This window comes from Panicum virgatum, chromosome 1K (assembly GCF_016808335.1).
Source record: "Panicum virgatum strain AP13 chromosome 1K, P.virgatum_v5, whole genome shotgun sequence".
In the NCBI taxonomy this organism is placed as follows: domain Eukaryota; kingdom Viridiplantae; phylum Streptophyta; class Magnoliopsida; order Poales; family Poaceae; genus Panicum; species Panicum virgatum.
In genome coordinates, this window is record NC_053136.1 from 4,872,878 (window position 1) to 5,416,573 (window position 543,696).

The window sequence follows — 543,696 nt, forward strand, 5'->3', positions numbered from 1 at the left end:
CAGCTCCGGAAATGTCTCCGTGTTCTAGAAAAGGTGATTGACATAGAGAAATTGCAACTGGAGCCCGATCTTGTTTATCCAGAGCATCCTATCAAAATTGTGGATCACAAGACTCGGGTAACTCGCAATCAAATCAGTCATTTCTATAAAGTCCAATGGAGCAATCACTCCGAACGAGAAGCTACCTGGGAAACGGAGGAGTTTGTTCAGTCAAAATGTCCGGAATTGCTCCAAACACACCACGGTACATGATTTTTCTACATTGTTTTTAAACTGGCACTTTCACCCTAAATCTCGGGACGAGATTTCTTCTAGGGGGAAGGATTGTAACACCCTGCCCGGATACTCCGGCCGTAGGCCCGGATATTCCGGACATGGAGTTCCTAGTTCATGTAATTTTTGTCCTCTGGGCCCCACAATCATTAAAACAGGGATCTCACCCTCTCTCTCCCTCACAGCTCACTCTCCCTCTCCCCCTCACGTGCACTCTCTCCCTCTCCTCATGAGCCCTCCCTCTCCCTCATGAGCTCCCTCTCTCTCTAGTGCCCTAGAGTGCAAATCGGCGTGGAGAACCCTTTCCCCCATGTGCTCCTCCTCGGGGAGGCTTTGGATTTCAAGTTCTTCATTCAAGAAAAGCTCATCCTAGGTATTCAACTTGTGCCGCCCCGATCTATGTTTCTAAGAGGTTCTAAGTGATTTCCTTTGGTCAATCATCTCTATATGCATCCTTGAACTAGGGGTTTCAAATTTGGTGTGTTGGTTTTGCCAAAATCAAGATTTTAGTTTTTGGGGGCGAAAATGCTGTCAGGTCCGGAGACTCCGTGTATAAGCCCGGATACTCCGGGTTTTTGAACACTCCGGGCGAAACTCCGGGTATAAGCCCGGATACTCCGGGTTTGGGACACTCCGGGGGAAACTCCGGGTATTCGTCCGGATACTCCGAATTTTTGGGGAATGTTTTGGGCCTGGGAGTGCAATTTTTGTGTAAATTACTAGTAGTTGCATCTAGTCATTGGCTATTTTAAGATTGCAACCCATACATGCATTCTCATATCATTTGCATACGTGTAGACGCCGCCGCCAAGGAAGCTGTGTACGAGGTGATCGCCGAGCCACAGGAGCAGCAGGGGCAAGTTCAGTAGGAAGAGCGGCGTGAGCACCCGACCCAAGGCACAGCTGAGCCCAGTGTCGAGCAGCAGCCCGAAGGCAAGCCCCGGTGCACATCATTTTAAATTTAAATTATGGCACCTATATATGTATTTATTACTTGTGCATTACGTTTAGTAGTTGATTGAAACCCTAGTTGCATGAACCCTAAGTTTCCTTGAGTTGTACTAGTATGTATAAGACGATAGAAATGCTATGCTAGATAGATTTCGGTAGAAGTCGAGTAATTCTTGGTTACTCGCGAGATATAGGATAGTTTTATGTTTTCATATATGAGTTACTAATGTTTGGATGAAAGTCTGGGAATGAAAGAAAGAATATAATTTGAGACCGGGCGGGAGAGGTGTAGTTCTGCCTGTGTCGGTTAAGGACCGAGCCGTTGTTGACCCTGTTGAATATGTTTGAACTGTACTAATTGCATGCCGGGAGTAGGAGGTAGTCGAAACCGGTAAGCCGAGTACTGCCTCATCTCGAAAGTACAGGATTCCATCTCACCTTCTGGGGTAGTCGAGTAGTCGCGGAGAAATGAGGATGCATATGTTTACTTTTGGTGGTCTCACGTTGAGCTCGGCTGACCATATGATGGTGGGGCGGTCCTGTAGTTCGAGGTGGTGAGGGGAAAGGTCGGTGCGTGGGGTCCGACGGGGCTTTTGCGTGTCGTGTTGGTTAGATCCACCTTGCAAGGTTAAATCGAATCGATTCGCCGTCAGTTGCTCTCGGATATGAGCACCTTGGTCTCTGCATTGCAACGTAGTGTTATAATGAGATGATGAGTATATTTATATACATATGATGATGAACACCTTGAATTATTGTTGATTGCACCACCATATCTGCTATAGTTGATCCATGCAAATATTAGAATAGAGTTAATTTGTATAGAATCTGGAGCTAAAATACAGAAAGTAAGGAATTTCTTTAGTCGCTTTTCTGCAAAATAAACCACCAGCCAAAAGCTTTGCATATCTAGATATGTGGGCTAACTTATACCCACTGGTCGGGTAAGTCTTGCTGAGTATTAGTTGCTCAGGGCTTTGTTGGAAAAATGATTTCAGGACCCGCACACGTAGACTTCTGTCCGTGTTGCGCCAAGTTTGTTCGACTGGACGCGGATGGGTGGAACATCGAGGACCCAGGCGCGTAGCTTTGAAGTGTATGAGATTGCACACTCGTGGCGGAGTGTGAAATTTCATTTCCGTTCTTATGTGTTGTAGTGGGCAAATTTCATATTTAAAAAACTTTGTATAAATGGCAGACACACTTGTGTATTATTATGTATTTCGAACTTGGTTTGTAAACTAAATGTTTCATAAACAATGGGTGTTTGTGTCGCGGGATTTGTAGGGTACCCACAGCCGGGTGGCGGAGCGCACCCGCCTATTCCCAGAGAGGGAGTACTCGGCGATGAACTAGGCAATTGGGCTAATCTAGCTCTGAGTCAAGCACACAAGAACACACGATTTAGAGTGGTTCGGGCCGCCGGAGCGTAATACCCTACGTCCACTGGGAGAAGTATTGTTCTTGGTTGTAAATGAACCTATCCTCTGCCGGGTCTTGGCTTTCACCCAGCCTGGTCTTCTTCTAGCGGGCGCCCCCCCTTTTATAGTCCAAAGGGGGGCGGATACATGGGGCGTTGAGGCCCCGACAAGTGGGCCCCACGCGACTGTGCAGTATACTGTGCAGAGTATTTAAATGGCTACAGTAGTCATGAATCTTTTCTCTGATATACTTCCACGCTCTGCTGCCCCTCTGACTTAGGGGGGTCTTCTCTTGTCCCGTCAGCTAGGTGCCCGTTGGAGTAACGTAGCTTGCGGCGTAGCCTGCTGATGCTATTATGCAGGCGTCATAATGGGTGAAGCCGAGCAGTCGTATCCACCTGTCACGGCAGACTGACAGGCGCGGTGTGGGCGGCGCCAGCGGCTCCACTACTCGTCTTGGTAATATGCGATCAATAGTGTCCCTTGGTCAATGAAACGCCTCGGCTTCTGTTATACCAATGCGGTCGTCCACCTACCGCAATGAATGTAGTGAGTGGTAGGCGAACTTTAAAACAGCCATATCTTGCAGACACATGGCGACTCCGGACCACCTCGAGGCGGGATGTCGGTTCTTCCTTTAGTGAGGGGTCCGGTTACTATACAGGGGGTCCGGGCTCCACGGGAGGTCCGGAGCCCCGGCTGTTTGGGCTGAGCGCCCGCCTCTCCCGGGACACGTGGCGTTCCCGGACCTTTCCCAGTTGTGAGACAGGTTCGGGGCCGTTGTCGAGAGAAACAGGATTCCGGACCACAGGGGTCCGGCTGTTTGGACGTAGCCAAGGATAACTACAAGGCCCTTGCCTAGACACAGCAAGAGAGGGTACCCCAGTCCTGGGGTACCGACAGTTTGTATTTTTAAGTACTGTGTGGTGCTCGTACCATCTGCGCTCACCTTCGTGTGAGACCACCGGTGTTGTGTCGATCGGGCCGTGGGTTGAGAAAGGATCGCCAAATTAAGCCGTTAAACTAATGCGCCTGATGTGTTTAAATGACGACCATTACGTTTAATTAGAGTTTTAATTTTGCGGTTCCGTCACATTGGAGCTGCCCCATTTCCGCAGTCCGGAGCTCCTTCGACGGCTGGCGTGGGGAAGCGACGGTCGGAGCAGCTCCTCCCGGTGCTCGAGACGCGCGCGCGCGAGAGTTAAGAGATTGCGCGTCGAGAGACTGATTTGGATCATGGTTAGATCATTCTACGAATCGGACGTCCAGTCCTATCCCTAGTATTACCGTTGGGACAGTTTGTGGAACGAAGAACAACAGCTTTGCTCCCACTGTCGTAGCTAGCTTGAGTTTCCCGTTCTCCGGCCCCCTCCCTCTCCTTCTCGGCTTCTCCGCCGGCGGCGAGAGGGAGGAGTATCCGGACTCCGTGTTTTTTTTTTCAGTTTTCTTTTCTTTTCTTTTATTTTCAGTTTGTACTTTGTAGTTGTCCGGATGGGTGCTGTGCGGCCACCTAAAAATAGAGGTTGGCTTGGCCGTGTGCCTGTCACGTCACGAAAGCGGGGATGCTAGCGTTCTCTTTCTCTCCTCGTGCGAGACAGTCTCGGCGTCACGAAAGCCTAAACCCCCCTTGAACTGATCAGGTGATCTCGTAGCTGCACTTGCACGCGCACGGTCGGATCGGATCAGACGCGACGTTATCCAGCCACGGGCACCGCCCCCTCCGCTGCCCTACCTGCCGGCTGCGCTGGGCCGCTGGCCACCGCACGCCACCGACGGCGCCGCGCGCGGGAGGCCCAGGAGGACCACACACACACACCGGAGACCGGACCGGACGCACGAAAGCGACGCCGCACCGTCGCGCGCGGCGGCGGTGGGACAGGGCGCGCGCGCGCGGGCGGGCGGGCGGGGCCTCCCCTTCCCGTCGCCTGCGACGCGCGGCGCAAGTGGGAGGAGGGAAGGAACCCCGCGCGTGCCCCATGGGGGCGGGCGGGGAAACGGACGAGCCGAAGCGAGTAGAAAACAAAGGCAGCTGGGGACTTGGGTTCAGCGTCCACAGCGTCCTGAAGCGCCTGGAACCCCGAGCCGTCCGTCTCCCACTCTCCCTGCTCTATCCGATCCGGTAGCAGCCTCCAGCCAGCGACGGCGAGCCAGTGGCCGCTTCGTCTCGTACTCTCAAGTTCACCCGCGCGGCGCGGCCATTGCCAATTGCTTCGCAGTTACTGCTTGCTGGCTGGCTGTAAGTAAAGGGTGGTAGTTAGGTTAAGAAAAAAATCTATTTTTGACCATCCAATTCCGGCATCAGTTTAGTTTTGGCCATCGAACTCCAAAACCAAATATCTTTGGCCATCCAACTATCAAAATCGTTCAAATTTGACTATCGAGCTGTTTTGGTGGCTGGTTTTAATTTTTTATTTATAATTAAGTCTTTAGATTTTAAAATAATTATTACTTTTTGTCCGTACCTCCGATTTAGGTCATTCTTGCGGTCACACATTCGTAATGGTGAGCTTTATCTTTTACAATGTTCTTCATACAATTTTATCACTATTTGTTATATTATTCTTATATTGTTGTATAAAAACAACAATATAAGAAAAGTAAAATAAACAGTTACAAAATAACATAAATAATATTTTAAAAGACAAAACTCATCGTTACGAAGACATGACCACAAGAATCACTTAAATCGGAGATACGAGAAAAAATAGTAATCATTTTAAGATTTAGTCCTTGGATCTTAAAATGATTACTATTTTTCCGCATATCTCCAATTTAAGTGATTCTTGTGGTCATGTGTTCGTAACAATGAGTTTTATCTTTTAAAATGTGGTTTATATTATTTTATAATTGTTTGTTTTATTTTTCTTATATTGTTGTTTTTACACAACAACATAAGAATAACATAACAAATAGTGATAAAATAGTATAAAGAGTATTTTAAAAGATAAAGCTCACTATTACAAACGCGTGACCGCAGAAATGACCTAAATTGGAGGTACGGACAAAAAATAATAATTATTTTAAGATCTAGGGACTTAATTGTAAATAAAAAAATTAAAACAACCCACCAAAACAGTTCGATGGTAAAATTTGAACGATTTTGATAGTTGGATGATTAAAGATACCCGATTTTGGAGTTCGATGACCAAAATCAAATCAAGGTCAAAGTTGGAGGGTCAAAAATGAATTTTTTTTCATAGTTTAATGCTGCGGGCGGGGGCCAAGTGGCGTGCGCCGGTGGACTCACTGACCAGACCGACCGACCCGTCGGTTGCTCGGCTCGGCCCTGCCTCGCGTCGCATCCACCGACCCCCACCCACATGGAAACAGGGGAAGGTGAGGTGGGCTGCAGCCGCGGGAGAGAGTGACAGGCCAACGAGTCGGCCAGTACCTCCACGTCCAGCTCCAGCTCCATGGGTTCGATTTCGATCCGGGAGGGGAGGAGCTGAGGCCGGGGAGGAGGAGGAGGAGGAGCTGCTGGGACTGACTGTGAGGGGCAGCAGGCCAGCAGCCGTAGCACGCGGCGGCAGCCATGAGCTGGAGACGAGGCGGAGGGGATGGAGGCCTCTCCAGGAGGTGGGCCTTCCTGCTCTGCGTCGGGAGCTTCTGCCTCGGTCTGCTCTTCACCAACAGGTAATTAACCATCCCCATCCCCGCCAGCGGCTGCTCCATCTCCAAGCCTCCAATTCAGGCATCGCTGGCTCTTCGATTCGAGATTCCTTCCTTCTTAGCTCGGAGCTGCTGGTTTTTTTTTAGCTCGGAGTTGCTGATTTGAGCCGGGCCCGGTTCGAGATCCGCGGCCTTTTATGCTCCTCTGCATCTGCATCTGGGTGATTGCCGCGTCGGGGGGGCTCGATTCTTGTCGCTGTGAATTCGTGTTCCCTGGATTTGGGCCGAGTGTTTTTCGATACGCGTTTCAGGATTCGACCGGTGCTTTGCTAGCTTCGTGACGATGCAGCTATGCGATTGCTGTTGAGCTGGGATTTTATTGTTCCATGAACTGCGAATTTAGTTGGTTGCCACATCTGGACATTTTTCTTTTGCCAATTTGGTCCGATTACGGATTATGGATCGTCCTACGCAGAACCCAGATGCATTTGTAGCTTTGTACTCTCTTCTATGGGCTTCCGTTTGTAACAGTGTAACCACTGTACGGACATCTGGTTCCGTTTCAGCAATTCAACCAAGTTAATTTGCTTTGAATGTAATGCTACTCGACTAGCGAACGGAATGATCTATCCTTCCTTACATTTGTCATGATCGTTTGTTCCAGAATGTGGACGCTGCCTGAGGCAAGCGAGATTGCTAGACCAAATGCAAATGTAGAGGAAAGCAACATGCCTGTTGCTGCAGAGTGCGGTTCTAAGAAGGTACGTCGTTTCTCTCCCTCCTGCTACTTCTCCAAGCATTCCAGAGTAGTAGACTTGTAGTCTGTTCATGCAATCATGCCTTGCTATTGTTGCACCAACCGGTCAACCGCCACTAGTAGCCAGTGTTACAAAATTCAGTACCTTATGGTTAATACAATGCCACGCGCAGAATCATCAGTGACACCTTATTTCATTATTATTTGCTAGATCCAAGAAAAACACGATTACAGGGATATTTTACAAGTTCAAGATGCTCATCACGATGTGCAGTATGTGTTGACCTTCTCTTTCTTGACCTTAATGTTTGTTCCATGTTTGAAATTACAGCAGTTTTAGCTTAAATTTCTGATCGGATGTTCACAAATGGTTGAATGTAGGTCACTAGACAAGACGATTGCAAGCTTAGAGACAGAGCTCTCAGCTGCAAGATCTCTGCAAGAGTCTTTGCTCAATGGTTCCCCTGTTGCAGAAGAGTTCAAAGCTTCTGAATCAATTGGGAGAAGAAAGTACCTTATGGTCATAGGGATCAACACCGCTTTTAGCAGCCGCAAGAGGAGAGATTCCATACGTTACACCTGGATGCCTCAAGGTTTCTAACACTGAAATATACTGATTATTTCATTGGTTTAGAATATTTATTATATTCTCTGAATAACTAATAATATAGTACTGAAAAATAGGTGAAAAGAGGAAAAATCTTGAAGAAGAGAAGGGGATCATAATTCGTTTCGTTATTGGCCACAGGTATGATGAAATAAACTTTTATGGTTATTTGTAATTGACGTCTACAACAAGTTCTAGATCTATCTATTTCTTCGGAAAGTAACTTGTCATAAGCTGTGCATGCTATGCAGTGCTATATCAGGTGGAATTGTTGATAGAGCAATTGAAGCAGAGGACAGAAAACATGGGGATTTCATGAGGATTGTAAGTTAATTGTTTTAATTGCCTATTAATTTCACACGGGACTGATAACATGAATGCTATTCTCAGTTTCGCTGGGATTGCTGAGTTGCCTCGCTATTCACTATGGTTACAATTTTATCCAGGATCATGTTGAAGGATACCTTGCATTATCTGGCAAAACCAAGGCCTACTTTGCTACAGCTGTTTCACTATGGGATGCAGATTTTTATGTTAAGGTTGATGATGACGTGCACGTGAATATAGGTAAATCTCCTTATGAGGAACTTTATATGTTTCTTTGATCTCAAGTTAGGAGCCAAGAGATCATATGTTCAAAACTCTTAATGTACTACTGAGCCATCATTAACCATGTCCTGTTTTTTATATACTCTTGTTTAAAACTACAAGCACTAGACATGGTGTGAATATGTTTCAGAAATAACTTATGGCAGGCTCTGGCAAAAATGTCTAATATTGAAGTTTTGCATTTGCAGCAACGCTTGGACAGATTTTATCCAGACTTGCATTAAAGCCAAGGGTATATATTGGATGCATGAAATCTGGACCTGTCCTATCTGAAAAGTAAGTACATTGTGGTGATAAATCTCTCTATTGAGGATTGTAAGTTAGTGATTTCAAATTTGACTCTGTGTTTGTGCTTTCCTTTAGGGGTGTGAGATATTATGAGCCTGAGCATTGGAAATTTGGGGAATCGGGAAACAAGTATTTCCGACATGCTACCGGTCAATTATATGCTATTTCGAAAGATCTAGCAACCTACATATCTATAAACAAGTGAGGAACATGTGTATCACTGTATTTTACTTTTCTCCAACTATAGCAACCTACACTGACTTAGTTGCCACTAATCAAACTGCACCAGGCATATCCTGCACAAGTATATAAATGAGGATGTTTCATTGGGTTCTTGGTTCATCGGGTTAGATGTTGAGCATATTGATGACAAAAGACTTTGCTGTGGTACTCCACCTGGTAAGCTTCCATTGCTTCATACCTGACCAACTTTATATTGCTTGGTCATCAATCCATCATCAATCAGGCTCGATCATTTAAGTTGCTTTCTGAAATTGTAATGTTGGAAGTACTTCAGGGTACAAAGTGTTTTTATGGAGTCACATACATTTACTTGTCTTCAATTACAGATTGCGAATGGAAAGCTCAGGCGGGGAACATTTGCGCCGCGTCATTCGACTGGAGGTGCAGCGGCATATGCAACTCCGAGGGGAGGATCTGGGAAGTCCACAATAAGTGCGCCGAAGGCGAGAAGGTGCTGTGGAACTCCACGTTCTAGCACAAACGAGGCAGTGGCAGAAGTCGCATAGTAGATCCAGCCATTTTGACTGTGTTGTTTGTAAATTGTCCCACCCTTTGTATCTAATTCGTTTGTAGGTAGTTGTGATTTTGTGACGGGCTAACACCGACGAAAGCGGACCACAATTTTAGGTAGTGTCTGTCTGCCGGTGGCGGTGAAGAAGCTGAAGAAGGGTATAAGAGGTGGTGCATTCTTTTGAGCGAAAATGTTTAGGGTGGTCATTTTGTACCGATCTCCTGTACTGTATGTATGGCTGCCAATATGTGAGACCAACAAATAAAAACTTTTGTACACCCACACCCCCGGTGCTACGTTTCGTAATTCTCAAATATTCATCGAAATCTGTTGAGATTCAAGTGTAGAAATTCAGCTTCAGTCTATAATTTCTGATCTCTAGTATCCGCTTTGAACTTTTTCAAGGAGTAAAGAGAAGTCATCCGACTTTAGCAGCGAATTCAGTCTGAAGCTGCCGCTGAATCTTTTGCAAATTGCGAGCAACGCTTGTCCAAGAAGCTTCTTCCCTGCAGGGACGCGCGCACAAGCCAGTAACCATTGAGAAATCGAAATGAGGCCCCACCAGTCAGTGAGGCTCCGACGATCCACGTGTCCCGCCATTTTGTCCTGGGCCCGTGCGCGCGCAGTGCCAGCAAGCACCGCGTCCTTTTCCCAGTTTCCGCGCGCTTCGTTTCCCTTCCCGCCAAGGTTTCCCTCCACCGTTCACCTCGCGCCTTCATTAATACCCTACTCGCCCCCCACCAATCCCCCAAGCAATCCCACAGCTACGTCGCGCGCGCGCCGCCCGTTCCCATCGCCTTCGCCTCCTCCGTCCGGCCATGGACCGCCGCCTCCGCGCCACCCCGCGCGCCGCCGAGCGCGGCAGCCACCACCAGTTCCTCCGCCCCGGCGCGCTCGCGCGGCTCCGGGACTCCAGGATCGTGGCCCGCTCGGTCCGGTCGTCGGCGTGCCTCCTGCTCCCGCGGTCCGCCCTTCCGTCCCCCGCGCCGCCGTCCGCCGTCTCCGCGGCGGAGCAGGCCGTTGCGCCGCGCTTCCTGGGGACCGGCGGCTCGGGGCGGTACCCGCTCCGGAGGAGGGTCGCCGCGGCCAGGGGCGTGGCGTTCTTGCCGCCGCCGTCGCCCTAGCCGGGCACGGAGGCGTCGTTGGGCGCGCTCGCGCCATCGCCGGATCCGCTGGGATTAGTTCGGACTTCGGAACGTGTCCCTGGAGCTCTAGATTTGTGTTTAGTTCAGTAGGATCTGTGCAGATGGTTCGCAGTTTCTATGTTTACTTGATAGTTTCGATTTGAGGAGCAATAATTACCTTGGATTTTTCTTGTTCCGATACAAGTTTTGACAGTAGAGCCGAGTAATCTTCACACCGCTTGCAAAGTTGCAAGCTGCAATGCAGATGCTAATTGCTGTCCTGCACGAACAACTAAGTCCAACTAAATTGTGACTTCCATCTTTGAGGATCTCACTGAAAAACTTGGAACTCCGATCGAGCTACAGGAAGATGGATTCGGACTGCGTGCGTTCTTTTCAGATGGTAACGCTGCTTTGAAGCAGAACAGGATGCGCAGCTTGTATAGCTTGACTTGTGAGTGTGCTTGATCTGATTGGAAACCAAACCTGACAGTGATGGCAAAAATTGCACGAATTGAGCATTTGCGATGGGTTCAGATTCTACTCGCAGTTAGGCGATGAAAAGTGGGGGCGTAAATTTTGTGAAAAGCACACCCGGAGTACGTAAATTTCGATTCCAACCAAAAAGTTCAATAATGTGGTCCGGGTCGGCAGAGGCAGTCACGCTCCGATTCGCCGGTGGCGGACTGGATGAGCGAGATGAGCATTCTGGCGAGGTGGGCCCAGCCCAAGGAGGCCTTGCTCACTGACGTGCGGGCCCAGAGGGATCATCCGCGGAGCAACCACTTCCGGGCTTCCGGCAAGCAGGTCGAGAATCTAGCGCGGACGAGCTCCATCCGGTGCGGGAGGAGTTGGATTTCTGTTGTGCGGGCTCGATTCGGTGGCCCGACACGGCGACACCGCGATCCTTCACACTCGCATGGCGCCGCCGGGGCCTTCGCCTGCCGTCCCGGCGTGGGCGACGGCCAACGCCCTCTTCCGCCGCCACCGCCGCCTGCTGCCGCTCGTCCACCCCGCCGCCTCCCTCCGCGACCTCCTGCCCGTCCTGTCCCACTGCCTCGTCTCCGGCCTCGCCCGCAGCCCCTTCGTCGCCTCGCGCCTGCTCCTCGCGTCCTCCGGCCTATCCCTCCCCTTCTCCCTCCTCCTCCTCTCCCATCTCCCGGCCTCCTCCCTCTCCCCGTTCTCCTTCAACTCGCTCATCCGCGCCTCCCCGCCCGGCCTCGCGCTCCGCCTGTTCGACCAGATGCGCCGACTAGGCTTTTCCCCGGACACCTACACCCTCCCATTCCTGATCCACGCCTGTTCCGGCAGCGATCCTCCGCTGTGCCAGTCTCTGCACGGGCAAGCCTTCCGTCTTGGCTACGGCGGCCACCTCTTCACGCAGACGGCGCTGATGAACATGTACTTTGTCTGCGGGTCAGTGCTCGCCGCTCGTAGGGTGTTCGAGGAAATGCCGGCGAGGGATGTGGTTGCATGGACGGGCATGGTCTCCCGTTATGTAGACTCTGAGATGTACCTGAAAGCAGTTGAGGTGTTTCAGGAGATGAGAGGCGCTGGTGATTCTGTGCGGCCTAATGAGGCAACGGTGGTGTCAGTTGCCTCTGCCTGTGCCGGTCTGGGCTCGCTGGAGTACGCCAAGGGGCTGCATTCGTATGTGGAGAAGGTTGGCTTGGAGGGCGAGTTGATTGTCAGGAATGCATTGATTGACATGTATGGGAAGTGTGGCTGCATTGAGTCAGCTCGGGGGTTGTTTTGTTTGATGCATGAGAAGGACCGGCATTCATGGACAGCAATGATTTCAGGACTAGCTTCACATGGGCATGGCAACGAAGCAGTTGCTTTGTTCTTCCGCATGTTGGAAGCGGGAGTACGTCCTGATTCGACTACCTTCATCGTCGTTCTGTCTGCTTGTAGCCATGCTGGATTGGTGGATGAGGGGATACATATCTTCTATTCCATGGATAGTGAGTATCACATCTCTCCAAGCATCAAACACTATGGCTGCATGGTGGACCTTTTCAGCAGAGCAGGGCTTATTCACCGTGCTTATGAATTCATTAGGACAATGCCTTTTGAACCAAACTTGGAGATTCTTGGGGCCCTGCTGAGTGCATGCAGTATAAATAATGAATTAGAGATTGGGGAGCTCGTGCTCAATAAGATTGAGTCAGTCTGCTCATACAAAGGAGGTGCTGGTGTGCTTCTGTCCAACATATATGCTAACCAAAACCTGTGGCAGGAAGTGGATACCATTAGAAGGAAGATAAGAACTGAAGCAATTGCCAGGAAGCCACCTGGTCAGAGTTTGATTGCAACAGAAGTTCCTTGCATGAGTTTGTGATTCGTAATTTAGCAGATTTACTTTAGAGGAGCTGCTGCTCCTGATTTTGGACAGGTTAGGAAACTTGTAAAGAAACGTATCCTTTCATTCAAAAATTAATTCTAGATTGAGTATTCAATGTCTATCCTCACACGTTACTTATTTTAAATGTCAAGGTGCATTTGGTTGTACTGTTAAAAAATGATCCTGAAATGCCCTGTGTTTGCTTTCAAAGATTCTGTAGGCCAGCTGAAATGGAAGGTGTTGTTGTGGGAGAGTGATCCCTTCGGACAACAGCTGTCTCTTCAATGCTGCGGGGTAAGTTTGTTGTCATACTGTGCTATTTGGTGATTTTAACAAATGGAATGGTTGCATATTATACTTTGTAACACCACTGTTTTGATACAGATATGTGATGGAGCACAACCGGAATAAGGCTTCTGAGCTCAGACAGAGGCAACTTCTTCAACCAGATATTTAACAGCTCAGTAGCTCAGCATTTCCTGTTATGATTTCGACTGTCTAATAAAACAAGTTGCATGGAATGATTTGCAATAATATAGAAATATCTCATCTAGATGAGCAACTTGATGTTAATTCAGTTCATATATTTAAATATTTTTTCAGGGCTGCTCTCATGTCATGTGTTGATTGTCGAACGTGATGACATTTGTTCGATCCAAGAGCATGTCAATATGTTGAGTTCCTTATTTAGTCAACTGAACGAATTTAATGGTCTTCACAAACTTTACGTGATATATGATGGTTCACCCACTGTGTTATTTACATCAAACCAGAACCGTGACAATTGATAGCCTTAGCCTTAGTAGACCTATGAAGTTCTATTTGTGCCCATGTGTTGTTGTTGTTTTTACTCTTTAGCTGCAAAATTTCATGTACGGAAAGCAATATGCATGTGTTATCGCCATCTTGAGGCCTCGGCCGGTATATATAAGAGTACAAGGCTTGGGGTGCAAGGCAACCCCACCGGATATGTATGGCAGTCCGGATACAATATCTAAACTACCAAATATACTCTAACATCCCCCCGCAGTCACAGCGGGAGCACTGCAGACGGTGAGACTGGAGAAGAAGCCGAAGGTAGGAACCGACGGACTGACACCCCCCCCTCCCGCCCGCAGTTGTAGCGTCGGCGCAATGCGGATGCTGCGACTGGAGAGAACCGGCGAGAAACTCATGCGGATGGTAGCCCTTTGTGCCGATGTCGAAGAAGCCGAACTGGAGCAAGTAGCCGTGGTCGAGGAAGTTGTGCGTAGGGTAGCCGTGGTCGATGGTGAGCTGTCGAGGTCGCCGATGGTAAGGAGCCGCACAGGAAGCCGCGGGCGCACGAGGAAGCGCCATGGTGGAGGCGTAACGGAGACGACGCCGGAGATGAAGACGGCGACGCGTCGAGGCAGTCGAAGAGAGAGTTGATGCCGCAGTCGATGCAGACACGCCATCGAGCGACACATCCCCGGGTTTGCCAGACCCGTGAATGCATCGGGGACGATGGCACGCACCGGTGTTGCCAAGACCGGACGTGCAAGGGAGAGTGCACCACCAAGACGCCGTTGTCTGAGGGACCAGCAGAGAAGGCCTCCACGACGGTCGCAGGCGCAGAAGAACGGCGAGGAAGAAGATGCCGATGCAGCCCGCAGTTGCTGGAGTAGACGATGGGGTAGAAGTGGACGGCGACGAGGTGGTGCTGGACGAAGCGACGAGGTAACCCCCGACGATCTGGCGCAAGGCCTGATGAACCGAAGGACGCGGTGGCGGAGCTCGAAGAAGGCGACGAAGAACTCGAACAGCTCGGTGAAGACCATGTGCGCGCAAGGCGTGCACTGACGTAGTCGTAGACGATGTCGAAGATGCGGTCGAAGTGGCCGGCGTGGACGAAGTCGAGGACGTAGTCGGCAGCGGTGAAGATGCAACAACGAGGAACACCACGGACGGTACCGCTGCTGCCCGAAGAGGCGAAGCAGCAACCACCCTCCATACTCGAGGAAGAGGCGCGCAATACGATGACGGACGTCACGGGAGCCAGGTGGATCGCGCACTTCGGCTGATCAGACCAAGTATGTGTGAGGCGAGACGACGATGGGCGAAGTCGGTGGAGGCGTCCCGATCGGTGGAGGCGACGACGAGCCAGCGAAGATCGACGTGCGGACGAGGCGACGAGGTGGGCGGCACAGATGGGCGTCCCCTAGGGCACCGTCCATGTCGCTATGCCGCACAGTCGAAGACGAAGAAGAGGCCGGTGAAGTCGATGCTGATGTCGAAGTAGAGGCGTGCGGTCGACGGGCGGTAGACGACTCAATCTCGAGCAGTGCTCGAGTAAAAAACAGAGGAATTACCAAAAAAACAAACCAACAGCAGCTCGTGTAGCACCTCTGGGTGCGCGTAGCGCAATCCTCTCAATCTCCTCTTTTTGTTTCTCTCCCGTCACGGTCAACGACCGCATCTGAAGCGGAAGAAACAGAGTGAGAGAGAGGGACGGCGGACGACGATGAGGGAGGCGGGCGGGCGGCTCCCTGCGGTGGCGCTGGAGGTCCTGCGCCGGGCGGCTCCCCGCCGAGACGGGCCGCGGAGGGGCTCCGTACAAGACTTGGGGTGCAAGGCAACCCCACCGGATATGTATGGCAATCCGGATATAATATCTAAACTACCAAATATACTCTAACACATCTTTTTTTACTATCTGGACTCACCGTAATGTTGACATTGCTAATATTTCTTCCCTGTTTGCTCGAAGGTAGCAGCAGCAGTTGTTAGTGATCCTGAACTTCAATGAAGCCTTTCTTCGCAAACCAAGTGAAGTATACTGTGCTTGGATTTTGGGGTCTCAGAAGAGGGGAGGTGAGTTTCAGTACTATTAATTTGCCATCGTAGCATTTAGTTGGAACTCAGTTGCCAGAATGCCACCCGATATGTGACACTGCCAAAATAGCATTGGCTGCGACACACAGCCAATTCCACTTTGTGTCACAACTTGGATAGTATTCTGGCAATTAGTCCTGCAACAGAATGGTATGAAAATTTTCCATGGACTGGACTTCTCCACAAATCCCGCATAATATCTGTCATATCATATGATATTGAATGAAACATTTTCCCGCAAGAAAGGACTTATGGTGATATCTTTGTTTTCCATTGCTTACACCTGACACTACAAAATAGCTGGGACTTGATAGTCCATGATTCCTCATTAGACATCTCCACCTGAAACGTATGAACCTCCATTAGAAGCCTATGACTTAGTTTCAGAGTCTTGGCAAGGATGCTGTTCTGTTCTACCGGAGCTCCTGATATTGGGCAGGTTAGGAAACTTGCTAAGAAAAAATATGGGAAATTGAACCGGAGTATTTGATTGCTATCCGGAGTGCCAAAGGGTGCTTAGTCTAGCGGTTAAGACACTCGAGCGGCACTTCACAGGTCCTGACTCCTGAGTTCGAATCCCTGTGGGAGCAAATTTCAGGCTGTGGTTAAAAAAATCCTCTTGCCGGTCCCGTGTGCCAAATCACTGGTTAAGATCCGGCCCAGGTCGGCCTGAGGACCGTGTATGGCCCAGGCAATTCCCAGGGGTTACGGGTCCCAGTGTCAGGGTGGGGCTGGGGTTCGGGGATTTTCTCGGTCGGGGAAGACGAGGCTTCTTCTTAGCTTAATACCGGTGGGGCGGTCTTTCCCCACCCGGCCGAGTTTTTTTTATTGCTATCCAGAGTCCAGACATGTTTCTTGTTTTAAGATGAGATGCTTATGGCTGAACTGTTAGAAATTAAACTGAGATTAATGACATTACTCTTCTGCAAGCTAGATGCTTAGTATATTGATTCATTAATCTAAATATTTGTCTACAAATTGCATGACCTTTTTAACAAGGCAGGTTTGGCTTATAGACTTGTGTGTACTCTCTGTAGATGTAATAATTCTCATGTTTGTTGCTCACGGTGGCGCTCCACAGCTGGATTAGGTGCTTATTATTCTTGCTTGATCTGCATCTAATAGGGCTCCGCCATTCTTGTTTCATTTGCCCTCCTGCTTTTGTTATCTAGGCTAAAATCTGACAGATTTGCTAGGTTTTGTGGTTCACATTGAATGTTAATTATTTTTACTTATTGTGCCCAATCACTGAAGAATCACCCACTGATTGTTGCAGTGAGCTAAACTGTTCCATATTGCAAATGCAGCTCTGCAAAATCTGGTTCCATGTCTAGGATTATCACTTTGAGTGAGGCCCAATTGTAAGCACAGTTGACCTCGATCCAAAGACATGGTGAGAAAATATCATCACTTCCTTTTTCTTTTTCTGATGACGCGGTATATGCGTTTTTCATTGAAATGCATATGGCACACCCTTTTGAGTTCCAACATCACTGAAAACTTGAAATTACTGTGGCTTTGTCTTTTGAGTGGAGAAAAAAGTGGGTATATGATGCTTGGACAAACGACAAGAATATCAACTAACCACTTTTCATTTGCTTTATCAGACAGGGGATTGGTTCTCTGAAACAATTTTCCAGATCAGCTCGCCTTGCGTTCATGGCTACATCATTACAAATTCAATCTAAAACGTGCACCATGGCTTCCCCTGCAACAAAAAAGCCCGGTCAGAACATTAACCTCTCCTTCCCTTTTCAAATTCAAGAGCACAACCATCAGCACTATTCATTTCCCGTGTTCAAAATGCCTGCAGATGAGGCCTATATATACTGCCATCTTTTGTCATGCTTCTTGTTCTAGGAGGCTGGAGCCTTGGGGCAAGGAACGGCCAAAGGTGAAACCGTGAAAGGTTGTCGTAGCCTTGTAGGACGCTGAGGCTCTGGTCTGGTGGTGGGCACCCGCACGCAATGTGAGAGGCGCTTGCTTGCGGGATCGGATTCGCGGTCGCGCGCCGTCCCACACCCAGCCAGATTGGGTGCTCCGACCTTGGACTCGCCCGCGGGGCAGATCGCCTCAGCCCTCAGGCCGTGGCTCTTCGCGTTGACAAAGAGGCCTTCTTTCGCTTTCGCGTTGTCCGATCCGGACACGTAGCGAGAGATAGATTTCTCCGGCAATCGTAGCTTCGAGCTACTCCGTAACACTTGTCGCTGTCTTTCTGGTTGTAGGGCCTCACGGTATCAATTTTTGAGGTTCCTGGTAGCTGTTTCAAGATTTTAGCTACTAGTACTAGTCTCTATCTTCAGACATGCAGTGTCTAGTTTGCATGGAGTCAACACATGTTTTTGGAAATGGCATGACTGGATTTGTTTTGAGGAGCATTCCCAGAATATCATGACTTCGCTATATCTAGTAAAAAGTGATCGAAACAGGCAACAACAGTGCCTTGGTGGTGGTGGTGGTAGTGTCACTTTTGCCTATCCTAGCTTCTGGTTGTGATTTAATCCTGTACTTGATCAAGGATTGTCGGTGTCCTGACCCGACGGTCCGGACCCAACTAGTGATGATGCTGCGTGTTCTTCGTCCTAGATGGTTGATGCAAGAGGCAACACAGTCACGCACGGGTTTATTCTGGTTCCGGCCGTGGGGCCGTACGTCCAGCAAAGGGGTGTGCGAGGGCACTGTACTGTCTTGCACCGGGGGTGCCTGTAGTAGGGGTACAAGCGAGGCGAGAGAGGGAAGCTCCCAGGTCTCTGCTAGAGGAGGAGTTGATTGAGGCGAGTGCTAATGTCGGGGCTCAGAATAGCGTATGTGCTCTGTGAGTAGAGTAGTGTTGAGTGTTGTGTTCTACCGGATGGATCGAACCCCCCCCCCCCAAGATAAAGCCCGCCTCCTACTTTTATAGACACAAGGAGAGGCGGTGTACATGCAAAGGAGGTCGTGGAAGTCGTCGTCTTCTCCCCGAATCGCGGGGGTGCAGTGGTCGAACACTGTAGAAAGTATACTGCGGGGTATGGCGTCTGGCGTGGCAGTCAGCCTGGACGTCGTCCTTGGCCTTGCGGAGATCGCGCCGGCGTCCTTGTAGCTCCAGCGGGCGGCGTGGTCGTTGCTGTAGGGGGTACCGTCCTCCAGGAGTGGCGTGGCGACGTTCCGAGGGTCCTACAGGCCAGAGTCTTGTCCTGGTCAAGGTCGGGGCCACTTCCGAGGGCCGTGCTCATGCCGTTCGAGGGTTCCGCGGAGGGGAAAGCACGAAGGAGGTACGGAGAGTTGGCAGCACAGTGGCTGGAGTAGTGCCGAGCATGTCTTGCAGTGCGTCGCAGGTTCCCACAGTGTCGCCACAGCGTCCGAAATGGCGGAGCAGTGACTGGAGTTGGCGAACGGGACTCCGATCACAGCCACTGTGGGGAATGGCGGCCTGACGCCGTCTGACCCGGGCGCTGTGGAGGAGTGGTTGGCATTTAATGCCTCCGTACGGCGGGCGAGCGGAAAGACCGTTTGTCCTTCCTGCCGAGGGGTGGCCTCGAGCGAGGCGGAGTCGATCTGCTCTCTCGAGGGTAGGCTCGCTACCCTCGAGCGAGGCGGAGACGCGGGGCGCGGTCGAGGGCCTCGGCGGGGAGCCCTCGAGCGAGGCGGAGATCGCCTTGCGGGTTTGAGGGGGCTTGGATGGGCCGCACTGTGTACGTGGGCCGCGTATTGGGTTTCTTTGAGTCATTTCCTTTCTTCCAGATTGGAAGGAGGCTGTAGCCCTTTGTGGGCCCGGTTGGCTAACATGTGTTTGCGTTTTTAAGACGATTTTAGTCCACTGGTTAGGGTGCACCTAATCATGGTGGCCGACAAGGATGTGTTTGCTTGTCAAAATATTTTTATTTTTTTGAAATAATCCTTGTCCAAATAAGCTCGATTTGAAGAAGTGACACATCCTAGAAAAACTCCAAATTGAGAAGGGACCCAAGAAGCACACCGTTAATTTCCTTTTCCATGTTCGGTGCTGCCTAGTATTCCGAAGCAGTCAGCAGTAGGGGCGGCGATTGTCAGATGGAGATCGCGCCCACTTTTGTTTTGCCTGTCTGGCACGTGGGCCCGTCCGTCCTAGCCTTTTCCCCTCCCAGATCCGGCCGGGCCCCCCTCTTTGCCTCTTTCCCATTTCTGATTCGTTGCCCTGGCTTCCTGCCTGCCTCCAGCCTCAGCCTCGCCGTTTATACACGCCTCTCCCCTCCCCAACACCTTCCTCTCCGCGCCCGCTTCCTCCATCCTCCGCTCGCTGCCCTCCCTCTCTCCGCCGATTCGGAGCTCGGCGAATTTGGACACTGCGCGGCGCGGCGACGTCGGCCCCTCCCCTCCACGAAGAATCCTGCGCGGGCTCCTGCCGCACCTCGGGCCCCGGTGCGTGCGTGCTCTGCTCTTGCTCTCACCCTCAGGCCTTAGGCGTGCTGCGTGATTCCGTTGCGGTTTGCTCGCTGGTCATTTGGGAACCCGCCGGCGCTCTTCCGCTGGATTTACTACTTGCTCGCTAGGGACGAACCGGCGGCGTGCTGCGTTGTTCGTGCGTTGCAGCCTGCGATTTCGCCTGCCGCTCTGGTTGGTGGAGTTGGTGGCTCCTTGTCCATTTCCGGGCGGGCGATCCCGACCCGGTAGCTGCCCGACTCCCGCGGCTGCTTTGCCCTTCCGTGTAATTTGCAGCGCGCGCGCCGTTCTGGAATATGCCTGTTCAAGCACGGCAAGGACGTCTGGCTCGGCCGGGTCTCGTGCCCGTATTCTAGTGAATGTGTTCCAGTAGCCCCGCAATTGCGTCGGTAGCTTGAGCGCGCCTGTTTCAAGTATCAGCAGCGTCGCAGCCGGTTCCTGCAGCTTGATTCCCTTCTCAATCAGCGTTTGGTTTCGATCATCCTTCAGGCTGGGCGAAATGGAAGGTGTGGTCGTGAGGAGGGTGATCCCTTCGGACAACAGCTGCCTCTTCAATGCCGTGGGGTAAACTCTGTCATGCTACTATATACCATTCATGATCAAGAAAATGAAGCAGCTTCTGAATAGTCTGCAACAACTCCGTTTTCATACAGTTACGTGATGGAACATAACCGGAATAAGGCTTCTGAGCTCAGACAGGTAGTTGCTTCTACCAAGTAGCTATTCACTGCTTTGGTGCCTGCACATTCCTTGTCCCCCTATGTTTTTGTGCTCCTTAGGCTGCGACATTGTTAAAAATGATGTTGCATGTGTTCTCAAGAAGGGGGAAAAAGTATTAATGCTCCATGGGTATTATGCTTGGATCAGAGCTTGCATAAATGCATTGTGCTGATTAGGAAACTTCTCATACCTGAAAAGGGGCAATGCAAATATATTGTCCGTAATCCATTCCTGCTATGATTTTGACTGTCTACTACAAGGAGGTGTACAGTCATGCAACCGTGGATTAATTGGGATATCTTGGTACACATTTCTTTTTTGAGAGTCTTGCTACATAATGGTATGAAGATATTAGATATAACTTAGCAGATCTGATGGGCATTAATTGAATCCATATAGATAAGTTTATAAGTTAGTCTCATGTCACATGCTGATTATCTAATGTGATAAGATTAGTTAGATCCAATATCATGTTAGTTGGTTGAAAAATAGTTCATTATTTGGCCAACTCTAGTGATTCTATGGTCTTAAAAAAGGTTTATGCGAGATGTAATGTTTCACCCACTGCCACTATGTTACTTCAATTCTTCAAACGAGAATAACTGCAGTAGGTAACCTTAGTAGAGCTATGATAAATTGGCTGTTGATTTGTACCCTCTGTGGAGTTCCTCTTACTTTTAGCTAGAAATTGCTTTACACATAGCGCAAATGTACACATGTTTTTGCCAATTTTGCTTACTCTGAACCTTCATATTGTTGATGCTCGTGTCTTTTCTTCCCTTTTTTGCTTGCAGGTTATAGCAGCAGCAGTTGCTAGTAATCCTGTAAAGTTCAATGAAGTGTTTCTTGGCAAACCGAATGAAGCATATTGTGCTTGGATTCTGGATCCCGAAAAGTGGGGAGGTGAGTTGCAGTCTTACAACATTCTAGGCTTATACAGCAATGTTAAACCTGAAAATACTCACAGCTTGAAGTGTTTCCACGGTATGCTATATGTGGAATCGATTTCCGATGTCTTCGTTATTAGCGAGGCTTTCTTTTGCAAAGAAAGGTCATGATAAAGGACAGACCCAGTGCTGGTAGCTCCCACGTGAGTGGGGTCTGGGGAAGGAATAACCAAGGCAAGCCTTTCCCCTGCATGCAGAGAGGCTGACTCGAACCCAGGACCTTTTTGGTTCAGTGGGGTGACTTTAACCACTGCACCAGGCCTGTCCTTCAAAGAAAGGTCATGATGACAAAAGAAAAAAAAATCGCACCTGATACCCTGAAAAAAGTTGTAACTCAAGTGCCCATGATTCCTGAATGTATAATCGTTCATTAGAAACCTGCTGCTAACTTAGCTGCCGAGGCGCTGTAATGGCACACAACAACCATTTTCATCATGATATATAACTCTGGGTTGTCTATAGAACTGTGTCTTTTCAGAAGCTGCAAGACAAGAAAAAATAATGTCAAACAGCCATTTATCTACTGTGTTTACCACTAATTGCTCCTCAATTTCTCTTTGCTTGTAAAGGAGCCATTGAGCTCTCTATTCTATCGGAATATTACGGGCGTGAAATTGCTGCATATGACATTCAGACCACCCGCTGTGATCTATATGGTCAGGTTAGTGATCTTTTCCCCCCATTTGCTTGCTCCAAATTGTTAAGAAAGTTCTTAGCTTTGTGCCCCTTGATACAGGAGAAGAATTATAATGAAAGGGTCATGCTCATTTATGATGGGTTGCATTATGATGCTCTGGCTGTAAGTCTTCTTGGTGGAATCCTGCTATTTGACAAGGCACAAGAGATATTTGCTAACTGTATCTACTTTTTATGAAAAAAAAATCCAGATGTCTCCAGCTGAAGGAGCACCAGAAGAATTTGACCAGACAATATTCCCAATCAACCATAATCGTTCAATTGGTCCAGCAGAAGGCCTTGCTCTCAACTTAGTGAGGGAGGCACAGAGGTACTCAACCATCGGCATTTGAGCTCTCTGTTAATTACCTATCAATGATCATAATATTGTCCATTTTCTAGAAAAACTGTGGATATAATTTTCGAATCGACTCGTTATTGACTTTTTTGTTTGGCACGGAACGCGTAGAAAGAGGAGCTATACTGACACTGCAAACTTCACTTTGCGCTGTGGGGTGTGCCAGATTGGCGTCATTGGTCAAAAGGTGAGACACTTAAAACACAAAGCTCGACCATGTGTGCGAAAATTATTACTAATTCCAATCTGTTTGTGTACAATGCAGGAGGCCGTCGAACATGCGCAAGCCACTGGCCATGTCAACTTCCAAGAATACAAATGACAGTAGAAGATAAGTCTGGTTCTGTTGTAAACTTATCATTTGTTCATCAATTTGATATTCTTCTTTTGTTGGATATGGTTGGCACTTTGTATCACAATGTATTTGTCACAGGGAAAACATAATAATACTGTGTTTGTTCCGGATAATGTAGATATTGCCAACCAATTATGATGGTTCAAATGCCCCTTCTCGTTCTGATGGCATGCATATTTGTCTGCCTATGCGTTCTTTCCTTTTTGCCTCACATGAGTGCCGACATTGTATCAATATGTCGGTGATTCAGGGGGTTCCTTTCAAATTGGTTCTCACCCTTTCTTCTGAAAAGTCACATGTCACTCTTTCTTTCTCTATAAAAAATCATTTTTCATTTGCAAATTGAAATAAAGGGTGTTTCGCGGTAATGAGGTTAGTCTTGTTGGCCCATGGGCTGAATCCATATTCAGGTACGTGACTCAATTGGTGAAATCATCTGTTCAGTTTCCCGTTGGGCTCGACCAGTACTGGCAGCTGCAATAGCATGTCCGTATGAGCAAGAAAACTACCTTAACAAAACTATTCTACTACTAGATTCTTTTTAGCACACTGTTTAGGCCTCGATCGGCATAGCTTCAGTTTCTCTTGAAACAGTTGGTGAAGCAGCTTCTCCAGTGAAGCAACTTCTCTGGCGAAGCTGAAACTGTTTTGAAAAACGTTTGGCAAAAAACTTCTTCCTGGTGAAGCTGGGTGAAACCACGTTTTTTAGCTTCACCTCGCCAGTGAAAGCACATGAGTAGCTTCATGGATGCCTTTAAGCTTGAAGCTAGTCCAAAAAAAAAGCCGTTTGGCATAGCTTCTTGTGAAGCTGCCCAAGAAGCTATGCCAAACGGAACCTTAGTTAAACCTTCACGCGTTAGGCGTTAGTCCCCGAGAATATTTCAACAAATCAGGCTGTGTTTAGATCCGTAAAATAGTAGTAAAAAGGGTCACATCGGACACTGTAGCACTTTTCGTTTGTTTGTGATAATTGTTGTCTTACCATGACCTAACTAGGCTCAAAAGATTCGTCTCGTCGTGTACATTAAAACTATACAATTAATTTTTTATTTATCTATATTTAATGCTCCATGCATGAGGCAAGAGATTTGATGTGATAGATGAATAGTGAAGTTTGGAGAGAGAAATTTTGGAACTAAACACAACCTCAGACAAGAATCTGCGAGTTTTGGGGAAAAAACAGAGAATCTGTGAGTTGGCCAGCAGTCAACCTTTCAATCTCTATACTTCTAATCCTGGACCAAGCTCTGTCCAGAGATCGCGCCACGTCGCCCGCAATTTCCGGCCGTCGGATCGGCCGGGCGGACGGCCTAGATCTTGCGTTTCCCGGTCATTTCGCAAAAAAGTCCTCGAACTTAGGTCATTTTGGAAAAAAAACCCTTGACATTTTGCAAAAAAGTCCTTGAACTTAGGACATTTTGCAAAAAAAGTCCGGTCATTTTGCAAAAAAGTCCTCGAACTTAGGCCATTTTGCAAAAAAAGCCCTCGGCATTTTGCAAAAAAGTCCTCGAACTAGGATATTTTGCAAAGAAGTCCCCGGTCTTTTTGCAAAAAAGTCCTCGAACTTAGGCCATTTTGCAAAAAAAGCCCTCGACATTTTGCAAAAAAGTCCTCGAACTTAGGCCATTTTACAAAAAAGTCCTCGAACTTCCTTTGAATACCATATCTTGCGTTTCCCAGTCATTTCGAAAAAAGTCCTCAAACTTAGGACATTTTGCAAAAAAAAAAATCCCCTAACTTCCTTGGAATACAACCCCCCGTCTTTTCCCTCTCTCAATAATTTTCTTCGAAATACCCTCGAATATTACTTAAATTATGTAACAATCCGTTTCATTCATTACTTCTACACTAGTGACACTATACATACAAATCGACTACCAAGACACATTCGAACCAAAACGTGTCCAACATAAAATTTGCTTAACATTTCAAAATATACAACTTTATTACAGAGCATATTTTTAAACTCAAAACACTTCCACAATTCATTCACAGCAATGCTTACATGAAATCCATTCTACCTATGATTCGGACCCCGAAATATTTTTATGTCAAAAAGTTTTGAATACAAAAAAACACTCAAATTTTGAAAATCTAAATCCCTGCTACACAACAAAATTTTAAATTAAAAATATTTTCAAAATTCGCTCACATAAATATATACCCCTAATTTCTTAAAAAAAATATCATCACGTGTCTACAGATTGCTAACTTTCATGATTCTAGCTTGAACTCTCCTATTTTCGCATTTATATTAAGCTTCCAGCTTAAGAAAAAATGTACAAATCTTTCTTTTTACAATTACAACATAAATTCCATTTACAAAATTCCCAAACCTACAACTAAGATCTCCGGGACTCCATCATCGCTTTCTTTGTCCACTTAATCTCCACCTCCATGTCAACTGTATAATCCTCTAGACATAGCATACGCTAATACTACTCACAGGTCATCTACTGTACCATCCCAAGCTGGCGCGCCAAAGGCGCGCCCCAGTTTCTAGTAATATTCTAGAATAATGCACGGGTGCAGCACACACGTGTCAACTAAACCTCTGTCCAGAATCACACACCTTCCTTTTCTTTTTCCTTTTTCTACAATCTACCTTTCTCTTGACAGAAAATTAAAGACGGCCGGTCAAAGAGCACAGATCTAATGCGAGACGAAATCATCGAGCAGGTCACATGATTATCATCAGATGCCACAAGAAAACCCAGTAACAGGTTGTAACGACCCGGCCCGAGATAACGGCTAAGATCTACTCTACACGTTGAGTAGACCACACCTGCTAATTAACTCTCTTGCGCTTTCGTCCTCGCTTCGCGCAAAAGATCGATCCGGAGTTAACAGCTTCTCGCGACCGGCTATTTAAATCAGTCTGTCTCGGTTTCCCGTATGGTACTAAACTAGGAATACTGCGATGGAGCTACAATATTTTTCGCGCCCGTCCCAACTGGCCACGGGCTGTCACACAGGTCAATAAAGAATAACAGCATTGCATTGCATGGGCGATCCGTGGTTTCCTCTGTGCTACCGTGCATTTTGACGAAAAGGTGCTTGCTGGAAGATGTTTTTATTTTAGCACAGTTGAAAACCGCGCACTAATTCATTCATCAGCATGCACAGTTTTCTTCAGCTTTGATCGTGCCCAACGGTATCACTGTTACTCGGAGAGAGAGAAAGAGAGTAATAAGGGCTTGTTTGTTTTCCAGGATATTTTTAAAGTCCCTGTCACATCAAAAAGAATTTTACTATTTTATAGTATGAAATAAAATCTGTTTATAAATGTTTTTTGACAACTGAGTGCTAATTCGCGAGACGAATATAATGAGCCTAATTAATCCATAATTTGCTATAGTTATACTACAGTAACCATCCGCTAATTATGAATTAATATACCTCATTAGATTCGTCTCGCAGTTTAGCCCTAGGATTCTGCAGTTAGTTTTATAATTAATATTTATTTAATACTTTTAAATATTAAAATTCTACATAGTCTAAAGTTTAGCTCATGGAACCAAACAACCCCTAAACGAACACGTCCCACCTGACAAACATCGAGTGTGGCCTTCTTTTCAAAATCGTTTTGACTCATGCACACACACACAAGCTAAGACCATGCCCATGGCCCTCCAATTGATCCACAGATCTCCTCCTTTATTTAGTCGCTGTACACTTTATTAATTCTCTCGACCCAGCCCTCGCAATTTCATCGTGAGTGACACCTGCACCAATTCGTTCGATCGATCGGGCGATCCATCTCGGCTTCCCCTTTCTTATCCCACGTTCTTCAAATACTAAATTGTCACGCTCCCTTTAACGTCGCATCACACGTTGCAATCCATCCAACAGTGAGTACGCCGTCGGCACGTACGCTTTCAAATAAAACTAGTGTGATGCTCGTGGCCGTGGCGTCGGGCTGCCTGAAAGTAACTGACGATACATTTATGCTTGAGAGCTCTACATTTCTTGGCCATTATTATATCAGAGCCCACCATGACTATACTGCAAAGTAATATACTAATGATTAAGCCACTCAGGATAATTAAATTCCGGATATGAATGACCGTGTGTAGTATAGATAGAAGATGATGCATGTGCATCAGCATTGCTGATGGCATATATATATGGTGAAAGTGGCAGGGTTAGTAGTTAACCGAGTGCGCACTTTTTTTTACGCGCTTTGAAAGGTAGTTCTGTAAAATTATAGAGCATTCCTGTTTTATAATCCGACGACTGTGGCTTTTTATTTTTCTTTTTGCTTCTACCGGGGGCTTATTAACTACTACTCCCTCCTTCCCCGTTTATAAGGCATGGTGGAACATGACACGGTCTTCTAAATAACACTTTGACCATTTATTTATCATATATTATATCACTTTTGATTATAAACTTATAATCATTGTAAACTATGTTTGATTATGAATCCAATCATATGAAATTTGCATTATAAAAATAAAAATTTAATAGTCAAATTATTGGTCAAAGATGAGAAGGTTTGAATCTTGATATACGTGTATGCCTTATAAACAAGGAAGGAGGGAGTATGATCATTAGCTGAAAAAGCAAATTGATCGCGTGTTTGGCCCCTGCTGCCCACAACCCGTTCTCTTCAACGACAAATGCACGCAATTAAAAGCAAACTAGCTAGCCCCAGGGAGACATTGATTCCCTCCTAGTAATCATCATCATCATTATTTCCCCTCTTGCCTCTCATTAACTGGGGCACGGTCTAGCTAGATGTCAACAACTCCTGCTACTCAAACAAAGAAAATTATCCAACTTGAACCTTGTGATTACCCAGTCTGAATTCTGCAGATCGAGATAACATGCAGGGGTCGTGGCCAGTGGCCACCCAAGCTGAGGCAGTACGCAGCTTTAGGATGTGTGCTGCCACTCTGTACTAGATGAGAGCATATGCAAGGTGCATGTATAGTTAAGGATGTGATAGTGATATGCACCCAATTAATTCCAAGAATTTTTCTGTAATCATGCATGCATGAATAATAGATCTACACAGTACTCGCTCCCTCCCACCTTGTAAAAATTTGGCGAGCTGTACGGCTGGTCTGTGACCCACACCCACCCTTGCTAGGACTAGCTAGCTACCTAGGCGTCCCTAGGGTTAATTGACATTATGTGAAGTACTGGGTTGGTTAGGTCCAAATAAGGATGGGGTAGCTACTAGCTAGCCAGATGGGCCCTCTCTGCTGTTAACTTGAGGAACAACCTAATCTAGTTCACAACTGTGTTAGCTCAAGGATATAATTTATATTGGCACACTATGTCGTGCTATCCTAGAATGATGTTAATTGCCCAAATATTTATGTGTACCACTCCGTTCGCTGGGCTGGAGCTGGAGCTGGTGACTAGAGTGGTGTGAGAAAAATACTGTTGGCTGGCTGGAGCTGGAGCTGGTGGCTAGAGTGGTGTGAGAGGAAAATACTGTTGGGCTGGAGCTGGAGCTGGCTGCTGAACGGAGTGATAGTAGCTTGCAAATTCTCTTGCAATAATCATCGTGCAATAGGGTGTGAAGCTTCAGTAGTCAGTACACTGTTGAGCAGGGATGAGTTGCAACACTTGTTAAGCTCGCATTGGCTCTACACACATCCTGCAGTCTATGTTATCCCTAACAGTGTTTATAATGTGCAAGGGCCTACATGCCATACTTGCAATAAGTAGAAATCTATTTTATATTTATATATAAACATATTCATGCAAGGATCAGATCAACTCAATCTCTCCTTTCGCATTTAATTCGGTGCTAAATTAGAATACATTAGAGTTTTATTACCAATTCTGGCATTTTAGCTATAATTATCTGCTGATGCACCAACAAAATGCGGCCGACACTAGAGATTTAGCTAGCTATTTCTGGCCGTTGCTTTATATCCTATCCTCCTGCTACCACCAAACAAACAATCTCTCTTCTCTTCAGTTTAGTTTAATTTGCTGGTTGACGGTGGCAAATAAAGCTATGATCATCATGGAGAGACGACCTAGCTTTGCCCTAACTGCAGGAAGGAATTGTATAAAAACTATAAGGCCATCTTAATTTGGAAGCACATTGGATGCCTTTCTTGACCGCTTTTGACGCCACATACGCTAGAGCTGCCGCTGCAAGCTGCATACTCCCATCCTATAACGGCATTGTTTAGTTCCGTGGAAAGTTCCCAAAATTTTTCACTGACACAAATCACATCGAATCTTACGATACATGTATAAAGTATTAAATATAGTTAAAAAATATAACTAATTGCACAGTTTAGTTGTAAATGACGAGACGAATTTTTTGAGACTAATTACTTCATGGTTGGACAATAGTTGCCAAATAAAACCGAAACACAATACATCAACTTTTTTGCGAATTTTTCACCAACTAAATACATCCAAGCTCTCAATGAACTTGTCTTGTCGTGCTCGTGCTTTTGCCGCCACATGCATCGCTCTGCCTTCACCTCATCAGCCATCAGTAGTCTCGCTCAGGCTCATCAGCAGAGCTCGCTCCTCCAAGATCAGCTAGCTAGCTAGCTAGGTTGGCCCCCGGCACAGCGCCGCGGGGGGCCCACCGGTCATGCTAGGTGGGCCCATCGATTTATTGCGTGGGCTAGGACGCGGTGTGGGTGCATGCAGGACGACGGTACGTACGATCGATGGGTCCATCTCCTCGTCGAGGCTATATTTAAATTTCAATTGTCGCCGTCTGTCAATCAGTTCGTATAAGGCTAATGTCAGTGTAAGTTTTATAGGTTCAACGCACATTAAACATTAAATATAGTGACACGTCGCATTTGTGATGACATGATAAGATAATTATAGAAAAAATAAAGGGAATATGAAACTCTGTATACACTTCTTTCAAGATTACGAAATTTATTGAAATTTACATTGGAGGCTATAGAGTTTCATTTCTTTCAATTACGTCCCGAAGGGGAGCAACAGTTTTCTGATCCCGCCTGGGTGCAGGGTTTTATTTCCCGACCGGTTAGCGGTAACCGCCGGCCTCCGGTTCCGGTTTACCGGACCGGTTTGATCGGTTACCGGTCGGAACCGGTCAAATTCAAATTTGAATTCAAATGGCGCAGTTCAACCAGTTCGTACCGGTATACCGGCCGGTTAGACCTGTTTACCAGCCGGTTTGACTAGTAACCGGTCGGTTTGATTGATAACCGATCAAATTTAAAAAAAATTTGGTTTAAATTCAAATGCCCGCAAAGTATACTAAATAAATGTTTATATAACATATTTTAGTCTAAATGAACCCTCCAACCCTCTTTTGTACTACTTTTACATTATATTTGTATACTTTTGTATGCACGTTTTTTTTAACTTCAAATCCCCGTAAACTATACTAAATGAACGATTTTTTGAGAAAATTTGACACCATTAGATTCGTCGCACCTTGAAGTATTTTTAGAAATTTTTTAAATTTTTTTTATTTTTTTGAATTCAAATTTAAATTTTGAATTTGGACCGATTTCATACGGGACCAAACCCGAACAGGGCCGGACGGTTACCGACGGTTTGATGAACCCTGCCTGGGTGTGCAGACCGGCAACAACATTTTGCAGATTCTGTCCATGCAAAAGCACCACAGGTATGGTCAGTGCTTTAATTTTTGCTGCAGGACTGGCGTGCTGATTCTGATACTACGTGGATGATGCACAGCACAGTGCAAATGCTACAGACAAGATGAGGATATAATAAGAATATTAATTTGCATCTAATCATTTTTGTGATTATTAGTAGCCGCTAGGATATTCAACAAAGGACATAGACAGAAAATATTCTTGTTACTTACTCCCTCCGATCTAAAATATGTTCTCACGCCGTGATAACACCTTATGTTCATTATTATTTTTTCTTACTTAACTTTTCCTAGTTAATAAGGGCGAGAGAGTGTACAAGACTTGAATTAATATACAGAACTAGCATATATAATAATTAAATGAGGATTCTTTCCAAAAAAAATTGGGAGAGGACAGCATGGTCATCTTTCTATTTTCAATTTTTTTGGCTCAACTCTGTTTCGGCTACGACCAGCCAGCAGTGTTTTTCTCTCACACTAAATAAATCAGCACCAGCCATCAGCCAACTAACAATATTTTTTCTTTCACAACAAATCAGTACCAGCCACAACCAATCGAATAAAGTGATTCGGATTGGGTGAATTATTACACGCTCCAATGTTCACATTATAAATCTTATCACCATGTCAGATATTTGGCACGCGCGATTAGCATTATATTGTTCAAGTACTGTACAAGTGCCACTGGACTGTTTGGTGGTCTCTGCGAACAGTGGCCCTTCTGGGCTATTAGCAGCTGCTGCTGCAATTACGGGCACCCAGTCACACCTAGCACAATTACACTGTTCATTGACCCAACAAAGGGAACGGAGGGGAGACCACACACAGTACATGTTCAGTAATGTGAGTTAACGCAGAGGGGCCGTACGATTGGATCGATCGGACGAGAGATCGACGGAGCCGGCCATCGCATGCATTTGCATCGACGTTGGTCGATCGTCCTTGCTGAAATTTCCAGTGGCTAGCGACCCATAGATGGTACGGGTAGGTGACGCCGGGCCTCCTCCATCGATCTCAAGGAAAAGCAAAAAGATGGCTTCTTCTTGGGTGTAGTGGTGGCGCGACGTGGTGGTTTTGTGTGGAATGGAGTTATAGTTCCGCAGCCGTGTTGTTGAGACGAGTTTGAGATGAGTTTTGCGGTTGTGTTGTGTTGGCTGGTGTTTGACAACCAAAATTGGCAGCAGTCTGGACTAACCAATCTGACCGGTCTCACCAAGCGGTCTGGCACGACCGACCGGTCTTGGCGTTGTAGCTAGTCTGGCACGACCGACCGGTCTGACCGGTCCAAGTAGAGTCCGAGTACAACTATGATTTTTCATATATTTAGATCTTGTAATATGATTTCTTCCGGGATAAGTCCACCCACCCTATAAATATAAAGGGCCACGACCGATTGAGGCATCCAATCGACCAAATCATACAACTTTTATCTTTTTTTTGCCCTAGCTTTTTCCATCTACTATCTGTTGTTCCTCCTTCGTCTCTACGTCGATTGAGGGCGTCTAGGTGGCCTGCCGACCCTAGAACAACCCTGCATGCGCCTGCCCCAACGGGTCCTTCCCGGGCGATGTTCGTTGGTTTCGCCGCCGGCCTGCCCGGCGACAACTGGTCTGACCGGTATACCCGACCGGTCTGAGCATCGGCGCCGCGTCGTGCCGTCTCTTGCTGCGCGTTCTAGTGCTTTGGTGTGTTGGCTCTAGTTCTGCGTCAACAGCTGGTGATGTGTTGTTGGTTGTTGTGGTGCTTAATTTGAGAATTGTTTTTTTAATATAATCGGCAGCTCTCCTGCCGGATTTGTTAAAAAAAAATCTCAAGCAAAAGATGGATCCAGCCAGAAACCCTAGGCTCAAAACCGAGCGTTCCTCTATGCGTTCAGTCCGATGATTTGAGGCTTTCGTCATCTTCTCTGTAGCAATATAATCTTCTTCTGAAGCATAGCTAGCTCTTTTCGTCATCTTCTCTGGGGCAATCTTCTTCTTCTGAAGCAAAGTTTGCCTGTAAAGTGTATCGTAAGGTGGAGCTTAAGCTTTGATAAAGCAGCAGACTTCCTACTAGTACAAGGAGTAAAAGAACACAATAACCACGAGATCTAACCCATTGCTATTCATGTACAACTACTTGAGTGGTTAAGAAAACTTTACTAATTGCAGTACAAGTCTAGCTAGAATGGATCGCAACTCAAGAAACCAAGGATAGATCTCGGTACATATGAAAGGGAAAATATAGATCTATCTATAACTTCAGTGTGTAACAAATTTTTTTTTTGAAAATAACAGTGTGTAACAAATTACATTGAATATAATCTGTGTTGCGTGAAAAAAAAAGGCGAATGTCCGAACGGACAAAGACTGTACACAAAGCTCTTGTGTTCCTTCAATGTCGGATGAAATTCTGTACATGCACAGATTCTTAGCAAGTTAACATTTTTTAGCATTGTAAAGTCAAGTCCACTCTCTGCTGGTTGGGTCCTTCAACTTCAAGTGTCATCTCCCTTCAAGTACACCTTACGAATTCGAAAATGCAGTTGAACATGTATTCCGTGCGCAGAGATCTCTGTTGCGAGCGAGAAGCCGGGAGCGGTGGCGTCGTCTATCCCCTCCCGGAACACGGCGGTGTCGGTGATCTTTCAGTTCATCCATGGCCACCTTCCTCTCTCTGAAAGGGGAGCAGTGTACAGCTTCTGAGCAGCAGAGATAACTGAATGCACGTCGCTTCTTGTGGCAACAGGCTGTTTAGTTGTGTGCATCGAAATGCCTACAAGGAATGACTATGTAGACGGTTTATTTTGCATGGAAATTAACATCCACTCTGGTTCTAGGAATCTAGGGTACGCACGTAGCTATAGAGAACCATATGCATCTTCAACAACAGCAAGTACTACTCTGCAGTACTTATGAAGGTTACCACACTGCAAGAGATAAGATGAACTACCTCTTTCTTCAAAAAAAAAAGATGAACTACCTCGTAACACCTAAGCATGGCACCTACCCTTTTTGAGATGTGAGTATGGCTCATGCCTACTTGATCGAGCGAGCATGTTGCATCTCAATCCTGTCTAGAGTAATAGAGCAACCCCACTACTCTAGCTACATCGTCCTGCAAATTTGCGACCGAATTGGCACTGTCTCCTCACCATTGCCAATGCAAGAGGGAAACAAAAGAGAAGATAACTACTGCACACTTGCTGATGGCTCTTGGATTTGGGTAGAAGTTTCACACAAAGAATCTAGCCCTTTCTGCAAAGTGGCCCTGAGAGAGATAAGACTTGGGAGGGAGGGACCATTTTCTCATTAGGTACCACAACACATGAGCAATTTATATGCATGCATTTGCATGGTCCTAGCTCTACAACCGCAGCACCAGTAGCTGTAGACTGCATCATGGATATTTGTGAGCGGATAGGCACAATTCATGAGAAAAGTTTTTTACTGTGTTGCATTGAGGTCCCAAGGTGCAAAGCCATTTTAATCCCCCTCCCTTTCCTAATAAGATCAGTTTCAATGCACAATTTCATGGCACAATTACCTAAACTGAAAATTAGTTAATTATGTCCGTTGAGTTTCATGGGAACGAAACTCAACTCTCATCCCATGAAACTCCCTCCTCTCTTCTTGTCTTGTCAGCAAAATTGATGATGTGCCATAGAATTTAATGCCATGAAACTTTCATTGAAACTGGCATAAGTAGAAAATATATACTGATGCATCACCATTGTCAGATCTGCACTCCATCAGAAGTTGATTCCTCATCAGTTTTTTTTAGGCAGCAACGGGGGATGAGTATCCCCACCTGATTCTTTTACCACTGATCCCGGCCGTAGCCGGTAACGGACGGTGCAAGCACCAGAAACAGCCAGTGTGCCGAGGCACAGAGTTTAGACCAGTCTCAATGTTAGGGTCATAAGAGTGTCATGACATTAGATTTTACTAACATATACTAATAGTATGAGGAGAGAGAAAAGTGTAGTGTCATGAAATGTGAGACGAGTGTCATGGTGATAACCCTCCACTAGCACAGTTTTTAAGATTTTAGTCTAGATAACTGTGTCGATGACACTCCCACTGAGACTGCCATGTTAGCAAAAGTGATGGTAATTAATGTCATGAAACCGTACATGAAACTCCCATTGAGACTGGCCTGAAACCATACATGAAACTCTCATTGGGTTTCATTACATTAATTACCATCACTTTTACTGACATGACAAGGAGAGAGAATGATGGAGTTTCATGAAATGTGAGGAGAGTTTCATCACCATGAAACTCATCTGGCACAGTTACCTAGTTTTCAGTATAGATAACTGTGTCCATGAAACTCCCACTGAGACTGACCTAATAGTACCAGCCAGATGTTTTTTTTTCTTCTGTACATTCTATATAGGTGACCAACTAAGGGCGGTCTCAACCCAGACTCTATCATAGAGTCTATGCCTCTTATTTATTGTGTTTCGTTAATGTGGTAGTATATTTATGGAAGAGAGAGGGAGAGAAATCAAAACTCCAAATCTTATTTAGACTCCAAGTCTTTACGCAAATCAAGAATGAATGTGAGAGAGACAAGTGGGCCATATAAACTAAAGTAACACATTTTACATTGGAAAGTATAGTTTCTTGTGATGGAGTCTTTAAAACTTAGACTCTATGAGTGGAGTCTGCATTGGGACTGTCCTAATCCATGAAGACTGCATTGAAAATTGTGGAGACAAAATGTCCGTGCGATGATTGAGGCACGGCGACGAGGATGGCCCTGCTGTTTTCTCGCAGCAAAGGTTCGCGATTGCGTTGTGCCTGACTACAGACTACTGCTTGTGCAAAAGCACCCGATCCAGAGAGCCGTTTGATCTCAGCTCGATGCCTCTCGATGCAGTAGCCGTGTGGGCGTGGGGCCAGCGAAACAACCGCCATGTGAGCGTCCGGCACCGACGGCTAGGCTCCTGGATCGTCGGCCATTGCATCGTGTGGGTTGACTAGTGCCGTACTGGTGCTTGCCGGGGCCTGATAAGGAAACATTATTGCAAATATGAAAACATCAGAAATAGTCGGCAATTTTCTATATTTATATGAAATATAAACTATTATGGGGTGGTATTTTGGTTTTGAGATCTATTAAAAACGACAAGTATTTTGTGTTTACACTACTTGACAAGGGGTGATAGAAAGATAGAAAGAAGAGAGGGCAATTAAGATGGGAACATATCAGGTGAAAATCAATATTTCCGTGCAAACTATAAAAACTTCAATCTGGGCCATCAGATCAACATCCAAGGGGAGGAGTGCAGAGAGGTGGGAGGGGTGATTTGCAAAAGTGTGATTACCACGGAGAGGTTGGTTTGCACCTCATACGTTGCCAATTAAGATAGGAAGGAAAAAAAAGAAGATATGCAAAATATAGGAAAGGAGAAAGAAAAAATACTCATATAATTTATACGATGGCATGTATTCTGGGGCCAAAAAAAAAAGAAAGAGGAGTCCAAAACGGCATGCATTTTAATTAGTTGGATCAGAGGGAGTACCGGCAGGCATCTACTTGATGCATGCGAGTGCAAGTATGATGGCCTATTGAGGAATGGACCTAAAACGCCTTTCCATGTTAGTGGGTGGTGTTCTCTCTGTTGCGGCGCAGGGGTAGGCAGGCTGCTGCTGGCCGGTGGCCGGGGGAGGCGTCGGTCGGTCAGGTCGCTGTCGTCCCACCGGAATCGAATTATCCAAAGCTAAGCTCCTGCGCCGCTGCCACTTCTACGTCGTGATGGCGAGATGCTTCTTGGCATTGCAAATCGCCATGTGAGTTGTGATCCAGAGACAGAGAGAGAGATGGCCACAATGGTGTTCAGAGGGCAGCCGTTTTCCCGGCTTTTCTCGCTGGCCATTGGCTCATTTGAGATCTTTCTGAATTTCCGTGCGCTTCGACGCCGGGATTTCAGTGAATCCGTAGTACATTTAATTTGCGAATGGATTCCCCATATGAAACCTAAAGTTCTTAAAAAAAATACCCGTCACATCTAATGTTCGGATACATGCATGAAGCATTAAAAGCAGTTGAAAAAAATAACTAATTATATAGTCTAACTGATTAGCACGGGATGAATCTTTGAAACCTAATTCATCCATAATTGGATATTATTTGTCAAGTAACAACGAAATGTGCTACAGTACCAAAACTAACAACTTTTCATCAACTAAACAGAGCCTAAAGATTGCAACTTTAGATACGGCTCAACCAGCGGGACCTTAAATTCTGTCGGCAACGAGGTGATGAGCTCGGATTCGCCGGCCGTCTCATGGGCAGGGTTTTTTATCCCGACCGGAACCAGTCCGGAAACCGCTGTTACCGATGTAACCGGTCCAGACCGGTTCCGGTACCGGCCGGTTGGAAACCGGTCCAAATTCAAAATTTAAATTTGAATTCAAAAAAATGAAAAATTCCCAAAAAAATCTTAAAAATACTTCAAGTTGTGACGAATCTAATGGTGTCAAAAATTTTCAAATATTCGTTCATTTAGTATACTTTGCGGGCATTTGCGTGCATACAAGAGTATACAAATACAATGTAAAACATGTTATACATTGTATTAATGTAAAAGTAGTACAAAAGAGGGTTGGATGGTTCATTTAGGCTAAAACATGTTATACAAACATTCAAATTTTGAACTAAAGTGGGTTTTCCGTCGGTTGTTTTGTTCAACTCCCTGGTTCCCACTCAAACCGGACCGGTTTACCGGTCAAACCGATCGGCTAACCGGTGGAAACCAATTGAACTATCGTCTTTTGTTTGAAATTGGTTTACCGGTCAAACCGATCGGCTAACCGGTGGAAACCGATTGAACTGTCGTCTTTGGTTTGAAATTTAAATTTGATCAGTTTTTTACTGGTTTCCGGTCAAACCGGACCAGTTTACCGGAACCAGAGGACGGCGGTTTTATCAGACCGGTTGGGGAAAAAAAACCTGCTCATGGGACGGTCAGCTCAGCCCTTGCCCTGCTCTGCTCTGCTTTTGTGTGATCGTGCAGGCAGGTATAGTGACGCCGGATGGATGGATGGATTCGTGGTCCTTCCTGATGAACAGTGGGCAGTTCGAATAGTCCCAAGGGCCCTTGCATTGCCTCCTTCGCATGTACTCCACATAAACATGCCCAAAAGGCAGCGATTCGTCTGCATAAACAATCATCTGAATTTGTATGGTTCTTTGAAATCGCCGGATTTGTTTGGCTTTTGTTTAAAAAAGTTTCTGTCGAGGAACCGCCGGGCATGTACGCTCGGCGCTGTACGTGTACGGTGCCGCCTCCGCATACGTACGCAATTTGTGGGGAGCATGCGTACGTATTCGTGCGGGGCTGCCGTCTACACGTACTGTACGGACGGGGATGTAGAGTCCTTTTCCTTTTTCCCAATCTGACGAGACTGAGAGAGTAGAGCTTCACTTCAGCTAGAGGGAAGGAGGAGCTCGATCAGCTCGCTTGCGGCTTGGTCAAGTCAAACCGGTTTTCCACGAGCTTGATGGCGCATTAAACAACACACTAATTACCATCACACACAACACATGCCGGTTTGTTTGTTCTTGTTCCGTCCACATCACCAGACTGTCGATTCGTAGTACTAGCAGTAGTGCTACCAGAGTGGCCAATCAGGCTGTGAATCAGGGTGAGTAAACAAGGAGGCAGATCGGAGGTCAAAAAGGCAGGATCTTGGAGGATCCGTGAGACGAGACGCTGGTGGGTGGGATGACCATCGCTAGCCGGCCGCTGTGACTCTCATCAGATCGGCGGCGCCTTTTTCCATTCCACCCCCAACACGTTTCGGTTCCACGCCACGCCATTGGCCGTGGATGGTCGCCTCGTCTTCCTCTCTCTGGCCGCCACGGGAGGAACCCATGTCAAACCAGGGCACCAGGGCATGTACAATTGTACGTGTACGTACGTACCCACGGAATGTAAAAAAAGAGGTGCAAAAACTTACCAGAAGCATGTAGCAGCAGCTGCTCAGGGGGAGAGAGAAAGTTTGTTTAAAGCACGCGAGAGAGAGAGAGAGAGAGAGAGAGAGGCGAAAAGGAGGAGCACCACTCGTGGGGTTAAAACTTAAAAACCCCGAGGAGTCGAGCTCGAGCAGAGCGCATACGAGCAGCAGCACGAGGAGGAACAAGAAGAAGAAGCGGCAGGAGCAGCGAAGCGAGCAAGGTCCAGAAGCGAAAGAAAGCGAGCGGCAGGACGGTTGCAAGCGCAAGCAGGAGGCCGCGGCAATAAGCAAGAGGCAGTAGCAGCGAGGGTGCGGGGTGCTCCGCTCTTCGTTGTCCCCACCGGCGGCGGCGGCGGCGGTCGGATCTGCGGTTAAGCGGCGGCGGGTTCCCCGGAGCTCTGAACTGTCGTTCCGGAGCCCGCGGCGGCGAGATCTGAGCTCAGTCGCGCGGGAGGAGGTTTCGCTGTGCCGGCGTGCCTCCTGGTGCTGCCGGAGCCGCAAAGGCGGCGCCTTTGAGCATTGCCGTCCATTCCCCGCAAGCTCTCAAGCTTCCTCGTGATGTAAATTTGAGCTCCCCGGTCGAAAAGGTTGCGCCAGGCGGCTGCGCGGAGCGAGGAGGTTTGGCCGGTTCGGCGGAGGAGGAAGCGGCGCCGCCAGGCTGCTCAATCCGAAGCGGGGAGGCGCGTGGTTTGGCGTAGAGAGAAGGGACCTTGCTTCGGTTTTCTCGAACGCGTTTTGGATCGGTCGGCGAGCGGTGGGGGAAGGATGAAGCTCTCGCCGTCGGCCGGCGGCGGTCTTCAGGACCAGCCGGCGTCGCCTGAAGGTACAGCATCCAGTTCTTGGCATTCATTATTTCATTTCATGGGCTGTACCAAATTTTGTTCGGTGTGCTTAGGGCTTAGTTCATTATTAGTACTGTCCTCTTCCATGGATAGCTTACGTTTGCAGGATAAGTTAAATTACTTCTGCCCCTTGCTTTAAATTTCTTAGTAATCATGTGATCCAAACCAGTCCAATGTGGCAAGCTATCTGTTGAGTCCTCTCTCCATGCAATTGTTTTGCTTCTTCTTTGAATCCCATTTAATTCAGTGAAAGAAAATTAGTAGTATGATTTTTTCCCTCGATGCAGACTTATTAAGGGGAAAATGAAGATATTTTCTAGGAGCTTCTTTATGTTAATACTTGTGTCAAAAATTGTCCTCTCATTCATAATACCTTCTTAAAAAATCATTTCGTGAGTTTAGTTAATGCTTATGAGATGCTTACTACATCTGGAATTGTTTCTGAACTTAGGAGATAATTTATACTAGACTTTTGTACTATTATGCCTTCCACTTAAATGCTTTTGGGTTTTCAGAAGCAGAAGAGAACAAGTGCCTTAATTCTGAGTTGTGGCATGCGTGTGCCGGCCCTCTTGTTTCGTTGCCTGCGGTTGGTAGTCGGGTGGTGTATTTTCCTCAAGGCCACGGTGAGCAGGTTACTCTTCTTACTTGGACTTCAGATTGCTACAAAATTAGACATAAATATTGCAGACCTTATCTGGGTGCTAATACTGTTAAGAACGTGAGTCTTGTGTGGTCCTGACTTCCACATGGTTCTGCCAGAATTAAAGTTCTTCCTTTTTTTCGTTTTAAAAATTTCATTGAACTTATAAACGTTCACTTCAGGTAGCAGCATCAACAAATAAGGAAATGGAGTCTCAGATTCCCAACTATCCTAGCCTGCCTCCGCAGCTTATATGCCAACTCCATAATGTGACCATGCATGTAAGTTTGAGTTATATAGAACATCTGTACCAAAACAAGAAATTATTGTTGCCAGTGCCACCTTTGTGTTTCATCAGCTCTGCTGCATTTCTTCTTCAGGCTGATGCAGAGACAGATGTGGTCTATGCACAGATGACACTGCAGCCACTCAGCCCCGTAATACATGATTTCTTTTCTATTCCTATCCAATCTTCTGCTTTGTGTAATCTAAGAAGCTATTTTCTTATTTATTTATTTTCAATCTCTTTGCAGCAAGAGCTCAAGGACCCATTTCTACCTGCCGAGTTAGGCAGTGCCAGCAAGCAACCAACAAACTATTTTTGCAAGACATTAACTGCAAGTGACACAAGTACACATGGTGGATTCTCAGTTCCCCGCCGAGCAGCAGAGAAGGTGTTTCCTCCACTGGTACGTGTTTTTGCTTGCATGGATCTTTCCTTCAGATCAAGTGAAGCAAATCATTAGTGTTTCTAAATGTTCCTTTGATAATTCTGTAGGATTTCAATCAGCAGCCACCAGCACAGGAGTTGATTGCAAAAGATCTTCATGGCAACGAGTGGAAATTTCGTCATATCTTTCGGGGTTCGTTATTTTCCCATTATGTTTGTTGGTTCACAATGATTGAATTTTTTTTCCCTAGCTGCATACAGCCTTGTATCATACAAGCCATGTTGCAACTCACTTGTTTCAATGGAATTCTGTAGTCAAGTGTGAGAGTAATTTAGAATTAAATTCTTGTTGTAGGTCAACCAAAGCGACATCTTCTGACAACAGGTTGGAGTGTCTTTGTTAGTGCAAAGAGACTGGTTGCTGGAGACTCCGTCCTTTTTATCTGGTATGACATTCTTTTAGCTTTTCAGACCAAGCACTCAATATTCAGTTTTTAAGCCTGGTATCCTGGACTGAGTTTCTCTGCTGATTGCATTGGTGCATGCATATATGTATCTGGCTGATCAGGAATGATAACAACCAGCTGCTTCTGGGCATTCGTCGAGCAAACAGGCCACAGACTGTCATGCCATCATCGGTACTTTCTAGTGATAGTATGCACATTGGTCTGCTCGCTGCAGCAGCTCATGCTGCATCAACAAATAGCCGCTTTACTATTTTCTATAATCCAAGGTAAGAACAGTTTCTCACATATTTCTGATTTATTCACATCATAAATGCTTAACTCTTTCCCATGCATTCTGCAGAGCAAGCCCTTGTGAGTTTGTCATACCGTTGTCTAAGTACATGAAAGCTGTGTACCATACCCGTATATCTGTGGGTATGCGTTTTCGGATGTTATTTGAGACAGAGGAATCTAGTGTCAGGCGGTATGTCAAACCCTTGGTTATCTCACATTATTTGTTTTTTGGACATTATTTTGGTTTCTATCCCCCTTATCTTGATTTCACTTTCTTCTAGTGTAGATATGTCATTGGATGCCTTCTGTATCAGATTGTGTGCTTGTGCATTGTCCATATATGTCCATCTAAATTTCTCAAGTTTCTTACAGATACATGGGGACAATTACAGGAATAAGTGATCTTGATCCTGTTCGCTGGCCGAACTCGCACTGGCGTTCTGTAAAGGTAGGTCTTGAAGCAAATACTTGTCTGTTTTTTTCCATGGGCCCTTCTACTTGTGCTTCATACCACTCTTTACTTGCATCCTACTCAAGTTTTATATGCATCCTTTTTCATGGCCTGTTTTATTATTATTATACATCTAGTTGTAAGCATGTACACAATCTTTCCCTTGAATCATGTAGGTTGGATGGGACGAATCAACTGCTGGAGAGAAGCAGCCAAGGGTGTCTCTTTGGGAGATTGAACCATTGACAACTTTTCCGATGTATCCATCTCCTTTTGCTCTTGGATTAAAGCGTCCATGGCCTACAGGCCTGCCTTCCTTATATGGTACAAGTGACAGCTGCACAATTAGCAACTCTTCCAATATACAACATTGAAAAGTGGCTTCTGTTGATAATGTTCATGATTTAATATCACTAGTGATCTTATTTCTGATCGTTTTTTTATAGGTGGAAGGGATGATGGCTTGACCTCTTCTCTAATGTGGCTTCGAGACGGTGCAAACCCAAGTTTCCAGTCACTGAATTTTGGTGGGCTTGGTACGAGTCCTTGGATGCAGCCGAGGATGGATAATTCCCTACTTTGTCTGCAGTCTGACATGTACCAGACCATAGCAGCAGCAGCAGCTTTACAGGGCACCACAAAGCAAATCCCACCTTCAGTAATGCAGTTCCAACAACCTCAGAATATTGTAGGCAGATCTGCTCTCCTATCTAATCAGATTATGCAGCAAGTACAGCCTCAGTTTCAGCAAATTTACAGCCAAAATATCAATGACAACACAGTTCAAGGTCATACTCAGGCTGAGTACCTCCAGCAGCAGCTTCAACGCAGCCAATCATTTAATGAGCAGAAGCCTCAGCTGCATCCACAGCAGCAGCATCAAGAATCACAGCAGCAGCAGGAATGTGTGCAAACACCACAAAATCAACAACTGCATTGTTTGCCAAATGAGTTGTCAGCTTTTTCTCAGCTTTCTTCAGTCAATCAATCTCCATCTTCCACATTGCCGACAGTTCCAGCATTCTCAAATCAAAACTTTCCAGACACAAACGTCAGCTCTCTCACACCATCCGGTGGCTCTTCCATGCAAGGCATGTTGGGACAGTTACCATCAGAAGCAGCTTCGAACCTCCCATGTGTGGCAAGAACCACTCCTTTACCGATATCTGACCCATGGTCATCTAAGCGAGTTGCAGTGGAGTCTGTTAACCCTTCTCGACCTCATGCTGTTTCAACGCAGATAGAACAATTGGATATGACCCCATGTAACTTGCCACAAAATTCTGCATTGGCACCATTACCTGGACGAGGATGCTTAATGGATCAAGATGGGAGCTCTGATCCTCAAAACCACCTGTTATTTGGTGTTAACATAGACTCGCAGTCACTTTTGATGCAAGGCGGCATTCCAGGCCATCAGAATGATAATGTTTCAAGCACGATTCCATATTCAACCTCCAATTTCCTGAGCCCTTCTCAGGATGATTTCCCCTTGAATCAGCCACTACCTAGTGCAGGCTGCTTAGATGAGTCGGGCTATGTTCAATGTGCAGAGAATTCTGAGCAAGCAAATCAACAGTTTTCAACCTTTGTGAAGGTGAGTGATGGGTCTACATCATGGACCATTTGATTAACAAAATAGCTTCCTTTTGAATTCTTTCCCCTGAAGCACTTTGTTGACAATTGTGCCCTATAGGTTTACAAATCTGGAACCGTTGGAAGGTTGCTCGATATCACTAGATTCAGCAGCTATGATGAACTTCGTAGCGAGGTGGGGCGTCTATTTGGCCTTGAGGGCCAGTTGGAAGACCCTTTAAGATCAGGCTGGCAGCTTGTATTTGTCGATGGAGAGGGCGATGTCCTTTTAGTTGGTGATGACCCATGGCAGTAAGTTCTATAAAAAGTTCCTCATCACTTTCTGTCTTGTTTATTTTCTTTCTTAAATTTACTGCGACCTGTACTGTGCAGTGAATTCGTGAACAGTGTGTCCTGCATAAAGATACTTTCTCCGGAGGAGGTTCAGCAGATGGGCAAGCAGGGCATTCAGCTCTTGAGCTCGGCTCCTGCCAGAAGGCTTAGCAATGGCTGGGACAGCTATGTTAGCAAGCAGGAATCAAGAAGCCTGAGCACTGGAATGGCACCGGTGGGTTCGGTCGAGTTCTGAAGATAGAATCCCATAGCCATGGCGCAACCGCTCTAGGATGCCCTTTCTGTATGTTTCCACAGCTCTTCCTAGTTATGGCTTGGAACCAAGCACATAGATGTAATGTAGCCTACGTTCTGCGCCACCTGATGATTATATGATATAGATTTTAGCAGTACGTTTTTGTATACATGCCAGCACTTAGTTCCATGTAATACTAATACCGCTAATTTAGTCATCTGCTTGTTCTGCACGTGTTGGTGCGATATAGTGCATCTACTTTTGGTTATATCTTAAGTCCTATTGACGAGGGAGATACACTAATGCAGCGCAGTCCTTACTGTAATTGTAAAAATATCTTTTATTTCAAAAAAAATTGTAAAAATATCTCCAGTGGAATTTAGGGGCATTTCATAGAATTCAGACCACGGGCTATCCTCTTTTTCTATATATTCTGTTCTTACACGTGAAATTTATAGATGCACCTCCAACTTACCAATGAGAGAGATCATTTCTTCACCCAGGGTAATATTACCGTTGCTGTCATGATAATTACTAGAGCCATTTCCAGTAAAAAGCAGTTTGGTATGATCCTTGAAAGCTCATAGGCAGATAGATCCAAGAGGGAATTCACCTGAACCTTTATGCTCGCATAATTTGGCACCACTTCTTGCTGATAATGACTTGCAGAGACACGGACTGGCCCTTTCATGTGGCGTCTGGGTCCCTGTCTGACAGAAAGCTGAGTGCCTGCCCATTGAAGAACAAATGGCCAAAAAAAGGATGGCCTCCCTTTCCTGAGAGGTCAGTGGTGCATCTGGAGCTGAATGTGATGCCCTCTCTCGCCATCACAGATCCACAATTACCAATCCATCATCCCTGCTCTGATCCCCCTGGGCCGCCGCGTCTTCTGGCGTGCCGACGTGTCGCGGATCGGCCTGGTGTGGTTTGGTTGTGGATTTTGACGAGTTTGAGTGGAAGCATGTGGATTGTTGGGGCAAGTGTGACACACACAGGCACACAGCTCGCCCATTCTTTTTCAGAGATGTGGGCATCATCTTCTACCCCCGGCTGAACCCCATCGCCCATCGGCTTCTTTGGCGATTCCTCTATCGCTTTCAGATCTTTGGCGATTCCTCTATCGCTTTCAGATCTTTGGCTGGGTCCCGGATTCGGATGCCGGATATCGCCACTTCCCAATCTTGACTGGCTTTTCGCAATGGAAAAACTGGAAACCTGTAGACCGACTGGATTGCATTCGGTGGAGTATATTGCCTCACATTTTTGTCGTTGTGCCTTTTTTTGGATTTCTACCAACAACAGTGAACTGATGTAGAATGACAACTTCTCAACTTCCTCCCAGATCATCATGCTTAGTCTAGCAATGATACGATACCATCACTTGTCAAAGATTTGTCCTGCTGCTGTGACGGTCTGACGCAACAGATCTCGTGGTTGAAAGTTTCTGTTTTGTCTGTCTGAGATGCACAGGAGTACAGGACTGAGTTGTTTTGTTGCACACAGGTGCCCTATAGATTGTAGGTCACTCGCTGTTGATTTCTTGGTTCTCCGGTTTGGATTATTCTGTCTTGACTGGCCCTGCAATCCTGCATCAGCATCACCCTGAATGCTTCCGTCACACTGGTGACCATGGAACTCAGAAAACTCAAGGATATCCGGCTCTGAAACGCGTGGGTCGTGCGGCGGCGGCGGCCAGCAGTTCAGCAGCACGACGAGCACACGCCGGCCGCCGCCACGGCGGCGCCCGGCAAACGCGTCGGATCTGACCCGCTGGCGCCTGGCCGGGGCGGAAAAAGGCGGCGGCGCACGGAAGCGAGGAGGCTTCACCGAGCGGCGGCGCTGCGAGGAGCGCAGGCCTGGGCCTTGGGGTGAACAGTTGGCGTGATGGCCCGATGGGCCCTGGAGTCTGTGCCGCCCGTGGAAGCAGCCCAGTTACCCATTCCAGCTCGTGGCGGGCTACTGATCGTTTCATACTCGCCCTCAAAAAAGATCATTTCATTATATTCTTCGAATTACTCGGTTCCGCTTGCATTTTGTATTGTTTCTTTAAGCTTTCCAAGGATTTTTTTTCATTTTTTTTCGGCATATGAAGTACAATAAACAATTTAAGACCTAATTTCAAATGCGTTTAAGCAACCTTGTGCATCAGTGCATCTTTTTCTGGTCGCAAGGACCTTGACACAACATGGCCTTTCTACACGACTCGGAAGTCGGGATGTCTGAACAGGTCAATTTTGCAGACGATTTGTCCAACGCATGTTCATCCGCAGTACGAAAAAAAACGGAATAAACGAAAGTAAACGGAAATTGTCACGACGAACTCCCTTGAAGTTGAAAGAGTCACCATTCATCAGTTTACCGCCTGCTGAATTCAACACCGTCCATTTCAATTTTCAACCATCATACTCCGAGTAGATTACTAACATTTCAATTTTCCCTCCGTTTCAGAAAGAATGTAAATCTAGTTTTCCGAGGAGTCAAACTATTTTAATTTTGATCAAATTTATTCAAAAAATTACTAACATTTGTGTCTCCGAATAGATATAGTATAGAAATATATTATATGATTAATCTAAAGATATTTATATTGTAACACAAATATTAATACTATTTTGTATAAATTCGGTCAAATTTAAAATTGTTTGACTTCTCGGGAAGCGCGAGATTTATATTCTCTTTGGGATGAAGTACAAATCAAACCTTTTTATTCTTGTTAAATAATGTAAAATAAAGAAAAAGGACATTGTTTTTATACACAGAGGCTGCACGCAGTGCACGTGCTGTCGTCCTACGCACACGGACACGTCAGGGCATGACACACCAACACACCATTACAGCTACAAGCCAAGCCAACAGCCTCCCACGCTGGCCCGGTCAGTTCAGTTGACCCGGTTCAACCGCGACCCCAACCAACCACCACCCGACCCGACCCCCCGATGCCCCGCGTGACCGGTCTCTGTAGCCCAGCCGCGCCCGGCTGCCGTCGCGTCGCCGCCGGCTTGCCGGCCGCCGCGTCGGACCTCACCCACACCCACCCAACCAGGCGACCGACCACACGCGTCCGGTCCGTGTTGTCTTTTTTTTTTTGAGCACACGGTCTGTGTTGTCGAGTCCGACCCGCCAGCCATCTACCCGGCACGGCGGCCCACACGGCTGCGCCGCGGCCAGGCCCATCTCGGCCAGGGTTTTATTTCCCGACCGGTAACCGGTAACCGCCGGGCTCCGGTTCCGGTTTACGTTACCGGTCGGAACCGGTTGAATTCAAATTCAAATTCAAAAACTCCCGTGCAACTGGTTCCGACCGGTTTACCGGTCGGTTTGACCGGTTTGAATTCAAAAGCTCCCATGCAACTGGTTTACCGGCCGGTTTGACTGGTGGGCCTTAATGGTCCGGCCCATTTTTTTTCTTTTTCTTTTTTGATTTAACTTTAAATCCCCACAAATTATACTAAATGAACGAATTTTTAAGAAAATTTGATACCATTAGATTCATCGCAACTTGAAGTATTTTTATGAATTTTTCATTTTTTGAATTTAAATTTAAATTTTGAATTTTGACCGGTTGGGTACCGGCCGAAAACCGAAACCGGTCCGGACCGGTTTGACCGGTGGTAAGGTTAACCCTGATCTCGGCTCGGCTCGGCTCACACGCCCACGCGGTCAATGGTTTGACCACCCCGCCATTCCTCCTCCTCGTCGTCTCGCTTTCAAAGCCGAGGCGCCCCCGTCCCCGGCCGATGGGCGACCAGCGACGGCTTCATCTTCTGCGGCTCACTTCAAAGCCTTCGTGCGATGGAGTCCTCTTCGGTCCTTGGGCGTGCGGCGGCCAGATCCGGTGACTTCCGGTGGCGGGGTTCGTCGGAAGCTCCGGCGAGCATAGGGGGCAGGGATCTGCTTGTAATTTTTCTTTTTCTGAAGGCCCTTTGTGCGAGTTGGGTGGGACTGTGGTCTTCCGTATCCTTGTTTGACATACTTGTATTTGTACGGGTCCGTGTACGTTTCCCTTAACTTGGAATACAGGTATGTTTTATAAAAAAAAAGCCGAGGCGCCCCTGCTCAAAAAAAAAAAAAAACCGAGGCGCCCGGTCCTCTCTTCCTCCCCACCTCCACCTCTCCCCCCTGTTGGAGAAGTCAAATACGAGCCACCCCCACACCACGAGTCCACAGTCCGCCCGCGCCCCGTCTCCTCCCTCGCGAAAGCTCGCCGCTGCTGCGCCCCGGCGCCCCGTGGCGGCACGGCACTCGGGGGGGGGGGGGGGGGGGGGGGGGGACGCAGTAGGCAGGCGGAGAGCCTTCGGCGAACCTTCGGGAGGCGGCGGTTCTTGCCTTCTTGGTGCCGTCTCTGCAGCGGGCGGGGATAATTGATAAGGGCGCTGGCGTGCTCTTGAGTCTTGACTCGCCGGGGTGGGGCTGTCGCGGCGGCTGGATTTTGGATTGGACTCGGTTCATCCTCCCCGGTCACGGCGGCGGCGGTTCAGGTGAGCCTGCCTGGTTGCTTTTTCTGAATATACGCAGAGGAAGGTTCGAGATTGGGATTTTGTTCCCGCTATTGGTCCCTTGTCTCTTTTCGTGGTTCTTGCCTTCCATGTCCACCAGGAAAAGGGATTAGTCGGTTGGTGTTGTACTCTGCTTAGATTGTCTTCAGGAACGCTGGCTACTTTTCCTTTCTTGATTGATCAAGTTTTGTAGATTCCGTGTGAGGTGGAGGTCCGAATGGGAATGACTTCGTTCTTGATCATGTCCTGCCGCGATTTTCCGACGCTGGTTTACTAGTTTTGATAGCTTAAGAATTGTGAAAAATGTGGAAAGATGCGAACTTTGCTGACGATGGATGTTGGACTTCTAGGAGATTGGTTGTTGTCAATTGTGATTGGTTACGCGTGATTGTGCACTAAAATTATTGGTTGCGGAACTGATTGGGTCGTCTAATGATGGACTAATTTAGTGGCACCAGGGTTAGTTAGATGGTTAAACATCAGTTTGTGATGACAAGACCTCACAGACGTACATCAGAGTTTCTCAGAAATAAATTAGTTTGATGCGTTGGATAGATATACAATCATGATGTGCGGTCCATGCCTGCCCAATCATGGCTTTGCTCTGAATAAACTAAATGCATACAAGTTATAGTGGACTTAGTCTAATTTTTATGTTGGCACTGACTCCTGAGCCTAAGGTAGTTCGGTTTCACCTGCCCACTTATACGAAGCAACTGTGCAGTGATCGAAACTTCATGGATGTGCTAAGTCCTCACATATGCTATTTGTAAGCTTGAAGTGCATTAGCATTGCTTGTCTGGGTGAATTGTAAGCAAACATGATCTTTGGGAGTTGTGCAAGCAGGTTGTGTGTTCACTTTAATTTTACAATTTACTGCTACTGTAACTTATGTGAGCTTGACTACTGGAATAATCTCTTTCTCATGTGATAAACTCTGTAAACGATACCTTTCGTTCTACGCCTGCAGTCTTACAAACTGCCTGTAACCATGCTTTGTAATTGGCCAAAACTTTCTGTCACCGGCTACATGGCATCTATGGAAGTTGATAAAAAACTTATGTATTGCATTCACTAATATGAGTTGGACAATCATGACCAAAATTGTTAACCATAGATAGTATGTTTTAAACTTGAAATGATATGTCTCCGGTATAGCTTTGTTTACAGGTAGCAGTAATTGGTATCCTCTCTTTTCAGGGCATGATAGAAGTCAATGAGTATCAGTAAAATGCTTGTGTTGATATCATAAGTGCAAGCTGAAGTTATCGAGCTGACAGCACTACGGCAGATATAATACTTTGAGAATCTCAAATGAGTTGCTTTTCTATCTTCTGCAAGAAGAGAAGAACAAGGCGCCTACCAAGTTCCCACCATAATGAAGGTAGAGCTCTCATACGTAGGGCACACTCTGAAATATCCCTGTTTACATATTGTGATATACTTTCTCCTACCTTGTTCTGTTCCTTATTGTGATTTATCTCTGCCTGTGTAGACGTCCCTGGTGGCCCAAATATAAAACGATACACTTATAGGGAGCTAGTAAGGGCAACACAAAACTTTAGCCCATCAAACAAGATTGGTGAGGGTGGTTTTGGTTCGGTGTACAAGGTAATATGTGTAACCTTCAACAGAGAAGCCACTGAAGTTGTGACTAATGTAGACGTGTTTGACATTCAACAACTTAATGGTGCAGGGACAGCTTAAGAATGGAACAATTATTGCTGTCAAGGTTCTTTCGTCAGAGTCAAGACAAGGAGTAAGGGAGTTTCAGAATGAACTTGTGGCAATTTCTGACATCTCACATGATAATCTTGTGAAACTTTATGGGTATTGTACGGAAGGAGATCAAAGAATCCTTGTTTACAATCATATTGAAAATAATAGCCTTGCACAAACACTTCTAGGTATGTCATGGTAACTATTCTTTTATATTTAAACCAAATAATACATCAAAATTATAATAGATATTTTTTCAACTACATATCACACGGAAGTTAATGATGAAAACTTAAGATATATCATATATGTCCTTACACATTTTAAACTTTTGATTGTTCAGGTTCCAACCACAGCAATATCCAGTTCAATTGGCAAACTCGAGTGAATATTTGCCTTGGAATTGCACGGGGACTAGCATACCTCCATCATGGTGTAAATCCCCACATTGTTCATCGAGACATCAAAGCAAGCAATATACTTCTTGATAGGGATCTTACCGCAAAAATCTCTGATTTTGGTCTAGCAAAGCTTCTTCCACCAAATGCAACACATGTTAGCACAAGAGTTGCAGGAACACTGTAAGTAAACATTCTACTTTATTTTTTTTTTCAGTTCTTGTTTTTTTCTGACTGCCTTCAGAAGCTTGTTCTTCTACCATTCTTTATTCATATTCAGCGAAACAATGGCATTTGTTATATTTATAGCCTATGAATACCTTTTCAGATTTCTTTACTCCACTTTTGATTGACAGAGGCTATTTGGCTCCTGAATATGCTATTAGAGGACAAGTGACACGTAAATCAGATGTTTACAGTTTTGGGGTTCTGCTTCTGGAAATAGTTAGCGGGAGATCCAACAGCGATACAAGATTAGCATATGAAGATCAGATACTCCTTGAAAAGGTTAGAGGAAATGCTAGGTTACATTTGACATGTCTTTCCATTGTTGCTTGCATAGTTGAAGTTGCTTTTGCCATTATTAATTAAACACTGTTTTCTATTCTATGAAAATGTGCATGATACTGATGCATGAATATGGTGTGTGAAAGTCATTGTTTCATGTAGGAGAACTCATGTCGATATATGCAGCATTTGCATTTGGTAATCATAGAAATCGCATGCCAAATTTTCTGTTCTCAGATTTAGTACAGTATGACCAGTGTTGCACGCTTAGAACTGGTGCTATGAACTACCAAGAAATTTATTTGCTATTCCTGAAAACTCATCACATGACAGTTAGGGGAACAATTGTTCTAAATCAAGGCTTTTGTTCTTTACTGCTACAGTTCCCAGAGATCACCAATGGGGTTCTCCTCTTGCAGACATGGATTTATTATGAGCAGGGAGATTTGAAGAAAATCATAGACAGCTCTTTGGGTGATGACTTGGACGTCGCACAGGCTTGCAGGTTCCTGAAAATCGGGCTCTTGTGCACACAAGATGTCACAAGACACCGGCCTGATATGTCAAAGGTCATTGCCATGCTTACAGGTGAAACTGATGTTGAGTCAGAGAAGATCAGCAAGCCAGCTATAATTAGCGACTTCATGCATCTCAAGGTCAGGAGCATGAGGAAACCAATCGAAATTGCGACAGCGTCCACATTCCTGTCCTCCCTGAATGCACACTCTTCTCCTATGCTGTCTAACGAGACGACAGAGACCTCCATGATATCCACTGGTGTATCGGATCGGGAGTAATCCATTCGTCTGTGAAGAAACAGATTGTTAGTGAAGTGAGTTGGTTGCAGGTACGAAACACATGTAGACAGTAGCATAGGTGGACACCTTGTCCAGAAGTTTACCAGCTGGTTTCTTTTTTCATGTATAGATTTAATTGCTTCATTTGTAGCCTGAACATCATTGTTGAGCCAAAGGAGTACATATGAGGGAACAACTTTTGTATGTACAATACTGTGGATTGATTACACATTTTCATTGTACATGTACAACTTGTTTTTGGGTGGTAAACTAATTTGCAATTGATTCAAGTCTTTGTCAGTACAAACACATACATAATAGCCTGGATGTATATACTAATCCAGAGTTACAGATTTCAAGGCAAACTATTGCTGGGCTATATTGTCTTGTAAATTGCAATGATAATGTGATCCACATCTTCGTTGTCAGTCATCTTGCTCCTGCTTCCAGGACACTGTGACAGTTACTTTCAGCAACGGTTCAGTGGCATCACTTTGGATAACTGAGACACCATAGGCAGGTGTTCATGAGTTCATCCAAGCAGAGGCAACTGCCATGCTGTCTCCATCGCCACAATTGTGCAAAAGGGGACCCAGGTGCTCGCAGATCATGGCATGTCCCTGCATGCGTTCTTGCTCGTAGAACTGCAGCTTTAGTAGCTCTGCTACTGCAGCTGCCACTGAAGAACTGCTTCGCTCGGGCTGCTGCTGGCCAGGGAGGCAGGAGCGTACATGGTTGATGAGAGTGGGAGATGGTGTAGGTGGGCCCTGGCAATGCCATGGCGATCATCATCAACAGATCATTTGTGGTGCTGGCTGGTGGGCCCTAGCCGCGAGCTGTTGCTTGTACTGCAGCAGTACTGGTGCTGTTACTGGTTGGTTAGTTATGGCAGTGCAGCATGACATGCGTTTGCTCGCAGCTTCGATCTGATTGAGTCGGGCCGGCCTTGCAACGGGTGCTAAGCTTGGATACGGTGTCAAAATTGAGAGCATGGGCGCGTCTCCCTAGCCATGGATGCAAATAGAAAGTTTAGTTCAGTTACTGATCCGATGGTAATCCCTCCAGCTCCAGCCCTTGATCACCATTAGAGACGTACTCCTAATAGTACCTATGAACCAATATGACAGTAAAAAAAACATCTACTCCTAAATAGGGTTAGTTAGAGAAAAGGTACGTACAGAATGAACGCCGATGCACACTCAGGAGCTCATGTGAACAGCTCCATAGTTGAGACCATTGCACATCACAGGAATTAAACAGAAATAACGATGGACAAATACTTCATAACCCATTGTTTCTGGCTGTCAATTAACTTACACTTAATCACTTCAGCATTATATGTTATTCAGAATTAACCTTATCTTGCAAAAAAAAAGTGATCACCTAAGTTCTGAGGAATTCCTTCTCTTAATGTTTACTATATTAGCTAGAAGCAGTACTTTTTCACAGATACTCCCTTCAGGTAATTTTTTTTTAAAAAAAACTGCGGTCAAAATTAGATGACGTGGATTTGGACAGCTAATTTGATCTGCATTTAGTTACTTTTTGTTGTCTGATTGTCTGAAACATGAACTATATCTGACTGGATGTAGTAAAATTATGCTTGCAAGCATATATATGATACGCCTACTGGAGACAGAGACTAATTATTGAAATATAATGTAAATAAAGAATTATATGAGAAAACAATTGAGGAAAGAAATTAAACGAGTGAAACCACTCACCGAATTATTTCTTGCTTCATGTGAACTAGCAGGAACCGATCGAGTCTTAGCTTGCTTATGCGTTTGTCATTTGCAGCACAATGCCAAACGCATGAAAGTTTCATTTAAAAAAGGAAAAGGGGAAAAATCCTAGGAATGCTGTGCACAGGACGCACGTGCTTAAGAACACACAAGAATAAAATAGACTCTGAGTTGGTATTGAAATCAAGCATAATGAAAGAAACAGTAGGTAGGGCAAATAAATCAAATCAAAACATGATATTGACCAGATTAATTAATTCCTCATTGTATTCATTTGAGAAGAGTTGCGTGATCGATCAAAAGAAAAATGTATTCCTTCAATGTACTCTCAAACAAGCCGGGAATTCAAGACTCTTTTTCTAAATAAAGAATTCATTATGCCTGTTTTCATGAATTTAGGAACCAGGAAAAATTGTACTAAAACATGAAAAATAACCGGCTCATGTGCTCAAAACTGCAAGCCAAATTAAAATCATAAGTGAATAACCTCACCGAGTTTTCGGAGCAAGCTAGTTAGGTAATAACTTGACAGATCCAAGAACTGGATCGGAGAACCACTTGAAATTCGTTCATATCGACCCTTCTTCGATCGATCGGCACCTGCAAGCAAGAACAAACAAAATGAAACATGATGAACACATGAAAACATAGTAGAGATAAAAAGTGACAGAAGATCGAAACAAAAATGCATGCTTGGCCCCTTGCATGCCACCCACAGCAGGCAACCACGCCACGGGTTGGGCTACATGTGTGGCATACAGGGAGCCAGGCACACACAATCTCAATTTGATCAAACCTATATACCATCTCTCACATCCATTATTCACAAAACTGTGCAAGAAAGATCGACCAAGAGAACAAAAAATGAATGTATTCCATCTAAACCAGTATAATGCTAGAAACAAATAAAAGTTGAGCTTGATCTGATGGGCATGCACAAGCAGGAACAAAGACAAGGGGGCTACTAGAAGGAGCTAGAAAGCTAGGGTTAGTGAGAGAGAAGAGGAAGAACAGTGCAAAAGTTGTGATGGATGGAGGTAGAAGAAAGAGCAGAAGGTGAATTTATAGATGAGAGGTGCAAGACGTAGTATCTCTCTACTACACCACTCCAGAACATGTACACAACAACTCCATGGCCACTTGCCCCTCCTACTCACCAAAAAGTACTGTCACTGGTCTACAAAGGAGGAAGACCGAAAGAACGAAGGACATGGAGCACAAGACACCAGCTAGAATACTTCCCAATGCAAGGGGGGATTAAAGGATGAACCTTTTGATGCAAGCTAGTTTTATATTCCGCCTAAGTGCTGGCCTAATGGCTAGCTACCCTAAAGCCGTAGCCGCCCCTCTCCCCGGCCGGCCGGCAGCACCACCCAAAGCAGCCAATGGCGTGCTAAAGCATGTCCCAATCCGAGCTTCCCTAGCTACAAGCTACGGCGCACGCGCACACCTCTCCCTAGCTCTTCCGTGCTGGCCGGCCTGGTGAAAGGCGCCGTCGTCTCCACCCTGCAGGGGCTGCTGCTACCTCGATCGATGGCGAGTGTGCTACAGGGCACGCTGCTTTGATCTGATTCTGAGCTCTATCTGGCGAGTCTTTGGAGAGTCGGAGATGGAGACTACATGGAGGAAATGGCAAGGAGCATCGCCATCGTCTTCTCCCTCCCAGCGTCTGCAGTGACGACTCGGGCAGGGCTGGGGCTGCGCCACTTGCAGACGAGACGAGCGAGGGACGCAGCAGCTTCCTCCTCTCTCTCACACACGCGCGATCGGGATGGAACGAAAGGAAGAGAGAGCACGGATGGGAGGGTTGGTGTAGACGGTCTGTAAAGTTGATGGCTCTGACCGGTGAAGTGGATTTTGTCTGGAGCACTTGGCCAGGCTCCAGATTCTCTCATTGATCCCGGCAACCATTCCCCCGCTACACCAAAAGCCTATCCGCACTAGTGCTCATCTAAATTCATCCCCTAAAAATAATATTTTTGTCTGGTCATTGAGATTATCTCATTTTTATTTAATTTCGTTACACTCATTGATCCTCTATATCTCTACTCTATACCAAGTAATTCTTGTCTGGTCATCTATATCTCTACTCTATACCAAGTAATTCTTGTCTGGTCATCGAGATTATCTCCTTTTTATTCAGTTTCGCTGCAAACGTTGATCCTCTATCACTGTGTTCGGCAGATTGGAGCTGGAGGCTGAAGCTGGAATGGTGTGAGAGAAAAATATTGTTGGGCTGGCTGGAGTTGGAGTTGGTGACTGGAGTAGTGTGAGAGTAAAATACGTTGGGCTGGAGCTGGAGCTAGCTGACGAACGCAGTGTATATCTCTACTCTACCAAACCAAGTAACAGAAAGTGGCCTCAAGTGTCAAAATTATTTTCTTTTTTTCAACTACCCGGTGCCCTCACTCCCTCCACTCTATCTCTCTCCCTACCCGTCCTCCCCCTCCATCGCATCTCGCCCTGCTCCTCGAGCTCGCCCTACGCCTCCGCTCCCCCTCCTCCGCCGCAGCCCCAGCTCCCTCGCGGCGGAGCTCTGTGCCGCCCGTCAGGCGCGCGGGCCGGCACCGGCCCCTGGCCCCCCGGCGGCCAAGCCTTCCTGGTGGAGCTCGCGGCGGCCGCCTCTGCCTCCCGGCAGCTCGGCTCCTACCCGGCGCCGGGAAGCGCGTTCACGGCGCGTGCAGGGCGGCGGCTTGCGCGGGGGAGCCGTGGCGGCGCGTGGTGCGGCGCCGGCGGAGCATGCCTGCTCGGGCCGCGGACGGGCGGACGGCGGGGCGCGCGCGGCGCGGCGGCAGGCCCGCGGACGGCACGTTGGATCCCCCTCCATCGCCGGCGCCCTCCCTCCGCGGCTCCCTTCCTCCCCGGCGCTCCGGCGAGCAGCGCTGCCGCGGCGGCCCGCGGGCGGGCGAGCAGCGCCCCCCTTCCTCCTCGCCGGCGGTGGCCATGGCCGGATCCGGGAGCACCTCAAGCTCCGGCACCGGCTGGATCCGGGAGCACCTCCTCGCTCCTCGCTCCGCCGGCGCCCCTCCTCCTCACTCCTCCCTCGGCCGGCGCCCTCCTCCTTGCTCCTCCCTCCGAGATCTGCCCCTTCCTCCTCGAGCTCGGCGGGAGCAGCGGCGGCCGGCCATGGCGGACCTCGAGCTCCTTCCCTTCCTTGCTCCCTCTCTCTCTCCGGCGCGGCAGCGGGTTGTTGGGGATTGCGCGCGGAGGACCTGGGCGCTCGGACCCCACGCCACGTGGGCCCATAGCGTCTCCCTCCATGCCCCCCGAACCGAATCCGCGGCAGTTACCTTCCGTGCAGTTGGGTCACTGTCACGTGAGCCCCACTCTTACAGACCCCACACGCAGTGACTCAACTGCACGGCGGCCATGCAGCGGAGCCTCGTCCCCCATATTTGCCGGGTGGAAGTTCGAACGGGATCTTCCCGTAGCACATGGCGTACACCGCTGTAGCAAAAAAAATGGTAAAGAGAGACGGTATGTTTCTTACCGTGCCTTTTACAGGCACCGCTGCGGACAGCCCCAGGGCTCAGTAGGATATTGCATTCCTCTTCAGTCCAGGGTGTGTCTAGCAGTGCAGCTATGCTATACTTTACGGCAATTTTTTTATGAAAAATATTACAGCAAGTTTCTGTTGGTACCTGAGCACTCTTATTTTCGTTTCTGTTGTAATCCGCTTTAGAGATTTGAACTACGAGAAGCAAAAAAATCTTCGCTTCTCTCAGCCACACTTAGATTATAAGATAAGCGAGAACAGCCTTGATTTGGTACCAAGGCAAAAAAAAAAGTTTTTTTACTGGTGGGACCCTCTCACAGTGACATGCATGGTGGTCATGGGCGAGTGAAATTTTCACCATGTTCGGCAGGCTGGAGCTGGAACTGGAATGGTGTGAGAGAAAAACACTGTTACCTGGTTGGAGCTGGTTGGAGCTGGAGGCTGGAGCTGGAATGATGTGAGAAAGAACAACTGTAGGGCTGGAGCAGCAGCCCAACAGCCGAACACGGTGTTTGTCTGAAGTTCTGAACATATTTTGTGTACGTGATCAGCGTACGAGGTGCAATTCAAAGGCTCCTTGTGCTCCTTCAGGCCGGTCGGCACACGCAGAGCCCAAACACAGATTCTTCGTTCACCTGGCTGCTAGTGCAAGAAAGGCTGTGTTTAGATTCAAAATTTCTCTCTCCAAACTTCACTATTTACCTATCACATTAAATTTTTTGCCTCATGCATGGAGCATTAAATATAGATAAATAAAAAAATTAATTGCATAATTTTGATGTACACGACGAGACGAATCTTTTGATCCTAGTTAGGTTACGATAGAACAACAATTATCACAAATAAACGAAAAGTGCTATAGTGTGCTAAAGTGTCCGATGTGACCCTTTTTACCACCATTTTACGAATCTAAACACAGCCAAAAATTCTAACAGCGGATGAATTGCAAAACCCAAACTGGCCATGGAACCCTTCCTGTCTGCTTTGCAGGTCGGTGCCTGAAACAGCAGAATTTTTTTATTTTAACCCTTTTTTAAGAATATTTTTTTAAAAATAATCTTTAAAAAAGAAAAAATGAAACACAACATATTTGCTTGCCGTGACCGTTTGCCCAGAAAGTGTGGGAGCTCGTCCAAGCTTGGCTGCTAATCTGGTGCCCAAACCACCAACTGATGCAAGCTTTGAAGATTGGTGGATTGGGTCACTGCAAAATCTCCCAACGGATCATCAAAGAACAAATGCGGTTGTGATCATGTATACTGCCTGGAATTTGTGGAAGGAAAGGAGCAGAAGAACTTTCTAATGAAAGGAAGCTGAACCACCGGTGGTGTTGCAACTCATCAAGGGGGAGGTTAACTTACGCTTCAGGGTGTGTGGAGCCTTGGATGTATCTTAGTTCTTATGAATTTTTATTTTGCGGAGTTTGTTTTTTCGTAATCGCAAATTTGTAAGACCTGAACTTCTTCTCCTTATACAGTATGGCAGTGCTCCTACCCGTTTTTTTTTAAAAAAAGAAAAAGTTGTGTACATCTTGATAGGTCTGCCGGAACAGACCCAGAATAATGCTCATGGGACTGTATTGTTCACAGTTGCTGTAGTATGTTCCATTATGCGTCTCTTGAACTAAATTTGGTATTAACAACTTGGATGACCGGACATTTTTTTATACTGATGTACCATGTTTGGTGTGCACTGTCCAGTGTTGTCCATACGCTGTAATTTAAAAACCATTATATTACTGAGATTAGTTCAGTTCACCATCAGACGACAGCGATCAACAGATCTAGATACGCACATACAACCAAAACCCTTTGCTCACTAAAGCATCCACATCTCTGACCTGCAACAGTAGCTATAGGCCTTTTGTCTGCTCCAAAACGTTGCGCATGGCATTGTTAAATAACTCTTGCTGTCAAGCTAAACCACCGCGGTTACATTATTGTTTGATGCAGATGATGAGCTCGCATATTTTGACTTGGTTGGAGTGCTAGAGCTGCAGTGGCTATTGGTTAAAAACTAATTAAAGAGCGGCCATGGCTGTACGCGTGACAGGAAAAGGTATGTACATTCCTAGCTAGAGATGATCCCGCTAAAAACGTGCTCATGCACGGTCGCTAAAAATGATCCCGCTGCTGGGTTCGGTCGAAGGTGCAGCCGTGCAGGTGAGCTGAGCGACGGTGATGCACTGCCGCTGTAGTTGCAGGGCTGCTAAGGTTGCTAGCCCAAGCGGCGACAAGGTCGCGAGTTCGAACACCGGCTAAGACGAATTTCTGACTGTGGGTAAGAAAATCCCTTTTGCTAGGGTTCGGAGTTTTTCTGTAACACCTTTAGTGTTAATCACCTATAATTAAATTTAATCACGACCGTTAGTTTTAAACTTGCGTGATAAACTATAAGATTAAATTTTTCTGTCAGCTCGGGCCGGATCAGTCCGACCGGTATGAGTAACCGGTCAGACCGGTCGAACCTGTATGACCTATTTGACCCTACAATCAATAAAACAGAAATATCACTCTCTCTCTCTCCCTCACAGCTCACTCTTTCTCTCTCCCTCACGTGCACTCTCTCCCTCTCACTCACTCCCACACGAGCTCTCCCTCTCTCATGAGCTCCCCCTCTCCATGATGTTCTAGAGTGCAAATCCTCCTTCACAACTTGATTCCAAGGCCAAGGAAGCTTCCAATCGGGTGGGAGAACTTCCTCCTCACGAGCTCCTCCTCAGGTATCTTGGATTTCGAGCTCTTGGTGCAAGAAAAGCTCCTTCAAGGTACTCCAACTTGTGCCGGTTCGATCTATCTTTTTAGGAGGTTCTAAGTGATTTCCTTTGGTCAATCATCTCTATATGCTTCTCTTAACTAGGATCTAAAAGATTTTGGTGGGTTAGTTTTTCCCCAAGAAGGATTTTTGTTTTTTACGATTTCTGTTTTTGGCTGAAAACGTGCTTATAGGAACTTCCTACCCCATGTCGGAACTTCTAACAAATTAATTCCAATCGGTCGAGGACCCTTTGTCAGAACTTACCCAAAACTTCTGTTGGTGGTCGGAACTTTCGATCAGCACTGTGCAGCAGTAATTGTAAAATGCGTAGAAAATTGCAGAAAAATCAAAAAAAATGCAAAATTAATTTTGTTAGCTTCATATCTTCATGCTCTATATGATTGAAATATGAAATGGGTTGTTTCACAACTTTTTATATGCAGTTTTATTTATGTTTGATAAAATACTTTTCTAATTTGTTAAATGCATAATTGGAGTTAGGAGCATGCTAAAAACATAAAACCAGTTGAATTAGCTTTATTTTGACATGTAGTACTTAGAGAAGTTAAGGCAATTTGGTAGCAATTGTTTTTGGGATATCGGGTGTTCTAAAATTAAAAAATCATATTCGCATTCACTCATATCATATGCATACGTGCAGCAGCCGCAACAGAGGAGGTTGTGTATGAGGTGATTGCGGAGCCCTGGGAGCAGCAAGAGCAAGCCCAAAAGGAGGTTCACAAGGACTCGGCCCAAGGCCCAGTTGACCCTAGCTCTGAGCCCGAAGGCAAGCCCTGGTGCATGACCCACTAATTTAAATTATGCAACATTATATATCTATATCTATTAATTGTGCATTAAGTTTTAGGAGTTGTTTGGAACCCTAGTTGCACGATCCCTAGGTTCCCTTGAGTTATACTAGTATGTATAGGACGATAGAAATGTTACGCTTAATAGATCTCGGTAGAAGTCGAGTGATTTCTGTTCACTTGCGAGATATAGGATGCCTCTATATTTCGAATATATAGAATATTGGAATATGTAGGAAAGGAAAGGAAATTTGAGACCGGGCAGGGAATGTTTAGCCCTGTCCGTGTCGGTTAAGGACTGTCTGTTGTCTGGCCCTGTGATCGAGTTTGAATTGTACTAACCGCATGCCGGGAGTAGGAGGTAGTCGAAACCGGTAAGCCGAGTACTGCCTTGTTTCGAAAGTACAGAACTTCATCACCACCCCTTAGGGCGAGTCGAGTTGTCGCGGAGAAATGGGTTGCATGTATTTACTTTTGGTGGTCTCTCGTTGAGCTCGGCTGACTATAAGTAGGTGGGGCGGTTCTGTAGTTCGAGGCGGTGAGGGAAATGGTTAGTGCGTGTGGTCCGACGGGGCATATGCGTGCCGTGTTGGTTAGGTCCACCTTGCAAAGTTAAAACGGATCGATTCGCTGTCAGTCGCTCTCGAATATGAGCACCTTAATCGCAGCACCGCATCGTAGTAATGCTTTATGGAATTTAAGCGATGGTTGAAAATGATGATCTTGAATTAATATTCAATGTTTGCTATGGTTGCTTAGGGGATGCAAATACTAGTTGATGATTAAGCATATAGAATTTGAAGCTAAAAGTGGAAAAATAAGGATTTACTTTAGAAGCTTTTGCTGCAAATTAACCACCAACCAAATACCTTGCATGTCTAGGTATGTGGGCTAAGTATACCCACTGGTCGGGTAAGTCTTGCAGAGTATTAGTTGCTCAGGGTTTGTTGCCACCCAAAAATGTATTTCAGGACACCCAGACGCCGACTTCTGCCCCTGCTGTATCAAGTTCATCCGCCGGGATGCAGAGGGGTGGGAGGTGGTGGAGCGAGACCCTTAAGCTAGGGAGTTGGCGGGTTGCACCCTTGAGGGCGGAGTGTGCAGCCCTCAGTTTTGTTTAGACCGGTCTGACCGGTGGTCAGTTTAGGCCGAGGGGCACCGGTCTGACCGGTTAGGTGAATCGGTCTGACCGGTTGCGCAGAACCAGAACTAGTTGTAGCGTGGTGTTGTAAATCTCTTTTATGTTCCAACTTCGGTCCCTTTTTGTAAAATTGTAAAATATATATTTTATGTAACTTGGGTTTGTATTTGAACTCGGTTTGTAAAAACTCTTGTATATCGGTTTGTCACCTTGTTATATTTTCAAGTATTTTTGATGTTTATACCATCTGCGCCCGACTTCGCGTGGGGCTACCAGTGTTGTTTCGATCGGGCCGTGGGTTGAGAAAGGACCGTCAAATTAAACCATTAAGCTAATGCGCCCGATGTGTTTAAATGACAGTCATTACACTTAATGCGCTAATGCGGCCGAAGAAGCCGTTGTCATGGGGGCTGTTTCAACACACACACCGGCCGTTTTTTTTCTGTAGGTGCAGGGCCGGTGGATGGATTGGGTTGGGTTGGGTTGGGACTTGGGAGAGACTGCCGCTCGTCCGGCCTCCGCCCGTAGCTCACCTGGCCTCCGTCGTGGCTCGCCGGCCTGCGGCCTGCGCTGGCTCCGCACGCAGCCTGCCTCCGCCCACTGCCACTCCCCTGCCTCCGCCCGTGGCTTGCCGGCCTGCGGCCTGCGCCGCCTCTGCACGCAGCCGGCCAGCCGCTTGCCCAGCCACCAAACACAGCTTGCCGGGCTGTGCCGCCTCTGCTCCGGCCGGCTGCTGTTCTCCTGCATCCGCTTGTGAACCTGCGCCCTGTGGTCTGCGCCGCCTCAGCACGCGGCCGGCCGGCCGCTCGCCCGGCCACAAAACACGGCTTGGCAGGCCGCGTCGTCTCCGCTCCGGCCGGTGTTCCCCTGCCTCCTCGTCAGCCTCTCTCTCGCGAGCTCGCCCGTGCTCCACTTTCTCCCGCTGGGCACGAATGTCGCGCGACGGCGCATGCGCAGCTGTGCCTCCGCGGTGGCGGTGGCGGCGGCGGCGGCGGCAGGGTGGGTCGAACCGCTCGACCCTAGGGTGCGAGTAAGTCCGATCCACCAACCCATATCAGTTTGATGGTTTCTATAAGGGGCCCATTAGGTTTAGTTTGGTGGGCTGGTTCGGCGACCCGACGGATCGATCCGCCCCACCCCCATCGTTAGGGAACTCCGCTGCCGATCGCTGCCGAGCCGGAGCACCGTAGAACTCGCTCACCATGGCGAGGTCGCCGCCTTCACCACCCGTGCCTCTGCGCACCACCCGCGTCGCGCCCGCGGAGCCGGTGCGCGAGCGCGGGAGAGGCAGCGGCGCTCGCCCTCGCCGCGTGCCGGTCGACGGCAGCGACGCTGGCGTGGTGGACGGGGAGGAGGAGCCCAGCGACGACAGCGACATGGTGGTGGAGAAGAATGAGGAGGCCGACGACGACGGACCCTTGCTGGTGGAGGATGACGTCAACAGCGGAGGTGTAGTGGAGAAGGAGGAGGGGGCCGACGACAACGGACCCGTGGCCGAGGAGGACGAGGACGTCGGCCGTGTCGCGGAGCAGGACCAGGTGGCGGGCATCGGCCGCGCTGTGCAGCAGGACCCCGACGACAACCGCCGCTTGGCCGAGCTGGAGCAGGACGCCGACGGCGACCGCGTGGTGGAGGAGGTGGTCGTCGTGCCGGGCTCGTCTGCTGCGGAGGCGATCGCCGCGGGTCCACCACCAGCGGCGGCGGCGACCGTCAAGGACTCGTCAGAGGCGAGGTCCGCGTGACCTCGGGTCCGGCGCCGATGCCACACAGCGGGTGGAACAAGGACAGCGGCGCGCGCGGATGCACAGGCGGCATTCCCTAGTTTGTTTTTCCTTTTGCTCACTCCATGTTTTTTTCTCTCGAAATGGTTTTTGGTTGGGCTGCCATTATCTCGTCGGAGAGGGGGAGAGTCGGGCACGTACAGCGGGGGTTGTTGATTGCCGTAGACATGCAATGAAATTTTGCAAAATCCACCCCCACAAGCTGCAGTTAGAGCGGGGTCGTCGATTAGTTCATCTACGACCTGTTCTCGTGCTCCAAGGCATATCAACGAGGGCGCCGCCCGTTGTACGACCCGATGTGCGGAGACGGCGACGCCAAAGGATTTGCTGCGCGCGGTGGGGGGATTCCTTTCGTGCCCAAGGTGCCTTCCCCACGGGACGGCCCAGAGTCCGGACATCGGCGGCGCACATAACAAAGAAGGGCGACGATGGTAGGTGGCTATGGTGGAAAAGAGCTCGGAGTGGTTCAAATGGACTTGTGGCTTGCTAGTGGGGGTGTGGCTTCAAAGAATTGATGGGACTCGGCTTGAGGACGACGAATTTCGATGAGGGGTGGAGCTCAGGCAAAAGGGGAGGAATCACGCAAGGAGGAAGATGAACAGCGGTGGTGCGATCAGCTGTGGTTGGGATCGATCTAAACGCCCTGTCGACGTCCAATTTGGCCGGAGAAGAGGCTCGGGCGGCAGAAGAAGAAGACAGTACAAGCTAGCAAGCAATGGATGCTTAGTAATATTTGTGTGTTCATAATTTTGTGAAATCCATAGTAAAATAAATATAGGTCCAAATGATCTCAAACTTGTTTTGTTGGATCTGTCTTGTGATGTTTTACATTTAAAAAAATATGAATACCCATGCTACTGTTCTGTGTTTTTATCTATAGATTTATTAGTGCTAGGGTGTTTAAATGCATATTAAATTATATTGATCCAACAAAATATGAAAAAAAGTTTGTGTTGGTACACTCAGACAAGGGTACCCTCTCCTAAAAGACAAGGACGGAGGCGCTCAGGAACGGCGACCACAGACCACGGGTCCGGACCCCCGCGGACAGGTCCCGAACCTCCGCGGGCCGGACCTGGGCCTCTACAAGCGGAAGCCGGACCTCCAGCAAGCCTGAGCCTTCGGAGCCAGCCGAGGGGCCCGAACCCTGCACCCTATTCGGGCAGGGGTCCGGAGCCCTCACAAGCCCTTGTGGGCGCGGCCGCCGACCCCAGGGTCTGGCGCCGCCACGTGTCCCACAGGGCCGACCTCCGGACCCCCGCTCCCCGACTCGGGCAGGGGCCCGGAGCCGCCATGTCTCCCTGTGGGCACGGCTGTCGACCGCTGGGTCCGGTGCCGCCACGTGTCCCACAGGCGCGAGTCTTTTGCCTGAAGCCAGCCCTCCTGCCGCATTAGATGCTGGTGGTTGAGGCGTGCGCTGCCAGATCAGGGCATCGAATGCCCTCTGACGGGTTGGACAGGCGTGACATGACAACACGGTAAGCCCGCCTGTTTCCAAGGCGGCTCGTCTGTTACCGAGGCACGCAGCAGTGACTCAGCGCCGCGCGTGTGGGCGACGAGTTATGATGACCGGCTACTATCTAGGGCATTAGTACACGCGGCTATAGCGGACTGAGTCAGTAGTTCAACGCTTCATCATGACCTCGACGCGTGGCTGCAGAGGCTAGACTCTACTCCGACAGGACAGCTCAAGACCATCCCTGGTTAGAAGCTACGCACGAAAGCCGACGACAAGATATCCGGATCTGGGGCATTGAAGGCCAAAGTGTAGGTTATAATACATCGCCGGGTCCACATGTCGGGGCCCCGCTCTGTGTACGTGCTCCCCTTAGGCATATAAAAGGGAGGGCACGCACGATAGATAGACAAGGTGACGAGGTCACAATCCTTCGAAGCTCCACATCCTCCCTCTCGGGCTCAGAGAGCACACTCTAAGCTCTGGCAATACAACTCACAGTGGACGTAGGGTATTACACTCCGGCGGCCCGAACCACTCTAAATCCTTGTGTGCTTCTTGCATTCATTTGCCTCTAGATTGAGCACTCCTTGACTGCCCACAAGCTCATCCTACACTTAGGATTAGGCGGGTGCAATCCGCCACCCGGCTGGAGTCATCCTCCGATATTTGGCGCGCCAAGTAGGGGCCTAGCTTGGTTTCCGCTTGATCGCCCATTTGGCATCACCATGGCTCGGATTGTCGAGTTCCATGTCCACCTGATAGTTCGAATGGTTGAGTCACTATATATATCATTTTACCACAATTTGACACCAAGCCATTCTGGGGAACAAACACTTTAATCAGGAGACTAAATTTACCATGAAAATAGTTACGTACGATGGATTAGCATGATGATTAGGATGGGGAGTTACCATAATTCTATGAAAAGCCTTTGTTCCAAGGAACCGATAACTATAATGATGAAACAATTATCATGAAGCAATCACAACAAAATGATCTATGGCAATTGTATGATGACGAAGTTACTACAAATGATACCTAATTTATTAGAATCAGAGATGTACAATAATACGACACTTTCAGTTCTGTACAATATTTATACAATGAGTTACGACAATAGGGGAGAGAGAGAGAGAGAGAGTAGGCCATAGTAACTTGATCGTGCCACTTCGGTAATTGCGTATTGTCATGTATGTGAGTTCTCGTGAAGGTTAACCATAGACAAGGGCATGATGTCTAGTAAAAACATAATTTAAAATGGCAGCAGGCATAATTCTAGTAAAGGCATAATGGCGTTGATTCTAGTAAATCACTTACAATTATTTTTTTAAAAAAAGAGGATAACCAAATACAAGAAGTATAAAATCTAGTAACTTGACCTAGGCCATTGTGGTAAATGAATTGTTTATTGCTTTACAAATTGTTTAACTTTTGAAATAAAATTAGACAGTCAACCTAGTTTTTTATTCTCGTAATCGACATTTGCAAGTACGTACATGTAACCAAAAGTGCATCGCGGCATGTGGTAACCTGCATGTACTCTGCACATGCATGTATCTGGACGGTTCGTTATGCAATATTGCTCCCAGCAGCTCCTCCTTGTTTGGCGTTGTGCCACTGATTACGCCGTGAACTAATGACCGTTGTACCATTCGTCCGTTCAGTTCGCTCGGTGGCTTTGCCTATAGGCCAGATTAGCAGGTGACCAATTGGGATGCGCCAGGTGACCTGGCTATAGAATAAGCTATTCTATGGCCGGCTATAGAGTATACTCTTCCCCTCTCTCTCTCTATATATAACTCCTTTTCTATAGCCGGCTACAGAATAAGTTATTCTGTAGCCGGATCCAACGGTTCCACCGCACCGCACCCCAGTCGCATCAAACCACGCCCTATATATATAGTACCTGAATAGTACCTGATATTTTGAATAGTGCTACTAATTTGAATAGTAACTGCTGAATTTGAATAGTAACTCTACTCCACCTAATTAGTAGCCATCTCACTCCCATTGTAATATAGAAATAAGGGAGCTGCTGTAATCGCCCTTCGCCTGTAAGGTAATCCACGGTTGTGTAAGTGCTTGGGGTTTCCCGAAAGGGAAAGCCGCATGTAAGTTTGCTCTGTGGAAATGGATTAAGCTTTCCTGTGAATTTCCCTGCTTTCCTTTGAGTTCGTGCACACGGGGTGATGTCTCTACGCTAGGGACCCTAGAGGAGAAACCTCTGCGTTGAGTTGCTCTCGTTTAGCTCATGGAGAGGCGTCTGAGAGAGCCTGTGTCCGCAGAGAAGTATTCTCTTCGGGTGGAACTGCTTGGGGAGACGGTAGGGCCTGAGTCCTGTGCACGCGTGGCCGGGGTTAGTTCGGGAGAAGACCAGGTAGGCCTGGTTCTGAAGCAAGCTAGCGATGCATGCGGTGAGTACCGAGTAGGATTTACACAAGCATAAGACACTCCACCGGCTGAAATTTTGGTTTCGCCAACCTGCCAAGATCCTGAGAAGCACGCATACCATACTCTGCATATTCACTAATCACGCGCAAATAATCACGCACTCTTTCACCATCCACAAGAAGTCGCTATCGTTCAATAGTCAGTGCCTGAATATTAGCTGTGAAATATTACCCTGCTAATTACCCGCATAATAATCACGCACTCATATCCACCACCCACGCAAGTCGCTATCGTAGAATAGTGTAGAATTTGGGTGCCTGAGCCACTCTCTGGTGAGTGCTCGTGCACTGTTTATTTTCTTAATTAAGAGTCAAGCGCATACTTAGCCAATTTATATTGCCAGAATACTACTGCAAATAGTAGCGTGAAAGCGACGCTCTGCTCGCTGAGTTGCTAAATACTCCGTATTTATTTTTAAGAATAGTGCATAAAGTGAGACCCCCTGAAGTCATCCACCTTGTGAGTGGGATTCTCCTATTCATATTCAGAATTTGAATAGTACCTGATATTTTGAATAGTGCCACGAATTTGAATAGTAACTGCTGAATTTGAATAGTGTCGTGAATAGTAACTCGTGATCTTGAATTTGAATTTCGAATTCCCGGATCGTTTGTGATTTCCCCTTTCGCTTGCGATTGCTGGTATCAGAGCCGAGGTTATTAAAATTTGAATTTAAGGGAATTTCAATACTTTGTCAAAATTGAAAAGCTACATTATTTGAATTTAGAAGTCAATACCGGAAAGACTGTTAGTACTAAAGAAAATATAAATATTAGATGCAGAATAAATAGTTCTGAAGAGCATACTTGGCATACCTCTCACGGTCAGATAAATTTAATAGTTGATTTAATTCATAACTTTTACATAACTTGGGGTAAAAGACAAGACGATTTAGAATTAAAATTTGAAAAATTACGGAAAGAGCATAAGCATCTAGAAGAGCAATATTTGGTAGCAAATAAAAAATTAGAATTAGCTTTGCAAGCTTTGGAAGAAAGCAAAATATTTCTGGGAAGGATTAGTCAAAATAGTGATTATATTAAAAGGGATATATCTTATTTATTCAATAAACTAGAAAGTACTAATATTGTTGAGTATAGTAAAGAAATTGTGTTGTCATCATCTGGAATACTAGAGGTTACTAGATCATTAAATTCGGATAAATGGAAGTATCTGACAGCCTCACTAGAAGAGACCAGTGTCTCCAGATAGTGCAAAAAGATACTAGGCCTTTAAGCCTAATGGATAAATTAAAAGGAGGATGTGATGAAATTGAAACTTTAGAAGAAATGATAGATGTAGAAAGTGACCTTGAAAGATACCAGAAGGACAATTTAAGAAAAATAAGACCTCAACAATTATATCAAATGGGTTTGTTTGAGTATAAAAGTGGATTGTACAGAATATCTAGAGAAGTTGAATTAAGTGTTTTAACAGAACCTGTTCAGTTAAAAATTGTTAGTAAGCAAATTGAGAAGAGATTGAAATATACTGGATATAAATACATACATCAAGGAATGTATATTATAGGAATTAAAGGAATGACAAGGAAGAAATTAGGAACAAAAGTTTTAATCACCCTATTAGATAAAAGGTGGAAAACAGCACACAAAGCATCATTAGGATTCTTAGAAGGAGACATGAATGAAAATATGCTAATAACATATATAGCTCCAGATTTAATAATGCCAATAAAAGAATTTATAGACAAAATGGTATTTGCTTTTCAGACCAAAGGTTATGAAGACTTTAAAGGTACCAATTTATTAGTAAGCATAGAATTCATTGGAAGACTAACCAATAGAAGTGGAACTAGATATAAAGTAAATGTGAATAATGTAATAGAAAGTATGCAATCCAAAGAAATAAATTTTAGGAGTCCTCTTAAAATCAGCTCTGAAGAAAGAGCAGGAGAAGAATGGAATATTGCTGCTTTAATAGAATCAAAGACTTTAAAACAGCCCGAAGATTACATAAGCTATGAAAATAGAAAGGGGCAAACTTGTATTAGGTTTGTAGATTATAAAGAAAAAAGTTTGGATGATTTAGAAGCATCTAGTTCTGAATCAAATATAGAAGAAAATAGAAGACATAGTGTATGTGAATTTATGGAAAATTAGACATTGATAATGAAATAAAACATTATGAGCAAAAGCTAAGTAAGATTCCTGATGAATATAATACTTCAATGCTATGTGAATGGTCTGCTATAAGAGAAAAGGAAATTTACTTTAGACGAGAAATTTATAGGCTTAACAAAATTAAAAAAGAAAGAGAGCTAAATGATAAGAAATATAAAGCGTCAGTTGTTATAAAGAAGTGGAAAGATGAGTCAAACCCAAAAGATACGCAGAGTCATAAAGCTAAAAGGGATCCAGACACTCATAAAGGTAATGTTATGATAGATAATAAAGAATTAAAGTTGCGAAAGGAAAATGAAGTAAAGATAGAGAATACAGAAGAGGATATTATTAGTGAAGAGGAACAGTGGGAAATTAATAATAAGTATTTATTAGAAAGTTATGAGGAAAAGGATGAAGATATAACCGAGTCATATAGCAAAGATTTAGAAATACATATGTCCTTACAAGACAAAGATAATGCTATAGAAGCAATGGATCTTGACGCTAGTTCATCTAAAAGAAGACGAGGTCCAGAAATAAAAACTGAAGAAGAAAAAGAAAGACCTTCTAGAATGTCAGGAACCTGGCCACCAGAAAAGGAAGAACCTGCATATAGCTATATACCTGGACAATATAAATATATGGGTTCAAAAGGAAGACAATTTGAAAAGACAGTTCAATTTCAAAATTATAGAAGTGATGGTGCTATATTAAACTTAGCAGCACATGACCCTATAGATTGGCCGAATATAATTAGTATATGGAAAGGATTGATAGTGCAAAAATACATACAAAATCAGCATAATATTGGAAATAGAGTAGAAGATATGCTTACATATTTAGAAATATTTTTAGGAGAATTAGCTAAGGTTTTATGGGAACAATGGATAGAAGCCTTTCCTAATTATTATGAAGAGTTAAAAAGAGCTGGTAGTAATCCATATAATTTTACAAATATTATTTCAAGCATTATTATAGGAGAAGATCCTGAATTAGGATATACTACCTTGCAGAATGAAAGATTAAAAGAAATAGAAAAGCTAACTTTAACAAACTGGAAAGGAGTAAAAGAGTTCTCTCAGCATTATTTGTATAATGCTACAACTGCTAAGCAAGGATATAATAAAGGAATCATAGAGAGATACTTTAATAAGTTGCCAGACCCTTTAGGGTCCATGATATTCGAAGAATATAAAAAGGAATGCAAAGAATATAATATTTCTCAAGCTATAACATTTGTTTTTAAGCAGCTTAGAAAGATATGCACAAATATACAAGCCCAAAGGTCAATGAAACAATCAGATTATAATTTTTGTAACAAGATAGTTCAAATACCATTGACATATGGAGAAGAGAGATCTAGAAATAAAAGGTATCCAAAGAATTACAAGAAGGCAAATGTAAAAACAAAGAAAAAATATTTTCTGAGGAGATCAGATAATAGAGCTCCTTTCCTTCATAAAAGAAATGTACGAAGATATAATCCTAGAAAGAATTATGATAGCACATGTAGATGTTTTATATGTAACTCACCAGATCATTTAAGTAAAACTTGCCCTAATAAAGATAAGAAAAGGTATTCTAGTAAGCAAGAAGAACAAGAAAATGTGTTAATAATAGATAGTGTGAATGAGAATATCTTAGTTTGTGATGATGATATAATGGACGATGAGTCAATATATTCTATAATAGAGACAGATGAAGTAGAATATGATGAAGAAAATGAATCAAGTGAGGAAGAATTAGATTTAATTGATGAATTAGCTGGTCTAAAAATAGAAATGATGGATCAAGTGATTTGCAATCATGAATGTGATTATAAAGAAGGCAAGTCTAGCATAAAATGTGTATATTGCATATATTATCAAGACCCAGGAGAAAGAGCAACTTGTAGTCTTTGTTTAAGACAAGCCTGTATGGCATGTCTAGAGCAGAAAAATAATGAGAAAGTGGAAAATAAGTTAGAATTAGTAGAAGAAGTTAGTTTAGAGAAAGATAAGAAGGAGTATAAATATTTAGGCAATACTCCACAAGAGTTTTTAGTTCCTAGAATAAGTTTTAAGACTGAGCAAGTCCTGTCATGTTTCACGCAGGATATTATAGATCTAATATGGAGCAAATATACTGAAAGACAATACAAAACCTTTCTTGATATACAAAATTATTTTATAAAATTATATCAAGGAAAAGAAAGGCAACTAGGAATAATTGCCAAAGCAAATATCTTTCCTTTACTCCATATTGATGATAAATTAATTGTCAAGCCTCGTCATAAATTTATAATATTCAAGGCTGATATAAATTTAAAATATTTCAGAAGTATACAAAGAAATACTGGTAATGATATCTCTTTACAAATTATTATAGACCATGGCTTAGCTCATGATATATATGGAACACTTAGAGAAATATGTCAATCAGACCTTGGAATTGCTATTAAAGAAGCAGCTAAAAAATTAGCTTATGTCCAAGGAAGATATAGAATTAGATTCTGCTCTAATCCACCAAAATTTACACAACCTATAAGACCAGCAAGCCATGATATTTATATTACAAAAGGATCATATAAATTTCCTACTACTTGGTCTTCTGATATATGGTAGAATTATGAAGAGTTATTCGCCAATAATGCAAATCATGACAAGTGGAGGATATTTACTGAAGCAAGAGAAATAGAAAGAAATACAAAATTTGATCCTGAATATTATATGATGTATCAAAATAAGATAATAAAAGTATTCCTACGAGAATATTATGGCAAAAATAGTATCATACAAAGAGAAGTGGGAAGACTGATAAAGCCTAATTATGGTACAGAATGTGAACTAAGAAAAGAATATCAAGAATTGTTGGCATGGTATGAAATATGGCAGCCAGAAGATGCTGATACTGAAGTGGAAGAAATATTACAAGAAGAATATCAGCAAGATTAATATTAATGTTTCTAGAATGTTGATAAGGTGTTATCAACTATTTCGCCGTGGGATAAGCATGCCAGAGTGTTTTGCTTGATGTCTGCGACATCAATCATTCGGGCGTGGAAGACTATACACCGAATATATTCTCGAATATATCCAGAGAATATCACGTGAAGGAAGTGGACAAGGCAAAAGGAATAAACAGTAATTTCAACAGTGAGTTCTACTGTAGCCAGGACAATTATTGAAGCCAGCGTTATCGTCCAGCTGTCTAGGCAATAGTAAATGAAGATAATTGAGGACGCCGTGTGTCCAGCGCTTCCTTAAGCCTGAAGGCTCCTCCCGTCTATAAAAGGAGAAGCCAGACGCATGCATTGGGACACCAACGAACCAACAGACAACGACGGACAACGAGCCAGACGAAGAACTCAGAGCGCATCCACCACCACTCCACCTAATTAGTAGCCATCTCACTCCCATTGTAATATACAAATAAGGGAGCTGCTGTAACCGCCCTTCGCATGTAAGGTAATCCATGGTTGTGTAAGTGCTTGGGGTTTCCCGAAAGGGAAAGCCGTATGTAAGTTTGCTCTGTGGAAATGGATTAAGCTTTCCTGTGAATTTCCCAGCTTTCCTTTGAGCTCGTGCACACGGGGTGATGTCTCTACGCTAGGGACCCTAGAGGAGAAACCTCTACGTTGAGTTGCTCTCGTTTAGCCCATGGAGAGGCGTCTGAGTGAGCCTGTGTCCGCAGAGAAGTGTTCCCTTCGGGTGGAACTGCCTGGGGAGACGGTAGGGCCTGAGTCCAGTGTACGTGTGGCCGGGGTTAGTTCGGGAGAAGACCGGGTAGGCCTGGTTCTGAAGCAAGCTAGCGATGCATGCGGTGAGTACCGAGTAGGATTTACACAAGCATAAGACACTCCACCGGCTGAAAATTTGGTTTCGCCAACCTGCCAAGATCCTGAGAAGCACGCATACCATACTCTGCATATTCACTAATCACGCGCAAATAATCACGTACTCTTTCACCATCCACAAGAAGTCGCTACCGTTCAATAGTCAGTGCCTGAATATTAGCTGTGAAATATTACCCTGCTAATTACCCGTATAATAATCACGCACTCATATCCACCACCCACGCAAGTCGCTATCGTAGAATAGTGTAGAATTTGGGTGCCTGAGCCACTCTCTGGTGAGTGCTCGTGCACTGTTTATTTTCTTAATTAAGAGTCAAGCGCATACTTAGCCAATTTATATTGCCAGAATACTGCTGCAAATAGTAGCGTGAAAGCGACACTTGCTCACTGAGTTGCTAAATACTCTGTATTTATTTTTAAGAATAGTGCATAAAGTGAGACCCCCTGAAGTGGTTCATCCACCTTGTGAGTGGGATTCTCCTATTCATATTCAGAATTTGAATAGTACCTGATATTTTGAATAGTGCCACAAATTTGAATAGTGTCGTGAATAGTAACTCGTGATTTTGAATTTGAATTTCGAATTCCCAGATCGTTTGTGATTTCCCCGAATGATTGATGTCGCAGACCCCCTGAAGTAATTCTGTAGCCGGATCCAACGGTTCCACCGCACCGCACCCCAGTCGCATCAAACCACGCCATATATATATATATATATATATATATATATATATATATATATATATATATATATATATATATATATATATATATCGGATGAAGGAGGTGCGATCCGGAAGCTGGCCACAGAATAACCTATTCTATAGCCGGTCACAGAATATACTCTCCCTATATATATATATATATATATATATATATATATATATATATATATATATATATATATATATATATATAGTACTCCCTCGCTTCCAAATTATAAGTCATTTCAAAAAATTTGAAGAGTCAAAGTTTTTTATATTTGATCAAATTTATATGACAAGATAATAATATTTATGATATCAATTAAGTATTATTAGATTCTTTATTAGCTATATTTTCATAGTGTACCTATTTGATGTCATAAATATTTATATTTCTCTCTATAATTTAGTCAAACTTTGAGATAGTTTGACTCTCCAAAATTCTTGGAATGACTTATAATTTGGAACGGAGGGAGTATATATAAGAGAAGATACGATACGATTTTGCATATACGACACAGTGCTCTCGAAATGGGATCCCAGTTAAGTTATTGAAAAATGGTAGCCAATAAGCAAGCCCTTCTCCACCTTCTCTTAGCTTTCCAGTTTCCAGTAGCTGGGTTTAAAGTCAGCGACCAGCTAGCGAGGAAACAAGCAAGGAACTGGAATGAAGCATTGCAACGAACAGCCAACGGCGCTGCATGCATATTGACTGACTGGCTGACTGTCTGGCTGCGTAATGCATCGGAGAGAGTCGTTTTCGTATCAGGTGAGTCGTACCAGACCGATAAGCAACAATTTAGATGCAATCGTCACCATGTACTCGTCAGTAAGGATTAATAATTGGGGAATTCGGACTTGCAAAATCACATAGAGTAGGAGATCTTCAGCGTCAGGATGTAACGTCTGAGCAGCAGAAAACAAAACAGACAAGATGTATAATAGATATATACCAACTCGACCCTCCCTTTGATAAGTATATTCTTATCAATATACTAATCTGCAACTGCGACAAGCAGCGTCCGATCACGATAAATGGCCAAAGTATTGAGTTGCATACACCAACCAATTCAATCCAAAAATGTAATCTGATGGGAAGAGATAGTGGGCAATTCACTAATAATGCTCAACACGAAACAGAGGCCACGAAGACGACGACGGCACCTAGCTAGCAATTCACAATATCTACCATCGATCGATGAGCTAGTACTTTCCAACAACCGCGCGCGTGATGGATCGGATGGACGGAGCTATAATCAATTAGGCCACGAAGGTGTTTTCTGATGAGAAGAGAGCATGCATATCACTACTGCGGATCTGCTGCGCGCGAGCTCGGTAGTCGTTCGGACATGGCCGTCCATCACCTGCTCTCTCGATGGATCTTTTGACTTATATTATTCTCTAGTAGACTGTATGTAGTTTTGCAAGTTCGCCTAGCTACTAGCTTCATCGGTAGCGTACGGGTAGGTCAGGTGTTGTGTCGAGTACTGTCGACGACCGATCGCATTCGATTTCGATCGACGACCTGCGTCTGCTTTGCTCATCATGCATCAGGCACTAATCACTCTGTTCTGTTGGTTGACAGCAGTATTTTTCTCATACCAAATCAACACCAGCTACCAGTCACTAGCCAGCCAACGATATTTTTCTCTCACAATCAGCACTAGCCACAGCCAGCAAAATAGGGAGAATAATACTGGTCAGTAGCAATATAATATCACTAGTATTTTTGTAGGTACATGCTACGCGCGTCGATCGCTGCAAGCCAGGAATGCTCGGCCCGACGACAGAAACACAACCTGTCTGGCAGATAATTTTTAAAAAAATGCAACTCTCACTTTCCGAGAAATCAAATAATTTTAAATTTAATTAAATTTATATAAAAATAATAACATTTATATTTTTAAATAGATTTAGTACAAACATATGTAAAATAATTAATCCACTGATACTTATTGTGTAACGAAGATGTTATATTATTTTTACAGATTAAATTAAATTAAATTAAAATTTTGTTTGGCTTCTTAAAGAGCGAGGGTTGTATTCTTTTTAGGACGGAAAGAGCAGCTAGTATGCATATTGACAGTCGGTCACTCGCGGTCATATAATAATACTATTAGTTGTTGAATGCCCGCACGGTAACAGTATCTTATTCATACATAGATGCTGACAGACGTGACACATCCAGCTAATTAGTTAATCATATGCATCAATTGTCTTTAATTTTTCTTCTCACTTAAATTGGTGTCAAGAAACAAAAAACAAAACATTACATACATGCACGTGTACATTGTCGTACGAGTAGGCAGCCCACACACCGTCGATATGTGAAACAATAGAAGATCCGAATCGAAATTCTCTTCGCCCAAGCTCTCGCGGCCGATGTTTGGCCCCTCGGCTTTTGACAGGCCCAACAACGGCCGCGCCGCCTCCAACACGGCCCAAGGCGCTCGCCACGTTCAAGGCTTTCAGCCTGTTGGACCAGTCACTCGTTTCATTCTCATTTTTAGTAGCCCGTAATGTAATCTAGTGTGTTAAACAGAGCTCCCTCCATACTTGAATTAGTTGTCGTTTAGGACATAATTGTGCTTACCAACAAGTTATTAATTAGAGGTAAACACGATGCCCTGCACGTGCGGTCTAGATATCGCCTTGGACTCCGCCGGTCCACGAACCAAACTGCCCGCAACGACAGTCATACGTGTCGCCGTCCTCCTTAGCTCCGGTGGCACCACTAACGCTGCCTCCTCGACCATCATCCTCCTCACCCTCGCACCACTATCCTCCTCGGCTCCACCCGCCGGAGCCACCACCACCACCATGTCCCCATACTCCTCAAATCTGCCGTGTCCGCCGCCAGATTCATCGCCACTTGCTCCGGCATTAGCTCTGTCGAGAAGCTCCGCACTCCACTCCTCCGCCACCTCCATAGGCCACTGGTTGTCCACTACACAAACCCGTGGCAAGCGGTGTCCTGCCGCCTCACCGCCCTGCCCACTACCTTGCCGCTGGCGACCTCTCTTCATAGCCGGCCACACCGAAGACAACATCACCCCAGCAACCCAGAAACTCGAAGCCACGAACCCAAACCTCGAAGCTCCGGCAGTGATGCGGAGGAGAAGCGATCGATGGCAACTGCAAGGCGGAGGAAGAAGGTGTGTGGGCTGGGTCATAAAAGGTCGAAATGAACTTGCGGTACGCTTTAGGCGATAAATATGGGATATTAAGCGTATGCGTTTGTATAGCCGCTTCGATGCCTTGCACTTTGTTGAGTAAAAGTAATTTTTTAGGGGTAGAAAACAACTCAGTGCTGAACAGTAAGTTTTTGATTTTTTTTTGAGCAAGCAACAGTAATTATTTGCTGAGTGAAAGTAATGCAACGTGTTACCCAACGTAGAGACGGCCACGGCCTACCCATCCCATCCGCGGGCCTCAAATTTAAACGAACTTCTAGGTCAACGGGCCGCAATCATGGGCTCTCAAACTACTTCTAGGGAGAGAGGAGCGCGAGAGAGAGTGAGTAGCGAAGGGATTAGAGTCTGAGGTTAGGCCGAACGAATTAATTTGGGCTGGCAGCCTTCTGTTGCTCCGCATCTCAAAATCCCCGAACAAGCCTTCTTGGTGCCAGTAAACCCAACCCAACCCGTGCAGCCAGGCACCAGCAGATCATTATTTCTCTCTGTTCTAGTGGCTTGCGCGGAAGAAACAGCCCACCGCTCGCGTTTTGAATCCAAAACCAACCAGCAACTCGTCTCCCCCGGCGGAACGCCATGGTGGCCGGGAACGGTCTCTTCCCCCCGGGAATGGAGAACTCTATGCATGGGCGTGGATGCACCTAAGGGGCTCCGGCTCGATCCACAGCGATCCAACCGTGTTTTGCAGGTTAATGGATCGATCCATTCAGTTTGGCAAGGATAGGATCTGTGATCCAAAAGGTCACGTGGGTCAAACCATCCTCGACCTCATCCTCTGCATCTCTGCTTGGCCCGCTCCCCGTCCAAGAGCTAGCCGCTCCCCGCCATCCGCACGGCCGTCTCCCCGGATTTTGGCGACTCCATCCTCGGCTAGCGACGGGTGAGCAGTGTCGCCGCTCGTCCGGCCTCCGCCCGCAGCTCGCCTGCCGCTCGTCCGGCCTCCGCCCGCAGCTCGATGGTCGTTGGCAATGCGTGCATAGCTACCATGGCTCGTAGTGCTTGGGACCTTTCTCCCGTGGGGAGGACAACGGAATGTTCTCCAAATTTGCTGCAGGGAGTGATGGGACGGTATCACGTGGCTCTAGCTCCTTTATTTTCTTGTGCCATGCATGTGGACCGAGAAAATGTCGCTGAACTGGAATCTGCTGGGCTAGCCATGGCTTGATTTTTTTTTTTTTGCCGGGTAAAGCCATGGCTTGATTATTGGTGAATCATTTTCACATCATCACATACACTCTTTATTTGTTGTATTGCGAAAGCAATGGCACAATAACTATTATTGTTTATCCAACCACCAGTGCATAAGCTGACATAAATAATTGCAAGTATTCGTGCTGGCTGCGATATAAATTGAAAAAAATAGCGAAAAAATGTAGACATGGAGGCCATCCCGAATCAACGGCGGAGCCAGGGGGCCAGCAGGTACCCTAATTTTTCTTGAAATTTGGTGTATAATATTTTTGGGTTTATTGTGTGGGAGATCGAGATGTTTCTACTAGCATGTTAGAGAGCTATGTCGTGTCGTGTGCGAGCGCATGGCATGAAAGAAACGGAATGGAATGTGCGAGCAGAGTTTCTTTCACGTATGTCTGAGATCGACCGTAAGGAGCGCTTTTTACGGTCGACCGTAAACTAGGGTTCCCCTAAAGCTGCACCAAGCATGTGCGCCACAAGGGCACCAAGCATATCTTTTAAAAAAAAATAGGGCCCAAAAAATACCATGTCGACAAGAATTATATATGTCGCCTGATGATGCAAGATATTCAGGCACCTGAATTCCTCCGAAACATGATAAATGCTCTATCTGTCGGGGAAAGGAATCAAGATCGACTCCAGGCAATGAGGGAGCCGCATCTTTTTTTAGAAAAAATGAGGGAGCCGCCGTAAAAAGGCAGCGGAAAAGGAAACGGATCGGATCGGATCGGATCGGAGGAGGCCCCGGATCAGCATGGCAAGCTTTTTCCATTAGGAGCGGGAGCTCGTGGGAACTGGAAAGCCCGTGCGGTTCGGAGCCGCGCCCCCCAGAGCAGAGACGATGCCCGGCCCCGCCACGGCGCGTCGCGTCGCGGTCGCGGTCGCGGCCCCGGCCCACGGGCTTGTGGGCGCAGAGCCGCGACACGGCCGCCGGGCCCCGGCCGGATCCAGCGGAGGCGGCGGGGTTCGTCGGCCGTGCGAGCCCGGACGAAATGACGCGGCCCGGTATCTGACTGGCAGGCCGGGAAGGGGGCCTGGGCCGAGATTATTGCATTCTAGCATTGCAAACACACGGTCAGTGTTCGAGTGCTCGTGCTAGGCTAGTGTCCCCCCACTACTGTTAGCGGCGATCGCGGTGTGCACGCAGTGGCAGGGCATGTCGCACTGCGAGGAGGCACGCGCCTTTAAGGAACGCAACGACGTGACAGGACACGCAGACGTCGCAGGGAGGACGGAGTCGTACGCCCTAGTCCTAGACCGTCCGAGGATGCTTCGAGCTGCCCTGACCCGACAAGTGGCGGTGGTGCGTGGACGCGTCCCCTCGCTACGATTTGTTGCCTCGCGTGCTACACAACCAGCGCAGCGGAGAGCCCCACCGTGTGGTGAACTCCGGCGCAGGACGAAGATCGTGTCCTACCCCAGGCCCCATGCAGCCAGGGCGACTTTCAATGATCGTGTCCCATGGGCTAGCAAGCTGCGAGCCTGCGACACCCGACCCGATCGTGAAGCAACCTCTCGGTAGCCTAGCATATTGTTTATTGCGTAGCGAAAGCTGTTGTTGTACTCCATTGACGAAGCCTCTAGCTAGCCCGGATAAATTCGGATTTTAATTAGTTTCCGGACGGTCCATCGATGGGACGAAGGGTACTCGATCAGTACTCTAAATCCTACGTAATTAACTCCTATTGCCTATTGTCCGCCACTGCTGTTGTTCTACAGCCAGCAGTACTACAAAGTTAGTATCAATAAACGCACTATTCCCCTCCCCGTTACTCGTACGCATCTCACAACAAAGTCAGAAAAATGAACAAGTTACCGAGTGGTAACTGGAGTAAGTATTACTATTACACGTGCTCCTTGTGGAACCACCAGCTGAATCGATGCAGAGCCCCAGCACAGTGAGGCGGTGCACGCGCAGGCAGCTGTCGCGCGGGGGGCCGATGCACGGTACGCCGGCACAAAACGTACCCCGATCCTTCGGGAAAGAGGCGCGTGTACAGTACGCAGCAGCGCGTCGTGTCGCGTACTCGCGCGTACCTAGGAAAAGACCGGGCCTTGTTATTCGCGAGTCGCGACACGGCCGGCATGCGAACGGTAGCCGTACGGTTGGGCGCTTGCCACGGCGGCACTGTTCTTCGTGGAGCAGGACTGCAGGCTGAAGGCCAGCCACTGTGCGTGCATGTGCATGACCGCCGGGCAGGAGCTGGATCGGTGGCGTCATGGCGCCAACAGTCTGCTACGTAGTACACTGCAGCGGGGACTTTTTTTTTTGGCGGGTCACTGCTGCTGGGACTGCTCCCTCTGCTGCAGGGCTAGGCTGACGGCCTGACGCTGCTCTCGCGGACTGTGCAGGTGAGGGCCGGGCTTGTCATACACTGTGGGCCGAGATGCATCCCGTCGCCGCTACAAAACACATCACGATGGGCCGCCGCTAATTTCATTTGCAAATTTCCTCTTTCAACTCGATTAGCTTGCGTTTTCCTTTCATCCATTTATTCACAGGGAATATACGCAGTCAGAGGGGATGAAACGGTCCCACCATATTTCATTAGGAAGAAACAACAACGGCTTTTCCGACTGCGGAAAACAGCCCCACTTGCCGCCCGAACCCTGGTTCATGCTCACAGGAGCCATACCTTGCAGCGAGCATAACGAGAAGATTTTTTTTTCAAATATCGGGTGTGCTGCTAACGAGCAAGACAATTACCAAGGTTTTGCAGTATATATATATTATACCCGGGGGAACATGCCAGACGGGAGGCTATACTAGATCGCATGGCACATGGGCAGACAGGGCGACTGATCACTGTGCTCACACCTTGCTTAGGTTGCCGGTTTCGGCGCCAGCCCGATTAGCGCTAGCTTGCCGTATATCCGCCATCAACTAATTAATCTGCAACGGCGCAGACACGTGGCAGTGGCATTGCGGTGATGGATGAGCAAGAGTTGAGAAGAAGGCACCTCCAGGGTTTAAACTACTCGTAAGTTGTAACTAGTGCCACATGCATGGATAATTGGTGCGTGCAGTGTTAATTAAGCTCAGATACCTAGTCTAGGTGCCTAGAGCTTAGAGTACTGTAGACCACTGTTGAATCCAAAGTTGAAACAAAAACAAACGATCGATCCATCGTCACCGGGTTGATCCTGCTAGCACTCCCGCTGTATAGTAAATGAACGAATCCATGTTACTTTGAGTATTTAGTAAGATCCATCAACCTGGCTGGTTATTTGCACAGTTACAGCTTACCACATCATCAATCTATTCTTCTGCAGATGCAGACCTAGAATAAGCAAACTCACCTCTGTTTTTAAGTGCATTTTGTCCATATGAATTGTACACTTGAATGTCTTGAATTGAAGGTGGTAATCCTTCACTTTGTTCGCTGGGCTGGAGCTGGAGCTGGTGGCTAGAATGGTGTGAGAGAAAAAATATTATTGGCTGGTTGGTGGCTGCAAGCTGGTGCTGGAGCGGTGTGAGAAAAATAATGTTGGGCTGGAGACTGTTGGAGGTGCCGAACAGCTACATTGCGGAGGAGAGGAGGAGAGGGGGAGGGGGGAGGGAACTAGAACCAGATGGCCGGTAGGAGACCATGCACGGTCCGGCGCGGAGCCATTCACGCCGTAGCCCGCAGGCTACATTCCACGTGCATTTTCAGCGAGCCGCAGCGCATACCACAAAAACCATGGGCCGTGGTCCTGGTCCGTCCACGTCCCATGAACCGAGTCGGCGGCCCTGTGGCCCGTGGGCCCTCGCCCTGCGTCCGTCAAAAGCCTGGCCGCACCTTCTGAGAGCGGCGCAGGGCGCCGGGCCAGCGGGCGGGTCCACCGCCCAGAGCGGCAGAGGAAGAGGCGCCAGGCGCATCTCGTTTACCGGTCGGGCCGAGCCCCCTCCGCTCACTCTCACATGCGTGGATGTGAGCACAGAAATATTCGCCAGCCAGCCAGATGCGCCGTCCCGTCCAGTTTACATGGGGCCGGAACCGGACCGACCGGTGGTGCCACTGCCAGGCTTGAGGCCTAGGGTGGTAAGCTAGGGTGCTAGCAGCAGGAGTAGTAGCAGCGGCCTAGGCATTAACTACCCGGATCGATCCTGTCGACCGGAGGACCCGGCGGCGTCGCGGCGGCTGATTGGCGGTCGCCGTGGCCACCCCTGACGTGACGGCACTTGTGCGAGGCTGGGTGAGGCCGCCGGGGAAACGGGGAGCACGCTTGCGTGCTGGCGGGTGCGGACAAAGCGGGAGCCGCGACGGAGGTGGGTGGGGTACGGACCGGTTTCGGTTTCGGCCGGTACCCAACCGGCCAAAATTTAAATTTTAAATTTATATTCAAAAAATGAAAAATTCTCAAAAAATTTTAAAAAATACTTCAAGTTGCGATGAATCTAATTGTATCAAATTTTCTCAAAAATTTGTTCATTTAGTATAGTTTGCGGGGATTTAAAGTTAAATCAAAAAAGAAAAAAATGGGCCGGCTCATTAAGGCCCACCAGTCAAACCGGCCGGTAAACCGGTTGCACGGGAGCTTTTGAATTTGTATTTGAATTCAAACCGGTCAAACCGGATGGTAAACCGGTAAAACCGGCCGATAAACCGGCCGGAACCGGTTGCACGGGAGCTTTTGAATTTGGATTTGAATTCAACCGGTTTCCACCGGTTACCGGTCCAACCGGTCCGGTAAACCGGAACAGGTGGCCGGCGGTTTGGATTAACCAGTTGGAAAAAAAAACCCTTGTCGTACCTGCTGCTGCTACGGGCCTACGGCCGCGGCATCCGGGCGCACGCGTCGCGACGCCGGCGCGGGCGGTGAACCCACCCAGGCACCCACGGCCACGGCGACACCACCCCCTCCACGCGCTGCAACCGGGTCACGAGTCACGGAGCCGGCAGGCCGAGCCCTGGGACGGCCACGTCACCGTTGCGAACAGGAGGACGCTTGGGTTGGGCCTCCTGGACAACGGGTCGGCCTGCCAGCCAGCTCAATGGGCGCGCAGGTCAGGGGCGGCTGGGCGCCACGGCCCGGCGGCATGCACTCAGCTCCCCCGCAGTGGATTATTGATTGTTCACTCCGCCGATCCACCAGTATCATTCAGCCGCAGCCCCCATGGGTAGGGCAGCCGCACCAGGCAGCTGCCCCACGGTATGGCGTGACGCGTCGCGCGCCGACGGCGACGGCGACGCCGCGCCCCCGGCTGCGATCGGAGGCCGCGTGCCGCGACGACACCCCCCACCTGCGCGCCTGCCAGCGGCAGGTGATGGGGTGAGTGAATGAATGAACGAAACGGTCGGAGGAGAACGGGGGAGATGGCGTGCCAGCGGCGGCCATGCTCGCGGCCCTGCCAGACTTGCCCGGGTGCCCGGCTGAACCTACCCAGCATAGCACAAGCATCCACCCTGATCCCGCCCGGCCGGGGCCCGCGCCGCTGCGCTCCCGGCTCAGCCGCTCAGGAAATCGCTGCGTCGCCATGCATCTCCATGCCGTCCCACCCGCCCCATGCCATGCGTCAAAGTAACCGACGCGCGAGTCACGCTCATCATGGCGCTGCTGCCTGCAGGAACCCTGCAACGCAATGGCGCCGTTCCTACCGCACCGTCCGCGTCCGGTCCGCCGCGGGCCACGGCCTCGTCGGCTCGCCCGTCGTCACTCGCAAACGGAAAGCCGGCATCCCTGGCCGCCGGCTGCCTCGTCCATAACGGCTAGTACTGCGCGCCTCCTGCCCAAAAGGTAACTAGAAAATGTTATCTCATCTCGCAGCTGCTCTGTTTACCGAGTATAATAACCACCGTTAAAACTAACACTCACCAGGCCGAGCTTTACTTTAAATTTACTGCCTCGGTGGCTCCGGATCACAACGATGAGGACCGAGCGTCCAGTTGCGGAACGAGCCGCTAGCCGACAAAACACGGTATAAATACTCTCCGGATACTACCCGTACACCAAACAGCCATGGGAGGCCGACTGGCCGGGGCATGTCTCGTTACGTCCGGGACATGCCCGCACCCCGTCCTTTTTCGTACGTACGGCCCGGATCCGGCCGCGCGTCGCCAGCCAGCCGGATAACCCACCGGTCATCTCCCGGCGACGCAGCGCCCGCGACTGCCTTTTACCCAGAACGCCCCCGGGCAGGTAGAGGGGGGGCCCGGGCCGCGAGGCCTGGCGGCCCAGACCGCTACAGAAACCGCCGCGGCAAAACGACACGCGCCAAAGGGCGCCGAGGTCTTTTCCTTTCCACCGGGCGGGGCAAATGATTGCGCGCCCCTGCCGCGGCACGGGCGGGCGGATGGATGGGGAGGCTGTAGCGCACCGTTACGGCGTTACGGCCCCGGGAGCGCGGGAGAGTTTCCCTCCTCTCCGCGGTTTTTGGCAGGTTTCGCGGGTACGCATTTCCGGAAATGGAGAACGAGAACAATTAGCGGCGGTACCAGTACCACAGCCCACGGGGGACCACAGGGCGGGGGAGACTTTATAGCAGGTGTTAATTTGCATGGGCACCTTTTGCTCCAAGTTGGATGAGTCATCTAATCTGGACACCAGCACTAGAGCGAAACCCAGTTTGATGTAAGATTGCCGGACATTGGGGCACTGGCTACATACTCAATGCATTGTACCATCACACAGTTATAAGAGGGTCATGTCAGCTAGGCACTGGAATAAAATCATCATGCTCAATGCAAGTTTTATAGATAAGCTATTAATGATCAAATATGCCATGTAATCAATAGAAGTGGATGAATGTGTTCAGTTCAAACTCAAATCCTCGCAATAGGGTTTCATTCTAGTTTCATGGCTCTTGGTAACTGCGAATACTAAATTTCAACATCTTAAATTACATACCATGTCGTCGTTTTTACATATGTGACATGTCATTTAATGAGGATGAAACTCATTTACAATTACGTGAATGGCACTATGCAGAAAGTCTTACAATTACGAGAAGGTAGCCAATTGCTCAAACCATCTACAACAAGACCTACAGCTACCTTTATCTTCATGTCCCTTCAACTCTTGTTTAAACAAATAGTACCAATTACCAAGTAGTACTCCGATTGGGGGGGGGGGGGGTTGAGTGTAACTAAAAGGCTGCTCCTAGTAAAGTAAAAAAAAAATAAGTTTTAATAAAAAAGGTAAAAAAAAAGTGGGGACACAAGAGATGCTACTGTATTTACCCTGCGGTTCTCCACGTAGCACGTGAATGGCAAGCGCAAAGCGAGCTTTCTGTGACCAACTTTCGCAGAACGTACCCCATAATAAAAACCTCACTCCTGCGCTCGCCTCATCCCATCTTATCCCGCGGGGCGGGACTACGGCGGCCAGGCGGGAGGGTGCAAAAGGGCAGAACCGTAAAAGCGTCCCTCACTTCCACGAGGGGCGGCAGCGCCTCGCGGCCCGAGCAGGGTTAACAATTTCGGCGAAATTTCGCCGAAATTTCGGGAAATTTTCCGTTTCCGCTAGTTACCGGGAAAAGAAATTTCGGTACTTTTCGCCATTTTCCGTTTTCAAATTTAAAAATTCAAAAAAATGTAAAAAATTGGGGAAAAAATATGATAAAAAACTAGGTGTTTTTCTAAGCAAATAGGACTAGAACACACTCAAATCTAAGATCATTTGCTAGTCTAAAAATGCATTTTAGTTGAAAAACAAGGTTATTTGTAGTCTAATGAGGTAGAATTTATAGCTTTTTAGTCTAATGAGAGGTAACGAAGTAGGAAAGCACACCTCTCAGAATGCTTTAACAATTCTCTATACAAATTGAATCCAAAAAAAAATTTCAAACACTGTCACATGAATTGATAACCAATTCAAATCATGTTTGTCCTGGATTTAAAACAACTTTCAATTGGATCAACCAATGTACCTGAAATTTTATAGGCATATTTGCAATAACAAGAATAATAAAAGTCTAGTTGAGGCCTAAGAGAGAAAATGGAAGTTGTCACATGAAATGACAAGACTTTTAATTGGTAGTTTTAGAAATAATTAAATAACTTTCAAACCATTGCTCAAATGAAAAAGTTCCTGAAACAAAAGTTGTAGATCTCGAAAAAATGAACAAAGTTGGTATTCAAAAGTTTTTCATTTGACCTTGGGAACAGTAGGAAAATCACAACTGACATTATTTTCCGGTCGAAAATCACCGAATTTCGGCCGAAATCACCGAAATTTCGGTCAGAATTCACCGAAATTTTGGTCAGAATTCACCGAAATTTCGTTTTTTGAATTTGAATTCTCTTTCCGTTCGGAATTAGCGAATTTCGGCGAAATTTCGGCCGAAATTTTGTTTCCGGCAGTTGGCGGGATTCGGTAAAAAAACGAAAAGATGAACCCTGGGCCCGAGCCTGTCGGTGTTAACTCCGGCCGCAACGTGGCGCGCCTGCCCCCCCTCCGGCGGGGCCGGACCCAGACAGCTGGCCGTCACGTGCCACGCGGCGCCGGGCCGTGGACGGCCGTCGGATCCGTCGGACTGGCAGGATCCGGCCTCCCCGAAACGGCTAAGCCCAGAAATTTCTCTTTTCGGCTGCGTGCGGTGGCAGTGGCGCTGGGAGAGCGGTAGTGGGAAGTCACGTGAGTGGTGGGGCCAGGTGTGGTGGCCCCGCCTGCCTGGGCCACCCCCTTCTCCCCCCCTCGAGTCTCGATGTGGTCAACGTGGGGCGTCGCGGCACGGCGCCACGGCAGTTGCGGGGAGCGGATCAAGTAAATTCTTTAGCCCAGAGATAAGGTGGGAGAGCCGTTACAGCAGCAGAAAACCCCCTCGATCATACTACCAAAGTGACAGTGAATTAACAAACGTAATCGCAGCCTTCAAGAGCCTACTAGGATAGTCGAGCTTCCTGTTCACTTTCCTCCAAGCCCCCAACAACCAAAACAAAAAAAAAGTAGCCTGTTCACTGGGTTGAAGATACGCAGCTCGGGAGCTAGTAGTATTAGGGAAGAGGGCCATCATAGCTTAGCATAAAGCGGCTTTCCCCATCACGGGCGGTCACCGGTCGGTCGCGCACGGACGACGCGCCGCCCGTCACGTCGCCGCCGGCTGCCGCGGACGGCCCCGTGCGCCGGTCGCCGCCAGACGCGAGGCATTCACGCACCGCACGGTCGCACGGATCACGCCGTGTCGGCACTGTTTTGGGGCGGCACGCGTCGTGCCGGTCACGAAAGCTGGGCTCGCCGCGCCTGCCGGGGGACCAGCCAGCCGTCCCGTCCCCCACCTCCGTCTCCGAGAAGACCGACGAGACTTCCGGCCGGACACCTGTCTGCGGGGGCCGGCTCCGTCGCCATCGCCACGGACGGAAAGAAAAATCTCCGGTCATCCTCGCAAGTTACAGCGAAACGCTCTTTCCATCATGTGCAGCCGCAGCTGGCGAATTCAAACCGGTTTGTGGAAGATTCCTCCAAATCCGTTCACGTTTCGCCATCAGGTACCACAGTAACAACGACTCCTACTACCCTGTTCCTGTTTCATCACGAAATGAGGCACTGCTGATCTTGTTTGTCGCGGCACTCGTAAAGCTTTGCAACGTTGCAACTGCACAGCCCTGAATCATGAATTTAAGCACAGCACTTGCCTCGCCCTGAATCATCAATTTAAGCACAGCACTTGCCTCGCCTGACACTGCCAGGCAAGTGCTTAGAGAGAGAGGGGCACGCAACAGACACGAGCCGCGTCAAAAACCTCTGAAACGCTGAAGAGAGAGAGAGAAAGAGAGAGGGGGGGAGGGGAGTACCATTACCACCACCTACCCTCCTGTCAAAAATATTAACCACGGATTGAGCCCCGGCTGTTTAACCCCTCACCCCAAACGCTGGATTAGCCACGTGGCCGCGTGCCAGTGGCCGGACCGGCGACAGGACCCACGCGTCAGGAAATTTACCGTGCCCGGCTATATAACCGCGCGGCACTTTACCGGGGGTTACCCCCTGTCCCTGTCGCCTCCTCACGTTTTATCGCCCCGCGCCGCGCCCCCCGGTCAAGTACACTACCCGAGTGTACGCTGTCTGCCGTGCCGCCCGCCGTTGGATGCGCCTCGCCGCCGCCGGCAATGGCCTCCGCCGTCGCTAGCAACGTGCACGCGGGACCCGCCGCCGCGGGAGCCATGTCGTTCGGGTGGCTCGGCCCGCGCCTGTCGTTCGGCGGCGGCCGCGACGCCCTCGCGTCGGTCGTGGAGGTGGAGGAGCCCAAGGCCGAGCCGGCGATCTCCAAGGACTTCATCGACTTCGAGTTCAGCCTCGGGGGGTCGGCCACCATGCTGCCGGCCGACGAGCTGTTCGCCAACGGGAAGCTGCTCCCTCTCAGGCCGCAGGCTGCCGCGGGGAAGGCGGCGGCGGCGGCGGCGGAGGGGGACCGGGAGGTGGAGCGGGAGAGGGAGCGGCGGGACACGGCGCTGGTCGCGGAGATCCCGCCGTCCACGCCGGAGCGGGTCAAGGCGCTGCATCCCGCGGCGGCCGAGGCGGCGCTCGACCCGTACGTGTTCTCGCCCAAGGCGCCGACGTGCTCCAGCCGGTGGCGGGAGCTGCTGCGGCTCAGGAAGGTGCAGACGCCGCAGAAGCCGTCCCTGTCCGCGTCGCCCGCGCCTCCTGCTACCGCGGCGACCCCGTCGAGGGCGTCCAACTCCTCCGCGGCCAGGTCGCTGAAGCTCCTCCTCCTGCAGCGGAACGGCGGCGGCCGCGCGTCGGGCGCCGCCGCGTCGGACCTCTCTGCGGCGCCGCTCCTCCGCGACAGCTCCGACTCGGAGGCGTCGCTCTCCCTCGCCTCCTCCCGCTTCTCGCTCTCGTCGTCCTCCTCCTCCTCCGCCCACGACCACGACGACTTCCCGCGCCACTCGCTCGACTCCGTCGACCCCACCCCGCGCCCCCGCATCCGCCTCGTCCGCTCCCGCCCCCAGGCGGCGCCCCAGCCGCACGCACCCACCGCCGTCGCCGCGGCCTCCGCGCCCCCGCGCGCCGGCCACAGCCCCGCCCGCCGCTGCCTCTCCACGCCGCAGGCACCGCCTCCACCGAGCGTCGTCACCGTGGACTCCCCGCGCATGAACGCCTCCGGGAAGATCGTGTTCCAGGGCCTGGAACGCAGCTCCAGCTCCCCCGCCGGCAGCGTCCACTCCTCGATGCGGTCGCGCTCCCGCGTCATGGACCGGTCCTACTCCGCCGGCGTCCGCGCCACGCCGGTCGTGCTCAACGTCCCCGTCTGCTCGCGGCCGGTGTTCGGGTTCTTCAAGGACAAGAAGGACGCCGCGGCCAAGGACGCCGGCTCCGCGCGGCCGCGGTCCGCGCTCGGCCGGAGAACGCCGGTTGCCGGAGTGAGCTGCCGAGATCTCGGCAATGGTAACTGACATCGCCTTTGACTAAGCTAGTATCATTAGCCGTAGCAGTAGCTAGTAGTTTCTCAGTCCGAAAAAGAGAGAAGAAAACAGATCAAAAAAGAGTTTGAGAAATTTGGGTGGTAAGTGAGAGATTAGTTTGAGATCTGGAGTTTGAGAATGAAACGATTTGGGAGGATAGTTCGGTGAGCAGCTGATTTTGCTTTGTGAGGCTAGAGTTTTCCGAGCAAACGATTAACAACCCGCCCGTTTTGCTCCTGTAAATTCTGTCCGTCTCGTCTTGTGTGTGTGTGTGTGTTTTTTTTTGCTACCCTTCCATCTTTGATCCTTCAATCCGCTGTACCTTGTACTTGCTTGTGAGCACAATTGATCTCAACCCTCTCGAACTGAATTTCCCAAGTGAGAAGAACGGAAAAGCTTTTGCGTATGCATTCCTTGTCTTGCTGTGGCAGATGATGCTCTGCGATTTACCTTAACCTGCTCCTGGAGTGAAAAAGGCTGTGGATGCTAATCATAGCGGTCATGCGCCCCTGCTTAAAGCGCACCTCCAACCATGCTCATCGGCAGTAACTTTTTGTTCGGTTTGTGTTTTCACCTTCCGCCGCCTCATGCCCTCATCATCTGAATTCTGAATAGGTCCTCCTCCTGCTGATAATTGATGGGGGTGCCGGTTCGAGGAAGTGGGGAAATTTAAAGATTTGCCACTCTTGCCAGTGGTCGTCCTTCAGATGCCCTTCTTATTTTAGAGTTAATAGATTTGCCATCGCTGCAGTGCCGAATGATTCATTTTTGCCGTCGTGGCACTCCACGTCGACCGTCCAGCAAGGCCTTGGCACGGGAAAAGACTCCGGTGCCTCTGGAATTTTTTACTCACGGGTTGCCGCGCGCGGGCGGAGCTCGGCCGTTGCCGCGGACGCGCCGCATGGGGCGGACGCGTGTGCAGCGGAGCTCGGACGTGGGGCTCGCGGCCCCCGCGGACGCGCGTGGGGTGGAGCTCGGATGCTCGTGGGGAGGAGCTCCAACGCGCTCCGCCCACCACGTCGTCGGCGTGGCAGCGCCGCAGTGGTGGCGGCGACCGCGCGCGTTCCGTGGCGCCGCGGCGGCATCGCCACCCCGGTGCCAGCGGCGGGGCTCAGGTAGTTGTGCTTGAGGACAAGGCGCTCCAGTTCCCGCCGGATGCACTCCACCTCGTACGTCGAGGAGTCACGTTGCAGGCGGGGCGGGTTCTTATACTGTCCCGCAAACCCGCCCCGCAAAATCGTTGTTCGCGACGTCCGTGGCCCAGCTGCAAATTATTTGTGGGCCACTGTCATCCACATTGTGAAGTCCACTAGACAAGTGGAGGAACACGCAACAACCCACAAGCGCATTAGGATTCAGGAACCCATTGTCAGCGTCGGCCGCCGCCGCCGCCGCTCTCCGCAACTCCGCCCATCTTCCCGAGAGCCCTCGCGGAATCCTAGTGCGCACGACTCTCCCGTTTCTCTGGATCGGCCATGCTACCCCTGCATCACCGCTCCAGCAACACTAGCGCCGCTGTGCAGATCAGCTGAGCCCCTGCTTGCTGCTCCCACAACGTCGGCCGCGTCGCGCAGGTCGTGCTAGCTGAAGCATCCAGATCAGATGCGGCAGGGCTGGATCATCACGCGAATATGATTGTCCCCAAGTGGAACTCAGATGTACTTATTCATCTAGCTAGTTTACCACATGAAAGAAGCTAGCGGTTCTTATGTATCCATGATGAATTGACAATCTATTGTGTTTCAATATGATTGGCGAAAGAACGATACATGTGTTCTAAATGTTGATTCCTCTTTTTTTTTTCTGCAACTATCCTTATTATTACTTGTTTTGGTCAATTATATATACGAGTAGTAGTATTGGTAGGCAAGGAAGCTGCCGATCCTTGCGGGACATGCGGGACTGATGGTTCCGTCCGCAAAGTCCGCAAGCTATTCATCACCCGCATTATTAAATTGCGAGCATCCTCAAACCTGCAAATTTTGTTTGCGACCAGCTATGCGGGTTTGCGGCTGTCCACGACCCGCCCCGCCTGCACCTTGATCGAGGAGCGTCATCGGGTTCTTCTTCGTATTCGCCGCGGCTGAGGTGGAAACCGGCCGGAGAGTGGATGCGAGAAGATGCAGCTTGCCGGTGCGTACTGCTAGTCTGCTAGCTTGCATAAACAATGAAAGATGATGCGATGGATTTGCAAAGCTATTATGGTTTGGGAGCTGCTCTTCGTTACCTTCATGATGCGCAGGACGCGGGGGACGCTCTGCTGCAGCGCCGCGGGGACGGGCAGCACGCGGGTGCGCGGGCGCCCGGCGCATCGCCGGATGCGGCGCGGCAGCCATGGCCGCCGCAGGGGCGGCCGTTGGCGGGAGCGGGGTAAAGGACGCGCGGCGGCGGCGTCCTCCTCTTCCTCCTCCTCGCCGGCGGCCTTCTTCCTCGCGCGCTCCATCTCGAGGTCGACGCGCGCCCTGGCTGGGTCGGTGGCCACCACCTGCAGCGCGCGCTCGAGCTTGGCGATGCGGTCCGCCACGTCCATGGCCAACACCCGGATCGCTGTCCACGACGGGGCGAGCGGAACCCACGCGTCGCGTCGCCGGCTGGACGCGACCGAGCGCACCAAGCACATAGCCCCACGGCCGCGTGGTGGAGGTTGAAGATGGCACTGACGTGCAGGTCCCACGTGTAAGTCGCAGGAGACACGTGTAAGTGGCAGGAGACAGAAGAACGGAGCTAATGCAGGGAAAGGCAGGGGCACTGCGGTCTTTTCCCATGCCCCGGTCACGCTGGACGGCCGACATGGTGTGCCACGAATGCCAAAGTGGCAAAACCAATCGTTCAGCACTGTTTAGATGGCAAATTTGTTAGATCTAATACAAGAGGAATATCTGGACTATGGCCATCGGTAACTGTGGCAATTTTTTAAATTTCCCCGCCCGCATAGAAAATTCACGGGGGGAAAAGATGCCGTAAAAAAAAATTGGCCCGGTTCCGCCGCGGCCGTGGCTCCCGATCCGTACGCCATGGGCCGCCGCTGCCGAGCCCGATGCGGCGATGCCATCGCCCTGGCCATGCCTCCTGTCGTGGTTCGTGAACCGAGCTAGCTCCCCCCTTTCCCCGGGCCTCACTCTCCTTTTGGCTCTCTCTCTTTTTTGAACAGTATGAGCAAATACCCCTCGCTCACTGAATCGCTGCTCTGCTTCCCGTAACAGTGTTCATGGCTTTCGTTTTTTTTTTGCTGCTGCCGCTGCGTCTTTTGACTGGCGCCAGACTTTTCCCCGGATGCTGTTACGGCGCGCTACGCACGGGCATGGGGGCATCTGCGACGTTTGTTTGTTTGCTCTGCTCGATCCATGCTATTGGACTCCTGTTCAGTATTGCAGTGGTGGTGAATCGAGCAGCGCACAGTGTTGGGGTTGGCAGCGGTGGCAGCGGAGGAGCATGTGCATTGGTGCATCGAGCGTTGGCAGCAGGAGATGGCGAGCCGCGCCTCGTGCAGCGGGGTTTTGACCGCGGTCAATGGGGCTAGTTTTGACCGTGGTCCACTGCTGGCTCCTCCGCTCCGACGAGATAAACATGAGTCGGACCGGACCGGGCCGGGCCGGACGGGCTTGAACGGCTGGAAAGAAGGCTGTTGTCAGTGGAACTGGCGCCTGGAAAGCCGGGATAGGTCAGTACCGGGAGCAGCGAGGCGGGCAGCGGCAGTAATGGCGCTGGCGGCCGCGGACGCCGGAGAGGAATGAGGAACGGAACAGGACGGCCGAGGCCGACGAGCAGAATCCGTGCCGGTCGCCGGCGTACTGCCCTGCCGCGCGCGCAGGCAGGCACCTGGCGTACGCGGCCGTGCCTGCGGCTGGCGCAGCAGGCGCTGGCGGCCCGTCCGGGTCGCGCGTGATGAGTGCCTCGTTGATCGGTGCGCGCGCCGGGGCAGGGGTGGTGGCGCAGCCGCGCAGGCGAGGGCCATGATGTCATGCGATGGGGAGGGAGGAGGGCAGGGCTCTGGCGCTCTGGCTCTGCCGCCCGGCCCCGGCCACCGCGAATTCCTGTCCCACGCCGGGGAGGCAGCGCCCTGCGGCTCTGCAAATAAAAAAAAAATACTCTAGCGGCGCGGCACCCACCCTCCACCGCTGCGTCCCGCGTCCGTGCCACGCCGGACGCCGATCACTCCGTGGTATACTCCCCCCGTTTCAAAATAGAAATGATTTTAAAATCGAGTACACAAACTAATACTATGTATAAAGTTATTAAAATATTTTTTTATCTTTTGTGATAAGAAGATGAGGTATTAGTTGTCTTTTGCAAGAATATTTTAAAAATTGCCATGTCTTTAGTGTTAGGTTGGTTAAAATTAGCATTCTTTGTGTAACAAATTGTGAACACTATAGCTGCATTTATTTTGGAATGAAGGGAGCATTTTGTATTTTTAAAAAGTTGTGGTCTATTTTGTTTCATCGACCGTTCTCGTTGTACAATGTTTTGGCGCGTTTCGATATGGTATTGGTAGAGATTTAGCGGTTGCTTTTCTTTTTCTTCTCCTAGTTCATCTCCCCCGATCCCGTGAACTCGCTTGGGTTGGCACAGTACACTACAGTGTGATCAACATTCGGCGGTGGGCTGCGCCAAACTTGGGACGGCCCGCTCTGTCCGCCTGTGGTGGCCCGGCAGGATCAGCTCAGCCGGACGCGTCTTTTTTATTTTTATATTTTTCAAAAACATTTTTTACAGAAATATACTTTCGATTTCACAATTTACAGTTTTATACCCCTGCCGCCTGGCAGGGGGCGGCAGGGAGCCAGCCGCCCGGCAGTGGGGCGGCATGGACTTATATGTAAATAAAAATATTTTTTATTTGCGCGGAGGCCCTTGGCGGGAGCCTGCCGCCCCCTACCGGGCGGCAGGCCCCCTGCCGCCCGGCAAGGGGGCGCCAGGCTCCCCCGCACTGTATAAAAGGCTTCTCTCCCACCTTTCCCCTCATTTGCTTCCCACGACATCCAGAGAGAGGAGGGGTGAGGGAGGGAGTTGTAACGGCGAAGCCCTGCCGGATTTTGGATCCGAACCGCAGGTAATAAATATTTCTCAACTTTCTCAATCTAAATTTTTTGTATGTTTAATTCTATAATTAGTGTATGCGGCAGTAATGATATTTTAGCGATTTAGATAATGTTTTTAATATAATTTAGGTAGAATTAAGATTAGTTTTTAAAAAACCAATTAGGTTTACCAACCAATTTTGTGGTATTGATTAGTTGTTTAATATGAGAAAAAAATTCGAAAATTGTCGGAAATTGTAGAAAATGCTAGAAAAGTATATGAAACATTCAGATAAATTGTAGAAAATGCAGAAAAATTTAGAAAATATTAGACAAATATATTGTACAAAAATTGTAGGAAATGCTTGAAATGTTAGAAAAGTTTATGAAAATTTAAGATAAATTGTAGAAAATGCAGAAAAATTGTAGAAAATGTTAGAAAAATATATTTATAAAAATGTATTGTACAAAAATTGTAGGAAATGCTAGAAAATGCTAGAAAAGTTTATGGAAACTTCAGATAAATTGTAGAAAATGCAGAAAACTTATATTTTTTGTGTTAGGTATGGCCGAAGATATGCCAGCTCTACTTGACGGAGTCATAGACTCGGCGCACCGGTCCTTCCTTGCAGTGATTCAGCGCGTGAAACTTAACGTACTGCGTCCACGTCCACCAACGGAGTTTATTCCTGTTGACTCACAATGGGTGCCCAGGTGATATGTCGTCGGATTATGTTTCTAAGAATACTTTTGTTTCGTATACGTTTCGTATATAATGTACTTACCTTTGATCGTTCTATTTTTCAGGTTGAGTGAGGCTGGTCTTCTTACTATAGGTCGTCTTGCTGAGAGTGGTTCAGTAAAGCTGGACAGGTCCCTACTGACGGCTCTGGTTGATAGATGGAGGTCTGAGACACACACCTTCCACCTCCCTTGTGGGGAGATGACACCGACCCTACAGGACGTTGCGATGCTGCTGGGTCTTCCTATCAGTGGGGATGCCGTAGGGCCTCGCGTTGTCTCGCCTACGTGGTTGGACGATCTAGAAGAGCGTTTTACAAATATTGACATCGCGATTGATGTAGAGGAGCACCCAAAAGCAACAGGGCCTGCCAAGTCATGGATCCTGCGGTTCCAGGTACATACCTTGTTTTGTTACGATTAATGTTAGAGTTATGCTTTTGACTAGTGCAGTTATGGTTTTATTTTATAATTGATCTCGTACTCATAAATGTTTATCGTTTCTATGCAGCCCGACAATTTGGCACATGATGCTGAAGAGGATAGCGTCACTCGATCCCTTGAGGCATACCTGTTGTGGTTGTTTGGATACATAATGTTCAACAACTCACACGGGGCCTATGTGGATAGGGTGCTTGTGCCTTATAGAACAATAGATCGCAGAGGCATCTGTGGAGGAAATGCCTCAATACAGTTGGGGTTCAGCGGTGCTTGCAGCCACGTACCGTGGCCTCTGCAAGGCATCGGTGCAAAATAAGCACAATGCAATTCTTACAGGATGTCTGATTCTGCTACAGCTTTAGTCGTACGAGAGGATAGCAATTGATCGCTCGCTTGTCGACCACTCACCGTATGAGGTGGATATGTACGGTGACACCGAGGATGATAGGCCCACCATGGGGACTCTCTGGTACGCTCGTCAGGTACGAAAAGGACTGCTACTCGTACTATTCTGTTGGCAATTCTGTTGCTTTGTTTGACCCTCTTTGTATTTTTTATTGGTACATATTATTATTAATTTTGTGCAGAAGAGTTGGGCCCACGTACAGTCTCATCGGGCCTATCCTGAATTTGTGGCTGAGTTTGATCAGTTGAAACCTGAAGACGTCGTGTGGGAGCCCTACTCCGAGTTGGCTATAAACACTCGTGCACCGATCGGGATATCTTCGGTTTGCTTTCAGGACCAGGCCTTTTGGATGACAACTACAGCGTTGGTGTACGACGTTTATGTAACACCCCGGGTGTTTGCACAGTATTTAAATAGGTGTCTGCACAGTAATTGAGTTTGTTGCTATGCATCTTGTGCTTGAAATGCTTAAAAAGGATCTTTTTGTAATTATGAAAGGTTATATGTGTAATTATGATTTTATGCGAGGTCCTTTATAAAGTTATTTGTGTTTATAGCTTTTATGGAGGGTGTTTGTGCAAAATTTCAGTGCATTTATTGCATGGCATCCAATTTTGCTTGAAGGTCTACATTTGAAGTGAAATTGCTTTGAAAAAGACAAATTTTCTGGAATTCAAAATCCCTTCAATGATTTTAATTTTAGCTCTTGAATCTTTGGTCAAATAAATTTTTGCACAACATCAAAGTTGTAGATCTTGAAAAGTTGAACAACTTTCATGTTGGGCACTTTTCCATTTGAGCTTTGGTTTAAAAGTTATCGCTGTTTTACAGTGGGGTTCCTGGAATTTTTGGAAATTGCAAAACTACCCTTGTCTTCCACCTCTACCCCCTGCTCTGTTTTGCGCCGCCGCCCACCGACGGCACCGACGCCGGCGCCGTGGATGTAACGACCCGGCCCGGGATAACGGCTAAGATCTACTCTTCAAGTTGAGTAAACCACACCTACTAATTAATCCACTTGCGCTTTCGTCCTCGCTTCGCGCAAAAAGGATCGATCCGGAATTAATTAGCTTCCCGTGACTCAGTATTTAAATTGGTCTGGCTCTCAACCAACTTTCAGTATGGGACAATTCCCGCGGATGGACAGTGCCGCGACGCTACAGTACCCGACGTGCTACAGTGCTCGAGCTACAGTAACCGCCATCAGGCCCGGCCCAATTCGGCTACAGTACTCTAGCTACAGTAACCCGTCTTGCTACAGTACCCGACCCGATACTGTTCCCCTGGGCTGTTACAGTGGAGAGGCTTCCCGGCCTTCCCAGCCATTAATTCGTCGTGCTCTGTCGCCCACGCGTCGCGCGGACCTTCTCCACCGCTCTTTGGCTTCGCGCTGGCCCTCTCCAGCCCGTGCCACGCGCCCAGAACCTCCTCGCGGCCGCCACCGCGACGCCGCCGTGGCGAGCTCGCCGCAGAGCCCCAGGACCCTTTCCAGCGCGCGCACGAGCACCTCAAAGACCCCAGCGACCTATTCCTCTCCTTCTTTTGCTCTCTCCTCGCTCCCACGCTATAGAACGCCGCCGCCGCTCCACCCCGTACTCCGGCAAGCTTGACGCCGCCGCGGAGCCGCCTCACCGCCGCTCCTCCGCCCTCTCTGACCCCCTAGCTAGCACCGCCTCGCCCCCGCGCAGCTCGCCCACCCTTTCTTCCCGCCAATCCCTCACCGGAGCGCCGCCTCCGCTGTTCTCCTCCGCCGCCGACCGCCTGCTCGCGTCGCGCCGCCACCCCAGGCCACCCCGACCTCGATTTCGGGCATCTACCAGTGCGTCGTGGTCCCCTCTAGCTCCCTGACCTCTCCCTTCACGCCGCCGACGCCTCCCTTCGCCGGTAAAGGCCGGTCAAACCCCGCGCCCCTCTCTGACCTGGGCTGAGGACCCCGTGTTAGAATTTGGAAAAGCCCAGGGGGCTGTCTGCAAACCCAAGACACATATGAATAGTGCCTTCAGGGACTTGTTTGCTAGGATTTGCTGTAAACTTTGAAATTCAGTATAAATTCATAGAAAATTCGTAAAATAGCAAATCTGGATGTTTTGGAATCCTCTTGAAGAGCTCTATGCAGTAGAACCATAATATGTTAGGCTTTAGTTGCAAGTTTTTGTTGTAGATTTCGATTTGTGTTACTAGGTTTATAAATACTAGTTATATAATCTTTTTCTTATCTGATGCTTGAAAGCTGATATTGCTCTGAAATTTTGGTGGTAGTTTACTCTTGTTACACTAGCTTTGCTATAAAAATTTCATGATCAGTTCTTTGTTGTAGCTATTTATTTGATTTAATCCTTGTTTAGTATACTTTATTTATGATAAATAGTTCCTGTTCTTGTTAAATCCTGGAAATATTCCTGAGTGTTCTTCTGGAATATATTAGCTTGTCCAGGAAGTTTGAGTTTTAGTTCATGACTAGAACAGGAGCTAAAATTTAATCTTGCTAAACTGATGTCTGTTTTGTTTATTTTTCTCAGAATTAATACTTTGTAGATAAAATCATGAAAAATTCACAGTAGCTATATCATCCCTGTGTAGATCTGCTGTTAAATTTTGAGCTTCTGTTTTGCTCTAGTTTGATCTGTATAATTCAAGCTTGTGCTAGGTGTTGCCTGCATAAATGATTTGTTGTGATTAAATGGTTACATGTCTTGGCATGATTTTTTCAGGGTAGCTTAGTATGTTAATGTTCTGTTTAGGGTAATTTTGGTAGAATTTATTGCTATTTGTACTCTGATTTGTTGATTTATTTACAAACCATGACTTAGTGGTATAGTAAATCACCACCACTCATTTTATGAAGTTAGTTAACTTCTTTTGTGCTGTTGATCATGATGCCTTGTGTAGCTAAATTTAGTATTTAACTACTCTATAAACGATTGCCCATGTTTGTTTATAATGTTGTTCTTGCATTACATATAGACACGACTGCCTTATCGGACGGGACGTACGAGCTGATCCCGGAATCTGACGGAGGTGATCTAGAAGCTCAAGTAAACACTGCGGAACTAACTGAAGCCCCGAACCAAAGTTCGGAAGAGCCTAGCGCTGAAATAGTTAGCAATTACCGAGAAGGCAAGCCCCGGACATAACCTATATTTCAAATTATTATCATTTACTGTTATTACTTACTTGTGCATTTACAGTTCTTAGGTTTTGGATTGAAACCCTAGATGCATGATCCTAGGAACCTATGTACTGAACACTAGACTTGAGTTCGAGTAATTGCTAAGCTTATAGGAACGGTAAAAGTCGAGTGATTGCCTGTCACTCGCGAGCTTTATAGGAATTGCCTGTTTACTTTTTGTTATCAATATAAGGACGACGGACGGGGTTGTGTTCGAGATCATGTCCTATGTGAGACCCCGTCTGTGTTGATGAACTTGCTAAGGTCGCGGTGTGTGGTAGTGCTGGTTAAGTTTTTGAAAGTACTAGTCACATGCCGTAAATATGGTACGCGGCAAGCCTAGTAGCCGATTGGACCGGGGAGTGGATATACCTCCCACTCTCTCAGTAGGGATAGGTTTTATTATATGTTGCGCAACACTACGACTTCTAGGGACAAGGTTCGGCCTTGGAGCCCTGTAGTCGGGGAGAGTGGCACTATCCACAAGCCGGAAAGAAAGGTTAACGGTTGTTTGGAAATGACCCGACGGTATTCCAGACGTGTGTGCTAGGTTACCCTTGCAAGGTTGAATTTCGATTCAGAATCGTCCGCCTCTCACGATGAAATGAGACTGCTTGATCTCTTTGCCACACAGAGTAATAAGAGCAACAATATTCTTATTAATCTTGATGTTTGCTTAGAAGTTTCCACCATGATTGGATAGTAGATGCTTACATAGAATGGTTAATCAACTAGAATCTTGAAGCTAAAACTTGAAAGTAAGGACATACTCTTTATTGCTTTTCAGCAAAAAGGAAAACCAGAGCCTCACAAAGCCTTGCATAGTCTAGTTAAAGTGGGCTACTTATACCCGTTGTCGGTTAAGTCTTGCTGAGTATTAGAATACTCAGCCTTGCTGTTGAAACCCTTTTTCAGGTATGACTTTTGAGGATCAGATCGCTAGCTTGACCTATCCTTGCTCGTTGCCTCCTGGCTGGTCCGTAGAATGGGATACGTCTTCGGCCGGCAATGACTATGACGAGTGATACCAGGCTTGGGCTAGCTTGGTATACTTTTGGCGACGTGTTGTAGTCATCGTGTTTCATCTTCCGCTGTTTAGACTCTGAACTTATAATCATAGCTTGTATAACTGTTTTATTTAAGTTGGCCTTGTATTAATGTTTTCAACTGGTTTGTAATCATTACTATGCTTGTGTTGTAAAAATTGTGGTTGTAACATCTCTGGACTCGCCTTCATGCGGGGTATGCTTGTTCGATCCGAGAATCGGTGGTTGCATCGGGACGTTACCCGACAGACCAAAAATTGTTCCGTTTGAAGTGCGTTTAAGCAAATGTTGCCTTTATGGTGATAGCCTACGCACTTGAGCCGGGATAATTTAGGCGGTTCTGCCACAGTTTACATTGAGGCTCACTGCCCGGACAGAGTCAGGAGACAGTTCGGTCAAAGGCAGTTGTATCCTGTGCCGTCAGCATTGGATCCGGTCGAACGACATGACCACATGTAACAATTCATATGTCATTTCAGTGACTATGCATTGTATAGTTAACTAATCATATTTGACTAAATTATTTTCAATATTTAGTTTGTCGAGGACTGGTCAACCCTTCTCCAACATGTGGGTGACAAGGGTGCAACCTTGGGTCGATGGCTGGGACCAGGCAGAGGAGAACGTGGCGCTTGCGACCCCTGCACACACGGAGGCTTCGTACAGGGCGTACCTGAGCTGGTACCAGCCTCAGACTCGTTGCTGCTTGATATATGCTGACATGCAACCACAGCCGCATATTGTGACACCACAGGATGGCTACGCACGACATAGGGATGAGGCATTAGCTGGGGCGGTGAGTCAAAGTTATCATCGCTTTTCAAATACTTTGGATTACAGTGTTAATGTCTTTCTTTTTCTTGCTTGCAGTTTGAAATGTGCCGGTTGATGGACGTAGATGCCAGGGCGAATTTGATGAGGATTCGAGCGGGATCTATGATGGATAGGAATGAGCAAGAGTCGGCCTTTACCCGAGTTTCACAAAGAGCGCATTCCATGCTTGAAGCCTTTGGTAGCCGGACATCGTACGATGACTCGTACGGTTCGTCTCAAGCCTCGACCTCGTTTCCTTGTGGTCCCACACAGCAGCAGCCTTCCCAAGCACCTTATTGGTCTCAGCAACATTATCCAGGTACGTGAGGATACTTACTGACTTCCTACTTTGAAGCCAACAATTAATTCTCAGTCCATACAGGTGATACACACCCACCTTATCAACCTCACGGAGGGACTCAGTTTAGTACCACGGCACCAGCTGCGGGGGATGTCATTTCAACCAACACAGGCACCACCACGATCTTTCGGTAAACATATAGTCCATATCTTAATTTCAATTAATTGTGGTATGAAGTCTAATTCCTTTTGTATTTACATATAGGATCACAACAGTTATATGATGCGGGACCTTCTTCGTATTACCCTACGGCGATAGCAGAAGGAACGCAAGGTAAATGCCTAATTCGTAGCCCGAATTTATCATGTTCTTTTTATTTCTATGAATATTTTAAATAATTTGAACGATTTACAGGATCGCACCACCAGCTTTCTGATATGAGTCCTTCTTCGTATCCACCACCAATAGGTACATATGATGAATATGAACCCAAATATATGACTTATAAGACGATGATTAAGATATCTTAATTGCTACTGTATAGGGCCCACACAGGATACCTTTGAGGCGAACTTCGAAGATTGTAGTCGGTTATTTTCTACACCTAACCAGCACGCCGATCCTACCTTCCAGACACCTGTGGCCACCGGACGTCCATGTAGAGACGTAGGGCCTCCAGAGCGACACACCTACTCTACAGACCACGTCCACGCTCAGCGTAAAAGAGGTCGACATGGCCGGGGTGGCCTGGGTGGTTAGGAGGTGCTTCTAGCTGTTTCTGTATTTTTGTTATGGACATGTCGTCATGTTATACTTATTTCGTTCGCATTTGCGTATGTGTATTAATTGCTTTCATATTCATGTACTTTACTAATGGTTTTTATTTGTATCCAAAATATCTAAAACCACATCTAATGGCCCACTGCTGCAAATTTGCGGGGAGGGGGAGCCTGCCGCCCCCCCGGCCGGGCGGCAGGCCCCCTACCGCCCAGTGGAGTGGCGGTAGGGGGCCTACCGCCCGGCAGGGGGGCGGCAGGCTCCCGCCAAGGGCCTCCGCGCAAATAAAAATTATTTTTATTTATATATAAGTCCCTACCGCCCCTCTGCCGGGCGGTAGGGGTATAAAACTGTTAATTGTGAAATCGAAAATATATTTCTGTAAAAATTGTTTTTGAAAAATATAAAAATAAAAAAGACGCCAGCCGGACGGGGGACTAAGATGGGCCGTAAAACCTAATCTTGTTCTTATGGGCTGCAGGCCCAAAGGGAGGCGGCCCTTCTGGTTCAGATGCGTTTCCGTTATTTTATAAAAAAAAAACAGAGAGATGCGTTTCCGTTCAGGTTCGATGGCAGGGCAGGTATTGTTGTGTTGATAATAATAATTTTTCTAAAAAGGTATTGTTGCGTTGAACAGCTTGTGTCGTGTCATGTTAGCGGCGCAGTGATCGGGCTACAGTGATGCGGTTGTCCGCGAACCACGATCAGACTCATAAACCGACGCGACTCAATCGCCAGCTTCAATAATGTCACCAAAATAGAAAGAAATCGAGATAATAACAAAGGAAAAAAAAGAAGGTTTTGCCCCGAGATGTGGTGTCTTCGGTTTTAGTTTTTAGCGGTTATTGTGAGGAACTGCAGAGCGAAGGGAGAGACAGAGAGTACCTGCTGGTAGCTGCAGGCATAAACAGCTCGAGCAGACTCCCAACTCCCAAGCCGATTGCGTCTTCCTTCCGGTGTCTTCCCTTGCGATCGTTTACCAAAAGACCGTCGACCGTGGCGACGCCTCTAAACGATGGGTTTGGCATCATAAAAACTTAACACATACGTATTACAAAAGATAATAACAAAGGTCATGAGAAGAAAAAGGTCGCCGGAGAGGAGCAGAATCTTTACAATACGATTCACGCAACAAAAACTGGCCGGCCACGTCACCAGCTTTTTCCGGCCGTTCGATCGGGCACACGGACAGTCCAGATCATGCAAATCCTATAATTTTTACAAAAAAACCATTGTACTAATGGAAAATCAACTCGCAGTCCCTCTAGCTGTCCAGCACATCGACCCGCGGCTCTCACACCGCTGTCTAGCTCCTGCTCCGCCGCCGCACCTGGGGGTGCTGCCGCCGCCGCTCCACCGCGCCGCTTCCCGGGGATATGCTCCCCGCCATGGCCACCGGCCAGGAAGTGGGGAGGAGGGCGCGCCAAATTGGGCCACCACGGAGCTCGAGGAGGGCGCCGCCACCGCCGTAGCAGGACGTCGAGGCCACCAGATCCGGCCGCCGCCGCCGCCACGGGCCGAGCTAGAGGCCGCCGGATCTAGCCCGCATTGCTGTCTCCCCGCCGCGCAGGCGTCCGCCAGCGCCGCCGCCATGGAAGAGCACTGGAGGAGGGAGCAGGAGAGGGCGGAGTGACGGGCACCGCAACTCCGCCGCTACGCTCGAGCTCGAGCGTGCATGCGCGGCGGCGCTGCACTCCCCGAAGACCATGGCGAGGAGGCGGAGGAGGCGACGGAGTCGCTGTGGCCGTTGTGAGCTCGTGCTTCTGCGGGTCGGCGCGGTCCTCATTGCCGGCGTGTGTGCGGTGTCGGGCAGCTCCATCTCGGCCGCGCGACGCGCCAGCAACAGCTTTGAGCTTGGCTCCTTGCAGGCGTCGCCGTCGCAGTCCCCGTTTGGCTCCTTCCCGAGGTTGGCGTCATCGCTACGGCGCAGCTCCTAAGGTCGATCTAATTGTCCGTGGTGGCATGCTGCTTGGCTACTAGCTCTGCTATTTGATTGGAGGGGGGAGAAAAAAAATAGGCGGCACAGGTGCTAGCTTCCTGCGGTGGTAGGAAAAGCAAGAACACAAGGGAGAGAGAGCTCGTGCGTGCCGGATCTGCGACCGGTGCCGCTGGGGAGGAGGAGCACCGGTGCTCGCCGGATCTACGACGGGCCGCCGGGAACTACGGCCACGCAGCCTGGTCCTATGGCGGCGGAGCAGCCATGGCGCCGGCGCCGGCGCCGTGTTACCTCCTGGGACTCGGGAAGCTCGCCGGGGGCAGCAGGCGGCCGATGGGGCGAGGTGGTGGCGTGAGGGTGTGGCGGGCGTTCGGCCAGGTGGCGACGCGAGGAGGCGGCGTTGCGGCACAGGGAGGGGAAAGGGGGGGTGCATGGGCATTGCTGCGATGCGGCTGGTGCCCTTCACAGGTACGCAATGCTTAATCCTTGGTGGGCCCAATCTACAGCATTTTGGTTTCCTGGAATGGGTCCAAGAAGGAACTAAAAAGCCATGGGAGAGCGGAAATCCTATACATCTTTCACAAGATTTTTTCTTCTCCACCTTCCAGTGTTTGAGATTCGTGCAAACAGTCTTATCAATAAAATTCTCTCAACCCTAACCTTCTTTCTCCTCAAATCCCTTTCCTCATCATGCGCCGCCACCGCTGCCCCTAAGCCCGCTCGTCCGCTGGCCGCCGCGCGCTGCGTGCTGTTGTTCTCGTCGCCGTGTGCTGCTGCTCGTCGCCACGCGCTACGTGCTGCTGTGCTCGCCGCCGCGGCTTGTTGCTGCGTGCTGCTGCTGCTCGCCGCCGCCACAGCTGTTGCGTGTTGCTGCTGCTTGCTGCTGCTGCCACGCGCCGCCGCCGCGCGTCGGGCTGCTGCGGCGGCGGCCGCGCACCGCCTCCGCGCGTCGCGCCACGCACGCCCCCGCCGGAGGAGAAACGTCCAGCTCGCTAGAGAAATTTTTTTCAACATTTTCATTTAGTATTTTCAACATTTTATGTCTCCAATTTCAACATTTTATCTTTACAGTTTCAACATTTTGAAGCCAAATGTTGAACATGTTTAATAACATGTTGAGTTAATTCTACCAAAATATTGAACATATTTAAAGTAGATAACTGGGCCTAAATGAGTTTTAAAGATGAATGTCTTATCTATCTTCCACAAAATAATAGGAGCCCCCATGGGAGAGGGGCCGTGTGCGTGCATGTGTGTTTGTTGTGTCCACCGAGAGAGAGCTGATACTCTGCTTGTTGGCTTAGGAAATGGATTAGCGCAAGATTCGCAGTTCTTTTTGTTTAATAAAAGCTGATAGTTAGGGCCAAATTTAGGAAGTTTCCCTTTTGGTAAGTGTATTCATCGTTCTTCGTCTGAAATCTACAACTTTACTATGTAGCAAAATTTTAAATTTGCTAAAGATACACTACTTAAACAATAGTGTCGTGACAATAAAATGGCAATAATATATATCAGGTACATCAAAGTTTACATCAACTATAATACTAGCTATAATACTAAGATGCGGGATACGGGAGTCGCGTGGCAAAGCCGCGGGGCTTTCTAGTGGTCGCGAGATCAGACTCGTTTTCTGACTTGGGTCTGATCATGTGCTGGCTCCTGGAAAGCGGCCCAGACTCTACACAGAACTTTGCGGGCCTTGACAGGCCGTGTCATGGATTTTTGTTGAATGGGGCGGGGCCCGGCCCTGGGAGACCGCCCAAAGGTCGTGGTCGTCTTCTCTGGTTTCCTTTCGGATTCAAAACTCAAAATCAGAAAATCCTTATTCTGTGCCGAGGCGACAACCAACAAGTTGCCATTTGACAATGGCAGCCTCTTCGTGGCTAGTGGAGCTGAGCGGGGCCCTTTCTTCTTCCATTGGCCGTGACACGTCGTTCCGAACTACCCGTAGCCATCAGGAGTTATTCAAGACAGCAGAAAAGTTAGGCGGGGAAGCCCCTCCCTCTCGCCAGCGAATCCAGACTGGTACCGACTACCGAGTCGCCTGGCGTTCGTCTTCGGCCCTGCCCACAGCTCCGTCTTCCGTGCGCTTCTCATCTCCTCCTCTGGAGGTCAGCCTCGGCGTCCATGGCTGTGCCATGGTGGAGCCTCGAACGGTCAGTGCCACCACCTCCCGGCGCCGCAGCCCTCGTCTCGACTCTCGATCTGCTGAGCTCGGTGTCGCAAGCAAGCCACGGGGCCAGGCTACCGAGGGTACTGCTCTGTCTCTCTTCTGTTTGAGCCATGGTTGGCGCTTCAGAGTGGTCCTTTTTTGTCATGGTTTCGTAACAAAAAGAAAGGGGGAGGGAGGTGGAGCTATGTCGAGTTTTCAATCATTAGGGGACGAGGGGAAGAACTAATATTCTTCGTTTTTTTTCTTTTATTTTTTGGTTTCCCAGGCGGCGAGATCTAGCCCGGATTCGTTTGTTGGATTATTTGCTTGCAGCTTGCACTTTCCGACTCGTGTTTTTGAAAACTTTCCGAGTGTTTCCTTCGTTATACCATCTCCTCTCTTTTTCCCCCCCTTTACTTCAAACGATTTTTTCCCTAACCAAACCCAAAACGAGGCTTGTGTTCTCGATATTTTCCTAGATAACTAGAAATCCCATTTTACTCTCTCAATTTTGTAATAAAATATTTCGTATTTTCTTCATTCTTCATTCAATTTTTCTCTTGGAACTGAAAGTAAAATCAAACGGCGTCCACACGTGCAACTTCACAGGCCCATCTTGTGAAACCTTCCTTTGGGCTTCGGTCGATTTTCGAGCCCAATGTGGAAGGCCTGTCCATGAAACATATCAGGCCCCAACATCTTTAGCTCAGCGATTTTCTGAATTTTCCTTCCCCTTTCTCCCGCCCCTCACAATGACCACGAAGGTGAAGTGACCCTCACAATGACCTCACCTTCTCCCACACCTTTTCGTTCTTTGTCGCGCCGTTGCTCTTGATTCCCCATTCGGCGATCCCCCTTTCTGCTCCCCAAACACCCCAAGCTGCGGGAACCGATCGCCAAGATCGCAGCCATGGAGAACGACGCTGCCGCCGTCGCGGCCTACGACTACGATCTCGCCCTCGAAGCCGGCGAGCCGCGTCAGCTTGGGTTCCGTTTCCGCCTCCCTCGGCTGAGGCTCCGCGACCCCCGCCTCAGCGCCGCCGCCGCCGTGGCGTTGTGGGGAGTCGCCGGTCTCCTGTCCACTACCGTGCCTGACCTCGCCGCCAACAGCGAGCACGTCCTGCTCTACTTCATCTTCCTCGTGGCTGGAGTCCTGCTCCTCCTGCTCGCTCTCGCGGCGCCGGACCTGCACGTGGCGGACCTAGCGGCTGGTCGCCTGGAGGGCTGGATCAGGGCCATGATCTTCAGGGGCGCGTGGGAGATGGGCAATTAATTCCCCTGAAGCTTCTCGTACGTGAGGCCGATTCGACCCGTCTTATTTCTGGTGCTCTGTTTTATTTTCTTGCACAAAAAACTTGTTCATGAATTGCTGCAGCTTTATTTTGACCCTGTATGTGTACATGAATTATGAACTGCAGTTTGCATTCCTCCTCCTTGCTAAGACTTTGTGTATACATAATGCTAGTTTTCCTTGCATGAGATGAGCACGTCCATTTCTGTGGTTTATATATATGTAAAAGTTAACCTAGATGCAATACTTTTTCTTGAGTTCAGTTGCAGTATACTATCATATATAGAGTGCATGCGATAGTGTGGCTCACATACGAATGCTGGTCATATAGCTTGCAAGCTTTTAGCAGAGCAATTCTAGTTTTTGTTATGATGATCTCATGGATAGTAGTATTTAGTTCTTTTACATTCAGATTGGTAGTAGGTTTTCGGATATGCTCACATTTGAAGCTGTAGATATGCCACCTTTTCTCTGCTAGCAACTAGCAAAGCTTCTAGTTCAAACTAGAGGAATAATGGATATTATTTTACAATGCGAATAATGCAAAATGTTTATGTTGGCGCATGCACCAGTAGAACTTCAAAGGATTGAAGCATGCATGCGCTTGTTTATCATCATTCGCCGCTGCTTTCTGGTAGTCTCGGAAAATAAGGATTTGCTCACCGTTTGGCGCTGATCAATTTTGAAAACTACCTTTTATTTCGGCATTGAAACAAAAGATAATTATATCTGACCATCTGATCATCATGCATTTCTCGCATTATTACATCTGGTCAGCATATCTGACCATCTTTCTTTAAAATGATCTTACATGATAGTCATATTACTTGTGTAGTTGTGCACCTCATACTCCCTCCTTACTTGAAAAGAAGTCGTTTTGAACAGCAACACGTTCTTCAAAGCTTAACTTTAACTTCTTATTTTTATAAAAATATTTATTGCAAAGTGATATATTTATATTGTTATGAAAGTATTTTCAAGACAAATCTATTCATATACATTTTGTATTTTAAAACTCAACAACTTAAAAGTTATTCATAATTTATATTCTCAATATTTGATCGAAATTTTGTTCAAATTAAAATGACTTTCTTTTCGAGTATGGAGGGAGTATTAAAGTTTTGTGTCTAACTGTTTCAATAATGTCACATTTATTTCTCATCCCACATTTCTGTCTTCCGTGAGGTTGATTCCTACATGTTAGGCCATCACTCGCTATCGCCACTCTTAGGCTCCGTTTGACATAGCTTCACGGTCTTTTTTGGACTAGCTTCAAGTTTGAAGCCATCCATATGCTTCCACTAGTGAGGTGAAGCTATAAAAATGTAGCTTTCACAGAGAAGAAGCTCTTTTGACAAACGTTTTTCAAAATAGTTTCAGCTTCATCAGAGAAGTTGTTTCACCAATTGTTTCAAGAGAAGCTGAAGCTATGCCAAACAGGATCTTAGTGGAGAGTGTCATTGCATAGCTATCAAGACAGAAAACTTAGTAACTGTGCCGGAGTCTCATGCTATAAAATTTTCCATCATCCTTCCTCATAAATGACTCTTTCATCTCAGCAAAATTGCTGATGTGGTATAACATTTAATGCTCATAACACTCTTATAACACTTTCATTAAGATTTGTCATCCGTGGCTTGCATCTACTTTATTGATGTACGTGATGGTGCAAATCTGTATAATCTTACATTTTACGGCCATAGGAGGTGATATCCAGCCTGCCGTGCCTGGCATCACCGGGCTACGGCGGCGGGGACGGGAGGGCTATATGTCCCTCAGGCTACAGTTGACCGATCCATCACCTGGAGGAAATTAGTGGGCCGGCAGAACTAATTCGGCCTAATAACACTTTCGTTGGCAGCATGTAGCAAGCAAGTCTGCTGTGCATATGCATGCAGGTTGGTCCAATAATACTTTCTTTGGCAGCATGCAGCATGCAGCATGCAGCAAGCAGGTTTGTTGTGCATGCGCATGCGTATGCGCATGGCAGTTTTACACAGAGACGCATGCACATCGCAGCGGCAGCAGACCAGTTTGCTATAAAGGGGCCGTTTAGTTCCCTGGGTGAAAATTTTTGGATGTCAAATCGACTGTTTGACCAGATGTCGGGAGGGTTTTTCGAACACTAATTAAAAAACTAATTTCAGAACTCACTTGGAAACCGCGAGACGAATTTTTTAGGCCTTTGACCGCATCATTAGCACATGTGGGTTACTGTAGCACTTATGGCTAATCATGCACTAATTAGGTTTAAAAGATTCGTCTCGTCGTGTACATCCAAACTGTGTAATTAGTTTTGTTATTTAATTACATTTAGTGCTTCATACATGTGTTTAAAGGGGAGGTGAAAAATTTTGGGTGAAAATTTTTGGAAACTAAGTATTTATTTTTTTCTTTTTCCTGTCGCTTTCTTTCATATTACTCCATTGCTTGTAGTTTTTATTTTCCTTTCTCATTTTGGTGTGTATAAATGCTGGTCATTGTCAGAGTACTATTTTCTTTTCTTTTCTTTTTCTTCTGCTCTCTTTCTCTTCTTTTCCATTTCTTTCCTTACAGTTTATATTTTACTTACAATTTTTATTTTATTCTTTTATTTCTTATTTTATTTTTTCTATTCATCCTATTATTTTATTTTTATTCATTTTGCTCCGAAGTGACAATATTCAATCCTCGTATTATAATCAGATTTTTTTTCTTCCATTTTTTCTTCTGTTATTTATTTTCTCTGTTTTCTTCTATTTTATTTTTTACTTTTATTCTCAGTTTTTATTTCTTGCATTTTACATTGACTTTTCTAATTACATTTTTTATTTCTTTTATTTGGTTGTTTTTTATCCTAAATTGTTATGCGAGTTTGTACCACTAAATTTTAAATTTGTATCTTTTTCTTCTCTAACATTTTAATAGAAAATTATATATTCTAGCCCTACAACACCTAGTATATTTGTTACTGCTTAGTATTTCTTTCCACATGCATAGTTGGCACCTCAATTTGTTCCAAATTTGCAAGTACTTAGTATATTTCTTTTCACACGATGATTTATTTGTTTTATTATAGATTCATAATTTAGTGTGTGAAAGAATTTATTTTCTTTATATACTAACTTCTTTTAACACCTGTATATATACTTATAAAACTGTTTTTTAGGTGTGAAATGATTCATAAATTATATGTTTGATATATACTTATATATATATATAATTGTATTGTAGATGTATTCATCTTCATGAAAAAATATTTGTTTGCGTGTAACTAATTTGTTCGTAACATCAAATTCTTTGTTCGCTTTGTAGATTACATTGTTCGGTCACATTAATCTATTTATTTGCTATATATATATATATATTCATTACTTATCCTATACAATCAAATATTCGTGATGTTTAATAGTTTGTTCGTTGTATACTATTATTTATTTGTTTGTTTAATTATTTTGTTCGTAAAAATAATTATTTATTCGTGTTATTAAACTTTTTGTTCTTAGAATCCGAAATTAATTATTTAGTACTAAAAAATATTTTAAAAAATATCGTGCAAACATATGTAAGTGTGTTCTTATTTTGAAGATCTTGTCACGAGAAAGATAATGGTGTAACTCAAATTTAATTTAGATGTTTGATTTAATAGTTATAAATTTTTTAGTTTTAGATTTTGCATGCATGTGCGTGATGTCATGGTCATTGTCCTCTTTTTGCATGCATGATTTCAATCTCTCTCCTCTTTAGTTGTTAACCTGCGCAAACAGTTCGTGTCACTATGTTATTGGGCTGACGGCCCATATAATCCGTTCTAGTTAATTTGTTTAGGTGATGGATTGTGTGATTGTCGCTTGCGGTTTCGTATAGCCATGCACCGGCTGGGAGGAGGAGGTTTGCAGTCCAAGGATTTGGATAAGAAGCTGCAGGCGAGGGCTTTCTTTGCCTAGCACAGGGGGCTCCTGCGGTCCCACGTGCCTTCCCCCATGCGCCCTCCCCTGTAGCTCCCGGAGCTCGCGAAGAAGGGAGGGAGAGGGTCGCCGGCACGGTGAAGTGGATGACCCAAAGGCGAAAGGCGGCTGCGGGGGCTCGCGGCGATGGCGGCGGCGGCAAGGGCTCACGGCGACGGCGGCAGTGGCGAGGGCTCGCGGAGGTGGAGACGATCGGGGCACACGGTGGCAGAGAAGGGAGTCGGGTTGCGGGCGGCAGAGTTGGCGTGCAGTGGAGGGGGTAGCGTGAGTGTGCGGCGGCGGCGGAGAATGGAGGGAGGGCCGCCAGCGGAGGGCTGGGCCGGCGTCGTGGGAGCTCCGGCATCATGGCATTGGGACGCCATGCTGCTGCGCTGCTGAGTAGAAGGAGATGGTCTGTGGGGTGGAAAAAGATAAGGAAAGATGTATGACAAAGGGGGGCCACTACTCAATAGGAGAAGGGGAAGGAGCGAAGGAGGGGCATGGATGGAAAAGCTGTTGGATTTCTCACCTTTTGAATAGCTAAATAGCTAATTAAATGAGATTTGGCTAGTGTGATTTGAAGATGCTCTTAGTTTCTTTTCTCTTTCCTCTTGCTTTTAACATAAACGCTTCAGTTTGTTTTTTTTCTAACATATAACCAGCAGGGGAGCTCTCCCCTGACCCCTCCTGTTTTTCATTAAAAAAAGGAAAATAAAAACAATTCAGCTTTTTTTTGAGGGGTGAAAAACAATTCAGCTTTTTTTTTGAGATAGAAAAATAATTCAGCTGGGATGAATTGGATGCGAGGAAGAAAGAAATTGTTCGAGCGGGCCCGTTATCTACGCTCCCTTATCTGGGCCTCCCGGGCCGTTTTCAGGCCGCATCTTGCATGCTTTGCTACCGTTTCTTTATTTCCATGGGGGAAGAGGAAGACCAGTGATAATGAGGTCTTCAAACTCTTCAAATCCATCCATCGGAATTCTTTGCATATTACTACGAAGTAGTAACCGGCCTTGGTTTTTCCCTCTGCGGATGCGTGGAAGACGACGAACAGCAACTTGAATGTTGTCCAAGTCACTCCAGCTGGGCCGTCCTCCCCCATTGGCCGAGAGTCACATCTCTCTGAGCAAGTCAAGGACAGCAATGCGTACGACCAGAAGCCTCATTGATTTAATGCAGTAGGCAGGCAGCCTAATTACATCCCCCTCCCCAGTAGTAGCCGGTGGGTAGCATAGTCGCCATGTGAGGTGCTAGCACGCAGCTCCATCTCGGCGACTTCGCTCGCTTCTACCCCTCCGCTTCCTGCGGTGATGATATGCGCAAGCAGCTTCCGATGGCCGGCCGGCGGCGCAGCTCGCTGCTTGCCTTTCGCCGACGAGCAGCCCGGCTCTGGCTGGCATCATGCATGTGCTAGCTTGCGGCCTTGTGGACCGGCTGCTCCTGCCATGGAAGGGGCATGGGACTAGCTAGAGAGCTTGCTCTCTGTTCACGTACGGGTAAGCACCTCTGAGCTCTCTTTCTTTCTTTCTTTCTCCCTCCCTTCGCGCGGTGCCATGGATGGTGTTACGCTGTTACTTGAGTCGTTCTTAATTTTGCTGTATTTGTTGATGAGCTAGCTATTCTGAATCTTCTCTGGCCTTGATCTTTGGGCTGGATCCGAAGACAACTTTTCTGCCCGCAATTTTTTCCCCGAGGTTTACGGTTCACGAGCTACCTTGATTCGCAGAGACTTCGCGCTTTTGTATCTCTCGAGGTGATTTCGAAACTGGATTCAAATTTCCCTTGAATCCAAATTACTTTCCGCAAAAGAAAATACAAAGCTCAGATACCGCTTTCTCCAAAAACAAGGTTTGGTGGTATTAGAGTCTAGAGCCCATTTCCCTTTTGTTTTCTTAAAGACGGAGCAACGGGCCGTTTTCTATTGGATAGAGCAAAGGGCCTGTTCGGCCTCGCGCTGCTAATGGTGTAAAATCCAAACCAACACCGCACCAAACCAATTAGTAGTATGCTTATCAATTAAACCACACCACACCAATCCAATGACTGCAAAAACCAAACCAGAACCAAACTGGATTGCATTTTCAAACCAGTCGAACTGCTTATGACCATGGTTTGCTTCATGAGCGTGAGGGAGCGGCAGCCACGGTCTCTGCGGGTCACCTCGAGGTCATGAGTCCCGACCTGCGGCTGGCCGATGCATGCTAGGCGCGCGCAAGCCTTGCTAGCTTGTGACGACAAACCGAACTGAACCAATCCATTATACTAGCTAAACCAAACCAAACCAGACTAAATATCTTAGCCCATTTGCCACCAAACCAAATAAGACTAAGTAGCAAAACCAAACCATCAAAATTGGGCTCAGCCCAAACCATTAACAGCCTGAGTTCGGCCTGCACCAGCGAAAAAGTGTTCCTTTTTGTTCTGCAGCCCACGGCCCGTTCTACCTTCAGACCAATCTGAGCCCATTTAGCAAGGACCAACTTCAGGCCCACGGAAAAATAGTTGTAAAGATTTAAAGGGCGCTCACTCTCTCTCCTAACTGCTCTCCCTCTCCAACTGACTGACTCTCTCTCACACTCTCTCCAACTAAGAGGCTGTTCGGGTTGTGTTGTCTTGATTTATTTCGACTTATTTCGACTTATTTTCTCTCACAAAATATTATTCATTCTACCAGTCTTACACTATTCAACCAGTCTTACACTATTCATACGATCAGCGGAATAGGCTCTAACTTTGTCGATCTCAAAAGAAAGAAAAAGAACTACCATTTCGTCTCGTTTGAAGTCGATCGCTAAGCTAACTGAAGTCCATCATCTTGTTTTATCGGAACCCTGTCTATCCCCCGCATCATTCCCACGGCACAGCTGACCATTTTAATTTCCTGGCACTTTCCTCTTCGATTCCCAGCCCAGCACCTCCAACAATACCCCGCGCGCCACCCCTTTTTCCCCTCCTCCCTTAAAGCCCCCCGCCTGTCCAACGCCAAACCCTCGAGAGGTCGAGGTGCAAGAAGACCTGAATTGTCCGCCTCACAGGCCAGGCAATTCTCGGGACCAACTGATCGATCGGCGATCAGGACCAGTCGTCGGCGGGTGTTCGAGATCCATTCGGTTCGTTCCTCCGATCCCGCACCATGGCCGCCGGTACGAAATGCTCTCTTTCTCTTCGATCTCCCCCCTTTCACACTTCACGCCGGCATCTCCTCCTCCCAGTCCACTCCGATCCGCAGCTCAACCTCCCCGATTCGCCGCTTAATCATCTTAAATCGCAGCTGGGGACAACGATGCTGCCCTCGACGACGTCGCTGCCATCGCGGACCACCACGGCGGAGCGGGCTTTCGCCGCCGCCTCCGAGCGGCGGCCGTCTGCTTCGCGATCTGGGGGGCCGCCGGGATCTTGTCCACCACCGCCCCCGGCATCGCAGAGAACCCGCCACACCGAGCCATGGTATCCTTTATCATTTTCATAGTCGGCGTCCTCCTGCTTCTGCTCTCCATCGCCGCTCCGGACGATCTGCCCTAGCTGGAGAGAGGGCGCGCGGCGAGTGTTGCCTCCAGGGCCTTCCCAGCCTCCCAGCTGGGCCATGCTAGCTCTCTAGATCGAGGAGGCACGTGCGCGCAATCATCACAAGAGCCACAAGCTTCACAAAATTATATACTAGTATTTGCTTTGCTTGATCATCGGCCTGTGTGAGCTAGAACTGCTGCGTTGTCGATTATTTCCCAAGTATTGCTGCTGAATACTGTATATTTGCCCTATGATGTACTTTTGTACGAGTGTATGTTGTGTGTTTGATTGAACTGCGCTTTGGTCCTATAGCCAAGCTAAGACTACCCTTCCAAATTCACCTGAATTTGCTGTGTTTTTTAGGCAACAATCCAGCTGCCTACTATACGTATAGCAGTCCAGTTGTTTAATGTGCAGTTGAGTTCTAATGCTATTACATACTGTTTCATGCTGGATACAAACAGATGCAAGAAGGTAGTACAAATAGTGGCACTATATAAATAAATGAGCACATGAAAAGCAGCTCTTGGGTTGATCAGTGGTGCAGCTATAGCTATGTAGTATATGTGCAACCATGATCATATGACGATTAACCTTTGGTCTCATATCATGGTTAGTAGAAAGTATGCCCCTTTAGCTTCCTAGCTGCAACTGCAAGCATGGAGAATTGCATGGATGCAAAATGTCCGCTAATTTTTCCTTTTTCAAAACAAGATGAATGCTGTCGTACGTTAGGGGTTATGAGTACTGTGACGCACAGCTCTCTAGGATTGATCCTAGGCGCTGTACCAGCACGATCCCCATATCTAATTGGTCTATTTCAAGGAGGTTATATATAGTGCAAAGCTAAGGTCAGCTCCTTTTAGTTTTTTTTTTTGAAAGAGAGGCAGGAGCACTGCCATATCATGTTAGAAGGAGAAGAAAGTCAAGTCTTACAATGGTTTGATTACATAAATAACAAAGATAAACTCTTGACCTCGCATGAACTAACATCTAAAAACCTTGAACCACCGGCTGGCCACATGCTAAGGCACGCAGCTTCATCTCCTCCTTTATCAGCTTGAAGACCGTCACCGGGTCTGCCTCCCTAGCTTCAAAATTTCTTCGATTTCTTTCCTTCCAAAGGTTCCAAACTGTGTACATGTTGATTGCTGTCCAAGTTCGTCGCTCTTCCTTTGATTGTAGGTGCACTTCCTGATTCCACCAGTCTTCTATACGCATATTGACTCCTTTTAGTTTTGGTTGATTGATCGTTAAGCCATTTTATATTAGCATCCACCAGAGTTTGCATGCTTTTCCTTAGCTTTCCCCGGCCCATCTTCTTTTAGATACGGACGCTTTAGCTTCCTATATAGCTAGCATGCATAGAACATTGCATGATTGGCACTTGCACTTACAGTTAAAGTCGCCACAATGTTTTTCATAATTAATTTGTAGCTACTACATGCATAATTGTACAATATTTGTTCTTTTTTGTGTATGGAAACAAGATGAAATTAGGTGATGTTAATTCTGGCACCAGTGCTAACAGCTAGAGACGATGTAATTCAATCGTGCATTTGCTCAGAGATGAGAACCCTAATGACGTCCTGAGTCCTGTTGACCATGCATATATAAGCATGCACCATAACATGATACTACACATTAGTACATGTACAACTAGCAGATGGTACAATAATAGAAATTGTATTTATTTGCTCAATATGATCATATTTCAAATAACCTTTAATTACCTGCACCACATATTGAGCTATATATCTGAGTCTGGCTGCCTAGCTAGATAGCTACTACCTCTGAAATAAAATGAGGTGTGTCTAGGAGCTAGCTAGGAAGTAGTTATTATGTCGTTGGATCGGATGTAGAGACTGAGAATACTCGATTCCATTATCTTAAAATGTAATTAGAAATAGTATTAGGAATCCAAGTTCTCCTGCGTGCATGTTTGTCATACTAAACTAATAATGTTATAATTACCAAAGTCATATGCTAGTTACAGTTGCATTATTGAATCTAGACTGTTTGGTACAGTTAGCTCATGGTGAACATCTCTATTTCTGCCGGCATCATCAGTTCAGCACCAAATAAACTATCAATATATGTAGATTTCAGTATCTGTACATGGCTACATGCATGCACATGTATTTTTTGTATCTACTGCTATCTGACAAATTAAATCAGTAGCTTGCATATGCTCGTTTTTTTTTGTTGCACCACATATATACATTATTATAACTGCACTAGATCAGAAACAAGATGCGGATTGCAGTAGTTTGTTGTTTGCAGTATTTTAATTTATAAGTAGTATAATAAGAAAGTTACATTATATCTTCTTCCTGCGTATTCATACAAGAATGAACTCTAACATTACAGAATTATATTTAGACGATATAGGGCCGGGCAGCCCACGTTAAAACTTTGTAACATTTCTTGCACGCACCAAGGATGAACTAACTCTAAACCCTGAAGTGGAAGTGCGTGAACACCAACATTATATTCTCTACGCGTATAAAAAAGCAACATATATGCTTTCATAGAATCCGAGGTGTACTAGCTAGCGGCAAGATTGTATCCTTGAATCTGTATGCTCATACACACACACACACACACACACACACACACACACACACACACACACACACACACACACACACACACACACACACACACACACACACACACACACACACACACACACACACACGCTTACAATAAGCTTTTGGTTAATTACTCCTATAGCAATATGCTTACATTCATACACAGTGAATGCAGAATGCTTCTCTTTATTCACCAATTAATCATTATTATATATGAATGCAAGATCAATGTGATGCTCTGCCAGTCAATCTTGCAAAAGCAAAACCCAACGCATTCAAGGGGGAGAAAAGCACCAAGATCGTGTAATGCTGTGCCGGTATATGTTGAGCGTAGAGTACTACTGTTTCTCTGCTTAATTGAGCATGCATTTATTTGCTTGCTTGCTTTTGTTTCTATTAGGCTGGAAAGGCTTTCCTGTATATGTCGATTTGTATGGACTGCAAGCATACATAATTTGACATCTTCAGAGACGTACGTGCTGCCCATGTGTGCCAAGTTCAAGTTCTACTTCTGCCTGCATATGATTGATGAACTGACCCATGATAAAGCTTAATTAGCAGAACTGTGAATAATCACTTGGCGTAGCTAGTACCGGCGTTCTTAAATTTTCCCAGTTACTGCTGGCTATATATATAGCTCCTCGTAGTTATAGAACACGGATCATTTCCGGGAATTGCTTGATATACTAGCTACCGGCGTTATACACGTCCTCTACCGTTTCCAGCTATCTAGCATTCTAGCTGTCCTTGATTAAGCACAATGCTCAGCGTGAATTTATCTATATATAGACACTTGTCCTGATGATGATGAACTATTACCTGTAATCCGTCTTTATCAGCCGTCTCTCGTCTTAAATAAATGATGCATCACGATGACGCAGGATGTTGAAGGAATGCCGCACCCGGACGAGAAGCAGCGCGTTAGAAAGCGTCTCTGAAGCCACGGCAGTTCACAACGCTTGAGATGAAAGATCTGGAAACTGCTTTCGGACGGCCTGATCAAAATCCAACGGTTGAAGAAAAACGAACGACGTGGCCCAATGATATATATGCTGGAACTTGGTCCAGGATTCGTATACCCTATATATATACCGTATATATAATAATAATAATAGTAGTAGTAATAATAATAATAATAATAGAAGAAGAAGAAGATGATGATGATGGTTCCTTGTTTGTTTGGCAGGCCGGAGAGAATGATCTCGTGGCTCGCTGCCTGGGTGGCGAGGAAGTCCACAGCCTTCCGGAGCTCCTGGCCCATCTGCTGAAGCAGAAAATCGAGCCCATGCCAACCAAGGGCACGATGGCCCTCAACTAAATGAAGAGGACAAGATGGGCTTAACCAGGACCTGAATGGGTAGATGTACTCCTTTCGTATAGGAAGAAGATGTCGTTTTGGACATGGTTTGAGTCAAACATTGAGAAAATAAATTGTGAATAATTTTTAAGTTATTGAGTTTGAAAAAGTGAAAACCATATAAATATATTTGTCTCAAAAAGTACTTTCATAAAAATATACATATATCACTTTTCAACAAATATTTTTATAAAAATAAGCGGTCAAAGTTATACTTTGGAGACTATGTTGCTGTCCTAAACGACATCTATTTCCTATATGGAGGGAGTATATACTTAGGCGGCCCTTGTAAAGTGGGATGCACACCAGGCTATAATTATGTGTCATGCTTGTTTGACTTTTTTTTTCTTTTTTTGAAACGAAACAGGCAGGAGAGCTGCCGATTATATTAAAAAGAAGATGAAATCTCAGATTTAGCAATACAACAAAAAGAAAAATGCAAACAACCCAACACAAAACCTCTCAACAAACATATCACACACACCACCAAACACGAAGCTAAAAATCTAGACAATACGCACCACTTAGTCCTCGCAACTGTCTGAGAATATAAAGCTTGATCCTTTGGCAAGTGCTTCCATTATTTAGCTCCTGCTTTTGAGTCCAATCATGGAGATGGAAGAAATTTGATCAAGCAAGTTTGATCCACACGACGTGCTTATGCGAGTCGCGGCATGTCAACATCACAACATGGTGTCGGTTTGCAGGGATCGTAGCCCGGAGTGGGGAGCAGATCCTCTGACGTACGCCCCGAGTCACTGATCTTGTTCCGCGGGTGGGGCCGGGTGTGTGTGCTCTCTAACGTGGCGCCGTACATTCGGTTCGTTCACCGATCATGAGAAAGACGGTAGGATGCCACGGCGACGGCAGCACATGCTGTCACTCGTCGCTGTTGGCCGCAGTTATGTCAAGAAGCTGATGGTGTGATGGATAAGTATGCATCGATCGATCTCGATCGTGCATGCCCGGCTGCACCGGTGACCGGACTTCCCCACTTGGCAGTTGCCCTTGCCCCACCCTTCTTCTCCTGTTACCCTGTTGCATTGCCATGACAAGCACGTCGTGTCCAATTAGAACAAAATGGGCACCAACCAAATCTGGCACGGCTCATCTTTCACCGTTCCACGAAGTTGTTGTCATTATGGGGCAAGGTGTGCCACCATCACCATCAGGCCCGCCGCACGTCTCTTGAAAGACGACAGAACAGGTAGCTCTCTGATGCTGACTCTGCATCCTTTTTGCCCTGACCTCGTCCTTTCCTACATGGCTACGCAAGTTCTGTTGCCTTGCTAGACGGCAGAGGGTAGAGGCTTTCGGGGAAGCTGCTACCTTGACTAAATGCCACGCGGCATTCGAGTTTCTTTTGGGGACACAATGCAACATTGGAAGTTCGATACTCACGGGCCGGGTGCCGGCTATAAAGAGGGGGGAGGAGGCTCACGGGCCCTGCCGCAAAAAGCACGGCCCCGGCCGGGGCTCTCGACGACCTCGTTTCGTTGCGATGGCCCAGCAGCTTCTCCTCCTGGTCCTCCTCCTGACCGCCGCCGCCTCCACCTGCATCACGGCCCTGGCTGCGCCGGCAAGCCCGCCGCTGCCGGAGGCCTTCCTCGCCTTCGCCATGTGGGCTCTGGCGTCGACGGCGCTCGCGGTGCACCTGCCGCGCGCGCGCCGTCGCGGCGCCGAGTGAGCCCGGCCGATCGACGGCTGCCGGGCTCACGCCCATCCATTATAGATGTCAGCCCTTCTATTACCTCCTCCTTACCGACCCCCTTTGAGGTTCTTGATTGGGTTTCGCTCTGCCGTGTTGCAGGAGACGTGGCGGCCATGGCGTTCGTCGGCAGATCGACCCAAGCGTGCGTCGAGCTCGCCGGAGACCTGTCATCACTAGCATATCTAATCAAGGGTACGGTATGTCCCACGCGTCAGGAACTGAATGATCTAGCCAGTCGTTGGAGTCGGAGACTCGAAGGCAGCCATTTCTCATCGAAAGAGATGGACAGGGTCAACGAGCGGCGCAGTGCTCCAATCACCGAGATCAGTCAAGTCACGACGATAATCTAAATAATTCTCCGTCTATGAGAGTGTATTTTGTACGTACTCCGCTAATATAACCACCATGTACGCGTCCTTTGTATTGGTCCACGTATATTGATATATTACTTAGTATACAATATTATTATGAAGACAATTTGGTGGGTGCATGCTCTAATCTATAACCAAAAGGGGAACATGCATGTGAGTGCGATCGATGATCTTGCAAAGCTTAGCATGATCCCACTCCATGGAGTTCTTTGAAGTTTGATCATAAAAGGGTGACTAATCTAACATATTTTGTAATTGTCGCATAGGGAATTTTTTTTGTTGATGAAATATTGTTGGGATATTAAAGACGACCACATTTTGTTGAGCTCAAAAGGTAGGGAAGGCGAACGGAGGAGAGGCAGTACAGTACATCAAACTAACAGCAAAAACGAAAGGATCCATATCAAAAAGAAAAAAACAAGTGGGTAGAAAGGGGTCAGTTTTTCCACAGGTCTGAATCTGCTTGCCTGCTGGTCATAATATGAGATTAATTTGAGATTTGTTTTTTCTGTCACACCGGATCGTGCGCCCTGTTGACAAGTCGATCAAACAAAAAAAAAATCCAACGAGCTGCTACGGGAAGGTGATCATGTCCATCGGATGCTCTCGCTGCTTAATTATTTGCATTTGCAGCATCATATGCATAGTAACCGCGTCGTCGTCTTCTTCCTTGTTTTTTTTTACTACACAGCAGGAAGATACGATCCACGCATATGTGGATCAAGATAATGCTCTGAAAGAGTATAGAAAACCGAATACATGGAAAAAAGCTTCTTTAATTTACCAGCGGCCATTTCTTCCATCCTTCCATTCGCAGTGTCATATCCAATCCACGGCAGCAGATCGTCGGCGACGACCTCCTCCCATACACGGCATGGCGCCATGGTGTCGGGCGCCGTGGACCCAAGGCCTTGGCCCTGCCGACGTGGCGGAACCTGCACTACACGCGGTCGCGTCGTGCGCCAATCGCACGAACCGCCGGTGCCGCACGATGAGAAGTATAGTGGTCGGCCGGGAGCCGGTGCGGAGTCCTACGTGGAGAGAGAGAAAGCATGAACAAGCGACTCGTGGAACAGCGACTCCTAGAGGGTCGGATATACGTTTGCGGGCCTATTATTGATTGGCGCTTGCTGCTGGGCATTAAAAATCGATAGGGCCCGCCACCACCCCACCCTCCTTGTAGCCGGCAGTGGGCAGCCTTATTAGAGCAAGTATTATAGACGGCGGGGAACGGGCGGAATCCGACGTGGGAGAGAGAGAAATCAGGAGAGAGAAGCGAACGAACGACTCGCCAGACGCCGGCTGCGAGCGGACGCATGCGCGCGCGGAGCTCCCATTCGCTGCGCTGCTGCGCCGCGCGCTGCCGATTGGCTGCCGCTGCTGCGCCGCTCGCCAGCAGCATTTAAATGCATGCCGCGCTGGCTCTTCAACGCCCGCTAGCCGGCGTATACCATAAAACATGCTCTTAGGCCTCCTCGGTTGCAGGTAGCACCGTCTACTTCGCTGGGTGGAACAGTAGCAGCAGCATCTCGGGTTGCATGCATGTGAGGGGAGGGGGTTCTCGCCTAGCGAGAATTGCAGCGCTAGCGAGAGGCATTCTGTCCTTGTCATCGATTAAAAAACTGATTTAGCCCACGACTTCGCTAGCAGTTGGAGAAGGCCTTACGCGAGCTCCAAAGGAGCCCCCTAAAACACCCCCCACCCTACGCAGGGCTCGTTTGGAAGCATGAAACCCCGCCGGGTTCCCTGTCCTTTCCACGGGGAGGATGCCCACGTGGTATATTTCCATAGGCCAACTAATATGCGCATTTGGAAATCAATTTTGTCGGGGTTCTCCGACCCTATCCCCTTGATTTCCACGGGTAGATAAGCCCGACGTCCGGAGGCCGGGCAGCATTCCCCGTCTTGGTCGCTCCGTTACCCTCGTCGCTCGCGATGCGCAAGTGAGACCGCCGCCGCCTCTGGCATCTCCACCTCCTCGACCATCACCATCGCGGCCATCGCGGAGCCTTCACCCACGCCTCCGCTTACATCTCGCCGGCAACGACATCAATCCTCTCCCCGTCTCCCAAACAGCGCCAAGGATTTACCCGCCCTCGTGGGATTGGCGCCCAGGGAACTGAGCGGTCAGAAAAATCCCTGCCCGAGGTTGCCTTCCCTAGGTTATGTACCACCTCCTCCCAAACTAAGCCGTAGGGGGGCTTTGGGGGAGCGAGCGCTCCAACAGCTCCCCCTACGTAAGGGGAGAGATGAATATCCCCCCATGTATGGAGGGAGATCACATCTCCCCCTATACTCTAATCACATCATTTCTTTATGATATTAATCTCGTTCGAGTCCCGTAACATGATGATAATGCGTATTATGACAATACAAATACTATATTATTTTTTTAATTAAAAAGCGATAAATAAATAGTTAGTTAATGAGTGATAGTATATAGAGGGAATAGATATGGGGGGAATGGTTGGAGAGAATGAGTTATAGGGGGAGGAATCTTTTGGAGGGAGGTAGTAAAATATAGTAAATAGTACGTTTGGGGGAGTTGGATGGGGAGAATGGTTGGAGATAGCCTTAGTCTATCCGCACCGCTCCAATGCTAATTCAACCTGTAAAGGGGTATGACCCATATGTCAGGTGGATGTATAAAGAAGGAAACGCTGCCCCCGTTGGCCTGTATATGCATCCCTAAATCAACAGCGAGCGGGGCGGCAGCTCGCAGTGGTGGGGTGCGGCCCACATGGCAGCGGGGTGCAGCGGGGATAGCGTTCCATCTGGCCGCCGCTAGGATTGGAGGTGCACTGTAGCGAACGGAGCTTTTGAGGTGCGGATACAAGTGCGCGGTGCAGCAGTTCCACCGCGATATTTCCCGTTCAGGCGTAGATACAGGTAGTGGCGGACCTAAGATTGAAACTTAGGGTATACCATGTCGGTATTCGGTATAATCTAAAAAAAATCGGTACACAATAAAAAATTTCACGGGCAATTCGGTATACATGTAATTAGGTTCAATATTTGCATAGATTGCAATATAAATAGTAGAAGCACATTAAAGGTGTGTTTGGTTGGGCTGTGACTTTTGGAAAAAATGTTGTGAGCTGTGGGCCATGGAAAAATAGCTGTGAAAATCAGAAGGCCATTTGGTTGGGCAGCTATAATTTTTTATCAGAAAACTATTAAGGGAACCCACATATCATCCACAATCATCCCGATGCGGCCCTCTCGAGGGAGCGAGGGGAGCGGCGTGGGGAGGGCGCGGAGCCTCAACGATGATGAGGGCAGAGACGCGCGCTCATCAGAGCAGGGCCGCGCACCCGTCGGACAAGGCTTGTGGTGCGCTGGCGGGAGGGGAGGTGAGGGGCGCCGAGGAAGCGGTCGCGAGAGGGAGGAGAGAGCAACGTAAAAAAAAGAATACAAACCGGTATCTACATAATCAATGACAAGTGGGTAATTTGTATGTCCAAAAGCGAGTAAAAGTAGAAGAAAGTGCTTTTGGATCTATACTATTGAAAAGCTGGCTTTGAAAAAGAAATATTGCCACAAGTAGAAGCAAGACCAATTTTAAAAGATTGTAAACCATATCATAAACCTTATGCCTCCCAATTTGAACTAAAACTGAGAAGTCAACAAGATTGGTAAGACCTATAAAAATATCTTCATGTCTAGTGTCATCAATATAATTGTCAAGTTGTACTTCAAATTTTATTAATCACAATCAAAAAATTCATTAAAAAAAAGAAGTGCTGGCTTAGTGTATGCCGCGGCATACCCTCGTCACCCACTGGGTCCGCCAGTGGATACAGGGCTGCGGCGCGGATAGCCTCAGCTTTGCTCCGACGGCATCGCGCGAGCTGCCGTCGCTTGCCGATCATGTTTCCGATTGGGTGGTCAACTCTGATGTATGCATTGGAGACATTTAATATACTGTCCAAGTATCTATCGTGCGCCCCACTTTCGGAAACCGACGGCTGCCTGCCTTCTGTTTCGTCGTCGTCGCTGGCGTCCGGTCGTCTCCGTTCCATGACCGCGAGGCTTAACCGTCTACGTCGCGACAGTTGTATAGCACTCCTAGCTTGAAAGTTGTTTGTATGTGGCGTGGCCGCAATTACGTCACACAACCGAAACATGCGAGGTCCGGTTTTTTAAAGGTCTTTTTGTCTTGATTGGTGGCTCCACTCGAAACAAAAGATTTTTTTTGTCCCAGTTGTTGTTATCAATTTGGACAAAAGTCTCCTCCACGTGATAGTTCAAAAGAAAGTTATTCTATACTGAGTCACATGTACTATTTAGGTGAGTTAGCAAGGAAACCATACGCTAAGTAAGAAGTCTTGAGATCGAATCCCGCGGGGGTGAAAAAAAATTTTAACGTCAGAGACGTTTCCAGTTCTGCCACCCGGACAAAAGCTTGGAACCTGGACAAAAGTCCGAATCTGTCCCGCCTGTCTTGCCGCTTGATTAGACCCGCTGAAAAGGTCGTCGAGGACGCCGCCGGCCGACCTGCTGCCGTGCCGATTGGTCGTCGACGACGATATCAGCGTCGTCGCCCGCCGCAGGAGACTCCTCGGAGGCCGGCTCCGGCCTGCCGCCGTCGTCATGCACAGACCAAGTCCAAGCCAAGGGGGGCCTCGTCTGTCGTCTCCCCTCAACAAAATATTTCCCTTGGATTCTCTGCAGCTTCCTTGGCCATTTGATTACCCCCAGCCCCCTCTCGATTATTCCCTATTTCACTGTCGTGCTTACTTCGAGCCAGTCTCTTTGTAGGATTTATTACTTTTGAGCGATTTGCAAGTGGGCTGACCATTCTAGCTTCCTCGGTGCAGGAAAGCATGGCGCGTCCATGGCGACAGTCGCCGGCGGTTCGCCGGCAGCCTACGCGTTCACCACGAGATTAATCCATATCCATGAAAAAGCTCGCCGGAGGAGATTCACCCCGCCCACAATCCCGCTCCCCAGTTTCGCCGTCGGATCCACTCCGTCCCTCTAATCTAAGGTGCGTATTACATGGCAGATCGAATCGAGTTTGTGGAGGCACACAACTAGATCTGGTTATCCAGTTCTTCAGATCTTCCAAGAACAAGGGCAGGTCTCGACGAGTCCAGAGCTTCACTTCAGGGACCAAAAGCAGCAAGCAGGCACGGCAAAAGAGAACTAGTCGCTGACTCCACTCCACTGTCCATCTGCTATTAGTAGTAGTATAATAATTTGTAGGGATTGGTCTTGGCTATTGAGAATCGTATAATAACTAGTTAGGTTGGCGACCTATGCGCGCCTATAATAAAAATATTGATCTAAAGTAATAACGAAAAGATATTATTTGCTACTATATTCGAAGTAATATTGCATCGATGTATTAAATCAAATCTAAAAGTTACAGTGAAGCAGCATAGTAGTTCAGAGTCTGAGAGCGCGCAAATCCCAAGCATTTTAGTATAGAGGTACAGATAAATTTTCCTTAGAAATTGATTTTTTTGCATTAATAGGTATAGTTGATGGATTGAGTTAAATTAATTATTTATTTTTGTAGGGAAAGAAATAAGATTAGCAATGAATGAATAGTTCAATTATATTTTGTGAGTTTACGAAGTAAAAGCGAAACCCAAAAAATAGTAGGACTACCACATATAAATGTAGTATACAAAGTCTAGTTATTATTTTTATATGTAGGAATTAATTAAATATATTTTATATTGTCAAATAATGGAAGAAAGATATTTTTTTGAAAAATAGACCCACTTAATAGAACTGTAGGCTCCACCAAACAATGTGCGCAGATCCCACCTGAATAGTACGTGGGTCCCACGTGGGTCCCGCCTGAATAGTATGTGGGCCCCACTTAAATAGTATGTGAGACCCGCATGAACAGTGCATGGGTCGCACGTGGGGCCACAACTCGCGGGAGCTCCCCAAATCTTGGCACTTTAGTATAGGTATATAATTTTTTGAAAGATAGACTCACTTAATAGAACTCTAGGCTCCACCAAACAATGAGCGCAGATCCCACCTGAATAGTACATGGGTTCCACGTGGGTCCGGCTTGAATAGTACGTGGGTCCCATGTGGGTCCCGTCTAAATAGTATGTGTGCCCCACTTGAATAGTATGTGGGACCCGCATGAACAGTGCATGGGTCGCATGTGGGCCTCAACTCACGGGAGTTCCCCAAATCTTGGCACTTTAGTATAGGTATATAATTTGTACTGGTATTGCTGAAGAACAGAGGGTGAACGTGTGTATTTTGCTACTATGCAGTATTGCATTAATAAAGTTGCGACGATTGTAGCCTTCTTCTTGATGTGATAGGCTGATAGCTAGCGTACATGGCGAATTTTGTTTATATTTTCCTACCATGGCCTCCTTTAGTTCGGAGTGTAAAGTTTTTAAAATGAAATCTTTTCACATTCGAAGTATTAAATATAGATTAATTACAAAATTAGTTACAGAACTCATCTGAAAACTACGAGACGAATTTAATGAGCTTAAATAATCTGGCATTAGCGCATAGTTACTGTAGCAATTTAGTTTCTAAACATGACCTAATTAGGCTCATTAGATTCGTCTCGTAATTTACAAGCAAACTACAAGCAAACTATGTAATTAGTTGTTTATTTCGTCTAGATTTAATACTTCATGCATCTAAAATTCTTGTTTGATGTGATAAATTTAGAATTTAGAATTTTGCAACTAAACAAGGCCCATATATTTGGTACCACTCCTAAGCAGGTACTAGTTGGTAGCGCAGTCGATCACTTGCCTTTCGCAGAGACACCTTCTGGAGGATAAAGTTAGGCAGCATGGTGATCGGGATTAGACGGTTACTTGGCTCCACAAAGATCCGCCAATAAAGCTGCCCATCTGGCATGTTTTGAGATAGCGACGCCGCCCCGGCCTGCTCTTTCTCAATGCATTACACTTAATTAATTTTTTTAGAAAAGTAGACAGCAAACGGCATACGCGATTATGACACGTACTACTACTGTATGTATGGTTGCTCCAAGGAACATTTTTGCTTAACTAATAAGGTAATCTTTAAGAATCGAAATCTGGGTTCATTCCCCGAGCTACCATTAGGCCACGTCATCAATTTTTTTCCTACCGTTTGATTCCGATCGGATGGAACTAAACACTGCCCGATGTGAACACGTCGCCCGTCCCGCCTACTCTGGATGTCTCTTTCTGTTTCTACAGCCATCGATCGGGAACAGCCGCAGTCAATTAAAAAAACATTCCTGACACTTCCCCTTCCGCATCCCAGTTCCCATCCAGTGAAAATCACCGTCGCCCCTTCTACTTCCGAATTCCAACAAAAAAACTCCCTCAGCCGACGTCGACCCGGGCGGAGTAGAGCTCGCTGCTCCACCACCTCCTAGGTATGTAGTCTCCCCCAGCTCCCCTGCCTTCTGCACTCGCATATCATCCGGGCGGCGCGGCAGCCTGCACCCGCGACAGTCCCTTTTCCATTGCTGATTCCCGTCCCTCTAGATAGCGCCGCCCCTGTCTTCCTCTTCACCTTCACACGGATGCCCCATTCGTCGTTCTCTTCTCGCCGAGGATGCGCCACCCTCCCCCTCCCCTCACTCTCGGGAAACGCCACCCTGTGGGCGCGCGGGCTCGGCGCAGATCCAGGCGGCGGCGGCGCCCACTCACCCGAGTGCTCCGTGCGGCAGCGCATGGGCTACTGCGGAGGCTGCGCCGGTGGCGGCGGCAGCTTACGCGCGTGCTCCGCGGGCGTACTGACTCGGCACAGTCACAAATTGCAGCGGCCGAAGCTCACCCGGGTGCTCCGTGCGGCGGCTCCTGGGCTGATCCGGAGACTCGTGGCGGCGGGATTCAAAGAAGCCGACGAGGTCGAGGTCCCCATGAGCGCGAGCAAGACTTCCGCGAGCTGCTACTCCTGCTGGTGCCACGCTCCCATCTGTCCCCGGACGGCCTCAATCCTCCAAGAAAACTGCAAAAACGAACGCCCCTGACTCCCTCCTCTACTCAAATTGCCTGCCATGTGCTTGACAAATTGCCTGTCAAGAAGTGCATATGGATAAAGCATGTGAATGCTCACGATGTTTTCATATTCTAGCAATTCTATTCATTTTAGAAATGGTCTAGCAATTCTTTTTTAAAAAATTACATCAATGTTTTCATACATAAACTAGGCTCATCTCTTTCATTCTTTTGCAGAGTAGCTATATCATTGACAATGATACCAATACAGGTACTACAAATACTATATCCAATCATATATTTTTTACAATTACATATATATTTTATAAAATGCAAATTTCAATCACAGGGTGAGCTTAGTACAATATCTGATATGCGTCTATCAACAACGAATGTTGTTTTACATGTAAGAGTATCAAGGATGTGGGAATTCAGAGAATGACGAAATGAAAGAGGAAATATAAAGCATCTTGACTTGGTTTTCATTGACCTGAAGGTATTTTCGTGATCAATACAAGTACTAATATAAACCCAATATATGCATGTGTATATTCCAACATTCCTAATCTATGTCACAAAAATTTCCACATGCAGGGTGATGCAATCTATGCTGAAATACCACCAGATGTAATACCAATTTTAAAGCCTCAGCTGAGCGAAAAAGTAATCATTTTCATTGGCAAGTTTGTAGTTGAAAAAGCTAAACCTGGATATAAGGTGGTGCAGAACCCATATATGCTAAGGCTCAACATAAGGACTACCATTGTCAAATCAAATACTCATGATCTGGAATTTCCAAAGTACACATTCTCATTGACTCCAATCGAAATATTGCCACAGTTTGTCAAAAATAAAGAACGTTTCCTAGGTATATTCTCTTCTCAACATCAATGACCCTCTTACAATTATTTATTCTACAAATGTATGCATTTATAGTTCATTAACATGTAAACATTATTTCAGATGTACTTGGAAAAATCACTGCTGTTTCAAATCCTGCAGTAGTGCGTAACACTGCAGGAGACCTCATGATGAGAAGAATAATAAAACTGCAGGACCTAAGGTATATCTTCAGTCCATAATATTTGATATCTAATATTTCCATCCCAAATATGATCAGTAATACAAGTATCAAACAAAACTTTAAACAGGGGAAATACAATAGATTTATCTCTATCAGGCATGTGGGCTCTAGAGTTTGATGGTGATGCTGTCCTTCAAATTGGACAAAAGAATCATATAATTGCTATCTTCGTTGGCACCTTAATGAAACAATATAAAAATGGAACACATTTTCTAAGTGGAACAGCAGCTTGTCGCTGGTATATCAACGAGAATGATATACCTGCAATAAAAGCGTTTCAGAAAAGGTACACACTTTCCCTACAACTAATTTTACATGTCTCTGCAATTTTGTACATAAATTTAATTGCTTTCTTGAACCTGACCACACATCAGAGAAGCTATTGGTTTTTCTACTAAGCCAAATATAATCTATATAGATAAAAAATAGTAAAATAACTTCTGTTATACATCAAGTCAGTAAAAATGTGATCTCTCTCTATGCACAGTTAGTAAATATAATACCTAAGGATAATTCCTTCGATGTAAAATAATTTGTAGATTACTATGTATACTCACCTCAAATATTAAGAATATACTTTAATCCAATAATAGTAGACAAAGGATCATAAATATTGATTCTGCAGACATTGGGCATGTACGTGTGAGTGCAGACCACAAAGAATTCCTTTCTAACAACTTAATTCAAGTGTAATACTCACATCCAAAATTGCATATACTCTTAAGTCTTTCCTTTTTCCAAATTAAATCAGAAATACTTTTACCCTTAAAGTTCTAAAGTCACTCGTGCTTACTACTCTATGCATGCATGTTATTTGTAAAATATATAAATACACTATGCACACATAATATATTCTCATGAACATTTTTGTTTATCTTTCAGCTTACCAGTGGATGCAACAGCTGTTGAAAAAATTGATTTACCAAATGAGGATCAGACTCATGTAGCTTTTGAAGAAAAGAATCTATTACAGTTCAGCATAGATCCTTTTACTCAAAAGGTACATATTGACAACTTCATTGTCATGTACTGTTTCCATCTTTTATATCATATATCCAAGCCTACAATCTTATACTTCTTTATTTTAAAGGGTGAACGATATCAGTGCACTGTAACGATCATAGGAATACCGGATAAACAACATTGGTGCTATTGTGCTTGTCGTGTATGCTCATCAAAAATGATATCAACACCTGATGGGTTCCAGTGTACAAAGGATGGAGGCTGCCCTTCAAAAACAACATTGGTGCTATCATGCTTGTCGTGTATGCTCATCAAAAATGATATCAACACCTGATGGGTTCCAGTGTACAAAGGATGGAGGCTGCCCTTCAAAACAATTTGAATGGAAGTAAGAAATTCTAAACCTAAATAAAACTGTACTTATTTCACTTCTCTACTAAATTAAATTAATCAAACAAATACTTGCAATCTTTCATGTGCAGGTACAAAATTCCATTTATAGTTGCAGACGACACATATAGTCTTGAGTTCATGATGTTCGAAAGAAGAGCTGCTGAACTTATTGGTAAGAGTGCTGAAACATTAAGAAAATACAATGATCCAGATATAATTCCAAGCGACATTTCACAATGGATTGGCCACAAGTTCACATTGGTCGTAAGGATTCTATATAAAAAGAGTATGAGGACTGAACATCCGTCATTTGAGGTCCTGTCGATAAAAGAACGCCATGGAAAGCAGGATGTACTTCCATTATTAAGCACTCAGTCATCCGCACTAGGACCAGGAACATCATCAGCTATAGTTGCAACCAAGGATCTACCTGAACTAATGACTATATCTTCTAAAACACCAACAGATCAGGTAACATTGTATAAGCACCGATGATATCATACTGAAACAGAATACGCTTCCATTTTAGATTATGCATATATTGCTAATATATTATTCATACTGTAGGAACTTGCAATGCTAACTCAATCCATAGGAGAATTTGATGATATGGACATTGATAAGTCACCAGGGTAAACATTCACTCACATATTCTCATATATACCTCTACTTGATAATGCATAATCTATAATCTAATAAAATACTTTTCATCTCCACTACAAAAATTGGGATGACAAACCATCTGACACACCACTTGCAACTAAAAGAAGGCCTTATGATGATATTGAGGATGAGGACAAAAAGAAGGTCTTCAAGAAAGGCAAGAAGTAACAAGTTACAACAGGTACTTCAATACTTAATACTTTATACATACCTATTAACTCAATAAAATCAATACAACTAGCATAATATTGTACAGCTAATTAATATTGGAGTTGCATATTACTGCTTGAAAGATAGAACAGGAATACATATATATAGCTTTGCTGCCATGTTAAATTGCTGAATTTTCTGCATTCCATATTAAAATATAATTTTTCATCTTACATTTTGTGAATTTAGCTCCAATAATCCTACAATCTATTTTTTCCATCTTTTGTTTTAACTTTGCCTTCTCTTCTTTTTTTTCCGAGATATTGGCCACGCAACAGCTATTTTGGTGCTTACTATAGAACTAGCTTTTGTCGCTTCCATCCGGACACACACATATCCACACTACTTTTGCAGTGGCACTCATTTTGGTGTATATAATGCCACTTTTCTTATTGTGTTCCTTCAAACTTGGGTTACGTGATAGTTGCAACACTAAATGTGCCTCTTATGAAATATATTGATATATTATTATGTACGGAACCATAAACTACTATGAACGTCGATATATTATATATGTTCCAATTCTACTTCCTTGTCATGCCTATAATATATAAATGAGTTTCTGATGGTTTAAGGATGGCGTCTTGCTGAGGAAGTAGTTGCTGTCATGATCAGCCAAAGCTGTACACTTCTTTTCAAACAGCTTACATCAACATATTACAATCATTTTCGAAATACATGTATTCAAATATCTTCAACATATGTAATTACGCATACTACGTACTTGACCACTTTGGTAAACTTCAACGTCTCCAACTCCTAGGAGTTCAGAAACCGCGGGGAAAATAGATCAGCAAGTTTTTGATGTGCCAAAAACAAATGGACCACCAATGGCCCATCGCGGCAACGCCGCGAGTCCTTTCTAGTGAGGTGCGAAAAGGGAGCCATGCATTGCCGTTCGGCAGGAGGCAACACCTATTTGTACGATTGTGCAGTACATGTCGACATGCTGCTCCACCTGGTCTTCACGTGCTGTGATGACTGTGACCAGACAAATGCTCCATGCTTGCGTGGGTCATGTCTGGGGGTCGTAAAGCACCTTAAAAATTAGCGTAGATAATTTTAAAACCTGTATAAAAAAGAATTTATCTTAGAATAATTTTAAAGTAAAAATATATAATGGTTATATTGGATTGTGAAAAGCTTGGGTCATATGATCCGTTACCACCTCTAGTTGTCTCTATCCTGCTACTCATCCTAGTCGACGATATTGGCTTTGAAAGATGTTGATGACATTAGATTCGTGCCATATGATAAAAAAAAAATTCGTGTCAGTTGGTCAAACATGAGGGCCACGGGAACAGCCGTGGGCCGTGGCGACGTGTACAATGATCTAATACTTGTAGAAGCACATGCATCCTATAATAATAATAATAACAACAACAACAACAACAATAACAACAACAATGACAACAACAATAACAATAATAATAATAATAATAATAATAATAATAATAATAATAATAATAATAATAATAATAAATATATTTTTTAAGATTACACAGTATAACTTAGACAATCACAACGCACGCACACTCACATCTATGTGAACACACATATGTAAACCCAATCTTTATGGACATCTTCGAAGACTGAGCCGGTAAATTCTCGAAATTAACGAAATCAATATAGACGTCTCGCTGTCGACAAAAACGTCGCATATCACTAAATACACAATATCATTAAATTTTAAAATATTCACTTTCATAGAGAATCCAACCCAGAACCCCAACTACCTAGTCTCTCGCGTCGTTTATATACAAGAGGGCATGAGCGCGCATCAGCAGCCCGCCGGGCGGCCGCCGGCGCGTGCACAGACGACCTGTCACTTCTCGCCGGTAGGTAAGTCTCGAGTCCGCCGTCCAAGGTGTGGGCTGCGTCGGTACGGAAAGGCAAATGATTCGTCGACGCCAATCGAGCTAAGCCATCGACCGGCGACGGCGACGTGCCGACGTGCGCATGTAGCCACGTAGGATCCACCCGTATCGTATCGTCCCTGGCGGGGAGGCTGGACGACCAAGCTATTGGCAGGGGCCGTGGAGACAGCCGAGGCCCTGCATAGTGTCGAGTGGTGCCTTAAAAAATTTGAGTCCCACAGAGAACAACCGGACGTCGCGCTTGAAAGCTCGCAACGTGCAGGCATCGCTTGCTCGCCCGCATGCTGTCTCGCCCACATGATAACAGCATGCTTTGACTATTTACTGTCTCAGTAGGGTCTCCATCTTTGATTCTCTTCTGCACAATCTAAATATATTTTATTTTCTAATGAATAGGCATCAATGCAAGAACGTGTTCACTGCTCACAGATTTTCAAGCACTAGCGCATCACTATGTGCAGTGTGCTGAGTGGTGTTTATGTACTCTCTCCCAGGGGCGGATCCAACGCAGGGTAGGGGGGTTACCCCATGGATCCAATGGAGCCCCTCCAAGCCCCTCCAAGAATTTTCTACCATGAATGAAGAGGAGGAAGAAGAAAAGAAGGAGGAGAAAGAAGAAAAAGTGAGGAGGGAAGAAAAAAAAAGGGAAAATTAGTCTCCCTCGATTGAGATTCTAGATCTGCCACTGCTCTCTCCTTTTCTAGCTTCACTCTCAAACAATATTGTGGAGGGTCTAAGCCATAGCCGCAATATCACCTTGACGCAGGTCGTCGTCCTCGATTGATGAGTCATCCACTAACTGCCGTCCGCTGCTGATGAGCACCTGCGGTGGACGACCTGTTCCGGTCTGTTCGGCGGCGGCTATGCAGTAGTACTTTAGTCCCTGTTTAAGTCCCACCCCGTAAACACAAAAATGTAAAATTTTGCGAAGAAATCTTGCTAATTTGAAGTACTAAATGAAGTCTATTTACAAAACTTTTTGCATAGATGGGCTGTAAATCGCGAGACGAATCTAACGAGCCTACTGAATCCATAATTGCAACAGTGATGCTACAGTAACCATTGCTAATTATTGATTAATCATAGATTAATTAGCATCATTAGATTCGTCTCGCGATTTACAATACATCTGTGGAAAAAGTTTTGTAAATAAACTTCATTTAGTACTTCAAATTAGCAAGATTCCGTCGAAAAAAAATTTGCGTTTACAATGCATGGGAACTACGGTCTTATTTCCTTTTCTTCCGACGTATGGGAACTAAACACGGCCTTATTTCCTTTTCTTTCGGCTTGGTCGGTTAACTTGATCGGCAAGGTATATGTAAAACACACCAAAAAAAAACTCAACACACCAATTATGGAACCATCGATCAGTCTGTCACGGAGACGGTTGATGATCAGGTACGTCACTAAAATGTGGGAGCTGAGCTGAGGCCCTGTTTAGATTTTTACCCGTAAATCCCGTAAACGCAAAAAAACGTTATATTGAATGTTGAGATACATGCATGGAGTAATAAATGAAGTCTATTTACAAAATTTTTTGCATGGATGGGCTGTAAATCACGAGACGAATCTAATGAGCCTATTTAATTTATAATTTACAACAGTGATGCTACAGTAACCATCCGTTAATTATGGATTAATCATAGATTAATTAGTATTATTAGATTCGTCTCGCGATTTACAACTCATCTATGCAAACAGTTCTATAAATAGACTTTATTTAATACTTCAAATTAATAAAAATGCAACGCAAAATTTTTATATGTAAAAAACTAAACACGGCCTGAGGGCGAGCGAGCGTGTTGTCTGCTGTGTCAGCGTCCGTGACGACTCTCCAGTGTTGTTGACTGTTTCGGCGCCTGCCGCGGGCCCCGCAGCCTTGCAAGTGGCACCGGCCATGGCGTCGATTAATTTGCTGCTACTGGGTGCTCCGGTCCGGTGCCGTGCCGTGCTACACAGGGCGGGCGCGTCAATGGATTATGGATGCATGGGTCATGGATAGATGCATGTTGCTTGATGCGTACAGTAGCCAATAGATGAAGCGGCTGCGGTCTACTACAGCGAGCGCGCCTGCAGGAAGTAGGAATTGCAGGTGGCGACGCCGGCGGCGGATCAGGTGTGGCTGCAGTCGCACGCCCGACACACCAGATCCGATCCCCATGCAGATTCCGATCCCTGTTTGGACACGTCACACGTGGCAAGGACGGGCCCGGCCCATGATCATCGCCGTCGCGTCATCCCGCCCGGGAGAAAGAAACACACGGCCCAGCAACATTCGGTTTTCACAACAGGGACGAGTTCGTCGTCTTCGCTGATCTATGGGCCTCACAGGCTTGCTATTCCCAAGTTTAGGCCCATGAAAGTCGGCGGATGCTTCCCTCTCTCTCTCTTCACGCAGCGCGAGTAGGAGAAAACAAACATGGTACTGACATCCAACCTGTTTTTTTTTTCTTTACCCGAAACATCGCCTACAGTTCTGCGAAACAGCCGTGTTAGTGATGTATGTAGTACAGGGGCCCTAAAAAAAAAGATGTATGTAGTACAGGGCATCAAACCAGAGATTTAATCCTTACATGCGATATAAATTCTCCTTTTTCACGATAATAAAAATTATAAATACAATGTATGGTGCAATTATAAACAACAATTGGAGATGTAGCTCAATTGGTAGAGCGTTGATCAAAGCATGATAAAGGTATGGGGTTCGATTCCTCGCATGTCCAATTAATTAGTTTTTTTCATGATATAAATATAAAAGATATCCAAAAATATATAGTGTAAGTGTGAGTTAGCATATTAAAAAATTAAAAATAATAAAATAATGGGATGCTGCTCGATTGGTATAGGCGTGATCAAGATTGATAGAAGTATGGTGGGCTTGACTCCTTGCGTGCCCAAGAAACTTACCTTTTTATTCATTTTCCATGACTACAAGTAAGGGGCTGTTTGTTTCCATGATCTTAAGTTTAGTCCCTATCACATCAAAGAGAATTTTACTATTTAAGAGTATTAAATAAAATTTATTTATAAATTTATTTTGACAGATGAGTGCAAATTGAAGAGACGAATTCAATTAGCTTAATTAATCCATAAGTTGCAACAGTAATGCTACAATACCATATGTTAATTATGAATTAATATATCTTATTAGATTCGTCTCGCAGTTTAGGCATAGAGTTATGCAATTAGTTTTATAATAAAACTTTATTTAATATTTTTAAATACTAAGATTCTTTTTGATGTGACAAAGTTTAAAGTTTAGTCCCTGGAACTAAACAAGTCCTAAAATAATATGTAGTGCCCAAGTGCAGGTAGAAGTTGGGACGTCGCTCAACTGCTAGAGTGTTGATCGAAGCATGATATTGATAGTATGGGGTTCGACTCGTCGCATATTTTATCGTTATTTTTTTATCAACCATGGTAAATGTACCGTGTTTGATTTCTTGCATCGGTAGGTTCCTTTCTATGCTGAACTAGTTTAACGTTCATACTAAACAAAATGTGAAACGATATACGTACGCACACTCACCTCTATAAATACACATATATAAAACTATTTCTATGAGCATCTTTCAAAGATTGAACCGCTAAATTCTTCGTATTGACGAAACCACCATAACGTGCCTTGTTGTCGAAGAGCACAAACCCCCATGCCTGCCTCACTGCCTGCCTGCCTGGAGCATTGCCACCGCCCCTCTCTCCTCGTCCTCCTCTTCACTGCTGATATTCTGTTCCATGAAAGCGAAGCGCCTAGCCAGCAGGGGCGAGCGTAGGTATGGTCCGTGTCCTGGGCTCCTGGCTCAGGCGTTCTAGCATACCAGTAGCATGCTCAGCGGCGGATGCACAGGGGGGCTGGGCCCTAAAGCAAATAATTACGCTCTAAATACTGTAGCAAAAACATTAATTCATCATTAAAAATTCATCTCAATTCCTAACTTCATTGATTCAGCCCCCTAATCCCCAATCCTACCTCCGCCACGAGCATGCTAGTAGCTCGCTCGTAGTCGTAGCACAGGAAGAGGCGCACCCAGCGACGGAGCGGCTTTTTTGTTGCAGACTCGCAGGCGTAACCCCAGGGCCATGCATGGCAGCGTCTTGTTCTCTCGGCCTGGCCGTATGGGCTTTGTGGCATGCATGCAGTGGCAGTGCAGGCCCAGCTCTTAGCCCTCACGTGTGCCTCGTTTGCTGTTCTGCACCGTGCTTAACTTCCGGGGATCGGATCGGAGAAAACAAGGCTCCAATTTCTCAAGGTTAGAGCAACTCTACTCTACTTTCTTTCAAAAAGAGCAACTCTACTCTGATACTCTGATTTTCCTTTTAAAAAAAAACTCTACTCTGATTTTAAAAAAAGAGCAACCCTGCTCCATCAGATTCTCTAAATAAATTCCATCTCAAATTTAAGTGGTGAAATAAAAAAATCGTACTCTGACAGACCTTTAGAAACCCCATATTCACTAGGGAAATTTGTGTGTAGAACACCGCCAAACAGTGAATTTATACACAGCACACTATCAATATCGATTTTATTCCTCGCACACTTGGAAAGAGTGGCTTGGTGTACAGCACATCGCACTGAACAAAGTAAATATTTTTAGCTCGGATAAAGGGCAAAAAGACCATATTGCCCCCAGACCCACTCGTCATCTTCCTCTCTCCTCCCTCATCATCCACCGCCCCGGAGTTGTAGACGAGGGCGGCGCTGCCCTCCCCGCTTGCGCATCCGCCCCCCGTGCGCGTGTCTACCACCCCTCGTGCGCGTCCGGGCTCGCGAGCGCGCCGTTCCGTCGTGCGGAGCCCGCAACCGCGTCGCCCCATTGTGCGCGTGTTGCGGTCACCGACGACCGCGCTGCCCCCACGCGCGAGCGCGCCCGCTCCCCGCCCGCGCCACTGGTGGAGGCCGAGGCAGGCCCGCCGTCGTCGGCCTGCTCTTGCTTGCGGTGGTACGCGGTGACCGGCAGCGCGGACGCGTCGAGCCCATGGCAGGCCCTCTTGCCCAAGGAGCCAAAGGAGCGGCGGACGCCCACGCACAGGCCGCCCCTACCGTGCGCCACGAACTGGTAGAGGCGGAGACGGAGGAAGAAGAAGAAGAAGACGACGGTGAGGATGACGACGGCCGTGAGCAGGTTGGGGCGCGGTGGTGCAAGCTCCGCGCGACGGCAGCGCAGTTGCCACCTCGCGGACGCGCGCGCGGGAGCGGCGGCTGTGCTTCAATGGCGCCTCCAGTCCTGCTACCAGCACAGATCAAGGACCTCGAAGACGAGGTGGATGCCGTCGTGGGTGTCGACGGCGACGGGCATGCACCTCGCCGCCAGTCCGGGCCGCCTCCGCCTAGGTCGTGTGCCGCCTCCTCCTCGCATCCCGCCGCGGCCCTCGACGCCGTCCGCACCGCAACCAGCCCGCTCCTCGCCATGGCCCCTCGCCGCCGGTTCGAGCCGTATCCGCCCCACGCCGCCGCCGACCCGCGGCCCGCGCCCCGCCGTGACCCCTCGCCGCCCGTCCGCGTCGCGCCCTGTGGGGAGCCCCTGGAGCGGCCCGAGTTGGAGGCCGCTGCGTGTAACACCCCGGTGTTAATTTGAACACTAATCTCATGCTTAATCACTAATTAAGGCCAATCACCGTCATTAGCGCTAATCGTGTCTGCTTAGTAAACTTTGTTTTAATCGTTTTGGATCGTATTTTTCCCCATGATCCGAGCTTCAAATCAACTTTCGCCCAAAATGAAAGTTGTAGATCTTCTCTTCGTCTACAACTTCTATTTTGGCCAAATTTCAAGTTCTATATCAAATATGAGTTTTGGCCGATCAAACACGGGTCAAAATCAGTCAAAATGTGTCACTGTGAGCTCATGTTCTCCTGTGCGTGCCCATGCCGGCGAACTGGCAGCCGCCGGCGACGCCACGCGTCGCCGCGCACGCCGTTCTCATCCGTTCGCGGACCCTGGAAGCTTCCCGTCCCGTCTTGTCCCTTCCATTCCCTTCCTCGAGCTCGAGACGAACAGACCGAGCAGAGCCGCCGCCGAGCCTTGTGTCGGCCGTTTCTCGCCGGCCCGCCTCGATCTTCCGCACTCCGAGTTGCTCCACCTCGCCCCGAACCCACTCCACACCTCCCCGAGCTCGGTCGTGCCCTACGCCGGCCGAAATCGAGCCGCCACCGCCGCCCGCCATTCCCGTTCTTCTCCGAGCTCCGCCCCCCTCCGTCAAGCTCCCTCTCTCGAACCTCCTCGGCCCAAATCGAGCCCTCGGTGAGCTCCCCGCAACCCTCTCGTCCTTCCCGAACCCTTCCCCTTCCGATTCCGGCGCCACCGCCGCCGCAGCACCGCTGCGCCGCCGTGGCCGCGCCGCCACCGCGCGCGCACGCCGCGGGCCGCCCTGTGCGCGGCCCCGCAAGCTGCTGCCGCGCGCCCCGCAGCCGCCAGCCTCTGTGAGGAGGCTGACTGGGAGCTAGGCTCCCACTTATATGTGGGGCCCGGCTGTCAGCCCCCGTTTTATTTTGTTTTTATTTCCAAAAATTGTTATTTCAGCTGAAAGCTATGAAAAATTGTAGAAAAATATAGAAAATTTTGAAAAATGCAAAATAAATTTTGTTAGGTTTCTAAAATTGAGATCTTCAGAAAAAAAATACTTGTATATGGGAAATGTCACTTTTACCCCTGCTAAAATTTTGAGTTGTTTTTAAGTTAGTTTAATTAATATCGGTTGTTCCGTTGCTCTAAAAATTATGAAATTTATTCAGTAGATTACTCTTTATATGTGTAGTCCACTGAAATTTTTTCAGGTGCATGGCTTATGTGTGTGTGTGGTTCTATTGTTGTTTGTTTTTCTTTTCTAGGGTTAAAGTAAATACTTTTCTATATCAATAAATGCTTGTAATTTATTTATGCACTCTTTATCAGTAGTTTTTCCTGATAGAAAAGTTGTGCTACTAGATCCTTGCGGCTTTTTAAGTTTTTGTGTTAAGCTAGTTCCTAGATTTAGTCTTTCTTTATTTTTCGCCATGGCGAAGCAATGCCTTAGTGATTCTTTCTGTTTATGGTGCACCTAGCTTTCTTAAAGCAAGTTCAGTAGTGTTGTTGAAAGGAAACACTTCAGGCTAAACTAGGCTGGAAACTGAACCCTCCTAGAGGCGCCATGTCCTTCTTTTTGCTCGATTCTCTTTAACTGCTAGATAAATGATTGCAAGTCATGTCTCTCTTTTAACCGCATGGCATTGCATTATTTTGAAATGCATCACATCTTGAGCACTCATGCGTCGCACTGTGTCCTAACTGTTGCATGGCATTCTTTTTCATACGTGTAGACGCCGCGAACGAAGTCGCCTACGAGCTGATCGCCGAGCCGATCCAGGAGCCACAAGCGGGAGAGCAGCAGGAGGACGCAGTCGAACCCACTTCCGAAGAAGTCGCTAACCCCGCTGACCTGCAAGGCAAGCCCCGGAGCATAACCCATAAATTCAGTATATTAATGTTTAATTAAGTATTTGTGCATTATGTTCTAGGAGTTGGATGGAACTCTAGTATGCATGTTTTCCCTAGGCACCCGTGAGTCCATACTAGTATGCAGGTGTCGATAGAAATGCTCTGCTAAGTAGGATCTCGATAGAAGTCGAGTGATTCCTGTCACTCGCGAGATTTTAAGATCTTGGTACTTGTGGCAATGTGGTTTGAGAATGAGTCAATGAGGAAAAAGAAATGGAGACCGGGCGGAGATGAGTTGGTTCTGGATATGAAAGGGATGAAAAGAAAACCTCCGCCTGTGTCGATTGAGGACCGTATCGTTGTTGGCATTGTTGATCGAGGATTTAACAGTACTAACGACATGCCGGAAGTAGGAGGTAGTCAAAACCGGTAAGCTGTGTACCGCTTTACAACAATAGTTTGAATTCCGACCTGCTACGCTGGGCGTGGGAGTTGGCGGGTGTTGGATAGGATGCCGCCTTCGGGTTCTCTGGAGTTCACCGGGAGGGGACCATCACCTGGGTTTTAGTAGGCGTGGTTCAGATGTCGTGGTAATGATGGAAACAGTTGACGCGCGTGGCCCGACGGGGCTTACATGTGTCGTGTTGGTTAGGTCCACCTTGCAAGGTTAAATCGGATCGATTCGCCGTGACTCGCGGATATGAGAGCCTTGGTCACTGTGTCACATCGTAGTAAGAAAGTGGAATGAGAACGGAATGGAAAAGGTTGGGTGGTGAGTTACTAAAGGATAATCTGATCCACCATGTGTGCTCTAGATACTTAAGCGAATTTAGTTAATACTCGCCATACTAAATGGAGCTAAAATATTGAAAGTAAGGATTCACTTCTAGCAGCCTTTCAGCAAAAGAACTCCAGAGCCAAAAAGCTTTGCATGTCTAGTTAATGGGCTAAGGATACCCAAAGTCGGGTAAGCCTTGCTGAGTATTAATATACTCAGGGTTTTTGTTGTAACCCTCCTGAGCAGGTTGTGTTCCCGCTGACTTTGAGGAGATCTGTGCGTCCTGGATTGGACAACCACTTCCTCCTGGATGGACCGTCGAGTGGGCCCCTTCTTCCCCGTGAAGATCGGGCAGGTTGGCATCACATCGGTGGGCAGGATGTGGAGCTCACCTTGTATCGTCGTCATGGTTATCGTATTGTATTTCGAACTTGTAACGACCCGGCCCGGGATAACGGCTAAGATCTACTCTGCAAGTTGAGTAAACCACACCTACTAATTAATCCTCTTGCGCTATCGTCCTCGCTTCACGCAAAAAGAATCGATCCGGAATTAATTAGCTTCCCGCGACCGGCTATTTAAGCTAGTCTGCTCCTTCCTCCGATTCCTGTATGGGATCATCGGTCCGGCGCTACAGTGTCCCGCGATGAACAGTACCCCGATGCAACAGTACCAGACGTGCTACAGTACTCGAGCTGCAGTACCCATTATTGGGCCCAGCCCAGTTCTGCTACAGTGCTCGAGCTGCAGTACCGCGTCTGCTACAGTAACGCCGGCCCAACACTGTTCAACTCGGCCCACTGGCCCACTTAAGGCTGGGATGTCACAGAATTCAATTTTAAACTTCCGCTGTGTTTTGAATTCTGTCGTTTGTACTTAAAGCTTTTATGTAAAACCTGTGTTGTAAATTAATTTGAAGATTTCTGTGTGCTGGTATCACCTGTGCTCGTCTTCGTACGGGTCTGATAGTGCAATTGTGATCCTGGAGTATAGTAGTTAATAGAGATTTACACGACAGCCTGTCAGATTACACCGTTTTAAGTGCACAGTGACTTGATTAAGTATTAAGATGATGGTTAGTGCATTTAAGCCGGTCTAATTTAGGCGGTGCTGCTACACTGCGGCAGCGGCGCTGCGTGCGTGCCGCCCCAACGTCGCGCTCACCGTGTGGGAGGGGCCCGCCGTGGGCGACGGCGTGGACTGGCGAGCGCTCGCCCCCGGTGGCGGCGCCGGAGCAGACTCGGGCGAGCGCCCGCGCCTTGGCAGGCGGCGGCAACCATGAAGACACCACCAGCGGCCCCAAGGCGGTGCGACCGGGAACGCCGAGACCCAGCCAAAGGCGAGTCAGATTCGGTCGCGGGAGGGACGGATCCGGACCTGCAGGCTGCAGCAACCAATTTTGGTGACGGGCGAGACGACCGGCGATCGTGGAGCCAAAGGAAGGAGGGAAGGGTCGAGGAGGAGGGGAGAGGAAGAGGATGACAGGTGGGCCCAGGGGCAAAATAGTCTATTTACATCTTTATTTAGCTGAAAATGATTATTATAATTGCTATGATGTGTTGCCGACCAAATCAAACATTCGCGGTGTGTTAGGGACAATATTCAATTTTGTGATGTGTTGCACACAAAATCACACTTTCACAATGTCTTGCAGACAAATTTCCCTATTCACTAACTTAATCTCTGCGCCCCGTTTGGTCGTCCATCCGGCTTTTGCTAATGGCGATCGGCCTGATCTCTGCGCGCCGTTTGGTCGTCCATCCGGCTTTTGGTGTTTATGCGCAGTCATCTCCTCCGCGCGACATTGCCGGCGGCGCTTGCATCAACCGCTGCTGCCTTTTGGTTGTATCTTGTGTTATATTGTGATCCAAATTCTGGTGGGAGATTGTTGGAATTTGGGCTTGGCCCATTAAGTATTTCAGTTATTCCAAATAAATCCCAAAGGCCCATGTGGTGCAAACTTTTAATCCCACATTGCTAGTAGAAGTTGAGGAGACCATATGACTCTCCTATGTATCTAACCCATAGGCTTCACCGGAGAACATCAATTCGATTATTCCTCTTGTAAGCCGCCGTTAGGCGTTGTAAACACACACCCGGTATAGTGAAGTTCTTGCAAGCTGGCGCCCGTGGTTTTTACCCTTCGCATTGGAGGGGTTTTCCACGTTAAATCATTGTGTCTCTTGAAGTTTGATCTTTGCTGTTTTCATCATTTTGTTCGCCGTCGCTTCTAACAAGTGGTACCAGAGCCGTGGTTTCAAGTTAGGGTTTCGTGATGGCGTCGATGAAGTATGATATACCGACGTTGGACTACAAGATGAGGTTCTCGCTGTGGCAAGTCAAGATGAGAGCTATTCTGGTGCAAACCAATAATCTTGATGAGGCGCTGGAAAAATTCGGGAAGAAGAAGAAGGATGAGTGGACCGATGAGGAGAAGCGCAAGGATCGTAAGACTCTTTCTCTTATTCAGCTTCATCTATCTAATGATATTCTGCAAAAAGTGCTGCAGGAAAAGACTGCTGCAGAATTGTGGCTGAAACTGGAATCGATCTGCATGTCGAAGGATCTTACCAGTAAATTGCATATGAAGTTGAAGCTGTATACGCTTAAGATGCAGGAGGGTGATTCGGTGATGGGTCACCTATTTGTCTTCACGGAGATCGTTGCTGACCTAGGGTCGATGGAGATTAAGTATGAAGATAAGGACTTAGGTCTTCTCTTATTATGCTCTTTGCGAAGTTCTTATGCAAGTTTTCGTGACACCATACTATTAAGCCGTGATGAACTAACCCTTGCGGAAGTTTGTGAGGCACTCCAGTCTAAGGAGAATCTGAAAGGCATGGTGCAGACAGATGGATCGTTCTCAAGGGTCGACGCCTTGCATGTTAGAGGCAGATCAGAGCAAAGATCATCCAGCGACAACAACGATCGTAGCAAGAGCAATGACGGTAGAGGCCGCTCCCAGTCCAAAGGTCCCAAGAAGAAATTATTTTGTAAGTACTGCAAGAAGAAATCTCATATGATTGAGGATTGCTGGAAATTGCAGAATAAGGAGAAGAGGAAAAATAAATCTGATGGTAAGGCTAGCGTTGCTTCTGCTGGTGAAAACTCTGAGTCAGATTGTTTGGTTGTCTTTGCTGGTTGTGTTGCTGGTCATGATGTGTGGATTCTTGATTCTGTATGTTCCTTTCATATCTGCACTAACAGAGATTGGTTCAGTTCCTATGAGTCTTTGCAGAACGGTGATTTTGTGCGCATGGGAGATGATAACCCGTGTGAGATTGTTGGCATTGGCTCTATTCAAATCAAGACCCATGATGGCATGATTCGCACACTGAAAAAATGTGAGGCACATACCAAGGATGAAAAGAAATCTGATCTCGTTGAGCACACTTGATAAAGAAGGCCTCAAATACACCGGTTCAGGTGGAGTTGTGAAGGTATCTAAAGGTTCTCTTGTATGTTTGCTAGGTGATCTAAATCCTTCAAATTTATATGTTCTCAGAGGTTGTACTTTGTATGGTTATGTTTCTGCTGCTAATGTTGCTAATGCTGAACCTAGTAAGACTGACATTTGGCATATGCGTCTTGGACACATGAGTGAACTCGGTATGGCAGAATTGATGAAGAGAAACCTGCTGGATGGCTGCATTCTAAGTGGCAAGAAGTTATGTGAGTATTGTGTAATTGGTAAGCACAAGAGGGTCAAATTCAATACCTCTGTTCATACCACAAAAGGTACACTTGATTATATTCATGCTGATTTGTGGGGTCCTTCCCGTAAGCCTTCATATGGTGGTGCTCGTTATATGCTTACCATTATTGATGATTACTCTAGAAGAGTCTGGTCTTATTTTCTGAAAAACAAAGATGGTACTTTTGCTGCTTTTACAGAGTGGAAAGTTATGATAGAAAGGCAAACTGAGAAAAAGGTCAAGGTGCTTCGCACTGATAATGGTGGAGAATTTTGTTCGGGTGTTTTTTTTTATTATTGCAGAAAAGAAGGCATTGTTAGGCATCACACCATCACATACACTCCGCAGTAGAATGGTGTGGCCGAGCGCATGAACAGGACCATTATCTCGAAGGCTCGTTGCATGCTGTCCAACGCCCGCATGAACAAGTGTTTTTGGGCTGAGGCTGCTAATACTGCATGCTATTTGATCAACAAGTCGCCTTCTATTCCACTCAACAAGAAGACTCCTATTGAGGTATGGTCTGGTACACCTGCAGATTATTCACACTTGAGAGTTTTTGGCTGCACTGGTTATGCTCATGTTGATAATAGAAAATTAGAGCCTAGAGCTATTAAATGTCTGTTTCTTGGTTATGGTTCGGGAGTCAAAGGATATAAATTGTGGAATCCTAAAACTAAAAAGACTTTCATGAGCAGAAGTGTTGTTTTCAATGAGTCTGTGATATTTATTGACAGTCTGTCCATAGATGATACTTTAGTCGAAAAATTGCAGCCACAAGTTAGTGTGCAGGTGGAGCTTATGGATGACCAGGAAAATGAAGTTGTTGGTAATGATATTTCAGATAGTGTTCCTGATACTGTTCAGCACTCACCTCCAGTTCCACAGTCTGATTTGCAACATGAGAAGGATGTAGATTTACCTATTGCTCTTCGCAGATCAAAGAGGAGTTGTGGACCTCTAAACCGTTTAATTGTGGAGTGTAATCTGATTTATTATGCTTTGAGTTGTGCTGAACAGGTGGAGGATGCTTGTGAGCCAGCAACATATTTTGAAGTCATTGATTCTGTTGATAAGGAGAAGTGGATCTCAGCTATGCAAGAGGAGATGCAGTCTCTTGAGAAAAATGGCACATGGGAGATTGTGAGCTTACCTGAGAAAAAGAAGCCTGTTCGCTGTAAATGGGTGTTCAAGAGAAAGGAGGGTTTGTCTCCTAGTGAGCCTCTAAAATTTAAGGCAAGGTTAGTTGCAAAGGGCTTCAGTCAGATTCCTGGTGTTGATTGTAATGATGTGTTCTCTCCAGTTGTGAAGCGTAGTTCAATTCGGACTTTCTTTAGTATTGTTGCTATGCATGATCTTGAGCTTGAGCAGTTAGATGTCAAGACTACATTTTTGAATAGAGAGCTTGAGGAGGAAATTTACATGGATCAGCCAGAAGAATTCATAGTGCCAGGCAAGGAGAATTATGTTTGCAAATTGAAGAAGTCCTTATATGGTTTGAAACAGTCTCCTCGTCAGTGGTATAAGAGGTTTGATTCATTTATGTTGTTACATGGTTTTAAAATATCTGAATATGATAGCTGTGTTTACATTAAGATTGTTGATGGATCACCTATATACTTGCTGTTATATGTTGATGACATGCTTATTGCTGCAAAGAGCAGAAAAGAAATCACTACAATAAAGAAATTGTTGAGTAGTGAATTTGATATGAAGGATCTTGGTGTTGCTAAGAAAATTCTAGGTATGGAGATTACCAGAGACAGAAAATCTGGTTTATTATTTCTTAGTCAGCATAATTACATTAACAAGGTTCTTCAGCGTTTCAATATGCATGATTCAAAGCCAGTTAGTACTCCTATTGCACCTCACTTTAAATTGTCAGCTGCTCAGTGTCCTAGTTCTCATGAGGATGTTGAATACATGTCAAAAGTCCCATATTCTAGTGCTGTTGGTTTTTTTGATGTATGTCATGGTCTGCTCTCGCTCAGATTTATCATATGCTATGAGTTTGGTTAGCAGATACATGTCTAATCCTGGTAAAGAACACTTGAAGGCAGTTCAGTGGATTTTCAGGTACCTCGGAGGAACAGTAGATTCTTGTTTGAAGTTTAGGAGAGCTGATCAGGGAATCATTGGTTATGTGGATTCAGATTATGCTGCTGATTTGGATAGGCGCAGGTCACTCACATGTTATGTGTTCACTGTTGGCAGTTGTGCTGTGAGTTGGAAGGCTAATTTGCAGCCTGTTGTTGCTATGTTTACCACAGAAGCAGAATATATGGCTATTGCTGAAGCGTGCAAGGAGTCAGTTTGGCTGAAAGTTTTGTTTGCTGAGCTGTGTGGAGTTGATTCTTGCATTGATCTATTCTGTGACAGTCAAAGTGTTATTTGCCTCACCAAAGATTAGATGTTTCATGAAAGGACAAAGCATATTGATGTCAAGTACCATTATGTTGGTGATGTTATTTCACAAGGTAAATTGAAGGTATGCAAAATCACTACTCATGATAATCCAGCTGATGTGATGACTAAACCAGTTCTTGTAGCTAAGTTGGAGCTTTGCTCAAGCTTAGTTGGTTTGACAGCTTAGCCCAAGAGGTTATTTGGCGCCAGAACTTCTATTCTTTGTTGTGTTCAGGTGATGATTTTGATATGCTACAAGAAAGAAATTGTCTCAAGGTGGAGTATGTTATATTGTGATCCAAATTCTGGTGGGAGATTATTGGAATTTGGGCTTGGCCCGTTAAGTATTTCAGTTATTCCAAATAAATCCCAAAGGCCCATGTGGTGCAAACTTTTAATCCCACATTGCTAGTAAAAGTTGAGGAGACCATATGACTCTCCTATATATCTAACCCATAGGCTTCACCGGAGAACATCAATTCGATTATTCCTCTTGTAAGCCGCCGTTAGGCGTTGTAAACACACACCCGATATAGTGAAGTTCTTGCTGGCTGGCGCCCGTAGTTTTTACCCTTCGCATTGGAGAGGTTTTTCATGTTAATTTCCATGTTAAATTTTTGTGTCTCTTGAAGTTTGATCTTTGTTGTTTTCATCGTTTTGTTGGCCGTCGCTTCTGACATTTTGGGTGCGTGGTTTTGTGTACGCAGTGATAGAATGGCTGGATTAGACGGCTCTCTGTGTTTTTCTCCATGACTCGGATCTTGTGGGAATTTCATGTACTACAGCTGATCTCAATCGACTTGACATTGTTCCTGGTTGTGCTAGTTACTTAGATGTTGTTGATTGCCATGTACTCTATATAGCTAATTAGTCTGAAATCACCTGATTAATTTGTCGTAGACGTCAAATGTTTTAAAACCTGCGAACTAATTAGTTCCCCTCATTCATAGGTTGCTTGGCAAAAGTAACTGCATTTGTTGGGCCGTTGCCAAATAAACCGTGGTAATCTTGGGAGTTGCTTTGTTTAGGTACGAGACAGTCATTTATTGGTCTTTAGGAGAAGCATATAATATACTATATGTGGAAGTGTGATGCGTAGTGTCGAACCCTTGGATCCAATGGATAGCATATTCTCCTTTTTTCTAGAAAAAGAAAACATGCTTGCATTGGAGGACACGGTGGTGTGCGCCTTCATGCAATCACACTTTCTGAATATGCGTCTGAACATCGATCTTCTCTACTGATTTAACAGAGTCCAGCAAATGAGAAGGTGTGTTTACTTGTCAGTCAGTCATCTATCCTTATGACTGAATAAAAATGAATGATGCTCGCATCTTGCAATAAGATTGATCATGGATTATTTACATTGTCGTAACCTTCAAAAAGGATGGGCGTTTTTTTTTTTCTGGAAAAAGAACCGAGTACGGGTGTAGGATTGAGAGAACTGAGTGGGGGCTCAGTTGGTCAGGTGAGCCCTGCCCGCCGAGGTTCGAGCGCCGGCTTCATCTCCTTTTTAAACGATCTGTCAGTGCTCTGGCTTACTTAAAAAAAAAACAGGTGTAGGATTGATGGACGTATGGTGGAAGTGGAATGCAAGCACGGATCTTATTCTTATCCTGCTGAAATGATGGAAGAGTTGAGTCAATGGTCATGTTGAAAGGCTACGCTCTCCTCCGCTCCCACCCGGTGATCAACAAAGTAGTGTGCCCTCCTGTGTGCTCGCTCGGTGCCTGCTTTACAATAGTGGCTGCCCTTTTGGAACAACAATGCAAGCACATCCTCCTACATGTGGTGCCAGATGCAACCGTGCATCCCTCTCATGGAGCGCCTAGCTTGTTGGTCGGTTGACGGCCCTAGCTCATTGGACTTGACGGTCCGTTTTATTTGTCAACCATCTGCCCAAACGAGAGAGTGATAAGCCTGCTGTGTGTGGCTGCTGTTCACGCATCATCTCAGAAAAGCCAGCTTATTTTCTTCCAATTAAAAACCAACCTAATTGTTCAGAAACGGGTTTTAATCTTCTTATTAACCAAACCTACCATGCATTGAGAGCGGGCTTGCATGCTTTCCAGTAGCACGATTCTTGAATGCACTGCACGTACGGCGGCCATGGGTGCGCGCACTGTTCGTCAGGTTAATTTGGTGGCCGTCCCTGCTCCGCACCTGCTGCTGCGTCCCGACCAGTCAACCACACTGACAATACATTCCAGTTCACAGCAGATCGTCGCGCATCATCCATCCATGGAGGATTCGAGATGGGGACTAGTCCTTCCAAACCGAAGTGGTCCTCCGATCTGATCCGTCCTCAGAAGAACTGAAAGCAGAACGAACGAGTTCTGGTTTGTGGTTTGTGGTCCTAACTTGGTCTAATCTGAAACCGCCGGCGCTTCATCGGTCTTCCACGGCAGATGTCCCATGTTGTTCTTCATTCTCGCCTCTAGGAGATCACAATGGCAAGAAAAGTGCATCACACTCGCCAGTAAATAATTAAGTGGCATTTTCTCATTGATATGAACAATCGAAACTGAAGTTGTACTAGCTAGTACTGGTAGTACTAACCACCTTTTCATTTACTTGTCCGTGACAAGGTGCTTAAGAAATTGTGAACATACATCTTGCTACAAATGCTTTAAACTTGCTCATTTATGGATAAAACATGAAACAAATTTTGGTAGCAAATAAACAAGCTGATGATAAGGTTGCCTGTGGTTAATAGAATAAGATAAAGCGCCTCCAAAACAAGAATTCGTTTCTACTGTAAATAGTTGTCAATTAGTAACTTTATTTGTTCCAGAGTAATTGACACTTGACGTCCTGTTTACAATTTTGGTCCTGCAAAAGTATTCGTAAAAACTAAAATAAATATTTACAAGGACATTTTGGTTATTTTATCGTTATGAATCAAAGTAAACAAAAAGTGGAAATGTTTTCTTTTTCTGAAGAACGAAAAAGTGGAAATGCAGCACCGCAACATTTGAATTTTGAAATGGGCAGCTGCCCTGCTGGTGCATGGGTGTTGGAGTCAGTCCCCATGTCTGCAAATGGCATGCATTCAGGAATCCTGCTGCCGCTGCAGAGACGACGCCGACGAGGGCAGCAGTTGATATCGCATGTCTTGTCACCTGATTCACATCTCGCATCACGCACGTCTGCAAGCTTGGTTTTGGGTATGACAAATAGCACACGATTTCTGAGAAAAGAATTTTTTCTGAAGGATTAAACGAAATTTATTTGTAAAATTTTTTCACGGATGTGTGTAACTTTTCGAGACAAATCTAATAACAGTAATTAATCGATGATTGGTTACAATAATGCTAAACTAACCAACCTCTAATCGTGCGGATCAAATGCCTCATTAGGTTCGTCTCGCGAAGTAGCACAAGATTGTAGAGCTAGTTTTGCAAATTACATTCATTTAATACTCTTAATTATTGGTCAAAAATTTTGTGCTATTTGTACTACCCAAAACCAAACAGCACACTGCTCTGCATCTGCCCTGCTGCCCGGACGTGTCAAGCAAGCGAAGTGATCTAAAAAGATAGGGCTGGAGCCTGAACGAACCAGCCATGGGCAGGGATGCAGAGAAGAGATCGTCGCCTTCAATGCAGCAGCAGGCTGAAGGCTTCGTCGCTGTCTCGCTATCGAGGGCTTGTTTAGTTGCACCTTGTAAATTTTTTTAAAAAAATCTTTTTAGTTGCACCTTGTAATTTTTTAATTTTTTTATACTCCTTCCTTCCCAGTTTAAGTGCACTTTTATAATTTGAACACAAAATTAGTGTGGATGGGAAATGACACAATTACCCCTACATACAGAGAAAAGCTGACTTGAGAATAGCAGTGGGAAGGGTCCAGAAGTTTACAGATTAGGCGGGCATAACCTACTCCCTAGGAGCTTCAAACTTTTTTTTTTACAAATGGGCCCGTGCTCAGACCAGCCATGAATGGTGAGGGATGAGAGCATCTAGGAGTATGTGCTATTGTGCGTTTAATTTGGGACTTTTTTGAATACTACAATTGCACTTAAACTAGGACGGATGAAGTATAAAATATTAAATATAAATTAATTACAAAATTAATTACACAACTCGTCTGTAAATTACGAGACAAATTTATTAAGACTAAATAATCTGTCATTAACACATATTTACTGTAGCATTATTATAGCAATTTAGTGTCTAATTATGGTCTAATTAAACTCATTAGATTCATCTTTTAATTTACAAGCAACTATGTAATTAATTTTTTATTTCGTCTAGATTCCTGCTGGTCTCGCAGATCAGATGTATACATGGCAGCAGTAAAAAATGGCAATCCAGCAGCACGGCGGTAAAGCAACCCTGTCTTTTCACCCGGCGACGGTTTAGAATGTGCCTTCGCAGGTAGAAATAAATTTAGAATGTGCCGAGTCAAATTGGTTTTCAAATTACACTAGTAGTAATACACTGGCAGTCCGAACAGCTACGCGTGAGCGAGAGCAGCAGTAGTAACTTGCCACCGTACAGCGACCTTTTACAACAGAGGACAGATAAATTCAAAAAAAAACAGTTCATTTCCAAAATTTCTCAATCCAAACTTCACTATTTACCTATCACATAAAATCTTTTATCTCATACATGGAGTATTAAATGTAGATAAATAAAAAAAACTAATTGCATAGTTTTGATGTACACGACGAGACGAATTTTTTGAGACTAGTTAGGTCATGGTAGGATAACAATTACCACAAACAAACGAAAAGTGCTACCGTGTCCGATTTGACTCTTTTTACCACTATTTTACCGATCTAAACACAGGCAGAGAACAGACGCTGCAGAGCTGATGTGACCGGACGCGCAGGGGCGCGCCACGTGGCGGCTGGCCCGCGCCGCCGGCTCGTCGTCACCTGCGCTGCGCGCGCCGTGGACTTTGACCGGACCTCTAACCCCGGCGGAACACGCCGGCGTGGCGCCCATCGGACCTCGGCCCAAGGAGACCCCGCCGGGCATGCACGGCGATGGTCTCGCACAGTCGGACGACCGCGTTTCCCGGTTCTGGACCTGGGATGGCCCGGCCGGGCTCAAGTACTGACCCGTGAAATGCAATACTGTAGTGGTAGTAGTAGCAAAGTCCACACCCCAAACAATTTGCTCCCCAAAATTCTCAAACTGTTCCATCATTCACGTCGGGTTCTAGAAGCATGCATCAGGAAATAAAATTCATTCAGAACACGATTTGCGTTTTGTAAACTATACGATCGAATTGCTTTAAGAAAATGCTGAATTGCAGAACGAAATGTCGAACTTGGAGTATGAAAATTAAAGTAATACTGTAATAACAATCTTGAAATGGAGAAATACGGGCCTTGTTTAGTTTGCAAAATTTTTGGATTTTAGTAATATAATAATTTTATTGTTATTTGGCAATTAATGCTCAATTATAAACTAATTAGGTTGAAAAGATTCGTCTCGTCGTTTACCGTTTAATTGTATAATGATTTATTTTTTTAACTATATTTAATGCTCTATGTATATGTTCGAAGATTTGATATAATGAGTACTGTATAAAATTTTTTAGAGACTACACATGGCATAAACTCTTAACTAGGTTGGTGCTAATTTATAGTTTCATTATGCATTTAGAAAAGTTAAAATAACCTACTCTTGAGACGAAAAATGATTTAAATATTTTGCAAAATTATGTAAAAGTCCATTTACCTCAAGCCTCGAGACTGCAAGTGCAAATGCTTGTACACTCGCACGTCCATACGCCAGCAGTATTGTATTGGGATCCAGAGCTGGGCAATGTCTCGGCAAATCTCTCGCTAAAAGGCCAGCACTGTGTACATGCCCTGTTAGTACTGTGTGACGCTGAGCCCTAAGCACATCCGAGAGCAAGCAGCGAGAGGACAGCTCTCTGGGCGGGGCGCAGTGTTTGGTACTCTACGTGACATGAGGCTCAGTGAGAGCAGCGCCACATGATCTGCATCTCGATCGACTTTCCGCAGCGCCAGCACTGCCAGTGTCCAGCAGCCGGGGCACCTGCTAGCTGCACGCTCGGACGCACGCACGTGTGCGTCGCTCTTCAGAGACATGGCGCAGTGTGTGGAATAGTGTACATTTGTTTTTTTTCCTTCCATCTTCCGACATGCATGATGTTAAGCAATGCAAGGACGTAATAATAGACACTGGCCGGTGAACACAAATGTATACTGCTCGGCTCGATGGATCAGTGGTTAAAGTCTCTAGAAACGCTGAGGAATGTTGGCTGTCTTTGCAACCTCACCTCCTTTATCACTGAGTGAAGGCAGCTAATTAACGAGCGCGCGCCAGGATCGCTGCTGGCGAGCGATTTCGGACATAAATTACCTTCCCCTTTTTGTGCATACCGCTTGCACCAGGGCTCTGTTTGTTTCTCCCTAGTACTACTAGCACACGATTTCCGAAAAAAGAATCTTCAATGCATGGAGTACTAAACGAAGTTTATTTGCAAAACCTTTTCACGGATGGGTATAACTTTTCACGACAAATCTAATGATAGTAATTAATCGATGATTGGTTACAGTGATGCTACAGTAACCATCCTCGAATCGTGTGGTCAAAGACCTCATTAGGTTCGTCTCGCGAAGTAGAGCAATGTTGTGGAGTTAGTTTTGTAAATTAACTTCATTTAATACTCCTAATTATTGGTCAAAATTTTTGTGCTACTAGTACTAATACAAACGGGCCCAGGATAGCACCGATTGATCAGACAAACCCCATCGTTGCCACCGGCTCCCCCCGATGCAGTCTGCACAATCGCCACTGCACTGACATCTGCAGTGCCGTCCGAGTGTCAACTTCCGAAAGGCCATAGCACACTCTCCCACGTGCACATCGTGCTCCCCCCATTCCCTTTATCATTCCAAACAAAAAATTTATATGGAAAAAATATAAAACCAAAATATGTCCACATAAAATATATGCAAAATATATGTAAAGAAAAATCATTCAAAACAACTAAAAAATAAAAATCATATACATTATTTATTAAAAACTGTAGAAACATAAACTTATGTACAAACAATATATTCATAAGTTATGCATGAAAGCACAAAAGATATTTGTATAAATTGTATGTCCCGAAAATTATGTGCATAAATTGTATTACAAAAAATTGTACACATAGATTCCTGTTCATAAGTTATGCAAAAAAATACATAAATTGTATGAAAATAAAATTTCTGTTCATAAGTTGTGCAAAATATTTACGAAAAGTTATGAAGTAAAAATATTAAGGCACAAAATTCTAATAGAAAAAAAGAAAAGGCATGCCAGGACCTACACCCTGGTTGTTGAGGTCACCGTGGTAGTTTTCTGCCTCAGTGCTTCTGCACAGCACCACACTCACGCTGGCCGCTTCCGAACCGGGAGAGTGCAAAATGAAAAAATAAAGTAAGCATCCGGTGGGCCTGCACACGTGCATGCGCGCGTCCGCGCGGTCGGAAAATCGAGCGCCCGAATGTCAGCCAATGCTCGCGCGCAGAACTGGTTTTCCGATAAATTTTTCGGAAGGCCTAAAAAATGGTAGAATAAAAAGATAAAAGAAAAATTCTCAACACTGAGAAAGCACTTTCTCCCTAACATGCAGACATATATAGCTCTATAGTGTTTTTTTTTGTCAAATATGAGAATGATGCCGTTGCATATTTGAAAAACTCTTGAAAAGGATATTAGCAAAGATATTCAGAATCAAAGGGATGAAGGACAAATCGGTCCGGACTCTTTGCTTGACCAAAAGAAAGGGTGATGACAACTAAAATTGGCTCTATTCCATCAGGTTTGCCAGACAATCTGGGCAAACCGGTCATGTATACTTATCATAGTAACATTATCAAATTATAAGTTGAATTGCACCATTGTGTAGATCTTATCGAGGTGATGGAAATGCAAATATAGGATGTCCAATTTTGAGCCCGAACGAGAAAGTTATATAGATCCAGGAAGATCTACACCTGGATCAGACTAGTCGAGGGCGGTTTGACCGATTTTAACATCCCAATCCAAATTAGGAGTTGTATTTTGATAAAGAATTTGTATGAGTTTCGAGTTTCATTGAATTCAAATATTCCCACCCTATATATAAGGAGGCTACGACCGGTTGAGAGACATCCAATCGAACAAATTTACAATGCATCTATTTTTTATCTCATAAATCCTAATATGTCTTCCAACCTCTCTTTCGGCTCATCTACTAATCTTCACGACTATAGATGGGGTTTTAGGCTTGCTGGTCGACTTAGGGTACAACGTACATCGGCGATGTCCACGCTCTAACGCAATCCCTCCTGGATGAGAGCTTCGATGACCTTTGCTAATTTGAACTATTCATTTTTTCTCAGTAACGACCGACCGATTACGACGAAACCAAAAGAACTGGTCTGACCGTCATCGTAGAATCACATCTATCCGATCCTTTTACAATCCACGTGTTCTAGTGTATTCGGTGTGTTTACCAGATTTCGCGCTAGCAGAAGAATACTTCTTTTGTTGTGCAATGATGAGACCGAGACTCGCGAAATCACTTGAGAAAAACAGATTGCCACGCCACGACTAGGACTCAGAATCTCTCAGGATCTCGCCCACTATGCGTGGCACTGTAGTGCCGCGTGGTGGTAGACCACATGAAATATGGCGACGCGCGACGACCCCGTGCAGCCTCGCTCGAACGCAAGTCCGCCCCCGTGGGCCGTGGCGCTCCGGGCAAAAAGCCGCGGCCCGCGGCGCGCCTCCTCGTCGGCCCCGGCCCCGGCCCTGCCGCGCCTTGTTTGCTGGCGAACGTGAGGTGACATCTCCAGGGGTGGTGGGGAACGAAGAAGCCGCCCCCGCCACTCCGCTCGCATTAACGCGGCGGTCGGGCCGGACGGACAAGAGACCGGCCATGGCGAAAAGACGGGGGATGGGTGAGAGAGAAGGTTGACGTGACAGCTGAGGTGACAACCTTTCGTCTCCCTTCCCCTCTCTCTCTCCTCGGCTCTTGTCCCCCTCTAGCCTGACCCACGAGGTTGGCCCGCGCCCCTTTCTTCCTCCTCCCTCCCTCCATATATGTCCCCGCATATCTGGCCACATCTTCTTCCCCCACCTCTCCCCAAGCTCGCTCACCTCAGCTGCTGGCCTCCTCCTCTCCCGTCCCTTCCCACCGATCGAGCTTCTTCTAACTGCCTGGTACGCTCCCTTCGTGTTCAACTCGATCCGTCGCTTTGCAATTCTTTGCATACTTTCTTGCAAAAAAAATATATTTGTATGCATGATTGATGTTTCTGAAGCTGTACGATTGATCTTGCGGCTCTTATTCGGCTCATCATCCGCCCATCAGTCCATGCATGTCGTCAGCTTGTGTTGTGTAGCTTCTGTTTCCCTGGTGTCTGGTCGATCGATCGTGCGCGCACGGATTGTCTAGTGGTAGGCTCTTGGCCCTGCGCCTACAGTACGCCCACACATGGATCAAGGGCCCTGTAAACCCTGTTCTGCAGCGACCCACCGTGTCAATCATTAACCGGGCTGTGACACTCTGGCTGTTCTGGATCAATTCGCCTTCGCCTTCTTGGAGTAGGTAGGTAGACGCATGTTCGACAGTTCTCGCCCCTCTTTTCTGATGCACCTCGCACTCATCTCTTGCAATCAGGCCAGAGCCGACCAGCCAGCTCCTGAATAAACTGAATGTTTGCTGACCTCTAGTCCTGCCTCTGTTCGTCCTGCTTTGCTCACCGATCGCCGGCGTGGCGCAGGCGAAGCCGAAAATTTTCTGTTATTTGCTTTGCAGTTTTGTTTTACTCCTACTCCGTTCCGTTTTGTGCTTTTCGCCCTTTCCCCTGTGCTTTGCTTCAGACTTTCCGTGTAGGCGTCAGTTCTTGCATGTCTGCCAAGGATCAGCGGCCTCAGTCCTCAGGTGCTCTAGACTTGAAATCCCACTACCGGTTGATAGGTACTACTAGGTGGCCGCTAGCTCCGACCTGAAACCCTAGTTCATTCAGAATATCTGATCCGTCCTAGCTCTGCTGGCCGGCCAAGAACAGACGAAGCGACTGTTTCTTGTCCGATCGGCCCTTTTGCATACGATCAGTATTATTGTTTCTTGTCCGACCATTGGTCAAAGCGTTGGACTAACAGGCATGGCACATGGTGCCGGTGCAGGTGCAGATCTGGGTTGGCCTTCGTGGACAGGCGGCGGCGAAGGAGCTATGGAGATGGCCGGCGCGGCGAACAGCCCGGGCCCGGCAGCGGCGCGGCCGAGCCGGTACGAGTCGCAGAAGCGCCGGGACTGGCAGACGTTCGGGCAGTACCTGCGCAACCACCGGCCGCCGCTGGAGCTGGCCCGGTGCAGCGGCGCGCACGTGCTCGAGTTCCTCCGCTACCTGGACCAGTTCGGCAAGACCAAAGTGCACGCGCCGGGGTGCCCCTTCTTCGGCCACCCGTCGCCGCCGGCGCCGTGCCCGTGCCCGCTCAAGCAGGCGTGGGGCAGCCTCGACGCGCTCGTCGGCCGCCTCCGCGCCGCCTTCGAGGAGCACGGCGGCCGCCCCGAGGCCAACCCCTTCGGGGCGCGCGCCGTCCGGCTCTACCTCCGCGAGGTCCGCGACACCCAGGCCAAGGCGCGCGGCATCGCCTACGAGAAGAAGCGCCGCAAGCGCCACCCGCCGGCACACAGGCAGGCCAAGCAGCAGCAGGACGCCGGCCAGCAGCAGCAGCAGCACTACCACCCCCACCACCACCACCAGGCGTCGCCCGCCGCGGCCGCGGTGACCGAGAGTAGGCACGTGCTGGCTGACATGGCCGAGCCGCCGGCGCCGCACTTCCTGATCCCGCACGCGCAGTTCCTCCACGGCCACTTCCTGGTGCCGGTCACCGAGCCGACCGACCCCGCCGCGGGCATGGGCGGCGGCGGCACCGGCGAGGACTTGGTGCTGGCAATGGCGGCCGCCGCCGAGGCGCACGCCGCCGCGGCCGGGTTCTTGATGCCGCTGTCCGTGTTTCACTAGCTAGCTTGCTGGGTCCACTCTCCGCTGCCTCTATAGCTCCATGGGCAGGGATGCAAGGCTAGGTAATTAGGCGTAATCAAGCATGCAGGTTTTGCTAATGGCGATCGGCCTGATCTCTGCGCGCCGTTTGGTCGTCCATCCGGCTTTTGTTTTTATGCGCAGTCGTCTCCTCCGCGCGACATTACCGGCGGCGCTTGCATCAACCGCTGCTGCCTTTTGGTTGTATTTTGGGTGCGTGGTTTTGTGTACGCAGTGATAGAATGGCTGGATTAGACCGCTGTGTGTGTTTTTCTCCATGACTTGGATCTTGTGGGAATTTCATGTACTACAGCTGATCTCAATCGACTTAACATTGTTCCTGGTTGTGCTAGTTACTTAGATGTTGATTGCCATGTACTCTATAGCTAATTAGTCTGAAATCACCTGATTAATTTGTCGTAGACGTCAAATGTTTTAAAACCTGCGAACTAATTAGTTCCCCTCATTCATAGGTTGCTTGGCAAAAGTAACTGCATTTGTTGGGCCGTTGCCAAATAAACCGTGGTAATCTTGGAAGTTGCTTTGTTTAGGTACGAGACAGTCATTTATTGGTCTTTAGGAGAAGCATATAATATACTATATGTGGAAGTGTGATGCGTAGTGTCGAACCCTTGGATCCAATGGATAGCATATTCTCCTTTTTTCTAGAAAAAGAAAACAAGCTTGCATTGGAGGACACGGTGGTGTGCGCCTTCATGCAATCACACTTTCTGAATATGCGTCTGAACATCGATCTTCTCTACTGATTTAACAGAGTCCAGCAAATGAGAAGGTGTGTTTACTTGTCAGTCAGTCATCCTTATGACTGAATAAAAATGAATGATGCTCGCATCTTGCAATAAGATTGATCATGGATTATTTACATTGTCGTAACCTTCAAAAAGGATGGGCGTTTTTTTCTGGAAAAAGAACCGAGTACGGGTGTAGGATTGAGAGAACTTAGCGGGGGCTCAGTTGGTCAGGTGAGCGGGGGCTCACGCTGCCCGCCGCGGTTGGAGCCCCCGCCGCGGTTCGAGCGCCGGCTTGAAGGGCGCCTCATCTCCTTCTCCAGTGCTAAAAAAAAACGGGTGTACCTTCTTAAACGATCTGCCAGTGCTCAAAAAAAAAAACGGGTGTAGGATTGATGGACGTATGGTGGAAGTGGAATGCAAGCACGGATCTTATTCTTATCCCGCTGAAATGATGGAAGAGTTGAGTCAATGGTCATGTTGAAAGGCTACGCTCTCCTCCACTCCCACCCGGTGATCAACAAAGTAGTGTGCCCTCCTGTGTGCTCGCTCGGTGCCTGCTTTACAATAGTGGCTGCCCTTTTGGAACAACAATGCAAGCATATCCTCCTATATGTGGTGCCAGATGCAACCGTGCATCCCTCTCATGGAGCGCCTAGCTTGTTGGTCGGTTGACGGCCCTAGCTCAATGGACTTGACGGTCCGTTTTATATGTGAATAAATTACTTCTATGTCCCTGAGAAATATAACTTATCACTTATGTGCCATTAAAAAATAACTCATCCCCCTCTATGCCACTAGTTTTAATTTTTCATCTCTTGTGTGCCATTCCGTTACTAACGGCGCTAGTTTTGTCGTTTGCTGCCGTCTCCATCTCGCCGCCGTCTCCTCTTCATGGACTTCCCTCCTCGCGCCTCGCAGCACCAGCTGGCCAACAGCATCGGGTGCTCTTGGCCGCGGTCATCTTCGTTGCTGCGTCCCTGCTCCCGCAGCGCGTCCTGCCCGCAGCCGTCCTCCGCTCCCTCCCCATCACGGTCTACGGCGCCGCCGGCTCCCCCGCTCCCCCGGCGTTGGGAGCGCACGGCGGACGCAAGCCTGGCGGCGTTGCGGCTCCGAAGGGCGGCCCGGGCGCGGAGCCGCGGAGGGAGGAGCGGGCGGAGCATGGCCGCGGTGCCGGCGAGCGCGGTCGGGTCCTGCTCCCCTGCTCCTTGCTCCCACGGCGAGGCGGCGAGGTGCGTGGCCGCGGCGGGGGGCGGGGCGGCGGCCCCCTCCTGGGCGGGCGGGCTCCGCGCCGCCGCGGCCCGTGGTCGGATCGAGCCGCTCGGACGCCAAGCCGTCTCCTCCTCCCTCCCGGCGGCGGCCCGTGGCCCGTCTCCTCCTCATCCTCGGCGGGGCCGAGCCCGAGGAAGCGGCGGTAGGCATCCACCTCCTTGCGCAGCGCATGGGCCTCCCGGTCGCGCATGAGCACGATCTCCCGGAGCTCCTAGACCTCGTCCTCGTAGAAAGCGCAGCGCTTGTCGGCGGTGCGGCGCTGCTGGCGGGCCTCGATCTCGAGCGCGGACTTCTCCTTCTGCAGGCGCAGGATCATGGCCATGGCCTCCTCAGCCGCGGCGCTGCGCTCCTTCTCGAGCTCCCGCTGCAGCTCGGCGCGCACCTCCTCGCGGTGCCCCCGCGGATCCGCACCCTCCACGTCGGCGGTCGGCTGGGCGGGTGCCTCGTCGCCGTCGGCGGCGGGGCCAGCGAAGGGGAAGCGGGCGTGGAGGGCGGCGTGGACGGAGGCGAGGGTGCGGGGTGGATAGCGCGCGAGGAAGGCGAGGAAGCAGGGGAGGTGCAGGCGCTCGCAGGTGCAGGAGAGTGTGAGGCCCGGGAGGGCGAGGATGCTGGCGGCCGCGGCGAGCAGCGCGGCGAGGCAGAGGCAGGCCCAGGCGAGGGCGAGGTCGAGGAAGGGCCCCGCGAGGGAGCGCGCCGCCCAGCGGGCGTGCAGGCCACAACAGCAAACGACCCAACTAACGCCTAAAGTAACGGAATGGCATGCAAGGGAATGAAAATTAAAGTCCGTGGCATTCCAATGGCACATAAATGATGAGTTGTATTTCTCAGTGGCATAGAAAGAATTTACTCTTTATTTGTCAACCATCTGCCCAAACGAGAGAGTGATAAGCCTGCTGTTCACGCATCATCTCAGAAAAGCCAGCTTATTTTCTTCCAATTAAAAACCAACCGAATTGTTCAGAAACGGGTTTTAATCTTGTCTTATTAACCAAACCTACCATGCATTGAGAGCGGGCATGCATGCTTTCCAGTAGCACGATTCTTGAATGCACTGCACGTACGGCGGCCATGGGTGCGCGCACTGTTCGTCGGTTACTTTGGTGGCCGTCCCTGCTCCGCACCTGCTGCTGCGTCCCGACCAGTCAACCACGCTGACAAGACATTCCAGTTCGCAGCAGATCGTCGTGCATCATCCATCCATGGAGGATTGGAGATGGGGAGTAGTCCTTCCAAACCGAAGTGGTCCTCCGATCTGATCCGTCCTCAGAAGAACTGAAAGCAGAACGAACGAGTTCTGGTTTGTGGTTTGTGGTCCTAACTTGGTCTAATCTGAAACCGCCGGCGCTTCATCGGTCTTCCACGGCAGATGTCCCATGTTGTTCTTCATTCTCGCCTCTAGGAGATTTCAATGGCAAGAAAAGTGCATCATACTCGCCAGTAAATAATTAAGTGGCATTTTCTCATTGATATGAACAATCGAAACTGAAGTTGTAGCTAGTACTGGTAGTACTAACCACCTTTTCATTTACTTGTCCGTGACAAGGTGCTTAAGAAATTGTGAACATACATCTTGCTACAAATGCTTTAAACTTGCTCATTTATGGATAAAACATGAAACAAATTTTGGTAGTAAATAAACAAGCTGATGATAAGGTTGCCTGTGGTTAATAGAATAAGATAAAGTGCCTCCAAAACAAGAATTCGTTTCTAAATAGTTGTCAATTACTACTTTGGCTTTGTTTAGATGCAAAAACTTTTGGGTGTATAGCACTGTAGCACTTTCGTTTGTATTTGGTAATTATTGTCCCGTCATGGATTAACTAGGTTTAAAAAATTCGTCTCGCAAATTATAGATAAATTGTATAATTAATTATTTTGTTTAGCTACATTTAATACTTTATGTATGTGTTGAAAAATTCGATGTGATGAGAATCTTGTAAAGTTTTAGAATTTCGAAGAAACTAAACAGGGCCTTTATTTGTTCAGTAATTGACACTTCACGTCCTGTTTACTATTTTGGTCCTGCAAAAGTATTCGTAAAATCCAAAATAAATATTTACAAGAACATTTTGGTTATTTTATCTTTATGAATCAAAGTAAATAAAAAGTGGAAATGTTTTCTTTTTCTGAAGAACGAAAAAGTGGAAATGCAGCACCGCAACATTTGAATTTTGAAATGGGCAGCTGCCCTGCTGGTGCATGGGTGTTGGAGTCAGTCCCCATGTCTGTCTGCAAATGGCATGCATTCAGGAAGCCTGCTGCCGCTGCAGAGACGACGCCGACGAGGGCAGTTGATATCGCATGTCTTGTTACCGGATTCACCTCTCGCATGTCGCATCACGCACGTCTGCAGCTCTGCTCTGCATCTGCCCTGCTGCCCGGACGTGTCAAGCAAGCCATGGGCAGGGATGCAGAGCAGGCAGGTAGGGGTGGTGCGTACGTAGGTATGAGATGCAGAGAAGAGATCGTCGCCTTCAGGTTCTCAAAAAGTTTCACGTAATATTCGTCACATCGAATTTTAAAAAAATAATTAATTATACAGTCTTACTGATTATCACGAGTTGAATCTTTTAAATTTAATTAGTTCATAATTAAATATTATTTATTAAATAAAAACGAGATATGCTACAGTACCAAAATCTATTTTTTTTTCACCAACTAAACACACCTACACGTACTCCGTATTTCCGAAAGCATGCAGTGCAGCAGCAGGCTGACGGCTTCGTCGCAGTCTCGCAGATCGGCAGCAGTAAAAAATGGCAGTCCAGCAGCATGGCGGTAAGCAACCCTGTCTTTTCACCGGGCGACGGTTTCGAATAATCTCATCACCCTGCTGCCTTCGCTCAATCTCTTGACTCTCAGGTTAGAAATTAAAATTAGAATGTGCCGAGTCGAATTGGTTTTCAGATTTACTAATACCATTCTGCCTTTGAAATTTTCCTCTTGAAGTAGCAATACTAGTACTAGTACAAACAGCTACTCGCGAGCGAGCAGCATGTAACTTCACTGTACAGCGACCTTTACGGCTTTACAACAGAGGACAGACGCTGCAGAGCTGATGTGACCGGTCGCGCAGGGGCGCGCCACGTGGCGGCTGGCCCGCGCCGCCGGCTCGTCATCACCTGCGCGCGCCGTGGACTTTGACCGGACCTCTAACCCCGGCGGAACACGCCGGCGTGGCGCCCATCGGACCTCGGCGCAAGGTGACCTGACCCCGCCGGGCAGGCACGGCGATGGTATCGCACAGTCGCACGACCGCGTTTCCCGGATCTGGGACTGGGATGGCCCGGCCGGGACTTCAAGTACTCCCGTGAAATCCAATACTGTAGTGGTAGTAGTATCAAGGGTCAGTTGGATCCATGCCACTACAATTTCACGAAGTTGGATTTCATGTTGAAATCCATACCATTGAGTGGCATGATTTTCAATGTGAAACCCAATTTCACGGAGTTGTGGTGGCATGAATCGAATTTTCCCTAGTATCAAAGTCCACAGCCCCCAAACAATTTGCTCCCCAAAATTCTCAAACTGTTCCATCATTCATACTATCATATATCACTACTACAGCCACCCCTATCACCGCCGGTTCTAAAACAGCATCACCAACGGTTTTGGGTACCGTTGGATTTAAGTCGTTGGTGATAGCATTGTTGCCGGTTCCAGAACCGTTAGTGATGAAGACATCAACATCGCCGGTTCGTATCTGGAACCGTTGGTGATGGTGACATCAACACCGCCGGTTGAAGACACGAACCGGTGATGAAGACTTTTTTCCCATCAAAAAAAATATTTTCATATAATAATATTGCATCATTGTGGAACACTTCATTTGCTCAAGAACAAGCAGATTCTGTTATTAGCTTAACTGAATTATATTAGGTAATCTCATCTCATTACTTAAACATGCATTCAACCTATCAGCTACTAATAAGCTAGCTAGGTTCAATAGCACAATATATGTTTGCATCATTGTAGGTTGGCAGCACATTCTTCACTTAAGTTGGCGCAAGGCTGGAGAAAACAATAGAAAATTTGGTTATACGATCAACTTGGAAGGATGATGATGCATATGCAGCACATGATAGAAAGGTAATTAATTGAACATGCAGGCCCATGTTGTCACAGTTTATATCCAATTCCAACATATCTCTCCTTGAATGGGTGTTCGATAAAGGGAAGCAATGAGTACTAACATGATTACCTGATATCAGAAAGTTCAGCAACATCTTGGCCCAAAATGCATGTGATTGAACGGATAATATTTTCTAGAGGAAGAATCTCAGCAGTCATCACTGTGGCAACAATGCGTGCAAAATCAAAACAAACTTGTGACAACAGATCAAACACAGGCAAGTTAAAGATACACAGGGTTAACCAAAGGTTAAAATTATTCGTAAAGGTTGATGCCAACCTTGTGCAGAGAACCATCCCCATAGCAGAGGATAGAACAAGCAGCAGAAACAAATGGCATGTTAACAAGTCCATCAACATACAAGGTCCCATCTGCAAGACACTTGTTAACTAGTTTAATCAGTGAAGTGGCAAATGGACGCCATCTTGCATCGCCTGTCAGATCAACCAGCACGCCAGGTCCATTCTTAGGTTGGCAACTGGCTGGGAGCTCACTATAAGGCCCAGGTGAGTCTAATATATTTGAGAAGGATCCACAGAGGCATTTAACTAAACACCTTCCAGGTGGCACACCACTAGGACTCTCATCATGCATTGATGCCACATATAGTAGATCTGTTGGATTGGACAAGCTCATGTTTCAGCCTTTCTGCATGACCCATAATTTAAAGATTAAGAGCACAAAGCAAAACACATACCTTCTATTGTGACCATAGCATCCAGGAAGAACTGTCTGTAGGCTTCTCGGTCACCTATGCGAAGAATGGAGAGCAGATTCCAAACTGCACTGAATATAAGCTCATGGCTCGACCTGCAACAGTGAAGAAACAGCATACATGTAAATGACAGGTGGGGATGTCTAACAGGTGGAATCTGCTGGTGTTTTAAGGTACATAGCCCCTGTTTTAAGCAAGCTAAAGACCATCATTCAGCTTACAGCGCAGCTGATGGCACACATACCCATCAGGACAGTGACAGCACTCCCCTCTTATCACGTTACAAGTTCTGGAACACACAGCCACTAGTACAATCAAGAATAGGAAGCAAAACACCTACAATGTAACCGGCAGCTTCTCCACAGCTTAGATCATCCTGGACGAGTTCTAAAGTAATACGCATTTCCCTCAAAAACAAAATCAATACACATGTAGGTAGCCACACTAAAGACTAGTTAGTGTCCACGCCCACATTATCAGCTAAATTTATCACATGTCTGGATGGGAAACAAATGAGTATGGAATCAAATGGACAATGTATGGAAGTTGCAACACCACTGCACACACCCGAACCGGATAAATGTATCTAAATTTTAGCGAAAAAGATGTACAGCCCACGTGGTCCCAATCAAATTACACATTCATATCGCATTCTATTCCAGGATGAAAGGAAACACAAATATTAGGAGTGATTGGACTAGGGTTTTGTGGAGGGAAGATGGGGGAGAAGGCAGGTACCTGAAATCGGGCTCGGCGAGGAAGGGGAGGATGCGGCCGATGACGCTGATGACGTCGGCGGCGCGGCCGTTGTAGAAGACCCCGGGGAACTTGAACGCCGTGTAGGCGACCAGCTTGAGCAACGGGTCAGCTCAAATGAATGTTGAGTGAGGGAGGGGGGCGGCGCACGAACCTTTGGGGGAAGGGATGATGTAGTCGCGGAGGAGGTTGGGGAGGACCTCGCGGAGCTTGACCTCGAGGTGCGCGGAGCCCAGGGCGGAGCCGGCGGAGGCGGTGGTGGAGGAGGCGATGAGCTCGCGGAGCTCGTGGATGTAGGTGAAGTGGCTGGCCATGGCCGGCAATCGCCGCTGCCGCCGGAGCGGAAAAAAATACCGGAGAGAGAGAGGGGGATGGGAGAATGAAAAAAAATAGGTGGACAACACATCACCGTCGGGTCATATTACAACCCGGCGGTGATGCTTACGTATCACCGCCGGTTCGTAATACGACCCGGCGGTGATATTGTCGAGAGCATCACCGCCGGGTCGTATTACGAACCGGCGGTGATAGTCTATCACCGCCGGTTCGAAACAAACCGACGGTGATAGGGCGTTGGCAATGATATATTCTGTAGTATATCGTACTTTTTGGGTTTCTAGATGCAACAAAACTATACGATCGAATTGCTATAAGAAAAATAAATGCTGAATTGTAGAACGAAATGGAGAAATACGGGTCTAGATGTCATGTCCCTTATCCTTTTTGCCATTCCACTAAGGGTGTGTTTAGTTCCACCCCGTAAACGCAAAAAAGCCGTAAACGCATTAAAGTGAAAAAGAATCTTGCTAATTTGAAGTACTAAATGAAGTCTATTTATAAAACTTTTTGCATGGATGGGCTGTAAATCGCGAGACGAATCTAATGAGCCTACTTAATCCATGATTTGCAACAGTGATGCTACAGTAACCATCCGCTAATTATTGATTAATCATGGATTAATTAGCATCATTAGATTCGTCTCGCGATTTACAACCCATCTGTGCAAAAAATTTTGTGAATAGACTTTATTTAGTGCTTCAAATTGAGAAGATTCGAAACACAATTTTTTTTTGCGTTTACACCCTACCGAACAAAACACGGCCTAAACCCTTACCGCCTGTGAGGTTTTATTGTGATTCGGAGCTAGCTAGGTCTGCCTGCACGCGTGCATGGGCTTCACACGATGGCATGGCACGCCCGCTTGCATCTGGCGAACGACGACATGATCGACCACCCACTACGAGGGTAAGGACATGTGCAATAGTGCAGATAACTATTGTCTTTTTATCACAAATAGACAGCTGAATCAACAGTTTGTATAATAAACTGTCTGTTTAGTTGTCTACAGAGTAATTAATTCATCTTTTAACACACAAACTCATAGTGATCTAGTATATAATTAATCTTTGTAGCCGTTTTGTTACATACATAAAATACACACAGCATGGCACATATTTTATACATGCAAATAGCCACAACAATAGTCATACCACACGGCACTTCATTTCATACGGCAACAGATACGCACAGCAATTGTCATCAGTTCACATGGCACCTCAGTTCACACAGCAATAGTTAACCAAATCTGACAAGCAAACAAACACTTTTTCAGTTCACAAGGGCGTTTAACTGAATACGAGAAATGAACAGGTAACTAATATTTGCTCATCAGCAAAGATTGCAGAAACGCAAAAGGTCCAATGTCCCAAGCCAAAAGACTTCCCAATTTGTAGAGAATTTTGCAAAGTACCAAGAATGGATTAAAGGTCAATTGGTAAATCTAATACATGCTCTACAATATCATGTACCTATGGATCTCAATTCTGAAGCTTTGCATATTTAATTTAACATCCCAAAATCAATGGAATATTGGAGAATGACTGAAGAAACTGAATCGATGGACACTGCAACTTTCATATATCTAAGCCATGTTCAGATCCTTGCATCATCCAATATTTTAATATGAGTGCTTGAACCAAAGTTGTAGGCCTTGGTACCAGCAGTAATTTTTGTATTTGGAGTTTGAAAAGTTTGGATGCAAAAATTGGAGAGAGATTGCTCTGAATTGTAGTGCAAAATAGCAAGGGCCAAATGAAAAAGAAGCAACTCTCCTCGTGAATTCTCGTGACCTGCTATCCTATCTCATCTATGGTCTCTCTTTCTCAGCTCTCGATGTCTCCTCTCTTTTAGCTTCCGCGTGGGGTAGCTTCTTTGCTCTCCTTCGCCGTGCTTTGCTATCGTGTTCTTCTTTCTCTCCTCCCCCGCGCTCTTCTGCAGATTCGCTGTTCTGTTGCTGCGTCGCCGCCAGCAGGGTGGAGCAGGGAGACGACGGGCGCAGCATTCTCGACGGCCGGATCCGCCCGGTGTGCCGCCGACCGAGGCCACCGTGCGGCGCCTCCGCTCGGTCGCGCCCGGCGCGCCGCGTCGCCGTCAGCTGCCCGTCGGGGCCTCTGCCCAGCCATGACTGGCGCGATTCCTTCCCGCCGGCTGGCTCCGCCCGGTGCGCCGTCTCATCGCCTGGTTAGCCTCGGCACGGAGGAGCTCGTCCAGGGTGCGCGGAGGAGCTCGTCGCAGTCATCGGAGAAGGCGGCGAGGTGGATGGCGCCGAGCTAGTGCACGGCCGGAGCGGAAGACAGCTATTTCTCCCCTCGATTTGTTGGAATCTTCGATTCTTCACACCAAGAATCAGCCACCATACCGGATCCATAGGAGTCGTCGCTTGATGTAGACGAGATGTACAACGGGAGATGACACCGGCGTTTTCGTCTGGGAGCACGGGCCCTCGTCGTCGCCTCGCCTCGTGTGAGACGACGGCGCGGCCGTCTCCAAGCTGAGTGGAGGGTCTTTTTGCAAAAATATTGTTCTGCAGACGGCTTGAGGACGGGCGTTGTACGTGCCATGTTTTGGCCGAGCTCGCCTGCGCCATGCAGTGAATTACGTATCAATTATAACAGCAACTGCCAAGCGCATGGGCAGAAAGGCGGCGAGCACCACACCGATCGCCCGACGTGCTCGCAGTCCCCTCGTCGTCGACGCACCGGCCGCGGCCGGCAGACAGGCCAGCTTGGCTCGCACGGCCGCCCACCGACGCGACGGGCGTCGCCGCGCCGCTGTTAAATGACGCCGCGCGCGCCGCACGCATGCATGTGTCCACGTCTCGCCGAGCCCGTACCGCACCGCACGTGCCCTGATTTTACCGTGCGCGTGCAACGCCAAGGACCAGTGGATCACCACATCCCACACGTGTGCGCTCGCTATGATCGGCCCGTCAGCAGGCCCATGCGGGGACTCGGAGTCGGGCCCAGCAGGCCCGTGCGGAGAGTGGAAATTTGAAAAAGAGCCCACTGGGAAAAGAATAGGCCCAACTGGATCTAATTGTAAAAGGAAAGGCCCAAGTGACGGCGGAGGAAACGAAGCGAAGTAGCGAACCGACCCAAACCAAACCGACAGCGACGGCCGTCAGCAATGCCGCCGTTCCCCGTTCGCTTCCCGCTGCCGCCGTCGACAACCCGCGCCGCCGCGGCCGCCGTCGGGGCCGTGATCGCCGCCGTCGCGCTCCGGCGCTACCTCTCCACCTCCCGCCGCCGGCCGTACGCCTCGGCGGCCATGTCCGCGCTCAGGAGCAGCAGCGCCGCCGCCGGAGCCGCCACCACGCTAGTGGCGTACGGCAAGTCGCCGCAGGACCAGGAGCTCCTGGCCTCGGCAGCAGGGTCCCTCGCCCTAGGGGAGGGCGAGTCGGCCGGGGAGGTCGCCGTCGCGCTCGCCCACGAGGGCGCGGGGTTCGACGCGGGCACGTACATGGGCGCGCTCCGGGCGCGGCGGTTCGGGAGGTGGATGCTCTGGTCGCCGAGGGTCGGCTCCACGCAGGACCTCATCGCGCAGTGAGTGGCTGAGTGCGAATTTGGTTTCAGAGGGGCTTGGGGTTGGGGCTCCCTTTTGTTCTTATCGTGGTTTTGCCTCGGCGTCTGCTCGTGTTTGCAGGAACTTTGCGAAGCTGCCGGTGGGCGTTGTGTGCGTCGCCGACGTGCAGTTCAAAGGGAGAGGTGCGTGTGATAGTGGCATTAACGCGCTCTTGTTTTGTTGCAGTTTTAGTTGAGCTCTTGTTGTGATGAATTTGGAGCTTTGGTTAGCAAGCTCTCTCAAGTTTTAGGCGGATTGATGCTTCCTTCTGTGTCTGATATGATTGATTAAACTGGTGGAACTATCCGTAGCCTGCTGCACAGTTTCTAGGACCAATTGATGGAGAGAAAAAATGCATTGTGGTGATCAATTGTAGAACCAAATAAAAGATGTTTTAATTGATTCCCCCCCCCCCTTTTGCAATTATCAAGATTAGGTGGGTCACGTGTTCTTGACTAAACCAGAATGTGCAAAATATTTCACCGTCCCCTTTTTCTTTCTAGCTACCTAATTATATTGTGCACTGTGGGGGCATTGTGAGGTTAACATTTGCTCATTCCCAATGAACCATGCAGGCAGATCAAAGAATGTGTGGGAATCGCCACCAGGGTGTCTCATGTTCTCTTTCACATCACAGATGCAGGATGTGAGAAAGTTACCCCTCATGCAATATGTTGTTTGTCTTTCCATGACCGAAGCCATCAAAGAACTATGCCATGCTAAGGTTAGTTTATGATTCGGTGTACATTGTGCTTGCTTCTCATTGATTTGCATCATGAATATTTCGTTTAGGCTAATTACTCCCTCTGTTCCAAAATATAACTACTTCTAGCATTCAAATTTTGTCTCACAATATAGCTACTTCTAGCGATAATTATTCTCTTAATTAATGCATGGTAACTAAAGAAGGGTAATATAGACTTTTACTCTACATCCTTAATCTGTCTGAAAAACTTTAGAAGTAGCTGTATAATGGGACAGAGTCACAGAGGGAGTACTGCTGGCATCTGACGCTATCTTTGTGGTAAAACTCAGGAACTACCAGAACTTGATGTAAGAATAAAGTGGCCTAATGATCTCTATCTGAAAGGATTAAAAGTTGGCGGCATTCTATGTACCTCATCTTATGAAGCAAAAGTCTACAATATTTGCACCGGTAAACATACCTTTCCAACTTTGCTGATTCTATAAGCATGTAAGATATTTTCTCACAAGCGCGGGATTCCTTTGATCTTAATCAGGTATTGGTTTAAATGTTGACAATGAGAAGCCTTCAACATGCTTAAATGCTGCGCTTCAACAAGCAAATGCTATATCACCCAGATTGAAACGAGAAGATGTACTGGCATACTTCTTCAATAAATTCGAAAATCTTTTTGAGATCTTCTCAAATCAAGGTATTTTTTCACCATTTTGCAGTCTCTGACCATGTGCTCATTAGAACCATGGTTGTTGGTGTATATGCATAGGTGGTTCCTTTTCTGTTCACAATGAATTTGATGATAAGTTCGTTTTTCCATAGAGATTGATTATTTTCCTAAAACTCACTTAGATGCTGGCAAAAACATGTTTTAAACTTAACTATAATTTCTTTTTATTCCTCGGTGAAGTTTTATACTTAACAATCTCAAATTCCACTGCAGGATTTCAGGCCCTTGAGGAGCAGTACTATAACTCATGGCTTCACAGGTAGGGCCTATTATCTCAGTACCTGTTCATCGGACCTTATTATGAAATTTTTCCTTCAACTACATTTACTACCACTTCAATTTTGAGTGTTCATCGCAAATGTCTGAAGGCAGTGCTTGCAAGTTAATTTTATGCATCTTTATTTGCCACTTCATGTGAATGAGATTTGTGTTTTTCTTTGTAATGTAGTGGCCAGAGAGTTGTCGTACAAGATGCACATGAAGGACAGTCTGTAGGCAGTGTCGTCACTATCCAGGTTAGCACAAAGCAGAAGTATGATGGTGAATACCAATTTCCACTTCTCTAACAGTACTATCGTTTTCAGGGCTTAACACCAAGTGGGTACTTATACGCTATTGGCGAGGATGACAAATCCTATGAGTTGCACCCAGATGGCAACAGGTACTGTTCATTATTCACTTTTTTCCTCATCCATCAATAAGGTTTTGGTCCTATATTCTGTTACTCTGTCTGTACAATGTTCTGTGTGCATCTTATCCCATTTACGTCATCATGGCTATCAGACTGTAACACACCGTTCTTTTTGTCAAGAGTGGCATTTGACATGGTACCATGTGTTTGCAGCTTTGATTTCTTTACTGGATTGGTGAGGAGAAAGATTGAAGCTTAGGGCTTCAATACAATACAATACAATACATAGATATGTTCAACACACTGTACAAATATTAGAAGATGTTACGAATGGAATGTGAACATGTAGGCATCAGCGCCGCCACCTGCATCCCATTATGTACTTCAAAACTTGTTCTTGAAAGAAAGAACAAATATTTGTGTGGAAGTTATGTACAACTGCTTTCAGATACTCTCCAACCTTCCATCTCAGTCTCTGACGGCTCTCCAGGTGCGCAAATAAGGGAAGGAGCAACCAAGACTGAACTACAGGCATGAGTTCAAAGGTCAGGAGGTTAAAGCCGCAATGGCTGAAGACCCTTGAAAAAACCATGGCAAGAGGGCAGGAAAACCATGAAGCGCCTCTGCTCTGCTGCTCGCCGCAATAGCTTCATCTACAGGTTAGGGGCTTGGTGTGTATTTGTATCAGCCATCAGGTTCTACTATAGCTGTGACATTGCCTTAGTTTTTGTTCCTAGCGAGTTGAGTTTTAGAGCTGCAAGTATTATACTGGTTGCTCCAGTGAATTGAGTTGGAAACTGTATTTACATTGAAGCTCAACTTGTTTTGACTACTAACCATATGAAAGGAGATCCCGTCTTTGTATTCATGCTGTTATAACCACTATGCCTCTAGAAAATATGCTTGTAAAGTTGTGGACACTGGATGGTCGGTTTGCTTGTGAAGTTGTACTCATCAGAGCAAAACCTTGTTTGTGGGGTTGATCAAGCCAAATTAGCAAATGCTTAGTGCTAGATTAGGCATCGGGGATTGATATGAGTTGTTGTCTGAAGGGAACCAATGAGTAATCCAATAATATTGGTGTCACTGGCGCATTGGAGTCTTGGTAGCTTGCTAACAAGTTTATAGACTTTCCAATTCAGGCCGCCTCCAACGGGCTAGCTTAGAGCTGGTTTTGATTGACGTGACGGAGGGAGAAATCGCAAGATTCCCTTTGCTAGCGGCGGTTCTGTCGCCTAGCGAGAGCGCTCTCCCCCTCGCACGCACGCATTCTGAGACACTGCTGCTACTGTGCTGGCTGCCTGGCTCGCTCTCCCCCTCGCACACGCGCGCATTCTGAGACACTGCTGCTACTGTGTCGGCTTGCGAAATCGCCAGTGCTAGCGGCAACTGCTGGAGGCCTCAGCGTAGAGAAGCAAGTAGCATTGTACAGGGCCTTGGAGGTCCTTGCCTTTGTGGCTCAAGCTTTACCCTAGTGACAGAGGGAGGCATCATGTGTCGGTGGATGTCCTGATTGGAGAACCCTTAGTGGTGCTCCAATACGAAGTAGGGATAGTCTTGGCGACCATCAATACCACATGTACCTGTTCTGAGTTTGCTTTCTCTCTCATCTCTCTACTTCCACATTTCATTTTTTGTGATGTTTTGAGTGTTTACTTCTCTAGAGTTCCCATATATATAGTTGTCAGGACTGGAACAAAGTTGCAAGCTTCTTTTGTGGTAGAGATAGCTACACTAGCATAGAAACGTTGGGAAGGGTACGTTGCTATGACCCATCCATAGTGCATAAAAGGGAATGAACAGGGGCTGCGTTATTCATTTGCGCCCAATTCATTTCATCATGAACTGTGTCTAGTGTGAAAACAATGGTCGTTTGGACTTGGTAATAACATGCACTATATCCCCAACAAAAAATGGTATTTTGACTGTCAAGAATCACATGGAGAAAATGGCGCACGTGCTCTACAAATTTCATTTTGTCATCTTGTGGATGGCATACATTGACAATTGGTATTGCAACTTTAGTCAATTGACATATTTTGCAGCTGAAGTGGCTACAGTTGCAACTGACGGTATAGCTACAACTACGAGGTATCTGTATTAGCAACAATTTTGCAGGCTTGCATGTTTCTAGCTTGCCCATCTTCTTTCCTCAAACCTCTAGTTGCTCAAGTGGATGCAGTTACAAGTTCTGCACTTCCGTAGCTACAATTTGTCAATGCAGTATATCTTGGTGGCAACAGAGAATCAATATCAGCAAAATATCTTCCCTCTATGGATTGTTCCCTGGTTACTGGCTTGTCAAGAACAGAGTCTGGTATTGCATCAAGAGTCTCCTCCAAGAATGATTCGACTGTCTGCAGCAGAAGCATCTCAAAGTTAGTGGTTTTGCCATTTAAGAACTTCTATTTTAGAAAAGAAATTTGAGATCTACAAGACTATCATTTTCCTCATTTCCATTTACAACTTCAAGATTGATATTACAACTGGTATGTCAAAAGTCTTCGAAAATGCTCATAGGGGTAAGGTTTGTGTACGTGCGTTCATAGGAGTGAGTGTGCGTGCGTTGTGAGTGTCTGAGTTGTATGTGTAATCTAAAAAAAATGGTATGTCCAAAGTTTTGAAGTAATGCATCTTCATTATGTCATTCATTTTTGGGAGACATGATATTGCAGGAATAAGTGTTATAATTTTGTTGACTTACCTTGCAATAGCGCAATGCAGAGTCAGCTTTGCGTTTCCACAGGTTGTTGCCAGGTTCTGAGTGGAACAAGTGTAACAACGGCTGTGCCAAATCAAGTGAGTCTCTTAGCCATTGTCAAGGATAAAAGCAAGTGAGCTGAAATGTATGTAGAACTGCAAAAGGCTAATACAGGTAGCATTAGAATCAAGTTTTGTATTCTGATAAAATACAATACACGAACTTCCAACTGCTACTTCTTGATCAATTGGATGATAATACCATGCAAATTTATAAATTTGCTACATTACTGGAAATGTTTTCCGTGAGTTCATTTGTCAGTGTCCCACGTTTTGAATTCATATTCAGGCATACAGCATAGTCATTTATGATCCAGCAACAAAATTTTGCTGACAATTCTTATTACGAAATAAAAAGGTGCAATACACTATGGTGCGAAATGCACATGAAGTTCTAATACATGACAAAATAAGATAAATGTATCTGAATGGGAACACCGGAAATACAGCCAATTTCTGCAAATGGGATACTTGGATTGCAGTTCTCCACCGGTTAAAGTGACAATGCTCCATTTTATTATAAAATCCAATGGTAACTATCTTACTCATCAAAATGAAACTCATACCTTGACAGCTTGTCTCACGTTTGGCCTGCTGGGGCCATACCGTCCAATTATTGAATCACCATAAACCTGGTAGCTTTTGAGGATCTAAAAAAGAGAGTTCAGCCAAAGGAAGACATAGCTGACAGCTCAAAGCCAAAGAAAGACAAAAGCTTGTAGCTCAAACTAAGTATGTTTAATGCTAAACCTGGCGACGAGAAATGCATCTTGTTGGCTTGCCATAGATTTCCCCATCCACATGCCCTAGCATGTTCCATGGACTGGAAAGATCCACCAAAAGTTAAATCATCAAAGATGATAACGGGCATTGAAATTAGTACTCAAAGCAAATCCTTGCATAAAACGAAAAAAAAATGCAAGAATTTGTAATCTCAAAGCCTAAGAGCGGATCTACATACATTTTTCTTGGTTTAGTTTGCAAGTTGGAGAACAAAATGAAAATGTAGTAAAAGATTTTCAAAGAACATACTTATTATAAGCAGCCCGGCCAACCATTACACCATTTGCACCTTGTCTTATGGATAAACTAACCTGTGATGGAACAAAAGAGTTTTGATCAAACCATCACAGGGCTAAAATTTATTGAAGGTTGAAATGTCAGAATTGCATATTCTTGATTCCTAACAAGGGAGAAAAATGTGTTTAATAGGAGAAAGACTCAGATCTGATATCTTTATCTTCAGTACATGACAGGTTCTAGTTCTCTCCACAATTTTCAGGGTCTAAACCAAAATAATTGAATTCGAAATATTTGTTTTACAACATTGGACCATGAGTTTATTGAACTCGAAAAGTCAACTGCACTTTTTAGCCACAAGAAAAATGACTCACTTTAGAGGTAGCACAAAATGCAATATTCACATCACAAATAGACATACTGACATGAATACCACACCATTCAATGAGGTCTTGGACAGGGGTGGAGCTAACATGCGGGCAAATAGCCGGTTATCCCAGCCAATTGGCCCCATCTATCTGCGAGCTCAGCCCCATTACCCTTGAATCCTTGATGGTGGCGCAGCAGGACCTGCTGCCTGCACGTCCAGTCGGTCAAAACTCAAAACCAAAGGGACTAGTATATGGGGCTATTCCACTATTGTGTCTTGGTGGACATGTGAAGGCCAAGGTCCAACAGTGTGCTAGAACCCAAAGGTGACTGCACCAAAGGGACTAGTATATCAGTATGTGGGGCTATTCCACTATTGCGTTTCGGTGGACATGTGAAGGCCAAGGTCCAACAGTGTGCTAGAGCCCAAAGGTGACTGCACGATATTTCTTCACGGCTCAAACAAAACAAATGGTACTCATCAAGGTAGAGCAGGATTGGTCTTTGGCAACTAAACAAATGGATTAGTTGGCAAGTCATCTACTAGAAAATGTCCGGAGCAACGCTAGAACAAGAAAAATAAAGAAAACATCATCCAGAGCTTTCTTTGCACATCAATGAGCAGCACAATTTGCATCTCGACCAACATGACTAACAGAATCTGAAAAACACCTCATGCTAATCTCCAATATTTCATGCCAAATTTCCACAAAAAAGTTCACCGTTCCTCAACTTCACCAAGTAAATCAAAGTTGATTTGTCCGATTCCAAAAATCAATTTGTGGTCCATCCATAAACGGTACAATTTGTTAATGTTTGATTGGACATTTTAGCAATTTAAACCGATAATAGAGCATAAAAAGTATTTTTATTTAGTAATAATTTTGCATGCACTTTTCTCTATAACTTGTGTGATTGCACGATGTGAATGTGGTCTGTATATTTTTTTTCTTTTGATTTAACTTGTCGCTGGAGTTCACCCCACCTAAATACTTTTCCTGGCTCTGCCACTGGTCTTGGAAGTAGTAACTTGAAAGAATTGAAGCAACACCAGAGAGTGAATTTCACAGTGACCGACTCTTCTGCAGCTAAATGGAGCATTCAATGGTAAGACAAAAGCTTACTTCATCAATGGTAGTGATACCTCCATTTAGAGTAAACTTTACTTGTGGGAAGTCCCGCAGCAATGCAAAATAGTACTCATATCTGCGTTAATGTTGAGAAGAATACAAAATTAAAACCATTACAAGCAACCATGCTGAAAGCTGATATGACACAGAGCATTCAACGCGGGGGTGCTATAGTAAATTCTATCATAGCATTATCTTCTCTATCTAGGTGCCATGGCTAGGACTAACAATTCAGAATTAAGACTTTTCCCATTAGCTACCCAGGTTGGATATGGAAATCTCTTGGATATGTAGACTAAAAATCAGCATCGCAGAAAATAATAATTATGAATGTTTCAATAGTAGTGCTGAAGAAAATAGAAGAAAAAGACAGCAAAATAGCCTCAACATGACTCGATGTATTAATTATCAAGAGATATTAGCGGTGCCCTTGTACAAGTCATGAATATTTCCATGCATATAGATTTTTAAATAATCATATAGATTGGAAAACATACTTCAATGGAGGAACTTTCCGATTTTCTGCAGGACTGAGGCCGTTAAGCAATGCCTTCCGAGCATGAATGATGAAATGCCTAGTTGGTGATTTTGACACAACTTTATCTACAAACTCACCTGGTGAAAACACAACAATGAAGTTAAATGTTAGTCAACAGTATACCATATATTATAATATATCACTATGCCAGCAGAGTAGGGGAAAAGTAACTATCAATAAAGATGAATAGTTGAATCCTCATTAAAAGAATGTAAAACTATTAAAGTAATAGTAATTCTGGCTTCAAGGTTTCTTCTTAATATACTGATACACAGCTCTTCTCGTGTTCGAGAAAAAATTCTGGCTTCAAGGAAGAAAACATTGTTTCCAAAAAGTGAAATCAAAATACATATTTAAAATCATCCAAACATATGATACTGAAAGTACAATGTTGATATCAAATGTATCAGCTGGCAACAAAATCAGAAGATATGGAATTATTGAAGCTATCTAGCATAAGATGAATGAGGAAATCATCAAATTTTGCTGCTTAAGTATGACATGACACTTGAACCATGTGGCACAAGACAGTTTTTTCAAACTTAAATAACAAGGTGCCACCTGCTATGATATTGTTTCAAGTAAATATTAATAGATTTCAAAGTTTGTTTCAACTGAAACTATTTTTATCCAACATTTAGGAAAAGCATGATTCATAGGCCATAACCAGACACTGATCAGACATCAATCAACCACAATCTGCAGCTACCCTCAGTTGATGTACTACATTTCTTTAAAATTCTGGGTATAGCACGAAAAACGAATTGCATTTGCAGCTTATCCCCGTTGCTCATTTTCTTCACATACATGATCCAATAGGGTTTAACCACAAGTCGGAATGTGTATGACCCGGTACGGTACAGCGTAAACTAAACTCAAAAGTCTCATTCTAATATTTGAAAAGCCTACTGAAGATATTCGGAAGTCAAACATGTCTGAAGAAGACTCACATAGTTCTTCATAAGAGTCATGATCATCAACACCAATTCTGCATTTAACGCTTACAGGGACATCGCAGTTGGCTGCAATAGCTGACATAGCATCCCCTACAAACTTCAGAAAACTGAATCAAACATCAAATAAGGACAGAAGGAAAACAGATCACATCTAATTGTGGCCTTGCTATGATGAACTCATGCAGCAAACCTCTGGATCAAGCATTAGTCGAGCACCAAAGCAACCATGACCAGCAACTTTGCCGCTGGGGCAGCCACAACTGACAGAAAAATGGTGTACGAATATATGAATATTAGAATATTCCGCGTGATTATACAAGATAAAACAAGCGAGACTGTTACTTTAGGTTGATCTCATCGTATGAATAAGCATTTGCAAGTTTAGTTGCCTTTGCCAGATTTTCCAGATTACTTCCACCGATTTGCAGCACAATAGGATGTTGGTCCTCAGGAAATGCTAGAAACCTATCCTGCAAATTTCGTCAATAAATATTTGAATCCATCAGCTCCACCCATACGCATTTATATAATGTTCAGGCTCGATAAATAAACTCTTGAAAAGTTGCAAGACAGGACGCTCACCAAGTTATCCTTCTGGTGCACAATAGTCTCGGCGACGACCATCTCCGTGTAGAGCCACGCGTGCCGCGAGATGAGCCGCGCGAGCGTCCGGTAGTGGTTGTCCGTCCAGTCCATCATCGGCGCGACGCTGCAGGGGAACCAAAGCATGGGACACCACGCCACGAGCCAAAGCAGGTCAGCGCCCCCTACATACCTTTTACTCAAGAAGTACCCCACAGCCCTATCTGGCTCCGCTCACCTGAACAATGGAGGGAGGTGCTTCCCCGCTGCCGGCGCGGGGGAGGAGCTCGCCGCTCGGCACGGCCGCGCCCCGGGGTTGCGCGGTGAAAACCGGCCCCGGAATAAGGCCCCGGAGATGCCGGGGGCTAGCGGTGGTGTGACCAGGGCGTGCTTCGCGGCGGACCGCATCGCCATGGCCGTCCCGAGCACCCCCGCGGCTTCCTAGTGCGGCCGCCGCCACCTCTGCTGGGGATACGGTTGCTGCCTTGCTGGTTTGCGAGGGGTGAGTGGGGGTGGCGGTTCGGTCAGGGCCACCGCCCGATCTGAGGCGGACGGTAAAGATTGCGTCTTTGTCTTGACTAGGTGCAAGGAACGCAAGAAATTTTAGTTTGCATTGTATCATTTTTCTGTGGCTGCCTCACGGGTCCCATCTGCTACCCTTATCCCCACAGGAGTCCCAATCAACAAGGTGAGCTCCAATCCCTGGCTCAATGGCGGCTTGCTGCCGCTTACAAGCTGAATTATTTGCGCTCTTTTGATTCTCCTCCTTGGAGGTTATCCCCTAGAAATCTCACCTGCGAGCTTCTTTTTCTAGCTAATCCAGTCCGCTCGGTCTCTCTGCAAGCCCGCACGTCGGCTATGGCGCAGGATGATCCGGTTGTTTCTGCTCAGTGGCTGCACCTGCACCTAGGAGCGCCTGACGTTAAGGTACCTACAAAATTAATTCGTCAACTCTGCATGCTCCTCTTCAGTTAGGATATTTGTTTGCTTCTTTCAGGTACGGAGTAGCATTTTAGGAACAGTTTTGTTCCTCATTTACCATCCAACTATCCCCTATAAGTCTATAATAGTAGCACGTGGAGAACATAAACAGTTTTCCATGGAGCACTATGCACTTGTGAAAGTCTGTCAAATTTATGTTACATCCTTTCATGTCTTGTGTTCTTATTGTGCCCATAAAGAATTATGGAGTCACAGAAGGATGTTTTTTTGTGACTGTTATCTACCTTGTTTTAGGTTTTGGATGCTTCCTGGTACATGCTGGTAGAGAACAGGGATCCATGGGAAGAATACCAGGTTTTCAGAATGAGCTACAACGTGCTTGTCTTTCAAAAGAAAAACTGTAACGTGTTGCATCTCCCTTTTTGAGATAATTCTTGCCGCTAAAGTGTTATGATTCCTCAGGTGGCACATATCCCTGGTGCGTTGTTCTTCAACATAGATGGCATAGTCGATCAGAAAACTGACGTGAGAAATCTTTCAGGATATTTCGATGTTAGCTTAGTTGAAGTAAATAAGCAACAAGTTTTTTCTGGTGCTTTTGATGATTGATTGATATAGCCTTTACTCAAACCTCATGTATTTAAATTTTGTCGCCAACTGACTGGAAGCTTATGTTTCAATTACTTACTGCAAGATGGCCATATAAAGCTTTTTATCTTCTTTTTTCTGAAGCATCACTGTAAGAATACATATGTTGCTCCTATGTAGGATATATGCTGACCCCATGTCATTGTTTCAGTTACCACACATGTTGCCATCAGAAGAGGCTTTTGCAGCAGCAGTTTCTGCGCTGGATATAAAAAACCAGGATAAAGTTATTGTTTATGATGGAAAAGGATTCTTCAGTGCACCTCGTGTTTGGTGGTAAGCAGAATGTTTGGATACGCTTAATCATAATGATGAACCTTACTGAACTTGCTTTTTATACGAGTTGTTGGTAAAAATAATAATAATAAAAATATGTAAAGATGTTGATATTATCAAGGATTCCATTGTCTTCTGTTTGTGTGTATATGCTACCTTGTTCTTATGACTCATCAGTGTACTGGTTTCTTTTCCAAACCAGAGTGACCGCTCATTGCTTTACTCGATTAACATCCTTTACTTATGCACAAGATGATGACTTCATTTATAATTATCAATTAATAGGATGTTTAGAGTTTTTGGGCACAATAAAGTTTGGGTGTTAGATGGAGGTTTACCTCAGTGGCGAGCTTCAGGGTTTGATCTTGGAAGTGCCAACCCTGATGATGCAGTTCTTAAATCCAAAACTGCCAATAAGGCTGTTGAAAGGGTTTATAATGGTGAACTGGTGAGTCGGATATAGCAATGTTGTACTCATGATTGCTCAAAATTCTTTTCGCTCATTGGATAATGACCCTTTTTTTCCCTGTGCAGACAAATACAATCGCATTCAAGACTGAATTTCAGCCTCATCTATATTGGACACTGGAAAAGGCTAGTCCATTTTTCACTTGAAAACTCTAGGCTTGCATGCATAGGCTATAGTCCATTTTCACCTGAAAACTCTAGTCTTCCATGCATAGACCATACAGATATGCATTCAATATGACCGTGGACTAGTGCGTGTGGTTTTTTTTCCATTGCTCCCTTAATGTTTGCTGGAAGCCTGGAACTCCCTAATAATATGGATTATTCAAAAAAAGAGTTATGAAAATTGGCAACTATAAATGAAACCATTATTTTCAATGATTATTCCCTTGCGAAATGAGTTGCTTGATTCATGCAACAGGTCGTGCATAATGTTGCTGCTAAGAACTACCAACAAGTAGATGCCAGATCAAAGGGCAGGTAACATCTTGTACTCTTTATTCGTTAGTAATTCAGACTGTAGCAGTACATTATAAAAGTTCTGGCGGTAACTAAATGTGGCATGCAAAACTCTTATGAACTTTGGTTCGCAAAGACTGTCTTCCAGTTTCAAGCATAAATGAAAAGAGACTTCACCTTTTGTGGATCTGTTAATTGTTAAAATAAATTTCAAATATAAATTCACTGCATAGGCAGATGATGCATGTTTTGTTATTTGATCCTCTTCCTGAATTGCCTGCAGTTTCTTGTTATGCTGAAGAAAACTCCTGGTTTTGAATTCTCAGATTTGATGGTGTAGCACCAGAACCACGGGAAGGAGTAAGAAGTGGACACATACCAGGAAGCAAATGTGTTCCGTTCCCAGAGGTGTATAATTCAAATATTCAGTACATCACATAATACTTGGATAACCATAAATTGCATGCTAAGAAATGATGCTGCTGAACTTGTCCCAGATGTTTGATGGTGCACCAAGGCTTCTGTCCGCTGAAGAGCTGAGGCAAAAGTTTCAGCAAGCAGGTTTGGATTCTTCTGTAGCTAACTTTTCTAATCTGGAACTTGTAATTTCCCATGTTCATTGGCAAGGAAGAAAGCAACAACTTCTTCAAAGTACAAAAATATGAGAAGCAGAACACGACTACATTGATAATTAAACTATATAGGTCACACTTAGAAGCAAATTTGTTTAGGTATATCACATATGTACAGAATGTCTGAAAAGTATGGCAGGCAATAACAATAATAGCAGTGCATTCTATGTTTATCCAGGAATTTCTCTTGACCACCCTATTGTTGTCAGTTGTGGATCTGGCGTGACTGCCTGCATACTTGCTCTGGTCTGGAATCTTCCCCAGTTGTCTTGGATTTTGCCATGTATCTGTGAAGCAATCTCTAATAATATCCTATTTGCAGGGGCTCTATAGAATTGGGAAGCATGATGTTCCAGTTTATGATGGATCTTGGACAGAATGGGAAGCACAATCAGATTCTGATTACCCAATAGCTACCACTGCTGCTGCTTAAAATCCCCAACTCTAAAGAGATGCGAAACAGTCCATCCATCCTGGAGCATTCAGTTTAGAATGTCGGCAAAGATGACATTTCCATGTTACAAGCTTTGCACTTAAACAAAGGCAAAGCTTATAAGGGCAAGAAATGCCCAATATGATCTATGTTGTCCTGTGACAGAAAGAGATAAAGAGAACATGAAGCAGGGACAGAAAGTGCACCCTTGCCCATTCTTGTGACCCTATTGTCAGCATCAAACTTATGGTTGACATATACTAGCGTCATTGTATTTACCATACAGATTATCATGCTCACGATATTGCAGCTAAATGAGTTAAGCATGGCAAATTCTTGTTTTTGGATCATAATATGATGATTAATGTATGAGAGTTTCAACTCTCATAGCAATTTTTATTTTGCAAAGTCGATTAAATTGGATATGGAAATTGTTTTCTTCTGAGTTCTAAATGAGCAATTGAGAGGAGTCAAACGGTAGGTATCTTAAACAGAAAAAAGGCAGCTGTCTGTTTGTCTGTCTCAGTAAATGTGCATTTGTAATTAAAAGACAACGTCTGCTACCATTAGAGAGTTAAACTTACTCTTATAATGGGCCATGGAGCTAGGAATTGCTTTGAACATCCACGTGCCATGGCTTATCACGCCCTTTACAACATATGGCTAAATGAACTGAGCAATCAAGCATGTAGTCATCTTTACACCAAATCTGCAATACGCATTAGCATGTAGTCATCCAGCAGTCTCACTAGGAATTACTTTGCTCCCAGACGTTCAGACCATGCACAGTTCCCAGTACCGTGTTAAACTAAAACAAGAGTGCAACAAGAGTCTCACAAGAGAATTGCACCAAGAGGACTGCTGGATTCAGCTAAAAGTGGTATAATTTGTCAGTGAATATGCTATAGCAGCAGCAGATTCCGAATCAGCCGGCACATGTTTCATCACAATCACAGTGCACTTCTGCAATCCCAGAAGTATCCTCACTCTCACTAAATATTGTGGATTGTCCAACATTCGTTCCGAGATCATCAGCTACCATAAAGGCCCGAGCACCATCCTTTTGATGTACCCAGCTGTATCCACGACCTTTCACAACACCACGACTACTCATCAGTGCCCTAACAGCTGATGCATCGCCATGTCTGCCCAAGGAAGCATATATGTTTGATAGAAGCACATAAGGTGATGGATTCTTTGGGTCAAGGCGGAATAGATGCTTTGCAGCACATTCCCCCAGTTCAGCATTGTGATGTACCACACAGGCAGCTAGTAGAACTTCCCACACTATAGAATCATCCTTGTATGGCATTTTATCTATTACAGCCTCGACTTCAACAAAATGACCAGCCCGCCCCAGTGCATCTATGAGGCAAGTGTAATGCTCAACTAGTGGTGTAATCCCATAATTGCTCTCCATGGAATTAAAGAATACAATGGATTCATCGACAAGCCCAGCGTGACTACATCCTGTCAGCACAGCAATGAACGTCACACTGTCTGGCTTCTGTTTTGTAGTTAGCATGTACTCAAACAATTCTACAGCTTTCTCTCCAAAACCATTCTGAGCATATCCATGTATCATCTCATTCCATGCCACTATGTTCTTCGCAATCATGCAATCAAAGGAAAGGCGTGCATCATCCATGTTGCCACATTTAGCATACATGTCGATCAGGGCACTGCCAACATAGACATTCTGATCATAGCCATCTTTTAGAACCTGTGTATGCATCTGCCTGCCTTGAGGTATGGATGACAATCTAGCACATGAGTTGATCATACTAGCATAGGAGGATTCTGTGGGAAACATTTCGTTTTCTCGCATCTGCTTGAAGAAGTTGAAGGCCTCTTCATTCAAAGAATGGATAGTCAAACCTGATATCATGGAATTCCAACATACCACATCTCTTTGTGTCATCCTATTGAAAATGGTCTGAGCAAAACCAACCTGACCACATTTTGAATACATATCCACCAGACCATTTGCAACAAACATGTCGTTGTGAAGCAAAAGTCTTACTGAAGCAGAATGCAGTTGCTTGCCCAGTTCCAAAATTCCTAATCTAGAGCATGAGCTGAGGATCACAGCCAAGGTTGTCCTGTCAGGCTGCACATTTTGATGTTGCATCCTCCTGAACAACTCAATTGTGTCCTGGTGCAGTTCCTCCTGGCAGTAACCAGATAACAGAGTGTTCCAAGTAGTCACACTTGGCTTTGATATCTTCTCAAACATTGCACGAGCAGAAGGAACATCCCTCGCCTTAATACAAGAAGCGAGCATGTTACTATAAGTGACCTCATTGGGCTCAAAACCTGACTCTTGCATGAGGTCCAGCACTCCCATGGCCTTAGCATAGAGGCCCACCTGGCCATATCCAGTTATAAGGATGTTCCAAGAAACGATACTGACGCTGGGCAATGACTCAAAGACTTTCATGGCCTCGTCCACCTCCATGCACTTTGCATACATATCCATCAACGAGTTTCCAACGTGTTGGTCTGATCCAAACCCTTTCCTGACAACCAATGCATGAATGCACTGTCCAAGCCTGATTGCACGAACGATGCTGTACTCACAAGAGCAAGCCTGTGCACATGCGCCGAGAACACTGGAGACAGCCACCGGATCAACACGGACCCCGCTTCTGCTCATGCGTGCAAACAGCCTGAGTGCATCGTCCACGGCCCCGCTCTGCGCCAGCCCGCCCATCATCGCCGTGAACGCCACCTCGTTCGGGCGAGCCATCCCGTCGAACAGCCTGACGGCATCATCGACGCTCCCGCACTTGGTGTACATGCCGAGGAGCGCGTTCTCGACGAACTGGTTCCCGTCGAGCCCCACCTTGACGGCGAGCCTGTGGCAGCGCCTCCCGTCGTCGAGCGCGGCCACGGCGCCGCACGCGCTCAGCACGCTGGCGAGCGTGAAGTGCGTCGGCGCGAGGCCCTCCTGCAGCATCCCCTCGTACATCCCCAGCGCGTCCCCCGGCGAGCCCGACCGCGCGACGGCGGCGATGACGGTGTTCCAGGAGATGGCGTTCCGTTCGGGCATTCCGCCGAGCAGGTCCCGGGCCGCGGCGAGGTCCCCCGCGCGGCAGGCCGCCGAGATCGCGGCGTTGTGGGAGTAGACGTTGGGTCGGGGCAGCGCGCGGAAGGCGCGGAGCGCGTGGCACGGCAGGCCGGAGAGGGAGTAGAGCTCGACGAGGCGGTTGAGGAGGAAGGTGTCGGCGGCGAGGCCGGCGGCGAGGACGCGCGCGTGCGCGGCCTTGGCGTGGGCGCGGCTGGGCTTGGGGCCGCCGCTCCGCTTGATGCAGGCCTGGAGCACGGCCGCGAGCTGGGCCGCTAGGTTCGCCATCGCAGTCGTCACTCGACGTCAGTCACAACATTTTATACTGCTCGAGAGATTTCAATTCGTGCCTGGGCCGTAGAATTGAAGTCCAGATCCTTCTTCCTTCCTCTACTTAGCCCGCTTTAAAAAAGTCCTAGAAAATTTTCTTCATTCAAAACGACACGGCTCTAGTGTATTCATTCATTATCCGATTTGCCGGATACCAAGATGAAACAAATTCTAGAGTCGTGTCTGACCATTCAGGTTCAGTGTTACTCTAAACGTTTAAACAGATTAAATAGTCATTTAAACGGACTAAACAATGATTAAACAGAATAAACGGTTGATTAAACATACACAGTAAGTCACTATGTAGCATGTACACGGTATGTGCACGGACTAAACGGCTGTGTAGGCGAACAGTGGATACCCTGTAACAAACCATAAGGGCAAACAATCAGATACCCTGTTACAAACCATACGGGCAAAACGAGACTTTCCATCAAGAAAATGGTGATCTAATACAGTCTCAAATTTCATTTAAAACGAAGTTAAAACATTTCCAATACTACAGTCTTTTCACTCCTATAGCAAAGATACAGTTTTCCAAGCAATTGGGGGAACTCTATTGGTGGGTAGCAAATTAAAGATACAGTTTCCAAGCAATTGGGGAAGGAACTCTATTGGTGGGTACGGATGTGGGGGCAAGGACACTACTAGACACGTGACAAGGTAGTCATTCGGCGAAGAATAAACATAAACGGAGGAAATAGAAGGAACAATCCTGGATGGTTGGACCACGATCCGACGATCAATGGAAGAACAAAGGGGAGGCTTGGCTGGTGAGCACAGGATAGAAAGAACAGGACGGGTGCCGGCCTGCACCAACTCGACCAGCTCAACGATCGCAATCAATCGACGCCTTGTTTTGCGTCACCGTGTCTCGCAAATTATATTGTTGCCATCCAGCCCCGCGCGAGACCCCATCAACCTGGACGATAATTTTTTTTTTTTTTGAAACAATCAACCAGCTAGCCGGTAATCATATGGACTGGGCCGGCCGGTCACATCAAGTCCACGAGTCACCCCGTCGGTTTGCGCGCGAATTTTTAAACGCCTCGCTCCTTATCCGCCGCTGCCACCTGATTCTGATTGGCGCCTCGCCGTCCGGAGTGCCCTGCCTGCACAGGACCCGGTCGCGCGCGCGGAGCCCAGTCGTGTGTCCAGGAGGCCGGAGCAGGCAGCTAGCGCAACCATGCAACCTGCCAACCTGGGCTCTGGCTATATATATTCGCGTCTTCCACCAAGTCCTCTTCATTCTCTCGTCGTCGGCGATCACGCAGGTGTGCTCTCTACCGGAATAGCCGAGAGCTTGAGGCAGCAGCCAATCAGCAATGGCCATGGCCAGGTCTTGCGACCTCGTCCTGCTTGCTCTTCTTGCTGCAGCAATGGCGGCGTCTCTGCCTCTGGCCCTCGCCTACGACCCGAGCCCTCTCCAGGACTTCTGCGTCGCCGACGCCGCTTCCGATGGTACGCGCGTTTCATCGTTCGTCCACCATGCGCTTGCGATATGAACTCGTCAATGGCGGCCTTGCTAATTCATATCCTGATGGATCGCGCGCAGTGTTCGTGAACGGGGCGGCGTGCAAGGACCCGGCGCGCGTGTCGGCCGGCGACTTCGCCTTCTCGGGCCTCGACGCCCCCGGCGACACGGCGAACCCGTTCGGCTCCAAGGTGACCCCGGTGGACGCGCGCGCGGTGCCGGGGCTCAACTCGCTGGGCGTCGCCATGGCGCGCCTCGACCTGGCCCCGGGCGGGCTCAACCCGCCGCACACGCACCCGCGCGCCTCCGAGGTGCTCACCGTCGTCGAGGGCCAGATGCACGCCGGGTTCCTTGCCGCCGACGGGACGCTCTTCGCCCGGGTGCTGTCCGCGGGCGACGCCTTCGTGTTCCCCAGGGGGCTCGTGCACTTCGAGTTCAACTTCGGCGCGGGCCCGGCCGTGGGGATCGCCGGCCTCAGCAGCCAGAACCCGGGGCTCGTCCGCGTCGCCGACTCGCTCTTCGGCGCCACCCCGGGCGTCACCGACGACGTGCTCGCCAAGGCGTTCAGGATCGACGCCGCCACCGTGCAGAGGATCAAGGCGCAGTTCGCCACTAAGAAGTAACTCGACTAGCGATCATCGTTGGTCTCCATGGGTGTCAGTCAATTTGTGTGATTGTGTCGTAGAAGTTTGATTTGTTATGATTAATTTCTCCTGTGTGTGGTGTATTTATGCACGCCCTCTGAAAATAAATTATTTTTCCGGTCAAAAGTTGACATCTTCATTGAAACTATTTATTGTAGTTTTTAAATGTTTTCCTTTTTATATTTTTGTACGCACGGATATTACCCGTATTATATTTTCAGTCGATTCCTCCTATGCAATGTGAGAATTTGAGTTTAATCCATGGCCTTCGAAGTTCATAAAAGAACATTTCAATATTGTAGTCTCTACACCACAGCGTTAAATATTCAGTTATTATTACAAATCAAGAATCATGTATGGAGGAAAAAAATGATGAATTTAACAAATAGCTTATTATAAACAAAGCTTATTACACAACCGCCACATTTTTTTGCGAAGATCTATAAAGCCATGGACTACAACACTCGACAAGTCTCTGATATAGTATTTCTACCCTCCTCTTTCTGAACAAAGTACAAAATTTTATCCAGTGTGTCGTCTTGAAAAGTATCAGTAAATAAGGATGTGTTCACTTTATCAAAACAATATCGTTTCTGTTTAGCCATGGCCAACTAACAACACTTACACTACTAAATATTTTGCTTCCACCTACCCAAATCCCAAACAAACTGGACAGAGATTGTCACACAAGCATGGGGCCACGTAGGTAACCAGCAGATCTGTTGAGCCGGGAGTGTCAGGAACTCAGGATGGGCTGAAGCAACAAGATGCAACGGGTGGGACATGACATTTTAGTTTTCGTTAAAAGGAAACAGAGCGCGCTGCCCCCAATCGGCCCAACTAGCTGGAAACAACATTATTTTTTTTCATAACTACTTGAGGCACATAGGCATTCTATGTAAATTAGTATTTTTTTAAAAACTGATCTCTAGGAGAAAAGACCACCCCACGATATTGTATTAAAAAAAATCTTTTCACACATATAAAAAAAATCTGAACTCCTACGCCACACGTACGGGGCGGTATTGTATTAAAAAAAATCTGAACTCCAACGCCACACGTACAGTGGCTTGTTGCCCGTGAGAAAAATTGAATCCTTAACCGTCTTTTGGGGACAAGCGAGAGAATTTTTTTTGTGGCAAGATGGGAGTCGAACTCCCGATCTGGTGATTCCCATCACGGACTTCCACCAGCGGGGCTAAAGCCTGCTTGCTGACTAGTGATTTTTTTTGAACTTAATCTAGTGAATTTTTGAGACGTAGCATCTAGCTTGATGGGCATTTCGTACTTAGCATTATTCTTACGAAGATTGGATAATATATATAATTAAATACGTTAACCAAAGCACGATTATGAAGTTGCATTGACTATATCATCCATCTAAAAGGCAGTGTCGCAGAGGAAAAGGAGTCAGGCATGCACTTCAAGTCTTCATCATCCTCAGGGCCTGTTTAGTTCCACCACAAAATTTTTTGCATTGGAATCTTACTAATTTGAAGTACTAAATGAAATCTATTTACAAAACTTTTTGCACAGATGGGTGGTAAATCGCGAGATGAATCTAATGATACTAATTAATCTATGATTAATCAATAATTAGCTGACGGTTACTGTAGCATCACTGTTGCAAATCATGAATTAAGTAGGCTCATTATATTCGTCTCGCGATTTACAGCCCATCTATGCAAAAAGTTTTGTAAATATACTTCATTTAGTAGTCCATGCATGTGTCGAAATATTCGATGTGACGGTTTTTTTTGTATTTACGAGGTTTATGGGATGGAAAGCCCTAAGCGGTGTTAGCCTTGCACTGGGACCCGGTAAGGCAGATGGTTTTGCAACTGGATCAGATGTGACTAGCTAGGCCGTCGGAGCAAGTTCTGAAGAATCTGATGAGCCAATAATGATGATGCGCCATTTAGCCTAGATCCGAGGGAGGAGGATAAGCACCGGACGACGCCGACGGACATCTCACATGCGGATCCCCGGCAGCGTGTGCTAGCTACCTAGCTAGCTTTCCGATGACGAGGCACGCGCATGGCATGTCCCGTTGGTCCTCCCGGTCTGGGCCAGCGTGGCTCAGAGCAGCGTTTAGGCTGATCTCAGCAGCTTATCTAGCAGCCTGTGTATATTATCCACGCCAGCGGCATGTGGCTAAATTTGAACCGTCCGGCAGGAGACTTTAGAATTGTTTGCTTGTCTTCTTGGCCTGCTGACGAAGATTTAGACTGCTGACGTGGACAACTTACATAAGCGCTAGGTAGGCTGCCGAGGTCAGTCTTATAGTTACGCCCACTCGTCCGCGTCTCAAACGCCAGATCAGCTCACGCAGGGTGCGGTGGTGGTGGACCTCACGTACCATTCAATCCTCTGCAGAGTCTGCCGGCAACGTGGAGCAACGGCAGAGGTGGTTGGCAGGTGCACAGTGCAAACCGCTCGCTTCAGCCGGCGTGGAGTGAATCGCCGACTTCATTCTCTCTCTTGATTTCTCTCTCCCACGTCGGTTCGAGCTGATGTGGATCTCTATTTCGCCGGCTAACGTGGCTCCATAATACTTGCTCATGTGGCCAACAAGCAAATAAAATTCCTATTTGTTTCCGCTTTTCTAGACTTCACTTTCGTAAGAATCAGAATTCTGAGATAAGCCAACTGTGTAGAGAATCGGCTGTCTGAATAAGCTGGGTGTTTGGCAATCCTGATTATTTTGAGTCGATTCTCTGAGCTGAGTGGTAAAATGTCTGAAATACCCTTAAGGCTGATAATATCTCATTTATTTTCTAAATACGAGCATAATTCAATAATTCTTATAATTTTTGACAATCTTGACCACATAATTATATTACTATTAGATCAAATAGATTAATATCACAATTACACCGAGATGTACCAGCACTAATTTCTAAACATTGAGTACATAAATGATGGAAACAACTAATTTCTAAACTAAATCAGTCAGTGTCGCCGGCGCTACTCCAATCAGCACAACTTCAAAGGGTGGGGGGGCGCACTGCAGGGCCGGAGCCGGCGGAGGATATGCTCGACGTCGTGGAGGGAAAGGCCGTCAATCATGGGCCGGCGGTGCTGCTCCAGAAGGTAAAACAAGTGTGGCGGCGTACCTTGGCAGGGAAGGCAGCGACTGCTCTGGTTCCTTGTAGATCCGGGGGTCAGGGACCACGGGTGCGCGGGGAGGGGTCTCAGGGAGGGAGGCGCTGGGAGGAGGGCACGGGTCAGGGCCCGGCGGGCGCACCTTCACTCACAGCGGTGGCGGCGCGATTCCAGGCAACCATCGCAGATCCAGGCGGCCTGGAGCCGATTCGGCAGGGAGGAGGGACGCCCGGAGCACAGGGCGGCGGCACAGCAGAGGGCCGCCAACGCAGGAGAGGGGCGGCGACGATAAAGGGCAGGGGATGTGGGGGGTATCAGGAGGAGAGGGGTAACGGGAGGGGGAGGAGTATCGGGAGGAAAAATGGCTCGCTTCTCCCGTGTGCGAGGTTGGCGATGCGTTGGGAAGAATCATGTTTTACGTTATATCGGAGATTCCCACATAAGCAGCGTTTGCGATAAGCGGGGAAAAAAAAGCGAGACGTTTGTGCGGGATTTTAGCTTATTCTCATCGAGAATCAGCTTTTAATCAGAAACAAAGAGGCCCAAAGGGCAGAGCCGGCGGGCACGCATGCAGATCTGGCTGGCCATCCACCCACAAGGCCACGAACGACCGTGATCCATCATCCATTCATCAGTTGAGTCCTGTCCATGCTGGCTAGCTCGCCATGTCGTAGCTATCCCATCCCAAGGTATTCCATGATCGATCGATCGATCGTGTCTCAAATCCAACTCCCACCACCGATGCTCGTAAACAAGGACACCGATGCTCGGGAAGGTTTTGGAACCAAGCCGGGCCGGCTGCAAACAGCCGTGACGCTGAGAGATCAATTCGATTCATCCATCGGCCGTGTTTGGATCACAGCCTGAATTTTTTTTTACAAAAAGACAAATACATATATGGAGTACTAAACGAAATTTATTTGAGAAATTTTTTTATGAATGAATGTAACTTTTCGACACGAATCTAATGAGCCAAGTTCCATCATAAATTGGCTACATTGATGCTACAGTAACTGTGCATAACCATCCACTGATCGTACGGTCAAATACCTATTAGCTACAATAATTGCTACAACATTATAGTCGTGGAGCTAGTTTTATAATTAAACTTTATTTAATACTACGAGTACTAGTTAGTGGTCAAAGCATAAAAAAAATTATAAAATTTTTTCAGAGCCATCCAAACACGGCCATCGCCTTGAGGACGAAAAGAACAAGACAAGACACTAGCAGTTGTTGGGTTGGGTTGGGATTTGGGAACACCACAGCGCGCGTGGTCTGCTCTTGAAAGCCGATTACCATCCGTTGACCAGACTACCCATACCCGCTGATGACGCAGGCCCCGTTCGTTCGCCGTTCCGGAGCAATCTCATGAACACCCATAATTTTATGAGGCCCTGTTTAGTATCAAAATTTTTTTTATAGTACCTGTCACATCGATTTTTTGACACATGCATGAATCATTAAATGCAGTTGAAAAAAATAATTAATTACACAGTCTAACTGATTAGCACGAGATAATTCTTTTAAGTCTAATTAGTCCATAATTGAACATTATTTATCAAATAACAACGAAATGCGCTACAGTACCAAAACTCAAATTTTTTTCGCGAACTAAACACAGCCTGAAATTCTTCGTTGGTGTTGCTCATCAAATCCTCATCGGCTTCTCGTTCACCGATACTGTACCGCTATTATAGTATCCACTAATTTGACCGTTTGCCGCTAGTTCAAGATTCCCAATCAAAGCTAGCCGTTGCCATGTCGTCGACACCGAAAGTATAGATTAGAAGTCGTCACATGCGGTGTTTGCCATATTTATAAGTACTATATGTCATAGATAGATCGTATAATCTATTAATACAAATGTTAACAATATTTTATATGAATTTATTTAAATTTGAAATTGTTTAACTTCTAAAAAACGAGAGTTGTATTATTTTTAAACACGGAGCGAATATTTTGAAAAAAAAAATGCATACAACGTTCGCTCGCGATTACAGCGGTGCGCCGGCACCACACAGCGCGGCTCACGTCTGCATCCGCACACGGCACTCTCCAACGCCCCCACCCGGTAAACGAGTCGGTGTCATCACCGCCCCCCCCCCCCCCCCCCCCCCCCCCAAATCCCCTCTCCCTCTTCCTTCAAGCAATTTCAAATTCCTCACCCGGTAACCTCACCTCACCCGCAGGGCCTCCCCGTCAGGCCGTCACGCCTTCCCAATAAAAACACCCTCCCACCAGCCGCTCCCCACGTTTCACCCCCAACCTCGCGCGGCGCCTCCTCCCTCCCAGACTCCCTCCCACCTCGCCGCAACCCTAGCCCCACCGCCTCGCCGCCGCCGCCTCCGCCGCCATGAGGGAGATCCTGCACATCCAGGGCGGGCAGTGCGGGAACCAGATCGGGGCCAAGTTCTGGGAGGTGATCTGCGACGAGCACGGCATCGACCACACGGGCAAGTACGCCGGCGACTCCGACCTCCAGCTCGAGCGCATCAACGTCTACTACAATGAGGCCAGCGGCGGGCGGTTCGTCCCGCGCGCCGTGCTCATGGACCTCGAGCCGGGCACCATGGACTCCGTGCGCTCGGGCCCCTACGGCCAGATCTTCCGCCCCGACAACTTCGTCTTCGGCCAGTCCGGCGCCGGGAACAACTGGGCCAAGGGGCACTACACCGAGGGCGCCGAGCTCATCGACTCCGTCCTCGACGTCGTCCGCAAGGAGGCCGAGAACTGCGACTGCCTCCAAGGTACTATCGTCCCCCTCAACAGATCTGGCCGTCCTGTTAGAAATGTTGGCAGTTCCGGGGCGTTTTGGGGGCTTTCAGCTTGCGGATCTAGTGCATTTTGCTTAGAGTGATATGTCGCAATGTTCTGGTCGCGGCTCGTAGATCTAGCCGTTTGTTTGATTTACATCGAAACCAGTAGATCTGGGCGTTTTCCCCACCATTTATGTGTGTGCATTCTATTTAACCGCTTACTGGATGAAATGCTTGCCTCGGTTTCCACGGATTATTGCTTGCCGTGCGTTGTTATACGGGTCAAAGTACCCAGATCCCGTGATTCTGCAATTGCTCGAGTGGTTCTGGTAGCTAGCAGCAAGCTTGTGGCGTTCAGGACATTTAATTTGGCATTTCTGTGCGCATGGTTAGACTTGATTGGCATAATCCCTAACAGAAAATTTATTTGGGCTCTATATGTTGGCTCGCGTGTGGTCCTGTCAAAGCTGTATTAAACCATTCAACTTTGGAGATGTGAGCTCATGTAACTGATGAGTAATCGCAACAATTTTCATCTCACTTTGTATTCAAACTCTATTGCTTGTTCCTGACTCTTTGCACTTTTTATATAAACTGTTAACTTTGTTTTCATTTGATCAGTTTTGTTGGACTTATCTGATACTTGTATTTATTTTATCTGTGTATGAAGATCATGCAACTGGCTGTGCCTTTTACAAAATCCATCGCCGTCCACTAAAGTAGTTTACAACTCATCTTGCCTAGTGGTTGCTGAAGGTTATGTGCTTGTGATTCATGTTAGGGTGTTGCATTTTGCTTATTTGTCCATCTTGATGTCCTCTTATCTTTTTCCCTGCATCTTGATGGACAACTAGAATCTCTGGTGTTGGATGTTGTTATTGTTATCGTTTTAATTTAGGCTTAGCTGAGAAATCATGTCTGAAATAATCGTTACATTGTCTTTTACAGGATTTCAGGTTTGCCACTCGTTGGGTGGAGGTACTGGCTCTGGTATGGGCACCCTGCTCATCTCAAAAATCAGGGAGGAGTACCCAGATAGGATGATGTTGACGTTCTCAGTTTTCCCATCGCCGAAGGTGTCTGATACTGTGGTAGAACCTTACAATGCTACACTCTCCGTTCATCAACTTGTTGAGAATGCTGATGAGTGCATGGTCCTCGACAATGAAGCTCTTTATGACATCTGCTTCCGCACTCTGAAGCTTGCTACACCCACCTGTAAGTTTGGATTGCTACTTTGCTCAGTTCCTGCATGCAGCTTCAGTATTTATTGATCATTGATTTCATAAAGAGATAGGAGCGCTTGGAGACTAGCTATTAATGTGCCTGAACCTTGAACTTATTTCTTTCGGGTTTCATCTCTAGCCTACCCCAACTTGCTTGGGAAAAAAGGCTATGTTGTTGTTGTTGTTGTTGTATTGATTTCATATCATGGTACAGAAGTGGATTGTAGCCATCCCCATGTGAAATGCTATGATACAAATCTATCTCTTGTGATGCTGTAATGAATTGCATGGTCCCTGTTTGCCATTGCTGCATATTTATTGCAGTCATGCACTACTTGATTGAATTGATGTGTATGTCGGGCACATGCATTTCACTAGCATTTGGCACCATTCTATTTGTTCAAAATTTTGCTTGTACTGCAGAATGCCATTGTTCCCGAGATGCATATTCTTACCTTGTTTTCTGCCATTTAGATATGAGAAGCTGACTCTTGCCCTTTTCTGTTGTTCCAGTTGGTGATCTGAACCATCTCATCTCTGCAACCATGAGTGGTGTTACTTGCTGCCTGCGGTTCCCAGGCCAGCTGAACTCTGACCTCCGGAAGCTTGCAGTCAACTTGATACCCTTCCCTCGCCTCCATTTCTTCATGGTTGGCTTTGCACCGCTGACCTCAAGGGGATCCCAGCAGTACCGCGCCCTCACCGTCCCTGAGCTGACCCAGCAAATGTGGGACTCCAAGAACATGATGTGCGCTGCTGACCCACGGCATGGGCGCTACCTGACAGCCTCTGCCATGTTCCGTGGTAAGATGAGCACCAAGGAGGTGGACGAGCAGATGTTGAACGTGCAGAACAAGAACTCGTCCTACTTTGTGGAGTGGATCCCCAACAATGTGAAGTCCAGCGTGTGTGACATCCCCCCCACGGGCCTGAAGATGGCGTCGACGTTCATCGGCAACTCCACCTCCATCCAGGAGATGTTCCGGCGTGTGAGCGAGCAGTTCACAGCCATGTTCCGGCGCAAGGCCTTCTTGCACTGGTACACCGGGGAGGGCATGGACGAGATGGAGTTCACCGAGGCCGAGAGCAACATGAACGACCTGGTGGCCGAGTACCAGCAGTACCAGGACGCTACGGCAGACGAGGAGGAAGACTACGAGGACGAGGAGGAAGAGGACGTGGCTGCCTAAGCCACGGGCCCCATGTTGGGTTGTGTTATTATTGTTGTCGCTCTTAAATTGCAGTGCCTTCAGAGTTTAGATTGCTTGTGTTGATGGTGTGATGCTGCTGCAAGAGCAAAACTGTGAGATTAGTTTTAACTGTGGTGGACCTAATTACTACTAGATCATGGAACTGTTAATTTTCATATTTTAGTATCTTTCTATGTGATTGTTTAGTGTTGATTTTTGTTGGGTATGTATATGCAGCTATATAACACTCAGCAGCAGAATTTGGATTCAAACCAGTCGATTCGCATGGTTTATTTCAGGTACCTGTGCGAGAGCACCTAGAAAATAGATCTAGGGATTAAGAGGCCAAGATTTTCGTCAGATGACGATACTAGCAACAACCTATCTTATCTTACCAATGAACAGTACTCTCAGTTTTAAATTATCAGTCGTTTTGGTAGTTTCAAATTATCAGTCGTTTTGGTAGATGCGTAGCAACGGCTACAAATCTAGAAAAGCCAAAATGTCTAATAATTTGGGGCAATAGTAGTCGTATTATGTTTTTCCCCTCGCCTATGGCTTATCCATAAAAAAACACTTTAACAAACATAATAATTACTCTGATGTGTTGCTGATTCTCCAGCCAATATAGAGTATTTTTCTCACACCAAATCAGCACTAGTCAGCTAGCAATAATTTTCTCTCACAATGAACCAGCACCGGCCGCAGCCAGCAAAACAGAGTCGGTGCGAATCCTAACGAGTGATCTGAGCCTCTGATGGTGTTCGTAGGTGCGAATCCTAACGAGTGATCTGAGCCTCTGATGGTGTTCGTAGGTGTACTTCAGTACTTGAGGGAGGCTCTGAGCAGAGGTCAGACAGCGCGCGCGCAGACCGGGCACACGGCTCTGCCGGCGAAGCAGCGGAAGTGGAACGAGTGGTCGCACTGGCACGTGACGGTCGTGTGGCCGCGGCCCACGGCGCTGCCGCAGGCCGCGCAGCAGGACGGCGATCCTGCCGCTGGCGGCGGCGCGTGCGCGAACCACGCCGGAGCCGGAGCCGGTGCATGGTACTGCTGGTACTCAGACGTGCCAGCTGCCTGGAACGGATGCTGCGGCGCCGGGGCCGGTAGCGGCTGCTGCAAGGGTCGGAAGCTGAACGAGGAGGGGTGTCCCGGCGGCGGCCCCACCCCCACGGGAGGAAGAAAGGTGTAGCAGTATGATGCCTCGAATGCCTGCGGCGGCGGCGGCGGCGGTCGAAACGCGACACCCTGCGAGGCCTGCGAGGATGGCGGGCACCCGAATTGGCCCGTCGGAGGGGGCTGCGGCGTCCGGGCGAAGGCGTGGGGCGCCGCCGGAGGTGGCTGTCCATACAGGCCCGCGTGGGAGTACTGCTGGAACAAGTACGGCGCCGGCGGCGGTTCAGACTGGGCCGGCGGCTGCACCGCTGCACTATGTCTGTCTCCGGTGGCGAGTCGGAGGGCCCTGCTTCTGCTTCCACCCTCGCCACCACTGGGTTCTTCCACTCCATGTAGCAGTACGGGCACTTGTATCTCCAGGCGTGGGCGCAGAAGTGGTGCAGGGCGTGGTTGCACTCCGACCAGAAGATGCTCTCACCGCGTCTGAAGTCGCCGCCGCAGCCGTCGCACTGGGCCGGCGGCCGCTCCTCCTCCCCCACGCCGGCGGACGGGTCGCCGCCGTCGGGCAGCGCGCCGCAGCGCGGGCAGGCGACGCTCCCGTGGGCGCAGTCGGGGTGCAAGGCGTGGAAGCAGTCGTAGACGACGGGGGGCCCCCCCGCCCCTCCCAGGGCTCCAGGTTGCGGTCGCACCCGTCGCAACGAGCCCGGGGAGAGTGCTGTTCCATGTCGCCGAGGCTGCCGTCGTCGCTCGCCGCGTTTCCAAATTCCAATGCAATGGGTTTGCCCCTCCCCGAGGCCCCGTCGTCGTGTATTAATAGGCGCGTGTCGGTCAGAACTCGGAACCGAGTTCGGTTAGCCGGTTAGGGGAAAGGAGGCCCGGGCGGCCGAGCCGGGCTCGATCGCGCTTCGGTTTTGGACGTCTTTGTTCAGAAGACCTGTTTTTCTTATGATGCACAGATAAGCATCTTTCAACAAAGTCGTTGTAGTATAGTGGTGAGTATTCCCGCCTGTCACGCGGGCGACCCGGGTTCGATCCCCGGCAACGGCGCCTCTTTTTTTTTTTTTTGGCATGGAAGTCTGATGTTCATTTCAATCAACTCCTACCCGCTCCGCGCTTTCCTCTGCGCGACCAGAGGCCCATTACGCACAAACAACGGGGACGGGCAGGATTTCCAACAGCCGTCAGAAAGATTTGTAATTCAAATATACGGCAAAAGTACTTGTTGTTCGCACAGTACAAATTTTATGTGTAGAGATAGATATTTTCTTTTATATTATAGTAAAAGGAAGCACCGGTCCAAATTCATTCAAAAACAACCGTCTCGAAACTGACATACTATAAGGTCAAGCTACTAGAGCAACTTTATAAATAAATATTACTTTTGTGACACAAAAAGTTCGCATGGAAGATCTAGTACTGCCACATCTTAACACTTCAAGTGGTCAATCCAACGGCACATACTAAGGTACAAAATGTGAACATTTGGGGGATTAAACACTCATAATTCAGCACCTCGGCTTCTGAGGAAGCACAAGCAAACAATGCAAGCAAAAATAAAAAAATATCAAAAGTAAATGGATAACCAAATGTGACAACAGAAATACAGAATAGAGAACACTGTCTAGTTCATCTCCCTGAATCTTGCAATAGCCTTCTTCTGGATGATGGTTTTGTAGCTGTCCCCAGCTTGGGCCTCCAGCGATGGATCAGCTTTCCGCTGCTGACTTCCGAGTCCAGCCCTCACATCCACAGATTTTGCCTGGACTGGTTCCTTGATACCACTACCATCCTTTCCCAAACCCTGGATATTTGCAAAGTAGTTGCAAGAAACAAAAACCATACCAATGGGCACTCAGGTCAGAAGGAGCACAATACAATAGTTTTCAATATCGGCATACGGATTCCCCCTGCATTCAAAAAACTTCTTGTGCCCAAGAAATTATTCATTCTTAATTTCCAGCTAAATCACTGAGTTCTTATTCCTAAGCAGGTGGTCAAGCCTTTTCAAGTACAGACAAAAGAAGCCATGCTATCAGAATGTACCAGTTTTATTCTGAAAAGGGATCTACAAGAACTTGAAGCTTTGAGAACGAATACTAATTTCCAGTTCAGAAAAGGAACTGATACGTTAGCTTACCAAAGATCTCTACAGTACAAATAAGTTGACATCTTACATCAGAAGTCGTGAATAGATCAGATATCAAGCACAAGCATTTTGCAGTACCACCGAGAAACATAAAAGGGGAAACAACTCTTTCTTGAGCAAATGCAGGAGAATTAAATGCTACCAAAATGAAGTGTGGGTGGGTTTGGGGGGGGGGGGGGGGCAAACTTACCAGACCCTCCTGCCACCCCATGTTGCGTAGAATACGGTTGCCCACATTGCTTTCGTCAATTGCTCTATCCGCAGTGATAACTTCATAGTTTTCAGTGTTGCCAATCTCACCACTAGAACGTTCACCCACGCCAGGAGGAAACGGCATTGACCCTAGCTCACTTGAACCCTTTCGGGACGGATAGTCACCAGCTTGACAACAAGTAATTTCCAGAAAATCAATACAAACCTTGAACAAGTAAAATCTAAAATATCATCCCTATTATGTTTGTGGGGTCAAGGAATTCATAAATAATCCAAGTCATATCAGTAGGTAAAGCCGTAAAGGTAATACAAAAGTTCCCAGCAATACAAGGGCAGCCTATATGCATACTAATACAAAACTGCACATACAGCCAACAAAGCCTCAGAAAAATGAAAACAAAAATCTAAAGACAAATACGTCTATCATTGCTAAAATCTTGTGCTCAAGAAATGATGATGAGAAATATAGTGATTGTACATCATAAAAGTTAAGAAAGTGTGTTCTTACTTGAATCCAGTCCAACACTATCATTGCCAAGCGATGATCCATAGAGATTTCGTCTTTCTGCAGCACGGTCTCTGTACTGGGATTGCGCTGGTGCCTCAGAAAACCGACGTTTACCACTCCCAGAAACTCCAGATGAAGTATTAGAGACTAAGGCAGATATATCTGTTTTGAAGGGTGCAGGAGTTGCAAGTGCCTCAGGAGTTGTCATTAAGCCTTTTGTGCTTATGGTTACAGTAGTGCGGGGCTCAGCACTCCCAGTATCAGATAATGCATGAAACGTAGTATCCGATTTGATCACTCCTCTAGCAGAACCTCTTATAACACCCATAACTGTAGTTCCCAAACTGTTACTGACAGGTCTAGGCTTTACATCCGAATCCAGCATTTGAGCCGATGCAGTTCCTTGGCTAAAGGAATTATAGCTTGCAGATGAGTTCATATCTTTAGCATTTCCAGAGTCAGAATTAGGCTTACTTTTCAAAGAGAATCCAGTTCCACTGTGTGACTGGTTAGATTTATCATCAGAGCGTGATGGTTCTTTGTCATCAAGGACAATTCGTGCAGCCTGTCCTTCTTGATTCCTCTGCTTCCACATAGTTAGGACATTGTTCATCTTCTTCTTATTAGCTATCAGACTACTTTTTGAGGCCAACTTGATCTCTTTTGCCTTCTCCTTCTCTCTCTTTTCTGCAGCCAGTGCTGCATTTGCAGCAGCTTGAACAGCATCAGGAAGCGAAGTTTTCTCACTCTGTTTAATTGTGGCAGCAGGTGCAGAAATCACGACCTTTTTGCCACTATTACTTTCTGAGGTCTTTGTATTTTCATTGGCCACAACCCCAGCTGCCTTAGTATTGTTTTGGTCACAGGGGACATACTGCTGAGTTTGTTGGTCATACGAATACCAAACTCCAGAATTACTATCGTAGTAAAGGCCTGCAACAAACACAAGATCATAAATGTAAATAACCCAACAGCAGAGGATTTGTGACAAATCTTTGACCAAGTAGATTCATAGCACCAAAAAAATAGTCGCAGTTTAACAGAATTGACACGGTGGATTTGCAGACTTACCAGTATTTCCATCATAATAGAATCCAGAGGCAGAATCATAGTAGTAACCAGATTTTTCATCCCAAACGAATCCTGACTGTGCTGCAGAAACATCCTTTTGAGTTTCCGAGTTGCTATTCTGTTTTTCATCAGGATTGTACTCTTTTGGAGCCCAACCTATGGCATCATACTGGTCCAAAAAGCAAAGAAAGTAAAACAATAAGAAACGTGTTCAACCTGCCTAAATTATATGCAATTGTTAACATAAGAACATGATGAAGATTCTCCTTTTTTTATTCTGCCATTTGACATCTTACCATTTTCAAATGTGATGTTGATCTTTTCTATTTCTATAACCAACAAATCACATGTAGCATTATAAAGTGCTTTTAGAGACAAATCTAGTGACAATGCCCAATCATCATAGTTTCAGAATCGCCAAATCTTTGAAATTTGACAGTACTTGCAAGGAACCAAATCAGAATGAATGAACTAATATCTAAATCAGTAAATGCTTAATCATATTGACTATCATTGTGCCAGGAGCTACAATATACCTGCTGAGCAAATGATGCAGCCTCAATGGCAGCTGCGGCAAGGCTGTTTGACTGTGAACCGCCTGATGCAGGTCCATGTGTACTTTTAGCGTACGCTACACGCAAAACCTGACCATTTTTCTCCAGTGTAATCCCATTTGTAGCTTCAAGAGCTTTCGTAGCATCTTCCACCTGTCACAACAGGATGTTGAAAATTGTCAGTAACTATACATCAGAAAAAAAAAACTTAACTCTTTTATCACCAACACCACTTACTGAATGGAAATGGACGAAGGCAAAACCTCTAGACACATGAGTAAACTTATCTCGAACAAGGCGGATATCCTGCAGAGAAATATAGCATGAAAATGTGTAGAGAAAAAAAGAGAGAAACTTTACCAAGCAATCAGTTTATTCCCCACCTTTATTGGTGCGTGCTTAGCAAATTCGTAGCGAAGCATTTCTTCATCAGCGTTTTCATCCAGGCCACGAACAACTAAAACATGAGTTGGACCTGAAAACAAACAGAATCTAAATAAAGCAGCACCACAGTACATGTTTCACATAATTCCATAGTAGACGCACAGGACTCGCCTAGTTCAGATCCCCTTCTCCCAAACTGTGGAGTGGAACCCGTCGCATCAGCTGGTAGAGCATCCTCAGTACGAGGCTCATTGCACTATGAAAATACAAAAAAAAAGCAAATAGCCATAGCATTGCGTACCAGGATGGTTAGGAGATTGAAAGATGGGATGAGATAGAAGCGGGCAGAGGGGGAAATAGAAGAGTTATGAAAAATAGCAAGCATACAGAACCTGAAAACAGGAGGTCCGCCGGGCAAAATTCATACATCCACATATGGTACAAATCCAGTCACATGGTGCAGCAGCAGTCCTGTGACCATATGTAGGTCTTGTAAAATTTTCTTGTCCAAGAGAAGGCCCACCCATCCCACCAGTTGGTTTACTACTGCAGTCAAGATGGTATTATAATTAATTGGGGTGGAAGCAATATCTATAAATACATGGCCACAGAAGGTTAGGTAGTTAGGTACAAAAAAAATAAAAGGGATATGAAACTAAAGCTGCTCAAAGAGGATCCATTCTCTCCTGCGTCATTCAACAAAAAAAAAAAAGGACGACTCATTCAAGCACAGGGAATTGTTTAATTCAATTTCATCAACCCCACCCATGAGAACTTTAACTAATATAGTTATAAGTATGGTTACAGAGGATACAAGAAAAAGATAGGAGTTCCACAAGCACAACTGTTTAAGAGACAGATGTAGCAAAAAAAAATATTGTAGTCATGCTTAACATCTCATTTATTCACCATACATTATAAAAAATAGTATATGTAGAATGGAGGGACTTGCGACGTTTCAAAATAATAAAAAAAAGCACGCATACCTGTACTCAAAGAACACATTCCTACCATCGATTTCAAGGCCATTCTCTGCCGTACCTTCCATCATTCTACGAGCAGCTTCCTGTGGAGAGGATATAGCTTTGTTAACAGTACATGAAAGTCTGAATGAGTAATGTATTAACACTTGTTCGGTTAGTACCACAGTATGGAAGTCAACAAAAGCGAATCCCCGAGACATGCCAGAATTCCGTTCCTTGATCACACGCACACTGCGTAGAGGGCCCCACTGAGCCTATAAGAGATCAGACCCAAATGATTAAAACGAACCAGACAATACACTTTCAACCAGTGTAAACATTTATGAAGAGGAACTTGTACAAGAATCTGATATAGGTCATCATCATTAGTCTTGAGGGACAATCCCTTGACAACAACAGTGGCAGATGGAGCCTGCAAGCATGAACGCAAAAATTATGGCTTCATAAATTCAAAACACATACAGCATGTAACTATGTCTGTTAGATGGACATACCACTGAATCACCACGCCTCCTTTCATCCCAGTCATATTCCCTTCTTCTGCCAAAGCGGTTATCATCATAAAAGCCATCTCTTTGGTTCCGACCACGACTTCTTGCACGAGGAGATCTTGATCTAGACCGTGATCTTGACCGGTCATCACGGCCACGTGACCTAGAACGGCTATGATGCATATATGGACTTTCATCCCTTTCACGGCTTAAACCTCTTCTGTCATGTTCGCCCTCGCATGAATCGCGCCTTCTCCAGCTACCATCTCTCCTGCCTCTCTCATAGTCCGAATCATAGCTGTGACGCCCGTATTCGTGATCTCTCTCATAGCTGTCCTCTCTGCTTTGGTGAGAGCTGCGGTAGCGGTCTTCAAACTCACCATGAAACTCCGCACGTTCTCTGCTTCCAATCCTTTTGCTCCTATCAACACCAAAATCACGGTGACTGCCAGATTCATAGTAGTTGTCAGCAGCATGATAGTTATCACGGAGTTTATCAACTCCTCTGTACGAATCAAACTCATGATGCTTTCCATCATTGCGATAATCAGTGTCATGCCTTCTGTGATCTCTGGCGGTTGCATATTCCTCGTCATGATTCCTCCGAGGCTGAGACCACATAGCACCAACAGAGGCTGGTGGTGGATACATATTTCTATCATGTACATCCTGATAGTATGCACCCCTTCCATATGAATCTCTAGAAAAGCCTTCATCCACAGGCCTCCTACCATTATAGGACCCCTCAGCCCTGCAAATTAAGTTAATAGGGAAAGATACGGTGATATGGAAAAGCACTACAAATATAAAATGCATGTCATAAATCACAAGGAAGAAAAAAAATGATGTTGAGGAGTTAATCCAGTACTACACATCCAACCTAACAAGAGAGATTAGACAGAGTCATGACTACACATTTTACAGGAATAAAGGACATGAATACCACAGCTAACACAAATTTAGGGACTAGGCTTACCTATAATCTGGCTCATTGATTACACCATAACCATCCGGTGCCTGTAGATTCAACAGAATAAGTTGAGTCAGCAACAAATCCTACCGAACAGGCAGGTAAATCCATTCCACTTAAGCAGTTAAGCAACGGCCTCTTCTTGAACTCCTTTACATCTAACACTGGTTACACAGAGGCCAATCACACGGCCATAAATCTGCTATTTTCATCATCCTTGGTAGTTAGTAAAGGAAAAGGCTGCAATTACACTGTTGTTCTCCCATCCATGATGTGGAGCATAGCGCCCATGATCCATTTCCAAAATTCAGCACTTGTGTTATCCTGCAAGGGTCTAGGTGACCTTTTAAACTTTTTGGGTGCAACTTTTCGGTATCCTGTAAAGAAATGCATGACATAACAGAGTTAAGCACATAACCATAAGAAACCAACCATATGGCCAACAATAAGATCTCAAGTTTGAGCTGTTAAGTCCGTGCAAAAACATACACCGAGCTAAATTACCCAACATCACTAAAAGCCACTGTTAATTTTTCAAATTATGACTTCTGGCACAAAATTATTAGCTTTGATATACTTAGGCCCTTATGGACTGAAATATTTTAATTGGAAATAAAAGAAACAGTAAAAAATTCCCATGAAATTACTAAATTCAGATCGGGCTGCGCATTTTATCACTCCAGAGCACAGAACCAGAAGTATACCATCATCACTAAAACAAGAGCAATCTTACTGGTAATGAAACTTCATCAGACTATTAGTTGATAAAGTAGTAATACAATTCATACAACTATTCAGACATAAAACTTAAAAATATGAAAGCATATGGCTGGTTCCAACATGAAGGTTATAACTAATATGTCTATGGGATTCAGCCAAGTGCTAGCAATCCACTGTAGCTAAATAATATATCTCAAGAAGAGCTAATCTGTCAAAGAGAATAAATACGAAAGTTTTCTTGACATTAAACATATCTTGAAATTTCAATTTCAAGTTGGGCATGGGCGAAAGATAAGCATGTGCAAATTGAATAAATGCCCATTCTATTTCACAGGTGATCTTAACAACTTAGCAATTAGCACAGTCCATGTCGTTCAATAATGTAATCCACAGAAATAGCACGCACGCTGATAATCTAAACCTGCGGCAGAACTGGTGAGCAAAAGCAATACCACAGGCACATTATGAAACCCTAGCTAGCAAGAGGAACAAAGCAAAATTACCAGGGGCGGACTCCGCAAAAGATAAACTGCGCTCGCACTGGGCTCGCAAACTCCTAAGGCGCAATCGATCGATCGACCTCCCGCGCAACGACCTGATCGAACCGAATCAGAACCGCGGTGTGGACTAGACATACTACTCCGCCGCGCCGCGGAGGAACAGCTATACGAATTTGATTCCTCGCAGCTGGAGAGAGGTCTCCCTGACCTAAACCGATTCGAGAAAATTCCAACGGAGCAAGCTAGGGTTCCTTACCGACTAGAGGAGTCGATTCAAATCCGGGATGGATCTCCACTTCGCGCCAATCGAATATCGGTACGGCGGGGGGGGGGGGGGGGGGGGGGGGGGGGAGTTGGTAGGGGTGTGGGCGTGTGGCTGGCGTGCTTCGGTGGGAAGAGCGGGGAGGCGGTTTGGCGGCGGCGGCGAGGACGCTGACGAGGAAGAGGGCGGTGATTGGGCAGGTTTTTTTTCCCCTTCTGTGTTGCGTACCGGCGTGCGTGTTGGGACCAATTTTTTTTTCGGTGTAACCGGTCCGATGGGTTCCCGAAACCGACCAAATTCAAAACTTTAAATTTGAAATTAAAGAAATAAAAAATTTCTAAAAATACTTCAAGCTGCGATGAATGTAATGGTGTCAAATTTTTTCAAATATTCGTTCATTTAGTATACTTTGCGGGCATTTGAAGTTAAACTAAAAAGAAAAAAAAAATTTGTCAGCCCATTAAGGCCCACTTTGGCCCGATGAGCCGGCGACCAATATACCTCCTCCGCCTCCCAGAACCCTCACTCCCCTCCCACTCCCGTGACTCCTCAGCCACATTCCGCCGCCCCCACGCCCGCGACCGGCGCTCACCGCCAGCCAGTCGCCCGGAGCCCGCGGTTAGCCGAGCGGTAGCACCGGTTAGCCGGGTGGGCAACGGATCTACCGCCTCCCCACCGGTCAACCGCGCGCACAGCCGGTTAGCCGCCCGGAGCTCCGGTTAGCCGCCCCTTGGTGGTGGTAAGCCGCACGGTCGGAACAAGGTATGAACACGATTATTTTTACCCTATGAGTTGATTTAGAATATTAGATGACTTGTTTTAGGATTTAGGTAAGATTTAGGTGTATGACTTAGGTGTATTAGATGATTTTTTACACTATGACTTAGGATTTAGGTAGATTTAATTTAGGTGTATTTAGGATTTACGTAGATTTGAATATTAAGGTGCATATATGATTTAGGTAGATTTTATTTAGGTGTGTATATGACTTGGCCACTTAGATAGGTTTGATTTAGGTGTATATTTGATTTACGTAGATTTTATTTATGTGATTGATATGTTTTTGTTGTCCATTTATGCAGATAGACAATGTCAGGCAGAGATAAAGATGTTGTATGGGAACATGGTGAAAATCTTTATCCCGGATGGCGATGCAACTATTGTCATGCGCAGAAAGGAGGAGGTGGTGCGACTAGATTGAAACAACATTTGGCTGGGCGCGGGGCGGAGGTGGTCCATTGCAGAAATGTGCCACCAAATATGCGGGAGTACTTTCAGCGTGACATTGTGAGGGCTAAGAAGGCAACTGCTGACCGGGCTCGAGAGAGGTCGAGACGGCAGAAGGCTGCAGCAGAGGGAAACAATCCCGGTGAAGAAGAAGATGAGAAGGCTTAGCTGCAACGTGCCATGGTCATATTGAGAGCGGACGCAGAGTACCGACGGGGTGTGGAATAGAGAGGAGGTGCATACGAGCATAGAGGGAGTAGTGGTTCGACGAGGGGGAATTCTATGTAGAGAATGTTTCAAAGGACAACTTCGCAGAGGGAGAGTCCTGCGGTGGAGGACTATAACTTAGCATCCGGTGGGAGAAGAGGAATGACGCAACCAAGGATTGATACAGGCTCCTGGACGCAGAATGGTAGGAATGCAAAGGAAGCTATTGATAAAGTTTGGTCAAAATTTTTCTATATTGCGGGAGTATCTGGAAGACAGGCTGACAATCCATACTTTGTCAGCGCGGTCAGGGAGACATAGAAGTGGGGTAAGTTTTCTTTTATTGGAATGACACCTATGAGCTTACATTCATGTATCTCATGATTTCCATATGGTTGCAGGTGAAGGTATCGCATCACCCACTGAACGGGATATTGATGACAAGTACTTTGATCAGAACGAGCAAAACTCGAAGACGATGTACGTAAAGTTTTAGAAATACTGGCCCTTATTTGGCTTCACACCAGGAAACCACTTTAAAACCGTCGGTTTTTTTATTCAACGCCCAAGCTACCGTTCAAACCGGAGCCGTTTACTGGCCTAACCGGGCGGCTAACTGGTGGAAACCGATTGAACTGTCGTTTTTAGTTTGAAATTTGAATTTGACTGGTTTTTTCTGGTTTCCGATCTAACCGAACGATTAACCGCTACCGGACTGCTGCGGTTCAATCTACCGGTCGGAGAAAAAAAACCTTGGTTGGGACTCGGGAGGATGACGGTGTGCCTATAGGAGTACGTTGGCTGGCGTTGAGCATTGTGGGCCCTCCATACTTGGGGCCCAAGCTCGAACTTTTCTTTTTCTTTTTTTTTTGAACGGCGAACTTTTCTTTTTCGGCATTTCATGAAGTAGTAGTAAATCCAAAATTACCTCCAGCAGCAAGAAGCTTTTATCAAGGGATATGTGGTTCTTTTTTTTTTGAGAAAAGGGATATGGGGTTCTTTGTTAGTTGGCATTAAGGTTTACTAGTTTGGTGGGTCTTCAAACAATTCTCATTAATTTATGATAAACGACCCATCTGTTCTGAGTTTAGATAATTTTATATTTATGTTATGTCAGACTATTTCAGGTTTATAGAAGAAAAAATATATTCATATCTACAGCGCAAAATGAGTACATAAAAAAAAGATTCATGTTTGATTTGATTGTACTACTCAGAGTTTGGTCCTGTAGATATCGATTTATTTTTATATATAAATTTGGCAGAATCTAAGATAGTTTGTCTGAGAACAAATCTAAAAATAACTATCGAGACAAAGGAGTATTGGCCGGATCTCAATAATTTATGTACTGCTCGCTCGCTCGCTCTCTCTCTCTCTCTCTGAAACTGAAACTGAGATGTAAAGCCCATGCCACACGGCCCAAACATATCTTTGGCAAGGCCCATTTTCTTCTCCGTTCACCTCAGATCAGAGTTGGCATAAAGCATGTCATCCCGGTAATCCACAGGGCCGTAGGATCCTTCTGAGTAGCAGGAGCACAGGCTCTAAATTTGATTTGGCAAAAAATGGTATCCAATCAATCAGCTCGTAAGTCATAACTGTGCCAAATCGAGGAATGAAATCTAGTGGGCATGTTGTACCAAAAGTTGGACAAGAGTTTCAACTTTGAAATGAAATTAGTACACACGATACGCAGGAGCGAGGTTGACGTGGCAGGTAGTCTTTCTTTCTTTCTTTCTTTCTTTCTTTCTTTCTTTCTTTCTTTTTTTGAAGAAAAATGGCAGGTAGGGTGGTTACGCATGCATGCAGTCACTGCTGGGAGGAAGGAAGAAAGAAAGGAAAAAGCGTCCACAGTTGCTGCAGCAGGTTGGTGCGCGCGCGCGTATCTGCCCATGCACGGAGACGTGCCGCACTGCCGCCTGTGCCCGGCCGTGAGCCCGTGACGGTGATGCAGACGACTGCTAGTACGTGCATGCGCGCGGCCGCTACCACGCTGGCCGCGTGCGTTAATCAAGGCGAGTATGTATTAGCCAGCGCTAAGCACGTCTTGTCCAACATGGCTGCGGCAGGTGCTGCTCAATGAGAGATTGGCCAGCGACGACGACCTAGACTGTACGTCTGTACGTGGACGTACGAGGACTTTCGCGTGTACATGCTTGCGTGGAGTGGCCTGGCTGGAGCACACACGAGTAGTCAACAGACGTGCCGGCGAATCCGCTACGACGACTGATCAACGAGAGATGGATCCATCGAAGCACCTATCAGGGTTAAACACATGTAGTATTACTGTACTGTAGCTAGACTACACTACTAGTCGCACAGTAGTATAAGCGCGTCCGAAATTGTGGTGGTTGTTTTTCCCCCACGTCTAATAGTCTAGTTCGCCACAAATAAATTAAGATCCTTGGTTCCGCCACGCGAGGCGACCGAGCAGCAAGCAGACGCCGCAACGGTCGCCGAGCGCCATTTCCGACAAAGGGCGGCCGGTCAAATCTCAGTAGCTGCTCGCCGTACAATGCCGTGGTACGCTGGTACGGAAATCGAACTCAGGAAAGCATACTGATGCAGATGCAGGCGTATGCTGGGAAGTGGAAACCAAATGCTAAAAAAAGGGTTGTAAATGATCCCCGAGGAGGTTAAACTAATGATGCTTCTAGTAGCATGGTGTACTATATGGAAATGTATCAGGTGCAAACTAATCTCTTCGTGCAAACTATAGAACCTTCAATCTGAGTCGTTTGATCAACATCCAACGGGTAGGAGGAATTGTATAATTTTACAATCTGAACCCGCTCTTAGATTAGATAATCACACTTTTACAAATTTCCCCTCCCACCTCACCGCGCCCCTCCCTTGAATATTGATCTAATGTCCAAATTAAAGTTTTCATAGTTTGCAAGAAAAAGTTCTTATACTATATACGCGGATAGCACGGCCTTCCATGCAAGCGTGCCGTGGCAAACCTACGGGAACCAACCGGCGTGCAGGCTCCTGTTTTTCATGTCGTGGAAGTTTACATTTGGTCTTCGACTGGATCAGTTTTTCTCTCATTCTTCAAGCCCCGTCGTGGAAGTTTCGCTTTCGTTGTGTAGCTAACTTTGAAATCCTCATTTTAATTTTCCCACCACCATGCTACTAGAAGCATCATTAGTTTAACCTCCTCGGGGATCATTTACAACCCTTTTTCTAGCATTTGGTTTCCACTTCCCAGCATACTCCTGGGCACTGCTGGTGCATACTGTGGTGGCAGACTGCGCGCAGTCCACCCAGGCACCCACCCCATGGCCCATGCATGCTAGGGGGTCTTTTGACTTCGCATCCACGTGGCACCCCCAACTTCAGTCACATCTCGTTATTGACATGTCGTATACATTTAGCTTTCCTTTTCATTTTGTGATGGATGCTTTAGCTAACTACTGAATAAGTCTATAAAAAATTATAGCAACAACTATAACATTCAACATATGCACTGGCATATTTTATGGTGGAGTCAATGAAATAAATTTGATATTATAAATATTATTATTTTTTATATAACTTTATTTAAAATTTCAAGAATTTGATTTATAAAAAATTAACATGATATGTAAATAAAAATACAGGGAGTACAAGCACGCCTCGGAAAAGCAAAGATATATTCGAACCAATACCCCGAGAGCACCATGGTGTTTGAATTTTCAGAATATGAATATGGCCGCGGAGAGAGAGATGGGGAGGGTCCACTACTACAAAATTCTATTTTGCGAGGCACTAAAAAATGAGCTCGGAGGCGGGCAGAAAAAAATCGCCTCGGTTAATAGCCAGCATTAACCGAGGCGGTTATAAAAAACCGCCTCGCAAAATTAATTAACCGAGATGGTCACGTATAAAATGTCCGCCGAGGCGGTTTTTCTAACATAAACGCCTCGGTTAATACATTAACCAAGGCGGACAACCTACAAGGCCCGCTTCGAATAACAGTGGCCCATCTCAGAGCCCAATAGCCCATCTCGACCCGATATGTCACTTGTGGTATATAACTCGGACTTAGGGTTTTCCTCCCCTCACTCACTCTTTCCTCTCTCCCTTTTCTCCCAGACCGGCGCTGCGCCCCTCCCCGGAGCCCGCGGGCGGCAGCTCCCCTCCCGGGCGCGCCCCCCTCCCCGGCGACGCCCCCAGCCCGGCGGCGCCCGCAGCCCGTGGCGGCTCCCCTCCCCGGCAATGGCCCATCTCCCCGGCGGAGCCCCTCGCGGCATGCGCCCCCCTCGCGACGGCCGCCAGAGCTCGCGGCGTACGGTCCCCGCTCGCGACGGCGGCCCGAGCTCGCGGCGGCGGGCCCCTCACGGCGTGCGGGGCTCCAGGCTCGTGGCAGGCGGACCCCCTCGCGACGGCAGCCTGAGCTCGCGGCGGCGGATCCGGCGCCATCCCCTCTCCTCCTCCCGGGATCTGGCGATCGGGCGGGCAAGCGGTGGCGGCGCGGCCAGAGAGGCCAGATCCGGCGGCGGCGCAGCCAGGGAGGCCGGATCCGGTGGCGCGGCGGTGGTACGCGATGGCGGCGGCGGCGCGGCGGGGGCCTCGAACAGCGGCGGCGGCACCGGACGGCGGGGGCGCGGCGGGGGCTCCATGCAGCAGCGGCGGCACCGGACGGTGGCGCAGCGGCGGCTAGATGGGCTTCACGGGCCCGTGATGGGCTTAGCGGGCTTTTTCTTTTTTTTAATTTCATTTACCGAGGCGGGCAGCAAACCGCCTCGGTTAATGTCACATTAACCGTGACGGAAGCTCCGAGGCGGTTGCAAAAACCGTCTCAGCTAATGCTTTTTGCCCGCTTCGGTTAATGTTTTTTTGTAGTAGTGGTCCATGACTCCATGGAGATGCCCATGGGCCATAGTTGATACTTCCTCCATCCAATTTTGATAGATATATTTCCATATAGCACAATGACTAAGGGTACAAAGTGTGCTTATCAATCTAAAAAATGCAACATATAGTTTTTGTTAGTTCTTTAATGTTTTAACTAATAACTCCTCATTACTAGTGCTGTTTATTGTCACAGCCCATGCCAAAATAAATATAGCTATTTTTTTGAACATTTGATTTTTCAAAATATATCTATCAAAATTGAATGGAGGTAGTATCTGCGTATATGCCGTGCATGGATGGTACCGGGGGCAGGCAAGCGCGGGCCGGTGGTCTGCAATGAAGGAGCATGAATGCGCCGGCCGCGACGGTGATCCACTGGCGATCCGCGCTGGCTAGCACGGACGCGCTAGCTCCAGCTCGACGTCCACGCGCGCGCACCGGCGCACGTACGTGAACAGTGCGCGGATGAGCGTACGGATAGCTAGCCCCGGCCAGAGTAGCCGTACGGTACGCGGTACGGCGGCCGCGATCCATATGGTCGAGCCGCGCGCCAGATCGACGAAAGAAGATACTAGCGTGCGGTGCGGGAGGGGCCCCGCGTGTCGGGGGCGCGACTGGGTCGTCGCGCCGTGCCCTGGGCCCGCCGGCCTCGTGGCTCTGTCTGGACTGGGAGTCTGGGACAGCTAGGCTTGGCCGCCGCGAGTACGTAGCAGGCCTGCGAGGATAATGCTGGTCGCTGGAGTAGCGTCTACTAGCGTGCATGGCCTGCGCTGCACGGCAGGTGGGCTGTGGCATGTGGGCAGGAGAGCATCGAGCTTCCTCTCCTCGTCACGGTCACGCACGCAGCACGCGAGGTGTTTTTTTTTTCGGACAATCACGATCTCTTAGCCTCAGAGGCAGTTTAGATGAGGTAGTTGAGTGCACATACTAGCACTCTAACTCATACAATTAAAATTTACTCTGCACCGTTAACAATCTTATTTAGATGAAGTAAGGTTAAAGTTTAGCACTTTTAAATATTAGCATTCGGATCAAAACACCCCCTTAGCTGCTGTGCAGGATCCCCATTGCCCGTTTAATTCCGATGTGCTCACGTGCTTCGTCTTCCATGTTCTCGCTAGCTACAATCAGACGACGGGGAACGAAGGCGACCGGCCGTCGTCGTTGCAACCTGTCTGCATCCACGTTGCTGCTCCCCGTTCCGAGCAGACAGCAGCTTGAATTCGCCGATCGAGATGCCTGGCCCGAAAGCGAGACGGGCAAAAATAATCCGGCCTCCACCCGCATTGACCGTTCTGCCACCCACCACGGCCACGCGGCCCACGCCGGACGACACGTACGCGTCCGTGCCAACAAGTATTTCTAACTAGGGAACAGACGCTTGCGTACGTCGCCGTAGAAACAGGATCTACTAGCAATTGACGTTCCGGATCCACAGGAAAGCGAAATGGGGGAAGATTCGGCCTCAATATAATAATAATAAAAAGAGACAAAAAATGGAGAAAGAGAGGAAGAGCTGCGCCCACAACGGGCCATGCATGCAGTCCAGTCCACGTGGGACCCGCCAGCGTCACTCTCTCTCTCCGGTGTCCAAGTCCAGCTCGGCGCTGCTGCGGTGCTGCCTCGCCTGTCGCGGTCGCGCCGCCGCCCCCAGCCGCGGCAGCTTCCCCGGCCGTACGCGCCGGACCACGGACGCGGCACGGCCCGCTCGCGCACGGCACCGGAAGTTCGGAAGCCCCCCAGCGGAACGGGGGACCCGTCGCCGTCCGGCGTCCCGCCGGTCGGTGGTCGGGCTCGCGCCGCTGCTTCCGCTCCGGCTGGGGCACGCACGGGCACGAGCACCCGCCGCCCGAGGCAGCAGCAGCGCGCAAGCTGGTGCCGTGGCGGGGGACCACCACGTAGACCAGTAGGCAGTAGACCAGGCCACTGGCAGGGGCAGCCGGTGAGTGACCGGTGGTGGGTGGCTCGTTAAAAGGGCCGGCCGGCCGGGTTGGGTCGGGGCGACAAGTTGGGCCCGGCCCACCGTCTCCCTGTCGCCCGTGTACCCGCCGGGTACACCCGGTACCACCACCCTGTACGACCTCTCCTCAATAAAGCACGCCGCGCGGAGCTCCACCGCACCGCTCGCCACTCGCCACTCGCCACCACCCGCTCGCTCACTCTCTCGCCCAGTCCAAGCCGCAGCCGGACGCCTCGGTCCTCGAGCTCCTCTGACCTGCCCCCCTCGGCCTCCGCTCCGAGAGCCCGGCTCCTTCCAGCTCCAGGCGCCTCCGGCTCCACCGGCCGGCCATGAAGCGGCTACTGAGGCGGCTCTCCCGCACCGTGGCGGCGGCCGAGGACGGCGGCGGCCTGGCCGCGGCGCACCGCCAGGGCCGGGGGAAGAAGGGCAAGGGGGTGCCGGAGGGCCACGTCCCCGTGTGCGTCGGCGAGGAGGGCGGGCCCGTGGAGCGCTTCGCGGTGCGCGCCGAGCTGCTGGGCGAGCCGGCCTTCGCGGCGCTCCTCCGCCGCGCCGCGCAGGAGTACGGCTACGCCCACCCGGGGGCGCTCCGCATCCCCTGCACCGCCGCCGAGTTCCGACGCCTCCTGCTGCGCCTCTCCGACGCCGCCGCCGCCGCCGCCAGCTGCTAGCCTGCCTGGCGAGGGCGCGAGGCGCGCCGCCCCGCCCCGCCCCTCCCCTGCCTCATCCGCCGCGTCGATAGTGCGGCCTTGCCATCTCCGTTTTTACCGGTTTACCCCTGGGTAGAATGTACAGAGGCCAAGGCAGGGCGGAGGGCAGCACGGGGATTTGGCTGCTGGTACTCTTTGGATTTCTTTTTTACCGCTAGCTAGTGCTAGTGCTAGTACTAGCGGCACTGTAGCAGTAGCTGCTTGATGGTAGAACTACGGGTGTCCTTTTTTTTACCCCTTCTAGTTCTAGGACTTGCAGTGTGTGTGTCTAGTGTGCTAGGGATTTCGGGGAATTCACTATTAACCATACATGTAATCCTCGATTGAGGCTAGTCTCTTGCCATATTATGGAGGTCGTAGTTTTTCGCACTACATTGCAAAGATCTCTCCGTCTCCGCTTTCGACGCATTCCATAGATCTTGTCGAGGGCTACAACTTCCAACCTATTTGAATCTTGAAACGCACGGTTTTCGCATAAATTCCACGACGAACCATCCACATTCATGTGAATTTGATCACCCTTGGCCTGCAACTCTTCCCCTCTCATTGTATCTCTTATCGTCGTTTACGCCAGGGTTAAAGCTGCTATGCCAAGAATGTGTTGGTGGTCCGGGCAAAAGATGGCAAGCCTACCCGATCTCAGCGAAATTTCTAAAGAAAGCCGGGCACTGTTGCCTTGTTGCCGCTTCGGTCCGCACAGGCGTCCCGGGCAACAGACGAACGGCAATTTCATTGCGTCAAGACAACCGCGTTCCAGCCAGTCGTACATCTACTAGTTCCGCGAGATATTTGACAGGCTCCAAGCATCCATGGAGCTTGAAAAATTCAGGACCAAAGATGTGGCAGCATCCGGAAGTTTCTGAATCGTACTCTGAAGAAACTGCCAAAAAGAAAAAAAAGAAAAGAGGAACGTAAAACTGCCACGAATTGCGTTTCAAGACTTGCGTGTGTGTAAATGACAAATACTACTTTAAATTACACAGATTGTGTTGTGCACGTTCTTCAGTTTAATACACTAACCGAGTTTAAAAAAACGGATGACGCTTTCGTAAGAATGAGATCCTATAATACTGGTAGAAGATCTGCACGGACGAGTTTAAAAAATACTGGTAGAAGATCTGCACGGACGAGATGGGGTCGGAGCAGATCAGGCGTCTCCGGCCGAGCCGTAGTCCCTTTTGGCACGGCATTGAACTGACGCTTCCCACCCCATAAATCCGTAAATACAAAAAAAAAACGTCATATCAAATATTTCAACACATATATGGAGTACTAAATAAAGTCTATTTATAAAACTTTTTGTATGGATGGACTGTAAATCGCGAGGCGAATCTAATGAACCTACTTAATCCATATTTGCAACAATGATGCTACAGTACCGTCCGCTAATTATTGATTAATCATGAATTAATTAGCATCATTAGATTCGTCTCGCGATTTACAACCCATCTGTGCAAAAAGTTTTGTAAATAGACTTCATTTAGTACTTCAAATTAGTAAGATTCCAACGCAAAAAAATTTTTGCGCTAGAACTAAACACGGCATGAGTGTCAGGCTGTCGTGACAAGGACGGTTTTGTTTGGCGCAACTGAAGCAAAAAAGGCGCAGCCTGATTACCTCAATGATCACTTGTCTTGTTCCCGCATCAAGCCGCGGAACGTCAGTGTCAAACACCCCTGATGCGAAGGCGTTCAAGCTGATACCTCAAATAACCTCAGATGCACCCATTGTTTTTTTCTCTCTAATGTTTCTTAGATCAGATAGGACACCCGCTGCTAAGGACCCTAGGAAAACCCTAGAATTTCGTAGGAAGCAGTTCAATCCCTCCCGAGTATCCGAAGGGTGTTCCTACGTTTCTAAACAAGCGACTTTAAGGGTGTGTTTAGTTGGTGAAAAAATTTGGATTTTGGTACTATAGCATATTTTGTTGTTACTTGACAAATAATGTTCAATCATGAACTAATTAGGCTTAAAAGAATCATCTTGTGCTAATCAGTTAGGCTGTGTAATTAATTATTTTTTCAACTGTATTTAATGCTTCATGCATGTGTCCGAAAATTCAATGTGACAGGTACTGTACGAAATTTTTTGGAAAGCCTAAGACTAAGAGTTGATCCTTTCAATCTACCAGGCACAGCAAATAATAAACAAGTACGGGCGCTAAAAAATTTTCAAATGGAGGCTTCCCTGAATTTTCAGGATTCAGATGTGTTGCGCCGCCACGGGAACAGTAGAAAACGTGTCGCATTGCATCAACCATCAAGATTCAAGAGACGGAAATGAGCAAGGCAGCATCTGATTCTGATGGAGGAAGGGGATGGGTTGTTTTGTGCACAAGCAGGCAAGCAGCCTCATGTGCAGCAGAGAGATATGGAGGAGTACGGATGGCAACTAACAACTGCTGCACTGCATGATAGCATAACTGTGGCCTGGCTCGGAGGGAAGATTCAGCATAGCTTCGGCCTACCTACTTGCACCCAAAGCAACTGATCTGCTCCGAATCATTGTGCCAGCACAAATGTGAACATGCTCCTGAATCTCCTGCCCGGATAAACTAATCGTGCTGCCGTACACCATCATGCGCACAGCAGGTGAGATTCGAGAAGCTGCACAAAAAAGTAGTTCCTTTCCCCCAAGCCTTGAGCAGATGAGAATTAAAAAGGGGGGAAAATGCATATTCTAGCACCTACAGAGTGTTCCTACAACTGGATGTTGAATGCGACGCCACGATTGACCCTAAACGCTAAGTGCTCTCTGATTTGCTGTGTTTGGTTAGCGTGTTTTTTTCGAAAACAGAATCTTGTATGCATGGAGTATTAAATGAAGTCTATTTGCAAAATATTTTCACAGATAGGTGCAATTTTGCGAGCCGAATCTAATGAGCTTAATTAATCCATAATTAGATACAATAATGGTACATTAAACATGCTCTAATCATCTTACAACCATGCGGTCAAAGGCTTCATTAGCTACAGTACTATAGTTGTGGAGATGCTTTTGTAATTAGACTTTATTTAATACCTCTAATTAGTGGTTAAAGTTGCGGATTTTTTTTTCGCCCACATCCAAACACGGCCATTGATGTGGAGTGCAGAAGACCGAGGGCCTAGTTTACAGGCATTGTCACATGGCGTGCGCCAGGAAGTTTCTACGTCCATGGCTCTGCAACTTGGTGTTGCCCGCCGCGCTAGCGCGCTTGCACAAGAGCGGAAATGGAGGTATGGGCAGGGCCCAAGAGTGATGAGAAGGGAAACTCGAAGGAGATGGGAAACCTTTGCAGGCAATGGCGCCCAGCAATGGAAGAGTAACTGCTGAAGCTGCTGCGTACTAGCACGTAGCTAGGCTGCTTAGGCAGGTGGTAGGCTCTGGGCAGCTTCAGGTCACGTGCAACTGTGCAAGGGGGGCAGCACAGGCCTCTGTGAAGTGAAGACATGGTCCGGTGGACGCACAGCAGCGGCGGCACGGCAGCGCCACGCCGCCACCCGGTCAAAGCACATGATGGGCTCAGAGAGAGGCTTCAGAACGAGCGGGAGCAGCCGGGCAACCACATGGCATGGTGGCGGGAGCACGCAGCGTGACTTCGCTGCGCAGCGGACGGCGAAGGGATATCGACGCGCCGCGGGGCGGCCGCCGGTCGGGCAGCATCTCGTCTTGGGAGAAGCCGGAAGGGAATCGGAGAAGCTGCTGCGGCTGGAGATGGAAAGATATTGAAGCCACAACCGGAAGCAAGGTCCAGGCGTTTGGGAAAGTGTGGGACGATAAGGGAAGTGCTTATCTTCAAGTCTAAAGGGGGTGTGTGGACAGGCAAAAACTTCGATTTGAGCTGGGCGGTCACCCCTGCCGAGAGCAAGTTTGCTTCGAATCCAGATTATGCTAAAATCTGCAAAGCAAAGCCTCAGACCAACCAGATGTGCCAAGCAACAACGGTGCCAGCGCCCTAGACGCAACTAAAGTTTCACAAGCAAATGCCTCAAAAGAAGCTAGTAAAATATCTAGTCTCATTTCTACTGAATAACCACCAGATTTTGTACAGGTACAATGCCCAGCATTCAAAAAGACAACCACCGGTATCAGAACTTCGCTTGCAGGTTCTCAGAAACCCTCGCAATCAGGCAGGAAGGGGCAAAGTAATGTATAAACATCCCAGCTGATGCTACCCCAGGAAGAAGAATTTACGGAAAGGAGAAAGCATGTACCACTTTAAGTTTAACCTAATTTCTACCATATACATAATCCAGATTTCATTCACTGCGCACCGAATTGTACTTCTCGGCGAGTGCAGGAGTAGACACAATCTTGTTCATCAGATTCTTGAAACGCATACTGTAGTCGCTGCCACTGCACAACATAACATAAATGATTTTTTAAATGGTAAGATGTGAAAATTGAAGGCTTAGAGAATGTTGGAGAGAAAACAATAAATAAAAGCTAAGGATAAAGATAGAATGACAGGATCGAATCAAGACTTGACCTTATGCGGCTCAAAGAAGATATGGCTCGAAGAGCACTGCGAATCATGTCTTCGTTCCGATCAACCTCCTGCTTCACTGCATCACCCTTGGGTTTGTGACTAATAGTTTTCTCAATGGGTTCCACTATGGAGTCCAAAACTGAAATGGCAGATCAACAGTATCAGAAGAGCAGCTGCAACATGCAAAAAACCACTAGGATATAAATTACAACAGACCTGCAAGAACAGCAGAAGGGCACTTGTCTGCTAGCTTCGAGAGAATCAAATGGCAAGGCATTTTTACGTCATAATGATCTGCAGTAAGCATTAGAATAAGCATCACTAAAAGAATTGCAATTGACAGCTCATGTTGAGAAAAACAAAGCCAAAGAAATTCCGTTAATAAATTCCAATATATGTTGATGATCACACCATAACATGCTTAACGTGCAGGTTAAATGTTTAAACTGAAAATAAGCACAAAAGGTGCCTGTAAAATAATGACCTTTCCTGAATTTTTCTGGATCACTTGTTACCTAAAAGGTGCCTGTCTATTGCATAATTACAAGAAAGTATTTGATTCATTGTTAGATTCAAGTTTTGAAATAAGGCCAGTTATATTTATATCCCATACAAACGAAACAAGTAAATCCAATAACACTCAAGTTGTTCCTTCTATCATACTGGTAAAAGTAACAAACGACAAAACTTGAAAGACAAATAATGGTATCACACCACACCTGACAAGGCATGTCTATTAATTCCAGAACTACACCAATAGGTTGACTTTGGATTCAAAATGCAGTTGTGGCTAAAGTGACAAACCATACTTACCACCTAAGCCAGATAGGAGGAAAGGTACAATAAAGGATGATGGATTCATTTGATCAAGACAACTGTCCAGCAACGTGTCCACACATTCAAAGGCAGCTTTCCTAAGTTCAAGACCATCATCTACAACATGCTTGAAAGGCCCAAGATCAACTGTCCTGACCAATTCTTGCTGCAAAGAAAGGACATCATTACTTTCAGGATGGATGATACAGGTTAACATCTTGAAGTGGAATGCATATTATGAATTTATGATGCAACTTCCTCTGTTAAGAAGAGCTCAAACAATATAAATATAACTATCAAGTAAGAAAAATACCTTTATAACAGTTTGGTCATACAAAAGAGGTAATAATTCTGGAAGAAGACCTTTAATCAAATTTGGCTTGTTGTGGGCAGCCGTGCTCAAAGCCAGAACCGCTGCTCGCCTCACATGCTGTGAATTGGAAACAGAACATGCAAAATGAAACAATGAGTTCACCATCTTGCCAACATCACTGTATAATGGTTAATGATTATGTAAAGAAGTATCATTACCCTATCACTGTCTTTAATCAACATCAGGAAAGTAGATATCTCAGAGTACATGATTTCGTCTATTTTTTCAGGCCGTTCAACAATTGAATATTTGATAGCAATGGCAACCGTAGCTCTTGTGTTCGCAGCTGGGCTAGATGTGCGCACCTAAGCACCAAAAAAAAAGAGAGAACCCATTAAGCTATCAAAGCAAACTAACTTCAAAATGAATAATAGCTTTGCTATCCATGTTACACCTTCAACGCAGGGATTAATTTTTTTGGTTCGATCAGTGCGATCTTTCCTAAACACTCTGCAACAACATTCCGAACTCCCTCCTCTTCACTTTCGCAGTGATTAAAGAGCAATGCCAATATCTTCTCAATGTTTGAATCCTGGAGCTCGCTCTGGCCATTATGATCAACAGTTTGCCGCACGATTACCTGACAGGTTTTAAATATGAGCACACACGTTAAACAGCAGTTAGTTGGGTCTTAGAGTCTGAATTCCAATAGCAACCAACCTCTTTAAGCGAATGAAGCAACAGATATTGCTTCTTCTGTTGATTGTCAATCTGATCCAAAATAAATGGCAAATACTTGGAGAGGTTGCCAACAGCAATGTTTCCAAGTGCATAGGACGCTGCAGATTTAATCTCCTCAAAAGGTGATTGAAATGATTCAATGACAATGTTCTCAATATGAACATGATTACTGAGGTCCTTCCTCCTTCCAATTTCTCCCAAACATAGCAAGGCCATATGCTGTTTAGCCTGAGATGAAGATCATGCAAAATTAGCAGATGAGAAACACCATTAATTACATTCACAAAACCATGCAATCAACATACACAAATAATAATTTAATGATGCCCATCAAGAATTCTAATGTCTATAATGCAGTAATGTTCATAACGGTTAATGCACTGCTACCAAAGTTTTTTTATGAATTTTCCTACTACCAAATAAAGGAGTAAGAACGACCGCCAGCAGATAACCAGCAAGAATTTGCTGATACTTTATGTTACAAAGATTGTTTTTGACCTTAAAGAAACAAAGATACGTCACGGCAGCAACTTAGCATCCAGCAATTTTCGAAACAAATAGAAGGCATCTGTATCACAATTGACAAATGGCATCGTGCTGTCCACCTATGGATACAACTACCACATTTTTACACTAAAATGGATGAAAACGTGTAAATCTGCAGAACAAGGAATAAATCCCCTTTATCAGGAGCAAGAAAAACTTACAGAGTTAGAAGCGCTGTCATCTTTTAAAATGCCTTTAAGCATTTCAATTGTAGCCGCACACTTCTGGTCACCAGCTGCTAAGCAGAGAACAGCAACACACTTAGCAATGGAAGACAGTGCTTGCTTGGCAAGACCACCTGACTGTGACGGTTTAGCAGCAGAAATAAGGGAATCCAACAAAGCATCGAAGCTAGTATTTGCAGATTGGACTAGCGAAGCAAAAAATCTCTGAAGAGCCTGTAAATAACATCATATGTAAGTAGCCACCTAAAAGGAAACCAAATGTTCAAGTCTGATGCTGGTGGTGGTGGTTGTGGGGTTGGGGTGGGTTACCTGCAGTGCTTGCCCTTGCAAAAGGGCACTCCTGATCAAAATAAGTGCCTGAGGCAAAACCTTGTTTCTCACAGCTAAACCAACATTTTGAATGGATTTTCTGTCAACCATTATTGTGCAACAAAGTTCTAATGCAAGAGCTGTCATATGCAAATCCATGTCACTGCCACAATTAAAACAAGTCAATGTCAGTTGTCATGGCAGGGCATACGCAGCATAAAGAAAGGTAGAAAGCAAACCTTATGAGGGTAGAAAGTTCAGCAATTATTGTCTCATATGAAGAAGAGCCAATTTGACCACCATATGTGACAACCAAAGAATTTAGTGTTCCCAATGTTGCCTGCCTAAGAGCTCTGTTGGCCTGTTACATAAGGAAAGCTAATGGTATTGAGGGGAAAAATAAATAAAAACAAGGTAGTAAAGGTTCGTAAAAGTAATGTCACCTTACGAAGGAAAGCTGTGAGCTCGGAAACAACATGATCCAGGACACACGAGAGATCAATACGAAGAGGTGAATTTGCAATAACTGAAAATGCCTGTAAAGATACAAACAATTATGACGGGGTGAATTTGCAATAACTGAAATGCCTGTAGTGTTACAAACAGTTTAAGTACCACAATAAAACACCTAAGGGAAACAATATCAAGTCTTATCACTTAAATGGTTCACGAAAAAGGAAACAGGTAAAGAATAGACAGTAAATTCCGACACGTGGGCATCAAGCAGTGGATGAAATAAGGTACAAAATATAAATAGTGTACTCAGATCCAAACAAAAAGAAGTAAATTAACTTTACTACAGCAATAATTAACTAAAGAAACATAGCCACTGTGGAACAATTTCTCTTCCCTGCAGATGTCAAGACTCAAGGACAGATCAGAACATTTGCATGTATTCTTGCATGATTGACCAGAATACGTTGATACACTATGGATGAATGTATAACTAACTAATTTTTCTCTGTTATACAATTCTCAAACCAGTGTTTCAGCATATGAGCTTTAACATTATATAAATACCATAAACTAGCATTCCGCGATGTTGAATCTGAAAGTTTGAATCCTATACAAGCAGTCAATAACTTACCTTGACAGCTGTAAGTCTTGTTATTTCATTACCCATCCTATCAACGAGTATGGGAAGGCAAGCTGGTAATTCTCTTTGAAGGCCATCACCAAAAGTGGAGACCACCAGACTCATGCATGATATGGCACACTCTTTAACCTCCTGGGAGAACATAAAATTTGCATAAGTGGATGCTGATGCACCACAAAAACACACTAGAACGGAGGAGGATATGGAATTCTGCCAAACCTGATCCTGATCTTGATTAGCCAAGCGTCCCAGTATAGCGTTATAGATTGGACCAATATATGGCTTGAAATCCACAGCGCTTGCCTGCATCACAAAATAACAAACATTAAAAAAAACAGAGCCCTTCATGTCTGCATAGCAAGGAATACAAGATTAACCTCAAGATTTGGACGAAGGACACGGACTAGTTCTCCGCACACCCGCAAAGCCTCAGCAGTGACTTTATAATATCTATCTCCAATTGCTGATAATATTGGGGCAGAAAGTGCCTGAAAATTTGATCTGCAATCAGCAACCACTCTGACTGTGTTTAAGTATTATTGTATACTAATAAAAGCAACTGTACCTTGATGTATGGATGAAACACAGATGGAGAATGTGAAGCCATAACAAGCCTTGTAAATACAAGGGCTTCAATCTTCAGGTTGGAGGTAGAAGATTTATCCTGTCAAATTAATGAAAAGTTAGCATGTGTTTTCACAACAACTTTCTAAGTGAATGAAAGACACTAACATTCAAAGCCTTCTCAATCCCAGGAACAAGTGAGCCAAAATGATCAGCAAGACAGTCAGGTAGTACAACAACAAGCTCCTTCAATACTGAAAATGCCCCAACCTGAAAATGTTGGCGATATGATCAGATTCATCATCCCAAAACCATAAGTCACAGGATAGTTGAAGAACAAACCTTTGTCTTGATTGATTTTTCACGTAACTGCCTGTTGATAGACTTGACAACTTTTGGCACCTCTTGTTTCAGCAACCACCGAGGACTGCAAATAAGAACAGATTGATGCACAGGGACAGACCATAGAGCAGTGTAAATGCATACTTTTTTGGCAAAGCATAAAACAAAGAAAACACGTATACACATCTACTAACCAGAATAATAACAGACCGTTCAAAGTACTAATCAGAATGAATTCACAAGATATTCTAAGTACAGTGGAATTGATGAGGAGCTGACAAAATGCTATAAAACAAAAACAGAAAAACAACCTCACCTCGACTCATCGATGTCACCTTGTCCTTTTGTTACATTACCAGTTTGGCGTAACAACTCAATGAAGGTGTTGAAGATGTCCATCTAGAATAAATGGAAGCTTCATAAGATTTGGCAACTAAGACTACTCGGGTTTTATATACCAATTAGATGTCTTGTATTTACCTTTACATTCTCCTCTCTTTCCCTAAACCGTTCAATTAACTTGGGGCAAGCCTGCAGAAAATAAAATACTTGTCAAATTAAACGCAGGCAAAATTGATAGTATCCAAGACATATTATCAAACTTGTAAATTTGTAAAAAAAAAACTCATAAACATCTCAAAATCATTGTAACAACAGTGCATATATGAAGATGCTTCATAGAAAACGAAATTTGCCAATTCATCACATGTAGGTTTAATTATGTCAACAAACCTCCAGATACAGCTTCGATAACATTTCAGGACGAGATACTATGATTGCAGATAGGCACTTTGCTGATGCCCTACGGACTTTCCAACTCGCATCCTCATCATCTGTGTACTCATTCGCACTCTCACTGGGGTAAACATGTTGAAAAAGCATTAATTACATGATCTCGAGCCAATATATCTATAAGGTAGTTCTGTAAGCAATTAAGCATACTAGTGACGTACTCATCATCCTCCTCCTCCTGGCCTTCCTCATCAGTATCCTCCTCCATGCTATCAGTGAAATTAGGATCATAGCTCACATATTCCAAAGCAAGATTCAAAATGACCTCACAATATGGTGATATATCCCTTGGGCACCTGAGCATAAAGCTCTCGAGAGCCTGTGTGGCAGAAAAAAAAGATAGAGAAAATTCAAAGGGTCATACAAAACAAATGTTCAAAATGTAAAAACAGAACCCCACCTGCAAGCTGTATTCACGGAGCTCTTCATCATTTTCGGATGCACTTGTACAATAGCTTATAAGCAAAGGAACAGTTTCAGCAAGATGTGGTCCAAAACGGTATCCTACAGAACGACTGCAAGTCAAAAGCCATAATGTTAGAAGGCAAGTTGCAGGTAAGATTGGCAAATTTAGTAAACTAATTAACATAGCAGATAAGTTAACAAAATATTATTAGGAATTCCTTGCCTGCTTAGTTTTAAGAAAAAAACATGTACCTTAGAGAACCAATCATTTGGATATTTGTCCGGGTAATATCAGATTTTGCACTTCTATTTTTCAGTAATTGGACAACTTGCAAAGTTGCCTTTGCTAACAAATCATCTGATAAACTTGGAGCAAGCGATGCTGCAAAACAGAGTGGAGTGTTAATGGTGGTTATATATACCTAGACCTGCAAGATTGTAAAACCTACAGAAACCATTTGCGGGAGATGAAAAGCATACTAAATACAGAAAATTCAGAAGTGTGTTGACTTACCAATACAAGAAACAGACTTTTTTCTGACGCTTGCTTGGTTAGAACCCAACTGGGATAAAAGTGCGGTGAGCATGTACTCATGATCTTTTGTAATCAAGTTGCCAAATCTATGAAGCACATCCCCCAATATATCAAGGCATTCACATTTAATTTCAGCACCTTTTGCCTGCCAATGAATGAAGAATTAAATTTATTGCTGTAAATAAGGAAATCATACAACCTTCATTGTAGTGGCTAAAATCTAATTTCTAATATCTAGAAAATCTGGTATTACTGAATTAAACAGATAGATTTTGAAAACTTCTGTGGTTTAGCTATGATAATCAAACTGAAAAGACTTTTAAGCTTCTCAAGTGATAATCAGTCATTAACACAGGACACCATAAAATAAATATTATATCTAAAAAAGCAACTTAAAATAAAGATTTGAAAAGGCACATCCATTAGGTTGCACTGCTGTTAACACTGCTGGTTAAAATTGCTATCCGGAAGATAACTTGCTTCAACATTACATGTCAATACTTATGTTGCTGTCCAAACGAATAATCCGGAGAGTTCATTTTTGTTGCAAGACATACAGGACAAATGAACTCTCCGGATATTCAACAATATATTCACTGTGTAGCTCTGAGAAAACAATGGCCTGAAATGCACAATTTTGGTATTTGAGAAACAAAGTAGACTTACAGTGTTCACACCCTTGATGAGCTGTGGGGCAATACAAACCAAAATCTTTTCAGCAAGTGATGGTGTCATAACTTCTGCAATGATTGTTTTCAGGGCTATACTAGCAGTATCACGATGCTGCTCCTTTCCATTGATCAATTTATCACAAAGTTTGTTGGTCATATCCACTACCTTGTCCTCACCAACCTTTTTGACAAGTGGAGCCAAGCTACAAAGACGAGATTACAAGAGAATTGTCGGGAAAAACTTAAACAATTGAAAGCAAAATTCTATGAATCAGTGCTTACACAATGCAATTACAGAGGAATGACAAAAGGATACATAATAACAAGCATACGTATGTTCTTTCATCAAAAAGGTCACAATATTACACAGAGAAATTCAACACTGTAAGTAGCAACATCAAACAACAACAACAACAACATAGCCTTTTTTCCCAAGAAAGTTGGGGTAGGCTTAAGTAGCAACATCAAAATGCCACCAAATTCTAAGCTTAAAGAGGACAATCTACAATAGGAATATCTTTAACATGCATGATTGCACACCAACCACAAACAATATAGACAAATGCAAATTTATTGTTTTATATACAAGAAAACTAAAAAAATACCAAAAAGAAAACGTATATTAATGAGATGATATATGGTGGTCAGGGAGGGGAATGGGTGGAGCAAACAAATGCAGAAAACATACCATTTAACAGCTAAACCAGAAACATCTCCTGAAGCATCTTCCAGTTGTTGAAGAACAGTACTCGTTAACTTTGGCTCAAGGTCTTGATCAGCTTTGAAGCTCTCTTTATTCAATTCACTAAGCAGATCTGATGTTGCCATATATCTGTAGTCTTTGTCCTTCCCTGTCATCTGAAAGAGCATTTAACAAAGTATATTAGAAGTCAAAGGATGTCCAATCTAACAAACTTCATGCAAATTAGATAAATGGTTACCTTCTCCAAGATGTTGGTTATGTTTAAATTTGCCATTTTGGCAAGCCTGTCCAATGGCGCTCTTCAGATTATTCACCAATGTCCTACTGGAAAACAAATTGGGTAAGCAGACAAGCTAAAAGAACATATGTTCATTGTTGAATGTGCATCTTCTGGTATACATATAGCACTTGGCAGTGTCAGGAGATATTGAATAATGGTTAAGTTAATTTAAGACCCTAGAGGCTATTTGGATGCTGCCCCTTGTCTGCTGTGCTCAAGCATTCGCCGGCCAAAATTTGGCCGATGATTTGACCACCCATGTTTCGGCCAGAGCAGGGCACAGAAATCAGCTGAGCCTGGGCATGGGGTTCAGGGTAACCCAAATCATGGCCAGTATCCAAACAACCTACCTGGCCAGGATCAACAGCCAACTTTTGGCATGGCTGGAAGCAGCGCCCAACCAAACACCGCTCCTAATGAGAACAATTATTTAACTCCACCATCATGCTCAGTAAACAGAGAAAAGGTTTCGTCGAAAATTTGCGATGTTATGCGCCTTTTAGCCACGGAGTATTGTTATTTGTACAAATAATATCATTACATTAGTGTGGCAACTTAAAAAAAGGGCAGTCCCAGTGCTGGAAACTCCGACGTGAGTGGGTTCTGGGGAAGGAATCATATGAGGCAAGCCTCCTGCAAATGCAGAGAGCCCGTATCGAACCCAGGACCTCCTCTCACCAGTGGGGTGACTTAACCACTGTGCCAGGCCTGTCCTTCAACTATGAATGAAGCGACAACCATATTATCAGTAGAGAGCGACAAAGAAGATATGCATACTATGCATGAAGCAGAAGTGACAAGACATTGACACTTGTCCATTTGTAGTCGGCACCCAACAAAAATTAACATAGACACACGTATGCAATCAGCAATCATGGTAACACCTTACGCTAACAATGCCCAGCGTTACCACATGGGAGTACGACGGACTCCTAGTTACCACACAAATAAGCTATAGGAGTAATAAATACAAATTACAGCAACTGACTCGGCCACCCTAACTCAGGATGGGCAAATTGAATGTAGGGGGTCTAGGGGTTCTGTTTGAACCGAAACCCCAAAATAATCTGTGGAAAGTGAACTGCAACTACAACTACATCTAGGGTACCAAAAGGTATTCTTCTATGCGTAGCATCAAATGCCGATCTCGCAAACCAGTGAAGAACACCTGATCGAAATTCGAAACACTGGTAGATTGGATAGAACCACACTAGTAGCGCACGGCATCACGCAGCGCTCACATCCGCAACTAACTGCACCGAGCAACGCTTAGATTCCACAGAGAAGAGCAGACGACCACCCTCTTTGCACGAGGGCATCCATCAAAGCGAGGGAGCTAGGGTTACTCACCGGCGAACGGCGAGACCAGTGCACGTCCGAACGGATCTTCGCTCCGCTCAACTCCACCCAATTGGAGCGGAGGTTGAGCGGGCTTTCGGCGCGCGGCGCGTAGGAGCGAGGATCCGGCGCCGGCGGGCGGCGGAGCGGTGGTGGGAAGATGCCGGCGGGCGCTACTAGTGTGCTCGGCTACACTGGGGGACTCGGGGAGCCTAGGGTCTGGGCTTAAGAGGAGCCTTGGAAGGTGGTGAGCCGTGGGCCAAATGGGCTTCAAGCCTGATGAGTCCTGGTGGGCCGTGTGGGTTTAAGGATGGATGGGTTGGATCAGGCAGGCTGGATTACGTACAGGCCCAAGCGACAGCTCAGCTCAGCAACACTCTTGCGTCTCTCCGCACTCCGCAGTCAGCTCCGCTCCTCTCCTCTCTGATTCGCGGCGCCGCCGCGGGAGGCGTCAACCTCCGCCGTCGACCTCGACCTCGACCTCGAGGGACTCCCTCTCCGGTGGATCGGCGCAGCGAATTTTTGGTTCCCCGGAGACCTCAAGCTGAGATAGCCCTCGCAACCGCTTGCTGGCGACCTTCGGCGTCTTGGTCTCTTGGAGCAAATATCTCTGTCCAAACAACTGAGGTACTCGCCAATTCTTATTCCATCCGGTTCCAAAGATTCTCTCTGTGGTCTGTGCAGTAAAGCTTTGCGTATGTGCTAGCCAATTCTAGCTCAAGTTGGTGCATCAGATTGTGCTATATGACTGGCGTCCCGGGGTGTTTGATGGAATGCCTGGCTGCGAACTCATTCTTGATTTGATCACTCGTCATTGAACGAGTCAATGGCGAATCTATTGCTTGTAGGAAATGTCTAGATTCCAGATAGTTTGTAGATGCTTGCGTTCAAATTGTCAGTTTTTTTTTGGATTTTGTGTTCTTTGTGGGAATCGTGACCTTAGAAACTACAGTTTTCTCTTTTCAGTACTGAAGACTGGTCCCATCACCCTCTGTTGATGCTAATGGAGTCGGATGGCCCAGTTCCGAAGAAATCAAGATTGGTCAACTCCGTGGATTGTGCAATGGAGGAAGCACCTTCCAATGCAGTGGGTGTGAATCAGAGTCTGCATTGGACTCTGTGGCAGATACTGGACTCCATTCTCCCTACTGGCGGTTTCGCACACTCCTACGGTCTTGAAGCTGCTATGCAATCTCGCATGGTGAACAATCAGGAAGATTTGAGGTCATTTGTCATCCAGGTCCTGGAGAACACTGGCAGCCTTCTGCTTCCATTTGTTTACTGTGCTACCAAGTCTCCTGATACAGCGGCATGGGTCAAGCTTGATCAGTTGCTGGAAGCTACATTGACAAACGAAGTAGTCAGGAAGGCGTCAACATCTCAAGGTTCAGCTCTGCTGAGAGTGGCGGCATCTGTCTTCACCGAGATTCAAGCACTTCAGGATCTCTGGCGGACATTCCTTGGTTCTAAGAGCGTGTCATTTCACCATGCACCTATATTTGGGTTGATATGTGGTTTTGTTGGATTCAACAGCGAGATGGCGCAACGGGCTTACATGTTCGTGACAATGAGGGATGTGTTCTCTGCTGCAACTAGGCTCAATCTGATCGGGCCGCTGGCTGCTTCAGTGCTGCAGCACCAGGTTGCGCCGTATGCTGAAAGGATGGTGCAGAAATGGAGGGATCGTGATGTCACTGAGGCATCACAAACTGCCCCTCTGCTTGATGCTTTGCAGGGCTGTCATGCTTACATGTTCTCCCGGCTGTTTTGCTCTTGACAGTGCGGTGTGCTATCATTTCTCTCTGTCTCACTTTTTTACGTGATCAAATGATCTTCAAACATGGGCACCACATGGATTAGTTTTATGATAAAAGCATCACTAATGTTTTGGTATTATTCTAATGAATTCAGTTAACTTATATGGCGAATGGTGACTAATGCGATGCAACTGAATGAGGAAATGCTTCAGCTGAGTGATATACAAGGACTAGATGAGCAATTCATTTAACTTTTGCCTAATCCTGCTGTGTGCATGTGTATTGTAAATTTGTAGTAATCTTTAAGATGAAGTAGGCTTGCCAAGTCCTTTTTGTATCACTCAAGGTCACAGAAAACAAGATGAATATGTGATACATCCAACCGATGTCTGGATGGCCTTATGGTGCTTTTTCCTCACCTTCTCTGTATGCATTACTCCTACATAGCATAGCAGATCAGGGACTCGCCAAATCGTTTTCTGCCAATCTTTAACGCAAGCGGATTATGAATTTGCCAGCCCTTTTCTTTTCGCCATTCAATGGTCACCGAAAACAGCATCAACACGGTTAAATGGTTAACCCATCCAGATATCTTGATGACCTATTCTGTCAAATTTATCTCCTGCGTATCACTGAAAGCTGAAGTAGCTCTTTTCCGCAACGCGCACTTTCCAACTGCTGCATCCGTGTGTTCTTCAGGTGAAACCACGCTGCTGCTTCTCACAAGCAGCAAATGAACCAACCGAGCGCCATGGCGCCGGCGGCCTCCAGCCTTGCAGGGAAGCAGACCAGAAATCGCTGAAATATTCATACAAGAAGCATACCACCAGAACTCTACGAGTGCTGCAAGGGCTACCTAGTAATTAGGCCCTGTTTGGAACCGTGGCGGGTGTAAGCGCGCTGTGTATAAGCAAAACGCGGCTGGAAGCTCACTTCTTTCACGTCCGCACGTTGAAGCTGCGTCGAACGCCGGCCATTTGGCGGGTTTATTCTGTGTTTTTGGCTCAAACGCGCCGCATAAGCGGAAGCAAACATGCTCTTAGTCATCGCTCTACCAAAGCAGATTAATCCTCAACTATTGCGATCCTACGGGGAATATTTTCTCCTTCCAAGTGCACAAGAATACCCTTCCAATTGAGACTCTTTCATAAACCTACTACTCATCAAGGTTAAAATATTAATTAATATTTTTATTTGACAAAGTGCAATCATTTTCGTTCCAATAAAAATAGTGGAGCAATTTGTAATGTTTTGCATGTCCTAGGTGTGCTTGATAAATAAAGCAGCTGATGTTGCAGTCGCTCTAAAAAAAATCTATTGAGTGCCACTAAAATGATATTGTTGCTTGTCGCCTCTACTTTACGTCACATTTATAAGTTTTATAAATATACATTGTTTTTTACTTGTTATATTATATAAACTACTTGTGTCGGATGTAATGGAATCTATTTTTAATTTATTGTATTATATATTGGTATTTTTTTGCTACGATCAAATTAATGGAAGAATTTGTTTTGCTACCACCCCTATGTTTTATGCTAAATTATTTGTTAGGAAAATTAAATATCTTATTTATTAGGTTCGTTTTGAAAAAAAAATATACCATTACCACTTGACAAATCCTTGCCATAAATAAGAAATTCTTGTTCCCTGGGCTGTGAGGGGGGCTGGCTTGGGCTTGGTGGGGCGTCCGATTCGATTCGCTTCCTAATCCTTCTGTGGGCTGTCCAGGCCCTCGTCCAGGAAATTCAGCGTAAAGCACTCGGTTCTCGTCGTCGCAAACGGCAGCCGTTCCCCTTCTTGTTTCCCCAATCTCCCCGTAGTCGGCGTCGGCGAGTATGGCGGAGGCGGAGGCAGCGGTGACGCCAAAGGCACCTACCTGGGTGGAGGCGCAGGCGATGAGGAAGCGCCTGTCCTTGATCTCGCAGAAGGCTGCGGACCTCTACAAGATGACAAAGGATGAGAAATTCTTCTCAGGCCTGACCGAGGCTGAGCGAGAGGTGAAGCTGGCCTTACTCATGGAGGAGCGAGATTTCTTGGTGCGGCAGTATGCACGCCTCAGCTCACAGATGAGACCCCGGATTTCTCCGGGATGACCGAGGCCGACCGAGCGGCGGAGGCGGAGAGGCTCAAGCAGGAAGCGCTGGAGGAGGCGCGCCGCCTCAAGATGGAGGGGGACCATGATGAGTTTGCGGCAGGAAGGTTGGGCTCGCATCGTCGACTTCGATCCCAAGCAGGGAGGACTTTACATCAACCGATACCTCGTCGATCTGGCAACAATAAGTTTCGACCACGACGAGGAGTGTAAGTCGCCCTTGTTCCCATCAATTCTGCACTCGACGGCATCTTCTGCCGCCGGTTCGATCCACGATAATTTATCGATCCTACGGAGTATGTATCTTCCGCCTTCTGTCCATTCCATGTGACAAATTAGTTCACACAACTGTTGTAAATGTGGTCAAAATTATTCTTTTTTAACTGCTGTAAATGTGGTTAAAATTATTCTCTTTTTTTTCCCCTTTCGGGGGAAACATCTGATATTTGATTGTGTTTGCACCTTCAATCAACTACTAATTTGAGTAATCCAATCTACCCTACCACAGCGCCCCTTCGTCCGATGAGATTTACCAGAGTCTACAAAAACAACACAGGCGAGACGTGCGAGGCAGTAAACATCTTATCTGTCAAGATAGCCAGCTTGGATGTTGGCTTCCCAATCCAAGTCTATGGCACTGTCATTACGAGAGACTGCCTCGACCACAAGTGCATTTATATCTTCCGCCGTGATAGAGACCATTGCCAACTCATCAACTCAAAGGTAGAACTTCCCCTTCCTAGTACTAGGCAGTACGCTATCCTTCCTACTATGCCTGATGCATAACCTCATATTACACTCTTTTTTTTGGTATGGAGAAGCAGCCAAAATCCTTATACCACCTGCAATTGATTCCTATTGATTTTCTATTTATCCGCCAGATGTTGTCAAGTGTGTTTGAATTCATATGAAGATGGAAGTTGAAGGTTTAGGCACCACTAATTAATCATCATAATATTAGACGATGGTATTCTAATCATTATGTGACTAAAATACGTATCTTCAGAATGAAGCATATACATGCCATGCGTTTGTTTCTTGTAGACGTGATGGGCTGGCTTTCTGTATGTTCATGGAAGTACTGTATAACTAGATGGTCCATATCCTTCTGCCAATTGGGCATTGAACAATTAAATATTTCCTCATCTAAGAAAGGGCTTATGTGTGCTGTGTGGCTGAAATTTGTCCTCGTTCAACACTATATATTTTTTAAAATATGCCACTAACCTGTCATTTAAACCTTTTCGCAGGATGAACCATTGATCTTGACTGGTCCAAAACGAGGACTTGTATTGCTGGGTGATAATTATGTTGAGACTGATCTGAAGATCAAGGATCATCAAGGTCGGGACAGAGAACTCAGTAAAGGAGTCATAACAATCAGGGGCACAGCACATCGATCCTTGGAGAAATGTGAGGTTGAAAGGAAGTCTCTTGCTACCAGGCTCAGTACTGTGGATGTGTTGTATGCTGTTGTCACAGGTGCCGTGGAGGCAACTATTGCAATTAAAGTTTTGCAGGGAAATTTTGATGGAACGATCACTGTCCACACCAGCAGCATCCAGAAGAGGATTGTGATTTATGATAGAAAAATTCTTGGTACCAGGACTTATGATGGTGGGTTTCTCCGACACTTGCAGCGTGTTGTATCTGTCAATGTGAATGATTTGCTGATAATCGAAGCAATGACTGGTGATGGTAAATCTATACGGAGAATTGATTTTACTCCAAGGGGCAACAGTTTTGATGAGGATACGATCACTGTTGGTACCACCGAGATGTGTCTGATAGTTGCTTGGTCGTTAATGGACCCCTGACTGAGACTTCGCTACGGTTTGTTGTTAAGCATTGTTTGGTGTATATGTGTTTTGGTTTAACCACATCTGATTCAATGATGCGGTTATAATTAAGGATATGCGAGACCCTCTGGTGGACTTTAGAATAGCTATAGCGGGCACAAATTATCGTGTTGATCTTGTTATATTATGTGTTGAACTACTGTGTAACGTGCTAGGCTTCTTATGTGATGAGCTATTGCAAAAATTATTATGTGTGCATTGTTTGTTGTCGTATGCTCTTAATTGTTTTTTTTTTATGACAGCTGTGAGCTGTACATATCATTTGCCATGCCATTTTCTTGGAGTGGTCTCCAATAGGTCAACATAGTTTGGTTTCTCTTTTGTGTATTTTTAGGAAGAAAATTCAACATTTACCACTTATACGAGTTGTATTGGAAGGGTATTCTATATGACTGGCCAATTCTAGCTCAAGTTGGTGCATCAGATTGTTCTATATGACTGGCGTCCCGGGGTGTTTGATGGAATGCCTGGCTGCGAACTCATTCTTGATTTGATCACTGGTCATTGAACGAGACAATGGCGAATCTATTGCTTGTAGGAAATGTCTATATTCCAGATAGTTTGTAGATGCTTGCGTGCAAATTGTCAGTTTTTTTTTTGAGTTTGTGTAATTTGTGGGACCGTGACCTTAGAAACTACAATTTTCTCTCTTTTCAGTACTGAAGATTGGCCCCATCACCCTCTGTTGATGCTAATGGAGTCGGATGGCCCAGTTCCGAAGAAATCAAGATTGGTCAACTCCGTGGATTGTGCAATGGAGGAAGCACCTTCCAATGCAGTGGGTGTGAATCAGAGTCTGCATTGGACTCAGTGGCAGATACTGGACTCCATTCTCCCTACTGGCGGTTTCGCACACTCCTACGGTCTTGAAGTTGCTATGCAATCTCGCATGAACAATCAGGAAGATTTGAGGTCATTTGTCATCCAGGTCCTGGAGAACACTGGCAGCCTTCTTGTTGACTTGCAGCCTTTGTTGACTTGTGGCTCTAGGCCACTAATGTTCAGATAATGATAGAAGTTATTAGCACCTTAGAGTAGGTAGCAAATGGTGTATAAATATGAGTGCAATGCAATGAGAAAAGGCAGTTCAGTTTGCCACATTCCAGTCTCTAACTCTCAGCCAACGCAGAGAGCTGTGTGTGTGTGTGCAGAGGAGCTCAGCTCTTCTTCTACCTTGGAGTCAAGGAGAGGGAGAGGAAGGTGAGCAGGTTGCTCACCTGGTTATTGTGTTCTAAAGCCAACAAGTGGCATCAGAGCCGTACGGTGTCGTTCTAGCCTAGCGGCTGAACGATGGCTGGCGAAAACTCCCCGGCGTCCAGTGCAGGCGACAAGGGGAAGGATGTCTCGGAGGTTGTGATCAGGACGGTGCGGGAGACGAGCTCGCGGGACTGGCCGCAGCTCACTCGCACCAACTATGGCGAGTGGGTGGTGCTGATGAAGTGGCGGCTCAAGGCGCGCAAGCTCTGGACGGCCGTGGAAGTCGGCACCAAAGAAGAGGATGAAGACGTCCAGGCCATGGACGCACTGCTGTCATCCACGCCACCAGAGTTCCACGAGGCCATCGGCAACAAGAAGACGGCGAAGGAGGCATGGGACATGCTGGCTTCATTTCGAGTTGGCTCGGATCGAGCCAAGAGGGCCAAGGCGCAGCAGCTGCGCAGGGACTTCGACGACCTGAAGTTCCGCCACGGCGATGCTGTGGAGGACTTTGCGCTCCGACTCCAGTCGTTGGCAAGCCAGTTGGCAACGCTGGGGAAGAAGTTGGAGGAGGAGGACGTCGTCTGCAAGCTGCTCCGCGCGTGCCCGGCCAAGTACAGCCAGATGGCGGTTACAATCGAGGCCACCTTGGACCTGGATCAGGTCTCGCTCGAGGACGTCGTCGGTTGACTTCGCCTGGCCGAAGGGCGTTCTGATGCGCCGCTGGAGCGGAGGCAGGAGAGCGGCAAGTTGCTGCTCACCGAGGAGGAGTGGAACGCGCGCATGAAGCGGCGGACTGGGGAGAACTCCTCAAGCCGCAGCGGGTATGCCGGCGGCAACAAGGCGCGCGGGAATCCGCGCGGGAAGGGGAAAAAGAAGAAGAACTTCGACCTCGATGCCTGCCGCAAGTGCGGCAAGATCGGGCACTGGGCTAAGGAGTGCCCGGAGCGGAAAGAGAAGAAGAAGGAGGCCCACCTAGCTCAAGAAGAGAGCGACGACGACCACGCGCTGTTGATGGCGCAGTACTGCGCGCTGAAGGATGGCGAAGCTGGCGAAGCAGAGGAGGCGGACACGGAGCAGAGGACTGTGCCGCAGCCCGTCAACCTTGACGAGCCACAGGCGCGGGTGCTGCTGGGCGCGATCGGCGACGAGCTGGAGCAGAGGTGGTACCTGGACTCTGGGGCCAGCAACCACATGACGGGGAGCAGGGCCGCCTTCTCTGACCTCGACGAAAGCAAGACCGGGACGGTCAAGTTCGGCGATGGCTCGCGGGTCATCATCCGCGGGCAGGGCACGGTTCTCTTCAGGTGCCGCAACGGCGAGCACCGCGCACTCCAGGACGTGTACTACATTCCCCAGCTGCGCTCAAACATCGTGAGCATGGGGCAGCTGGATGAGCACGGGTCGGAGGTGCTCATCAAGGCCGGAGTACTAAGCATCAGGGACCGGGAACGACGTCTTCTCGCCAAGGTAACACGTTCCCGTAACCGGCTTTATCTCCTGGATTTGAAGGTGGAGCAGCCGGTGTGTCTCGCGGCGGCGTGCACGGAGGAACCATGGCTGTGGCATGGGAGGTTCGGCCACTTGAGCTTCGAGGCGCTTGGATGCCTAGGCAAGATGGTGACCGGGCTGCCGCAGATCAAGCACGTCGACGAGCTCTGCGACAGCTGCCTGGCCGGGAAGCAGAGGCGTCTGCCGTTCCCAAAGGCGGCCAAGTACCGGGCGCAGGAGGTGCTCCAGCTGGTCCACGGAGACCTGTGCGGGCCCATCACGCCGGCGACGCATGGTGGTCGGAGATACTTCCTCCTGCTCGTGGACGACTGCGTCGGTTCATGTGGCTGCAGCTCCTGACGAGCAAAGATGAGGCGGCGGAGGCCATCAGGCGCTTCAAGGCGCGGGCAGAGGTGGACTCCGGGAAGAGACTGCGCGTCCTCAGAACCGACCGTGGTGGCGAGTTCACGGCGGTGGAATTCGCCAGCTACTGCGCAGGAGAGGGAGTGGCGCGTCAACTGACGGCGCCATATTCGCCACAGCAGAATGGCGTAGTCGAGCGGCGAAATCAAACCATCGTTGGGATGGCACGCTCGATGATGAAGGCGAAGGCGATGCCGGCGGAATTCTGGGGCGAGGCGGTGAGCACGGCGGTGTTCATCTTGAACCGCTCACCGACCAAGGCCCTGAAGGGGATGACGCCGTATCAGGCGTGGTATGGGCGTAAGCCAAACGTCTCGTACCTACGCACGTTCGGCTGCATCGGGCACGTGAAGACCGTCAAACCAGGCCTTGGGAAGCTTGAAGATCGGAGCACCAAGATGGTGTTCCTGGGCTATGAAGATGGGACGAAGGCCTATCGGCTCTACAACCCGGCCCGGGAGAAGGTGGTGGTGTCCCGGGATGTCGTTTTCAACGAGGCAGCGGCATGGAGTTGGAGCACGCCCGCGGCAGGGGAAGCAGAGGGGTCCGGCGGCGGCTTGACGGGCGAATTCGTCGTCGAGCAGCTGGTGATCGAGCGCCGGAGTGGCGCAGAAGAGGCAGCGCAGGAGCCAGAAGCGGAGGCGGTGGAGCCTCCAAGTCCTGGCACGGCGGAGGTTCCGCCAAGTCCTGGCGCGGCGAGTTCAGCGTCCCCAGCCTCCCCTGTTTTTCCAGAACAGGGGACCCCGACAGCGGCGGCGGATCCTGAGTTCGCATCCCCCCCGTCCTCCTACTCGGAGTTCGTGGATGCCTACCACGACGGAGAGGAGCTCCGATTCTGGCGAGTGGACGACGTCATCGGTGATGCAGAGCTGCCGGGGCTGGCCTCGCGTCTCACCGATCCAGAGCTCATGCTCATGAGCGCGGAGGAGCCGGCCACGTTCGCGGTTGCGGAGCGTGACGCGGACTGGCGGAAGGCCATGATGGAGGAGATGCGGTCAATCGAGGACAACCGCACCTGGGAGCTGGTCGATCCGCCGGCGGGATGCCGGCCGATTGGCCTGAAATGGGTCTATAAGGTAAAGCGGGACGAGCATGGCGCCATTGTCAAGCACAAGGCTCGGCTCGTTGCCCGTGGTTTTGTGCAGCGTGAAGGGATTGATTTCGAGGAGGTGTTCGCACCGGTGGCTCGGATGGAGTCGGTGCGGTTGCTGCTAGCTCTTGCGGCGGCAAAGGACTGGCAGGTCCATCACCTCGACGTCAAATCGGCGTTCTTGAACGGCGACCTGGAGGAGAAGGTCTACGTCAAGCAGGCGCCGGGCTTCGCGGTGCCGGGGGCAGAGCACAAGGTGCTCCGGCTGTGGAAGGCTCTGTATGGGCTGCGCCAAGCTCCCAGGGCGTGGAACGCTAAGCTCGACACCACCATGGATGAGCTTGGGTTCGCACGCTGCGCCACCGAGCATGCGCTGTACACACGACGACGGGGGAAGGAAGAGCTCATCGTCGGCGTGTACGTGGACGACTTGATCGTCACCGGAGCTCGGGCGCAGGACATTGAAGAGTTCAAGTGCGAGATGGCGGCTCGTTTCAAGATGAGCGATCTCGGCGCACTCTCCTACTACCTTGGCATCGAGGTAAAGCAGAGGAGGGACTCCATCGCGCTGGGCCAGCGCGCCTATGTGCTCAAGCTGCTGGAGCAGGCCGGGATGACGGGCTGCAAGCCCATGGCAACGCCGATGGAGGAGCGGATCAAGCTGTCAAAGAACAGCACGGCGGCGAGGGTGGATGCAACGCGTTACCGGAGCATCGTCGGCGGGCTGCGGTGGCTGACACATACGCGGCCGGACATCACGTTCGCAGTCGGGTATGTGAGCCGCTTCCTCGAAGACCCGCGGGAGGACCACTGGACAGCGGCCAAGCGGGTGCTGCGCTACGTCCAGGGCTCTCTGGACATGGGCGTCGTCTTCCCCAGGCACGGCAGGCTTCAGCTGACGGCGTTCAGCGATGTGGACATGGCTGGAGATGTGGATGGACGGAAGAGCACCACAGGTGTGCTCGTCTCCCTTGGAACCGCACCGGTGGCTTGGCAGTCACTGAAGCAGAAGGTGGTGGCGCTGTCAACCTGTGAATCGGAGTACATTGCAGCGGCCACCGCGGCGTGCCAAGTCGTGTGGCTGCGCCGGCTGTTGGGTGAGCTCACTGGCGTTGAAGCTCGCCCGCCAGCACTCAAGGTGGACAACCAGCCGGCCATTGCGCTGGCAAAGAACCCCGTCTTTCACGACCGAAGCAAACATATCGATGTGAAGTTCCATTTTCTTCGGGACTGCGTCGATGGGGGGCACCTTGTCATCGAGTTCGTCGACACCGGACGGCAACTCGCTGACATCCTCACCAAGTCGCTCGGGCGTCTTCGGTTCTCGGAATTGAGGAAGATGATCGGCATGGATGAGGTCCAGGGCTAGCAGCAGGATTAGAGGAAGTAATGTAGGACTTAATCTGCAGCTGTCCCTTATCTGTTTAAGTCAAGGCAAGTCTGCAGTTTGCTAGCAAGGCAAGTTTGCAGTTTGCTAGCAGCTTTTGTTGACTTGCAGCCTTTGTTGACTTGTGGCTCTAGGCCACTAATGTTCAGATAATGATAGAAGTTATTAGCACCTTAGAGTAGGTAGCAAATGGTGTATAAATATGAGTGCAATGCAATGAGAAAAGGCAGTTCAGTTTGCCACATTCCAGTCTCTAACTCTCAGCCAACGCAGAGAGCTGTGTGTGTGCAGAGGAGCTCAGCTCTTCTTCTACCTTGGAGTCAAGGAGAGGGAGAGGAAGGTGGGCAGGTTGCTCACCTGGTTATTGTGTTCTAAAGCCAACACTTCTGCTTCCGTTTGTTTACTGTGCTAGCAAGTCTCCTGACACAGCGGCATGGGTCAAGATTGATCAGTTGCTGGAAGCTACATTGACAAACGAAGTTGTAAGGAAGGCGTCAACATCTCAAGGTTCAGCTCTGCTGAGAGTGGCGGCATCTGTCTTCACCGAGATTCAAGCACTGCAAGATCTCCAGCGGACATTCCTTGGTTCTAAGAGCGTGTCATTTCACCATGCACCTATCTTTGGGTTGATATGTGGTTTGGTTGGATTTGACGGCGAGATGGCGCAGCGGGCTTACATGTTTGTGACAATGAGGGATGTGTTCTCTGCTGCAACTAGGCTTAATCTGATTGGACCGCTGGCTGCTTCAGTGCTGCAGCACCAGGTTGCACCGGATGCTGAAAGAATGGTGCAGAAATGGAGGGATCGTGATGTCACTGAGGCATCACAGACTGCCCCTCTGCTTGATGCTTTGCAGGGCTGCCATGCTTACGTGTTCTCCCGGCTGTTTTGCTCTTGACAGTGCGGTGTGCTATCATTTCTCTCTTTCTCTCACTTTTTTACGTGATCAAATGATCTTCAAACATGGGCACCACATGGATCAGTTTCTTGATAAAAGCGCCAGTAATGCTTTGGTTTATTATTCTGATGAATTCAGTTAACTTATGCGACGAATGGTGACTAATGCGATGCAACTGAATGAGGAAGTGCTTCAGCGGAGTGATATACAGGGACCTGATGAGCAATTCATTTAACCTTTGCCTAATCCTTCTGTGGGCATATGTATTGTAAATATGTAATCTTTATTCTTTAAGATGGAGTAGGCTTGCCAAGTCCTTTTTGTACAATTCAGGGTCACAGAAAACAAGATGAACATGTGGTACATCCAACCGATGTCTGGATGGCCTTATGATGCTTTTTCCTCACCTTCGTTCAGGTTTCTGTGTGCATTACTCCTACATAGCATAGCAGATCAGGGACTAGCCAAATCGTTTTCTGCCAATCTTTAACGCAAGCGGATTATGAATTTGCCAGCCCTTTTCTTTTCGCCATTCAATGGTCACCGAAAACAGCATCAACACGGTTAAATGGTTAACCCATCCAGATATCATGATGACCTATTCTGTCAAATTTATCTCCTGCGTATCACTGAAAGCTGAAGTAGCTCTTTTCCGCAACGCACACTTTCCAACTGCTGCATCCGTGTGTTCTTCAGGTGAAACTACGCTGCTGCTTCTCACAAGCAGCATATGAACCAACCGAGCGCAATGGCGCCGGCGGCCTCCGGCCTCGCAGGGAAGCAGACCAGAAACTGCTGAAATATCCATACAAGAAGCACACCACCAGAACACGAGTGGTGGAAGGGCTACCAACATAGTAATCAGTCATCGCTCTACCAAAGCAGATTAATCCTCAACTATTACGATCCTTATGATGGAGATCACTCTAAGAAAACGGCGTGACAAATGATATAAACAACCCACAGCTGTCATCAGACAAACCAATACAGTTAAGAACATGTAACAGCAAACAATGCACAGAACAATAAGTGTAACACGATACTGCAATAAGTTAATCGCATTTCGGTTCAAAAAAAAAAGTAAATCGCATAACAAGCCTAGAAAGTTAGAGTTGGAGACAGTAGTTCAACATAACAAGATCAACAAGATAGTTTGTGCACGCCATTACTTTTCTGGAGGCCACCAGGGTATCGCGTAAACTAATTGTAACCGCGTCAGTGAATAAGAATTGGTCACATCAAAATACACATCTTCCAATGATGCTTAACATACCGTTCCATAAGTCTCAGTCAAGGGTCCATTAACGACCAGGCAACCATCACACATACCATAGTGGTACCAACAGTGATCGTATCCTCAGAAAAAGTAATAAGTCCCCCCTCAACTACGAAACCAGGAATGGAAGGTCCCTCAACTCTTAAAACCGGATAAATGACCCCTGGCTGGTTCAACTCTTAAAACCGGATAAATGACCCCCTGGCTGGTTTTGTAGGTGGTTTTCACTGACGTGGCGTTGACATGGCGCTAGGCCCCACATGTCAGCTCACTGGCCCCACCTGTCATCCTCTCTCTCCCCTCCCGTGCCTCCCTCGCCGCGTACCCCCGCCGTTGCTCCCTGTGCCGGCCACGCGCCGCCTCTCCTCCTTCTTGCGGGAGGGACCCGGCGGGTGGCGCTGGTCTCCTCGCCGCGGAAGGGGCCTCGGGGGCGGCGTTGGGAGGGGCCTCGGCGGTCCGCGGGTGGCGGGAGGAGCCTCGACGGACGGCGCGGGGAGGGGCCCTGGCGGGAGGGGCCTGGGCGGGCTGGGCCAGCGGTGGCAGGATGAGCCCCAGCGGGCGGCGGAGTGGCTCAACCGGGTGAGGCGGGGCGGAGCAGAGTAGGGCGCGGCGCCAGGCAGCGGCGGCGGCACAGCGGGGCTGAGGGAGGGAGGGAGGCGCGGGCGGGCAGCTGTGGCAGAGCAGCGGGGCGCGGCGGGGCGGAGCAGAGCAAGGCGCGCTCCCAGGCAGCAGCGGCGGCGCGGCGGGGCTGAGGGAGGGAGGGAGGCGCGGGCGGGCAGCGGTGGCGCACCGTGGCGGAGGGAGGGAGGGAGGCGACGATGGAGGAAGGGCGGCGGCGCTGCGGGGAGGGAGGTAGGGGAGGAGGGAGAGAGAGAGAGAGAGTGGAGAGGATGAAGGGGGGCCAGTGAGCTGACATGTGGGGTCCAGTGCCACGTCAGCACCACGTCAGCGAAAACCACCTACAAAACCAGCCAGGGGGGTTAGTTACCCGGTTTTAAGAGTTGCGGGACCTTCCATTCCTGGTTTCGTAGTTGACAAGTTCGGAGGGGGAGGGGGAGGGGGTTAAAATGTTCTTATTCCTCAGAAAAATTGTTGCCCTTTGGAGTAAAATCAATTCTCCGAACAGATTTACCATCACCAGTCTTTTGCTTCGATTGTCAGCACATCATTCACGCTGACAGATACAGCATGCCGCATCAGTCGGAGAAATCCACCATCACGTGTCCTGATACCAGCAATTTTGCTATCATAAAGCACAATCCTCTTCTGGATGCTGCCAGTGTGGGCAGTGATTGTTCCCTCAAAATTTCCCCGCAAAACTTTAATTCCAATAGTTGCCTCCACGGCACCAGTGACAACAGCATACAACACATCCACAGTACTGAGCCTGGTAGCAAGAGACTTAGTTTCAACCTCACATTTCTCCAAGGATCAATGTGTTGTGCCCCTGATCGTTATGATTCCTTTACCGAGTTCTCTGTCCTTCCCTTGATGATCCTTGATCTTCAGATCAATCTCGACATACAAGTCCTCGTCTTGGGCCAATCAAGATCAATGGTTCATCCTGCGAAAAGGTTTAAATGACAGGTTAGTGGCACATTTTTCAAAATATATAGTGTTGAACGAGGAAAAATTTCGGCCACAAAGCACACATAAGCCCTTTCTGTAGATGAGGAAACTTTTAATTGTTCAGTGCCCAATTAGCAGAACGATATGGACCATCTAGTTGTTCCATGAACAAACAGAAAGCCAGCCCACCGCGTCTACAAGAAACAGACGCATGACATGTATATGCTTCATTCTGAAGATATGTATTTTAGTGACATTATGATTAGAATACCATCATATAATATTATGATGATTAATTAGTGGTGCCTAAACCTTCAACTTCCATCTTTATATGAATTCAAACGCACTTGACAACATCTGGCGGATAAATTGAAAATCAATAGGAATCAATTGCAGGTGGTAGAAGGATTTTGGCCTTTTCTCCATACAAAAAAGTTGTAATCTGAGGAGACATAGTAGTAAGTTGTTGGCGCAGATTTAGGGCCAACACACGAGAGCACTTGCACGTGCAGCACGCAGCGATGCACCATCAACCGGTCATACCGGTATGGTGGACCGGTCAGGCCGGTCTTGTCGGGACAGCCTGACAAGGATCCAATGAACGCCAGCCCGGGAGGGATCCCGTCAGGGCAGGCGCACCTTGGGTTGCCTTAGACTCAGCAGACCAGTTAGGGCTTTTTCAAATACCATGAAGACGAAGGAAGAACAACATCTCGAGGTTGGAAAAGCTAGGGTAAAAAGGAAAAGTAAAGATGATGAAAGATAAATGTATTTGATAGATTCGATTGGGTTGGATGCCCTCAATCGATTATGGCCCTTTATATTTATAAAGAGGGAGGGTCTTGCCCCATTAGGAGTTGAAATCCTAACTAATCACATGCTAAAATACGACTCCAACTCGGATTACACAACCCAAAACTGGTCTGACCGCCCTTGTGAACTGGTCTGCCCGGGGTGCAGAACTTTCCGAAGCCATATCTCTCCCATCTGAAGTCCAAATCGAATGTTCGACATATGCATTTTGATCGTCTCGACGAGATCTATGCAATGGTGAAGTCCATTTTACCTTTTGAGCAACTTGATCAGACTGGTCTGACCAGTTTTAGAGACAGGTCTGACCGATCATTCCAGTCGTGCCATTTTTTGGTGTGAACAGAAGGCGGTCTCTGCTACGGCGGAAGATATAAACACACTTGCGGTCGAGGCAGTCTCTCGCAATGATTGTGTCATAGACTCGGATTCGGAAACCAACATCCAAGCTGGCTATCTTCGCAGACAAGATGTTTACTGTGTCCCAAGTCTCGTCTCACGTCTGTGTTGTTGACTGTAGTGGTATATCCCATCGGATGAAGGGGCGCTGTGGTAGGGCAGATTAAATTTCAAATTAGTACTTGAATAAGGTGCAAGCACAATCAAATATCAGTTGTTTCCCAAAGGGGAAGATGAGAAAAGAATAATTGCGTACTCCCTCCGTATATGAAAAGAAAATCATTTTAAGTTTGTTTTAAGTCAAATATTTTAAACTTTTACTATAAATAACTTTTTGAATTTAAAAAATATGAAAGCGATGTAAGTAGATTCATCTTGAAATATTGTTTCGGGAGCGGGATAGCCGGGAGTGAGATCGGGAGTGGCATAGCCGGGTATATGAAAACGGATAAAAACAAACGAAAATACAATGGAACAATCGAGAACCGGGAACTTGAGCCGGGATCACGATTATATGTTCAAACCTGTGTTATGTATCTTTGGTAGTGCTACATAGTTGTGACATTCTGTGCGGCTACTGCACGGCGGATTTGCTGTTGCTGGGTACGGCGCACTGGGCAAGCCCCTTATTCTAGCACGGGAGCACCACAGCCTACAGAGCTGCACACAGCACACAATGACACAACTACATAAGCACACCTCCATCAGCAGTTCAACACTATGCACTGTCTACAATTAAAGAAATCTAAATACCAGTATATACCACAAGAGAATTACAGAAGAATTAGACAAACAAGTTCACTGTCCACAATTCACATGACCAAGTCCAAACAACCCCCACAACTAGTGTAGTACAAGAGTAGTCCACAAAGCAACTAATCAAAGGTGCAAGACACATTAGCACCAGCAGTATAGAGCCTGCACGGCGGCCTCCTCTAGTGCGCATTAGCAACGCGCTGTGCCCTTGCCTGGAGATTTTAGGCCAATGGAGAACAGGAACTGGCGGTGGCGGGTGGCCGGATTCGATTTTGAGGGGCGTCGGGGATAGGGAGAAGACCAGTGGGCGTCCGTCTTCGGGGTAGCTCCGTATTCTGCAGCTAGATGCTTGGATAGTTGGATGGGGAGCTGCCTTGAGTTTTAAGAGGTGTTTGGGAGCACTCCGCTGCATCAAATTTTGCTCCACTTCATGAAAAAATATCCAAACATCTCAACTAACTTCACTTCACTCCACCAAAAACTAAATCCACTCCATTTTTTTTGGAGCTCCTCAAGAGATGCTCCACCAATTTTTGGAGCTGATGGAGTTAAATAAAATTACTCACCATGCCACTAGTTACACAGACCGCTGCCGATCCCACGGGCTGCTCTCGTAGGCCCCGCTGGTCCCGCAGGGCGCCGCAGTCGCTATTCCTGAAGGCGGCCGCCCCGCCGCAGGCCGCCACCGCCGCCGCTCCCGCACCACAATGAGGAAGGGGATGGGTAGGCAGGGCCCCTCCTGCCACCGCCCGAGCTCGGGTCTGACCGCCTGATTCCACCCCAGATTGGGATAGAAATGAGGAGGAAGAAGAAATATGACACGCAGAAACAGAACCCGCGTGGAAGTGAGATGAGAGGTGGTTGGGCCGACCTAGGCCTAGTTGGGCTGGTCAGATATCTGCTGGGCTGGCAGAGTGGAAGGAGTTGGGCTGGTCTTTTAGAGTTGTGGAGTGGAGCCACAAAATATTCAAACGGACTTGATGCAAACTGACCCCTTAACTAATTAAATCGGTAGGCCAATCATCCCATCTCATATACCTTGAGTGGAGTCTGGAATGATCAGACGACAAACCATCTAAATTTTCTTGTACTCCATATGGTTTATGTAGTTTCTAGCTACAGTATTAGCCTATTGCTTATTTATATGGGTTTTAGATGCAACAGTGAGTTGACTGTATCATAACAAGGAAAATAAAAGAGTTACTAAAGTTTTGCTACAAGGATACAGTTCCAAGTTAAATTAATCCAATCAAGATTCTAATGTCTGAGCCATAATTGGTTAGGTTGAGCCAAAATTTCAAACAAACATTGATAAAGTTTAGATCAATTGAGTTCAGAGCAAGCGATTCTGATGTCTAACACAGTGACACCTTAAATACAGCTTACACTACCACCATTGTCCACAAGATCACCATCCCAATGAAAATGTGTTCTAGATGGACATAACAATCCTCGGACATGTTGGAAAACAGAGGACAATCACAAGACAGATAAAAAAGAGACGCAGAGAGGAGAGTTTACCTCAAGAACTGCAGGTTACGTGAACTGATCTTGGTTTACTCCAACATAAGGGATCAGTTGCCTCTGGAAAAAACTGCTGCTGCCTCTGCGGCTGCCGCCATTTACGATCACACACAGAAAAACCACCGCTGCCGCTACCGCCGTTTAGGAGCACTCGAGCAAAGGTTTACTTGGCTTAAACCATTATTAAACAGAGATGGGATGATTAGTGGACTGATTTAGTTAGTCAAGGGATTGATTTGCATCATTTGAAACATAAGAGATGAAAATCACACTTTGACAATACTTAAGGGATTAAATATACACTTTTCCTTTTCCGTATTTTTAATAATCCCATTGTGCGATTGTTGCCGTTAGGATCACACGAAAAGCCCCAATTTTTCGATCGGGGGTTTCTCTTCGGAAACAATCCAGAGAAAAATGTTGCATTTCTATGTAATGTTGTCAATTTGGGAAGTTTTCTATTCTACTGGCGTATTCTTTATTTCTATACTGAATGTTTCACTCTCCAACAGGCACCAACCATGGTGTGTCAACTCCACAAGGATGTGGAGACCATGGTCCAAGGGCATAAGTACCTCATTTAGTGGTTTCTTCAGCTGCTAGACAATGTGATTGAGCCCTTCGGAGACGTGGAGGCCATGGTCCAGGGGCACAGGGACCTCATTCAGTGGTTTCTTCAGCTGCTAGCCAATGTGATTAATGAAGGAATATGGGGTAACAAAAACAAAATTTTTCTACCTCATAAACCAGGATTACTGCAGTTATAAATCACGAGATTACCACTAGACGCGCGGATGCGGAACTTCTGAAGCACGTCGGTGTCGTGCAGATGGAAGCCGGCAGTGCAATTGCGAGATGCGGCACCTCCAAGGTATCCACACGTATGGAAAGAAGCGTTGCGATCCGGACTGCTAGGTCCGCGAGGGCGACCTAGGTGCCACTGTAGCAGGTACTGTTCACGCGCGCGAACAGTAGCTAGGGCTAGGGTTAACCCTTAGGAGCCCCCTTTTTTGCTTTTATAGCCCCTGGGGCACCCCGTAGGTGGGCTCCTCTTGGGCCCCACCTTGGGCGCATTCTTTTGAGCCTGAGAGGCTCATTAGTGCACCTAAGCTCAGTCTAATTCGGATCTCATCCTTATCAGACTTCTTTCCCTTAAGTGTATGACCTTATGGGCTCACATGCGAATAGACATGGCCCGAGTACTCTTACTCGGCCCAATAGTAGATTGCGGCCTCTAGTAAGACATGTCAACTCCTATACGCACGCAAAGATCATATCAGACGAGCCGTCACAGTGTCATATACATGTTGTTTCTTTTGCCTCACGATATTTGGTCTTGCTCTAAGCTGACCTCTCTTTCTCGATGTCGTAATTCAGATCCTTGGTTAACACTTAACCTCAGCATGGCCATGCACTTCTTGATTTGACTCACTCGAGGGGCCCAGAGATATCTCTCTCAGACAGAGAGGGGCAAATCCCATCTCGACTGACTATGTCTCACAGCATGCTTCTTGGCAAATCCGAAAATCACCTTTATAACTACCCAGTTACGGAGTAGCGTTTGATGGCTCCTAAGTAAGTCAGTTCACATCTTGAGTACATGCAACAATCTCAGGTTTAAGGGCACAACGTACATATTGTGTAATGAGAAATCACCATCTCTCGTGTTGGGTCAGTTCAGACTCGTGTCCTACATGAGTCCACATTATTAGTTTAACATCTCCATGTCCATGACCTATGAAACATAGTCATCAACTAATACATGTGCTAGTCTAACATTCATGTGTGTCTTTGCATGAACTCCGACTACGAACATCTTTAAAATAACCATACAAGTAAAGAGTTTCACAAACAATTCACATAATCGTTAATCAATACAAGTTGCCTTTCATGAATATTCAATGAACACTTTATTAATCATGAATACAAGGAAATATGATCATCTATATGATTGCCTCTAGGGCATATTTCCTACAATTGAGCCCTTCGGAGTTAGCTTTGATGGTGAGCATCACAAATGAAGGGTTCCTTAAGATTATCATGCGTCTTCCACTTGAGTATGTCACACCTAGGCAGCCGGAAGATGTTATATCCATCTTCTCCTTGTATGATTTGTATCTATTGTGATTCCTAAATGGCAACAAATGGCGATTCTTCAACGATGCAAGGTTGGAAGGTACCGGAAACTTAGATGATGAGCATGAGGGTTTGTTGGAGAGGCCCAGCTTTGATGGTGGGTACTCAAGTGATGTCTTCAACAGTGTGAATATAGGGTTCTTTGAGCTCACTATCACACATGATGTTCTGAGGAACTACTCCGAGCAGGTGAAGAAAGAGACTGACAACATCATCAATGCCCTCCTTAGGATCATTTATGTCATTCCGAAAGCTACACATTTCCCCGCTTGGTTTGAGAGTGTTCAGTCTATCATCTCCAAAAATAACAAAACAGTGGTTGACAACTTCTTTGCTAAGTAGTTTCAGAACTGGAGTGCGATTAGCAAGACAGTGTGGGCTAGCTCACAAGGATTCAAGCCTATTTTTTACTACCTAGTATACAATGATGCATTTACTTCCTTGAGTGTAGTTCGCAATAAACTAAAGTTGAAACCAAAGCCGGATGGTAAGTCTGTGATAGATGCGGAGCTGGAAGCAAAGTCCCCGAAGCAGCTAGCACTACCTCCATGATTAGGATCTTAGGATGAGATGGAAAGGAGGAGAATGACAAGGAGAGGGATGCTAATGCCAAGGAGACAGAACCTGTTGGCAAGCGCCAAGGAGGGCAGGGCTTCGAGAATAGAAAGACCAAAAATGTTTTTTTTCTCATTGTCACCTTGTTGTGTCTAGTATTAGTGATACTTTGTGTAACAGCCCAGGGGAACAGTGTCGGGCCGGTTACTGTAGCAAGACGGGTTACTGTAGACAGAGTACTGTAGCCGAATTGGGCCGGGCCTGATGGCGGTTACTGTAGCTCGAGCACTGTAGCACGTCTGGTACTGTAGCATCGCGGCACTGTTCATCCGCGGGGATTGTCCCATACTGAAAGTTGGTTGAGAGCCAGACCAATTTAAATACCGAGTCACGGGAAGCTAATTAATTCCGGATCGATTTTTTTTGCGCGAAGCGAGGACGAAAGCGCAAGTGGATTAATTAGTAGGTGTGGTTTACTCAACTTGAAGAGTAGATCTTAGCCGTTATCCCGGGCCGGGTCGTTACACTTTGTGTCTTTCTTTTACCTTAATTTGTCATATGTAGCTAGGATTACCCTTGTGCGGTGAAATAGGATTTTTTTGCTATCTAATCGGTGATGTTCTGGTAATAGCCAAATAGACAGTAGATTGTTTAACTATCTTTGCAACAGTCAAATCTGCAGAACTTTCTTTTACATAAAATTTTGGCTTTCAGATTAGACAGACAATGAAGATATCACTGACATACGTTAAAGAGATAATTGGCATTACGGGATCAACTTTACAAGTTATCTCCATTCCATGCCTTTTGCATTTAGGTTTTGTACTTGGGCGCTAAGTTTAACTAGGATACTAGCACTAGTTGCTAATATTCAGCGGACATTCCTTAGTTCTAAGAGTGTGTCAATTCACCATGCACCTAAATTTGGGTTGATATGCGGACTGGTAGGATTCGACAGCGAGATAGCGAAGCTGCACACGTTTGTGACGATGAGGGATGTGTTCTTTTTTTTTGAAAGAAAGAGGGATGTGTTCTGATCAGCTGCAACAAAGCTCAATTTGATCGGCTCGCTTGTTGCTTCAGTGTTGTAGCACCAGTTTGTACTGGATGCTGAAAGGATGGTGCAGAAATGGAGAAACTTTGATGTCGTTGAGTCATCACAGTCTGCCTCTCTGCTTGATGCTCTGCGGGGCTACTATGCTTACATGTTCTTTAGGTTGTTTTGCTCCTAGAATAAGATGTGTTGGTCTCTATTTTAACTTATTTGTTGGACCTATGTTCTGTCTTCCTATTATATTAATATCTTTTATCTTCCACTACAATCAAGTTTTGTGGAAACACATCTATTTATAGGTGCCCATGGATATTATGGTGTTGTCGTGTAGCAACTTCCACATTCTTATTTACAAAATATCTATCTCTAGAATTTTCTAATCTTTATCTAACCATGTTAAATATCTCAAAATATATATCTCTAGAATTTTCTCATCCTTATCTAAACATGCTAAATATCTCATTCTAGAAAATTCCTACCTTGCCATGAAGCATGGCAACTTCTCTCTCTTGCTATTTTCAAATTATTCTAGAACATTCTCAAGTATGTATTATGTTATTGTTATTTTCAACATGTAAATATTTAACATCCCGTAGTATTCTAATGCAATTGGTGTTTGTTTTGCTCATTTCAACACCAAGTATCTCGGTCACTGGATACTAAAGAAAATAAATATATTAGTGATTATGCTCATGTGATGAACCAAGATTTTTTTGCTATCTCATCAGTGAGATTATGGTAACCCAATAGGTAGTTTGTTGCATGACAGCCAGACAACTGAGTTCTTGATGACACAGATCTTATGCTAGCTAAACTAGTATACTCCCTTTGTCCTATGAAGAGTGCAATTCTAAATTTTTTTCTAGTAGTATTGTAGGACTCTCACGCCCTCATTTGTTTGCCATGTGAAGTTAGTTTTAGCATGCAAATTAAATGTAACCTCTTAATTAGCTAGGTAGTTGCGATCCAATTTCAAGTATTTCACTCTTTGTGGGATTTTCTTAAATGCGGAATTGAACTTTTTATAGGGTGGAGGGAGTACTCTGCAGCTAGTATCTAAATCTTTCCTTAGCTTGCTTGCCTGATAGCATTTAAATTTCAATTGTTTTATCCAATTTTTCTATTTTGTTATGGTGTATGATCAGCTAGGTCATGCTAATCCAATTTTCCACAGCAGCTGAGCTCCTGTCATGCTTGTGCAATGCTGCTGAACTTCCCACATACTGACCCGAGGTGGCCGCACTCCCAAATGCCATTGCAACAAGTCGGGACCTGCCATGGCCCATGGCACTATATACGAAGATCAACCTTCCCGTAACATGAGAACATGAATACCTGATACATTTTGGGCAATTCAATATCACGGAACTCAAGATGAGAACATGAATACCTGATACATCTAGCCAGAGGTCTAGATGACCTTATTTTGTTTTACTTCTGAAAGCTTCTTTCAGGAATACAATTTGCTGTAGATCTGGACGCAGAGTTACCTCAACAAATGCAGAGGTCATCTAGCTTCTAATAAACAAAAAAATAGCGCCAGGTGACTACAAGCATCCCAGTGACAGAATCAGCGTTCCTCATGCTGATCCTCATTTTATTTCCATGCAAACTTGTACAACAAAGATGCTAAATAATGTATCATCAATATTATGGTGTGTCCTCTCCTCCACCTATTACACTCATATATTAACCAATCACATCTATTTCTTGCATCGTCTTTTGTTTTGCACCATAATACAAAGCACAACAACTGTTGATCTTCTTCAAGCTCCTAATTTAGGATCCCTGGACTGCAGCAGCTTGCTTCGCTTCAAGGGACTTCTCATAGTCCTCAATGGATTTGAACAGCTGTGAGAAGTTTCCCTTGCCGAACCCGCCGCAGCCGCCCTTCTGGTACTCCTGCCCCTGCTCATCCTTCTCCATGCACCCAATCCTTTGGATTATCTCCAAGAAAAATGTTGGCCTGTATGGCATAGCCGATCCAATTAGATCCAGAATCACATAGAGGTATGGGAAATGACAATAGCATTGGCGTAGTCAGAAATCACTAGAACACTGAGTCCCATATTAGAGTATTAACCCTGACATCTTAAACCAAGATTAAAAATTGAAGTGAAAATTACCATCGATGATAATTAGTATGTTATCAGTTGAGAGATAGGATACTTGCAAGAAGCAACACGCATTTGCTTGTCACTCTGCACACACCCTTTCATTTCCCTTTTAGAGTTGTCACAATCTTGATAAAGATGCATCATGCATGAAGACACAAAAGGAGTTCCAACAGAATCTCATGTTCCATACCTTTCTGTATAGCTAGTTAGTATGCAACCAGTCAATAGTTGACTATTACGATTTACGAACCTGAAATTGTTCCATTTGCAATTTGAAATGCAGCATGAAGTACAAAAGCTGAAAAAAGATGACGTTTTTTTACCTGTCCCCCACTGGCTTGGTGAAGATTTGGAGCAACACCCCCTGGTCATCCCGGTCCACCAGCACCCCGAGTTCTTGGCACTCCTTGATCTGCTCCTCCGAGAGCACGTCCCCGGCGCGCCGCCTCACACCGTCGTAGTAGTTGGGCGGCGGAGGCGCCATGAACTCGAACCCGCCCATGGCGGAGCGTGCTTGCATCTCCCGCAGCGTCCTGAGCACGTCGTTGCTGGCCACCGCGATGTGCTGCACGCCCGGGCCGCCGTGGTGATCCAGGAACGTCTGTATCTGGCTGCGGCGCTTGGTGCCGTGCACGGGCTCGTTGAGCGGGATGAGCACGTTCTCGGAGTTGTTGGCGAGCACCACCGAATTGAGCCCGCTCTCCGACGTGCCGACGTCCTCCGCCGTGAACTCGGCGAACTCGTGGAACCCCGTGAACCCGGAGATGTACGCGGCCACCGGCGCCAACTCCGGGACGTTGCCGACGATGTGGTCGAACCGCCTGAGCCCGTAGTCCACCGCCCCGGGGTTGCTCACGTCCTCGAAGCCCGGCAGGAAGGGCGCGCCCGCGGCGTCCGGGTAGCTGACGTAGCGGAGCACGACGTCGCCGTAGAGCTCGACCTCGGCGAGGCGGAACCCGAGGCCGAGCTCGACGGGCTCGAACGCCGGGCGCGCCCCGGCGGCGACGCTGGCGTGGAAGGCGTCCTCGGCGTCGGCGACGCGGAGCGCCACGGCGCGCACCGCGAGGCCGTGGTCGGCCGCGAAGCGCCGCGCGGCGGGCGCGGAGAAGGAGGGCAGGGTCGCGGTGGCGGGGTCGGCGCCGCGCGCGTAGGGCGCGGTGAAGAGGAACGCGAGGGAGCCCGAGCGGAGCAGGAGCGAGGCGTGCGCGGAGTTCCCCGTGGAGAGGTCAGACCGCGCGGCGAGCGGCGCGCCGAGCCCGAAGGAGAAGCGGCCCGCGGCCGACGCCGCGTCGGCGCACCAGAGCTCGACGTGGTGGAACGCGAGCGCGTGGAAGCGGTCCGAGCGCGGGTTGACGCGGACGAAGCTGCGGTGGCCCACGAGGCGGAACGACGCCTCCTCCGGCGCCGCGGCGGCGCCGGGCGCGGCGGCGGCGGCGGGGGTCGGGGTCGGGGGCATGGCGCGTGGCTCTCGGGGGGTGTGGGGGGCGTGGTGGCGACCTCAGCTTGCAGCAGTTGCGGCTTTGGCTTGGGGAGAGCGTGCCCGTGGTGGTGAGGTAAAATAAAGGGTGGGGATGAGACCACGTGGACAGAGGATTTTGTGGTTGCGGGTGGGATTTGTCCTCTGGTCCTTGGTGGTGGGTGGGCTCTCCGATCCGTGAAGGTGATGAGTTGCTGACTGGCCTAGGGTACCAACAGCCCTTCTTGTACTGCGGCATGTGAAAATAGGGGAGAGGAAATGTCAATAATTTGCGGTTATAGTTTTGTGTAGTTTCCTGTATGAAAGAATTGTAGAGCTCAATTTCTCCACGAATGTTTTGACCGATTTTATCTTTTTTCCCCTCTTTTGCTTGCCTTGCTCCTCTTGGCTCTCGCGTAATATTGGTTACACTCGAGAGCGCGCATCCATTATGATTTGTTGTTTGAGTAAATGAGGTAAGTTTCAGTTAAATGCAGGGTGGCTGAAGATGTGAATATAAAAAACTCATCTAGAAAACATGTACAGAAGTTTAAAATTAAAAAAAAACATGTCTACACTGGCTGCATCATCCTGCTGCGCGAGGGGATCGAAACATTTGACATGCATTAGTTGGATAAGCAATGGATGGTCCAGACTCCAGAGTCCAGGCCCGTGAGGATATGCATCCGATCTGTTGCCCACGCTGCGCTGCACAGTTCCATGTTTGACTGTCTCTGCTCAAACATAGCCTTAACGTCTCATCCTCTGCTAACTCAAAACGCACTCCTCTTGCACGTAAGCTGAGTCACCACGCCCATCCGCAAGTGACAAAAACACATCGCAGATGCTAGAAGCCTGCAAAAAGCCAAAAGGAGAAGAGCGTAGAACTTCACGAGCTGCAGACCAAAGGACACTAATTTAAGTTAAAAAACAAAACATAATCAAAACTTGGATTTTGAATTGTTGGGCGCCCTCTCGATAGAGTGAGCACCCTCCAAAAATAAGCATATGCTGCTTTGTGTGGCAAGCACACGGTATTCTTTAGTAAAAGGCGAAAGAATAGTTCGCTCTGTGCGCACCACGCAGCTCCGTGAGTTGGGACGCCGCAGCTGCCCACTCTTAAGAACACAGTGAGCCGTGCTAATCGCTGCAAAGCAAACGGTGTGGGACTAATCGAAGTCGTTCCATGAGTAGTATTTTGTCTAGGCCTGGCCCAAAATCGGAAAGGTAAGTGGTTGCTATTGGGCCGATGAGTATTTTGATCTGAAACAACAGCAACCTGAGGCCCACAAAGCCCAGACCAGGCTGCATCTTACCGTTCACCTCTTCGCCCTCCGCCGCCGCTCCGCGTCGATTCAAATCCTTCTGCCTCCGCCACCAGCGGCCTCCCTCGCCTACTCTTTCCATTTCCGCTCCTCCGCGCCCCGACCTCGATCCCAATTCCCGAAACCCTAGCTAGCCCAAACTCTCAGCGGCGGCGGCGCGGTGTATTGGGTTTCCTCCTCAGCTCCGGTTTCCGGCGGCGCCATGGGCTGCTTCCTCTCCTGCTTCCGCGGCGGCTCCGAGCCGGCCGTCGATCTCCGCGTAAGCGAGTCCACCCGCGACCTCTCAATTCCTCGCGCGTCTCGGGTTTTTTCCGTTCGGTTCCGGTGCCGGTGGTGGCGGTGGTGGTATGTGATTCCGATTCTCCTTGCGTGTTTGCTCTCCGCAGGATCCGCTCGTACGGGAGAGCCGGCTCGGGGACGCGTTCCTGAACGAAGAGAAAAGTATGGGTATGGCTCATGTTTTCGCTGTGCCATTTTTTTGTTGTTTCAATCGAACTTTAGGTATGATGCGGAATTCTTAATTGTTGGGTTTGGTAACATCTCTTTGGAAATTGAAGGGAGTGGAAGGCGGGATGTGGAGGCGGTTAATGGCGGAGGAGTCGATGAGGAGCTCCTGAGAGAGGTAGCGACTACCTACCTGGGCTCTTCTGTGTTTCTTACTGTGTGGAAATATATTAGAATTCAGTCCTTACTGGAGACGAGTAGTGGCGAAACTTGAATCGGACAATGCATTGTACCCCATTTCTTTGCAATGTCTTTACTGCTACCGTTTGTGTCATGGATAGCTTTTAGGTGTTACATTCAGGTCTAGGATGCATACTATACGGTACCTGCACTAGAATTGCCTCATTGCTGAAAAGATAATTGGAAAGCTAACAGTTACAGAGGCTCTTTTTTTTTTCTCTCTCATGTGTACCTACACCTATGTGCACAGTCAATTAAATTGCAGCTTCCGCTATTTATTTTTCACCTTCAGGCACTGTCAAAGTAAATTAAGATATTGTGTTCAATGCATATCTGTTATGTTCCCCCTTTTGGTGTACTCTTGTTAAAACATATATATTTTTTATACTTATAGATTTGTGAGATGGCTGCCTGAGATCAAATCAGATTATAATAGTAGATGTAGGTTGGGTCTAGCCAGTTATGACTTGGAACTTGTGGCTAAGATATTCTGGATTGAAAAGTTTACTGATGGCCATTTTATTTATGTTTTATATGTTCACACCTTTCACCTTTTGTGATTTCATTTGCATTTTCAAGCCACATGCAATTATATTCATAATTTTATATATGTTACATGATTGCTAACCCAAGTAAAATGCATTTCCATTATGTTTGATGATAACTAGGCAAATTATCTTAAATCTTGTGGCACAATATCAAAAACTCCACCAGAAATTCTCGAAGTTCCAAGCTCCACCAGTTCAGAAGAACCTAGTGAGGTAAGGACTGTGTCTGCAATGCTGTTCTTAATTTATCAGTCTGATATCTTTAATATAATTTTTTTGACAAACAGACCAATGACACATCCACCAACGTGCAAGTGATGAGAGAGACAAACCTACTCGAAGGGGACTTATCAGAAGTGTAAAAAACTACCTTCATTCTGTTTCATGAATGAATCCTTGTGGACTAGTGTATTTAGTATTTACTATGACTCTGCGTGCCCCCCCCCCCCCCCCATCAATGCAGGTCCAAAAGTGTTGAGCAGCCTGATACACAGAATGATGAGCAGAACATTGATGAGGGAATTCTCAGGGTGGAATCAGAATCTCGATCATCCTCACAGGACAATCCTTCATTTGAGAACATCATTGACCAGAAGATTGATTCTAGTGATTCACCTTATCCAACCCCGTTGGTCCTCAGAGGTGACATCCAGACTCCTGCAACAGTATATACTACATGTATGAGCACTTCAAAGCCTGGAAAGCGTGCAAGGGCCAGCAGACAGTTCATTTACCCTGTTCTGAGACCAATTGAGAACAAGCTACAGTGGATGGAACTAAAAGCTGAGTCACCTGTGGTAGCATCCAATCCTCCGAAGAGAAGAAATTTGAGCGCGGATTTCAGCGAGAAGCCTCAGCAGGCATTTGCAAGTTCAACTGCCACACAGACAGAATCACCAAAATCTGAATCCTTGCCATTTCACGACAACTGTGAAGAGCTGGATGAAGTCATATCTCCAGAGGAAACCAAGGGTCAGGATGTCAACCAACAGCTGTTTGAAGGTGGAGAGCCACCAAACCAAAATTCAGAACATGGAAAGCATGGTGTTTCAAGCCTCTCTTATTGGCTGAAACCGTCATCTGCAGATGATGAGAGCCACAGCCACACCAACACTGAAGTCAACTTTGGGAAGGAGCCATGCTATGCAAAGAGCATTTTCGATGCGCCTATCTTTCCAGCTTCTGGTTTCAACTGGGACAATGACAATCCTACCCCTGTGCTGCCCAAGGCGTGGGATGGTAATGGAATCCCAAACACCACAACCAAGTATAAGGAGGTATGCTCGCATCTATTTCTCGCCTCGCCTTGCAAATGCGCAGGTAGTTTTTTTCTATGCAAAATGCGCAGTTAAGTAGAGCAAAACTTTTTTTTACCCCAGTCCTTTTCTGTTGTCAGGACCAGAAAGTCAGTTGGCATGCCACGCCGTTTGAGGAAAGGCTACTGAGGGTTTTGTCGGATGAGGAACCACTCCATGAAAGGTATGTTGCAGTCCTTTTTTTTTTCTTTTTGAGCGTAGGTATGTTGCAGTCCTGATTACACCTTTTTGTACGAGATGATGTCCATGTGTACAGGATATATTCGTCGTTTCAGTTTTCACACTCGGCGTGATGGTCCCTTCTCGCAGGAAAATCAGCGAGATGCTTATCCACCTTGAGGAGAAGGCCGAGTAGATAGAGCCTTTGCATGAAGTTGGAGACGCGCGACCTCGGGCATCATGAACTATTGAACTTGTCTAAAAATGAAGGTCCAGGTCTTGCCGAGCCCAATATGAAATTTCGGAGGCCGTGCCGTGTATGGCTGTATGCACACGGCATCTGTAAGTATAGAGTCGAGTGTCCGAGCGAAGCACACTCTTCCCAAACCTTCAGCCCTCGGCTGGCTTTCATTTGTCAACTGCCTGTTGTTTCGCCCGTCGCTGGACAATCTTGCGTTGTAGGGGCGCTAAAGTGGTGTGTCCGTGTGTGTGACCGCATCAACTGTTGATTGGTGCGTGGTGTCAGTATAGCTATATATACAAGTCGGTTTTCCTTTGAAAATAAAAAAAATATGGCCATGACATATTAAAAAAATCTGAGTAGTGGTGGTTTTCGTTGCCTCGTCATCGTCATTTTTTCTGTCTCATCTTTAGGTGTTTCAGCAGCATTGACTGGGAGCCACACCTTGAAATCCGTTGTGAGCTGCCGCATGCAGGTCAGGACTGTTGCTATCTTGGACGAGATGAGATGAGAAGAGAGCTGGCACTGCCAAATACTAGCGCGAGCAGCAGTCTCTCCTGTAGCAGAGCCTGAGGTCTGAACGACAGGCGCACTGGAGTACTGGACCCCTCCCGGCAGCGGCGGCCCTCGATTGCCTAATCATCCAAACGCCTTCGTCGTCGAGTAGCATGCAGCAGCCAGCGGCGCGGCGCCTGCCGTCTGCGTGCGCGCACGCCACCATCGCAGGCCGTGCCCGTGCTGGGCTGCTAGCGCCTGGCGCAGAGGAGATGTTGGCTCACAGGATCACAGTCCCTGCCTGCCTGGGTGGCGGTCTGGTCGCAGGAAACTTCACGTCACGTCACGCAGGGAATCCAGACTCTGTCATGCCGATGCCCATGTACCGCGAATCTACCTGCAGCGCCGCTCGCACCATCGCCTGCAGTAACGCCGCGTGACGACGACGCCCAACAGCCCTGGCGGTAGGGCCTGCCTGCGGCTGCCACTCTTGCCTGCGCCAGCCGATCGACGGTAGCTGCGGCCTTCATGGCCGGCGTAAAGGCCCTGCCCCGGGCGGCAGCCCCCCTGCTGCACCCCACGCCGGCCGGCCGGCCGGCCGGCCTGAAACAGCGCGGCGCCCGGCGACGGAGACCGACGGCGAGGTCCCAACTCACCCAGCGATCTACCGAAGAACCTACCCGAATTCCGTTCCAACTGGTGAAACGGTGAACGGTGCTCCCACAGGCTGCCGTGTGATACTACTAGATGCCGTTGCGTTACTGCTGCGTGCGAGTCGATGGGGATGGGAAGTGGACGCGCAGGCAGGCAGGCAGGCGGGCAGGTCGCGCTAGCAGCAGCGGGCGCAGGATGATCTGGCACCTTCAGATCGAATCGGCCGCGCTGGGGACAAACGGCACACGACGCGTGCCTTCTGGTTCCGAGGGGCACCGCCCGAGCTGTGCTGCTGTACGTGCCGGCGGCGGCCCACGGCGAGACGGTCGCCGCCGCGCGCCGCGCCCACCCTGGAGGAGCGTGCAGTGGCTGTGGATGCAGGCCGGGGTCACGGGTGCGCGGGCGGTGGCAGCTTGCCGCGCGCGTCCCCGGCCAAAACCGGAGGCGGTGAAAAGGCCCGCGCCCAGATTCCCCCCGCCCGATCCGCCCGCCGCGGAGGAACCCATGTCGTTTCCTCGCCAACTTGCAGTAACCTTCTTTTTTTTTTGAAAGATTCAACTTGCAGTAACCTTTGCGTCGCCATGGAGATCGTATCGATCCACCACCCTCATCAGAGAGTTATCAGTCATCATGTGCGAGCGACCACTGATCAGTAAGTAACTCCCCATGCCTGCTTTATTGCGATGACCTCGATCTATCTCTTGCTTCACATGGAACTTACTGCATGAGCGACGGAAAGGGCAGGGAAAGGATCCAGCAGCTCCGATCCTGCCGTTCGTTCACTATAGGAACTGACAACAAGAGATGGTCCAGCAGGCCAGTTCATGACGGGGACGGGTCGCGTCCACCAGCTTATACATGCACGGATCCAGGTCTTCGATTTCGAAATGGTTCCGAGTCCGGCAGTGGCTCGAGCCATGCCCTTCCCTGTAAATAAAAAGAAGAGAAATTTGGACGTGTATCATTAAAAGATCCCAAAGTTAGATACTCTACGCATTGTTGCGGGACTTCTGGACAAAAATGTTGAAGTTGGAATAATAGAGTTGAGAGTATGTGCAACGTGGCGATGGCTTCGACCAGGCAAAATATATAGAGCGTTGGGGCTGTACAGATCATGAGAAGTGGAATGGGTGGTGGTGGCATTGGTAGATAGAGAGACTTAAGGAAACAACAGCTTGGATGATCAAGTTACAAACATGAGAGAAATGAAGAGACAGAGTCAGAGGGTGGATGAAGGAGTGCTTCTTCCATTGTTTGGTGGCAATGAGGTTCTAGAGAAATATAAATTAACATTTCTAGTGCCATGCATCAATATTAGAAGACAGAAAGATCGTAGGAGACGAATTGTTTTGCATTTTTTTGGAATAAATGTGAATTTATTTATTTATTAATATTAGATAGACTAATATTTAATGGATAGATGAAAATAACATTCATGAGGTAATAATAGAAGGAAATAAAGAGAGAGAATTTTAACACATGTATGTTACATATAGTAATATTTAACTGATAAATAAAAAGTTTGACAGTTGGACTTCTTCTTTATTTATACTTTTGATGAGCCGCAACATAGTAAAAATATATGGAAAACATGATTGAGAGAAATAAAAATTATAACACTTAGTAGATTGATGACGTGGCAACATGACACTTAGTGGGTTGAGCATGACACTTAGTGGGTTGATGACATGGCAGCATTATATCTATATACTCCCTCCGTTCCAAATTATAAGACATTCCAAGAATTTTAAAGAGTCAAAAAAATCTCAAGTTTGACCAAGATTATAGAGAGAAATATAAAAATTTATGATATCAAATTGATGTACTATGAAAATATAACTAATAAAAAAATCTAATGGTAACTAATAAATATCATTATTCTATTATATAAATTTGGTCAAACATAAAAACTTTGACTCTCCAAAATTATTGGAATGTCTTATAATTTGGAATGGAGAGAGTAGGTTATATAGATGCCGAGCAGAACAAAGCCAGCCCGTGCACATACCGTGGCCCGTGGGGGGTGGTCTGGTGGACACTGGACACTCCACTTGCTAGAGACGTAGTACAGGACCGAGAGAAAAAAAGAAAAGAAAAGAAAAGAAAAGAAGAAGCTCGGGACCCGATCGAGGTGTCCTCCTCCTGTTGGCTCCATCCGCCTCTCAACCCTGTTGCCTGCCTGAATAATCCCGATCTCACACTTCTCAACCACGCAACCAGACAAATAATCACTCTCTGAACGCTGTCAACAAACATGTAGCAACATGCATTCGAGTCCAGCAGCAGCCCAAACTGTCTGCAGCAGCAGATGCCGTCAAAAAAAAAAAAATCTGCAGCTAGCAGTGAGCAAAACACCCTCATCATCTCACGGCTGACAAATTGATCAAAAGGAATTGGCCTTGTGACCCGGTGTGCAAATTATGGGATCAGGAACAGGAGATGGCAATTCATCTTTATCTAGGATGTGTTTATGCAAGAGAGGTTTGGACACTCATGGAGGACTGATCTGGAGGGCTTGTGCGAGTGCCTGAGCAAGGGCTGCAGATTGAAGATTGGTGGAGGACTTCGCTAATGCATTAGCCAAAGAAGGAGCGCAGAGTGGCAACTGCTTTACTAATGTATACAGCTTGGAATATTTGGAAGGAGAGAAATTGTAGGATTTTCGAGGGAGCTTCGCAGCCTGCAGCTGGAGTTGTGGCTCTCATCAAGGAGGAAATTGGCTTGCGGCAATCTGCTACGGGGGTACCGAGTGTACCATAATCTCTTTATGTTTAGTTGTTTATTTTCAGTTTTAGTTTCAGTGAGCTTGAGTTTTAGCCCGGCACATTGGTTTGCATTGCAAAGCAAAGAGGGCGAGCCGTTGTCTGCTTCCTGCTGCCTGTCTCGAGCTCGCTCGCCACCTCGATCGATCGCGTGGAACTAATTGTTAACTACTGGTGGTGATGCTATTTGATTAGGAGTAGCCGAGTAGCTAGCTAGTGACGCCGGGCGAGCGAGCCAACCACCCCTTCTCACACATGCATGTGTCGTTTGCGCGGCGTATCGTTTGGCGGCGTCAGACCGCGTTAGCAACTTAGCATGCATGAACGTGGATTGTTTACTCGGCACGTACAGTAAGTACGAGACGTGCGTTTGTGTTGCCTGCGTGGATGCGTGTGCATCTGCGTTTGAATCTTTCGGAGAGAGACCCGTTTCATTGCGTGCCGTGCGTGACATTATTTCAAGTTGCGCTTCAAACAATTGTTGCCAAACTCCAAAATGGATGTGGACGCATAAATTCATTTTCATGTGTAATTCTAAAATTTTTTGCCAACATTTATTTAACTATCAATATCAATAACTCAACTTAGCTACCTAAAAAATAATTAACTTAGCGTAGGAGTTTTTTCGAGGAGGCTCTACATTTCCAACTAGAAATACAAGTGGGTACCCATGGTGTTTTATGGCTCAACTAAATAATTACGATGGTACGCCATTTTAGTTCACTTCTTCTAAATTAATTACACACAACGTCATCCTAATTTATTTTAGCAAAGTTTTAGGTCGATCCAATAACCAAAAATAAATATAACTTGCATCCCTATTTCCAACGGACAAACATACTCCTACTCCAAATCGAGGCTTAGGTTGTGGCGTGGCGTTGTCCTAAGTACTAGGTGCACTTGCTTCGAGTTGCGGTTGTTCAAACCAGGTAGATCTTGCGTCCGTGTGTCGCACTCGCACGTATTCCAAGCAAGACGTGTCAAATTAAGCACCTTTGAAATGTAGGGTGCATTCTTACTACACGGTGCATCAGAGAATTCAAACGCGACGCTATTTTTATCTCTGGTCCCTGCTGTAAAACTCATGCCTCCTTTTTTTCTGGATGAAAGCAAAAACTCGTGCGTTCCAACATGCACACAAAAAAGTGAGCCGCAGCAGCAACACCTCCCGGCCTCACTGTTCACGCCGCACGCCTCACTGTTACTACTGTTATTCGTGCCGTGCAAAAGGAAAAAACGGAACGCGCTGACGTTGACACGTTGACGTGCACCGCTGCTGCATGCATGCGCGGGTACACGGGCCGGCAGGGGCCCATGCGTCAGCGGCGGGCCCACGCTTTCACTTGCGCCAGCGCCCTCTCCCTTTACATTTACTCCACTCGTCGCCCAACCTATGAGCTGAGCTGAGAGCCCTCCTCCCACTGCAAGCGCAGGCGCGAGCGATTGCGCGGCGGATGCTCCGGACAGCAAGCGCCCAAGCGCCATGATGACGCCGCCGACGCCGTCCTCACTCCGCGACCTGCTCGCGCGGGAGCGCGTCGAGGAGGACGACGCGCCGCCGGCCCCGCGCCGCGCCTCCCGCTCGCTGCGGCGCGCGGCGTCGAGGTCGAGGTCGTGCAGGCACGCGTCGCCGCCGCCGCCGCTGGCCAGAAAGCGGGAGGTGGTTGCCGCCGCCGAAGCCGACGGAGGCGGCAGTGCGGTCAGCGCGGTGGTGGCCGTGCTGGCGGCGTACGCGGGGCGGTTCCTCAAGGACGCCGAGTTCCGGAGCGGGCTGCGGGGCAAGTGCGCCTCCTGCCTCGCGCCCGCCTCCGCCGCCGCCGCCGCGGAGGACGCGGCGGCGGGGCGCGCGTTGCTGGCAAACCTCGAGCTGGGCATCGAGAGCATCGAGCGCCTCGCCGCCGACGGCGCGGCGCCGCGCGACGCCAAGATCCGCTCGCTCCGCAACTCCATCCGCCTCCTCAGCGTCGTCGCCTCGCTCCACTCGCCGCGCCCCGGCGCCGCCGCCGCGGGAGGCCGCGGCACCACCACCACCGCCACCTGCGGGGTGCCCAACTCCCACCTCGCCGCGTGCGCGCAGCTCTACCTCTCCGTCGTCTACCGGATGGAGCGCAACGACCGCGTCGCCGCGCGCCACCTGCTGCAGGTGTTCGCCGACGCGCCGGGCCTCGCGCGCCGGGACCTGCTCCCGGACCTCTGGGACCACGTCTTCCTGCCCCACCTGCTCCACCTCAAGGTCTGGTTCGCCAAGGAGGTCGAGCTCGTCGCCGACTGGGACGCCGCCGACCGGAGCAGGAGGATGAAGACCCTGCAGAGGCTGTACAACGAGCACATGGACAGTGGCACGGCTCAGTTTGCAATGTACTACAAGGAGTGGCTCAAGTCAGGGGGCGATGCGCCACCGGTTCCCTCTGTGCCATTGCCTTCGGTGCCTGGAAATATGGATGCCTCCGAGAAGCGCTCGGCTTCGGTGCGCCGGAGCTCCATCAATAGAAACCTGTGGGTGAACATTGCAACGAATTGCGATTTCATTGGGAAGAAGTTCGCAGCTTGTAACCAGTCAGTTAGTATTTGTTTTTTTTAAAAAATTTTTTTGTCTGATTCGTTTTTCAGGTACAATGCGGTTTTCGGTACGGCATTGGAGCTGGGTGATGTTGATGCAAAGCTGGATGATGAGACTGAATTGGTTCTGGATTTGGATCCGGAGTTGAATGATAATTTAGTGACCTTGAAGACGGAGAAGCTTGCTCATGTGAGTCAACAGTTCCTTTTAACTTCTGATAATGATTAGCATCATAGTAGTATGTGTTCGTTGGCGTGTCAAATTAGTGTTGGCATCGTTTAGACAATTGACGACGAATCGTGGTCTCTGATTGCGGTTCTGAAAATTAAAGTGGTGCCAAGGAGACAGCTATTTGATCTCAGTACAGTATCATATTTGTTTTCTATGCCGTGGGGCCAATGAAATTTTGGCTAGATTCCTAGTTGTTTATGGTTGTAAGCAAGGGACCACAGTCCTATTTTTAGCATCCACTGAACTGTTCTGTTCAAAAAGTTTCCACTGAACTGAAGAACAGTGTCCTTTCTGCCTTGTTTGATTTCACAGGTAGTCATAAAAAAAGTTCGACCTTGATTTGAGATTTGCATATAGCATTAAAATGATGATACTAAATTCTTCTCTTGTTTTAGAAAAACACTGTTAATATAGTGTCCTCTAAACTTTGGCTACTGTTCTTGGTGGCTGATAAACAGCTTTTGTAGATGTTTCTGTTCATTTAATAATAACTAGTAGAGTGCACATGCGGCACGCATGTGTTCAAAAAAATTATGGCAAATAAGAATTTTACATTTATGAAAAGACATGTGCGGCACCAGCATATTCAATATAGTACCAGAATAATTTTTATGGACATCGAGTTTTCAAGAAATGTTGAAAACAATAGTTTTTATTGACATCAAGCATTCATGGCGCAAACCAAAGCAAGATGAAATGAAAATCAACTCAGATGGAGCGTATAATGCTGAAACGGGAGGTGGATGGGGGTAGGTGATCAGGGACGAAAGGGGCAAGAGGACTCTAATGAGAAGCGTAAATTTGATTGAAGCATGATTTCTCTAAGTCCTTTGCAAATCCGGAAATATCCCGATGGAACAAAACTTATTAGTCCGAAACATGGCAATAATGTTGCTGAATTTAAGTTTCTGATAAACAAGAAATTAGAATAAGATCAAATACACAACACTAAAGCATAAAATGAGTATCAGATTGCCCAAAATTTGTCGGTGAATAAAAAACAATCACGAAATAGTGGAAAGCCCTTCCATCCATGAGAGCATATCTTCATAGTGCAGCCGGGTATTAAATATTAAATTATGCCAAGTACTACGATTACACCAAAACCATCTTTACTGGAAAGCCTATTAAACTCATTGGTGGCTGCAAGATACCATAACATACCTCCAGCATAGCATGCTATTCAGTACAGAGACAGCAATTCCATTGTAAACTGGAAGGTACTATCCGCTCAAATAATCTAATCCAACCAAGGCAGGAACATAACCGATGTCAATTCTCTTTGAAACATCTAAAGTATTGTGTATCAGATAAATTAATACAACCATACATTTATCAGAGCTACAATGTTATTAAGAGTTTAACACTTCAAGCAAAAATTCAATAATTGGGTTTTCTTTTGAAATTAGCAACAGGCAAAAATTAAACATGCTATTGCTCCTTCATGAATCCCATTATGTAAGTACCATTTAAAAAAATGTCACTGCTGATATAGATGACTGGCCATGGTACACTGACCAATGTGCAATAATTCCAACATACAGGATAGCAAAATCGAGACAAGAATAATTTTTCTAAATATAATAAGAATTTTAGTAGATAGAAGATTTGCAATGAATTGGATGTCAGGTAATCAAAAGAGAATTCACAGATAAATGAAGTTGTTATACATTGCATTGGCATTATGTCCCTTTGTAGAACCAAAGGTCCGAAAGGAAGTGGTAAACATAGATAAATGGAATAGAAACTTTGTTTTATCTTACCACTAATAGATCTCAACGCGTTCAGGAAAGGATCAGCTCAAGATTTTAGGTTAAAGACATTAATGGATTCTGGAATACCTCACAAAGAACTGTGCTGGTTTTTAGATCACCCTAAGCCAAGTGTTCCCCACCCTGCCTTACCAAGTATCTGAAATAAAGTAACAAAGTTGGGATTAGCCTTCATTCATACTTTATTTGCAATTCTAAAGCCCCAGTGATGTAAAAATTCAGAAATGATGAGGTGCTGCCAAAATTCAGTGGCACCAACAGGTCAAAAAAAAGGACAATCTTTTATCGTAATGAAATTCTTCATTGATTGCAAACAAACAGAGGTCAGTCGCCAAGTAAACACACATAAGTCAGTCGCCAAGTAAACACACATAAGTATTAGATGGTACACCTATATTAGTTAGATTTACTTTCCGACGTGTACACATTTGATTAATTGAACACAATTATTTTGATTAATTGGACATCACATACTGAAAGAAAGAAAAAATAAACCTACAACCAATTTAGAATGTTTTTTCCTCTAGAAAGTTAAACTTCACGTTAACCTGATCCTTCATCCAATTGGTAAATTAGAGAAGTATAAATACATGATTGGCTCCGCTGCCCCCAAAAGCTAAACTTGGAAGTGTGAATAAGCAGCAATACCTCAGTTTCCTTTAAGGTGTACCGCTCCAATAGTGTCTTCTCCTCATTTGTGAGCACCTGATGCTCAGGAACAAGAACATGTCCCTTGATGTTTATAAGCAACCCGACATCCTGTTCATTGCTTTAATTAGCAGATAGAACAGAGCTGATTGTCAAAATGCAGTGGCTTGTTATTGTTGTTGTTGTGTTACTTTTCCTTGACTTTTTTTTTGTAAAGTTCTTGCTTAAGAGATTCCTACAACCACAAATGGTGTACGTAAGATATTCCTTAGATAATCGCCATTTGTACAAAAAAAGATAAATTCACTAATTAGATTTCCTTGCGTACTTGCTTAAGAAAAGGAAACGTCCATGAGAGCCATGACAGGTGAGCCGCAATTTCAGTTTTTAACATTAGTGTGAACCAAATAAAAAAATAGGAATGTATTACAACATTCTAGAACCGAATGAGCGTCACAAGATAAAAAAAAAAGTAAAGAAACAAATGAACAGGCTTGATCGAAAAGAGTAGCAAGTAGGACACAAACCGAGAATTTGTTATCTGCTTCATTCTCGATGATATTTGAGAGTAGCAAGTGGAGGCGGCTGTTTGGAACCGAGCGTGGCCGCGATGGTGCAGATCCCCAGAGCATAGGGGGTCCGCAGCGGGGAGGGCGGCCGCCGCGGCGTTGGGTATCACGCTCGCGGGGAATCGAGCCGGCGAGGCGGCATCAGCGGGCGGCGTTGATGGGGAGGCGGCGTCATGGGGGTGGCGCTGCCGCGAGGGGAGGCGACGTTGTGGGGGAGGTGAGTCGCGAGGGAGAGGGACGCCGCCTCTCGCCAGCCTCCCGGAGCCGCCATCACCGGAGCCTGCCACTTATCCCCTGCGGGGGCCGCCCGGGCTAGGAACGGAAGGGAAGCGGAGATTCCGGGCGGGTAGGCTGAGGCTCGGTGAAAAAAAATCGCGAGAATTGGCGGAATCGTTTCGGGACACTAGGTTTTGTCGGTCTGCTTCGTCTGTTTTGGTCCGCCGCTATACCGAGGGCCTGATATGTGGGGTCGCCTGTGAGAGGTACAGGGTAATTTTATTGGTCTATGCTAATTTCAATTGTTTAGGTTCTTTATAGTATAGATATTATTGTTCACTTTCTTGTGTCGTTATGTTGCAGACTTACTGAGTTTAATATGATTTCTAGTATTGATAGAGCAACACTAGGAAAAACAAGTATATTCCTGTTGTTAATTCTGTTATCATAGCAATTGCCCCAGGCATTATTATACATGTAAATGGAAGCTTCATAGACGTCTCCTATGGTTTCTCTATCATCCAGGACTTCCATTTTTGAAGCATGCTAAAGTTCCAATACTCATTTCTCATGGAATATGAATCCTTTACTCCTGCATATACCTTTGAAGTTATTTAACTTAAGCCTGTTTTGAGTAGACAGAGTAAAATGGGGCTCCAAGAAAAGCATTCCCGCTCTTGGAAAGAAGGTGCTATTCCGGAAACAGCACCTACGCAACGGAAATCATACTCTTTTCGACTATTCTCCTGTCAAGGCAATATAAGTAGGAATGTTATCAATCATCCTAGAACAGCAAAGAAGGAAGTTGTGTCTGTTGAGAAAGAGCTGGACAATGACGAGCTAACAATGACTCTAGAACGAGCAATTTCTGTGGTGTCCAATTCAGACAACCTTAGGCAGTGCGAGGATGCTGTGCACGAAGTTGCCAGAGCATGTTCAACCATGCAAGGGGGCCCTAATCTTGTAAATTTGCTATCATGTGCCTCTTTTATTCAAGGGCTTCTCGAGGTTACATTCACCTCCAAAGACGATGCTGTACTGGAGTCAGCTATCTTGATAATGGGAAAGTTGGTGTTAGGTAACGAGGTGATTAGACAGCTTGTGCTTAACGCAGATCCACAGCTTGAGGTTTTCTTAAGACTTCTGAGAAGCAACGAATTGTTCCTGAAGGCAGCTATAGTGCTCTATATGATGAAGCCTAAAGCTAAGCAGATGCTATCGTTGGACTGGATACCGCTAGTACTGCACATTTTGGAGTGTGGTGATGAGGTGCAATATCTGTCTTCTGTAAAATGCGCACCAAAAATTGCTGCATTCTATTTCCTAGATCAGCTTCTTATGGGGTTTGATGTCGATAGAAACATTGAGAATACAAAGCAGATGATTGCACTAGGTGGTTTGAACCTCCTCATTAGCAGACTTGAAGCTGGTGATGCTCGCGAGAGCCGACACTGCATTGCTCTCTTGACCACATGTATTCGAGCTGATGGCAATTGTAGACACTACTTAGCCGATAATCTGAAGAAGGAACCGATTGTTCAACTTCTTGTTGGAAATCAAAAGAAGGCTAGTGCTGCGGCCCTTAATTTGATGAGCGAACTGATCTGCCTTAATAGGTGAAATACTTCTATATTGACAGTAACATTAGTATTCTGAAAAATATCTGTAAAATATCCCTGAGATTGAGCTAGTTCATCCTTCTTTAAACAGAACAACCAAAATTGTGGAGTTCCTCAAGGAGCTGAAAAATAGTGGCTGCTTGAATACAATGCATATTCTGCTGGTCTATCTCCAGCAGGCTCCTCTTGTCCAACATCCACTAGCAGCTGTCCTGCTACTCCAGCTTGATCTCCTGGTACCGTCTCGAGATGAATCGTCTCTTCCTTTGATCAGACAAGCTATCAATATTTTGTACAGTCCCATACAGCTGTTTTTTTTGCAGGGTGATCCTTTGCAGTACAGCGTATACAGAGAGGAGGCGATCGATGCCATGATAGCTGCTTTGGAGCACAGTTCACAGAGCAGAAAGGTCCAAGAACAATGTGCTCGTGCTCTTTTAATCTTGGCTGGGCGGTTTTCTTCTTCAGGAGAACCCATAGCAGAAGCATGGCTACTAAAGAGAGCAGGTCTAGACGATTCCCTCTCTGAATCCTTTAGGAGAACAGAGATATTCAAAGATAAGAGCGTTCGAGCGGTATGTTCAAATATCTGAAAACTATGTTTTCTGATTACCTTAAATTTGCTGAGTAAATCAGTTTCTCTTTGCTTGTTCTTTTAACGATTATGTTTGTCCTAATAACCAGGAAGAAGAAAAGGTGGTTGAAGAACGTCTGAAGAAACTTGCCTTAATGATACTGAACAGTGGGGGCAAAAGGTTCCTCGTGGCACTGTCAAACTGCATATCCGATGGAATCCCGAGTCTGAGTCGATCCTGTCTCGTCACCATAACATGGATGAGCAGCTCCCTCTCACCACTGCGTGGATGCAACGATTTCCAGCCTCTAGCATGCTCCATTCTTGCGCCTAAGCTTTTAGATAGCTTAAGCTACGACAGAGTTTTGGAGGAGAGGGTGCTTGCTTCACTGTCCCTGTTGAATGTTGTGAGGCATCCAGGTACATTTCCAAAGTTAGCAACGCCCATTTTTTATAGAAGTATTTGCATTTGCAAATTTTCTTTAAAAAAATATATTTGCGATCTTTCTGTTATTTTTTAAAAAAGTTATCTTGATCTTCCTTTTTTATATAAAAATATATTTGCGATCTATCTGCAAGCTGAATCGTTTTAAGCCAACCATTTGTAATCTGACAGAATGCATGGAGAAGGTTTTCCCACTGAAGAAAGAGACGATCGAGTCACTCCAGGATCTTGCAGAGGTGACCTGGACTGCAAAGGAGCTCCTCTTTGCCTGCTGCAGATGACTTGCAAGGTCGTCTGGTTATCAGTGATCAAGACTACACCAGCATGTAATTGAGTAATTGGTTACAAAAAGTGTTGTAAACCCATCGGCCATTGTTCTGTACACAAATTGTTCTGTTGATATGTAAAGCCCTATAGCTTCTTTCCCTCTTAATAAACTTCATCTTCGCTGTTAAATTACATTCTGTCCGTGAATGGCTTCATTTCTTCAGCTGTACATTGTCCCTGCCCTGACATGCTGCTTTGGATCTCACATCATCAGTAGGAAGTCTATCTTTTTGCACAAGGATTTGTTTTGGAATATTGGACTCTCCTTTGGATTATCACCAGCAAACAAATTTCTAGGAGGTTTGCAATGAGTTTGCGAAAGCAGTTTAAATTTTCCACTTTTATGATTTGGTTTATGACGGATTCAACGGCTGATCTGGTCCAACTGATTAAATCAAATTAAAAATAAAAGAGGAGGAGGTTGGTCTGGTCCAATTCATGCAACACGTGTCAGCAACTGGACAAGGGCGAGGGCCATTTCTACGACCCTTCGTCTGACAATCTTGTCTGGGACGCGAGAATCGTTTATAAGTCAAAGTGGACTCATTTTCCTTTCAAAAAAAAAGTGGACTCATTTGAAATACGAGAATTGTTCGGGTACTGTGCACAAAAGTGTTCCTCGTAACGCCTATCCAATTCTTCTGCAAGACCATAGACTGACAGGGGCCTTTTTAGAACATGGAAATTTTCTTCAACGCCTGTGAAATCTTTGTCTGCCCCCTGTGCACTGAAATTCTTGCCAAATTTTTCTCCAGCACTCAAAAAATATAAATTTTTTCGTGTGACCTGCAAGCCCTTGCCTTTACCTATCCACCCTCCTGCCTCCTCCCCCTTCGCGGTTGCTTCAACCGAATCGCTGAATCGGAGGCGAATTCCAGCTCGGCTGGGGGAGTGATTCCACCCCCAATTCCGACAGCCGGGGGCCAGTCTCTTCGGCAACAGAAACACTAACTCGTAAGGGGAATCCGTCCCGTTCGCGCGACGCGACCGCGTCTTCCCGAGCTCCTCGGCCCCCACCTCCACGCCTGTGATCTCCGCTGGTTGCCGGCCTCTCACCCGCCGCCGCCGGCGCGTCGCGGCGGCGGGGGCACCGGACCCGCCTCCACCCCCTAGATCGGGCGCCTCCTCCGCCGGCCGCTGGTCTCACACCCCGCCTCTCCCCGCTGGGGCCTGGCGAGCTCGCCGTGGAGCGGAGAGGACGCGCGACGGTAGGGGAGTCCTGCTCTTCCTCCTCGCCGAGCCCCCTTGCGGATCCATCCGTGCTGATTTCTACTGCTGGTGAGAAAACCCATAAACTATGCTATGGGGGGTGGTTCATTTCGCACCCGTATTTTTTTTGTTTTCGACTCGAGTAGGTGCCTTTCTGCCAATTACCCGCCCAATTGGTATAAGTGCATCTGCAATTGGGAGGAATTGACCCTATGCTGCGTGGCTCTTGAGCATGCACAAGGGCTCAAAATGGGTCCTTTGATCCATGGGGCATCTTCTCCAACTTTTAGTTTCCATGTTACTCCATGTTACTCCATTGGTAAATGCAAATAGGAAAAATGTTCTTTTATGTGGCTACCTATTTTTTCCTTAAATGAAATTGCATCAGATCCACCACAGCCAAACAGGATTGAAATTTCTTTGTTTTCCTCTGTATCTACAGCCTCTTGGTCGAGCATGTACTAAATTCACAATGGGAAACATCAACAAGTCTGCTGCTACTAATGCTTGAAAGATTCCAACTTGCCAGTTGCCAGCAGTGGCTTGGGAAAATAGTGAAGTTACCAATGCAAGTGTGTTTGCCTATTGATTCCATTAAGTTGCAGCATCGCTTGCATTTCATCTGAATTTTTCCGAAAATAGTTATTCATTATGCAGCACGGGTGTTGGTATTGACATAATTTTCATGGTTGGATGATAAAAGGACTGCGTAGGATGAGAAGAGTTTGAACAAGTGTTTCGATGAACATCCTACTAGAGCTTAAGCATCTCAAGCTCTTTAGCTTGCCCGCAAGGCCTGTCATCTGCAAAGGCCTTCTGATAGTGATTGTCCTTATTGTATTGAGAGCAATTTTGTCTCCATTTCTTGCCATAAACTCGTCTGAGAAGGAAGAATTTTATGAGTCAACAGTCCCTGACTTGTTTCCTGGAATCAGACGAGACAAGTTTCTTGAGGTCCCACAGATTATATGGGGATTGAACAATCAGAAGATTGCATTCGCCAGGGCATGCTTGACTGCAAGATTCCTGAACAGGTCTCTTCTAATGCCAAGCCTGAGTGCTTCACTCTTCTACAAAGAGGTTGACTTGCTGCAGCCTATTGATTTTGACAAGGTATTTGACTTTAGCAAGTTCAATGCACGTTGTCATGGCTTTGTAAGGTTAGCTCGGTATTCAGAAGTTTCTAATAGAAGCGAGCCTTTGAAACTCCAAAAGGGAAGTGGTAGAAGGTGGACAGTAGAGAGAGACTTGGATCAACTGCAGCAATTCATAGAGGGCAAGGCGGATGACTCTGAAGTCATTGAAATTGTTGGGAAACATCCATTTTTGTGGCCTGACCACTGGCCAGTCAAAGACTATGCCAAAATCTTTGATTGCCTTGTCTTAGTTCCTGAGATAGAAACCGAAGTGGTTAAGGTCATATCCAAGATTAGAGAGGCGGGCCAAAGAGCAAGACATGAAGCTGGGATTTCTCATGGTAAGCAGAGGAGAGATGGTTCCACTAATCTGCCTATACCATACGTTGCTGTTCACATGAGGATAGAAAAGGATTGGCTGATACATTGCAAGAAATGGGAGCAGCGGTCCAAGTCACATGAAATCTGCAGCAGTAAAGAAGAGATCATTCATAAGGTCTCACAGATCACTGATCTACGCCGACCAGTCGTCGTTTATCTGGCAGTAGCTGACAGCCTTCTTGAAGATGATTCAATAACCAGCGGGTGGAGAGTGGGTATGGTTGCTTATGAGAAGAAGAAACTTGGAGTTACTGACATCTATGATAGGCAACCATATTTTATAAAGTCTGCCATCGACTTTGAGGTGTGCTCGAGAGCAGATGTGTTCGTTGGCAATAGCTTCTCGACGTTCTCCAACCTTGTAGTGCTGTCCAGAACAGAAAGGTTATATAACCTGGGAAAGGCGAACTCATGTGGCGAGAACATCGGTCTTTCATCATATGCATACAATGTCATGGGCGATGATGGTGGACCACAGAGATGGATGACGGATATGTTCGATACAAACCTTCAGAGGCTAAGTTATGGAACAAATAATGTCTCATGCCACTGACTTTTGACACATAACACTTGACTCAACATGGCTGTATTCAGGAGGATGATCCTTGTTTGAATTTGATTTTATCTTCAAACAGGACAAGTATGTGCAGCCAGTTTGTGGTGCTTCTAAGTTTGGAGCTGGAACCAACATCTCGCAATTGTGAAAGACTACGGCAAAGAGTTGTCTGTATACTTCTGTGTTTATAGATGTGCTGAAAAGCTTTTTTTAAGGGCGATGTACTAAAAAGCATTGACATGTATTGGGCAGTCTTTAGTTAGTAAAGCTAAATGGTGTGTGATGGTTTGTATCTGTGACATGTTCAAATTTTTATGATTTCAGAAGCAGATCTACACATTTGTTTGTCTGCAGTTGGTGTTTCTGCTTTAAGATGGTTTGCTGTGTTTTGAACTATTAGTCTGCACTCTGCAGCATTATCCGGGGACCTCCTTGCATAAGGATCCTGCCTGGGATGCTTAGTGTTTCTGCAGGCCGAACAAGGGAGTACGGGTGTGGAAGGATAATTTTGGAGGCGTCGATACTGAAAACTCAATGGAATAAAAACAGAACGGCCCACGTTCAAAGGTGAAAAGTCCACGTTTCCAACTAGGCTGCTATCCTCAACGATGGATATGAAAACCAAATGCGTCCTTCCCGAAAATAAACAGATAATTACCATCGATCGATTATGCTTGAATTAATTTGTGGCCCCAGTCAAATGTTCATGGCCTAAACTTCAAAGCAAATGGCTCAGCCTTAGCACCGAAAGGAAAAGTTTCTGTATCCCAACAGACTGTCCGCACACCACCCATCAGCATTCAGCAACGCGCCGGCGAGCTGCAGTGCTGCGCGAATGGGGCGCCGGCAGCAGCAATAGCACAGCATCAACACCTCAGTCCCCAGAAACGTGGAGAACGCAATAGCCACAGGAACAGGCAGACAGCCCAAAACTGCACTAGTAAAAAATTTGCACCTCACTGTACATATGCTTACATGAGTTCCAGGTCACATTTCAGCTCACAACGTTAACAAAAAAAAAGGTGAAACTACGGTTACAGATACTGCTGGACCACGTAGAGAAGACCCAGAGCAGATCCAATAAATTGCTGGAGCCTATCAAGCTAGAAGCCTAGAACAGCCAGTGCTTCTTTTTAGTTTTGCGTGTCGGCAGATCTGAAAGCATTGAGTATGAGGTCAGATGAACTAGTGTGACAAGGAATAGTCTCAGTAAAAATTGATGGAATAGAAGCCATCAAGTATCTAGGAGGTCACCTTCAATTGCGTACAATGAATTGTAATGTACTTCGCACCAGAAACTTAGCCAAAGCTCTGCAGAAAGGATTCTAGAAACTTAACAAAGTTCTATAATCACAGAAACTCACAATAACAAGGAGATTGGAGTGATGATAGAAAATTGATACATAATTGATAACTAGAGAAAACAGGACCCAACTCTAACCTCTTGTGGGAGTGGCATCTCTGGGGATTATCTCGACAAGGCATGTGTCTCTAAACGATGTCAACAGACATATTTTAGCAGAAAACTGATTCAACAGAAAAACTTGCCGTTAGGAAAAAGTACGTATGATGCCTACTAATAATTCAACAATTTGTGTACTCAATGGATGACTGGAAACATTTTGAAAGCAACAATTCAAGAATTATTAATAAAATAAACACACAATTTACTACTATCTCCAGACACAAGTAAGTGATGTTCTGGACATAAACATGCAACACAGTCACCAAAATGTTTCATGATACTTCAATCACTAATCCCCATTTGTAATATTTTACAGTGTAAAGCAAAAATAAAATACTTGTGATACTGATTTTGGTTAGAAATTTCCTCTAATATTATATATTATTTTTTAAAATCTTAACCTGTAAAGAGATATGGGTAATAAAAATTTAGTTAGTTGGACTACATGCAACTCAAAACATCACTTATTTATGAATGCAAAAAAAAGGGCGTACCCAGTGCCGTAGGCTTCCCGCACTGTGTCTATGGAGTAGACACAGGGAAAGGGTTGTCTTTATGAATGCAAGGAGTAGAATAATTAAAGTGTCTATGGAGTTTATTAGGACGAACTATTAAGAAAAGTAGAAAACATCATATTGAATCTACAGCTGAACTAGAGGCCGCAAGATAAATAATGCCAAAACCTGTAGATAAAATGTTTTACTCATAGCTGAAAGTGCTATGTTACCCTGTCTGCAGCTGCCTGTAAGGTCACATGATCTCCCCATTCCCCAGATCTACAGTGTCATATATAAGAAAGCTATCATCAAGACATGAACAATAAATAGAATGGTTCATATGACTGATAATTAGGCATCTTGAATCAAGGATAGACCAAAACCTTTTCATTTTCTTCAGATAAACCTTATACTCCATTGGTACATAGCCTTCATAGTGCTTCCTGAATTCTTTTAGCTAAACAGAAAGATATACTTCAGGATAGTAACTAAGATATCAGGTTATTTCCTTATGCAATACATTAACAAGTTATATTAGCTATATGAGATAAACAGAGTGGGAATGAGGTATGTAACCTGCTTTACTACTGCCTTCCTCACATGTTTGTGATAGTCAGGATTTCGGAATATCTGGTCTGCCAGAGCTCGGAACTGTAACAAAGACACATGCACAAAAAGGAGAAAGGTTGAAGACACAAGAAAATTCCACTTTGTAGATGTACCGAAATATCATATTCCGATGTGCTCATAGTGGGAAGAAGATATACTAAATTATCACTGCCTAAGTAGGGGGCTAGATCCAAGCAATAGTTCCTGCCGACCTACTAAATCTACTAGCACGAATGGAGATGAACGTACTATATAGCAATTAATCTGCAGAGAGCTAGGTGACTGATTTAGAATATAATAGAAATGCATCTAAATAGATTTTCTTCATAGAATTGAGATAGTAAATCTTTTTTTTTTGAAAAATTTGAGATAGTAATTCTGCCAAGCACGTAAAAAGCTAACCTGACAATTCCCATCTCCTTCTATTTGGTATTCAGCTAACCCGTAAGTGCCCAATCTGTCAGAGAAGAGTGTGAGTTAAATAACAAAAAAAAAGGTGAGGATATAAACAAGAATATAATGAAGAATTTACCTTTCCAATAACGATTCATGATCTATTGTTGCATTATTAAAATCCGGAATTTTCCCATTCACTCGAGGAGTGTGCTGTAATTAAGGACATCAGCAAACTTGGTACAAGGGGTAGTAGTGTTACTAACAGAACAGTAATTTGATTTAATAATAACGAAGATAGATAATATTGTTGTACTGATAAATACAGAACATTTTTGTAATAAAAATATGAGTATAGAAGAAAACACATTGTTTATTATTGCCAATTATCTTTATTGAATGCTACATAGGCATGTTCTATCTTATGGTAAACAACTCAACAAAAATTTTCTGCAATCAGAATATATGGTAGATCCGAAAGGTAAACTTCAAGAAAGCAAAGGCGCCAAAATTATCAGAAAAACATATTACTCAACAGTGAGAATAGTACTTGGATCGAATCTAAGTGGGACAGGCGCCTTCCAAGGCTCTTCCTGCTGTTTGTTGTGTTTGTTGCTTCAGTTATAAGGGTACCAATGGTTACTTCCTCCTCACTCTCCTGAGTACTGCTGCTAATACTCGAGGAAGAGCTTTTGCTAACACGTTCCTGTTGTTCAGACATGTTATCTCCCAAGGAACATTGAGGCTGCATGGGCTGACTCTGTTGGCTGCAAATTAAGAAAGAACAAGTTTGGTGATGTGTAATATGGACAAGCACAAATATCAATAATATATCTGGTAGGTAGCAAACCAGCTAGCTCTTGTTCAAGATATAACATAAAATGGCTTCTACAATAGCAGCACCTGCCTAGACACTCAGATATTCTACCGCTTGGTACTCTCGAATTATTACTGCAGCCTGTGAAAAACACGTTTACCCCAAGGAAATATGACGCTTGCATCGCTGGCCTACAGAATCCTACTGTTTATTTCATGCAGCACACAGATCCCAAATAACTGCACAGTGACCATAGTCCTTTTCATAAGAAAGAATTACTCGCAAACTGATATAGACGTGGCGTCCACATCACAATCCACAAACTTTTTTCAGATCCAAGACGCAACAGAGAAAAAAAAACAGAGCAGAGCTTGGCGCCGCCGGGGCCGACGGATCCAAAGGACCGGGGCAGCGGAACGCTCCGGCCTCGGCAAGAACCTAACGAATTGGACGGCTCACGGAGAGGAGACTCACCGGCAGCTCGGATCGGCGGCTGTGGCGCGCGCGTGGCGGGCGGGGGATAGCAGCCGCTTAAGCTAGCTGCTCTCTCTCTCTCTCTTCTCTCTTGCGTGGAGAAGGGAAGTTTCGTTGTCTGGAGTTTAACCAAAATGACCCCTGGATTAAGGAAAAATCTAATTCTCAACTTTTAACTATAAAACCAGATAACACTTGTCATCCAAGTGTTGAAATCGGACAAATTTGACTCCTGATAGTTTTTATGGTGGTTTTGTATTTTTAAAAGGAATAAAAAATTCTAATTAGATCTAAAAAATTAAAACTAATTCATTTTAAATTAGAAAAATATGAAACTAGCATCAAAATTTTTCTAAAAATGTAACATATCTATTATTACTCTATTTGGATCTAGATTACTCAAAATAATAGATATAACTACGAGCAACCAAATATTATGAAAATAAAAAATAGATCTGAATAACTGAAAAGTATCGTGCCAATAGATAGGTTATATTTTTATAAAACTTTTAGTACTCATTTCTTATTTTTATTTAAAATAAATTACTTATGATTTTTTAGTTTAAATTTGAATATTTTAATTCTCACAAAGCGGGAAATCACGTTCAAAACCATCTAAATGGCCAAATTTGTCCGGTTTGAACAGTTGGATGACATTTGTTATTCGATTTTATAGTTTAAAATTGAAAATCAAATTTTTATAATAGTTGGAAGATGTAAACCGGATTTCTACACTGAATTAATGCTCTTGTTGCGAGTGGGCCCTCCCCCGGCAAACGCACAACGCTATTACTACGTGTTTGACTATATTCGGCTAGCTCTTGCCTCCCTTTAGCATGTGTTGATGGGATTCTTCAACCTTTTTTAACACCCCGGTGTTAATTTTTATGCTAATATCGTGTTTAATCGCTAATCATGGCTTAAGCGTGTCATTAGCGTTAACCGAGTCCGAGTGTTAAACATTGTTTTAGCCGTGTTCATCTACGGTTTTCTCCTTGATCCGAGTCTCAAATCAACTTTCGCCCAAAACGAAAGTTGTAGATCTTCTTTTCCTCTACAACTTTTATTTTGGCCAAATTTCAAGTTCCTATATCAAAATTTGAGTTTTGGAGGGTCAAACTCGAGTCAAATTGATTCAAACGGGTACACAGTGCTCATGTGCACAACTGTGCAGCCCCAACGCCATACCGGCGTCTGGCCGCCGGCGAGCGCCGCCACGCGTCGGCCATCGCGCCTCGACGCCGCTCAAGCTCGAGCTTATCGTCTCCCAGAGCCGTCTCCGTTTTCCCCTCGCCCTTCTGCTTCCTCGAGCTCGCGTGAGCCGAGCCCGTGCAGTGCCGCCGCCGGACCTCGCACCGGCCGTTCCTCGCCGCCCCACCTCGATCCTTCGCACTCCGAGTCGCTCCACCTCGCCCCGAACCTCCTCCGCCTCTCCACGAGCTCAGCCGCGCCCAAACCCGTCCCGAATCGAGCCGCAGACCGCCATTCGCCATTGTCGTCCGCTTCGGAGCTCCACCCTCTCCGTCGAGCTCCCACCTCCGGTCCACCTCCGCCCGAATCGAGAGCTCCGTATGCTTCCCCACGCCCTACTCCTCCTCCCAGTCCTCTTCCCCACGCGAATCCGCCGCCATCGCCGCCGATTTGCCGCCGCGCCGCCGCGGACGCGCTGCGCGCCGTGGGGCTGCCCTGCGCCAGCTTGCGGGCCACCGCCGCGCGCCCCGCAGCCGCCGGCCTCCGCGGACCGCGATCCCGTCACCTGACCCCGCCTCCGCCGCCGGCCGGGCTGGAACGGCCGCGCGCCGCCGCCGCCCTGCCCCTGCGCCGCCGCGAGCAGCGCTGCGCACGGGCCCTGCCGCGCCGCCGGCGAGCCGCGGCCCGGCGAGGATGTCGCCGCCGCCGCGGTGCCTGGCCGCCACGCCGGCCACGGCCCTGGCGCGCGGGGAGCAAAGGAGGGGCGCTCGGAGCGGGGCTCCCACTTACATATGGGCCCGGCTGTCAGCCCCCCTTTTAATGTTTTTGCTTTTGTTTTTTTTATATATTCAGCTGAAAGCTAGGGAAAATTGTATAAAATTATAGAAAAATGTGAAAAATGCAAAGTAAATTTTGTTAGTTTTCTTAGATCCAGAACTTCAGAGAAAAAAATACTCATGCATGTCAAATGTCAGTTTTATCCCTGCTAGAATTTACTTTGTGTTTGAGCTTGTTTATTTAATATCCGCAGTTCTGTTGATCTAAAAATTCTGAAATTAATTTAGTAGCCTCATCTTTTCTTGTGTAAGCCACTGCAAAATTTTCATGACCTATTGCTGTACACTTTTGTGTAGATCTATTTATGTTTGGTTTAGCTTTTTAGGGCTAAAATAAGTACTTTCTATCATCAATAAAAGCTGAAACAATTCTGTGGCATGCCTTATCTTTATCATATTGATCTGGTAAAATTTCGTTGCTATTTTATATCAGCAAGTTATGCCTTTACTTTTGTTTAGTTCCTAGCTATGTCTTTCTTTTATAGTGTTGTTAGTTAATTATTTCATGCATGTGTAACCTCAACAAAACAAACTCCTGTCTTAATCCATGCTACCCTAAGCAAGTTTAGTAGTTGTTGTTTTGAAGGAAATACTTCAGGCTAAAATATTTTGAAATCTTGAAACCAATCATCAGCACCCACACCCTTTCGGTTTTAGCTTTGTTGTTGTGATTACTCAATTATTGTTGCCCTTTCGGTTTTAGCTTTGTTGTTGTGATTACTCAATTATTGTTGGTCGGTCTTGATTGTGGCTCATTTTGCATTGTATCGCATTGCATCGCATCTTGAGCACTCATGTGTCGCACTGTGTCCTAACTGTTGCATGGCATTCTTTTTCATACGTGTAGACGCCACGAACGAAGCCGCCTACGAGCTGATCGCCGAGCCGATCCAGGAGCCGCAAGCGGGAGAGCAGCATGAGGACGCAGTCGAGCCCACTTGCGAAGAAGTTGCTAACCCCGCTGACCTGCAAGGCAAGCCCCAGAGCATAACCCATAAATTCAGTATATTAATGTTATTTAAGTATTTTGTGCATTTACGTTCTAGGAGTTGTATGAAAACCTAGTATGCATGTTCTCCCTAGGGACCGAGGGTCAATACTCGTATGCAGGTGTCGATAGAAATGCTCTGCTAAGTAGGATCTCGGTAGAAGTCGAGTGATTCCTGTCACTCGCGAGAATTAAGATCTTGTGCTTGTGGCAATGTGGTTTGATAATGAATCAATGAGGAAAAAGAAACGGAGACCGGGCGGAGATGAGTTGGTTCTGGATATGAAAAGGATGAAAAGAAAACCTCCTGTGTCGATTGAGGACCGTACCGTTGTTGGCCCTGTTGATAGAGGATTGAACAGTACTAACGACATGCCGGAAGTAGGAGGTAGTCGAAACCGGTAAGCTGTGTACCGCTTTACAACGATAGTTTAAATTCTGACCTGCTACGCTGGGCGTGGGAGTTGGCGGGTGTTGGATAGGATGCCGCCTTCGGGTTCTCTGGGAGTTCACCGGTAGGGGGCCATCACCTGGGTTTTAGCAGGCGCGGTTCAGATATCGTGGTAATGATGGAAACAGTTGACGCGCGTGACCCGACGGGGCTTACATATGTCGTGTTGGTTAGGTCCACCTTCCAAGGTTAAAACGAATTGATTCGCCGTGTCTCGCGGATATGAGAGCCTTGATCACTACGTCACATCGTAGTAAAGGATGTAAACGAGAATGTAATGAAAACGTTCGTTGGTGTTTTACTAGAGGTTTGAGTTGATCCACCATGTGTGCTCTAGATGCTATAGCAAACCTAGTTGGTACTAGAATACTAAACTTGAGCTAAAATATTGAAAGTAAGGATTTACTACTAGTAGTTTTCAGCAAAACCAACTCCAAAGCCAAAAAGCTGTACATGTCTAGTTAATGGGCTATGTATACACAGAGTCGGGTAAGCCTTGCTGAGTATTAGTATACTCAGGGTCGTTGTTGTAACCCTTCTGAGCAGTTGTGTCCCCGTTGACTTCAAGGAGGTCTGTGCGTCCTGGATTGGACAGCCGCTTCCTCCTGGGTGGACCGTCGAGTGGGCCCCGTCTTCCCCGTGAAGATCGGGCAGGTTGGCATCACATCGATGGGCAGGATGTGGAGCTCACCTTGTATCGTCGTCGTGGTTATCGTATTGTATTTCGAACTCGGTTTTAAACTTCCGCTGTGTTTTGAACTCTGTCGTTTGTACTTAAAGCTTTTATGTAAAATCTGTGTTGTAAATTAATTTGAAGATTTCTGTATGCTGGTATCGCCTGTGCTCGTCTTCGTGCGGGTCTGCTAGTGCAATTGTGATCCTGGAGTACAGTAGTTTAATCGGGATTTATCCGACAGCCTGTCAGATTACACCGTTTTAAGTGCACAGTAACTTGATTAAGTATTAAGATGATGGTTAGTGCACTTAAACCGGTTTAATTTGGGCGGTGCTGCTACACTTTTCGTGATCCAACTCTAGTGAGAGCAACAGCTTACGTCTAGTTAACTGTGTGTTTCCATATTGCATTGGGAGTCTCTCTCTCTCACTCTCTCACACACACACACTTTTACATTAAAATGGGAGTATTACAGGCGCGCAGCCCACTTCAAAAATCCGTTTCAAAACACTTTGAAAAGGATATATATATATATACAGAATAGTAGATGAGAGACATTTGTTGTCTAATAATATGCTCTTCAGGCTGCTAGTAGTCTGTTTAAGTCTTGAAGAAGCTTCACATGGATGCAATGCAGCTTCAACACATTGAATCTTCTTAAATAAAATAAAAAGGAAAAAAGAAAATTCCACTTTAAGATAATTTTTCGTTCTTTCAGGATGGCCACTAATAACTGACCACGAAAATTCCAATTAAAAAGCAATCTGCAAGGCGTCCGCTAAAACTTTGAAAGTATTCCACAGTTTTCGTGCTTACCGTCCTCTGATCGACACAAGTGTGCGCATCAGTCAGTGTGTGTTCCACGGGCCGGACAATCATGTGGCAACATAATTGAAAGAGCTATACCAACAGGCTTAAAATATGACAACGCATCTACTCCTTTTGGGCCCAAAATCAGAGAAAGAAGTAGCGATAACAATTATGACTACATTATAGTATCCAACAAATATGTGTTCTACACTGGAATCTCTCTTCCAATATTCTGCTCTTCAAAAGCAACTACCAGTCTGTTGAAAAAAAGTATAGGAGGATGCAGTGCAAGTCAGATGTGAACTACTAGTATAGGTTATTTTCATGGAGTCCAACTTTTTGCTGATGTGAAAGCCAATGCTGCAGTGTGCACCGTGTAAACCTGACCTTCAGAGTTGCGCTCACTTGACTTTTCTTTGTATTGTGTGTCAGTATATTACTGTGTTTCATATGTATTACAGAAGGGATTAAGCACAAAGCAAGATCGAATTCTTGCACAGAGTTTCTTTTTCAGACACAAGAGTGATGAGCATGGAGCCAAAAGATTTCAATGAGGGGTTGATAAGTCTTCTATCCTCACAAAGCAGAACAGTTATGAGCGCTGCCTTATGTTGATTAGATCGATGTCGAAGATAAGTGTACCGAGAGTGGAACCCTCGCCGTTTGCCAGACGTGTGGGGTTGAATATAGTAGTAAATTCACTGCGTTCGGCAGCCAGCTTCAGCTCCAGCCCAACAGTATTTTCCTCTCACACCACTCCCGCCACCAGCTCCAGCTCCAGCCAGCCCAACAGTATTTTTCTCTCACACCATTCCAGCTCCAGCCTCCAGCTCCAGCCTGCCGAACGCAGTGAATAGCCTCTGCCGATCAAAGAACTGCGCATGAAACAGCAGGCAAAATTAGTAAGTAGTTATGTCCAGGTAGCAGTACCGTTTATATCTTTCAAAGGCAGATATGAAATATTTTCTGAATCCAAGCACGGCCATGCATCCCAAGGGAATATACCAACAAGGAATATACCGTTATGAAACCATCTTTCAATAAATTGCGCTCGCAACAGAAAGTAATGATTAGGAGTTGGCCAGACTGGAGATACTTCAGTTGATCACCAGCTACATGATATAATAATAAATATACAATATTGACAGCACGGGACTTACGTTAGGAGGGATAGGTTCTTGTGATGTGTTCTGATATCCCTGTGATGGTGGAATGATCACACGGCGAAGACCACCAACTCTCATGGACTTCACTGCTGCTTCAATACCAGGTATAACCTGCAAGATCAATGTATTATATAGCTGGAGTCTCAACACAGAATGATTCCACAAAAGAACATCCCATGTAATTTATTTTTTGTCACATGTCAAGACCATGGGCACGAACAATTAAGGGAAAATACATAAGAATAGATAGTTCGCACTCCTACAGATGCATAGCAACTGAGATGCCAAAATAAAAATAGCCTGCAACAAATATACTCCACAATAGAACAAGTGTAGCCCTACATATGGAAGATCAGGTGGGATCCTTAGGCATGTTTCAAGAACATAGGAATATCAATGCTATGCTGTAATAGTGTAATATCAAACTTCACCAAAGAGACTTTAGAGTGGAAGAATACAAAGTTCAGCTAAGATCTTTATCCAAAAATGAAACAGTATAGCGTATGGTATACTATAGATATAATTCAGCTTTTTTTTCCACTTTTTCTGCATCGAGTTTGAATGGAATCCGTATCTCACTTTTCCAGATCCAATGGTGAAGACAAACGGCATGGGATCACCAGTTTCGTCCTTATGATCATACGTGGAATCAAAGCGCCATCCTTGTTTTGCTGCCAATCTTCCATAGTAATGGGTTGCAACCTATGTAGTTCATACAAGTGAGAACAACATTTTTATTTGAGTACTGAGAAGAACACTTGAGCCTTTCATACACATTTGTCAAAAACAATACGAGCCACAAAAAAAATGACTGCATAAGCAATCCATGCGCTAGCAGCTTCTTCATCATAAGCAGAAATTTAGTGAATTTGTGACAATCAACACTCAGCATAGAGTGATAACTGATAAACTAGAGCAACTTCAAGGTGTAAAACTGGTTAATTTGATTAGGCAAGAATGGTGCTTAAAACAGCAATCAGTGCAAAGAGGCGAGCTTTTACCTGGTCGCCGTCGGCCGGGACCTCACCGGAACCCTCCCGAAGGTCCAGGGCCTTCACGCCGCCGGAGCCGGGGATCTCAGCGAATTTGGGGGCCGCAGCGGAGGCGGGTGCGGTGCGGAGGGCGGAGGCGGTGGCGCCCGCGACGAGGAGGTGCCTTCTGGTGAGGGTGGGAGGTGGTGTTGCGGCTGAAGTCACAGCTTTTCCTTTCGGAGGCGGCGGCACGGCGCCGGCGACCGCCGTGACGGCAGTCGTGACCATCGCCGGTTGTTCGCCTCTCTTCTTTTTTTTTCTTTGTTTTATGATTCAGTTTGATTTTTCTTTTTTACTTCCGAATTTGTAATTCTCTAACGTCTTCATTTTCTATTTTGATCCAGGGAAACAACTGTTGAAATCACTATAAATATTGAGTTCAATGAAACTAAAATATAGTTAAGTGCAGAACTGTGGGCTCCCGTGCTAGCAAATGCACAGTTTCCCGTTCTACTTTACTATACTTGTTTCATGATCAATCCGCAAATACGCACAACAGCACCGGTATCACAACTACACAGGCAAACAGAAATATAGGACTTCCATCCTATATTAGTGTGCCTCACCATTCCCACAGGCAACTGATTGAGAGTTAGTACTAGAAAGAACCAACGTCGAAAACTCGCATCCTTCGACAAGGAACCGAACCGAGACGACTCTTCTTCGAGCTCTGGATTTTAAAATTTTAGCAACAAAGGTGAGTACAATTTTGTACTCGTAAGACTTCGGGTGTATATCAAAAATCCTATAATACATACATGGTTAATTAAAGAAGGCTGACAGGTTCACTAGCACTATGCTGCATTTTATTTGGGTGTATCTTTATATGCGTAATTTTGAAAATATTTTAGTTTATATAAAATAGACCGACTTTACCAATCATGACTCCCCATTTTCCATTTCGCAGTCCTTTGATCATCTATATCAGTCGAACAACTTTTGAACCGGTGCAAGTGTTACCAAACAATTATCATACCAACTTCCAAACCAAAAGTTCTAAAACCGGCGACTAGCTCAAGCGCTCATGACCATGAGCATGGCTATTCGAATAGTTTTACACTCTGCAGAGATTGTACACTTTACCCATACGATATGTTTCTCTTTGATGCCAGCGCGAGGCCAACCCATATTGAGAGGTTGAGAGGCTCGCCAACCCATATTGAGAGGTTGAGAGGCACCAAGGTAAGGTCAAAGCGAGGCATGGAACAAGGCGGGGCCGTGGTGAGATGACGCAGGCCCGTGGTGCCGCGGCGACCGTGTGCTTGCCGTTCTCGGCTTCGGCGTCGTTCCCCGGCTCGCGGCGTCGGCGTCGATCTCCGGCTTGGCTCCCGCTCGTGGTCGTCGACGTCGTTGCAGCTCCCGGCCTGGCTTCAGCTCGGCGTCGTGTCTCGTGGCTCCGTGGCGTTGTTGAAGCAAAACATTGAGCAGGTTGTAGGCGTCTCGACCGCTGCAGCTTGACGAAGAGGTAGCAGCTCGTTTGGTGCCATGGATGCCGCTGCTTGTCAGGGTGGTGATGTTCTCCGTCGTCAGCTTGAACACGGCAAGCATCTCCAGAAGAGCCGCAGAGGTGGTCCCGGTGGTGGATTTTGAAGTGGCGTGGTGCTCAGCTTAAACAGGGAAGGTGCCAAAGGGCAGGCTACAGGCTGCTGGTTGCGGATTAGGTGCTTCGGTGGAGAAGAAAAGAGCTCAAGCTAGTTCTGGATGCTTGCTCGGTGGAGAACAAGGAGCATAGGAAGGGGAGCTACTGCTAACTTCTTAATTGCTCGGTGGAGAAGAAACCAGAGGGGGAAAGGGAGGCTGCTGCGCTAATCATGTATTAATTAGGTTTAAAAGATTCGTCTCGTCGTGTACATCCAAACTGTGTAATTAGTTTTGTTATTTAATTACATTTAGTGCTTTTATTCAAAGGGAAAGTCACAAATTTCGAGGTGAAAATTTTTGGTAACTAAACGCGCGTGCAGGAAATGAGTGAGAGTGCATGTGTGCTTGGCGTGGAGTGAGTGTGTGTGCATGCATGTAGGGAGTGCATGCATCAGTGCATCTGTGCATGCATTGGTGCATGCAGCATGCTGCTTGCTTGAACAGAGAGAGATGGCGATGGGAAGGGGTGGCACCGTGGCAGTCCTGATAGTGATTTGCTTGCTCGGAGGAAGTTAGTGAAGGGAGGGAGGATCAGAGGTGCTTGTGATGGGAAAAAAAATCAGAGGCTGTGTTTAGATGAGGGGAATTGGGGGAGAAAAAGTCGCATCAGTCACTGTAGCACACTGTAGCACTTTTCGTTTGTTTGTGGTAAATATTATCCTACCATGACCTAACTAGGCTCAAAAGATTCGTCTCGCAACGTACATCAAAACTATGCAATTAGTTTTTTTATTTAACTACATTTAATACTCTATGCATGAATTATTTATTATATTTAATGTTTCGATGTGATAGGAGATGTGATGGATGTGATGGAAAATTTGGAAATTTTGTGGGAACTAAACACACCCAGAGTAGCAGGTGTGCTGCTGCTGCTGCTACCACCTTGTGAGAGAGAGAGAGCTGTTGTGTTGTGCGTGAGTGTGCACCGACGGAGAGAGAGAGAGGAGAGTGTGAAAGAGACGTGTGTGAGAGAGATGTGCGTGCGGGGAGTGAGATGAGAATTAATTCTGCTGCTGTCTGCTTGCTCCGATGTTTCTGTCCACAGAGAGAGAGAGCAGGAGGGAGGCGTGGACGGTCGTGGGCAGCGCCGCGAGGACGGCGGCGTGCTCCGCGTGCACGCGCTGGTGCTCTCCCGGCCTTGAATGCGCCCATGTCCAGCTCGCGTCCTTGCTCCGAGCGGCGCGGGTGCTGACGGCCGTACGCGGGCGGACTCCACCGCCGCACAGGGAGATGGAGGAGACCGAGGCGGCAAAGCACAGGGTGGTGGAGGACAAGACCGCGCTGTGCTCGTGGTGACGAGGCTCGGCGGAGTAGCGGCGAGCGTCGGTGCTGACGGCCGTACGCGGGCGGCGCGGGGCGCAACGACGGGCGGCGTGGGGAAGAAGATGCCGCCGCGTCACTGACGCGCAGGCCCGGGCAGGGTTCACCAAACCGTCGGTAACCGGTCCGGTTTCGGTTTGGTCCGGTATGAAACCGGTCAAAATTTGAATTTGAATTCAAAAAAAATGAAAAATTTTCAAAAAATTTCTAAAAATACTTCAAGATGCGACGAATCTAATGGTATCAAATTTTCTCAAAATTTCGTTCATTTAGTATAGTTTGTGGGGATTTGAAGTTAAACAAAAAAAACGTGCATACAAAAGTATACAAATATAATGTAAAAATAGTACAAAAGAGGGTTGGAGGGTTCATTTAGACTAAAATATGTTATACAAACATTTATTTAGTATACTTTGCGGGCATTTGAATTTAAACCAATAAAGAATTTTTTTTGAATTTGACCGGTTACCAGTCAAACCGACCGGTAAATCGGTCAAACCGGCCGGTAAACCGGTACGAACCGGTTGAACTGCGCCATTTGAATTCAAATTTGAATTTGACCGGTTCCGACCGGTAACCGGTTAAACCGGTCCGGTAAACCGGAACCGGAGGCCAGCGGTTACCGCTAACCGATCGGGAAATAAAACCCTGGGCCCGGCGCGCAGGCGACGTGGAGAAGGAGAGGAGGCGGGGCGGGTTAGGCTGGGAAAAGGAGAAGGAAAATGAGCCGGCTGGTTTTGGCCCAGGCCGAGATGATGTGGTTGGCAAATTTCACCGATCATGGTGGATTTTGCGATAGTTTCTTCGTGCGATTTCATTATTTTTATTTTTCAACATAGGCACGTTAGAGACAAGGAAACATGATTAATCTCAAATCCATGTTACATATCTCCTAAAAGTTGACCGAATATAGACATGAATTGTTTGTCCCCTTGAGTTTAGACCAATTTAATCTTTCTTTCCTGTTGGAATCATGGATACTATAACAAAGCACATTTGAGCAAAGCTTAAGCAACATGACCAAATAGTAACAAAATCCATATTAGTCACACCTCTATTGAGAAAAAAATCTTTAATGATCTAGGTGGATCTTGAATGGATCGCATCCATCAGATGTTGAAAAATACATCGTACTCCGTACTCAAATATAAGGTTGATCACTTGATTAGAATGTTTTTACAAAGTGTATAGCTATTTTATTACTACAAGACATAGCTGTCTATTGGTTAATTGGAGAAATTATTCAAAAAATAATCTAAATCAATTCTGAGGTTATGCTTCCATTTGATTACAATGTGCCTAGGTGATTGAGACAAGCTCTAAAAAATACTATGAACTCTGGCAAAATAATATATGCTATGCCGAAATAAAAGATATAAATATATAGGGTCATAGTTCGTACAACTTTAACATATGTAGAATTATTTTTTAAGATACATATATAATGTACATTGGTCTGCAAGATATTTTAAAAATCCTTGTTCAGAAGATGACAAAATGGGTGTTTTCTTGGTAATTTATTTTTCGAAGACAAAAAATCCACAAACAGTAATGGAAATCCAAAACAAAAAATTAAGAATTTACCACTATATTTTTTATCTTGGCGCAGGTCTATTTGGATCTGGCAGGGCTAAACTTTACATGTCACATCGGATGTTTAGTTGCTAATTAGAAGTATTGAATGTTTCTAATGATAAAACAAATTGCGTAATCTCTAAGCTAATTCGAGAGATAAATCTATTAAATCTAATTAATCCATAATCAGCCGATGTGATGCTACAGTAATTATGTGCTAACTATAAATTAATTAGATTTAATAGATTTATCTTGTGAATTAAATATAAATTTCCACAATTAACTTTATAATTAATTTATATTTAGTTCTTCTAATTAGTATCAAAATTTTAGTCCTTAAATACAACCACTTTTAGCCCTTCAATACAGCCACCCTTTGCTTGGAGGGCACACCATGCGCAGATTGCCGTGCAAATGAGCAGAGTAGCCCTTGCTGTGGTTGGCCAATCCTGACCAAGGTTTTTTTTTACCGACCGCTATTGGTCCGGAAACCGTGGTTATCGGTGTAACAGGTCCGGACTGGTTCCGGTACCGGCCGGTTTCAAATCGCCCAAATTCAAAACTTCAAATTTGAATTAAAAAATAAAAAATTTCAAAACACATTCTAAAAATACTTCAAGTTGCGACGAATCTAATGGTGTCAAATTTTTTCGTGTCAAATTTTTTCAAATATTCGTTCATTTAGTATATTTTGCGGGCATTTGAAGTTAAACAAAAAAAATGAGCCAGCCCATTAAGCCCCATGCGCCGGCGGAAACGTGATCGTTTCATGCAGTGGGTGGCATGTACTGAGTTTTTACAAAGCAAATGAGCGGATACCAAATATGGTAGATTTACTCATCCCAGGTTTTCAAGTATGGAGTGGTGGGAGGGATTCAAATATATCATCGACACAGTTTAACCAATATACAAGTTCATTCGCTTCGCTGATCAGGACAAGCGGTCCAACATGTGCGAAGTCGTGATGACCTACCAGAATACGAGACTTGAGCTGGAGTGTATTTGTATGCATGCTTATTACTATTGTATTTGTATGCACGCTTATTACTATTGTATTTGTATACATGATTATAAATTCTTACTTTGGTGTGATTTTTTATATTAATATGTGTATAGTTCATCACAAAAATTTTATTTATTTCACACCAAGGAGCCACTTTAAGCCGTCGGTTTTTTTATTCAACGCACCGGTTACCACTCAAACTAGAGCGGTTTAAGGACCTAACCGGGCAGCTAACCGGTAGAAACCAGTTGAACTGTCGTTTTTTTGTTTCGAATTTAAATTTGACCGATTTTTTTTGTTACCGATCAAACCAATCCGGTTACGGCGGTGGTTTCATCCAACCGGTCGCAAAAAAAACCCTGATCCTGACACTTATCCTCTCCCCCTCATCCACGCCGAGAGCATAACAAGCAGCTCAACCAGATCAGAACCAGAGCCCTCGGCAGAGCCCATCCCCTCTGCACATCTCGCCCTCTCCTCCCTCCATTCTCGCGCCGCGCAGTCCTCCGACCCTCCTCTCTAGCCTGCCGGAGATGGTGTCGCTGAGGTGCACCACCGCGCACCACTCCCTCCTCGGCTCGCCGACCTGCCTCGCGGGCCCGCGCCGGCGGGCGCGCCCCGTCGTGCGCGCCGCCGCCGCCGTCGAGGCCGGCGCGCAGGCCAAGGTCTCCCTCATCCGGATTGGGACGCGCGGAAGGTGATTGAACTCGACCCTTTCTGCGGTTTCTTTGGTTGGGAGTGGGGTGGATTTGGGGTTATGCTGTTCAAAATTGTGGCTTTAGGTTCTGGTAGTTGGGTTTGGTGCTGAAAATGCGTTGCAGATGTCCGGGAGATCCTGTCTTTAGCAGTTCCTCTGGGAATTGGGGTTTGTGCTGTGGCTCTGAACTTATCGGGTCTTTAGACCGGGTGAATTGGCACGGAGTATTGAGGATATTTAGCAATGCTTATTTAGCTCCGTTTGGATGCAGTTCCGGATCATTACTAACTGGCCGTTGACCTTGATAAAGCTAAGGAATGGGCTCAGCATAATTGTACATTTCGTGTTGCCCCTACTATTTTTGGGTCAACGCCAGATGCTGTATCTGTGCTATACGTAAACTAGCTAGCAGTTTCATTTGGGTATTTACATTGTTGTAGTCTTTGTGAGGCTTAGTGAGGTATGACTCCTGCACCATTTTGATGTTTTATTTTTCGTGAGAAAAAAATCCACACGAAAAATCACGGTTTATTGTCAAAGCGTGTTGTTCCTCTCAGTGTTTAGTTAAAATTGTTGTTTCTTGTGGACTATAGTACTCCCTCCGTTCCAAATTGTAGGTCGTTTTAGCAAATCTAGATACATAGATTTTGCTACGCACCTAGATAAACACCATGTCTTCCTTTCAAAAAAAAAAGAAGATAAACACTATGTCTAGATGCATGGCAAAAACTATGGATCTAGATTTGCTAAAACAACCTACAATTTGGAATGGAGGGAGTATCTTGCAAGGAATATGCAAATTTGTAATTCATGTTATTGGTTATTTAGGACAGTCAGCTTGCTCTTGCACAAGCCTATGAAACTCGAGACAAACTGAAAGCAGCACACTCTGAGTTAGCTGAGGAGGGGGCTATTGAGATTGTCATCATAAAGACCACTGGGGACATTGTGTTGGACAAACCTCTTGCAGATATTGGAGGAAAGGGTTTATTCACCAAGGAGATAGATGAAGCACTCTTGAATGGAATGATTGACATTGCGGTTCACTCAATGAAAGATGTCCCGACATATCTTCCCGAAGGAACAATATTGCCCTGTAACCTCCCACGAGAGGATGTCAGAGATGCATTCATAAGCTTGACTGCAAATTCACTTGGAGAGCTTCCTGCTGGTAGTATAATCGGAAGTGCTTCCCTGCGGAGACAATCTCAGATTCTACGTAGATATCCATCACTCAAAGTAAGTATGATTGTTGCACTCATCACACTATTACCCCCCTGTATTAACTGTCTTTGTCGCTTAGTGCTCTCAAAATAATCGTGAATCCTCTCTTGTCTTTCCTCCATGTCTTCAATAATGCGACATGCAAATAGCAGCAAGATTTTTAGTGCTAGCGGATCCACTGTGTTCATAAATACTTCCCAGTATCGTGAATTTTGTGTTTTTTCCTTATATATAGAGAGTGAGATGGCCGAGCTCTTTCCTCATCTATTCTGTCAACTGCAGTTCTCAACTCTTTTGTAAACATGTATTTTTTAGATTTCTATGCATTTATATTTTAGATTTCTATGATTGTAAAGTGGTTATTCTCATTGTCACATATGTAAAAAGATGCTTTGCCTGGAGTTATTCTCGCAATTCATGTTTTTGGTTATAAAGAGGATCATGGCCAGCTGTAGACTCTAGTCTCAGTCTCAGTCTTCTACATAGTTACTTAGAAGTGTATTCTGATTAGGTATTCATCATCTTAAGGGCGTTGAATGGTTTTCAGGTAGTTAACTTCAGAGGAAATGTTCAGACACGGTTAAAGAAACTCGAGGCAGGAGGTGTCCATGCTACATTGTTGGCACTGGCTGGACTAAAGCGGCTAAATGTGGCAGAAAGTGCAACATCTTTATTATCAGTGGATGAAATGCTCCCTGCAGTTGCCCAAGGTGCTATTGGAATAGCTTGCCGAAGCAATGATGACAAAATGGTAAGTGGTCAAGTATTTAGTATGCTGGTAGATGAGAAAAAGAAATGGTAGATGAGAAAAAGAAATGGTGCGTGCATGATTCCATATACAAATCTGACACCATCTTTTCTATATTTTCACCACCTAACATCAAATTTACCTTTGATTAAGTGATAAGTTCAAGTGTCCATTTAAACTTTTCCTGGATCCTCACCTAGGCCCATAAACTCTCGAAGTGAGAATCTGGGTCTTCAACTTTTTAAGTGATCCACTCCAATCGAGATTCTGGGCCTGTAATGGACCTTGAGTGAACCACATAAAAAGTTTGAATCTGGGAAAAGTTTTAGGACGCCAGTTGCATTTTACTCATAACCATATTACTTTTTTCAGATAATGTTGTTAAAGCACCACAGATAATTGATTTAAAATATTATTTCTTGTCATGCTACTCTTCGCATTTTTATTTTCCTAGTGAAATCTTCATTTTATTTGTCACTGCTTTGTCCTGGCCATGCTGCATGTTTTGGGTTTTCCAAAAGTATAATATTTGAAACTACAACTTACAGCACATCGACAAAATTTCTGAGTACACATTTCTGTTTTATTCTGCAATGTACATAAATCATATGCAGCTAGATAGAGCATGCTAGATACTTGATGCAGTTAGTCGCTTTTTAACAATCTTATAGCCAAAGAAGTAGCACCCATTATTTGCCCCTTTGTTTGTAGATGGAGTATTTGTCCTCATTGAACCATGAAGATACCAGATTAGCTGTTTCATGTGAAAGAGAATTCTTGGCGGTTCTTGATGGTAACTGCCGAACTCCAATTGCGGCCTATGCTTATCGTGATAAGGATGGGAATTGCTCATTCCGAGGTCTATTGGCCTCACCTGATGGATCTAAAGGTATCCTTGATTTTCATTTTTTTAACAAAAAATCTTATCACAGAAAGGAACACTTTGTCACTTTTATGATTCTTGTTACAGTATACGAGACCGCAAGAAGTGGACCGTACTCTTTTGATGACATGGTTGCTATGGGCAAAGATGCTGGTCATGAGCTGAAGGCAAAGGCTGGCCCTGACTTCTTTGATCACTTGCAACACTTGCAATGAAAAGAGAAGGTGCACTTTCAGTTGGCACTCTTTTGATTAGAAACAGACGGCCCACGTAGAGTGTTGAGAGATTTGTTTCTGTTTTATTCTTTCTCCTAGTTCTGCTAGAGCGGTAGAGTCTTGTACCAGATGTTGAGCTACCCCATCCAAACATGTACCGCCTGTTCTTTTAGCACTCCGGGTTAGAACATGAACGTCCACGGTTTTGTAATCCCCGTCAAAGAGGTATCTGCGCAGCTATATTATAACATTGCAAACGGATGTAACTTTGCAGATAGTTTGTTGAAAGTTGAGTTCTGAAGTATCATGATTGAGCCCAACGTGTAATATTCTATAGATATTCTCTGATGGGCCCGATGAATCCCACTGGCTGCAATCTGTTAGAGGCCTGACAAAGCATCGTACGATATTAATTACCAAGCTGAGGTTTTTCAATACTACAGCAAACCATCAGTGGTCAATCTATAAGTAATTCCAGTGTAACTCCACTGCATCAGGGCTTCTCAGGTCATGATAGAGTTGATTACAGAAAGTTTTGGTAAAATGCATATGGATGCATCTTTATTTGACATTTACAAATATGTTTCTTCAAGAATCAAGATTCAAAGAGTTTTGATTTTTTTTTTGAAATATTTACCTGCAATCATATCATTAAGGCAGACAAAGCAACACAACACTGTCGCACTTCAACAGTACCACAGATAATTTATACTTCAATGTCTGTATTGCAGAAATGAACACGATAGTTCCAGGCTTCCAGCAATCCAGCTACTGAAGGCTACTGAAGGCTACTTCAATGGTCTGCATTACGTCAAGCATTATCGTGCTACTGAAGGCGGATCTCCTGAAGAAGAGTACCGTTAGCCCTAGTGGATGCGCTGAAAAGTATGCTACTTGTTAGACAGGTAGATAGCTTGTCAGGATGGTTCGCCAAGCTGAGATTACATTGAGTAGAGACTTTTCCCACCGGTGCCACAGTTACATCATATAGGAAAATCATAATCAGCATACAATGAAGCTAGCCGTCCTGATTCTGCATTGCTGACATGTTAGCCAGCTCTTCAGCTGTCACTGGCTTGTGCATCTGTATGAACAGGAAGCCAAAATTAGGATCGTGTCTGTCAGTTTCTGTGATGACATTCAGTTGTTTCAGTGATTAGTTTTGATGGCCTACTGCATATGCCATGCCTAACGACAGGCAGTAGAGACAGACAAACGAATCTAAATCATGTATATCAAGTGGACAAGAAACAAAATGATGTATCTCAGGTGAAGAAATAATACTCACCGCATTTGCAACAGTTAGCCAATGAAAGCACCTTGGGAGGGAATCCTCTGCTGATGGTGTGGTATCATGATTCCAGTAGGTTATGTTCTGGAATTCCGCACGTGATACAAAATTACTCACTTCACCTTCTGAATTCTGTGTATCCTTTCCTCCACTCTTCTTCTCCAATACATAACCTACAGAGAATATTCAAAGCATTATAAACTTGATAAACTACAGAAGAACTTCTGTCAAATTCACAATTTCTATCGACGATCTGGAACAGCAGATCATGATGACTGATCGCCACATATCATCAATAAGCATCTAGATGTATATGCAAACCTAGTATCCCCAGACATTTAACATTTTTACCAAGAAGCCAGAAGGCCATATTTCAGATAAAAAAAAGGGACCATACCACCATTCAGGGAACACACTTCTGTAGTCAAACTCAAACTGAAACTTCAGGTTTTGTTGCAAAGGTTTCCTTCACACTTTTTAGCATGCGTTTGAGTCGCAATAATTTTTAGGACTGCTAGAAGATCAAAAGTTGCACAGAAAGATTCAATATTGGCCTTGTTTGGTTAGGTGTAACTTTTTGCCCTTTTGACCACTAATTAGAGGTATTAAATGAAGTCTAATTACAAAACAACCTCCACAATCATGGTACTGTAGAATGTGATGTAGCTAATAAGGCCTTTGACCGCATGATTAGAAGATGATTAGAGGTGGTTACTGTAGCATCACTGTAGCCAAACATGGTGGAACTTAGCTCATTAGATTCGTCTTGAAAAGTTACACCTATCTGTGAGTTTCGCAAATAAACTTCATTTAGTACTCCATGCATACATTCGTCTTTTTGTGAAAAGAATTTGAGGGTGGAAACCAAACATGGCGATTATCAGTGCCACACGACAATTCAATATTATCATAGATTCTATACCACTTTATTATCAGACTATTATTCAATCCAATTGCTAATTTGCTACGAAATCTACCAAAAGTCCCCAAAGCTTCCAAATTGATGACAAATCCACACATCTTGTCGGATTAGATGAAAGCAGAAGCAACGAACTGAGCCTCACCTCGGTAGCCATCCGGGAGTGCGAGGGTAGCGCCCGGCAGCTTCCTCCCGCGGAAGAATGCCTCCTCCACCCTCACCCCCTCCACCTCCACACCTACACGCGCCACACCACGACACCAACACTTCAACCAGATGAAAGGGGAAAAAAAAGGAAACGAGAGATTCGACTCCGAGGCACGGACCTGTGCTCCTAGGCTTGAAATAGTCGGAGACGGGGGCGCCGCCGTTCTGCCTGATGCCGCAGGGAAGGAGGTGCGCCCCGCCAAGGTCAGTGGCCGCAGGGGAGAGGTCGACGGTGGCCGTGACGCCGACGGCGGCGGCCGGAGGGGTCGCGTGCTCCATTTTCGGCTCGCTGTTTTGACGTGGGCGGGCCGACGAGGAGATCGAGCCCGGTTTCTGACTACGGCCCACAACAGTTCTCGCAGGCCGAGGAGCGAATTGATCAGAATTTTTTTTTTTTTGTTGTTGTTCTCGTGGTAACTCTAACTCCTTGTATCTTTTCAAAATACAGGATTCGAACTCGAATTCAAACACAAATACGGAAGCAAGTACTAGGTCTGCTCAGAACAGAAAAGCGAAGCAACTTGGACTGAAGAGCATCAACAATGAAGATAACACCAAATTTAATATATCCAATGTTCAGAATTGAAAAGCCAGAGACAAAAGCAGTGACACAGGTGCCTTCAACTCCCCTTTTTTTTAAAAAAAACTTTCTATGCATCACCACAACATTATTTCCATTATTCCATCCAGATCCACCACTTATCTGCAAGATCGCGCACAAGCCACAACCTCCTGCTGTTACCATCACTACCGGCCTTCCACCGCCGGTCCAGGCGAGCAGGGCGGGGGGTAGCAGAACGGGCACTTGGCCTCGCACTCGCTGTGCGTGAAGTAGCATCGCGGCGCCGGCCGCTCCAGCGCGCAGCAAAAGCAGGGCTCGCCCACCACGCCCCGCAGCCCTTTGTCGACGCACATCACCAGCTTGATCTTGCTCTCGTCGTCGTCGGCCGGCGAGGTCGAGTTGGCCGGCCGGCTCCTCGAACTAGGGCATGGGAAGGTGAGATGGCTGTTTCTTGGGAAGCTCTTCGTCTCACCTCCATTGTTGAGCAGCGTGGAGCGGCCTGAAAATTTTGATGCGTTTTTTTTTTCTTAGCATGGAGACACATGAGGAAAAATGAAGGTTTTATATGACTTGTTACCTTGTATGCACGGAGCGAGGCATCCAAACAGCAAAAATAGCAAGGTGGTCGTCATCACACACACTCTACCACCACCATAGCTACTCTTCATACTGGATCCTTTTGCCTATATATCTAGTTCTACGAACGTCTGAACTGTGTGAGAGTCAGATTAGACCATATGGAATGGCTTGGGATCTTGATATATATAGGCACTCAGCAAAAGACAGAAAAAATCCAACTAAACTGGTGGTGAGATATGCGGACGAACACTTGGAGATCGGCATCGGACAAATGCAGAGAACATGAAAGACACACGTCAGTTATTTGTAGATATTGCAGTATATATATGATCAATCTCAAAGATATGTTATATAATTGGTAGAAAAATATACTAGATATTTTATATAATATGTAGAATGATATATTGATGTGCTGTAAATACATTAGTAATTGTTTGGGAGATTGCACGGTTGTACAATGTTTATTAGCAGCTATCCAGAGAGTGCTGTTAGTTGGCCTTGTTTCACAAATGAGCACTCAGCTTGTTACAGGAAGGAAACAACCAATGGCAACGTGTCGTATATGAACGCACAACTCAGTAACAAAAGACAGGTTGTGAATTCATAACCTAAACACGAATTGTTCTTTTTTCTTGAAGAAAATCAAGCCAGATCTCCCCAAGCAAAATCCAGAGCACCAATTCTAATTCGTCGGTTTTATCTCGGAGATCTATCTAAGCACGCCCTCGGCAGGCACATTTGAATGAACACTAGTATCTCCTGCCCATTTCGACGATTTTAAGGTTGTACTTGTATCAATCAGTACAAGGTGTGCAGTGGGGATTGTAGCACTCTCACACGAGCAATTCCATTTTCCTAATCTGAATCTCACACGAGCAGACAGGTTAGAGATGCACCGGACAAAACGTGGAGAACAGAAACTTTACACGCTAGTGAATATTGAAAACGTACGATCTATCTTCGAGATACAAGCTGTATAATTTCGAGAATATAAAAAAGTGACTGTAGTGGTGCAGATATGCGTGATCTTTCGAGATATGCTGCACAGCTAATTGACATGGATGGTCATCAATAACACACGCATGGGGCATGGCCAATCAGCCAGATACTGTACGTACATTAATTGTTTTTGAGATTGCAGAATCATACAAGTGTTTAGCAACAATCCAAATGCCAGATTGCTGTTGGCCTCCTTCGTCAAATGTGCCCTCAGTTTGTTATTGGAAGGACACAATCCCGACTGCTGTTTTTCTCCGCTTCTCGGTTCAGTAATTTCTAGTCCTACCTATTTCATATATCCATCAAGAATCAATATCTCCTATGTACATTTATTATATCCGCCATATGCTAATCACATATTGAAACGGACTTTTGAGTTCCTTCAAATCTCTAATGTATCCGTTGATTTCGTTGGTCCCTCAGATGCTTTGACCTCCCTTACCCAGCTTGAGAATTGCACCACTTTTCAATAGCTGTGTCTTATTTCAACCATGCTCCAACCTTTCGTGTAAGCTGTCGAGGAAACCGGAAACCTTGGTTAATAGGAACATAGGACCAATTCGTCAAACTATCTGTCAGAGGCGATGGCGGCTTCTATCCTTCTTATCACAATGCTGAGGCTATGTCCCTCTTCCAGTGCTTTGACCGCCGCTCTATGCGCTTTCTTGTGCCACTTCAAAAGGTTATAAGATTGCATGACTGACCAACGAGCTCGGTTTGCCATCTGATAAGCAGCAGATAAGTACTAAATATTCATGGATCATATATGTTTATCCAGAATCAGGTAAGATGTAGTAACTCAGAGGAATACAAACCTGTGCAACAGAAAGTGGCGGGTTCAGTAGAATACACAAACTCCGGAACAAATTTTCATCACTCCACCTTCTGCCTCCCCATAAACGAGTGCTTCAGCAGCGATCCCGGCAAACCGAATCATGGAGTACCTGCACTTAAGAAAAGTCAAATGTTGCACGAGAACTCCAAGTCCCAATATTCAAATATATGAGTATATGACCCATCTATGTACCTGTCAAATACTGTACTCGATAGATGTCCCTCAGCAAGTTCTTTTTCCATCTTTTCATCCCAGAATTGAGTCCCTGCATGCAGAGGTATGGAATGAGTCCATGAGAGTGCTATAATGTGTGATGTCTATATGAAGGGCATAATAAGGTGATAAAGGCAAAAGGAAATGGAGGCATAGCTGAGTTCAGAAGAAAAAGGAACACGCCACATGCGTACAATATAAAATCTAATAATCTACTACAAGTAATAAAGCGAACCAAATAAAAAACAAGAGAACAGTATTTATTCGGAAAAGATACAGAATCTTATTCATCACAATTTCAACACTAGATGCTTCTGTTTTTAATTCACTAGTTATCAGAACCTTGATAGCGCACTGTGGATTACAAATACCGCAGAACAGAAAAGGCCTCATGCACAAATTCATATTAAGGTGTAGCCCTGAAAAAGGTGCAGTGAAGTTTTGAACTGACAAAAATTACACTGCTACATTGGATAATAGACAAAATGCCAAGCCCGATTGATAGATAGCCAAGGATTGAAATTAACAATGGATATACCTGTCCCTGAATGCCCATTCGCAATGCCACAAATGGATCCAAAATGACTCCTCGTATCGGGCAACCCATTAGATAGGCTACACATGAGTTCAATTTAGTAAGGAACATTGCCAACATTGAATCTCTGAAGTCAGATAAATCACAAATTACACGTTGACAAACTTATATAGTAAAAACTACTATCATGAAAGGGGCAGCAATTAGAAGAACATGGGGCAACAAACAGGTAGGAAGCCATACCAGTAAGAAGATGGCCTGCTTCATGTACAAGTATTCGGCGCTTAAATGGAGGCCAGAAAGATGAGATTTGCGCGAGACAAGTACCACCAAGAAAGATTGCATCAGCTGTTGCTAATGCCAATACAGCACCCAATTTAGGCCTTAGATCAATCCCTTGAGTTAGTAGAAAAGATACGCCTCCAAGAAATCCAACAAGAACGTACAGAGAACTTCCCGAAAGACCCCATTTCTTTGGTGCAAGTTTTTCAGCTGAAGAAATTAATAAACAGAAAGATTAAACCTTTATACCCTCGCAATGGTAAGTCACAATAGATGAGCTAACATTTGAAACAGCTCTATATACTAGTTCTGATTTCTGACTGTTTGCTAAAGAGTGTTGCAGTCAAGTTTACCAATTTTAGAAAGAAAAAAAGTGCAGTATGAACTGGTAACCATGCAATCACTATGTGAAGGATGATGGAGTACAGTAGAAGTGAGGGGATACTGTCTCAATCCTCACCTTCCAACCCCGTCATCTCTTTTAAAACAGTTGGTGTCACTTCTCTTGGTCCTTCTAGAACTGCAGCAAATGAGATGCAACACTATCAATCAGAATGGCAGTCTGAATGAAACGACAGCATCTCGACACCACTGTAAACGTAAACTGATGACCGTAAGCCAAGCTCAAATCATGAGGCTTCAATCATACAAGTCACTAGTCAGTACACCAACCAAATCACCACTTGTCAAATCCTACACTCCCATTTCACAAACAACTAAAAATTGAACTTGATTCGACGCCAAGTTTAGACTGCGAAGGCAATGCCCAATTGCGTCCAACTCACCGATCTTCTTGCACTTGCCGAAGTTGTCGAGGACCCCGCGGTCGACGAGGAACTGGTAGGCCCGGCCGACGAGGCGCATGTCGTCGGCGTCGATGCAGGCGTCGAGCACCTCCCAGTCCCGGCCCGGCGGCACGGGCACCGCGACGACCTGCGTCGCCGCGGCCCCCGCCGCGGGCTCCACCGACTGCAGGAAGCGGAGCGCGCGGGAGAGGTCCTTCCTCCTGACGGCGTCCTCGAACTCCCGCCACTCCTTCGAGGCGCCCGCCTCGTCCTCGAACTCGCGCCACTCCTTGACGGAGCCCGCCCGGAGGCGGGGCCCCCGGCGCGGGGGGAAGCACGGGGAGCGGACGAACCGCTTGGGAGAGGAGAAGGCGCGGGCGGTGGCGGCGGAGGAGGCGAGGGGCAAGCGGGGAGAGGCCGTTGGCGTCGCCATTGGTGCGGCCGCGGAGGTGAGCTAGGGGGTTGGGTGCTCGACGTGGCGTCGTCCAGCAGCAGTGGGGAGGAGGAGGACGCTGCTGTGCAAGTGGGCCGGATCCTGCTGTGTTTTTTTTCTCGTTGAATGTTTTAGGCCCAGCGAGTTGGATGACAGTGAAGCAGAGAGCTGGAGTCGCTGACTGACTTCCGTTTCGGGCGTTCTTCTTCAAAGAAAAGAAGAAAAACGAACACGACTTCCGTTTTGGGCGTGGTATGAACTCGAAGTAGTTTTCACTCTCTACTCGCGGGATCCAGAGTTAGTTCACATGAATTTTACAAATCCGCAGGATTGATTCAGGGAGTTGAATTCATTCTCGTAAACATCACAACGTGAAGCTCCAGCCAGGCAACGAGCAAATGGACAGCACTGTTCAGACCAACAAAATTCTAGGTAGATTGCAGAACACAGGCAACCACGATTCACCACAATTTACAGCACTACTATTGATTACCAACCGGAACGGTGCGACGCTTGACACTTCGCCAACAATGTTTTCGGAGTCATCCTCAGCTGAAGAGGTTCTATCCAAAATAACCAGGGCAACCACGATTCACCACAATTTACAGCACTACTATAGTGGCAAAAGCTGACGGGAGAAGTTTCAGAGTGCATGTTATGACCTTACCTAATCAAAAAGAAAAGAGTAAAGTCCATTTTTGACCATCCAACTATCGCAGAAGTCCGATTTTGGTCATTGAACTACAAAACCGGGTAACTTCGACCATCCAACTATCAAAACCATTCACATTTGACCATCGGACGGTTTTGACTGGCGGTTTCGCTGACGTGGCGTCCGCGTGGCGGTGGGACCCACGAGTCAGCCGCCACGTCGTCTCTCCTTCTCCCTGCTTCTTCCCCCATCCTCCTCCCGAGCCACTGCCTCCCCACGGCCGCCGGTGCCTGCCTCCTCGCCTCCCCCCACCGCCGGCGCACACCTCCGCGCCTTGGCCGCCCGCTCGCCTGCCCGGCCGCGCCGGCCTCCGTGCCTTGGCCGCCCACGCCCCTCCTCCTTCCCCTCCTCCACTGCCGCTGCCACTCTGCTCGCCGCGCCCTCCTTTTCCTCCTCCACGCAGCCGCTCGGCTCGCCGCGCTCCTCCTCTTCCTCATCGTCCTCCGCCACTGCCGCTCTGCTCGCTGCGCCCCTCCTATTCCTCATCTCCACCGCTGCTCAGCTCGCCGCGGCCCTCCTCTTCCTCTCCCTCCTCCGTCGCCGCCGCTCGACTTGCCGCATCCCTCCTCTTCCTCATCCTCCGCCACCGCCTGTAGGGCGCACCGGCTGCACAGGGAGGTGGCGAGCACGGTGAGTGTAGCGTGGAGGCAGGAGGGGCGGCCGGAGATGGTCGTCCACGGCGAGGTCGATGGCGCGGGGGCGATGTGTAGCGGCGCGCGTGGACAGAGTCGGTAGAGGCATAGGAGGTGGCCTAGATCCTAGGGAAAATGGAGGACTGACTGAGGCGAACCCTATGCCTGCGCGAAATCGAGGGGGGAGGCCTGGAATAGCGGGCGCCGAGCTCGAGCTTCGGCCAGCAATGGTGGCCGTGGCAGAGGGGGATGGGCGCGGAGGCCGAGCCAGCGGTGGGGGACGAGTGAGCCGAGCAGCAGCGGCGGAGGACAATGAGGAAGAGGAGCGTGGCGAGCTGAGCAGCTGCGGCGGAGGAAAAGGAAGGGCACAGCGAGCCGAGCGGCATTGGCGGCAAAGGAGGAGATGGGCGCGGCACGGCCGGTGGCGCAGGAGGCGGACAAGATGAGGTGGAGGCTGACTCGTGGGTCCCACCGCCACGCGGACGCCACGTCAGCGAAACCGCCGGCCAAAACCGTCCGATGGTCAAATGTGAATGGTTTTGATAGTTGGATGATCGAAGTTATCCGGTTTTGTAGTTCAATGACCAAAATCGGACTTCTGCAATAGTTGGATGGTCAAAAATGGACTTTACCCAAAAGAAAATTATAAACTAAGATAAGAAAGCATTGTGTCAAACAAATTGCAAATAGCTCTCTCGAGCATACAAATACAGCATTAAAGACATAATGCAGGAATTTCCAAAGATTTCACAACATAAACATCCTGCATGATGAACATAACTCACAACCAGTCTACCACACATGTTTTCAGAGTGGACGAGCCTCAGCTAAAGACTATCAAACTAGGAAAAATCCTTGATCATTAAAGAATAGCTTTCAGAGTACCAAAGCAAAAAAACTGAATAGCTTTCAGAGTGGCTGTGCCACATCTTCAGCCACACAAAAAGCAAATCACAAATAAGTGGCATCATATGAAACAACTCGTGGGAAGTAAATTACAAATGACAAGCCATGTTGAGACAAAGGCATCATAACAAGATGAATTCCCAATCCAACAGCAGATCATCCACAAGACCACAAACCATGCCTCCCTGATCTAATGCATCTTTGTTATGGACGCTAGACCATATTACCAAGATTACGTGCTAGGGCTAAGGTCTAAAAATGTTTGCTTTCTTCTTTGTTAATGTTGCAGAATAAAACATTACCTACACAATCCTGCAGAGTTAGACGCATCAAACAAATGACACGTTTCAAAGCGTTTCAATCACCAGCACGACACGGTAATGAATAATCAACACCACCGGAGGATATACGGTAATCAATTAAGATCACAACTTGCAGCAACAGATCTCAGGCAATGATATAAATCGGAAACATTTCAGTAAATGAACGGGCATTCGTTACCAAGTGCACAAAACCGGGGTCTCAAAACTCAGGATCCACAACAAATTAAGGTGTTCTCTTAGAACAGATAGACGAAACAGGATGCAAAAAGACCTATGCGGTGAGCACGACGGCGCCGCCGGCGGCCTTGATCTTCTTCTCCGCGACCTTGGAGATGAGCTTGGCCTTGACGACGATGGGCTTGGGCGGCAGCATCCCCTTGCCGAGCACCTTGAAGTAGCCGAACTGCGTCACGTCCACCAGCGGGGCCTTGTCGGCGCCGCCCGCCGCCTCCGCGGCCTTGTCGGCGGGCACCATCGACCAGAGCCGCTCGACGTTGACCGACGGGCAGTAGAACTTGTTGCGGAGCTTGTGGAAGTAGCGCATGCCCACCTTGCCGAAGTAGCCCGGGTGGTACTTGTCGAAGAGGATGCGGTGGTGGTGCATGCCACCGGCGTTCCCGCGGCCTCCCGGGTGCTTCCGGTGCTTGCCGATGCGGCCGTGCCCCGCGGACACGTGGCCGCGCTTCTTACGGTTCTTCTTCAGGCTCGTCGTCATCGCCGCCGCTCGCCGCCGCCGCCGGGTGCTGGGGTTGGAAGGGGGTGGGGAGTGGTGGGAGGAAACCCTATAGGTTGGGGAGATGTGATCTTTCTTATAAGGCTGGTGCGTGGCGCGGCCGCCGTCCGATGTGGGGAGGTGGAGGATCTGGGACAGTTGGATGGGATGGGCCAGGGACGGTGCTTCCTGCTAGGGTTTTTCCTTGGGCTGAAATTGTTTATATTATGGGCTGGACCTTTTCCCTCCGAACTTGTTGGTGTGTAAGGCCCATCCAGTCTGGCCGAATGTTTTAGTCTGGATTGGCCGGGAATCCTATATATTTTTCAAAAAAAAATTCTCCATCTTTCACTATTTGAAATTCGTGCAACAGATAGTAACCATTGAATTTTCACCCTCCGCCCTCTCGTTTTTCTCCTCCGGCCACCCGCCGCCGCTTCCGCCCCTCCCTTGCGGCACCGCCGCCTCCACCCTGCTCCATCACGTTGCACGTGTTGCCGCCCCCTCGCGCAGGCTCATCGGTGGTCGCCGAAGCAAGAGGTGGGTAGGGGAAAAAGGTGAAAAATAAGAAGATAAAATTTAGATGGTCTTGGTGAGCTGGAAGTGTCAACTCTTATCTATCTTCTACAAGATAGATAGAAGCTCCTTGATTCGCGAAGTAGCCTGACTTCTGGAACTTAAACAATGGGCTATCTGGCTTTTGTGCAAAAAAAAAAGGAGAGAAAATCATATCCACAATCCTTTTCTCCACCAAAAAAACGTTACAACCTTCCTGCAAACTTTTCAAGAAACAAGTTACAACCTTGCTAATCGTTTTGGATCTATTTGGCTGGCTGACGGCATGTGGATTGCCACCTACAGTGCCACACAGTTCTGTCTGGGAAGGAGCGAAGCTACACCATAACTCCTATTCGGTTGGCTGGGCAGCATGGTAGCATATCACTATATCTATTTGGCTGACTGCCGGCACGTGAATTGCCACCTACAGTGCCACACGGTTCTGTCTGGGGAGGAGCGAAGCTACACCACGACTCCCTGTTCAGCTGGCTGGGCAGCATGCCAGCATATCACTATATCTATTTGGCTGGCTGCCGGCACGTGAATTGCCACCTACAGTGCCACGCAGTTCTGTCTGGGGAGGAGCGAAGCTACACCACGACTCCTATTCGGCTGGCTGGGCAGCATGCCAGCATATCGCTATATCTATTTGGCTGGCTAGTGGTACGTGGATTGCCACCTATAGTGCCACGCAGTTCTGTCTGGGGAGGAGCGAAGCTACACCACGACTCCCTGTTCGGCTGGCTGGGCAGCATGCCAGCATATCATTATATCTATTTGGCTGGCTGCCGGCACGTGAATTGCCACCTACAGTGCCACGCAGTTCTGTCTAGGGAGGAGCAAAGCTACACAACGACTCCTGTTCGGCTGGCTGGGCAGCATGCCATCATATCACTATAGCAGGCCCTGTTTGTCTGGTTGCGCAGAACGACGTGCACGGAGCGGTGCTTTTGGGCGGCGCCCCGACCACCCCTCGCATTCAAACTCGAGATGCCGCCGCGAAGCTCCACGTGCCATTCCAGTTGGACCAGTCCAGCCATCCGAACAGAAGTTGCTGCGGAAATAATGTCGCGACCCCCGCTTACACAGGAGCCACATGTGGAACAATTTCAGACCCAGGAGGCTGGTACACACATTTCGGCAGAATGGATCATTGTCGTTCGTATGGCAGCGGTTTATGAATTTCAATCCAAAATAAAAGAAGAATAGAAAGAAAGATAGCTAGTGCTAAAGCTAAAACAACATTGATGAAGCACTCAGCATCGTGATGTCCCCCGCCACAGACAAGTCGGGTGCGGACGCGACGACTACGGGTAGACTTCTCCGGCGTTGAACTGTCTCTGTAAACACAGGCAAGGGTGAGTACAAAAGTACTCAGCAAGACCAACCCCGCGCTACGAAGGGGGATAAAATTTCATGCATAATGGAGTACAAGGAAGTGGCTGGAGTTTATTTTCCGAAAAGCAAGTTTTTACTCATGCATGGTTAATTTTGTAAAGATATTTTAGCAAAAGAGTAATAAAGTCATATTTATGAGTATATTTAAAAAGAAATGAGTTCAAATTTTAATGCTACCGGACACTCCGTTCGCAGTAGCCCACGGCACTCTTGCCGGACATTTCCAAAATCAGACCCAAGTCCCATTTTATCTAAAGGGTTTTAAAAGCTCTAAAACCGGCGACTAGTACAAGCGCTCTTGACCGTGAGCACAGCTATTCGAATAGTTTTACACTCTGTAGAGGTTGTACACTTTAACCATACGACATGTTTCGCTTTGACACCAGCGCGTAGCTAGCGCGCATACACACAATTTCTTAGATGTGTCGGCAAGCTAACATGACAGAGCCGTTACATCAGCCAGACCCAAAATATGCTACACGATAGACTGCCGGAGTATCGCGGCTCCGTACATCTGACCGGGTTAACTACCCCGACACCGACGAGCTCCTCGAGCACTCGGGCGGTAGCATCCTCTCGAGCCGACTGACTTAATAAGCTAAGGCCAGTGCTCATTTGGCCGTATGGTTGCACTGTAATACTTGACTAGAATAGTGCCAATTACCGGTGTAAGAATCGATGGACCAAGACGGGGGGTGAATTGGGCCTTGTTCAAATTTCTAAAACAAAATAAAGCAACCTTAACCTATGCAATACTAGTAAGGCTCAATTCACCATCCGGCTAACTAAGCAACCTACACAAGCTATAAAGGATACAACAAGATATAACGCTAAGTAAGATAGAGCTAAGTTATGATCTCTAGGGTCAAGCACATGAATAAATTGCATGAAAGTAAGTGCTTGAAAGTAAAGAGTGGGCAAGAGACGACCGGATTTTTTCCCGTGGTGTCGATGTGTTGGCACACACCCCTAATCCACGTTGTGACACTCACTAAGAGTCTTGTCACCTCCCAAGTCACCGAGACGAGGGTGCTCACTAAGAGTCTCTGTTCACCATCCCCGCGTGGTGGAACTCAAGCCACATACAATCTTCTTCGGGCTCCCACAATCAACTTGGCAAGCTCTGCAAGAAACACCTAAATCACCAAGATCGCCTAGGTGATGCCAATCACCAAGAGTAACAAGCTAGGGCCTTAACTTGAGCAAGAACCGATCACCAAGAACGGATGCACACAAGCTTCCCTCTACTCAAGTCCTTAGCCTTGCTTCTTGGATGATTGAAAGATCAAATGAGTGGAATGTGAAGCTCAAGGTGGCTCTCAACAATAGAATGAGTGTATGAGTGTTGCCTGGTGTCAAGAGAGTTCAAAATGACTCATTGGAGAGGTATATATAGGCAGCTCACGCGGATAGAGCCGTTGGAGAAAAGCTGCCAGAAAAGTACGCAACGCCGGTTAATCCGACGGCCCTCCAAAAGTCATCGTCGGTTTAACCGATGAATGTAAACTGCCCATTTGAAAAACTAGCCGTTACAGCTCGGGCAATTTAACCGACGTATCATCGGTTTAACCGATGAGTGTAGTTGTCCACTAATCAACTGAAAAACCAACTCTCTGGACAACTGCACCGATGCTAAATCAAATCCATCGTCGGTTTAACCGGTAAGTATAAGCTTAGAAATTCCTAGAAAACCAATATTCTGGACAACTGCACCGACGTTAGTTTCAAATATCGTCGGTTTAACCGGTGTACTCAGTGTCCATGCTTCAGTGACAGCGTTTAACTGACGTATAGAAAATTGATGTCGTCGGTTAAACCGGTGATAAGATTTTTTCCTGATTTTGTCTGTTTTGATTTGAGTCTTGATTGAAATCCAAATATTTTTGAGATATGAGTTGAATAGCACTTGTTTGAGCTTCCAAGAACCTGAGTGACCAATGTGTGCATCCATTTTTTGATTGACCATGTTCATGCTCAAGTTACTTGGCCTTAACCCCTCTTAATAGTGCGATCTCTACAAAACTATAAAACCTATACTAACCTAAGTGTCCTTCTCAACCTTGCGACACTTAGGACTAGAAAGATCCTTAGTCTTGTTATATACTTGAGTTGAATACCAAGATCGTCTTTTTGAATGATGAAATTTAGGGGCCTCTTTAACATATGATCCAATGAGCGATAAGATTTCATTAAGCTGCACAAACTCATTAGTCACAATAATGATTGTCATTAATCACCGAAACATACCTAGAGGGCCTAGATGCTTTCAATCGGTCCTTAATCGGGATAAGACGGATAACTACAAAACCCAACCACACAGGCTTGAGTCAAATCTCCAGTAGTCCCACACATGCATCCTATTCCACCCATCTCTGGATAATCACCATCATCATCATCATGTTCATTATATTTTATAAATTTAACTCACACCTTTTAAAACAACCATCCCATTTTTCTCATTCGTAAATGATTGTATTTGATAAACAACAATGAGTAGTATTGCATAAATAAATCCTAAGCATGCTAGTATCATTTATCAAGATGTTCATCTAAACAGAGCTAATCATGTTTAGAGGTAAATCTTAAGTTGTCAAGGAATAATCAGGATTATAAATAATGGCAAGAAATGGTCTTTCATTTGGGTATTTAACTACATCAAGTAGTAAAATATTTCAAGGTTTCATATACAAATTAAATGCGCTTTTAAATGGACTTCTACGAGTTGTGTTTAAAAACTGGGATAAGCATGATCAAAAGAGAAAAGGTTGGACTTCCCTTTGCTTAATAAATGGGTAGTTCAACTCGTGGTACACGTTTTGATCTCCGGCTCGCGGTACTAGTTCTCGTGCTCGCGGTATGCACTCCGGGCTTCTGCTTGCGGTACGAACTTCCTATCTCGCAGAACAAATCAAATAAACAAGGTATACATAAATACAAACTGAACTCTATAAATTATAAAACTAACAAAGATAGTTAAAGCTTGATTTCAGATAACTTTAGGAAGAAGAGTCGGGCCAGATAGCATGCAGTACTTACCAAGAGCACGATGAGCTCGTCAGGACGAGGAGCAACGAGCAAATCCTTGCTCTGGCGGGAAAAGATAGGGCGAGTGAGCTGGGGTTGCGAAGGTAGCGGGGTTGGTCTTGCTGAGTACTTTTGTACTCACTCTTGACTACGTTTACAGATCGCCGGAGAAGTCTACCCGTAGTCGTCGCGTCCGCACCCAACTTACCAGTGACGTGGGACATCGCGTCCGCACCCAACTTACCAGTGACGTGGGACATCACGATGCTGAGTTGCAATGATGATTGTTTCATCAATGTTATTTTAACTTTAACACTAGTTATCTTTCTTTCTATTCTTTTTATTTTATTTTGGATTGAAATTCATAAACCGCTACCATACGAACGACAATGATCCATTCTGCCGAAATGTGTGTACCAGCTTTCTAGAACTAAAATTGTACCGCATGTGACTCCTGTGTAAATAAAGCCCTCCACTGTGTGGAATGGTGTCAGTAAAAATATTGGGCTACACAGGCATCGATTATAGGCACCGGAGCCATCTTGAACGTATCGATGTTTGCATGAATAAAATATTGCTCCAGCCTTCACTTTGCTATCGGAGGCAACTAGACTTGAAATATTTTTAACCGATGATATGTTTTTTTTACTAAGGCCGTGTTTAGTTTCCCATTTTTGAAATTTTGAAAGAGAATTTTTTTCATATTTAAAGTACTAAGCATAGACTAATCACAAAACTAATTATAGAACTCGCTTGTAAACTACGAGACAAATCTAATGAGTCTAATTAATTCATCACTAAAGCATATTTACAAAAGCTTTACTGTAACAATTTAGTCTCTAATCATGGCATAATTAGGTTCATTAGATTCGTCTCGCGATTTACAGTCCATTTGTGTAATGCGATTTTTTTTCCCGACTACATTTAATACACCATGCAAGCGATTTACAAAACTTTTGAAATTTTGAAGTTTGAAACTAAACACAGCCTAACTAGACATCGGTGCACGTTGTTGCTCCAGTCTTCTTTTTCTGAGCATCACTCTAAGTTAGCACCATATGTCACAGCGTGAGAAGTATGCCTAAACTCTCTTTCCCACCATATGTCACAGCATGAGAAGTATGCCTAAACTCTCTTTCCTATTCTGACATCACTCGCTCACGTTGTGAAGGGCCTAAGAGCATCTCCAATAGTATCTAAAAGTAACTAGCTAAAATCCTGATTTAGCCACAATGTAAAATAAAATAGCTAGTTAAAAGGCGACCAAATCCAACAGGTTCTTCAACCAACCTCTCCAAATCCAATCCCTCTCCAAAACCCACGTACAGGCCCAGTCAAAATCGGCCAGCTCGCGGTTTGACCAGTCGATTCCTCGTCGGCGGCGAGGTTCCAGTGAGGGAGAAGAGGCTGGCGAGCATCCTCAAGGTGAGGGGAAACCATTCCTCGCCTAAGCTCGGCGGATGGTTGACCGGAGGCGGCGGACAGCGATGTCCGGTGACGGCAGCGGCACGGTGGCGCATTGGAAGCGACAAGGCGGCAATTGGGCGACTGGGGAGGTAGGGCGAGTGGAGGAGTTCGTGCGGGCGGCGATGAATCGAGCCCAGGCGAGCTGCAGTAGCGGGGCTCGTCGGCGGCGAGCTCGGATCGAGCAACGCGAGGAAGAGGACGAGCACGGAGAGGCGCGGGACGGCGGAGGCGGCCCAGATCCGCAGGGCGGCGCGGGACGGCGGCGCCGGCGAGGGACAGTCGGGGTGGCACGGGACGGCGGCGGCGGAGCGGGACGGCGGGGGCGGCGGTGTCGGCGTGGGACGGCGGAGGCGGCCCAGGTCCGCAGGGGAGGTGCGGGATGGCGGCACCGGCGAGGCACGGCGGGGGCAACACGGGACGGAGGCGGCGTCGGCTAGGGACATTGGGGGGGGCGGTGCTTGCGCGGGACATCTGGGAGCGCCGTTGTTGCCACTGGGACTCGGTCCGTGGAAAACCAGAGGAGGGGGAGGGCGGGTCCCACGCGGTAAGAGGAGGATGGCAAATGCCCATCCGTTCGAGAAAGATACATCGCGCGGAGTGTGGGATACCGATGATGATAGCGAATGGAGCAAAATAGAGAAGCTGTTGGATTCAATTTTTATCCTAATTTTGCTATTTTTATCTATCCATCTTATTTTACATAGACTGTTGGGGTTGCTCTAATACACGGCGTCAAGCCGTCAACCAGCAAACTGGTCTCTGCTTTTTCGCGATGCCAAAGGTGCTCACTCATCGGCCTCACAAAATAGATAGCCCGCCCGAGCAGCGGAGAAGAATTGTACAACTCGTTGCCTCGCTCCCGAGTCCCGACTTACCATGCGTGTCGACGAGACGGGACATGCGAATCCGATCCATGGGCGTCGGCGCAGGAAGCAGCAGCCAGTTTGCGCCAAATCAATGGTCTCGACCTCCGCGTCTTTTTTTATTTTTATATTTTTCAAAAACATTTTTTACAGAAATATATTTTCGATTTCACAATTTACAGTTTTATACCCCTACCGCCCGGCAGGGGGGCGGCAGGGGGCCTGCTGCCCGGTAGGGGGGCGGCAGGGACTTATATGTAAATAAAAATAATTTTTATTTGCGCGGAGGCCCTCTGCGGAAGCCTGCCGCCCCCTGCCGGGCGGCAGGCCCTGCCGCCCGGCAGGGGGGCGGCAGGCTCCCCCTTCCCGCAAAATTGCAGCAGTGGGCCATTAGATGTGATTTTACATATTTTGGATACAAATAAAAATCATCAGTAAAGTACATGAATATGAACAGTATAAGTTATCAATTCATACACATACGCAAATGAGAACGAAATAGGTGATGCATGAGAATGAAATAAGTATAACATGATGACATGTCCATAACAAAAATACAGAAACAGCTAGAAGCACCTCCTAACCTCCCCCGCCATGTCGACCTCTTTTACGCTGAGCGTGGACATGGTCTGTAGAGTAGGTGTGTCGCTCTGGAGGTCTTACGTCTCTACCTGGACGTCCGGTGGCCACAGGTGTCTGGAAGGTAGGATCGGCCTGCTGGTTAGGTGTAGAAAATAACCGACTCCAATCTTCGAAGTTCGCCTCAAAGGTATCCTGTGTGGGCCCTATATAGTAGCAATTAAGATATCTTAATCATCGTCTTGTAAGTCATATATTTGGGTACATATTCATCATACGTACCTGTTGGTGGTGGATACGAAGAAGGACCCATATCAGGAAGCTGGTGGTGCGATCCTATAAACCGTTCAAATTATTTAAAATATTTATAGAAATAAGAAGAACATGATAAATTCGGGCTACGGATTAGGTATTTACCTTGCGTTCCTTCTGCTGTCGCCGTAGGGTAATACGAAGAAGGTCCCGCATCATATAACTGTTGTGATCCTATATGTAAATACAAAAGGAATTAGACTTCATACCACAATTAATTGAAATTAAGATATGGACTATATGTTTACTGAAAGGTCGTGGTGGTGCCTTTGTTGGTTGAAATGACATCCCTGCAGCTGGTGCCATGGTACTAAACTGAGTCCCTCCGTGAGGTTGATAAGGTGGGTGTACATCACCTGTATGGACTGAGAATTAATTGTTGGCTTCAAAGTAGGAAGTCAGTAAGTATCCTCACATACCTGGATAATGCTGCTGAGACCAATAAGGTGCTTGGGAAGGCTGCTGTTGTGTGGGACCACAAGAAAATGAGGTCGAGGCTTGAGACGAACCGTACGAGTCCTCGTACGATGTCCGGCTACCAAAGGCTTCAAGCATGGAATTGGCTCTTTGTGAAACTCGGGTCAATGCCGACTCTTGCTCATTCCTATCCATCATAGATCCCGCTCGAATCCTCATCAAATTCACCCTGGCATCTACGTCCATCAACCTGCACATTCCAAACTGCAAGGAAGAAAAAGAAAGACATTAACACTGTAATCCAAAGTATTTGAAAATCGATGATAACCTTGACTCACCGCCCCAGCTAATGCCTCATCCCTATGTCGTGCGTAGCCATCCTGTGGTGTCGCAACATGCGGCTGTGGTTGCATGTCAGCATATATCAAGCGGCAACGAGTCTGAGGCTGGTACCAGCTTAGGTACGCCCTGTACGAAGCCTCCGTGTGTGCAGGGGTCGCAAGCGCCACGTTCTCCTCTGCCTGGTCCCAGCCATCGACCCAAGGCTGCACCCTTGTCACCCACATGTTGGAGAAGGGTTGACCAGTCATCGACAAACTAAATATTGAAAACAATTTAGTCAAATATGGTTAGTTAACTATACAATGCATAGTCACTGAAATGACATATGAATTGTTACCTGTGGTCATGGCGTTTGACTCGATCCAATGCTGATGGCACAGGATACAACTGCCTTTGACCGAACTATCTCCTGACTCTGTCCGGGCAGTGAGCCTCAATGTAAACGTCGTACACCAACGCTGTAGTTGTCATCCAAAAGGCCTGGTCCTGAAAGCAAACCGAAGATATCCTGATCGGTGCACGAGTGTTTATAGCCAACTCGGAGTAGGGCTCCCACACGACGTCTTCAGGTGTCAACCGATTAAACGCAGCCACAAATTCAGGATAGGCCCGACGAGACTGTACGTGGGCCCAACTCTTCTGCACAAAATTAATAATAATATGTACCAATAAGAAATACAAAGAGGGTCAAACAAAGCAACAGAATTGCCAACAGAATAGTACGAGTAGCAGTCATTTCCGTACCTGACGAGCGTACCAGAGAGTCCCCATGGTGGGCCTATCGTCCTCGGTGTCACCGTACATATCCAGCTCATACGGTGAGTGGTCGACAATCGGGCGATCGATTGCTATCCTCTCGTACGACCAAAGCTGTAGCAGAATCGGACATCCTGTAAGAATTGCATTGTGCTTATTTTGCATCGATGCCTTGCAGAGTCCACGGTACGTGGCTGCAAGTACCGCTGAACCCCAACTGTATTGAGGCATTTCCTCCACAGCTGTCTCTACGATCTCCTGTGCGTAAGGCACAAGCACCCTATCCACATAGGTCCCGTGTGAGTTGTTGAACATTATGTATCCAAACAACCACAACAGGTATGCCTCAAGGGATCGAGTGACGCTATCCTCGTCAGCATCATGTGCCAAATTGTCGGGCTGCATAGAAAAGATGAACATTTATGAATACGAGATCAATTATAAAATAAAACCATAACTGCACTAATCAAAAGCATAACTCTAACATTAATCGTAACAAAATAAGGTATGTACCTAGAACTGCAGGATCCATGACTTGGCAGGCCCTGTTGCTTTTGGGTGCTCCTCTACATCAATCGCGATGTCAATATTTGCAAAACGCTCTTCTAGATCGTCGAACCACGTAGGCGGGACAACACGAGGCCCTACGGCATCCCCACTGATAGGAAGACCCAGCAGCATCGCAACGTCCTGTAGGGTCGGTGTCATCTCCCCACAAGGGAGGTGGAAGGTGTGTGTCTCAGGCCTCCATCTATCAACCAGAGTCGTCAGTAGGAACCTGTCCAGCTTTACTGAACCACTCTCAGCAAGACGACCTATAGTAAGAAGACCAGCCTCACTCAACCTGAAAAATAGAACGATCAAAGGTAAGTACATTATGTAAGAAACGTATACGAAACAAACGTATTCTTAGAAACATAATCCGACGACATATCACCTGGGCACCCATCGTGGGTCAACAGGAATAAACTCCGCTGGTGGACGTGGACGCAGCACGTTAAGTTTCACGCGCTGAACCACTGAAAGGAAGGACCGGTGCGACGAGTCTATGACTCCGTCAAGTAGAACTGGCGTATCTTCGGCCATACCTAACACAAAAAATATAAGTTTTCTGCATTTTCTACAATTTATCTGAAATTTTCATATAATTTTTCTAGCATTTTCATGCATTTCCTACAATTTTTGTGTAATTAATTTTTATAAATATATTTTTCTAACATTTTCTACAAATTTTCTGCATTTTCTACAATTTATCTGAAATTTTCATAAACTTTTCTAGCATTTCCTACAATTTTTGTACAATATATTTTTATAAATATATTTTTCTAATATTTTCTAAATTTTTCTGCATTTTCTATAATTTATCTGAATGTTTCATATACTTTTCTAGCATTTTCTACAATTTCTGACTATTTTTCGAAATTTTTTCTCTTATTAAACAACTAATCAATACCACAAAATTGGTTGGTAAACCTAATTGGTTTTTCTAAAAACTAATGTTAATTCTACATAAATTATATTAAAAACATTACCTAAATCGCTAAAATATCATTACTGCTGCATACACTAATTATAGAATTAAACATACAAAAAATTTAGATTGAGAAAGTTGAGAAATATTTATTACCTGCGGTTTGGATCCAAAATTCGGCAGGGCTTCGCTGTTACAACTCCCTCCCTCACCCCTCCTCTCTCCCTCCCCCTCTCTGGATGTCGTGGAAAGCAAATGAGGGGGAGGGGGAGATAAGCTATTTATACAGTGCGGGGGAGCCTGTCGCCCCCTGCCCCTGCCGCCCCACAGAGGGGCGGCAGGCTCCCGCCAAGAGCCTCCGCGCAAATAAAAAATATTTTTATTTATATATAAGTCTCTGCCGTCCCTGCCGGGCGGTAGGGATATAAAATTGTAAAATCGAAAATATATTTCTGTAAAAAATATTTTTGAAAAATATAAAAATAAAAAAGACGCCTCGACCTCCCACGGCCTCATCCAGCTCGACAGCCCACGGGCGCGAACGAGCGGCCACCCAAGCCCAACCCACCTGGCCTTGCCTCCCTTTCCACTTCCACGCATCGGCGGTCTCCTCCCTTCCAGAACCTTCTCCTCCCGTTCCAAAACCGTCGTCGAATCCACGCCGTCCGTCCCCAATCCGTGGGCCCAGGAGAAAATCCGCAGGCGCCGCCCCGCCTGGCCTCCTTACCCCCGCTCCAAGACACACCCAGCGCTCCGCCTCCCACTGCCACTCCGGGCCCGCCTCACCCGACCCCACGTGTCGGGGGCACGCACCCCGGCACCCGGGCGCCGGATATTCCGCGGCGACACAAAGCCCACCTCCTCCTCTATCTATCTATAAAGAAACGGATCAACCCCCCATTCTGATTGGCACATCCAAAGCTCACCTCCACCGATCTTCTCGTCGCGCTCGCCTCCGATTCGATCCGGTTCTTCCAACCCGCGGTGAGTCGCCCCCCCTCCGATCGCGAGCTTGCTTCCGGATCCGCCGCCGTCGGCCTCCAGGCTCGAATCTGATCCCTGCGGCGCCGGGTATTCTCTCGGTGCGTGCGTGCAGGGAGTGATGGCGACCAAGAGGAGCGTGGGCACCCTCGGGGAGGCGGATCTGAAGGGGAAGAAGGTGTTCGTGCGCGCCGACCTCAACGTGCCGCTCGACGACGCCCAGAAGATCACCGACGACACTCGCATCCGCGCGTCCGTCCCCACCATCAAGTTCCTCCTCGAGAAGGGCGCCAAGGTCGTCCTCGCCAGCCACCTGGTGAGTACGCTGACCGCCCCCACATGCCTGTGTCACGTACTGTCGTCTCGATGCTTTGATTTGTACAAACTGTGGTGATGGTCTGTGGAGGACGGGGTGGAGGATGGGACGCGGTGGGATTTAGCATCATCACAGACAGTGCCGAGATATGGGTGTAGTCAATTTGGGTTTTGAAATCATGCTTGTTACAGAAAATTATTGTGCTTACATTTATGGCAGTGCATGAGTCATGAGTGTTAGTTTGGCGGCTGTGGTTAGATATTGGTCTGCCATGATCTCGAGGCAAAGTTTGGGATCTGTAGCTTATGTTTGGCTGCCTGCAACTCTGAGCAACTGCCCTTGCTGTAGTTCATTTACGGCTAATACAGTTGTAGCTATTGCAGTTAAATACTTAAATGCGATGCATGAGCATGCAAACTGGGCTGACTATATGCTGATATCTGATATTAGCGCTATCTGTTTAGTCTTGTTTTCTGATTTTGTACTTGGCCACTATTCTCATTGTGATCTTTCGAGATAACCTAGCTAGCAGTTATATGGATAATATGCCTTTATATTAGAAGATCAGCATGTTACAACACAGATTCTAGTGCAAACGTTCCGATTTCTCAATAATTCTGTATATTGAAGAATTAACATAATGGAGGGTTGACCTTTAGATTTCTATATTATTTAAGTGGATTTTTTATTCCTCCTTGTCAAATACATGGGGGGTGTGTCGCCGCTGTTGCTTTCAGCTAATGCAAGTTCCATTTTTTATAGTAGATCATTGAATACTGATTTAGAACCAAAATGTAGCTAGTCAGTTGGAACCAAAGCTGTTTACAAAATCTGTGTATTTCTTCCGATTCACACAAGCAGGTCTATCATTAACATTTTTGCTGTGCTGCAAACATCATTTTAATCATTGGACTGCATGGGAAATGACAACATGCTGTCAATCAGATTGAATGATATATTTGGAACCTGATACCTGATGGGGCAACAAGATACCTCACGGTTCTTTTTTTTTAACTTGATGATTGAAGCTGGCATATGGTCATGCACTTTTAAACAATCTTTGTGGTTGTGATGTTTCTTATGATCAGTAACATGCCAATCATTTATGTTCCAATGTTGCAAGAAGCATGACTTCCTCTGATGTAATTTGCTGCTGTTATTTCCAGGGTCGTCCAAAAGGTGTCACCCCGAAGTACAGCTTGAAGCCTCTTGTTCCACGCTTGTCTGAGCTCCTTGGTGTCGATGTATGCTATGATTTGACATTATCTCACTATGTTTTCTGTTGTCCCTGAACTAACCAAGAGCTGCTCTTATTGTGCATATATAGGTGGTGATGGCCAATGATTGCATTGGTGAGGAGGTTGAGAAATTAGCTGCTGCTTTGCCGGAAGGTGGAGTTCTGCTCCTTGAGAATGTCAGATTCTACAAGGAGGAAGAAAAGAATGACCCCGAGTTTGCTAAGAAGCTAGCATCTGTTGCTGATCTTTATGTAAATGACGCTTTTGGCACGGCTCACAGAGCCCATGCTTCAACAGAAGGAGTTACCAAGTTTTTGAAGCCTGCTGTTGCTGGTTTCCTCATGCAGAAGGTAATAAAATCTCAGCCCTGCTCATGATCTGCCTAAATTTCTTTACACCCCCTCTCCAGCGTCTTTCAGTAAAAAGAAATGTTTGCCTCCATAATAAGGTCCTGCTTCTGCAAGTAGAAAGGTCTAAAATGTATGTACAATCTATGCTCGCTGAAGTTATCTGTAGTTTAAAAATGCTCAGTCTAATAACGTATAATAGCATGCATAATTTTCATATAGTTCAGAAGATGCCTTTAATTTACATAGATCCAAACACATTTCGAATATGTTTATTTTTTGTCCGTGTTAAGAGATCCTGTTTGTACTTTAATAAGAAGTCCAGGAACAAGTTTTTCTCTTCTTCTTTTTTTTGTAGAAAAAGTGGGTTTAACTATAATTTTACTTTAATAAGAAGTCGAGGAACAAGTTTTTTTTTAGAAAAAGTGGGTTTAACTATAATTTTGATTATCCCAGGAACTTGACTATCTTGTTGGAGCTGTTGCCAACCCAAAGAAGCCATTTGCTGCCATTGTTGGTGGATCAAAGGTCTCAACCAAGATTGGGGTCATTGAGTCTCTGCTGGCGAAGGTTGATATCCTCATTCTTGGTGGTGGTATGATCTACACATTCTACAAGGCACAGGGATATGCTGTTGGAAAGTCTCTTGTCGAGGAAGACAAACTTGAGCTTGCAACCTCACTTATTGAAAAGGCGAAGGCAAAGGGTGTTTCTCTTTTGCTTCCCACTGATATTGTAGTAGCTGACAAGTTTGCACCCAATGCTGAGAGCAAGGTTTGTTCATTTACACATTAAAACCTCCATGGTACTTCAATATTTGTACTTTCTGACATTGGTTGTGAAAACTGTATTAATAATCATTCTACAGTTTGTGCAACAAATATGAGCAGTTCAGTGGGTATTGCCACATGGCATGCTAGTAGTTTCATTTTAACTTTGGTGCTTACTTGAACATGTTTTACAGATTGTTCCAGCCACTGCTATCCCTGATGATTGGATGGGTCTTGATATTGGCCCTGATGCCATCAAAACCTTCAATGCTGCGTTGGACACCACCCAGACTATTATTTGGAACGGTCCGATGGGAGTGTTTGAGTTTGAGAAGTTTGCTGCAGGCACTGATGTAATATATAGTCTTTCATACATCAATTGATTTCTGGGTTCTCCCTTTTGTTTGCTTGATTGTATTGATGTCTTATGCAATTTATCTTTCTTCAGGCCATTGCGAAGAAGTTGGCTGAGCTTACAACCTCAAAGGGTGTCACCACCATCATTGGAGGTGGTGACTCTGTTGCTGCTGTTGAGAAGGCTGGGCTGGCTGACAAGATGAGCCACATTTCGACCGGTGGTGGTGCGAGCTTGGAGTTGTTGGAAGGCAAGCCGCTCCCAGGTGTCCTTGCCCTTGACGATGCGTAAGCTATGGAGCCAAGTCAGCTGCCCTTGTCAGCCTTGGTGTCATTTTGTTTTGGACCATGGTGTAACATTGCAAAGTTATGGACATGAGATAGAGGCTTGTCATCGTGTTTTGCTAGATGAGTCGAGAATAAGTTTAGACTTCCTTGCTGGTGCGAGTGAAGTGATCTGAATTTGGAAAATCGGAACTAACAAACTCCCATGGATGTGTATGATATTTTGTTTTGCAGTTTTCAGCTCAGTTGCTGTTGCTTAACTTCTCTGGCGGTGTTGCTGGATGGGTTGCCAATATGGTTTTTGTATGGTCTCATACTTTTCATTTCCCCCATTCTTCCGGGGCAACAAGCAACTGGCATTGACTTATGAAAAGGGGTATCATATCACTGGACCTAATTTTCCAACTACTAGTAATTGTCCCACCAAAAGCGAGCTTTGCCACCATCTTATATTTCAGTCAACCACCGTGCTTGTCATTTTCATGACGTGCAGTCCAAAAATGATAATGGAGTTTCCTATAACCTGCAAACAAATGAGGAAAAATGTTAGGAAGAAATGTTAGCAAACAAATAAACCGATGAATCTCTTTCCCTCCTTTTTCTTTAAACCCGACAAGTCCAAATTCTCTGCATGATTCCCCCGTAGATGGGCAGATGGCCAGCACGAACGACGACGGGTGACTTTGAGATTGGAAGAAGGCAAGAAGCTTTCCGGGTCCTGACAGGGGTCAGCATGCACAGCGAATCAGCGGAGCCTCTTCCATGGAATGTGCGTGTTATTGCGACTGAACAGGGCGCCTAAAGGAGAAGCATGATGTGTGTCGCTGTTAAGCACAAACACCAGAATCTTGTGACAATGTTTTTGTTAGTGAGGGCAGCCTGAGCTGCTTGGCCTTTTGGGGGCAAGGAATCTAATTGAGTGTCAACATGAACATGCATAATTTGGTTAAGCTGAATATCAGTGTAGTTTCTTCCTGCAGCAATACTGTTTCTCATGCTACGGAAATTACCTGTAGTTTTTGCGCCACACGTATCTGTTTCTTGTGTTCATATTTCTGTCTGAACTGTTGGACTGTCAAAAGTCGCACTGAAGCATCACTGAATTCTATAAAACAGATGTGTAGCACTGAATTCTAGAGGAGACAGATGAACAGCATTGAAGCATGGACCCACAAGCTGCTTGAGCAACCAGTGTTAACTAGATGCAGAATTGAAGTGGATTACACTTTGTGTTGTTCATTTACAGACAAGTGCAAAAAAAAAAAAAAAACAAGAAGCGTCTGCAAAGTATGCAGCGTTGTCTTGTAATAAGGGTGTGTTTAGATTCAAAATTTTTTCCTCCAAAAACATCACATCGAGATGTTTGGACACATGCATAGAGTACTAAATGAAATTTATTTATAAAACTTTTTGCACAAATAGATTGTAAATTGCGAGATGAATCTAATGAGCCCACTTAATTCATGATTTGCAACAATGATGCTACAGTAACCATTCGCTAATTATAGATTAATCATGGATTAAATAGGCTCATTAGATTCGTCTCGCCATTTACAATCCATCCGTGCAAAAAGTTTTGTGAACAAACTTTTATTTAGTACTCTGAAATATTAAGATTCCGTTTCAAATTTTTTTTTGGTAAAGTGAACTAAACACGGCCTAAAGTGAAGCACTACTTCGAAACATCCAACGGAAAGAGAAATACCATGATAAAACATGATGTACTGAACAAACGAAAGTAATTGCTGAGAATAAGATACCTGCCTTCCATGCATGTTCATTGGGGTTTGGACCAAGAATTGAGGCCGCAAAATTCGCACAATGTTCTTTGTGAGTTTGGCACAAGAAGCACAAAAATTGACCGAATTGTGGGCAAGACGTGTTCCCGAAAAATTCAGGCAAGAAAACATTTGCAAATCCTTTTTTTGAACGAAAAAAACATTTGCAAAGTAAATTAAAGTTCCTGTATATAAGCTGTATGTTCCAATAAACGAAGGCACCATGAAACCACTTGATGAAGAGGAAAAAAGTATCATGATGATGAGACTGAGACAAAGATCTACAAGGCAAGGAAATTATTGGATAAACAGCAGGAGATTCGCAAATCTGCATACCTTTCAAGCATATTCTTCATGGAGACAAGATCAAAAGAACCAAGACGAGAGGAGCTAGCACAATCCCTTTCAGATGATCCTTTGGTGGCGGTGAGAGAGTGAAGCTGCAACATGATCTGATGACTGACCAAGCATGCATGCTCACAAATTCAGAAACCATATCAGAACCGCTCAAAAAAAAAAACCATATCAGAAGACCCAAGAATCCCTCCTCCACTTAACATACTCAACCGGCCATATATATCACCAAACTATCACTAATCCTCTCGCATTGCGGTATGACTAGACCCTGAAAACCGATGGTTGTTTGGGTCCTCAGATCATGCTGGCAGCTTCAATCTCTCACACCACCAAAACGGGGCAGCCGAGCCTGTTCTTGCAAGAAGCCAGGGACGGAGGACATGGCAAGGAGCTGAGAGGAGTGGTTTTGGAAGGTCTCATGGCAGCAGCATGCAGAGGAGAGAGGAGACGAGATGGAGAGACGGAGTGAGACAAAATCAGTGGCATGATGAGGCGCGCGCGCGTGTGCTGTGTGCAACTTGCAAGCATATTGAGGACATGGTCCTGATGGTCTGAGGTCTGTCTCTCGTGGTGGCTCGCTGCTCGTGACGCTGCCGTTTTGCCGTCGCCGTTGGGCTGAGTGCGTGTGCGTTTGTCTCTTGGGCCGGGGTGTGCTGCTTTCTCAGTCCGGTGGCAGGCAGCCTGTTCAATTAGTGACTCTGAATCTCTCTGCGTTTGAAGTGCAGACGATCGTACTGTCCTGCTGTGTTCGAATTGTGCTCAAACAGAAACGAGTACTTTGCGCGCGCCTTGGCGCGCCCAGACTTTTAACCTAAACTACCAAGTGACATTAGCATTTATTTGTAATCGGTTCTGTATTGATAAATTACATAGGTAGGTATTACTTTGATGTCTGATCAAGACAGAAGTAAGCTGGGTACAGAGTTATTGAACATATAAATGTTCTAGCGAATAGTAGGTTACATAGCATCTCAAATTCTTTGGAGCTTCTGGTGGTTGTAGAATATCAATCATGCGGTGATTATATCATCTGCAAGTGATTTTTCCAGTTGATTAGTGTGAAACAGTGTGTGATATGACTTTCATGAAGTAGAAGACAGAGTTAATTTAATTCATACCTGTCTGAAACATGGAGATGCTGTTTTTTTTATGATAAGTAGTGGAGGCATCATCTTTTGATTTGAATTGTCGGAAACATGCTTTTCGTTGGAAAAACTTCCCGGCAATTGTTGAGTCCAGTAACTTTCTAGCAGCCTTCCAACCATTGTAGTCTTGTAGAGCAGCTCGGCACAGTACGGAGCACTAGAACATTGTTACATGCTGTTTTAAACCCTCTGCCTGCAACCATAGATCAGTTTTTTGGTAAGAGTATCACTCGGTATCTGCATCACCTAGCAAATTAAAGGTATAGTGAGACCTGTGTACTATAGTACTACTCATATGCTACATAATGTATTACTTCAGACCATGGTGGGGGACAGCATGGTGTAAACATAGCAGTAGTTTTATAACCCGTGACTGCAGTATAACAATAGGCCATAAGCACAAGAAACTATAATACTGCAGACCCTCCCTTGTCAGCTGCAACAATCACAATGTGTGTTTTGCACAAAGGGAAAAAAAACTTTGTCTTTTGCAAATTCAGCAACACATCACAATGTAATAAAACTTTCATATATGTGGTTCAGTATACATGGATATTCAGCAAGAAAATACAATTCCATACTGGATAGTGAAGAGACCATAAACTGTTATTGTATATCGATAACACTTTGTAGAAAACTCCTACATAGTTGAAATAAGACTGAGCTAACAAAACATGCCATGAGTTGGACATCAATAATAGAAGATGTCGAATTAAGTTATGCCCTTGCTTACCTTCAGTTTAAAATCCTTCAATTCACTTTGAGCACTATTGCTGAACATGGATGACGTGGAGGAGCAGAGATGCGAGGGACCTCCTAGGTATTTCTCTGTGTCCGAAACCAAAAAGCAATGGAGATGGTATGCAATATATTGTGGAGATATCTATCCAGTACAAGGATAATATTATGTTATAAGCAAGCTTACACCTGGAAGTGTTAATATATTCTCTACATGTCAAATAGCCCTTTCCTCTTTTTTTTCCTGGTATAAGTAAATGTGAAATTTATATGTTTGTAATGGAACATCAAAGCAGGGAAGATATTATTTATTTGTACCGCACGAATCTAAACAGAGTAAGTGCATTTACACATAATAATGATACTAAAGCTAGGAGGGGGGGGGGGGGGGGCTAGCCCCAGCCTTCCCTCCCTCCTAAAGTGTAAGGCTTCTCTAACTATGGCATGCGGGCGCCACCGCACGCGTAAATTTTTCCTTTGATTCGGTCTGGCAATATATTTTTATTCGCATTTGTCTAAATTCAGGTAGAGCAAGGTAATTAAAGAGTATAGTGTCTAAATTCAGGTAGAGCAAGGTAATTAAAGAGTATAGTATATATAAGCAAATAGAGGGAAATGCAACAACTTAATCATGAATAACTTTTAAGTTGTTGAGTTTCAAAATACAAAAACCATATGAATAGATTTCTCTTGGAAAATAATTTCATAAAAATATAAATATATCACTTTGTGGTAAATATTTTTTTATAAAAATAAGAAGTCAAGTTATGCTTTGGAGACCGTGTCCTTTCCAAAATGACTTTCTTTTCGAGCATGGAGGGAGTATAACAGTATTTGTTTTGGGGTCTATGTATGTGGCTGGTGTAAAGGCTGAAGCTAGAATTTAGATGGCAAATTAACATGTGCAAAGCTAATCTGCACCCAGGTCATTGGTTCATTTATGGAATCAAAGTAATCAATAACAACACATTAATAATTATAGATGAGGGGAAAAATGATACATCTGAGAATGCTGTAGAGGTTCACTTACATGGCTTTTCCCTGTTGCTGTGAAGTTAATTCTAATCAAAGGATGTAGCATAAAACCACATGAATAAACAGTTTGCTTCAAACTTAGAACCTAGATTCTGCAGCAATGATTGCTTACAGTTTGTCCTTGCTGGCCTGTTGTAGCAGAAATGCTAGACAAGGGTGGTACTGTAATACTGCAACATGTATGGTAGTCACGGAAGGTACGTTGAAGGACCATATACTAAATTGTTTACTCTCTGAGCACGTGAAAACCAAACATAATTACCAATGAAAATTGAAGGTCCTACATCCACAGGGTTAAGAATTTGATTGTTGGATTTGCGAAGACACTGCACATCTTGGGCACAGCTTCATGTATTTCACCCTATCGGCCCCAGCTTTTTATAGATAAAGCACTTTAACATGAGCGCCCAATTTATAGTACAATATTTAAAAATGACAGACAAATTAGCATGTGCAAACTGTTTCCAAACTATGATGGATGATACTTAGATCATTGGTTCATCCGGGGAACCAAAATAGTAAATAACTATACATCTATCATTGACGATGTGGAAAAAATGATCCATCCATGGATGCACTAGAGGTTCACTTACATGGCCTTTTCCTGTCAGTGAAACTGAACATTGGAAGATGCATCCTTGATATCATCCGCAGGTAAAGATGACAGTTTAGGCAAGTAAATAATTCCTAGTAAATCCAAGTACAGATTTGCAAAACAAAATTAAAGGTTAGACAGTTTTCTGGAGAGCCTCCACCTACCTTCGCTGATGAAATGCTGGTTTGAAAATGACAGCAGTGTCTGAGCACCTCACATAGGCATTATATCAAACACATGTTATGCAGCTCCATTAGAATATATTTCATATGCAAATGCAATAAGAGATTTCATACTCCACTGAAAATAGTCTCACCCGTTGGCAAAGAAGCAGCCACTGTAACAAACCAACCGAAGGTCCTTGTTGAATCAAGCTGTGCAAACCAATCAGCAGCCATAACAACAAAGCGCTAGGAGCGAACTCTCAAATTCTAGCCATGAATCATTTTCCTCAAGAATCAATTACATCCTGCAATGGAGCCAAAACCCAATTATTAATAGAGAAACTGTGGAATCAAAATACCTTTTATTGAGGAGATTCGTAGGCAACAAATTGCCTTTGGCGGACAACCCAACTACCAATTGGAGCCACAAGCGGCCAGCTCGCGCTGGTACGTCAATGGCGCGTTGGAATCCGGATGGAAGAGAAGAGGGGAAGCGCCGGCTGCACAGGATATAGGAGTCGGTGCATTGGGGAAGACAATGATGTGGGAGATGCACGCTGTGGATTCCATCTCCAATGACGAATGCCTCGCCGGCGACGTGTAGCGTGACCCGGCCGGCAAGCTGGATGCCTAGCTGCAGGCCTTCTTAGCTTCCTGCAGCAATCAAATCAAAGTATCAGATAAGCACGGCTGCACCTACTTGTTCAGCTTAGTCAGTGAAGTGATGAACAAACAGAACGGTCCGGACCTGATGCCCGAGCGGGAGGAATTGTCGTTGTCAGATGAGGTCATCTACATAAGCTTATGCGGCGGTTCTTCTTTCCATTTCGGCGGGCTCATGTGATGCGGGACCGTCTCCATGGATAGGCGCCGACCGCGAGGCCGAGAACAGGAACAGCGACGTGGGGCAGTCTACGGTGAGCCTCCCGCGTGGCCTCGGCGACGTCGACCTTTGTCCTCGACTTGACCCTAATGGACGTGTGCCGCAGACGCGGATGAGGAAGACTGGAAGAGCAGGCACACGGGGGGGGGGGGGGGGGGGGGGGGGGGGGGGGGGGGGGTGGCAGTCGAGCTCCTCCCATTGCTCCTGGCGGGCGGAGTGAAGGGGGCTGGCGCATCAAGCTGCCTGGCCGTGCGCCCGTGCCGCTGGATCTGGGTCCGCGGCAGCCGGATCTGGCACCTGGCAGCCCCGCATGGCCGGGAGTCGGAGGAGCAGGGAGTGGGATGCGCGGAGCGGAGCCGGAGGAGAAGGGCAGGAGGCGAAGCAGCGCAAGCGCGTGGTCGGGCGTGAGGAGGCGGGCGAGCGGCAGGAGTTGCGGCTCCATGAAAACGGGAGGGCGAGGAGGCGGCGCGGCAGCGCACGGCGGCGGCGTCCGGGAGCCGCGAGCGCGCGATGCGGACGAGGACGGCTGAGAAGGTGGCGGACGCATGGGAGAAGCCGCGTTGGGTGGAGGCCGCGAGAAGGTTCGAGGAGGGCGACACGTACCCGGAAGGAGATGCGGGTTAGGATCAGCGTCTCAGACCGTTCGATGAAAATCGCACGGAACTCAAAAATTTTGCTATCGTGGACGAATGAGGTGCCGCCGAGCGGTGCACAATCTTCTAATATCGAAAGCTGGGTCGATTCCGCGGGCGGGTAGCAGGTCCACGTTGCCCGTTAGCCCACGAACCGTCGGATTCGCCCAGCTCGTGATGTCGACCGTTAGATCGTGCCAGCGCAATCCTCTCTCTGCCCGTTAAGCCGCGGACCCGAGCACTCGCAAACCCGCTCGTCCCCTCCTCTCGGCGGACGAGGAGCCGCCGCATTGACCTGCCCGCCGGGCAGCCGCGCCGAGCCACCGCGCCGCAGCGCCTCCCGCCGGGCCACCATGCGCCGCCGGGCCGCCGCGCCTCCCGCTGGGCCGCCACGCCACGCCGTGCCGAGCTGCCTGCTAGGCCCCGGAGGAGGATAATGGAAGAGGAACCGCCACATCGAGCTGCCCGCTGGCTAGCCGCGCCGAGCCGTCAGGCCTCCCTCGGCGGCCTGGCCCGGCGGCCGGCCGGGCCCCCACGCTGCGCCGTGCCGAGCGGCCTGCCGGGCTGCGGAGGAGGAGAATGGAAGACGAGGAGGCGCCGCGGAGAAACCGTCGCGTCGAGCCACCTGCCAGGCAGCCGCGCCGAGCCGCCAGATCTCCCTCGGCGGCGCGGCCCGGTGGCGCGGCCGTGGTCTTGCACCGGCGGCGGCTGCCGTGCCTGGGCCGCTGCTCGCGCTCCATCCCTCGGGCAGCTAGAAACGTAGTCTCCCTCGACCGGTCGACCCATCACCGCTTCCCCGCCTTGCAGCCACACCTCCACGTGATGGCCTGATGGGCTCACCGGCGGCGCTCGTCCAAGCGGCAGCTGTGGCTTGGGTCCCTAGCACTGGTGCTCCTCCCGTCATCCACCGTGCGCTCCGAGTATGGGCGCCACGCCCTCCGCGCAGACATTCCCGCTTCGCAAACTGCAGCCAGCCGCCTGCAAGCAAGTACCAAAGCGAAGGGATCCCCGAGCAAGAAGGTGACCGGCTCTGGTGCTGTGCAGCTCCCCCGCGCCCTTGTGCAATGTCCCATGCAGCAGAGTCCGTCGGTTACTGCCCCAGGAGCTCCAGTGGCCATTGACATGACTGATGTCCAGCAGCTGCTCGAGGAAATGCCTCTATGGTCAGTACATTTCCAAATTTCTTGGGTGAGTACTCAGCTGTTGTTGTTTGGATTTTCCTCATTGCATGACACCTAAACTGAATTGTTTGTTAACGCCTTAATTGATGCAAGGGATTAGTATACTTGTGGAATCGATTTGTGTCACTTGATGGATGAAATTAAGCATCAGTAATGCTCAACAACATAGCGGGCACCTCATGGCACTTCCTAACTGCAACGGCTCTCATTTTTCCCCCCTAAAGTACATGCATCTCGATAGACAATCTGTAGATGATCAGCCAAATTAATAAAAGTTGCCAAACTGTGATGATTGTTGGCCTTTCTCTCCATTCATTCCTCTCATCCTTCCTCAACCCCACCCTGGATATGCTTTTCCTGTGTTACAGTTTAAGTAGAAGAGAAAGAATCTCCTTACATGCTCTTCTTCATTTGCTTCCATGCCCCTTGATTACAAGTTGAAAATTAAAATGTCAATGTAGCATATACATTTTTTATTAAGACTGAGTCCTGAGTGGAAAACACAACCCCTAAACTTAATTGTGCAGGAACAATGCATATTGTGCCAGAGCACTCATTGAGGTTGCTCCTTATGCTAAAATAACTGAAAATTGATAAACAAATTATCTAATTGTTTTGTCAGCAATTACTTTACTTTTCATCCATTTCTTCAATTTCCAGCACGTAATCTTCTTGATCTTGAGTATATTGTCTCTGGCCCCAACTTTGGCCTGCTCCTCAGTAGCCAGTTTATTCAACAAAGCAAAATAGTCGACGGATTGTCCAACTAGCATACGGGATGGATCTAAGGCCCACCTATCAATGATATAAGATGGACCAAACCTAAAGCTTACTTGCTTTAGCAATAGGTATAGATTACTTACTTCTTCCAATCTATCTGCTATCACGGGCATGTTTAATTTCTATGTTTAATTTCTGGCTAACATCTCTGCTAATTTCTTTTCAGGTAGAAAATAAAACATGTACTTTAAGCTGTATAGTAAGCTGTTCAGAGCATCTTTATTAAAAGTTTCTATATATGGATCAATATGTTTTCCAATTCGCTTGACCACCATGTGCTGTTGCAATGTTTCAGAGGTACAAATTTATTTTCAAATTCTGAAGCTTTTCGTTTCTGCAGAATGGCTTCACCACTGGGAGCTCCGATCCTGACGATTCCAGCCACAAGAGGATGGGGTTCAAGCATTGAACTACAGTACAAACAAAAGTATCCAAGAAAGAATTTATATTGCTGCTATCTATAGCTTCCTCTGTAGCCAGTTTATTCAACAAAGCAAAACAGTCAATGCAGGTCACTAAGATTTAATTTGGTTCAAGTATCACTATATTCAGAGTTATGTATATTTCTGTAATTTGAGCGCTGGCCTTCCATCTCCGCCTGGCTCTCCTTTTTTTAATCTCTACTTATATTCACTAATGTTGCAATTCACTTGCGGAGCTGTCGCTATTTCTCAATGCACGGTGTCACAGACGGCAGATCACAGAGCACAGATGGCAAAGACAGGACCTCTTAAGCCCCAACACAATCTATATGTAAGCACGAAGAATGTGCTGCATCTATACTACTATATCTAATAATTTATGTAATCTTTGAGTCTAAGAGTTCATATAAATCAGTATGAATTATATAGCTTTGTTCATGAAAAGTCATTCATATTCACACACGTCCAACGAGCAGAACAGGTAGCATCACAAAATTATGGAAAAGATGTGTACTGACGTTGTACAGATGAATACAGCAAATAAAAAATTACTATTCCTGCTCACCTTAATCTTTTATCAATAATGCTGAATCTGCTTATACTAAAGACAAAGAATAGTACATTGAGCTGGTAATCCATTTGGAATTGGATCACAATTCACAAGCCTAAACTGGTCAGCTCTACGGTGGGCGCGGCAAAGCCGCGCTTGTGTTTCTAGTTGATATATAGAAATGGCACTCAAAACTCATCGTTATGCAGCTGATCCAAGATGTGTTTTCTCTTTTATTATATCTTCGTGACTCGCTGCTCATTGAAACAGCAACACCGATGATCAATCCTTGATAAGTACAAGGGTACAATGCATCATGAATATCTTGCATGAGTAATTTGCTGCACAATACTGATCACTGTTAGGTCAGGCAAATGCTAATACTAGACGCCATCATCATTGCAAAGACTAGACGAACTGACGAAGGAACTGCGGTTAATATGATACTCGTATGAACAGCTCTGAATCAAATTACGACCCCCGAATCAATGCATTCAGCAGGTACGCAAAACCGCAGATCCCACTGTATCACCATCGGGATTAGAATTACTGACGCCACGTCGGATCGATGGGAGACTCAAAGCTCTGAGCCCTGAGCTCGTCATCGACCCTGACAAAGTTGACGGCACGTGCATGTGTTGGAAGCCATCGGGGCGTCAGGCAAGACAGACGACATGCATCGGCAGGGCCAGCCATGTCCGATGATGATGGGGATGGTGGTGGATTGCAGAGCGTTTTTTTTGTTGTGTTTGGATCTGGAATTAAATTTTAATCCCTGTCATATTAAAGAAAATTTTGATATTTAGAAGTATTAAATAAAATTTAATTACAAAACTAATTGCAGAACCCTGTGGTTAAACTGCGAGACAAATCTAATGAGAGTAATTAATTCATAATTAGTAGATGGTTACTATAGTATCACTGTAGTAAATTATTAATTAATTATTATTATTAGATTCGTCTCGCGAATTAGCACCCATTTGTAAAAAAATTTTATAAATAAATTTTATTTAATATTACTAAATATCAAGGTTCAAAAAAACGCAATTAAACGTCGTTTAATCAAGATTAAACGCTGAACGCTGGGGTAGCGTTGCGTTTATGGGGTAAACGTTGAAAAAAACGTTGGGCGCGTTTAGACGCCCGTTTAAACTCGCGGCAGAGTTTAAACCACGCGGAATCGGTCAAAAAACGCTCTGCACGGTAGGAAACGCGAGCGCGGGAAAGCGCGTGGCGCGTGAGCAGGAGGGAAAGAATGGCGCAGGAAGGAATCGCGAGCAGGCGCGGGAATTAGAAGCGGGCCCAACAAATCGACCGCACGACAGTCGGGGCGGCGCAACCAGTCGCGCCTCTGCCTCCCTCGCGAGCCGCGGAGCTCCCGTCGCGCCTCCGCCTCCGGCGTCGCCAGGCGCCGCGCCTCCCGCCTCCCGCCTCCCGCTGCTTCTCCCTGCAGGGCCCCTCGAGGCCTCGACTGCTGCTCCTCCCTGCAGGGGCCCGTCGTGCGTCCGCCTCCCTGGGGACCCATCGGCTTCCCGTCCGCCTCCCTGCAGGGGGCCCGTCGGCTTCCCGTCGCCGCTCCTCGGCTCCTCCCTGCAGGCGCCCCAAGCCCCCAAGGTCAGTGCCCTCCCCTGCTTGCTGCTCCTTCCTCCCGCTCGCTCCTCCGCCCCCTGCTCCTCTCCCCTGTTCCTCTCCCCTGCTCTGGATGACTGGATCTGCATGTATATGTATGTGTTTGCCACTTTGCCTTAACCCTGCCTTGAATAAGTCTCTAAATGCCTGATTTGTGAGTTGATGTATTTGTATGTACCCTTGAATCCGATGCATTTAAGTATTTCAATTCCTGTTGTATGAATTTATGTGATTGCTCTGATGAATGACATTGTGAATTGTTCTAAAAGTTCCTGAATGTTACTCTGTATGCCTGAATGTGATTGCTCTGATATGTGTATGCCTTATTATGATTTGTACTCTTGTTCTTGGGTTGGGATTAGGATGTCGATGTCCGATGCTGCACCTGCTGCTGGTGGTGGTACTGAAGCCACTGAGGTTGGCAACCATCTGAAAAGAAAGTCCTCTGATATAGGCTGGGAGTGGGCGCGTCTCTGTGATCCCAATGACAAGAACAAAGTTAAGTGTCTTTTTTGTGGACAAGAGACCTCAGCAGGAATTAATCGGCTTAAGCAACATCTTGCTCATAAGGGCACATCTATTGTGAAGTGCCCAAAAGTTCCTGAGGAAGTTAAGGAGAAGTGCATTAAGAATCTTGAAGAAATAGCAAAGAAGAAGAAAGATAAGCAGCAACATGATAGAGAAGTTAGGGAGAATGTGCAGATTGCTACCGGTGAAGAGGACGAAGTGGTCGAAGTTGAGTCAATTGTTGGAAGCTCAAGCACACCCAAGAAGCTAGGGCCCATGGACAAATTTACAAGTCCCATTGATCCCAAGTTAAGCAGTGCTGAAGCTAAGAGGCAACAAAACATAAATGAAGCACTTTGGAAAGAGAGAACACACCAAGTACAGCGATATGTTGCTAAATGGGTCTATACACATGGTATGTTCTGCACTTAAAAATCCTTATTGCTGCAGCCTTCATATTTATTCGATTATTAGCTGCTGGAATTTTAATTTTCTGCACCAATTTTTTTGCAGCTATTCCATTCAATGCTTGTGACAATGATGAGTTCAAAGAAATGGTTGAAGCTATTGGTCAATTTGGTCCTGGTTTCCAACCTCCAACTCAATATGATCTTCGGGGCAGATTGTTGGAAGAGGAGCACGCAAGAACCAAGAGCTTGCTACAAGATCGTGAAGATGAGAAGATTAAGCATGGCTGCTCCATCATGACTGATGCTTGGACAGATATGAAGAGAAGGAGTATTATGAACCTGTGCACAAATACAAGTGAGGGCACAACTTTTATCAAGTCAAAGGAGATGTCAGATGTGTCACACACTAGTGAAGTTATATATGAGCTCGTTGACAAGGCAATTGAGGATGTAGGTGCTGAAAATGTGGTGCAAATTGTGACAGACAATGCCTCTAACAACATGGGAGCTAAGGCTTTGCTACAAGCTAAGAGGCCAAACATATTTTGGAGTTCTTGTGCAACTCATACCATTAATCTTATGCTGCAAGGTATTGTCAACCTTGCAAAATTCAAGAAGACGATTGATCAAGTAAAATCATTCACTATCTTTGTGTATGGTCACCACCGAACTTTGGCATGTTTGAGGTCCTTCACCTTGAAGAGAGAAATCATAAGGCCAGGGGTAACCAGATTTGCTACAGCCTATCTGACAATGCAAAGTATGATGGAGAAGAAGGATTGTCTAAGGAAGATGGTGGTTGATTCCAAGTGGGAAGACTTATCTGAAGTGAAGACCAAAAAGGGAAAGGATGCTACAGCCACGGTGTTGAACATACAATTTTGGAGAAATGTGTCCCTTTGTTTGAAGGTCTTTGAGCCCTTGGTGAAAGTTTTACGTTTGGTGGATGGGGATGTGAAACCATCTATGGGGTTTGTCTACGGAGAACTTCTCAAGGCAAAGAAAGAGATCAAGGAATCATTTGGAAATGTGGAAAAGAACTACAGAGATGTGATGGCCATTGTTGACAAGAAAATGAAAAATAGGCTTGATTGTCCATTGCATGTGGCTGCATATTTGCTGAATCCATACTATAGTTACAGCAATCCAGCAATCTTCTCTGATTCAAATGTAGTGGAAAAATTCATGCAATGTGTGGAGACCTTTTATCATGACGATGATGATAAACAACATGGGGCTGTTAATGTGGACTTGGAAATATTCCAAAAGAGACAAGGAAACTTCTCAAAGAAGATGGCAAAGACCTGCGAACGCTTCGATTTCAATCCGGGTAAGCTAATGCATCAATTCTGTCCAAATTTGTCTCTGCAATTAATTCTGTCCAGAATTTTCTGCAATCAATTTTGCACATGTTTGAGATATTTCACTTAATTTTGTAGTATCTTGGTGGAGGCTTTATGGAGGTGGAGCACCAGATTTGCAATATATGGCCATTAGAATCCTCTCATTGACCTCTAGTGCATCTGGATGTGAAAGGAATTGGAGTACATTTGAACAGGTCAGTTTGCACTCTATTCCCAATGTAATGTACATGTGTTGATATTGGAATTCTAATTTATAATGTATTTGTACAGCATCATACAAAGAGAAGGAATAGGCTAACAACAGAGCGTCTCAACTCTCTAGTCTTCATCCAATTCAATAATAAATTGATGTCCAAGAAGGAGAAAATTAAAAGAAAGAGTAACTATGAAGTGCTCCTAAGTAGTGATGCTTCCGAAGCTCAAGGATTTTTCTTTGAGGGAGGGGATGCTCATGCATTGGCTGTCTTTAGGGATGAGGAAGATGAGGGAGAAATGCCAGAGACAAGGATACCATGGAGTGTCATTGGAGATGCAATGGGAACTAATGAACAGCTTCAACCTCGAAGGAGTGCAAGAGTGGCTAGAGAGGTGTATGAAGAAGAGTGGGAATCTGAATCCGAAGATCTTGATTATCAAGATGATGACATTGCCTATGAGGATGATCATGATGAAGAAGCAATTCTGAATTGCACTACATTTGCAGACTGAGCAGATTTCATGATGGCAGCATGCTGCCAAGTTATCTAAATATCATTATCTACTTGTCTACTTATGTTTAATTTGTGTATGGACCATAAGATAAGACCATTATTGTGTGTTGTACTGCTATCAGCTATGTGCTATTTGTGGGCCATTAAGGCATGTGAACTGTGACTGTTGTGCGTATATTTTCTTGTCATATTTTGCCTTGTGCTGCTGCCCTGTTGTTTGGAAGCTTGGCTGTACATGTAGTTATTTGATTTTACTGTTTACAGATTATTAACTTGTCTCCTTTTGATTGTTAGCTGTTGTTGAATGCAAGAAACCCAGGAGGAAAGGAAGGGATGTCAAAAACAAGTGTACAGCAAGAGGTATGGTCACTATTATTACTTCTAGTTGTGTTATTACTACTGATATTGCTCTCAGTATCACAAAAATAATAAAAAAATAAAAAAACGTTTAATCGCGTTTAATCTTGTTTAAACTACTAAAACTCTAAACCATCGGCTAGTGTTCGCTCAGCGTTTAGCGTTTTTTTGAACCTTGCTAAATATTAAGATTCTCTTTGATATGACGTGGATTAAAAACAAGTCTGTCAGAAACAAACAAACCCTTTGTATCCCAAGTGATGGGGCCGTACCTGGGCTGAAAGCTCCAAGAAGAAACCCAAATCCTTCTTCAGATAGAGATTAATGGGCCTACTAATAAATTCGCTGACGTGTCTAATTGCAACCCCGGCTAAGCTGATGTCAAGTTTCAGCACTTCTCAGCGTTGGTTATTTAGTTTAGGCCGCTGTACCTCACCTGCCGCTATGGTATCCAATGTCAATGTCACGTGTGAAGACTCGAGACTTTGCAAATCTTTGACAATCTGAGGCATCTACTCGCATGGTTTGCTCCTAAACTATCATACACATAGTCCATCTCACTGGAAATGTTAGTTGTTTTCTTTCGCAATAATTAATCTTTTACTGCAACCTCACATGCTCCATCGTCAATATCATTTTTTCCCGATTTCCATAATATACAAATTTTTATTCAAAATAGCGTATTTTAGTCAATTTTCTAGAAAAGTGTAGAAATCCAATTACGATTGTAATTTTTTTGAAGAAAACGATTGTAAATTTATAGGAGCACAGAGCTCATAGCCTCATACAAAAAGCTCACTCTCTGGAACCAAGAGGGCATCAAACCCTTTCTCTGAGCACCAATGGCACGGTATCTTCTCGCTCCCACCTCCACCTCCTCCTCCCTCCTCCCCAAGGACGGCGCCAAGAACTCGCCGCCGTCGCGGACTCTCCGCCTCCCCGTGCTTGGCTCCAGGTCCGGCAAGGCGCGCCCCATCATGGCGGTGGCGTCGGAGCAGACGGCCACTCCCGCGAAGTACCCGAAGGTGGCCGCCCCCACCACCGGCCCGATCCCCGCCGCCGAGCTGCTCGGCGTCATGGAGGCCGCCGCAAAAGCTGGGGCCGATGTGAGTTCTAGGTCCCTTTGTTGCTTGATGTTGATCCCCCAAGTTCCAGTTTTGGGATTAGATGATGGGGGTGATACTGGAATGTGGCTGGTCAGTTCGCAAAGCTGCATATTTGTTGAACTGCTACGAGAAATGCTTGTTGTTTAGCTAATGAATTCACATTTGCTGGTTTGACTAATTTATCTATGGTGTGACAAAATAATTGTTGCATTTTGTTTTAGGGATAGTTCTGGCACAGTTATGTCTTTTAACCAGTTAGTCTGGTTCTTTTCGTCAAAAAATATTCCTGATATAACCAAACTAATATGGATTACTGTAGTGGTGTAGTGCTCTAAATGCTTCACGTTCCTTCATCGCCTCTTATTGATTTCAGGTTATAATGGAAGCTGTTAACAAACCACGCAATATCCACTATAAAGGTGTTGCAGACTTGGTCACAGAGTAAGGATTCTTCTCGCTTATCTTGTTGTTCTGCAACTATTGTTAGTTTGGTTGCTATAAGATAGCAGATAGCCCGATATAAGATCATGGTGTCTTTCACATAAGAGTTCAAATGTTGCTACTTGCCTAAGTCATCTTTTCATACAGTAAAGTGAAACACAATTAGCATTTGAATCTATTGCTTTATATTTGTTCAGCACAGACAAGTTGAGTGAATCAGTGATTCTGGAAGTTGTCACGAAGAACTTCAAAAACCACCTCATACTTGGGGAGGAAGGTGGCTTTATTGGGGATTCCTTGTCAGAGTATCTCTGGTGCATTGACCCTTTAGGTTTGGTTCCTTAGTTCCTACTTCTGTTTTGATGAACAAGTATTTAACATAGTGTGTTGTTTTTTCATGAACCTTTGTTTGTAGTACTGGATGGCTCCAGTAATCTTCTAGATTGTTTCTTGATTTAGTGCAACAAATCTGTGGACTTGAATAGTGTTGTCCATTTCATTGATTTGGAAGGTGACAGTTCTGTTTATTATTGTCTTAGCAAAAGAGAGTTCAGTATTGTTACTGGCAACCAAATTGAATTATAAGATAACAAGGACAATTCATAAATCTGACAGCACACTAGTATGGGTTAAGTGCATGAAAGGATTATTATAAATGAAGTAAATTAGAAAAATTGGGTCAGCATGATGGTCTCTCCATTGGAATCTAATTTACAGAATTTCTCCCTTCTAGATGGAACAACAAACTTTGCACATGGTTATCCCAGCTTTTCTGTGTCCATTGGGGTTCTCTTCCGTGGAAAGCCAGCTGCTTCCACTGTGGTAAGTGTTTGCTCATATTGTTCTTGGACCATATGATCTTCCATTCTTTTCAATAGCAGAGCCACAAACTATTAGGGCACCACACTGTAGGGAAACACTTTCTCTATTTATTTTCACGTTCTGCATCTATCTTTTTTAGGTGGAATTTTGTGGTGGGCCTATGTGCTGGAGCACCCGTACAATTTCTGCATCTTCTGGTATGTTGTTTGATCAACAAGTGGCTTTACTTCTTTATTCTAGACCACCATATATTCATCTTTATGGATTTCCTTTTTCTTGAACAGGTGGAGGAGCTTATTGCAATGGGCAGAGAATTCATGTCAGTCAGACAGACAAGGTAGCCTATTTTCTACTCCCTCTGTTTTTATTTACATGTCATATAAGGTTTATCCTAAGTCAAACTTGACTAACTTTGACAAAGTTTATAAAAAATATAGCAACAACTATACTATCCAACATATGTACTATCAATGTATACTTCATGGTGGATTCAATGAAACAATTTTGGTGTTGTAAATGTATTTATTTCTTTCTTTCTATAAGTTCAGTCAAAGTTTGCCAAGTTTGACTTAGGACAAACCTAATATAACATGTAAATAAAAACAGAGGGAGTATTCTAGAAGTAGCTGTGCATTTTCCTATTATGTGCATCTGTGCGCCTGGCTACTTCCTTTTTTTTTTTTTTTGCAAAGGCCTGCTGTGATATGCTCAATGGACGTGTTCATAAAAAATGTTTCTGGATGTCTGAATTAAGTGTAAAATAAGCTGCTCCTGTAATGTAGATGTAAGTTTCTTAGTTGTTATCTCTAATTGGTGTCCATTGTCTAGGTGGAGCAATCTCTTCTTGTCACAGGGTTTGGATATGAACACGATGATGCTTGGACAACCAATATAAATTTGTTCAAAGAATTTACTGACATTAGCAGGGTAAGTGGCTATTTCCGAGGTGCAGAACTGAATTTTCTACAGATTTGCAAAACTGAATTTTTCCCAGCCTTTTTGACAATATACTTTGTTTTTTTTAAGGGAGTGCGAAGGCTAGGGTCTGCTGCTGCTGACATGTCTCATGTTGGACTGGGCATTTCAGAAGCCTACTGGGAATACCGGCTTAAGCCATGGGATATGGCTGCTGGTGTCCTGGTAATTCTCTCTCTCTCGTGGAAACATGCACATTTTAATAGTTACCTTTCCAAACCAGTTTTGATAAATAATCATTTAGGATTTGCCTGTTCCTTTCTTGGTAAGATCTTACCTCAATCAGATAATACTTTTTTTCCCTGTTTATGAGGGTACGTATAAACTAGTTGTTGATATTGCCTCTAAGATAGCACAAACCAGATTTAAAATCTATAAGAAAGCTGTTACCCGTTGGTGACCATTTCTGTGATAAACTAAAGAGTTTGCATCTGAAGGAATATGAAATTGATGCACATATGTTACAAGCATGTTTATTTCAGTTACAGCAACTACTAGTGCTACTGTTAATCCTGAATATTAGAGCTTTCTTTCCAATTTATGCATTTCTTGTTGTGCTGATGTGGTCAGTTTGTTAACAGATAGTTGAAGAAGCTGGTGGGGTGGTAACACGCATGGATGGTGGAGCATTTACAGTCTTTGATCGTTCTGTTCTTGTTTCCAATGGTCTTGTTCATGGACAGGTTTGTTCTCAAAATAATTCGGGAGATTATTTGTTTAGAGAAGTTTTTAGTTTTGTTGATGCACCCTATTACCGTACTGCAGCTGTTGGATCGGATTGGGCCTCCTACTGAAAATCTTAAGAAGAAAGGAATCGATTTTTCGTTGTGGTTCAAGCCCGACAAGTACCCAACCGACTTTTGAGTTTCACCAGAGCCGTGGACTATCATAATAAATCAGCCATCATCTGTTGTTTTCCTTCATGAAAAAATAGTAACGTTCAATTCAACAGCGATGTACCTAAACAGACAAATACAATGTACAGTCCTTTGACTCAACTTTCAGAGATTCAAGAGCCAAGCTCGAAAAAGAATACAGCTTTACAATTGAACCTGGAACGTATTCATTCCTTCTGCTTTTGGACTATTACATGTATCAGAAACTGAGATCTTGTGATTTTGTGTGTGTGTGTGTGAAAGAATTGCAGGAACATTGCTATTTCATTTAAGAAGAGAAGGAAATAGTGTAATCTTTTGTGTTACCATTTTTACAACATAACTGAATTCTTCATCTGAGCTGCTTAGGCCTGTTAGGCCGCTTCTCTTCTTTGAGATACCATGCAGTGAAAATTTGTCTGCTTGTAGCCAGACAAGCAGCAAGCACTTAGAAATTGTGTCTCAATGACCCTTTGCTATATTGACAAATCCTGTGATAATCAGAAGATTAGCAATGGAAAACTGCACATGGAGGCTGTGCCCAGATTTTTGTTGTATTTCTGGATAAGGGATCCTGGATGATAGGTCCAGGAGGCCTAGAAGAGCACACTGGACAGAAAACGCCAAAACAAAGAAAACAAAGGGGGAGAGATATTTCAGCTTGCTCTTCTTGCAGCTTCTGCCGTTCGCAACTCTCTCTGGAACGACCACAGCTCAAGCAAAGCTTGAAAGCTCACCAATTTCCCTCGCTGTTCAGCAGGTCCGCACTCTGTTGCCTACCAAGAGCGCTGGACTTCCGCACCCTGTGTGCTCATGTAAGCCAAATGCTACCTCTCTTGTTTCTCATATAATTCTTCCAAAGTTCATGCAATTTTGCACAGTTTATGTAATTTTGTGGGACATCTGTGAATTGGTTTCGATTTTATAGTACTATTTTAATTGGATAATAATCTGGTAGTAGTTACCACTAGTTAGTACTAGTAGTAACTGTTTGATTCTGCATGTCTTGAGTTACTGAGTAGAAGAAGTTCCGAAAACAATCATTGGCTCTACATGAATACCATTTGCAGTTATGCTTATATTTCTTTGCCCACCATTTTGCAGGTTAAGGGTTGAGGCTCCAGCGTACTACTTGATTACAAGACCTAGGTGGAAACTATATGCGTGTAGAAACGTATTGCAAGAAGCTGCCTCACATGATGCAAAGGTGAATTCCTATAGCTATAGTGAGAGGAGGAACCGGAAAAAGGAGGGTGCTTACATTGACAAAGATGGTGTAGCAAGAACCTTCGATCGAAAGAAAATATCCAGAAAGAGAGGTAATGAGTTAATGACAGTGCCATCACTCCTTTCAGTTTCATTCTATCCTGCACATCCAGAACTCCCAGACCATTTATCAAAAAGATTATTGTTATTTTTCTTGGATTTACTGTTTCATCATTGGAAGTTCAAGAAGGATATGGCATTAGTATTGGCTCTGAAATGGTATAGACATGCAGGGGGTGCTATCAAAGGCCGAGGTTGGAAGTACGGCTCTGGGTTTGTTGATGGAGTTTTCCCAGTGCTCAGTCCAATGGCACAGGATATCCTAGAATTTGTGCAGAAAGGGACCGACGTTGCCAAAGTATGGGAGTCACTGGACAACATTCCTCGTGCACACGATCTTTGGGATGACATTGTCAATGTCGCTGTCCAGCTCCGTCTGAATCGACAATGGGAACCCATCATCACAGTAAGTCCTAGTTCCCTTGCTGATAACATCTCATTGTGCCTGCTAGCTTTGGCCAGTACTCTGACCATATTATTTCAAATTCTCAAGAGTAAAATTTCTAGATGTCTCGGTTGCTTATCTAGGTGCTGGCTCGATTCCTAAGGTTTTGATGTTTGATATGCCAAAAGTGCCTGTAGGTTTGTGAGTGGATTCTGTACCGGAGTTCGTTCCGGCCTGACATCATCTGCTACAACCTGCTCATAGATGCATATGGCCGAAAGCGTGAGCTGAGCAAGGCAGAATCCATTTACATGGCTCTTCTGGAGGCCAATTGTGTGCCTACAGAGGACACCTATGCTCTTCTCTTGCGTGCTTACTGCAATGCTGGACAACTGCACCGAGCAGAGGGCGTGATTTCAGAGATGCAGGAGAATGGGATTCCTCCAAGTATGCACCTCAAACTACATTCCTCTGATTTTTCAGATGAAAATACTTGTACATCATCAGGAAAACTCATACGAAGAACTGTGATGTAGGTGCAACTGTATATAATGCCTACCTTGACGGCCTACTGAAAGCAAGGTGTACTGAAAAGGCGGTCGAAGTGTACCAAAGGATGAAGAAGGAGCGCTGCAGAACTAACACTGAGACTTACACGCTGATGATCAATGTATACGGAAAGGTCGGTCATTTTGCTGTTTGTAGCTTAATGTGCAGAGATGCCATGACATCAAGTCAGTAGCAGATTCTGAGACAGTGATAGTCAATTAGTCATGCTTGTCCTTTGCTTAGGCAAAGCAACCAATGTCATCGTTAAAAGTCTTCAGCGAGATGAAGGCGATCGGGTGCAAGCCCAACATCTGCACCTACACTGCGCTGGTGAACGCGTTCGCTAGGGAAGGCCTCTGCGAGAAGGCAGAGGAGGTGTTTGAGGAGATGCAGCAGGCTGGGCATGAACCTGACGTGTACGCCTACAACGCCCTGATGGAAGCTTACAGGTAGAAAGAATTCCATGGGCCTGACGGTTTATCCCTCCCTGCTCACTGTTCTAGCGAATAATGCTGTTTCATCAATCTGTCAATGCACCGCAGTCGAGCGGGGTTTCCGCAAGGCGCATCCGAGATCTTCTCTTTGATGGAGCACATGGGGTGTGAGCCTGACAGAGCCTCATACAACATCTTGGTGGATGCTTATGGAAGAGCTGGTCTTCATCAAGGTACTCACTCACACCTGCTACCAGTTTGCAGAAGCTCAACAAGCTTCATCTGTTCACTTTCATGGACATCTTTAATTTTGCTAGTGAACCCAAATAGACACTGAATTTTGTGGCGTTTTTGTGACTGTTCAGAGGCGGAAGCTGCGTTCCAAGAACTGAAGCTGGTGGGCATGCGGCCGACGATGAAGTCGCACATGCTGCTCCTGTCCGCGCACGCCAAGGCCGGCAACGTGTCCAGGTGCGAGGAGGTGATGGCGCAGCTGCACAAGTCCGGGCTGCGGCCGGACACCTTCGCCCTCAACGCCATGCTCAACGCGTACGGCAGGGCCGGGCGGCTCGACGACATGGAGCGGCTCGTCGCGGCCATGGAGAGGCTTGACGGCGGCGGCGGCGCCGCCCCGGACATCGGCACGTACAACGTGCTGGTGAACGTGTACGGGCGCGCGGGGTACCTGGACAGGATGGAGGCGGCGTTCGGCGCGGCGGCGGCCAGGGGCCTCGCCGCCGACGTGGTGACGTGGACGTCGCGCATCAGCGCGTACGCGAGGAAGAAGGAGTACGGGCGGTGCCTGGAGATCTTCGAGGAGATGGTGGACGCTGGGTGCTACCCGGACGCCGGCACGGCGAAGGTGCTCCTCGCGGCGTGCTCCGACGAGCGGCAGGTGGAGCAGGTCACGGCCATCGTCAGGTCCATGCACAAGCACGCCAAGATGCTCTTCAAACTATGAGATCAAAACTAGCTGATGCATGTCATTATTATGTTGTACACATAACCTAACCTCTTGTGAACAAGTGACTAGAGTAGTGGAAGTCTAGTGTTTGGATAATAAGTACTCGCCCACTTACAAATTGTAACATATAACTGGTATCACAATATTTGTTGTAATTTTGGTATACTTTACATTCAAGATTAATAATTCCTTGATCTAATTTTATTGTATATAAGCAATACTTTAATGCCTGAAGGAAGATGAATAATACTTATTTTCCTTTGCTTTCATAATAGAAGCTGCAAGCTTGAGTTAACAAGTAGCAAACACTCGGACAACCATGGCCATGTTTGGTTGGCACCCTGAATTTTTTTTTCACAAAAAGACAAATGTATGCATGGAGTACTAAACGAAGTTTATTTGCGAAATTTTTTCACGGATGGGTGTAACTTTTCGAGACGAATCTAATGAGCCAAGTTCCACCATGATTGGCTACAATGATGCTACAGTAACCGCTCCTAATCATCCTCTAATCATGCGTTTTTAGCTACATCACATGCTACAGTACTATAATTGTGGAGGTTGTTTTGTAATTAGACTTCATTTAATACCTCTAATTAGTGGTCAAAGGGGCAAAAAAATTTCATGAAAACTTTTTCACCCCTAACCAAACAAGGCCCGTATGCCAATTGATCAATGGAAACTGCAATCCTAAACAGGACAATCGTATTTTCAAAAAAAAAAAAAAACAGGACAATCAATAACAGACTAGCAGTAACGCACACTGCACAACTTTTTAACCTTCAGTGAATATGATTTATCAGCTGAAATGTGAAACTTTCTTGACTCAAATGAGTGAGAAATACCATTCATCAATACAGATTATGTTTCTTTGTCCTACAATTTGTCCCAAGACTTGGGATTACATGCTCACTGAAAGCTTGCTGAAACACTCCCTATAAACGAATGCACTCAATTAACATCCAAATAACAAATTTTCAAGGAAAAATGGACATACCTGTTGCAAACTCAGATCAGAAATGAAGCTTCTTGTGGATAATGACCAGCAGCAGCTACTGATTTTATCCTACGCATTTCAGCATCCAAATCAAGATTCATCACTGACTCAGCACGGTTGACAGTTTGGATTAACTTGGCATCATGAGTAGGATCTAGGTAGATGTAGTCTTTTACAAATATTCCCATCACCTGATTATCTATCAGCTTTGCACGACTAACAATTTCTGCGTTTGTAAAATTGTGTTCTCCACATGCAATTCTCTCGAAGCCACTTGCCCTCTCCCAACATTTCTCAATAGGATGTACAATCCGGACTCCTTGATACTCACAGTAACAGCAGCGGACTTCTGAAGAAAAAAAAATACAGCATGAGATGACATAAACTAAGAATTTTTGTAAATGCATGGAATGTGGAGATAAAAATTATACCTTGTGTTGATAGACCAGACACAGGGTAGCAAATGGGTTCATAGTTACTATCTTCATCATTACTAAATTCTGAGAAAAACAATGTAGCTGTTCCCTTATCTTGACTTGCCCAAAAGTTGGCATGTGTGTACTGAAACTTTGTGTCAAAGATCCCTGTTTCCTTGCCAACACAATCATTCACACCACAGATGACACCAAGATCATAATGGCAGCCCTACAACCAAGAATATCATATAAGAAAACATATAGACAAATGATACGTGGAATATTTATCTATATATGTGCTCAGAAATATGGAAGAAACATAATAACATGACACAGGAGGAACTGACCTTCCTTCGCAAAAAAAAAGGAGGAACTGACCTTATATTGTTCATAACTCCGCAATGCCACTTCAACCTTTCCGTGGACAAAACTTTGTTCGGTGAGGAAATCCTCATTGTAGTTTGTGATCCTCTTTAAGGCATCTTTTGTTAGCTGGATAGTTGGCTCCAGAGCTTCAGCACTTGAAAATGACAGCAATGCAGAGAGACGAAGAATCTCACCAGGGGAAAGCATATGAGAGGCTCGAAGCAGTGATCTAACAGTAGATCTTACCGAAGCCAAGGACTGCATGACAAACTCACAATACGCCTCAGGATTAGGATGAGAAGCGGCTTTTGCTGCTGCCTTATATCCATTGTCATCACAGTCAGCTACATCACACTCCCCTGATTTTGCCATTCTAACTGCTTTGCAGGCATCCAAATTACTCTTGAGCAAATAAACCATGGCCTTATGCTCTGATATCGCAGGGGAGCATGAACGCACAAATGCAATCAATCCGTTGACGGACCGAGACTCGACGTGCCTCAACGTGCAGATCACATCCACTCCAAACTCTTTCGATGGGAGGAAAGCAGTGTCATACCAAACAGTGTTGACGATGATGTTTGACACAGGATCGAATGGGCCAAAACAGAAGCCTGCCTTGAGAAGGCCGCGGTGGTGACGGGTCTGAAGATCTTTCATTGGAAACCGAGACACCGCCTTGAGATAATGTTCATGGACTCTGTCCATAAGAACCCCTCGAAGTGACTCAGTCAGCTGACCTGGTACATCCTCACCACTCGCGGTGATTCTTGGGTCATGAAACCGTTTCGCAACCAGATTCATGGGCTTGTCTGACCTCTTGAGCTTGGGCGGGTCTGCGAGCAATCGGGACAGATGGGAGATGTCCTGAACAGTGAGGCGGCAAGAGCCATCTGCTGACAATGTCTGGGTGGTGATCATCTTGATTTGCGGCACAAGTGCGAAGCAGCCGGCGAGAAAGCCATCGAAGTTGGGCTGCCTTGCTGATACGGCAGCGCATTTGAGAGCAGTCTTGACAGCAGGTGAGCGGATTCGGAGTTGATCTCTGCGCCGGCAGCAGCGATCCTTCTGGATGAGGCTTACCGCGACGAGGAGGTCGGCCCTGGCCAGGCCGAGATAGTGCAGCGCGTCCAAGGTTGGGAGGTAGCGGAAATAGGATGTCAGGAAGCTGACGAGGCCCTCGAGGGAGCGCTCCGCGACGGTCCGTGCCTCCGGCGGCGAAGGGCGGTCGCCGGCGACGATCTTGGAGAGGACCTCCTCCCTCGATCTTGCCTCGACTGAGGCACCCGTCGTCTCCAGCTTCCGCGTCCGCTTCCGCTTCTTGGTGCCGCCGCCGTTGGGCTCGGGCTCTCGGGAGGAGAGGGCGTTGGCGATGATGTTGGTGACAGGGTCGGCGAAGCCGAAGCAGACGCCGGCGTCGAGGAGGCGCGGGGCGAGCGGCGGCATGGCCTCCAACGGCAGCGCGTCGAGCGCATCCTTGTAGTGCCCGTGGATCGTGTCCAAAAATTCGCCCTCCCAGGTGCCGTCCCAAGTGTCTGGGCTCCCGCCTCGCCGCCGCCGGCCTGCCATGGAATTGATCTCTTTTTTTTTTTTGCCTTTCCCTTCCGATTTAGTTAGGGTTTGTCTAGTTATCTGCTTAATTTCCCCCCTCCTGTGCCGAGTTATTTGTCTAGTTATTATTATTTTCTTATTTGCCAAGGCCCAAGGGCTCCAAAACTTGCTTTTTCAAGTTTCAATCTTTTTTTTCCTTAATAGAAACAATTTTTTAAAAAAAATTGCAAACAAAATTACTGTAGGAGTCCAGGGACATGGCAATGCAAGCGGGAGGGACCGGCTGCAGTGACGTGGCTGCGTCCTGCGTGGATTGAGAGGCCAAAGCTCAACAAGATGACTCACCTAGTCAACATGTTTCTACAAAGTTTAGGATTGAGAGGAAGATAGTAACAAGATGTCCAGTTCTTCGGGCTGTTTTGTTGCGTTCATCCTAACCCACGTTAAGTTGGCATGCATGCGTGGTGCTTTTTTTTTGAAACTAAATGGTGCTCTTTTGTCCTGCCCGGCACTAATCCAGCCTCTGCCATGTTATGCTTTTTGGCCTCCGCCTGAACAAAACGAAAATGTTTCGGCCCACTACCAATATCCTCAGTATACAAAAAAAAACTCAACATTTTACTTCTGATATTCTGAATTAACTGTACCGTACAAATGGGCTGTTCTGAACCAATTTTAAAGGACTTCAGTAACAGATAAATTAACTTCGGCAAGTAATCTTTACTTTTTTTTGACAAATAAAACATGGACCTGTTGCTTTGTATGTCCTAGGCTCAATGGTAAAACATACTAGGAGTCTCTTGTGGCACCGGTACTGAACAATGAACATCGACGACTCACCAAAGAAGATCATAAAACTACACAAATGATTCGATAGATTCCCTCACCAACTGCATCCGCTGTTTGTTTTGCGGTCTGCATCAGCCACCCACCTCAGTTCAGAAAGTCTGATCAGTGTCAGAGAGCACCTGTGTCGCTGGTGATTGTTTACGGGTTCCCGTGGCCCGACTCCCTCCCGTGATTCGGTGATGCCGAGCACAGTAGTTGGAAATCTTTTGGTGCGTTGGTTCTTGGTTGGTTGGTGGCTCCCTAAAGGGTCAAGGGCAGCGTTGCAGTTGGGGCAGCATCAGTTCAATCTGGTGATTATATTAGGCCTCAAATCAGTACCAAATGGCGTCACTTGGAAGTGGAATTTGGTGCCAATTTCGTGATGTAACCCTTCATCGCAAATACAGTATGCAATAATAAGGAGTATCTTAACTTCAAAAAAAAAACAAGGAGTATCAACTGATCATGGAGACAACAATCCTTGGCCACCTAAATAAATAGGGAACATATCAGATGCAAACCAATCTCTTCGTGCAAACTATGAAAACTTCAATCTGATCCATCAGATCAACATCCTCTTATTTTGATTTTCATGGTTCTTGACTTTTTGGCCATGGAGCGGAAGCCTGACAACATGATGACTTTCTTGCTAAAATACAAGGGTAGGCGTCAACTTTCCATATATCATGAGAACTCAAGGGGTAAAATAATAAAATTGTAGAAAAATAAAGGGAAAATACTAAGAGGCCTACAAATGGGCCATGGCCTAGCAGGAAAGAAATGGCTTTTGCAGTTTGCAAGAGCACCACCAACTTTCCAATTTTTTCCATTATATTTTTCCAATCTGCAGAAAAGGCGAGCCGAGGCCAAGGCCCCCAGCCCACCACCACACCGAAAGAACCAGGCCAGGCGGCGGCAGAGCGGAAGCGGCGCCGAGCAGCGAGCAACCAGCCCCTCTCCTCCGCCGCCTCCACGGATCATGGCCATGGCCGCCTCCTCCCGGCTGCTGTGGGCGTCTCGTGCCGCCGCCTACCTCAGGATCTCCACCTTCCCCAGGGCCTTCTCCACCGGTACGTATCTCTCCCTCCTCTCCGTCGTCACCTTGTCCTCGGGGGTGTGGCATGCCGTTTCCTGCGCTCTGGTGCGTGGGATCACGGCTCCTTGTTGTTGATACGGCATGATCTTGTTGGATTATGGGCGTAAAGATCGGATATGTGGACTGATTCTTGATTTGGGGAACTCTGCGCGCATCAGGCGGCAGATAAGTTCAGGGAATGGGGTTTACGACGGGGTTTAGCCGCCGCCGCTCTTTAATTCCAGTTGCTTCGATTCCTTTTTGGGGTGAAAGATTTAGTCTTTTCTGAAGATGAATGCGGGTTCCATTCAGGATGATTTCATGGTGACATGTATGGAAAAGATCGTAGTTTTGCCTTTGGGTACACTGCTGTCTTTAGAAGATTAGTTTCTCAGATTAAGATTAGCCTTAGATGTTGATGAGTAGGGCAATGTTTCACAGACTGAAATTAATTTTCGTTGTGTTGTGTTGTTTGATGCATTTTTTTTTAGTTTCGATACCATGCTGCGAATTGCCGACTAATTGTGAAAGTTTTCAGATTGATTCTTGCAGGAGTCTTTGTACATTAGAATTAAGATACATGCATCTATTTTTAGGAATAGGCTTATATGAAAGATCCATTAGAAGAAAAATGCTGACTTCAAACATAGCACGGACTACAAACATAGGTCTCTATAAGATGATGGAATTTCACAACACTACAATTCTTAAGTCTTTCTTCTTTGCCTTTTGTCTTATGAATAGATAGCTGTGTTGGCAAAACTGTGCTTCAGAATAGGTGCAGAAGAAATTGTCTCAGGAACCGAGATTTGTATTGTGGAGTTTGTTCTGTAAAAAAATGTTTGAAAAAAAATGATGGTTTTCCTTGCAGGAGATTTGATTTTCTATCAAATATTTGACTAAATATTGATTGTTGGAAGCATCCTTTTTTTCTTCAATTTTACAACAGATAGATTAGTGAAGTCCTGGATTGGGTTGGTATAGTACTCTTTTATGCGTGCATTGTTGCCCCGAAATGCCCACTTAATACATATACAACATTTGCATGCTCTAAATCTTTCTCATTTCCCCTGCTCTTTTAGTGCTGAAGGATCTGAAGTATGCTGATACTCATGAGTGGGTGAAGGTTGAGGGTGATTCAGCAACTGTTGGGATTACTGACCATGCCCAGGTTGATACATTCATATATTTCTATTACTCTTAGTGTGAAGTGTGAAGCAAATTTTGGTGTTGGGCCCTCAATATGATAGGTTATATATGCAATATGTTGCCTAGACATGAGTTCGAATATATCCTATCATGTTCAGCATGCAGTATCAGGGTTTGCACAGATTAATTTAACATTTGTCTCTTTCCTTTGCCTTCCAGGATCATTTGGGCGATGTTGTGTATGTGGAGCTGCCAGAAGTTGGCATCAGTGTATCCCAGGGAAAGAACTTTGGCGCTGTTGAAAGTGTGAAGGCAACCAGTGATATCAACTCACCAGTATCTGGAGAGGTCGTTGAAGTGAATGAGAAACTAGGCGAGGAACCTGGATTGGTAAGCATTGCGACTCATAGTAGCCAGGACTCAACTGAAATAAGCCTATCCTTGGTAGATTAGTCAATGTTTATCTTTTCTGGTTAGGTGAATGCAAGTCCATATGACAAGGGATGGATTATCAAGGTTAAGCTCAGTGATTCAGGTGAGCTCAATTCACTGATGGATGATGAGAAGTACTCGAAATTCTGTGAGGAAGAAGACAAACATTGAAGAAATAAGTGTCTTCTGAACATCAAGGAACTGCGTTTTAAGCTTTATCAGTGCTTTTGGTCTCTGAGACCGTTGCAATTTGGCAAGGTTCATAGCATGCAATAAATTAGTTTAGGTTTGCCTCTTCAAGGGTCTGGGAAATCCGAGTTGTAAAGGACATGAGTATCGTTTCCTCTTTCTAGCTGTAACGCTCGTCAGTTTTCATTTGACTGTCTTTGCTTCATTCCTTGGTATACAGAGTTACAGATTGTTTGGTCCTTTGTTGATGGTTCAGAATATTCGGTGGTATTAGTATTACTACTACTATGCCTAGTGGGCAAACAGGGGACCGACCTGAGTTTACATTGCAGCTTTTGATTAACTGAAAAGCTGTTTTCGATGACGAAATTACATCGCAAGCAAGAACGGCACGAAACTCTTCCAAGGAAAATGATACTTCAGCATATGTAAGGACCCAACTTGGCATCTCCGGAATACCAATGCTCAGTTCTTGCACAAACAGAAAATAAAGCAAATTCAGCGTAAGAACCAAACGTAAGCTGCTATGCCAGGTAGATATAACAGGAGGTGAGTAAGCTTTACCATAACTTGTCCGATGAATTATGATCCATTCAGCTAACGAGTATGCATCATGTTCCTAGCTCGCCTTGGGAACAATAACACCTTGTCACCAAGGCGATGCCTAGGCGTTTGGGCGTATCCAGCTCGCCTTGGGTCTCCTTGTGCCCATGTCGCCTACTCCCCTTTAAAACACTGCCAAAGGACATAAACGCCAACACGGGGATCTACTGCTGTTGAAAACCTTAGATATTAGCATTGCATGAACAAGACATGCCCTTACGATCAAAGCAAAGCTTTCTCTCAGCAGGTGGTTTGCTCATTTTCATCAGAATAAAAACAGTAATGATAATTGAAAAAACTAGCATTAATGTTAAACACTGGATACTAGAGACCTATGATTTACCCTCCTGCTTTAGAAACACATTCTTCACATCAGCTTTACAATAACCTATAAGATCAAAAGTAGTTGTACTGGTAGTCTGGTACACCACAACTAAGTGAAAATCCCGCCAGGAAAACACAAGATGCCTCATGCTGCAGACCACAATGAAGGAGAACATGCCTCACGCTTTGATGTTCCAATTATGTGCTGATCGTGGACCGCTTGTAATCCCCTCATAGTATTGTGATGGTAGCTTTCCTTTGTTCCATTGCTTCACAAACTTTAGGAACAGATCACGAGCAGACTCTGAAGAAAGATCTGAAAAATATTTGCCTTTTTCTTCCTTCAGCCAGGTCGCAAACTCATTGTTCTTTGCAAAGTAGTCATCTTTAGATATTTCTTTGATGACCTGTTTAAGTGAGGGGAGGAATATGAGAAACAAAGATAATTCAAGGCGGGACAAAGGGGCCGGACAAAATAGAAACTGAATTCAGTAAATGTCAATCACTCCTGTCTTTGCAATGAGATACATACCCCATGGGTCCAGTCAAATAAATTTGAGTAACTATTTCTGTTCTTAACAACTAGCTACTTCGAACATAAAAGAACCTCATTGCCACCAATTGATCAGGAAACCATGACATGTAACAAACATCATACACAATGTAAGCACACCATGGTTGTAAAGATCTTTCAGGAATGTACGTACTAATATTTCAAATTTTCAACAAGTTACAACATAAAAGATTGCATGGAGGAAGTAATATCCTAGAAAACACAAAATGCTTACTTGCATCGTTATTTCAGGTTAATGGTAACAACAAATCATGTCCCTCAATTCAGCCTTCATAAGGTAAACACGTTATGGCGAGTTTCGATGCTCTATTGATCTATGAAAGTGATCGGGTGCTCTAGCCTAAGAGGGGGAGGGGGTGAATTAGGCACTAATAAAAACTTAGACCTATGGCTCCAACTAGTTTGCACAAAACTTAAACTAAAACATGCTATCAATATGTGCAACTAGGTTGTTCTAGTGTAAAACCCCTATCCCAAAAGAGTTTAGCAATCTATAGCCTTTCCTACCAAGAAACTATTCTATGAAAGTAAAGGCATACAAATTACTAAAATGAAATGCGGAAGCTTAAAGAGCGGGATAGGAGATAGCAAACTCTTGACGCGGGTGTTTATCCCGTGGTTCGGTTAGCCACAAAGGCACACCTACATCCATGTTGTTGTAGCACTCACTAAGAGTATTGCTACTCGGCCACCAAGTCTCTTCCGTGAACACAATCACGGTCACCTTGGCCCCGGGTTCCACTAAGGAGCTTCTCCACAAAGGATGGGGGTCTCCACGTCCCCCGCACAAAGGTGTCGTCGCCGCTCCACACCAAGTCGGAGGGTCGATGACGTTGCCGGCGAGCTCCACGCTCCAAGGTGCCGGCGCACCAAGCTCTTGTTTTGGTTCACTAATGAACCACAGCACAAAGGCTCTAAGCCTTGCAAACTCACTCACTAAGAGCTAATCCTTTACACAACACTCTCAAAGTGTGCTAAGGGCTAAGAATATGATCTTGATGCTTTTGTATGGCTTGGAGATGTTCTTGGGTGTGTGTGGGATGTCCAGCAACTCCAGCAATCTTCAAATGGCCAGGGTGAGGCGTATATATAGGCCACCAAGTCTTGTAGCCGTTGCTCCAACGGTTAGCTAAAAATCTGCGTACCACCGGAAGAACCGATGCCTCTTGGCAGGGTAGCGTCGGTTCATCCGGTCACTCATAACACGAAGTAGCCGTTGGACTCCTGATGGCTGACGCAGAGACCACCGGTTGAACCGATGCTTTGCACCGATGCCTCACCGGTTCAACCGGTGCTGAAGGAATCTTCTCCTGGACGCTGACGTCATTACACCGGTGGTATGCACCGATGCACCGTCGGTTGAACCGGTGCTGAAGAAACTTCTTCTGGGCACTTGACATCGTCTCTGGTACAAAGGACGGCCATTGCACCGATGCCCTATTTTAGACCGTCGGTTCAACCGGTGCCTATAGGCTGACTTGGCTTCGATTCCCTTCTGCACCAAAGTATCAAGGCGTCGGTTCTTCCGACTACCATCGGATGCTCCGATGCCCTGGCGTCGGTTCTTCCGGTGCTCCTGAATCGAAGAGCTTTCAGGGCGCTGCCCTGAGACCCGCGAGGGGCGGCTCCCCCTCGACCCCCGTCCGCTAACCGGGTAGCGGAACCCCCGTAGGGGCAGTCCATCGGGCCTTGCTACGCCTATCTTCTCTTTCTCTTTGTCATCACTTGAACCTAAAAGCCTGAGAATGATTATCTTAACAATCATATTAGTCCAAGTGTTGTGTTGTCATTCGATCACCAAAATCACTCGAAATGGCATCAATGGTGCCATGTTCGTTACAATCTATTCAGCCTACAGATGAGAAATAGATTCTTGGATATTTCCATGAACGTCCCGTGTCTATGACAACACAAGTGACTTATACTTCGGCAGTGATAATTGTAGAAATGTTGCATACTATATGTTCTTATCCCTAATTCATTCTTTCAAGACACAGCCAAAACTGGAAACATGAAACAAGTTCTAAGTTTGGGTCTACACTTTTACTTGTAGGGTAAGCCAACACTATTCCTCAAATTAGTTATATTTCAAAGCAGTGTTCCACTGCCAATGAAAGCTCAATTTTCTACAGCAATTTACCTTACATCAAAATCATTCCTAAGCAATTTATTCAGTAATGGCCAATGAAACAGAGGATATATCGTTCAGGGAACTCACTGCATCCTTGTCTTTTCTCTTGCTCTTCTCCTCTTTGGAATGCCTCTCCTTCGAATCCCTCTCTGCAACGCAAACAAACACACATCAAAACCAAAACCTAGCAACAGTTCAGTGCACATTACCGTGTGTACTCGGAGGCTCCGAGCTATTAGAAATTTAGCTAACAACCTATTAACAATCAGAGGTTCAGAGAGCTAAATTACACAAAGACAAGTAGATGCAGACATAGAACAGAAAGTGTTGACGAGCCAGAACTGGTTCGTGATTATGACGATTGAAAGAACCCAACCTTTGCCCTTGTCCCTGTCGCTGTGCTTGCTCTTCTTCCTCTTCTTGTGCCTGTCGTCCTCCTCCTCCCTGTCCTCCCGGCTGCTCCTCCTGCTATCCTTCTTGTCCCGCCTCCTCCGCTCCCTCCCCTCTTCCTCCCCTGAAACAACCAAGAGAAGATGATGATGCGTTTGACCGCGAGAGGGGAGAGGAAAGGGATCTCCGGGTACCTGAGGAGGGAGAAGAGCGGCGCTTCCTCGACTTCCGCTCGCCGCCCATCGTCGCCGTCGGCGGCTTCGTCCGCCGCCCGAGTGAGAGAAGGAAGGGCACCCGGCAGTTTTGGGGAATTCTCTCGGAGCCTCGTGTTGGGCCTAAATGGACACAAAGCCCATGTATTTCTGGCCCGCCAAGTCGGTGGATCAGAAGCGGACGGTAACTCAGCCTAGTGGGATAGGACGCGTCCGGGTGGCGATCGTGGCCGTGCACAGTGGATCGGACGGTCAGTGACGACCTATCGCTGATCGGGGGATGGGTTTGCTCTCGTTGCAAAATTATATTGCTGCTGGTGTTCCAATCCGAATCTCAATTCTGATATTTTCAAAGCCATCGTCGTGACTGCAAACGTTAGGAGTCATAAGTGTGTCTGGCAGTCAAATCATCACAGAAACAGAATATTTTCTTTGTTGTGGAACATTTTTTTGATTGATGAAACTATCGAAAAATTGTTCTGTAACAAAAAACAAATTGCTCCAGCAACAAAAAAAAATACGAAATACGAATTTTTTGATTGTTGGGCCGGTTTTATTCCTTTCAATAATTTTTTCGTTGAGCTGGTTTTAGACCCAAAATACGAAATTCTAGAGGGGTGGGTTGCTTTGACAAGTCTACTCGGGGTCACACCTGTCGAGACCGGCTTTCTACTCAAAAGACTTCGACCGACCTAGCTAGGGATGAAAGTGATCAGAAAAGATCATAATTGGTATTACAATAATGAAAACAAAAGCAGTCAGATGGGAAATTTTCTGTACTTATCTATACCTATTATTAAAGCGAGTAAGGTTTTCACCCAAAATTTTGATTTGGTCTGTCTTGTGTGTTTGGTTTGAGCTGCCACTCATCACGTACAGGTGGGTCCTCCGTTGGGCCGAGTCCTTGCATGCTACGTAAAACAGTCCCGCACGTAGTCAGGATAAACTATCACGGAACATACTCCTATTCATGATCAGGCAACATGTTTTTTTTTGATAACAAACATTTTAATTAGCAGCAAGACGCTGCAAGGATGGAGATGGACTCCAAGTTTACAGCTTCTAATGCCACACGTAGTGGGCATGAACCAGAATGAGCCTGATTAGCACAGGAGAAAGTTACATTCATAGCAGGCGAATGAAGTGCTTGATTAGCTAGAATATGAGCTGTGGAGTTCAGACTTCTAGCTATCTTGTAAATTCTATGGTTGCAGTTCCTGTTCTTGTTGATGAAGCCTTGAGTGATGTGCTTGATGTTCCACGCCGGAGGCTGGCCTGAGTCATGGGTGTTGAAGTATGTCACCAGCTGTTGATTATCTGACAGAAATGTCCCTTCCTGTACCTGCAGTTCAGAGAAGGCATTTGCAGCAAGCAGCAAAGCTGCTGCTTCTGCCATAAGCACAGATGAGCAGTGCTGCATCCTTGCTTTGATGTAGGTTGTGTAGCAGTTGTAGACGATGAACACTCCCAGTCCTGCTCTTCTATCTTGGTCTTGACTTAAGTCTGGTGCTGTGGCAGCGTCCGTGTAGCATCTGGGTCCTTGTAGTAAGATAGGTGTGCCAATCCTGTAGAGAGGAGGTGTGGGTACCAGTGGTAGCTGATGGCTATGGGTATGTTGGACCCCTTGTGATTCGTCATTGGCTTGTGTTGGTACTTCGTGACCTGCATTGGACAGTAATATACCTTGTCTCATGTTTATGTGGAGCGGAGGCTGCTCATGATCGATGTGTTCCTCAGTGGCAAGTGCCAGTTCCGCTGCTACTGCATGATGAACCTGCCATACCGTCCATGTCTTGTTGTTGAATCGTTTGTCGTTCCTTGCCCTCCAAATGTACCATAGAGTTGTTAAGATGGTGCAGATCTGCTCCTCATCAGCTTGTTGGCCAAGTATGTGGGACATGATTTCTTGGACTCCATCCTGTTCATTGGGAAGCATGGAAGTGCAAAGAGGTGTGGCGGCAGAGAACCAGACCGCCCGGGCAAAAGTACAGTGAAAGAAAAGGTGTGCATCATCTTCTAGAGAGTTACAGGTACAACAATCCTTACTGATTTTAGTGGAGTGTCGACCTGCCCGGATGCCTGTTGCCAGAGCCCTCCTGATGAGCCTCCAGCAGAAAGTCTTTAGGTACGGTGGTAGGCGCTTGATTCTCCATGTTTTTCTTAGGATGTGCATTGCCCGTGGGGTGACCGCTCTCGCTCCATCTTGGGGCAGCTGCATCTGTAATTGTGAATTGAGTAGGTTGAAAGCTTCTTTGGCTGTGCACGTACCTTTAGTTGCCGGTGTCCAGGTGATTACGTCATTCTGATTAGAGGGAACAACCTGCAAAGAGTTAGTTACCTGGGTAAATTGTTCATTGAAGATCTCAGAAATAAGCTGCTGGTTCCAAGTCTGCGTAAGTGGGTGCCACAGTTCTGCAATAGTGCTCGGAAGGTTGCGCCGGTAGTTGGGAAGAGTAAGATGATCATGGATTGATCGCCAAAGAGGACACCAAGGGGTAGACCAAATGCTGGAATTGCCCCGGTGGATTTGAATCTTGCAGTGTTGCTGAAAGGTGCTCTTGATCTGAAGAATAGATGCCCAGAAAACTGATTTAGTAGGCCCTGATTTAGCAAGCCAGAAGGAGGTATTAGGGTAGTATTTGGCTTTGATGATTGCAGCAAGATGGGGATCTTTGGAGGTAGCTATGTTCCAGGCAGCATTGATTATGAGGCTGCGGTTGACAGAAAGGAGGTCTCTGATTCCCAATCCTCCATTGTCTTTAGATTGACATATGTCGTCCCAAGACCTGAACTGGAAAGGAGAGGAGGAATTGCCTTCTTGAACACCAGCCCACCAGAATCTACGCAATATGGAGGTGATTTTGGCAATGAAAGTTTTAGTGAAGAGCACAGTAGACATGTAATAGATAGGAATGGATGCTAGAACAGAGTTGATGTAGGTGAGACGGCCAGCATGGTTGAGTTTGTTAGCCTTTACTGTGGTGAGCTTGGCCCGAAATTTGTTAAGGATGAATTCATAGGCTTTGGCCCTATCAGTGTGGCTAAAGATCAGAGGGTGGCCGAGGTGGAAGGTATTGGGAGTGAGGTTCTGGACCGGAAAAATGTTTCTGATGAATTGCTGGGTGGCTGGGTCAACATTTTTGCTGAAGAGAATGGCAGACTTGCTGAAGTTGGGTGTTTGACCAGAGGCGGCGCAGAATTAATGGAGAGTGTTGCTGATGTTGTTTGCCTCCTCCTCAGTTGCCTGTCCACAAATAAGCAAGTCATCTGCAAAAAGGAGCGAGTGAATTTTGGGGCAGCTCGGCCCAAGCACGATCCCTTGTATGCTGTCATTCTGCACGTTAGTCTGGAATCTTAGAGACAGTTCATTAGCTGCTAGCACAAATAAATAGGGAGAGAGGGGACAACCTTGTCTGATTCCTCGTTGAGGGTGGATGGCAGGGGCAGCTTCTCCATTGATAAGGACTGAAAGTTTGGTGCTGGATATACAAGCATAAACCATAGAGATGAAATGTTCCTGAAATCCTTGTCTATGCATGGCAGAGACTATGAAGGACCATTCTATGCGGTCAAAAGCTTTTGCCAAGTCAATTTTGAGCAAGAAGGCTTTACTTTTCCACGATTTCAGGTTAAAAGAGTGGACAATTTCTTGAGCAGTGATGATGTTGGAAGCTATGTGCCTACCTTGAACAAAAGCAGCTTGTGTGGGATGGATGATGTGAGGCAGGTGATGTTTGATGTGATCAGCAAGAGATTTAGCAATAACTTTATAGATGACATTACAAAGGCTTATCGGTCTAAAGTCCTTCGGGGTGGAGGGAGCACTGATTTTGGGAATGAGAGCAATATGAGTGTCGTTAATGTTACCTGTAAGAGTAGCAGTGCAGTAGAAGGTAGAGACCAGCTGAAGTATATCCTGCCCTATCCAGTTCGATGTAGCCTTGTAGCAGCCTGCGCAACATGTTGTATTTGATTCCTCGGCACAAAATCTATCTGATGCCGCAAAACTCGGACGCGAGGTAACAGAATTCCCACTGCTTTCTTCTTCTTTCTCCGTGCACCTGGTCAGCTGACCCGTACAGAGGGTTGAAGGGTTTACCGAATTTGGCTTCAGTCGTGGATTGGATCATTGGATGGAATTTACTGGACCGGAGTTTTGATCGGGAAAGAAGCAGGCTGCTATGTCAGTGGCGGATGCAGGATGAGAGGCAAGGGGGGGCTGAAACAATGGAGATGTTGATTTGTGTGAAAATTTAATGACTGGTTTGATGCTTTTGCTACAGTGTTTTACGTGTAATTATGGGAGTTTAGGGGGGGCTGGAGCCCCCCTAGCCCCCCTGCTGGATCCGCCGCTGGCTATGTTTGCTTGCTCCTAGAAATCAAGCGGAAAGTGTCGGCACTCTGTTGCTTGCTCTGATTTCTGAGGAGCAGTGGAGGAGATGGCGTGGGGAATTTAATTTGGAGCATGTTCTTAGAATTTAAGGTGGATGCAAACTTGTTTGCTCTGTTTTTTAGATATGTTTGCTCTATTTTGAAGGTGAAGGGTGTGGCTGCTTGCTGCTGTACTTTGTGGGAAAGAGCCCAAGATGCGTCTTCCGTGGTGTTGCCGCAGCTACTGGGAGATGGAGGTTCTTCCGGCTGCCTTAATGTTACGTTCTACAACTGCATGCACCTCCATATACTAGGACGTTCGTTAGGTAAATTCTGCACCTTCTTTACTGAGCACTTTATTTGTTTTTCTATGTTAGATATCTAGGCAATTTTCGGTATATTTTAATTCCAAATATTAATATCAATTTCATGATATAGATGAGTGATAATGTGTGTACAAGATATGTACATGTATTCATGTTATTCTCACTAATAAGCATGAACAAAGAATTAAACCAGAGTAGATTTAGTAAGTACCCCAAGGCGGGACCAGTGCCGGAGGCACCGGTTGCGCCGTTACCAGCTGGAATAGACATGCTATTCGACTGGTCTTGCTCGAAGTAGCCGAACTATGTCGATGCAGGAAGATGTTCGCAGTGCAGTCCCACGAACGGTTATGCCGGGAAGTAGACGAAGTAGTCGTTCGCACGAGTGGTTACGCCGGGAAGCAGACGAAGTAGTCGTTCGCACGAGCGGTTACGCCGGGAAGTAGACGAAGGAGTCGTTCAGGGAGCAAGCAGTCGCGTCAAGACGCTTCCCAAAAACCTAATTGCCCGCGTCCCGTGCAAAACATCCTTCTCATCTCAGCACATCACGTCGCACAGCACCGGCACCTGCACGTCACGTCCGGCCGCGCACGCGCACCGCACCGCCCGTCCGGCCGGCCGGCCGCGCCTCGCCTCGCCTCGGCCACGGCCCGGCCCGGCCCGGCCCGGCTCGGCGAGGCGAGCGAGCGCGCGTGCGTGTGGTTCACCGTCCTCCTCTTACCGGCTTCACAAGTGGTGTACACGAAGTCCACCTTTTAAGTCAGTTGAGATCCTCCTCAATTCCCGGTACGGAATTAAGCATTGATTCCCTAGCATTAATAGTGGGTTTTAAATTCTTTTAATGCTTTAGAAGTAATGGGCCAAGCCCATTACTCCAACAATCCCCACCAAGAAATTCAAGCCACACTAGAAATACCCTCATTCCCTCATTGATATACCAGTATTCGACAGAGACTGTTAAGTTGAACTTCCATCTAGGACAAAGGCTACACTTATTCACAACTGTGCAATGGACTATGCCTTGAATTGCCAGTTTTGTGCAAACAAGTTTGACCAGAGCCCTACACTGGTACTAGGCTGCAAAAGCATCCCCGCGGTTTGGAGCTTATAAGTCATACTTCATGCCCTTCATGAGTTTCTAGAGAATACCCAATTCTCATAGACCATGACCAGTGGTCAAACTCATATAGGTGTGTTCCTTTCAGATGTTCTGTAGGACAACATCTTTGTTTCAAGAAAACAACTCATTTGCTTAAAAGAAACCACCTGGCACACATTAAGGTATAGACCAACCTGCCATAAAGATTAGAAGAGAAATGCACCTTATACACTGAATGAGCCCTTTTCACAAAGGTTCTCTTCTCACAGTCAGACTTTAGTTTGTTTCACCATCCTAATTCACGGGATCTCCGATCACATATGATAGGTTTCCACTATAGAATGACTCACGTGGGTCTCAAGCCCAATTCCAAGATGCATTGTCTATCACATTTCGTGAAATACCCTTTGTAAACTGATCTGCCAGATTTTTAGCCGTCTGAACATAGTCCAGGGCTATAACTCCGGAGTTTCTCAATTTTCTGACAGATTTCAACCGCCTTTTCACATGTCTAGATGACTTCATGTTATCCTTTGAACTATTCACCTTGACAATTACCGTTTGATTGTCACAGTTCATTAGGATTGCCGGTAACGTTTTTCAACTATCGGCAAGTCCATAAGGAGATCACGAAGCCACTCAGCCTCAACAGTGGCGGTATCTAATGCTGTGAGTTCTGCTTCCATAGTTGACCTCGTTAAGATGGTCTGCTTGCAAGACTTCCAGGAAACAGCTCCACCACCAAGTGTAAACACATATCCACTTGTGGCCTTTATCTCATCAGCATCAGAAATCCAATTTGAATCACTATACCCTTCTAGTACCCTTGGGTACCCGGTGTAGTGAATTCCATAGTTCACTGTCCCCTTCAGATAGCGCATTACTCTTTCAAGAGCCTTCCAATGATCATCTCCCGGGTTTGAAACAAACCGGCTCAGTTTGCTTACAGCAAACGAGATGTCAGGTCTTGTAGCGCTCGCTAAATACATTAATGAACCAATGATCTGAGAATATCTCAGCTGATCTCGCATTATCCTTTTGTTCTTTCTAAGAATTAAACTGGCATCATATGGTGTTGAGACAGGTTTATAGTCGCTATAACCAAAGCGACTTAACACCTTCTCCACATAGTGAGACTGTGCAAGAATCACCCCACCATTGATCTCTTTTACCAGTTTTATATTAAGGATAACATCAGCTTCTCCCAGATCCTTCATCTCAAAATTTTGAGATAAAAACTCTTTGACTTCCTTAATCACATTAAGGCTAGTGCCAAAGATCAGTATGTCATCCACATACAAGCACAAAATTACTCCTTCAGCCCCACCATAGCGATAGTACACACATCTGTCAGCTTCGTTCACAACAAAGCCGGCAGAGGTCAAAGTTCTATCAAACTTTTCATGCCACTGCTTAGGCGCTTGCTTGAGACCATATAAAGATTTTAACAACTTACAAACCATTCCTTCTTGACCCTTTGATACAAACCCATCCGGCTGATCCATATAGATCTCCTCTTCTAACTCTCCATTGAGGAAAGCCGTCTTAACATCCATCTGATGAACGAGAAGACCATAAGAGGCTGCCAGGGAAAGTAACACTCGAATTGTGGTCAATCGGGCAACTGGTGAATAAGTGTCAAAGAAATCTTCTCCTTCTTTTTGGGTATAACCCTTGGCCACAAGCCTAGCCTTGTACTTTTCAATAGTACCATCTGGCCTAAGCTTTTTCTTGAACACCCACTTGCATCCAACCGGTTTACATCCATAAGGACGTTCAACGACCTCCCAGGTTCCATTAGACATAATAGAATCCATCTCACTCCTTACTGCTTCCTTCCAATAGTCAGCATCAGGAGATGAATATGCCTCTTCAATGGTTCTGGGTGTATCATCTATGAGGTATACAATGAAATCATCACCAAAAGACTTTACAGTCCTTTGTCTCTTGCTCTTTCTCGGAGCATCATTGTTATCCTCCTCAGGATTTTCTACAAGTGTATGTTCATTGTGTTCTATCGGCTCAGCAGAGCCATCATCCTCGATGAACTCTTGCCTAGATGAACTTGTTTCATCTCTCATGGGAAAAATGTTTTCAAAAAATGTAGCATCTCTGGACTCCATTATAGTACCTGTAAGGATCACCGGGGTGTCCGACCCTAGAGGGGGATGGGGTGAATAGGGTCGCTAATCGCTTTTCTATCCTAGGGCTCAATCTAATTGCATAAGATAAACCTAACACGTCCTACACATGCTAGTTATGACTAAGGTTTATCTATGCTACCCTCTACTTACCCCAAAAGACTTGCAACCTATAGCCAATCCTAATCAAACTAACTAGGAAAGTAAAGATAAGCAAGAAAGAGTAAATGCGGAAACATAATGCGGTAAGTAAAGCGGTAAGGGAGAGGATATGCAAACTCCCGTGAAGACACCAAGACACACGATTTAACGTGGTTCGGTTAGGACACCAAAGTCCCTCCCTACGTCCACGGCCACTTGCTCACAAAGAACAAATGGGATGCCGAGTCTCTTCGCTTGATCACCGTCTTGCCACGCCTCCAAGGCTCCCGACAAGCAAAGGCTAAGTGACGCCAAGTCACAAAGACGAGGTCACCGCCACCGTCTATCTCGAAGCGTCACCACGGCACCGTCTTCACTATCTTGGAGCTTTAACACCAAGTAGGGGCCTCCTTCCCCGCACAAAGTGTCGTTGTCACTCCACACCAAGTCGGAGGGTCACACGACGAGAACACAAGTTGCTTGCCGCAGCAAGACTTTCTCTCAAGCTAGTTCTCTCAAGAACTAAGCCTAAACAAGCACTAAGCACTCTCACAAGTGTGCTTAAGCCTATATGATGTACAATGAAGCTCTATGGTGGTTGGAGATGATCTTTAGCTCTTGTATACTTCCTTGAACTCCAGCACTCTCAAATGACCCGTCCTTGGGGGTATATATAGGCAGCACAAGCAAATATAGCCGTTGGAGAAAAGCTGCCAGAAAACTGCGCAACGCCGGTTAATCCGACGTACCCCAAAAGCCATCATCGGTTTAACCGGTGTATGTAAACTGCTACGTGAAAAACTAGCCGTTAGCAATTAACCGGTGTATCGCCGGTTTAACCGATGCAATCAACCGGTGTATGTAAAATTAGCGTCGGTTTAACCGGTGATTGTAACTTCTTCACGTTCCTCCAAAAACCACCTCTCTGGACAACTGAACCGATGCAATTGACCGATGCATCGTCGGTTCAACCGGTGTATGTATTTTCATCGGTCTTCGTTTGGCAATGCACCGACATATGCATTTTCTTCAACGTCGGTTAATCCGGTGAGTGTATCCAGCTTCTGGACAATTACACCAGCGTGTGTCTTTTCCTTAACGTCGGTTCAACCGGTGTATTGAATTTCTTTACAGTCTCTTCGATTCTTGTCCTTTGGACCGAAGAGGTTTCAGGGCGCTGCCCTGAGACCCGCGAGGGGCGGCTCCCCCTCGACCCCCGTCCGCTAACCGGAACCCCCGTAGGGGTGGCCCTTCGGGCCTTGCTACGCCTCTCTTCTCTTTGTCATCACTTGAACCTAAAAGCCTGAGAATAGTCATCTTAACAATCACATTAGTCCAAGTGTTGTGTGTGTCATCAATCGCCAAAATATTATATTGAAATATGGCATGAGAGGCCATTTTCGCTACAGTACCAACATGCATGTCAGGTACTCCAGATTTCACTATTAAAAATCTATATCCAACGCTGTGAATAGCATAACCTAGAAAGATACAATCCACAGTTTTAGGTCCAAGCTTACGTTTCTTGGTTATTGGCACACTCACTTTTGCCAAATAACCCCATGTACGTAAGTATGACAGTGTTGGCCTTTTCTTCTCCCATTCCTCGAATGGAGTTATCTCTTTATTCTTTGTAGGAACACGGTTTAGGACATGACATGCAGTCAATATAGCCTCACCCCACCATTCCTTGGAAAGTCCCGCTGTATCTAACATGGCGTTAACCAAATCCGTTAGAGTGCGGTTCTTTCTTTCGGCAACCCCATTTGACTGAGGTGAATAGGGAGGCGTCCTTTCATGAATAATACCATGTTCCTCGCAGAACAAAGTAAATAAATTTGAGAAATACTCGCCACCATGATCTGACCTAACTCTTTTGATCTTTCTCTCAAGTTGGTTTTCTACTTCAGCTTTATAGATTTTAAAGTAGTGTAAAGCTTCATCTTTTGACTTCAACAAATAGATGTAACAAAATCTAGTACTATCATCAATCAAAGTCATGAAATATTTTTTACCACCTTTTGTCAACACTCCATTCATTTCGCACAAATCGGAATGAATTAATTCTAAGGGTGCCAAGCTCCTTGCCTCCGCGGTCTTATGAGGCTTACGAGTTTGTTTTGATTCAACACACACATGACACTTAGAATTTTTGACAAAAGTGAACTTTGGAATTAAGCTCAAATTAGCTAAGCGCATCATACAACCAAAATTAACATGACAAAGCCTCGAATGCCAAACATTTGTTTCATCAACGTTAATAACATTGTATATAATTTTATTACAAACATCTGACAAAGAAAGACGGAACAAGCCTCCGCTTTCATAACCTTTTCCAACAAAAGTACCAAACTTAGACAAGATACATTTATTGGACTCAAAGACTAATTTGAAACCATCTCTACACAGTAGAGAGCCGCTGACTAAATTCTTCTTGATGGTGGGGACATGCTGCACGTTCTTCAGCTGCACGGTCTTCCCCGAAGTAAACTTCAGATTTACCGTACCAACACCAAGAACGCGCGCATGTGATCCGTTCCCCATCAGCAAGGAGGAAGTCCCGCCGGTCTGGTAAGAAGAGAACAAAGAAGCATCAGCACAAACATGAATATTAGCACCAGTGTCAACCCACCACTCGGGTGAACCAAAGACTGAAAGAACAGTAGGTAATAAATTACCGTACCCCGAAGTTCCTCCAGGCTCGCTAATAACCATGTTGGCGGAGTCGTTGCCTTTGCGGTTCGGACACTTTGCAGCAAAGTGATCCGTACTAGCGCACACATAGCAAGCTCCCGTCTTCTTCTTCTTCTTAAAAGTGGTTGTCTTCTTAGTCTTTGGTTGGTTCTGCGGTGGCTTTTTCTTGTTCTTGTGGGAGTTGTTCTTCTGAACAAGATTGGCACTTGAAGCACCAACAACTCCTTTCCCACGTATGTCCTTTGCTCTCGCCTTCTCCTCAACATCAAGAGTCCTTATGAGTCCATCTATTGTGAACTCCTGTCTCTTGTGTTTTAGAGAAGTAGCAAAGTCCCTCCAAGAAAGTGGCAGCTTAGAGATTATACCTCCGGCCACAAACTTATTGGGTAACACACATGGGGACTCTTTGCTGCAATTTTTGAGATCTTTTGCCAGAGTATGTATTTCATGAGCCTGTTCCACTACAGAACGGTCTTCGACCATCCTGTACTCAAGGAACTGCTCCATGATATACAACTCACTCTCGGTGTCAGATACTCCATATTGAGCCTCAAGAGCATCCCACAATGCTTTGCCAGTTGGCAGCCGGATATAAGAATCCACCAGGTTATCACCGAGAACACTAATGATCAAGCCTCGAAAGAGAATATCAGCCTCATCGAACGCACTCCCTTCCTCTGGAGAGAATTGTTCAGGCTTACCCTCTTTTACATGGATCACTCTCGGTAGTGTTAACCACAATATAAGCCGCTCTTGCCAATGTTTGTAATTTGAACCATCAAAAGGTGGTGGTTTGATTGATGCAGCAAAGCTAGATACCGAAAGCCTATTAACACAATTAGGTTTTTGGATTGTTAGATATCTAGGCAATTTTCGGTATATTTTAATTCCAAATATTAATATCAATTTCATGATATATATGAATGATAATGTGTGTACAAGATATGTGCATGTGTTCATGTTATTCTCACTAATAAGCATGAACAAAGAATTAAACCAGAGTAGGTTTAGTAAGTACCCCAAGGCGGGACCAGTGCCGGAGGCACTGGTTGCGCCGTTACCAGCTGGAATAGACATGCTATTCGACTGGTCTTGCTCGAAGTAGCCGAACTATGTCGATGCAGGAAGATGTTCGCAGTGCAGTCCCACGAACGGTTACGCCGGGAAGTAGACGAAGGAGTCGTTCAGGGAGCGAGCAGTCGCGTCAAGACGCTTCCCAAAAACCTAATTGCCCGCGTCCCGTGCAGGACCTTCAGCGAGCAGAGGTTCCGGAGGCCCTGCTCTCGCTAGACCTGTGCGCGCAGTGCTAGCGGTGGGGAAGGCAGAAAGCAGCTGAGGGAGAAGGGAGAGGTCTCCTGAAGAGGAGGTTTATATAGGCACGATATGCCTCAGGTTCAACGAACCTGGACATCATGAATGGCTTTGAAGAGCGGCAGTTAATGTGCCTCAGGTTCAACGAACCTGGACGTCGTAAAGAGCCTTCAATGTCCGGTCATTAGTGACGACATTAACCCTCTATTTTAATACTCTTTACTGCAAAACATCCTTCTCATCTCAGCACATCACGTCGCACCGGCACCTGCACGTCACGTCACGTCACGTCCGGCCGCGCCTCGCCTCGCCTCGCCACGGCCCGGCGCGGCGAGCGAGCGCGCGCGCGTGTGGTTCACCGTCCTCCTCTTACCGGCTTCACAAGTGGTGTACACGAAGTCCACCTTTTAAGTCGGTTGAGATCCTCCTCAATTCCCGGTACGGAATTAAGCATTGATTCCCTAGCATTAATAGTGGGTTTTAAATTCTTTTAATGCTTTAGAAGTAATGGGCCAAGCCCGTTACTCCAACATTCTCTTTATCGTTAGGTCTTGATATCCATTGCTATCATGAAAATAAAACTATTTGATATTTCGTCAGTCTGGGTACAACATGTTACAAAAAAAGAGAGAGATAAAACTAAAGAAGGAGCTGTGCAACTATATTTGCCGTCCTCATAATTGTTCAGAGAGTGCGCATAATCAGTTACTGAACTATATATCCAATCAAGCCATCTGAACTTGTCGTGGTGTGGAAAACCACACCACAGCCGGATGGCGGAATGCACCCGCCTAATCCTAAGTGTAGGATGTGCTTGAGGCAGTCAAGGAATGCTTGATCTAGAGGCGTAAGAACACGGAAGCACACAGGGATTTAGAGTGGTTCGGGCCGCCGGAGCGTAATACTCTACGTCCACTGTGTGATGTATTGCCTGAGCTTGTGTGCAAGCTGGGGGAGGAGCTATGCCTGTCTCTGCATGTGTGAAAACTTGTGGAACCTCGTGTCCGTGTCCGCCTGTGTTCTAGCGGGAGTGCTCTCCCTTTTATATGTCCAAGGGGAGCACGTACACTGAGCGGGGCTCCGATAGGTGAGCTCGGTGATGTATTATAAACTACACTTTGGCCTTCAATGCCTCAGATCCGGAGATCTTGTCGTCGGCTATCGTGCGTAGCTTCTGACCAGGGATGGTCTTGAGCTGCCCTGTCGGAGTAGAGTCTAGCCTCTGGAGCCGCGCGTCGAGGTCATGATGAAGCGCCGAACTACTGACTCAGTCTGCTGTAGTAGCGTGCACTGTTGCTCCAGTTAGTAGCTGGTCATCATGACTCGTTGCCCATCCGCGCGGCGCTGAGTCTTTAATGCTTGCCTTGGTAACTGACGAGCCGCCTTGGAAACAGGCGGGCTTATCGTGTTGTCATGTCACGCCTGTCCAACCCGTGAGTGGGTATCCAATGCTCTGCTCTGGCAGCGCACGCCCCAACCACCAGCATTTAATGCGGCAGGAGGGCTGGCGATCCACAGTGTGGACTGACAAAAGCTGCTTCGTGCCCAGCGGCAGCAGAGCACGCCTCAACCGCTCGCACTTAATGCGGGTGGGTGAGGGAGCTTCCAGCGGAAGGCTTGCGCCCGCGCCCGTGTCTGCGTGACACGTGGCGGCTCCGGACCCCTCCCGAGCAGCTAGCCGAGCCGAGAGCTCACGGGGGTCCGGATAGGCACGTGAAGGTCCCGGACCCACCTGCGGGGGTCTGGGTCCGCGGCCACAGGTGCTGAGCATTTCCACCTCTGGGACACGTAGTGACACCGGACCCGTCCCCGAGCGGGAAGCGGGTCCGGGACCGTTGGTCTGGTGAGATGGAGCCGGACCCTAGGGGTCCGGCTGCTCAGCTCCTCAGGACGTAGTTATGGATAACTACACGAGTCTTGGCACAGTAGGAGTGGGTACCCAGTTGCAGGGTACTGACAGAACTTATGTTGTCAGGATAACCCTCTCTTTCTTTAAAACACTGATACGTCACACTATAAATAAGCCCACTTTATGCAAAAATTTGGAACTCATTTTGGGAGTACTTGATGTGGGTCATAAATCAAGTTGTCACCTGATAGTGTTGCCTTTTTTTTCTTTTGCTACAAGTGTGGGAAGGATTTTTTTTTCCTCCTTATTGCAACACACGGGCATATTTGTTATTGTATATACTTATTTCTAAAACGAGTAAGATTTCCACCTCAATTTTTGGTTTGGTCCACTTTGTGTCATTGACATGTGGATCTTAGTTCATCCCATATGCAAGTCGAACAAGTTCTCCATCCACGACTCGATCACGTAAATCCTTATACATTAAAATACGAATAACTATACGTATCCGATACACTAACTTTGTTCGTAGCACGCATGGGGGCATATATGCAATCGAATTCTAATCAGAACCCCAACAAATCAATCCGAATCAAAATTGAAAATTGGGCAATTAATCAATATCTCACGACCGTGACATGGTTTCTACACGTAGTGAAAAGCAAAAAAAATTGACGGTCTGAATTCAGCAAGCGAGCCGATCATGAGGAGCAGAGAGTTATTACGGTAATCAACGCTAATATTCAATATTATATATATAATCAATGCCAAAGCAATCCGTTCCGCTTGAGATTTTAGGCAGATTATTATCATCTAATCAAAATCGGAATCCGTCCAAAATACGTGCATATATTGCAGCGAACTGCGGACGTGCAAGTTACGACCATTATAATTAACTAGGTAAATTGCGCGCTACGCCGCGCCCACTTGGAAATATAGAGCAAAATTGTTGGTGTGTTGATGATTACGTATGCGTATAGAGCAAGAAGAGAAGTACGCTTGAGGGCATGTAAATGGACTGATTGTTGCGTATGGCCCCCGTGTCAGGTTTCCTCTCTCTAGGACACGAACAGGCTGATTGTTACGTATGGGCCGAATCTATGCCCTGCGTCGGGCTTCCTCTCTCCACGACACGTGTCACGCCCACAACGTTCAGACACTCCCAACCCTTTTTTTTCACGGTGCATAGGAGTAAGAGTATAAGTATAAACATTGACTAGTTTGCGTCATTTCGAGAAATTGAGTTCACTGACGCTTGTAGCCTGCATACAAGCTAAGTGGACGGATTACAAAGATACATGAACTTAGTTTGTTTACACGTGCTTGCATGTATGTTTTTTTTTCTTTTTGATCTGATTAGATAATTATGAGAGTACATAAATTATACCGATGAATTCAGAGAATCTTTATCTCTTCTATTCTATCACAGAATATTATTGAATCAGTTGAAATCAGTCAACATTTTACCTTCTGGATAGAGAGATCTGTCCGTCATTGCTTCCTTGATCTGTCAACTGGAATGCTAATTGGAACCCGAACAATTAATACCTTGCATGATTACGGCACGGCTTGTACACGAAGTGAATGAGCAAAAAATTGATGATCTAATATAAATCTGAGTAAAATTTATATGACCCATAGCAACGCACGGGCACTATCCTAGTGAAATTAATATAATAAAATACAGTGAGAAATGATTGGTCGGTACTAGAATTCTTCGTCCCATTTTCATCCCAAGAGCTAGCTCCTCTGGTATCAGCGCACGCTCATCCGGGAGTTGGAAGTCTCCAATGGTCGCATGGTTGATAGCTTTGATGTACTCCTATTTTCTACCAATTTTAAGCTAAGGGGCTGTAATAAAGTAGCGCGTGCAAGCAACAATAATAGCGGTATTGGGATGTGAGTGTTCTACGTATGAAGATGGATAGCATTACGACCACTCTTTCTAATTACTGTATTATATTCTAAGTTATGGTAGCAGTGATTTACGAAAATGGTTCAATGGAATGCTGATTTCTTTAAAAACATCAATTCCCTTGGAAATTTGCTGCCAATACCTGTAGGGTAAACCAAACCTAGGAGTTCACAAACCTAGGTCAGCACTCAGTTTAAAATATCACCATACTCACGTAAACACCGAATTCATATAAACCACAATCCTGTTTTACCATTCCACGGACTGGAGTTCACAAACCTAGGTCGATCCCAGGTTTCGGTTATGACCAATAATTAGGCTACTGGTACTACAGGATGCAGCTTCTTTGCCGTGTGCCAAGGGCACACACGGTAAAGCCACCTTTGCCGTGTGTCTTTTTTTTTTGGACAGATGGCAAAGATTTTATCATGTGCTAAGTTGGTCCATAGCAAAAAAAAAGTAAGGCAAACAGCAGATTGACGGGAACGACACCTTTGCCATGTGAGAAAACACACAGCAGAGGCTGGCACCTTTACCGTGTGCCGCCACAAAAGCATACGGCAAAGGGTGGCACCTTTGCCGTGTGTCACATTTTGCACACGACAAAAAATGTCCTGATGGCTTCAGTAATGGTCTCTTTGCAAACACACAGCAAATTGACCATATTTTGCATGATTTTTTTTGTTCGATCACGTATATGGTATCCCAATCATTACATGCGGTTCATATATATCACAATAATCATCGCAGGTATTTCATATACCACAATAAACATCACAGGCAGTTTATATAGTCAAGTAATCCACAAACGCAAATAAACTCTAGTATCGTTCATCCAGAACCACTAGTAGTGCAGACAAGTCAATACAATAGTCCATACAAGTCCTAATGCAAAACAAGCATATATGTCCATACAAACCAAGTCCATACAACTCACTAGGCCGCCACCAGCGGTGGCGGCGGATGCAGCCACCACTGAGGCATCCACTAAGGCAGCGAAGGCGACGACATCTTCGGGTTGACTGGCCCATTATTGGATGCGGCCGATTGATTCTGCACATAGGTGAAGAGATTGCATGTGTGAGACAAGATTAAACTTAGGAACATTCGAACTAAGTTATGTTAGCTTTATCCTAAGTTGTGAGCATGTATACCATGAGAAATGAAACTACAAGCATTATCCTAAGTTCTTAGTCATTGTAGTTGTATCCTAAATCATTAGTTCTAAATTATTCTAACTTTATCCATCATTCAGAGTGCTAAGTCATTATGAGAAATGAAACAACAAGGTTGTCAAGTCACTCACCGAAGTAGCTAAACGAGGTGGAGGTGCAGGTAGAGTGAATGGTGGCAGCGAAAAACCCATCGCTGCGCCCATGGAGTGCACGTACTGAAGAGCCTGCTCCAGTTTCTGGAGTTCAGCCTCGTGCCTCCGCCGAAACTCTTGCTGCATCCTCTCCCGCTCGGCCTGCCACCTTGCCGCCATTTCGTCCTGCTGTGCTTTAAAATCTGCTTCTATCCGGGCCTATAATATTGAATCCTAGGGTTAGAATACAAAGCATAAACGTATGCAAAAATCAATGAACGATGGATAAAACAGAAATAACCCGGAGTGCCTCCATCTGGGTCTGTGCAGTGTCTGCCCGTGGGTGTATGGCCGGGCTTGAGCTGGTGCTCCTAGCTCGAATCTGCGAGAGAGTGGGAGTACTGGCCGTGTCGAGTGTGCTGTCGTCAATCTAGCACTGGCCGTGCTTCTTGCCTCCTCCCACCCTCATGACCATTTCTGCATCAAGGTCCTGGGTGCTCGGATTGTACTCTGGCCCATGGACCTCCCTTGCCATCGATGTGTACTCATTGAGGTAGCTGTGGACGGTCGCATTGTTGTACGCCGAGGGCGGGTCCTCCGGATTGTAGTCGACGTCGGACGTTGCCTTACCTTTGTGGGCCAAAGCCCATGCCTTTGGACCGGGAATGTACGTACTAATATTTCAAATTTTCAATAAGTTACAGCATAAAAGATAGCACAGAGGAAGGAATATCCTAGAAAGCATAAAATGCATACTTGCATCCCTATTTCAGGTTGGCCTTGTATAGTTTGCGAATTTTTTTGAATTTTGATGCTGTAGCACTTTCGTTGTTGTTTGGCAATTAATATACAATCATGGACTAATTAGGCTTAAAAGATTCGTCTCGTCGTTTAGAGTTAAACTGTGTAATTAGTTATTTTTTCCAACTGCATTTAATGCTCCATGCATATGTCCGAAGATTCGATGTGATGGATACTGTAGGAAAAATTTTTGGGAACTAAACATGAATGGTAACAACAAATCATGTTCCTCAATTCAGCCTTCATACGGTAAAACACGTTATGGCAAGTTTCGATGTTCTATTCAGCCTACAGATGAGAAATAGATTCTTGGATATTTCCATGAACCTCCCGTGTCTATGACGACACAAAGTAACTTATACTTCGGCAGTGATAATTGTAGAGATGTTTACATACCCTATGTTCTTATCCCTAATTCATTCTTTCAAGACACAGCCAAAACTGGAAACATGAAACAAGTTCTAAGTTTGGGTCTACACTTTTACTTATAGGGTAAGCCAACACTATTCCTCAAATTGGTTCTATTCAAAGCAGTGTTCCACTGCCAATGAAAGCTCAATCTTCTACAGCAATTTATTTACAATGTTCAGATAAATCAAATCATTCGTAAGCAAGCTATTTATTCAGTAATGGCCAATGAAACAGAGGATATATCGTTCAGGGAACTCACTGCATCCTTGTCTTTTCTCTTGCTCTTCTCCTTCTCTTTGGAATGCCTCTCCTTCGAATCCCTCTCTGCAACGCAAACAAACACACATCAAAACCAAAACCTAGCAACAGTTCGGTGCACATTACCGTGTGTACTCGGAGGCTCCGAGCTATTAGAAATTTAGCTAACAACCTATTAACAAGCAGAGGTTCAGAGAGCTAAATTACACAAAGACAAGTAGATGCAGACATAGAACAGAAAGGGTTGACGAGCCAGAACTGGTTCGTGATTATGACGATTGAAAGAATCCAACCTTTCCCTTTGTCCCTGTCGCTATGCTTGCTCTTCTTCCTCTTCTTGTGCCTGTCTCCCTCCTCCTCCTCCCTGTCCTCCCGGCTGCTCCTCCTGCTATCCTTCTTGTCCCGCCTCCTCCGCTCCCTCCCCTCTTCCTCCCCTGAAACAACCAAGAGAAGAGGATGATGGGTTCGACCGCGAGAGGGGAGAGGAAAGGGATCTCCGGGTACCTGAGGAGGGAGAAGAGCGGCGCTTCCTCGACTTCCCCTCGCCGCCCATCGTCGCCGTCGGCGGCCTCGTCCGCCGCCCGAGTGAGAGGAGGAGGGCACCCGGCAGTTTTGCGGAATTCTCTCGGAGCCTCGTGTTGGGCCTAAATGGACACAAAGCCCATGTATTTCTGGCCCGCCAAGTCGGTGGACCAGAAGCGGACGGTAACTCAGCCTAGTGGGAGAGGACGCGTGCGTTTATTCATCGCACGGCTCTATCATCGTACATATCCTTTGAAGATAATAATATTTCAAAAGAAAATAAAAATATTTGAAACAAGATAAATAAAAATAGAATATTCCAAAATAAGATAAATAAATATCCTTTTATCTTGTTTAGAATGTTCCAAAATAAGATAAACAAATATCCTTTTATCTGGTTTTGGAATATTTTATTTTTTCTAGAACATAATTATCTCCAGGGGATATGTGTGATGATACTGTGGCTATTCGCACGTGCCATGAATAAACATCCCGGAGAGGACACGTTCGGGTGGCGATCATGGCCGTGCACACTGGATCGGACAGTCGGTGATGACATATTCTAGATCGGGGGATGGGTTTGCTCACGTGCAAAATTAAATTGCTGCTGGTGTTCCAATCCAATTCCCACTACCGATATCTCCAAATAAAGCCAACATCGAGACGGCAAATGTTAGAAGTGACACATGTGACTGTCAGTCAAATCATTACACAAGACGCAATAATTTTTTTTGTTAGTGGAATAATTAAAAAATTGTTTCTGTAAAAAAAATTGTTCTAGCAACAAAAAAAATTATTCCAGCAACAAAACACGAGTGAGCCTATTTGTTGGGCAGGGTTTAGGCCCAAAACACGAAATTCTGGAGGGGGTGGGATACTGTGACAGGTCCACTCGGGGTCGCACCCGGGACCCCGAGCAGCCCTCGTCGTACGGTGCAGGTGAAGTGAAGCAAGCTTTCTACTCAAAAGACTTTGACCCAGCTAGCTAGGGATAAAAATGATCGGGAACAGTCGGAATTAGTATTACAATAAGGAAATGAAAGCGGTCGGATTAGGAATTTCTCGTATTTATGAAATTAATAAAATCAAATATAGTGAAAAATATTTATACAATTAATTATAAATGATAAATTTTGTATTTTTTAAAAAATAGGAATGATATTATAATACAAAAAATGATATGGGTCGGTATGAGAATTTTCCGTCCCATTTTCATCCCTAGAGCTAGCTCCTCTAGGGTCATTGCACGCTCATATGGGAGTTGAAGTCTCCAATGGTTGATAGCTTTGATGTACTCCTATTTTCTGCCAATTTTAAGCGAAGGGACTGTAATAAAGTAGCGCGTGCAAGCAATAGCGGTATCGGGATGTGTGTTCTACGTATGAAGATGGATCGCATAACGACCACTCTTTCTAATTACTGTATTATATTCTAGGTCATGGTAGCGAGTGATTCACGAAAATGGTTCAATGGAATGCTGATTTCTTTAAAAAAAAAATCAATTCCCATGGAGATTTGAATGCTGATTTCTTTAAAAAAATTCAATTCCCATGGAGATTTGCTGCCAATACCTGTGGGGAACCTAGAAGTTCACAAACCTAGGTCAGTACTCACAGTTTAAAAGATCACCATATTCACATAAACACCGAATTGATATAAACCAACTGTCAAAAAAAAAAAAGAATTGACATAAACCGCAAATCCTGTTATTGCCATTACACGGACTGGAGTTCACAAACCTAGGTCGATCCCCTAGCTAACCATGCATGCATTATTATACGAGAGCGTTTCAGTTCCGACCAATAATTAGGTTACTACTGGCTTGTATATCTTAGAAGCACAACTGAATTATCCATATACTAGCTAACACATGCAAACATATATCTTTTCAGATGCCAACTGATGATGATATATATGTATGAGCTCGATCTCTGAAGACCCAAGCTCCTCTTCCACCATGCATGATAGCCACATCTCCTCCCCATGGACAGTTAATCTGCAACAAAGAAAGAATTAACCACAGATGATTTATATATGACAATGCAAAAACACAAAAGAGAGGAAAAAAAATCTTGCCAGGTCGTATGAACAAAATTGACAATAAATGCTTTAGTATGATGTAGTAGTGAATATACACACCTGAGTGATCAGATGTGTGCATGGCTAGGCTAGCTGGGCTGGGCTTACCACAGCTGCAGGCCGTGGCCATGGAGGCCGCCGCACGCCGGGTCCTGCAGGTTGGGCTGCGTCGGCTGCAGCCGGAACCCGACGTCGGGGTGCAGCTGCGGCGCCGCGGGCGTCAGCTGGAGCGCCGTGCTCGACGACTCCCCGCCGTAGTAGCAGCCCGAGTGCGGCGCGAACGGCGCCGGCGGCGGCAGCATCGCCAGCAGCGCCATCTCCCCCAGCTTCACCTCGCCGCCCAGCGCCGCCGCCTGCTGGTTCTCGTTGATCTGTACATCCAGCAGAACGAGCGCATGCATATATACAAATGTAACATCATCACATCCATCGATCGCGCTTGTGCAGCAGAACAACACAAGCAAGACAGAATTAAGCCTGAAGAACAGAATGAACAATATTTCTGGATTACGTACCATGCGGTACAGGAAGGTGTTCTGGTCCTCCAAGATGTGTTCCTGTCCATTGACAGATCGAATTGCATTCAGAACTAATCGAGCACTACTTATATGATCATGCAAACATGTAGTACGTTGGATTGTGGATTACCTTGCGACGCAGGTTGTCAAGCTGTTGGTTCAGGAGCTGATGCTGCAAGAAGAGAACAAGGATTCAGACATTGATCAGGCGGTGATCATGATCAGTACTTTGATCGAACTACGGAACTAGTACCACACCAATTGCTTGGTGTACCACTGCAACTGGAGCTGCAATAATTCCGGAAATACCTTTCTCGCGCGAACTTTGGAGACGGCGTACTCGAGCTGCTGCTCGAGGTCGCCGATGTCGTCGAGGGTGAGCGAGGAGAGGTCGTCGCCGGTGTACCTCCTGATGCCCGTCTCCAGCTTGTCCATCTCGTTCTTCAACCGCGTCATCTCCACAAATATTTGCTGCACAAAAACTCGAATGGTTATTAGCATGCATATATGAGGATTGTTAAATTACTAGTACTTATTTTTTTGTGTGTTCAGGCTACCTGATCCTGGTTTATCTCCTCAAAGTGGGTGTTGGTAGCGTGCTGATACTGCTCAATCAGCTCCTTCAAGCTGAATTTAATTAAATTTGTCAAACATATTATCGTGACAAACATATACATGCATGCAATAAAGTAATTTAATTGCAGTGCGATTTACTGATCCACTTATCATCGCTAAGCATCTGAGGCAAATGAATGATGTATCTCAGTAAAATAGCGAAATTACTAAAGGAATTTAATTTCATTTTGTTTGGCTAACTTCACAGCTAGCATCAACATAGATTTGGAATTCCAGGTTTTGAATGGATTATTATAAAGATCTTAGATTCATAGGCTACTTAAAATACAAGCTAATATAAACCAAGAAGTCAGAGTACACATTCTGTTCTGTTGTGTCGTCAGTGCTTATATGATTAACTTGTTTAATAAACCACTTAACTTGTGTATCAGAACTGAGGAAACAAAAGGCAGCTAGTATATGTTTTCCTAGATTGATACTTAAAAGCACATAGGATCATGCAGATCTTGTGGCATATATAGTAGACAGCACACCATGTAACATAAATCAATAATCCCCAAATTCTCAGTTAAATGAAGAAAAGCTTCCAGATTCTTAGAGTGAAAACAAGTGCGCAAGTAGTTCGATTTCAAGAAAATTACAAAGAGCATAAGGAGGGTTTGTGATGCTTCAGTACTAATTGTGCCTGTGCCTACTTTGACCATGAATTCTTCAGCAAAAATCAAGGGATGCACTCCATTGTGTACATATTAGTTACATACAGATTGCTGAAGAACTAATTAAAATTAAAGAAGGCAGCACTGTGAATCCAAAAAAAAGGGGAAATCATCTATGAGATCTGCACTCTGCACTAGCTACAAGTGAACGTAATACACTAGTACATCATACTCATATATAGATCATCAATGTTCTAAAATCCTTGAGCCAGAAAATTACAGACCAAGGAAAATCTGAAAGGTCAGTAATAGCTGATTGTTTCTGGAAAGCCCTAAACAAGGCAGAAAAGCCTGGGCAAAGAAACTGTTGTGTTGGAGAAACAAGAGACTGATTAATCGGCGGCTGGGATGTGGATCTAACCTGCAGGCAGGGCTGCAGTACTCGAACATCTTGCCGGTGCTGGAGAAGATGACGACGCCGACGCGCGCGTCGCACAGCACGGCGAGCTCGTTGGCCTTCTTGAGCAGCCCGCCCCGGCGCTTGGAGAAGGTGACCTGCCGGTTCGTCGAGTTCTCGATCCGCTTGATCTCGATCTTCCCTCGGCCCATGGCGCCCGGCGGCCGGCTACGATCGATCCAAAAGCAGCACGTCGATCTCTCGCTAGAGCTAGCTGCCAGGGAGAGAGATCAGGATGCAAACTCGCTTTTGCCTGCATGAGGAAGCAGCAAACAAAGGGGTTAACGCGCTAATGGACGAACACACGAGTTGAATCTTGTTGGAATTACTAGCATGAGCTCAAAATGAACCTAGCAGTCACATAAAGAAAACCTGATATATATAAAAGGGCACAATCAGAAGTAGAAATTTTGTCTAGTTCCATTGCGAAGGATGAAAAACTAGAAAAGGTTACATTTTTCTTGAAATAATCAAAGAGGAGTAGAGAGAGAGAGAGAGAGAGAGAGAGAGAGAGAGAGAGAGAGAGAGAGAGAGAGAGAGAGGGCTGAGCTATGTGTGCATACCTTGTAGAGAGGTGCTTGCTTGAAAGGCAAAGGCAGGAGGGGCAGGAAGAGGGACATATATAGAAGGAGAGGTTGGAAGGAGAGCAAGGTGCGGAGTGCTGGCCTGGCCGGCCTCTCTAGCTAGTCACCCCTCCCGCCACAGTAAATGCTACTCGTGACGTCAGCAGTAACTTGATCTTTGACTGAGGGAGCGCGACATGCCAAATTTTTACAAATGTGTGGTTTTATTCTTTCTTCCTGCAGATTGACCGTCTAGTATATGTATGTGGTTAATTTAGATCTTTTCATACTTTAATCTGGCAGAGATTTACGAAGTGCTTAATAAAATTATTTTTAAAGAATTTATTTGGGCAAGCATTTCATTAAGAAAAAACGAGAACTTTATATAACGCGCCCGAATTAATCGCAAAAGGTAGGAAAAAAAGAAGAAACGTTCTACGACAAAGCACAACGGAAAACTAGCGGTTTGAAATGTAATAAATAACCACAAGCCAACCATGCCAGCTGTGATCCAGCACCACCACGCCTCCTGAGTGACACCTTTGATTACGCGCAAAGCCACCTGCTACCCTACCTTTGAACACCTCTACCATTTTTTCGCAACCAAATATATAACTTCAAAATTATATATGACCACATAAGTAAATGCACCATCAGCCCTCAAACTTTTACATTCAGGTGGCAAGGAAAAAAAAGAAGAAACGGCCTACGGCAAAGCATAACGGAAAATTAGCCGTTTGAAAGGTAATAAAGAACCACAAGCCAGCCATGCCAGCCGTGCTCCAGCACCGGGCCTCCTGATTGTATCCTTGATCACGCGCAAAGCCACTTGCTACCCTACCTTTGAACAACTCTACCACATTTTTTGCAACCAAATCACTTCAAAATTATATACGACCACATAGGTAAAATGCACCGTCAGCCCTCAAACTTTTACATTCAAGTCCCTAAAAAAGCCACTCAACCACTCAAAGCGAGTGAGAAATACCCAAATCATGAGCATGACCGGTCCACGCATCTGCATATATGCTCCTCTCACATCTGTGCGTATACATCATCTCGACGCAATCATGCACTTCCTGCACGGATGCACGAGAGGCCTGCGAGTCTGTGACGCACACCGGCCCGATCTTCAGAAACGCACAGCACCCAAAGCAGCAGTTTTATTCTTCAGATCAGAGGTCGTCTACCTGCTGCTCATGGATTTTCAAGGCAAGTGCGTGATCGAGGGCCTGTGCGAGGAGGCGTGTGAGCTGATGAGCTCGCGGCAAGCATCGATCTGCATGGCCGCACAAGGCGCCATGGAAAGCAACGTCGAGCTCAGTCGTCTCAGTGTAACCGCCCTCTGGCAGCCCGGTCCCCTCCGGCTTGCCGATCCGGGCAGCTTACCGCGCGGAGGGCCACGAGGAGCCAGCGGCGGGGACGCCTCCCGCTTATGGCAGGTGACGACCCGGGAAACCCTAGCTGCTGCTAGCACATTATTGAATCGCAGTGGATGGTTGCTTGCTTGCTTGCTTGACTTGATGGGGACGGCGTGATGCCACCTGCTTGTTCAGATGGGTTGGGCTAGTGGTGGTGGGGTTGGCCTGCACTAGTCCAGTTTTAGCAAGGAGGAAATTTCCTGATTAATTTGGCAGGAGTTATTTTTTGAGAACCGTTTTTCTTCCCAATGGAGAAGAATCATTCGATGGATTGGTTAGGGTTCATACAATCCATGTATGCGTGTCAAGTTCTTCTGTGTTTACGCGAATTTGACTACAGCTAATAATATCATAACTAGATGCAGGGGGATATATTGCAACATGCATGATGTGATAAAGTTTTTTTTTTTGTCATAGGATGTGATAACTTCAGTTCAGTCTTCAGTGTTCCTTTTGTTGGTGCATATCAAATTCAGATGTGTATTTTTGAGGAGGTGTGCTACTAACTGTGTCCATTAATTTGTTTCTTCACAAAAAGAAAAATATCTAGTCCATATGCAAGGGAATACTATCCAAATTCGGAGAACCAACTAATAAGAGTGTTAAATCATTTTCGTAGATTAATCAATTCAGTCCCCTATCGAAGAAAAGAAAAAGAATTGCTAACTAATGATCCTGCCATTATCATAGTCGGATACCATATGTCCCAATTAGCAATGCCAAAGTAAATTTTTGGAAGAACATCAATGCACTTTCATAACTGGCTATTTGTGTCCATGTTTGAAGAGTTAGCAGTACCATTTGTGAGCACATATATATGAACACACAGAGCAAACATACGAGCAAGCACAAAAACTTGAGTTCATCAGAACTGTGTAAACATGCTAGTTGATTTTTAGAAAAACTTTGCAGTAACCAAAAGTTAATTGTAGTTGTACCAATGTGAGTTCTTACCCACATATAATTGGCCACCTGCTCATTTCACACACTAAACAAAAACTTATCGGTATAGTCATGACTGTTTGTGTGTTGTGCATATATATAGAAAGAGGACGTGGCTTCCATTTGTGCAGTGCTGATAGTGAAAAGAAACTGCCATCCTTTTATAGATGACGCATGAAAATGGTAGAACAACAGCCCATAGAGTTGAAGTGTTAGCCAACTCGGTTTCTTCGGTTGATCATGACAAGTTCGTCAAGATTCTTTCTCCTATCTAGCTACTTATTAGTACAAATTCAGAGAGTAAACAAGCGTAAAAGTTGATCCAAAATCACTCATTTTTTGAGGGAAACACAGCAAGGGAGGCCCCTGCTGTAACTTTACTATAAGTAAAAACGAAAGTAAAGGAATACTTATTACAGAGCAGCTATAGAGCTGTGATAGAGCTAAAGAAAACAACAGAAAGAGAAAACAGACTGTGTACTATACAAGTATAATTGACTAAATCCTTGAATTGACCCATTCTAAGAAGGGTTTTTTTGATTGGTGCCATTACAATTTCTGGAGTTCGGCTATATGCCATTATAATTCACCTAATCCGAAACATGCCATTACAATTCCAAGTTTCACCGAGCCACACCATTTTCTACGTATCCCTCGGCACAGGGCCCACCCGCAGGCGTACGCATACGGTAGGACGCCCATGGGTGGACGCATTTGCCCCTCCGCTCGCGAGTAAAGACGCTGGCAGCCCTCTTCCTCCTCTCGCCCGCTCTCACTCTCTCCCCTCTGCCTCTCCTCTCCCCCCCCGCGACGGCGGCGGAACCCTAACCCTAGCCCGCCGGCGCACTGAATCCATCCCCACTGCCGCCTCCTCGCTCGCTCTCACCCTGTCTCTCTTCTCCCCCCGTCGGCGGCGCAACCCTAAACCTAGGCCGTGAAGCGATGACGTCAAAGTGGACGGGCAGCCCGATGAAGTCCACGGGCTCGAGCACGATGGCGAGCGGCAGGAGGGTGTGCCCATCTTGCCTGGTTCCTTTGGTGCGGATCCAGAGCCGTCAGAAGGACACATTTGGGCAGTGGTTCTTGAAGTGCCCGTTCAACATCAAGGTTTGGGTTCATGCAATTCTTGGTCGAACTGTCTCCTTCTTCTTCTGATTCTCCAATTCGATGCAGGGTGATCCCACTACTTGTGGCTTTATCTGCTCTGAGGCAGAGTATGAGGGCTTGGAAGCACATCCACGGCGGTGCGAAGCTGCAGGTGGTGACTGGTGCGCCGAATTGAAGGATTTGAAGCAAGAATTGGCAGAGGTGAAGGAATAGCTTGATAGATTTGGAGCTACGGTTTGGAAGCAGAAGTCTGAACAAGAGTCTAGGAAGTTGCAGATTGTGCTTGAGTCATCAGTTGTAGTGCCTCTGTTAGTAGGCCTTGTAGGTGTTCTATTTGGTGTTGTTGTTGCTGAAATGTGGAAGTGAGATGCTCTGAAATGAATGAAATGCTGACTTGTTTGAATGCTATCATGTGTGTTTTGTGAGTTGCACTGGAATGTCTTGTTTGAATGCTAATGAATTGCTGAATTCAGAGTGAGATGCTTGTTTTTGCTATTGACAGAAATGATCAGGTAACAGAAAGTGACACAGCAACTTCTCCTTACAGTCAGATGCACCTTTGGTTGGATTCTTCTTCAGCCAGTCTGCCAACCTGTCTGCACACCAACCTTGAGTTGCCATCTTGCCTTCTCTAAGTTTTGTTGTAGCATAGTTGTGTTCATCAACTAGTGTTTTGATCTACAAAAATATAGCAATGGGTTACATTCTGAATGGAGCATTGCACAAAGACAGAAAACAACTGAAATAATGCATTACTGACATAATTACCTCTATTGTCTTGTCATCCCAAATCCTAGAAGCATGTATATGCCAAGGACACCCCTCTCCTTTGCACTGGCCAATGAACCTTGTCTTGTCAGTTTTGAGCTTAGCAAACTCAAAGTCTTTCTTCACTGCAAAATGTCTAATTGCCTTTCTGAATGTAATAATATTAGGATATTGTGCTCCCTTGATGATCTTTGTCGGTACCCCAGGATTGGGGTACCCCCTCTTGCTTTGTCTAGGCAAGAGTCTCGTAGTTATCCTTAACTACGCCCTGACGGCCGAGCAGCTGGACCCCTGTGGTCCGGAGCCCTACTCTCTCGGCAAACGGCCCCGGGCTCGTTCCCCGCTTGGGGAGAGTCCGGTGATGCCACGTGTCCAAGAAGGAGGTAGCCCTCAGCCAAAACAGCTGAGGGCCCCGGACCTCCCGCGGAGACCCGGACCTCCGCCGGGTCCCGGACCCCCATATACTATCCGGACCCTCAGCGGAGTGGAACCGGCACCCCGCCTGGGGCTGGTCCGGAGCCACCATGTGTCCGCAGGTGCGGGCACACCGGCGGTGCCGTGTGGCTTCCACTGGAAGACTCGCCTACCTACTGCATTCAATGCGGTAGGCGGAAGTGCGCCCTGCCACAGCAGAGCCCGAGGCGGCTTTTGCCAGGTTGCACTGTTGGTCGCGTGTTACCAAGGCGCACAGTGCAGTCGCTGGCACCGTCCACGCCGCGTATATCAGTCTAATATGCCAGTTGGACACAATGGCTCGGGCTCGCCCATTATGATGCCTACACGGTAGCCTCGACAGACTACGCCGCAAGCCACATTGCCCAACGGGCACCTCGCCGATGGGACAAATAAAGACTCCCCTCGGTCAGAGAGTCTACAAGGAGATGAAGCGTATCCAAGAAGAGATTCTCAACCGCTGTAGCTCCATTGAAGCTTCCTGCGCAGTATACGATACATCCACATTAAACCTACCTGTCGGGGTCTAGCGCCTTTGTACGCGTCCCCTTGGTCTATAAAAGGGAGACGCTCGCTAGAGAAAGTCTCGGGTCCAGAAGAGGACTGGAAGGCAGAGGATAGACTCATCCACCGACACACGAGCAATACTACTCTCAAGTGGACGTAGGGTATTACGCTCCGGCGGCCCGAATCACTCTAAAATCCTCAAGTGTTCATGTGTTCTTACTGGAGGGGTAGATCGGTCGAATAGCTTGCACTTTCCCGAGTATCCACCCTCAGGGATTAGGCGGGTGCACTACGCCACCCGACTATGGCCCTCCTCTTAGAGCCACGACATCTGGCGCCGTCCGTGGGGATCGCGCAAGCATCGGCTGGATCCTTGCTCACCTACTGCTTCTAAGGTTGAGCTCATCCTCTGCAACGACGATGAGAAGATGAAGAAAGGCATGGCGTCTCGTACACCACATGCCCTGACACCGAGACAGCAATGTCCTTGGTGCGGTGGCGCACGGCAGCGGCGCCTGCTGTGTGTCGCCACAGCGACACCTCAGAGTCGGCACAGTGCCGCACGGGGGCGACGCCTGCTTCCCATCACCATGCGACACCTTGGTGTCGGCTCAAGGTTTTCTCTCAAGCAACCGCCGGGGGTCTCCTGTGGCGGCGCATCATTGGCTCAAGGTTTCCTCTCAAGATGGAGCCTGGAGCCGGAAGGATGTCTGTCGCCTTCTTCCTCGCCTGGCTCAAGCCCCCCTTGGAGCTGCTGCAGACAGGCGTCAGCCTCCACCGCAAGGCGCGGGGGCCCTGTGCCAGCACCAAGGCGGAGCCGGCGAACGACTGCCCTTCTCCACGCTTCGTGCTCGTCCAAACGAGCACCCGTCCTTCCGCTGCGCTAGGGTATCAAGCTGGCTTCAGCTCACTATGAGCAGCCATCGGGCTGGCTTCCATCGGCAGCTGGCAACGGCAGGGGCACTCACATTTGAAGCCAAAGAATTTGTTCCCACGCTATCTGAGCGTGGGACAGTTCTTGTGCTGAGAAGAACTCTGCAAGCTCCCGAGGTGATGCTGGATGATGCTGGACAAGCACGTCCAGGGCGCCTTCGCCCCCAACGACTCAGAAGAGCCCCCATGGTGCCAGCTCCACTACGGCCAGCAACGTGCACGCCTTACGGGGCAGCGACTGTAGGTTATCACTAGATAGGATTGAGTGTGTTTCTCCTCTGTAATGATTTGGTGCCTATGTGTGGTCCAGAGTGGTAAAGGTCCGCCCTTGTAAACCCGACCTCTGGCTTCATCGCACAAACAGGCGACACCAGCAAGTGGTCCAGAGCGGTAGAGGTCCGCCCTCGTAATCCCGACCTCTGATGTACACCACGAATCAAGCAATAAAGGAGATTTACTTTCTCAGTCCTATCTTTATATTAACCTGATAGCACTCGTCCGTTCAGCTTGCATGTTTTCTTTCTTCCGTACGGAGTCTTTTCTTTTGTTGCTAACGATCCAAATTGAACTGCTGGCTTGTGGTCAGGTGGGGACACCCCTTCTAGCTGGAAGGCAGTTCGGACCTCTAGGGACCTGCTCAGGAGAAGTGGTGCCCATATCCTGGGGTAGAGAAGCTCCGCGTAGCTTAGCCTGGTAATGTACCCTAAGTCTACGTACTTCACTGCCCTGTTACGAGTCCCCTAGTATCCGAGACTGCTGTCCCTAGAGGTCCCGTGCTCCTTTCTAGTATAAGGCTTGGTTTCCTACACCTTGCTGCAAGGTCCGGTGGCGTAATTCATGGGATCGTCAGCAACGACCCAAGTCCACTCCGGTGGCCTGCTCCGGCGGAGACCGCTCGCCACGGTCGACTCAAGTCCACTCCGGTGGCCCGCTCCGGCGGAGACCGCTCGCCACGGTCGACTCAAGTCCACTCTGGTGGCCCGCTCCGGCGGAGACCGCTCGCCACGATCGGCTCAAGTACACTCCGGTGGCCCGCTCCGGCAGAGACCGCTCGCCACGGTCGCTCCAAAGTCCACTCCAGTGGCCCGCTCCGGCGGATACCGCTCGCCACGGTCGACTCAAGTCCATTCCGGTGGCCCGCTTCGGCGGAGACCGCTCGCCACGGTCGACTCAAGTCCACTCCGGTGGCCCGCTCCGGCAGAGACCGCTCGCCACAGTTGCTCCAAAGTCCACTCCGGTGGCCCGCTCCGGCGGAGACCGCTCGCCATGGTCGCCAGGAGCCGGGTCCGGGGATGTGATTCTCACTCCCTGGGCGGTCCGAGGTCCGTGTAGCCGCTTGCCTTGGTTCCGTACCCCAAGCCTACACCTTCGCCGCCCTATGGAGAGTGCTCTAGTACCTAAACCTGGCAACAGGTGATCCAGCCTCCAAGGTGTCCGGAGCACCCGCTCTCGACATAAGCACGCCGACACAGCCAAGTTGCGTGGAAACACCGGCGATCCGCCAGAACTGCTCCGGACCTGGCTGGGACCGCTCGTAGCGGCGCTTCCAGCCACGGCCTGCTTGCCCTTGACGGTGGGGCCGGACCCCGCGACGTCCGGCACGGCTTGATCCCCGGACACACCAGGGATCCGGATCCCACGGTTTGGGTCGCCTCCGGTCTGGCGTGCGGCCAGCCCGCCGTCGTCAAGAGTCGGCAGGGTGGCCAACACCGTGGTCCTTAGGCGCGAGTCCTCGCAGAGGGGGACGACGCCCTGGGGAAGGATCAGGTGCTCCGGGATGAAGGCTTCCCCCGTCACTGCCCGCACCAGGACCTCCAGGGCTTCCTGGGTCAGGTCGCTCCCCTCTCCGCGGTGGGTCCTGCTGCAGTCGTTGAGGCCGGTGAAGCTCCAAGCAGGGCGCGGCTGCTGCTTCAGGGGGGCGATCCGGCGCTTCAAGAAATCTCCGAGCACGTGCAGCGAGGTGAGGCCACTCTCCGCCAGCGACCTGATCTTGCCCAGCACGGAGTCGAAATCCGGCTGCAGGGACGGCTTGGCCCTCCAGGATCCACGGTCGGAGGCTGGTCCCTCGGTCGGCAAGGCGAGGCACTCGTTGGCTTCGGTGGTGGCGATCACCCAATCCCTACGCCACTCCTCCCACTTCCCGCCAGTAAGGCCGGGAATGTAAGGCGTCGGCAGGTCGCTCCTTGTCTAGAAGTAATACGCCCCCACCTCATCTTTCGCCCTCCCGGACTTCACCAGTATGAAGAAGTGGCGGAAGAGGATGACGCAGGGCCGCACTCCCACGAACATCTCGTACAAATGGACGAAGATGGACGCCAGGAGGAGGGAGTGGGGCGTAAGGTGCTGAAGCTGGAGGCCGAAATCTTCCAGCAGCAGTAGCAGGAACGAAGAGATCGGCAGTCCCACGCCGGTGGAAATGTGTGAGGTGAATAGCACAAATTCCCCGGCGCGGAGGTTGCCGAGGGGAACCGAGCCTGCTCGGATCCCCCCAGCTAGTCTCCTGTGGGCTCCATCCTAGCAAGCGGCGCACCGTGCTCAGCTCCTCCTCGGTCTGGAATCGACGGGGGTGGCTGAGGGACGCCATCACGCTGTGGGGGTGTAGAGCAATCTACGCAAATGAGCAAGGGGGGAGGAGACTCGAAGGCAAAGGGGCACAAAGGTTGGAAAGAAGAAGGCGAATGCGGAAAAGTAACCGCGATACGCGGTTCGTCCCTTTATAAAGCCTGATCCAACCGGTGCACCCCGGAACCGTCGCTGCAACCCAGGCGACGCACACACCTGGAGTTAACCGCCGTTCCATGACAAGGGGGCCCAGGCTCACCTATCAGGGGGGAGCGGGTAACCACAAAGGTGTGAAAGGACGGGATCTGAACCATCGTCCGCGCGCGAAGCGTGGCGGAAGCTGAGCTGACGTGCGCGCATTAAGCGCTGGCGTGATCGGGCTCTTCGGGAACTGCGCCGGTGGTAAATATCCCGTTTACTCCGGCTGCAACAATGCCGAGCGTCTCGCGCGTGACTAGGTGAACCACTGTGCGTGGGACCCACAAGTCAGTAAGCCGTTGTGGCGTGATGGGGCAGCAAATAACCCAATGGATGCTCAAAGCCGGTCAAGACCCCTGCAGTAAGAGGCTTCAAGTTAAGCGGATCCAAATCATTGTAGTGGCCCCACCTGCGGGTTTGTTCCTCCCCCGAGGTGGGCCCGGGGGCCACTGTCGGGACCCTATACCAGGGATACCCACTTCTACTACAACAAGGCAGGACTCGCATAGTCACCTGCGACTAACGCCATAAGGGGCGGAGCTGCCGGGCCCCACGGGTCAGGCTCCTACCTTACCAGGCCAATGGCCCCGGACCTGCTCCCCGCACTGGGATGGGTCCGGTGACGCCACGTGTCCCAAGAGGGGGGAGCTCCGAACCGACGGCCGGGAGCCCAGACCCCCCATAGGGGTCCGGGACCTCCCCGCGCCTGTGCGGACCTCCCATGCGCGTAGAGCCAGCATACCGCCAGGGGAGGTCCGGAGGCTCCACGTGTCCCGCAGGTGCGGGCGCGGGCGCGGGTCTTCCACTGGAAGATTCGCCCCCCACCACATTCAATGCGGATGGTTGAGGCATGCTCTGCACCCGCGGCACGCGGGGCAACCTTGTCAGGCCTCACTGTGGACCCCGTATTACTAAGGTACACAGTGCAGCCACCTGCGCCGCACCCGCGCAGAGCCCGTCTGCCGCATTAATTGGATACGATGGCACGGCACTTTTCCATCATGCCGCCTATGCCGCAAGCTACACGGCCCGTTCACCTACGTGGCAGGCGACGCCGCTAGCTACGCCTGGCGCCGTTTCGACAGGACAGCACCTGGGCATGCTGAACGAGGGATTCCAGGAGCAGGCAAGGAGATCCAGGACGAGATCTTCTCCGCCTGTAACGACACAATATATGAATATTACGTTTTTATACTACATCGTTTGGGCCCACCTGTCGGGAACCCAACGGCCATGTACGCGCCTCCCTTGAGATATAAAAGGGAGGCGCTCGCTGTACACAAGAAGGAGACTCCAGGCAGATGCACACTGGACTCAGCTCCAAGCTCTTCAGTCTTGAGCAATACAACACACAGTGGACGTAGGGTATTACGCTCCGGCGGCCCGAACCACTCTAAATCCTCGTGTGTCCATCGTGTTCTGGGTGTTCTTGAGCGAGATCAAACTAGTCGCTAGCTAACCCCCGAGTACTCACCCTCTGGGCTTAGGCGGGTGCATTCCGCCACCCGGCTGTGGTTTGCCACAGCACGACAATCTTGGGGTTCTCTGGATCATGAATCACATGCACCTCCAGTGGATCTGCATCATCAACCTCTGCCTTAAGAGAAAAGCCTCCTTCAGCAGCAGCATTGTTAGACCCACAACCACCAGCAGCATTGTTAGCACCACCAGCAGCACCACCACCATTATTGTTAGCAGGACCAGCATTGTTAGTGTTTTGAGTGTCAGGTACTGGCATGTACATTCCCTCATCATCAAAACCCACATACTCCTCCTCATTATCAAACGTGTCTGGCTCTCTGTCTGGAGGATACTCTGTTCCTCCATTTGGGTCAGCATCGCTAGGGATAGGCTGCTCAGCATCAGGAGGGATAGGTATATCAGCATCAGGAGTGATAGGTTGCTCATGATGGGGACTGTCATGCCAAATTGGTTCTTGATTATTAGGTGGAATGAATTCAAGGGGCTCTAGGTCAACAAACTCATCAGCATCTACAATTTCTATGTCAAATATGCCTACAACAACTTCGCATTGCATCTGCTCCTTATACATCTCAAACAAATCCTCCATCTAAAGGTCATTCACTAGTCTGACGTCTTCACACATCCTTTTGTCAAAGATCCACAAACAGGGACTCTGGAGGGGGTTCCATTTCAACTCATTGCTCAAGCTCTGCATCAGCAAGTCAAACGAGAACGATCCTACCTCGACATCCCACATAATCACCCTACCCTTCGTGTATGATTTCCTACCATTACTGTTGTAAGGATCGATGGACCAAGAGGGGGGTGAATTGGGCCTTTTTCAAATTTCTAAGATAGTTAAAACAACTTTAACCTATGCAATGCTAGTAAGGCTCAATTCACCAACCGGCTAAACAAAGCAAACTACACAAGCTAACAAAGATATGAAACTAAGCAAGGTAGAGCTAAGCTATGATCTCTAAGGTCAAGCACATGAAAGATTGCATGAAAGTAAGTGCTTGAAATGAGAGAGAGTGCAAGAGACAACCGGATTTTTTCCCGTGGTATCGATGTGTTGGCACACACCCCTAATCCACGTTGTGACACTCACTAAGAGTCTTGTCACCTCCCATGTCACCGAGACTTGGGCGCTCACTAAGAGTCTCCGTTCACCATCCCGGCATGGTGGAGCTCAAGCCATGTACAATCTTCTTCTCCGGGCTCCCACAATCCTTGGCAAGCTCCGCGAGAAACACCTCGATCACCAAGATCGCCTAGGTGATGCCAATCACCAAGAGTAACAAGCTAGGGCCTTCACTTGAGCAAGAACCGATCACCAAGAACGGATGCACACAAGCTTCTCTCTACTCAAGTCCTTAGTCTTGCTTCTTGATTGATTGAATGAACAAGTATGTTAAGGATGAAGCTCAAGGTGGCTCTTTACTATATTATGAGTGTATGGATGTTGCCTGGTGTCAAGAGTGGCAAAATGGCCCATTGGAGGGGTATATATAGGCAGCTCACACGAATAGAGCTGTTGGAGAAAAGCTGCCAGAAAACTGCGTAGCGCCGGTTAATCCGACGATCCTCCAATAGCCAGCGTCGGTTTAACCGATGAATGTAAACTGCCCCTTCTGAAAACTAGCCGTTACAACTTGGGCAGATTAACCGACGTATCATCGGTTTAACCGGTGAGTGTAGTTGTCCACTGATCAACTAGAAAACCAAGTCTCTGGACAACTGCACCGACGTTAACTCAAAACCATCGTCGGTTTAACGGGTGAGTACAACTTCAGAAATCCCTGGAAAGACCATCTCACTGGTCAATTGCACCGACGTCTCAATTCGAACATCGTCGGTTTAACCGGTGTATAGAACCTTGAAACACCCTGGAAAAACCAGCTCTGGACTAATGCACCGACGTTCAATTCAAACGCGTTAGTTTAACCGGTGTATTGACTTGTCCAGACTCTGCTAACTTCGTTTAACCGACGTATAGAAAAATGAAAGCGTCGGTTAAACCGGTGTTAAAGACTTTTTCTGATTTTGTCTTTTCTGATTTGAGTCTTGAATGAAATCCAAATATTCTTGACATATGAGTTGAGAACCACTTATTTGAACTTCTAGGAACCTGAGTGACCATAGTGTGCATCCATTTTTGATTGACCATGTCCATGCTCAAGTTACTTGGCCTTAACCCCTCTTAATAGTGCGATCACTACAAAACTATAAAACCTATACTAACCTAAGTGTCCTTCTCAACCTTATGACACTTAGGACTAGAAAGATCCTTAGTCTTGACATATATATGAGTTGAATACCGAGATCGCCTTTTTGGATAATGAAATTGAGGGGCCTCTTTTGACATATGACCAAATGAGCGATGATGATCTATTAAGCTGCACAAACTCATTAGTCACAATAATGGTTGTCATTAATCATCGAAACATACCTTGAGGGCCTAGATGCTTACAATCTCCCCTTTTTTGGTGATTGATGACAACACAAATATAAATAACGAGAGAGCGAGAAAGATAAAACAGGATAAACACAAGCAAACTCGAAAAAGGACCAAAGAGCTCAACGGCTCAAACGAAATCCATAGATATGTCTCAAACCACAGCAAACTCAAGCGTCAAATGTACATATCCATGAACTAACACCAAATGTGATACAAAACATCAAGGTCCTGATAACTACGAGCTCTCTCTAACTCTACCCTCCCCCTGACTCCAACTCCCCCTGACTCTCTCCCCCTTTGATGTCAAAGCACCAAAAAGGCAAGCTACTGATCCGGCTGTCGCGGCACTGCGAGGAAGCAGTCCGAGTCATCATCGTCGTCGTCGTCGTCGGACGGTGTACCCTCGGTAACAGACGGGAGCTGCTGGTCAGTACTTCCTGCTGGATCTGAACTGACTGGGGGTGTAGCTGTCGTCGAGGCTCTCGTGCTGGCACTGCCTGGAAGAGGGTCCGTAGACGTGGTAACCGGCTCAGCAGAAGATGTGTCAACATCTGAAGTAAGTGCTGAGGCTGCCGGCTGTGTCGACTGCTGAAGCAAAGAACCCTCTCCTCCTCCCCCTGAAGGTAGTGTCTGTGGTACAACGGGGAGGGCGACTGACTGGACTGCCGAAGGAGAGTCCTGGAAGAGTGAAGTCGCTGGCAGTGGTGAGAAGAGTGGACGACCGGCAGACCCAAGTAGTACGAACATCGAGAACGTGGTCTCCGGTGTTGTCGAGAGAGCAGGAGCTGCAGTAGTAACTGGAGGAGGAGCTGGTGTGACCGCAAGCTGAGGTGCTGCAACACCCTGAAGTCCTGGCTACTGCGGGGCGAGTCCGGTGTGAGAGTAAAGCTGTGAGATCATCCCGAACATCGCCATCATGCCCTGCTGCATCTGCTGGAACTGAGCGTCTGTCCTCTGAGAGACTCTATCAATAAGCCCGACAAAACGCTCCTCGGTCGCAGCCCGCTCTCGGGCGGCCTCCCTATGTATAGCAGCAAGCTGAGCCTCATGGGCTCTCCTGGCCACCTCCTGTGCAAGCCGGTCCTCTCTCTGCTGAGTCACGACCTGCTGTAGAAGTGCGGTGAGCTCGGACGGCTGAGACACCTGGGACTCAGAGACTGTGGCAGCAGCGGCTGACTCTGGGGCTGGCTCTCTGGACCCCCCTGCCTCGTGGTCGTGACTAGCTGGGGCTGCTGCAGGGAAGTACTCGACGTCCTCGGAGGAGTCTAACTCAAGCTCAGACCAGTGTATCTCATCATCTCCTCCGGGAAGCTGGGGCCTCGGCAGCTAGTAGTGCCTCATCCTCCTGTGCCACTCGGGCCTGTGCCTCTGGTGACAACTGTGCCATGGCAGCTCTCTCGGCCTGTCTGCCTCTCCTCCGGTCCTGGGGTGCTGTCGGACGGTAAACTAGGAACCGGGGAGCCTCGTCCTGACGGTAGACTGCACTGACGGGTGACTCAGCTGGCACGATCATAGAACAAATATAGTTGATCCAGTGAGCATACGGAAACTGTCGCACAACACCCATCACGTCAGTGATCACATCCTCGATCTCAGCCAAAATAAAATCAACAATATCGAACGGCTCGTGAGTGAGGATGTGAAGTAGTAACAACTGCTGCAAACCTGTAAACCCCTCTGGGTAGCCACTCCTCGGTAGCAAGGTCCTCCGGAGGGCCATGTGAACTACGTACGCCTCCAGGGTCAGCAAGCTGGGCACTCTGGCATACGACGCTGGAAACGGCTGGCGGAAGCACTGAGAGATCGCCTCGTGAGAAGGTGCAATCCCGCCAATCATAACTCTGCGTGGTGGATCTGCGTCTCCGTATACCATCTCGTGCAGAGAGACGTCAACCAAGTCAACTCCAAGTATCCCTGCTATAGTCGCCCTGGACAAACCAAAGACCTGGCCTCCAAACACGAAGTGTACTGCTCTGCGCTCTGGAGCTATCCAAGCTGTGGCATAGAACACTCTGACCCAGTCCTCTATGTATCTATTCTGCTCTATCTGGAGTAACCTGGGCAGGCCCCTGAAGTGAGCGAAGTGCTCTCTGACGTCTGCTCCCCCTTCGGCTGTCCTCAGTGACACCCAGTCAAGCACTCTGTGCGGGAAGATCCTGTGGCCCCGCCTCTGGTAGGTCTCGTAGAAACTGGCCTGAAGAAGCGTCCAGAACCTACAGTCGACCCTGCTGTCACGGGTCACGGGGAACCAGTCCTCCTCCTCAACACTCCCCCTGAGCCTCTTGACCTTTGCCTCATTGGCCTTGGTCAAGTTCTGGAGCAGCACACCTGGCTCCAGACGCACAACAGTGTCCATACGGAACACTGCGCGCTCGACCTCTAGGGCCTCGGCTCTACGAGCTGCTGCTGCTGCGGACCTGCGAGGCTCCTGTGGCTGGTGACCTCCTCGCGTCCTCGGTCCAGTGTGACGCTCGGTCGCTGGCGAAGTCTCTGCTGCTGGGGACGTCTGCCGAGTACGGCCAGACCGTCGTAGAGTCGGTGACTCGTGTGTGCTCTGCCCCTGAGACTGCTCAGACTGCTCTGCCTCTGAATCTGAATCTGCAGCTGTATCTGAATGATCTGACTCTGCTGCTGCCTCAGTCGGGGCCCTGGTGGCCCTGACACCTCTGACTCGGCCCATACCTCGGCCTCTGCCCCTGCCCCTGGCTGGCGGATCTCTGATCGCGAACGGGTGAGCACGGCCTGACGCCTGCTCCTCGGCGGCCTTGGCCACCATCTCGGCCCTCTCGGCCTCTCGCTCTGCGCGAGTCCGCTTGCGGACTGGCTTCTCAACAACTACCTCCTTCCCCTTCCTCTTCTCGCGACCCATCTTGATCAGGCGAAACCTCGAACACCTGGTGAGCGTGGAGCGGCTGCGGTTATGGTGTAGATGTGTGGCTGCGAGGACGGCGCGGCATGCGGGAGCGGCAGCGTTGCGGAGTAGTAGTGGTGGTGGCTCACGGGCGGCGCGGACAGCACTGACGGCGTTGGCGGAGGCGCACGAGCAGCACGGTTGCGCGCGGGTGGAGCGCGAGCGGTTGCAGGCTGTGCGCAGCGGCTGTGGGCGAACGCAGAGCGGCGGCGCGGATGGCGCACGGCGGCGCGTGGGCTGTGGCAGAGCGGCGACGGTGGTCTTGCAGGCGAGCGGCGGCGCGGGATTGTATTAGGGCGCGGCGGCGGTTCGAGATGGAGGGACGCGGGTAAAACAGAGAAGGAAGAGAGGCGGCGGCTCGAGCAAGACTCATATATGACAGGCGGGCCCCACGAATTTCCTTAACGCCGGTTAATCCGATGACTAGGTTTAGAACACCGGTCGATTTCATCGGTGCAGTTCACCCGAGACTCAGCACAAAATCCTTCTGAACGCCGGTTGATCCGACGATATGTAAATTGAACTCGCCGGTTGAACGCTGGTAACACCGGTTGATTGATAGGTTAGATCTGTGTTACGTTCACCGGTTGATCCGATGCTCGGAAATTTGTATACGCCGGTTGAACGCCTGGTTTGACTGAGCTGAGGCTGAAACTTAGTAACGACGGTCAAACCGATGAGTTAAATCCTTTTAAGCGTCGGTTTAATAGGTGAACCCAAAAACCTTCACTCAGCTCACACTTCTATGCTAAGTCCAATAAAATTATAAAATTCAAATAAACTCAAGTTAATGGACTTGCATAGGCGACTTTACCCCTCAAAATAAATAGGATAGCACATTTGCTTTAATAATTTTCTTTTCAAACACAAGGAGAAGCCGCAAAGCGAGACAAAGCGCCAAATAAAATATATGAGCCTTGTCATAGGAATATTGAAGATAGAGAGCTTCAAACTCATTATGACATGACTCACTAGGCAATAACGCACCTAACACTTTGCTCTTTTCACTTTTCATGAATTAAGATCTTGCATATGAAATAAGTCTCATTTTCATCAAGTGATCTCCTTTGTGACCCTTACGCATGCAATGATGGTGCAAGCTATAACCATATGCGAAAGTAAGGTAAACATGAAGTGCACATCTATATGACAAGAAATGCATAGCAAGAATTTAAATTCTACTTGTCAAGTTTGAACCCAAGGGAAGCTTCTTCATGATGAGCCTTTCTACAAGCCTAGAGGAAAACAAGTGGACCACCACCTCTAGCTAAACCCTTGCTCATCACTATCTTACCATGGTTAGACAAGTGTCCTATATGTATGCATTTTTCTATATGACATGGCAACTTACATGACGTTTGCCGCATCTAACACATTAAGCTCATTCCTTAGCCTTACAAAAGTGCTCTCGTCTAAAGGTTTTGTGAAAATATCCGCCAATTGCTCCTCGGATCTCACACCTTGAAGAGATATGTCTCCTTTGGCTTCGTGATCACGCAAGAAGTGATGGCGAATATCAATGTGCTTTGTGCGAGAGTGTTGAACCGGATTCTTGGCAATTTTTACGGCACTTTCATTGTCACAAAGGAGTGTGATCCTATCTAGTTTCACACCAAAGTCCAAAAGGGTTTGCTTCATATATAGGATTTGGGCACAACATGCACCGGCTGCTATATATTCCGCTTCCGCGGTGGACAAAACCACGGAATTTTGCTTCTTACTCGACCAAAAAACTAGAGAACGCCCAAGCAAGTGGCAACCCCCGGAGGTACTCTTGCGACCCACACGGCTTCCGGCAAAATCCGAATCCGAGTATCCCAAGAGATCTAAGCTAGCGCCTTTGGGGTACCACAAGCCTATGCTAGGGGTGTGCTTGAGATACCGAAGGATCCTATTCACAGTCGAAAGGTGTGATTCCTTTGGATTAGCTTGAAAGCGGGCACACAAGCACACACTAAACATTATATCGGGCCTAGATGCGGTAAGGTAAAGCAAAGACCCTATCATAGAATGATAGAGGGATTGATCAACCGATTTACCGTCCACATCCAAGTTGAGATGCCCATTGGTTGCCATGGGTGTCTTGATCGGCTTGCATTCATCCATCTTGAACTTCTTCAAGATATCTTTAGTATATTTTTCTTGATGGATGAATGTCCCTTCCTTCAATTGCTTGACTTGAAAACCAAGGAAGAAGGTCAATTCGCCAATCATGGACATCTCGAATTCCCTAGACATCATGGTAGCAAACTCATGGCTTAGTAAATCATTAGTTGAGCCAAAGATAATATCGTCAACATAAATTTGACAAATGAAAAGATCCTGTTGACGTCTTTTGTGAACAACGTGGTGTCCACCCTCCCGATCTTGAAGCCTTGCATGATTAGGAAGTTACGAAGCCTCTCATACCAAGCCCTTGGAGCTTGTTTGAGCCCATAGAGTGCCTTGTGCAACCTATAAACATGGTTAGGATTCCTCGGATCTTCAAACCCGGGAGGTTGCTCAACATAAACAAGTTCGTTAATAACGCCATTTAAGAATGCACTTTTCACATCCATTTGATACAACTTAATGTTATGATGTGAAGAGTAAGCAAGAAGGATGCGGATAGCTTCAAGTCTTGCGACCGGAGCAAAAGTTTCACCAAAATCCAAACCTTCGACTTGAGAAAACCCTTTTGCCACAAGTCTAACTTTGTTGCGTATCACCACCCCATGTTCATCTTGCTTGTTTCGAAAGACCCACTTGGTGCCGATGATGTTCTTGTCTTTCGGAGGAGCTTCGAGGACCCAAACTTCATTGCGGGTGAAGTTGTTCAATTCTTCTTGCATGGCCATCACCCAATCCGAGTCCTCAAGCGCTTCCTCTATGCTAGTGGGTTCAATACAAGAAACAAACGAGTAATATTCGCAAAATGAAGCATGCTTGGAGCGAGTTCTTACTCCCTTGGAAGGACTACCAATGATTTGACCAATTGGATGATCCTTGGAGATGCGACCATGCTTCAATAGCGGTGCTTGCGTGAATGCTTATTGGGGTGGATCGTGGGTGACTTGTGCTTGTGGTGGAACACTTTGCTCTTCTTGTTCTTGGACTTGGGGTGTTGGCGTTGGCACATCTTCTTGAGGTTGTGTATCATCTTTGTCTTGATCTTCATCCACTTGGGGTGCCATGGAGGTGCTTGGTGTAGATGAGGAAGGTCCTCCCCCTTGATCATTGCCTTCATGCACCTCTTCCGGCTTGATATCCCCAATGGACATCTTCTTCAAAGCTTCGTCAATCTCCTCATCACCTACATTTTTATAGCCAACAACCTCCTCTTGGGAGCCATTAGATTCATCAAACTCCACATCACATGTTTCTTCAACTAACCCGGAGGTTTGATTGAATAATCTATATGCTTTGGAGTTTGATGCATAACCAAGAAAGAAACCCTCATCACATCTACTTTCAAACTTACCGAGCATTTTCTTCTTATAGATGAAGCATTTGCAACCAAAGACTCGAAAGTAGCATATATTTGGTTTCTTCCCGGTGATGAGCTCATATGGAGTTTTCTTGAGGAGTCGGTGGGGATACACTCGGTTGGATGCATGACACGCCGTATTGATTGGTTCCGCCCAAAACTTCTCGGACGTGCCATAATCATCCAACATTGCTCTTGCTAGAGTGATGAGTGTCTTGTTCTTTCTTTCCACCACTCCATTTTGTTAAGGCGTGTAGGTGGCGGAGAACTCATGCTTGATGCCCTCTTCATTGCACCATTCTTCAATCTTCATATTCTTGAACTCGGTGCCATTGTCAATCCGGATCTTTACAATTAGAGAGTTGTACTCCCTTTGAGCTCTTCTTGCAAATGTCTTGAAGATTTCCGGAGTTTCACCCTTATCGCCTAGAAACATGACCCAAGTATAACGTGAAAAATCATCAACGATAACTAGGCAATAGAGGTTACCACCAATGCTCTTGTATGTAGTTGGACCAAAGAGATCCATGTGAAGTAGCTTGAGCGGCTTGGAGGTAGACAACATCGTCTTGATGGGATGATGTGTTGCAACTTGCTTCCCGGCTTGACATGCTTTGCATAATTTGTTCTTGTCAAAGGTAACGTCCTTCAAGCCGGTGATCATCCCTCTCTTGTGGGCCTTCTTGAGGTTGCTCATGCCAATATGAGCAATTCTCCTATGCCAAAGCCACCCAAGAGACGACTTGGTGAAGAGGCATGTCATGGTGCTTGTTTGCTTTGAAGAGAAATCCACCAAATAGATGTTGTCATGCCTAAACCCCGTGAATACCATTGACTTGTCTTCTTCAAGAGTTACTACAACACCATTCTTGTCAAAGGTACACGTTAGTCCAAGATCACATAATTGAGCAATAGAAATAAGATTAAAACTTAGTGCTTCTACAAACAAGACATTAGAAATAGATAAATCTTTAGAAATTGCTATTCTACCCAAACCTAAAACTTTTCCCCTTGAGTTATCAACATAGGTGACATGTTCATGATTGCCGGGGTCTTCAAGAGTGGTGAACATGCTATTATTGCCGGTCATGTGTTGAGAGCAACCGCTATCAAGTACCCAATGTTTTCCACCGGCTTTGTAGTTCACATATACACATGAGAATTCACTTTTGAGTTTTAGGAACCCAAACAAGCTTTGGGCCTTGCACATGTGTGACAAGAGCTTTTGGGACCCAAAGTTGCTTGGGGAGCTTCTTCTTTGACTCCTTAGCAATTTTGCCAATGAATTTGGCCTTCACCTTGCCCTTCACTTTACTCAAAAGAAAATGGTTATTTTGAAACATTGATGAGTAATTCTTAGGTAAAGTGTGAAGAGGGCGTGATGGTAAGGTGCACTCCCTAGTGTGGTGCCCGGTGACTTGGCAATGTTGGTAATATGAACCAACTTCCTTGATGAAGCTAGTCTTGATCTCCGGAGAAGGAGTAGTGCCTTGATTTGGCTCCGGAAATGAACCAAGATCCCTCTTGCCATAGTCACGAGCATTGTTAAAGAGAATTTCCTTATAGATATATTCTCCTCATGAGAGCTTCTCCACACTACTCTTGAGGCTTGCTACTTGATCCATCAATTCCTTTTCTCTAGAAGGAGCAAGCTCGGGCACAATATTAGTGGCATTAGCATTAATGAGTAGGTCATCACATGAAGTAGAAGCATTGACCTTTTCAATAGTTTCATGAGCAAAGTTCTCAAGACTTGGGTCAATTGCTTCATAGGCAAATTCAAGTTCTTGATGCTTGTGAGCCAACTCCCTATGCTCTTGTTTAAGCTTTTTGGGGCTCTCTTCAACTTGCTTAGCAAGTACAAGTGACTCATTGTGCTTTTTGAGCAAGTCATTGTACTTACCAAGCAAGTCGGAGTGGGCAAGCTCTAACTTGGCATGAGTGCTCTCAAGAATCTTGACTTTGCCCTTTTCCCTCTTGATGACGGATGTATACTCATTAATGAGGTTAGTGAATTCATAAGGATCAAGCTCTTCATCACTATCATCTTCACTATCTACCTCACATACCTTTGTGTTACCTTTTGCCATGAGGCACATGGGAGGCGGAGGTAGTGGTGATTCTTCATTTGTGAGGGCGATGGTGACTATGTCTTCTTCATCACTTGAATCTTCGCTTGATGAGACATCGGTCACCCACTCTTGTTTTTCCACCAAGAAGCTTCTCTTGGTGTGCCCTTTCTTCTTTGGGAAGAGCTTGGTCTTCTTGTCGTGGCTCTTCTTCTTCCCAAGTTTTTTGTTCTTATTTTTCTTCTCATCCTCTTCATCATCGCTTGAATCATGGCGATGTTTGCATTTGTTGTCCTTCTTTCTCTTGTCCGGCTTGGGGCAATCGGGAGAGATGTGGCTTTTTTCTCCACAATTATAGCATGTTTTGTACTTGACATCTTCCCTAGGCCGGAACATCCTTCTTTTGGGGTCAAAGTTATAACCCTTCTTGTTTATCTTGTCGCTCAAGCGTGTGAACTTTCTCATCATGAGAGCAAGTTCCCCATCTTCTTCATCATCGGATGAGCTCTCATGATGATCTTCTTCTTCATTGCTTGAGCTAGATTCTTGCTTGACCATCTTGAGCTTGCGGTGCTTGTTGGCCTTGGTTTTGAGAGTAATTGACTTGCTTGTTGTTGGCTCTTCGGACATACCAAGGATACCCATTTCATGAGCGCGAATTTCGCCCACAAGCTCTCCCACTTCCATTGCATCAAGATTCTCCTTTTGAAGCATAGCATTGATAATGTTGTACTTGGACTTCGGAAGGAGCATGAGAATTTTGCGGTTGATGGAACCACTGTCAATTTTAGAAACTTCAAGAGCATTAATGTCCTTGACAATGACATTCAAGCGAGAATACATATCATTGCAATTTTCATGAGCAAGCATCTTAAAAGAATCATACTTTGCTCTAAACAAGTGATATTTTTGTTCACGGACTTTTGTGGAGCCTTCATGAATTTCAATTAGCTCTTTCCATATATCACTTGCTAAGTCCATGCCATTTACTCTAGCAAAGACTTTCTCACTAATGGCTTCGAAAATTGCATTTCTAGCCTTAGCATTCCACTTTAGTTGTTCGGTGGTGGGAGTTCTGGTGAACCCGGTCTTAGTTGCCAACCACACTTCGGGGGCAATCGCATCAAGGTATGCGGCCATGCGAACTTTCCAATAAGCAAAGTTCTTGCCCTCGAAGTGAGGCGGCGAACCACCCATCTTGGCCATAGCTCTAGGCGGTGAAGTCTAATGATCCAAATGAGCAACGAGGCTCTGATACCAATTGTAAGGATCGATGGACCAAGAGGGGGGTGAATTGGGCCTTTTTCAAATTTCTAAGATAGTTAAAACAACCTTAACCTATGCAATGCTAGTAAGGCTCAATTCACCAACCGGCTAAACAAAGCAAACTACACAAGCTAACAAAGATATGAAACTAAGCAAGGTAGAGCTAAGCTATGATCTCTAAGGTCAAGCACATGAAAGATTGCATGAAAGTAAGTGCTTGAAATGAGAGAGAGTGCAAGAGACAACCGGATTTTTTCCCGTGGTATCGATGTGTTGGCACACACCCCTAATCCACGTTGTGACACTCACTAAGAGTCTTGTCACCTCCCATGTCACCGAGACTTGGGCGCTCACTAAGAGTCTCCGTTCACCATCCCGGCATGGTGGAGCTCAAGCCACGTACAATCTTCTTCTCCGGGCTCCCACAATCCTTGGCAAGCTCCGCGAGAAACACCTCGATCACCAATATCGCCTAGGTGATGCCAATCACCAAGAGTAACAAGCTAGGGCCTTCACTTGAGCAAGAACCGATCACCAAGAACGGATGCACACAAGCTTCTCTCTACTCAAGTCCTTAGTCTTGCTTCTTGATTGATTGAATGAACAAGTATGTTAAGGATGAAGCTCAAGGTGGCTCTTTACTATATTATGAGTGTATGGATGTTGCCTGGTGTCAAGAGTGGCAAAATGGCCCATTGGAGGGGTATATATAGGCAGCTCACACGAATAGAGCCGTTGGAGAAAAGCTGCCAGAAAACTGCGTAGCGCCGGTTAATCCGACGATCCTCCAATAGCCAGCGTCGGTTTAACCGATGAATGTAAACTGCCCCTTCTGAAAACTAGCCATTACAACTTGGGCAGATTAACCGACGTATCATCGGTTTAACCGGTGAGTGTAGTTGTCCACTGATCAACTGGAAAACCAAGTCTCTGGACAACTGCACCGACGTTAACTCAAAACCATCGTCGGTTTAACGGGTGAGTACAACTTCAGAAATCCCTGGAAAGACCATCTCACTGGTCAATTGCACCGACGTCTCAATTCAAACATCGTCGGTTTAACCGGTGTATAGAACCTTGAAACACCCTGGAAAAACTAGCTCTGGACTAATGCACCGACGTTCAATTCAAACGCGTCGGTTTAACCGGTGTATTGACTTGTCCAGACTCTGCTGACTTCGTTTAATCGACGTATAGAAAAATGAAAGCGTCGGTTAAACCGGTGTTAAAGACTTTTTCTGATTTTGCCTTTTCTGATTTGAGTCTTGAATGAAATCCAAATATTCTTGACATATGAGTTGAGAACTACTTATTTGAACTTCTAGGAACCTGAGTGACCATAGTGTGCATCCATTTTTGATTGACCATGTCCATGCTCAAGTTACTTGGCCTTAACCCCTCTTAATAGTGCGATCACTACAAAACTATAAAACCTATACTAACCTAAGTGTCCTTCTCAACCTTATGACACTTAGGACTAGAAATATCCTTAGTCTTGACATATATATGAGTTGAATACCGAGATCGCCTTTTTGGATAATGAAATTGAGGGGCCTCTTTTGACATATGACCAAATGAGCGATGATGATCTATTAAGCTGCACAAACTCATTAGTCACAATAATGGTTATCATTAATCACCGAAACATACCTTGAGGGCCTAGATTCTTACAACTGTCTGTTGTACAGAACCCTTCGACTTTAATCTCCAACGAGAATAAACGAACCCTACCAGCAAACATCAAGAGCCGATGAAAAACGATACTAGGGTCAATGCAACGAGAATGCCTATTGCGTCAGTGCAACTTAGCGGAGCTGTAAAAGCAGATTAAGGATGCAGATCCATACCTTTCCTCACCGTGCTCCGACTCCGCGGGATCCGCCATTCTGGTCAGTGGATCAGCATCAGAGCTCCAGCCCTAGATCTGGAAGCGGCAGCTGGGATGGATTCAGTGCTCCGGCGGGCTAGGGTTAGGGTTCCGCCGCCGTCACCGGGGGGGAAGAGGAGAGGCAGAGGGGAGAGAGTGAGAGCGGGCAAGAGAAGGGAGAGGGCTGCCAGCGTCTTTACTCGTGAGCGGAGAGGCAAATGCGTCCACCCATGGGCGTCCTACTGTATGCGTACGCCTGCAGGTGGGCCCTGTGCCGAGGGATACGTAGAAAATGGTGTGGCTCGGTGAAACTTGGAATTGTAATGGCATGTTTCGGATTAGGCGAATTGTAATGGCATATAGCCGAATTCCAGAAATTGTAATGGCACCAATAAAAAAAACCCTTCTAAGAAGGGAACATATCAGGTGCAAACCAACATCTTCGTGCAAACTATGGAAACTTCAATCTGAACCATCAGATCAACATCCAAGGGGAGGGGTGCAGAGAGGTGGGAGGGAGGATTTGCAAAAGTGTGATTACTCAATCCAAGGGCGGGTCCAGATTGTAAAATTACTCAATCCCCTATACCCCTTAGATGATGATCCAATAACTCAGATTGAAGTTTTCATAGTTTGCATGAAGAGGTTGGTTTGCACCCGATACGTTGCCTTCTAAGAAAGGTGTCTAGAGATTTTGACTGAACCTATGAGCCTGCAAAAAACATTCATCAATGAAGTTGCTCTTCCAGTTGTCGATTGTGGGTGGCCGGTTATCAAAGACAAAGCCATTCCTTTGCTTCCAGATGCACCATGTTGAGATGATAAAGACCTCCATGAAAAACTGCTTATGGAAACTGATTTTTGAAGCTGACAGCATATCATAGAAAGGTAGTAGAGAATTCCATTTTCAAACCAATCCTATGCCAACATTCTTTACTAAATGGACATCCAAAGAAAAGGTGATATGCAGTTTCTTCAGTATAGTGGAGCACAGCACACAATTATAGTTTGAATCTTGAATGGTGAAGTTTTTTCTCTTGAGGATATTTCTAGTATTTAGTCTATCCATTAGTAACAACCAGGCAAATATCCTCAGCTTGTTGCAGCATTTTGAGCTTCATATCCACGGGAAAGGGAGGAGGCGGCTGGACATTCTTGTAAGGGTATATGTAGAATTTTTTTGGAGGAGTATTGAGCAGATCCCTAGATATATGTCCACTTGGACCCTGCTGTGTTCTTGAATTTTCAAGTTTCGTATTACGGTTTGGAGCTCTTGGTACTCCTGAAATGCTTCCTCAAATAGAGGAAAGAAAAGCTGGTCATTGATAACATTGTTTTTGAGAAAAGCAGCTACTAAAATTTTGTCATTTTTGGCATAGGTGAAAAGCCTTCGGAATTTTTGCTAGAGACAATGCCCATTCCAGACGTCATGCCAGAATAAGATAGTTGTCCCGTCACCTATTTGACAAGTTGCAACGCCTCTGAAGTGATCATAGAGTTTGAGCAGGTCCCTCCACCAGAAGGAACCCTTGTTAGTGCTTACATGTGGAATTTGATCATTGGAGTAGTGTGAATGCCAGATCATGTTCACCCAGGGAGTGTCCCTTTTGTTGTAGAACTTGTCTAGATGCTTCAAGAGTAAAGCCTTGTTTTGTTCTCTCAAATTTACCACTCCAAGTTCTCCTTTATTCTTAGGCCTCATGACCTTATTCCAAGCAACCAAAGCTTTACCTTTTGCATTTATATCTGAGCCTCTCCATAGGCAATGTCTTCTAGCTCTGTCAATGTATTCAATCACAGTTACAGGGATGTCTAGAGAGCACATGGTGTATGTTGGCAGAGAAGATAGGACTGAATTAACCAATTGGAGCCTTCCTGCATAAGTTAACATTGAAGATATGGAAGACAGTCTTCTTTCAGTTTTGTTCATTAGTGGCATGTAGTCATCAACTCTTGGCTTAGTTGTCCCCAATGGAAGCCCTAGATAAGTAAAAGGTAGGGTTGCCAACCTGCAACCAAATGTTTGTGCTAGCATTTCTGCATGATCATTAGTTATGTTAAGAGGCACCATGCTAGATTTGGCATAGTTAATCTTGAGTCCAGTAGAGTTCGAGAATGATTGCAGTAATCCTTTGAGGCAGAACAACTCTCTCTGATAAGCTTTCATGATTAAAAGCACTCATTGAAAGTTCAAATCAATTAACTCCCCCCCCTAGCCGATCTAGATGGTTGTTTTTTTCATCCAGTAGTGCGCTAGATTGAACATGTGCAATGATGAGCTGCTTCACAAGCAAAAAGAAAAAATAAATTAGAAATGTACCGCAGGATATAGGTGGTACAAGAATGACGCAGGATTTTAGAACTTGCATGATCATCGTGAACACCTGAAGTCTGAAGGCAGTAAGATTAACCTACTGATGAGCTTTCTGTTGTGGTTAGGCGAACATGCATGTGTAGGGAGGATGGACACCATTGGATGCCGTTTAATTTGCCATCTTGCAGTGCAAAACGAAATGGGGGCACAAATAGAAAGGTTACGTTGACTGGGTGAGGAGTACAAGAAGTAACAAACATATGACCTACTCCTACATGTAGCTTAGCTGCGAAGTACTCCCTTCATTCTTATTAAATACATGATGTTTTGGACAAACTAATTCATTCGTATATATTTATAAATAGAGCAAGTAATCTCCAAATATATGGTAAACTCTAGTATTTGTTGAAGTTGGATTCGCGATATGATAAATTAGATAAAACGCGACAAGACTGATGTAGTTATGGAAAATGGAGTCCAATTGTGGCTCCATAACATTATCAGACAATCTATGGAACATCTCCACCACCAAACAGATAAAAATCCAGTTTTGTTTAAGATGGAGAAGATTAAGACATGTGACAATGGCTGTCTCTTTTCTCCTTTGGATCAAGGTGATGTTCCAAATTGAAGTTCATCTAGAAAAATGCAATGATCATATCAAAAAAGTAAAAAAGATAAAAAGGCAATGATGATTTTAGGCTGGTGTAGGACCGGCGGATAGCTATCGGCCTGACAATTGCAGCAGCCATGCATGGTTGCACGCAACACTGAGGAAAGGAAGACTCACCAATTTACATCAACAATTGATTTTTTCGGCATATTCTCCTTACTTGATTTTTTGGCAGTATTTTGCTTTTAAAATTGTAGTTATATTGCAAGTAGGACGACCATGATTTTGTCAAAGCTCAAGTCTCAATATGAGGACTCAGACAGGAGGAAAGGAGGGGTGTGGTTAGATGTCGCCTTCAGCGACAGGACACCCGCCATCGCTTCAAGGAAGAGCTCCACCCTTGGTGGGCCGCTTTTCAACCCAATAAATCTGACTGTTTGCACATAGAAATAGAAGAGCATGTGCATGCATATAGAAAGGACAAAACAATGACATTAGCCACATGCAAAGAAGTTTGAAGCAAAAAAAAAAATCCATAAATCACAGAGTGAATATCCAAATTAAATTCCGATTGCACTAATGTATTTTTTATGTCAAGATCTTCAAAACAAGACCACTCTTGACTATATTTGGAGAATTTTATTTTTCAAATATTTTTTCAAAAAGCTCGAACGCCAGTATTACTGCGAACAAATGCATATCTCTTTGCGAACAAAATATTAAACCCAACGAACAAAAAGTTGTACACTGCGAACATAATTTAAATATCACGAACAAAAATTGGTGCATGCATGTCAGCAAAGCAAAATAGAAGAGAGGTTCTGCGCATGCATATAAAATATTTTTCTAATAGTAAATAATAAATTTTAATTACTGGGAATAAATATTTTAAGAACACGAACAATAATTATTTTCTGCGAACAAAAAGATTAAACATATCGAACAAATAGTAATGTGCCACGAACAAAATATTACTTATCGCGAACTTTTAGATGTATAGGATACATAATAACAAATAAATATCACAAACATTAGATTCTATAGAATTAATAATAAAACGAATATCACGAACAAATAAATCAATATCACCGAACAATTTAATCTACAAACATGAACAAATGTGTTTAGACAGTGTGAACAAATTAACTACACGTAGAAAAATAATTAGTAAAACAGAGATTAAAAAGAAAAACGAAAATAGAAAAAAAAAGCATGAAAGAAGCACGCAGAAAAATAATTAGTAAAACAGAAATTAAAAAGAAAAACGAAAATAGAAAAACAAAAGCATGAAGGAAGCAAGATCAGAATAAGGGAAAAGTATTAAGGAAGCAAACAGCAAGAAAAGAGAAATAAAATACAAAGAAGAAGATAAAAAGGAAAAAAAACTATAAAGAGAACTGCTAGCAGGAGGTGCTGCAGCAAGTCCACCATGCAAAAGCTCGTTGATGGACTACGGATCCCAACAACCTACTCTGCAATAGCTATTGGACTTCGGGCGTTAATTAATATAATGGGCCGAATTGGTGTCACCAGACTCTTCAGGTGGCGTTCTTTTCTTTTTTATATTTAAAAAAATCAAAAGTTCAAAAATATATGTCCGTTTTGAAAAATTTCAAAACTACCCCCGGTCGCCCTATGAGGGGCGACAGGCCCTAGATGTAATTTTTTTTCTTCAAATTTGCAACGAGGTCCATGGCCGAAAAAAATAAAAGGGGGGTCTGTCGCCCCCAACGGGCGACAGGGGGGGCCTGTCGCCCCCCCCCCCCCCGGGCGACCGGTGGCCCCCGCCCACAGGCGCGACAGGGGGGCCTGTTGCCCCCCTCGGGCGACCGGGCCATACCCCCCTATATAAGCATCCGACCACATTCCCTCCTCATTTGAGCCCGAAAATTCCACCAAAAATCCAGAAAAAAAAGAGAGGGGTGAGGAGAGGAGAAAAAAAGAAAAAATTCTTCACAAATGCAGGTAACGTAGATATCTCTTTAAAATTAGATCAAGTGTTCCTACATATTTACTAATATCGCAAACAGGATACGATCCAGCTATTGCGTTCGGCCATACTGGAATGTTTCGAGGGACAGCACCAATTGGTGGACCGTATCCAGGGATGGTACCAGGGCCACAGATACCGGCCTACACAGGTTAGTTTATGTTTCGTATTTCGGTTTCTACATGTCATGACGAAAGACACGAGCGTACGCTAACATCCGCATTTTATGCGTAGGATTCTACCCCGATGCGGGCGCCGGACCTTCTTCTTCCTCCTTTCGACCTAGTACATAACACTCTCTCAATGCACTCACTAATTTACCACGCAACATATGTTGGTTTACGTTTATATGTTACGCAGGGTTTGTTTCGAGTACGTTCGTTCCAGATAACGAGAGTTTCACCTTAGACGAACTCGACAGCCTGACTCCAGACTCACCTGGCGCGCACGGTGACCCCGATGTCTTGGGGTATTCACAGCTAGGAGGAGCACCACTTGGGATCTCTCAGCAGCAGACACCGCAGCCCCTTTTGCATCCTGAGCGACAGGTGAGGTCTCCGGATCGTCACACCTACTCCGAGGGCCATGTCCGTGCCCAGCAGAGGGCTAAGAGGGTCCGATGCCCTAGGGGTGGTTAGATATATCCGATGTTTGTATCTCTGATGTTTATTTGTAATGAGATAGCTGTGGACTCGACGCCATGATGTTTACTTGTCATTTGTTTCTATAGATACTATTGATGTGAACTTGTTATGTTTGTGGGTTCCATAATGCTCGTGAAATAAGGAAAGTTCTTGCGAATTTTTTCCGTGATTTAATGAAGGACAAGTTAGGTGCGGTAGGAGTTAGCGGCCGAGATCCCGCCGACGATGATGATGACTACCGCATACAGTGTAAACTTCGTGACACGCTCGAATAGCTCAAAATAGGGACCATAGTGTATCTAGCTGCGAGTACGAGATCACAGGTTACCACTGCTCAGCACAGCGATCACGGGTTTCCCAAATGTCGCATTGTTTGCCCAGACATCCGTGACAAAAGACGACAACCTAATAGCAGTGTCCTTCCACCATTTCAAAAAGATGTGACAACACGGCAACCACACTAGCTCACCTTCAAAGCAGTCTCTCTAGCGAGCACGACGGACCTGTCATTCTACAGCGAAGGTCTGTGGCGTGTAGTGGGGAAGGCGGCATCTAGGCGCGATCGACCGAGCGATAGCAATGCAGTGCTGTGAGTCTGCATGCGCATAGATGCATCGAGTAGTCATTTCGAGAATCGAATCTAGTCTTTTCAGTGTTAGGTCAGCTAGCCTCTTCACTGTGTTGTCATGTATGCTTTTTAGGTGTATTTACACTCCACACTTCGGGTATCAGACCTTTGTGCGCCTATAAAATACTCCGAAGTTTGTGAACTCCCAGCAGCACTCAAACACCAAAGCTCATTGTATACCCAATGTCTGGAGGTGGGTCTAGCGGGAAGAATTACTACGGTTTTGGGAAAGGAAAAGGGGGAAGAAAGGGAGACCCCATAATATGGGAGGGGCCTCTTGGACCTGATTCCTTTCCGGAACTAGTGTTTGAGTTTCCGCCACAGCACAAGAGTGAATTTACCAATGAAACTCCTCTTCGACAATACGATAACCGTAGAGAACCGTGGCCAAAATGCAGACATGGTGAGGACTGCTTAGTGCAGATGTGCACCGACGGGATGGATGGCGGTCGGCGTTTCTTTAAATGTCCACACGCATGGGTAATACTCGATTGTTTTATTTCTTTATCTTCAATAAGACACCTTACATGAAATTTGTTTTGCAGTCTTCCGATGCTCCAGAAAACTGTGGTTTTACTAGGTGGGTCAATCTTGCACCAATTGATTCTGTTCAGGAGTTCATCGAGTACTTCTAGATAAAGATCTTTGATATGGAATGCAAGGTGAACCATTATGAGGAAGTGAGCGAGGGTAACAAAGACGACGAAGATGATGATACCAGCAATGCTGCCGGTTCACAGGATGAACCATGCACTATTCCTTACCGCAACTGCCCTTGTCACAAGAAGAAGGGCCTTGCGCCTCCGGCACCACCGCCTGCACCACCTGCAATGGGTGGATACTGCGGAGAAGGCTCAACGCAGTTTGCTACGTGGGGGTACGGCTACTAGGACTACCCTAGTGCTAGTGACATGCTGCATCGTTGTGTTTGTTGTGTTTTTTTTAAAAAATTACCTAAGGCATGTTAGGTTAGTCCGGAATCTGTTTACCGTAGTTTGCAATGGGTTGTGCCATGCCACTGCATGTGTGATGTGTGTTTCATTATCGTTGTATTATGATGTAAAATTTGATGGTTCGCATTATGTAATGCATTTCTTAGTTCTTATTTCTTATCGTTATATTAATTAAATGTGTGCTTTTTAGTATTCTAGTGACATGAAAAGCTCCGAAAATATTAAGGACAAGTTCAAACATTTCATAGATTTCCGGCTACAACTGCAAATTAATGGTAAAAGTTACAACACACAGAGTCAAACTCCCAACTGAAAACATAAACAACTAATTGCAGTGGCATGTGCACGCGACAAGGTAATTTCTTGTTGCATCTAAACCTACCATGCCTTATGGAATGTAAAATGCCGGGATTACATGGTACTACTCTACTGAGTGCACTGAGGATATTTGCCCTTCCTAATTGCTTCGGGGCCGGCTTCCTTCGCACGGCGTGCCCTCTCTCGCTTTCTCTCCCTGTCAGCTTCACGCTCGGCCGCCGCCTTACGATCCACCTCCTCCATCCTCTTGCGGATCTCTTCTTGCTCTTTCTTGCGCTTCTCCTCTTGCTGTTCCTCGTGCTTCATTCGGCGCCAAAGTTCTGCAGCCCACCTTGCTTGTTGTTCCACAAAGTCCTTTGCCTGCTGCGACTGCACGGTGTCGAACCACTGCATAAAATCACAAAGAGGCGGAGGAGACTTTGTCCAACAAAAGTTAGAATCATAACTCAATGTTAGGTCACAAAGAAAAATAGTGTATGTTGTCCTGCTATCTTGGCCCGGCCTTTGCCGTATCGCTTAGGTGGATCATATTCGTAGTTCTCACACATAAAGAACCTCATGTCGTAGGCATCTCGTAAAACCTCAGATTGCATGAACTTGCATAACGAACCGCAGAAGCACATTGGCACATCAATTCCTTCAGGTACGATGGCTACAAACTTGCTCCACGGAATGTAGGTTGATCCTGACAAAAACATTGGCGCTATAGTGTGGTGCGCCAAATGACGAACAATAATTTAAATAATGCACATATCGTATACCAAATCGATGCGTGAAAATATAGGTACTGTCATAATTCTATTGTCTTATGCTGCAATATCAATAAAGTATTGTCATAATTCTATTTTAATGCATAATTAATTTAAAAACAAGTCTGTAATAGTACTCAAATTGTAATACTAAACGAGTGTTCTAAAGCACCAAATCTAATTCAGCTAATCCGCTAATTAAATTAAATTGTTATACAATATCAACGGATTCATACGGAAGTTACCGGTAGATCACAAGTGCGGAATTCGGCAGAGCTTCGTCGCTTTTCTTCTCCTCACCCCTCTTTTTTCCTGAATTTTTAGGCTCAAATGACAAAGGAATGGTGGCCAGGGCTTATATAGGGGGGAGGGACCCTGTCGCCCCTGAGGTGGGCGACAGACCCTGGGGTGGGCGATAGGCCCCCTTTCATTTTTTTTTTGGCTAGGGACTTCGTTGCAAATTTGAAGAAAAAAATTACATCTAGGGCCTGTCACCCTCCCATAGGGCGACCGGGGGATATTTTTGAAATTTTTCAAAACGGACATAGATTTTTGAAAATTTGGTTTTTTTAAAAAAATATAAAAAAGAAAAAATTCCCTTCAGGTGATGGATGTTGGGTTCGTCGCGCGCGCGACATACAGCCTTTCGGGGAAAGGAGGGCCGAACCGTTATTTGGGCTGCCCGTGCCTGTGAGCCCGTGTTTTGTTTGTTAATGGGCCAAGTCCAGTTATTAACGCCCGTGCCTGTGAGGACTCTTTTTTTTTTATTGCTTGCCTGTGAGGACTCGGACAGGAGCGGCGGCGGAGGCACGGAGCCCCGGAAATGTTCGGAGTCGAGCGACTGCGATGCGATCCGAAGCAACATCCGAGCCGCTGCCAGGTGGGCCCGCAATCTCTGCTTTTCTTCTCCAATGCATCTCGCCGGAGTTAGGGAAGGAGGTGGTGGTGGCGGGTTGCTGGGCAGTGCGGCGCGGCGGCAGGGACGCCGCCAGCCGGGGACGGCGGTGAGATATCCGGTGGGCCAGGGCCGGACGCGGGGGGCGCGGCAGCCTCTTGAACTAGTGCTGTGGACAGAGGCGGCGGATCCGGTGGCAGAAGCCGCCGGAGACGAGGAAGGCAGGCGGGGGCGTCGTGGGCCTTCTGTAACATCTCATCTCCCGGTCGCAGGAGCGACTCCTAACACCCCCCACGGAGCCTGCCTGGCCAAGGGCGAAGCTGCGGCGTAGGGGCGCCGTCGCACAGAGCGGGAGGCGCCATGCGCGTGCGCGCCGCAGATCGCACGGAGGCGATCCCGCGATTGCAATTTGGGACGGTGAAGAACGGAGAACTGAAGACGGACTGGGAGGGAAAAGGCAAAAACCAAGATTAAAAAAAAAGGTACATGTTACAATTTGCAATTTTTTTATACATTGCATGCATCACCACACCTCATTGTTTTTATTCCGCCACCACTAGCAACGAACCAAAGGGACCGAAGGTGTTACATTGCGGAAGCCCAATAGAATCGCTATTTGCGATGGTCCAGTCGTAGTATAGATGTACACAGATAGTATGCAGCATGCACCAACATAGCATTCGTTTTTCAGAAGAAAGTATAAGCTAGCTGAACCTTTTCGGTACCGAGCCAGTGGACTGGTCTGGATTTAGCTACACATGAGAAATACACATAGTACAAGTAGGAATTATCATATAAAGACCACAAATGAAGTAGGAGATGGTTCATAAATTTCCCGTGGCCGTGATGGTTGCATCGAATATTATTTGCATAACTGAATCAAACACAAGGGAATGAACTGAACACATATGGCCGTGTAGTTCTTCAGATCAATGCCTGTGCGCTGTGCATGCAAAAAAAAAGACTGTTTCAAGCTGAATATCCATGAGGACGACGCGATGAAGATGGTTCCTCCACCTGCTTCAAAGAAGGTTGGTTTCGATGCTCTCTGAGTTGTGTCTCTATGTCCACCTTGAGCTCGTCTTCATGGGAACCCACAAGCCGAACTTCCTTGAGTCCCCTGAGACGCTCTAGGCCAGAAAACTTCAACTTCGACCCACTACAGCAGCGAGCCGTCAGCAGCTCAAGATTTTGCATTGATTCTAATCCAAAGGATGCATGTAATTTCGAGGTGATGCAAGCAAGATCGAGGATCTTGAGTTTTTCGAAACAGCGCAGCTCTACTCCATTCACGAAGACACAAAAATCAAGCTTAACATCACCATCCTGAAGCGACTTGGCATGAAGACGCAGAATACATAGTTTTCTTGTATTCCCAAGGACTCTAATTGTGTCAACTTCTGCTGATAAGGTTATCTCCAAATCCAGCTTTGTGAGGTTGTGAAGACGTTCGATCCATGCAGGCAACCCTTTTCCAAACCCAAATAGCTTAAGGCTCTGAAGGTTCTCAGGAGGAAAGTTGATGCTGTCCAAAGATACTTGATTCCCCTCGCTCAGCCCGTCAGCCGCACTGAGAGGGATTCCAAAGCGGTGGCATATGAGATGGCAGAACAGAACTCCTTGATGTTTTTCTTGTTGACGCCGGACACTCCAAGTTTGCGTAATTGGGTAAGCTTGTTTAGTTCTTTCAGGATGTCCTTGCCCCCTGCATCACTGACATTCACAACACCGAGCGTGTGCAATGCTGTCAGTTTTCCAATCCCAGGAGTCACCTTAACTCCATCGGGAGCAACTCTAGTGCTACCGTCTAGTTGTTGACGTCTGCAGAACCCAGACAACCAAGACGAACTGCATACTGTTGGTTGTTCTGTTCCGGCACGGATATACTGCAGCTTTTTTAGCTTGGTGATGGACGATGGTAAGGTGATTATGGAGGTGCGTCTGACATCCAGAGTCTCAAGCTGTCTCAGACCACCCAATGAGCTCGGCAGGTGGCAGATTTCTGTGCATCCTCGAAGGGAAAGGTACCTGAGGCGAACCAGCAACTGCGCCATCCGCTCGAGATCTTTGTTTGTCACACCAGCCGTGTTCTCCAGATCAAGCACCCGAAGCACCTTCATCCTTGCAGAGATGAAGAACCTTTGCCACCTACCAAACACTGTTAGCGACCGTAGCCGCGAGAAGTCTATGCTCTCAAAGACAATCTTATCTCTGTCCCAGCTGCTGTCTATGACAAGGTGACGCCATGTGCGTTGAGTGGTTAGGTAGCTAGCGCCCTTCAATTGAAGCACAAGGTTCTCTTCCATTGCCCGTGAAATGATGTACCCATTCAATAAATTGTTCACCTGGCAGGAAACCATTCTTCTGGAACCCAATACATCAGTGACTAAATGTTGAGGCTGTTGGACTATATCCGTACTGACGAGCCTGGAGAAGGAGAACTCCCCACTCCCCTCCTCTGAACTATCACCAGCGTTCTTGCAGTAGCTCTCTGCGATCCACCGCATCACTAGACGCCTACGCCGAATGATTTGGTACTGTGGGAAGATTGAGAGATACAAAATAGATCGCTTGAGGAAATCCGGGCAAGCATGGATGTAGGAATTCAACCAACTAAATATTCCTTCCACACTACCAAATAACTCTGTGTTGCTCTCCAGCTCGCTAAAAAATCCGAGATTCAGAGTTCTTATTCTGTCCATATATGTGACTGTCAAGGGTGCCAAAAATTTAGCTATAGCAACTATTACTCTTGGGATGCCACCACACTTTGAAATAAGTCCTAGTAGCTCTTTTCGCTCTTTTCGCTTTTTGAGCTCATCAGGGTCATCACTCTTTTTGAGCTCATCAGGGTCATCACTATGACTATTGAGAACCGATAGTAAACTTGCTCCTGGCATCCTCCGACGACATCCCTATTGTTCAGACAATGTAACAAATTTTCATCGATCATACGGTACTCACATTATTGAACATAGAAAGTCCACATGAAACACACACGTGATGAATGCTTTGAAAGTAAAGTAAGTGCTTAAGCGGTATCATTCATACTATAAATGCTAAAAGAGATACTTTAGCTACTTGTATGCTACTCTTTCCATACAATACAAAAAAACATTTCTAGTATTAAAAATATACCCCATCAGCCTCCCTCATCAGTTACTTAAAAAGTACTCCCTCCATACTCGAAAAGAAACTTGCTTTGGACAGCAACATGGTATCCAAAGCTTAACTTTGACTTCTTATTTTTATAAAAGTATTTATCGCAAAGTGATATATTTATATTTTTATAAAAGTATTTTTTAAGATAAATATATTCATATGATTTTTGCATTTTAAAACTCAATAACTTAAAAGTTATTCATAATTTATATTCCCGATGTTTGATCCAAACTTTGTCCAAAATGACTTTCTATTCGAGTATGGAGGGAGTATACGTTAATCGCATATCTATAATCTTAGTGACTGGTTGAGGGGAACCACGGTCACTTCCCTTCGTCTTTGTTTTCTCAAAAATCCTAGACATGCTTACATTATGGATAGAGGGTAATAGTTAATATCACTTGCCCTCGAGAAAAATGAGCCCGACCCAAGACCGATGGGCTAAGCCTGACCAAATGCTCACTTAGGGTTGGTCATGGCGTTGGTTTTGCAGGTCAAAAAAAAATAGGATGCTCGACCCGGTCCGAACATTAAAATTAGTTATTTTCACACTTAGTGGGCGGCCTGGTTTAAACCTGCCATCCCAATAGAGTTATTGGGCGGGTTTGGGCACCGATTTCAGGCCATTTCTAGTGGAAGTTTTATTTCGTAGTTTCCAAGAATGCCGTGAGTTGATGAATGAAATAAGATCTCCCATGCATAATTTCATTTCACAATTTTATTAGCTAGTCTTAGCATTTAATTGTGAGGTACTTGGATGGAAGTAAGATGAAATGGAAGTCTCTAGCCCCTAGTCATTTTTAATAGATTCCATAGTCTTGAAAATAATATACATCTAGTTTCATCCTAAACTTCTTCCCTCACTCTTAATAATTACTGTGACATGTCATTATAGATGTTGATGAGGCACTCTATTTAATGTGCATGAAACCTATATGAAACTTGCACAAAAAATGACCTTAAAGTGTACTTCCTTTGTTTTACTATGTTTGTTGTAGACCATATACTCTCCACCTTGAAATATAAGCCACGCTTTGACTTGGTATGGTCTTCAAGAACATAGTTCGACCGCTAATTTATTGTATAATATATTGTTCATGGCAAGAAAAGTTTAGTACTAAGAAAGTATTTATAAATACAAATCCAATTTATAGTTACTTTTGTAGCACAAATATAATGATATTGTTAGAATAATTTTTGGTTAAAAAATTACAAATTTTGAATATTAAGATGTGGACACTATTTATATTTTAGCACTACTACAGAAATATTTATAGAGGCGGGCAGAAAGCATTAACCAAGGCGATTTTATGCAACTGCCTCGAAGCGAAGGTCATGGTTAATCGTGGCATTAATCGAGGCGGTTTCTTTGCCCACCTCGGTTAATTAAATAAAAAAAATTAATAAAAAAAGAAAAACTCATGATGAGCCTGTTGAGCCCATCATGGACCCGCCAAGCCCATTTGAGTCCGCCGGCGCCGCTCGGGGCCGCCGCTGCTCAAGGCTGCTGCCGCTCGAGGCTGCCGCTGCTTAAGGCTGCTGCCGCTCGAGGCCGCTGCCGCTCGGGACCGCTGTCGCGCTGGCGCCGCTCAGGGCCAGTGCCGCTCGGGGCCATTGCCGCCCAGGTCAACCGCTGCTTTGGGTCGCCGCCGCCGCCGCTCGGGGCTGCCGCAGGTCGGTGCAGGGAGGAGAGGGAGGAGGGAGTCGGACGCAGTCGGAGGGAGAGAGAGGAGGAGGAGGTGGCTACTGCCTGCTTGCTGCAGGGAGGAGTGGGGGTGGGCAAAAAATAAGAAGACAGAGTTAGGGTTTATAGGAAGGAACTAGTTATATATGTGTTCGCAACTGGGTTTTTCTGGCTTGCGGGCTGGGCCTAATTTGCCGAGGCGGTTCAGTTACATTGCCCACCTCGGTTACCTATTAACCGAGGTGATTACGTCAGGATGACCGCCTCGGTTATTAGACATTAACTCTGGCAGTTATTTTAATAGTGTCCGCCTCGGTTAATTAATTTTGCAAGGCGGTTTACTGTAACTGCTTCGGTTAATAAAAAATTACTGTCTCTATTAATGCCCAACATTAACCGAGGCGGTTAAAATTTGTGCTCGCCTCCGAGACCATTTTTAAAGATCGTGGTTAATATTTTTTTAGTAGTGTAGGACAAATTGAGTTCACCTTGAAGTGACACTTCATACCCTATTAAGTAACTTAATATATCCATTTCTCCCATTCCAAAGTTGTTAATGTAAGATTGTGTATAATTGCGTGGATTGTATTGCTTGAGCCTCTTGGGCTAATTATATAGGAGGATATGGCTTGGAGGGCAAGTAACCTCTCCTAGAGATAAGAAAGGTTATCCTGGGATTACAACCAATCATAAACTAACCATATCTAGAGTTGTCTAATATACTCTAATAGTTAATTAAGGGGGTATTTGGTTCCCATCGGCTTATTTTAAGCCCTATCACATTGGATGTTTGAATGCTAATTAGAAGTATTAAATATAGACTAATGACAAAATAAATTCATAACCCCTAAGTTTATTCGCAAGACAAATCTATTAAGCATAATTAATCCATGATTAGCTCATGTGATGCTATAGTAAACATGTGTTAATTAGGTTTAGTAGATTTATCTCGTGAATAAGCCGTAGACTTATGCGGTTAGTTTTATAATTAGTTTATGTTTGATTTTTCTAATTGGCATCGAAACATTCAATGCGATAGATCTTATTTTAAGCCCAGGGGAACCAAACACCCCCTAAGGATAGGGGGTGGAAATATTAAAATCATGATACTCTTTTTATCCTCAATATGATTATCGTTAAATGTATTCCCCAATGCCATGGGCAAATATAGCACCATAGTGGAATTAAATTATTTCGCACTGTATGGATTAGTCAAGGTTTTGTTTACTGAAACTCTTTGTCAACTTGTAGTAAAATAAACTTGTATAAGCCAAGCCAGAGCTCTTAAAACTCATATTTAGGTCGCAATGCCGTTTTAAATCTTAGTGTGACTGATGGGAAAAGATACATCAGGTATATATTCAAGTTTGAAAGTTCAAGCGAGTATGCGACATGCATGCAGCAAAATAGACTGAAATGAACTAAAGCAGAGGAAAGTTTCTTGTAAGGAAACATACCTTTTCAAAGAGATCAATGGCAGCTTTTGGTTCTAGACATGTGACGTTAATAATGAGCTCGTCACTCGTCACTATCTGCACAATATTTGCCAATGGTTGCTTCATTCGTAATGACTATGATAACACTTCTAGAATCTTCAGGTTTCAAGGCATGCTTTATCAAGTCCCATTCTTGATTGGACTGCAGGTTGTCAATAACAACAAAGCAACGATTTTCTTTCAGGAGCCTACGACACAACTGAATGTGGTTTTTTACTACCATGGCTAAATGTAAATCTGAAAGTGAACTCCGACAGAAGTTTCCTATATTGAAAGGATGGGATACATTGACCCAAGCGTACTGGTGAAAGAGCTGGCGCCTTTCAAGCATTCTGTTGTAGTAGAAGTATCTGACAAGTTCTGATTTCCCAACGCCAGGTATTCCACACACAGAAATCACCTTCAAATCATTGAACAGCGACTGAGCCATACAGTAGCGAAGTTCATTGAGTTGTGACTCGTACTCCAACAAGGGTGAATTGTTCCATCCAGCTACGGGCTATGTCCTGTTTGGTGATGAGAACTCTGTCGGACGAAAGGCCAGAAGAGTAGCTCACTTCATCCTCCTCCATCCCGTCAGCCTCCTTTTCTTGAGAACCCTGAAACAGGAAGCGAGCACTTCATGACATGGGTGAACAAAGAGAGTTTGGGAGAGCCATAAAAAAAAAGAGTTTGGGAGAGGGTCGTGACCATGCGTGAAGAAATTTAGTGCAGCGATAATATTTTTTTCGAAAGATCCTGAACCTTACGGTTCGGCGTATATTAATAAGAAAAAGAGAGTTGATCCAGTTTATAGATAAACCGGACCCGAAAACCATACATCACAATGACAACATTTACAACTACACCTATAACTATGGCCGATCGGATTGGTACATCGATAGTCATAGCGCACTAGTCAGTTGGATTGGGGCAAACAAGACCACACCACTCAAACTCCCAAAACTGCTCGGTCGGATTGGGTCATCGGCACGAGCCTCAACAGAACTCTATCCAGTCGGATTGGGTCATCGACACGAGCCTCAACGAAACTCCTCCCGGTCGGATTGGATCATCGACACGAGCATCATTTCGCGGCCATCGCCTCCAGCCAAGCTCAACAACTTGCAGCAAAAAAAACAGCCAGGTACCACCAGCCACGCCACCATGACGCCACTAGCGCCCCTGTTTGGTTATTGCTAGCCACGCCACCATGGCGTCCCCAGCCTTCACCAAAGTAAACTGCTGCCGGTCACACCGCCTCAGTGTAGCCGACGCACCCCTACAGCTGGCTAGAGTGGAAAGACGCCATAACAACACCTTCAAGAAGGTAAACGGCGCCCAAGGGCATCGCTGTCGTCTTGCCGGCAAATCTGACATGGCTTTTGCCTGTGCTTGCTCACCTCCCGAACGAGCTAAGCAGAGAGCCCCTCCCGCTAGCGTCTCGCCAGGCCGGTGCGCCGCCTCCTCATCAGCGCGTGGCCGCTCTGTCCGCACGCGGTCCGCCGCACAACCTCCTCCACGCCCTTGCTCCCACGCAGGGTCCTGTCGACCGGCACAACACTCACATCACCACAACACCTCTGCCCCGTGCACATGCCCGCTGCGTAGCACCTCCCAGTGGCCGCATCACGCTGGCGCAGCCTCCACCCGGGGCGATCTCCTCGTGCACCCGCTAGCCACGCTCGCCAACCGGCGCCACCGCAGCCGCGCCACAGCCGGCGGCCACCCTCGCGTCGAATTCGGCGCCGCGGGCACCGGATCCGGCCGCAGAGGCACTGGATCTAGCCTCACCGGGGCCACTGTCACACCCGGTTTTAAGAGGAAAACCGAATGCTTAACTATATGTATGCCAGGATCAAGTTTCATACATATAGAGACATCATAAGTGAATAATCAGTAACAGTATCACGAAAAAGAGAACTAAAACAAATAAAAGACTATCAGAGTTATACAGCTTATCCTGGAAACGGAGACTCCAACCTTCACAGGCAATCGACTGGGGGTTGCGTACGCCTAGAACTCAGCAACATCTTCAAAATACTTCACAGCAACTTTCCTTTCTGAGCAGCAGTAAGCAAGGGTGAGTACACTTATGGTTGGTACTCAGCAAGGCCACAAGAAATAACCAGAATGTGATTTATATCCATCTTTAAGTTTATTAATCATGTGAGGGTTCAAGCCGCTCTTGACCGTGAGCACGGCTAACCGGTTAGTTTTAACTCTGCAGAGGTTGTACACTTTCACCATAATTCGCGTAAAAGTTCCGAAGAACTTTGAACCCAACCACGCAATGTGCTAGCTAGGCACAATACCACACTTCCGAGGTGTGATTGCATAAGGACGCTACGAGACCTTTACAAAGATTCCCTAACCTATGACAATCCGCTAAGGATTCAAGTCAAAGCGGTCATAACACTGTCCTAATGAGGTGGTACCTTGCCAAAGGACCATTAAACAATACCAATTGCCCCAAGAGGACCGAGCTATATCCCGTCGATGCATCCCCTCTTGCCCTTTCGGTAAGACTGTCACAAGCTAGAGTCTCTAATTAATCAGCCAAGACCAGAGCCATACAGTATTGTGGTTGTACTGTTTTCTTGGGTGGTTCTCCATGTTCCAATTAAATCATATCATCTTGTAAATAAACATAGACAAAAAGATGGTTAGGGTCACTTGTCTTTCTCCAACGAAAAGCTACTCTTACTACTCTTCACTGCTCTTCACTACTCTTCAGCTTTTGTTCACTTGAAATTCTTGATCTTCAATCTTCGAACGGCGATCCTTCTACTCGGAGCAATCAACGAGCAACCATACAAAGCAAACAAAAAGATACAACTAAGAACATTACACCAAATAAGATAAAAGCTTTAAAAGAACGCACTAAAAGATAGGGCTCGCTGCTACGGTTACGAGAGCTCAAGAAACACGAAAAACAGAGCTAAAACGGCGATTCTATAGACTAAACGGTGCTTCAGGGATAGTCGCGATTAACTAAAAGGTTAAGGACTAACAGAAAAGATTTGTAAGACACAACAAAAAGGTTATAAAGCTATTGCACACGTCACAAGGATCACGTGAGCGTAAGAATCGCTGAAAACAAAGTTATAACGAAGAAGTTATGGCTAAAACAGGGTTTCGGGGGCTTATTTGTGAAGAAGCAGAGCTTCCAGGGGCTAGATCTAAAGAAACCAGGGACTAAAACAAAATTAAACCTAAATTACAGGGGCTAGCTTGAAAAACTACAGGCTAAGGACGGCGGGTTCTATTTTAGAAAACCTCGGGGTGTTTTCTATAAATATTTGGACTAGAACAGAAATAGTTTTGAACTGTGATGGACGGCGGGTTAATTTCCTCAAAACCTAGGGTCTCTTTTGCAAAACATGCATGGTTGACCGGTATTGACCCAGTTGACTCGGGTCAAACCCGATCTGAGCCACTGGTTTTAGATCTAACAGTTTGGGTTTGGTTGGGTTTGGATCTAATCTCAGCCGTCGAATGGAAATTGGATGGCCAGGGCGATTTGGGGCGAACTGGTGGCGGCGCGAGACACCGGCGAGCGGCGGCGCGTGGCGGCGGGTCGCCGGAGTTGCCGATTCGGCGCTCCAGGGCTCGATTTCGAGCACGGCAAGCACTAGAAGCATCGCGCGACGCGGGCAATCGATTAGGGCATCGGCGCGGGCTAGGAACGGGCTGAGCGGAGCTCGCGACGGCGCAGGGCAAAGCGGCGGCGACGACGAACGCTCCCGGGCGGAATAGAGAAAGAGGGAGGGAGAGAACGAGTCGTCGAGGGTTCCCACCTCAACGCGAAGCTCCTGGGAGGCTCGGGAACGGCGGAGGCGCGACGGAACGGCGACGCGGTGTTGGCCCGAGCTCGAACTCGTCAATGGCAGCGGCGCTAGGGTTTGGCGCAGAAGAAAGCGGCGGCTGCTAGATAGGGTTCAAGGGGGAGTGCGGCGCCTTATATAGGGGTGGGCGACGCCCCTTGGCGTGCGGGCCGAGAAGGCCGCGGCTGCGCGGGGTGCGGCCGGACTCTGCGAAGTCCGCGCCCGACCCGGGGTAGGAGACACCCCCGACGGGCGGACCCCACGGGTCAGAGAGAGAAAGGGGAGACGGAAGTTGGGCTGGGGTGCGGGAACTGGGCCGCAAGAGGAAAAGAAAACGGGCCGGCGTGGCGCTTTTTGGGCCGCGGGAAAGAAAAGGTAAAGGAGGGCTGGGCCGGTTTGGGCTGAAAACGAGTTTTCCTATTTTTCCTTTTTGCAAACGGTTCAAACAAATTCAAGTTGAATTCAAATTCGAAGAATTCAAATTCAAATTGAACCACAACATTAAAACAATGCAAAGGTAGCATGAGTGCAACACACAACCAACTTCATTTTAATTTTTTTAAATTCAAACAAACTTTATTTTTTACTAAATTCCCTGTGAAGAAAAGAAAATGTTGCGAAAATTTTAAAATTATGAGAAAAATTGTTTATTTATTTTTAATTTTAATCACATCCTGAAATTCAAAAATTTCAGGGTGTGACAGCCACCGTCACCACCACCGCCTTCCCGGCGGCGGCCTCCCCCGGCACCTGCAGCGGCCGCGCCCGCCAGGCGAAGGGGAGGGGAAGGGGAAGTGTTGCGCCGCCGCCACCATCCTCGCCGGCCGCGTAGGCTTCCGGCGGCCGGCTCCGGCAGTGGCGACGAATGGGTGATGGGGAGGGGGGGCAGTCCGCCCGAGACGCCCAACGCCGGGGCGACGCGGGGGCTGGTGTCGGTTCAGATAAATGAAAAAAATACAGCGATAATATAGTAGCAGAGCTAGTTAGATGGGGAGGCTCGGAGCGAAGTTTCAAAAGCAGAGTCAAAAACTTGTGCGGTAAACTTGCATGGTTTAAGTTGTCATATATATGCACCAAAAGTTATCCAAGAGTTGTATTGAATTTAGTTTCTAATCGAACAAACCCCCATATATCCATGTCAACAAACAAACCCCCATATATCCATGTCAACAAACAAGTCAAACCTAATTAGATCACTGGCCGGTGTGTCTTATCTACAATAACAGCTTATTAAAGCGAACTGAGCCATATGATAAATTTTTACTGAAAGTGACAGATGATTACCTCCTTGAAGAAGACACATAGAGACTGCTTATTAGTCGAGTACTTATTCAGCTCCAACACCTGGTGTGAATCTCCGACGCACATGCTTGCAATCTCACGTGGCTGCGTGCAGACGATGATCAAGCTGCCGTTCTTCCTATCAGGCAGGTAGGTCCTGATGGCGTCCCACTGTCCCATGTTGGACACGTTTTCCAGGATGACTAGGTACCTCTTCTCGTTTACTTGCTTCATGAACTCCTTGATGAGCCCGATTTGAGTCGTTGTTGTCTCCTCCATCCTCACCAGTTCATCTACATCCACACTGGCTTCGATTTGCAGGCAAGAGTTTGTATAGAATTGAGTCATCAAGCTCCGGAGGGCCTCGTGGGGATTTAAGGGATCTGTCAATTTCAACCAGCCACGGCATGGGAAGAGTTGGCAGGTATCGGGGGCTAGGTAGGCCTTCCTGACGGCGAGCATGAAGCCAAGATCAAGATCACCACCTGTCCCCCACACCGAGATCACTCGAAGGTCATCACTGCCCTCCTTGGTGATGAACTGGGTGAGACAACTTCCTAAATCTTTCTGCATCTTTGCAATGGCCGTCGCTTCAGTGAAGCCCAACTTATTGATAAGCTTGTCGCGACGGTTCCTATTGCTCACATCCTCGACCCTTCCCTTGAGCTGCTTTAACTCGGCCGCAGCCTCATCCAGGGGGAGGGTCGAGCATGGCAGGAGCAGCCGGAACCACCAGTCCCGCTTGTTATCCACGTACTGGTCCATAAATTCCATGCGATCCTCGTAATCGTAGGCCAGGGTACGAACCAGCATCACCCAGGTTTTCACCACCTCGATCTTGGCGGTCTCCTCGTCCAGAACGCTGAGGATGGACTGCATCTCCTGGAACTCTTCAGTAATGAACGCCAGGTCACTTTCTGCGCTCTTCCGCAGCTTCGCCTCCGTTTCCCTCGCTGACTGGGCCTTGGCCAGCGTCGCCTCCACCAGCGACTTGGCAACACCAAGCGCGAAGTCCGCCATTGCTCTCTTACTCCCCCCCCCCCCCCCCCCCCCCCCCCCCCCCCTCCTTCTGCTTGTGTTGTGTAGTAGTAGGTGGCGGAGATGGTGGTAATGCTAGGAATTGTGTGTGCAACTGCTGAGCGCCTGCAGGTAGGCTTATGGAGAGGCGATATCACCAATATGACTAGGACTTGGATCAGCTATGATTGGCATACAGCTAGCTTAGATATTGTATTAAACAAGATCAGTCAGATCTGCTAGCTTGCATTTGTACCTCTTTCTTTATTTTATTTTTTTTTGAAACAAGTGGTCTACTTGATTATTAATACCGGTGCAGATCTTGATTGATCCATCCAAGCGGCGCCAGCTTTCATACGCTTAGTTAATTGGGCTTAGCTAAAGAGATTAATTAATTATGTGAGTCTACAGCTTCAATCAATTTGTGAGTGTGCATAGCTAGTTGGCATTCCAGTGCCCACGCCGGCCGGTGCCTAGAGCCGGAGGCAAGCTATGTTCTCTTCATTTAATCCAATAAAATTTGGATTATCCTCTATTTTTTTATTCAATAGAATCCAATCTTATTAGATCTAAAGCAAATGGATGTCCATATCCAACTAAATTCAAATCCAGCAAAATCCAAATGCCAAAGTCCAATTGGATTTGGATTTGGTCCAATCCATTTCCAGGAGTAAGTGTGCATATAGAAAAATTATTGGAGAGTGAAAATAGATAGAAAGCGATTTTTATGCAAAAGACTCTCCAAATGATAATTTAGAGATTGAAATTTAGAAAGACTCTTTGAAGATACTCTAAAGGCCCTACAACTCTAGAATAAAAACTAATTTTTATCTGAAAAACAAAGGAAAAATAAACTGCCACTTGTAGCTGCCTTGATATGTAAATAAGGATGGATGTAGATGCATGATTGGCGGGTCACTCTGACAGTACACATCAGCCCCACATGATTAGCAATTGGGAAGCGGATCAGATCTGTGCATTGTTTAGCTTAGATTTCAGGCTGATGTAATAAACTAATATGCAAGTCTCACAAAATATAATTAAAGTCAAATGTTGTCTCAAGTTGATAATTAATGCGAATTGAGTCCTCAAGCTAAACCAAGGTGGGACAACTAAGCTAATTTACGCCAGATCAAAATGCATGGATCTGCACACTTTGAGACGATTTGGATGTGACACCTACACAATTGCTAGCGAGAAGTACTCCCACCGGTGTTGAGGTACAGTTCAAAAGGCTTTGTTGGAACATCACGAATTAGCGACCGGAGAGTATGAACAGCTGACCTAAAGAGGACCAAAACCATGTTATAAGATTATAATATTGTATCTCTCGCCAGCTAAATCGAGACCTTACCAAAGTTTCTTTTCAGATAATGAGCTAAATTATTCCGGAATTTATATCCTACGGATAGCAAGAAAATAATGTTCTGTAAGATGCTTGCTATCAAATATTGAACACAATACTTTTTTCAAGATGCAAGCACTATAAGGGCCTTTTTGATTGACTAGTGATAGACTTAGGAATAAGTCTATTTTACCCCTTGACTTTTTGAGGTTCATCTACTTTATTTACCCCCTCACTTATAAAATCAGGTATTATTCTACCCCATCAACTATTGAAAACCGTCTAAATAACCCTAGGATTGTTTTGGAGACAGATTTGCCCGAAAAAGTCTGAGTTACTCCCCTCAACTCTGGTCAAAGTACGGATAAACCATTAAAGTATCGTTTGGTTCATTTACACCCCCCCTCCCCCTCCCCCAAACTATACCATTTGGTTCAAATTACCCCTACTCCATGCATAGGTAGAGTTTTAAGTTGAAATTTTACAAGATTATAGACACATAATAACTTATGTTAGAAAAATATATCATATTTTTTATCATTATTTTGATAGGTTAGAATATTAATAATAAATTAATCATTGGAGTTCAGAATTATATAAAATATAAAAACATTATAACAAATTTTTAATATGCATTGTGATGTCCACTACTACCTGCAAAATTTAAAATTAAGATTCAACTGTTGTATGGAGAAAAAAAAAGAAAAATTGTATTATGGAGTAAAATGAATTGAATGGCATAGTCTAGAGGGTAAGTTACAGTTTATGTAATTATTCAGACTTTGGCTATATTTGAAAGGAGTAAATTTGACTTTTTTTTCTAGTTTTGCCTACGTGGCATTATATGTGGACAATGACGTGGCAAGGATACTTTTTGAAATCTACTTCACTTATCCCCAAGTCGGTAATCACGATGAAGTTGTGAACATCGTCGGTTTTTTGTTGACCTATGTCAATACGTTTTTTTTGTTGACCTATGTCAATACTCTCAATATGTGGTAACCTTTATCCCTACACTGGCTACATCTGAATATTTATGCCATTTTTCAAGAAAAAACTTTGGATTTAATTACTAATGTTTCTGTGTTGAATTTGACTCTTTTTTCTTTTATGTTTTTTCTCTTTCAAGTCCGTTGCTGTTATTGCGAGTTTGAAGGCACTAGACTTGTGCACCCAGTTGACATTTACTGTGCAGGTTTCATGGATGTCGAGAAGATGACTATAGGAGACATTGTCACCAAGATGGCGGATTGATTATTTACTTACAGCTAGCTTGCAACCTGATGTGATTGCTTCTACCGTTGAAACCACAGTACCAGTAGAAGCAAGAGTATACTGTTGTTACTGCCTCTTGCAAAAGTAATCAATGTGTCCTAGGTAACATCCGGGAGCAACTAGTGAAAACACGTGTGCATCTGTTGTGGAAATGCCCTAGATTTTGAAAAGGGTGAAAAATCAGCCAAAAGCGTACTTTTAAGTTCTGAAAAAAATTAAAACTTGGCACATTGTTTTGATATATTTTTTCACAGAAATTGAGGTTTATACTCGTAGTTCAATTCATATAATAAAAATGACGTACTTTGGATGCTCTCCTGCGTCTCAGGCGGCAACAGCCCACTTGTACACCATGTGCGCATTGTGGTCACTTTCTTACTTTTGTACAAAGCACTCTTCAGAAAGACAGCTAGTTTCTGACAGTTTCGAGCGTCTCATATTTTTGTGAGTGCCAATCAGGAAGGCAAGATCTAGACTATTGCAAGGAAGAGCACAATGGTCAATGGCCAACAAAAGAGGCAAACACATAAAAGGGCCCCATTGGCCCAGGAGTTCGAATATTCAAATTCAATTAGACAGAAAATGGTAATCTTACTACATTAGCTGCAAATCGCCTACCAAATCACAATTTTTTTTCTAATGTTGCCATGGCAGCGTCGGGAGTCGAAACTACCATTAGAAAACTCCGACCTAATTAACGACAAATAACTGTCTCAGCCATTATAATAACCTATTATTATAATATTTTTTGTGATTGATCTTACTTCAAGTACAAGTTGTAGCATCTGAACTTACACATAGACCCACACACACCACACACACTCCACACACACCACCTATGCGCAAGCTAAGACCTACACAATTTATACTCACACTCACACGCCTGCCTTGAAGAGATGGTCTCGGACACCAGTTCCCAGCATGTGTTGAAGGCCACCGAAGCCCAGGAATAAATCCTGGGAAATCCACCGAAATTCGTCCCCACAGGGGATCGAACCGGGGACCTCCTCTAGAGGGCGCTACTGAGGCGCTGCAGACCAACTGGTCGCAGGCCCGTTCGCTTATTATAATATTAAGATTGCTGCACTTACTCAAAACTTTTTTTGATTGGTTGTGTTACTGGTTTTATTTTTGAACTGTAGTTGTACTGCAGTAGGATGACCATGATTGTCGGTGTCCCGACCCGGGGGGCCGGATCCCAACTAGTAAATGCTGCGTGATTCCTCGTCCCAGATGATGATGCAAGAGGCAACACAGTAACGCACGGTTTATCCTGGTTCAGGCTGCGGGACCGTACGTCCAGCAAAGGGGGTGTGCGAGGGCACTGTATTATCTTGCACCCGACGTGCTTGTAGTAGGGGATACAAGCGAGGCGAGAGAGGAAGAGAAGCTCCCAGGTCTCTGCTAGAAGCGGGGTTGAACGTGGCGAATAGGGATGCCGGAGCGTGGGTGATGGTGGATCTCGTCTAGGAGCCTCTGAGCGTTCTCCGAGAGAGAGAGAGAGCGTGTCTGAGTGTCTGAGTGAGCGTCCTGTCTAAAGGTAGCCCGCCTTCTCCTTTTATAGTTACAAGGAGGGGCGGCGCACATGAGTGGGGCGTGGAAGTCGTCGTATTCCCCCGAATCGCGGGGTACAGTGGTCGGATACTGTAGAAAGTACACTGTAGGGCATGGCGTCAGGCGTGGCAGGTGTCTTGGATATCGTCCTTGGTCCTGCGAAGATTGCGCCGGTCGTCCTGCCAGCCCCTGCAGGCGGCGTGGTCGTCGCTGATGTATGGTCTTCTATATACGGCGTGGTGGCGTTCAGTGGACCCTACGGACTAGAGTCCTGCATGCACCAGCGACAGCGGTAGTGGGACGCGCGGCGGCCTCGGACCCCCTGGTCGGAGTGCGGGCGTGCACACTAGGAGGTCCGGGGGACACGCGGAGGTCCCGAACTCCTCGAGGGGGGAGGTCCGGGGGACTCCGTCCGCGCGTGCTGAGCACCCCCTTTCTGATGGACACGTGACGTCGCCGGACCCCTTCCCTAGCGGGAGACGGGTCCGGTGGTCGGTGCAGGCAGAATAGTAACGGGAGCAGTGCAGAGCCTGTCTTGTCTCGCGTCGCAGGTCCAACAGTGCCGCTACAGCATCCGGGATGGCGGAGCGGTGACCGGAGTCAGCAGATGGGACCCCTGTCATATCCACTATGGGAATGGCGGCCCGACGCCGCCTGTCCTAGGTGCCGTGGTGGAGTGGCTGGCCTTCAATGCCTTCGTACGGCGAGTTGTTGAGCGGCGGGGCCGTGTGTCCCTTATGCCGAGGGGTGGCCTCGAGCGAGGCGGAGATGAGTTACACCCTCGAGGGTAGGTTTGCTACCCTCGAGCGAGGCGGAGATGTTTCGCCCGCTCGAGGGTAGGTTCGCTACCCTCGAGCGAGGCGGAGGTGCGGGGCGCAGTCGAGGGGTCTCGACAGGGACCCTCGAGCGAGGTGGATACCGTCCCACGGGTTCGAGGGGGATGCGAATGGGCCGCACGCTGGGCTTCTTTGAGTCCTTTCCTTTCTTCTGGATGTGAAGCAGGCCGTGGGCCTTCGTGGGCTTAGTCGCTTAACATGTGTTTGCGTTTTCAAAGTGATCTTAGTACCCCGATTAGGGTGCCCCTAATTGTGGTACCCGACAGTAGCCCCCGAGGCTTTGGTCGAGTCAGGCGATTCGGCCAAAGGGTGATTCGGCGATTTCCTCCTTGACGTGATCAGTCAATACCGCGCACCCACCAGACGCGCCTGAGCGCCAGCCCGGCGGATGTGACAATACGTCAGTCGGGGTAGTGCGCCCGCGGGGGGAGTACTTCGGGGCGCGCACCTCTTTGTTTGTTTGTTTCAAGGACAAGACGTGTCCGCGTGCTGAGGGGGGGCCAGGGTGACGACGGCGTCTGCTGCTCGGCAGCTGGCGCTTTCATCGCGCTGTCCCGCACTCAGGGCCTTGGCCCTGCCTTCCCTGGTTGCCTTGCGGCGCGCTGTTCGAGGGCGGTCGGCCTGAGCCGATGCTGTGCCGCCTAGCGTCCAGGGGCTCAGCTTCGCTTTATTTCGTTTAGTCGCGTCTCGGTGCGGTAACCGAGGGCATCCTTTGCTCGTGGAGTGCCACGTCGTCACGGGCAGCCCAAACCCTTGCCCTTTGACAGGCCTGAAGCTTGGAGCCCGACGTGGCTATAAATAGGGGTCATGGGGTTCCCTTTCCTCTCCAACCTCCCAGCTCTGTCTTCTAGCATTACCCAAGTCTTAATGTTTTCTTTTGTCATTCATGGCTGGCCCCTAGATGGGGTGGCCTGGCCTTTTTAGGCCTTGGCGCCAGAAGAATGCTTGCGAGCGGTGGGGGAAGACCGGAGTGGGCGTGCGCACCATCCCTCAGCTTAAGTGGGATCCGCAGAAGAGCATTGGGCCCGTGGGGTCCTGCTCCTGCGATGTCCCCTAGCCTGAAGGGGGATGGAGACGCATGACCATGGCGTTTGTGCCAGGTTGGGTGGCTGTTCTTCGCATCGTCCCCCCGGCAACAAGGTTGCTCTCGGGGAGACGGTGCGGAGGGTGCCGTCCGCCAGCTTGACCCCCCGCGTAGTCTTCGGTGGAGGAGACGCTAGAAGAAGGCTTGCGAGGAGAGCGTTCCCCTGGACCTGCACGGCCTGGGGGCTGCTCCTCGCATCCCTAGCAGCCTGGCCGTTGCGTCAGCCAGGGGCTCGGTGCCTTTCTTCGTCACCCGTGCCTCCCCAAGACAGGGAAAATTGCCACGTAGGTGGCAATGTGTTTGTATCTTTCGACGGCTTCGTGCCGATAACCCTTTGTAATCTTTATTTGCATTTGAGCAATAAAGTCCCCTTTCTCTTCTACGGGGAGGATAACCGAGGGTATAGGGGTGTACAAAGAGTTACGGCCCTCGAATATGTGTGAAGGCTCCTTCGCGGGGGCACGTCAGCGCACCCACGGGTGTAGCCCCCGAGGCCTTGGAGGAGAGTTTGTGCTCGTCCAAGGGCAATAAACGTTGTCCCACCGGGTTGCCTCATCGGGGTGGCCGTCCAGCGTCTTTTTTAGCCGGCATCGGCACTCTTTCAGCCAGCCTCGGCATTCTCAGTGCTGGAACGACGACCTGGCGTTCAGCATATCCGTCGGGAGAGCGCACGTAAATAGCAGAGGATTTGGTTACACACGTGGAGCTTCATAGTTTGGAGTCGTCGACTTATTCGAGGGTGCGATCGAAACCGTGGTGTGCGAGGAGCCCCCGAGCCCAGGCCCACGTGAAGGCGTTCAGGGGAACCCTCGGCTTTGATTACGACCCTCATCGCCCTTCCGTAGGGAGGGGGTGAAGCGCACCATGCTACCCATGCCCGGGCCGCGAGCAATGGCTGCTTCGGTGAGCTATTAGCGGGTAGTTCAAGCGGACGTCCATGCCCCGTTCGATAGGGGTCGGCTCGTGGTCCATGGACACGTCTCATAGAGCGCTCGCGAGGGTTCGCTAGGCGGGGCTCGGACCCATTCGATAGGGTCCGAGGGCTCGATGCTCTCCCTCGATGGGATCCCCCTTCTAGGCACCCTCGACTGGCCTTGAACACTGCGCAGGATGTCTCAAACTCCGCATTCGAGGGTAGCTTGTATGGCACATCCCTGCAGTCCCTGACTCTGGTGATCTGGGGCGCCTGTCGAACCTCCGAAAGGACAGACTTCGAACCCCTGATCAGTAAGGCCTCGAAATGCGATTCCTCCGAGGGTAAAGGGACCCCTGAAGGAATATTCCGTCTTGATTCGAAAATGATGCATAGTCGTGAGTCACGCGCACGCGGGTCTCCCGCTGGTGGTGGGCGACGTGGCCCGATTCGTGCGGTGCAGAGTGGGCGCGCCTTTTCAGGCGACAGCCTCGGGTAGATGAAGCGGCGTGGGCGGCGGCTGGCGGATGGGACAGTGCGACAGTCGCGCCGCGCCCGCCGGTTACCGTGCCGCAGTTATTGCTGCGTGCGTGCGTGGGAGACTCCGCGGTCGTGGGGCCCAGCCGTCAGCGACAGCGAACTCTACCGTATTCAATGCGGTAGATTTGGGTCGTGGCGGAAAGTCCGCCCGTCATGGTGAATAAAAACGAAGAGAATGGGGTTGTTTGGGCTTACCTGGCTATTTGCCTCCATCCCACTTTGCCTTCCCCGCCTCCCCTGCATCCTGAGCCCGTAGCCAAGAGCGAAAGGAGGAAGAGGAAGGAGAGGGAGAGAAAGCGCACCTTAGCCATCCCAGAGCCTTCGCTCCCATATTCCCCCTCGAATTGAAGGAATGTCGGACATCCAGGAGCCTTTGCCGTGGGGGAAGTCCTCCGCCACCGTGGCGGTCCTGGAGCAGTTGGTCACCGACCGGCTACTGCCGCGGATCACCGACTCGGAGGCGCCGGCGTGGATTTCCCCGCATCCGGACGAGACCGAGCCGAAGCCCCCGCAAGGCTACGTCGTGAGCTTCGTGCGCCTTCACGAGCGAGGCTTCGGCGTCCCCGTCAGCAGATTTATGAGGGCGTTGTGCGACTATTACGGAGCGGAGCTGCACAACTTCAGCCCCAACGCCATCTCGCAGGCGGCGGTCTTCGTCGCCGTCTGCGAGGGGTACCTTGGGATAGAGGTGCACTGGGATCTCTGGATCCACCTGTTCCGCGGCGAACTCTTCGTCGAGAGCGGGCGGGGCCAACCGAGGCGGTTCGCGCGCGCCGGCGGCCTGACGTTCCACGTGCGTCACTCCCGGAGGAGCCTCTACATCCACAGCAAGATGACGACAAACAACACCGGGTGGAGCCGAGGGTGGTTCTACCTTCGGAACTACCGTGGTGCGCTCCCGGCGTTCACCAACAGGGTGCTCCGGGAGCGACCAGCGAAGTGGGATTGGGGGGTGTCGCCCCCAGTGCAATAGGACAAGCTCGAAGTCCTCACCGACACGCTGGCACACCTGGCGAGGAATGGGTTGACGGCGGCAGCCGTCATCGCGAACTTCCACCGGCAGAGGGTGATCCCTCTCGTGGAGAGGGCCCTGCCGATTTTCCAGCTCTCCCCCGGGAGCTAGGTGGAGGGCTCGAGGACGTCGTTCATGCTGCTCTCCCGCACCACCGCCGCTCGGAGGGCAAAGTATGCGGTGGCGGAGTTCCCCCAAAATCCCGAGGATCTTTGGAGGATCAAGATGCACCCCGAGACGGGGTACGTTTCTCTGGTAAGTTTTAATTTCGAGCCCGCTGTGTGTTTTGTGTAGCCCCCTTTTCCTGACTCCATCTCGGACGTGCTGTGCAGGGGTTGAGGTGCGGCACCTCGAAGCCCCCAGTCTCGGAACAACGCCTGATCAACCGTCTCTAGTCGGAGAAGATAAAAAGGCGGAAGGACGCGGCAGAGGCGAAGGTTGAGAGGAAGAGAAAAAGGAAAGAGAAGCACGTCAAGGCATGCAAGCTTGCTCGCGCGGAGGGGAAGACGCGGCCCGCCATGCCCGAGTCCTCGGAGGAGGACGAGGAGGAGGCCTCGGGCGCCGAGGACCATGCTCTAAGGGGCGATGAGGCGGCGGAGGTTGCGAGTCCCCTACCGTTCTACCTGTGGGATGATGACGAGGGGGAGCCGGCGGCGCCGGAGGAGACAAGGGTCGTGGCGGAGCCATCGGCGGGCCCATCCCTCGAGGGTGCGGAGCGGGAACCGTCGCCTCCGGCAACCGGTGAGGAGACGCCCGCGTCCCAGGTGCTGATCCGTGGCGGCGAGGCTGCGGCGGGCGCGGAGCCGTCCGTGCTGGCAGCCTCGAGTCGCCAGGCCGACACGAGGGGGGCGCCCTCGGGGCAATCTTCGAGGGGCGGTACGGTGCCTCGGGCCCGAAGAAGCGCCACGAGGAAACGAAGCATGAGCGCTTGATCCGGGTAAGTAAACTTGGGTTTCGTTTTTGTTGTGTGTTTGGTCGATTTCTCGATCTTGTTGTCCTCAACTTGAGTTCCTCGATTTTTAGCCCCGGGGCCGTCCCCAAGGATGCGGTGCAGCTCACCCCGGCTAAGGCCCTCAAGATCGGGGCACGCAGCACGCCGCACACGGCGCCGCAGCCCCTGCCTGCCGTGGACCTCGAGGCGGCGGCTGCGAAGTTACGGGAGCCATGGCTCGAGGGGCCCAGGCGGCGCAGCAAGCTCGGGCACAGGAGGAGGAGGGCGACGCCGGCCAGAGCGGTGCAGAAGTAGTCGCTCAGGCTGCCGACGCCGAGGAGACTGGTCGGGGCGGCGTGGATGGCACCGTCCTGGCGGTCACTGAAGTCGAGGCCGGTCAGGGCGATGCGGTTAGCGCCGCCCGACCGGACATAGGAGGAGAGACCAGCGGGGGCGCGCAGGACCGCCCTGCCGACCAAGCAGAGGAGGAGACCCTCGTACTCGAGCCCCCGAGGGCCGAGGGCGAGGGCGTCGCAGAGGAGGAGACGGCGCCGAGGGCACCGGGGGCAGAGGGAGCCCCTGTCTCGGAGCAAGGGAGCGCGGCGGTGGTGGTGGAGCTGCCGGACAGCAGCGAGGAGTACGGGGACTCGATGGACATCGACCCCGCTGCTGCGGCAAGCGCCGCCGTGCACATTGCGGAGTTCGCATCGGCCAGCGCCGGTGTGCTCGAGGCGGGGATGTCCGAGGGGCCTCATCACGGGGCGATCGTCCCGTCTGGGCCCCCCTCGGAGTTTCTCCGCAAGGAGCAAGAGGAGGAGGAGGCCTGGAACGCGCAGATGAGCGTTGGTCGTGAGATCTTGCAAGCCCTCGACCGCGCCTTCCAGCTCCATCAGAATGCGGATTACCAGGTCAGCCAGGTAAATATTTCCCCCTGAAAATTGCTCGGATTCGGTCTGACTTTAACATGTCTTTACCCACGTCTTTCCTCTTGCAGCGGCTGAGGGAATTCTCGCGCGAGAAGAGCGCCGAGATGACCCGGATGTACTCCCAGATGAGCCAGCTTGGGTAGCACAATGCCGAGCTAGTGCTCAAGAATATCGAAGCCAACACCAAAATGGCGGATCTGGGGGCGCGTCAGCAGGCGCTGGAGGAGTATTTAGCGCGGGTTGCCGGTGAGCGGGACGTCCAGAGGGCGGCAGCGGAGCAGAAGGCCCGGGAGGCCGAGGCGCAAGCTGCCGAGCTGCAACGCCTCCGAACGGCGCTCGAGGAGAAGACTCGGGAAGCCGAGGCACAGAACGCCGAGCTACAGCGCCTCGGGGCATCGCTCGAGCAGCAAAAGGCCGAGCTTTTGCACAAGGAGGTGGCCGTAGCTGCGCTCACCGGGATCCTCCGGGAAATGGGTAAGGCTCTTGAGGGGAAGGAGGTGGCCCTCCAGAACGTGGGGGCCGCTCTTAGGGAGAAGGAAGCCTCCTTGTCCTCGCTCGAAGAGGCCGCCCGGACCCAGAAGGAGGAGGCGTAGAAAAGTATCACGGGTGAGTACCTTCGAGTTTTCGTCGATTTGTTTCTTTTCGTAGCTTACATTGATTTCCTTTGTCCAGAGCTGAGGCAGAAAGTGGCAGATGAGTCCGCGGTGAAGGAAGCGGTCCACACTGCGCTCACGGCGGCACAGATGGAGTTTGCTGAGCTGGAGCAAACCGCCGTGAGCGTGTGTCAAGAGCTCGAGGGGGAGGGTGCCGTCTCGGGTAGTTCGGTGATCAGCCGCCTGCGCGCGCTAGGCGGCCGGATTGCCAAACATGCCAAGAGCACCTTCCGTCTCGGTGTCTTGCGGGCCCTCGCCGTGGCCTCGACACACTACCTCATGGATCTCCAGAGGGTGTCGTCAGGGTACGTCGTTCCCGATGATGCTGATGCGGACGCCGCATCGGCCATCATGGATGAAGCCGACGCAGCCGCGGAGTTGTTCGCCACCGTCCTCGCCGAGAAGCTCGAGGCAGACATCCCTCCCATCGCCGAATTCGACGCCACTTAAGAACCACAAGGGGGGATGGTAGCCCGTAGGAAAACTGGGTCAAGAAGCCCATGTAAATAGATTAGTGATTATTGTAGTCACACTTTGTAATCGTACCTTATGAATATAAGAGATTTTTGTTGAATCGACTGTGTGGCCCATCGAGGCCATGTGTGTTCGAGCTTATGTTTCTTTACTTTATTTCCGTGTTCTCGTATGCGACCTAGATAAACGTCTGCGAGGAATCTCGCGTTCATAAGCAACGTAGGCGTGGGGTGGTGAGGGGGGTGCCGTATCCCGGAGGCGTAGGCGGCCCCACGACTCGGCCGGCCCCGTACCGTAGTTGCTTACGCCTTGCGTCCATTTTTTCCAAGGATACGAGAAGCTTAGGGTCGAGACAGAAGTATTTCAAAATAACATTGGCGATTTTTGGGGACGTTCGGGGGTTCCCCCCGTAGTAGCCCCCGAGGGAGGCTTGGCTTTGCCGAGGGTAAAGCCAAGCGTACCTCAATGTTCGTGCGCATCCGAGCCCTCGAGGGTCCGGAAGGTTCCCAAAAATAAACAAGCAAAGTGTACTTCTTTATTATTTCGGGAAATTGAAAATGCGGACACAAACAATGTACGAAAAGTTCGAGATTCAAAGGATAGAAGCGACGTAGCTGTTGTATGTTCCAAGCGTTGGTGAGGACTTCGCCTTTGTCGTTCGCCAGCTTGTACGTGCCGGGTTTTAACACCTCGGCGATTATGTACGGTCCTTCCCATGGTGGGGGGAGCTTGTAGCGGCCCCTGCTGTCTTGTCGAAGCCTCAGCACCAAGTCCCCTTCGTTGAGGTCTCGGCGCCGGACCCTGCGCTTGATACCTTCGTAAGGACTGCTGGTAGCGCGCAGAGTGGAGGAGCGCCACGTCTCGAGCCTCGTCCACTTGGTCCAGCGAGTCTTCGCGAGCTCGCTGGTTTTGTTGCTCTTGGTATGCCTTGAGTCTCGGCGATCCGTACTCCGAGTCAGTGGGGAGTATGGCCACGGCGCCATAGACGAGGAAGAACGGGGAAAAGCCCGTGGCTCTGCTTGGGGTCGTCCTCAGGCTCCAGATGACCGAGGGTAGCTCCGTGAGCCACCTCCGGCCGAACTTGTTTAACTTGTTGAAGATCCTTGGCTTCAGTCCTTGGAGGATCATACCATTGGCACGCTCCACTTGCCCGTTCATCTGTGGGTGTGCCACAGCCGACCAATCCACGCGTATGTGGAAACTGTCGCAGAACGCCAAGAACTTCTTGCATGTGAATTGGGTGCCGTTGTCGGGGATGATCGAATTTGGGACCCCGAACCTGAAGACGATATCGTTGAAGAATAGAACTGCTTGCTCGGATTTGATCTTGCCGATGGGTCGAGCCTCAATCCACTTGGAGAATTTGTCAACCGCCACCAGCAAGTGTGTGAAGCCCCCGGGCGCCTTCTGCAGCGGGCCGACGAGGTCCAGTCCCCACACGGCAAACGGCCACGTGATGGGGATGGTCTGCAGAGCATGGGCCGGGAGGTGTATCTTTCGAGCGTAGAACTGGCAACCCTCGCAGGTCCGCACGACGTCAGTGGCATCGGCGACCGCGGTGGGCCAATAGAAACCTTGCCGAAACGCGTTACCCACGAGGGTGCGCGGCGCAGCGTGATGGCCGCAGATGCTGGCGTGGATGTCGCGGATCAGCTCCTTGCCCTCGGGGACGGGGATGCATCGCTGCATGACGCCCGAGGGACTGCGCTTGTATAGCACGTTGTCGATTAGGATGAAGGACTTGGCCCGCCTGGCGAGGCGCCGCGCCTGAGCACAGTTCGAGGGTAAGACCCCTCGAATCATCTAGTCGAGATACTGGATGCGCCAATCATGCGAAGTGGGGGCCTCGTCAACTTCCATTTCCTCGGCCTCGTCCGCAGAGGTAGTCCCGAAGTCAATGTCCATGGGCTCGACCTCGTCCGCCGGGGGGTTCCCGCCGGAGGGCCCAGCGGACGAGGGGCCTGGCTCCGTCGGATCCTTGAACTCAACGGAGGGCTTGGTGATGTCGCGAGCGAAGATGTTCGGGGGGATAGTGGTTCGCCCCGACGCGATCTTGGCTAATTCGTCGGCGTCCTCGTTGTACTTGCGCGGGACATGATTGAGCTCTAGGCCGTCGAACTTGTCTTCGAGGCGGCGTACTGCATTGCAGTATGCCTCCATCTTTGGGTCGTGGCAGCTAGATTCCTTCATCACTTGGTCGACGATGAGTTGAGAGTCGCCGCGCGCGTCGAGGCGTTTGACGCCGAGCTCGATGGCGATGCGGAGGCCACTGAGGAGGGCCTCGTACTCCGCCATATTGTTAGAAGCGGGGAAATGCAAGCGTATCACGTACCTCATGTGTTCTCCGAGGGGTGAGATGAAGAGGAGGCCGGCACCGGCGCCGGTTTTCATCACCGACCCGTCGAAGTACATAGTCCAGCATTCGCCCTGGATTTGTGGTGGGGGTAGCTGAATGTCCGTCCACTCAACCACAAAGTCAGCCAAAATTTGGGACTTGATCGCTTTGCGGGGGGCGTAGGTGAGAGTTTCTCCCATCAGCTCCACGGACCACTTGGCAATTCTACCCTCGGTTTCCCGGTAGCATGCTATCTCTCCCAAAGGAAAAGACAACACCACGGCGACGGGATGGGCCTCAAAATAGTGGTGCAGCTTGCGCCGAGCTAGAACCACTGCGTAGAGCAGCTTCTGAATCTGAGGATAGCGTGTCTTGGTTTCAGACAACACTTCGCTGATGTAGTACACCGGCCGTTGGACGGGCAGAGCATGGCCCTCCTCTTGCCTTTCGACCACGATCACCGCGCTGACCACTTGGGTCGTCGCAGCTACGTACAGGTATAGGGGCTCACCGTCTGTGGGTGGTGTGAGAATGGGGGCGCGAGAGAGCGACGCCTTCAGCCTTTCGAGGGCTTCTTGGGCTTCGGGGGTCCACGTGAAGCGTTCGGTTTTCCTCAAGAGTCTATACAGGGGTAAGCCTTTCTCGCCGAGACGCGAGATGAACCGGCTAAGGGACGCTAGGCATCCCATGACCCTCTGTACCCCCTTTAGGTCTCGGATCAGTCACATCCGAGCGATGGCCGAGACTTTGTCAGGGTTGGGTTCGATGCCCCGCTGGGAGACAATGAAGCCCAAGAGCATGCCTCGAGGCACCCCGAACACGCACTTCTCGGGGTTAAGTTTTACCCCTTTGGCCCGCAGGCAATCGAATGCGATCCTGAGATCGGCAACCAAGTCGTCCGCCTTCCTGGATTTTACAACGATGTCATCGACATATGCCTCTACACTGCGCCCAATATGGTCTCCGAAAACATGGAGCATACACCGCTGGTATGTAGCTCCAGCGTTTCTGAGGCCAATGGGCATCGTAACGTAGCAGTACATGCCGAAAGGTGTGATAAAAGAAGTCGCGAGCTGGTCGGACTCTTTCATCTTGATTTGGTGGTAACCGGAGTAGGCATCAAGAAAGGATAGAAGTTCGCATCCCGCAGTAGTATCTACAATCTGATCAATTCATGGCAAAGGAAAGGGAACCTTCGGACATGTCTTATTTAAACTAGTGTAATCTACACACATCCTCCAGTTCCCACTCTTTTTCTTCACTAATACTGGATTAGCTAGCCACTCGGGATGGAATACCTCCTTGATGAATCCGGGCGCCAGAAGTTTCTGCAACTCCTCGCCGATCGCCCGTCGCTTGAGCTCGTCGAAGCAGCGCAGGCGCTGCTTCGACGGCTTGGAGTTGGGTCGGACATCAAGGGAGTGCTCGGCGACTGCCCTCGGTATGCCAGACATATCCGAGGGGCTCCACGCAAAGATGTCTGCGTTGCCGCGGAGAAAATCGACGAGCACCACTTCCTATTTGCCGTCGAAGGTGGCGCTGATCTGCAACGCCTTGTCGTTGGGGTGGCTCGGGTCAAGGGGCACCTTCTTGATACCCTCGGCGGCTTCGAAGCTCCCGGCGTGTCGGTGCATGGAGTCCAAGGCCTCGCTTGCCATTTTATCGAGGGTGGCTGCGAGGGCCTCGTCTTCTGCTTGAGCCTCCGCGCGCTCAACGCATTCGACGTCGCACTCGTAGGAACGAAGAGCCGATGGTGATGACGCCCTTTGGACCCGGCATCTTGAGCTTGAGGTAGGTGTAGTTGGGGATGGCCATGAATTTGGCGTAGCAAGGACGACCAAGGATGGCATGGTAGGATCCTCGAAACCCCACCACCTCAAAAGTGAGTACCTCATTGCGGAAGTTAGCTGCCGTGCCAAAGCAGACAGGTAGATCGATCTGGCCGAGGGGTTGGACGCGCTTTCCCGGCGCAACGCCATGGAATGGCGACTTGCTGGGGAGAAGCTTGTCCAGTCCGATCCCCATGAGCTCCAAGGTGTGGGCGTACATGATGTTGAGGCTGCTACCTCCGTCCATGAGCACCTTGGAGAAGCGGGTGTTGCCAATGATGGGATCGACAACGAGCGGATACCGTCCCGGATGCAGGACGTAGTCGGGGTGGTCCTCGCGGCCAAAGGAAATGGTGTCCTTTGACTAGTCGAGGTAGGATGGCGTGGCCTTGGTGACGGAGAAAACTTCCCGGCGCTCGCGCTTGCTCTGCCGAGAAGTCATGTTCGTCGTTGCTCCTCCAAAGATGAAGAAGGCGTTCTCCACTGGGGGGAACTCCTCATCTCCACCTTTGTCGCCCGCATCCTTCTTCTTGTCTTCGTCGCGATGCGCGACGCGGTTGTAATACTTCTTGAGCATTTCGCACTGCTCGAGGGTATGGTTGACCGGGCCCTTGTGGTAAGGGCACGGCTTCTTAAACATGTCATCGAACTGGCCAACACCGCCTCGAGGGGGGCCTCGAGGTCCTTTGCGGTCCGGGGCAGCAGTGAAGCCCTCCTCGGAGTCCTCTGCCTGCCCCGAACCACGCTGGTTCGGTGGGACCGGCTTTTTTCCCTTCCTCCCCCGCTTCTGTTTCTTGGCGGGGGCGTTGGGCTTGACATTGCTGCCCTCCGCGGGCGCATCGTCCTTGCGCTTGCTAGGCTTGTCGTCGAAGATGGCACCAACAGCTTCTTCACCGGCGGCGTAGTTGGTGGCAGCGTCGAACAGCTCGTTGGTGTTGGTCGGACGGCTTCTCGCGAGCTCATGCACCAGGTTCCTGCACGTCGTGCCCTCAAGGAAGGCGTTGATGACCTCGACGTGGGTGACGCTGGGGAGCTCGGTGCATCGCTTGGAGAAGCGTCGCACGTAGTCGCGCAGGGACTCGTTGGGCTTTTGGCGGCACCCCTTGAGGTCCCAGGAGTTCCCAGGGCGCACGTATGTGCCCTGGAAATTGCCCACGAAGATCTGGACCAAGTCGGCCCAGTTGTGGATCTGATCCGCAGGCAGATGCTCGAGCCATGTTCGTGTGGCGTCGGCAAGGTGAAGAGGGAGGTTGCGGATAATGACCGCGTCCTCCGTCGCACCGCCTAGCTGGCACGCAGGGTCAGCTCGCCCAAGTACTTGACGAGGGTGTTGGGTTGTCGGAAGCGCAGGGGAAAGGAAGCAGTCCGAATCTCCCGGCTGAACACACGGGTGCCCGGGGGCTCTGGTGACTCACCCCTGTCGTGCTCGGGGTCGAAGCGCCCACCCCGTCGAGGGGTGTATCTCCTGCCGTCGATGATGTTGCGGGCGTTGCCGTCACCACATGCCCGCGCGTGTCACGGATTCGCTCCCTTACGGGAACTCTGCCGACGTGCTCGTGTATTGAGGGTGCCTTCGCACCGGGCGCTACGGCTGCCTTGCCCTTTCCTGCTGGTGGTGTGTGCACAGAGACCTCGCGGTCCTGGTACGCAGTCCCACCAGGCTGCTCCGGGGCTTTCGAGCGCATACGAGACACAGAACTCTCGGCCTGCTGCACGGCAGCTTGCTCGATGAGCTCCTGTGCCTCGCGGTGCAGGTTGCGGCCCGAAGGCGTCGAAGGCTCGGGCATAGCTTGGAGTAGATAGGCCGCAGCGATGAGTTTTTTGTCGGCCGTCTTCAGTTCCGGAGGTTTGTCAACGTTGTCGTCGGCCAGGATGCGCTCCCGGGCCACACGTCCCGCCGCCTGGGCATGTGCACCACGCGCGGTACGCTGCTGCTCGAGTGCGGTGCGCAGCTCCTGAGTTTGCTGACGCTGCTAGTCAAGCTTGGCCTGAAGCTCCTTGAGCTGTGCCAGCTGTGCTTGCCGCGCCGCCGAGCTTGACGAAGAAGAAGGGGCTGCAGGTGGCACCACCGGTGGATTCGCTTGCGCGTCCGCCCCGCCATTCCCGTCGTCACCCGGGGCGTTGTCGTCTTGCCCGTCCGCGAGTTGGACCATGAAGCACTCCCGGGAAGGATCGAAATCCCCCTCGCTGGAGTCTTCAGAGCAGGTGAGGCAGTAAGCCGTCGCCAGCTGGAAAGAGCGGAGAGCGTCAGGGTCGCAAACCCCGGAGTAGTCCTCGGCCTCCTCGGCCGTGAAGTTGTTCATGAAGAAGTTGACGTCGTCGGCGATCGAGCTCGCCGTTTCGGGGTAGAGTTCGTCAGGAGATGATGTGATGAGGTTGCGGATCGATAGAAGATGATGGCCCGGCAGATCCTCATACTCGGTGAAGTTAGTGCTGATTGAAGAGGCATAGGTGCGAGCGGCAGTGTTGCGCATCCCAAAGGGGAAGGGCGAAGGCGAGGTCGAGCCCCCCCTGAGAGACACTGGTGCCGCAGCAAGTGATGTTGCCGGCGCAGATGGCGCCGAGGCACGTGATGATGAAACGGTGGCCCTGTTGGCCATGATGCTAAGTTGCGACATGCCAGCCTCGACCCACGTGGGGGAGTTGTGGCGTGTTGCACGACGCCGCTCCGCGTGTGCTTGTCGCGAACGCTGACCCGAGCGCCTGTTGTGCCGGGCTGGTGAAGTCGGGGTGATGGGATTGCGTTTGGGTGAGAGGAGCCGCATGAGGTAACCGTTGCCGGTCTCTCTGAACTCGAGACTCCCGAACCAGATCACGAATCCCGCTAGGAGCGGATCCGAAACACCCATGGGGTATGGGTTGGATCTGCTCGCCATCCCTGGAGATTAAATGGGAACAAGAGAGAAAATGTCACGCGAGCGCCCCTACCTGGCGCGCCAACTGTCGGTGTCCCGACCCGGGGGGCCGGATCCCAACTAGTGAATGCTGCGTGTTTCCTCGTCCCAGATGATGAGGCAAGAGGCAACACAGTAACGCACGGTTTATCCTGGTTCCGGCATCGGGGCCGTACGTCCAGCAAAGGGGGTGTGCGAGGGCACTGTATTATCTTGCACCCGACGTGCTTGTAGTAGGGGATACAAGCGAGGCGAGAGAGGAAGAGAAGCTCCCAGGTCTCTGCTAGAAGCGGGGTTGAACGTGGCGAATAGGGATGCCGGAGCGTGGGTGATGATGGATCTCGTCTAGGAGCCTCTGAGCGTTCTCCGAGAGAGAGAGAGCATGTCTGAGTGTCTAAGTGAGCGTCCTGTCTAAAGGTAGCCCGCCTTCTCCTTTTATAGTTACAAGGAGGGGGCGGCGCACATGAGTGGGGCGTGGAAGTCGTCGTATTCCCCCGAATCGCGGGGTACAGTGGTCGGATACTGTAGAAAGTACACTGTAGGGCATGGCGTCAGGCGTGGCAGGTGTCTTGGATATCGTCCTTGGTCCTGCGAAGATTGCGCCGGTCGTCCTGCCAGCCCCTGCAGGCGGCGTGGTCGTCGCTGATGTATGGTCTTCTATATACGACGTGGTGGCGTTCAGTGGACCCTACGGACTAGAGTCATGCATGCACCAGCGACAGCAGTAGCGGGACGCGCGGCGGCCTCGGACTCCCTGGTCGGAGTGCGGGCGTGTACACTAGGAGGTCCGGGGGACACGCGGAGGTCCCGAACTCCTCGAGGGGGGAGGTCCGGGGGACTCCGTCCGCGCGTGCTGAGCGCCCCCTTTCTGAAGGACACGTGACGTCGCCGGACCCCTTCCCTAGCGGGAGACGGGTCCAGTGGTCGGTGCAGGCAGAATAGTAACGGGAGCAGTGCAGAGCCTGTCTTGTCTCGCGTCGCAGGTCCAACAGTGCCGCTACAGCATCCGGGATGGCGGAGCGGTGACCGGAGTCAGCGGATGGGACCCCTGTCACATCCACTGTGGGAATGGCGGCCCGACGCCGCCTGTCCTGGGTGCCGTGGTGGAGTGGCTGGCCTTCAATGCCTTCGTACGACGAGTGGTTGAGCGGCAGGGCCGTTTGTCCCTTATGCCGAGGGGTGGCCTCGAGCGAGGCGGAGATGAGTTACACCCTCGAGGGTAGGTTTGCTACCCTCGAGCGAGGCGGAGATGTTTCGCCCGCTCGAGGGTAGGTTCGCTACCCTCGAGCGAGGCGGAGGTGCGGGGCGCAGTCGAGGGGTCTCGACGGGGACCCTCGAGCGAGGCGGAGACCGTCCCACGGGTTCGAGGGGGATGCGAATGGGCCGCACGCTGGGCTTCTTTGAGTCCTTTCCTTTCTTGTGGATGTGAAGCAGGCCGTGGGCCTTCGTGGGCTCAGTCGCTTAACATGTGTTTGCGTTTTCAAAGTGATCTTAGTACCCCGATTAGGGTACCCCTGATCGTGGTACCCGACAATGATTTTGTCAGAACTCAAGGCCTCAAGTTGGGACTAGAAAAATGGAGGAAGGGAGGGTCGGTCGAACCGTTATTTGTCTGTGCCTGTGAGGTTTTTTTTTGTTAATGGCCAAGTCCAGTTATTGGGGAGCTATGGCCATTTCCAGTTTCAGTCATGCCATTTTTTCTCAAAAATAAACTTTGGATTTATTATTAATGTTTCATTGTTGAATTTGATTTTTTTTTCTTTATATTTTTCCTTTCAGAAGTCGGTTGTTGTTGTTGCCAGTTTGAAGGTATTAGAGTTGTGCATCCAATTGAGATTTACTTTGGAGGTTTTTTCTGGATTTCGAGGAGATAGCTATTGGGAGACATATTGCCACCAAAGTGCGGATTATCAATCATGGCCTCAAGGGGAGCTTAACTTGGCGTCTCATTTTATATATGTGTAATGTTCTTGCTGCGTTTAACTTCTAGGTTGGGAGACGATTTTTTTCTTTGGCATATAGGGTAACCAGAGTAACCTAACTGAAGAAAAATATTGGTGCATATACTCGGAACTTGAAATCGCACAGGAATCGTGTAGAATTGTTGTAACTTGTTGCCATGGATTGATTATTTACTTCAAGCTAGCTTGCAACATTATACGATTGCTTCTACAGTTGAAATCACAGTAACAGTAGAAGCAAGAGTATACTGTCTGTCGTTAGTGCCTCATGCAAAATTAATCGCTGCGTATAACATCCGGAAGCAACTAGTGAACACACGTGTGCATCTGCTGCGAAAATGCCCAAGATTTTGAAAAGGGTAAATCCAAAGACCTACTTTTAAGTTCTGAAAAAAAAAGTTAAAGTTGGCACACTGTTTTGACATTTTTCACAAAAAAAATGTTTTGAACTCCTAGTTCAATTTCAATTCATATAAAAATTGACAAACTTTGGGGCTCTCCTGCGCCTGAGGCGGCAACAGCCCATTAGTACTCTCCACGCTCGCGTCATGGTAAAAAAACTCTACAGAAAGACGGCTAGTTTCTGACAGTTTCCAGCATCTCGATTCTTTGTGTCAGATCAGGAAGGCAAGATATTCTTGCCAACGAACTAGGAAGAGCACAGTGGCCAACAAAAGTGGCAAACAGCCAAACACATAATAGGGGCTCCATTGGCCCACAAGTTCGAATATTCGATTAGACAGAAAATGGTAATCTTACTACATTAGATGCAAATCACCTACCAAATCACAATCTTTTTCTAATGCTGTCATGGCAGCGTCGGGAGTCGAAACTACCATTAGGAAACTATGACCTAATTAACGATAAATAACCGTCTTGGCCAGCAATCAACAATCATGGGCACAATAACATAACCAAATCGTTTGTTTAGAGGCCTAGGTTCAGGATCATCATGCAATGGCTTAGCTGTATCATCTCTTAGCTACTTTCAGTTTCAGGTGGATCGTTGCTGCTGCTGCTGCTCTTCAGGAGGCTCTTCCTCGTGCCCCTGAGGCTGCTGCCACATATACGTAACCGGGTGACCCTGCTGGCCACCATATACCATTCCACCTCCTGGTGGCATCTGCTGTGCTGTCATATAGTAATATGGTGGATAGCTATCACCCGGTGCCCCCACAGCAGGCGGCAAGCCAACCCTTGGAAGTCCAAGTCCCTCTTCTTTCATTTCATCCCTAGGAATTATGTCCACCAGGAAGTCATATATGTCAGTCCTAGTGATGGCAGCTGCAATGTCGTTCTTCTGTAAGGTCCGGCGCTTGTTCTCTTCTGTGTGCATCCATGATCTCAATGTCAGCTCCAATATGAATACCTCACATGCCTTCGCAAAGACAACAGGAGCTTCTGCAGAAATCATCCGCACATCCTCATCAGCCTTCATTATCTTCTTTATCCTTGCAAGTGGCAAGGTGTGGTTCTTGAAGTCAGTTGTCTGCTCGATCTCATCCATCTGGGTAGTCCAGAACTCTCTGAGCTGCTGCTGTTGCTGTTGCTGCAGTTGTTGGTGAAATTGCTGAGCTTGTTGGTAGACCATCTGGTGCTGAGCGCTGAGTTGAGCTGGATTGGCAAATGGTGCTGCTGGCTGTGAGCCAGGAGGAACAACAGCAGGAGCTCCAGGTACCATTGCTGGAGGCGCATAGGAAGCAGCAGCAGGATAAGCTTGTGATCCACCAGTAGCAACACCCATCACAGGCTGCGGCTGTGAGGATGGTTCCATGGAAGATCTTGTTTGTCCAAAATCAATGATCGTCCTGACCCTTGGAAAACAATTATAAATTTGATCAGTTGATTTTTTTCATCCAGATCAACCAGAAACATTACTAAATTACAGGTTATAACAATTGTAAAAGACAAAAATCATATTGCAGCTTATAAAACTATTGAAATTCTTAAGTCCATGTAGATGAACAGGAATGCCTTTTACTCCGCTTGAGTACAGAAAATAATCCAACTGAAGGAACAAAAAGATGCTTGCTTGCAAAATGTCATCATAAGGACAAATTCATCTTATCAATTGCACTGGTGCTAGCTCATGAAGATAACATTTCATCTTGATGGTTAATATCCATATCACAAACACAAAGAAACCGGATGAACATAAATACATGAATACTCGAACAAGTGAAATCAAAAGGGACTTACCATCATAAAATAAAAAGAAAACAATACACAGTAAAGCAGACAAGAATCATTAAAAATCAGAACACCTATTAACCTTGTTAACTCCCTGTAGTGCATGACAGGAAGGCAAAATTACCTTTCATGCTCCCATTTTCAATAATCTAAAAGTTGGTATTTGCACAACCAGCGAGCCCCTGCCAGTATTGGTCAAATAGGTTATGGACAAATGCAAAAGTATCTAACTTCCAGACTGTTACAACAAGGCAAGTTGAATGGATCAACAGCGTGAATAATGCAGAAGTTCAGAGTGACATACAGTACAGGTACATTGTACAGAAGTGCAGACTACAACGATAATCAAGGTATACAAGTCCAAGCAGATTTAGATCAACAAGAAAAGCACATATCCTTACACTTTCAGTTAGGGACCCCCCACACATGGTATTGGTGGCTATTTAATTCCATCTAAATTAGTAAAGTAGTGTATTTTCTATTTATGCTAACCAAAAGGGAGTCAAAATTAAGGCTATGACACATCCATATGCCAGACTTGTAAACCATGTTACACGGATACTGGTACGGGTATCGGATATGATACGTATCGGATATGCGGATACGCACTTTCCCAAAAAACACTGATACGGGGATACGGCTAGGATAATTAATAATTACACATAAATATCACATAGATATTCAGCAAGTGAGATTTACTCTTGAGTAACTTCCCCTATACTCAGATGTGCAATACTTGCATGTCCATATAACATTACCTCTATAACTAGCCTTCTCTAAAAGCACAACTGATTCCACAAGGGGTTCTTCAGTTGCTGCTCATCTAGTTCTACAGTTCTATTGCAGCAAGTTCATCATTTTGTATCATCTCTTACTACTAAAACAGCATTTGGGTTGGCTGATTACTGCTATGGGTTGTATCCCATCTGGCCCAAAAGTATCGGATACGCGTATCCAAGCAAATACGTATCCGTTTTTTTAGGATACGGCTAGAAACGTATCCGAGGCGTATCCGGGGTGTATCCGTATCCGATACGTATCGGATACAGATACGCCACCTCCTAGGAGTATCCGCGTAACAGAGCTTGTAAAGTTAAAATGGTGTCAAGCTGAAGTTATGTGCAAATGACTACTACACAAATCAAGCCAATGCAGGGAAAAACAGCAGGCCTACAACAAAACAACATAGCTTACATATATGAACTTGATGATGGAAAGACAATTTAGTTAGATGGGCCCCTTTATCATTAAGTCTGTTTACAGAAAACCAATACATATATAAAGTTTTCATAATAATCTCTCTTCACTTGCAATTTCCAAAAATCAAATACATACAGTACAAGTAAGCTTAAGCTGGACTGCAACTGCCTAAATAGTACTTTTTCGATAATGTGGAGACCAGGTATTGGCTTGAGTGGAGTAAAGTTGACATGTCTTGTCAACATGCCATGGACATGGCACTGAGAATAACTCGACGTCTTCACAAAAAACAGATTCAATAGATGCATGGGAACAAAAGTTTACCTATAAATTAAGATTTCTAAATTGTGAATGGGAGGAGCACATCCTAAAGCTACTACCATGTCGAAGATCGAACTACAACTCTAGAACCAAATTAATTACCCCATCTAAGCACGTTGAAGAAATGTAATCCACTGCAATCTGGATTAGCACTTCATAGAGACAATTTGCATAGCAGGATGACCAGTGGGCAGTAGCACCATCACTGCTGCTGCAACCAGTGATGACTCTATCCCAAGGCCAGAGGGGAGAGCAAAGACCCACCACTTAGCCCTAAATCCTCAGTATCAGGGTGAGAAAGGTAGCCTGCTATGCATTGCATGCCTAACAGATAAGGAAACCAACAAATAGTGCACCAATGCCATTTTCATTCAATTATTTATTTTAAGAAAATTAGTACGTCATCCTAACACGCAGAACAGGTACAAAATGCTGTCGTTAAGAGAATTATAGCTCCAACAGAATATCACCATATCTCTCACCACAAACATGATTCGACAGCTGGAAGGAAAACTCCCTACTCCTGACGGTTCATGAGCAAACAAATGATGAGAGCATCATAGTATCAGGCGTACGCACGCACTACTCAGCAGGATAAATCTGAAACTGGCATAAGCACAACATGCACACGTCACATAAGGAGCCTAGAGCCGCAACACCATCACCAATACGCTAACATAGGTTCTTGTACACATCTCTAAAGCACATGCACAGGAGACAGGACCAAAGCTCAGCTCAGCTCAGCTGCTCTGGAGGCTGCAGACGAGTCAACCCTCTTTCTTCCAAGAACACGCGCGCAATTTTCAGAGCATCAGTACTCTATTTTTAGAAGTCAACCCATGTCCAAAACAAGCGAAGCAGGGGCGGACCCAGCACAGGGCATGGGTGTACACACACATGCACACCCGGTAATTTTTGCAAACGAAATCGGAGTTAGTAGGTAAGAATTAAGATATTGTAGCTGGATTCAGATCCGAATACAAATAGTTTAGTTAGGGTTTGGGGGTGCTCCGTCTCGCACGGCAGAAGGAAAGAGAAGGGGCGGGCATACCTGGCGGATGCTCGTCGCCGGCAAAGGGCTGGGCGGATACGTGACAAATGGCGCCGCCGCTCGCCCGGTCGTCGCCGCCGGGGAAGGAAGAGCAAGGGACGAGCGAGTCCGAGAGAAGGGAAAGGTATAAGAAACAGAGGGGGGAGATGAACATGAGGCCCTGAGCCTGAGCGGGAGGGCTGTCAATGAGCCGGCTCGACCGAGCCTGCCGCGGTGCCACCTCAAGCTGCAGCATCCCGAGCCGAGCTCGATGTGAGCTACGAGCCTACAATAATACTATTCATGATTTCATAGTTAGGGTTATTCTACATCCAGCAGTAAAATTACTGAACAAATTAATTAAAAATTATTCAATCGAGTTCTCGTATTACTGATCGCATTCAGTAAAAGGGTATCAGTAATCATGTGTAGCGGTTATCTTTACTGCTAAAAGGGGCACACACATAGCAGCTATCTCTACTGCTAAAAGGGGCACAACACTCGTCTTTTCATTTTGTCAGACCGATAGTCCCCCCCTCCCTCTGCTCCTTCGTTCCACCGCTCCGCGCCCTGCCAGACCTACCCCACTGCACGCGAATTAGAGGATTTTCTACAATTCAAATACTGGAGCACTATTAATTCAAATAAGAGGTCAAAATGTGAAAAATTTGGTGACCACGGTTTGGATTAAACTTATGGTTGCCCCTCGCCTCTGGTCGCCGGCGGCCGACGCCCAGCGTCGAAGCTAGGTAGGGGGGGGAGGGCTCTGCTGCTGTCATGCATTGTTCTAGTGGGAGCATGTTTAAGGTCGCGTTATTAATACTTTGGCTGATATCATCAACCATGCTAATCTTGGTATGAAGGGAAAGAAAAGACACCTGACTCTTTCATGCATATTCCACTTGGCTGGGGGAGGAGGGATTATAGCTCGTTGGTAGAGCTTCTCTCTTACAATTGGGTCGTTGCGATTACGGATTGGCTATGTGAAGTCGCTTGAGACAAATCCACCGGCCACGACGGAGGACGGCCACAGGAGGCCGCGTGGACTAACGGGCGCCCAAATCTCACCATCGGCCGGCGTCGCTGCGTCGCGTCCGTCGCAGTAGTCGCGGCCCTCATCCGCAAGCACCAATGAGGGTACACATGATTTAGGTTGTTTGGTGTTATACTAAAAGTTTCAGTCCTGTTACATCAGAAGTTTGGACAACAATTAAAATATTAAATTTAAGCTAATTACAAAACAGATTGCATAAATGAAGGCTAATTGTTGAGACAAACCCATTGATGCTAATTAGATCATGATTTGATAATGTTGTGCTAGAATAAACATGCGCTAATCATGGGCTCAATAGCATCAATGGGTTCGTTTCGACAATTAATCGTGTCTTATGTAATTAGTTTTGCAATTAGCTCTTATTTAGTCCATCTAATCAGTGTCAAAAGAGAGATTTGATTCCTAGGATCCAAACAGCCCCTTAGACTGACTCCAACAGCCATACGTAAAAGCATATATGCCTCCGCGACGATACTGTGCATCGCCGAACGGGCGTCCAACAGCGCATGCAAACGACGATGCATTTTGCTTCGTGAGGAGAGGTAAAAATACCTCTCCTCTCTCCTCGAAGGCATACAGCTCGCGGGGCCAGGCGAGCCGCGGTCGCCGCCGACCCCTCCTCGCCGCCGCCCCATCCTCGCCGTAGCCGCGGTCGCCGCCGCCCCCTCCCTCCCTCTCCGAGCTGGGCCCCCGGAGCTCGAGCACCGGAGGCCCATGGCGGCCTCGAGCTCCGCCCGCAGCGGCTCCGGTCGGCCGGCCTCGGGCTCGCCGGCCGCGAGCTCGCCGGCCTCAAGCTCCGCCCGCAGCGGCTCGGGTCGTCCGGCCTCGGGCTCGCCGGCCGCAAGCTCCGCCGCCTCCCTCCCTCTCCAGGCCGACGGAGGAGCAGAGCGGCGGGTGAATCCAGGGGGGCGTCAATCCGGGGCCGCCGCCTTGCAACCTTGAGCGGGTGGCGGTGGCCACGGCGACCGCGTACGTCGTGCTGGCGCACGGCATGGCGCGGGAGCTCCTCCCCCACGACCTCCGCGCCGCGGCGAGCTGGGCCGCGTCCCTCGTCCGGGGTGGGGCGAAGGTGGGAGGAGGGAGCCGCCACCGCTCGGCCGGCGTGGCGAGGGAGGAGGGAGCCCGAGCCCTCCGCAGCCGGCGGAGCACGACGCGGACGGCGGCGCGCGGACGCGGACGCGGACGGCGGTGCGCGGACGCGGACGCGGACGGCGGCGCGCGCTCGCCATGGCTCCGCTCCGCTCGCCCTATGCCCCTTCTCCGCTGCCTCCCCGCTCCTCCCCGCCGCGGAGGCCATGCGACGGCGCGCGGGGGCGCTCTCCCGCGCCAGGCCGCGATGGCGCGGCCTGGACGGGCCGCGACGGCGCACGCTGGCCGGGCCGCGACCTCCGCGCGCACGGCGGTCGGACGCGCGCGGGCGAGGCCGAGGTGGCCGGAGACGGGCGGGGAGGTGGAGGTGTGGCGGTTGCGGCGGGTGTCCGGTGCGCGGCGGCGCGCGTGGAGCTGTGCACGGCACGGAGCGGCGGCGCGCGCTCGAACTCCTCGCGGCGGCGCGGATGGCATTTTTGCTTTTGCATCCACTGTTCACGAGAGGCAAACTCGTTTTACCTCTCGTGAATGCACCTCGACTATTAAAGTCAGTCTTAGCGAGCCGAGCCTTCCGATCCCTTCTCTTGACGCCATCATCAGCTACAGAGAAATGGATGCCACATCAATCATCAACATTCACCAGCGTCGTCGGTGCACCGGCGTGGAGGATGGCAGCATCATGGTAGAAGAGATGCACAGAGAGAGCAGCCTCACTTCAGAGTTCAGAGTTCAGAAAGCAGCATGTAGCTGGAACAAGAGAAGTTTGCTAGTTTGACAAGAAACCAAGAATCACTGGGGTGATCAGTGAGTCAGTTTTTTATGTACAATCATGCTTCCCTTGATTTACAGTATGAAGAGACGATGATGCAGCACCACCAGTGGCGAAGATAAAGCTTGCGATCGGGGTCAGCGGACCCGACAATATTTTAGAAATCCTATACAGATTACTATTCAGCACCGATTTTGATGCTACTGACCCCGTCAAAAAATAACGATGACCTCGGTGACCGCCATGGCTGGCTTCGCCCCTGAGCACCACTAACATCCATTGCTTCTAGCTAGTCGCGACTGCTGCTGGAGCAGCACAGGCAGAGACTACGGGGACAGACAAGCACCCTGCAGTGGTCAACTCTGGAGCCTGTGACCTACATTCCAACCTATCATGAACTCTGGACTAGACAAACAACTCTGCAGTGATCTACATTCCAACCTATCATGCACTCTTGGGGGAAAAAAACTTTCTAGAGAACGAAGACAGAAATTTACCTGCTACAACGTTGATAAGCAAAGTGGGCGTGCTAGCCAGGCCTAGGTGTGTAACAACTAACAACTACAACTACAATAGCTATTTTTCACTTATTCCTTTTCGAAAGAACTTTGGAGTTTTGCTATTTTCTCATCAGTTGAGCAAAATTGTTCAGACGTACTCACTCTGTTCGTTTCCATCAGCGAACAGTATTTTCCTCTCATACTAAATCAACACCCGCCAGAAGCCACCAGCCAGCCAGCAGTACTTTTCTCTCACAATAAATCAGTACCAACCACCAGCAACAGCACAACGAACAGAGGCACTGTGATTTGCAGTCTTGAAAGAAGTGCTACTACAGTCTGCATTTTGTTTTTTCTGTCCGCGTTGCAAAAGAAACATCAGTTACACAATCTTTCAAGCAACGATCATCCATGACATCATCGGAATAATTCCATAAGAAGAAGCAAGCAGAGAATATCGAAAGGTGTAGGCCACATCCGAACGCAAAGCAATTTCTTCTGCAGCGCATAAAGCAACTGGACCGAATTACACTAATGATTACACTAATCTCTTCAATTCCTATGCAGAGTTTCAATTTCAATAGTGAAGGTACCATAATTAATGATTACACTAATTCAACTCCAAGTGTTGATGAGTATTTACAGATCATAAAAAGCATGTGTTTCACTGCTGCTCTAGGACCGGATGGACTCAATGTTGCTTTCTATAGAGCTGCTTGGCCTTGGATCAAACAAACATCCACAAGCTTGTTACTGATTTTTACAATTCTGGTAATTTCCCTATCACTCTCAATGCAACTGAAATTGTTCTTATTCCAAAAAAGGCTCATGCACATCATGTCACTGATTATAGACCTATTAGTCTCACCAATGTGATCTATCGCTTAATTGCAAAATCCTTAACAAACCGAATTAAAGAAGAGTTACCTGACCACATTCATCATTCGCAGCATGCTTTCATTCAGGGCAGGAGGATAACTGATAATATTATAATTGCCCAGGAAATTGTGCATTCTTTCAACCTCAAATCTTTTAATCAAGAAGCTTTCATGTTGAAAATTGATTTGGCTAAAGCTTTCGATAGGATAGAGTGGTTTTTTGTTCTTGATGCTTTGCGGCGTAAAGGTTATCACGGTCATTTTATTAAATTAGTGCATGCTTGCATCTCGACCACATCTTTCTCTATTAATGTCAATGGAGAAGCTTACGGGATTTCCAGGCAACTAGGGGAATCAGGCAAGGTTGTCCGCTCTCACCATACTTATTTGTTCTTGCAATAAACAAGCTGTCTTTGAGATTGCAGGATGCCATAGAAAATGCGGGGCTAACAGGTGTCACCTTAGGTCCGGGCTGTCCACCTATCCATTCCATTCTTTTTGCAGATGATCTCATCATTTGTGGAAAAGCTGACATCCAAGAGATTTACATTATTAACAATATTCTTCAAAGTTTTTGTGCAATGTCAGGTCAGACCCCAAGCTGGACCAAATCTTCAATTCTTTTCAGCAAAAAGGTAAGTGAAGCTACTAAAACTCAGATTAAGGTTGTCTTCCCTATCGCTGATTTCAAGCCAAACACTATGCACTTAGGTCATCCTCTTCTCATCAGTCACAGAGACGAAAGCAAAGCCTATGAGTTCATATACCAAAAGTTCAAATCTAGGCTCACCATGCTAAAAGCAAACATTCTTAATCATGCTGGTAGACTTGCTTTAATTCAATCAGTTTTTGCTTCCATACCCATCTACTACATGTCTACTATCCTATTCTCCAAGAATTTTTTTTAACAAAGATTACAGCAGTCATACGGACCTTCTGGTGGCAAGGAGTTCAGAAGGACAACCACAAGAAACCTATCCATTATAGATCATGGGATGCAATTTGCAAACCGAAGAAAGAAGGAGGCTTGGGAATCAGGAAGCTGGAGCTGGTTAACAAAGGTATGCTTATCAACTCTGCTTGGTGCCTTGTGCATGATTCAAACTCTATTGTGGCCAAAATCCTTAAAGCCAAATACTTTCCTTCTACTTCTTTGTGGACTGCTCCAGCTTATGTGCCTAAATCCGCCTTTTGGGCCTCAATTTTGAGTATTAGACATCATCTTGAAAACCACGTCACTATACAGCTAATAGAGGGCAACACTTCTATTTGGAACCAACCTTGGTGTCCCATTTGGAAGGAAATGCATGCTCGTCTTAACCTTGAACAAAATGAATACCTAATCCCAAGTAAAGTTTCTGAATTATGGATAACAAATTCAAAAATGTGGGATACCAACAAGATCATTACTCTTTTTGGGCAACAAACCTTGAATATTCTTTTGCAGATTCACCCCATTGCAGGAAATGGACCTGACATTCTATGCTGGAAACCAGCTTCTAATGGCATATGCTCCTCCAAAAGTGCTTACAGGGTATTGGCAACTGAAGAAACAATGACCAGACCTCCAGCCGGTGTCCCTTTGCAGGTGGTACAGATTCTTCGAGGAGTATGGGCTGACAAAACTATTCAACCGCGTGTTAAAACCTTCGCTTGGCGACTACTTAGACTTGCACTAGGGACAGCTAGCAGGGTGCATAGGATAATTTCAGCTATTAATGAAAATTGTTCCAGATGTGGTAACTTGGAAGATGAAAAACATCTATTTTTTGAGTGTAGCTATGCCAGAGCAGTTTGGTTTGCTTCATCTATTGGCCTTAGAACAGATGCTCTTTCCTCCTCAGGGCGTGGGATACACACACAGATTGCTACTATTTTGCAACAAGGACAATCACAAGCTTCTGCAGGTATGATTTTTTCAATCATGTGGTGTTTGTGGAAATCTCGGAATGATCATAGATTCAATAACAAGGATTGGCCGATTGCTCGTGTTTTACATGAGGCAAAGGCTATTGACAGAGCTTACGATATGGGTTTGGAAGAGGACGCTATATCAGACCATAATCATAGAATTATCCCCAATGCAAACTGTGTCAATATAGGTGCTACATTTCCTACTAACGAGCACATGCAGGAAGGGCCAAGAATTTTTTGTGATGCTTCTGTTGGTCTACAGGAAACTTCACCAGGGCGCATTCAGACAGGCGTAGGAATCTTCATTCTCACACAACCTGCTTGTAGTCTTTCCTCTGCATTTTTTTTTCAGGTGGCAACATCACAGGTATTGGAACCCTTGGAGGCTGAAGCTCATGCCCTCCTTCTTGGTGCCAGACTGGCTGCTGCTCTGAACTTGCAGGTTGCTACGCTGTTCACCGACAACCAGGTCGTAGCCTCAGCTGCCCAAGCAAGATCATGCCGCCTACAACCTGGACACTGGTCGCTACGGCCTGCTCTTGCAGAATTTGAAGATATTACAGGAACAAAGATTAGAAGAGAAGCAAATAGGGTTGCAGACAATCTTGCTAAGCGAGCTAGGCATGCTACCATTTCAGATACTTGTCTCTTTTCTTGCCAGGCTTTAGCGCATGTCCCATCGTGTAATGTGAAGAAAGTTCTGGACCACTTTGAGTGGGGCATCTTCTCCCAATATCTGTACTTTGTTTGTGAGTTAATGGAAAAAACCATTCTAAAAAAAAGCAACTGGACCGAGGTGAATGCAAAATTTGCAGCCTTTACCTCCGGCCCTGAGCCCCTGACATCCATGGCATCGTGTGAGACTGTGAGTGTGTGAGAAGGTGCGGGCAGAATGGACGCCCAAATCTCGCCACCGGCCGGCGTCCCTCCCTGCGCCGTGTCCGCCGCAGTGCTCGCGGCCCTGATCCGCGGCCACCTGATTCGGTGAGGAAGGCGACGACGCGGCGAGCCGAGCCTTCTTCTTGCTCCCCATTCTCTCGATGCCATCACCTGGTTCCACCGCGCAGCACCGTACCGGAGAATGGAGGCCGACGGCCGGTGTGGCTGGCGCGCCAGCGGGAACGGCATCACCAAGGGCGTCTGACCGGCTCCGGTGCGGCGCGATGGACGCGCAGACAGACGGCAGCCAGCGCTGCGGTCAGCAGGCAGCAGCTCAGAGTTCGGAAACTTTTGCAGACATGAGCAGGTGAGTGGCATTTCTCACTTCAGACAGTAGCGAGTAGCTGGAGCAAGAGTACTTTGCTAGTGTGACGCGAAAGCAAGAACCGCTCGGCTGCTTAGTGTGTGTATTTACAGGGACGACAGGACACGATGCAGCAATCAACCTGCCCACGGTAACATCCATCTGGTACTAGCTTGACACGACTGCTGCTGGAGCAGCGCCGGCAGGGACCGCGCCGGCGCCGGCAGCCGACGACGGCGCGGGCACGAGCACGAAGCGGGAGGAGAAGGAGCAGCCGTAGTGGACGCGCGCTGCGTCGGCGTCGCCGTCGAAGCCGCCGAGGTCGAAGTTGCGCGCGTAGCTGAGCGGGTCGTACTGGCACGCGCGCCGGCGCGGCTGCGCCGAGGACGAGGCGGCGGCGGCGCGCAGCGCCCGCCTGCCCCGCCGCCGCAGGCGCCGCACCAGCCGCGCGAGCCCAAGCCCGCAGCCCCCGCCGCCGATGCAGCAGCCCCGCCGGCCGGGCGCCGGCGCAACCGCCGCGCGGCTGCCTTCCGCCATCGCCGCGCCCCCGGGTTCGATCTGCCTGGTGCGGTGGGTGTCAGCGTAGCTTGCGTGGCCTTGCCTGCCGGGCGCCGGGCGCACGCGGTGAGACCAGCGGTGGGGGAGTGCGGGGTGTTCGGTTCTTGGTTGGAGGGTGGGTAGGGTGTCCAGTCCCGTCCCGTCCCCGCGTGGCCGTGTCTGCGATTTATAGAGGGCGCCCACCTAATCGCTCGCTCTCCGAGTAGGGGATGCGCTCGCGTCGCAGGCTGCTGCACGCACTAGCGCGGCCATGAGCCCGGATTGCGCGCGCGGTGATCAGCCAGCAACAGGATCCCGTGGCGATCTAGCGTTGTCGTTTCACGGCGTGCAAAGCATTTCGCCGGATGGAACAAGATGCTCGCCTCCGCCACCAGCAGCGCCCGCCGATCTCCCCACCCATCCAGCAGCGACGCAACGCAACGCAATCCGATCGAGCGTGACGCGCGCGCATTCCCCTCGAGATTTCCGACGGTTTCATCCCATCTCCCGAGAGGGCAAACTTTTTTTATTTTTGAAAGAAGATAGAGGGCAAAACTTTCGGACGGACGAAAGGATCCATCTATCCGCCGGGCGCAGACGATCCGGCAACTTGGATTTGGGCTGAACCTGAACTGCACAAGGGCCGCCCCGGGCGGGGTAAAAAAGAGAGGAGCGTTGCTTAAAGCCAACGGCTCCATGATTAAGCGAGGAAAAGCTCCGGCACGCAGCATCCATACGATCCTCAGCTTGGCGGGGGGGGGGGGGGGGGGGGGGGGGGGGCGACAAGACCGCAGTCACGGCGTGGAAGATCTAGCCAAGTCCGTCCGCGCCGTGCGTGCTCTGATGAGTCACGCTCACGTTAGCGTGAGCGCGCCATTAACGTGCCCATGGTGCGTGATGCTCCTGCCTATCTTTACTCCGTTCGGCAGCCAGCTTCAGCTCCAGCCCAACAATATTTTTCTCTCACACCACTCCAGCCACTAGCTCCAGCTCCAGCCAACCCAATAGTATTTTTCTCTCACACCACTCCAGTCACCAGCTCCTGCTCCAGCCCAGCGAACGGAGTGCTTGTATATACGAGCTAATGATCGGAATCTGCTTTTGCTTTGGATGCTCCTTGGGGTGACTGTTGGCGTGGTGAACTGGCGGCTGAGAAGCGAGAACCATCAGTCGCTCATCACGTGCCCCGCACGGTTTAATTTGGCGCCTATCGGGGCTCATTGCTCGCGTCATTGTGCGCAACCATATAAATGGTTGTTCAGCGTAACAAGTAGTAGTGGTGGTGGTAAAGATAACAAAACTCGGGTGATGCCGAATTAGAGCGGCCGTCTCCATCTACCCCTGCTGTACAGGAATCAGCAGATCTGTCAGTTGCGAATACAGTTGGTGGTATGGTATTCCTTGGCTTTACTAGGACTCAGGATCAGTGGTAACATGTCCACGTCCAGAACTTTGACGGCATCTGGGATCAATCGTCGTCACACAGTTAAGAGAGCCACAGTCCAGAAGAATTTATATTTGTTTTGCAGCTACTGGCATGCTTTGCCACAGGCTAGCACATATTCTATGGAGTGTGGATGATTTTACATTTTTTTTACAAAGGATTTGCCTTCTATTGAGTTCCTATACAACAGTTTTTTTTTTTTTGCAGTTTACAGCACACCAAAAGGTGGAAAGAACAGGATTACAACCGTTTTGGCATATACCGACGGTAAAAGGGAAGGGAAACAAATGGAACAGAAGCATGGAACGGATCTGTGGACCACGACGGGTTCAGTCACGTTGGTGCATTCCATGAGCAGGGGGCGATCGGCCAAAATATATATGGATTGACAAGCCCCTGTTGCCCCGTACCTCATGTAGTTCATGCAAAGCACGTTGCTTGTCGATGCTGAACCCTTGGGAGGGGATCTGAAATTTGGCAATAACAACGATGAGCATCCATAAATGATCCTCAGAAGAAACTGCAATTTGGTGAAAACGATAACCAGCTGGTATAAATGGACAGAGTGGTGTCCAGATCATCTCATTCCACAATTGCTGTCGCATTCATTGATTTGACTCGATAGATAATTAGGGTCTATAAAAGGCATTCTTGCAATAATGCACTCCAACTGGTGCTCACTCTGGTATCTAAAGAAAGAAAGTTAACTGCCCTTGTTTCAAGCTCATTACCCAAGTCACCATCCAAATTCCTAGCAGCTGATGTAGGCACATAACAAACAGTTCGGTGCACAACTATACTAATATACTATGGAGCACAGAGTAGATGGTTTGACAATTGACATAAATGAAAGCCAATCAAGCCATATGGCATTCAAGGAAATGGAGTTGGACAATCTATCATTTCACAATGTCTGCTTGTTCTGCAACCACCCAACAAGGAGGCAAATTCTTATGTAGAGCAATCATAAATTAATAATACCTCAGGAATCTCAGTATAAATTGATAACTGACAGTTATGCTATGGTACCATAGCCTTCCCAATTTTTTTTATAAGATCAAGAAAAATTTTGTTTTCATAATTTGCTAAAAAATAATTCGTAAATAGAAAAACATAATTGGAAAAATGGGCTTGGAATGAAGTTAATACCTTCAGTAGCAAAAGATGAAGGCATATCAGACAACCTCACAAAATACAGCAGCTACTATTCTCCCTGAAAATGTTTACAGTTTACCAGTATGATCAGAAATGTGCAGACTAAGAACATTGATACAATTGCTAAGTGCTAATATGGTCATGAAATGATAGTCCGAGGTCTAAAATTGCTTGCATATATAAACATGTTAGAATCAATGTTGAGGTTAATGAGGCAATGGCACGTTAGAAAAATTGTATGTCAATATTACTCCTTAGCACACTCTTGGCTGACTACTCAGTTACACAAGTCTTGATGGAGCCCAAATCTCATTTTAGGCTAAAAGATTCATTGGGGGAAATGCCAAGTAAAGTGTCAAACAAAACAAGCGTACTTCTTTGGGTCGTGGTACAGTGCTAATGCCTCCAAGAATTGGTTCCATAATGGACCAGTCTCCTGAAGGTTAACATTCTCTGGTCCCCCGAGGTAAGCTTGGACAATGAATTCATAGCTTTGTTCCCTGAACAAAGAATGTGCCGGCTCTTAGTAAAGCAATCGTTCATAGATCCACTAAGATGTATATAGCTTTCCATAAGATTTGACTAACCTTCCTTCATAGCATGACAACCATGCCAAGTAAGATGCACCAAAGTACATTGATGCAAAAGGATTGTAGAGATCATCCACAGAGATCACTGTATACGCTCTGTAGCCACAATCTCTGTGGATTTAAAGGGAAGTACAAGTAAATTTGCATGCAAATTTATATGATACCCAGACCAGTGAAAATTTTGCTTGCAATACCGTAAAGCAACCAAGTATCCTAGTGCTTAGTTACTGTTTCAATTGATCTGCTGATAATACATACTATTATCTGACTCTTGAACTTATTAACATAGTTCTTGTATTCAATATTATACTGATCACTGTGTACGTACTTATGGAATTGCATAGGGCAATACTGAAGTTCAATTACCAATGACATTGCATTGCTGTGAAGATGCATACATGGCAAAAGTAACACGGACTGGTAAAACAAAAAGGAGTTTCCAGTTTGTTGGGATGAACAGTGGAAATTTTTAGAGACAGTTTGCAGTTTCATGGCTAGTGAAAGTATATTTTAGAGACGATATCATACTTGCCTGGAAAGCCATTCAGCAGTAGCGTAGTCTATTCCCATCAATCCAGTTCGGGTACTTACTCCATGAACAAAGCGCATACTGCAGACCTCTGCAAGTGCCGCAAGAGCTTCCTGTGCAGATCCCAATAATCCAATCAGTATTAGTTCATAATGCAGGAGTCCATAAAACTGAAATTCTAATAATGTACTACTGTTAGTGGGACACTGTTTTGAAAATCAGTAACTCCAACTCGAGTGATCACCCCACCTAGTAACTCCCACTCAACTGGCTTTTTCAACTCAAAATAATTATTATATTCATTAGTTTTGTAGGGAAACATGCCAAGGTGATTGGCATGTGTCTTCAAGCACATTTACATAATACACAAATACTAATAGCATTAGTAAGATAAAGGAAGTATTCTGGTAAAAACAAGCACATGCATCAGTATCCAATAATTTTGCATAACTAAAACAAACAACAACAACAACATAGCCTTTTTTCCCAAGCAAGTTGGGGTAGGCTAGAGATGAAACCCGAAAGAAATAAGTTCAAGGTTCAGCCGTTCAGGCACATTGATAGCTGAAGACCCAAAATACAGTAAGCATAGCATGTATTGTGATGGATACTCATGCTTGAATAATAGGTATAGGCCGTTAATTTAATACAATTTTTTTAAAAAAATCTCTCAGAGTGAAAGTATGCTGCATGACAGATGTTTTAGTTGCAAAAGCATTTTCATGTTTGGTTATATAAAGACATCATGCTACATTAACCGCTAGAATATCATGAGCAGTTGTTTAGTTTTTGGGCCCAGTTTTTCCTAAAAACCAGGGCAATTCCTTTTCTTCTAATAAGTTTCACTGCAATGCTCTTGCTGCCCTTTCGAAGAAATCATGCTATTCAAGAGGTAGTATCTTTTATCAAATGATACATGGCATACATTAACTGCTAGAATAACACACAATGGCTTATCTATCCAAAACTTACTGGTTTCGATCCTCTTGTGCCCAAATGGCGTGATATGATTATTTCAGCAACAGCCTGAAATTATAATTCAGAATTGGACAAGTCTGCGATAAAGGGAAATTTTACGTATCGGTAGCAAATTCACCAGTGTGATAATAAAAAGCATTACTGTCACATAAGAAATGAGATGATGGTACTTAAATGAACATTAGAAATGATCCTCTTAACAATATTTAGTCATGGCATTTGGAATCACATGATAGGAAAGTGTATAGCAAGCAAATGTTCAGGCTTTTAAGTTTTCAACTTTTTCAGACTTGTAAATACCAAAATATTAACAAACTACTTTCAGGATGCGCTAAAGATATAATGAGGGAACAGCTGAAAACCAGCTGCATAATTAGAGACTTGGCCATAACGAAACATCTGAAGTTCATGGTTAAGCAGCAAACAACTATGCCTAAGCTGCAACACTGGGTATGCAAAATAATACAATATTCTGTTACATGCCATCCACGTGAAAGGTGTCATCATTCAACAAAGCCATAATTTACAAGGTCAAGAGTTTTAAGTAGTCAAGTTCCGTTTCCTTGATCTCCCAACTATCTATACTTTATAAACCTTAAAGCTGCACTGTTAGCAGTGTAAGCAAAAGTTGCTGTACTCGTGAGCTTCTTAATGATACCTTGTACAAAAACACATGTTATTAAAGATTTTAGAACAGAAATGCAGAAATTATTGCAAATGTTTATAAATTATAACCAATTTACCTTCACCTCCACACGAGAAAGGTAAGGCCTCTTCTTTGCATCATGGGAGAATCGTACATTTCCACGTCGCTCACCGGATTTTGTCCACTCCTTATACACATCAGGATGCTTCCACATTGCATCCATATCGGCCTCTGATACCTTGGAATCCCAATATATCAACTGCGCTTCTGACTCAAAAATGATGACTAGATATTAGTTCGTTTTTTTATGTTGGAAGAGGACCATATGTAATTATTTTTGCGCCTAACTGAATACATGTGTCTCAAGCAATAAGATTCAGAAAAACAACAAAGCAAAATGTAACCTGTGCTTGATAAACTTTCCGGGCCAGAAGTGAGCTCATTGCAAATTTCTGGTTGTCTGCCAAAAGACAGTGAGAAACAGTCGTTCAACAGGGTCAGAGGAAATTTATGAAAGTGCACAGATGAAGCTGGATATAAGTTCAAGATTCAAACAAAGGCATAGCTTTATCTGCAAAAGAATCGCATCTGGACTTTAATTTGTCGCGTGGTTTCTATTGCACTAAGACAAATTGGTATGTGATGGGATGTAGGGAGTTTTAAAGCCATGAAAGTACAATTCTAGATGAAATACAATCCATGTAGCCTGAAATTCCAAATATATCAGTTAGGTCTATTTCATGATGCAGTCAACTTCTTAAAAACTGTTTAGCTCGTTGGCTCAACGCATGTCAGATGAACAGAAATGATCTTGATGTCCTGTGTAGGTTAATATATTCCATTATAATAGTAGAATGATATATAGCAGCATTCTCCTTTTTGTGATAACAAGGATGTATAGCGGCATCTAAATCTTTAATAACATTTTTGTAAAGTAAAATACGTTTTTGTGGACTTCTGAACTAAAATATTTTAGGGATTTCAACTTGACATGAATCCTAATGCAGGCCAAATACTGTCAAATAAGTCAAGTTGGGCATGGGGCCCTTCTTTGGATGATCACACCAATCTTCTCCCAACTTTTTTTTGGGCAACAATCTTCTCCCAACTTGGGTCAACTAGTTTTGCACATAAGTCAAGCTCTGTAAAACTGGTCCTTCATGCGCCACAAGTGCTAAGATAAATAAATTCAGTTATGCATGTTATGGAAGTAGGCTATTAAGAAAAACACCTTATAGACAACAAGCTCTCTTTCACATAAAGATAACGCTGGAAAATGGGAGAAGTTGATTTGTGAGAAGCCTTCTTTTTGCCGCCCTTATATGCTCTAACAACAAATTCTTCCGTTCTTTGTCTGCAGCATTTGTAAGATATAATTGCATTCTAACTGTTGACTGATTGGAGATGATAATATCAACAAAACACAGTGAACCAAGTGAAATGCATACTTATCATCACAAGAGAAGAGCCATTTTGCATAAGCAGCACCAAAGTAGACATTTACAAGAGGCCAGTAGAGCAAATTGGTATTATCTTCAATGTCATAACTCTTGTAACCCAGTTCCCTTGTAAACAACAAAGATAATAGATTTAGTTTCAGAACATAGAAGGAAAAGATAGTAATTAAATTGTAGTAACCAAGTTTTTGATGATTACTTTCCAAGCCATTGAGCAACTTCAGGTGCCACCTGCATTATCCCAACCTTGGTCTCTTTTGTCTTGCGATCGTAGGTATCTATAAAGAGTTTCCTTCCACTTGCAATTTCCGCAAGTGCGCCTATCATATACTGCACGAGAAGGAAGTCATGCTCAGAAACAAGGTAGCTGGATATTATCTCTACTTTGTCTCACAGGATTTGTTTACTATTATCTTCTGACTCAAGAGAACCATAACAGCCAATGCGTTCTGACAATAAGGTAACTCACTGTTGGGCATGATGACTAAGAAAAATAAAGGAAGTACAAATACTGGTTGAACATAATGAAATTGAAACAATACCGGGTCCAGTTGTGATTTGAAATGTCTATTAATGGTGATTGCAGCCACTGCCTGAAAGAATCAATGGATGTACACAACAATAAGTATAGAGCCACAGTTGCATAAAGAACAAATGGAATTTGAATAATGAATACACATTGTCATCTATTTTTCTATAGCTTAGCGAACTTATTTCAAACAGCTTTGCAGTAAAAACTGCTGACCAATAACACTCAGTAAACACTCTGTTAAATATGGCAAAAGAAAACAACATGGCTGCACTAAATTCACACTGTTGATAGTTTCTTTCTTCAGCAAATTGAGTGAAACTTTGGTAGCCACTACTGGTATGTGATCATTTATTTAGCAGGTTCCAGTATGATTTCCATTACTCTGGAGTTACCACTACCAAGATTACGGAACTCAACTGACCACTCACCATCATTTCAGTTTGTGTGAGATATGCCTCACCATCAGGGTCCCGTGAGAGATGAACTTTCTGTCCCTGCTCTTCCCCGGCATCAGTCCACTCTTTACTTACAACAGGATCTTGCCACATTAATCTCATATCCTCTGGATCCAAGCAGTCGTCCCAATATTTGAAGCTTATTGCCATTTTGTACTGATTAGTAGTTGTTTATGTTGATGTCTGTTGGACAAGAAAGAAAAAGGGGTTAAAGTTGGCATACGGTATCTTATTTTGTTTAAGTAAAAAAATGTAACCCTATACCCCAATATGCATTGTGTTCTGGACTAGCGTAGATGGTAAAAAGGATTTTAGACATAGAGCAGGAAACCGTGATGGATATTTTGCATAAAGCTAATGACCGGATAACCATAAAAGAATATGTGATCATTGAATCCTAATAAACATCATGAGCAATCATGTTTCTGCAAACCAAACTATGCATTCACATGAAACTACTTCTAGTTTTCAGATATCAGGCAACTGGCATCGTCCGACAAAAACACATAAACATGAAACATGAAACCAAGCAATTGACAGAAACAGAGACACAAAAAAACAAACATGCATATCAGATGAGCGTCCAGACTTCAATTCACCGACATGGAACGAAACGTTCAGAATTCAGCATACCAGACCGAAACCTGAACAATTGGACGGAGGTACACGCTATAATCTGGTACGGTAAACGGGCCAGCCCCCTAACATCCGTGAAAGACCCACGCAAAAGTTTGAAATGATGATCTAATCGACCGAAAAGGACTCGACAGGCACACATCACCGCAAGCTCTCCCGCCGCAACAGAACATTAAGCATCAAACTCCGGAACAGAGGCGCCGACCCAAATCCGCGACGACGTGGGGGGACTCAAACTATGAGAACCACACGCAATGCGAAGAGAGCGGGCCACCCAGCGGCACCTGCCGCGCCGTACGTAGCGTCACGCACACGCCGCGCAGCGAGACCGCCAGAGCAGCAACGACGGCGCATGCCCGGCCGACATTGGCATCACCAGCGCTCCCACCAAACAGAAGAAACGCGCAGGCAGCAGCAAGCATCATCCCCTGCAGCAGCGCGCCTCGCAATCTAATCGGGAAAAAAAATCGACGAAGAGACCAGGGATGAGGAACAATCGAGGCGGCGCCGCGAATGGAGCTCACCGGCGCGCCGGCGCGCGGGGCTGCGAGGCGGTTGGGGAGATCCCCGCCGCGGGCGCCTCCCGGAGCTCGGATTCGACGGGGGGATTCGGGAGGCGCGGAATGGGGAATCGCCGAATCGGCCGGGGAGGGAGGGAGAAGAGGTGGGGGCGCGTGAATTGGAACAGGGGAAGGGGGGACGTTTAAATGTGGGGGCGCGGCGCGGGGACACGTGGCGGGCAGCGACCCGGCCCGGTGGCTGCCCGGCTGGTGGGTCGGTCTGCGCCTTTCGGATCGGGGGAGATCAACCGCATCGCGTCGGGTGGAAGCGAAGGCGATGCTGGGTCGTCTCCTCTGATTCTGATCTCCCCAACCACCTCCCTCTACGGCTGTGATGATCTCGTGGGCAGGACGAGCTGTCAAAGTCCGACGATCCGAGCGACGTTGCATCCCCCACACGGGCACTCGGCTGAGACATCAGAAAAAGCGTGGCACGTCGGTGCACCAGGCTTGCACGGCGCCCGCACCGCGCCAATCATGTCCTCCTCGTGTAGTCGTGTGCGCCCGCGCCCGCCTCAACGGCTTGAGAGTGTTCGAGGCCGTGACAAGGCCATTGCTGATCTTGCCCAGCTGTTTGTCCCCAGGGTTAACCGAACCGTCGGTAACCGGTCCGGTTTGACCGGTTACCGGTCAAACCGGTACCGGTTTGGTTCGGTATGAAACCGGTCCGGCACGGTACCGGTTTGGTCCGGTATGAAACCGGTCCAAATTCAAAATTTAAATTTGAATTTCAAAAGATGAAAAAATTTTCTAAAAATACTTCAAGGTGCAATGAATCTAATGGTGTCAAATTTTCTCAAAAATTCGTTCATTTAGTATGATTTGCGAAATTTATAAGTTAAATAAAAAAAGAAAAAGAAAAAAACCGCGGCCCATTAAGGGCCCATCGCGCGGCAGCGCGCATTTAACCTCGCGTGTCCTCAGCTGAAGGCTCAGTAGCGCCTCCCTCATCCGCTCCCCCCTCCTTTACTCCCGTCCGCCGCCAGAAGTCGCCGTCCGCCGCCCGAGACTGGATAGCCGCCCATGGAGCTCGGCTAACCGGTCCCCTAGACCGGTAAGCCGGACCGCTAGCAGATCTACCGGTCCCGACCGGTTAGCCGCCCGGGGAGGCCGGTTTACCGGCCCGGAGAGGCGGTAAACCGCCAACTAGCGGCGGTAAGCCGCGGTCAGGTAATGTTTTTTTTCCCTAGGATTTAGGTGTATTTCGATGTTTTGTGTTTAGGATTTAGGTGTATGACTTAGGTATATTTAGGATTTAGGGAAGATTTATTTGTAGTACATGATTTTTTGCATTATGTAGTAGGTTTTAGGTAGATTTGATTTAGGTGTATTAGATGATTTTTGACACTATGACTTAGGTAGGAGTTAGAATGTTAGATGATATATTTTTGTTGTGCATGTATGCAGATAGACAATGGCAAGCAGAGATGTTGTATGGGAACACGGTGAAAATCTTTATCCTGGATGGCGATGTAACTATTGTCGTACGCAGAAAGGAGGAGGTGGTGCGACTAGATTGAAACAACATTTGGCTGGGCGCGGGACAGAGGTGGTCCATTGCAGGAATGTGCCACCTGATGTGCGGGACTTCTTTCAGCGTGAGTTGGATAGGGCAAAGAAGGCAACTGCTGACCGGGCCCGAGAGAGTGTTGTCGGTCGAAACCCACCGGCGAGCAGCGACAGACAACACGAAGAGCCGGGAGGTTGCCGGGGCGCTGACAGGCACTGCTCCCTCGTCGACGGCCCGCAATTCCAGCACACGCCGCGGCTTGTGAAGACGCAGGGCGTGCCACCTGACCTATACCCGATCAGGAATGTGGGGACGTGTTTGCAATGATTTGCCTGCATACACAAACACGTGGAAACATAAGTCTTGCATCGGCTTTAAAGAGCCGATCGAGTCCCGGTGTCAGATGGGATCTGTTGCATCCGGATATTGATAATTAAAGTGAATAACTATAAGGCTGCTTCAATTAAATCTAATTGATTTAATCCACGACGGTAATGGCTTCATTGCTAAATCGGAACATCCTACACGTGATTGGGCCTAATAAACGTAGCAGATAACTAAACCATAACCAAAACAGAGGCCTAAGAACTAGCAAGAGCCGATTCCCGGATCAATTCCCTGTTAAGACTAGAGCAGAGCATCTAACACGCCACCGGATCATCCAACCCGTTTGCAAGGCCTAACCTAGCAGATATTACGCCGACTCTTAAGAATAAGAGCAAACCATAATAGATTAGATCTACCAGACGAAAAAAGCAGGGTGTTGCCTTTACGCAGCTAACTCTATGCAACAAGAGCTAGTATAAGATGATAACATGATCGCGTAAAGACAACATGATGTTCGTAGATGATAAGCAACAAAGCACAACAGATCTACTAAAAGCCATGATACAAACATTGATATAACTAGTACTACTCGCCATCAAAAACGCTTCAGTACGAGTAATACCAAGGTAAAAGCAAGAACAACGCTGCCCTGATCGCAAGAAGCGATCAGGGCAGCATGGCGCTTACTTGGATGAAACCCTAGGATTAGGGGCGGCGATGCACCGAGATTGTTGTTTGCGAGACGTGATGACGTTCTTTTTTTTACGAATAACAAAGGGTACATATTTATAGTCCGGAGACTTGGGAATCAATATAAACTAATCTTGTCCCGATCGGACTCTATCTCTAATCTTAAACTAAATATAAAGATACATGGCCCATGCGGCCTAGATGCTCACGCAGGAGCCGATTTACAAGCCTTCTTAATCTTCTGCTTTGAGCTCATCTTGCTTTCGGCCCATAAATTAATCCTGTTAATTTACGGCGATAACAGAGAGGTTGAGACGGGAGAAGGCTGCGGCGGAGGGAAACTATCCCGGTGATGAAGAAGATGAGGAGGCTCAGGTGCAGCGTGCTATGGATCTATCGAGAGCGGAAGCAGAGTTCCGACGGGGGGGTGGAACAGAGAGGAGGTGCATATGAGCATGGAGGGGGTAGTGGTTCGACGAGGGGGAATGTTATGCAGAGGATGTTTCGAAGGTCCACTTCGCAGAGGGAGAGTCCTGTGGTGGAGGACTATAACTTGGCAGCTGGTGGGAGAAGAGGAATGACGCAACCAAGGATTGATACAGGCTCCTGGACGCAGAAGGGTAAGAACGCGAAGGAAGCTATTGGTAAAGCTTGGTCAAAGTTTTTCCATATTGCAGGAGTACCTGGAAGACAGGCTGACAGTCCATACTTTATCAGCGCGGTCAGGGAGACACAAAAGTGGGGTAAGTTTTCTTTCATTGCAATGATACCTATGGGGTTACATTCTTGTATCTCATGATTTTCATATGGTTGCAGGTGAAGGTATCGCATCACCCACTAGATGGGATATTGATGGCAAGTACCTTGATCAGAATGAGCAAGACTTGAAGACAAGATACGTAAAGTTTTAGAAAGACTGGCCCTTATTTGGCGTCACGTTGATGTGTGATTCATGGGCTGGTCTGACGAGGATGAGTGTCATCAACTTTTTGATATATTGCAATGGGGTCATGTGGTTCCATAAGTCTATTGATGCGACTGGAAGAACTCAAGATGCTACATATTTGTTCAAGGTAGTCCCTGAACATGTTCCATTCACATTGTGTATGTTATGTCATGTTACTAAACAATCTGTCTTCCATTGTAGGAGATTCGAAAGGTGGTGGAAGAGATTGGACCGGACAATGTCGTGCACGTAGTCACCGACAACGGCTCGAACTACAAAAAAGCATGCAAGGAACTACTAAGTGACGTGTATGACCACATAGCTTGGACACCTTGTCTAGCACACACCGTCAATTTGATGTTGAAGGATATAGCTCGAAGGCTTGAACATGGTGTTATCATCAAGCAGTGCAAGCGAATTTCAAATTGGTTACACAATCATGGTCAGTTGAATACAATGATGAGGAACGCAATCGGTGGTGAGTTGGTCAAGTGGAATGCCACTCGATTTGGAACCAACTACATGTTCCTAGAGAGCATCTATCGGAAACGTGATCGTTTCATGTAGTGGATGACATCTACTGAGTTCCAACACAGCAAATGGGCGAATACCGAAGATGGTAGATTTACTCATGGAAGTTTTGCAAGTATGGAGTGGTGGGATGCATTGAAATATATCATCGACACGGTTCAACCAATATACAAGTTCCTCCGCTTCGCTGATCAGGACAAGAAGCCGAACATGTGCGAAGTCGTGATGGCCTACCAGACTATGAAACAGGAGCTGCAGTCTTTCTTTGGCACAAATGTTTCCACACTGAAAGAGTATATTGAGGTGGTGGACGAGAGGTTGGGTGACGTGTTCATAGGCACGTATGTGGGTTCAGGTAAGCACACATGAGTCGTCTATTTTTAAACTCTATTAACATAATGCTTATCTGAGGTATGCATATACGATGGATCCCACTCAACAAATGTTTCGTGGACTCAAGGATACATTTTAGCGCATGACGGATCTCCAGAGCGCCGTCCAGGCATTGCAGGAGTTTGACGTGTTTCGGCAGAAAATTGGCGAGTATAGCAGTGAAATGGCAATGCAGATGGCGATGGACCCAAAGACATCCCCATGTAAGAGTTATTCCGTATGACTGCAGTACCTTACCATATTCTCTATTTCGAATATATTGCTTACATACTCGGTTGCACATGCAGCGTCCTGGTGGATTATGTTCGGATCAAGTACTCCAAAACTACAGTACCTTGCCATGAGGCTTGTTTCACAATGTTGTTCGTCCAGTGGATGCGAGCGGAACTGGAGTACTTTTGCCTTGCTGCATACAAAGGTTCGCAATCGGTTGTCGCACAAGAAACTTAATAAGCTTGTCTATGTCAACTACAACCTTCGTCTCCGACTTGAGGTGGTCTCCGGCCCACTGATGCGTGAGGAAGGTGATTTCATTGACCAGCTAGCCCATCTTTCTTTCTATGATGAGAAAAATCCGGTGCGGGAATGGATGGAATATGATAGATCTAACCGGGCTCCAGTTCTGGACGAGGATGATGATGACGGCGACATCCCTCTCCCGTCCCATATTGTCAGAGATCAAATAAACGTGTCAGATCTACGTGAGGCTATGGGGAATGATTCCATCAGCGATTGGGCACGTCAAAATATAGGTGACACTCACCTAGGGAAGAGAAAGTTGCAGAAGGGGCCTAAGAAGGGTGACCCGAAGCGTCGAAAAGGCAAAGAAACAGCAAAACCAGTGAGCAGCGACACCGAGACTGATGATGGCGAAGGTGAGCGTCGTCCTCCGTATCAGGAGTCCGAGGATAGCAGCTCGGCCGATGATGGTGACGGTGCTGATCCTGATGCTGGAGATGGTGGTAGTGGTGCTCATGCTGCTGATGCTGGTAGTGGTGGTGCTCGTGGTGTTCGTTTCACAGGTATACATTGTACATATAAATATATACATATTTCTGACTATGAGTATTGACTACTGATTATGAAATTTGGTTGATTGCAGGGGAGACTCAGTTCACACATGCTACTCAGGACACCGACCATGGAGTACCGCACTCGCAGAGGAGAACAGGTGGACCGACGGACTATGACAGTCCACAGCACTCTTCTTCCTCCTACAGCGATTCCAGGCACTCTTTTCACTACCCCATTCCTGACATCAGCATGCAGCCACCGACGAGATGGGTGTACGAATGGTAAGACCCCCATTTTTATACTATGTTAGTTCAGGAATGGCAGACAACATCGGCGTGGACGGGCCAAACTTGGCAACACTACAAGGCTGAGCTGCTTAGAGTGCGAGGTATCGCTTTGATGTCCACCGCCGAATACCAAACCGCGTCCCAAATGGGGGTCTTCCCATTCCTACGTTGAACTTTCATTTTATGTGTATATGTGTATGACTCTGTATTTGTATGCACGCTTATTACTATTGTATTTGTATGCATTATTATAAATTATTGCTTTGGTAAGGTCATTTACATTAAAATGTGCATAGCTAATGCCGAAATTTCCTTTTATTTCACACCGGGGATCCGTTTTTTAAGCGCCGGAAAATTTCTCGAAATGACCGGTATACCGGCCAAACCAGCCGGTATACCGGAATAATCGGCCGGTTTTTATCTAGTAACCGGACCGTCCATTGAACCGGTATACCGGCCCAACCGGCCGGTAAACCGGTCTATCCGGCCGGTATACCGGTCAGAACCGTTTCCACGGCGAAATTTGAATTCAAATTTTAATTTGACCGGTTACCGGACTAACCGGTCCGATAAGCCGAAACCAGAGCCCGGCGGTAAGACCGGACCGGTCGGATAATTTAACCCTGTTTGCCCCCCGCAGCCAGCCCGCAGGTTGGGATTTTTTTTTATTCCGGGCTGGTGGGCTGCGTTTTGATTGGCGGGCTGCGGCCACGCTCGACGTCACTGCAGCCCGTTGCAGAACCCCCCCCCCCCCCCCCCCACACACACACACAGGGGCGGAGGTCACTAGGCCTTTCTCGGCCCATTTCCTAAGCTGCACGACAACGACTGCACTCGCTCGCTCGCTCGCTCACGGCCTCTGCTTTGATTACCAAAAAAAAAAAAACCTGCGGCCATCTGGGATGACGAAGACACTTTAAGCTTAATTAAAACGAATGGCCCTGTCCTGATGGCTCATCGTCGCCATCGACCGACCCGGCATATGTGGAGCACTTTTCTCGTAGCGATCGGGTGGGAATCGAGCCTGCTGCCATCTTTCTTTTCCACCCTCTTTTGTGCAGAGCAATGGCGACCGGTGCTAGTGCTTTTCATCACCAAGTTCTGATTCTAGCAGGGAAAGGGAAAGGCTATGCGTGGGCGACCAAGCACGAATTTGTTCTACTAAAGTTGCATGTCTGCTTTCGCTGAAGGTGACATTCGGTTGCACGCTGTGCTTCCAAATTGCTAGGTTTGTATTTGTTCCCCAGCTTAGCCCTGATGGTGCGCATCTCAGCTCTGGCAATCGAGGGTCAATAGCCGATTACCCACCCCACATTACAAGTTACTCCCTCCGTTTCAAATTGTAAATTGTTTGACATTTTTGACATCAAGTTTGACCACTCGTCTTATTCAAAAATTTGTGCAAAATATTACTTTTTTTGTTGTCAGTTGCTTTATCAATACAAGATCTTCAAAAATGATTTAAATTTGGCAATATTTGTACAATTTTTTTGAATAAGACGAGTGGTCAAATTTAGAGTCAGAAAAGTCAAATGAATTACAATTTAGAATGAATGTAGTAGTATTGATGTTATCCACCCAAAATGATAACACAAAAACAGCTAAAGCTTTGCATCCCTAAACCAAAGGCCTGCTCCTCCATCTTGAAATTGTTATTAGAAAAAATAAGGAGAAAAAAGCATATTCATCCGTTTAGTGTCAAAACATATTAAGCATTATTGATCTTTTCTAGTTCAAAATTATCGGGCACTTCGGTTTTATTCGAAGTCCAGCCTCTCTAACTTTGATCAAATAGATATGCTACCAGCAAATAATTTATGGTGGATTTATTGGAACTAAATTGATGTTAGAAAATTTTGATCTAGGGCAAATTTAAACTGAGCATTTTTTTATATAAATGTGACATATTAGAGAAAGGATATTAATTGAACTAAACGTCTAAACAGGAGCACCGATTCAGACTCCCAATGTGTTTACCGGGTAATGACAATTCTTGTGCTCCAAAATGACCTAAGATGTCGGTGTTTGCGAGCAAAGCCCAAACCCTAAATGGCCACTAAGAAAAAATAAAGTATTCATCAAAACAAGCGTGAGAGGAGAACAAGGCGAAATCAAAACCAATTGTGGGGCGTTCGAAAGCGTCGATGCAGTCAAAGGGAGCCGCATAGCGCCGTAGCACAGACGAATGGAAATTGATCTCCTTTCTCAATAATCAAAGCCCTGATGTGGCCCTTGATTGTCTTTACCGGGGTGGTTACGAGTATATTAGAAGCCCAGAGTCTCGGAGGTTTGGTGGGGATAGGCCTAGCAGCGGAGAAGAGAGGGCACGTGAAGGAGCCCCGGCGCCGCGGCGATCGCACGGGGCACCCGCCACCTACCTCCCCGGGCGGCGGGGCCGGGACGCGCTGCACGTTGCGCGGCGCGGCCACCTCCTTTTTTGTTTTGTTGTTGCCTCCGCTTCCTCTTTTTTTTTTTTTTTGTAACACGAGAACGAGCACGCTGAACGGGTGAACGCCGCCGCCACCTCCCCCTCCTCCTCGGCTCCTCCCGACCTCCCCCTCCCCCGCTCGCCTCGCTCCACCGCTTCCGCGCCCCCGAAAGGCAAAACCCCCGCCCGGTCCCCTCCTCCGCCTCCGCCTCCGCCTCGGTCAAACCCTAGCAGACGTGCGCGCAGACAAGCCACCGCACCCATTCCCCAATCTCGCTATGGCGGCGCTCTCCGTGCCCCTCCGCGCCGCGGCCGCCGGATCCCGCGCCGCCGTCGACCCCATCAAGGTATACTCACCCGAGGCCGCTACTCTCTCTCTCTCTCTCTCTCTCTCTCTCTCTCTCTCTCTCTCTCGTGCCGTGGGTTTCCGGTGATTCTACTGGCGGCTTGCTTCAGCTCGCGCGGGTGGGTCGCGGGTTCCTCTCGCGGATGCACTGCTGCGCGTAGAGATTTGGTTCGGATCCTGGTTTGGTGGCGGTTTGGTGGGACTCTCAACCGCGCGCAAGGCGAAAACTACAGTGTGTTTTTCCTCTGCGTTTTGGCCGTTTATTTGGGCGTAAAATCGCACCATTCCGTCCTCAGGGAATCAGAGTTTTTGTCCTTGTTTCTGGGGCCGGAATTTTGTCCCAAGCTCTGTTCTCAGGCGCCAGCGGTTTCCTATTTGTCCCTGGCCCCTTGGGAGGACACCAGCTTCCTGTTTGGTCCCAATGTCCTCACCGCTGATGTGTAATTCCTAGCACATTAGAGCGTCTCCAAGAGTACCCAATATATTGAGCCCCAATAATTCTGGATTGGGACCTTTCTACAAAGTTTTAGGCATAAAATAAAAAATACCACCTCCAACAGTAGCCCTATGGTTCCAAAATTTTGAAATATGCCACCTCATCATCCTAAACTCGAATTCGCCAGGTATAGGCTGCTGCCATTGCCACCGTGAGCAGTGGATAATCCTCGACGGTAATGTAGCACCCATCCTTCGTCATGTGTCATGCTAATTCTTGTTCTTATTCTTATCCATTCATTCCTGGCCACGAGCTCTGTTTCTTCGCTGCTCTCCCTTTGTCATGTGGTGCCTTCCTCTCTAGTCTCCACGAGCTCTCGTCCCTGCTGCTACCTCTCGACGAGCTATCCCTTGCTCTACCTCTCTCGATGCGACGCAAGCTCCTTCTCCACTCGAGGAAGCTAGCTAGCGGGCGCGGCCTGGAGGCGTGCATCCCGAGCGCAGCCTAGCGTGTGCTGTCACAGGCATTGCACACCACGGCCAGGTGTAGGGCTCGATGCCGGCAATGGTCGCTTGTTGTCGACGGCGTGTGCTGCAGTGTGCGTCTGCCAGTTTCAGAGCACAGAGAAGCGCGGCGCAGCCGAGACAAAGAGATGAAGGTGTGGGACCAGCAGAGCGTAGGGAAGGATTAGGAGCTCATCGCAGCGGTGGAAATATGGCTCCAGATGCAGTAGGTTTTGGGTGTGCGGGAATATTGGAAGCTGGGATAGGCATCTGTTGGAGCTGGGATTTTCATGTTTCTTCCCAAAACGAAATTTTTGGCACTTGTATTGGGTATTGTTGGCGATGCTCTTAAGGTGCCCCACTGATGCGATTTGGCTGCTGTGTTTCAGGTCTCACGTGTGAGGAGCACCGGCTCAGCACACTTCGGCTGCAGCTTCCCCTCCATCAAGGCCTCCTCGTCATTGTAAGCACCCACTCCTGATACCAAAGTTCTCGACACCTTTGTAGATGTAATTACAGATATTGATGTTGTCCCTCTGTAACTTCTTGTGAACTCAAGTGCGAGGAACATCGAGCCACTGAGGGCGATTGCTACAGAGGCACCCCCTGCCGTCCCACGTAAGTAGCTGTTGGGTTCGCCGACCACAAATTTCACAAGAATTGTGCAGCCTGTGGTCGATTTATAAATTTGTTTCTCTTTTCTTTTTCTGTAGAATATTCGAGTGGGGAGAAGATGAAGATTGGCATCAACGGTGAGTTCTAAATGACATTCTAGCCTTCTAGGAATTAAGTTGATGCAAAAACTATTGTAATCCGAATGAGACAGATCAACTATAGACCTCCTTGGGCCTTGCTGGTCAATGCATTCCGTCTTTAATTCCTGACCTGCCTTGTTTTGTTAATATCTAGGATGCTGCAACGAAATGCACTTCTTTAGATATCATGTTGTCAGGTTTTACAAGGACATTTTCTAGTTCTCAGTTGACTATTTTACTGCACTAGCTAACCACATTGAGCAGTCAAAACGTTCTCGTCTTTCTGAGTCCATCTGCAGTTTGTCACAAGGAGTATAGGTAGGAGAATAGTTCTGAGTTTTACTTACCCCTTTTCTTGTCTGTAGGGTTTGGACGGATTGGCAGGTTGGTCCTGCGAATTGCAACCAGCAGAGATGATATTGAAGTTGTGGCTGTGAACGATCCTTTCATTGATGCTAAGTACATGGTAAGGAAGCAACGTGAGACTATTTATTTTAATATTTCAAATTTCAGAGTCTGGACATTTCGTTTAACATCTATGCACTGGTTGAATGTTTTGCATGCATTTTTCTTCTGAACCTTTGGGAGCTGCTACGCCTGAGCCGAGATGCACAGTTACTTAAAGATTTTACTACATTAATTGAAACAACGAAACAATACTGTTTTATCTAATGCTAACTATGTTTCTATTGGTTCATGGATGTTATGCTTTATGTACTTTCACATAGTTGCTTAAATATTTTATGCAATCATTGGCTTTACAAGTTAATTGGTATATGATCACACAAAAGCATCGTCCCATTTTTCTTGCAACTGTTTTTTCTTTTCTTTTCCATTTTTTCTTTTTGCAACTGTCTTCCCTATTATATCTGTTCAGTGAAAGCAAATTATCCACCGGAACGATGCAATGCTTTAGAATCTACAGATTTTATTCTACTATTACTTTTTTTTTGTTTCACTATAGGTGTAACACCTTAATTGTACCCTTCTGCAGGTCTATATGTTCAAGTATGACTCCACTCACGGTCCATTTAAAGGTTCTATTCATGTTGTGGATGATTCGACCCTGGAGATCAATGGGAAGAAGATCACAATTACAAGCAAAAGGTAATGTTGACATTTGTCACTGCACAAGGATTATCTGATTTGATTGATACTGTGCTAAGCTTAGTCTTGTATTTGTTTATTGTACATTGCAGCATTGCTCTCTTGCAATTTTGCTAACAAGGTTGGATTTTTGGGTTCTTATGGGCATATGCCTCTGCAGCTCTGCTTCTGTTACTTTAGATAGCTTGCACTTGAATTACTTTTCATTCACTTGGGAAATGTTTGTTTCAGCTTGCTTCAAAGACAAATGCTAGCAAACATGTCATTCAATATCATGAATTCTTTGATCTGTTACCATGTAAATGCATAATTTTCACAACATTGCATTTATGCTATCTCCAGAGCACAAACACTCACTGTTGTATATCAGAGTAACACACCATTCCAATTTTTCAAATTTCTTATCCTCATATAATGATTTGTTGCACTTCTTTGTTCTGTAGCATTTACAATTAACAGTATTAGTTCTTAGTTTTTGTTTCATATGTTCTATTACATATATGAGCTTTTGTTTCATGTGTTCTATTACATGTGATTTTAAGAATTTGCAACTGTTTGCTTCTATATTTCCAGAGATCCTGCAGAGATTCCGTGGGGTAACTATGGAGCAGAATATGTTGTTGAATCTTCTGGTGTGTTTACGACAACTGAGAAAGCATCAGCACACTTGAAGGTTTGTATACCGGTTCTTCAACAACACCATCTAATTTGCAAGCGGCATACTTTTTCATACTTCAATCAAAATGGTAAGGTTTCTGCTTTGTTTACAGGGTGGTGCCAAGAAAGTGGTGATATCTGCACCATCAGCAGATGCTCCCATGTTTGTTGTTGGAGTTAATGAGAACAGCTATGACCCAAAGATGAATGTTGTTTCTAATGCAAGTTGCACCACCAACTGCCTTGCTCCACTTGCCAAGGTCACTTTTCTTGTTGCTTACTTTTTACCAGTGATCAGTTTCTGTCAAGCAACAATTCATGGCAATCACAATAAATGGATCCTGTGGTTCATAGTTCTGCCTTTCCAAACACACTCATTTGTTGATCATGCGATGCAGGTTGTCCATGAGGAATTTGGCATTGTGGAGGGCCTCATGACAACTGTTCATGCCACAACAGGTTGGTTGCTGGTTGGTGGTTGTTCTCTAGTGTGTTTTATCTGTTAAGTCATTTGTTGAAGCTTAGTTGTCATGAAAATGTTGCTTTATCATGTTCAGCCACCCAGAAGACTGTTGACGGTCCTTCGATGAAGGATTGGAGAGGAGGACGTGGTGCTGGCCAAAACATAATTCCTAGCTCCACTGGTGCAGCAAAGGTAACTCAAGGTCAAAGTCACGTCTTGTTTCTTTTAAAACTTGTGTGTTTGGCTGACCTATCTTTGTCTTGCTTTACTTTTAGGCTGTTGGAAAAGTCTTACCTGAGCTGAACGGAAAGCTCACTGGCATGGCCTTCCGAGTTCCAACACCAAATGTCTCTGTGGTGGATTTGACATGCCGGATTGAGAAAAGCGCCTCCTATGATGATGTGAAAGCAGCCATCAAGTACGTGGAACTATCTCATTTGTTACTTCTATGTGGTTCATTTTTTGGACACCTTCAGTTTCAGCTTTGTTATTCTGTTGATTAATACATAAGCTTTCACACAACTTTATTGATAAAGGAGTCATACTTTGGTCACAATTGGAGAACCCACATAATGGTCAAACTATTTCAGACTCCATTGAATGGAGTTTGTTGTAGCATGCGATTGATGCTGAGAGGATAAAAGAATATCAGTTTAACATCTTGCTCCCTGTAGGCTGGACAGTTGCACAATATGTAGCTCAGTTGCCTGTAGGCTGCACAGTTGCACAATATGTAGCTCAATTGTTTGCTCATGTTACTCAGGTTGCACTAGAAATTTCGTGTGGGCCTCATTTGAAGTGTGCTCTGCTGCATCATTCCTACTGTTTTAAGATTTGTGTAGAGAACAAACATACATCTTATCCTGCCAACCTACAGCGGATCTTAAATTTCATCTCTTTGTTTCAGGGCGGCATCAGAGGGTGCGCTCAAAGGTATTCTAGGCTACACAGATGAGGACGTTGTTTCCAATGACTTTGTTGGTGATTCCAGGTGATTACTTGAATCTAGTCTCAACCAAATTGGTCTTGTGTGCGGGAAAAGGTAGCTGAAATCATACCGCTGTCTTTGTATATCAGGTCAAGCATCTTTGATGCCAAGGCTGGTATTGGACTGAGCTCATCTTTCATGAAGCTTGTGTCTTGGTACGACAACGAGTGGGGCTACAGGTGAGAGTTTGCTGCATATTTCATTGCATTTTTTGAGATTAATTCTTCAAGTGCCCCAAGGATTCATTAGCTTCGTTTGTTTGCCTCAGCAACCGGGTTCTGGACCTGATCGCGCACATGGCTCTTGTCAACACCAAGCACTGATGTGCTGGGATCCTTGCCCATTCCCCCAGTAGCCTAGGAAAGGCTGCAATTTTGACGGCCATTTTCTTTCTAGCTGTTGTTTCGAATAAGATGGTGATGTGGAGCACTTCGAACTGAGAAGAAATGGACTCAGATCCATGGCTTGTATGTTAGTTGTAGAAGGGGTAAAACTTGCTCGTATTGACCAGGCATCTATCTACGGAGCTGTTGAGTGGATTATATGGTTCGTCGACTTGATTCATTACTTGTGATGTGTGCCCTCTGTGTAAGGTGGTATAATTTGGCAGTCCTTGGTTGGAGCCAAAATTGCAATGAGCAATCATCATTCACCAATTGCTTCTATTTCGTTTTGTTTGCACCATCTGTGGCCCATCGTAAGTAGGGGTGGTAATGGCCCTAATGGTCTCTTCACAGTCTAATAAGATCCTTAAATATTTTAGCTCAAAGTTATATAAGCTTAGAGTCCATCCCTTTTAGGGCTCGGTCTTTAGATTTTCTAGTTTAAAATTTTAGGCCATTTACCACCCCTAATTGTAAGTCATCAGCATCCAGAACAAATGCAACTTCATCGAGAACAAATTGCGTAGCCGGTCATCACGCTGATGTGGCCCCGTCCAGTAGATCCTCTCGCAGGCCAATGAGCAGAATTGCATAAGCCCAACCATGTTGTCTGCCGATAGCAGAATTGTGGGATTTTAAACGGGAACGCGTGCGGAAAGGAAAAAAAAATAATAAAACACGGAAAATAAAACGCAAATGGAGATGCGGGGTATCGATCCCCGTACCTCTCGCATGCTAAGCGAGCGCTCTACCATCTGAGCTACATCCCCTTAATGACACATGGCGGTCTATTTTCTTGTATGATCCTCCGAGCTGAAGTCTGAACAGAACAGGACAGTGCCTCCTCCATCGGGCGCTCCGAGCCGCTGCCGGCCGGAACACGGATGCAGATGCATTGGCAGGGTACAACGGAGGCGAAGCCGAAATACTATGCTGCAGTCAGCACGAGACGCCTCAGCGGACGGAAGCAGAGAATGCCAAAACGAGCCGATTCAGGTAGCGTTCGTCAGCTCCAAAACGACAGCGTTTGTCCAGCCAAAACTCCCAGGAATCATGCATGTATAACCAACCCAACTCATCCATATGAAAGTTGTAGGCCTAAGAAGAGCCCCTACAAGTTTTAGCGAGGATATTTGGATAAAAAAAATGCACATTTTGAAAGACATTGAGCTCCTTCTCCTCAGTTGAGCATGGGCACCGCCGGCCGGCCATTTCTGCAATCCCTGCCTCCTTGCTAGCAGCCGTTCCTTCTCCTTCAGCGGGCGAACAGAGCAAGACTCTGCAGCCGCGGGCCGGACGGAGACGGAACTCGGCGGCGCTCCATATATTTGGGGAGCAGATGCTTCAGTTGGTTTGTTGCTCAGTATGGCACGCGACTGCAGAGTTTGACTCCGTACCTGGAGGCTTGACTCTTTTGAAAGAAACTAAAGGTCACTTTAAAACTAACAAGATTCTTCTTAAAGCCAACATGAAAATCAAGGTGGTGCACCACTCTAGTGATAAATATTTTTCCCGTGCACCAGGCTAGCATAACGTGGCCTCGCCCCTTGGTCCGTCAAACCTTCATTTAGAAATTAGCTCACACGAAAATAAAATTTGCATTTCAACAAGAACTACTATCTTTGTCCCTAAAAAAAAAGGACTACTATCTTTGTCAAAAAATAAATGTAATTCTAGCTATGCACCTGGACAAGTGCATGTCCAAGCACCTTGTTCAGGTGAGGAGCCAGAATTCCACTTGTTTTTTGAGAATAAAGAAGTAATCAAGCTATTAGAAATATTGATTTAGTCATTCTTTAACGTATAACACTCGGAATGCTAGTATTTGTTATTTTTTAAAAAAGCAGACTTTAATTTCAATTAATACTCCTCGCAAAAAAAAAAAATAATACTGTTCAAATTTTACAGCATCATGCATGGAACATAATTAATGCTAGGCTTCCCTCAATTTGCATATAAGCCGCTGTTGGCCTATCCAGATTCCCCAAGTCGACACACTCATCCTCACCATCCTAGTCACACCCGAGTCAAGCAACAAGCCAATCGATCCTAGCCCATGGCTTGCAAGGTCACAGCCTTCGTTGCTTCTGTCTTGCTGCTGGCACTGGTCTTCGTATCTTACGGTAAGCACGCGATACTGAACACTCGTGCTATATTCCTGTTTCATAGGAATGAATCCTGTTTTTCTTGTTTTGTAAATTTTTTTTTTAAAAAAGAAGAAGATGTTTGATCGAGCAGATGCTGGTGTGGAAGCTTGGTGCCTCCAGTACGCGGCGCCGGACCCCAACGCCTGCCACAAAAATCGCGGCCTCGACCAGTGCCGCGACAAGTGCTTAGCCGTCGGCCAAGGCTTCGTAGGCGGGGCGTGTCTGAAGAATCCCGACGGCACCATCGGCGACTGCGTCTGCCTCAAGTGCGCCGACCAGCCGCCGCCGGAGAATGTTGAGCACTAGAAAAGGAGCATTGCTCTTCTAGTTACATGATGGTTTTGTACTGCTGGTACCAGCTGTGCCATGCAATTGGAATTTGGAACTGATAACTTGGTCTGCACTCTGCGCAAAGGATCGGAGAGGGTGATCGATGAATTGCATTGCAACGTGTGGTGAAAACTATTCCGCATTGCAACGTGTCTGAACCGCACCCGCCGCCGCCGGCCGGAGCTCGCCGGAGCGTCGAGCGCGTTCGGCGGCGTTCCATGCCAAGGCAAAGGCGCGCGCGGCACTGGCGCGCGGCTTCGGTCCATCGAGAGGCTCGCGCGTAGGCTTTCAACTCGAGATCCTGGGTGCAGGCCGCCGTGTATGGCCCCGCGGTGGCCGCCGGCGCCGGCGACGGTGGACTGCCGCGGCCGCGGGGCGGGGAGAGCGGCCGCACGGGGTGGACGGCGACCCAAATGCCGTCCAGGGGTGGACGGTAAATGAGTTACCGTCCAGGGTGGGTTGGTTTCTGGCCGTTTGATCGGGATTGGGCGGCCCAGATACGTTGCAGGAGAAGTTTAGTGGGAAGGAATTTATTAGAAAACCCCCTGCCAATCTATTTTTCCTCTCATAAAGACCCTCCCCTCTCTCCGACCCCTTTCTCTTCCCAGCGGCACCCCCGTGTCTCCCCGGCAGATCGAGGAGGCGCGGCGGCGGCAATGGCTGCAACGGAGAGTCTCGGAGGGTTAATGGGTGAGGTTTCTGCTGATTAAACTACTGGCATTTCTCCCAAGCTAGCAACCGAGAAGTTCGGAGTACCAATGTACCATTCCCATGAGAAGACTCCATGATCCTTCTCTCCCCACTCCTCCATGTTCTGACTGACGGTGTTCCTTATCCTACTTGCTTTCTTTCTGCACTCGACCTCCCTTGTTCAGCCAGCATCTTGGTTCTTGATCACATTGAATGGGTGCATACTTCCGTTGAACCAAAGCTACGAATAGGCAAATGGCCAAATAATTTTTTGGCAACGAAGCTTGAGCTTGTAAATGTATCGAACCGACCTCCAGCTGGAAGTCTGGAACAGGCTCTTCAAGGTAATTGTTGGAAATGTTGAATCCATAGATGACTAGATGATGCATTCAGATACGCTTTTTTTTTCACTTCATCTTCTACCAATCTACCGTGTAGTGACTAGCAATGCAGTAACGATAACGATACTGGCTTTCATGTCATGTCATGTCATGTCATGTCATGTCATGTCATGTCATGTCATGTCATGTCATGTCATGTCATGTGTGGGCTGTGGATAGGTAAATGCTAATGCTACTGCTCTGAAGATCCTTGCGGACGATCGAATTATGCTTTTGTCTGTGCATGGATTGAGCATCTGTGGGGTCTTAATAAGAAACAAAGTTACGCCACTGCGTTGGCATGAGTACATGACATGAAAGCATCACCATGACATGCTCTTAAGAAAGCAGCATGATCTGGATGTTCAATCCATATACAGACATGCATAATTCGATCGTGGGCTCTTAAGAAACAAAGTTTCTTGCACACCACGACATGGTCTGAGATGTTACAGGTCTGAATTCTCTGAAACACTGATAGAACATGGCGTGAAGTCTGTATCTGTATCTGAATATAATTCTCTGAATGAGTGTTGTTCTGCTGCTAGTGCGAAGGTGGACTCTCGTAATAACCATCATCATATAAACGGAAGACACATCTAGCCGAAAGCAGGCTGACGCGTTTCGTTCCACTGATCTCGGTGATCTGTACAGAAATCTATTTAGCCTCGTGCTTGTTCGGGAACAAGAACAACCTGGTGGCGATGGCGAACTGGCGGCGTAGCCTGCAATGACGGATCGAAGCGGGAGGAGACGACGAGGAACTGGCTCATGGATGTTTTTGCGGTCATGCAGGCCTAACCCGCTCGGTGTATGAACCGACAATGCCGCCTGCCGGAGCTCGCGCGGGGCGTCGGCCACGGGCCATGGCGGAGCACGTTTCATCGGCCTTCCATGGCAAGGAGAAGGATCGACGCCCGCGCCCAGCTTCAATCCATCGAAAGCTCATGTTCCGCGGACCCGCGGCACTGGCTCCTGCGTGGGCGCCGGCCGCCGCCACCCGCCACCGCCGGCGACGGTGGATTGCCGCGGCGGCGGGGCGTGAGCGTGAAGAGCGGCCAGAGGGGATGGACGGCAAACCAAATACCGTCCAGGGTGGACGGTATTTGAGATACCGTCCGGGTCGGTTTGTTTATGACCGTCCGATTGGGATTAGGCGGTCCAGATTCGTTGGAGGAAGATGCACAGTGCGAAGGAATTTCTTAGAAAAACCCTGCTGGCGACTTTTCCTTGCATAAAGGCCCCTGTCCGGTCTCCACTCCCCGACCCCTTCCTCTTCCCCGCGGCGCCTCCATCTGAGCTCCCCACCGGTTCGAGGCGGGGCGGCGGCCATGGCGGCAAGGTCGCTGTTGCTTAAACTTTTTGCGCTTCTCCCAGGCTAGCAGCCGTGCAGTGCGGAGCAGCATCACCACGCATGGGCAGACCGGCAGACTCCATGATCCTTATCTCCCTCCCTTGATCCCGTTCTGAAATCTCTCTGGTTAATTATTGGGCCATGCGCATGCAGTAAAAAGGATCGATCTTTCCTTGGCATGCATGTCGAGCTCTGAACTTTTGAGCATCTCCCATTTTCAAGCGCGATTTGTTCATCTCCCCTGTTCATGAGGATTCGGTGCTCAATCATCTCCGGTGAGTTCGACGCCTGCTGAATTATGCGCATGGAAAGTGCATCAACTTGTGGGCATCTGTGTATCTCTGGTTGCCATTTTGCATTTTGTTACTCGATCGCCTCCAGTTTCCAACCATATCTCACAGATTCACCAGCAGTGAACGTTGGCAATCAAATGAAAATACTGATCGTGGTTCATTGTTCTGTGTTAAGTGCTGAATTTCCTGCGCGTTGTCTCTGTACTGTTGAGCACTTGTCAACTGTCATCGCAAGTGGGACTTCTCAAAGTTTTGTTCTTCCTTACCGAAGTAAGTGAAAAAAACAAAGGAACAAATTATCATCACAAAGTAGGTACCCCAAGTATTTTTCTAAAATGTTACCAAGTCATGGAGGTAGCATGTTGATGGATTAGTTTTTTTTAAAAAAAATTATTCTTGACAATTATTTTTCATAACTAGTATATTTAGATAACAAAGTTTATTAAAATATACCCAATCGAAAGTATTGGATCATGTAAGTGGAGGGAATAATAATTAATAATACACTCCATGTATTTAGATAACAAAGTTTTTTTTAAAAAGATATGCAGGTCCATTAGTTTCTCTGATTGCACAAATCCAGGATGATTACAAGCGCATAATTGTTGCTGATGATAGCAGAGAAATTAAAAGCATGATATATGCCCTTCCATTTTGGCTGCCAATCAGTAATTAATAATACACTCCATGAATTTCACAAGTATGCATGCAGCACCCTAGCTTCTATATAATGCACATACAACTCTCCAAAATCTCCACCGTGCAAATAGCCACCACCTGCTTGGATCCATCCCCATCCCCATCCCCACCACTGAACTTTGAGTTGAGCTCAATCGATCTGTCATCAGCCATGGCGTTGCAGCCCTGCAAGGTCGCAGCAGCAGCCGCCCTAATCTTCATGCTACTTCTGACCACCGGTACGCGTGAGCTCAGAACGAACAAATCTCCACTCCATTTCCATTGCTCTACTCTATTTCTTGGGATTAATTAGTTGAAAAGTTGGGAGCAATGCGTCTTTAATTTTGAGATGCATGCACGCAGGTCTGCAGCAGGCCGGCGCCGTGTGCTCCGTCGTGGATCGCAGCAAGACGTTCAAGGGCGTCTGCGTGAGCAAGCCCCCCTGCGTCGCCGCCTGCGGGGGCGAGGGGTACCCGAACGGCTACTGCTTCTTGGACGTCGCCGACCCGGACCACCGTGTCTGCATGTGCACCGGGCCATGCCCGCCGCCGGCGACGACGCCGACGCCGCGGATGGTGAGAAAGACGATGATCCCATATTGATACAATCCTCTCGGAGGGGAAACAGTTAAAGAGTTATTTGTACGGCCTTAAACAAGATAAACAAATGAAGATTCAGTGTTGACATCTTGTGCCCGGCCGGCATGTGGCATCTCAACTTTATTTTTTCTTTTCAGTTTTTTTTTGGAAATATTTTTCTTTTCAGTTGAGCTTGTCGATCACCATGCTCCTGAATAACGTCCAGTGGCATGAGGGATGCCTGACATTCACATGAGGTCTTTCGGATTGGGACCCGCAGCTCGGACCATTCCAGCAAATTAAGATGAAATTAAAACTCTCGCCATTTAACCTGCTATAATATCATTTCTCAAAGAAACGGATGTGTTTAATGAGAATTTACGTGTCTTCATCCTTAAAACAAACGGAAACGAAGGTTGAAAAGAAGAACAAATGGATTGCTGTTATTTGGTAAAATATAAAGTACAATAAATGGGTTATCATTGTAGGTGCCAAAATGAAAGTATGACCCAAAGGCGCAAAACAGGCTAGTACTGCAGAAGTAGACCATCTTGATTCTGCTATACCATTTTTGCAGGCAGCGTTACCTTTCTGCTTAGAAAATGCATGCCAAATAAAACAAGATAGCCAATTCATGCAGTATCCAGTTATGAATGCTGCGGCTTAATCAACTTTTTGGAAACTTTTTAGCAAAAGATTTGCCTGATTAGTCAGGGTTGCAGTGCGACTGTAATCAATAAAGGAATACTATATAACATGGAATTTAATTCCTTAGGAAAAATATATGCATATCAATCAACTTTCCACCACATAAAGACGAAGGTGCTCCATAACCCCTTAAGAATCTTCTTCTACCTCTTAATCTACTCCATCCTAACCTTTTCCTCTGCTGAGGGCAAGTACATTGCTACACGTCAGCGGTCTCATAGCTCGTCTCATACAATGCCACATAGGATTTTTGGTGATGTGGAGGAGAGAGAGCGAGGTGAGAGAAAGAAGTCGTTGTTTTGCGAGACAACCGCCTCATAAGCTAAATTTTATGACTGTAATACAATTAGACCACCATTGTATGAGTTTTAGTTGCCATGCAACATACAACATTTTTTTTATTTACACAAATTAAGGAATTAAAGAGTTTCTATTAGACAACATATTGTATAAGTTGTCTAATAAGTCGTCTCAAAATTACGTGTCATCATGAGACTACCTATTAGACGACATCAATGTACTTTCCCAGATACGGGCACTAGTCCCCTTGTTCTCTGGTAAATTAAGCTTGTGGCGAGGGTAGATTTTTTTTTCTGACAGATTTACACTTGTCTATTCCGGCTTCATTCTTTGATTGATTGAGCAGGCACGCAAGCCAGGGAATGCGGTGCGTTCCCCAGCCCATCGCCGTTCTGCGACGACAGCAAGGACGCTTGCATCGCCTGGTGCATAAACGAGGGGTCCGCCACCGGAGTCTGCTACGGCGGCGGCGGCGGCGGCGGAGTGTGCCAAAGTCCATGCTCGGAGGAGGCGCAAGGTGGCCGGAGTGGTGCCGGCGGCGAAGCCAGTCAGGGCTCAAGGATCAGTAGGACCAAAATTAGCAATGTACCGTTCCCTATTCCTGAGGAGACACAGATGTTGCTTCTTTTTTCTCTAGCAACGGCAAAATTGACAAGAAACATGAGCCGGTTCATTACCATGTCGCTGCATGAATTTACAGTATTACAAATGGCGTCACGCATGCGTGGAAGGACCTGCAGCTCTGCTAGGCAGGGACGCTCGATCCGATTTTTTCTCGAGGTTTTCGTGTGATATTCATGAAGATTTTTTTTTCGCGACCGTGTCTAAGCACGTTTTTCATTAAGAGGAAAGAGAGATATTCATGAAGAATTTTAATGGAACTCCCCTCAAAATTGCCTCCGAATAAGAAGTCATGCATTTCATACTGAATGCTCATATGCACTGATCATGGCAGAGCTCATCATCTACTAGAATTAACTACACGACATACTTAATATATCTAAAACATAAATATATTTCTACGAGAATTTTTATTGTACATTTCAAATTATAGATCATCTGTTTAAGAAAAAAACATAAATAAAGCCATTTAGCAGGAGACGAAGCAATATGGTGGATCGTGATTTTGCCTTTTGTGGGCATGAAAGGACCACAACCAACGTGGAATCATTACCACCGATCACGATTTGGTATACATTGAAATATTACTAAAAATATTGACTGAGTTTAAAATATCACACAAATTCACTCAAATAAAAGGATTACATATATAATAATGTGACCATCTTGACCAGGGGCACATCCAACGTGGGCCCGGGGGGGGGGTGAGGCCCCCTACCCCTACGCAGTTTGCGGAGCACCCCTGCAGCCCCCCTCTATTTTTTGCGCCATAATAATAAGCAGTTGGAGGTTGAAGAAGCAGTTGAGAGCCCTCCGTAGTTTCATTTTTTGAATCCGCCCCTAATCTTGACTATGCCATGCCATTTTGTAATAAGGTCCTTGCCAAACAGGAATATTTTTGCGTAAGTTATACCTCGCCATTGTTACAGTTCATCAATCCCATGTGATTTCGACAAAATAAAAGATATCCAAAAATTTTGGGAAAAAAACGATTGTCCACCACCTCAAGCATTGATGCTTCTTGATGGATTCTCATCTCAAGCAATGCCTTCCATATGGCACCAAATTCATGGACCATGGGAAATTGGGAATATAAGGTTCGCTCTAATTTTAGTTTACAAGGCAGCAGCAATTTCTTGGGAAAGTTAAGTAGTGCTGTATATATGCGTAGCTGTCCATGCATCCTGCTCACATTCCACGACACATCACTAGTCTATCTATACTATAAAAGTTGAAACAATTGAAATTCTTTCTCACCGAGATTAGGTCCACTATATCCCTCACGGAGGCCCCACTTGTCATGACAAAAGTTTGACGAAAGAGTGTGTAGACTAGACTCACGAAATTGATAGATAGAAAATGTTTCCATCCAAAAGGCTTGTTTTTTTTCACCAAAATTTTTAACATACCCACCTATATTGTTCGCATGCCGCCAGAACATGTATATGGTGCTGATGACGGGGTTGGTTTTGTTTTCTTTCCTTTTATGGACACGCACACACGGTGTATGTTTGGAATGAAAACATAATATGCATGGCGCTAATGACGGGCGCTTCATTTTAAGAAGAAATTTGCATGCTTTGCTTCGTGATTGATTTGACTGCAAGGAAACATGCATGACCGAAGAGGTAGAGAGAAGCAGGCGTGCGCTGCATGTGGAATGGAAAATAGAGGCTGCAAATGGAATCAAAAATAGAGGGAAAGAAAGGAAAAACTTGCATAACGCATTGGAAGGAAAATATATTCACGGCACATGTCTCCCTTGCCCCGGCGTCCACTATTGCACCCATTGTTGTTCTGGACAACGGCGGCCCTGGCTGTCGGTGCGCTTGTCCACCGGCGCCCATCAATCTGCTGGCCACCGGTGCCGACTACCCGGCGGCCATCGTTCTACTTCGCATTGGCAACCGTCAATCTGGTGACAACCGACGCTCCACATCATTTTGTCGCTGGTAAACTTCTGTATGGTCTTCGCCGCCGGCGTTCCCGTTGCACCTTCCCACACTGTATGTTTTCAAGGAATGTCTACCTGCCACCAGCGTCTAGGCCTGTCCACCGTCGCCCGTTGATGTTCTGGCCACCGACGCCCGTCGATCTGCTGTTAAAGGTCGTTGCTCACCACTGTTGCCCCTGATGATAGATCGAGCTCCTTGGTGAACTGATAGAGGTGAGATTTTATTCTCATTTAAGCTGCTTATAGCGAACCACGTATTTTAGAGACCTGTGTTAATAGATAGCCATGATCCATGTAGTTTTTGTTATCATGGCTTAGCGCAAAATAGTGTTTTGATCAATTGAAGTTTTTTTTATAGCAATGGATGACCGTCGACCATTTGGAGATATCACAAACATGTTGTATCGTCGTAAGCGACAATTACATGAGGAGTCTGTTACCCATGATGTGGATCGTGGTATTTTTTTATGTGACTTATTTTTTAATAAATGTAATTATAAGCTTTCAACTTCTTGGTTGTGATGAATAAACAAATGAAACAAATACGTAGATGTTGCGTTGACCAAAATGCATTGACCATATGTAGATGTTGCGTCCGTGACTAATGAAACAAATACGTAGAATGACGTTATTCAGCAGCCGACTTCTGAGTTAAACGGGAGAACCATAGATGATTTTGATGATTCATGATTGCACTGTAATGTTTCTTTCGAAACAATTCCATTGGAAGATAAGAGCACTCCATACAAATCATCGGGTATTAAAGCTATGTTTTATGCATTGTACTAATTCACTAATGTTCATACATTCTTCGAGCCTGTTGTTCTTCCATAATTGTCTGTTACCATGCAACAGAGGGAAAAAGATAAAGAAAGATGGAGCGAAAGGTACTATAATATGTACTCAATATTTTACAAGCACAATACTAAATCTTTCAAAAAAAAAAAGGCCTTTGGGGGGTAAGGGCCCGACAAACTCGACCCATAGGGAGCCCGCCATTATGGACTCAACCCATTTTTTTACACTTTTCTATAGTATATAATTTAGTTGTTTTAGTAGTCGTTCGATGTAATCCAACTTAGCATTGTTATATCAATTTTGAGTCTTAAATTATTTTTAAATATAGCTTATTATTAAACACATATCATTTTTAAAATATAATTATTCTTTAACCACTAGTCCTATCAGTAGCCATTAGGTGGTCTCGATCAGCACTTGCATACCACACTAAGTAACCCTCAAGCAACTCAACAACACCAATCATCCCAAGATTTGGCCATGGGCAGCAACAACATGGCACGAGCTGTGCCTGCCATCATGGCATTGTTGGTGCTGATCCTCCTGTCTTCCAGTAAGTTCAGAAAATCTGCATGGTTTGGGCTTTGTTCTGGCTAATAATTTACCTCTTTTTTTCATGTGTCACAATAATCTCTCTGTGAACTACATTAACAGGAGGAGGAGCTGACAGCTGCGGCGTGCTCATCAGCGACGCTCCGATGTGCCGCGCCCCGAACGCGGACGCCTGCGAGACCTGGTGCTACCACAAGGGGTACAGCACCGGCGCCTGCTACGCCGGCGTCAACCGCCGGGAATGCATCTGCGAGAACCCGTGCTCCGAAGCGGCGCAGGGCGAGCGGCCGCCGTCGTTGGCGGCGGAGCTGATGAGCCGACTAGGGCGTGAAGATGCTCGTGAATAATCTGTTCTTCTCTTGGTTCGCCTACGTGTAACGAATCGTGAAAAGATATAAATTTTGCACTCATAAACACAGTTCGATTTTTTTTTGTTTCAAGCATGGGGAAAAACTGGAATTGGACCCTCCTTGTTTTCTCCTGTAGCGGTGCTGATCATGGGGGCCTCTCGATTTCCTTCTCCTTGGAAGACGTCGTTAAGAAAACAATTTAATTTCTACTTTCCGTTTTAAAATGTAGATTGTTTTGACTTTATCTAGGTTTGGAAATTTTGTCATGTATCTAGATATATATTATATTTATACTCACAATAAATATTATAATTTTAAAAAGCTAGAATGACCCGGAGGGGGTAGTAACATGAAAAACAATTCATCATCCCTTGACTCGTCACAAAGCAAGAGTTTTTTCTTAATTAGGCGGGGCCCCAAACAGTTCCTTGTAGAACCGTGTGATCCATGTCTCAAGAGCTGCTTGTCAATTTCCCCTTCGTCTTGATCGAGTGTTGGAAGTACTTAGTGCTATTATTCCCTAACAAGACGTCAGCCACTTCCGATGGCTGGTAATATTTGATTTCTTCTTCAATTCTCTTAGAGCAAATTAAAGCAAAGCTCAATTCAGTTTAGCTAGCTAGAGCCATGAATGGCAAGATCACAACAACTGCCTGCCTGCCTCTGTCTCCTCCTGACCTCAAGTGATAAGCTAAGTGACCGAGTTCAACCAAGCTCCAAATTAAGCATGGAACGGAGGAGATGAACCGTCTGATGATTCAGCATTCTTCAGGTTGTGCTAACTAGCACGCAAGGCCGGCCCTGGGCCAGTGCCGACCGGGCGACCGCACCGTGCCTCCAAATTGGGAGTCTCCAAAAATTGCTATACTAACAGATCTGTCAAGTCAAGTGCCATCAGAGTCCAGTACGTGCTAGCAGGACAGCATGAATGGCACTAGCACTTGGGGTGCTGCCATGTCGCCTGGCACTTATGCGAATTGGCACAGCTGCATGCCGTTGGATACTTGGATATACAGACATTTATACAAGGATTTGACAGCCAAAACCATACGATACTAGTACATTGGTACGTTCATGCCATACCCCCACCCCCTCCTCTCCTCAACAAAAATAAATGCCATACCCCCCCCCCCCCACTTCAAAAAAATAAATGCCATACAGATAAATAAATTTCCTCTATCCTGAGAGTGCCAAAACCAGGTTACGCGTATCCATTCTCGGATGCACGATGGTAATGACGAATCCACCCTGAACTCTATAAATAGATGGCTGTGCCCTTCACTTCCTCCATCCTCACCCAGCAAAGTTTAAGTCAAGTTCAGTTCAGCCATGGTGAAGGGCAAGATCGCCCCAACGGCCATGCTCCTGCTCCTGCTCCTGCTGCTCGCCTTCGGTTAGTGATCGATTTAATCCACCAAAATACCAAATTAAAGCATGGAAGCGAATAATAACTAGTCATCACAAGGCATCAGATGGTAGACTGAATCTGGTCATGCATGCATGCAGGTGCTGATGCTGATCGGTGCGAGACGCAGAGCAGGGGCTACAAAGGGGCCTGCAACAATCACAACTGCTGGGCCGTCTGCATGACCGAAGGGAACACCGGCGGGTTCTGCAAGGTCAAGCTGGGTTGGAAGTGCGTGTGCACTAGAGAGTGCGGCGGCGGCGGCGGCGCACCAAAAGTCCCGCCACCAATCCTTGCTCGATCTTGCTAGTCGCTGGAGACCATGCATGCATGAAGAGCTGAGAGAGCCGTGTTAACCTTTGTTTGTGTCATTGTGTGTGATGGGAGAGACGCGTGTCAACCTTTATTTGTGTGTGATGCATGGTCTTACATTTGTGCAAGATATTTGTTGGTATTTCTTAACGTTTCACAGAATAATCCGTAACGTTTCACAGAATAATCCGTAAGTACACTGAGATATAGTTGTAGCATTTTATCCGGAGACTCAGAGAGTATTTATGGTATCATATATTTTTCTCAGAGAACGAAGGTGTAACGGTCTTCTAGCTAGTTCACTCTGAAGAACAAGAAATGGAATGACCTAGGTAGTGAGGTTTGTCTAAGGGAAAGAATCAAGAAAAGGTATACTTAGAGCCTCTTTGGCAGGGCTCCAGAGGGTTTCCTTTATCCTCTGATATTGGCTGAAATTTCCGATATTTCCCTTTTATCTCTAGGGTCCGATAAAATTGGATATCGGCCAAATTTTTCCTATTTATCCTGCTTCTACATAGATGGCCCAAATTCAGCCGCGCGATGATCCGCACTCATAATATAGTATTCTTATTTTTATCTATGAATAAGTGATGTTTAATAGCTTAGAAATAGTTTCAAATCAAATTCTATGAATTTTTTTGAAATAATTTATTTTTTTTGAATTTGGTTCGATATTTCTGATATATCTTGTTTATCATATTTATCTATGACCACAGATAAATTTTTATTTCTGATAATGAAAACCCTCCAGCTCCGGCTCTAAACTGGCTCCAGCAAGAGCCCTGCCAAACAGGGTGCTCCATCGTCAGCTCTACCAACACCAAATTAAGAGAGCTGAAGCTCTTTTGGGGGTGCTACGGTGGAGCCGGTGGAGCCACAAAACATGACTCCACCGGCTCCAGCCCTTGGAGAGCCCTCTCAAACGGAGCCTTAAGCTATTACTCATTTACTTCGAGCATTAGTTTGACCATGATCTATGAGAGACCTCCGGCCAACAGCTCTACACCGAACCCTAACATTGGGAGAATACACAAACCACGGCGAAGCGTGGCAGATGAACAGGGAGGTCAGCACATGCCGCCTACCTCTACAATACCGTGGGACTCGAGGCAAACAAAAGTAATCAAAGGTATAGACACCACGCCTATGCCGTCAACTACTGCTCTACCGTTGACCAGGGTTTACCCATCTTTATCAGGGGCCCTCTACTAGAGCTTCTGCTACCAAGATCGGAAGATGATCCCGCAAACGAATAACAACGGAAGAATAACTTTACCAAGAACTTAACCACTTAGACAAACTCAGATACTTACTCAAATGATTCTTATCCGACGAGGTACAAGCCGAAGAAAATCGCCGACAACCCCGGCACTACTCTCTACTAGAGCATCCGCTACCAAGAACGGAAGATGATCCCGCAAACGAATAACAACAGAAGAATAACTTTACAAGAACTTAACCACTTAGATAAACTTGGATACTTACTCAAATGGTTCATATTCGACAAGGTACAAGCCGAAGAAAGTCGCCCAACAACCCCGGCACTACTCCACACTTCTCCTCCCTCACTCCCTATCCTAATTCCTAATCCTACAAGTAGGTATAAAGTCGAGTCCCTCTTCATCACTTCTCGTTCACCTGTATCTTGGTGTGTTGGTACGGTGCGTGTGTGAATGAGAGGGGAGGGCCTCCTTTTTAGCCTCCAAGGCCGGTTCCCGCCATCCTTGTGTATGGAAACATTATCCATCGCTTTGAGGAAGAGTAGGTCTACTCCACGTCAAAATGCACCTAGACGGAAATCCATCAGGGTTCGACCAACCCCAGCTGGAGCTCCTCGGCTCTATTTTCCTCTAGCTGGCTAACAAGTGGGCTCTCATCTTACCCCTTCGGTGCTCGTTCCTTGGCGCGCCCATTTGGTCTGGTTTGTGGGCTCTTCTTGTAAGTTTGACATAGAACGATATCTTTTATGCTTTTCTTCTGCGTTCACTTGTATTTTCCCTTGCTCACTTGTGGGTGCTTGCATATCATAATTCACTAAAACTCGTGGAACCAATTAGAATCAAACTCTATAGCTAAGTTTGGTGATTGATTGTTATGAAAAGATGCAGGAGTTAACAGTTGAATTTCTAACTTAAGGACCGTCAACACAATCTCAAAATTTGAGCTAAATAGTAATGAAATGGTTTTGTTACTTGCTACCGAGTGATTGAATTTGGTTGTTTTGCTTATCACACCTATGTTTTACTAGATTTGTTAAAATTTAATTTTGCGTGCGGAAAGAATCTATGCATAAGAGCCGTTGACGACTCATATTATATATATAAATTACACAAGGCTTAAATATCGTATTTTCTCGAAGAAACGCGTGCATTGTGATTATCTCACGTCCACTAAAGATTTCGATGTCTTATATAAGTGCCGATATACAACCAACTTCGGGTCATTTATTGCAATTTTTCTGCCTCTGCGTTAAGCCATGTCATCTACTCCTATGTAGCCGTGTAATTAATTGTTGTAGCAGGCCCCACATATCCATTGGATTATTCAATAATAACTTCAAGCCATCGTGTATATCCATTAGATAGACTCATCTCTACGTGTGTATCCACTGGATTGGTTCCATTCTCTAACTTCCTTACTTTGCCATGGTCACTGGTATGTTTTCTATTTTCTTTATTTCTATCTATTAGATCAACTCAATCTCTACCCATATAACCGTTGACTGCCTTTCTAGAATCGAATTTTCCACTGCGCATGCAATTAGTTGTCTTGACACTTTTAGCCTTATAGAGGTAACAGTTTATCTCGGTATCCTTATGAATCGTATCATCATATACTTCTTTTTTTTATTTTGACAAAAATCGCGATAATAAGGATAAGGGCCAGGGCACAAAGATAAGCAGGACGACCAAAATTAGCAATGCAAACCACGTGAAGAACAAATTATTCACAAGTATCTTCTTCACGCCTCCATAAATTAGAGAACAAAGTTCGATTTCTTCAAGTATGGGGAAAACTGGTAAATTAGCATGGTGTTTCCGTTAAGTACTTAATTAACGTACAGCAGAGCGCGCAGCTTGAAACCGTTGGATACAGACATTTATTTATTCAAGGATCAGATATCTAAACCATACCATACTGCGTGCATTGCTACATTCAGATTCAGACCCCCACCGCAAATCTGCAGCAGGATACGAACAAATAAATGCCACAAATGATAAAATAGATTAATTACCTCTATCTTGAGAGTGGCAAGACCAGGATATGCGTATCCACTTTTTGGATGCGCGATGGTAATGATGAATCCACCCTGAACTCTACAAATAGATGGGTGTGCCCTTCACTTCCTCCATCCTCACCCAGCAAAGTTCAGTTGAGTTCAGTTCAGCCATGATGAAGGGCAAGATCGCCGCAACGGCCATGTCCCTGCTCCTTCTCCTGCTGCTCACCTTCGGTTAGTGATCGATTTTTTTTGAAAAGATGTTAGTGATCGATTTAATCCATCAAAATACCAAATTAAAGCATGGAAGCGAATGACTAGTCATCACTAGGTGTCAGGTGGTGACTGAATCTGCTCATGCATGCATGCAGGTGCTGAGGCTGATCGGTGCGAGGCGGGCAGCAGGACCTATAAAGGACGCTGCAATAATAACAACTGCTGGGCCGTCTGCATGACCGAGGGGAACACCGGCGGGTTCTGCAAGAGGATGGGGACCAAGTGCATGTGCACTAGGGAGTGCGGCGGCGGCGGCGGCGGACCAAAACCCCCGCCCGGCGGTGGGGGTGACCGTGACCCACCGGTCCTGGCAGGGGGTAACAACCAAGCCCTGCTGGGGAGGAGGGGAGACCATGCAAGATGAAGAGCTGAGAGAGGCGTCTCAACCGTTGATTGTGTCATTGTGTGTGATGGTCTAACTCTTTTGTGCATGATGTCTTGAGATGATGGCAATTGTAATAAAATGGTTTTGTTGCTAGTACCGAGTGATTTTGGCTGTTTTACTTATTACATATCTATGTTTGCTATTTACTAGATTTGTTAAAAATTAACTGTGCCTAAAGAAACTAAGAAAGAATCTATGCATAAGAGCCGTTTTGCCATCCTTGGAACCGGAGGTACCACCAAAATATAATCAGAAATGCAGCAAATTTTAGCATCGACGATCATTTCTTATAATTTTGTGGTACCTTGACGATTGTGTCGGGTACTATGATTTGGGGTACCCTAACCAGGGACTAAAACTCCCCCCCAAAAAAAAACAACGCAAAACACAACCCAGCATATGGCCCAAACTCTCTTCGGGCACGAGAATCTCGAGTACACACTTGGCCCACGGACCAACACTACGGTACGGCCCATCCGAGGCCTCACCAGCCGCGGAGCGATCTCCGTCTCGCTCGAGGGCTCCCTGCCGAGGCCCCTCGACGTGCAGACGATCTTCGACTCGCTCGAGGCTCCCTCAGCCGAGCCCTCCGTGGACCCTCGGCACGGGGGAAACTCCGCATCGCTCGAGCCCCCCTCGGCAGACTAAGGAGGCGGCCCAACCACCCGACGGGACGGGGCGCATTTACTCGCCAACCATTCCGCGGCGTGGGGCGGGTGTCAGACGGTGTTGGGCAGCGTCAGCTGGTGTCGGCCACCATGCCACACAGCGGACGTGACCGGCGTCTCCTCAACCTGCGCCCGCCATTGTGCCGGTATTCCCGGCGCGGGGCAGGTCTGCGGCGCACAGTGCGGACTTGCCTGTCACCGTCCGCCACTGTGCCGCCCACCTTGTGTACTTTTTCCCTCTGCAGGACCCTCGGCGGGCATGGGCAGCGACCCTTGGACACAGTACGGCTTTTGACCGGGGAAAGACCGGAGTCTTCAGCACTCGACGCCCCACCTCATCCGACGTAGGGCTCTGCGCACTTATATAGCTATTGCCACGCCGTCGGCTGGCGCCACATGATAAGGACGCGCTTCGGGCATGGGCGCAAGGATTCACAAGGACGGTGACCATGCCCAACATCATGCTCTATGACAGGAGCTGCCAACTGTTCTTCCCCGGATTGGGGGAAAAAGATGACCCCGTAGACCTCCTACACGTGTAACTTTCTCCTCCTTGGTCTATAAAAGGAGGGGGAGGACCTGCATGGGCGACAAGGAACAACCACGAGAACACACGCTCTCACTCCACCCGATATTGGCACTCGTCTCAATCACCCCTAGCACATCCAGGGACTTGAGAGCCCCTCTCCCTCTCTCGCTCAAGCTTGTACCCCCTACGACAAGTACTCCGGTGCAAGTAATACAGTGTCTCCCTTTCTGCTGGACGTACGGCCTCCTTGGCCGGAACCAGGATAAACCCGGTGTCATTGTATTCCTCTTGCATCAACCATTTAGGGACAGGAACACGCAGCACATTTACTAGTTGGTGCTAGACCGCGAGGTCCGGACACCGACAGATTGTATAAATTTCGAGTTTCGACGATTGTATAAATCACACAACGCATGCCTTATGATTATCGCTAAAGTCACCAAAATATAACCAGATGATTTGTTAATTTTTTTATTTTTATATCTTACAAACAAAGTCGAGTTTGGACAGATATTTTATAAGGGTGTGTATCGTCATATCATCTATATGTGTGATTTTTTTTGGTGAATTTAGATGACTATTTTACCGTGGTTTGCATGGGTTTTCACAAAGGTTGTGATTTCCACGAGATATGTTCCCATCTTCTATAGATGCCAGTATACAACCATGTACTGCAATTTATCTGCCTCTTCGTTAAGCCATGTCATCCATGTATTAGTTGTAGCCGTTAATTGTTTTTGCAGGCCCTACACATCCCATTGGATTAACTCAATAACTTCAAGCTACCGTATATCCATTAGATTGGCTCATCTCTACCTTCATATCCACTGGATTGCACACACATGGAATGATTTTTTTTTTGTTACGAATACAATTTCTCTCGATATCTTTATAAATCATCTAGCCGTATGTTTTTTCTAACAAATTACATTCCTGAGGAAAATAAGAGGGGTCTAAGCCATTTTTTGAAGTAGCAACACTTCATTGTGCAACTGATAACTTTGCAAAGAGGAATTACTCAATGCAGGAGGATTGAGACTAACATGCATTGCAACTCCGTCGCAAAATGTTGGATATGTACAAGTGTTTGTCCCTCAAAACTGCACGTCTGCACCAGACATTCACGTGGTCGCAGGCACCACTTCCATTTCTTCACCGGTGACGGTGAACTGACACGACACAACGCCCAAAATTTCACTCCACTGTTATCTGCAGCACGGTGGTGAGCCTCGGTTTCCTGTACCTCCTCAGCAGCAGGGAGGAGCACACCACGCTGACGGACGAGAACGCCATGCACGCGCCGGCCAGCCAGGGCGGCATCTGGAGCCCCGTGAATGGGAACAGCACGCCGGCGGCCACGGGGATGGCCACCACGTTGTACGCCATGGCAAAGAAGTAGTTCCACCGGATCCGGCTGAACGTCTTGCGTGAGAGGTCGATCGCCGTGATCACGTCCTCCAGGTTATTCCGGACCAGCACGTAGTCAGCCGCCTCGATGGCAATGTCGGTTCCAGCACCAATGGCCATCCCGACATCAGCAGCTGCCAGAGCAGGGGAGTCATTGATGCCGTCTCCTACCATGGCGACTACACTGCCGTCCTTTTGGAGCAAACGGATAACGTCGGCTTTTCCAGCTGGCATGATCTCCGCTCTCACATCATCAATCCCAACCTGTAGAACCACAATAATGTCAACATTTCACATCAGAGGATGAGCACATACTGGCAAGCGGTTGCGTGATGGTGAAATGCAGATGTTATGCTAGCAATAGAACAATACTAACTGAACTGACCTCCTTTGCAACCGCTTGTGCCGTCCTCCAGTTGTCCCCAGTGACCATAACTGGATGAACACCCATCTTTTTTAGGCCTTGTACAACCACAGCAGCCTCCCTTTTCAAAGGATCTGTTATCCCAATCAAGCCAATGAAGCCACCATCATATGCTACGAGAATACCAGTTTTTGCACTCAGCTCCATGTCTACCAAGAAATGTTCAGCTTCATCAGGAATGTTTACTCCGTTTTCAGTTATCAAAGCACGGTTCCCTACCTGAATAGATATTTAAGTGTCAATATACCAATTTCATATTAATTCAAGAAGGTAACACAGTAAGTTCTAGCCTACCCCAACTTGCTTGGGAAAAAAGGCTATGTTGTTGTTGTTGTAAGGTAACACAGTAAGTCAAGTCTATCCTCCAATTATTTGAAGATGCACAGTAAATGATAGCTGCATTCTTCAACTCACCAAAATTTTCTTCCCATTGATCCAACATTGGATCCCTTTGCCAGGCAAAGCAGAAAAGTCTGTGGCTTCCAGAAGCCACTGGGAAAGAATCTTTTCTCTTCTTTTCTTAATGCTGTCTTTTGCTGAGGGAAGTTTGCCAAAGAAATGGAAATGAAATGCATAATCCAAGATAGCTTTTGCAAGTGGGTGTTCACTGCTTGCCTAAAGTACAGAAAACAAATAAGATTAGCAGTTTCCAACTTTGATGGAAGCGGCATAAGAAACTAATGCAATGCATTTTTTTTGTTCATCTCACCTCTGCAGAAGCAACCAATGTGAGGAAATCCCCCAGATCCATTCCTGAAAAAATCTTTGCTGTTGTTACAGTAGCCTTTCCTTGGGTCAGTGTTCCAGTTTTATCGAAAATAACATATTTCACATTCTGAGCTCTCTCCAGTGCATCTCCACCCTTCACAAGTACTCCATGATTAGCCCCAACTCCAGTTGCTACCATAACCGCAGTTGGTGTTGCCAGACCAAGAGCACATGGACAAGCAATCACCACAACAGATATGGAGAACATGAGGGAGAAAACAAAGCAATTGCTACTTTCAGCAGACCATGAGTTTGGATATGCTCCCAACCATCCACATAGAAACCTAAAAAGGTCAACAATGCATGAGTTGGAAACTTCAACGTTGATACCCACAGTACTGAGTACTGACGTCAGGGTCTTGAAACTTACCATGCAAGGAATGTCAGTAAGGACAAGGTGATGACAATAGGAACGAAAATGCTGGCCACCTAAAATAGGCATAGGTAATGTCAGCATTGACAAAAGGGACATGGGATTACAGGTGTTCATAAAAGAGCAAGAGGACCCTGCGAATCAAGACTTTATGAATCCCTAATATAGCCAGGTTTAACAAAAAATCGTGACACGTATAAGAAAGGTGATCTATAATAATTCGAAAAAAAAGAAGGAAAATCAACCAAGTTATGCCAAGTAACAAGAAATGTAAACAGATGTACAAAAATTGACGTACATAATTTAAATTCCTCTACGCTGCACTTTAAATACTAAAAACAAACATAAGAGTCAATAGCAATAAACATCAATTTAGAAAAAAGAATTAAGGTGCCTGAAACAATGCTTTACAGATTTAACATTATACCTATACAGAGTAATAGACAATCTTTATTAGCTAAGGAGTTGAGGAGTGTACTTACATAATCAGCAAACTTCTGAATAGGAGCCTTAGACATTTGGGCAGTCTCGACAAGAGATATTATCTGACTCAGAACTGTCCCGGATCCTACTTTGGTCGCTTGTATATGAAGAACACCATGCAAGTTCATTGTGCCTCCAATTACTGGACTGGATACTTCCTTCGAGATAGGCACAGATTCACCAGTTACCATACTCTCATTAACATGGCTTGTACCCCAAATGACTACACCATCGGCAGGAACCTTTGAACCAGGAAGAACTTTTAAGGCATCACCAGGTTGTACTAACGATGCATCAATCTCCTTCTCGCCTGAATATTTTCCTTCTGTATTTGGGAAAATATCTTTAAGTTTGATGTGTGCAACCGGCAGTGAAAACTGAAAATTGTATGTGTGATAGGCTAGCAACCAGCTAAGGTTGAATGCACAACCAAAAAGAAGATTTGTAATATATGAAGGCTGCTTATGTGAGCTTTCTAGAACTGCTGAACATTATTATTGCAAGTAGTTGCGCATTTTGGATCACATACCTTTGTCCTTCAGAAGTAGAAGCGCTGTAGCTGGAGCAAGCTCTACAAGCTTCTTGATAGCATCCGATGTTTTTCCTTTTGCAAGCACCTCCAGGTACTTCCCAAACAGCACAAATGTAATTATCATGGCACTTGTTTCAAAATATATTGGAGGATGAAATCCAGTGAATGCCCCATAAAGAAGTGCACAAACTGAATAGACATATGAAGCGGTAGTGCCAATAACAACTAAAACATCCATATTTGTAGAGCCATGTCTTAGGGCCCTATAAGCTGCAACATAGAATCGTTTGCCAACAACAAACTGTACCATGCTAACCAGAATCCACTTCAGCAGATCTCCTATACGAAATGGTCCAAGGTGCATGCCTAGGAATGAACTGATTAGAGGTATGTGAGGGCAAACCATGCGGATGAAAAATACAGGAATCTGGTGCAAGGAAATCAGTGGCGAGTCAGTACAAGTAGCACACGAAGAGTCTTGTCAATGGTATTTATATTATTCAAATAAAACATATCATGAAACCATAAAAATGAAACTCTAGGATAGCTGGGAAGAAAAAACTTACACTTAGTAATAAACTAGAGCGAAGAAGATGAAGCGTCTTAGAGGCCTCCTGTGCATCATTTGAAGCAGCTCGTAAGTATGGGTTCTGTACATGAGCTTTCAGTCTGTCATTGCTTTCCATCTCTATGGTATCTACAATCTGTCTCAAACCAACTACTTCAGGATCAAATACAATTTCAACTTCAGAGTTTCCAAAATGTACACCAAACTGACGCAAGCCTTCTATTTTCTTCAGGATATCATGCAATACATCTACATCTCCCTCAGTATGCAACCCAGTCACACCTAATAAAACCTTGTCCTGCTCGCTACTTTGTAACAGCGCAGCGTCAAAACCAGCATCCTCGATAGCCTGAACAATTTCATCTTTGCTAATGGCAGAAGGGTCATACTCAACTTCCCCCAATGATGTTGCTAATGCAACAACTGCTCTTTTTACACCGGGCAATTTTTCCAAGATCCCCTCAACTGAGTTCACACATGCTGCACAAGTCATTCCCCCTATCCTAAATTGGCCTGACAAAGTCTTCTGAGATTTCGGCTGTGAAACAGTAGAGTCTGGTAGAATTTCTGCTTCGAACCCAGCATCCTCTATCGCTTCCACGATGTCTTCATCCTGCATAAAACAAGCTTCGAATATAAAGTAAATAAACTCCTAATGAATTGAATTTTATATAGAATACTTCATGTTGGCGCCATTGCAGAGACTTGAAGCAAAAGGAAGTTAGTTGCTACTGTAGTACTAAATGTCTGCCGACTGGCTGTCCAGGAAACAGTTGTGCTATTTAAAATGACTAATATATATATTTGAGATCCTTGGAGATTGTCTGCTGGTTCCTGCTACTAATATTAGTTGATCACGATAACTGCACATAGAGGATTATTAATCAAAATTGCGAAAATCTCTCAGCGTTCCTGTTAAGAGTGGCTGAGATCCATAATCGCCATCGATCCCGCTGTTATCGCTTCCAAACACAGGAAACACCAGTCCAACAGAATCAGTAAAAAAATCGTCACCTATTGCAGCTCCAACGAATTCAAAGCGCCAGCGTGAACCAGAAACAAACAGGAGAAAAACAGAAGACAACTTCGGAAGCTCCTCTAAACTCAGCAAATCAAGGCAGGCACGGACCGCTTCCCATCATAACCACCCTAACCAACAAGCCGCAGCTGAATTTCCCGCCCCCGAGCTCCGCAATTCCCGAGCGCGACGCCAGCACGACGCTAGAAATCCACTCGATTCGGAGCTACAGCGCGCGCGAGAGGGAAAAAAAATCCACCGATAGGGCCGGCGAGGCTGACGGGGCAACGGGATGGGAGGGGATCACGGGGCCAGCCCGGGGTCACGTACCTTGGCGAGCGCGGGGTCGAAGACGACGTGGGCGCGGTTCTGGAGCAGCGACACGGCGGCGCGGCGCACCCCTCGGCGCGCGGAGAGCGCGGCCTCGACGGCGCCCGTGCACGCGGAGCACGTCATGCCGGCGACCCGCACCTGCACCCGCCGCATGCCGGCCTCCTCGTCGCCCTCCCCCTCCGCCGCCCCTACGGGGCCGGCCTCCACGTCGTATGAGCCCAGCAGCGCGACCTCTTCCATCTCGTCGCCCGCGCCGCCGGCGAGCGCCGTGAGCTGGAGGTGGGCCATGGCCGTCAGCGGCGGGGTGGGGCCGCGGCGGAAATGTTCGGGAGGGGAACGGGAATCGGGGAGGTCGGACGGGACGGACGCGCAATGATGGGAGGATGCGGGGGGCCGGTTCGAAACGGGGCGTGGAGCTCGAGGGGGTTTGTGCAAATGTTTCGGGATTGAGTCGATTGTGCTACTTGCCCGGGTCGTGGGTTGGTAGGTGGAGTTGACGGGAGATTCAGATGTTGACTTTGGACAGATTCATCACGGTTGAAAAAGGGGGAAAATACTCCTAGCTCGTTCTAAATTTGGTTGAAAATCCAAATCAACGTTGCAATGTTGTTTGAACTTCCCCATTATTTGTAACGTCAGTTTGGATCCGATCCAAGTTTACCCGTCATCTTAGCTCTTGCTTCACAAGTAAATGAAATGCGCTACAAGACTTAGACCTCATTTGATTTTTTTTTCAATTTAAATCACAAGTTTCGTCACATCACATGTTTACACATCAATTACGAGTATTAAATATAGACTTATTACAAAACTAATTTTATAAGTCGTGATTTAATCACAAGACGAATCTATTAAACTTAATTAGTCTATAATTTGACCACTAATTGCTACGTTAACTATTCACTAATCATGCATTAAAAGATTCGTCTAGAGCTCTAATAGCAATTTATACAATTAGTTTTATATTAAATTAACATCTAAATATTTGAATTGACATTCAAATAATCGATGTCGGAGTATACGTAGCTGTGCCAAATCCATGAGTAGGATATCCGCTCGTAATTACGTTGTTATTATTATAAAAGAAACGTATTACATTGAAGTAAATAGTTTGATAAAATTAATCTAAAAAATAGTTTGATAAAATTGTAACGATTTGGCACCCTCCGATTGTTACTTTTCCCTTCCTGCATTCTTGTTTTTTTTTCTCCTAACGTCAACTACAATGTGTTTTCGTCTTTCTTTCTACGAGTGGTCAAGTAGTACGACAGAAAAGGCGCCTGTCTGGGCAAGAAAAAATTAACCCAAGTGTTAATTGGCGACTGTGCTAAATTTTTAGCACTAGTGTATTCAAAAGGAGTGCTAATAGGGTAGACTAGAGTTTAGCCAAGGCTTAAAATCCGTAGTAAAGATATAAGAGCAATTCCAGTAGGGCTTTTAAATTTGGATGAGCAAATATCTATATAGAAGTCCACTTCTAAATTTTACTCACTTGTATTTCAAAAAAACAATTTACTCAATCAAATATAGGCATCCACTCCAGCAGGCCGAGTAAATTGGGCTTTTATAGAGGGCTCATAGTTGGCAGCCCAAATAGAGAGTCACCAAATTGGGGGGTGGGGGGAGAAATTTGAAAGGCCTACCAAAATGGCAGCTCATTTGGAAGGACTGCTAGAGATTAATTTTTTTGCACTCACCGATCAAATATGGAGATGGTAGCCCATTTAGTAGCCCTGCTAGAATTGCTCTAAGTGCTAATAGATACTAAACTTTAGCACTCAACTTTAGTCCTTCTAAGCATATACTTAATTAGCAAATAACTCCGTGCGTTGCTACAGGAAGCCCTGTAAATATATTCATCAATATATAAAAATGATACTATACACTATATGTATTTTATAAAATATAGTATGTGTGGGTCGAGGACTTCAGCATTTTCTAATTTACTCACCAAACGCTATTCGACCCTTAACTTGACATAAGGTCACCTGGATTCCGATTCCAAAAAATCATTGCCCACTTTAGTAATACTCCCTTCATTCCAAATTGATTTTTTTAATTCAAGTTTGACCATTTATCTTACTTAAAAAAATACAATTATAGTCAACTTTAAGTCATTCTTGAAAATTTTGTATTGATAAAACAGGCCACAACAAAAAAAATATTTTGCATAAATTTTTGAATAAAATGAGTGGTTAAATTTGAAATAAAATATTTAAACGATCCATAATTTAGAATGGATGGAGCAGTAGAGATAGCTACTGCCGGGGCCTAACTAGCAATGGACGAAAGCGTCAACAAGGCGTGGCGTGGGGTACAAGGGAGAGGATTCGGGACGTCACGTACGTGCCGATGCAGCCGGCGCAGCAGCGGCGCACGCGATGAGTCGCGCCCGCCGTCGTACGTAACGACGCTGCCGTTCTGAGCACGCACGCGTCGCCGTCGTCGCCGGCCGCTGGTGCCAGAAAGCACCGTCCGTTTCCCTTCCGCTAATTATCACCGTCTACTACTAAAAAAAATTATTACCGTCTAGTTCCAGATCACGGTACGGTCTTCAGGATCTGTGGGGCTATTTTTTTCTTTTCAAGAGTACGAGGGCATCGTGTGATCGAATGCTCACACTATTTTGTTTGGCGTGCGAGTGCGACGTCGGGCGCGTGGTGATGGCGCGATGCTGAGGAATTGGCTGGCCTAGCCGTTAGCTGTCCCGTCGGCCAGTACAGAGTGTACTGCAGGCTTTGCGCCACGCACGGGAAACACGCGCGCCCGCCTATAGCAGCAGCACCCCAATGGTCGGTCATAGCCGGCCTCGGCCCTTGGGCTTGAAGGACCAGGGAAAGGCTTGGTGACTTTGGTGGGTGGTGTGGGCTACCTGGGAGACGGTGTGAATCGGCCCGGCTAGGCGGGCCGGGCCCAAAGGGAGCAGCAATCTCGCCTTGCACGGGTTGGGCTCGTCGACGACGTGCTCAGCTCCGCGACTGACTCCCTTCTCTCCTTCCTTCCTCCACGCTGCTGACGAGAGAAGGGGAAAAAAAAAAGAAAAAATTTTCTCTCCCCCCCTACGACCTTGCTCTCCCCCGCCGCAGAGCTTTTCTTGTCTTCACAGTGACAAGGGCTCTGTTTGGTTACTATAGTATTACTGTAGCTAATCATCAATTAATTACTGCCATTAAATTCGTCGCAAAAAGTTATATTCATCCATGAAGAGGTTTTATAAATAAATTTCGTTTAGTACTCCATGCATACAAAATTTCCTCGTTGCGCTAGTTGCGCTGCAAGAAACCAAACGGGGCCTAGAGGAGGCACGCCTGCTAGGCTAGAGCCGTGGAACTAGGGATGGCAACGGGTACCCGAAACCCGATGGGTTTTTGCTCTATTAGGGTGCGGGTATAGACTAAATTCTATACCCGCGGGTTTCTTAATAGGATAAACTTCGTACCCGTCGGGTTTGCGGGTGCGGGTTTGTTCTTCAAGTACCCAAACCCGCAAATCCGTGGGTACAATAAACCCGACAAATTATAACCTAAAATACTAATGTCACAAGGTATTGTATCAAAATAAGGTCCAATCACATGCTAAGAGAGACTTAGGCTCATGTACTGCCATTCCCATCGATGATTACATATTCATAGACTCATTTGGATATAATGCATTGTGTATTTGTTTATGTTTTCTATTAAATTTTGTTGCTTCTTCTATCGGGTACGGGAAACCCGCGGGTAAAAAAAACCGCATGGGTACAGATACGAGCATGAAATCATACCCGCGACGGGTATGAGTTTTTTAACGGGTACGATTTTATCTTGATGGTGCGGATTTGGACTAGTGATACCTGACGGGGTTTGTACCCGTTGCCATCCCTGCGCCGAACTGGAACCGGACCGATGGCGCTCGTTCACTCCTGGCTCGACTCGTGAGTCGTGACCGGTTTTTTAAATTGAATCCAAAACGGGGGCATCGAGACCCGGCGCCGTGGCACCGGCACCCCATGCATTATTGCCATGCCACGGACAGGGATAGGATGGCGCGGGCACCTAGCTCGCCAGTCGTCTTCAGCTGCCACCTCACATGGATGCCACCCGCGCTGGCTGGCTGCACACACAGGCGACTGGCGAGAGATGCTGCAGCTGCGCAGGCCTGCCTGCATGCAGCTGCACTGCGCTGTGCGCTCTCCACTTCCCGCCTCACCGGTCAATCACGCATGGGACTCCTGGGCCCTGGCCCTTGGTGGCGCCACAGCTCGCTAGCGAGCGAGCTCCGGGCCACTTGCTTCGCACGGCGCTCGAGAGGAAGACGAGCGGCTGTCCCCCGACCATTGGCAGTTGATGTGGCTGTCTCCCATGCAAGAAGCACCACCCACCAAGGAGATAAGATCATGGACAGATGGATCACAGATTCCGCGATCCAACCCTCTTTCATGATCAGTCTGGACCCGGTGTGGTCTGGACCTTACGCCTACGGCCTACCAGCATGCAACTTTTTGGGAGCGTTTAGTTCCCAAAAATTTTGGCTTCGAAACTTGTGACTTCTTTTTTGGACACATGCATGGAGCACTAAATTTAGTTAAATAATAAAATTAATTGCACAGTTTGGATGTACACGACAAGACGAATCTTTTGAGCCTAATTAGCACATGATTAGCCATAAGTGCTACAGCAACTTGCATGTGCTAATGATGCGGTCAACAACCTCAAAAGATTCGTCTCGCGGTTTCCAGGTGAATTCTGAAATTAGTTTTTAAATTAGTGTCCGAAAAACCCTCCCGATATCTGATCAAACCGTTGATGTGACACTCAAATTTTTTTGATTTAGAAACTAAACGGCCCCTTGGAGGAGAGGAGGAAGACGGACGGACACGACGCATCACTCTGTGATCGGTCGCTGCGGCGCTGCTCTGAAAGCCTGAGAGAAACTACGCAAGCCCCGTCAGGCCTCTCTCAGGTCGCTAGCTCGGCCTCGGCCGTGGACGACGACGACCACGACAAGTCGACATGCAGGATGCAGCCAGCTGCGCGCAACAAACTTGGAGGCCTTGGCCCTCGGTGACCGTTATGGATGCGTAACAACTAACAAACACGCGAGCATGCAGTGCTCTGTTTCCCAATTTGTAGTACGCCTACTACACGCGCACTGCCTATGGAAGCTAGCTTTCTGCTCTTTTATGCAACACTGGTAATTTTTCTTTCCTTCCTTCTTTCTTTTTTTTTTCTGAAAAGCTCAGCACTGATAGATAGATACTCCTGCAGACGAACTCCATAACCGGTCAGGCTTGCATCTCCGATACAGATAGAGAGAGCTTTAGACCTGTCATGTACAACCTAAGACCTTGTTCCAACTCAAGTGCTTGCAAAAGCTAGTACTACAGTCTGCAACCATGCATTCCTGTGGTTGCAGACAAATTAAAAGAACCCCCAAACCAGGCGTAGTTGAACGCCTTGACAACAGTAGAACAAGCTAGCTAAACGATGTGTGTTCCGCGTATGATCGCCCTAAATCTGGCTTTGCTTCTTTCTTTCTTTTTTTTTGAATAATAATTCAAATCTGGCTTCGTTCAGTGCACATGGACGGGCGATTTGCTGGAACGCCTGTGCGCGCAGGCGCGGCAGGGCCAGACCGCCCAGAAGGCGCCACCGCCCAGCGGTACGGCGAGGGGCTCCAGCACTCCAGCAGGAGGAGCGAGCAAGCAAACAGCTAGCGCCGCGGCGGATCACGGGACAGGAAGGCGCTCGGACAGACAGCCGCCATCATGGCGATCGATGCCGCTGCCCGCTGCCACTGTTAACTGTTTGCGGGCAGCAGCTGCAGCGGCAGCAATCTTTTGCTAGCTGTTCTCGCTGATCCGTCTCTATCTCTTCCTGCCTCGCCTGAGAAGGCCTTTTCAAAGCTTTGGTTCCGGAATCTATAAAGGCCGGCAGGCACTCGGCGATACCTAAAAGTTGCTTGATTTGTACCGAGTCCTAGGTCCTTGCATTGCATCATCCCCGTTATTTGGAGAGAAGGATCGTGCATCATGCAGGAGCTTGCAACCTTTTCGGTTTGCTATTACAAGAAATGCTTACTACATTGCAAAGATATATGGTGGTATACAGAGCTCGTGCCTGCATCATTTTTTTTTGAACGCAATTCGTGCATGCATCTATCGATGTTCGGAGTTCAGATACAGAGAACCGCATCTGCATCGATTTTCTTGGGTGTATACATTACATCAACTTCCTTCACAGCTGCTACATTGGTAGTACTACTCCATTGCAGACTTGCAGGCGCCATTGTCGCCTGCCGACCTAGCTACCTTGGGCTGTGTTCTGCGAAAAGTTCCCAAAATTTTTCACTGATGTACATCACATCGAATCTTATGATACATATATGGAGTATTAAATGTAGTTAAAAAATATAACTAATTGCACAGTTTGATTGTAAATAATGAGACGAATCTTTTGAGACTAATTACTCTATGGTTGGACAATAATTGTCAAATAAAGCCAAAACGTGCTACAACAACTTTTTCGCAAACTTTTCGCGAACTAAGGCCGTGTTTAGATGTTTTGCAAAAAAAATTTGGGATGTAATATTCCTAATTTGAAGTATTAAATTAAGTCTATTTACAAAACTTTTTGCACAGATGAGTTGTAAATCGCGAGACGAATCTAATGGTGCTAATTAATCCATGATTAATCAATAATTAGTGGATGATTACTTTAGCATTACTGTTGCAAAATCATGGATTAAGTAGACTCATTAGATTCGTCTTGCGATTTACAGCCCATCCATGCAAAAAGTATTGTAATAGACTTCATTTAATACTCTATGCATGTGTCGAAATATTCAATGTAATGTTTTTTTTTGCATTTACAAGGTTTGTGGCTGTGGCCTTGGTCTCTGGCCGGCCGGCTACGGGCGGCAGTGCCTGCAGATCGACGGGAGACCACGGTCAAAGAGCATGCCCGCCCTATGCAGCAGCTAGTCGCTGCCGCCTGGTGGCCGGTCGGCCGGCCAGAGCAGCAGCTGGCATCCATGCAGCGGCCGAGCATGCAGCACCCACCCATCCAGTTGCCGCACCGGCGCCGCCGCAGCTTTTCATTCAGGCCGAAAGTTTCAGGGCTCCAGTTCGCTGGGGAAGACACATCTCGTCCAAAACCGTACGGCCATCCAGGGATAGATGCGAGAGGTCGAGGACTCAAAACAGCTTGCACTGTCGTCGCTGATCATTAATTAGATCGACTCCACTGCTACAAAATTTTATTTTGCAAGGCATTTCAAAATTGAGTCAGAGGCGGGCATATCTTTTAACCGCCTCGGTTAATGCCTCGGATTAACAGAGACGGTCATTGTAACTCAACCGCCTCGATATATTGGGCCCAGCCCGCTAGCCCAAGAAGCCCAGTTACAAGAATATATATATATATGAGTTAGAGTTTCAACATATCTCTCTATCACACTTCTCTCTCCCCCCATCCCTCTCAGCACCCACGGGCCGCCGCACCTCCCCACCCTCTCTCTCTCCCCCCCACAGACCCCTTGAGGTCGGGCCCCTATCCAGCCCCCACACTCCTCGCCGCAGAGGTGCGAGAGAGCGGCGGCGGCGGCTCCCCGGCGCAAGGGAGGAGGGCGGCGCGGGCCTCGCCCACGAGCTGCGTGGCCGCTGCGGCTGCAGGGGTGCGGCCGGATCCGGCGAGCAGGGATGGCGGCGCGCGGGCGCAAGGCCTCCTTCCGGCGGAGGCACTGCGCGGGGCACGACCCCCTCCCGGCGATGGCGGCGCGCGGGGGCAAGGGCCCCTCCAGGCGGAGGCGCCACGCAGGGGCAAGGGCCCCTCGCGGCGACGGCAGCGCGCGGTGGCAGGGCCCCCTCCCGGCGACGGCGGCGCGCGGGGGCAGGTCCCCTCCACCTGTAACATCCCAAAAAATTCACCAAATTAAATCACACACTAAATATTTTTTTCAAAAGTTTTTCGTCGTTGAGCTCAACTCATTTTTCCCGCCCCGATCTTCCGAAAAACCCGATCCCGACATCCGAATCCATCGCCATCCTGTCTCCCTGTTCGCCCTTGTCCCGAGCGTCACGCCCGACCGGCGCGCGTGCGCGTCCGGCCGCGGTCGCCGCCGCGAATCTCTCTCCCTCTCTTTCTCTTTTTATTTTTCCTTTTCTCTTTTCTTTTTCCTCCCCCCTCTCTCTCCTTCCTCCCTCTCCTCTGCCGCGCGCCCCCGAGCGCCGCTCAGCTCGCCGCCGCCCTTGCCCCACGCGCTGCCGCGCGCACTCCCGCTCCCGTCCACGCGCGCGTGTGCGCGCCCCTGCACGTCGAGCCTCTCACCGCCACGACGCGTGCCCTGCCCACGAGTGCGCACACGCACCGCGTGGCCACACCGCTCGCCGCGCTACCCGCCGCTGACGGCCCGCCTCGCCACACCTACAAATAGGCCCCAGCGCTACCCACGGCCACCACAACCACCTCCGCCACCCCCAGCCCCGCCTTCCAAGCTCTGTAGCGCCGCCGCCGCGAGCTTCTCTGTCCACTGCCGCCCGCCGCCGTGGAGGGCCATCCACAAGCCACCACTGCCCAAGGTGAGCGGGGGAATCGACTCCACAGGGTCCCCTAGTGCTTTTCCCCCTCTCCTTGACCGCCGCCGCACCTCCGGGACGCCGACCCAGAGCCACTGCCGCCCGCCGACCGTCGTGGCCAGGCCACCTCGGACCGCCTCTGCCCGAGCTGCGGCAGGGGATCGACCCCACGAGCCTCCGTGCCCCTTTTCCCCTCCTCCCGGCCACCCCCGAGGCCCAGGCCGCCGGTGAGGGCCACCGCCGGCGACCCCGCGCCGCTCCTCTGTTTTCCAGTGAGGGGGAGGGGAGGAAGAAAGGAAATTTTGCCTTTAGACCCCTGCCTTTCCTTTTAATTCTTAAGAACCCTCCCACCTCTCAAGTGCTTTTACAAAAGAGACCTTCCTATTTTTCCTATTCACAAATAAACCCTTCCACCATATAAACTTAATACTAAATAAGCCCCTACACCTTTTAGTATGCCCCCAAATATTTCTAGAAATTACAACTAAGTCCTTTTCTATTCCAAAACTATTTACAAATGAGCCCCTGGATCCTTATTTAACCCTAAATCCCTCTTCGGCCTATCATTTCATGCGCCAAACAATCTCCGATCGATCTGAAACTTTTCCACGCCAATCCTAACATAGTTATGGCCATGCCATTAGGAAACCGCCCAAAAATATTACACCTATCTCCATATCTTAATTGTTTCTATTTCGAGCTCAATGATAAAACTTTTATTTCTTTTTCTTGATTGTGTGCTTGTTTGTATGCGTCGTAGATCACGGCGTGAACGAGGGAGAACCCGTCAACGAGCAGTACTGCGAGCAAGTGAACGAGGACTAGTTCCGCGACCCCGAACCCGAAGGACAGTACCTCGATCAGGACTTCCCGGAAGGCTTTGAGAACGGCAAGTTCCATCCCGCCCTTTGATGCATATTTTGTCCTAATTTTTATAAACGCAACCTATTGGCTTTGCTGGGATATGCACCAACACTACGGTGTTCGATCTATGGTACTCCGCTTGTTGGTAAAGTTGCACACCTCTGCAGAGTTAAGAATCTATTCGAATAGCCGTGCCCACGGCACTGGGCGAGTTACGGTGTGGTCACATAACTAGTGTTTCTTCTGGGATTGGATGGGTTGGCGTGAGTGATTTTGGAAAAGTGTCTGGCAGTTGTGCCGTGTGCTACGGCGGATGAGGAGTCTGGTAGCAGCTTAAAAATTGGATCCTGTGTGGGTCAAGACTATGTGTTACCCAGTACAAGTAAAATTTGCTTTGGAAATCCTTTCTTTCAAATGAACCCCTGCATAAAAATTTGCTTTCCACAAATTAAACCTAGTCTTGTCCTTGAATTACCCTGTGCATTATATTCTGTTTATACCCCTCCGTGGGTGTGGTTGGACTTGCTGAGTATGTTTGTACTCACCCCATTCTTAATTTGTACATAGGAAGATCCAGACTTCATTCTTGAAGACGTTGAGTAGTGGTTCCGTCCTGCACCCAACCTTGCCTGTGGATAGGGTCACCCGCAGGAAGTTCCGTATGGCGCAAGACTCTGATGACCCCCTCTTCGTAGTTAATATCGCTGTGTGGGTGTTAGTTATTATCCTCGCGATAGTGGCGCTTCACTGCCCACTTCCGCGTAGAGTTGTACGGTGATGTACCATCTGATGTAATAAAAGTGTTATTAGCCTCCTGGGACTGATATTGTATCACTTTTGAGTCTTCTCTTATAAGGGGACGCTTCAGGTGGTATCAGAGCCATAGGTTGGACGTAGGACGCGACCTTAGGAGCGAGACTCTTTTTCAGGCCTTTTCACATTAGGACTTTTCCTTAATTCTTTTTCCACACATACACTCACCGCTGGTTCTTGCCCTGTTCCAGATGGCTAACAATGGATGGAGTGGCGGAATCTGCCATGCAGAACCCGGCCTTCCTAAGTTATTGATACTCAGCCTGGAACGCATCGTAGTGGTGGACCCACCAGAGTATGTCTACCGGGAGTACGACTCCAAGGGCACTCTTTGGTGCGACATGATGATCTTCGTGGGAAAAAGCACCCGCTATCCTGACGTGGACCCCTGGTTCATCTCCACCACTAGCTTTCGCTTCCCAGACATCTACCGAAAAGCCGCCCGAAAAGCCCTGCGACGTCTGCGTGTGGTCTACAAGCATCATCTCCAGCGGACTCCCATGGGATTTTTCCCGCCTACTGAAGGAAGAGGACACTCATGGATTGCCCGAAAGAAAGGACTTGGGAGAGAAGAAGAAGACCTAGAAGATACGGTCTCCCACCTATCCATCTACCTCACCGGCCTGGATGAACTTTACCGCGAACAGGCGGCACAACTGAAGCACCAAATCCACAGGGCAGAAAAGGCAACCCAAGAAATTGAGGAACAACGGACAAGAGCCGCGCGCGTCGAGTATTCTCTAACCGCTCTCCAAGCCCAATGGCAAGAGTACGAGGCTCGCAGAGGAATAGGTGGGTGGATAGAGGAAGAACCCGAAGAAACCCATTGGGATAGAGGTACTCAGACCGAAGATGATGTGATGGATCAGTGCCTTCCACCAAAGAAGCGCCCTATCCGGACCGAGGAAGAGTCCCTATGATAGGAGTAGCACTCCAAGCTAGAACCCTATCCTAATAATCATGTATCCATGGAACTGTACCCCTCCATGTTGTAATAATAAGTACCATATGTCCCCTTCGTATTCAAATACTTGTGCAAAATTTGTTCACCCTATCTTTGTTTTTAGATGGCTGAGGAAGGATGGACCTAGGGCAATTGCCAAGCTGCACCTGGCTTCCCCAGTCTTTTGATCAACGCCCTAGAAAGCCTTGGCGTTATGGAACGCCTAAGGTACTACAGCAGAGAGTACGAGCACCATGGTACCCTCCGCTGCAGGGTGATCCTGGTCATTGCCAGAAGCGACCGCTACCCCGACATCTAGCCATGGCGAGTGACCGCCACAGGGTTTAGGCACCAAGACACCTATCCCTTGGCCGTCAGGAAGGCACTCCATTATCTGTGGCGGATTTTTGAAGGACACCTAGCCCCCACACCAATGAGATTCTTTCCTCCGGCCATCAGGACACAAGTTTGGGAAGCTCGTATGAGAAGCCTAGAATGGCGCCGCCATGAAGAAGACCCCCTATACCAAGCGGCCACCTACCTAGCCTCTTTGGATCAGCTCTTTGATGAGCAAGCCAGCATCCTGAGGGAGAAGACTCATCGAGCCAAGCAAGCAGAGGTCGCAGTAAGACTGCAACAGATCCGGGCAGCCCAAGCCGAGGCAAGAGCTGCATCCGCGGTCAGCAGCGAAGCGGTTGCCCAAGAGAGCCTCAGGCAAGCACGAGACCGGCGTATGCAAGAATGGACCAGAAGCGGAACTCCATTCCCGACAATTGGGGAAGACCATGTTCTACTCGGGACGCCCGTCATAGGATGGGAACCACTCTTGAGAACCCCACAAGCCCCATCTGAGAACCCTGAAGGGTCTACTGCCGCCGTTGAAAGAGAGGCTGTTGCGCAACCCCGGGAAAACGGAAACCTAGAGGACGGCGAGCAAGGACTACTCGCACACTCCGCCCCGGAAGAAGGCTCGCCCCGCGAGTAGAATGCCCGACGCCACCCTAGTGTTGTACCCTTCCAGCCCCTCTGGCTTAAGTTGTACCCTTAAATGTGACCCTATACCCGGATGTGTAGTACGTGTTTGGCCTTGCCCCGTGTTGTACCCTCCCTTGCAGTAATAAAGTTGTTTGTGCTTGTTGTTTGTTTGTTTGTTGTGTGCTTTCCGGCAGAAGGTAGATTCTGCCTTTTCAAAAATACGAATTAAACAACTTAAACATCACATAATCTTAATCCCAATCTCACAAAGACTCTACTCGATCTACAGATGGCTTCCCGAAGCGGTACGAGGGCCTCCCGAAACCAGACCCCTGCAGCCGCTGATGCAGGAGTACAGCCTAATGGATAGAACCCTCCTCAGGAAGAACAAGAAGTAAGCCAGAACAGAGGAGGAAATCAAGGAGAAGTGCCACTGCCACCACCACCACCACCCCTCGGGGACCTGTCACAGATAATACACAACCAGACCCTCATACTGGAAACACTGGCCAATGCCCTCGTTAACAAGCGGCCACGAGAAAAGACCATGAATGACAAGCTGACAGCTTTTCTGAGGACCAAGCCGCCCACCTTTGCCGAATCCAGCAACCCCTTGGATGCAGACGACTGGTTGCGTGTGATCCAGAGGAAGATCGAGCCGTTCGAATGTCAAGATTGAGACAAAGTTCTCCTGGCAGCTCACCAACTGACTGGAACTGCCTTAGCCTGCTGGGAGAATTACTGTGCCGCTGCCGAAGATGCCTCCACCATCACGCGGAAGGAATTTGTGAAGGATTTCCGCCACTACCATATCCCCTCAGCCACCATGAAGCGCAAGGCGGATGAGTTCCGAGCACTGCAGCAAGAAAGCATGTAAGTAGAAGAATACACCCACCAGTTCATGGAGCTGGCCCGATATGCACCAGAGGTAGTGGACGATGATGAAAAGAAGCAGGACATGTTCAAGAAGGGATTGAAACCAGAACTCTGGACCCTACTTACCACTCAGATCTGCCTGGACTTCAACACTCTGATGAACATGGCCATTCTCACAGAAATGGCCAAAGCGGAAGAAAGGAAGGATAACAAGCGCAAGTTTCTAGAAAGCAAGACCCCACCAGCAGGACCGCTTCCAGAAACCAAGGAATTCTAGCTATATGGCACCAAGATATCAGGCACCAATGCAGTATAGGACCCAGTCTCAGGTGACAAGCCCACATGCCTCTAACACACAGTTCAGGAGCCAGAACACCATGAAGGCCCCGTAGAGCAATGCAAGCCAGGTCACCATCAACAACAGCAATGCTAGGGCCTATTTCAACTGCCGTGAGACAGGGCATTTGAAAGGATCTTAAGATGCCTAGAGGGGGGGTGAATAGGCAATCTGCAATTTAAAACACTTAACAAATATGTCAGACACAGACTAGCCCGGATACTCCGGGTATATGCCCGGATACTCCGGGTTTGGTGGTCCGGAGTATCCGGAGCTATATCTGGAGTCTCCGGGTTTGAACGACCTGAAATGAAACTGCAAGAAGCTCTAATAGAAAAGTAGATCGAGCTAGAGAATGAGTACCAGGGGTTCCTTAAGGTTGATATCCAACAAACAAAGTTTACTAGAAACTCGTGAGTGAGTAGATCGAGCTCAAACCCTAGAAATGAAGTCTCACAAGCAAAGGGCAATGAAATCAAGTAAACTAACACGAAAGAGACAATGATTTGTTTCCCGAAGTTCACACCCGAAGGTGCTACGTCTCCGTTGAGGAAGGATTCGAGAGACGCTGCTCAAGAACCCCTATGCTCCTCTTCCAAGGGCGAGATCACCTCTCAAGCCCAAGGTCACTTACTATGGATTCCTCGGCGAGGAATGGAGATTACAAACTTCTTGTGCAGCTCACAATCTTGGTTGAGCAATCACAAGCACGTCTAGCCGTCTAGGAGCACACGGCTCCAATAGTAACAAACTTGAATCCGCGGGCTTGACCAAAACCAAGTGCTCAAGAGATGGAAATGAGGCTCACTAGCACAAATCCTTGCTCTTGCTTGCTTCTCACTCAAATCCCTCAAGGGAATCACTCAAGAATGGAGAAGGGAGAGTGAGAGAGCTCTTTTTGGCATAGGTTTGAGTTCAGCTCGTCAAAGTGGCAAGAGAGGAGGCTGAAAGGGTATGGAGGGGGTATATATACTTTTCAGCCTCAAATGAGCCGTTGGGCGAAGGGGTACCCGGAGACTCCGGGTATATGCCGGAGACTCCGGACAACCCTAGGTTTTCAGACTTTGAACAGAGCCCGGACACTCCGGGCAACAAGGTCCGGAGTATCCGGCCCTATACCCGGAGTATCCGGGTATAGCAGGGGAAAAACTCTGGTTTTTGCTCTTTGAGTTGTTTTGTGGCTCACAAGTGTTTGTCTAGGTTCTCTTGAGCACTAGTTTCAAATCAAAGCCCTTGAATCAAGTCCCTCTTGATAGTCCGGCGTTCCTATACTCAAAAAATCAAATATAAAATCTAATTCCATGAGTATCCTTTGAACTCTGCTTTTTCATTTCCTTTTTGAGGGGTCATACATCCTCACTTGATTCACCTATACAAACTCATCACCTGCACACATGCTCAATTACACGATTAAATGCACATGTGTTTTGTCATTAACCACCAAAACCCACTTAGGGGCCTAGATCACTTTCAATCTCCCCCTTTTTGGTGATTGATGACAACCCACATGTAACTCATTTGATAATCATAAAGCGATAAACATCTAGCATATAAGAGCTCCCCCTAAATGTATGCCATGAACTTTGAATTTCAATTTTGACTTGTCATGTCAATAATTGGCATATATATCAAGAGAAACACAAAAGCTCTTATATAGTTTACAGTGGGGTGAACAGGTGAGTGCAAAACAAATGTGATGCATATGACATATTTTTCACCCAAGAAAAGAGGTGTACAACAGCAGAACCCGGAGACTCCGGGTATAAGTCTGGAGACTCCGGTCAGGATATCCGGAGAATCCGGCCTGTAGCCCGGAGTATGCGGCCCTTCTGAACCAGAACACAGAAAAACAGAAAACAGATAATTCACAGCTCAAATATGTCATATACTAGCAGAAATTCCTTAGAAATAACTCACGTTCGACAGCTAAGCACAGAGTAGCACACATTACAAAGGTTCTCACACCACATAGTCCTTACAAAGGATCAAGGAAGTTCAAAGCGTAAATGAAACGACATGAGTTCAAAACAAAGGGATACAAGGGCGACACATGCCCAAATGAGTACATAAATGGCCTTTCACTCCCCCTTTGTCATCAAGTGCCAAAAAGGGAATGAAAAAGAAGCATGAAGTTCATCTACTCATCATCTTCATCTTGAACGGCATCCTCGGAGGTATCCTCATCTTCATCGGAGTCGGGGTGCTCACGATAGCCTATGGGCTCATCTTCTTCAGTCTCCTCTTCCGCATCAAAGATCTCTTGGCCGCTTGGAGGAGCACGGCGGAAGGAAGAAGAAGCACGGCGACGAGGAGAACGGGGCTGACGACGAGCACGTGGAAGTGGAGCATGAGTAGCGGCAATAGAAGCCTCATCGGCGGCATCCCACTCAGCAAATGGATCATCAAAGTCCGGGAGTTCACGGTGAGGATCCAAAGGAAGTCCCAAATGACCCCGTATCTCATTGATGGACCTTGTGTTCTCATGCACATCATTTGCAATATTCCTACACATCCCAAATAAGCTGCGGAGGGCCCTCTTCACAAAAGAGTCATGGTGACGGTGACGAGACGATGAAGAGGCACCCACAGAAGATGGAGCAGGATCATGTCTTGGGTTCCTTGTTGCACCGGCATGAGCTAGAGGAGGAGGTGGTGCATCACCTGAGCGGGCACGCAAGTGAAGAGGCTCATGCTTAACTGTCTTTGGAAATGTGACCTTGGTCACCCTCTCTATCATATACATGATGTATGGTGCAGCAGGAAGGGACTTCTTGGCCTCAATCATAGTCCTTCTTAGCTCATTCCAAATGAAGTCCATAATGCAAAAAGGTCTACCACTTGGCAAAGTCTGGGCTAGAAGATTCACTGTATAGTATCTAAGTGCCACGGGATCACCATCCTTTGCATCAATGGTTGCTCTAAACAATTGATTCATTGCATAGTAAACCGACAAGAGATGGTTTGCCTTTCCTTCTTGAGCACAATAAGGATTGTAAAATAAGGTGGGTACTTGATATGTCTTGAGTTGTTCCTCAACATGAATGGGATCTCTCTTCTCATCCTTAGTGCCAAGTCCAAGTAACCTAGAGAAGGTCATGTAATCCACTCCATATTTTGCTCCTTCGGTGGTCCAATAAAATGCAATCTCATTTTCATCATAATATAAAGAAGAATGAAATTGAGCAAGGATCTCCTCATTCCAATCATAGCGAAAACCCATAATATCATAGAGACCCATCTCCTTGCACTTTTCCATAGCCTCATTAAAGAATGGATCCTTCATATTCTCATAATATTTCCAATCCACATACTTGCAATGAACAATGGGAGCATGAGACTTACGCATCACAACTGAAGAATAGAAGTCTTCATGAAGCTTGCACCAAAACACCGTTTAAGACCTTCACTCTTATTATATCTGTAAACTTTCTCTTTGTGTGCCTCCCTAAGTGCCACATCTTGCTTGTAATAGTTTCTTTCCATCTCTACTGTGAAGCCAGGCACTATCCCAGGTCGATGAAGCCTTGGAATGTTAGGATAAGTGCGCTGCCCGGGAGGGTACTCAACTACCAAGCGAGGGGGGGGGGTCTTAGGACATATGTCATGAGCAATACCCTTGCTTGTCGGAGTCGGACGGGATGGAGGAGCCGCGGCTTGGCTTTGCAAAATGTAAGGAGCTTTCCTTGGCTCATTTCTTGAACTACTGCCAGCGGGTTCCTTGCCAGCACGATGACGTGGACGCAACTCCCTTGGAGGATTTCGAGGAGCATCTTCCCTTTGAGAGTGAGGATCATGACGCCTCTTTTGTCTCCATTGTTCTGTGTCCTCCAAGGACTCACCAGCGCGTGGCCTCACCATGCCTAAGTATAGATAACAAAGATCAAGACCAAGCTGGATAGAATTGGAAAGAAAAAGATGTGCTGGTGGTGATCAAGTCCGGCGACTCCGGGTATAGCACCGGAGACTCCGGCCCAGAGGGTCCGGAGTATCCAGGTATATATCCGGAGTTTCCGAATAGGAGCACCTGAAACCCTAAGTTTCAAAAATCTAAGGATTTGACCATGGGATCTGAATGAAACTTGAGCCAAAGGTTCCTACACATGCTAGGAAGAGATGCCCTAAAGATTTTTCAAAGAAACCTATGACATTGGGAGATCGGGCGATCCGAAGTTCAAAAGTACCTTTGAGACCGTTGAGAGCGCGGGAACTTCAAATCCAATGACTCCCTGGAGTTTCCGAAGGGGACGAGAGTCTTTCTTCAAGGATTCACGAGTTTTTGATGGCCGGAAGGTTGGAATCGCTCCTAGGGAGTGAGTGGGAGAGTAGAGAGAAGAGGGGGCGGAGGCTGTGGTAAAAAGACTGAAAGAGCCGTTTACCCCGACCCTCCCCGCGGTATATATAGTAATTTCCAAATATCCGGAGTATCCGGCCTCAGGGCCGGAGTATCCGGAAAATCCAGAGTTTCCGGGCCCTGGGCCGGAGACTCCGGCTCCCCCTGAGACTGAGCAGAAAGAAGTTCAAAAGAACTTGATCTAGATGGATTTGGTAAAGATAGATTTTGTAGATCTAATGGTGTGAGAAATTACTCAACTCAAGATCAGCCGACAATCAATCAAGGAGAACAATGATCTCAAGTGAGTAAAATGAAGAACCAACCTTTTTATAAAAACAAAAACACCCAATTTTTGAAAGTTTTCAAGATCTTTTCATTTTGATAACCACTTAATCTATGATCACTCAAGTGTATGCAGTAATTCAAGCTAGATTACGAGAATCCAAGATGTTTAGTTCACTTCTCAAAACACAAAACCTTGACTCATCTAGAGGCTTAGTGAAGATATCGGCGAGTTGCCCGTCGGTGCTTACATGTCGTAAAGCAATATCTCCCTTAGCCTCATGATCCCTTAAGAAATGATGACGAATATCTATGTGCTTTGTTCGGGAGTGTTGTACGGGGTTGTTTGCTAGCTTGATTTCTCTCTCATTATCACAAAATAGAGGAATTGCATCAAAATGACAACCAAAGTCACTCAACGTTTGTCTCATCCACAAAAGTTGTGCACAACACGCACCGGCGGTGACATATTCGGCCTCCGCCGTGGACAAGGCAACCGAGTTTTGCTTCTTAGAGCTCCAAGCTACTAAGGACCGGCCAAGGAATTGACAAGTCCCCGTAGTGCTCTTTCGATCCACTTTGCAACCGGCATAATCCGAATCGGAATAGCCAAGTAAATCGAAAGATGAGCCCTTGGGATACCATAAACCAAGGTCAACTCACCCATCATAGACATCTCAAATCTCTTTGTCATAATCCTACTAAAATCATCGCACCAAGTTTTGTTAGTAGAGCCAAATATAATGTCATCGACATATATTTGGCACACAAAGATATCTTTATCAACTTTGCGAGTGAAAAGAGTAGGATCGGCTTTGCCTATTTCAAAGCCTTTTCTTAAGAGAAAGTCCTTAAGGCATTCATACCATGCTCTAGGGGCTTGCTTGAGCCCATAGAGCGCCTTATGGAGCAAGTAGACGTGGTTTGGGAGTTTTGGATCTTCAAAACCCGGTGGTTGCTCAACATATACCAATTCGGAGATTGGTCCATTAAGGAAAGCACTCTTCACGTCCATTTGATATAGCTTGAAATCATGGTGAGTAGCAAAGGCAAGCAAGATACGAATTGACTCAAGCCTAGCTACGGGAGCATAAGTCTCACCAAAATCCAAACCTTTGATTTGTGTGAAGCCTTGAGCAACCAACCTTGCTTTGTTTCTTGTTACCACGCCATGTTCATCTTGTTTGTTTCGAAAGACCCATTTGGTTCCAATGATATTTTGCTTGGGTCTTTCTACTAAGGACCAGACTTCATTCCGAGTAAAGTTGTTCAATTCCTCTTGCATAGCCATCACCCAATCCGGATCATCCAATGCTTCTTCCACCTTAAGAGGTTCCAAGGAAAAAACAAACGAGTAATGTTAACAAAAAGTAGCCAAACGAGATCGAGTGGTTACCCCTTTACTTATACTTCCAAGGATATTATCCACGGGATGATCCTTTTGAATTATGTGATGATCTCTTGGATGTGGAATGGAGGATTGATGTTGGATTGGTTCAGCTTCTCTATCATCTTGAGACTGATCTTGATGTTGAGTTGATGCGTCGGCTTGATGAGGCGTCCCCTCATATGAGAGAACTTAAATGTGATACAAACATCAGTCCCAGGAGGCTGATGCCACATTTATTACATCAGATGGTTCATTACCGTACAAACCTCCGAGGAGGACACTCGATACAGATAATAATAATAAGTAACCAAGCTACGACATAACACCAGACCGCAACCCACTTGGGGTCTAACTCGGGCTCAGAGTACTGCGTCAGCGAAAACATCTCGAATAGGGCCGGTTCCACAGGCAAGGTTGGGTGTAGAACGATAACCCTACTCGGCGTCGTCTGGTACGAAGTCTGGGTCTTCCTCTGTAAAAAGTAAGAATGGGGTGAGTACAAACGTACTCAGCAAGTTCAACCACACCCACGGAGGGGGGTTATATCAGAATAATATGCACAGGTAAATCAAGGGTAAGGTTACGGTTTAGTTTGCAGAAAGCTAATTTTTATGCAGGGGTTTATTTAGCAGAAAACATTTCAGAAACCAGTTTTTGTATTGAGTAACACGGAGTTTAAGTTTTAAACTGCTACCGGACTCCCCGTCCGTCGTAGCACACGGCACAACTGCCGGACACAATTCCAAAACAACTCACACTAGCCCATCCCAATAAAACACTAGTTATGTGACCACACCATAACTCGCCCAGTACCGTGGGCACGGCTATTCGAATAGCTTTTAAGTCTGTAGAGGTGTGCAACTTTACCCACAAGCGGGTACCACAACACGAGCACCGAAGTGTCGGTGTAGATCCCGACATAGCCATTACCCACCTTAGCTAAACCTGACTAGCCATCACGGGATGCACCAAGGGGTCATTGACCGTTCACTTAGGTATAACCGGGCATAAGTCACTCGGGGCTTATCCCTTCTCCTTAGTCACCCGTTGCTCTCAACTCTCCTGATGGCTAGCAAATTAGCTAGTGGGATTTATGCTAAGCCGTTGCCCATTCAACGGTCGAGTGGTTTGCACGATAGTGGAGTCAGATGAGATGACACACCAACTCGGTCCTTAGACACGACAAGATGGATATCTCCCTTCCTTGCCCTGCCACATTGGCACGAGCTCACCAAATGACAAATCCATAGAAATGCCATCCATCCCGTCCAATCTTTCTTTACAAAAGCACCACATTTATCCCATCCCACATACGCACACATTTTCTTTATAAAAATAAATCGTGTTATGAGTAAAGTCCTAAGCATTCTAATATCGATTAACGTCCAAGCAAAATCAAACATTAATCTAGCTGGTCAAGGAATGGTCATCACAAATCAAGGGGTGGCTATCCAACTGTGTTTTTATGCAAGCAAAACATATGCAATTTTTATAAAGCAGGCCATTGGGTTGTGTTTATAAAAACTAGGACAGAAACATGCATCAAAGGATGGGACTGAACTTGCCGTCTTCAAAGCCTTCTGGGAGGTCCTGTCCTTCGGGCTCGGGGTCGCGGAACGGGTCCTTGTTCACCTGCTCACAGCACTGCTCGTTGACAGGCTCTCCTTCATTCACTCCATGGTCTACAGCGCATACAAACAAGCACACAATCAATACACAGAAAACAAAGATCTATCGTTGAGCTCGAATCGGAAATAATTAAGATATACATTTTGGAGCAATATTTTTGGGTGGATCCTTAATGGCATGGTCAAAACTATGTTGTGAGAGGCGTGGTAAAGTTTTTGGTTGATCCGAGGTCGATTGGCGCATGAAATGATAGGTTATTCAAAGGTTTAGGGATTAAATCAGGGTCCAGGGGCCTATTTGTAATTAAATTTAAGAAGGCAGGGGCTTGGTTTGTATTTTAGAATTTATTTGGGTTATTCTAAAAGAGCCAGGGGCTTATTTATAAATATGTTTCATAGTGGAGGGGTCTGTTTTGAAATACAATAAAAGAAGGGGTTTCTTTTGCAAAATGGTCAAAAGGTGGGGGTTCCTTTACTAAATATAGGAAAGGGGAGGGGCTTTTGGGCATAATGCCCTGTCCTCTTCCTCCCCCACACTGGGAAACAGGGGAGGGGGCCGGTGTTCGCCGTCGGCGCCAAATCCGGCGGCCAGGGCCTCGGGGGCGGCTCCGGGGTGAGGGGACAAGGGTCAGGGAGCCCTGCGGGGTTGGTCCCCGGCCGCGGCTCGGGCAGAGGCGGCCCAGGATGGCCTGGCCTCGACGGCCGGCGGCAGCGGGCGACGGTGGCGCTCGGCTGGCGGCCCTAGGCCATGATAGTGGACGGGGAGAGGGGGAAATGGAGCAGGGAGGTGAGGGGGTCCGATCCCCGGCCTCACCTTGAGTTGGGGCGGCGGGCAGGAGCTGGTCGATGGGAGCGGCAGCGGTGGAGGAACTACGGCGGCGGCGCTGCAAGCTAGGAGAGGAGGCTGTTGGTGGCGGGGATGGTTGTGGGGCGGAGGAGCGACGCCGGGGGGGCCCTTTTATAGGCGCGAGAGGCGGTGAGGGCGGGGCACGGGCGGAGGACGGCGGACGGTGCGGCCGAGTTAAGGGCGTCACGACGCGGCGGCGCTGGCGGCGAGGCGGCACAGCGTTGACGGGACACGTCGGGCAGGCTGGTGCTGTGCGGCGTCAACGGCGAGCTGTGGCGAGGCGAGTGCCGGCGATGTGATGCCTCGGGCAGGCGGCGCTGTGCGGCGTCAACGGCGGCAGTGGGCGGCGAGGTGACGCGAGGCGGCGACCGTCGCAGGCGGTGCTGTGCCGAGGTCGTCGGCACTGTGCGCGTGCGGCTTGGCACGGCCGTGCGCGCGGGCGGGGCGGTGTGCGTGTCGCGGCGTGGCCAGGCGGCGCGGGCGTGCGCGCGTCGCAGCGCGTGTGGGGCAGGTGGCCGTGGCGTGGCACGGCTCGACACGGCGAGCGCGTGCACGGCTCGGGGGGGGTGGCTCGGCGCGGCGCGGCGGTCGGCCAAGGAGGGTGTGCGGGGTGAGCGGGAGACGGCGCCGCGGCGGTGCGCGGGCGAGCGGGTGCGGCGGGGAGCGTGGCACTGGTGCGCGCGGGTAGGCAGTGCCGAGCTGGTGCACGGGTGTGCGGCCGGGCGGCGCGCCGAGCGGGCTGCGGGGTGGGGCGTGCGGCAGAGGGGGGGTTGGGCCGATGGCGGGCAGCGTTCGGGGGGCGCGGGAGCGAAGCAGAGGAGAAGAGGGGGGGGCGAGCGCGCAGGGAAGGAGAGGGGAGAGAAAAAAGAAGGAAAAGAAGAAAAGAAAAGAAAAGAGAAAAAAAAGAAAGGAGAGAGAAGGGAAAAGGAGAGATTCGCGGCGATCCCGTCGGCGGCGTCAGCGACGCCGGTCGGGCATGCGCGGCTGTCGAGGCCGCGTGCCGTGGCTAGGCGTGATGCGCGGGTCAGGGCGAACAGGGTGTTGGATTCGGGTGTCGGGTCTTTGGGGAATCGGGAGATTGGGCAGAACAGGGAAAGTTCCCGAAAAATTAGGGTTAAGGTTTTAGGGAGAAACTTGGGCTCAACGACAAAGACTCGATTTTGAAACTAATTAGCGTACGATTTAACTTAGCAAATTTTTGGGATGTTACACTTGAGTAGCCCGGATACTCCGGTCTGGAGTCCGGATACTCCGATCAAGATGTCCGGAGTCTACGGCTTCATATCCGGAGTTTCCGGGTTTTGCAGCGGATGTAGAGATAGATGGCCCTTGAAACATCAACTCATCATCATCATTGTCCACTTGTTCTTGAGGCTTTATTTCACCAATCACCAACTTCTTGATAGCTTGACTTGATGATTCTTCCATTCCTACAAAATTATCAACTTGCTCTCCTTGAGAGCCATTAGATTCATCAAATGTCACGTCACACGCTATTTCAACACAACCGGAGGTTTTGTTGAAAACACGATAGCCATGAGCATTTGAGGCATAACCAAGAAGAAAACATTCATCAACTTTAGGTGCAAACTTAGAGTTCTTGGGCTTCTTGTTAAGAATGAAGCACTTACTTCCAAAAACTCTAAAGTAAGACACATTAGGCTTTTTACCAAGTAGAAGCTCGTATGCCGTCTTGTTCAAGATCTTGTGAAGATATAGGCGGTTGATTGCATGACATACCGTGTTGATTGCTTCCGCCCAAAATTGATCCGAGATCTTGTACTCATCAAGCATTGTTCTTGCGGCCTCGATGAGAGTTCTATTTTTCCTCTCAACAATTCCATTTTGTTGAGGAGTATATGGAACCGAGAACTCATGACCAATGCCCTCTTCATCTAGAAACTCTTCTACATTAGTGTTCTTGAATTCGGTGCCGTTGTCACTTCTCACTTTCTTGATCTTAGTCTCAAATTCATTTTGAGCTCTTTTTGCAAACTTCTTGAAGGTCTCTTGCACTATACTTTTGTCATGCAAAAAGAATACCCAAGTGAAACGAGAATAATCATCAACAATAACAAGACCATATTTGTTACCACCAATGCTAATGTACGCCACCGGGCCAAAGAGATCCATATGTAGAAGTTCAAATGGCTTGACGGTGGTGACGATGCTCTTTGATGGATGTGGAACACCAACTTGCTTCCCGGCTTGGCATGCACTACATACACGATCTTTCTCAAAAGAAACATTTGTTAGACCTAGGATGTGATCCCCCTTTAGAAGCTTGTTGAGATTTCTCATCCCAACATGAGCTAGTCGGCGATGCCATAACCAACCCAAGCTAGACTTTGCTATCAAGCAAGCATCAAGTTAAGCCCTCTCTTGAGAAAAATCCACAAGATAGAGCTTTCCCTTGAGCACCCCCTTGAAAGCAACGGAGTCATCGCTTCTTCTAATGACGGTAACACCCTCGTTAGTGAACAAACAATTGAAGCCCGAATCACAAAGTTGTGAGATGGACAATAAATTGTAAGCAAGTGACTCAACTAAAAGAACTTTTGAGAGAGTGAACTTTGAGTTTAGGTTAATGTTACCGGTACCAGGCACTCTTCCCTTTTGATTTCCCGCAAAAGTAATGAAATGATCTCCACTTGATGCGGTTATTATTTCAAACATACTCCTTTCTCCGGTCATATGATTTGTGCATCCACTATCAATCACCCAAGTTGATCCACCGGAGGAGTATCCCTTGGAGTTTTTAGCCATGAGGCACATGACAGGAGCTTCATCCTCATTGTCGGTGAGATCTTCAAACAAGCTTGGAGGATGTGGAGATGATGCCTTGAAAGCCATAGTTGCACCATCTTCTTTCTCGGACTCACTTTCTTGTTGTGAATCCCATTCTTGGCCAAGATGAGCTTCTCTGGCTTGCTTCTTGTATCTTGATCTATCTCTCTTGAATGTGCTTTCTTTGTTGTCTTTGTTCTTCTTCTTCTCTTCCGGGCAATCGGCAATGAAATGCCCAACTTTGTTACACCCAAAACACGGCCTATTAGATCTTCTTCTTGGCTCATACTTCTTGTTCTTTCCAAAGTTTCTAAAGTTGCCTTTCTTCAATACTCTTGTGAAGTTCTTGATAAAGAAAGTCATTTGCTCATCATTAAGCTCTTCATCATCATCACTACTAGTGCCTTCATTTTTTGAGGGTTGGTTTGCCTTTTCTTTGCCTTTTGACTTAGCTTGAAGTGCCAACCCACTATTCTTGGCCGCTTGTTCTTGAAGCTCGGCTAGATCTTGGTTGATCTTGACTCTCTTCAATTGATCATGGTGAGTTTCAATTCTTCCAAGGACATTCTCGGCGGTGAAGTGTTTGAATCCTCTTTCGGCTCTAATCAAGCTAGGTAGAGTAACATCCCTAGCCATATACACGGTCAAGAGTTTGTCCACAATCTCACGGTCACCCCACTTGTCACCACCAAGAGATTTGATTTGGTTTGTGATCTTCTTCATGCGGTTATATATTTCTTTCACACCTTCATCCTTCTTCATGGAGAATAAGCTCAATTCATCTTCCAAAAGTTTTGATTCTTGATTCACGTACTTTCCTTGACCCTTGATGGTTCACAAGGAGAGTGTCCCAAGCATCTTTGGCGGTTGGTGCATCCTCTATCTTGTCAAACTCTTCGGGACACACAGATGTGTGTAGGATGTTCAACGCTTGGAAATTCCTTTGTAGCACATATGCTTGAACCGGGGTTAGAGTTTCATCTTCATCCGGAATTTCACACCCAACTTCCACAACTTTCCAAAGATCCTTGTGAATTGCATTCATGTAACCGAACATCTTAGTCTTCCATTGATTATATCTGGTACCATCAAAAAAAGATGGCTTGCCCATATGAATTGATGCATTGTGCTCACTAGGTAGAGAAAAAGTGTAATCATGAGCAACTCTTCGATAATCACATTTGCCTTTGACTTTGATGAGCTGCCCTTGTTTGAAGAGCGTGAGGCTCTTCTCTTGGAATCGGTGTCGGAGTCATCATTAGAGTCAATGATAACTCGGGAGCTAGTCTTTTTCTTCCTTTGCTCCTTTTTCTTTTTCCTCCATGCCTTCCACTCCTCATAAGACATCTCATCATCGGATGTTTCTTCTTCACTTCCTACTCCACCATTCTTATTCTTTCCCTTCTTGTTGTTGGATGGCTCTACATTCTTGTCTTTGTCTCTTTTATCACTAGGATCACCTTTTTCACCTTCATTAACTGGAATTTCTTGATTCTTTTCATCATCCGACATATTGACCTCTCCGGACGGTTAAGCCCTTTGAATGGAGAGCCAAGCTCTAATACCAATTGAAAGGATTTTAAGATGCCTAGAGGGAGGGTGAATAGGCAATCTGCAATTTAAAACACTTAACAAATATGTCAGACACAGACTAGCCCGGATACTCCGGGTATATGCCCGGATACTCCGGGTTTGGCGGTCCGGAGTATCCGGAGCTATATCCGGAGTCTCCGGGTTTGAACGACCTGAAATGAAACTGCAAGAAGCTCTGATAGAAAAGTAGATCGAGCTAGAGAATGAGTACCAGGGGTTCCTTAAGGTTGATATCCAACAAACAAAGTTCACTAGAAACTCGTGAGTGAGTAGATCGAGCTCAAACACTAGAAATGAAGTCTCACAAGCAAAGGGCAATGAAATCAAGTAAACTAACACGAAGGAGACAAGGATTTGTTTCCCGAAGTTCACACCCGAAGGTGTTACGTCTCCGTTGAGGAAGGATTCGAGAGACGGTGCTCAAGAACCCCTATGCTCCTCTTCCATGGGCGAGATCACCTCTCAAGCCCAAGGTCACTTACTATGGATTCCTCGGCGAGAAATGGAGATTACAAACTTCTTGTGCAGCTCACAATCTTGGTTGAGTAATCACAAGCACGCCTAGCCGTCTAGGAGCACAAGGCTCCAAGAGTAACAAACTTGAATCCGCGGGCTTGACCAAAACCAAGTGCTCAAGAGATGGAAATGAGGCTCACTAGCACTAATCCTTGCTCTTGCTTGCTTCTCACTCAAATCCCTCAAGGGAATCACTCAAGAATGGAGAAGGGAGAGTGAGAGAGCTCTTTTTGGCTTAGGTTTGAGTTCAGCTCGTCAAAGTGGCAAGAGAGGAGGCTGAAAGGGTATGGAGGGGGTATATATACTTTTCAGCCTCAAAAGAGCCGTTGGGCGAAGGGATACCCGGAGACTCCGGGTATATGCCCGGAGACTCCGGACAACCCTAGGTTTTCAGACTTTGAACAGAGCCCGGACACTCCGGGCAACAAGGTCCGGAGTATCCGGCCCTATACACGGAGTATCCGGGTATAGCAGGGGAAAAACTCTGGTTTTTGCTCTTTGAGTTGTTTTGTGGCTCACAAGTGTTTGTCTAGGTTCTCTTGAGCACTAGTTTCAAATCAAAGCCCTTGAATCAAGTCCCTCTTGATAGTCCGGCGTTCCTATACTCAAAAAATCAAATATAAAATCTAATTCCATGAGTATCCTTTGAACTCTGCTTTTTCATTTCCTTTTTGAGGGGTCGTACATCCTCACTTGATTCACCTATACAAACTCATCACCTGCACACATGCTCAATTACACGATTAAATGCACATGTGTTTTGTCATTAACCACCAAAACCCACTTAGGGGCCTAGATCACTTTCAGCATTTTATTGCCAACTGCCCATATGCCAAGAACAAGCCTGCTACATCAGCCTTCTCCAACACGGTGAATGGGCCAAGACCAGTTCTGTCAGGTGCCAACTGAGTGCCCATCCGCAACAACAACAACAACACCAACAACAACAGTTAGCAGATGAGGCAGCCCCAGCAGTCATTTGGACGAGCACGCGTCAACCACATCAACGCGCAGGAGGCTCAAGGAGCTCAGGGCTTAGTGCTCAGTGAGTACCTAGTCAGCTCAGCTCTTGCATCGGTATTATTTGATTCTGGAGCATCACACTCGTTCATATCCTCAAGTTTTGTGGAAAAGCACAATATACCTACAGTACTACTAAAAACACCCCTATTAACCCGGACGCCTGGAGGTGACATCAAGTGTCAACTAGATTGTCTACGGGCAAGGATCAATTTAAGTGGGGTAGAATTTCTAGAAGACCTAGTAGTACTTAAGTCTAAGGGAATAGATGTGATCCTTGGAATGGACTGGTTAAGCCGACATAATGGTCTCATAGGTTGTACTGACAAAGTGGTACACCTAATGAACCCAGAAGGAGTACGAGTGACTTGCCATACCCGGGGAAGTGGATCAGACCCGTTGGTGTTTAGCATGGAAGCCAAGTCCTTGGAAGAAGTCCCGGTAGTAAACGAATACCCAGATGTTTTCCCTGGAGAACTTCCTGGAATGCCACCAGATAGAGATATAGAGTTTGTCATCGATCTTACCCCTAGAACCTCTCCTATAGCCAAGAGACCCTATAGGATGGCAGCCACTGAATTGGTAGAACTAAAGAAGCAACTGGAAGAACTACAACGAATTGGCTTCATCAGACCAAGTTTGTCGCCTTGGGGAGCCCTAGTCCTATTTGTCAAGAAAAAGGATGGGAGCATTAGGTTGTGTGTAGATTACCGGGCACTGAACGAGGTTACCATCAAGAATAAGTACCCCCTCCCCAGGATTGATGACCTTTTCGATCAACTAAAAGGGGCCGAATACTTCTCCAAGATTGATCTGAGGTCAGGATATTTTCAGCTCAAGATTAGAGAAAGCGACATCCCAAAGATAGCTTTTGTCACCCGTTACGGGCAGTTTGAGTTCACCGTGATGTCTTTTGGACTAACTAATGCACTTGCTTATTTCATGAACCTCATGAACAAGGTGTTTATGGATGAGTTAGATAAGTGTGTCGTAGTCTTTATCGACGACATACTTATTTACTCCAAGAGTGTCCAGGAACACGAGCAACATCTTAGGGTAGTTTTGGAAAAGTTGAGAGCAAACAAACTCTATGCAAAATTCAGTAAGTGTGAATTTTGGCTAGAGAAAGTGGCTTTTCTTGGACATATTCTGACCGTAGAAGGAGTAGCAGTCGACCCTGAGAAAGTCGAAGCGGTCTCCAACTGGCAGCAACCGACCAATGTTAGTGAAATCTGAAGCTTTCTTGGATTAGCTGGGTATTATCGGAGGTTCATCGAGGGATTCTCCAAGATAGCCCGGCCCATGACGGAACTACTTAAGAAGGAAAAGAAGTTTGCCTGGACAAAATCCTGCGAAAGGAGTTTTCAGGAATTGAAGTGAAGGTTGACAACCGCCCCAGTACTGACCCTACCGGACATTCATCAGGATTTTGTCATTTATTGTGATGCATCCCGACAAGGATTAGGATGCGTCCTCATGCAAGACGGGAAAGTAGTAACGTATGCTTCTGTAAGGATCGATGGACCAAGAGGGCGGGTGAATTGGGCCTTTTTCAAATTTCTAAAACAAATTAAAGCAACCTTAACCTATGCAATACTAGTAAGGCTCAATTCACCGACCGGCTAACTAACCAAACTACACAAGCTATCAAAGAAACAACAAGATATGGAACTAAGCAAGGTAGAGCTAAGTTATGATCTCTAAGGTCAAGCACATGAATAATTGCATGAAAGTAAGTGCTTGAAAGTAAAGAGAGGACAAGAGACAACCGGATTTTTTCCCGTGGTGTCGATGTGTTGGCACACTCCCCTAATCCACGTTGTGACACTCACTAAGAGTCTTGTCACCTCCCATATCACCGAGACGTGGGCGCTCACTAAGAGTCTCCCTTTACCATCCCGACGTGGTGGAGCTAAAACCACGTACAAACTTCTTCGGGCTCCCACAATCATTGGCAAGCTCCGGAAGAAACACCTTCAATCACCAAGATCGACTAGGTGCTGCCAATCACCAAGAGTAACAAGCTAGGGCCTTCACTTGAGCAAGAACCGATCACCAAGAACGGATGCACACAAGCTTCTCTCTACTCAAGTCCTTAGTCTTGCTTCTTGAATGATTGAATGAACAAATGTGTGGAAGATGAAGCTCAAGGTGGCTCTCAACAATAGTATGAGTGTATGAATGTTGCCTGGTGTCTAGAGAGAGCAAAATGACCCATTGGAGGGGTATATACAGCCAGCTCACACGAATAGAGCCGTTGGAGAAAAGCTGCCATAAAAGTACTTAACGCCGGTTAATCCGACGGTCCTCCAATTGTCATCGTCGATTTAACCGAAGAATGTAAACTGCCCATTTGGAAAACTAGCCGTTACAACTTGGGCAGATTAACCGACGTATCATCGGTTTAACCGGTGAGTGTAGTTGTCCACTGATCAACTGAAAAACCAACTCTCTGGACAACTGCACCGACGTTAACTCAAATCCATCGTCGGTTTAACCGGTGAGTATAACTTCTGAAATCCCTGGGAAAACCAACTCACTGGACAATTGCACCGACGTTAATTTCAAACATCGTCGGTTTAACCGGTGTATATAACCTTAAAACACCCTGGAAAACCAACCTTCCAGACAACTGCACCGATGTTAATTTTCATATCGTCGGTTTAACCGGTGTAAGTACTTATCCAGACTCTGCTAACTGCATTTAACCGATGTATAGAAAAATGGAGTCGTCGGTTAAACCGGTGTATAGACTTTTTCTGATTTTGCCTTTTCTGATTTGAGTTTTGAATGAAATCCAAATATTCTTGAGATATAAGTTGAAAACCACTTATTTGAACTTCTTTAGAACCTGAGTGACCATAGTGTGCATCCATTTTTGATTGACCATGTCCATGCTCAAGTTACTCAGCCTTAACCCCTCTTAATAGTGCGACCTCTACAAAACTATAAAACCTATACTAACCTAAGTGTCCTTCTCAACCTAACGACACTTAGGACTAGAAAGATCCTTAGTCTTGATATATGATTGAGTTGAAATACCGAGATCGACTTTTTGAATAATGAAATTGAGGGGCCTCTTTAACATATGACCAAATGAGCAATAATGTTTCATTAAGCTGCACAAACTCATTAGTCACAATAATGGTTGTCATTAATCACCGAAACATACCTAGAGGGCCTAGATGCTTACAGCTTCCCGACAGCTCAGGCCTCATGAGCAGAACTACCCAACACATGATCTAGAGTTTGCAGCTGTAGTGCATGCCTTCACGATTTGGAGGCATTATCTAATTGGAAATAAGTGCGAAATCTATACCGACCATAAGAGTTTAAAGTATATTTTTACCCAGCCAGATTTGAATTTAAGGCAAAAGAGATGGTTAGAACTGGTTAAAGATTATAATGTGGAAATCCATTACCACTCTGGTAAAGCTAATGTGGTAACTGATGCCTTAAGGTGGAAATCTTATGGACCCAAGGATGCCCATTTGCAGGAAGAGATGGCACGATTGAATGTGCACATTGTCCCTCGAGGTTCCATTCGCAAGATGAGCATTCGACCTACTCTGAAGGATAAAATCAGGAAGGCACAAAGTTCAGACAAAGACTTGAGGGAATTCCGAACGCAGACTGGAGAAAATAAGGCACCGGATTTTAGAGTGGATAATGAGGGAACGTTATGGTATGAAAATAGGATTTGTGTGCCCCAGGAAGGAGACTTCCGGCAGATAATTATGGATAAAGCCCATAACTCGGCCTACTCCATCCACCCAGGATCCACCAAGATGTATATGGATTTAAAACAAAAATATTGGTGGAAAGGAATGAAGGCGGATATTGCACGATTTGTCGCCCATTGTGATACGTGCCAAAGGATCAAGGCTGAACATCAAAAGCCAGCAGGATTGTTGCAACCCCTATCCATCCCGGTTTGGAAATGGGATGAGATAAGAATAGACTTTTTAGTGGGTTTGCCCAGAACACAGAAAGGACATGACTCCATATGGGTAATAGTGGATCGACTCACTAAAGCGGCTCATTTCATACCCGTGCGGACCAATTAGGTGGGGAAAAGCTAGCCAAGCTTTATGTGGAAAACATAGTAAAGTTGCATGGTGTGCCTAGCAGAATCTTTTCAGATAGATGGATCCAATTCACCTCTAGGTTTTGGAAACGTTTACATAAAGCCATGGGCACCAAATTAGACTTCAGCTCCGCCTACCACCCACAAACGGATGGTCAAACAGAAAGGGTAAATCAGATCATGGAGGATATGTTGAGAGCATGTGTCCTTACCTATGGTAAGGATTGGGAGCAGAGTTTGCCCTATGCAGAATTTTCATACAACAACGGTTACCAAGCAAGCTTGGGCATGTTACCATTCGAGGCTCTTTACGGAATAAAATGCTGAACTCCCCTAATGTGGTCAGAAGTTGGAGAACGTGCCCTAGTCGGACCCGCACTCATAAAGGAAGCAGAAAAAAGAGTAGTCGAGATTAGAGAAATGCTGAAGGCCGCCCAGTCTCGACAAAAGAGCTACGCAGACAAGAAGAGACGAGAAATAAACTTCAACCCGGGAGAGTTCGTCTACCTTAAACTTTCACCTATTCGGGGAACTCGAAGATTTTAGGTACAAGGAAAGTTGGCCCCTCGGTACATTGGACTGTACCAAGTTCTGAAGAAAGTCGGAGCCATAGCATACCGACTGGAGCCGTAGCATACCGACTGGAGCTACCAGAAGGAATGTCGGATATACACCCGGTGTTCCATGTGTCATAGCTAAGGAGATGTTTGAGAGTACCAGAGAAAGAGCATGTGCCAGAAGAAGAGATAGATCTACAGACAGATCTTCGGTACCAGGAAGTACCTGTCAAGATTTTGGACACTGTCAATAGGAGGACAAGAAAACTCCGAAGTACGGATTTGCAGAGTTCAGTGGAGTAGACATGGAGTAGAAGAAGCTACATGGGAGCGTGAAGATGCTCTGAAGAAAGAATTTCCCCATCTATTTAGGAGCCAGCCGAATCTCGAGGGCGAGATTCATTTTAAGTGGGGTAGGTTTGTAACATCCCAAAAATTCACCAAATTAAATCACGCACTAATTTTTTTTCAAAAGTTTTTCATCGTTGGGCTCAACTCATTTTTCCCGCCCGATCTCCCGATCTTCCGAAAAACCCGATCCCGACATCCGAATCCATCGCCGTCCCGTCTCCCTGTTCGCCCTTGTCCTGCGCGTCACGCCTGACCTTTTTCCTTTTCTCTTTTCTTTTTCCTCCCCCCTCTCTCTCTCCTTCCTCCCTCTCGTCTGTCGCGCGCCCCCGAGCGCCGCTCAGCTCGCCGCCGCCCTTGCCCCACGCGATGCTGCGCGCACCCCCACTCCCGTCCACGCGCGCGTGTGCGCGCCCCTGCACGCCGAGCCCCTCGCCGCCTCGACGCGCGCCCTACCCACGCGTGCGCACGCGCACCGCGTGGCCGCGCCGCTCGCCGCGCCGCCCGCCGCTCACGGCCCGCCTCGCCACGCCTACAAATAGGCCCTGGCGCCGCCCACGGCCACCACAACCACCTCTGCCACCTCCAGCCCCCCCCCCCCCTTCCTAGCTCTGTAGCCCCCGAGGCCCAGGCCACCGGCGAGGGCCACCGCCGGCGACCCCGCGCCGCTCCTCTATTTTCCAGCGAGGGGAAGGGGAGGAAGAAAGGCAATTTTGCCTTTAGACCCCTGCCTTTCCTTTTAATTCTTAAGAACCCTCCCACCTCTCAAGTGCTTTTACAAAAGAGACCTTCCTATTTTTCCTATTCACAAATAAACCCTTCCACCATATAAACTTAATACTAAATAAGCCCCTACACCTTTTAGTATGCCCCAAATATTTCTAGAAATTACAACTAAGTCCTTTTCTATTCCAAAACTATTTACAAATGAGCCCCTGGATCCTTATTTAACCCTAAACCCCTCTTCGGCCTATCATTTCATGCGCCAAACAATCTCCGATCGATCTGAAACTTTACCACGCCAATCCTAACATAGTTTTGGCCATGTCGTTAGGAAACCGCCCAAAAATATTACTCCTATCTCCATATCTTAATTGTTTTTATTTCGAGCTCAACGATAAAACTTTTATTTCTTTTTCTTGATTGTGTGCTTGTTTGTATGCGTCGTAGATCACGGCGTGAACGAGGCAGAACCCGTCAATGAGTAGTACTACAAGCAAGTGA

The 543,696-nt window shown here is 46.9% G+C and overlaps 48 protein-coding genes, 9 long non-coding RNA genes, 3 other non-coding genes and 2 pseudogenes across 112 annotated transcripts; 36 read left to right on the plus strand and 26 right to left on the minus strand.

The window, feature by feature from the left end:
- The first annotated feature begins 5,876 nt into the window (after positions 1-5,876).
- LOC120659775 (probable beta-1,3-galactosyltransferase 2) lies at positions 5,877-9,610 on the plus strand. Its single transcript, XM_039938040.1, has 11 exons — positions 5,877-6,278; positions 6,919-7,015; positions 7,223-7,284; positions 7,393-7,604; positions 7,696-7,759; positions 7,870-7,942; positions 8,065-8,185; positions 8,416-8,503; positions 8,591-8,716; positions 8,805-8,914; positions 9,085-9,610. Exons 1-11 carry the CDS (start codon positions 6,178-6,180, stop codon positions 9,231-9,233), a joined length of 1,203 nt encoding a protein of 400 aa, XP_039793974.1. The 5' UTR covers positions 5,877-6,177; the 3' UTR covers positions 9,234-9,610.
- A 391-nt stretch (positions 9,611-10,001) lies between these two features.
- On the plus strand, positions 10,002-10,714 carry LOC120660138. The gene has a single exon (XM_039938543.1). The coding sequence runs from the start codon at positions 10,088-10,090 to the stop codon at positions 10,391-10,393; it is 306 nt and encodes a 101-aa protein (XP_039794477.1). The 5' UTR covers positions 10,002-10,087; the 3' UTR covers positions 10,394-10,714.
- Positions 10,715-11,050: 336 nt separating this feature from the next.
- LOC120659851 (pentatricopeptide repeat-containing protein At5g56310-like) lies at positions 11,051-18,041 on the plus strand. 3 transcript variants are annotated; one of them, XM_039938262.1, is made up of 8 exons: positions 11,051-12,788; positions 12,949-13,031; positions 13,122-13,169; positions 15,466-15,569; positions 16,628-16,680; positions 16,898-16,983; positions 17,198-17,316; positions 17,404-18,041. In XM_039938262.1, the coding sequence occupies exon 1, from the start codon at positions 11,313-11,315 to the stop codon at positions 12,732-12,734; it is 1,422 nt and encodes a 473-aa protein (XP_039794196.1). In that variant the 5' UTR covers positions 11,051-11,312; the 3' UTR covers positions 12,735-12,788; positions 12,949-13,031; positions 13,122-13,169; positions 15,466-15,569; positions 16,628-16,680; positions 16,898-16,983; positions 17,198-17,316; positions 17,404-18,041. The 3 variants fall into 3 exon arrangements, with proteins under 3 accessions (XP_039794196.1, XP_039794071.1, XP_039794118.1); XM_039938137.1 differs by having other exon boundaries at positions 13,122-15,569; XM_039938184.1 differs by having other exon boundaries at positions 13,122-15,569; positions 17,451-18,041.
- Positions 18,042-19,735: 1,694 nt separating this feature from the next.
- On the plus strand, positions 19,736-23,208 carry LOC120660019 (OVARIAN TUMOR DOMAIN-containing deubiquitinating enzyme 2-like). 2 transcript variants are annotated; one of them, XM_039938437.1, is made up of 9 exons: positions 19,736-19,974; positions 20,481-20,555; positions 20,645-20,690; positions 21,506-21,614; positions 22,228-22,319; positions 22,395-22,457; positions 22,546-22,664; positions 22,803-22,878; positions 22,957-23,208. In XM_039938437.1, the coding sequence occupies exons 2-9, from the start codon at positions 20,491-20,493 to the stop codon at positions 23,011-23,013; spliced, it is 627 nt and encodes a 208-aa protein (XP_039794371.1). In that variant the 5' UTR covers positions 19,736-19,974; positions 20,481-20,490; the 3' UTR covers positions 23,014-23,208. The 2 variants fall into 2 exon arrangements, with proteins under 2 accessions (XP_039794371.1, XP_039794302.1); XM_039938368.1 differs by having other exon boundaries at positions 19,737-19,970.
- On the plus strand, positions 21,621-22,150 carry LOC120660201. The gene is made up of 2 exons (XR_005669437.1): positions 21,621-21,762; positions 21,937-22,150. It is a non-coding gene; the product is annotated as an uncharacterized LOC120660201 (long non-coding RNA).
- A 15,223-nt stretch (positions 23,209-38,431) lies between the features above and the next one.
- Positions 38,432-44,325, plus strand: LOC120660249 (auxin response factor 6-like). Of its 2 annotated transcripts, none has more exons than XM_039938701.1 (14): positions 38,432-39,406; positions 39,941-40,059; positions 40,251-40,349; positions 40,449-40,505; positions 40,602-40,757; positions 40,847-40,931; positions 41,094-41,184; positions 41,307-41,471; positions 41,546-41,668; positions 41,851-41,926; positions 42,106-42,253; positions 42,376-43,526; positions 43,626-43,816; positions 43,898-44,325. In XM_039938701.1, the coding sequence occupies exons 1-14, from the start codon at positions 39,349-39,351 to the stop codon at positions 44,091-44,093; spliced, it is 2,715 nt and encodes a 904-aa protein (XP_039794635.1). In that variant the 5' UTR covers positions 38,432-39,348; the 3' UTR covers positions 44,094-44,325. The 2 variants fall into 2 exon arrangements, with proteins under 2 accessions (XP_039794635.1, XP_039794711.1); XM_039938777.1 differs by having other exon boundaries at positions 38,670-39,406; positions 39,941-40,051; positions 43,898-44,093.
- Positions 44,326-48,363: 4,038 nt separating this feature from the next.
- On the plus strand, positions 48,364-52,375 carry LOC120660349 (cold-responsive protein kinase 1-like). Of its 2 annotated transcripts, none has more exons than XM_039938954.1 (7): positions 48,364-48,571; positions 49,790-49,973; positions 50,085-50,200; positions 50,286-50,496; positions 50,652-50,889; positions 51,063-51,213; positions 51,633-52,375. In XM_039938954.1, exons 2-7 carry the CDS (start codon positions 49,904-49,906, stop codon positions 52,008-52,010), a joined length of 1,164 nt encoding a protein of 387 aa, XP_039794888.1. In that variant the 5' UTR covers positions 48,364-48,571; positions 49,790-49,903; the 3' UTR covers positions 52,011-52,375. The 2 variants fall into 2 exon arrangements, with proteins under 2 accessions (XP_039794888.1, XP_039794819.1); XM_039938885.1 differs by having other exon boundaries at positions 48,365-48,571; positions 51,597-52,375.
- LOC120660478 lies at positions 52,196-55,552 on the minus strand. The gene is made up of 2 exons (XR_005669631.1): positions 55,206-55,552; positions 52,196-54,355 (listed from the first exon to the last, which is right to left on the minus strand). It is a non-coding gene; the product is annotated as an uncharacterized LOC120660478 (long non-coding RNA).
- Positions 55,553-63,160: 7,608 nt separating this feature from the next.
- LOC120648135 lies at positions 63,161-63,700 on the plus strand. Its single transcript, XM_039924888.1, has one exon. It carries the CDS (start codon positions 63,161-63,163, stop codon positions 63,698-63,700), a length of 540 nt encoding a protein of 179 aa, XP_039780822.1.
- Positions 63,701-88,377: 24,677 nt separating this feature from the next.
- On the plus strand, positions 88,378-90,432 carry LOC120660530 (zinc finger CCCH domain-containing protein 18-like). Its single transcript, XM_039939130.1, has one exon. It carries the CDS (start codon positions 88,731-88,733, stop codon positions 90,015-90,017), a length of 1,287 nt encoding a protein of 428 aa, XP_039795064.1. The 5' UTR covers positions 88,378-88,730; the 3' UTR covers positions 90,018-90,432.
- Positions 90,433-106,517: 16,085 nt separating this feature from the next.
- Positions 106,518-119,629, plus strand: LOC120660607. Of its 3 annotated transcripts, none has more exons than XR_005669687.1 (3): positions 106,518-106,930; positions 107,116-113,542; positions 118,372-118,657. It is a non-coding gene; the product is annotated as an uncharacterized LOC120660607 (long non-coding RNA). The 3 variants fall into 3 exon arrangements; XR_005669695.1 differs by lacking the exons at positions 106,518-106,930; positions 118,372-118,657 and adding exons at positions 119,029-119,209; positions 119,334-119,629 and having other exon boundaries at positions 113,226-113,542; XR_005669680.1 differs by lacking the exons at positions 106,518-106,930; positions 118,372-118,657 and adding an exon at positions 119,029-119,629 and having other exon boundaries at positions 110,084-113,542.
- On the plus strand, positions 114,431-116,287 carry LOC120660712. The gene is made up of 2 exons (XR_005669714.1): positions 114,431-115,189; positions 115,318-116,287. It is a non-coding gene; the product is annotated as an uncharacterized LOC120660712 (long non-coding RNA).
- Positions 119,630-120,779: 1,150 nt separating the features above from the next.
- On the plus strand, positions 120,780-121,692 carry LOC120660768. Its single transcript, XR_005669743.1, has 2 exons — positions 120,780-121,238; positions 121,315-121,692. It is a non-coding gene; the product is annotated as an uncharacterized LOC120660768 (long non-coding RNA).
- Positions 121,693-131,556: 9,864 nt separating this feature from the next.
- Positions 131,557-133,364, plus strand: LOC120660827. Of its 4 annotated transcripts, none has more exons than XM_039939577.1 (6): positions 131,557-131,604; positions 131,695-131,955; positions 132,050-132,431; positions 132,528-132,592; positions 132,728-132,804; positions 133,094-133,364. In XM_039939577.1, exons 2-5 carry the CDS (start codon positions 131,801-131,803, stop codon positions 132,789-132,791), a joined length of 666 nt encoding a protein of 221 aa, XP_039795511.1. In that variant the 5' UTR covers positions 131,557-131,604; positions 131,695-131,800; the 3' UTR covers positions 132,792-132,804; positions 133,094-133,364. The 4 variants fall into 4 exon arrangements, with proteins under 4 accessions (XP_039795511.1, XP_039795576.1, XP_039795440.1 ...); XM_039939642.1 differs by having other exon boundaries at positions 132,731-132,804; XM_039939506.1 differs by lacking the exon at positions 132,728-132,804.
- Positions 133,365-158,043: 24,679 nt separating this feature from the next.
- On the plus strand, positions 158,044-160,370 carry LOC120661086 (protein G1-like1). Of its 3 annotated transcripts, XM_039939896.1 has the most exons (3): positions 158,044-158,185; positions 158,354-158,573; positions 159,155-160,370. In XM_039939896.1, the coding sequence occupies exon 3, from the start codon at positions 159,202-159,204 to the stop codon at positions 159,994-159,996; it is 795 nt and encodes a 264-aa protein (XP_039795830.1). In that variant the 5' UTR covers positions 158,044-158,185; positions 158,354-158,573; positions 159,155-159,201; the 3' UTR covers positions 159,997-160,370. The 3 variants fall into 3 exon arrangements, with proteins under 3 accessions (XP_039795830.1, XP_039795900.1, XP_039795753.1); XM_039939966.1 differs by lacking the exon at positions 158,354-158,573; XM_039939819.1 differs by lacking the exons at positions 158,044-158,185; positions 158,354-158,573 and adding an exon at positions 158,580-158,945.
- A 1,876-nt stretch (positions 160,371-162,246) lies between these two features.
- Positions 162,247-163,105, minus strand: LOC120648145. The gene is made up of 2 exons (XM_039924896.1): positions 163,093-163,105; positions 162,247-162,776 (listed from the first exon to the last, which is right to left on the minus strand). Exons 1-2 carry the CDS (start codon positions 163,103-163,105, stop codon positions 162,247-162,249), a joined length of 543 nt encoding a protein of 180 aa, XP_039780830.1.
- Positions 163,106-171,047: 7,942 nt separating this feature from the next.
- On the plus strand, positions 171,048-174,481 carry LOC120661515 (biotin--protein ligase 2-like). Of its 3 annotated transcripts, XR_005669974.1 has the most exons (10): positions 171,058-171,519; positions 171,620-171,681; positions 172,114-172,262; positions 172,574-172,694; positions 172,780-172,935; positions 173,182-173,227; positions 173,417-173,483; positions 173,553-173,629; positions 173,813-173,944; positions 174,090-174,478. XR_005669974.1 is itself a non-coding variant. In XM_039940442.1 (9 exons), exons 1-9 carry the CDS (start codon positions 171,104-171,106, stop codon positions 173,856-173,858), a joined length of 1,140 nt encoding a protein of 379 aa, XP_039796376.1. In that variant the 5' UTR covers positions 171,048-171,103; the 3' UTR covers positions 173,859-174,481. The 3 variants fall into 3 exon arrangements, 2 of the variants coding, with proteins under 2 accessions (XP_039796376.1, XP_039796470.1); XM_039940442.1 differs by having other exon boundaries at positions 171,048-171,519; positions 173,813-174,481; XM_039940536.1 differs by lacking the exon at positions 173,813-173,944 and having other exon boundaries at positions 171,059-171,519; positions 174,090-174,481.
- Positions 174,482-175,497: 1,016 nt separating this feature from the next.
- LOC120661331 (tRNA-dihydrouridine(20/20a) synthase-like) lies at positions 175,498-181,498 on the minus strand. Of its 3 annotated transcripts, none has more exons than XM_039940198.1 (12): positions 181,193-181,498; positions 180,955-181,081; positions 180,715-180,842; positions 180,563-180,632; positions 180,367-180,469; positions 179,376-179,493; positions 178,873-178,954; positions 177,392-177,453; positions 177,110-177,182; positions 176,926-177,009; positions 176,304-176,384; positions 175,498-175,956 (listed from the first exon to the last, which is right to left on the minus strand). In XM_039940198.1, exons 1-12 carry the CDS (start codon positions 181,366-181,368, stop codon positions 175,768-175,770), a joined length of 1,293 nt encoding a protein of 430 aa, XP_039796132.1. In that variant the 5' UTR covers positions 181,369-181,498; the 3' UTR covers positions 175,498-175,767. The 3 variants fall into 3 exon arrangements, with proteins under 3 accessions (XP_039796132.1, XP_039796205.1, XP_039796271.1); XM_039940271.1 differs by having other exon boundaries at positions 176,304-176,359; positions 181,193-181,431; XM_039940337.1 differs by lacking the exon at positions 175,498-175,956 and having other exon boundaries at positions 176,313-176,455; positions 181,193-181,433.
- LOC120661684 (thiosulfate/3-mercaptopyruvate sulfurtransferase 1, mitochondrial-like) lies at positions 181,499-185,211 on the plus strand. 4 transcript variants are annotated; one of them, XM_039940707.1, is made up of 12 exons: positions 181,499-181,642; positions 181,769-181,881; positions 182,191-182,250; positions 182,359-182,421; positions 182,696-182,820; positions 183,106-183,268; positions 183,355-183,414; positions 183,710-183,768; positions 184,074-184,155; positions 184,245-184,308; positions 184,558-184,625; positions 184,702-185,165. In XM_039940707.1, exons 2-12 carry the CDS (start codon positions 181,813-181,815, stop codon positions 184,810-184,812), a joined length of 924 nt encoding a protein of 307 aa, XP_039796641.1. In that variant the 5' UTR covers positions 181,499-181,642; positions 181,769-181,812; the 3' UTR covers positions 184,813-185,165. The 4 variants fall into 4 exon arrangements, with proteins under 4 accessions (XP_039796641.1, XP_039796779.1, XP_039796567.1 ...); XM_039940845.1 differs by having other exon boundaries at positions 184,538-184,625; positions 184,702-185,162; XM_039940633.1 differs by lacking the exon at positions 181,499-181,642 and having other exon boundaries at positions 181,648-181,881; positions 184,702-185,211.
- Positions 185,212-185,332: 121 nt separating this feature from the next.
- On the minus strand, positions 185,333-188,167 carry LOC120661268 (pentatricopeptide repeat-containing protein At4g20770-like). Its single transcript, XM_039940078.1, has one exon. The coding sequence runs from the start codon at positions 188,165-188,167 to the stop codon at positions 185,738-185,740; it is 2,430 nt and encodes an 809-aa protein (XP_039796012.1). The 3' UTR covers positions 185,333-185,737.
- A 1,367-nt stretch (positions 188,168-189,534) lies between these two features.
- LOC120648156 (putative germin-like protein 2-1) lies at positions 189,535-190,306 on the plus strand. The gene is made up of 2 exons (XM_039924902.1): positions 189,535-189,670; positions 189,765-190,306. Exons 1-2 carry the CDS (start codon positions 189,535-189,537, stop codon positions 190,304-190,306), a joined length of 678 nt encoding a protein of 225 aa, XP_039780836.1.
- A 5,280-nt stretch (positions 190,307-195,586) lies between these two features.
- LOC120661909 (tubulin beta-1 chain-like) lies at positions 195,587-198,873 on the plus strand. The gene is made up of 3 exons (XM_039940953.1): positions 195,587-196,182; positions 197,140-197,409; positions 197,931-198,873. The coding sequence occupies exons 1-3, from the start codon at positions 195,789-195,791 to the stop codon at positions 198,605-198,607; spliced, it is 1,341 nt and encodes a 446-aa protein (XP_039796887.1). The 5' UTR covers positions 195,587-195,788; the 3' UTR covers positions 198,608-198,873.
- Positions 198,874-200,698: 1,825 nt separating this feature from the next.
- TRNAD-GUC lies at positions 200,699-200,770 on the plus strand. Its single transcript has one exon. It is a non-coding gene; the product is annotated as a tRNA-Asp (tRNA).
- Positions 200,771-201,119: 349 nt separating this feature from the next.
- On the minus strand, positions 201,120-208,725 carry LOC120661987 (SUPPRESSOR OF ABI3-5-like). 7 transcript variants are annotated; one of them, XM_039941293.1, is made up of 17 exons: positions 208,520-208,595; positions 207,294-207,420; positions 207,050-207,090; positions 206,633-206,824; positions 206,077-206,494; positions 205,923-205,994; positions 205,744-205,836; positions 205,586-205,665; positions 204,992-205,142; positions 204,771-204,855; positions 204,599-204,690; positions 204,453-204,521; positions 204,198-204,368; positions 203,662-203,830; positions 202,591-203,523; positions 202,060-202,250; positions 201,150-201,524 (listed from the first exon to the last, which is right to left on the minus strand). In XM_039941293.1, exons 2-17 carry the CDS (start codon positions 207,339-207,341, stop codon positions 201,345-201,347), a joined length of 2,985 nt encoding a protein of 994 aa, XP_039797227.1. In that variant the 5' UTR covers positions 207,342-207,420; positions 208,520-208,595; the 3' UTR covers positions 201,150-201,344. The 7 variants fall into 7 exon arrangements, 4 of the variants coding, with proteins under 4 accessions (XP_039797000.1, XP_039797227.1, XP_039797078.1 ...); XR_005670224.1 differs by having other exon boundaries at positions 201,163-201,524; positions 202,060-202,227; positions 204,992-205,145; positions 208,520-208,725; XM_039941218.1 differs by having other exon boundaries at positions 201,345-201,524; positions 204,992-205,145; positions 208,520-208,724.
- An 8,202-nt stretch (positions 208,726-216,927) lies between these two features.
- LOC120662304 (auxin-responsive protein SAUR71-like) lies at positions 216,928-217,837 on the plus strand. The gene has a single exon (XM_039941506.1). The coding sequence runs from the start codon at positions 217,088-217,090 to the stop codon at positions 217,424-217,426; it is 339 nt and encodes a 112-aa protein (XP_039797440.1). The 5' UTR covers positions 216,928-217,087; the 3' UTR covers positions 217,427-217,837.
- A 3,594-nt stretch (positions 217,838-221,431) lies between these two features.
- LOC120662401 (cullin-associated NEDD8-dissociated protein 1-like) lies at positions 221,432-231,783 on the minus strand. Of its 2 annotated transcripts, XR_005670228.1 has the most exons (30): positions 231,585-231,783; positions 230,193-230,278; positions 229,940-230,109; positions 229,247-229,454; positions 228,560-228,725; positions 228,298-228,427; positions 228,041-228,155; positions 227,802-227,959; positions 227,581-227,704; positions 227,329-227,379; positions 227,165-227,247; positions 226,849-226,933; positions 226,675-226,776; positions 226,508-226,606; positions 226,320-226,430; positions 226,162-226,245; positions 225,934-226,074; positions 225,290-225,382; positions 225,086-225,207; positions 224,847-225,009; positions 224,514-224,750; positions 223,786-224,034; positions 223,520-223,705; positions 223,284-223,430; positions 223,066-223,182; positions 222,750-222,918; positions 222,153-222,230; positions 221,937-222,075; positions 221,621-221,803; positions 221,432-221,584 (listed from the first exon to the last, which is right to left on the minus strand). XR_005670228.1 is itself a non-coding variant. In XM_039941579.1 (29 exons), the coding sequence occupies exons 2-29, from the start codon at positions 230,226-230,228 to the stop codon at positions 221,707-221,709; spliced, it is 3,660 nt and encodes a 1,219-aa protein (XP_039797513.1). In that variant the 5' UTR covers positions 230,229-230,278; positions 231,585-231,783; the 3' UTR covers positions 221,442-221,706. The 2 variants fall into 2 exon arrangements, 1 of the variants encoding a protein (XP_039797513.1); XM_039941579.1 differs by having other exon boundaries at positions 221,442-221,803.
- A 141-nt stretch (positions 231,784-231,924) lies between these two features.
- LOC120662732 (urease accessory protein F-like) lies at positions 231,925-233,738 on the plus strand. Of its 2 annotated transcripts, XM_039941843.1 has the most exons (3): positions 232,055-232,199; positions 232,539-233,356; positions 233,484-233,738. In XM_039941843.1, the coding sequence occupies exon 2, from the start codon at positions 232,570-232,572 to the stop codon at positions 233,347-233,349; it is 780 nt and encodes a 259-aa protein (XP_039797777.1). In that variant the 5' UTR covers positions 232,055-232,199; positions 232,539-232,569; the 3' UTR covers positions 233,350-233,356; positions 233,484-233,738. The 2 variants fall into 2 exon arrangements, with proteins under 2 accessions (XP_039797825.1, XP_039797777.1); XM_039941891.1 differs by having other exon boundaries at positions 231,925-232,199; positions 232,525-233,738.
- Positions 233,739-237,938: 4,200 nt separating this feature from the next.
- On the plus strand, positions 237,939-244,186 carry LOC120662892 (urease accessory protein F-like). Its single transcript, XM_039941972.1, has 2 exons — positions 237,939-238,238; positions 243,249-244,186. The coding sequence occupies exons 1-2, from the start codon at positions 237,972-237,974 to the stop codon at positions 243,768-243,770; spliced, it is 789 nt and encodes a 262-aa protein (XP_039797906.1). The 5' UTR covers positions 237,939-237,971; the 3' UTR covers positions 243,771-244,186.
- Positions 244,187-255,393: 11,207 nt separating this feature from the next.
- Positions 255,394-257,597, minus strand: LOC120662988 (4-hydroxyphenylpyruvate dioxygenase-like). 2 transcript variants are annotated; one of them, XM_039942053.1, is made up of 3 exons: positions 256,290-257,597; positions 256,157-256,216; positions 255,394-255,815 (listed from the first exon to the last, which is right to left on the minus strand). In XM_039942053.1, the coding sequence occupies exons 1-3, from the start codon at positions 257,420-257,422 to the stop codon at positions 255,629-255,631; spliced, it is 1,380 nt and encodes a 459-aa protein (XP_039797987.1). In that variant the 5' UTR covers positions 257,423-257,597; the 3' UTR covers positions 255,394-255,628. The 2 variants fall into 2 exon arrangements, with proteins under 2 accessions (XP_039797987.1, XP_039798038.1); XM_039942104.1 differs by lacking the exon at positions 256,157-256,216 and having other exon boundaries at positions 256,290-257,493.
- A 794-nt stretch (positions 257,598-258,391) lies between these two features.
- Positions 258,392-258,510, minus strand: LOC120658446. The gene has a single exon (XR_005668660.1). It is a non-coding gene; the product is annotated as a U5 spliceosomal RNA (small nuclear RNA).
- A 275-nt stretch (positions 258,511-258,785) lies between these two features.
- On the plus strand, positions 258,786-262,072 carry LOC120663176 (protein JASON-like). 3 transcript variants are annotated; one of them, XM_039942175.1, is made up of 8 exons: positions 258,786-259,006; positions 259,134-259,194; positions 259,305-259,369; positions 260,100-260,192; positions 260,267-260,337; positions 260,443-261,256; positions 261,376-261,458; positions 261,552-262,072. In XM_039942175.1, the coding sequence occupies exons 1-8, from the start codon at positions 258,950-258,952 to the stop codon at positions 261,586-261,588; spliced, it is 1,281 nt and encodes a 426-aa protein (XP_039798109.1). In that variant the 5' UTR covers positions 258,786-258,949; the 3' UTR covers positions 261,589-262,072. The 3 variants fall into 3 exon arrangements, with proteins under 3 accessions (XP_039798109.1, XP_039798047.1, XP_039798067.1); XM_039942113.1 differs by having other exon boundaries at positions 261,605-262,072; XM_039942133.1 differs by having other exon boundaries at positions 259,134-259,188; positions 261,605-262,072.
- Positions 262,073-267,004: 4,932 nt separating this feature from the next.
- On the plus strand, positions 267,005-274,736 carry LOC120663434 (putative E3 ubiquitin-protein ligase LIN-1). Its single transcript, XM_039942282.1, has 7 exons — positions 267,005-268,102; positions 268,217-268,355; positions 272,245-273,218; positions 273,313-273,457; positions 273,545-273,796; positions 273,906-274,215; positions 274,412-274,736. The coding sequence occupies exons 1-7, from the start codon at positions 267,090-267,092 to the stop codon at positions 274,519-274,521; spliced, it is 2,943 nt and encodes a 980-aa protein (XP_039798216.1). The 5' UTR covers positions 267,005-267,089; the 3' UTR covers positions 274,522-274,736.
- A 609-nt stretch (positions 274,737-275,345) lies between these two features.
- LOC120663513 (O-fucosyltransferase 23-like) lies at positions 275,346-278,202 on the plus strand. Its single transcript, XM_039942396.1, has 2 exons — positions 275,346-275,845; positions 276,219-278,202. The coding sequence occupies exon 2, from the start codon at positions 276,518-276,520 to the stop codon at positions 277,844-277,846; it is 1,329 nt and encodes a 442-aa protein (XP_039798330.1). The 5' UTR covers positions 275,346-275,845; positions 276,219-276,517; the 3' UTR covers positions 277,847-278,202.
- A 549-nt stretch (positions 278,203-278,751) lies between these two features.
- Positions 278,752-282,257, minus strand: LOC120663605 (OVARIAN TUMOR DOMAIN-containing deubiquitinating enzyme 11-like). Its single transcript, XM_039942505.1, has 10 exons — positions 282,105-282,257; positions 281,364-281,580; positions 280,953-281,026; positions 280,823-280,877; positions 280,388-280,462; positions 280,195-280,268; positions 280,042-280,090; positions 279,291-279,375; positions 279,104-279,160; positions 278,752-279,004 (listed from the first exon to the last, which is right to left on the minus strand). Exons 2-10 carry the CDS (start codon positions 281,562-281,564, stop codon positions 278,961-278,963), a joined length of 714 nt encoding a protein of 237 aa, XP_039798439.1. The 5' UTR covers positions 281,565-281,580; positions 282,105-282,257; the 3' UTR covers positions 278,752-278,960.
- Positions 282,258-287,213: 4,956 nt separating this feature from the next.
- Positions 287,214-289,712, minus strand: LOC120663680 (peptidyl-prolyl cis-trans isomerase FKBP17-1, chloroplastic-like). Of its 3 annotated transcripts, XM_039942604.1 has the most exons (5): positions 289,224-289,712; positions 288,802-288,924; positions 288,217-288,333; positions 287,911-287,931; positions 287,214-287,744 (listed from the first exon to the last, which is right to left on the minus strand). In XM_039942604.1, exons 1-5 carry the CDS (start codon positions 289,479-289,481, stop codon positions 287,649-287,651), a joined length of 615 nt encoding a protein of 204 aa, XP_039798538.1. In that variant the 5' UTR covers positions 289,482-289,712; the 3' UTR covers positions 287,214-287,648. The 3 variants fall into 3 exon arrangements, with proteins under 3 accessions (XP_039798538.1, XP_039798678.1, XP_039798601.1); XM_039942744.1 differs by having other exon boundaries at positions 287,214-287,916; XM_039942667.1 differs by having other exon boundaries at positions 287,214-287,931.
- Positions 289,713-295,183: 5,471 nt separating this feature from the next.
- LOC120663874 (porphobilinogen deaminase, chloroplastic-like) lies at positions 295,184-298,882 on the plus strand. The gene is made up of 5 exons (XM_039942850.1): positions 295,184-295,492; positions 296,326-296,731; positions 297,264-297,467; positions 298,176-298,353; positions 298,435-298,882. The coding sequence occupies exons 1-5, from the start codon at positions 295,329-295,331 to the stop codon at positions 298,560-298,562; spliced, it is 1,080 nt and encodes a 359-aa protein (XP_039798784.1). The 5' UTR covers positions 295,184-295,328; the 3' UTR covers positions 298,563-298,882.
- Positions 298,883-299,239: 357 nt separating this feature from the next.
- Positions 299,240-301,322, minus strand: LOC120663963 (ribonuclease H2 subunit C-like). Its single transcript, XM_039942951.1, has 4 exons — positions 301,099-301,322; positions 300,918-301,010; positions 299,851-300,026; positions 299,240-299,646 (listed from the first exon to the last, which is right to left on the minus strand). Exons 1-4 carry the CDS (start codon positions 301,256-301,258, stop codon positions 299,581-299,583), a joined length of 495 nt encoding a protein of 164 aa, XP_039798885.1. The 5' UTR covers positions 301,259-301,322; the 3' UTR covers positions 299,240-299,580.
- Positions 301,323-301,451: 129 nt separating this feature from the next.
- On the plus strand, positions 301,452-302,630 carry LOC120664051. The gene is made up of 3 exons (XR_005670707.1): positions 301,452-301,593; positions 301,670-301,976; positions 302,073-302,630. It is a non-coding gene; the product is annotated as an uncharacterized LOC120664051 (long non-coding RNA).
- Positions 302,631-303,172: 542 nt separating this feature from the next.
- Positions 303,173-306,296, minus strand: LOC120664093 (annotated as a pseudogene).
- Positions 306,297-308,884: 2,588 nt separating this feature from the next.
- On the minus strand, positions 308,885-309,567 carry LOC120664156 (60S ribosomal protein L27a-2-like). Its single transcript, XM_039943236.1, has one exon. It carries the CDS (start codon positions 309,488-309,490, stop codon positions 309,047-309,049), a length of 444 nt encoding a protein of 147 aa, XP_039799170.1. The 5' UTR covers positions 309,491-309,567; the 3' UTR covers positions 308,885-309,046.
- Positions 309,568-321,498: 11,931 nt separating this feature from the next.
- Positions 321,499-325,225, plus strand: LOC120664222 (phosphoglycerate kinase, cytosolic-like). The gene is made up of 7 exons (XM_039943360.1): positions 321,499-321,658; positions 321,771-321,971; positions 323,138-323,215; positions 323,299-323,559; positions 324,013-324,330; positions 324,521-324,679; positions 324,775-325,225. Exons 2-7 carry the CDS (start codon positions 321,777-321,779, stop codon positions 324,970-324,972), a joined length of 1,209 nt encoding a protein of 402 aa, XP_039799294.1. The 5' UTR covers positions 321,499-321,658; positions 321,771-321,776; the 3' UTR covers positions 324,973-325,225.
- A 2,679-nt stretch (positions 325,226-327,904) lies between these two features.
- Positions 327,905-331,809, minus strand: LOC120664288. Of its 9 annotated transcripts, none has more exons than XR_005670906.1 (6): positions 331,526-331,809; positions 331,185-331,431; positions 330,930-331,082; positions 328,979-330,705; positions 328,219-328,438; positions 327,905-328,130 (listed from the first exon to the last, which is right to left on the minus strand). It is a non-coding gene; the product is annotated as an uncharacterized LOC120664288 (long non-coding RNA). The 9 variants fall into 9 exon arrangements; XR_005670849.1 differs by having other exon boundaries at positions 328,979-330,817; XR_005670925.1 differs by having other exon boundaries at positions 328,979-330,392; positions 330,612-331,082.
- Positions 331,810-332,588: 779 nt separating this feature from the next.
- LOC120664532 lies at positions 332,589-335,073 on the plus strand. The gene is made up of 2 exons (XR_005670959.1): positions 332,589-334,321; positions 334,420-335,073. It is a non-coding gene; the product is annotated as an uncharacterized LOC120664532 (long non-coding RNA).
- Positions 335,074-337,748: 2,675 nt separating this feature from the next.
- On the plus strand, positions 337,749-339,950 carry LOC120648164. Its single transcript, XM_039924909.1, has 4 exons — positions 337,749-337,776; positions 337,875-339,101; positions 339,211-339,329; positions 339,406-339,950. Exons 2-4 carry the CDS (start codon positions 337,916-337,918, stop codon positions 339,841-339,843), a joined length of 1,743 nt encoding a protein of 580 aa, XP_039780843.1. The 5' UTR covers positions 337,749-337,776; positions 337,875-337,915; the 3' UTR covers positions 339,844-339,950.
- A 1,044-nt stretch (positions 339,951-340,994) lies between these two features.
- Positions 340,995-348,278, plus strand: LOC120648175 (pentatricopeptide repeat-containing protein At2g35130-like). The gene is made up of 17 exons (XM_039924919.1): positions 340,995-341,308; positions 341,682-341,749; positions 341,947-342,080; positions 342,483-342,571; positions 342,711-342,768; positions 342,856-342,908; positions 343,400-343,498; positions 343,598-343,711; positions 344,128-344,229; positions 344,312-344,409; positions 345,526-345,740; positions 345,921-346,153; positions 346,330-346,579; positions 346,669-346,814; positions 346,925-347,130; positions 347,224-347,348; positions 347,481-348,278. Exons 1-17 carry the CDS (start codon positions 341,045-341,047, stop codon positions 348,074-348,076), a joined length of 2,850 nt encoding a protein of 949 aa, XP_039780853.1. The 5' UTR covers positions 340,995-341,044; the 3' UTR covers positions 348,077-348,278.
- Positions 348,279-348,797: 519 nt separating this feature from the next.
- On the minus strand, positions 348,798-351,457 carry LOC120664588. 3 transcript variants are annotated; one of them, XM_039944040.1, is made up of 4 exons: positions 349,871-351,455; positions 349,508-349,721; positions 349,268-349,425; positions 348,798-349,145 (listed from the first exon to the last, which is right to left on the minus strand). In XM_039944040.1, the coding sequence occupies exons 1-4, from the start codon at positions 351,425-351,427 to the stop codon at positions 349,035-349,037; spliced, it is 2,040 nt and encodes a 679-aa protein (XP_039799974.1). In that variant the 5' UTR covers positions 351,428-351,455; the 3' UTR covers positions 348,798-349,034. The 3 variants fall into 3 exon arrangements, with proteins under 3 accessions (XP_039799974.1, XP_039799903.1, XP_039799826.1); XM_039943969.1 differs by having other exon boundaries at positions 348,798-349,422; positions 349,871-351,457; XM_039943892.1 differs by having other exon boundaries at positions 348,798-349,425; positions 349,871-351,454.
- Positions 351,458-353,025: 1,568 nt separating this feature from the next.
- Positions 353,026-355,325, plus strand: LOC120664900 (glycine cleavage system H protein 2, mitochondrial-like). The gene is made up of 4 exons (XM_039944321.1): positions 353,026-353,307; positions 354,395-354,483; positions 354,681-354,851; positions 354,939-355,325. The coding sequence occupies exons 1-4, from the start codon at positions 353,217-353,219 to the stop codon at positions 355,062-355,064; spliced, it is 477 nt and encodes a 158-aa protein (XP_039800255.1). The 5' UTR covers positions 353,026-353,216; the 3' UTR covers positions 355,065-355,325.
- Positions 355,326-355,901: 576 nt separating this feature from the next.
- LOC120664985 (style cell-cycle inhibitor 1-A-like) lies at positions 355,902-359,453 on the minus strand. The gene is made up of 4 exons (XM_039944426.1): positions 359,299-359,453; positions 359,091-359,228; positions 358,802-358,863; positions 355,902-356,416 (listed from the first exon to the last, which is right to left on the minus strand). The coding sequence occupies exons 1-4, from the start codon at positions 359,345-359,347 to the stop codon at positions 356,189-356,191; spliced, it is 477 nt and encodes a 158-aa protein (XP_039800360.1). The 5' UTR covers positions 359,348-359,453; the 3' UTR covers positions 355,902-356,188.
- An 849-nt stretch (positions 359,454-360,302) lies between these two features.
- LOC120648186 lies at positions 360,303-362,515 on the minus strand (the record flags this gene model as incomplete). Its single annotated transcript, XM_039924925.1, has 1 exon — positions 360,303-362,515. A coding segment is annotated over one exon (2,187 nt), but the record flags the coding sequence as incomplete, so codon positions are not given.
- A 13,376-nt stretch (positions 362,516-375,891) lies between these two features.
- Positions 375,892-378,587, minus strand: LOC120664773 (CAX-interacting protein 4-like). Of its 3 annotated transcripts, XR_005671044.1 has the most exons (6): positions 378,444-378,553; positions 378,233-378,373; positions 377,941-378,005; positions 376,771-377,143; positions 376,470-376,688; positions 375,892-376,216 (listed from the first exon to the last, which is right to left on the minus strand). XR_005671044.1 is itself a non-coding variant. In XM_039944141.1 (5 exons), the coding sequence occupies exons 1-5, from the start codon at positions 378,490-378,492 to the stop codon at positions 376,151-376,153; spliced, it is 540 nt and encodes a 179-aa protein (XP_039800075.1). In that variant the 5' UTR covers positions 378,493-378,587; the 3' UTR covers positions 375,892-376,150. The 3 variants fall into 3 exon arrangements, 1 of the variants encoding a protein (XP_039800075.1); XM_039944141.1 differs by lacking the exon at positions 376,771-377,143 and having other exon boundaries at positions 378,444-378,587; XR_005671039.1 differs by lacking the exon at positions 378,444-378,553 and having other exon boundaries at positions 376,771-378,005; positions 378,233-378,316.
- A 2,023-nt stretch (positions 378,588-380,610) lies between these two features.
- Positions 380,611-382,994, minus strand: LOC120651100 (MADS-box protein ZMM17-like). Its single transcript, XM_039928471.1, has 6 exons — positions 382,712-382,994; positions 381,616-381,685; positions 381,368-381,529; positions 381,189-381,230; positions 381,056-381,097; positions 380,611-380,911 (listed from the first exon to the last, which is right to left on the minus strand). The coding sequence occupies exons 1-6, from the start codon at positions 382,897-382,899 to the stop codon at positions 380,645-380,647; spliced, it is 771 nt and encodes a 256-aa protein (XP_039784405.1). The 5' UTR covers positions 382,900-382,994; the 3' UTR covers positions 380,611-380,644.
- Positions 382,995-416,677: 33,683 nt separating this feature from the next.
- Positions 416,678-431,981, plus strand: LOC120665233. Its single transcript, XR_005671130.1, has 5 exons — positions 416,678-416,794; positions 417,082-417,291; positions 428,234-428,445; positions 428,560-428,782; positions 431,796-431,981. It is a non-coding gene; the product is annotated as an uncharacterized LOC120665233 (long non-coding RNA).
- LOC120665071 lies at positions 417,329-423,365 on the minus strand (annotated as a pseudogene).
- Positions 423,443-429,258, minus strand: LOC120665155 (putative disease resistance RPP13-like protein 2). Its single transcript, XM_039944648.1, has 2 exons — positions 428,242-429,258; positions 423,443-423,750 (listed from the first exon to the last, which is right to left on the minus strand). The coding sequence occupies exons 1-2, from the start codon at positions 429,256-429,258 to the stop codon at positions 423,595-423,597; spliced, it is 1,173 nt and encodes a 390-aa protein (XP_039800582.1). The 3' UTR covers positions 423,443-423,594.
- An 18,525-nt stretch (positions 431,982-450,506) lies between the features above and the next one.
- On the minus strand, positions 450,507-454,740 carry LOC120665283 (nuclear transcription factor Y subunit C-4-like). Of its 4 annotated transcripts, none has more exons than XM_039944983.1 (3): positions 454,580-454,723; positions 452,132-452,189; positions 450,507-451,625 (listed from the first exon to the last, which is right to left on the minus strand). In XM_039944983.1, exon 3 carries the CDS (start codon positions 451,589-451,591, stop codon positions 450,812-450,814), a length of 780 nt encoding a protein of 259 aa, XP_039800917.1. In that variant the 5' UTR covers positions 451,592-451,625; positions 452,132-452,189; positions 454,580-454,723; the 3' UTR covers positions 450,507-450,811. The 4 variants fall into 4 exon arrangements, with proteins under 4 accessions (XP_039800917.1, XP_039800776.1, XP_039800988.1 ...); XM_039944842.1 differs by having other exon boundaries at positions 450,507-451,631; positions 454,580-454,722; XM_039945054.1 differs by lacking the exon at positions 452,132-452,189 and having other exon boundaries at positions 450,507-451,631; positions 454,580-454,740.
- A 3,753-nt stretch (positions 454,741-458,493) lies between these two features.
- LOC120665531 lies at positions 458,494-462,162 on the plus strand. Its single transcript, XM_039945156.1, has 2 exons — positions 458,494-460,942; positions 460,990-462,162. The coding sequence occupies exons 1-2, from the start codon at positions 459,912-459,914 to the stop codon at positions 461,003-461,005; spliced, it is 1,047 nt and encodes a 348-aa protein (XP_039801090.1). The 5' UTR covers positions 458,494-459,911; the 3' UTR covers positions 461,006-462,162.
- LOC120665613 lies at positions 461,991-462,714 on the minus strand. The gene has a single exon (XM_039945252.1). It carries the CDS (start codon positions 462,540-462,542, stop codon positions 462,174-462,176), a length of 369 nt encoding a protein of 122 aa, XP_039801186.1. The 5' UTR covers positions 462,543-462,714; the 3' UTR covers positions 461,991-462,173.
- A 1,317-nt stretch (positions 462,715-464,031) lies between these two features.
- LOC120665689 lies at positions 464,032-471,652 on the minus strand. Of its 4 annotated transcripts, none has more exons than XR_005671396.1 (14): positions 471,489-471,652; positions 470,302-470,511; positions 469,884-469,934; positions 469,541-469,671; positions 469,333-469,449; positions 469,116-469,238; positions 468,289-468,344; positions 467,982-468,151; positions 467,233-467,286; positions 466,260-466,373; positions 465,729-465,842; positions 465,516-465,641; positions 465,136-465,199; positions 464,032-464,453 (listed from the first exon to the last, which is right to left on the minus strand). XR_005671396.1 is itself a non-coding variant. In XM_039945361.1 (14 exons), exons 2-13 carry the CDS (start codon positions 470,476-470,478, stop codon positions 465,172-465,174), a joined length of 1,257 nt encoding a protein of 418 aa, XP_039801295.1. In that variant the 5' UTR covers positions 470,479-470,511; positions 471,489-471,651; the 3' UTR covers positions 464,105-464,453; positions 465,136-465,171. The 4 variants fall into 4 exon arrangements, 3 of the variants coding, with proteins under 3 accessions (XP_039801295.1, XP_039801351.1, XP_039801419.1); XM_039945361.1 differs by having other exon boundaries at positions 464,105-464,453; positions 466,264-466,373; positions 471,489-471,651; XM_039945417.1 differs by having other exon boundaries at positions 464,117-464,453; positions 466,264-466,373; positions 471,497-471,647.
- Positions 471,653-479,531: 7,879 nt separating this feature from the next.
- On the plus strand, positions 479,532-485,570 carry LOC120665876 (glyceraldehyde-3-phosphate dehydrogenase GAPCP1, chloroplastic-like). Of its 3 annotated transcripts, none has more exons than XM_039945608.1 (14): positions 479,532-479,997; positions 481,325-481,398; positions 481,495-481,553; positions 481,649-481,687; positions 482,056-482,156; positions 482,685-482,797; positions 483,371-483,470; positions 483,568-483,714; positions 483,853-483,913; positions 484,012-484,109; positions 484,193-484,335; positions 484,825-484,908; positions 484,995-485,084; positions 485,174-485,570. In XM_039945608.1, exons 1-14 carry the CDS (start codon positions 479,929-479,931, stop codon positions 485,226-485,228), a joined length of 1,233 nt encoding a protein of 410 aa, XP_039801542.1. In that variant the 5' UTR covers positions 479,532-479,928; the 3' UTR covers positions 485,229-485,570. The 3 variants fall into 3 exon arrangements, with proteins under 3 accessions (XP_039801542.1, XP_039801600.1, XP_039801673.1); XM_039945666.1 differs by lacking the exon at positions 479,532-479,997 and adding an exon at positions 480,753-481,161; XM_039945739.1 differs by lacking the exon at positions 479,532-479,997 and adding an exon at positions 480,760-481,090.
- Positions 485,571-485,985: 415 nt separating this feature from the next.
- Positions 485,986-486,058, minus strand: TRNAA-AGC. Its single transcript has one exon. It is a non-coding gene; the product is annotated as a tRNA-Ala (tRNA).
- Positions 486,059-502,106: 16,048 nt separating this feature from the next.
- Positions 502,107-502,731, plus strand: LOC120651107 (defensin J1-2-like). The gene is made up of 2 exons (XM_039928482.1): positions 502,107-502,192; positions 502,330-502,731. Exons 1-2 carry the CDS (start codon positions 502,129-502,131, stop codon positions 502,596-502,598), a joined length of 333 nt encoding a protein of 110 aa, XP_039784416.1. The 5' UTR covers positions 502,107-502,128; the 3' UTR covers positions 502,599-502,731.
- Positions 502,732-504,809: 2,078 nt separating this feature from the next.
- LOC120666028 (cation-transporting ATPase HMA5-like) lies at positions 504,810-510,106 on the minus strand. The gene is made up of 9 exons (XM_039945845.1): positions 509,720-510,106; positions 508,370-508,984; positions 507,801-508,230; positions 507,271-507,596; positions 506,786-506,844; positions 506,357-506,699; positions 506,062-506,262; positions 505,609-505,866; positions 504,810-505,487 (listed from the first exon to the last, which is right to left on the minus strand). Exons 1-9 carry the CDS (start codon positions 510,008-510,010, stop codon positions 505,011-505,013), a joined length of 3,000 nt encoding a protein of 999 aa, XP_039801779.1. The 5' UTR covers positions 510,011-510,106; the 3' UTR covers positions 504,810-505,010.
- Positions 510,107-543,696: the final 33,590 nt, after the last annotated feature.

What these genes read in the sequence shown, in the direction of transcription:
- LOC120659775 (XM_039938040.1), top strand. Translation starts at nt 6,178, where the DNA reads ATGAGCTGGAGACGAGGCGGAGGGGATGGAGGCCTCTCCAGGAGGTGG. An exon ending in CAGAGTGCGGTTCTAAGAAG is followed by an intron (nt 7,016 to 7,222) that starts GTACGTCGTTTC and finishes ATTATTTGCTAG; the next exon opens with ATCCAAGAAAAACACGATTA. An exon ending in GGACCTGTCCTATCTGAAAA is followed by an intron (nt 8,504 to 8,590) that starts GTAAGTACATTG and finishes GCTTTCCTTTAG; the next exon opens with GGGTGTGAGATATTATGAGC.
- LOC120660138 (XM_039938543.1), top strand. Translation starts at nt 10,088, where the DNA reads ATGGACCGCCGCCTCCGCGCCACCCCGCGCGCCGCCGAGCGCGGCAGC.
- LOC120659851 (XM_039938137.1), top strand. Translation starts at nt 11,313, where the DNA reads ATGGCGCCGCCGGGGCCTTCGCCTGCCGTCCCGGCGTGGGCGACGGCC.
- LOC120660019 (XM_039938437.1), top strand. Translation starts at nt 20,491, where the DNA reads ATGGAAGGTGTGGTCGTGAGGAGGGTGATCCCTTCGGACAACAGCTGC. An exon ending in TGCCTCTTCAATGCCGTGGG is followed by an intron (nt 20,556 to 20,644) that starts GTAAACTCTGTC and finishes GTTTTCATACAG; the next exon opens with TTACGTGATGGAACATAACC. An exon ending in TTGGCGTCATTGGTCAAAAG is followed by an intron (nt 22,879 to 22,956) that starts GTGAGACACTTA and finishes TGTACAATGCAG; the next exon opens with GAGGCCGTCGAACATGCGCA.
- LOC120660249 (XM_039938701.1), top strand. Translation starts at nt 39,349, where the DNA reads ATGAAGCTCTCGCCGTCGGCCGGCGGCGGTCTTCAGGACCAGCCGGCG. An exon ending in TCCATAATGTGACCATGCAT is followed by an intron (nt 40,350 to 40,448) that starts GTAAGTTTGAGT and finishes TTTCTTCTTCAG; the next exon opens with GCTGATGCAGAGACAGATGT. An exon ending in GTTGGTGATGACCCATGGCA is followed by an intron (nt 43,817 to 43,897) that starts GTAAGTTCTATA and finishes TGTACTGTGCAG; the next exon opens with TGAATTCGTGAACAGTGTGT.
- LOC120660349 (XM_039938885.1), top strand. Translation starts at nt 49,904, where the DNA reads ATGAGTTGCTTTTCTATCTTCTGCAAGAAGAGAAGAACAAGGCGCCTA. An exon ending in CCTTGCACAAACACTTCTAG is followed by an intron (nt 50,497 to 50,651) that starts GTATGTCATGGT and finishes TTGATTGTTCAG; the next exon opens with GTTCCAACCACAGCAATATC. An exon ending in ATCAGATACTCCTTGAAAAG is followed by an intron (nt 51,214 to 51,596) that starts GTTAGAGGAAAT and finishes TTACTGCTACAG; the next exon opens with TTCCCAGAGATCACCAATGG.
- LOC120648135 (XM_039924888.1), top strand. Translation starts at nt 63,161, where the DNA reads ATGGCGAGGTCGCCGCCTTCACCACCCGTGCCTCTGCGCACCACCCGC.
- LOC120660530 (XM_039939130.1), top strand. Translation starts at nt 88,731, where the DNA reads ATGGCCTCCGCCGTCGCTAGCAACGTGCACGCGGGACCCGCCGCCGCG.
- LOC120660827 (XM_039939506.1), top strand. Translation starts at nt 131,801, where the DNA reads ATGGGTTCCAGTGTACAAAGGATGGAGGCTGCCCTTCAAAAACAACAT. An exon ending in TCAAAACAATTTGAATGGAA is followed by an intron (nt 131,956 to 132,049) that starts GTAAGAAATTCT and finishes TTTCATGTGCAG; the next exon opens with GTACAAAATTCCATTTATAG. An exon ending in GACATTGATAAGTCACCAGG is followed by an intron (nt 132,593 to 133,093) that starts GTAAACATTCAC and finishes TTTTTTTCCGAG; the next exon opens with ATATTGGCCACGCAACAGCT.
- LOC120661086 (XM_039939819.1), top strand. Translation starts at nt 158,876, where the DNA reads ATGTCTGCCAAGGATCAGCGGCCTCAGTCCTCAGGTGCTCTAGACTTG. An exon ending in ATCCCACTACCGGTTGATAG is followed by an intron (nt 158,946 to 159,154) that starts GTACTACTAGGT and finishes GTGCCGGTGCAG; the next exon opens with GTGCAGATCTGGGTTGGCCT.
- LOC120661515 (XM_039940442.1), top strand. Translation starts at nt 171,104, where the DNA reads ATGCCGCCGTTCCCCGTTCGCTTCCCGCTGCCGCCGTCGACAACCCGC. An exon ending in ACGCAGGACCTCATCGCGCA is followed by an intron (nt 171,520 to 171,619) that starts GTGAGTGGCTGA and finishes TCGTGTTTGCAG; the next exon opens with GAACTTTGCGAAGCTGCCGG. An exon ending in CGTGCAGTTCAAAGGGAGAG is followed by an intron (nt 171,682 to 172,113) that starts GTGCGTGTGATA and finishes TGAACCATGCAG; the next exon opens with GCAGATCAAAGAATGTGTGG.
- LOC120661331 (XM_039940198.1), bottom strand. Translation starts at nt 181,368, where the DNA reads ATGGCGATGCGGTCCGCCGCGAAGCACGCCCTGGTCACACCACCGCTA. An exon ending in GATGCATTTCTCGTCGCCAG is followed by an intron (nt 177,010 to 177,109) that starts GTTTAGCATTAA and finishes TCTCTTTTTTAG; the next exon opens with ATCCTCAAAAGCTACCAGGT. An exon ending in CTGCATTGCGCTATTGCAAG is followed by an intron (nt 175,957 to 176,303) that starts GTAAGTCAACAA and finishes CTTCTGCTGCAG; the next exon opens with ACAGTCGAATCATTCTTGGA.
- LOC120661684 (XM_039940707.1), top strand. Translation starts at nt 181,813, where the DNA reads ATGGCGCAGGATGATCCGGTTGTTTCTGCTCAGTGGCTGCACCTGCAC. An exon ending in AGTGCACCTCGTGTTTGGTG is followed by an intron (nt 182,821 to 183,105) that starts GTAAGCAGAATG and finishes ATCAATTAATAG; the next exon opens with GATGTTTAGAGTTTTTGGGC. An exon ending in AATGTGTTCCGTTCCCAGAG is followed by an intron (nt 184,156 to 184,244) that starts GTGTATAATTCA and finishes AACTTGTCCCAG; the next exon opens with ATGTTTGATGGTGCACCAAG.
- LOC120661268 (XM_039940078.1), bottom strand. Translation starts at nt 188,167, where the DNA reads ATGGCGAACCTAGCGGCCCAGCTCGCGGCCGTGCTCCAGGCCTGCATC.
- LOC120648156 (XM_039924902.1), top strand. Translation starts at nt 189,535, where the DNA reads ATGGCCATGGCCAGGTCTTGCGACCTCGTCCTGCTTGCTCTTCTTGCT. An exon ending in CGCCGACGCCGCTTCCGATG is followed by an intron (nt 189,671 to 189,764) that starts GTACGCGCGTTT and finishes GATCGCGCGCAG; the next exon opens with TGTTCGTGAACGGGGCGGCG.
- LOC120661909 (XM_039940953.1), top strand. Translation starts at nt 195,789, where the DNA reads ATGAGGGAGATCCTGCACATCCAGGGCGGGCAGTGCGGGAACCAGATC. An exon ending in GAACTGCGACTGCCTCCAAG is followed by an intron (nt 196,183 to 197,139) that starts GTACTATCGTCC and finishes TGTCTTTTACAG; the next exon opens with GATTTCAGGTTTGCCACTCG. An exon ending in GAAGCTTGCTACACCCACCT is followed by an intron (nt 197,410 to 197,930) that starts GTAAGTTTGGAT and finishes CTGTTGTTCCAG; the next exon opens with TTGGTGATCTGAACCATCTC.
- LOC120661987 (XM_039941066.1), bottom strand. Translation starts at nt 207,341, where the DNA reads ATGGATCATGGGCGCTATGCTCCACATCATGGATGGGAGAACAACAGT. An exon ending in TTGTTGACTTCCATACTGTG is followed by an intron (nt 205,666 to 205,743) that starts GTACTAACCGAA and finishes TCCTCTCCACAG; the next exon opens with GAAGCTGCTCGTAGAATGAT. An exon ending in CTATTATGATGGAAATACTG is followed by an intron (nt 203,524 to 203,661) that starts GTAAGTCTGCAA and finishes TGTTTGTTGCAG; the next exon opens with GCCTTTACTACGATAGTAAT.
- LOC120662304 (XM_039941506.1), top strand. Translation starts at nt 217,088, where the DNA reads ATGAAGCGGCTACTGAGGCGGCTCTCCCGCACCGTGGCGGCGGCCGAG.
- LOC120662401 (XM_039941579.1), bottom strand. Translation starts at nt 230,228, where the DNA reads ATGGCAAATTTAAACATAACCAACATCTTGGAGAAG. An exon ending in TCACAGCTTTCCTTCGTAAG is followed by an intron (nt 225,208 to 225,289) that starts GTGACATTACTT and finishes CTTATGTAACAG; the next exon opens with GCCAACAGAGCTCTTAGGCA. An exon ending in TGCTTCATTCGCTTAAAGAG is followed by an intron (nt 223,706 to 223,785) that starts GTTGGTTGCTAT and finishes AAAACCTGTCAG; the next exon opens with GTAATCGTGCGGCAAACTGT.
- LOC120662732 (XM_039941891.1), top strand. Translation starts at nt 232,570, where the DNA reads ATGCTAATGGAGTCGGATGGCCCAGTTCCGAAGAAATCAAGATTGGTC.
- LOC120662892 (XM_039941972.1), top strand. Translation starts at nt 237,972, where the DNA reads ATGCTAATGGAGTCGGATGGCCCAGTTCCGAAGAAATCAAGATTGGTC. An exon ending in AGAACACTGGCAGCCTTCTT is followed by an intron (nt 238,239 to 243,248) that starts GTTGACTTGCAG and finishes TGTGTTCTAAAG; the next exon opens with CCAACACTTCTGCTTCCGTT.
- LOC120662988 (XM_039942053.1), bottom strand. Translation starts at nt 257,422, where the DNA reads ATGCCCCCGACCCCGACCCCCGCCGCCGCCGCCGCGCCCGGCGCCGCC. An exon ending in ACCAAGCCAGTGGGGGACAG is followed by an intron (nt 256,217 to 256,289) that starts GTAAAAAAACGT and finishes GAACAATTTCAG; the next exon opens with GTTCGTAAATCGTAATAGTC. An exon ending in CTAACTAGCTATACAGAAAG is followed by an intron (nt 255,816 to 256,156) that starts GTATGGAACATG and finishes TATGCCATACAG; the next exon opens with GCCAACATTTTTCTTGGAGA.
- LOC120663176 (XM_039942113.1), top strand. Translation starts at nt 258,950, where the DNA reads ATGGGCTGCTTCCTCTCCTGCTTCCGCGGCGGCTCCGAGCCGGCCGTC. An exon ending in ATGAGGAGCTCCTGAGAGAG is followed by an intron (nt 259,370 to 260,099) that starts GTAGCGACTACC and finishes GATGATAACTAG; the next exon opens with GCAAATTATCTTAAATCTTG. An exon ending in CCACAACCAAGTATAAGGAG is followed by an intron (nt 261,257 to 261,375) that starts GTATGCTCGCAT and finishes TTCTGTTGTCAG; the next exon opens with GACCAGAAAGTCAGTTGGCA.
- LOC120663434 (XM_039942282.1), top strand. Translation starts at nt 267,090, where the DNA reads ATGATGACGCCGCCGACGCCGTCCTCACTCCGCGACCTGCTCGCGCGG. An exon ending in AGACGGAGAAGCTTGCTCAT is followed by an intron (nt 268,356 to 272,244) that starts GTGAGTCAACAG and finishes TTGAGTAGACAG; the next exon opens with AGTAAAATGGGGCTCCAAGA. An exon ending in GAATGTTGTGAGGCATCCAG is followed by an intron (nt 274,216 to 274,411) that starts GTACATTTCCAA and finishes GTAATCTGACAG; the next exon opens with AATGCATGGAGAAGGTTTTC.
- LOC120663513 (XM_039942396.1), top strand. Translation starts at nt 276,518, where the DNA reads ATGAACATCCTACTAGAGCTTAAGCATCTCAAGCTCTTTAGCTTGCCC.
- LOC120663605 (XM_039942505.1), bottom strand. Translation starts at nt 281,564, where the DNA reads ATGCAGCCTCAATGTTCCTTGGGAGATAACATGTCTGAACAACAGGAA. An exon ending in TATCTGAAGAAAATGAAAAG is followed by an intron (nt 280,091 to 280,194) that starts GTTTTGGTCTAT and finishes ATGACACTGTAG; the next exon opens with ATCTGGGGAATGGGGAGATC. An exon ending in AGATGCCACTCCCACAAGAG is followed by an intron (nt 279,161 to 279,290) that starts GTTAGAGTTGGG and finishes TCCTTTCTGCAG; the next exon opens with AGCTTTGGCTAAGTTTCTGG.
- LOC120663680 (XM_039942604.1), bottom strand. Translation starts at nt 289,481, where the DNA reads ATGGTCACGACTGCCGTCACGGCGGTCGCCGGCGCCGTGCCGCCGCCT. An exon ending in TCCCGGCCGACGGCGACCAG is followed by an intron (nt 288,925 to 289,223) that starts GTAAAAGCTCGC and finishes TGAACTACATAG; the next exon opens with GTTGCAACCCATTACTATGG. An exon ending in TCTTTGATCGGCAGAGGCTA is followed by an intron (nt 287,745 to 287,910) that starts TTCACTGCGTTC and finishes GAATTTACTACT; the next exon opens with ATATTCAACCCCACACGTCT.
- LOC120663874 (XM_039942850.1), top strand. Translation starts at nt 295,329, where the DNA reads ATGGTGTCGCTGAGGTGCACCACCGCGCACCACTCCCTCCTCGGCTCG. An exon ending in CGGATTGGGACGCGCGGAAG is followed by an intron (nt 295,493 to 296,325) that starts GTGATTGAACTC and finishes TATTTAGGACAG; the next exon opens with TCAGCTTGCTCTTGCACAAG. An exon ending in GAAGCAATGATGACAAAATG is followed by an intron (nt 297,468 to 298,175) that starts GTAAGTGGTCAA and finishes CTTTGTTTGTAG; the next exon opens with ATGGAGTATTTGTCCTCATT.
- LOC120663963 (XM_039942951.1), bottom strand. Translation starts at nt 301,258, where the DNA reads ATGGAGCACGCGACCCCTCCGGCCGCCGCCGTCGGCGTCACGGCCACC. An exon ending in ACTCCCGGATGGCTACCGAG is followed by an intron (nt 300,027 to 300,917) that starts GTGAGGCTCAGT and finishes TATTCTCTGTAG; the next exon opens with GTTATGTATTGGAGAAGAAG. An exon ending in GGCTAACTGTTGCAAATGCG is followed by an intron (nt 299,647 to 299,850) that starts GTGAGTATTATT and finishes CTGTTCATACAG; the next exon opens with ATGCACAAGCCAGTGACAGC.
- LOC120664156 (XM_039943236.1), bottom strand. Translation starts at nt 309,490, where the DNA reads ATGACGACGAGCCTGAAGAAGAACCGTAAGAAGCGCGGCCACGTGTCC.
- LOC120664222 (XM_039943360.1), top strand. Translation starts at nt 321,777, where the DNA reads ATGGCGACCAAGAGGAGCGTGGGCACCCTCGGGGAGGCGGATCTGAAG. An exon ending in TCGTCCTCGCCAGCCACCTG is followed by an intron (nt 321,972 to 323,137) that starts GTGAGTACGCTG and finishes TGTTATTTCCAG; the next exon opens with GGTCGTCCAAAAGGTGTCAC. An exon ending in CTGAGCTCCTTGGTGTCGAT is followed by an intron (nt 323,216 to 323,298) that starts GTATGCTATGAT and finishes GTGCATATATAG; the next exon opens with GTGGTGATGGCCAATGATTG.
- LOC120648164 (XM_039924909.1), top strand. Translation starts at nt 337,916, where the DNA reads ATGGTTGAAGCTATTGGTCAATTTGGTCCTGGTTTCCAACCTCCAACT. An exon ending in ACGCTTCGATTTCAATCCGG is followed by an intron (nt 339,102 to 339,210) that starts GTAAGCTAATGC and finishes TTAATTTTGTAG; the next exon opens with TATCTTGGTGGAGGCTTTAT. An exon ending in ATTGGAGTACATTTGAACAG is followed by an intron (nt 339,330 to 339,405) that starts GTCAGTTTGCAC and finishes GTATTTGTACAG; the next exon opens with CATCATACAAAGAGAAGGAA.
- LOC120648175 (XM_039924919.1), top strand. Translation starts at nt 341,045, where the DNA reads ATGGCACGGTATCTTCTCGCTCCCACCTCCACCTCCTCCTCCCTCCTC. An exon ending in ATGTCAGTCAGACAGACAAG is followed by an intron (nt 342,909 to 343,399) that starts GTAGCCTATTTT and finishes TCCATTGTCTAG; the next exon opens with GTGGAGCAATCTCTTCTTGT. An exon ending in AAGTACCCAACCGACTTTTG is followed by an intron (nt 344,410 to 345,525) that starts AGTTTCACCAGA and finishes ACCATTTTGCAG; the next exon opens with GTTAAGGGTTGAGGCTCCAG.
- LOC120664588 (XM_039943892.1), bottom strand. Translation starts at nt 351,427, where the DNA reads ATGGCAGGCCGGCGGCGGCGAGGCGGGAGCCCAGACACTTGGGACGGC. An exon ending in GGAGTTATGAACAATATAAG is followed by an intron (nt 349,722 to 349,870) that starts GTCAGTTCCTCC and finishes TCTTGGTTGTAG; the next exon opens with GGCTGCCATTATGATCTTGG. An exon ending in GTCTGGTCTATCAACACAAG is followed by an intron (nt 349,426 to 349,507) that starts GTATAATTTTTA and finishes TTTTTTCTTCAG; the next exon opens with AAGTCCGCTGCTGTTACTGT.
- LOC120664900 (XM_039944321.1), top strand. Translation starts at nt 353,217, where the DNA reads ATGGCCATGGCCGCCTCCTCCCGGCTGCTGTGGGCGTCTCGTGCCGCC. An exon ending in CCCCAGGGCCTTCTCCACCG is followed by an intron (nt 353,308 to 354,394) that starts GTACGTATCTCT and finishes CTGCTCTTTTAG; the next exon opens with TGCTGAAGGATCTGAAGTAT. An exon ending in GGATTACTGACCATGCCCAG is followed by an intron (nt 354,484 to 354,680) that starts GTTGATACATTC and finishes TTTGCCTTCCAG; the next exon opens with GATCATTTGGGCGATGTTGT.
- LOC120664985 (XM_039944426.1), bottom strand. Translation starts at nt 359,347, where the DNA reads ATGGGCGGCGAGCGGAAGTCGAGGAAGCGCCGCTCTTCTCCCTCCTCA. An exon ending in CCGCTCTTCTCCCTCCTCAG is followed by an intron (nt 359,229 to 359,298) that starts GTACCCGGAGAT and finishes TGGTTGTTTCAG; the next exon opens with GGGAGGAAGAGGGGAGGGAG. An exon ending in AGAGAAAAGACAAGGATGCA is followed by an intron (nt 356,417 to 358,801) that starts GTGAGTTCCCTG and finishes TCACTTAAACAG; the next exon opens with GTCATCAAAGAAATATCTAA.
- LOC120664773 (XM_039944141.1), bottom strand. Translation starts at nt 378,492, where the DNA reads ATGGGCGGCGAGGGGAAGTCGAGGAAGCGCCGCTCTTCTCCCTCCTCA. An exon ending in AGAGAAAAGACAAGGATGCA is followed by an intron (nt 376,689 to 377,940) that starts GTGAGTTCCCTG and finishes TCAATATTATAG; the next exon opens with GCCCGGATAGAAGCAGATTT. An exon ending in CACCTCGTTTAGCTACTTCG is followed by an intron (nt 376,217 to 376,469) that starts GTGAGTGACTTG and finishes ACCTATGTGCAG; the next exon opens with AATCAATCGGCCGCATCCAA.
- LOC120651100 (XM_039928471.1), bottom strand. Translation starts at nt 382,899, where the DNA reads ATGGGCCGAGGGAAGATCGAGATCAAGCGGATCGAGAACTCGACGAAC. An exon ending in AGGAGATAAACCAGGATCAG is followed by an intron (nt 381,530 to 381,615) that starts GTAGCCTGAACA and finishes GTTTTTGTGCAG; the next exon opens with CAAATATTTGTGGAGATGAC. An exon ending in TTGACAACCTGCGTCGCAAG is followed by an intron (nt 381,098 to 381,188) that starts GTAATCCACAAT and finishes GTCAATGGACAG; the next exon opens with GAACACATCTTGGAGGACCA.
- LOC120665155 (XM_039944648.1), bottom strand. Translation starts at nt 429,258, where the DNA reads ATGGCGGACTTCGCGCTTGGTGTTGCCAAGTCGCTGGTGGAGGCGACG. An exon ending in TATGTGTCTTCTTCAAGGAG is followed by an intron (nt 423,751 to 428,241) that starts GTAATCATCTGT and finishes TTCCTGTTTCAG; the next exon opens with GGTTCTCAAGAAAAGGAGGC.
- LOC120665283 (XM_039945054.1), bottom strand. Translation starts at nt 451,591, where the DNA reads ATGGAACCATCCTCACAGCCGCAGCCTGTGATGGGTGTTGCTACTGGT.
- LOC120665531 (XM_039945156.1), top strand. Translation starts at nt 459,912, where the DNA reads ATGCTTATCAACTCTGCTTGGTGCCTTGTGCATGATTCAAACTCTATT.
- LOC120665613 (XM_039945252.1), bottom strand. Translation starts at nt 462,542, where the DNA reads ATGGCGGAAGGCAGCCGCGCGGCGGTTGCGCCGGCGCCCGGCCGGCGG.
- LOC120665689 (XM_039945361.1), bottom strand. Translation starts at nt 470,478, where the DNA reads ATGGCAATAAGCTTCAAATATTGGGACGACTGCTTGGATCCAGAGGAT. An exon ending in GCACAAGAGGATCGAAACCA is followed by an intron (nt 466,374 to 467,232) that starts GTAAGTTTTGGA and finishes GGATCTGCACAG; the next exon opens with GAAGCTCTTGCGGCACTTGC. An exon ending in TTGTCATGCTATGAAGGAAG is followed by an intron (nt 465,642 to 465,728) that starts GTTAGTCAAATC and finishes TTCTTTGTTCAG; the next exon opens with GGAACAAAGCTATGAATTCA.
- LOC120665876 (XM_039945666.1), top strand. Translation starts at nt 480,988, where the DNA reads ATGCCGGCAATGGTCGCTTGTTGTCGACGGCGTGTGCTGCAGTGTGCG. An exon ending in GATGAAGATTGGCATCAACG is followed by an intron (nt 481,688 to 482,055) that starts GTGAGTTCTAAA and finishes TCTTGTCTGTAG; the next exon opens with GGTTTGGACGGATTGGCAGG. An exon ending in AAGCATCAGCACACTTGAAG is followed by an intron (nt 483,471 to 483,567) that starts GTTTGTATACCG and finishes CTTTGTTTACAG; the next exon opens with GGTGGTGCCAAGAAAGTGGT.
- LOC120651107 (XM_039928482.1), top strand. Translation starts at nt 502,129, where the DNA reads ATGATGAAGGGCAAGATCGCCGCAACGGCCATGTCCCTGCTCCTTCTC. An exon ending in TCTCCTGCTGCTCACCTTCG is followed by an intron (nt 502,193 to 502,329) that starts GTTAGTGATCGA and finishes GCATGCATGCAG; the next exon opens with GTGCTGAGGCTGATCGGTGC.
- LOC120666028 (XM_039945845.1), bottom strand. Translation starts at nt 510,010, where the DNA reads ATGGCCCACCTCCAGCTCACGGCGCTCGCCGGCGGCGCGGGCGACGAG. An exon ending in TCTACTTCTGAAGGACAAAG is followed by an intron (nt 507,597 to 507,800) that starts GTATGTGATCCA and finishes TCCCAAATACAG; the next exon opens with AAGGAAAATATTCAGGCGAG. An exon ending in TTACTGACATTCCTTGCATG is followed by an intron (nt 506,700 to 506,785) that starts GTAAGTTTCAAG and finishes TGACCTTTTTAG; the next exon opens with GTTTCTATGTGGATGGTTGG.